Source organism: Tiliqua scincoides, chromosome 9, assembly GCF_035046505.1.
Source record: "Tiliqua scincoides isolate rTilSci1 chromosome 9, rTilSci1.hap2, whole genome shotgun sequence".
Lineage (NCBI taxonomy): Eukaryota > Metazoa > Chordata > Lepidosauria > Squamata > Scincidae > Tiliqua > Tiliqua scincoides.
In genome coordinates, this window is record NC_089829.1 from 29,254,289 (window position 1) to 29,822,190 (window position 567,902).

Sequence of the window (567,902 nt, forward strand, 5' to 3'; positions counted from 1 at the left end):
TCAAGTTCCCATTTTTCACAAGTAATGCAAGAGTTTTGATGTGGCCTTCCAGTAAATGATACCAGCACCTGCAGGATGGAAAATCTGGTATTTAATACAACAAACAGTCATGAGATATATCAGCAGGAAACTCCTTGCTGGTTCAAGGAACTTACCAGAGGTGTGATAGATCTTCTCTGAAAGCAACATTAGATTTTAATCCATTTCTCTTTCCTTCTGAAGTTTGGAAACTATTCCTGGTAGAACCTTCTAGCTGTTTTGGCTCAAGCTGTGCATCAGTTAGCATCCAGGTCAATGCTCAGATTCTCCTGCCATTCCAACCTGTATTATATTCCATGGGGCTTGCAAGTTGCGACATAAGGGCACTCAATCTCAAGAACAGTCTGATGGATAGATCATAGCTGCGACATTACAAATATCTCATGGGGGAAGGATTGAGTGATGCCATACCAGGAGACCAAAGCCCCACTTAGCTTATTTTTCAAGGGCTGAGTAGAACTTTGGCTGAAATTTGGAGCAATGAAATGGGGTCTGAAACTGCTCCCTGATGTACCATTTCTTATAGTTCAGTACTCTGTTTTCAGTCAGCAGCAACAACCTCCAGGCAGCTTTCATTTTTCCCCAGAATTCACTTCAAGCAATGCTGCATCGTGATCTAGAATTGTTTGGTGGGTGTACTGGGGGGGGGGAGAAATGGCCTCCACTAGTGCAGCCACTGGAAGGACTGTTGCTGTCTCATTTTATGTTCCACCCACTGCCAAAAGACCACCAAAATGCCCTTCCATATTCTTTGCCTGCAAATGGACTGTCAAAATGGAGGAGGGAATTTGGACTCCACTTTTTCTGCCCCATTCACTGAACTTTTTGCAAAAGGGAATGGCTTTAGTAATTGAAAATTAGAATTAAAAGTCTTAAGTTACCAATGTAGTGGAGTTTAGGTCTTCCAGTCTAATGTTCCTTCTACTAAACAGAGACAAATGTGCATAAATTGTTACACAAACTGGTACACCTTTGACTGAAGAATGGTACATTTCTTTCTGTGATGGTTGTCCTCTTCTATTGAGGTACACACATGATGGCATGAGAAATGAAGGCCATAACCTCCTAGAACAACCAAACTAAGGAGGAGACAGATACCCCAGTTCGATCTAGCCTTACATCCACAATCCAATTATTGAAATTGGCTTATTCATTCTTGCCTCTGTCCAAAGATAGCCAGTGTATTATGGTTAGGGCTGAACCAGACTCACAAAAGTTGAATTTAATTTGGAGACGCAAAGGAATGAAGGAGGGGGCAACACTGCCTCACTTTGTCCACATTTTCAGGAGGTAGAGCAAGACGTAGTAGTATTCCTTGGACTCCGTCTAGCTGGAAGGGATAGGGTTAAACATTTCCCTTTCCACCCTTCCTGACTTCGGTTTCCAGAGGCTGTTTTTAATTTTATAAAAGGGAAACATGTTGTCTGTCAAACTTTGACTAAAAAATGTCAGTTCTGTGCAAGGTGTTGGTAACTCAACTGTTTTAGTGTCAGAGTCCTACACAGCTCCCTGGTAAGGCTGTTAGCCTTCTGATTTCAGGAAAGACAGAGGGAGGGTAATCTGGAGGCTGAGAAGAAAAGACACTGTACCATTTTGTAGTGCAGCACAAAAGATGCACAGAACAGCATGCAATGTGTTTCTTGGTTTGCAAGAAGATGGAGATATGTCTTAAGATGCCAAAATTAAATGGCCCCTTCATGAATTACCCTCTGATTAAAGGAGTTAACTTCCACACATTCTCTGATTTTATTTTCAGAATAAAAATATGGGGGGGGAATGATTTAGGGGGGGGAAATGATTTAGGAGATTGCAGCTGAATTTCCCAAGCCAGACTGGAACATACGCATTTTAGGTGGCATTAAACTGACAAATCCATTCTTAAGAACCTGGCTGTCATGCCCATGACCTCACTAGCAACTAGCAACTATCCAATCTCAACTCATTCCAACTCTTTCTCTCGATACCGAGCTAAACAAACACATCGGTAAAGCAGCTACCACATTTTCCAGACTCGCAAAGAGAGTCTGGTCCAACAAGAAGCTGACGGAACATACCAAGATCCAGGTCTACAGAGCTTGCATCCTGAGTACACTTCTGTACCACAGGGAGTCATGGACTCTGTGCTCACAACAGGAGAGGAAACTGAACGCTTTCCATATGCACTGCCTCCGATGCATTCTCGGCATCACCTGGCAGGACAAAGTTCCTAACAATACAGTCCTGGAACGTGCTGGAATCCCTAGCATGTATGTACTGCTGAAACAGAGAGGCCTGCATTGGCTCAGTCATGTCGTGAGAACGGATGATGGGCGGATCCCAAAGGATCTCCTCTATGGAGAACTCATGCAAGGAAAGTGCCCTACAGGTAGACCACAGCTACGATACAAGGACATCTGCAAGAGGGATATGAAGGCCTTAGGAGTGGACCTCAACAAGTGGGAAACCCTGGCCTCTGAGTGGCCCGCTTGGAGGCAGGCTGTGCAGCATGGCCTTTCCCAGTTTGTAGAGACACTTGGCCAACAGTCTGAGGCTAAGAGGCAAAGAAGGAAGGCCCATAGCCAGGGAGACAGACCAGGGACAGACTGCACTTGCTCCCAGTGTGGAAGGGATTGTCACTCCTGAATTGGCCTTTTCAGCCACACTAGACGCTGTTCCAGAACCACCTTTCAGAGTGCGATACCATAGTCTTTCGAGACTGAAGGTTGCCAACAACAATCTGTTTAATGCATACAACCCGGAACAGCAGTGCAACAATAAGGCATGGCATTCCAACAATATGCCAAGAAAAACTTCCTCCAGCGGTGTGTGTGTGTGTGTGGGGGGGGGGGGGGATAAGATCTGTAATATCCAACACAAACTAGTACTGTCTTCCAGCTTTCTCAGTACATGAAGATTAGATCCTGGTTGAAGAACAGCAAGGTCCAGTTGAACTTGGGACATCTCAAGATTAGTCTCAGTGACAGAAAATGCAATCATTTTCCCAGGTGAAGCTACCTTATGCCAAGTCAGCTGTGGTTCATGTAACTCAACACTGTCTACTACTTCAATTGGTAACAGCACACCAGGGTTTCAGGGTCTTTCCGAATCCTACCTGGAGTTGCTACCAGATATTGAACCCTGAGGGTCTTTGCATGCAAAGTAAGAGTTCTGTCACTGAGCTACAGACTCCCTCACACAGGAGAGCATCTGTACTGGCTTGGTGTGTCCTGAGTTGGAACAATCAGGTAGTACCACCCATAGTAGCTGTGCAGGAGTTCATAGAAACAGGCTGGTCAATACGATATGATTTCTGTAAGCATCCGTCTTCATTCTTGTGTTCAGCTCCTATAAGGAATCCAAGACAAAGCAGTAACATTCTCAAATGTGAGACACAGAGGAAAAGCACCGCAGGTCTGAAGACAAATCTGAAGAGAAGGGGGGGGGGAATCCATAAGCATTAAGTCAGGCATATAAAGAGACTAAGTATAAAAGACTGTTCTCTTGTAATATCCAGCTGTTTCTTCTAAATATTTCCAAAGAAACCCACATATGCACCGGTTCAGAAATGCACCAAGTGGGAATATCAATACTTATGCTTGAAAGGAAAAAAAAAACAAAGAACCCCTTTAGATTACCTCATGTGCTTTGTTTTGTTTTCCCTTTCTTCGTTTCCACAGCTCGTTGCACTGAAATCCGTCAGGATCGGACAGGTGTTATTTCAGCACTATCCTAAATAGCTTTCCTCCTGCCTTGCTGCGGATTGATCCATTTTCACCCCTTTCTTACTTTTTTCGGGAGTTCAACACAGATGGAAAAGAGATTAAGGCTGTGTACGAATTGGGGGGTAGGTGGGCGGGTGGGTGGAGGGAGAGCGAAAGAACAAAAAAGAATGCAGCATTTAAGATTTTGCCGAGTTCTTCTATAATGGAGATCACACACCACAAGAGACTTTAAGAAAATGACAAGGGTCTTGACTGATAGCGTCAAGGGATGACAGCTCAGTGCTCCTGGGTTGTTGGGGTTTGTTTCTTCACATCTGTGGCATGAAAATGCCTTGTGTCTATCCACAAACCAAAACATATGTACAATCAGGAAGAACTGCCGGCTTGTTTGTCAAAGAAACATTTTGGTGTTTTACAGAGAATCTTGCCGAGAATTCTCAACTTAAGGCCAAATCCTATCCAACTTTCCAGACTTGGTGTAGCCATGCCAGTGGGGTGAGCACTGCATCCTGTGGTGAGAGGGTAGTTATGGAGGCCTCCACAAGGTAAGGGAACATTTGTTCCCTTGCCTCGGGGCTGCACTGCAGCTGCTCCGGTGCTGGAAAGTTGGATAGGATTGGGCCCTTAGCTGAGAAAGAAAGAGAAGAGCTCTTAAAACAAACAAACCCCTCACAACAACAACCACCCTCTGTAACATTCTCGAGAACTCTGGTAGCTTGGAGAATGTCCTCCAATGTTCGGTCACTGGTATGCGTGTCACAACAGTGAATAATTAATAATGCTCCCTTCTGTCTGGTGATCAGCGATTCAAAATGAATCTCGCTAGCATGGAAACAGCAGACCGTGTGCTTCATGGGTTCGTGCTGTTCATGTGTATGCATTGAACATGCATGTTAATGAGAGACAAAGTGTACAGAAGTTTGGAGAGGGAGCCACTGAAAAATGATGGTTCTAGCAACTTGCTCTAATAAGATTAATAAGACTAATAATAATCTCTAATAAGATTAATAATTAGGAGGCTCTAAAACACTGGTTCGCAACCCATGGACTGGGGACCACAGATGGTCCGCAACACCCTGAGAAGTGGTCCGTGAGGTCTCAGGGAAAACAAATAGCTTTTGATCACTTCCAGTGTCTCACTGAGCAAGCAGTCCCCCATAGACTACCAGAGAGGGCAGAGAATAGACTGCCTGTGGCTGGCAGCAAAAGCAGCAAACCATAAACCTCTATAAATAATAAATCTTTTTAAATTACAGGTAGCCCGCATAAGCCGTGGTGTGGGCCAACATGGAGCCTCTGGAGGCAAGGGGAGTCATGCTCCTCTCACTTCTGGAAGGTCTTCTGAAGCCCACAGAGTACATGTGCATCTGCCCGCAGCCTTTGCAGGCTTCAACCCAGAATTGTTTAAAGGGGGCTCCTGTTTTTGCCAAAAACCAGAGATCACCATTAAATGGGTCCGGGTTTCATTGCCTGCAGAGGCTGCAGCCAGATGCTTGTGGCCTCTGTGGGCTTCAGAAGAGCCTCCAGACCGACCAGAGCTCAGTTCTGGTTAAGTGGGGGGGGGGACTGCAGGTTTCAAATACCCAGTTTTCCTTATCCACAGGGGTTCTGGAACCCCCATGGATGATAAAGGTTGCCTGTATTACAAATTTAAATGTATTTTTTTGTGTGTTGGGGGATTACATGTGGTCCACAACAATTCCAATTTTTGCCTCAGTGGTCCATGGTCTCCTAAAGGTTGGGAACTAATGCTCTAGAAGCAAATGTAGGAGCAGTCATTTAGAAATTTAGGAGCAGGGTTACAGAAACAGGGAATAACCTGAAAGTGAGGGGCATGTGTACCTGGAGGCTATATCATCTACTTCTTCACTGGAACTCTCTTCCTTCCACAAGTATATTCTGTTGGTATCAACTAGACATTACCCGCCACAAAATGGATACAGAGCCAAGAGGCTTGAGAATGGTATGTAACCTCAAAATACATGTCTTGGTGACCACATCACTTGTATGGCATGTTTGAGCACATCAACCAAACATTGCCTAGTGAATATTGCCTAGTGATGTGATTCTTGAAAAGGGAAAGAGAGCAGGAGATTTGTTTGTCTCTTTATTTTGGTATGATGATGGTTCTTCATTTCAAATTCCCAGGTTTCTTGAGGGGAACCATCATCAAGTGCCAATATTTACTAAAAAATATCTTTATCCAACCTTTTTTGCTTCACAAATAGCATTTAAGGTGGGTAACAGGAATCAGAGTTGAAGTGAAAAGTATGTATAATGGAACATTGACATAAACAGATTTCAACAAGACAAGAACTAAAATACTAAACAAATGTCAAATGCAAAACTAGCAGAAAGGGTAGATTCTAAAAAGTGGTTTTTGAAAAGACTAGAAACCACTAAAGACAATCATTGAATAAGTTTTGCTCCTTTCATCTTTCACCAATTAAAGTTTTGTGCAGTCGTTTTTTCCGGCTGTTAGTAGCAAACCATTGATTTATCCAAAGAGGATAGCTGTGTACTGCTGTTCTCACGAACTCAGAACTAGGCCAAGATCTTCTGGCATGTGAGACTAAACGCTGCCCTTGCCTTACCTGGTGATATGCAGACTATGCTCTTCTCACTTCTGGAATGGAAAAGGAAAACAAAGACCCACCACTTTCCTCTCCTTCCACTCCATCCTCTTCCTTTTCCAATCCAGGAAATGGAGGAGGAGGAGAAGCAGTGGAAGTAAGTGAGCAGATGGAGGAGCTGACCCCACCAATCTGTTACATGAGGCAGCTACCTCAGTTGTCCTAATGGATGAGCCACCCCATTCTGCACGTACTCAATAGTGTGTGTTCAGAGCTAGATTCTTTCCAGAGGAATGTTTCTCTCCTTCGGTACAGGAAATTTTCCTATCAAACTGACCATAAGCCAAAGGGGAAAGGTTTACAATAGCTCAACTCAAACAGGATATTAACATCAAGTATATTAATACATCAAGAGGGCACTGAATGATAAAAACCTGCTGAAGGAAAGAATATTTCCTTTTTGGTTAACTTTGGATGAGTGCCTTCCCCTAAGAAAAGGGGCAGGGTGCAATGCCATTGGCCCGTATGATTGTCAAAAATAAGCAAAAAAAAAAAGTCACAGCAGATGAAAAACAAAGTTTCCCAGACAGATCTTATTCCATTTTGCCTCACACCCTCCTCTCCTCCCTGTCTGTCACTTTACCGGTTTCTTAAAGGCTGAATATTAGCTTGAGTGGTGACTAACTGGCATATTCAAAGAATGAGCGGATATTAGCAGCATCTTAGGCAGATGGCAAAAATGTTTTATTTTCTTATTCCGATATGATCCTCCTTCCACTTTGATGGGCATGAAGATTTTCTCTCTCCCTTTGCTGCAAAGAAGAGATTTAAGTACCTCATTCCCATTAGTATTAACAGGAATTACTTGTGTAAATCCCTAACCTGCTGAATGGAAAAACAGATTCTAGTTATTTCTCTCTCTTTCTCTCCCCCCCCCCCCTTTGCTTTTTTATATATAGCAATGTTAAGATGATGGAGTTTGTTTCACAGTCACAACTACTAATATGGTATTTCCAAGTTCTTGCCATAAGTCTTCTATATTCTGCAAGAGCAGAGTGACAGGATGTCCCCTTTATCCAGGTGCTCTTTTTTAGCATCATGTCCTGAAAAAGAACTTAAATGTCCTCCTTTTCCCTGTGAGCAGCCCCTGCTGGCAGTGCATAGCCTTCTTGTAATTAATAAATCATATGTAATAAATTATATGTGGTATAGTTTTAAATTTAATAAGTAATACAGTGTTTAAATTAAGCACTTGAAATCAATATACAAGTGTTTTTAAGCTTTTATTTTGTCATATCCTACATTTTTCTTGAATGTCCTACATTTTGGGTGCCTTGTGCTCTTTTGTGGTTATGACATCTGGTCACTCTGTGCAAGAGGAATTTTCAACATTCTGGATTTACCATTTTCACATCCAGATGTCTTCATCTCCGTTTCAAAGCTCTGTGCGTGATGGTGGCTCTAGAAACTCACAAATACAAAGTGCCACACTTATTATGTTGCCCTTCCTATTTCCTCATGATTTTAGGGAACAGAGTTTTTCTGGGCAACCAGGAAATGCCCCACTCACAATTTTCCCTGTGTGCCCCTTACAAATTACAGTACAATTATCATTCTGCACACTATGGATAGGTTTTGGTGGGAGGTGTAATTTTGCCATGGGCAAAATTTTGCCATAGCCATGCAGTGACAATAACCCTGAGGCTTTCACCAAATCATACACTCAAAACAAAATGAAACACATAAAGGAATGAGACCAAATAAAGGGATTGAGTTTTTTGTACTAAAACCAAAGTTTTAGTTTTTTGACCAAACTCCCTTACCAAGTTTTTGTAGGATCCTGGGCAAGACTCCCTTAGTGGGCATACCCCTTCTTTGTTCCCACTGTTTGTTCACCTTCTCCTTCTGAGCCCAATCCCCAATGACAGTTAGAGGCAGATGAACAAGTGGTGGCAGCAAAGAGAAGATGGAGGAGAAGCAGGACTTGGGTCCAAGAGGCTCTCCCTGTTGGTGATTCCCATCCTGGTGATGATTCCCCTGCTGGGGCTTGCACCTTGGCAAGGTGCCCAAGAATGTCCATGACTAACACAGGCATTGCAATGAAAGAATCCACAAGCATATCCCTTGACATGACCAAAATGGTAGAATTGGATAAGCAGGGACTGCCCACGTAGCCCCAAAAGATCCTGTTTTGTCAGCTCTTTTCTTTTTTCTCAGATGAACAGGTAACACAGTTCTCTCTTAAGCCTTCTTGGGGCTACTGTGGGGATCCATCCCTTTACTGCTGGACCAAGCCCCAGTACCAGACTTTCCTCACATTTCTCAATGGCTGCCACTCTTATGACATCACCAAGCCTCATGTTCCGTCAGGCCCCATCTCAGACATCATCAGGCGCCATCTCGGAAACCTCTAGTTTTAGGAGGCATCTGAGCTGGCAACCCAACTGCATATAATGGAACTGACTCAGAGCACTGGATCCAGAGGACAAATTTAATCAAAAAGGAGGCGATAGGATGGCTTAGAACTGGACCCACTCTAGTCAAACAGATAGGATAAAATGAGAAAAATACAGTTGAAAATTGTTAGTAATTAGTATGACTACGTGTATAATTCATATCCAAGCCGTCCATGTGAGGTGACCACAAGGATTTTAAAATGCAAGATATTAAAAAACAAATACTGTAGCATCAGCAAAACTGCAAATAGTTTTAGTGAAACTGTCAATGTTAAAAGGGTGTAAGTAGAGCCCAAACTTAAAAAAAAAAAAAGAAGAAGAAGAAGAAGTATGCAGTGAAACAAAAATGTTTTCTAATTTGGCCTTAAAACAGGCAATAAGGGACTTGGTACTGCTCTTGGGGAGGGGGAAATTCACAACCTGATAGCATTCACCCTTCAGGTTCAAGGTCAGATGCATCCCCAAACCTAGAATTTCTGAAGCTGGGCTTGGTAATCTCACAAGGCAGAGTCAGGGGATGTCATAAGACTTACAGCCCAATCCTATGCCCTGGTGCAACCCAGTGGCACAGAAGCACTGAAATGACTGCCGCTGTATCCTGTGGGTTTGGGGCAGCTGCTGGGGTCTCTTTGAGGTAAAGGAACAATTGTTTGCTTACCCTGTGTCAAACTCCATGGTTGGCAATGGGTCTCCTTGGATCTGCACCCACTATTTAGCAGACGCAGAACCAAGGAGTCCCATGTCGGTCTTTCAGGTGTGGGAGGGGGCATAGGATTCAGTGGCAGACCCAATACTCCCCTTGGGCTTCCCTCCCCTGCTCAGTTCCATAAACCTGGACACCAAAAGAGAGAGACTTCCAATGAAGGGCAAGTGTTTGTGGTTGTCCAAGACCACAGAGTTCAAAAATATAAACACATCTGGAGATACAAGCGCCAACAAGCATTGTATCATATAAATCGTGGAGCAACACAGCAACACTGAGCTCCCTTGACAGTGAAATCATGTCAAACCTCAGTTAGTGGTGGATGTGAAATTAGAAAGTACGGTTGACTTTCCCTCAAAATGCCAGCCCTGTTAACCAGAAGGGCTGTCTTTCGATTCTAGATGCTTTCCCTCAATTTGGATTTTTTTCTCTCTTTCCTTTTATCGGCTTGAAGTTTCATTGCCAAGTTCCTTCTCCACTCAGAGGCTGCTCCTTGAGAACCAGAGATTAGCATATTAACTGCACTGTGTTTTCTATTTACAGAGGGATGCTGTGGTGGCATTGCTAAAATTTCGTTGGCAATCCTGCCATAAACCCCAGCTTTGCAGTTTATGACCCTGATTAAAAATCATCTCCAGATGATCATCTTTATGAGTGTGTTGATCTCAAGATGAATCTTGGGGTTTAGGGGTTAGAGTTTTGTGTTGTTGTTTTTTTGTTCTTTCAAATCATCACATGTTGTTTCAATCACTCTGTTTGCACAGACACACGGTGACAACCACCACAGTATCAACAGTGCTGGAGTTACGCCCATCTGCTTATGCAGCCCAGAATATTTAAGATGTGAAATTTAAGGGTGATCACACACATCTTGCTGTGCAAATGTACAACCTATGCCCAGATTGTTGATTTGTCTGCACCAACAGTTGGCACATGATGTTCAGTGCACATACAAAAGTACGCACAGCTGTACACTTCATTTAAGAAGTCCGATATACTACCTTAAAAGATAGATTGCCTGTGTGTGTGGAAGTTCAGATGATCCCCCCTGCTGCCCATGATTAGGAGAACAGCATGCTGGGAGCAAGACTGGGAAATACATACTCATCCTTAATTCCGGGGTGCAGGGGGAGCTTGGATGGATTCATACAACTGGTCTAGTCTTTTACACAAAAGCGTGTGTGTGTGTGTGTGTGTGTGTGTGTGTGTGTGTGTGTGTGTGTGTGTGTGTGTGGATACCTGCACACACATACAATGTAACATGTGAATAGCCTTGCAGCTGGTTTGCAGCCAATACCTACAAACATTCTACAAATCATTTGTGCCCTCTTCAGTGTTGAATCAGCTGACCTGGAGTAAAACATGCACAGTCAGCCCCCTCTCTAGAGCTAAGATATCAGTAGCTGGGTTGCATACAGGTTCCATGAAAAAGGACTTCTCTTTCTCCTTTGTGGGTCTGATTTTTACAGTTGTCACTTGTTAACAGTGGAGCATAAGATATATTTATGCTCATAAGATACATTTATGTATTTAAAGTGGAGCATAAGATACATTTAGGGTCAAACTGGACATGATGATCAGCATATCCTTTGGGATTATGTTTATTTTTTCCCCTGAATTAAAATAACTGCCACAAGGGGGTCCAGATCAGGCTTGAGGTTGCGGTTTCCAGAGGGGGCATTTAGGACCCAATCCTATCCAACTTTCTAGCTCTGATGCAGCTGCAATGCCACCCCAAGATAAGGGAGCAAACATTCCTCTGTCTTGAGAAGGCTTCCATGACTGCCCTTCCACCACAAGATTCAGTGCATACCCCTTTGGCATGGCTGCATCAGCACTGAAAAGTTGGCTCGGATTGGGCCCTTAACCCCCCCCTCCCCAAGGCAGTGGCTGGTGGCTAGTGTTCTGCCAAATCCCAATCCAATGGGCCTCGTGCCCACTTAAGGCTGATCAGTCCCCTTGTGCAACTCACCAATGCAGCAAGCAAAAGTCAAAGTCCAGTTCTAGTCCACAGATGCCAAGTAAACCAGTCCAATCAATTAGAGTTGCCAAATCAGAGTCCAGAGCCAATAAGCCAAGTTACAGTCCAAGGTCAGGTTCCAGGTAGGTCAGTCAAATCCATCAGGGTATCCAAGTTCAAGTCCAAAGCCAAAGTCCAGTCACAATCCACAGTCAGATTCCAAATTCAATAAGCCAAGTCAGTCAGTCTCGTCTCGTCTCGTCTCCTACCTCCAACCTGCACTCCTTCAAAACCCACAAACCCTTTCTGCCTCCTGTGCTCCTTATTTCCCTGAGGGCCCTATTGCCTTCCAGTGGCTACAGCTGTGCAGCACACTCTGCTGGATGCCCAGGCCTTACCCTTAAAGGGGCCACTGCTGACACCACATCTACCTCCTCACCAGTTCTTCCAGATTCTAATACAGCTAGTAATTGGGGTCTTGTTGGTGAAATGCTCTACCCAGAGACACTGGCCTGTAACCTAGTTTGATTCTTTTTGGTGCCAGGCAAAAACATTTTTTTTCCCCAAATTGTCCTTGTAATCCTTTATTATGAGTACAAGTCATCTTCCATGAATAAGAATCACTTCTGAGGATGGAGCAGCACTTCCAGCAAATTAGAGTACACCTGAAAGACTCATTAGAAATGGAAACTGCCCCCAAAGGCCTCCATCCAGGCCAAGATTAAGGGGTTAATTAAGGGGTTGGCCAAGTCATAAACAGCATTGCCAACCCTGGCTGAAGCTATTCCTGGAGATGTTTTTTCCCCAACAGGATATAATGTTGGAAATTCCTGGATGCTCTCCAGGATTGCTTTCAGTGTTTTTGTTGTTGTTTATTTTATTATTATTATCATTTACTGATTTTGACACAGTCAGACAGCTGTTATCAACTGGTTTGTTTTATCCACACATCGAGTCCTTCTCAAAGACCTGGGATGCCTGACTTTTAACATATTTTAATATTATAAATACCATCACAATAATGTGAGCTGTTCCCAGTAAAGCTGCTTTTTTAGTTGGTGGATGGTAATTTCTGTGGCCCTTATGCTGTTAGGGGTGCTTTTCAAGATGTTTTAGAACTGTTACCCAGCACGTGCTCAATCTCGTCTATCTTGGAAGCTAAGCAGGGTCAGGCCTGGTTATTACTTGGATGGGAGACCGCCGGGGGAATACCGGGTGCTGTAGGCTTATACCATAATCTTTCGAGACTGAAGGCTGCCAACCAGAATTGCACCAAGGATGCAAAACACCATTGGGTTTACTCTGGTTTTCTTCTGCCGCAACCTTTCAATTTTTATTTGTAAATCTTTGCATTTTGTTGTTTTTTCCAGTTCTTTTTCTTCTCAGCTACTATCAACTGGTATATTGATTATTTTGATCTTTCTTCTTTCTTCTCGACAACAGTTAAAATGGTGTCCTCTTTGCTGGGGCTCAGTAGTCACTCGGAGATTGACTCGGATTCATTGAGATTCCAGGTCAGTTGTGGAGGGTTGACAAACCCTAGTTATAGTAAACAAGAACATAAGGAGAGCCCTGTTGGATCAGGCCAATGGCCCAACTAGCCCAGCATCCAGTGTCCCATAATGACAACCTCTGCAACGCCTCAAAACTGGAGAGCAACGTGTGCTCTCCAAGTATTCTCCCCTACATCTGGTCTTTAGAAATACGGTGCCTCTGATCCTGGGGGTAGCACATGGGCTTTATGGCTAGTACAGCGGGGCCTCCTCATCTGCGCGCTCAGTATCCGCATATGTCAAGCCCATGACTGGAATGCCTCAGAGAACCCCCCTCAGACGTGACTCAAAGTCACTTCCATTTGTATCCAGGAAGTCCTCTGTGACAGCAACTGTTACCCTGCATATGCCCAATTTCATCTGATCTTGGAAGCTAAGCAGGGTCAGGCCTGGTTAGTACTTGGATGGGAGACCGCCTGGGAATACTGGGTGCTGTAGGCTTATACCATAGTCTTTCGAGACTGAAGGTTGCCAACCATCTGAGGCTCAACAGCAGATTTATTTGTTCATGAAATTCAGTATCTGTAGGGGGTCCTGGAATGGATCTCCTGTAGATACTGGGGGCCCACTGTACTTGGTGGAGGACTGAGGGCTCACACTCATCAGAAGGCTCACCCATCCAAGTTGATCCCAGAACCCTCAGGCCAACTGGTAGCAGCAGTACCAAGTGCAGCTTAGGGGGAGCAGGGGTGCCGTGGAGGGCTGCATGCAATGGCTTGTTCCCAGGCCTCCTGTAATCTAGTGCTGATTGCAGCAAGCCCCCTCCTATTCAAGCATGAATGCTAGGCATAGATTATTTCCCATCCCAAGAAAAAAAATTAAAACAAGAAGCCTTTACTTTCTTTCATTTATAATGCCCTAGACCTGTAAACCTCATGTCAAAACAGATTTTATTTGAAAGGAAATATTCCTCATTTGATGGGTGCATACTGAGTTTCAGCCATGAGGAAATGTTTATGCATGAATTACCAACCCCTGAAAAAATACGGGGTTACAAGTGAAATGGAAACATATACAGGCCATTAACTGTAATGGCAGGACTGGGGCACTGCTTAGGCACAGATACATCATCTTTATTGACTAGTTACAGCATCTTACCAGTTTCTAAAAGCTCCCAAAGTTGGAAAGTCTGTCATGTGCCGAAGCCAAAGATTAAGGGCAGTATTTCATGGATGGAATTAATGTTTCGAACCCAAACATTTTAGTGGGCAGCAGCTCACTTTTCAAAAAATTCAGGCAAGACTCCACAGCCAAGTCTTCCAGGCCCTGCAAACGTCTCATAAATTAAATGCCTGGCAGAACTTGGGCCAAGTAAAGGATCTTTTCAAAATATTGGCACTGCTCAGCTGTTCGGAAGTCAATTCTGACAAGACTGAAGGATGATTCAGACAACCACAATGATTGCTGGGTGTCCACCCAGATTTCTGGGTGTCCCATGGCAAAGCCCTGCGCTGGGCTCTCTGTTCATGCCTTCACCCATCCCCTGATGGAGCTTCATGTGCTATCAGCACCACTAGTAGTGGAAGGTTCAGGAATTGGCCAGTGCCAATGACTTGGCTAATCCTTAGTGCCACTGTTGCCTCTCTTGGTACTCAATCCCAGCTCAACCTTAACTCTGGTTTCTGCCTCTGGCTTTCTGCTTGACTGAAACATGACGCCTAACCCTGGCTTCCTTCTTCCCCTCACTCTGTGCTTCTCACTCACTTGCAGCTCTGTAACCACAGTGTCATTCAGATTCTCTACCCCTTGAAAAACCCTGCTTGACTTCTGTTCCATGGCTGCATTCAGATGATCTTCCTGACACTTCCCGCTTCCCCTTTTGAGGGTAGGGGATTAAAAACTTGCAATGCTGCTTAACAGCTAGCCATAGTTTTGCTGTGGTAGCCACAGTTCACCCCATTCACTAGGATTCCCAACTACAGTTTGACCCTGGTTTGAAGACAAAGTGTCATATGATCAAACCATAGTTTGCTGCATTGGATACCGCTACAAACTATGATTTGCTGCTAACTGGAAGCAGGCACTTCTCACCTCCTTACATGGAAGCCTGAAGTTCATTGTTGCATCTCTAATCCTCCAACCATAGTTGGGAAGATCATCTGGATGTAGCCACTATGCTGAAGTCAATAGGAGGTGGATTTAACAGGGAAGTTTTCAAAACATGTCATGTTTCACTCTGGAAGCATTTTGCAACATTCCCAAGACAATTCCAGCTGATGATAATGAAGCATTTGGGGGACGCGGACGGGGACGGGGGGTAATGAAGCGGTCTGTGATCTGCAAATTGCGTTCCTACACCTTCTGTAACATTGCAAATGATCTCAAAACATGCACCTCTCCAACTGTGCACGACACAGGGACAGCAAAGTGTCTTGATCCATCCCTGGAAATGCAATAGCAGTTTTTCTTCCCTGTCTGCTTGAAGATAAAACACTGACAGCTGATAATACCCAGGAAGACGGTGAAGAATACACTTCAAAATGGGATACATCCACTACCAGTAAATGGCGTACATGTTCATTAGCAGAAGATTCCTTAAATATGTCACATTCCTCCCTCTGGGGAGAACCTTTCTGAACTGCTCTTATCTGAGGCTTCCTTCGGCTCACCAACTATTTCAATTAAGTGGCTATCACAAGGCCACAAAAAGCACTTTAGTTAGTTAAATGTGCAGCTTGGCCCTCCCTATACATATTTCAGATTTGGAAATTGTAGCTGAGGGAGAGGAGAATCAGGATCAAAAACACAGTGTAGGGGAAGGAGGGTTTAATGTTTTCTCTCCATGCTGTGGTCTAGACAAAATTCCCCCACGCATGCTTTCTGCCATTGGTGCCTTCCCAATGCAGATAGCACATCATGTGTAGAATTATTTCTGAACTGTGCCACTTCAGATTCCAGGTGGGGAGGGTTCATATGGAGGAAAAATTCACTCAGCATAGAAGACTATCATGTTGGGAAGAAAGGTGTTAGGTCTGTTTCTATGATATGCATGTGTTTTCCCCTGGGGGCTGGGGATAAGAATAGGCCCTCAGTTTGGCTGTACTTGTCGTAAAAGGCGACTAAACAGCCACCAGGTAGATGGGACATGTCAGCCTGGGAAGGCAGCCCATCTGAGAGAAGGAAAACTCTGATCCCAAACCTCCACTGCCTTGTGGCTACATCCAGTTATGGAAAAGGCTTCAGGAGTCAACCTCGAGGCAAAATCCGGAGCCGGAGTCCCTGAGACAGTTCATGGCTGAACACGTTCTGGCAACTCCTGCGACGCCGCTGGAACCAACCGTATTGGCCTCTGCCTTTCCATTGGACCATTTCAGCGACGTGGAGAGGGGGGAATAGCTGCATGGGTAACAGTCAATCCTCCATACCTACTTTACCCAGGCTTCACGCACTGGAGAGGACACTCTGTTCCAGAACCACCATTCAGAGCGTGACACCATAGTCTTCCGAGACTGAAGGATGCCAACAACATCCAATATAGGTAGATACAAACACACACACACACAAGTTATTTACAGATTTGGGACCCATGGTCACATCTGGAGAGCCTTCTGAGGACCAGGGAAGCCGTGCGCAGCCTCCCCAAACCTCAGAAGGCCTTCTAAGGCCTCCAGAAGGCTGAACGTTGCCATTTTGGGCCTTCCAGAGGTCTTCTGAGACCTGGGGAGACAGCTCTGGTCATGCTGGATTACAGGGTGCCTGACCCGCACAGTTTTCAGTATCCATCTTATCTCTAGGTTCAAATCCTTGCTCAGCCATGTAGCTTCCTGAGTGCCCTTGGACCAGGCATGCTCTGTCAATCTCATAGGGTTATTGTGAGAACAAAAGGAGGAAAGGAACCATGTACACCACCCTGAGCTCCTTGAAAGAAATAAAAATGTGAAAAATAAATTTTGTGTGTGTGTGTGTGTGTGTGTGTAAATTTACTTATTTAGCTAAGTAAACTTCTTTGTGATCCCATTTTCATGAAAAAATGGTGTATAAATATCATAATCATTGTCCTAATATATGGGCTACTGCAAGGAAATAAACCCTAATAAACTAAATGGGGCTTACTTCTGATCAGACATGTAGAGGATTGTGCTGTTGGTTAATTGGTGAGATCAATCAATTAAGACCATTACAAGTGACTAAAAAGGTGTCCCCTAATTAATCAGCCTGTACATTTCAATTTTTTAAAAAATATTTTTAACACAAGTACCATGAAGGCTACAATGATGCATTGCCACACTTCTTCCACCCATTACCTCCCCCCACACCCGCTGCAGTCTAAAGTGATACAATCTAGGTATTGCTTTACAATGTGATCTGTTATTTTTGTTGTCCTCTTTAAGCACAGAAGACTCAGAATGTTGCCTTCTTCAGAGAAAGACCATAGCTCAGTGGGAGAGCATGTCATCTGCATGCAGAAGAGCTCAGGTTCAATCACTGGCATCTCCAAGTAGGGCTAGGGAAAAACCTTGCCTGAGACCCAGAACATCCACTGCTAGTCAGTGGAGACCATATTGACCATAGTCTGACTCTCACAGCGCAATCTTATCTTACTGGTTCGTTGTCACAGCACTCCCTGCGCTGGCCTAGAGTGTCATAAATATGCCATAAGGCACATTTATGATGACTCTGGAGTAAGCAGCACGGGCAGGGAGGCCTGTGCTGCCCCTCGAATGCTGCACCCAAGGCGCCAGTTGGTATGGAGAGCGCTGAGTGGCACAGGGGTCAGAAGAGGGTGATAGGAGGGTAGAACAGAAGCAGGGAGAGGACATTTGGGGTGGGGAAGGCATAACTGAATGTGGATCAGGCCTGGGAAGGGGGGTACTGGTGGAGGCTTCCTCTGCCATATCCTATCCTCCCTCCTGGGCCTGGTAGTCTTATATGGGGCTGCTTGGACTCAGCTAAATCACTGGCGCAGATCCAAGAAGCCCCATTGGACAGGCTGACGCATTACTTGGGGTAAAGGTACAAATGTCCCTTACTCCAAGTACACCTCCAGCCTGCTCCTAACGAGTGTTGGATACAGCAGAGGTCATGCTGATCTGCTGTTCCAGTGCTACTTAGGATTGGGTGCCCATTGGGTGCCCACCAATGCTAGTTAGGGGTGCCCATAGGGTGACGCTTTCTATATTCAATTCCCCCCCTTTTTCCAAGGGGGATGAGCAGCACACACAGAGTTAATAGCCCGAATGCCATTTCTAATAAAAGCCACCTCCATTTTTTTTTAAAAAAAGAAGGCTTTTGTGCAAGTTTAATAAAAATAAATTTTGAATATCAATAAAGTACATTCTATTTTTCTTGGCATCCCTCTGCTGAGCTACGTCCTTCTGTTACAGAAGCTGTGCCATCAGCAGAGCAGACTTCTCTGCCTTCCATTGAAGTGGTGCCATAAAAGCTGGAGATGGTTTGCTCAAATGCTTCGAAGGTATTCGCCTTTCTTTTCAAGGAGAAATTCAATTTATTGCATTCATATTACAATGTCTGTCAGGAAGAAAGGTTATAATCACCAGCATATTTGCGATTTACATTTTCTTCTTTACATGAGGTAATGGTATTAGGAGTTAACTCAGAGGTTGAAAGCTCAATTGGATGTATCGGTCTGTTTCTTTTTTTCATTGTCACGAAAAGAGCATTTTAGAAGCTCTTAGCAAAGCACATGTTAGTATGTGTGGCAGACACAACAAGCACAGGTTGTTGGATGGCTTAAGGGGCTACAGTGCTTGCCTCAGTTTCTTGAAATTGCATGGTTGGTTGGTTGGCAACCTTCAGTCTCGAAAGACTATGGTATAAGCCTACAGCATCTGGTATTCCCAGGCGGTCTCCCATCCAAGTACTAACCAGTCCTGACCCTGCTTAACTTCCAAGATCAGACAAGATCGGGCATGTGCAGGGTAACAGTTGCACACAGAGGTATAAAGCACTGCCCTCGAACCAGGGCAGTAATGTCATTATGACACATCGTGATGTCACTTCGGGGCTTTCTCTGGAGAAGGGGTGGTTGCTGTAGCAGCTTCGCACGCTTCACCTTCAAGGGGAGCCTCAACAGAAGAAACAGAGGGTGCACAGCTGCGGCTTCTGCATCATTCTGAGACATCTTAGGGAAACACCTACTGCCCAATGGGCCAACATGGTGGGACCTTCTCCTTCTCCTTCAAGGGTGAGAGAGAGGAGACTTTCCATCACTGCCAAAAATTTCCCCCATATTTCCCCCAAGCCTTTTTTTTAAAAAATTTGAAATGGATTTTTGGTGGTGGGTAGAAGGCAGGGGAGATTTGATAGGTGGGGATATTAGGGGAGGGGGTCTGCTGGATCTTTTGCTATCTATGGTCTTCTCTTTTTACCTGCTGTTTTTGTTTTTATTTATGCAACTGTGGTTCTATTTCGTGTGTTTATATGTGATATTATTGTGTGTGCGTGTTGTGAACTGCCTTGGGCATCAGGTTTTGCTACCCGGGGAATGGCAGTATAAATAAATTTGCAATTAAATGCTAAGAGGGTGGAAGAGCCACTACCCTTTTTACCCGTGCTTGGGGAGGGGGGAGGAGAAGGAAGGTGTGGTGGACTTTGTTCTGAAGTGTTCAAGTATGGTCAAACTATGTGATCCAGGGCTCACATATACCCTGAAATAAGCCTCATGGAGTCCAGTGGGACTTACTCCCGAGATGATGTGCTCACTGCAACATTATGTTGTGGGATCCTTCTTATGAGACGATACCGCCTTATTCTTCATTTGCAGAAGTTGCTCTGCAGTAGCATAGCTAGAGGGGGTCAAAATGGTAAGTACCACAGGGTCCACTAGATGCCGTGTAAGCTCCACTAAAATTGAGTGTTGGGAGAGTTAGAACAGACAAGAGAAAATATTTATTTACTCAGCGTGTGGTTGGTCTGTGGAACTCCTTGCAACAGGATGTGGTGATGGCATCTGGCCTGGACACCTTTAAAAGGGGATTGGACAAGTTTCTGGAGGAAAAATCTATTACGGGGTACAAGCCATGATGTGTATGTGCAAACTCCTGATTTTAGAAATGGACTGTGTCAGAAGGCCAGATGCAAGGGAGGGCACCAGGATGAGGTCTCTTGTTATCTGGTGTGCTCCCTGGGGCATTTGGTGGGCCGCTGTGAGATACAGGAAGCTGGACTAGATGGGCCTATGGCCTGATCCAGTGGGGCTGTTCTTATGTTCACAGACTCTCCCACTAGCCATCAGAGTCATTCTGAGCAGTGACGGCATGTCTGGAATAGCTCTTATGGCGAGTGAGAGGGGATGTTTACACGGTGCTTTGTGGCGACTGCAGTACTTACCAGTTTGCACCCTCTAGCTATATGCTGCTGTTGCTCAGTAGTATGAGATCACCCCAGCCACTTCAGAATCAAGAATGACAGTGACCTCTGTCCCAGCACAAACTTAAGAAGGCACATCCTAAATTATTAATCCTGCTGCAGTGTTTGAAAAAATCTGGGTCCAGGCAGATGCTATGAATTTCACAACAGTACATCCCAACAAACAGGAGAATTTTTGTTAAAGCTGACTCAAGAGGCAACACACACAGCTGGAATTCAAGAAGCTCTTCAGATTCTCGCTCCCCAAGTTGTCAAGGCACAAACGTGGGTCTGAAAGGTACAGCTCAATGGATGCAGACACAGATGTATTATTCTTGCAGTCCTGCATGCGGCACGAAGCTGATTTCGTGGAAAAGCTTCCATACGTCTCCTGTTAAGAGCAATTTGCCGTGTATTTGTCACTAACTGCAAGCAGTCTTTTAGATAGTGGATGGATTAATCCAGACCTGCGGTGCGAAAAGAAAAGGAATAATTTAACGCTAATTACTCTGAGCACTTCTGTTGTAGCAAGCATGCAACAGATCTCAAAATGCCAACATGAAGTACAATTTTATAGCATCTGTTTGAGAGCTGTAATACATGAGGAATCGGCCACAAAATGTTGCATCTTCCCCAACTCTTACATGGACCTCTAGCTGTTAAAGCAGGGGTGTCAATCTCATCTCATATAGTGGGCCAAGCAGTGTTCATGGCACCTGCTGAGGACTGGAAGTTACGTCACTGAGCAGGAAGTGACGTCATTAAGCAGATAACGGCCAGGAATAAGCACCTGGCGCTCAAGGAGGAACATCAGCTGCAAATGACAGAAGAGAAAACATGCAAATCTTGACCATATTTTCAAGATATGGGAGAGCCCGCATGGGCCGCCCTTTTAGCAGCACCACTTCTGCAGAGGCATCACTTCCCAGCAGCTGAGAGGTGCTCTGCAAAGTGCTGCTGAAAGGGTGGCTCTAGGACAGCCAAATTATCACAGGAGCTAGATAAAGAGCTTCCAGGGACTGCCTCCAGAGGGTGGTTGTTCACCAGAACCTTCCTCTGTAACAGTTGTTCCCAAACAGGTGGGTCATAATCAACCAGCCAGGGAAGCACTTGTCCCTGCACCTTTAAGGGATGGGACAGGATTTTTTTTTTTTTGTACTTACCTACAGCCAGCTCTTCTGTACTGGGGGGTCCAGGGGGTCCACCCCCCCCCATGCTTGCAAAAGTCTTTTTTAGACTTTTGAAAAAAAAAAAGAAGAAGAAAGACAGGCACTTCTGGTTTTCACGACAAAACCAGCAGCGGCCGTTTTGACTTTTTTTTAAAGACTTTTGCAGGCACGGGCAGCCCTATGGAGGGCACCATGAGCCGCCAGACCCCAATACTGCAGTGTTGGCTGCAGGAAATCCTAGAGATCTCGTTACTGCCTTCCCCCTTCCCCTGCACACACTTACAGTGCTCCCAATTCCCTTGTAGGAGTTTGGGAAGCATTGCTCTATATCCACAGACAAACCTGCTTTAAAGGTAGGTATATTCGCACTTGTTGAGGAATAGTTTGGAAGACACCCCACCCTCACAATTAAAGGAACAGGCCCAGATTCACCCTGTTGTGAGGCAAGAGGCCTGAAGGTGTGTGTTGTCATAAGCACACACATCTCTATTGCAAGGGATTGGTCAGAGTTTATAGAATCATGCCAACCAGTCCTCTGTGGTTGCTTAGAGTCCCTGAACATGCTCCGTTGTTGGCATCAGATTGGTTTTTGTTCTTCTGCTTTTACATTTGTCTTTTAATCTACAAATGCATGTACATCTGAATATTTAGGCACTCCCCTCCTTCTGAGTATATAGAAACCACTCAGTTATTCTGAGATGGTCCTGTTTGGCTTGCAATCTGCTAGGCACTCAATCAGTAGAGTTTTCTCATATTACTTATAGGTTAGAGCAGTGGTTCTCACACATTTAGCACCAGGACCCACTTTTTAGAATGAGAATCCATCAGGACCCACTGGAAGTGATGTCATGACCGGAAGTGACATCATCAAGCAGGATTTTTTTTTATTTTTTTTTACAATCCTAGGCTGCAATCCTACCCACACTTACCCAGAAATAAGTCCCATTGACTATCATTGTTCAAAGAATATTGTTTAAAGTACAGGTCTGTCACATTTCCCCAGATGCAGTCACATCCCATGGTAGCATCAAGTCTAATATATTAAAAATAAAATATTGAAACGAATGGGGACCCACCTGAAATTGGCTCGTGACCCACCTAGTGGGTCCCGACTCACAGTTTGAGAAACACTGGGTTAGAGGATTGCTTCCAACATCAAGCATAGAAGTTGCTTCTGCAAATTTGAGGGTCATGGACAAAGATACATTTCTAAAGTAAGCATAATTTGATGATTCGATAATTTGATGTCTTTCCGCCCCCCCCCCCCCCAAAAAAAAGAAGCTGGGGAAAAAATGTCCTAATTTGGATGGTTGGTTGGTTGGCAACCTTCAGTCTCGAAAGACTATGGTATAAGCCTACAGCACCCGGTATTCCCAAGCGGTCTCCCATCCAAGTACTAACCAGGCTCGACCCTGCTTAGCTTCTGAGATTAGACAAGATTGGGCATGTGCAGGGTGACAGCTGCAACAAAGGGAGGTGGGGAGTCAACCCTTTCCCCTATACAGATTCCCTAACTTAAATTGCCCCCTGAAACTGCTGTTAGTAACACAGGATACTGATAAGCACCTCTCTCTGAAACAAATGTGAGATTGTTCAACATCTAGATTGTAAGCCACTTGGGGCAGAGACCTGGCTTCTGTGTAAAGTGTAATGGTATGTTAATGATGCCAGAAATTCATCATCATCAGAGCAGGCAATTTAAGTCTGGGAATCAACACAGCCCTGTGTGCTGAAGTGCTGATCTGAATCCAAACAGCTGATGTTTGAAGAGAAAAAAACATATTTTGGGAACTCCAGCTATGAACTAGAACCCCCAAGCCACTTCTAATTTGGCCTTGATGCATGACTCCAAATGGATCATCTTTCAACTGATCCTGCAGCATATCTAAGGCAGGGCTCTTAAATACAAAAAACAACAACAACAGAACAAACAAATAAAAACAGCAGGCCATACCGCCACTCCTTTCGAAAGGGGAATGCCTGTCTGCTTAGAACCAAGAAGACTGTGTTGAGATGTCAAATGAATAATGAATACATTACTCACCACCAAAAGAGTGTGCCATGGTTTAAGGCTTCTGCTTGGAAATGGAACACTAAGTAGAGAACCTTTTTGTTACCATTCCATTTAAATATGTAATAATTGCTCCCTGTGTGATTGTCCCTGGGCGCAAGGCATGTACACGGAGTATAATTTTTTTTAACGACTGCGAGGTGTTGATCGATATCTGCAGAAATAGATTCCTTACCGCATAAATCATGCTTATGTGTAACCGACAAACCATCCCCACAGGGGAAAATAGATGGAAGCCAAGATAGCCCAGGTGTGTTGTTGGCTGGTAGGCCACAGCATGCAGCTTGTAAGGTGTCGGCATAAGAAATGAACGCCAAAGTTTCCACTCAGCCTGAAGGAGCGGTTGGCAGTTGCCCATTGCTGAAAGGCATTGGGAGTAAGGTCGTGGCCATTCACGTGCCCCTTGAAGAATTATATGTTGTCCAAACAACTGCATTTGGGGACAGCTGTTCTCCTGCTCTTAAATCTCAAGACTGCAGCCCAATTGCACTGAAATGACTGACTTTTGTGACTATCCTAAGTACATAGGTAGCCATCATACACAGAGTCACACCATCAGTCAGTGGGTTTGCATCACCCAGTGAGGGAGGCCAGTGTGTCACCCCCATGATGGACCTCCTCCCATGCAGTGGAAAGGGCAATGCCCCAGGCAGTGGGCTTGGGGATGCCCCATTGCCCCATTTGTGCTTGTTTTTTTGTTATAACCTTGGATAGAATAGAGATATTTCAATGCAGTTTTTTTCACTGCACTCTCCATAAAATTACACATTGAATGAGATGTAATATGATGGTATTTTTTGAAAATAACAAGATTTAAATAATTTTGACCAGTAATGATGTCACCCCCCCGTGTGCATCACCCGGTGCGGCCCACACCCCCTGCACCCCCTAGCAATGCCACTGCCATCGGTTCATTGAACTCAGCATTATCTATATCAGCGCAAGGAAAGTGCCCTACAGGTAGACCACAGCTGCGATACAAGGACATCTGCAAGAGGGATATGAAGGCCTTAGGATTGGATCTCAACAGGTGGGAGACCTAGGCCTCTGAGCGGCCCGCTTGGAGGCAGGCTGTGCAGCATGGCCTTTCCCAGTTTGAAGAGACGCTTGGCCAACAGTCTGAGGCTAAGAGGCAAAGAAAGAAGGCCCATAGCCAGGGAGACAGACCAGGGACAGACTGCACTTGCTCCCAGTGTGGAAGGGATTGTCACTCTCGAATCGGCCTTTTCAGCCACACTAGACGCTGTTCCAGAACCACCATTCAGAGCGCGATACCATAGTCTTTCGAGACTGAAGGTTGCCAGTGACGATTCTTCAACCCATGGATCATGATCCCCTGACGTCTCATATGGAGGGTGTCTGGAGTTTTATTTATGTTAACCAATGAAAACCATTCTGTGTACACCTGCAGACGCAACGCAGCAGAAACCATTTGATGTTCTGAGTGTCAGAAATTGTGTTAGGTTTTTTCTGAATTTTTTTTTTTAACATTTGGTTTGGAAATGTTTACTTTTAGTTTCAGGAAGGTTTGTTTTCTAAAGTCACATTTTTAAAAGCTTTGCAACAAGATTCAAGACCACGGATCTCACTGAGCAAGTAGACTCACTATTTGCAAGTCCATTTGCATAATCGTGAACAGAAATTGTAAAAATAGCAATTTAAATAATGTGCATCTATTGGAAACTGTATTGTATAGTCGTCAGACTTATTATTATTATTATTTTTTGGGGGGTGTCATGGCACAAAGAAGGTTGGAGACCACTGATCTATACAGACTGACAGTGGAATGTTCCAGGTGGGTCTTTCCTAGTTCTACCTAGGGATGCAAAGGATGGAACTTGGAACCTTGTTCATGCAAGACAGGTATCCTACTGCTGTGCCACAGGTATTTCCAATGAGTCTGGCTTCTCCTGCATTGTCTACCTCAACTTGCTTACAAACTTGGGTCTTTCCCAGCCCTAACTGAAGATTCAAGGGGTTGAACTTAAGACCTTCTCCAGGCAACACATGCATCTAGCACTGATATACAACCCTTCCCTTCCTTCTGATTGGTCAGAAGTAAATTCCACTGTGTTCAGAAAGGTTTACTCCAAGGCCAGTGTGCAAAGGATTGCAGTCTAAGCAGTGGCATAGTTCAAAGGGGCCAGGAGGTACATTGCGCAGGGTACCACACCTTGAGGGGGTGTCTTAAAGCCTCCAAAAGGCACTTCCAGTTTTTGGTGAAAACCAGAAGTCCCTTTCAGAGGCCTATGAGAAGCCTTCTGAGGCCTGGCGAGTTGGCTGCTGCTTCTTGCCACTGTTACTGGCCTGACTGCTTACTCAGGATGAGATGGTCAACATCCCAGATAACTCAGAGCCCAATCCTATGCATGTCTACTCAGAAGTAAGTAGCATTAGAGTCAATGGGGCTTACTCCCAGGAAAGTGTAGATAGGATTGGGCTGTCAATTATCAATTAATCACAAAAGGCCTTGGCTGCTTATGTATTTCCAAACTTTTCCTGGGAATCATATTTTCAAACCTTTCCCTTGCCTAATATTTTGCAGCTCCTTCTGTGTCTACCATGCTCCTGTTTTATGGAAAGGAAAGAATAGCATAGAAAGAAAAGAATAGCATGGCTGTTGAAAGGTGAAATGTAGACTGAGGGCCCAATCCTAAGCTGGCCAGTGCTGAGTTAATGCCAGGCAAGTGCTGGAGCTCCACCACTGGGCAGTTGCATAGACCACTGAGCAGTGGAGTGGTAGGTGGGGAGAGGCAGGGAGGAGGCATTCCAGGGCAGGGGGAAGCAGAGGGAGGATGGGGAGGGGGCATGCCAGGGGGAGGGAGCGGGGGGGAGGGAGACAGAGCCTGGCTACTCAACACAGAGGCTTGGGCTGCCCGACACCTACCTCAGAGGCCTCTAAGATGTCATATGGGAGGGTGTTAAAAAATTGGGGGGGGGGGTATTAAAAATGTTTGTGCCCCAGATTCCTTAGCTACACCACTGAGTCTAAGAGATGAATCAAGAAGTGTCTGGTTCAAATATTGCCTCTGCAATGTGAATGCACCTGACGGCCTTAGGTGAGCTCCAGTCCCTCAAGGGTTATGCTCCCTGCTCCCACAGCATTGTTCCAGTTGGGGAACACCTATGTTACATCTACTGTCCTGCTCTGCCAGGACCCTTCTTATGATCTTAGAGCAGTTTCTTTCATCATTGTTGATCCGTGGTGGAGAAATATGCACCTGTTGAATTTACGCTGATGGTGAAGCGCATGACCAGGGCAGGGGGAGATACTGTGTTGGCATCCTTCAGTCTCGGAAGACTATGGTGTCACGCTCTGAATGGTGGTTCTGGAACAGAGTGTCCTCTCCAGTGCACGAAGCCTGGGTAAAGTAGGTATGGAGGATAGGCTGTTACCCATGCAGCAAATCCCCCCTCTCCACGTCGCTGAAATGGTCCAATGGAAAGGCCGAAGCCAATATGGTTTCAGCAGTGTCACAGGAGCTGCCAGAATGTGACTGTGTTCAGCCATGAACTGCCTCAGGGACTCCGGCTCCAGATTTTGCCTCGAGGTTGACTCCTGAAGCCTTTTCCATAACTGGATGTAGCCACAAGGCAGTGGAGGTTTGGGATCAGAGTTTTCCTTCTCTCAGATGAGCTGCCTTCCCAGGCTGACGAGTCCCATCTACCCGGTGGCTGTTTAGTCGCCTCTTACGACAAGTACAGCCAAACCGAGGGCCTATTCTTATCCCCAGCCCCCAGGGGAAATACTATTTTTGCATAAATCAGATGTCACAGATTGCTTCCATAGATATTTCTTTCTTTTTGAAGACAAACAAATGATAAATCAGTAATTCGATTCCCCCATGTTTTGGTTTGTTTTCCAATACATTCCATGTTTAATTTCCTTTAAAAATTGAAGGAATAATAATATTATTAATAATATTAATAATTAAAAAATCCTTAAATTTAGTCACCTAAATGAACACATAATCTGTATATCCTTTTGGTAACACCCTTCAATGTTTGTTCATTTTTTATTCTGTCTGGTTATTCAACAGTGAAAGCACAGGGGACTTTTATTAAAATTCAGTTCAGTTCTTCTCCCGTATCATGTTAATGCTGAATGTATGCTTCCGTGGAGTGTCGTGGATAAAGAGGGCAATGATACTTGTTTAGTACTTTATCCACGTATGAAATTGTCGGTTGTAAAAATTCAAGAAGTATAAAAAACTTGATTCAGTCACTTAAAAGAGAAGGATAAAAAGGGGAGAGAGATTTATTGAACAATGGGGAATAGTCTGATTGCTTGTTTGGGATTGCCCCCCCTTCTCTTTTTTGCTCAGGTCCAGAAGTCTAAAGAGCTGCTGAAAGACTGTAGATTTCAGAACCATGTTAACTTCAGGGGCTCTTGATGATACCTGCACAAGGTGTAAGGGGAGGGTCTCAAGACCTCTGAATGAATCCAGGATGACCCTCATGTTTTGGTGCCTGAGGCAGGGCCTCTGAGAGGAATTTTTTTAGGGGGTTGAAAGTGTCTTTTGGGCTCATTCCCTTCTCCGCTGGACCATAATTTTTACAAATTATGCTATATAAAACTACCCAGGCTTATGCAAAATGTGAATGCCACCCTTCACACTGTACAGGTGTACACCACTTAATGAATGGGATACAGTCTCCTATCCCCGTTGTTATGCAATTATGTTGTTAAGCAAACATTGCAGCCCAATCTAGTGCCTTTGTTGTGTAAAACAGACACTCCCTGCCAGACATTAGCTGGTTGCAGGGGCTACTGGAGATAAATTGCCTCTTCTTTGCATTAAGATCCTCTTTGTTATGTAAACAGACACTCTGCTGCAAGGAGAGGCCTGACTGCCTGATTAAGAGCCTCTTTTTTGTGCTTTGACTGCCGTTGTATATGCAATCTGTCATTAAGCAGAAGGTTGTTAAGCGGTGCATACCTGTATATGCAAACATTCTCTGAGATGCTGGGAAATTTCCAGCTCCCCTCCTTTGGCTCCAGGGCCCCCTTTTTCTGACCCAGGCCCAGGAACGATGTACCCCCTGCACTTCTCTCTCATGGGCCCTAGTGAAATTAGAAAATGTAAGCTCCCAGGAAATTTTCAGGGTCCTTCCTTTGGCTTCTGGGCCCCGTTTTTGACCCTGGGCCTATGTACAATTTACATGCTGCACCCCCTCTCATGGGCCCTGGCCTGAAGCAGATGGTACCCTCCCATTAAAAAAAAAATACTATGACAATTAAATCAGTAACAATAGTTATGTCCCGTTGCAATGACAAGCACTAGTATATTCTGACCAATACACTGGTCAGTGCTAAAGAGGTTTGAGTGAAAATATCCTTCCTTCCTACCAGGTGAATAGAGCTGGACTGAATTTCCTTTTTTCACTCCACTTGGCTTGGTTCTATCTAAGGTTATTTCCAAAGATTACTAAACAGAGATGTAGGAATGAGCCTTGTAATGATAATTTTTTTCCCTAAACCCAAACATTGAATTTATGAGGTCTCCATAGTATTTCAATCTCATCATTTGATATAGTTCCAATTAAATCCTTCCCACTTCCCTCCCATGCATATTTAGAAAAATTAACTCTAAGTATAAAAAAGGGGGAGAAAGAAGAGATCAAAAGTAAATCGTACTGCTCTAATTTACTCATTTCTTTCTCTCCCAGGACCAATAATAATGTCAATGGGGGAAAAGACTTTGGCCCAGATCCAAAGAACCATGCAACGAGTTCTGCACACCAAAGGAGTCTTTGAACTTTTGTTTCAGTTGCTCAGATGAAATGCAACCAGCAATAGCAGCATGAATTGGGACACAGCCAATGGGTGCAATTTTTCTCTCACATGTTCAGTAGGGGATTGGTGTATAGTCATACATTTGACAATGCACTAGCTCATGCATCAGATCCTCAATGATATTTTGTCCACAAATACAAAGAATGTAAGGAGATACATGTAAAAGGGGGGAGGGGAGGAGATGGCCACTAGCCAAGAAGAACACTCTACAATTGCCACAAACAGGAAGCAAGAAGCAACAGGCAACCCAATCCTAACAATGACTTGTGCTCATGCAGGTGCTTTGTTAGATTCCCAGTCCAAACTTCACCTAGAGAACTTATGCCCACTTTCAATTAATTAGTTTCCCCTTTCATTCAAAATAGCTCTAATTCTACAGAAAGCACTGCTGGGTACTGCCAAAACCACCAGGGTAGATTGCCTGTTCAACCTGCAGGGGTTGAACCACTCTCCCACCAGCAGCTTCTCCAACTGCTGGTTCCCAGCGGCTCCTGAGCATGGCAGCCATACACCATTCTCCAGCATCTCCAACAGTCTCCGTTCATTCAGTGCATTCAAGCCAGTCCCTATTCTTTCCTCCAAGCTCCTTCCTTCTGCTCTCTCAGTCTCTCAAACCTTCTTCTTTCTATACCCAGCCCCTTTCTCTGCTTCAGGTGCTGCTTTGTCCCTGTAATGACTTGGCTGCCTCTAGTGGCTGCAGCTGTGCAGCACACCCATTGCTATCTAAGGCCCTGGTGTTAACTCCATACTTGCCTGGCAGAGTAAAGGGCCACTGTTGACACTACACCCTATCTCCTCGAGAGATCTTGCACCTTTCCATTACAGCAGGCCAGCCTGAGGGTACCAGATCCCATCCCTATAGTTGTCAAGGAAGGTAGATTTGTGCCAGGCAGCACAGGGGGTGGGAGAGGGTGGCAGGAGGGTATTCCAGGGGGTGGAAAGGGAATGATTCTGGGCTGGGAAGGGTGGAATGGGGGGAGGATTGGACTCAGGAGCAAAGTGGGATTGGTGGCAATAGTGCATGACATATCCTAACCCCCGTCCCCAGCCCAGGCAGCCTTAGGGCCAAACCCTATCCAATTTTCCAGTGCCGGTGCAGCTATACCAATGGGGTGTGCACTGCATCTTGTGGTGGGGAGACAGTCACAGAAGTCTTCTCAAGGTTTGGGAACATTGTTCCCTTATCCGGGGGCTGCATTGCAACTGCACTAGTGCTGGAAAGTTGGATGGGATTGGGCCCTTACTCAGGCTGCTCAGTCTTGTACCAGCTAAATCACTGGCTTAGATCCGAGTAGCCCCATAGGGCAGGCTGGGGTGTTACACAGGGTAAATCCCCTTACTTTGAGGTGAGCTCCAGCAGCCTCTGGAGCTGGATAAAGTGCAAACCACTGTGGCCTGGCAGTACCGGTGCAAACCTTAGTGATGCCCCTGATGGTAAATTTCCTTTTTCTTTTTAATTTTCTGCTACCTCAGTGGTGGTGTCAGTGGTGGCAGCTGCAATTTTATGGAGCTTCTGGGGGGGGGGGGAATGGCCACTATTGGGGTGAGAACCTTCTCAGAATGTCTGTGTTCCACCCCCACCCCCCCCACCCCCAAATCACTGAAATTAGCCCTTAAGTTTTGCATCTTGAGACAGAGATGGAGAAAAATGGGGTATGGGGCATATATTAGAAGAGTCTTAGGAAAACATTAAAACTTCTGAGCTGGATGCCTATAAAACAATATGCACAATGACTGCCACAGGGAGAGTTTTGCTGCAAGGACCCACAGAAGCAATGAGGAAAAGAAAAGAGAAAAGGAAACAAGTGCTTATTTTCACCCCACATTTTGCATCAGAAATGTTGCCATTAACTGACTGGGAGCCTGTGGAGTTGGTGCCTAGTCTTTCCAACACGCACATACCCTGACATTCCCTTTGAAATTAATATAGTGGGGGCTTGGAATGTACCATATCATTAAGAAGGGATTACATAGCTCTGAGACAGCATAATGTAACACCGGCCGAGGAGCCTCTAGTCGTTAAGCTAATTGGACAGCCAGCACTCTGATAACTGGGAGCTGCCATAAATAAGCAAAGAGCGAGGCTTGGAGGAGGCACTCCTTCAGAGTCAGCCCCTTAGGGAAGTCATTAAAATCTCCATTGCCACCTCCCACCTTGGAAACAAACAAACAAAATTGACTGGACAGTTCAGAGGCGTTGGGATCTGAGGGATCTCAGCCAGAACGCTTCCAGAATTTTCCACATGCAAACAGGGTCGGTTTCTACGAACGGCACTGACTTCTGTAAAGAGGTTTTGTTTTTCAATAGTCTCGGTGACACCTCAGTTCTTTCCTCTCAAAGCTGAGAGTGCGCTTCAGAAGCTCCTCTCATCTGAAGGTGGGCAGGAGCAATGTCAGGTTCTTCAGGCAGATCTGGGGTGATTTCCCAGTTGATATCTGATAAGGAGTTCCTGACTCCAAAGAGCTTAGCAATGAGAAGTAATGTCTGTAAACAAACAAACTAAAAACACTTTGCCATGACTAGACTGGTTTTAGTTGGTTGCCTTTAATAGGTCTTTGTGTCACTCTGCTGGCCAGATTTTGAAAGTTGTCCCAGAATTCCTGGGCTGTAGCCAGGGCCCAAGAGAAGGGGAGCACAGGGGGTAAATTGAACCTGGGCCCAGGGTCAAAAAGGGGGCCCAGAAGTCAAATGAGGGAGCCTGAAAATTTTCTGGGATGTTTGGTTGGCAACCTTCAGTCTCGAAAGACTATGGTATAAGCCTACAGCACCCGGTATTCCCAGGTGGTCTCCCATCCAAGTACTAACCAGGCTTGACCCTGCTTAGCTTCTGATATCAGGCATCTGCAGGTCTTACAGAGTCTGATTTCACTAGCACCCATGAGAGGGGTTGCAAGGGATACATCATACCCAGTCCCAGGGTAAAAAAAGGGGGGCCCGGGAGCCAAAAGAGGGGAGATGGAAAATTCCTGGGATCTCAGAAAATGTTTGCATATATTGTGTGAAGATTAGCACTCACATTTGGTGTAGTTTTATATATAATTTGTAGAAATTATGTAGAATTTGTAATTCATATGTATTGTAATACTTAGAAATTATGACACAATGATCATATGTAATCATAAACACTGTACCCCAAAGAGGGCCCAAAAGAAACTTTGTACCACCTGATAAAATTCCTTTTGGGGGCCTTGTCTGTAGTAATTCAGATGTAGATTTGTACTTGTATTTGTACATCATTTTGTATGTGGTTCTTGATGTGCAGAGGTGTGTGGCCCTTCACCTTTTGCACCTCTCCTTCCACCCCTGAGCAGCCGTTTTGCATCTGGTTCTGCTTGACAGCTCTTAGAGAGCTAGTTGATCCCACAGCCTGAAGTCAGTCCACCCTGCTTTCAAATCGGCTGAATCACAGAGACACGCTAAAGTGTTGTTCTAGCATTTTGGCTCAATTGGGGCCGTAACTCAATGGTATGTGTTATCTAAGCAGAAGATCACCTCCAGTGATCACCTCCACCTTCAACCTCCAGTGAAAAGGATCTCAGGTTGCAAACTTGAATAGAACTTCTATCAAGGATTGGCTGCCGTTTGGAACAAAAACTCCAGGGATAGAGGCAGTTCAACCGTTTGACCTGGTCTAAGATATAGCTCCACATGTTCAAAACAGCAACTCGCAAGGAAGTTAAGGGATACTTAAAAGCCAACATATCAGATGTCATTATTTGGGGCACGTGGATTTTTAGTGCACTTCTATATTGATTGAAAAACACAGGGCACAATCCAACAATGGGCTTGAGGTGATGCAAGTTGGGAGTGTCACAAAAATGGCATAAAGCACTTTTGTACCACTCGTTGGGGAGATGGTGTGCCACTGCAGGCTCCAGAAAGAGGGTGAGTTTCATCGGCTGAGCTCAGCCTATGCGGGAGTCTGGGGGGACATGGGGAGAGCAGGGAGGAGGTGAGAGGGAGGTGTTTCAGGGTGGGGGGAGGGTGAGCAGTGGGTGGGACCATGGGCAGGTGGGCGGGCAGCAAGAGGCAAGGTCAGGATCCAGCATAACCCCATTCCCAGGCGGCCCAAAGCAATCCCGGGCTGCTCAGATTTGCACTGCCCTGTCAGATGGTGCAGATCCAAGTAGACCCACTGGGGCTGCTGCAGTGTGACACAGGGTAAGGGGAAATGTTTCTCCTTGCCCCAGGCTGGCCTGCAGACAGCCCCAAACTTGTTCTGGATACAGCACGAGCCTGCAGGCCTGCCTGTTTCCAGCGCAATTTAGGAGTGCGCTCACAATGTTTCATGAGGTCAGGGAGACAACTCTTACCAAATGTTGTACAGTTGAATATTCATTCTATAGTTTGAAGTAGAAACTGGAAAAACCAGCATTTTATAGGCACAAGTTGATAATATCATCTAGTTTCTATGTGGTTAATGAAATTTGAAATTATTACTATGATTATCATCCTCATTACTGTGACTTATTAGACTGGGGTCCATTAGATTGGGGTCCAGAGATTTACTATGAGAAGATAAGTTTCCAATCCTCCAAAGCATCCCACCCCACAATACCTGTTCTTTTGGCACTGGCAGCTCTCCTTAAAGTAGGAAAGCACCTATTGACCCAGTTGGGCTGGATGAGTCCCATATTTATTTATTTAAATTATCAGGCTGCTTTTCTAACCTCCCTCCAATCCAATAAAATGGCATACAGAAATAGTCAAAATATTGAAACTACAGTATAGTCAAATACAGTTAAAAAAAAAAAAGTCATGCCAATATACTGGCAAAAAAAATCTAAAGTAACAACAGTGCTGAATGATAAAGCATCATTTATGGACAATACTGTCAAATCAAACCAAACAAACAAAATCAAACCAAAATCAAACAAAAGACTTATTGAAACAAGATGGTTTTCACCAGTCTGAAAGGTTAGGAAAGAAGGAGCTAGACAGCCTTCTTGACTGACCAGGTGCAAATGTGTGAGCTTCACAATTGAGACACATTTGACCTCCTGTGTGTTCTTCAGTTGCAACGGTGGGACACTTAGCAAAGCCGTGGTGGGAAATCTCAAAGGACAAGCCAAATTGTGTGGGAGCAGGTGCGGCTAGCCCATATGGTAACTTGGTGCACAATAGGAAAAGGTGCTCTTCCTCTCCACTGAAAGTGACATTTCACTGGTATTCCTCCTCATGGTTAGACATGGAACCTTTGTGTCATGCACAGCCTGCACAACTGTACAGGGTGGCCCTGGCAGGTGCTCCTTGAAACATCTCCAGAACTTTCTTTGAAAGGCTTTCTTTGTAACGGTTAGCTTGTGCTTTTCTCATGGATGAAACAAGGATGATGGAAAAGAGATGGAATGGGGATAAAGATTCTTAAATTGGAGCTGTATCAGTAACATGATTGTGATTGGCAGTCTAGAATAAGACAACCAATCATCAATGCCAAGAAGGTGACTTACCACCAGCTTCCTGCAATATCAATCAGTACATAATATTTGCTGCCGAAAGGGCACACTATCTATTAGAGGTTTCATCTCAGTGGATTTCATTCATCTCAGTGGGGATAAATATACTTTTAAATAGAACTGCATGAAGAATACCCAGAATTGGCTTAAATTACATCCATCTAATACCGAGATGAAAGCAGTTCCACTTGAGAGATCATGTCCAAAACAAGGTACATCAAGCAAAAAAATTCCACAGAAAAACCACCCACAACACCCTTTTAATAACTGGTTAGTAACACAGTGCGCAAGTTTGCATCGCCCTCTCATTGCATTATCATAAACCATTTCCAATTTGATAAAGGGTAGCTCATAGTAAAAATGCAAGCTATTATGATTTCTTGCATATAAAACAGAAAATTGGGCTTGGAGGCCTGATTTATTTCCTTACACGTTTGATACGGAGAGGCAGACATGGGTATTACTTGTCGAGAACATGAATTTTCATGAAATGTCGTTTAACGTTGGGCACGCAAAAATTCTCAGCAATAAACAGGAACAAGGCAGGTCTGCTTCCCCCATCCCACCCCACACACAGACCCTCTCTTTCTTGCCTTTGCAAAATGATTGCTCAGCCATTTGGAGGGAGAAAATTGTAACACCACGATATTGGCATGTATTGGTTTGGTCTGATAGTTGATGAGCCACATTGATTACTTCCAGATCAATTAAAACAAGAAAGTTTTACTTGCTATCTTTTATGTTGTCAGTTATTTATTGGCTTTTTTCATTTGGTAGATGCAGCTATGTTAATATCAGCCCTTAGGTCAGTGATGTTCAACCTTTTTCATTTCACAGCACACTGGTGAGGCACTAAAATGGTCAAGGCACACCATCGGTTTTTGGACAATTGACAAGGCACACTGTGCTGTCACATCCCCCAATGACCCTACTAATAAATGACCCTCTCCCAAATTCCTGTGGCACACCTGGGGATCAGTCACGGCACACCAGTGTGCTACAGCACAGTGGTTGAAAATGGCTGCCTTAGGTGAAGTCAACGGTTCGTGCCAGTGTGCAAAAGAACGCTTGAACAAAAAGACAAAGCTTATCTTTAACTATGGGTCCATCAAGCCCAGCGTTATGATTGCTCTGATAGGGAGTCTGTCCCAGCCCTGGTGCCTGGTACCTTGGGCAAACAAAGCAAGTGCTCCTACCATAACCAGCCCAGTGCCATTGTCAGTCTCCCATACATTAATTACCATCAGGTATTATTATTATTATTAGGGATCCAATCAGGTATTCCTAATCTTCCAAGCTCCACCCCTTGATCTGCAAGGCATCATCTTTTATCTCCCACATTGCACCCTTCAAGTCCCCATCCAGGCAGTAGAGAGCTGGTTACCACTTTGCTCGAATGAGTGTTCTTCCATAGTTTTACTTCTGATTTTTTTCCTCAAGAAGAGATTCCGCAAGTTCACCGGAGACCAATTGGGGCTGCTATTGAACCCCACCCCTTTCCCACAAAATCTACTCCATTGCCAGATTTTATTCCTCCATTGGTCAAAGGTTGGTAGTCTTCTGGCATCCCCAGGCCCCCATCTCAGTCATCACTGGTTTTGGGAGATAGCCACCTGGCACCCTATCTTTAAGGCTCTGTCCCTTCTGAGAAAAATGCCCCATCCCTCCTGTCAGTCAAATCTGTGTCACAGAGCGATCTTCCTAGGGGAACAAGGGGGGCACAAATGACTCAGTGTGCCACACCTTGAGGGACGGTGACTCCTTCTTCGACCCCCCAGCCACGATGCCTTCCCGGCCCTCCAAAAGCCCCTGGATGGAGGGGGGTGGCACTTGGCAGTGGGGGGGGGGAAAGATTGGCACAGGGGCCAGGATCACCAGTGGTGTCAAAGGTGGTTCAGAGGGCTTGTGAAGATGATTGAAAAGTCTGAAAAAACCCATATGGACAAAAGTGGTCTTTAAGGTAACTTTGACAATACCATGTCGCGGAGTACTAGACTGAGACAATACAGTTGTTTGCTGGAATAAACTCCCCTCTTTCTAATCTCCTGTCTAACCTGCTTAATCCTAGAAACTCCCTCAACACTGGTCTTGGAGGTTCCAAGTGGATCAAAACATGTCTGCCTTTCTTTTCAACACCTATTTGAAACCTTTTCCCATTTGTTTACTCAACTTCTATGCTTCCCTTTGTTGCTTCCTGCTAGGGTGAGATGTACAAATACCATTGATGGTCAGTGGCACCGAAGGGCCTTTCATGTTGGCAGTGCTGCAAAGGGAAACCCCCAAGGGATGAGCAGAGTGTGCCACTTGTATGTTATAGAAACAATGTCATTCAGTTCACTTTTGTTCCTTACTAAAAACTTGATAGCACTGATGAACCCCACTTGTAAGGTTGTAGGTCACTGACTAGACCAAGAGGATACCATTGTTTGTGGGAATAAAGCAAGTTTTGGAATTGTCTAAAAAAGGTCAAATATTTTGTTTTACTGGAGTTGCCCCCCCCCCAAGGAATATGACTTCAAAAAGACAACAAATAGAAAAAAAACAGATTCAGAGCCAATCCTCTCAGACCTCAGGGATCATCCAATGAACATCAGCAGTGGGAGATTTAAGGTGGGCAAAAAGATATACCTCTTCACCACATAGGATTAACCTATGGAGTTTGCTACCACAGGATGTGGTGATGGCCACTAGCTTAGATGACTTTTAAAGGGGATTAGAACAAATTCTTGCAGGACAAGTCTATATTGGCAAAGTCACCATTGCAGTCTTGGTGGCTACAGGCTACCTCTAGGATCAGAGGCAAGTATGCCTCTGATCAATTGCAGAGGAACAATGGCAGAAGAGGGGTATGCCTTTGTCTTCTGCTTTTGGGTTTTCTAGGGACACCTGATTGGTCAGGGGTTCCCACTGTGTACGTCACAACATCTTAGGTTGTCACAGTGCACTCACAGGGGAGTCACGGGATGTCCCTGGTGGCCCCTCCTGCCTGTTGTCCCAGGTGCTGCCATCTTGGGTCATGCAAATCTTATGAGATCCAAGATGACAGCACCTAAATTTCACGAAATCCAAGGTGGTAGCACCCAAATCTTGAGAGCGCCATCTTGGATCTCACAAAATCTCATGAGATTTGGGTCTCATGAGATCCAAGGCAGTGGTGCCTGGCTGAGCCAGGAAGAAGAGGCTGCGGGGGTGTCATGACCCAGGTTAGTTTGGAAATCATTCTGATTGATCATTATATGAAGCAGGATGGTGAACTAGCTTGTTACGTGAAAATCCCCTTTTTCCCTTCCAAGTTGTGTTTTTATATCTAGTTATGTATTTTGGACTATACAGACCAAGCAAGCAGGCCACTCCTCCCCCAGCACATGTTTCTAAGGGCCATGGCCAAGCTACAAGCACATGAATTACACAACCCCCAATTCCTTGCAGGTCAATGTATAACCTAATCACTGTGTCTCCTGATTATGCAAAACAAGCATGCACCTATGGAGGAGGAAGTCTATTGTTCTTTTGTTGTAGCTTTAACACTCTTAAGCACCTTATGCAAATTGCCTCCCTCCCCCAGAGCCAAGCTTTTGCTGATAACTGAGTTCTGGACCCTTCCACCTTTTCTTTACATACTCCACGTGTACCATTGTGTGTTACTGAGCATGCCCACAGCTCTGGGATACTTCCGGTCAGTTTAGATCAACTTCCAGGTCCAAGACAACTCTTAAGAGAGAACTCAGAGTACATGCGCTCTCTCTCTGACTGCCCACCGGCCGGAGTGGCCAGACTCTTCCTCCAACTCTCCCCCCCCCCCGGACAGGTAAATATATCATTGCGTCTAAACTTCCCCCCCTTCTTCCCTACCTATTCCTCCCTGCTCCCCCATCTTTAGTCAGCAACTGGGTTTAGCAGTTTAAGGAACCCCTATAATACCTCCCTACTTTCTGTCCATTTCTGATTCTTTTTCGGATGCACCCCAAAATACATAGCATACGCATCCACCACTAGTTAGGTACACCAGACCAGTACTAGAAATCTATACTTATCGATTCTCTATGTGTATTATGTTTTACCTTTGTGTATTTTTGCAATAAAAATATAATCCTTTGATTGAAAGTTACCTTTCTCCCAGTCTCATTAAGCTAAACAAGAGATTTCTTTGCTCTACGCTGTCTTGTATCCAGCCTATGGTCCCAAAAGTTTCCAGAAGGCTAATATAAATAATTCCCCTAAACAAAACAGCCTTTTTGGTAACATTATTATTGGTGGAGAAAGCTGGGCAGGCATGTGTTGGTGATGCCAGTGTGTCAGAGCTAACACAGGATCAGACAGTAGTTCTGCAAAGATCCTTTTGGAGATGCTAGGAAAAACCTTGCTGAATGTTAAAGGAAAAAGCATAGGGAGTAGGAACATAGACTTGAGAAATGCTAGACTCACAGATTTGTGATTTTTGGAGTTGGGTGGACTACCTGAATGCAGACCAGGAAAATTTTACACCCGTGGCTCTGGTTACAGTCTGCAAGAAGCAGACCCTCCAGTACTCACTTTTTGCTCTTGATCCTGCTAAAAGGAGTCAGCTGTTTGCTCCTTATGAGCAAGCAAGCCTCAATAAAAATTCCTTCCCAGTGTGCTTTTAACTGAAGCAATTAGCAAGCACAATATATGAGAGGAAAAACAAAACCATGAAAATGAATGAAGCAGAATCTAAAGAAACCCAGAACTTGTACACAAGTTCAGGAGTTAATTGTATAGAGAAATGGTTAGGAAAAAAAGGACAGAATCCATGGAAATTGGGCTGCTTTGAAAGCAATGATATTTGTGGAAAAATAGTTGATCTTTGTGAAGAATTCAAAAAGAAATACAGACCAAGAGGGGCTAAGAAGGATGCAGTTTTTGCTCATGCTTTGTGGAATGGTATTTTGACCTTCCAGAAAAGCATAGAAATAAAAGATGCCCAGATAGCAGAATTTAAAAGAGATCAAGAGATTCAGTTAGAGAAGATAGCAGAGAAAGAGGCTAGGATAACTGATCTGAACAGGCAGTTACAACATTACACAAACGAACTTGCCATTTACACCATAGAAAGGAAAAAGTCAATAGAAAAATATGAACGAGACAATAGAAAGCTAGAGGAGGATCTTGAACAAACCAGAAATTTAGTGTTAAAACTCATGACCCAGGCCCAACAAAACAAACAGTCTGTAAGCCACGTGAGTTGCCAGAAGGAAATACAGCAATTAAAAGAGGCTCTAAACTCACACAAAGCTGCAATAGCCTCAGTCTATGGGAATGAAGAAATTTTCAAATCAGAGCAAATTTGGCCCTCTGATCCAAGGGCTGAGTCTCCATTTAACCCTCAATGGGAAGGAGAGACACAGTACCCAGTTAATCCCTTTATCCAAGGGGAAGAAACCTTTGAATCAGAGCCAGAGTCTCCATTTAACCCTCAATGGGAAAGAGAGACAGAAGAAATTTTTGAATCAGAGCAAAAGTCTCCATTTAACCCTCAATGGGAAGGAGAGACACAGTGCTCAGTTAATCCCTTTATCCAAGAAGAACCAATCCAGGCAGTAACTTACTCTAATTATGGCTCTCACTCTCCATATGAAAATGATAATCAAAATTGGGAGAGCAATGGGAACCAGGATTTCAATCCATTTTACAGTCAGAATCAGAGCAGAGAAAGAAATAACTCCCCCGAAAGGAACAAAGAACGAGAAGAGCTTAAAGCTTACCTCAGGAAAGACCTGGCAGAGAGGAAAGTTCCAAAAGAGTTATGGGACAGAGCTACTCTGGGAGAGTTAAGGGATTTAGCCACAAAATACAGTCCCAGAGCTCCTGAGCCTGTGGCAGCTGTCCAACAGGTAGAGCCATCTGCCTCAGAACCAGTTTTCCCCATGATGTTCTTCAGTGCTTGCACTTCCAAGCCCCCTCCTAGCAAAAATCAAGTTTTTTTGACTATTAATGGGAAAAAGATACGGGGACACATAGATTCTGGAGCCAGACTGACCTCAATTCATAGAAACTTAGTGAAAGAATGTCAGATTTTACCTGGAGAAACATATAAGGTAAAGCCTTATGAAAGTCCAGAGATTTTTGTACCTAAAGCAAAGGTGCATTTAGAATTTAAAGGATGGAAAGGTACACGTGTTGTGGCTGTACATTCAGACACACCTACATCATTTCTTTTAGGACAAGATTTTTCTGATGTTTTGAACAGGCAGAAGTATAATAGGAAAGCTCCAGTAGGCAAAAGTCCATATGGACACATGGCTGCTAAAACAGGAAGAGAGCAGTCTTCAGTCATCTCTTCCATCAGCCAAGAAGCTAAAGCAGAAATAACTTTCAAGCCTAGAATTAGGGAAAAAGGAACCATAGGGAGTGGAAGATTTCCACCCCAAAGAAGACATTGTTGGAGAAAGGATTGAACCATGTGTGTGTAAAATGCATTTTAAAACCTATTAACATTTTCTTCTTCTTTGATGCTAAAAGTTTATATTATAGTGGCCGTTGGAACTCCCTACCACTGTGCCAGCAACAAAAGTTTTACTAATAACTTTATGTTTCCTTGAAACTTTCTAGATCTTATGTAAGCAATGCAAGAAGCCAATGCATTGTTCCTAATGAAAAGAAAAGCAGGAGGAACCCTCCTAATCTTGGTGCCTCAGGGCATGCACAGAGTGCAAATGAGTAGCAATCTTTTGTGTTTTTAATTTTTTTGTTTCAGCAACTTAATGCAAGAAGCAAACAAAGCAAAACCTCTAATGCCTAATTTAGCAAAGGCTATCTTTTAGTTTTAACCCTTTTTTTTTTGCTTCAACAGCAAGTAAGGACAAAGGAAAAGGAACGAGGACATGTCCTCCAAAGGACAAATGTCCTCCAAAGAACAAAAATTTACTTGAATCTCAAATTCCTTCACAGGAGCTGAGCAATGAGCCTATATGAAGTGATTTCCTTTTATAGTACAAGTATTCTCAGGACAATTTATGTCATTTATTTACAAATAATACCTCACTTTGCCTGTTGTATGTCACCCACAACAGACATTTTAACTGATGGACAGTGCGAGCCTCAGAATGTTTATCAGCCCTTCTGATTCTCAGTCAAGTCCAGTTTATAGAGTAATTGGCTATCCAATGCTAATCTGGTTCGAAGCACAAATTGGGTGAATATAAATTTCAAAATCAGTTTTTTTTCTCTTCTCTCTCTCTCTTCACAATCTCTATACACGTTATGCATGTAACCTGTATTCATGTAAATGTAATCCCAACAAGTCTACCTCATGTATTCTGTTCCAAGCAAGGCAACCTGAGATGCAGTGAGCAGAAGGAGAAGTTTTTGCATCAAGAAACATTTCTCTATGAACTCTATAGCTAAAACCAACAGATCTCCAAGCAAGACAGAGTTATGGTTTTTCTTAAAGTTGTTTTTTTTTAATGTGTTTAACTCTTGGTACCCTCAGAAATCATGAATGCTCAGCATTATCTGGTGTACTTGATGTTTATTAGCTAGGCGGGGAAAGAAATAAAAAAAGACACCTCAAACATCCATCAGTGGACACAAGTTGAGCAACCTCGCATCCCTGGAAACTCTGGCGTGGACTGCAAGACAAGCTGGACCCGTGCTCTGTTGGACTGTACCTCTCTTGGAAGCAGCATGGCTGTCAGAACAATCTGACTTTTCACTCAGCCTGTGGACTCTCTCTCAGCGAGACAGCAAGGCAACAAGGTGACTACACGCCATGGCGATCGCTCCAGATGAATAGGTCCAAGGTATGCAACGGGATCCACAACCTTCTTGAGTTCCAGCTGTGCCAGACGACACCCCTTCGAGGAAGACCACAACTTCGCCACCCTGATGCTGGTGACAAGCTGCTCTGTAACGCCCCATACGCAAGGCACCATACTAATGAGCTGTGTTTTTAGGCATACATGATTTCTCAGTACAAGAGATTTTATTATGGATGTTCACAAGATATTTTTATTATTGATGTTGTTTTTTTTTGTGCAATAATCTTGTCTCAATGTGTTTTAATTAGTTTGATTTGGTGTGGGGCCATGAGACTACTCACGTGATCTCGGCCCCAAGGCGGGGAATCCTGTTACGTGAAAATCCCCTTTTTCCCTTCCAAGTTGTGTTTTTATATCTAGTTATGTATTTTGGACTATACAGACCAAGCAAGCAGGCCACTCCTCCCCCAGCACATGTTTCTAAGGGCCATGGCCAAGCTACAAGCACATGAATTACACAACCCCCAATTCCTTGCAGGTCAATGTATAACCTAATCACTGTGTCTCCTGATTATGCAAAACAAGCATGCACCTATGGAGGAGGAAGTCTATTGTTCTTTTGTTGTAGCTTTAACACTCTTAAGCACCTTATGCAAATTGCCTCCCTCCCCCAGAGCCAAGCTTTTGCTGATAACTGAGTTCTGGACCCTTCCACCTTTTCTTTACATACTCCACGTGTACCATTGTGTGTTACTGAGCATGCCCACAGCTCTGGGATACTTCCGGTCAGTTTAGATCAACTTCCAGGTCCAAGACAACTCTTAAGAGAGAACTCAGAGCACATGCGCTCTCTCTCTGACTGCCCACCGGCCGGAGTGGCCAGACTCTTCCTCCAACTCTCCCCCCCCCCCGGACAGGTAAATATATCATTGCGTCTAAACTTCCCCCCCTTCTTCCCTACCTATTCCTCCCTGCTCCCCCATCTTTAGTCAGCAACTGGGTTTAGCAGTTTAAGGAACCCCTATAATACCTCCCTACTTTCTGTCCATTTCTGATTCTTTTTCGGATGCACCCCAAAATACATAGCATACGCATCCACCACTAGTTAGGTACACCAGACCAGTACTAGAAATCTATACTTATCGATTCTCTATGTGTATTATGTTTTACCTTTGTGTATTTTTGCAATAAAAATATAATCCTTTGATTGAAAGTTACCTTTCTCCCAGTCTCATTAAGCTAAACAAGAGATTTCTTTGCTCTACGCTGTCTTGTATCCAGCCTATGGTCCCAAAAGTTTCCAGAAGGCTAATATAAATAATTCCCCTAAACAAAACAGCCTTTTTGGTAACAAGCTGGAGTTTTGACCTGACTGAGCAGGGTTCATCTCATGTTCTTAATGTTAGGGGGGAAACGCTTTAGTTTTTGAATTTTTAGAAACAAAGCAAAGAGAAAAAGGGGGAAAAAACTTCAAAATTGAATTCAACAGAACTTAAAACACACCAGACTTTCTCTCTGCTGCCCTCAATTATGTCCACATTACAAGGAGCTATAAACATGATGAAATATTCATTGTTGGAATAATTCATTTGCAAATGAGGCTCTCTGTAGTTTTTTTAATTTTTCCTGGCATTTCCTATTCCTGCAGATTCCTGCTAGAATCGTCAACCTAAGGATGGGGATAAGGGAATCAAAGTTGAAACCTCACCAGCTCCAAAGAAAAATGAAGGAACTCAGGCTGTTTTTAAAGTCCTTGCCAGGTCTGGAATTCTCATCAGAAGGAATTCTGACACCGTTCCCATCTCCAGGTAACCTTGGAGCACCTCTTTTAAATTCCAAATAGCCTCATGTTTTTCTGTGCCTTTTGACTCCCCGTGTGATGAAAATGAAAATATTAAAGAGAATGCCATCCTCATAATGGCGGGTTTGTCTCCCTTTCATTCCCTATGTGTCAAAGGCTTATATGGCTACTTCAGAGAAACACAAGCCAGGGCGGATATTTCAAATGCACATGGTGAGCCCTAGAGGGACTTTGAAAAGTATCAAATTAGGATGTGTCAGATAGGTTTTCTTAAATAATGCAGATGTGTAATGCATAAACTGGATCATCTGTGCTGCAATCAGAAGTTTTTTAAATTTAAAAAAACTTGGCAAGTTTTAATTCTGGTTAAATCCTGATTTTCCTGATTAATCAATCTGGAAAATTGTTGTGTGTGTGTGTTTAAGTTGCATCCTCATGGAATTATAAGGATTTCAGACCACTCTACAGTGAAACAACACACTGCAAATTCTCATGATATTGATGCTTATTTACTTGTGGGCTCAGGAGACATTTTATAGGGATGAGCTGGAACAGTCCAACTTTACACTGGCCCATTTGCAGGTAACACAGTTGGGGAGATATTTTGGCAGCTTTCAGAGGGTCTAAAAAGGGATCAAACAGGAAACTTTATTGGCCAAGGTGAGGTGGGAGATAGTTTGGGGACATCTTTCAACCCCCCCCCCCCCAATCTTTTGTACAAAATATTTATTATCTTTAAATGTTCCATATATTTTGGGGTATAAATCAATGGGAAGTATAATTGGACAAAGCAAAACTTCTTCAAGTTTTTCATCTCTTTTACAGATGATTCTTGGTACCCTTAGGCTACAGTCCTATACACACTTCCATGAGTAAGCTCCATTGAACATAGTGAAACATACTTCTGAAAAGACATGGATAGGATTACGCTGATTACACTGTGAGAAAACTTCAGTTCCTAAGATTCCTGGAGGGAATCCATGACCCTTCAGTTGGCTCACAAGCCATCATAGTCAGTGTTTCTCAAACTGTGGGTCAGGACCCACTAGGTGGGTTGTGAGCCCATTTCAGGTGAGTCCCCATTGATTTTATTTTTAATATTTTAGACTTGATGCTACCATGGTAAGTGACTGCATTTGGGGAAATGTTGCATACCTGTACTTTTAACAAGTTACTACACATCCCAGTCCAGCACTGCTTTATACACCTCCTGATTGGAGGGGGAAAGGTGGGATAAACAAATCCATCACACAAAAATGAACAAAGGTACGAATGAAGGAGGAAGGCCTTTATCTTCTTCCTCCTATCCAGCTGAAATCATCCTAAAGTGCACTAAATTGCATCCTAAAATGCACTGAAAAATTTGAAGCCCATGTGCTGCATCTGGTCTCTGTGCTTCAGGGCTGGATTGATTCTTAACCAAAAGATCCTCAGTAGGCTGTTAGATTAAAGTTAGCAGCTCTCAGATGAGTTAATTTCATTATATGCTGAAGTGACTGAAGGCGAAGCACTGTTTACATCAAGACCCTTCATTTTCTTTCAAAACTTCTTCATTAAACTACAATGCTGGGCTTTGCTAGGAAGCCCAAATGTGTCTGCTTTTCTTTCAGTTCAGCTGCATTCACAGCAGGGTTCCCCCCCCTCGCCTCTCTCCTTTTACTATTAAAAAGTCTCCCTCGATGCACCATTCTGTCACAGATCTTAACTCAAAATCATTTATTTAACATCTGCTCTGCAATCATTTCTCCAAGATTTACTTCCTTGAAAACACAACTGGGACACTTGATCCTCTCTTGTTTTCAATCTGTGATATCCTTAAAAAAATAGTAAAAGACATTATGAGTGAGGGGGCGGGGAGTCGAGCTGACACCAATACATCCTAATGACTCATTTCTTTCACATTATCCCTGCTAGGGTAATTTGTGGGAGGAGATGAACTGCAGAGACACTCAGAGGCAGCCTGGTGGCATTACAGAAAAATCTATTGAATCTACACTGCAGAAGCATCTCTCTCTCTCTCTCTCTCTCTCTCTCTCTCTCTCTCTCTCTCACACACACACACACACACACACACACACACACACACACACACACACACACACACACACAAGGCCCATCCATCCAACAATACCCAGCAGATCCACCTATTCAAGGCAGGCTTCACAGTCGTAAGTGCAATACTGTATTCTTAACTGTAACCCAAAAATCAGTCACAGTGTTATCCTACGGAAAACCATAGAATTGAAAGGGTCTTATAGGCCATCTAATCCACCTCCTGCTTAATGCAGAAAATCTAGAGCTGCCACACCTCTTACAAGTGACATCTAGATTACTTCAACACACTCTACATGGAGCTGCCCTTGAAGACTCTCTGGAAACTGCAATTAGTACAAAATGTGGCAGCCTGTGTGGTTGCTGTGGCTTGTCGGTTCAACTCAGTCAGGCTGGTGCTTTGACAGCTATACTGGCTGCCAGTTCATTTTTGGGTACAATTCAAACTATTAGTTTAAAAGCCCTTCATGGCTCAGGACCAGGGTATTTCAGGGACTGCCTTCTCCCATATAATTCTATCTGTCCTCTCAGTCCAAGGCAAGAAATAGGGCCTTCTCAGTGGTGGTGCCTCATTTGTGGAATTCCCTCCCCCTGGAATTAAGAACAGCTCTCTCTTTGAAGATCTTTCGGCAGGGTCTCAAGACCTTTTTATTTAGGAAGGCATTGATTGCTATCATCGGCCGATGCTTCTAATGAAATGCAATTTTAATAGTCTTATGTTAAGACAGTTCTGTTTTATTGTTCTAATTGTTTGTTTTTTTTAATGTTTTCACGTTTGCATATTATTTTAAATGTATAATCAGTACTGGTGTTTTATCTTGTAAGCTGCCTTGAGTGCCCGTGAGTGTGGGAGAAAGGTGGGGCACACATTCTTTAAATGAATGAATGAATGAATGAATGTGGTTGTCTAGCCTCACGCAAGGGACAACCAACATACCAGGTCAGCATTTTTCAAACTGTGGGTCAGGACCCACTTGCTGGGTCATGACCTGATTTCTGATGGATCCCACAGAGCCACCAATGAAAACACAGGTGATGGAAAGATAACTAACTGCCTCAAGCTCCAAGGCTACTCAAAAATCAGATAGCTGCTAACTGCCCTGGAAAGAGTTGAGCTCCTGCAGTTTGCAAGATAGCTGTTAATTGCCCTGTAAAAAACTGTGGTCCTGCAGTTGGTTACTGATTAGTTGGGTGACCACTTCTATAGAGTTAAATAAAGTTGATGGGGATGACACCAACCCTGGTGGTGCCACTGCATTTAGGCTGTGTGTATGATATTGCAATTTATTCTGTATGGTCTGGTATGGGAGGATGTCCATCATAGGGGTGATGCAATGAGCTCTTGCACTGGGTGACACAAACCTAGTGACACTTCTGTACACAACTCCTATTGCACACTCTAGGTGTGTGGCCATAGACAAACAAAAGGGGATGGTAAACTCAGGATGCCTGTTAACCAGTAGCCCTCATTGCAATTCTTGGTAGCTGAGCAACTCTTTATTCCACAACTGGCCCCTTTCCAAGACCATGTTACATTTGGTGAACTGGCATTTGTCAGAAGATGCCAACAGGTGGTAGTTTTCCCTTTCATATTTATGTTACACCTTTTTTTTCTCAAAACAAAAGCCAAAAGGTGCCTAAGGCAAGTATAAAACAGAATTGGTCTCAGCGATGAGTAGAGGGAATCCCACTATCATTCTTTCTACCCACTGTCCAGCCAAGAACGGACTTCATTGTTTCTTCTCCTGCCAATCTGGCGAGGAATGGACTTTACGCTAGCAATAGGGCCATAGTCCAAATAGGACAGCAGAAAGGAAAAGTTCTGCTCCAAGATTCATGGTCCCTCAGGTAAAGCGTTTTGTGGACCCACCCCTTTAATCTGGAAAAGGGGTGAATCCAATAATTTGTTCACCTTGTCTTGGACATTCTTGGATTCCTCATGCAAAGTTAGAAAGTGTGTACGCTTAGTAGGGCAGTGGATCCTGTGCAAGTTTGAGCCTCAACCAATGCATGGTTTCACCATAATCTGGAGGTGACCCTGGAGGGGAGCTCACTCTCTCTCCCTCCTTCTCTACCACCTGCAAGGTTGCTTATGAAACCAAGCTTTTAGACATGCCAAGACACAGGCCTCATTTTAGTAGGGAAAACTGGTTCGGATGTGTTTTGCTTGCTTTCCCGGGCAGCACACTGAACTAGTGCTGCATTCATTTTCTAATGGGAGGTTCAATATGAAGAGACCTTGTGTATGTTGAAGGGAGGGGGGAAGTCCAGGTCTTGGAAAGGCTCCAGATGTCCATTTTCTCTTCCTGTGCCCAAGTACTTCATTCTGTGAAAGGAAGGCCAGAAAATTAAAATCAATAACTCCATTACATTTACAGGGTACCTTGTTTAGTTAAGATTTCCAGCCTTTATCTCCGGCTATAACTTAAGTAAGAATCACTGCTTAGCTTTATTAAAATGGGCTCATTTTGGCTGGACTAATGTCTCCTTTCCACTATGACAAGGGTGAAAAAACACAGGTGCCCAGTATCCACTGGCATTTAAAATATTGAATCTGGCAAGTGGCATGAGTAGCACTAGTGCAAGGTTTCTGGAAGTGTTGGGGAAACGCTCTGACCATGGGTCTCTCCATCTCCTAATGACCCATTGGGTGCCATTACTACCTCTAGTACAAAGGGTTCAAGGATTGGTCTAGCAACCACTACAACCAGGAAAATGGAACCAGGGTAGAAGGCAGATTTCTTCCAGAATACACAGTTGGCCCTTGGTATTCTAGTCACATTCAGGAGTTTCTTGAGGCCCTCCAGATGCGGACTTTGTTCCCGTAGAGATCTGTGGGTACCAAACCCATGGATAAGGAGGACCAACTATATGTTGATGTTTGTAGGGCTAAGAAGATCATCCTTTTCTCAGTGGCATGCTCAGGTGTTCCTCTCTTCCTCCCTCTCTCCAATCTGAATTTTGCACTTTAGAAAAAATGCAGTCTTACTCTAAAGTACCATAATGTTTTCGTTCAGGTATCTTATAACCTCTTGAAGCTGCTATTTGGCCCACAGAATGACACTTGCAACCCGCACAGACCCTTTGAAAATGATCAGCAGAAGTATCCACCAGCCATTTTAAAGGGCTTCTGTGACCTGCTGGTCACAGGTTTCATTCTGAAGATCTCTGCAGCCTCTCCGGAAGGTCTCTGCATAGCAGATAATGAGAACAGAGGCACAGATGATGAGAGAAGGTAGCAATTCTGCCCCTTGTGGATAAGCGAATTCACATAAAGAGAAAGGACTGTAAATGATTTTATTGTTATTGTTTTGATTTGTTTTTTTGTTTTGCTTGTTTTTATTTTATATCTGTTGTTTGTCATTTCAGTGCATAATTGTGGGCCGCATTGGATGCCTCCACCGGATGGGGAAAAGTGGAGATATGACTATTTGAAATAAATATGTCCAGGAAAGAACCCAAAAATGCGCTACTCAAAATGGGTCAGTCTATTATGGGAGCCATTAGTGTGAATGACAAAAGTGAAAAACCGAAGGACCCAATGTTCTCTACAGCTATTTAATGTGGTTGAATTGCATTGCATTTGGTGCTTCAATTTTTTTTTTTTAAAAAAAGGTTACATTTAGTGTTGATTTCAGCTTTCCTTTCCATTGGCTTTCCAGAACCTGCGATCAGCTGCAAGACCAGTCAGTTTTTTATAGCACTGCTCAAAGAGAGAAACGGTAACACAATAATAATATAATTGACAATCAGTTCGCTTGGCTCCAACATTTCACCATAATGAGATGAGATAAATATTCATAATGCAGTCCATTCACTGGCACATAGGAGCCTATTTTCCGGTTGCATGTAGCATATTATGCTGGCTGGCTGGCTGGTTGGCTGGCTAGAACAGGTCACTGAATGGTAACAGGGGCTGAGAGATCTTTGTGTGTGCATTATGCCTTTATTTCCCCATAATTTGGAGCCATTTCATAATCTGGATACAAGAGCTGCTGATGTACAGAAAATGGAACTGACCAAATCCAGCAATCTGTTCCATACAAGGGAGTTTTAAGGTGCAGATAACCCACAGGACGCAGGATGGCTTCCCCATTAATTTGAGTCCAGAGAGCCAATTTGCATGAATACTTACAAAGGAGATTCCTCCACAAACATGAAGTGCAGGCTATTCATCCATAATGATGTACATTACATTGTACAAGTCCATAGATTACACAGGCCAACAAAACTGAGGGTCAGAAAAGTTTTTCCCAAACTTTATGGTGGTTTGATATGAATTTGGGGTGCCGATTCCAAAAATGGCATCCATTTTGCCCTACAACATCTAGTTTTGGAGATATAGTAGAGCCTCATTAGTGAATGGTTCAAGCAGCTTCCTCGTGAGGAAGCCATGGTGTAGAGGCTAAAGAGGCTATGCCGTATCTCCGAAACTAGATAGGGCAAAACGGATGCCATTTTTTGGAATCAGCACCCCAAATATACCCAGGAATTGGTGTAACGTTTAAGGAAGCAAAATGTGTGTTGGCCTGTGTTATTGATCGATATATGCAGTGGTGTACAAAGAGGGTGGCCCACGTAGGGGGAGCGGCCCCAGGTGCTAAGCTGCAGGAGGGTGTCCAAGAGACCACCCCAAGATGTTTAAACCTCTTATTCAAGAAGAAATTCTTTTAAATTTAAAATATTAAAATAAAAAAGTTCACTGTCTGTGCTTCTTTTCTGACCATTATTATTATTCATTTCATAACTATTATTGGAAATAATTTTGTCATGGAGGTGGATGCCAAAACTTTATGGGTCCTGGATGCCAAATGACCTCGGTAAGCCACTGGATATATGCAAACAGTTATTCACATGTGTGGGTACAGTTATTTGCATATTACATTCAACACACGTACAGCTGTATGTAAATCAGACTTTTTGGTCTGATCCAAAAAGGGCTGCCCTCACCTTTTCTTCCACTGAATGTGCTACTTATAGCTCTACATGTAACTGAAGGCCCAGTCCTATCCAATTTTCCAGTGCTAGTGCAGTTGTGCCAGTGGGGTGTCTGCTGCATCCCGTGGTGGAGGGGCAGGCACTCAGGCCTTCTCAAGGTATGGGGACATGTATTCTCTTATCATGGGGCTGCATTGTGGCTACACCAGAGCTGGAAGGTTGGATAGGACTGCGCCCTAAATCCATACCTGCCACAATCCAAATTTATTTCTGCACAGCAATGAAAATAAATGTACATATTATGACATATCACAGGTGACCCACCAGATCAGAGGCTGAAGCTCTGCTAGGTGTTGCTCAGTCAGAGTTCTTCAAAAACCATTACAGGTAGTGACAATCCTGGCCTTGACGCTACTCAGGGCCATGGCCTCAAAGAGCTGCCCCCCACCACCACCCAGGCTGCCATCCCCTCGCCAGTCCCACCCACTGCCTCCCTTCCAGAGGCCTTCAGAGGTAGCAAGCAGGACTGATGGAGGCGCTGGTCTCTAGATGTGCCACCTGAGGTGACCCCCCCTGGACCCCCTAGATAAGCCACTGCTTCCAGCACCTGTCAAAGTCAGCCCTCCAAATACTTCTAACCCCAAACTAAACTCAAATGCTGTTGTCTTTTATTAGCCTTTATTAGCCTGCATAACCTTCTGGCAGTTTGAGCCTGGCTCATCCTTAGAAGTCAGGTGATGTCTGTGTCATCATGGTGGCTTTGGGCCATCATCCAATAAAGAACAGCACTTGCTTGCTTTTTCTTCTCTATTTTTTTTTTCCTGAAATGTCAGTTGGTTGGAAGGGGGAGGCCAAAGAAAAAAGAAATAAAGAAAACCCCAACCCACAGAAACTCCCCTCCAGCCAGAGTTGGTTCTGCCAAGTTCAAAAGGTGAAATAAATGAATCTTTACACATTATAAGAACAAAATCAACATTCTTCAGTGGCACAAAGTGCCTGGGAAAAAAACAGCAAGTAAAAGCAGGTGTGATGTGCTCCCTGTCAACTAACGACCGCTGATAAGCTTTCCATGCCTGGTTCTGCTTCATTTCAAACAGAAGGGGGGGAAGGAGTGAGGGGGGGGAAGGAGGAGAAGCTAAAGCAGAAATAATTGCTGGAGCTCCGAGTTAGCGGAGAAAGCCTGCGGGCTAAGATCAGCGCGAGAGATTTCATCCTCTTCCTTTTATTTCTATAACCTTAAACGTTCTGCTATTATAAAAGTCATCATGTCAGCTTTCCCTCAAGCCTCAACAGCGGCCCCATTTTCAAATTGTATCAATTGGCAAAGCGCTCAGCTGGAGTATTTTCATCTTGATTTTAAGGACTGAAGTTTTAAAGATGAAGTGCCCCCCCCCCCCAAAAAAAAATTATTTATTTTTTAAAAATCCAATTCCAGCGGCCTGATCTATTGAACGATGAATGAGTCTCCTAGGCACATGTTTTCAGGAAGGGGGCCTGTCCAAATCCTTGGCTTCTTAAAGGGGGCATCGGAAAGGATTGCAGAATGAGAACTTGGCTTACTTTCTATCTCTGTGCTTTTATATTCAAAGGTTTTGGTCCAAACCACTCATTTTTCTGTTATTTTTAACCTATTTTTCAACTATTTTGGACCTTCCTGTCACCCAGGAGGCTCCTAAATGTAGCTCAGCATCTATAAAGGGTGGCTGAGTCATCAGGTACAGTAGTCTTAGGAGCTGCAGGGCCCAGTGCAAAACATTTTTACAGGGGAGCCTCACCCCCATGGGGGCCCCCTATTCACCATGACGAGCAGCAATGGTGAGGCACCCAGTAGCGGCAAAGGCACCAAGCAGCAGAAGCATCGCCACCAACTGCTTCGGGGGGGGGGGGGTTCAAACCAATCAGGCCAAGAGGCAGGGACCGTCCAGCAGCAATGCTCTCCTCACTGCGCTATCCTTACAACACCTCAGCATGGAAGGTTCCAGGCAGAGCATCAGCTACAGAGTGAGGCGCTGGCTGTGGACGCTCCACTTGCTGCCCCAGTGCAGGGCCCCTTCAGATGCAGGGCCCAATATGGTCAAACAGCCCTAAAGCCGGCCTTGATTGTTGCTGATGATTTTCCTGTTCCCAACACAGAACATGGAGCTGAGCCAGCTCATTGGACCATGAAGCCCACCTGATTCCTGATTCCCCAGAGTAGGAAAGTTGGACAAGCAGTCCACCCCTCGATATGATCCAGTCCCACAGGTTAAGCCTGGTTAATGCTTACAGGTTGTTAACCACATTCGTCGTGGTCTGACACTGGGAGCATCTGATGCTTTAACAAGGAATTGTGCACCTGTTTGGGTAAGTGTGTGGAACAGGACCATAACCCTAGACAAGTATGTAGGGTAAGGAAAGTGTCCAGAGAAATCTTGTTAGGGATTTGCATCCAACTTGCATTTGAACATCCCTGTCAATCGTTGCCAATACCCACCAACCCCTTCCTCCTCCTCCTTTTGGACTACTCACATTTACCAGTGTGTTTTTTCCCCTCCATTGTTTTGATTCCTCTTGTGGCCTTTTAACAAAAATTATGTATTTTAATGGTTTTACCTTCCTGGTCTCACTTCACTCAGGAAGGACCACATTTGCTCCATCTTCCTAGGTTGCCAGCCTTCCCTGCTATCTGAGGATCACCAGGGTTTTGGAGGTTCTCCATTCTTCTGAGAGGAAGGTTTCCCCAAGACATTCTCCTTCTGTCTGATTTCCTTTGGTGGTGGCAACAAGAACTACCATCCAGTTTCAAGCCAGTTTCAGGACAAGATGGGCTGGGAGTGGATCCTGGTTGCTAGGTCCACCTATCTGACTATAACACAAGTTTAGCCAAAAGCCTGTTTTTTCTTGCAGGTTTAGGGATTTCACCAAGTTCAGCGGTTAATTTAAAAACAAAAATAAAAAACTTCAGTTAGTTTGAAAATCAAAACAAAAAGTGTACATATATAAAATATCAGGGTAAGGAGAAGCCTTGTCTATTGATGAGTTTATTTTAACATTTATAATAATAATAACAACAACAACAACAACAACAGGTATTTATATACCGCCTTTCTTGGTCTTTATTCAAGACTTTATTCAAGGCGGTTTACATAGGCAGGCTTTATTTAAATCCCTTATTAAATAGGGATTTTTACAATTTGGAAGAAGGTTCTTTCAAGAACCACTACATTCAGGTGTTTCATTCCAATCTGGCTTCACATTCTGGCCTCCATCCTCCCACGCTCAGAGCAGATGGAATAGCTCGGCTTCAGCTTGTCAGCTGCTTCAAGGTCGCAGGGTGCTGGTGGCCTCGAACTGGCGACCTTGTGGATGTTATCTTCAGGCAGACGGAGGCTCTACCCTCTAGACCAGACCTCCTGCCCACTTTTAAAGTGGAAGTTTTAAAGCTACTAAGTGTAGCTTAGTCTCAAGCACAGCACAAATCTTTGGGGGTCTGAGGCAGTGACATTGCTAGAGCATGCGGGCCACACTGAGAAACCAGAAGTATTGTTTAAAACAGCAGGAGAAGCCTCAGAAGGCTTCTCAATGCTGCAGAACGCCACACAAGGTTCTGTGAGCCTTGGTAAGTTTCCTGAGGAGGGGGGAGGCGGAATGTTGCAAGGGAGGGGCGGCATGTCGTGGACCTGCCCCAGTTCACAATGACTGAATGACTGAAGCAGGAGGTCTGCTACTGACTGAATTTTTGTCCCACTTTCTCCACAAAGGGCACCCAAAGTGGCTTACCAAAAAGTCATAAAATCACATTTAAAACCATCAATGCATCATCAAATATCCTAAAACATATTTTTTAAAAAAACCTTAAAGAATTGCAATAAAACACATACCAAAAGCAGGTACCTTTATTAGAAAAGGGCAGAACATACAAAATTTGGATATAGATATAGATATTGGCAGTCTTAAATGAATTGGTAAGTCACCTCGTGTCCCTGGGAGCTGCCTTGTATTTGAGCCAAACCCATCTGAGCCCATTTCAGCCCATCTATTCCAGAATTGTCTCTCCTGAATGGCAGCATCTCAGACAGAAAGAGGTCTTTCCCATAATCTTCTATTAGATTATTTGAAGTAGAGATGCCAGGGATTACACCGGTGATCGTCTTCATGTGCTCAGCGCATGTGCTCAATGCTGAGATGCAGCCCTTCCTCCAAGTGTTCTGTGCTGGAGAAAACTGTTCGAGAAATGTGTAATTGTATGTATATGTACACATCTATGAACAAGTTCCCAGTATTCCAGCATTCCCAGCATGATTAAGAAATAGAATAGAATTACACAAAGGAAGAGGAGGGCTCAGTGCTGACACAAAACTGTAGGTGGCCCTGCGACAGCCCTGAACCTCCCCCAGCTCCCCAATGGCACACTGGACCCTGCAACTAATACTGATACTAATACAGGCTAGGCAGGTGGGCCTTCTGACAGACATAGGTCTTTGGCCAGTGCCCAACTTGGCTGACCTCTGATGCCCCTTCGGCAGATGAATAGGCTTCATTTTCAAAGGCTAGGTTACTGGGGGTCACCAGGGCCAGATGACAGGTTGAGCCCACCTGGGGAAAAATGTTTCCTAGTGCGCCCTCTTTTTCTCCCCCAAATGAATGAACGACAGGAATACCTGCCCTCCATATCTGCTGTCTTTTTCCTTTCAATTTCAGTCACCCAAAGTGCCATATAAATCCTTAAGTGGTACACACATAAATACCATCTCAAAAACATGATTTGTCAGCTTAGTTGTATTATTATTATTATTATTATTATTATTATTATTATTATTATTATTATTATTATTATTATTATTATTTAGTAGTATTGTAATAGTCACAGTAGACATTGCCATCTATGCCAGGGGTGGCCAAACTTACTCAATGTCAGAACCACGTATAATAAACGAGATGTTTGAGAGCCACAATATTTAAGAAGTATTTAAATTCTTAAATATATTTACTCACCAGGAACATTAAACTTATGTTTGTATCCAGCGAACTCTCAGTTTATACCTTGTAAATAATTATAAAGCTAGAAAATGTCTTATTTACCTTTTTCTTAATTGTGATGCACAAAGTAGCTCAGTCAATGTATTTCTCTGAGCCACAGATTATGCGTCAAAAGGGCTTCACGTAGCTCGCCAGCCATGGTTTGGTCACCACTATCTGTGCCCTACAGTTAGGGATCATTTTGCGGGTATTTTCATTTTGTTGTGCGTCCCAACGTACACACACACCGAGATGAACACCCTGTCTTCCTGCTTGCCGATCTTGCTTGCCACCTGGACAGCCGAAACACCACAAAGCTTTCGCAACTGAATCCCCCAAAAGTACCGTATAAACACTTAAGTGGTACACATATAAACACCAGCTCAGAAACATGACTTGTCAGGAGCTCTTCGCTGTAATTGGCATTTTTGTGTGTTCCGTCAAAGCCATAAATGCTAGCTTTGTTTTCTCTGGGCGGTGTGTGCATGTTTGTGGTGGGGAGGGGTTGTGTTGAGAACTTCGACAAATTTGACAGAAACTGTCTTCATTGAGAAATGGCGTTTTGAAGTTCCTTTGGCAATAAATGGACTAAAGCAACAGGCCTAGCTGTGACAGGAGTCAGAGATTCAGGACTTCAAATGCAAGCATTATGAAAAACAAGCAACATCTGCAAACAGTAAGTACTTATTTATATTTTATGGAGTGTGTGCTTGGGATTTTGACAGGTTTCATTTAAAAAAAGGGAGAGAGAGAGAGAGAGAGAGAGAGAGAGAGAGAGAGAGAGAGAGCTTATATTGGACTCAGACAAAGAGGCGAATGTCCCTTTTAAAAAATGCATTATGCCATTGAAAAGCTGTTGGAGCCGGCAGTCCAGGCCTCAGGTGAGCTGGGTGACCCCCTCCTAACCTGGTCTAACAAAACACATATGCAGGGTTTGCAAGAGAACAGTTTACTGGTACTTTCTCAAGGTCAGGACCAGACAGGCAGTGGAAGGTTAGCATTCAGCAGGCTTTCCCCCCTTGGCTGACAGAGGCGTCTTTGAACTTTTCCCTTTTGAACAAATAGGAAACGAAACTGTAAGGAAACAAGCGCTTGAAATCACAGAGAGGAGAAGCATGCACAGAGAGAGAGAGAGAGAGAGAGAGAGAGAGAGAGAGCTGCAAAAAAATTAAAGGCAACTTTCACACCAACCCAAAAGTGGTTTCACGTTTAATTTGAGCGATTAAAATGACTTCTTGTGTAGCTTGCAACATTTAAAACGTCACCCCTTCTTTTCAGCAGGTTTGCCTTTTATTTTTACTTTTTTTAAAAAAAATCTATCTCTCTAACAAGTACGACCCATTGGCAGGTACGTGGCACATGAAATATTTAGTGAGGCAATAGCGACTCCCTGGGCAGTGCAAGAAAACCACAATTATAGCTGGAGAGAAAGGCAGCAACAAACAGAGGAGGTATGTGTGTGGGGAAATACAAAGAGAGATAAAGGCGAGCCTTTCATCGGATCTTCCTGTCCAATAATACACTCAAGCTTGATCCGTATGTTTGGTGAGAAGAAAGGCGGAAAAAAAAAATCAAAGTGTTACAGCTACCGAAAATGTCAATCGCTCCAGCAAGGAATATTGTCTAACATTTTCTATTACACTGCCGAGGAATTTGCCTTGCAGCACAATTTGGGGGAAAAAAAAATCACACACACACACCCCAGCAAAAAACAAGGAACGCTTGTGTGGAGTGTGTAATAGAATAACACTGGAGGTCTCCCCCCCCCCACCCCGCACGCACACACTATCATGGAAGGAAACAGATACTTTGATGAAAAACGAATCCTCTGCCACACTTCTCAGATTTCCTCTCCTGTTTTCGACACACAGAGAGTGAGGCAGGCAACTTCCTGGCCAGCTTGATCTAAAGGAATGCTTGCCACCGCAGAAGGCCTGACTTTTCATCATTGCTAATATTTTTTCTAATCCTCTGCAAATGATCCCAGAATTAGCTCACAAAACATGGGGGATATTTTTACCACATTACCAGCATGTCTGGGTCCATGCGCCAACGCCCCCTATTGTCCCTATTTCCCAGTCCCTGCCTCTGATAAATTACAGTCCCATTTGCTGCCTTTCAGGGGTCCCCACTTAAGATTTAAAACAGAGTGAGGTGCTAAAGTTGTCCTCCTTTAGGGTCCAAGCTCCATCCCCAAGGGTCTCTGGAACAGGGCCCATGAAAGGGAAGTGCAGGGGGTAAATTGTACCCAGGCCCAGGGTCAAAAAGAGAGACCAGGAGCCAAAAGAAGGGGGCCCAAAAATTTCCTGGGATCTTACATTTTCCTGTCTCACTAGGGTTCATGAGAAGGGGGTGCAGGGGTATATTGTACCTGGGCCCAGAGGAAAAAAAAGGAGGGCAGTAAGCCAAAGGAGAGAAGCTGGAAATTTCTGGTTATCTCAGAAAATGTTTGCATACATTGTGTGAAGACTAGCATAGTTTTATATATCGTAATTCATAGAAATTATGATCCAATGATTGTATGAAATTATGATCCAATGGAAAAGGGAAGGGGCCAAAAAGAAACTTTGTACCCCCTGATAAAATTAATCTCAGAGGCCCTGCTCTGGAAGCAAATTTCTGAGCAGGGATTGCTAATTTCTTATCACCAGTCCAAAACAATGCACATTAAGGGTCCCACCTTCAATTTTACCTCCCAAAGATGTTAAGCATATTACTGTAGCTAGCCTGTTTTAGATAGGGCTGAGTTGAAAGTTCTCCTAAGAGCATTCCACAGAGAAATTCTCACCACCCACATTTGGGTGGTGAAAGAGAGGGCAAATGAGCCTTTTGTGACTGCCATTAATGATGGCTGCAGTTCATCTACCAGTGGTAGGATGCAATCCGAACCCCTTTGTTATACAGTGGGTCCATGTGAATAAAGGAAGGCATAGAGATAACAGCTCAGTACATTTATTCCATCTGCAGAACAGGACCTGGCAATGAATCTGAATGAATCTGACACGAAGCAAACACCTCTGGCTTTTATACCCTTTAGCTCCGCCCAGACTTCCCATGATTGGTGCAGTCGAAATATAAACTAGAGGGCCAATCGGATGGTAGGATTTCGATCTATTACCCGACTGGCCAGCCATAAGTCTGGGCCAATCAGTTATGCAGGATTTCGATCCTGCATAACTTGCATACATAACACCCTTATGTCAGTGCTTTCCAACACTGGCATAGCGGTGCCAATGGGACATGTGCTGCATCCTGCAGTTAGGTGTCATTCACGGAGGCCTCCTCAAAGTAAGGGAATGTTTGTTCCCTTACCTCAGAGTTGCATAGCCCTTATGTCAGTGCTGGAAAGCACTGACATAAGGGGTTAGGATTGCGCCCGTAGTAATACAAGTAGAAATGTCCCAGACTTTCACAACACCTCCACCACTTCATGTGAAGAGCATCTATTCTTCAAAGTAATTACAACTATGGCATCCTGACTTATTAGTTCACGAACCAATTGGAACAACAAAACAGCAATACCCAGTTTCCAATGTCTGCAGAGCAATGTCTTATTCCCAGAGTCCTCTAGAACAGCCAGTCTCAATGGGAGCCATATATCCCCCTTGGGTGCCCTGGGACACTTGAAGGGGAACACAGACTGAAAACTGAAAATAATAAATGATTTTACGTTTATCTGTTTGGGTTGTATCCTTTTTCTGATGGCGGGGGTGGAATCTGAAAAGAACTCCTAAGGAGTTCTGCACTCCCCCCAAATTATCACTGAAATCCCCCTCACATTTTTGCAGCCTACACTTGGGAGACTAAGGGCCCAATCCTATCCAATTTTCCAGCACTAGTGCAGCCACAATGGAGCCCCAAGGTAAGGGAACAAATGTTCCCATACCTTGAGGAGGCCTCTATGATTGCCTACCCACCACAGGATGCAGTGCAAGCCCCCTTGGCACCTGTCACTGGAAAATTGAATAGGCTTGGACCCTAAAATAGGGCGGCCAATCCCCATTCAGTCCTATAAAGCTTTTCTAGTATACCTTTAAGACAAGTGCCATCCTGACTTTGAAAACAGAGGAAGATGACTAAGGAAATCAATTGTTTGCAAAAAAAGAACTCTAGAAAAGGTTGGGAATGGCTGCTCTAGACAGCTGATAGCTCCTCTGAAAAACCATTAACTATTAAAAATAGTTCCTATTCTTTACCATAGCAGCCAGTGGCGTCACTAGGGTTCACGTCACCCTATGTGGGATGCCAGTGCATCACCCCCCCATGCAGTGGGTGGGGCAACACCCCAGGTGGTGGGCGTGGTGATGTACCATCACTCCACCCCCACTCATTTTTTGGCTGTAGCTTTAGATAGAACAAAGATAGAACACATTCTCCATGAAATTACACATTGATTGATATATAACATGATGGTATTATCCTTCCAAATTGTGATTTTAGTTATTTTGGTCACTAGCGGTGTCACACACACACCCGGGTGTCAACTTACTAACACTTTATTGCAGCAGTTCTCAAGCTTCTAGCACTGGGACCCACTTTTTAGAATGACAATCTGCCCAAGACCTACCAGAAGTGATGTCATGGTGGAAGTGACATTATCAGGCAAATTAAAATAAATGTATTAATAATTAAAGTAAAACAAATAATTAAATAAGCAGAAGCCACTCCTGTTCCACCAAGTTAATGTCCTCTGTAGCCTGCCTGTAATAACACCCCCCTCCAAAACCAGTAAGGTTTTCAGCCTTACCCAGTGCCCAGTTCAATTTAAGAATTTCTGTTTAAACCAGATCACTGTCAGGATCTACCTGGCTTTGCAAGTCTCAGAAAAGTTCACCTTATCAGCTGAAGCCTCTGTTTTGATCCTTTTTAGTGGGAGGGGGGGGGAGGCTGCCTTCTGGAGCATTTGTTGAGCTCCATTTCCATCAGACCAGGACCATTCTGGTGACTTCACATTCCCCTTTGCCTGGCCTGACCACCAGCCAAGGTATGTTTGCTTACTTGCAAGTGAATGCAACCGTGAAGCTTAGTTTCTCTTTCCATAGGGCTCAATACATTCATCTGCTTGGAGGGAGGGACTTCCTTCTCAGGTGTTTTTGGAGACTGCATTCATTGGATCAGGACCATTCTGGTGTCATTGGATTCCTCTGAGGCTGCCCTTTCTGATGGACTAAGGCAAGTTCACCTACTCACGAGTAAACACGCGATATGGCTCACTTTCACTTTCCATAGGGATCCATGCATTTTTTGTTCTCCAGTTTTTTGGCCATAACTTTTGATAGAAAGGAGATATTTCACTCTGGTTTTCTGCATTGCATTCCGCTCGAAATTCCACATCCAACGGTATATAATATGAGGCACTACTCCTAACCACTGCAATTTTAGCATGTCACCCCCACCAGTGTGTGTCACCTCCCCGTGCATGTGGCCCGCACCCCCGCACCCCCCGCACCCCCTAGCGATGCCACTGATAGCAGCCAAATTCCATCCTCTCCACCCAAAAAATTCACCTCATCATGACGCTCAAGAAGGAAATTCTAGGGACATGAAGCTGTAAGATGCTCCTATCACAGGTTCACAGCCCCCCCCCCATTTTGCACTCCTCCCAAATTATCATTGAAATTCCCGTCACATTTTTGCCACCTGCACGTGGGAGACTAAAACAGGGCAACCAACACCCGTTCAGTCCTATAAAGCTTTTCTAGTGTATCTTTGAAGATGAGCGCCCTCCTGGCTTTGGAAACAGAGGAAGATGAGTGATTGCTAAGGAAATCAATCCAGCACACAGAAATTGGTGTAAAGGCTTCAGCAATGGGGTAGTACTGGACAGCTTGAGCAATGCTCCTTGCAATAAGAACAGGGGGTTGTTGCAAACATGTCCTCCTTTTTTGTTTGCAAAATGTCAAGGAGTCTGGTCTCCACATTGTTTTGTCTGCATGTATCCGCCGTCTGTCTTGCTTTAAAGACACCCGTTCCTTTTTCCATCATCTCTAAACAAGCAATTTCTTGCTGTCTTGGCAAAATGTAAACAAAACCGCAGTCCTATGCCCTCGGGGAAACCACAGCGATTGTGCAGTTCGACGGTACCTTGACACACTGCCTTCTCCAGCACCCTTAGCGTTCCACAACGTAGCAGACGGGCCCTTCTGTTCTCACACCTTAACCCAGAATGGAATACATTGCAGGAAATCAATATTACTCTGTAAATTAGCCTTTTTGATAAAAGCGCTCTTTACGTCAGTGGTGTATTGCTAAATTTTGAAGTGCAGGAACTTGCCATGACACACCTCACAGCCACATCTAAAACTGTACAACAGCAACAAAAATCCACTTTCAATATCATTGATACAGTGTTTTCTTCTCCTACCACTTAACTATGCTTTGTTACACTGTCAAGCTAATTTTAGCCCAAACTGTTGGAGCAGGTTGCACTAATTTAAAACAAGTGTATACAAATTGAAACATGGGATTAAAAAACATCCAAAATCAGAGGTTCTCAGACTCTCTGGGAGAGTTGGGACTGTTGTAAGTTGCTGCAGGGTTGGGGAAACAGTGACGATTGCGCCCCCAGCATTCTGCTGCCACCATGAAAAAAGGTTTTTTTTAACTTACTGGGGGCAGCGCTGGCACTCCAGAGGGCAGTAGTGTCGCTAGGGGTGTGTGGTCCACACTGGGTGATGCGCATGGGGGGACGCCCACTGGGGGGGTGACAAGCTAAAATCGCGGTGGTTAGGAGTAACCCCATCATATTATATACTGTTGGATGTGGAATTTTGAGCGGAAGGCAATGCAAAAAACCAGAATTAAATATCTCTTTTCTATCAAAAGTTATGGCCAAAGACAACAGAAGACAATAGAATGTGTTCTATCTTTGTTCTATGAAAAGGTAGAGCCAAAAAACCAGTGGGGGCGGAGTGATGGTACATCACCATGCCCACCACCGGGGGTGTTGCCCCACCCACTACATGGGGGGGTGACGCGCTGGCATCCTGCACCGGGTGACGTGAACCCTAGTGACGCCACTGCCAGAGGGTGTAGGGAGCCCATTGACCCCTCTGCAGGCCTCCCTGCATCTCAAAACGGCTCCCAGAAGTGATCACACTTCTGGTTTCACAAGATCCTGAGGGTGCCATCACTGCTACCAAAACGTCACCATGTCCCTTAGGGGGCCAGTGACTGGGCTTCCCTAACTGGAGCATCACAACACCCCAGTTTGGAATCCTCTGTCCTAAATAAGTAAAAAAGGTTATTAGGGTCCAATTCTGTTCAAATTTCCAACACCAATGCAGCTGTGCTAATGAGGCATTTGCTGCATCCTGTGGTGGTAGGGCAGTCATGAAGGCCTCCTCAAGGGAATGTTTGTTCCCTTACCTTGGGGCTGCATTGTGGCTGCATTGGTGCTGGAAAGTTGAATAGGATTCGGCCCTTAGAATAAATATGCCGAAGCTAAGTCCTGTTGCATTGCATAAGATTTACGACCCAATCCTATGGGCCTGTTATGACAGCGTAAGTTATCTTCCTCTGTCGTATCTGCAAAAGCGATGTTGCAAGCAGACTATTAGGTAGAATTTCTGTGAGGCCCTAGAAAATAACAGGATGATTTTTAGGAGCCAGAATGGGGTTTGCCAAGATTGTGTGACAGGCTAAATTCATGTCCTGTGATAAAATGACCAGTCTGGTAGACAGTAGCAACCCCATGGACATAAGAACATAAGAACAGCCCCACTGGATCAGGCCATAGGCCCATCTAGTCCAGCTTCCTGTATCTCACAGTGGCCCACCAAATGCCCCAGGGAGCACACCAGATAACAAGAGACCTCATCCTGGTGCCCTCCCTTGTACCTGGCATTCTGACATAACCCATTTCTAAAATGGACATAGCATACCTAGATTTCAGCAACATTTTTGAAAGTCTCCCACGATATCCTTGTGGATAAAATGCGGACTAGATGGTACTACTGTTAGATGGGTCCAGGGCTGGTTGAACAACCGTTCCCAACATGTGCTAATACATCAACTCTAGGGAACTCTGTGCTAATACATCTAATGTGCTAATACTCTAGGGAACCCAACATGTGCTAATACATCAACTCTAGGGAACTATTCCACAGGGCTCTGTCTTGGGCCTTGTGCTATTCAACATTTCTGTAAGTTACCTGGATTGTGGGGGAGAGGGTGTTGAGAGAGGATGCTTATCAAATATGCAGCTGACACAAAACTGGAGTTAGCTATTATAGGTATTCCCCAATATTTGCGGGGGATAGGTTCCTGCTACTACTGTGGATAGCAGCAAACGCTACTCAGGACAGTATTTTCCTGTAGCATCCTCTAACAGTATGAGTCTAGGTTCTCGCTGTTTCCTGCTTCCTGTTCCAAAGCAAAATGAAAGAAAGAGGTGAGTCATAATTGGGGGGGGGGGGTTTGAGAACCACAAATAAGTGGAACTATGGTTATGGGAACAGCAGATATGGGGAGGTGCCTATACTTGTTTTCATGTCTGTTTTAGTCCCCGCCCCATATGCTATTTAACAAAACTAAAGACACTACAGGGATAAGTTACATGTTTCAGGGTCCTATCCAATTTGACCCTTGAGAGTTTTTGGTCCTGACTGGGAAATCTCTTGACAGACTCCTACTATTTTTCTACATATGAAATGCCTCTCACAGGTACATAACATTTGCCTCTTTCCTAATGAGTGAAATAATTCACATGAAATGTGCTTAAATAGTCACACAGAATATTTAATAGAAGCACAGAATCATTTTTCCTGCTATGAGAGGAAAATATAGTTCCCGGGTGGGTGAGATCTCCTTCCCGTCGCTAACAGTAAACAGTCACTGAAATCCAAAGTCACAAGGGGTGCAGCTGTCATTAGTATGTAAATTTTAAAAGCGCAGTCAAAACTATCAATATTTCTTACTTAATTTATTACTCTATGAAGATGGATGATAGTAAAGTGAAACATTGATTGTCAATGCTCTCTAAAAAATGGTGATGAAGAAAATACTCAAGGACGACTCCCTCAAAATGCATCGTCTCCAAATTAATTATTGTATTTCATTTCTTTTTTCCCCTTTTTATTTTTTTTTACAGCTGCAACTGCTTGTTCAGTTCAATCCCATTTGATTGCTTTTTTTAATGAAGAAAAGGCGTACAGCATTTATGTAAAGAGCCATTTGAACATTGATTAGAAGTAAAGGCAGGTTAGCATTTCTGCAGTATTGACAGAAAGCCATTAACGGAGAAGCCTATGGACATGGTCACTGAAAGTTAATCGAAGCGGGCAGTAATTCAGCAGTGCTTTGCATGACAATCATAGGAGCTGAACATATCTCCATCGTGAAGGGAGAGATGTAACTGATCTCCACCAGGTCTCCAACCCTCTCTCTTGAAAGCATTGTATAATTCTGCTATTATTCTCACCACTAGGTTTTTAAGCAACTTTACACAAGGGGTTGGTGTGGCCATGTGCTCACTTCTCCATTGGATTCCTTTAAAGACTACAAAATACATTTTTTGGTTTGTTTGCCTGTAAGCCATTACAAAGCTAAAATATCAATATAAAATACAGTCCCGGAGCCATACAGGCAAATCTGACCTTGGTCACACATGCATCAGTCACCTCCAGGCTGGGTTATTGTAAAGTGGGACTGCCGTGAAGACAGTTCAGAAAGCTCATGGTAGTCACCCAGTAGCATGAGAATGTAATTCTTATTTTTTGTTCATTTCCAGACCAACAGTTCATTTCCAGACCAACCCAAAGTGTTGATATTAATTTATTTTAATTTTATTTTATACTGCCATTTTTCCAAGGAGCCCAGGGTGGTGTTCATGCTATCTTTCCTCCTTTTGTCCTCACAACAGCCCTGTGAGGCAGGCGAGACTGAGAGATAGGGACTGGACCACTGTCACCCAGGAAGCTTTGTGACTGTGCAGGGATTTGAACCTGGATCTTCCAGATCTAAATTCAATTCCCAAACTGCTACACAATCTTGGCTCTCCTTCCAAACCCTGTATAGTCTGGGACTAGGTAAGCTTTAGGACCACATTCGTCCTCACCAGCTTGCCTCACAGTTCTCTGGCCTGCCACTGAAGCAAGAGCAGTGGAAACCAGGGTCTTTTTGGTGGTAGTTGCTCTCTTCTGCAACTCCAAACTTTTAAACTGGTGATAAAGGATCCTATTTCATCAGGCTTTTAAATGGATAGTTTTATTGCTGATTTTCCTGCTCTTTTTGACTCCTGCTGCCTGCTGTTTTAATTTATTCATTTCAGTGCTATTTTATTGCTGTGGGCCACTTTGAGAGGATTGCACTGGAAAAGTGAGCTAATAAATATTTTAAATAAATAAAACACACATTGACGAGATGCCTGATTAGATGAGTGGAATACGTGCAATCAGTCATTGCAGTGATTTATCACATAGGCAGAAAAATAACATTTTGAGCACAGTAGATTGAGCGCTGGGCTTCAAGGGAAGTTCTAAGCTACTGTGCCAGCATCCACTTTGTCAAGAGCCCCAACCCAAGCAGCTGCTTGAATTCAGAGCCTGAGGAAGAAGAGATACCTGGACCCAGATTGGGACCCTGACCCTGGGCTGGAGATTGAGCCCCTCATCCTCAATCACCCAAAACATGATGAAACCTCAAAGCCTGTAACACCAGGGTTTGACTTCCCTCCAAGAACGGTCCCATTCATACCATGAACCTCATGCTCCCCTGTCATTTTCAGCCACACTGACAGTGAGCCAGAAAGTATGTTCTGGAAGGGAGGAAGAGTACAAGGCTCCAGGCCAAGAGCACTGCCCCTTTAGACCAGGAGCCGCCAAACCCTGGTCCACAGACTGAATTTGGTGCTCCAAAATTAACCTTCCAGGCACGGCATGGCAGTGGCGAAGACTTATGGCTCTGCGTCACAGCCCTTCATTTGTTGCCCTAATCTTCACATAAACTCATGCTGGGCAGCCTCTAGCACGGAAATTTAGGCACAGAGACTTTTGGGCTGATGGGCAGTGGAAGAGGCTGCCTGGTGCAATTCTGTGCAAAGACTGGGGACTGCAGAAGGACCACTGGCACACCAGGGCCACAGGTTAATTTTGGAGTGCAGCAGTCTGCAGTTGGAGACTGCTGCTCTAGACCAGGAGTCCCCTACCTTTTGAAGACTGTCTACTGACCACGCCCACACTCAGTTCTGTGACAGACCACCAAGTGCACAGCCATATTAGTGCACTTGGGGATGGTGCAATGACATCATCATGCCATCATCAATGGCTGTCAGATTGGCCCGATTTCAGAACCAGAGGGCTGGTGGGTGCAAACAACGCTGGCAAGGTGATTAGTGCGTTGCACTCTGTTCACCTGCCGACTGCTGGGCCTGACTGGTTCCCAAACTCCTGCAGACCACTTGTGGTCTGTGGACCATGGGTTGGGAACTGCTGCTGTGGACAGCAAGGGCGGAACCTGAGAGGAGGAATCAGCCTCAGGACAATGAAAGCCTCAACTGTGCTCTGGAGCTTGTCAAAGCAGGGTGCTCATTTGGAGCTCTCCATGGTCCTGTACTGTTGGCCTGGCCTAGTCTGCACCTGAAGAACTCCCCCTGGATGGCAAGGGAACACACCAGTCAGCTGACCCCAAGGGCCAATCCCTGACCACCAGACTTTATAAAGCCCTCCCCGCAGAGCTTATTTTGCACTCTGAGAAACTTGTTTCACATGTGAGGGCACTGTTTAAGCTCCTTAATCCTTATGGCTGGCTTGGGACATAACCTTGGAACACTTTTGGACCACTTGGGCTTGTAACTGGCTTCCTGAGGTCCCAAAACCTGGCTGCTTGTAGTCCATTTTGCTGGTTTTCCTGCTGAAGATGAGTTCCTGATATCTGCCGCACACCAACAGCCAGCGGCATCTGCCTTCCCCAGCCCAATGAGCCTCAGCATTGTTTACAATGTGAGCCAACTCTTCAGCTTCCTCAATGTCATTTCAGCCCTGAATGCTTTTCAAGCAAAGTGAGGAAAACGAGAGTTCCGAGGAATGCTTCCTTGTCGAAGTGAGAACCCATTCAATCTGAACTTTGTGTATGGGATGCTTGCTAAAAGCCTGGTGTGAAAAAACAAGTTCCCATCCTCTTCAAAGGAAAGCAGAGAGAAAAACACAAAGATGCTAAAAGCCGGCACAGTCTCTAATCAAAGGTCAACCCAACCTGTGGCGGCAGCAAGAAAAGAACTCTGGGAAACATTTCATGAACGAATGATGCTTACAGCCCAAAGACCAACTGGTTAGTTCAAATCAAAATGTGCCATTCAGGTCCCCAGATTTTAGTTCTTGTTGCCCCCTTTAAGCACATCAGGTCACCATTTTGCTATGACAGTGGAAATCACCTGGGTAAGAACGTAAGAACAGCCCTGCTGGATCAGGCCATAGGCCCATCTAGTACAGCTTCCTGTATCTCACAGCAGCCCACCAAATGCCCCAGGGAGCACACCAGATAACAAGAGTCCTGCATCCTGGTGCCCTCCCTTGCATCTGGCATTCTGACATAACTCATTTCTAAAATCAGGAGGTTGCACATACACATCATGGCTTGTAACCTGTAATGGATTTTTCCTCCAGAAATTTGTTCAATCCCCTTTTAAAGGCATCTAGGCCAGATGCCATCACCACATCCTGTGTTAGAATTTCCCTGCCCTAAATAATGACCATGTTGGGGGGGGGGTGTGTGTGTGTGGTGAATAATATGTTAGCAATGAGGCTCTTCCCAGTGGCAGGGGGCTGCTGTTTCTTCCCAGAAGCACACAAGAATGATGCTATGGGTTGATTATGGGCAGGAGGTCTGGTCTAGAGGGTAGATCCTCCATTTGCCTGAAGATAACATCCGAAGGACACCAGTTAGAGGCCACCGGCACTGTGAAAGGCGAGACCTTGAAGCAGCTGACAAGCCTAGCCGAGTTATGCTGAGTTATTCCACCTGCTCTTTGGCCGCTGTCAGCCTGTGTGGGAGGAAAATGGAGGCCAGAATGTGATACCAGATCATAAAAGATCCATCTGAAATGTTGAGGTTCTTGAAAGACAGAACCTTCTTCCATTGTAAAAATCCCTATTGGGATTTAGTATAGCCTGCCTATGTAAACCGCCTTGAATTAAAGTCTGAGGAGAAATCTGACAACCAAGAAAGAAAAAAATTTAAACTGGGTGTTCGGTATCCTCACTAACTCACCCACTGACAGTGCAATCCTACTTAAATCCCCATGAGACAATTCAACAGTATGGAGTACGGTGCATCCTAGGGGGTATTTTTGGCTGCTGGAGGTCTCCTCAGGGAAGGGGAAGAGACTTCGAACCCTTGTCCTGGGATAAATCCCAGCAGCTGCAACTAGTCATCTTGGACCTGCATCACCGAAATCGCTGGCACAAGTCCGAGTTGATCCGTTCAAGCAGATCAGGTCCAGGAAGGGGGTTTGGTGCATGCCGCTGCAGCTAAAACCACCCACTTCCCAGTGTGCCCGTTCCTGCCCCATTTCCTACCCATTCTGCCTTCTCTTCACCCTGTTCAACCTCCCCACACTCCCCCTGCCCCATTCTGCTTCCTGCACAAAGCTTACTTGCTGTGGTGGACCTCTATGAGCAGGAAGACTCTGGCCTTCCCACTGGTGTGCTGGTCCCCATGCTGGCACTAAGTGCTTTATGACACTTTTGCAGCATCCAACACTGGCCTTTAGTCAGGATTGGGCCATGACTCATAGGAAATTGGAGTCAAACTGATTAGTTGAGAACTTTCAGCTCCATTCCAGCCTCCCCATTAAAGATGCACACACAAATGCATAGACCCCCTTGGCAAAAAGGAATGGACATTTTTTCAGAATCCCCCCTTAGCATTCTCTTCATGCCTCCTTCTTCAACTATCCTTTCCACAGGTTCCTATTTCTTAATTCACTGCTTATTTTATTTTATTTTACTTTCCTTCAGTCTCCTTGTGTGTTGCTTCCATACCTCTTGGGACTTGATCTCTGTTGCCACATAAATCTACCCCTTCCCCTAGGGCTTGTGTTAAGACATTAATCCCAACCAAACTGACAACTTTCCCTTCCCTCATTCTTTGTTTCTGCCATAGCTAGAATGTTCATGAAAAATATGTATTCTGTTCCCTCACACTAGTTTGGCTAATCAGTGTCAGAGGCGTCACTGCCATAAGCACAATTCAATATAGACCTTCCTTAGCAGGTCTGGTTTTCAGCAAAGAGAATTAATATTTCCTTCCCCCCAACCATCACTCGCCCCCAAATATTCAAAACATTTATTCAAGGTCCCTTATGGAATCAATGAGCTGGGCTTGAAGTTATTTGACATCTCAATTATTTCAAGGCCAATATAGAAAGCTATTTGGTGAGTGTCAATCAAGAGATTGAGGGTACTTCTGACACCATGGTGGGGGAATCAGCAAAAGGGGTCTGTTACATCTTAATCTCAAATAATGCTGATTATAGAAATCATTTTCAGAAGGCACCCAAACCCCCACACCTGTAAAGGCATTTCAACTTTTATTAAAAATGATAACCATAAACAAGGAACATGGTGTCAAAGCTTGCCTCTGCTAATTCAAGAGCATTGATTAAGTTATTCAGTGATGCTTCTAAATTAGATTGTCAGGCCTGGGCTCCATGAGGTGGTGTTGAAATTGGAAGCTCACGTTGACTTGCTTAAACAGGTGGCTTTTTGGTAGGTGAATGGACAATATTAAAAACCTTCTTTGTTCATTTTTCATTGAATCTTCATATCAATCACCCCTCACCCTAGTGTGTGTGTGTGTGTGTGTGTGTGTGTGAGAGAGAGAGAGAGAGAGAGAGAGAGAGAGAGAGAGAGAGAGCTTCATCTTAGAAGCTCTTCTCTGACTACTTCCCTGTGTGATCTGAAATGAGGTGCTCATTATTGACTTGGAGATTTGGGGAATCTTTGATTTGGGTGATGCAACAAAGTTCTGAAAGATTCGGACAATGTAGTCCTCTGAGCCACAACTGACTGCAGAAAGGGGAAGAGCGAAGGTTTATTCTAAAGTTTCTCCCCATCGCATGAGCAGCCCACCCTTCCAATTCACTGCAATTTTTCCAGTAGCAAACCTGCCCTCATTGTGCCCTGGGGCAAGTCTACCACATGCTGCCCCCTCTCCAAAATGCCGCCTCCCTCCAGCATGCAGTTGTCCCCCCTCCCCGGGAAACTTGCCAAGGCTCATGGAGCCTTGCCCGACACTCAGTGACAATCAAGAAACCTTTGGAGGCTTCTTGCATCATTTTAAACAATACTTCCAGCTCCCGGCACTGAAAACCGTGGGGGGAGCCTCAGAAGGCTTCTCGCCCACTGCTGAGCACTGCACAGAGCCTCACCTGCTGTGGAACAGTTGGATGGACAGGCGAGGCAGTACAGTAGGCAGAGGCAACAGTGGTGGAGGTGCAGAAAGCGTGCAGCGCCAGGGGCATTTACCCCCCTACCCCAAAACTGCCACTAAATTTTTATGACAGAGAAAATTGAAAGAAAGAAAGAAAGAAAGAAAGAAAGAAAGAAAGAAAGAAAGAAAGAAAGAAAGAAAGAAAGAAAGAAAGAAAGAAAGAAAAGGCAGTGATCCAAAACACACTTCAGTCAAACTCACTTATGAGTATACATGCTTAGTATTGCACTGATAGTGAGAAAGTGAGAAAAATGGAAGGACATTTCAAAGAAGAGCAAGGGAAGATTCCAATGTGCTTTTTCTATAAGGTTATGAAGATTGAAAGGAAACAATGTCAATCTTCATTTTCTGTTTATTTTTATATTCTTTTTTTCTCCTCTCCTACTTTTTTTTAAAAGAAACTCAGCTGTTCTTGAAACTTCCTAGGCCTGACAAGTGCACAACTTAGTTCCCACTGCACCATTTCTTTCTTGCCCTGCACAAAATGTGTCCAGCTGCATGTTAGAATAAACCTTTGGGAGGGTGGGTGGCTGGGGGAAGTAGTATTAATGAGAACCCCTGCAGTAACCACAGAAATGGTTCGGGGATCTGCCTGGGAAAATCCATCTTATATTTTTGACTGAGATGTGTCTCCACTTTTAAGCAAGGAAAAATTCCCATGACTTAGGTATTGAAAAGTTTGAAAGTGGGGGTTTATGCTCTTCTAACATTTGATAGCATTTTGACCTCTTACAACAAGCTTGGGGCTTCCTGAGGCTTACCGAGACAAAACCTGTCATCAGCTTGGTCTCATCGCCTAAGCTTAAACACACCTCATAGCCTCTCACTGGTTTTCCAAAAGGCCCTTGTATATTAAAGGCATTGGTCTTATTGACTTTACCTTTAATATTAAACAGGTGGGACTCAGTGCCTCTTGCATTGATACTCCTAAGTCCATTAATGACCCCTGGTGACATCACTTTAATTTGCGCTTGAAAAGAAAACGGTTGTCTTATGAGTCTAGGGCCAGAGAGAATATTGCTTATATTAAGGAGCTGTATAACGAGAACAGCAGCCCTGACCCGCTGAGGCAAAGTTGATCACTCCAAACAATATTTCCAAGTCTACCGTACAGGGAAAAAATAGATATATAATATTATGAATTGTCTGGGCTTCCTTCCAGACAGGAAGGTTGAAAGATCCCCTTGTTTATATAGACAAGACAAAAAGGTCTCTAATATTTAGTTAGGAGCCAAATGGCAAAAAAAAAAGATTGTACGAAATGCCCTATTCCAGAAAAAGCTTTGCAGAAGCAATGCACTTCTGAAAGACCCACGCTGCAGCAAGGCTAGTGGGGTTTGCGTGCCTTAATAGTGGTTTATGAGTTGGACTTAGCCCTGAAAGATCCAGGTTTAAATGCCTGTTCAGCCATGAAGCTTCTTGGGTGACCTAGGGCTAGTCACTCTGGACCCAATCCTCTCCAATTTTCCAGTGCTGGTACAGCTGTGCCAATGGGACATGAGCTGCATCCTTTGGTGGGGAGGCAGTCACAGAGAACATAAGAACAGCCCCGCTGGATCAGGCCATAGGCCCATCTAGTCCAGCTTCCTGTGTCTCACAGCAGCCCACCAAATGCCCCAGGGAGCACACCAGGTAACAAGAGACCTGCATCCCATTGCCCTCCCAGAAACCTCCTCAAAGTAAGGGAACATTTGTTTCCTTATCTCAGGGTTCCATTGAGGCTGCACCGGTGCTGGAAAGTTGGAAGGATTGGGCACTCTGTCTCTCTCAGTGTCACCTACCTCACAGGGTTGTTGGGAGGTCAAAAGAAGGGGAAGAACCATGTACACGCACATTGATGATGTTTATATAAACAACTCGTATCTCCTCAAATATATTTGGCTTGTACCTGGGCAAAGGAAATGCATGCCACGGGGGCTCACTGATCTCTAGAGTTAGCTCCATTTGTTTATTCAATGTACGGGTTTTTTTAAATTTCTAGAAGTTAGTCTATTTTTAGGCTCTATAATTAAATTTCATTTGGAACTATTGCAAACTCTAGCCAAATGGGGCTGATTTCTTCAAGATCAATGGCCTCCTTTTTTTTGTTGAACCTGGTTGACTTGCTCCTTTCATCTCGCCAGCTCTCTCTAACGCAATTACAGTTGAATGAAAATTAGAAACATACTGCTCATCATTTTACAATGTAGAATCCAGCATATAAATGTTTTAAGGCAGCATTAAAGCAAATTGAAATTAATTATAAGGTAGAGCCTTAGCTACCAAGACACTCAAATGAGTGTTCTAAAAAAAGTTTGTGTGTGTGTATTTCCAGAAGTCTGGCATTTCTCAATATTCTTTACACAGTGCAAAAGGAATGTATTCATCTTATGACCTGCTTTCCATGAGAGATGTCCTGAAATTGACTTCAAACAGCTGGTTCAGTCTGTACCTCATCTTTAGTGGTGTTATTGATTAAGGATCTCCTCAGGGGAAACTGTTTTTGCCCCACTAATAATTTGCCCCACTGTTATGACAATCATGGTCATGGACAATCTTAGGTCATGACAATCATAAAAATGATGCCACTCAAATGGACGACCTAAGCATCAAAACTGCTGTTTAATGAACTTGTAACACATACTGAGTTAACACCTAATTAAAGATGTTCTTGCAATGTCCGTCAAAGTCTAAACAAGCTTAGCAACCAATGTTTCCTCCCCTGACACCATGCTGTCATTTGAAATGTCATACTGCCACATCTATCCATGAGTCAGTTTACTTGAAAACGTAAATATTTAATTGAACATAGGCCTTCAGAGTGCCATTTTAAGCCCTAGCTGATGCATCTATCTATGAGTAAGTTTACTTGGCAAACAGCTCTCTCAACCTGCCATTTCAAACATACAACCGGTGGATCTACCCATGAGTAAAGAAATTAAACACAACTGTTTAGATATAGCATCAGTCCACCAGAAAATGCACTTGTGATTTATAATGCTGAGATGAAATGAGCCTTTCAGTTCTCCACCCCATTCGAAGATGGCAAAATTGGAAGGTCCATTCAGGGGATTTTCAGGGGTGTAAAAGTTGGTGAACTCACCAGCAGCGGTAGCACTTCTCCCACCAGCTGCCATTCTTTACTCAGAAGTTCCCTTCCCACAATACAATGCAATCAGGTGCATGATGTACATGTGCAGAAATACAACACTGTGTTGAGCAGAGTAATGGCAAAAAAAAGAAATGGCAGCCAGCAGGGGAATATTGTCACTGAGAAATAAACAGGGGTAAAAGAAGTGAGTTGGAGGATTATCTCAGATCATTTACTCCACCTTAGCCCCCAATTTCAAACTGTAAGTTCTTTCAAGCCTATCTAGTGTACAGTTAATAAAATGAAAAGGATAATTAGCTTGGACACCTCTTATTTCTGGTTAGTGGACCTCTTGGGATTCTAGTAACAAGAAAAGCAGCTCTGCCCCCTCCTTGTCTGGATGACTCTTGTTTTATCTTCTAGACAACTGTGCTCTTTAATGGCACAGGAGCTTTGTCCCTCCTTGGCATCCTTGGTCTTCTTATCCCCAAGCAAGAAACCTTCTCTGGCTTCTTCCAAGAACATAAGAACAGCCCCACTGGATCAGGCCATAGGCCCATCTAGTCCAGCTTCCTGTATCTCACAGCGGCCCACCAAATGCCCCAGGAAGCACACCAGATAACAAGAGACCTCATCCTGGTGCCCTCCCTTGCATCTGGCCTTCTGACACAGTCCATTTCTAAAATCAGGAGTTTGCACATACACATCATGGCTTGTACCCCGTAATGGATTTTTCCTCCAGAAACTTGTCCAAACCCCTTTTAAAGGCATCCAGGCCAGATGCTGTCACCACATCCTGTGGCAAGGAGTTCCACAGACCGACCACATGCTGAGTAAAGAAATATTTTCTCTTGTCTATTCTAACTCTCCCAACACTCAATTTGAGTGGATGTCCCCTGGTTCTGGTGTTATGTGAGAGTGTAAAGAGCATCTCTCTATCCACTTTATCCTTCCCATGCATAATTTTGTATGTCTCAATCATGTCCCCCCTCAGGCATCTCTTTTCTAGGCTGAAGAGGCCCAAATGCCGTAGCCTTTCCTGGACATTAGCCCAGCCCGTTAGAAGAACAGCTTCAGAGCATGCAGTGCAATTTACTGCCTGCTCCGATATTGGCAGTCGGCTTTCAATAATTCCCTGTTAGATTACTGTCTTGCGGAAGAGTCTATAACACAACAGCTACAAATGCTCGGAGCAAAATCTTCAATAACAACTCCACGCTTATGATAACTTTCCCAATTTCCTGCATCTACACCGCCCCTATCTCTTTGCTCTCCTCTGTAGCAGCTTGTTCCTTTATTGAACACCTGCCTTGGGATCCACTGTCACAAAAAGTAATAAACACATCAATCCAAAAGAAGGAATATTGTGTAGCTTCTCTTGCCGCTCCCTCCCCCCCGCTAACCTTTCTCGAACCACCACCACCCCCGCTTCCCAACTACTTAACCAATCAAATTGGCAGCTGGCAGCATGAAGCTAAAGAGATGAAACTCCGAGGTGCGTCTCACGCAGAAAGCACCTAATGATCTTGCACACCTGCTACCATTTTGCACACTCGAACCGCCGGCACCATCTTAATAAGTTAATTACGGTTTGAAGCGCCATTTACGGATTTCAACCTCCGTTTACAGGTATCAAGCAAGGGGATTAATTTGTAAAGCTATTACCTGGCCAATATTTTGACAGTTTTTCTTTTGATTTCATTGAAAGCTACAGGAAATAAAGAGGAACTGTCTTGGGGAGCCATAAAAAAAAAAAAACTAATGCATTGTCTTTAACTAAATGTAAGAGAGGAGAGGAAAAAGCAATAAGCAATACCTTGTAACTTATTACCAACAGACCCACAACAGGTAGAAGTGACAGTAATTATCATTGTTTTTGCTTTCCCCTGCAGGCTTTGGCAAACATGAGAATGACACCTGAAAAGAACAGCAAAAGCAATTTGTGATTTCCACTTATCCTAATATAAATATCTGTAGCTGACTTGAATGTGGTGTAGATCAAATCTAATCTCGGCACACTGCTTCTTGTTAATTACAGATTACATTTTTCTGTCCCAGGTGTGTCAAGTTGGATGCTTCTTTGCACAACCATGAATGAGAGTTTTTTTTCTTCCCCCTTATGGGATGGAGAGAAGGCTGCCTTCTGAAATGGGTCGACTATGTAGAAATTAACAGCAGCCGATCTGTGAGACGCATTCCAGAACAAAGCTACCAACTAGCACCTTCTAAAAAAAAAGTGATTATGCGCTGTTGTTTGTTACCTGGTCGATTCTCCGTAATTCATAATACTGGTTCCCAGGGCTGGACTTCATGACACTGACTAAACAGCACAATACAATGGCACTTCTGCGCCAGTGAAGCAACCACCCTGTTGATGCAAGCTGTTGTAAACATGATGTAAAGTATATTGTGAGAGTGCACTATCTGGGCCCGCCAATGGGAAAGCCAAAGCATTCCCATGCACCCCGATTTAAGGAACAATGTGCACCAGGAAAGACAAACTCTGTGTTGAATAGTATGGAGGCAGAATGGGATGGAGAAGGGTGGCAATGGAGGCCGGGATGGGCATATAGGGCCCAGAAGGAGCAGGATTGGCAGCAATAGCACATAGCAAAATCCTATCCCCCTACCCAGACCTGATCTGGCAACACAAGACGGCGTGGATTTGCACAAGTGATTTTGCTGTCTCAGGCTAGAGTAACCCCATTGTGGCTGCTGGAGCTTACCCCAGGGCAAGGGAAAAAATGACCCCTTACCCTCCGGAGACCTCCAGAAGCCAAAATTTTTTGCAGGCTGCAGCATAGTCCATGCCAGCACCACTGTATTGCTGTGCAGGAATCTATGTTAGATTGGACTGTGTGGCAGTTGGCTCAGGCAGCAGATTGGCATCGGAGCACCAAGTTCTGCCTGTTCACTTGCCCCCACTGCTGTTGCTCCTCCCCACCCCACAACATGGATTAGAAAAGGAAGAAGGAGCAGGGTGGTAGAGGAAGGGTGGAGGTGAAGAGACTGGTGGGTTAGCGTGTCTCCAAGAGATATGCTCTAGCTCCCAAGCCTCCTCTCCTCCACACTTTCCCTTCTACTCTGAACAATCTTCCCTTTCAAATTCAGGAAGTGGGAAGAGCACAGTCATGTGACCAGGTAGGGGAAGGCAGCACTTGGCACACCACTTCAGGTGCCAGGAAGTGGGCTCCTGCATACAGGCATGTTTGTCCTGTAGTGTCTCCTTTGGTACTCTATTGCTCTACATTCAATAATGAAGGTATCATGGCCTTCACCTTGTGAGACAGCCAGTACCTGGAATCAGAGGGGGAGTCGGGAACCAGACAGGAATCCTCTGTCACCAGCACCAGACTCAGATCCTGACAGTGAAAATGAACTGGGCAGTGAAAATGGATCTCTGGAGATGGTCTCTTCTGAGACAGACTCACCAGAGGGTTGGACCCTGACATACAGAAGCATTGGAGTGCTTTGATCTGGACCTGGAGGCTGCCCCTTTGCAGGGTCTTACTCTGCAGCAATGAGATGGCACCTAGGAAGAGGAGTCAGGGCCACAAGACAGAAAGAGCTGCAGCTAGGGCATGGCTGGATCCAATGTTGACCTTGGAGCTGTCCAAGGTGTGTAGCCCTTCCTTGTCTTGCTGCACCATGCCACATTAACCCTCCAGAGGCTCTGTGCAGCAGCGGACCTAGCGCTGGATATATGGGGCAAATGCCTCAAGCGTTGGGTCCATGATCCTCTAGGACCACTCAGGAAGCCTCATTGAGGCTCCTGACGTGGTCAGAAACTGCCCTTCCGGTTTTCTGGAAGTGCAGTTTAAAACCACAGGAAAGACTCAAAAGGCTTCCTTGGTAGGTCATGCGAAGCTCTGTCGCTCTCCAAAAGTAGGAGGGGGAGACTTCGCGCATGGGGGGATGGAATCTCACAGGGGAGGGGGTGGCTTTACAGACCTTTGCCCTGGGAGCAGGGAGGGGGACATCCACCACTGATTTTCTTTTTAACAAAGGAAGCTGCTGCCTTATACTGAGTCAGACCATTGGTCCATATAGCTCAATAGTGTCAGCAGGGACTGGCAGCAGTTATCCAGGGTTTCAGACAGGAATTTTTCTCTGATCTACCTGAAGATGTCAAGGATTGCACCCAGGACCTCTGGCTTGCTATATATATATATATATATATATTGTTCTATATATTGCTATATGCTAATTGCAAATATAAACATATTTATATTGCCTCTTGTGAATTCTAAAATTTTATAACAACTGCTTTAATTTTGGCTTACATTTGAGTGTGCTGAGAGATCAAGACTGGGGTATTTGCCCATTCCCAGAACCAATCCTTTGTCATCGCAAACATCAAAAGCAAAATTGCCTGTCAAAAGAACCCTCTCCCAAGCAAGAGTGACATGCAGAAAGTCAGGTTGGAATTGAGAGTCTTTTTCCCCTCCAAGGGAGAAGGTGTTTGGTTTTTAATATACAAAAGCATGCCAATTTCTCTGAGCACACATGGTAGTCAAGGAGTGTGAGAGCTACCGCTTTGGCTTCAACAACAATAGCCAGAGGGCACTTTCAGCTCAGCAACTAACCTTCCCAATTGGAGCCGAGACGATGGCAATCTGGAGATGAATGAGAAATATAACGAAAGTGCCAGTTTCACCCGGAGCTTTTCCTATATTGCAAAGATTCCACTCCTGCCTGAATTGGATTCTGTCATGAAATATTAATTGAGTGAGACAACTACATATTAATAGAAGACTAGCAAAGAAAAAAATAGATGGCCATATATTGGTTGCAGGGTGTTCCCTTGCTTCTTCCATAGAAGGTTGCTCACCCAGGAGACAGGAGCCTTCCCCAGTCAGGGAGGCCAGGTTACATAGCTAGATACAGGAGGAGACATTGTTGATCTCCTGATGTGCCCTAGTCCATATACTTCAACCATCCTTATTACCAGGATCAGTTCCTACCTTCTGATATCTGCTTCTGATAAATCCAGGGAATGTTCACTGCAATTGAGTGGCAGGAGAGTTAGAAAATATTCCTTTACCCAGACAAAAGACAAAAGAAAATATTCCTTTACCCAGCATGTCATTAATCTGTGGAACTCCTTGCCACAGGATGTGGTGATGGTACCTGGCCTAGATGCTGTTAAAAGGGGATTGGACAGGTTTCTGGAGGAAAATTCCTTCACAGGTTATAAGCCAGGATGGGTACACGCAACCTCCTGGGTTTAGAAGTAGGCTATCTCTGAATGCCAGATGCAAGGAAGTGTGATCAGTGTGCTCTCTGATGCATCTGGTGGGCCACTGTGAGATACAGGAAGCTGGACTAGATGGGCCCTTGGCCTCTTGTTATGTGACCTCTTCTTACTGGCTCTCCTGGACACTGCCAACTTGAGTCGCAATTCAAGACGGCTGCTCCCAGGTGAGCGGGGTGACGGCAGTGCCATGACAGCGTACCATGACTGTAATAAGTTTGGGAACAGCTGGGCTAATGTATAGTCAATGACAGACTTGTCTTCCATTAATCTACTCAAATCTGCTTTTAAAACCATTTATGCTAGTGGCTGTCTCTACAACTGTGGCAATGAATTCCACAGACTAATGATGCACTGTGTAAAGAAGTAATTCCTTTTGCCTGTCCTAAATCTCCTTCCAGTCAGTGTCATTGGACACCCCTAGTCCTAGGCTTGTGGAAGAGGGAGAAGAAGCTTCTCTAGATTGCTTTTCCCACACTATGCAGTGGCACATGGACATATCATATCTCTTGTGCATGAATACTAAGGTGCCAAGTTATGCAGCCGATGCCCATTTCATGTGTACTTGTGACCACCTGGTAATCTAGGACAGTTCTTTTCTAGTGGATTTTACCAAGAAAAAAACATTTGAAATGGTGGAAGACCATGGATTGCAGGTTAAATGAGCTCAGCAATACAGAAGGTGGATGTGAACTTTCAGCAATGTTTAATGGCATGTGGGCCTAAAAGAGAGACTAAGGTCAGGCAGTGATCCTTGGTGCAAAATTGGGTTGTCACAAGCAAGTCCTAGCATTTGCTATCATTACAGGGATCTCTTGCTCTGTACTTGCAAAATAAAACAAAAATTACAATAAAACAAAAAATAGTTCCTGTAAAACAAAAAAATAGTTTGCGATCTCTAATATCTACAACTGGAGCAGATTAAGAAATAAAAATCTATAGAGCTGATCTTCATAATCTCTTTTCATTGCACATCTTGAATTTCACAATAAGGTCAGGTACCATTTGTAGGGCATTTTTTCCATGAAAAAAATCATCCCCCGTTTGAGATTCGCTTTTTCCTTTCCTTTTATCACAATATCTTGGTTATTAGAAAATAGATAATACATTAGGTTAACTCAAGTTTTTTTTTGTTTATTTTCTTTTATTTTTTTTTACCGTTCTTATTTTTCTTCAATACAGTAGAAACTTTGACCAGATTGATGGAAAATTTTCAGTGTGAGCTGTTCCCTTCCACAAATCAATACAGTGATGCCCCCCCCCTTAATTGCTATATCCCATAATTTTCTTAACAGTTAGGCATTGACATTGCTTTCCAATGTTGAGCTCTCTTATTTTTGCTGCTCATCAATCAATTGAGAATAAATCTTCTGTCTCTCCAGTAATCAAAGCCATCCTTATAGCCTATCAGGACAATCTTGGAGTCCTTTAAAAATTCTATATCCCGTTATTTTATAGATAACCCCAAGGAAAATAGAAATTATTCTGTACAGAATGAAAAGTAGCCAACAGCACAAATATTGTCCCTTGAATACCCAAAGCGATGCCAAAAATAGCTGGGGAAATGGCTAGTGAGGCTGATGGACTAAGCAACTTTCCTCTATTTATTCTTTCCTTTAAATACTCTCCCAACCATTTCATTTGTGTGATGTGACAAACAGGAAACTGTAAACCTGCATTGGATGATGTGGTGTAAAGTTCCAGCCTCATCCATACACTACAGTTTTAGGTGTACAACTATAAATACTGTTAATAGTAATAATAATAATAATAATAATAATAATAATAATAATAATAATAATAATAATAATAGTACAACTTTAAAATTTTAAAAAAAAATGTATGAAGTGTCTCTATAAGAACATAAGAACAGCCCCACTGGATCAGGCCATAGGCCCATCTAGTCCAGCTTCCCGTATCTCACAGCGGCCCACCAAATGCCCCAGGGAGCACACCAGATAACAAGAGACCTGCATTCTGGTGCCCTCCCTTGCATCTGGCATTCTGACATAACCCATTTCTAAAATCAGGAGGTTGCGCATACACATCATGGCTTGTACCCCGTAATGGATTTTTCCTCCAGAAACTTGTCCAATCCCCTTTTAAAGGCGTCCAGGCCAGTCGCCATCACCACATCCTGTGGCAAAGAGTTCTACAGACCAACCACACGCTGAGTAAAGAAATATTTTATTTTGTCTGTTCTAACTCTCCCAACACTCAATTTTAGTGGATGTCTCCCAGTTCTGGTGTTATGTGAGAGTGTAAAGAGCATCTCCCTATCCACTCTGTCCATCCCCTGCATAATTTTGTATGTCTCAATCATGTCCCCCATGATCATGTCAATCATGTCATGGAGATTCTTCTCTCCCTCCTCTCTCACCTAGGGTAAAGTGGGAATGCCAAACTTAAACTTACATACTCTTCCCCTCCCCCAAATCAGCCATGGGTCTACGGATTTGGATCAGGTGGAATGGAAGAGAAGGCTACCCCAGTCTACAACATGGCCCTAAATCAAACCAAACCAAATCCCAATAACTGTGGAAGGGGAAAACAAACTGATAAAAAATAGTGTCTGGAAGTTTTGTCTGTTTCTGCTAATAGCAGAGATCACTCCTGGTAATGGGGGAAGCTGCACGGGGAGGGTCACCGCTCTGATCCAAATCGTGCCCCTGTGGCTACATTTTAAGAAAGAAAAAGGGAGTTATAACCACAGAACTCCTATGGAATATCTAACTTGGTCCTTGTCCCGTCTGTCCGTCCCCCCACCCGCCCCGTGCAGGGTCATCGGAGCACATTATCACAGATTGGCAGTCAAAGTGATTTCATTGAGCGTTCCTCTGGCCTCCTAATGCAGATGAGGCCTGAAAACCTTCCCCTCCCCCCCCACCATCTGCCTCCCATGCTTAAGTACATGAGATCCTGGAGCCATTGCACTGGCTTGACATTTTAGCACTAGGTATAGCGCGAAGATTTATGTTGCTCCATGTGACTGGCCTGGCCACCTATCACTATTAGCTACACTAAAATCTTTCTCCTTGTTTTTAAAAGCCTTTTGAGTTAGATTCCATTATGGAGTTCACATATCACAGATGGTCAAGCCATAATTCGAGGGGAGGGGTAAGGAATAAGAGAAGCAACACTTTGCAATTGTTGGGATGCTGAATTTCCAGAGAGCAAGATGTGTGATTCCTCCCCCCTCCCCCCTTTGCATGCCTTAGCATGTTGACAGCCATGCGGAGGAAAAAATGAAGGGAGATTTCAATCTGATGTTATGCATGCTCCTTCTCTAGGGCTCCCTCTAGTTTCCAGAGAACTTAGGGGTGAGAATAGTTTGTGGATCCCTGCACTGAAACAAGATGCCAGTCAGTCCACTTGACTTCCCCTTTCCAACCTCTTTGGCTTCAGGTCTAAGCAGGGAATGGGCTTCCAACGCTCACTGCCTCTCCTGTTTTCTCAGGTCAAGCTTCACTCAACTGATGTGCACCACTTCGCGTGGTCCACCTATTGGAAGTAGCACCAGAAGTAACTGGTGATGATGTCATCATCAGTTACTTCCAGATTGGGAGGCCAGATATGACGAAACCAAAACCATTAAGAGGTTCAGGGCTTTTTCAAGCACACAAAAAGCACACACTGGAGCTCTGGCCACTGAGCCTCCTACTGCTGCTTGTCGCATTGCATTGCTAGTCTCGCTGTGAGGTGGTGGAGTCCAGGGGTCCCGCAGGCACCACCTCAAGTACCACCTGAGATGTTGAGGGTGGTTCAAGTACCAGTGGTTGAGAAACTCTGGTCTAAAATTTGAGATTATTCATTAATTTGTATATGATCTTCAGGGGAATCAGGGTCACTGACAACACAGAGACCCCTTCCAAGCATCTATGACAGGGGTGCTCACACTTTTTTGGCTTGAGAGCTACTTTGAAACCCAGCAAGGCCCGGAGATCTACCAGAGTTTTTTTTACAATGTTCGCGCCATCATAACATATAACATTTATGTGTACAATGTATGTTGGTGTACCTTGAGCCCCACTGAGTATAACAGGACTTATTCCTGTGTAGACATGCCTAGGATTAGGCTGTGAGGCTGCAATCCTAGCCACACTTACCTGTGAGTAAGCCCCATTGAGTACAATGGGCCTTACTCCTGGCGTTTCCTCCCAGAGGCACCTGAAGGGGGGGGTCGGCACTCCGCGATCTACTCATTTTGCTTCGTGATCTACCGGTAGATCGCGATCCACCTATTGAGCACCCCTGATCTATGAGGACAAATACTGGAAGGTGGACTTTAACTATACTTAGATACTTGCATCAACCACCCAAAGCTCCCCCTCAATAACCACAAGTACCAAGGGCAGGGAGAGACTAATTTCTCCACTCAGCCTGAAAGAACATGACAGTTTGTAAACAATTCATAAAAATTGAGTGCCAGGAGAGTAAGAATTTACGCAGCATGTAATCAATCTGTGGAACTCCTTGCCACAGGATGTGGTGATGGTGCCTGGACTAGACGCTTTTCAAAGGGGATTGGACAGATTTATGGAGGAAAAGTCCATCATAGGTTCCAAGCCATGATGGCTAAGTGCAATCTCCTGATTTTAGAATTGGTGTAACTCAGAATGCCGGATGCAAGGGAGTGGCAACAGGATGCAGGTATCTTGTTGCCTTAAGTGTTCCCTGATGCATCTGGTGGGCCACTGTGAGATACAGAGAGCTGGATTAGAAGAGCCCTTGGTCTGATCCAGGAAGGCTTGTCTTATGTTCCATTTTTGTAAGGGTTTGACCAGAAAAACAGGCTCAGTCCTTCATTTAAAAGGGTCCCTAGAATACCTTGTGCGTGGCATCATTCAGCATCAACCGGGCTAATAGCGGATAAAAACAATCGCCTTTGATGTCCGCCAAAGGAGGGCTTACCACACAGGTGCCATGTTTTACAACCCCACTCTATCTTGTCATTCAGTACAGCTCCCAGAACAAATTGCCTGTCATATTTGAAGATAAAACCTGACAGTGGCAGAGCTGACAAGAAGTCCTCAGCCCTGACGTACAACACGGAAACTTGAATTTTGCTCGACTCACTCTGGATGGATTTGTCTGCAGAGATTCACAGCACAGCCAAGAGCTGGCAGGAAGGAAGGTGGAAAAAAAAAAAAGATTTCAAAACACTGCTACTGAGTGTCAGACTTTATTAAAACAGTAGCTTTAAAGAGGGTTCCAAGCAAACAGTTTGGCCCTTCTTATTTATTCTTCCACTGAAAGATTTTTACATACAGCGTTGTTATTTTTTATGGAGACATCCCACAGAAAGGCCTTCTCTGTAATGTAAACATTGAAGCATGCTGGTGGGAATATATTTTCATTACTCTTTAACACAGAAATGCATTTTCCTTGATAGGCCGCAACATTTTTTTTTAAAAGCCCGTGAGGTAGGCCAAGGAATATATGCTGTAAATAAGTACTAAACAGCAATTACCTAGCAGTTGCAGTAATTATAGATACCATGCTACACCAGTGGATTAAAAAAAGAAAAAGAGTAAAAGCTGTTGGATTCAGCCTTGGAAATTACCATAAAGATTCTGCCTTAGATAAATAGATAAAGTTACATCTATTTGCAGTATTCTTTCTAATTACCATTAAGGCTAGCCAGGGAATACTAACATAATGATATTTAGCCAGTGAGTATTTGACAAGTTAGTTCTGTTGGAGAGGACCAGCGATGATTGATTCTCAAGTCTATCATGGAGGACAGAGCTCTCAATGGTTCCTCGTCCTGATGTTTATATACTACCACCAGGTTCAGAGGCTGGGTTCCTCTGAACACCAGTTGCAGTGGAGCAATGGTGACAGAAGGACTGGCTTTAAGCCAGCTGGACCCATTGCTCTCAATTGAACCCCATGGCTAAGGGAGACCGTACGTCAGGGTAAAAATACAAAATAAAATTAATAGTTTTACTTAAGTTTGACACCCTTGGCTTAGATCCATTTGGTCCATGAATTCACATGCACTTTTTAAGCACACATTTTGATTGCTTTCCATTCCACCATAAAGATATACAGTCTATGATATGTTTTTATTGATATCACAAAGATTCTGCAGACCTTGGCTGTGGACCTGTTCCCCATCCTGAAAAGTATGTTTCCAATTAGACCCCACAGCTCTTAAGGCTGGCCCTGGGTGGAGTATGCCTTCATCTCTTGCTTGAGGGTTTCCCAGAGGTATCTGGTTGACCACTGTGAGAAAAGAATGCCAGACTAGCTGGGCCACCATGTGCCAAGATTCAGAAGGGCTCTTCTTATGTTATGTCAGGGGTCTCCAAACTTTTTGGCCAGAGGGCCACATCAAATATCTGGTGTGGTGTGGAGGGCCGGGGGAAAAATTTAAATATAACATTTAAATAAATAAATTAGAGATGGAATTTAGATAAGTGAATGAATGAATGAATTGGCTCATTCATTTAACCTCTCTGGCCAGACACTCTCCAGACACAATCAGAGCACAGTTCTGGTCATTTTCAGTTGAATGGGGCAGAGGCTTTCAGGGGACAAGAGGTTGGCTGTGGGCCAGAAAGAGGCTTGCTGCGGGCCACATCTGGCCCCCAGGCCGGGGTTTGGAGACCCCTGTGTTATGTCCTTATGGGACAGTTCAGAAGGAGCATGCAAAGAATGGATTGCAGGCTCTGCCACAAGCATATTTGTGTTCTGTCATACATCTGCAACTCCATACATCACACATCTCCAGATGCATGTAGGCAGTGGTATTGCTAGGGAGTAGCAGGGGAGCAGGTCACATTAATGTGCACTGGGTGTGTGTGTGTGTGTGTGTGTGTGTGTGTGTGTGTGTGTGTGTGTGTGTGTGTGTGTGTGTGTGTGTGTGACACCACTACTGGCCAAAGTTTTTAAAATCTTGGTATTTTTGAATAATACCATCATGTTATAAATCATTTGATGTATTTCATGCAGAATGCAATGAAACAAACCATGTTGAAATATCTTGATTCTATCAAAAGTCATAGCCAAAAAACCAGCCGAAGTGCAGCAATGCTGCATCATCACACCCACTACCCAAGGCATTGCCCTACCTACTGCATCCATCCATCACGGAAGACACACTGACTTCCTGCACTAGGTGACACAAACCCTAGCGATGCCACTGCATGTAGGCACCATTGCATGTGATCAGGGATCCTGTAAAGGATAAGTGCAAATGTGTGATGGAGTGTACAGAGATGGGACTTGATACAATGGGGTCACACCCCAACAGGAAGCGAAACAGGGAGGGGAAATGGGAAGCACCTTGTGAAGGGGTGATTCAGTTTCAAGGGATGGGGCATATCCTTGCTGTGTCAGTGCAGTGGTAGTCCTCACTGTTACGCAGTGCCAGCTCAAAACCTCTCAGCGCCCTTGACAGTCTGTGAAATGCTGCCCTTCTTTAATCCAACAGCATGGCCACTGTTGCCTCTGCTGCACCATTTCCTCCTGCTGCTCTCGGGATTTGAAACCTGACAAGGGAATAGAACAGAAGAGGAAGTGTGGAAGAGAAAAGAGTTTTGGAGAGGCTTTTCAAATCCAAGGAGTGGGAGGTAGCAGTGGAAGAAAAACTGGATGGCCCCTGCCAATGAAGTCCCTGAGACAGCTGCTTCAGCTGGCCTCATGAACAGACTGGTCCTGCTACCCCATGGATCCTGCTCATTGGTGTGGACCAGGGGTGCCCAAACCCCGGCCCAGGGGCCACTTGCGGCCCTCAGGGGCTCCCAATGAGCCTCTGGCCCTCCAGAGACTTGCTGGAGCCCATGCTGGCCTGATGCAACTGCTCTCAGAATGAAGACAACTGTTTGACCACTCACCTGAGCTGTGGGACACAGGCTCCCTCCACTACTTGCTGTTTCACATCTGTGATGCAGCAGTGGCAGCGAAGGAAAGGCTGGCCTTGCTTTGTGAAAGGCCTTTTATAGGCCTTGAGCTATTGCAGGACCTTCATTCATTCATTCATATAAGTTTCATCTCTAATAAATTCATTTATGTAAATTTATGCAAATTTGAAATGTAAATTAATTCTTTTTTCCACTGGCCCCCTGACACAGTGTCGGAGAGATGATGTGGCCCTCCTGCCAAAATGTTTGGACACCCCTGGTGTGGACTAACAACAACCAGAATTTCCTTCTGCCTACCCTGCAGCATGCACTTGCAGCCAATTGGATCTTTGATATGCAGTCAAGGTGATTTTCAGTGAGGTAAAGCAAATCAAGCCATCTGTGAAATGGAGCCACTGGATGATTATGCAGCCCTGCAGGAGGGTGGGAAGACCCTAAATTCTTTCTCTCTCTCTCAATGTGTGCACGTGTAGATTAATAAGCCCTATATGTTTATAAACTCAGGCAGACATGTGATATTACATCACTCTGCAAAGAGGAAGTTGGCCTTGGAATTGTCATTTGCGCACATTCTAAATCTAGCAATAGAGCTACAGTAATAGAACAAAGCGACAGGATGACTGTAAAAAGCGTAAAAAAAGATCTATAGCCATCTTGACAATTCTGCAATGCACTGCACACTTGTTGAGACCTCAAGTACATTTCAACATGTGTTATTTGAAGAAGGAGGGAAGAAGAAGGAAATGCTCAGTGATGAGTGAGTTCAGCGAGAAATTTTAGCCTCAGCGTTTAGGCCCAGCATTTTTTTTCACAAAAAGCACCTTTTGGAATTTGCCGGAATGGAGGGTGGTGAATGGGAAAGCGATATAGCCATCACCTCCTGGAACGACATAACTCTCCTCCGTCAAAGTCTATCCAGAGGTTGAAGTCTCTGCCTTTGTAAACACGAAGCACTCACATTGAGAATGAGTTGTAGCCGGAGGGTATGGAGGAGAGAAAATGCAGAGCTTGGAATTTGGTTGGTATTCAGAAACTGACAGCAGAAGCAGAAGTAATCAAGGAGGGGAAAAGTGGTGTCTGTGTCAAGGAGGAATTGCAAGTGTTCAACTGACCAAGGTTTCAACCAGGATTACCAAAGGAGGGGGGATGATCGACAGGGATGCCTTTTTGATCTAGGCTGGTCCATGTGCAGGGACCTGTTGCTGGGTTGATCATTTGCTCAGACAAGTCTGGTTAAGGCCCACAGTAGACATGACTTTAATTACATAATTAGCTGTAGCACACCTTCCTTCCCCCCAATATGAATTCTATGCACAGAATCAGTAAGGTGGCGTCAGAAATTGGTCAGGTTGGACACCAGCTGAAGACCCCAATGGCAGTGCTGACCCCTGAATCTTTAGGACTGGGGACAGAAGTAACACCCAATACACCAGTGGTTCTCACACATTTACCACCGGTACCCACTTTTTAGAATGACAATCTGTCAGGACCCACCAGAAGTGATGTCATGACCAGAAGTGACATCATCATACAGGGAAAATTTTTAACAATCCTAGGCTGCAATCCTATCCACACTTACCCAGGAGTAAGTCCCATTTACTATCATTGTTAAAAGAATATACAAAGTAGCTTGTTAAAAGTACAGGTCTGAAACGTTTCCCCAAATGCAATCACATACCATGGTACCATTAAGTTTAATATATTAAAAATAAAATATTGAAATGAATGGGGACCCACCTGAAATTGGCTTGCGACCCATCTAGTGGGTCTTGACCCACAGTTTGAGAAATACTGCAATACACCATTGGGGTGCAGTGGACTCTGCCCAGGGCTCTCCGCAGCCTATTGCTGGTGCTAAGAATCAGCCCCTTCCATTCCCCAAACCCTTTCCCACCCAGATGCATCTGTTTCAGAAGCAATGGATGAGTTTTGACCTACGTTCTCAGAAGGGTCACCGATAAGCCCGTGTCTTGCAGAATGCGGTTCTTACCTCTGTGAATCATCATAACTAAACACTGTAATTATCATTCCCTTGAGCAGCATCAAGTGTTATTTAACAGCCAGCCCTTCTCACTATGGCATGTCTCTCAAAACTCTTTCTACCCAGGGGACAGGCAATCTATTACAGAAGGAACTGTTCTGACCCCATTAGCCGGAGAGGCAGAAGTAACTCTGAACTGCAGACATCGAGGCTCAAGAGGACCATTCTCAACCCAGCATCAACTAGGGACATGTAAACGAAGCAGCTCAGCTTTAGGCAACCCTTAAATAATGGAAAGTCAATTCTGAGCTCTGACATTGCACTCTTGATAAATTACTCCCCCCGCCCTCCATGGAGATCTAATGCAGGGTTGAAATTCACTCTGCAAGATCACAGTGACCCCAGTGGTTCAAACCAAAGGTTCATCTAACCCAAGCACTTCCCACAGTGACGAATCAGATGCTTCCAGGAAGTTGTCTCCTCTCCCCAAAAAACTCACCAGTGGTAACAATGGATCTTCTCTTGACAATTGATAGTTACAATCCCCCCTACCCCAGAGTTACTGTCTGGGTGACACTACCATACAGTGGCATACAAAGAGGGTGGCAGGGGGCAGCCCTAGGTGCCAGATTGCAGGGGGATTGTCGAAGAGGCAACTCCAAGATGTTTAAACTTCTTTTTTCAAGAAGAAAATGTATTTCTTTTAAACTTATTTTTCAATTGTTTATTGGTATGATTATCTATACCAGGGGTGTCAAACCCATTTCATACAGTGGACCAAATAGCATTCATGATGGCTGGAAGTGATGTAATTAAACAGGTCTTAACCAGAAATAAGCACTTTTTCTCATTTAGGAATTCATTCGTTGCAAATGACAGAAAAGAAAATATGCAAATCTGGATCATATTTGAAGATATGGGAGAGCCCAGATATCATGTAGGCCACCCTTTCAGTAGTAACACCTCATCACTGCGAGAGCCCAAGGGCCAGATAAAAAGCTTCTGCAGGCCACATCCAGGCCCAAGCCTTATGTCTGATACCCCTATCTATACAAAGTTACATATAAATATACAAACTTACATAGTTCGTGTGTATGGGGTGTGTACACACACATACACACAAAGTTCAATGAAAGAAAATGTTCACTGCCTGCTACTTCTCTGGTCATTATTATTATTCATTTTGGGCACAATCCTAACCAGGTCAACTCAGAAGTAAGTTCTATTTTGTTCAATGGGGCTTACTCTCAGGAAAGTGTGGTTAGGATTGCAGCCTGCATGTCATAACTATTACTGAAAATAATTTTGTCATAAAGGGTGCCAAAAATTTATGAGCCCCCAAGTGCCAAATGACCTTGGTATGCCACTTCTACCAAAAAGCATACTACAACAATAAAATTGTTACAACACCAAAAACATACATTTGAAAAACTAACCCTAATCAGGGAAAACTAGTCAAAAAGGTATGTTAAGAGCCCTCTCTTAATAGGGAGGAGAGTTGAACATACCTCCCGTGGGAGGGGGTGCTACATGAAGCTAAAGAGAAGATCTTTCATGCATTCCCACAAGCTACAGCAGAGGATAGAGGCCTAGGGATGTACCCATATTGGGGGAAGTCTGACTCATATGAATCTGCCCGTCTTCTGAAGACATCTGAAGAGGCTCTCCTACGTTCGCCATCATTTGTGGCAGAGATGCTCTCCAGTAAATGCATGGGAGGACTTTATCAGGTGTGGCACAATTCTCATGAAATTCCTTCACATAGCCCACATTCATGTGACACGTATTGGAATTCCTGTTTCATCAGGCTTAGCTGTGTCTCACAGGTTGTGATTCTTTTGAGTGGCCTGGTTGGTTTTATTGTCCTCTGGTTGTTTGTGTTCTCTTTTACACTCTGTTTTGTTTTCAGTTGTAAGCTGTTTTGAGTCTCTCCTGGAGGAGAATAAATGGGACCTTAATCAATGAATAAGACTGCAATCCTATCCACACTTTCCTGAGAGTAAGCCCCATTGAGCAAAATAGGACTTACTTCTGAGTAGACCTGGTTAGGATTGTGCCCTAAGTCAAAGAAGTGAATGGTGGCCTCCACTGTCACCCACCATTCCCTCCTCCACAAGCTTCTTTAAAATGCTATGTTATGATTTATGCATTGCTCAGATGGGATTCTGGGGAAGAAAGAGAAACTGAAAGGGAGGTGCTAGCTTTTTAGGGTTTCAGGCAGGAATTTTTCTCTGTCCTACTGAAATATGAGAGGAATTAAACTGGGATCTCCTACAGGCAAGTAGATGCTTGACCACTGAGCCTCCTCCTATATGGTGACTACCAAACACCAATCACTGTGTGGGGTCCATGCCTGGGGGTGGCACAGGGGCAGCAGTTGAATTACCCTGGAGCGAAAGGAGGCACTGAGACCTGGAGACTGGCTTGCACGAATGGTTTAATCTGGTGATATTCTTTACATTCATCAGGGCCTTGTAATGCAACAAGGGCCGTGGTATATAGTCCTCAACAGGAGTTTCGCATCTGTGAAGGTACAGCAAAGCTGAACTGTTCAGGACACCCCTTGATGGTTGGCTGTCTGGTTGTTTTGTTGGGCTTCCAGGGCCCCCTAAGACCCCCAAGGTCTACAACATCCTGTTCTGGTCCAGGTGTGCCTCTCCTGGAAGGGAGGGACCAGCTGCCCCCACCAGGGACCCTTTTGGCTCCCACAGGAACAAGTAGATTACTTACCCTTCCCCCAGTCACTTCTCCCCAGCCAAAGCCCAGGGAGGAGTGACCTCTCCCTATGTCTCCCAGGGTCCTTATGAAGCCAGTTACTGGCCCAGCCAGCCCCACCCTTTCCAGCCATGTGACCTCTGCAGATCCTATGAGGCCTTGTACCCTACTCTCTGGGAAATGCTCTACCTGGGAGCCCAGTCCAGGCAGTACTTGTGATTTACTCCCAAGGAGATCCCTGCTTCTGAGAAGACCCCGGCCACCAGGGCTGGGCCCAGGTGACACACTGGAAGGAGCATTACTACTACAACCACAAAACAAGATGGTAGCTGTGAAAAATGGTAAGGTAGATGACTGGAGTCCCAGCCCCCAAATTTCAACTAAAAGTTCTCATTGGAGAAATTTTGGATGATCCTAAGACAGCGGTTCCCAAACTTATCTGTGCCATAGCTTCCATGGCATCCTCTTCCTGGGCAGTGCCATCTTGGATTGGAGGAGATCTAACATAATCCAAGATGGTGGCACCCAAGAAGAGGATGTGGGGATGCCCTCCAACATGCCTGTGAGTTGGAGCCATGCCTCACAGTTTGGGAACCACTGCTCTAGTACTCTCTCTCTCTCTCTCTCTCTCTCTCTCTCTCTCGTATAGTCAGGCTGAAGTGAAGGGTATTGAGGGGAAGGACGTAGATGAACTTTCTGAAATAAGTAGGTCAAACCACAACCTATTGCTAGTTTTTAAATTATGATTTTTAAAGCCATGGCATATAACAAAAGACCTTGGTTTACGTCTATCAAATGAAAACATGTCACATTCAGTGTTTTTGAGTAAGTGCTTGATCAGGTAGCCAAAGTAAAGTCCTGGAGGTTAAAGCAATAAAAGAGAAACAAAAATAAGCTAATTTTTGTTGTTGTAGATCTCTTGAAGACAACTCCTTAAGCAGCCTTTACCTTGCAAGGAGTTGAGATGCCCATGAAATGACAAGATGCATGTCAATGCTATATGTTTTCTATGCAGGATTCCATTTCATCTTCTTATTAGAGGTCATTAAATTGACTAGTCGCTGGCAAGATCCTTGTAAACAGGAAATATGAAGGCTTTATAACAAAAGGCAACAGCGAAACATAAGACTGCTTACTGGATCAGCCCAAAGGGCCACTTCATCCTGCGTTCTGTTTCCCATAGTGGCTAAAATGCCTCTGGCAAGCCCAGAGTTGGGGATGAAAGCAACAGCATTCCCCCCACCATTGCACCCCTGTATACTGCCTCTGAACCTGGTGGTAACATGCGGCCATTATGACAAGTGAACATTGGTAGACTTGTCCTCTGTGAATGTGTCTACTAATCTCCTTCTAAAGCCATCTATATACGTACATGGCCGTCACCTCGTCTAATGGCAGCACAAGGGGTGTAGACTGATGTTGAAGCATGTTAGCACATAGATTGCACCAAGCGGCAATGCCAAACCTTTGCACTAGGGCACGTCTCCAAACTTTTCCATATGAGGGCCACAGTGTATATTTTACACATTTTTGCAGGCAAAAAAAAGTTGAATAATGAATGAATAGATCATTATTGAATAAATGATGCTTCCTCCCCCCACCCTCACCCCACCCCGGAATGCCTCTCCCTCAGAAAGGGACCTGATCTGTGTCACCAGGAGCTCTTCCCTTGCTAGGTTTCGGCTGGTGCTGGGCTCAGCGCAGACTGGCACTGAGCCAGCATCAATGCTGGCCTGGCACTGAGTGTTGAAGGTGTGCCTTATGGCATGTTTGTGGCACTCAGCACCAGCACAGGGCCAGTGGAAAGAGCCCAGGATTGGGCTCTAAGTCCCTGGTAGCTGTTCTATGTGGTGAGATCTATGGAATAAAGCATCTCTAGAAAGTCAAGGGTTCAGAGGCCATCCAGCTCCTAAACAGTCAATCAGTCTGAAGGTGAGATGTGAAAATGTGTGTCCTGAACAAGTTCATCAGTTCTCATTCCCATATTTCATTCTTCAGACAAATATCTCATAATACATTTTTGCATTTTCTTTAAATGCAAGGGTTGAGCCAGAATTCAAATTTCAAAGTGCCATCCAAAGTGCTAGTAACATTTAACACCCATCTCAAATGGCATTTTGAGTGTGTGCTCCAACTAGCATTCTGATATTGCCACCTTCAAGGCTATTGCCTTGATATATTGCAATATATTGCACTTCTTCCTCTCGCTGAAAATGAGTCAGGATTCACTGACTCAGAACTCTGCCCACAATCCTTCCCCAACACCACCACTGCTAATTTACTTCCACCAGTGGAGATTCTGTGGCCCACTGATGCTGACCAACTCCCAGCTGCGGTTCATGGGCTGCAAAACGATGGAGTATTTGTGGCACCAGCAGTCCTGGGCCTGGGTAAGACTGAACCATAAGCGATGGAAGATTCAGGGCAGACAGACAGACAAAAGAAAAGACATCTTCACATAGGCATAATTCATTTATGAAATTCACTGCTACAAGATGTGGTGGTGGCCATTTGTTTAGATGACGTTAAAAGAGGATTAGACAATACACATATGTCTATCAGTGCCTGTTAATCCTAATGGCCACACAGAACTTCCATGTCCCACTAGAAACCAGTTGCTGGGTGAAGCACAGCAGGAGAGGACTGTGGTCTTCATATCTGCTTGTAGATGCACCTGGCTGACCCTTCTGTTAAACTGGGCTGGATAGACCCTTGGTCTCCTGCAGCAGAATTCTCCTTACATTCTTCATGAACATAGAGTTGAATAATGAATTTAGAAAACACTCCACCACAAACCAGAAGCTTTCCATTGCAGACTTTTAAGAACAGCCTTTTAGCTCCCATCTTCAGACGAATGCAGTGATAAAAGGATTTCATTTTCTGCCAACAATTTCCTTCTGCTAATGTAAAATCAACTTGCGATCTGATTTTGTTGTTATATATAAAGAGAGGGTCCTTGCCGCGAGCATCTGCATTTGTATTGGCTCCATGTTTAGTCGGGAGCTTTTTGTAAAATTGATGAATATTGTCTAAAGGCAAGTGCAGACAGGCAAACAGATCTGTATCTTCCGTAATCCATTTAGCGCGACACACACGTGCGGGGGGGACCAATTTCGCTGCAATTCTTTCAGCGATGATGAAAAGTAAATGCAGGCAAAGTCGTGAACTGTGTTTTGCAAGGCACTGCTGCAGTTTAATGTAAGTAACTGAATGGATGCATCTCTCTCCTCCACCTGACCCTGCTTCTTTGGCAGCGGGAGAACTCAGAGATGATAAACAACATGCTGGACACAAGACAGCCCTCTGTAGGGAAGTTGTGAGACCACTCAATCTTGTGAATCAGACTGCCTTATGTCAAGACTATGAGCAACAGTTACTGCTGGAAGAGGGAGCTGCACTGTAGGGTTAAGGCAGAGGTTCTCAAACTGGAGTGTTGCGATACCCCAGCCAGAGAAACTCTGTCTCTGTTTCCTTAAAGGGTGGGGGAAGGGAAAGGCAGCAGCATGATCCTCAGGATTGTGCTGCTGCTGGGGCTGATGGGGAGTGATTTTCACTTACTTGAGCCAGCTCCTATCTTCTGCGGGGGGGGGGGGAGAGCCCTGCAGAGGCTCCAGGCTCCCCCTCGCCAAGCCTCTAAAAAAGTTTAAAAAAAAAAAATCAGAACGCACTTTCTGTTTTCTGATTGAAAACAGGAAGTTGGTTCCAGCTCTGTTTTTGTTTTTTACATTTTTAGAGGCTTCAGGAGCTCTGCAGAAGCCTCTAAGTCAGTGGTTCTCAAACTGCGGGTCCATGACCCACTAGTGGATAATGACCCAATTTTTGGTGGTTCGTGAAACCGACAAGATAAATTAGGTTTGTGAATCAAGGGTTAAACAACCTGCTACTGGGGGGGGGCGGGAAATATTGCTTCTCAATCATTGTTATAGCCACAGAGGCTTGAGAGGCTGGTAAAGTGAAACCTTTTTTTAGGTAGGTCCCGGTGCTAAAACATTTGAGAACCACTGCTCTAAGCCATGGCGGATGAACCAGGAAAAAAAAAATCTTGCGGCCATTGCAAATAGCTTAATGGAAATGTCAGCCCAGTGCATGGTAGCGGTACACATATTCAACTGAGAACTTTCAACTCAACTACATAAATTAGTACTTCATGAAATAATAATAATAATTGCAAGTCCCCGAACCCCATCTTCTCCTTTCAGATGGGTTTTCTGCTTTCTTGGTGTTCAGCAAACATTCTTGATCCCTGTATCTTTTATGGCTGTCAAGTGGATTTTGCTACTGCCACTCTTATGGTTTCAAACAATGCTTAATTAAAATGGAAATTAATCATAAATCAACAGTAAAAAAAATACAGCTTTATTCCCCGTGTTCCACTTCAGTCTGCTTCAATCTGTAACAAAGACGAACACTTTGTTGGGAAGAGGGCTGCCTTTTAACAGAATCCCCTCCCCCCTTCTACTGGGTTTGTCTTGTGATCTTTTCTTAATCTTATGATTACTAAAACAAATTAAGCGGCACTTACAACACCAACCATCAAAAGACACACAGTTTGTTCAGTGGTGAAAACCTCTCTTTTAAATGAGTGGCATAAAGTTACATGAAATTATGTATCCAACAAGATCTTCCCCATTAGCACGATTTTCCTATCACTGCTACCAGATAATTTTGGGGAGGAATGGGATGGGGGGCAGAGCTTTGGGGCTTGAGAGAGTGCATGGGACTGGGAAGAGAATGCAGACCATCCTGCATTCCCAGTTACATCACCAGGAGCATGGGGGAGTCCAAATTTGGGATTGGGATTGTTGAGTCCAGTTCCAATCCAGCCCTGGAGAGCACTCATCACTGGTTTAAAATTTCCATTGTGGTTTAAGGGCATGGCGGGGGGGGGGGGGGAGGGAGACACACCTGGATTAGAACCTTGAGCCTTGATTGTGTTCATTCTCCTCCTCTTTCCCCTTACTTTATTGAACTGGAGTAGCATGTTGGCTGCAAGGGCTAAAGTCTTTCCTTCAGAACCTGCTGGGTCAACCCAAAAGCCCATCTAGCCCAGCATTCTCTTTCCCAGTGGCCAACTACAGTCCCCTTGGGAATCCCACAAGGAGGAGACTCCCTTCCCTCTCTGTTATTCTGTTAGCATGACAGGACAAAAAACTACTTCCCAGTGGCTACTGGCATTGTCCAGTAAGAATTTAAAAAGGAGAAGAAATGGGATGACTGGGGGAGCGAGTGCATGTGGGAAATCTGAATCAGTTTGCAAACTGGCAAGTTCACTACTTCTAGGACTCCACTTTGTCCAGGAGACTCTGTAGCTCAACAATAATATCTTCAAGGTTGAATGGTAGTGGCATATTGGGATCATCCTCTTGCCAATAGGGATGACATTCTGGTTTTTCATCCTCTGGTAAACTCTCCACCAGTTGGGAATGGCACCTGAAATCAGTAAAAAGAAGAATGGATTAATGCAAGCATTTTGAGATCTATTCTCTCCGGATGCAACGTGTTTGCTTATTAATTAAAAAAAAAATGAAAGAAGAATGAACCAGGTGATAAAATGATAGTCCGCCGAGTATGATGACTCCAGAGCTTTTTTTTTCTCTTTCGTTGATGCCGACTTTCAGTTTCCTAGCAGGGTCTTCGAGAAAGCCAATCACACAGAAAATTCAGTTAGCACACCTTTTGATGGTGAATTATTTTTTCATTATCTCCAGTCTTATTTGAAGTAGGTACTTTATGCCATTGTTTGTGGGTTTTTGTGATATTACTAGATTATTGAGAGAGATTAAACCAAATTTACTGCATTAAGGTCAGAGGAGAGATTAAACAATATTGCAAGGACCTGGCTGGTAAATCTGAGATTTACAGGTCTATCCGTTTCCGAGGAAGTAAGAAGAAGGGGAGCTTTTGAAAGATAGATGCAAATGAGGGTTAATAATCATTTCTGCTGATGAATAGGTGGGCAAAACTTCAACAAAATTAAATTAAGAGGTTAGTGTTCGTTAAATCCCCAGAGAAACCCGTTGAATTACCGTGTTTCTTATTAAATGGATTCTTCATCAATAGTAGTGAAGTCTAATTATAATAAGCAACTAAAACTGCAGTCCATGCAGGGGGAAATTTTATGAGAAGTAAACCAACACAGCTCGTAAGATGACTTTGCAGTAAAGACTGCCACTCATTTGGGCTGCATTAGGAAATGTGCAGCCATTCGGTACTGCTGTTCTTTTAATTTACCAGCTGCTAGTTAATTAGCTAATGTTTATAAAAGAGTGTGAAGCTGAAGAGGGTTATGCTTTATTACATGGCCGCAAAGAAGGCTCAGAACATCATAAGAAGTGCTCTGTGGACTTAACCAAAGACCCAGAGCTGAAGTCAGGTTGGAAGAGGCAGTGGTGGACCTCCACATGTCCCCATGTTTACCAGCAGTAGGCAACAGGCAGTAGTATCCTTCCCTCCCCACTGGCCAATGAGAGCATCCCCAAGGGATTCTGCAATGAGGCAGGGGCCTCTGGGAGAAATTTCCAGTTGTAAACAGGGTGTTGCAGTGGCGTCACCAGGTGGGGCAAAGGGCGGGCTGTCCCCGGGTGTGAGACTCCAAGGGGCACGTCACCAGACTGCCCAATCTCTCTTCAGTGATTTTCGGGACACTTTGGGTCCAGCTGCCATGCACTCTCACTGTGGATCATGTTTTCACTCCTTGCTGATGAGAGCGTGTGGTTGGCCCAAAGCAACCTGATGATTGCTGAAGGAAGGTGGGCTTTTCACATTTAAATCAATGCAAGAGCCTGAAATAACATGATTACATCATCCCTGAACTTCTAGGAACATCAAACTCCATGTAAGCCACCTCATGTGCAATCTGTGGTAGGGATTGCCTCAGGGATATTGGGTGCAGGGGCAATGCAAGTTTCATGGTGGATTTAGGCCACCGCTTCCATCAGTGCTGGGGAACTAGGGTTTCAGATGGTCAGCCTGGTTGTTGGCAACCACCGAACCTGGCTAACAACTGGTTGCTATCTCTACAAAGAGATACCCCACGGTTGGCCAATTTGATGCCCCAGGAAATAAACTAGGAGGGCAAAAAGACTCTAGCTCTCTTCTGCTATTGCTCCTGAAAATTGGCACTCAGAAGTATATCTTGATAATGATACAAAAACTATACCTAAATACATCAGACTAAGGGCGCAATCCAAAGTCCCTTGTGCTAGTCCATCATCATTGCAAAAGTGCCATAACGCACTTTCACACTGACTTTAGAGCATGGAGGCCAGTGCAAGGATGTGTGCCAGCCTCCCTGTGTTGACATGGGCCCTGGGCTCAGTAAGTTTCTGCCAGAGGTTACAGACTGGTGCAGGGGTCTAGGGGAGGTGTGGGAAGGATGGGAGGGAGGTGTTTCGGAGTGGAGGAGGGAGGGCATTCCCATGGGCAAGTGGGCAAGAAAAAGGAGGTGGGGTCGGGATTTGGCACTTATGCCAGATCCTAGCCCTGTTCCTGGGCAGCCTGGCAACCAATTTAAGTGGCACAGATCCGAGAAGACCCATTGGGGCTTCTGTGATTCTATCGGGGGTAAGGGGAATTTTTTCTCCTTGCCTTGAGCCGAACCACAACCAGCCTCAAACTTGCACTGGATACAGCACAGGCCTGTTCCAAAGCAAGTTAGGATTGTGCTGTAAGGTGCCCTTCAAGCATTGCTCTTCACTGAACATGATACGATCTTCAAGATATTTAACTAACAAAGAAACAGTGAATGGTGAGGAATAACCTCAGCATTTTGCAATGTATTAAGGATATTTATTGCATATGCTTGATCACTTCTCTGTTAGACTACTGCCATGCATGCTCCAGGTGGCAGCCTTTGAAAAGTGACTGGTGTCTGAGCCCCATTCAATGTGCTAGTCACATTTAATGCTCTATATCAGGGGTGCCCGATCCCTGGCCCTGGGGCCACTTGTGGCCCTTGAGGACTCCCTATCCGGCCTGCAGAGAGCCCCCAGTCTCCAGTGAGCCTCTGGACCTCCGGAGACTTGCTGAAGCCCACGCTGGCCTGACACAACCGCTCTCAGCAAGATGGCCAACTGTTTAACCTCTTGAGTGAGCTGTGGGACGAGGCCTCCCTCCACTGCTTGCTGTTTCAAGTCAATGATGCAACAGTGGCAGCAAAGGAAAAGCTGGCATTGAGCTATTGCAAGACCTTCATTCATTCATATAAGTTCCATTTCTAATATTCATTTATGTAAATTTATTCAACTTTGAAATGTAAATTAATTCTTTTTTTTCCTGGCCCCCGACACAGTGTCAGAGAGATGATGTGGCCCTCCTGCCAAAAAGTTTGGAAACCCCTGCTCTATATGATAACATCATATAGAGGAAGGGCAGTTCAGCAGTGGAACAGATTGCCGAGAGAGGTGGTGGACTCTCCCTCACTAGAGATATTCAAGCAGAGGCTCGACAAGCAACTGTTGGAGATACTCTAAGAGGATTTCCTGCCTAGCAGGGGGTTGGACTAGATGACCTATTAGACCCCTTCCAACTCTATGATCCAGGATATCTAGGAACATCTCAACTTGCCTTCTAATGAGCCGGGGTTCCAATCCATTTTAATGTATTTAATTTGTTTTACTTAAAGTTGTACACTGCTTTGGCAGAAAAACCTCACATTTAATGCAGAAAAAAGAAGGGCTAAGAGTTTGGTATTTCTCCTTATACCTGAACTTCAAAAAATTAAGAACATTCCATGAAGACTGAATATGGATATACCACCTCATGTAAAAATCAACTGTTGCCTTAAAAATAAAATAAAGCAATGGCTACATTAAAGCAATTCCAAAAAGACCATCCGACAGAGAGTGACTTGAAATTGTTCTTTTGCAGGTGCAGAAGGCTGCATCAGAGAAAATCCCAGTAAAACCCCACATGCTCTGATAGAGGATGAGATAGAGAACATAACAGACTCGTCCCAACAATTAGCCGATTAATGTTTTCAGCACTGCTGACATGATTAAATGCACACAACTCCAGGGCCACTTTGCTGACCCCTCTGAGGAAAGAATGACATGCAAACCCAACAAAAGAGGTCACCTCCCTCTTGGGAATTATTGATGGGACTGGAATGCCCAGGAGAAAATGTACTTCAACTTTACACCCATGTTGGTATGCAGTTAATTGCAGCGCCAACTTCCCGACGCACTCAATCCCTCGTACATTACACCACAAGGACAGTATTAACACGTAACATTCCTATATATCTTCAGCTCCTCACATCAGCCCGTGATAATAGCATCTGTTAACATGCTATTATGTAGCACATCACTTCATAAATAATAAGATTAACCGACCTCGGGCCCTCCGAGAAGAGTGATGTGTTCCAATGTTCTCATTATTTATTTAAAACAAGAATTAAAGGAACACAAGCTACTTTTGACAATCCTCTTAGCATAAATATTAAACCGTTTGCGTTGATAAGCCATGCGGCGCAAGAGAACAGTGGATTTGTTTTGCCAGTCGCTTCATATAGTGGTTGAGCCCACACGGGCGGAGGGTGAAGTTCTCAGAGGTGTGATTAAACATTGCGCAACCTTGAGTTGGGGATATTTCCACACCACCCCTTCAAAATTATGGAAAAGAACATGGTTAATATGCAGAGAAGGCTGAAGCTAAATGGAGCCTAACAAGGTGTATGCTTTGTCTTCTGATATGAATGCAAAGAGAGAAAGAAGAAGACAAAAAGCAAGACGATGAAGATAAAGACGAAGATGTTTGCTGGATACTTCAGCTGAAACATTTCAATGGTTTTCTGCAGATATTAGGAATCTAGACATTTGCACAAACCTGCCTCCCACTGAATTAGACAATTGTGCCATCTAACTCATTATTTACCCTCATTGGTGGAGTTTTCCAGAGTTTCAGGCAGGTGGGCTTCCCAGCTCTAACTGGAGAAGCTGCCTGGGATTGAACTTGAGACCTTCCACATGCAGAGAAGATGCTCCACCACACAGATGTTCTTAAGTACAGGAGAATCTTAAGTACAGTAGGTTGGTGTGATCAGGTGGTTGAGCTGTTGTACTGCCTAAAGAGCTAAGCAGTTAGCAACTCAGGTCATGCCCTTAGAGGGGAGACACGAAACCAAGCCGACAAAGTTATATTATCTATTGTGAGAAGTCAGAGTCGCTGATCAGCCACCTACGGTGAGTGAGTGGAAGAGTGTGGAGAGGACAGCTGGAAGGATGGTTAAGACCTTCAGTACCTGCCTGGTTTGATTGTCAGTTGCCTGCAGAAGCTCGATGACATATGGCTGGAAGAGATAACCACACCGTGAAGGGAGGCACATGATGATGGAGGGTTCTGTAAGTTCCTCTCACAGAATAATATTATAAAAAACCCACTGAAAGATGATGGTTTAAGATTTGCCTGCCTAGGTAAACCACCTTGAATGCTGGGTAAAAACAGAGAAAAATAGTGTATACATACTTAAATAAGTAAGGGTGCAATCCTAATCAACTTTCCAGCACTGCCATAGCTGTGCCAATGGGGTGTGTACTGCACCCTGCAGTGGGGAGGCAGTCAAGGGGTCCTCCTCGAGGTAAGGGCATGTTTGTTACCTTACCTTCGGACTGCATTGCGGCTAGGTCAGTGCTGCAAAGTTGGTTAGGACTCCGCCCTAAGTACTCAAGTCTCATTTCTAGGTTGCTACAGCACTCAGAATGCTGTGTGTGAACCTGATAACACGTGTAGCAGAATTAGACAGCAATGGGGTTGTATAGCCATGAAGGGACTGGACCAATTGTGGGGAGCGAAGATCAATTTGAATGTTCCCCAGTGTAGAAAAACTCCCTACAAGTATATAATTTGCCAAAGGGAGGAGTATGCTGGACTAGACACTGCTGAGCTAGGTAGCTGATTAAAAAAAAAAAATCAGAAACTTTTTTTAGCACAGGGAAATGTACCCATAAACAACACCTGAGCCCTCCACCTTCAGTCCAAAGTGGCACACTCTACCCCTGACGTAACGCGAGTGCCTCTTCTGGAATCTGAAGGAGATGGCTCAGCCAGCTGGTTATTTTCTCTGGGATTTAGTTACATTTCGATGATTGGGATGTCAACTGCATTAGGAGACACTGGTCACGATGCTAAAATTAACCACTTTAGCTAAAGTGTGTGTTAATTATGGGTATGCAAGCAGTCAATAAAAGGTTAATGCAAGAGTCAAAGGGATAAATTTATTTCAGGATTGCATCACTCAAGAGACTAAAAGACTAACATTATACTTGGTGTTTTTAATCAATAGGTTTTATACTAATGTGCTAACCATTTATTTTAAAACAGCACTCCTACCCCACCTCCTGACTAAGAACTTCATCTGGAAAGGGGGAGGAGCAAGTCGGCATTGTTTTTGGAAGCAAGTTCTCATTGGACTTTGATCTTATGGTGAGATCTTGTGGGACCACCATAACAGATTTGGTGAGGTATCTTAGGTCTCTTCTGAGGGTCAAACTACAACTTTCGTTAAATTTGCCGATAGCCCTGATGGCCTGAGTTTTTTTTTTCCATCAATCGGAGCCACTGGGGGCTGGGGGGGGGGTGAATGGCACTGATTTGGAATTGGTGGGGTCTGTAATGATCCCTGCCCTGAGCAGCTGCTTGGAAACTCCAAGTTGGAGGTCATCTCCAAAGAGATGGGAACAACCAAACTGAAAGGACAGCTTGGGATCCAGTCCCTCAACACTAGGCTGCCAGCCAAGAGACTTCAGAATGAAAGACCTTGGACACAGATCCCAGAATGGGAAACAGGTTGTTGGGTGTTGAAATGCAGGGGAGATAGCTAGCAGCTCAGGGGGTAGAGAGAAGGGCATGATCCAAAGCAAAGTTGCATTTTAGGGAAGGCTAGTGTGTTTTTAGGCTTGTGTGTTTTAGGTTTTAGGGAAGTTGCATTTTAGGGAACTGCCAGGGGTGTTGCCTCTCCCACAGGAGGAGATCCATCGTGGGGCTGATGTGCTGGCCTCCAGTACTGGGTGACATAAACCCTAGTGACACCACTGGTTATGCCTTTTGAGGAGATATGATCCACACCAATTTGGAATCGTGTGTGTGTGTGTGTGTGTGTGTGTGTGTGTGTGTGTGTGTGTGTGTTTTAATAAAGAAGCATTTGCCATTAACCAGGTGGGCATCCATTATGGCACTAATAATTTAGCAAATTATGAAACACCTAATTTTCATCCTTCTCTTTGCTCCGGGCAGTTGTCCAATCAAGCTAGCTGTTAACATGTGAAAATTTATGGCAGCCAATTAAGGTTTAGGGCCTTCAAGTAATAGACGGAGAACCATTTTATACCCTGGGTCTATTTGTCAGTGTGTCAGTTGCATAAAAGTGGTGATGAATGAGCTAGCCTGACAACTGAATAGTCGGCGACCTCTGATCTCCGTCACATGATAGGGTCACCTGAAACTCACTTTGCTCCTACCTGACCACCGTGTAACAATGCAGAGGTCAAATGGCTTGGATGATTATATGTATCATGTCTGAGGTGGCCCAGTTAGAAGCTTGAGGGGACGGTCGTGTTGAATTCCACAGCTCTTTTGCACAAAAGCTGTAGAACAACTTCAGAAATGCGCCCAACAAAAGAGGTACGATTTCAAAGGGGGATAAGGTAACTTTCCTCGCTGCTCACTAGAAGGGGCTCAGTGTTCTTCCACGACAACAATGAAAACAAAACACATTGGCTGGAGCTCAGCCTTTGAGAGGGGAGGAAAAAAATGTACAGTAGCTATTGAATTAATGTATGCCTTTCCTTCTGTGTAATAAGAATTCCAGGATGTGGCAATGGCCATCAAACAAAAATCTCCTTCCAGTTTGTTCCAAGAAAGTCTTATAAAAGAGGGCACCGCTTTTGCTGCAAACATGGGAGCTCTTCATGTTTTGTCACACACTCTTTCTAAAAAAATGAAACTGAGAAAATGGCACCAATCATATTTATTTATTTGATTTCAGTCATACCTTTTGATCTGGAAGGAGTCTCGGGGCAGCAGACATAAATGAATAAATCCTATTAGAGTTGCTTCTAGGATAGTGAATCCCCTCCCCACCCCCAGCTGCAAAACCCCAGTTCTCCTTAGGTTGTTGTGGCTGTTTCCATTGCCATTCATCTAGATTGGGATGGGCCAATTTCAGTAAGTGTAAAGTCATGCACATTGGGGCAAAAAATCAAAACTTTAGATATAGGCTGATGGGTTCTGAGCTGTCTGTGACAGATCAGGAGAGAGATCTTGGGGTGGTGGTGGACAGGTCAATGAAAGTGTCGACCCAATGTGCGGCGGCAGTGAAGAAGGCCAATTCTATGCTTGGGATCATTAGGAGAGGTACTGAGAAAAAACAGCTATTATTATAATGCTGTTGTACAAATTGATGATAAGGCCACACCTGGAGTATTGTGTCCAGTTCTGGTCGCCGCATCTCAAAAAAGACATAGTGGAAATGGAAAAGGTGCAAAAGAGAGTGACTAAGATGATTACAGGGCTGGAGCACCTTCCTTATGAGGAAAGGCTATGGCGTTTGGGCCTCTTCAGCCTAGAAAAGAGACGCCTGAGGGGGGACATGATTGAGACATACAAAATTATGCAGGGGATGGACAGAGTGGATAGAGAGATGCTCTTAACACTCTCACATAATACCAGAACCAGGGGACATCCACTAAAATTGAGTTAGAACAGACAAGAGAAAATATTTCTTTATTCAGCGTGTGGTTGGTCTGTGGAACTCTTTGCCACAGGATGTGGTGATGGCGACTGGCCTGGACACCTTTAAAGGGGATTGGACAAGTTTCTGGAGGAAAAATCCATTACGGGGTACAAGCCATGATGCGTATGCGCAACCTCCTGATTTTAGAAATGGGTTATGTCAGAATGCCAGATTCAAGGGAGGGCACCAGGATGAGGTCTCTTGTTATCTGGTATGCTCCTTGGGGCATTTGGTGGGCCGCTGTGAGATACAGGAAGCTGGACTAGATGGGCCTATGGCCTGATCCAGTGGGGCTGTTCTTACGTTCTTATGGCCCTTGGGTTCCGGGATTTTTTGGGCCCCATATGTGTCTATACCCTCATGGCTTTCTCTCTGCAAGTTCCTTCCATTACCCTCCTGCAGTTTCCTCATGCCTGCCCGTTTACTGTGGTCATTGTCATCTGCAGGTGGGGAGTCAAGTCAGTCACAGGTTCCAATGACTGGCTGTGCTGCCTTGCTCCCAGGGGTCCTGGGAGAGGACCTCAGGGAGCCCCCTGATTGGTTGGAGGGCTTAGTGGCAAGAAAGAACATCCACTTGAGATTCACAGAGGCAAGTATCTCCTTCCTTGTGTCATCACTTGATTCACAAGGGACCTCCAGTCTCCCTCCCCCCACCAGCTCCATTTGGTTGCCATGGGTGGAAACTTTGTTATGTGCCCTGCACGTAAAGACACCAACATGAGCTTGGGCTATATTCCATAGTTATTTTTTTCTGAGCAATCCACAGAACAGGAGCATAACAGAGCTTAAGTGGGGGGAATGCATTTCCAGTGATAAACTGTGCTAAATGCCCTAGCCTTTGCGGAAACATGAAGCTGCATTCAATCTGAACTTCAGACTTTACATTGCAGGATACTACAGGACTTCACCGTTTCCTTGCACTGGGTTTTACAATCATTATCAATTGAAAGAGATGAATTCGGGATGTATAAGGAGTCCATAATACATATGTATGCACACATACAGCTTTCCCGAGAAATACGTAAATTGTCTTATCACTCCAAAGGGTTAATCAGTTGCGAGTATATTATTGGCAGCAGCATTGTGGAGTTCTGCCTAAAAGTTTCCTGGTCTGAGAAAGAGAACCTTGAAACAAATCCCTCTTCATTATGAAGACATATGGCTGTTCTTGATGCAAAAAAACTTCTCAAAACTTTCTGTCCACATCCAATTATGATTTAGGGCACAATCCTAACCCCTGGATTAGGCTGGCACAAGTCACTTGTGCCAACCTGGAGGTGTTGCAAACATGCCATAAGGCAAATTTGCACCGACTTGAAAAACAAGGTCATGCTGGCCTCCCCATGCTGGATCCAGGTCTGGCAGGGTAAGTTTGTTAGAGTTGCAACCCTTTGTCTGGTAAAGAGTTGTATGGAACCTTGGATGAGCAGGCACACAAAACAGCATACACCAGCAGAGTTCTCTGAATGCAGTGGTTATATTTCAGAGCAAGGGTTATCACAGGTAGAGTTATCAGTAAACAGTCCTAGTCAGCACGATGAGCAGTCAGTCCATAAACAACAAATCCAAATCAGTTTTCCAAGATACACAGTCACAGTTCATTCCATGGTCAGTAACAACATGTATATACTCACATCCAGCCTCCCAAGTTACTGGCAGCAGTTCAGTAGTCTCCTGCTACACTCCTACTGCTGCACTGGAAGCTCAACAGACCAAACATTAAGTAGTTGGAGTGGCCTATCAGTGTAGGCTAAGCCACACCCAGGGTGAGGCAGTCACAGGTGTTTGCTGATCCTGCTGACTCCAGCAATCTGCACCTGTTCCTGAACCACCTTGTTGGCTGTGTTTCTGCCTTATCCAGAACATAGACCTGACAAAGTTTGTGTTGGCCGAGCTCGGCCAACGCAGGGGTCTGGAAGCATGTGGGGAGGGCGGGGAGGAGATGCGAGGGAGGTGTTTCGGGATGGGGAGGGCAAGCAGTGGGCACTCCCGGAGCAAGGGGAGGGTGGGCAGGGAGCAAGAGGTGGGGCCAGGGTCCGGCAGTTATGCCGGATCCTGACTTTGTTCCCAGGTGCTGCAGAACAACCTCTGGCTGCTCTGTTCTACTCAGATCTGCACCATATCCTGAGGTGGCCCAGATCTGAGTAGACCCATTGGGGCCAGAGCAGTGCCACTCAGAGTAAGGGGAAAGTTTTCCCCCGCCTCGGGTTGCGCTGCTTCTGGCCCCAAACTTGCGCTGGATGCAGTGCAGGCCAGCTGGCCTGCTTGCCCCAGTGCAAGTCAGAATTGAGCTATTAGGGCCCAATGCTATCCAACTTTCCAGTGTCAATGCAGCCACAATTCAGACCTGAGGTAAGGAGGCTGTCTGGGATGAACCTCACCTCTGGCCTTTGTGGGTCATCCAGTGGAGCCCCTGGCAGTCGGTGGTCTTTGCCACAGCTTGACCAGGCCTGTCGCTGGGTGGCCTGGGCAAAGCGTTCCCCCGGAACAGCAACACAGTCCCTGCTGGGCTCACTGGGGCAAACCCAGCTGGCTAACATGATCGGTGCCTGACGCAGCAACCACCTTCACGCACGCTGGGTTGCAGACAGCCCCACTCCTACCAGATGGGGCCAATGATGCAGCCATGCAGCCTCAGCATCAACACCCTGCCAGCATCAACCAAAATGTGAAAAATTCGGGAATAATGAGAAAATGTGTTGGTGCGGGCATCTTATATCTCAGCAAGGATATAAAATAATGATTGCACCTAACGTATAATACACAGCTTGTGTGATCTGCCTCAAATACTGGTTTCATGAGCTTGAAAAACAAGTGTTTCCATTCTCTTTGTATTATCAGCCTGGTCCCAACTTCCCAAAATGCAGATAATGTTGGGGCCTGAGAGGTCCTGGCTCCATGTTTTCTTTATTATCACCAAAGTTTCTCTTCCTTTGGGGTCACAAAGATAGCCCAGGCAATGTTCGTATTCCTTTTCTTGCTGTGGCAGCCAAAAGAGTTGACGCAAGTGCATCCAGGGAGCTATGAACTTGCCCGTGTGATTTTACTATGGCTGTATTTACATTGGTTCAGAGACTTTCCTTTGATTCACATGCTCTAATGGAAAACAAAGGAGAAGCAGAAGTGGAAATAACAACACAAAAGACAGGATGATCCTTGGGGGATGGACAAACCCCTCCTTTCCATTCATGTTTGATCAAGTCAGAGTAGACACTTTGTAAGATCTGAATCTGTCCAAGATGGTAGATTCTTCTGACCACATCCTATCCTACTGAAATAAAAAACAGTCACCTGCAGAAACACTCCAGCAGAGTGGTGGGAAACGGGTGTGGATTGGGGGAGGAAAAGATGGAGCAGGACCCCTTTCCCAGGTGAGACACACCCCCAGTAGGTTCCTGACAGCTATACCAGCAACCCCAGAAGCATCTAATGCAGTGATTTTCAACCTTTTCTGTCTCACAGCACACTGACAAGGTCCTAAAATGGCCAAGGCACACCATCAGTTTTTTGACAACTGACAAGGCACACCATGCTGTTGGTGGGGGGCTCACATCCCCCAATGGCCCTACTAATAAATGACCCTCCCCCAAACGCCTGTGGCACACCTGCAGACCATTTGCAGCACACCAGTGTGCTACAGCACAGTGGTTGAAAATGGCTGATCTAATGGGTAGAGGTGGGAGAAAGACAGTTATGTGTTTTTATTCAAAATTTACATTATAATTATAAATTCTGATAGCATTAAAAGTGTACTAGGTAGGTGATGTAGCTGGTATAGTGTCAGCAGATGCAGCCACAGTCATTACCCATGCATTCCTCATTAAATAATAAATGAAAACCAAATAAAATGGTTTTATCATTTTTCACAGATTTCTGGTTTGCTTGTTTGATTTTTTTACAAAAATTAGAGCCTAATCCTATGCATCCTCCCCCCCCCTCCCCACACATCAGTAAGTGCAGGGATAACAAACTGATGAATGCTGCATCCATAGTGAGGGCTGGGTGGGCCAGGAGGCTTCAGCGGGGAAAGGGAATTTTAAAATCTCCTTGCCCTGCATAAGCCTCCCAAACTGCAATGAGTCTCCTCGGACTTGCACAAGCAAGTTTGCCAGTGCACGTCTGAGGAGAGAAACGGAGTGGGGAGTCTGCTGCTGAAAGGGATAAAATCTGTCGCGGGTTGCCCACAACTGATTCTCCCCTCCGCATGGCATCCCCGCCCCATTACACCTCCCTCCCCGCCCAGTTTTGCCCCTCCCTGCTTCTGTTACATTCTCCCAACTCCCCCCCCCCACCTCCCCTATCATCCTACCTCCTCTGGCAAGTGGAGATTCCCTTGCTGACAGGGGTGGGAAGGTGCAGGCCTTCCCACTGGTGCTCCCAGCAGTGTGCTGACACGCTTGCTGTTGAAGCACCTTGTGCAATAGGCGCTGGCCGCTTTATGGCAATCAGCACTGTCACTTTGGGCGGCAAGGGAAGGATTGGGCCGTGAGAAGTGCAGAAAGCAGTGCTATGTGCTTTTATTTCATCATCATCATCATTTCCTCCCACGTCTACTAATGAGCTACTGAAGGAAGGAGGATGTTGAATGAGATGAACCTTTGTTCCAATTCAACAGGTCTTATTTTACATTCATAAGCCTAACCACATGGCAACTACATTTGTACATGCCCATCCCGTTATTATTGTCTTTTCCATTTCTCCATCCTTTATCTCATGACTCATATGGTAGTTTGGCTAACCTGGAGAGAAGGTGAATGTTCCTTCCACTGTTACACCATGGCCCCATGACATGGCTTCACAACTCATGTCTACACATGCTTTGTCAATCTTATTTTATGGCCAAAGCATTTGGAGATTTGAAAAGCACCTGGAGGGGGCTGTTTCAATAGCATAACAGAGCAGCTGACTTAAGGAGTTTGCCTCCTCCCCTCTATTTAAGCAATCCTACAGTTAAACTAAATAAAACTGGTTTAACTGAAAATCACATTGCTCCAGCAAAAGGCTGGGAAATAGGAGGCCGAGGGAATTTTAAATTCTGACAGCACAAGGTTTACTGCAGCAAAGCGTCGTAAATTAATGTCCCTGATTACCCATGATCATATCTGCGATCTGAGGCCATTGCTATTTGGTCATAAAATAATCCATGAGAGAAATGGAAAGCAGATGAATGCCTCTGCAATTCCGTTGACCAGGCACAGTAGTGGTTGAACATTTTTTGCATGTCAAGTAAGTTGCAGGCTCTTTCCAAGGCATCCATAAGCAAGCAGATCTCAGGTAGAGGGCAGAAAAGGGCTCTTTCCGCAAACCTTGGAGAGCCACTGGCAATCACAGCAATCTACAGTACAGCCCCCCCCCCCCGTATCTGTGACTCTGGTATCTGCAGATTCAGTTATCCACTGATCTGGGGACACTCAGACCACATGCCTCCCCCCCCACATGCCCATTAGTTATTTTCAGTGACGACACCCTGTGTTTTGAATGCTCTCCTCCCTTTGCCTCTGAAGTCTACACATGGTTTTAGGCACTAGGCAGATTATTGCTATTTTGTGGCTTTTTGTGGCTGAGAGGGTCATTTCCACCTCTGTTGCTTGACTCTGTCTTCTAATGTTTGAACACTACCTTGTTCTGCTGGTTGTAGTTTTGTCCATTCGTTTTTTGCTGTATTCATCAGCTGATTTGTACAAAGGACCTTGCCTTTGACTGAGTCCAGACCATTGGCACCACCCGTGTCGTACTGGGCACATTGTCTCATTCCTTGAGGACTGGCATAGTAGGATAACTGTTGCCACGCTTTTAGTGTCATAAACTGCCCTATCTACCTAATGCAGCATGCAGATCTTTGGGGTTGGAATTCCGAGACTGGAACTTGAGACACCTTGGGAGATACCAAAGCATTTGTTTTATGAGCCACTATACACAGCACTGGCTCTGAGTCACTCCACTACAAAGGTCTTTGATCCTTTGTTCTCTTTCACTTTAGGATGGTGAAGAACAAATAATGGCAAAGCCTCCTTTTACACCCCAGCCCTTCTGATGTCTGCCTACAGACACTTCAAACATCCAATTTATGTCACTCTCTTCTTATGCTGCAGATTCGGGGGGGGGGGAGAGAGAGAAAGGAGGTAATGTAATATCCTGAGATCTATGGAAGATTGAAATGACCTTCGAAGTAAACTTAGGTGCTGTTCTTCAAATAGCCCTTGCCTGTATGGCAATGACAATATTGCTTCTCAATAGATCGTTCAACCAGGTTCTGAAAACAATTTTCTGCCATGATTTCCCATTGTTTGATTTCATGTAAGCCATTCTGGGAGCCTTGGCAGATGAAGGGCAGGGGGACAAATGCTTCAAATATATAACTAAAATCCTTGTTGAATGGAGTCAGTGGCTTCAGAGCGTAATCTATTGACAAACCAGGCAGGTTTGTGGTTATTTGGTTATTTAAAAAAAAAAATCTATGCCCAAATCCAGAATGATGCTACATAATAATGGTGGCAGGTTCTGGGTAATAAAAAATGCAATCCTAACCACACTTTCCTGAGAATAAGCCCCATTGAACAAAACAGGAGAGGCGTATGGCATTTTCTCCCTCAAGGTGTAGCGATGTACATTAGCTAAGATGGATTTAAATGGGGAGTAGACAAATTCAGGGATAACAGATTGATCAGCACCGATTAGTCACAGCTACCTCCAAGTTTAGAGGTAGTTGCCTCTGCAAACCAACTGCAGAGTAGCCATGGTGAGAGTGAAATATGCCTTTCTCTCCTTATGGGCTTCTCAGAGTGGGCCACTTCTCAGGTGGGCCACTTTGGGAAAAAGGATGCAGGACAAATGGGCCATTGGCCTGATCCAGTATGCTTGCTGGTAGGAGCGTTACTGCATCACCAGTGAGTTTAATCCCTCCATGCCTGAATTTCATCCCACTGCCCAAAATTTCCCCTCCAGCTTGCTGCCTGAAAGCAGGGCAGCAATGTGGAGGGTATTTTATCTCACTCCCAGCTTCAGCAATTTGAGGATTGATTGCCTATACTGAGTAATTTGAGAAATGCAAAACACATTCAGCATTCTGCATACCTTGCAGATACCTTTGCAGAAACCTCCTCTTAGCATGAAGCTGCATTTTGATGTGCAGTAATTCATAAATCCTGCTTAACATTATCTTGCACAGGGAGCGATACAACCAGCCTATTCAGCAAAACACAAAGGATTCTGCTTAGCTTCCTTTGGACTTGGCCGCTGCTTTAACAGAGGTTTAAAGCTTAATAGCGTATACGTAGGTGTTTTTCTAATTAGAAAGGGCCTTTCCTATGGGCTAAAGAGCTTGGATGGAATGGCAGCAAGATCAATATTCTTTGAACTGCTGTGTTTTGATGAACTGCCCTGTATCCTTGTGTCTCACATGAGGCTTTGGGGTGGGTTCATCAGTTAGAGCGTCTGGAAATGGAAGCAGTTGTTGGTAAAGCAAATTTTTAAAAATACATGTATTTTGTTTAAGTGGCAACAATCGTCTAAATGGCAATTATGGCTGCCTCCCGATCAAAGAAATTTTAGTTGAGCTTTAGCCAATGAATTGATTAATTAGTGATTGATTAATCTCAATAATTGCTCAGTCAGTGAATGCATTTAACTACTTTGGCTATTAATTACAAAAGAGAAAGAGAAAAAAAAGATAGTTCTAAAGAAAAGTGTCTTTGAATTTTAACTGATCTATATATGTATGGAGGTTAAAGCCATTTTGGAAGGGTTTAAGAAGTGCCTCACTGGATCAGGCCAAAGGCCCATCTAGTTCAGCTTTCTGTATCTCACAGTGGCCCACCAAATGCTTCAGGGAGCACACAAGACAGCCTGCATCCTGGTGTCCTCCCCTTCATCTGGCATTCTGATTGGGTCTAGTTTTGAGGGTACGGCATAGCCACCTTATATGCTGATTCAAGCAGCTTTCTCATGAGGAAACCATGGTGTCGGCTTCATTACAAGAAAGCTGGAAGGTCTTGTGCTCATTCCCATGTACAGTGCAGGTACAGGCTGTAAGTTCTATTATCTACTCTGAGGTGTACATCTATACAGACACTGTTGAAAAATGTCAAAGAGACCGGCAGATACCCATATGGGTAACAGTGAAAAAGGCATTATTTTTATGCAATTATTTCAAAATTCAGACACCTTCCTGTCCCAAGCAGTCTGGATAAGGTATATTCAACCCTGTGTAAGCGCAGTGATGGTACAATATGCCTACTCAGAAATAAGTCCTATTGAGTTAAATGAAATTTACTCCCAGATATATGTACAAATAGGACTGCAGCCTGAATCAGATGAAGCCCACAGATGCTAGCATAGCACCAGAAGAATCCAACATAGGCTATAGATGGTCAGGACCATGGATAGCTCAGTGTGGGGCTAGATACAAGGTCAGGCCATCTGCAGGGCAAACTAACAAGTTAGAAATGTTGCTCCAACAATAGTCTAGACCGGGGTGCCCAAACCCCGGCCCTGGGGCTACTTGCGGCCCTCGAGGCCTCTCAATGCAGCCCTCTGGGAGCCGCTAGTCTCCAATGAGCCTCTGGCCCTCTGGAGATTTGTTGGAGCCCACACTGGCCCGACGCAACTGCTCTCAGCGTGAGGGTGACTGTTTGGCCTCTCGAGTGAGCTGTGGGATGAGGGCTCCCTCCAATGCTTGTTGTTTCATGTCTGTGATGCAGTAGTGGCAGCAAAGGAAAGGCCAGCCTTGTTTTGTGTAAGGCCTTTTATAGGCCTTGAGCTATTGCAAGACCTTCATTCATTCATATAAGTTCATCTTTAATATAGTCATTTATGCAAACTTATGTAAATTTATTCAAATTTTAAATGTAAATTAATTCTTTTTTCCCCCGGCCCCCGACACAGTGTCAGAGAGATGATGTGGCCCTCCTGCCATAAACTTTGGACACCCCTGGTCTAGACCAGTGGTCACCGAACTCGTGTCTGCTGTGTTTGTGAGTCCCCATTTGGACCAGACCTTACTGTTCCACCTTGTTGCCGCATGGCTTTCACCTCATTCGAGGGACAGGGACACTCTAGGCAGTCACATCTGCTGTCCAGCATCTCAGAAAGCAGCATGACAGGATGCCCGGGCAGATGTGACTACCTGGGCAGATGGCCAGGCAGATGTGACTGCCCAGAGCATTCCTGTCCCTCGATCAAGGTGAAAGTCATGGGATGACACGGCAGAACGGTAGGGTCCGCTCATGGGGTGGACAGGTTAGTCCAAATTCCAGATCCGGCCTCTGGGTTGGGATTTGGAAGACCCTGGTCTAGACTAGAGCCAATTCTTTGAGTCAGAGAATGGAGCCAGGCTACCTTTTCAGGTACAGAGGATGGAGGCAATGCCACCTTCTAAGGTGACTGCATCAGAGGTGGTTACATCTTTGATTAGACAGTCTCCCAGTCTCCATGTCATTAAACTCCTCCTCCAATTAACAGGGATGGAGGGTCTTAATCCAGAACTATGACACTTGAGTTCCTTGGGAGATGAGGAAAATTAATGTAAGTATGTAATAGTAAGTATATATAAGTATGTAATAAACAAAGATACAAGTGACACAAGTGCAGATGCTACTCCAGTTTGAACACAATAATAAATTGGGGTCCCAGAGATGCAAGTCTCCCTATCTCACCTTAACAGACTCTATTAACAGGATTGGCTTGCTTCAATGGGTAATTATGTGATTCAAAAGTGCTAGCTGGCCATCAACTAGAAATATAAATTAATGCTATACAAACATTAAGATCATTGGTTCCTGATTTTACAAGGTAAGGTTTACAGCAGATGCCTGATAGGAGAAAGAAAGCTCACTATTTGGCTTTCTGAGTTCCATGCTTGCTTCTTAAGTCATCTTGGAATTGTGTAAACTGAGAAGGTCATACTAAATCAAAGGACATCATCTGCCTGTTCAAAACACTATTAACAGAGAAAGCAGTCTGAACAGTGCATTACGGACCCAAGGTCACCTGGGAAACCACCAGGCCGCACTGGTTACCCTGTAACAGCTCACAAGCAGCTTGATTACCTGCAATAACCTTGTGCCCTTGTGACTGGACTGATGGAAAGTCAAGTCTCTCCACAGATTGTTAAGTTGAAACTCACATTCTCTCTCTCTCTCTCTCTCTCTCTCTCTCTCTCTCTCTCCTCAAGTAAATGCTTTGGCAGGATAAAATTCAGATGACATATCCAGGGATAAATTGAGCTAGCATCATGTCATGGCGAAGAGACTGTGCTATGACCCAGGAAGTCTCCATTTCTAATCTGGTGCCATTAACTCTGATGTCTCCTCCCTACCCCACATCGCTTCCTGCGGCCAGTGGTAATTCTGTCATCCCCCTTTGATAATTTTTCCCATGTATTACCCATATGGCTATGTAGTCTATCTTCATAGCCACGAGATCCAGAAATGTTGTAAACTCAGTGGTTCTTACTAAGTTGGTATGGGGCAATTGCAGAATTGTGAGATGCGCAAAATACAGAGATTTTTTTCCCCCTCCCTATTTCATTATACTAATGAACTCAGGGTCACCCAATGAAACTGTTGGGCAGTAGGTTCAAGTCAAACAAAAGAAAAGACACCATTATACCGTGTACAATTAATTCCTGGGGTTGACTGTCACAAGATCCGGTGATGACAACTAGCTTAGATGACTTCAGAAGTTGCTTAGACAAATTTGTGCAGCAGAAACATATCAATGACAATCTTGAAGCTCCAATTTCAGCATGCCACTGAATACAGGTGGGCCCCTGTATTAGTGGATCTGGCACCCATGTTTCACTTATTTATGGATCTGAAGGGACCCCCTATGTTCCCCCCCCACTAGAGGGTGAGTAACAGGTAGCAGGAGTTCCTGCTGCTTTATATAATGCTATATGAAGTTCCCCTGTATCCACAGTTTCCTAATCTGTGGGGGCTAGAACAGAACCCCTGTACTAGTTGCTGAGGATCACAGTGACATAGCTAAGGCATCCGGCACTGGGGGGCACAAAGAGTTTTAACACCCTCCATGCAGGTTTCCCAGGCCTCAGAGGCTGCTTTTTCACCTTGGGTCTACAGTCAGGCTTGCAAGTTGGCATCCCCTGAGGTAATATACCCCCCTTAGTTGTGCCACTGGGGGAGCAACAGTAGGAGAAAGGGACTGCTTTCAAGACCTACTTGAGCATCTGGCTGGCCACTATTGGAAGCAGGATTATGAATGAATTCAACCTTTTGTTTGATTCAGCAGGTTTCATATTATGTGGACAGGCATATTCTGAAAGCAGAGACATCACCTGAGAATCATCAATCCAAGTTACACACAGGTGTCCAGTTTACCGTGTCTTCACAATTTGGTAGGAAGAGATGGTCAACCGAACTACCCCAGAAGGAGCAAGCTCACCCAGGGACTGTTTGTTCATACATATGTGGACTCTCCGCCTCTAGGAGTCAGCAAGTGCAGGTGCATCCCACCCTTGCATGCAGAAGCTCACATTCTCTGGCTGACCAGTTCTGTTTATAGTAGCCAAGATCTCATCTACATACATAGCAAAAGGAGGTGGTAGAATCCTGAGGTGGGAGGGAAAATGGATTGCATCATTTCAGATGGCAGATGAAGAAGACCATTGTGAATGCTTCTCCATGTTATGCTAAGATTTAAAAAATCTCCTTGCATGAAAAAAGTTAGTACCTCAGGGAAAAATGCTCTAACCAAGCTCAGTCCTTGTGCTAGTCTTCTGTGCACAAGAAGCTTTTCACCTCCAAATGCATTCCAAAATGTGACTTCTCCTACTTGGTGTCATAAGTGGTACATTGTACCACCTCAAAATGCCACCCTTCTCATTCTGCTACACGCACAAATCAAGTATTGGCTAAAAGAAATCTATCTTTGTGAAATCTACCAGAGATCTCCACTTCAGCAGACTTATGCTCCATCTGCCCCCTAAAGACAAGCAAGAGCTGCCCCTGTGGGCTGAACCCTTTTATTTGCTTGAGAGCAATGTGCTTGGTCTGTGCTCTGGAGCTCACCAGCCTATAGCGTAATATGCACCTCTTGATACTCTGTTTTCTCCCCCTTTCTCTTTGCCTGTAGGTACCACAGCCACAAAAGAAATGTAACTTTAATTTCATCTGACTTCAATTGTGTTCAAATTACAGCCAAAAAGGAAAGAGACAACAAGCAGTAAATATTTAAAGAGACAGAAAATCATTGGAAATCGCGCCTTTATGAATATTTGATGGAGAAAAGGTTAGATCTGCTGCTGGTAAATTACAAGAAATTATGTCCATCCATGTGACTCTGTCAGCAAAGGTTAATACAAATAGGTTTGGATTTAGTCAAGATGACAACAGGGATTAAAAAAGATTTGTCCTGTCTTCACCACAATTAGTTTCTTTCCCCCCTCCCCTCCTATTATTAGTGTAACAGAGTTTATTGTTAGGATTATGGCAGCCAAGCTATACCTCTTGGAGAAATGATTTTGCTTCTCGTAATACTGTGGCAGTTCCACAATACATTTTTCATCTCTGCTAATCTGCCTCTTAATTGTGCATTTCCAGAGGGAAGAAAAAGGCCATTAACCCACTGAATGCCACCCATTCTCGACAGATGTTTATTTACTGGAGGATTTCTATACCACTGGTCCATCTAGAAAAAGGAACTCCAAACAGATCCACAAAGAAATACAGTCGATTTGCCTTAACTGCGGGTTCAGCATCTGCTCATCTCAGTATTCACGGACACCGCAGATACTGGAGTCCCCTTTTAAAAACATTTTTAAAAGTAAAAACTTCTGAGTTGTGCAACCCTTTCCCTTGACCCTGACTCACCCCAGAACGGCTCCCAGGAGCACAGAACACTGTCCTGCAGCCCAGCAAACTGCAATTTTGCAGTGCAAAGGTAGGGAAGGTTATTTTCTTACTGATTTTTACTGTTTTAAACATTTTTTAAATGAGGATTCCAGTATTCATGGATATTGGTATCCACTGGATATTGGAACCGAATCCCTGCAGATACCAAGGGACTACTATATGAGATTGTCAGAATGTATTAAGTGAAATGCTGTCAAAACTAGAGGTGGGCTTGTGGAGCTACCAGTATGAGATCACAGCTTGGAAAGGCAGAGTATCTTCTTGGAGTGCACCAGTGGGCCATGAGAGGTGCTAAAGTGTGCCTTTGCAAATTAAACCACCCTGTCAGGCGTGAGTCATAATTTGCTCAGATTTGACCAGCTATGGTTTCCAAGATAAAGAAGTGAAGGAGAAGGAGAAGATTGAATCATGGAGAGGAGGGAGACTGTAAATATAAGGTTTAGGCACAAGCAGCCAAATTATGGTTTACCACTGTGAGCCGAGACATTGAGATTACACCAGTGTTACTGACCTTTAAAAATCTAAAATGCATATTCTCTGATTAACTGTAAATTATACATTTCTTATCTATATAGGGAGAAAAACTGAACTTCCTACTTTGGCTATGTCCCAGTTTTAATTTTCTATTGTTCATTTTCTTAGCACTTTGGATATGCCAATGGGCAGGCAAAATAGAATTCTCCATTGATGGAAATGCCATTAAAAGTCTTCCATTCCAAAACATCTCTTTGGAATCACAGTTTACCCCAAGAATGCAGCATCGTAAAAAAACCACCCTAAACTGGGTCGCGTGGAAATAAGTGAAGGTACGATGAATCGCAGACAGAGGGGTTAAAACAGCGTCCAGAAGACATGATGGATTAGAATTGGCATATGCAGCACAGTTTGATCACAGACAGCAGTACTTTGGGGATTCCACTGAGAGTTGCCTCCACAGCCATAGACTCTCCCTTCCACACTTAGAGCCATGAGGGAGGAGGACATTTAACACATCAGAGAGCCTTGCTAGCTTATCAGATCAACTGATCAATACCATTGACAATGCTTCTGTCTAAAAGCATCGGGCCTTGCCCTCGGAAAGGTACACAATAAATGGACATTCGGGGCCTCTACTGATATATTACCTTTGACCTGCTGCATCCATGGTAGACCCAAGAGGCAATGGGCTTTTCCTTCCTGAGCTTTTCCACCTAACTGATTTCCAGCTGCCTGCTTGAATCAAATGCACCCCTTCACAACAAACTGTGACTTAGGGAGGAGGAAGAAGAAAGCAACCACAAAAATCTAGAGCTACAACCAAAGTCTCTGAGGCATAAAGAAAACAGTGTTTCAGGTCATCCCATTGCCGCTTGGAGGCATCCATCTCGTTGCTTGCCTCCATTGGTCTCATGTAAATCTCAACATCAGACTCGGCGCTACGGGACTCAGTGGGATACAAATGGCTTCTTTGTGTACTCTGCTTGCTTGTCGAGATTTGAGTTACCTGCAGAGTAACTTTTTTCCCCCTTCTCGGTGACATACACCTGGCACTCCCGCAAAGACATCACGACAAATTTCAACTTGCTAGATTTAACGCTCTAAAAAGCAAAGCCAGATTTTTCATGGCTGCCTGTTGAAGTTAACTCCGAAAGACAGACGGATGGAGGCTTTGTATGCCTGAAAATGCTTCAGATTGCATTAGGGAGATGAAAAGAAACACAAGAGGGGGAGGGCACAAGAATCCCCATTAAATGCCGAGCAGATAGACAATGTATCTGGTCTGATTTTGGTCTCGACGTGTTGTTCTTATGGGCATCGCCCCATCAAAAAGCGGACAAGAGCAACCTGTTCAATGAGGAAACATGGCTTAGATCAAATGTACAACACAAGAAACATGGGCTGGCAAGGAAAGTTTTAAGACATGTAGTTGGCTATGAAAACCCCAAAGAACTGCAGCAACAACTACGATGACAAATACAGTCGATGTTCCCTCAAATGGCCAAACAATCCACAGAAGATAAAAAATATCAGAGGGTAGATGAAGTGGGGGTTGGTTCACACCTGAGTTCTCGATGTGCCAGAGCTGTAAGAAGAGGAAGTGTATGTATGGGAAGCTTTACGTGGCATGTGTGTGTTGCTCTCAAGCTATTTATGGCTACTGCAGAATGAGCGATTGTCTTGGGGAGGATTGCAGTAACTCTTTGCAGAATCTCCTTGCATGTGTCTTACAAAAATTTATGTTGCTTCCTCTGGAAATTCTCAGTGTTCCACCCTGGGGGCATGACACTTTATATTTTACTTTTTCAAAATTGACATGCAAGTCCTGGCATTGCACAACCAGGCATACCTTGACCTGACTATGATATGAATGGTATGGATGTGATATGAATGGGTATGGGGTTGACTGTTACAAGATCTGGTGATGATAACTACCTTAAATGACTTCAGAAGTTGCTTAGACCAGTGTTTCTCAAACTGTGGGTTTGAGACCCATTAGGTGGGTCGCGAGCCAATTTCAGATGGGTTCCCATTCATTTCATTATTTTATTTTTAATAAAATTGATTGACTTGATGCTACCATAGTATGTGACTGCATTTGGGAAATGTTACAGACCTGTACTTTTAACAAGCTACAACATTTATTCTTTTAACAATGATAGTAAATGAGACTTACACCTAGGTGTGGGTAGGATTGCTGCCTAGGATTGTTAAAAATTTTCCTGCTTGATGATGTCACTTCTGGTCATGATATCACTTCCGGTGGGTCCTGACAGATTCTCATTCTAAAAAGTGGGTCCCGGTGCTAAATGTGTGAGAACCATTGATCTAGCACAATTTAATATAAAATTGGATACATGTACGCCTACAAGTAAACAGAATGAAAAGTAAATAGTTACGAAACCACTTGCTTTAGTGACTGTGAAATGAGTTAGTTAAAATATTAATTATCTTTTTACTCTAGTGAGGGGGCCCCTTAGGTACGGGGCCCAATTGGGAGCAATTGGTCGAATTGGCTTAAAACAGGTTCTGCCTGGTGTTATCCACTGACTCACAGCAGTTCTCCAGTGTCTATTTCATGCCTAGATGGGAGATTCCCTAGAACTCCATGTTTACCACCCTGAGCTCCATAGAAGAAAGACTGGATATAAGTGTAATAATAAATATTGTTAAGAATAAGCTTAATGTGTGATTTTGGTCCAGTCACTCTTTCCCAATCTAACTAGCCTCACAGGATAGAATGGAAAGAGTCTATGTACCTTGTCCCAAAGGGGAAAGACAGGATTCACTGGTGAGAAACCCAAATAAAATGAATACATTGGATGCATATTACACTCTCTTTGTACTCTTTAGGATTTCCACTTGGGTAGTTTTTTGAAAGAGGAAGAAGAAAATTCTGATTCTCTTACTAGAACAGGTATTCTGAAATGCGTAACAGTTTGTCACGGTAAGTTCCACATACTATAAATTCAATTTTTATTACAGGTTTATTAAAGAACAATTGTTTCACCAACAGTTAATTAAATCTGCTATCTAAATTGAACAGAAAATTACAGGGCGGGCAATGCTTGTAAAAGACTCTATTACAGATAAGAACATATTTGGTCATCTGAAGAATTTGACGTCAAGTTTGAAAGCCTCATTGTTCCCAAACTCATCTGCAGTTTCCTAGAGCTCTTGGACGCCATCTATTCTTTGTTGAACATTTATTTCCACGTCCCATTTGCTGGCAGAGAGCCTGTTGTTTAAGGTTACTTTTTCATTAATTAACCATGAGATGATTTCTTCACAAGCAAAAAAGAAAAAAGGATATCTCTGATCTCATTACGTTGTCTCAAAAACTGAAAAAGCTCCAGCCTTTTTTAGCTGCTTCCGTGGCACAGTAGAGCACATACTCTGCTAACCACAAACTCCCAACAGGGTACTGGGTTAACATGAGAAAGAGTTTTAGAAAGAGTTACATCAGTAAGTGTACTCTGGGTTGTGGTTATCCATGGAGGATTGGTTCCGGGACTCCCCATGGATACCAAAAAAAGTGGATACTCAAATCCCCATAAAATTGCAGGAAGAAAGGGAAAGGACTCCTTTTTTATAAAAAAAAAAAATTCCAATCCACAGTTGGTTAAATCTGTGGATGCAAAGTCCACAGATACAACAGGCCCAATGTATATGAAATAAAATTCTCACCAGACTGCAAACTAGATTCATAAACTGGTTTGCCTGTACTGGCCCTTACGGCTGAACTACATATTACACCACAGTTGCACGTAACTCAGCTTCAATGCTATGAGTAAGACAGTGATTCAAATATGATTCCAAAACTTTGAGTTGCCTAGAGTAACTGATTGACAGAGGCTCAGGCCAGGCAAAAGAGAGCAGCTCTTCACACAATGTATCATAATTTATGACATTTGCTGCCACAAGATGCAGGGGGATACAGGGGGAAGAAGGCCAGTTCTGATGGGATTCTGTAAGGGAAGAATCTGGTTCCAATTCTTTCTTCAAGGGAGCTGGGGCAGTGTGCCTATATTTCCACCCCACCCCTGACCTTCTACATCTAGTTAATACTTGTAACTCCATTCTCACTCTTGCTTTACAATCACTATCCCATTTATTCCCACAACTCTTCTATCTGTTAGGCAAGACTAGGAGACAACAATTTCCCATCCACAAGGATTCATCACTGAATTAGGATTTAGGGCCCAATCCTATTCAATTTTCCAGTGCCGATACAGCTGTACCTGGGGGTGTGTGCTGAATCCTATGATGGGGAGGCATACACAGAAGCCTCTTCAAGGTAAGGAAACATTTATTCCCTTTTCTCAGGGCTGCATTGCAGTTGCAGCGGTGCTGGAAAGTTGGATAGGATTGGGCCCTTGATCATGGCCATCTAAATTCAAAGCCATCTCTATTCAAAGTGCTTATTTTAGACCAGCGCTACTCCCTAGTCTAAAATAAGTACTTACTACGTACTCAGTAGATACATGCTCTGCTCCTTTCTTCAGATATTATACAAAAATTGCAATTCCCTTCCCCACCAGCAGTTTCCAAAGCCAGAGTGGAAACAAAGCCTATGCAGGAAACTCACACAACAAGAACACTAAGCTAGAATTTTTCTCCTTGAAGTGCAAGTTTTCTGCATGTAAGGATTCTTTTCCTGCATATTGTCACAAATGCAACTCTCCGTCTGTAATCAGAAGTGGTCCAGTCCAGGAAGGAGTCCATTGCATGGATTTCCTGAACATGCTATTAGAATCTTGGCCTTTGTTTTTTCTGCAACAACAGATGAACGTGGCTACTGTTCTGAAATTTCACCTTATCCAAAAGGGATTTTTTTTTTTTTAAATCACATTAGAATGTCATAGATTGTTAGGCTGGCAAAATATTTCTGTTTCTTCCAATTAGCAAACTTGTTTGCTGGTAGGAGACGTTTCAAATGGAAAGATCCAGTTTAAAAATAAACCTTGCCCCGGTGGGAAACTCATCCTTTGTCAGACAATTCAGGCACCATTATTTAGAGATTTTAATTGCTCAGTTGATCTGCGGCCGAATCTCAATAATCAAAACAATATAAAACAGGGTTAGAGTTGGTGATGGTTTTTCTTTTTTTTTTCTTTTTAATAATTGTAATAAAATGCTGGTAGCATCTGGGGAGGCTTAACTCGGGTAGGATTGACAGTGTCAGAATTTCTCTTCTCCTTGAAAAAAACACACACAAAAACTAATAATTAAAAAAAAGTTCTCGTTAGTTCTACGAAAGAAGGACAGTATGTCCTGTTAATGTTCTTTCGGGCCAATTGCTGTTTGCTTAACCATAATTAGCAGAGAAAACAGAATGCAATCAGTGTTCCCAGAAGCATTTAGCAATGCTTGTTAAATATTTCTTTTTAAATTAATATTTCATTGTAAGCTGCCAACAGAATATGGAACAGGAGGGTTGAAAAGGAAAACAAGCACACCAATAAGCAATCCAGTCTCTAGGTAGGACTGGGAAAAAACCTACATCCAAACCTCTGGAGAGGTACTACCGGTCTACTTAATGGCCTGGCTAGAGGCTGTGGTGCCCAGGGCGAAGATGTCACAATGTCACTTCCAGGTTCTCCCAGAGGAGAAGGCAGTGGCGGTGGTGGCAGCTTCACGATCAGGCTGCTGCCTCCCATTCCTTCGCTTTTGGAGGCTCTCGTTGAGCCTCCAAAGGAGAAAGAACAGGGGTGGGGAGCCCCATCACGAAGACGATGGAACACAAGAACAGCCCCACTGCATCAGACCAAAGGTCCATCTAGTCCAGTTTCCTGTATCTCACAGTGGCACACCAGATACCTCAGGGAGCACACAAGACAACAAGAGACCTGTATCCTAGCGTCCTCCCTTGCATCTGGCATTCTGAGGTAGCTTACTTCTGAAATCAGGAGGTTGCACTTACCCAACATGGCTTGTAACTTGTGACGGACTTTTCCTCCAGAAATTTGTCCAATCCTCTTTTAAAGGCATCTAGGTCGGATACCATTACCACATCCTGTGGCAAGGAGTTCCACAGACTAATTGCATGCTGGGTAAAGAAATATTTTGTCTGTCCTGACTCTCCAATACTCAATTTTAGTGGATGTTCCTTTGTTCTGGTGTTGTGTGAGAGGGAAAAGAATATCTCTCTATCCATTCTCTGTATGTCTCAATCATGTCCCCCCTCAGGCGCCTCTTTTCTAGACTGAAGAGGCCCAAACGCCGTAGCCTTTCCTCATAAGGAAGGTGCCCCAGCCCAGTAATCATTTTGGTTGCTCTCTTCTGCACCTTTTCCATTTCCACTATGGAAATGGAGGAGAAGGTTGGTGCTACTGCAGTGCTGCTGCTGCTTCTCCCACTGCCAACGACTTGCTGGGCCTCAAGCAGTGCCCCCTAAAGGAGGAACTGTGCGCAGCACCCTAAGCTCCCTGGAGGGAGGGAGGATGTGAAAATAAATAAATATTTATCTCTGCCAAGGTCGGTGAAGGAAAATAGCAACAGACAATTCATGACCAGCTCCGACTGAGGAGCTAGGCCAGAGTCAGCAGCTTCACAGAACTAGGTGAGACCCTGTAGGCCCCCCAATCCTTGCTGAGTTGGGGACTGCAGTACCCCCTGTTGACCAACTACAGTATTGTACTGTTGGCCAGCAGCTCTCTCACCAGCACATTGCGACTGTGATGAAAAGAGGGCAATGTCTGAATCATCAGTTCAAGACCCTGGCACCTCACATAAATATCAGAAAAGCAATGCAAACCTGGAATGTGGTCTTATGAAGATACTTCTCTCCAATCAGCCCCATTGGGTACAGCGGCACCAGCAATGCCTCTGATGTCTCTCCATATTCATGTGAGGATAGAACATTTAACATGCGTTCAACACCAAGGATATGGTGCACAAAGGCCAAAAAGACACTGTTGGCTACTGGATTTTGGAAGGTCAACAAGGTGACCTTGTTTCACATGAGTCATTCCAGATTAACAGACTTGAAGCAGGTGTGCCTGGTGGGAGCAGGGAGGACAAATGAGATCTTGCTCCGCTCCATTCGGCGGGTCCGATTAAGGAAAAATAGAATCCAATTCAATCCAGAACTGTTTTAATGCAGTGGTTCCCAAATATTTTTCCACTAGCAGCTCCCTTGACCTACTGGGCCATTAGCTGCAGCTCCCCATTACAACTACAACCAATACATCGTATAAGATGGCAGATTTCTGCGAAGACTCTGCAGCTCCCTTGGTTGGTTTCGGTGGCTCCCCAGAGCCACGGCTCACAGTTTGTGAACCACTGGTTTTAATGTGTCAAAATTCACACTTGGCCTTTGGATACAGCAAAAAAGACTGCTGGCAGGTTCTCCTTCCCCCTGCCCCAATTTTGTACTCCCACCTGTGATTTTGGAACCGGACCCAACGGTAATTATAGGGGAAGGACATATGATTGGAGGTAATTTTCAACAGCGGGAGAAAACTAGGCTTTCCTCACCCTCCTGTATATACACTGGAGATAATGGGTCATAGAGACTCTGGCCCTATATCGCTGCAGAGGCCTTATTAAAGTTACACATGTATTGGCCACTGATCAAAGTACTTCTAAAATGGGTACACAAAAGCTTTGATGAAATGGCAGCCTAATCTTATCTTGCAGAATGCAAAAAGCACTGTTCAGAATTCTGCAGCAAACGCTCTGTTCCGAGCTCTGGACAGGTGGCTTTCTCTTTGTGACTTCATCTGGCACTGGTGTAGTGAGGAATAAGCAGGAAAACTCCCAAGTTCCCATGTTAAAACCTTCCCCAAAAGCTGTATTGGCACTGTACACACAGGATGGAAAGCATACTTCAAAAGGAGTCCCTGGAGACTCTTGGAAGATCCAATTCTTTTAACAGAATACGGAGAACCCAGAATCAAACATTTCCTTGCCAAGGTACAGTTGACGGTTTGGGATCATCACCGATGGCTCACAGCCACAGAACATAAAAACTTATAACTAAACAGTAAAAGGCTGCAACTAGTCTAGACTCGCAGAACTCCAACTGGTATCATTTGCAGATTAAAACACCAACACAACCCAGAAACAGCAGTTTTAGGGTTTGTTCAAATAATGCTTAGCTGAAATTTCAGGTACAAACCAACTCTTTTTTTAATAGGTAAAATTGGGCTTGTACAATTCTTTAAAGATGTCAGGTCTTCACTTAGCCACATTTATTTGAAAGTAAACCCCATTGTAAAAAAATCTACATAAGCATGCATAGGTAGGGGCAAACTAAAATGGTAAAAATGAAATAACACAGAAATTGGGCTTACAAAACGTTGTATCTTGCTCAATTAACGAAATAACACCAAAATAAATATGTAGCCTACATATTTTTGTGCATACATATGCACTGCATATGATTGTGCCTACAATCAGAAGCTGAGACTACTTTTGGGGGAGGGGTTAAATGTCTCCAACCATTAGGCAGTGCTACCAGTTGGGCTTTTATTGACAGAGCATCACCTGAAATTAATCTCTAGTTTTACTAATATAAAACCTTAGGGCAATTTCTCTTTTACTTCCATTCTCTGCCTGAAAAGGGTTTATGAACTTCATATAGCACTGGGGATGGGACAGAATAATTGTAGGATTTTTATATGTCTGATAAATGGGAGACCAGACATTTCTGATCCCTTGTAATTCCAGAGGTCATGGATGCAAACAGAGATCTTTGTCTAGCACTTAGAAAGTCTAATTCACACAAGTTTGCTTAATTCTTCTTAGATTTTATCTTGTTAGAAACTGCAGAATTTGGGGGCTGTTGCACCATGCTAAGCCATCCTCCTATTGTCGGCATTGCTTTACATCCAGTCTGATGAAGAGTTCTATATAATCTGAAAGTTTACTTCTGAGAAAGAGTTCTGAATTATCTGAAAGTTTGCTTCATGATACTGTGTCTTTTTAGTTGGTTCAAATAAAAGGTATTACTAGAATGTGGCTTCTGGAATTTTTTTCTGAAGGACCAACACAGCAACCTACAATTTTATTTTTATGCATAAGAATGTTCAGCTAATCAATTCATTGATGAATCAGTGAAATTTGCAAGGAAAACAATGGTTCTGATACGAAACATTTTTTCTTTACTTGCAGGTGGTGTATCTGTGTGTCATGGCAGGTATGACCTTAGAAAAGATGCTCTTTCTTGTGTGTGAGAGGAGAAATGTGTCCTAAGATCTCCATTTGTTGCATTTAAAATTTTGTGTGCGTACATTTAAATCTGCAGCCCAATTAATCAGGGAAGCATTTTAATCGATCAATCTAACCAATTAACTGATTAAACTTTGCAGCCTCTAGAATAAATAAAGGAACCATAAGTCCTCATTGTTCTTTCTAATGACTGCCCAGAAATTGTTGAGAAGGTTATGAACACCTCTCTTGTATCACCCCTATTTTAGTTTCCACTTGCATTTAGGCAAGAAAGGCAGGAATTTGGGGCTTTAACATTCCTTCGATAACTCTGACAGTTCGAATTCATGATGCTAAACTGCATAGAAAGGAAAAGGATTTGCCTTACCCCTGCACTGGCAAAGAGATTATTCCTTAGTTACATTGACCCTTTACGTTTCCCCATTATGAGAACCCAAGGGGACAAGACAGAAAACCTATTTTTTGCAAGAATGCCAGCTTCAATTGATTGCAACGATGTCATTGATTTCAGCAAAAGCAAGATGGAAACAGACAGATTATCATGGCTTTCCCTCTGGGGAAAGAAGACACCATAAAATATCTGGTTGCCTTCATGGAATGTACAGACCTGCCTACAAAAGACCAACGGGTTTCTACAACTCCAGAGTTGTTGGTTAACCCTGGCTGCCATGAGAAACTGAAAGACGTCATTGGGCTATACCAGCCACTTTTGAAAGCTAATGGTGTAAGATGAATACAGGTAAACATCACATAAAGGAGCATAATCTGAAGCACATGACACTAAGCAGGTCTTGGCCTGGTCAGTGGCTGGATGTTTGACTTCTTGGGAACCTCACGTACACTGCTTTGAATTCCATGTTGGAAGAAAGGTGGAATATTAAGGTAATCAGTGAATAATGCACATGGCTGTTTTCAAATGAAGATATGGGATGTTTGCAGATAGAGCACATGCAGGAGAAGAACGTTCCTTGGAGCCAAGGGGCAATACACGTAAATAAATACTTTTCAGACCAAGACGTGTTTGGGTGTTGACTTTAAGTGCATTAAATACATAGAAATGACTGCCAGTTGAAATCCTTCAACTTTCCTAAAATCAAAACTCAGTTTCCATTGTTGAAGTAAGTAAAACACATCAATAAGACAGCTGTCTACAGTGAGCTTAGAAACTGAAATCTTAAGCCCACTTCCTAAGGAGAACATCTAGTGAGGTTTATTGCCAAATAACCTGAGAAAAGCCTTGTTAGACCAGGCCAATGGGCCAACTATCCAGCATCATGTTGTCAACAGTGGCCAGTGGGGTAAGGGGATATTTTTCCCCTTACCCCATGTCGCGTGCCACTCAGATTCATGCCAATGAAATTGCTGGTGTAAATCCAAGCAGCCCGTGTAAGGGTGATCGGGCCAGGAATGGGGGTTAGAATTTGGTCTGCACTGCCACAGTTGATCCAGCCCCCCTCCCTGGCCCGATCTGCCTCCTGGTTCACCCACCCGAAAATACTCCACCCCACCTCCATGCCACCCTCTCCCACCCCTGCGCTGGCCTCCCTCAGCCGGCACAAACTTACCCTGTTTGGGTTTGGATTCAGCACAGATAGGCTGGTGTGTGTACTTGCATCGGCCCAGCCTGCTCACAAGGAGGCATGAAGTGCTTTATGGCATGTTTGTGACACTCCGGGGCCGGTGCAAAGGACTCGTGCCAGCCAAAGATCACCTCAGGATTGTGCTCTGAGTTTTTGGCCATCACATCTTGTGACAGCAAATCCCTTGAATTTGTTGTGTGTCGGTGTGCTTCTTTTCCCTGTCCTGAACCTCCTTCCCAGCAAACATTCACGGGATGCAACATGCCTCTCTCTTGTTAATTCTAGGTGGCTTACAGCTGTCCCATGAAGGTGAGGAGAACATGATAGGCATACACAGTAAATCAGAGTTCAAAGAAAATAATCTTGGTATAAATTCTTCAGTATGGAAATTTGAGGTATACGAGCATGGAAATAATATTGGCGGGGGGGGTCACCTGGGTTAATCTCCTGCTGGTGGCAGAGACGGTCTACATTTTAACATAGCGATGCAAAGCACAACTTCCTTCTGTTCTCCGGTAAGCAAATGATCTGTGAATAACTGGAAGGGAAGCTTTATGCCTGGTCACACCATGAGCGGGAGATAACTGGCTCCTCTCATGTAATACAGGCAATGGCAGCCAATGCTTCATTAAAATCCAAGGCGCTTCTGGGCAGAGATGTGAAGGCTGTGCATTGCTTACAGTTCACATCTGCTGGTAATGACAGTGCTCTGAGCCTGTTCCTCTCCACTAAGGACCAAGTACAACGATGCAAGTGCAGTTAATCAATAAGATAATGGAATGAATCAATAGCAAAGATTTTTAAAAGGTCTTAATTAAAGAAACACTTGCAGATACAAACGATGTCTTCAATCTATTGATGGCACTGGGGTGAGGGGTTAAACACAAACAAAACCCCATCAACTTTGTTTTTGCCCGCATGTATTTTGCAAAACAACCCCGATACTTTTGGGACCCTGGGTGCACTAATCATCAAGTGTCGTCGCTGCACCCAGCATGGGATATTCTAAAGTGTGCAACTTTTAAAAGACTATCACAGGCAACTGAAAACACTTCCACCCTGTAGACTGTTTGCTTGCTTGACCAAGTTGCTCGATTTTGAGGGGACTGGATCAAATTAGCTGAACAGGCAGAGAAATGCAGATTTCGAATAATTAAAGAACACCTAAATTGATGGATCCCATTAATGCAAAGGAAGCCTCCAGTGGGTCCTCCAAGCGAACGGTAAGTCGATAGTTTTGATTTGCCCAATGGTTTTGCGCCAGACACTGTTTTAAAGAGACATCAATCTGTGATGTCAGCATTTATCTAACAAACCTTTAAAAATCAATGTCCAAAACGACCCATTACACTAATACACCCTGTTTGTACATTTTCCAAAGGAGGGTGGGCAAAGCTCAAAGTTAACCTCATCATTACAATAGGGGACTGGCCAGACTCCAAAGAACCACGTGGGGTTCCATTTGTCCAGGGTGAAGTTGTCTTTTACTGAATCTGACTGTTGGTCCAGCTAGTTCATTGCTATCCATGATAGCTACGCGTAGAAGGGGCTATCGTGGACAGCAATGAGCTAGATGGACCAATAGTCCCTGGTGTGCAGCTGCTGCAATGTTCAAGGGAGGGAAACTTGGATTATACACATTATAACAGAAGCTGAATACTATTAATGAGCATTATGAGAGGAAGAAGTGTGCACACCATGACTGATAAACATAAACTTTGTTGCCTTTGCTGCTACAGCCTCCTGTTCAGAGCAGCAAAATAAACACGAGACACATTGGGATATATGGAAACTACGCAGCAGACAAGAGTGGCACTCGAATTTTGGGAGGATCTGAAGACATTCCTGCCATGAAATCTGGATAGCCCCTGCGGTAAATGCAGGGGCTTGAGATCCAATTATTGTATACTCTCCTCATCTTGACAGCACTTCAGTAAGACACCCTACAGCTGTGTTCTCTCTTCTGTTCTTGACTATTAAGTAGGGAAGCCCACAAGTTTCCCCAAACTTGTGGCTGCTTCGGAGTCCTCTTTTATTTCTTCTTAGGATTTACACTCAGTTCATCCTCACCCTTCGACTTGCGTGCTTCTTTGAAACCAATGCTTTTGACATAACGTCAGGTGAGAGGACAAGGTCTGAGTTTGGTTCCTTCCCGCTGTTGCAATAAACTGGCCTGCAAGACTGTCATATTGCTGGGGTCCTACTAGCTTATAACTAGAGGTGACAGGTATTCCTTTCAGGGCTCTAGCAGGACGGCTGCCTTGTAATATCTCTTTATTCACAATCAATTCTCTTCTCTTGGGTTCAGAGTGTTTGCCCTTATTGCTAGTGTGCTAGCGTTAGGCTTGCCTTTGACAGGTCAAAGAAATGACAGGCAAGTGAATTAGTTGGAGTAGGATTCTTGCTTGCTTCGGAAAGCTACAGCCAATTGCTAGGTTTGTCCAATTAAGAAAGTCTCCTGCAAACTTTAGATAGCCAAAGGATGCTGGAATCAAAACTGAAGACTACACTCCATTTGAAAAGACTAATTTAGAGCCTAATCCTATACCTGGGCAGTGCCGCTGTTGGGTGCACTGTTGAGGCAATGGCCATCGATTAAGAGCCATAAGGAACCTTGCAGTGGCTGGGACACAGTGCCAGCAGAGAGGACAGCACCAGACAGCACTGGGCCTCCGTGCCAGCAGCACCTGTCAATGGTGAGTTCCCCATCAAGCAGGGGGGAAGTGTTCCTGGGCAGGGGGAAGGAGGCAAAGGGGTGAAACTGCATGAGAGGGCAGCTTGGGGGCGGTTCAGGCCTGAGAGGGGGCAGAGCCAGCAGCAGAAGCTACTGCTGCATCCTATCGTTCCACCCGCAACTGAAATCCCTACACGGGCTACTTGAATCTTCACCAGCTATAGAGCTGGTGCAGATCTTAGTAGCCCCATAGGGGCTGCCTGGTTCCAGCAGGGGGTAAGGGAACCAATGCTCCCTTACCCTGAGAAGATCTTCAGCTTCCTTCTGGGACCCACAGGATACAGCAGCAGCTGATTTGACACTGCCGTACCATGGTGATAGCAGCCTAGATAGGATTGGGCTGTTATAGGATATATGAAGGGTAAGACCTTATTTTCTTGGGGTCCCAGATTGTGGATGAACCATCATCACAGGGAAAGCACAGCTCCTGTGTTTAAAGAGCCCCCCCCCCGCCACCAACCGAGGACTAGAGCTAGAAACCCACAATCTCAACATTGTAGAGATAACTGTGGAGGAAACCAAGCTGCAGGTGGCACTGAGCCTCAATGTAGTGGTTGGAAGAAAGCACTGCCTGCTTTCTACCTGTGGGAGTACCCCAGTGTGTCTAGGAATCTCCAGATGTCCTACTATAGGCCATACTGCCTTAGGAAGAAAGGTCGCTTGGGTTGGATTACACACAGAATGCAAATATTACAGGAACGCAGAGAGAGGCACAGCAAATTGTTGTGTTTGGAAGAACTTTATACTGTAAACCTGTACATGTGTTTGTGCATGCAGACATTCAAGTAAGTCTCGGTAGAGCAGTGGCTGGGCCTTCTGCATTGAAAGTGCTAACCTCTCTAAGAATGTTCATTTATTCTGAATGTTCATTTATTATGCTCATGAATTTGTCGTGAGCATGGGGATATAACTTCTGTCTTCCTTTCTCTACAACCCCAACCCTCAAATTTAAACCCAAAAATGGCAGCACCATTACTGGGGGCAGCCAATGGGAATTCAACCTGTCAAAACCGAACGCTCCAGGCAGATTCAGTACATGAGCTATGAACCTGGGGACGATGTAATGAATACAATCCAAAATCAATAGCAAGAAACACGAGCAGAATCTGAATAATATTTGGGTGAAACAGGCAAACAGCAGAGATAGCAAACAAGAGACATCCGTCGATAGCTGTAACTGAGTTGTCTACAGCTCCTGTACAATAAGTATTTGAGTACATATCAATAGAGCAATTCTTAGGGTGAGCAATAATAATGATGAAAATCAATGTTGTAAAACAAAAAAGTTAGCACTGCAGATGAACTCTCCGCAATCGTGGTTTTTTCCAGCGTTCATCTGGAAGCTGCTTTCCCCAGCCAAAAGCCTCCTATGCAGCCACAGAGCAGATGAAGGCAGGACAAAGCTGCACAATGGGATTAAAGGATGGGGAAGTTTTGTTGGGGGGGGGGGTTACATTCTAAATGGTGCAATAACTCTCTTTCTCTCTCTCTCCTTCACACACATACACACCCACTCACACAGGGGACCAGGGCACTGCTACTCCTTGAGACCGACTCTCCCATCATTAACTTTATGTAGTCAGGCCTGAAGTGACTGGGGAGGACGGGTGTGTGTGTAAGGATTTGGTGTCTACCTTTAGCAAGAATGTCCACCTTTAGCAAGATAAGCAAGAATAGAAGAGAGAACCAGTTTCAGGAGGCTATCTGGCTCAGGAATGGAAAGATGGTGATCCCCCAAGTGTTGAATTGTGATGTTTATCTCAAAGGTTGTCTGGCTTGGGGTAGGAGGCAATCTGGCTTGGTAACTTGGCTTCAATGAAAAACTGGAGTCCCAGGAGGAGATCTCAGGTTAGAGCCAGAGTGGTTTCGCCCAAGGAGGTCTGGACAGGTTACTCTGCTGTCCCCTCCAGGGTAGGTGACTGCATTTAAGGGGGAGGAGTTTTAATAGATAGAACCTGTTGCAGTTTTAAAATTGAACAAATGTTATGGATCAGTAAACATGACCATTTGACTCAAAATCACATGGCTTCATGTGAGCAAAATGCAACGGATAAATATTAATATGCATTTACACATAGCACACCACTAGGGTTCACCCACTTTGATGGAAGCTATTCCTGGGAGATTTTTCCCAACATGATAGCATGCAGTGGCGGCACTAGGATTTGTGTCACCCAGTGTGGGAGGCCTGCAAGTCACCCATGCAGTGGGCGGGGCAATGCCCCAGGTGATGGGCATGGTTATGTACCATCGCACCGCCCCAACTGGTTTTTCAGCTGTACCTTTTGTTAGAACACATATATTTCAATGTGGTTTGTTTCATTACATTCTGCATGAAATTACACATTGATTGATATATAACATGATGGGATTATTCCTCCAAATTCTCATTTTAGTGATCTTGAAAACTTGTAGAGTCACACACACACACACACACACACACACCCCTACCCCGTGTCAACTTACTAACATCTTATTGCAGCAGTTCTCAAACTTTTAGCACATGGACCCACTTTTAAGAATGAAAATCTGTCCAAGACCCATTGGAAGTGATGTCATGGCCAGCAGTGACATCATCAAGCAAATTAAAATAAATAATTATAATTAATTAAATTAAAAGAAAAGAAATAATTAAATAAGGGGGAGCCAGTCCTGTTCCACCAAGTGAATCTACTCTGAAGTAAGTCCTATTGTGGTCAATGGGGCTTACTCTCAGGAAAGTGTGGGTAGGATTGCAGCCTGTGAGCCCAATCCTATGCATGTCTACTCTGAAGTAAGTCCCATAGCTGTCAATGGGGCTTACTCTGTAGTCTGACTGCAATAACAACCCCCCAAAAAGAATCAGTGAGCTCTTCAGCCCTCCCAGTGCCCAGTTTAAGGTTCTTCTATTTCAGGCATATCAGAATAAAGACCCACCTGGCTTTGCAAGTGCAAAATATAAAACTTTCCCCTTACCATTCAAGCCTCTTTTTTTGACCTTTTTAGTGGGGGGTGGGGGCGAAGGCTGCCTTCTGTTGCGCTCCAGCTCCATCAGATCAGGACCCTTCTGGTGTCCTCATATTCCGCTTTGCCTGGCCTGACCACCAGCCAAGGCACGTCTGCCTGCTCGCGAGTAAACGCGACCGTGAGGCTGCTTTGCTTTGCAGATGGGAGGGAGGGAGGATGGGAGGGACCGACCTCCTCCTCAGGTGTTTTTGGGGGCTGCACTCATTGGATCAGGACCATTCTGATGCCTTTGGAGTCCTCTCAGCCTGCCCTTACCAACGGACTAAGGCACGTCTGCCTACTTGTGACTAAACGTGACCACGTGGCTTCGTTTCTGACTCCATAGACTGCAACTGGGAGGAAGGCAGGGACTTCCTCGGGTGTTTTTTTGGGGCTGCATTCATTGGACCATTCTGGTATCATTGTATTCCTCCGAGCCTGCTCTTTCCAATGAACTAAGGCAAGTCTGCCTACTCGTGAGTAAACGCGCGCTAAGGCTCACTTTCACGTTCCATAGGGCTTCATTCATTTTTTCTTTCCAGTTTTTTGGCCATAACTTTTTAACGAAAGGAGCGATTTCAATTCCGTTTTTGCACTGCACTCCGCTGGCCATTCCGCATCCAATGGTTTATGGCATGACACGGTAGCTCCTAACCCCGTAATGTTAGTGCATCCTCCCCCCAGGGTGTGTAACCCCCCCGAGGCGCATCACTTGGTGCAACCCGCAACCCTCGTACCCCCCCCCCCAGCGACGCTAGTGATAGCATGTTGGAAATTCCTGGAGACCCTGTTAAAATCACCTGGAGAATGGATGCTTGGAAATGTCAGGGATTGAACCTATGACCTTCTGTGAACAGAGCAGGTGCTCACCACTGAACTAAAGCTCTGCCACATCAGAGAAGCCCTAGACATAATGCTGTGAAAGTGTGGCCAGAAGTTACTCAAGGTGGCTTGAGGTTAATTTATGAAGGGCAGTACTAACCAACTTTCCAGCACCAACCAAGGTAAGGGCAATGCAACTCCAGGGTAACTGAACAAACATTGCCTTACCTTGAGAAGGCCTCCATGACTGCCACCCAACTGCAGGATGAAGCACATACCCCACTGGCACAGCTATGCCACTGCTGGAAGGTTGGTTAGGATTATACCCTAAATCATGCTATTTGTGGTGATTTATTGATTTATTTCAATGACTGATTTAGTGATGATATATTTCAAATGATTTATTAAATCACTGTAGCAAAATGGCAGCCAACTCAATGACGGTGTTTGCAAAGGGAATGGAATCAGCCATTCAAGTGACACTTTGCAGTTCATTTTCATCACTGAACACACTCTGTGCTAAGAGAGTCAACTACACATTATCTCACCACACACACGTCCCCAAACACAGTTTTTTGTCTGAATTAAAAATGGAGATACTCTCTTCTCTTTGCACCAAACTATCCATCTTTGGAAAAGTTCACCTCCTGGAACTGAAAGTGGGAGAGCCTCCACTAAGGGGGCATCATTCTGTTGCCCTAAATCAGTGGTTCCCATCCTGTGGTCATGGTGCAGCATCTCACTGAGGGAGTGCTCCCCCAAGGACCAAAAGAGAAGGTGGAGAATGGACAACCATAGCCGACACCACTTGCCAAGTGAGCACTCCTCCATGGACAACCTAAGAGGGCAGAGAATGGACTAACAGTTCAGCAGTCAGATGCAGCTGTGGGCAGTCCATTCTCTGTCCTCTCTGGTAATCTGTGGGGAAGTGCCTGCTTTGCAGAATGCTTCCCCATGGACCACCAGAGAGGGCGGAGAACAGACCAAGCGTAGCCGGCACTTCCAGTGTCTCGTTATGCACTTCTCCATGGACTACCAAATTTAATTTTTTTTTTTTTTTTTTTTTTTTTTTGCGTACAGGTGGTTGCATGTGGTCCACAACAATTCCAATTTTTTCCTTAGTGCTCCACAGGCTCCTAAAGGTTGGGAACAACTGCAGTAAACGATCCATTCACACCCAGTGAAATGGGGCAAAAAACCCACCTACAGTGGAACAAGATGGGAAGACAAGAAAACCATCTTGAAAGAGTGGTGGATCATTCAGAGACACACTGGAGAACACCCTCTGTGGGCAACTAATTTGGGCTTACAAGAACCTTCATTTTATTTCACTTTATTCCCAATAACATGACAGTAATGTATATGGCACACTAAAAAGGGCTGTGGAGCTGAGTAAATAGTAATAAGAATGCAAGGGAGGCATCATCTGTGGGACCCCTTCTTTGCTGGCCTGACCTGCATTTACTAGGCGATGGGAAATGCTTAGCTTTTTGAACACCTGAAGTTGGCTCCCTTGTTTGCACGGCACCGAAAGTACTATGAAAAGTAAACAGGAAGCTTTGGTGAATTATTTAGCATACAAATAAAGCAGAAAAGCAGGCTAAGTAGGACACTATGAGCTAACTTGAATTGAAATATTCATCTGTAAATAACTCTTCAATCTGCTGCGTTCACGTTCAAATACTGTATGGAACATTAGCCACAACTAGCTTCCAGGGATATTCAGGCTCGCTGGAGAGCAATTTTTATGTCTACTGGCATCTGTGGGTAGTGATATGGACTGAGTCTTAATATAACCAACATAAAATTTATGGGAATACTCAGAGCAATAGCAACACACCGTCAGACAGCTGGTGGCTGATGCGTAGCACATGCGGGTTTTATATGCGCCACGTAAACTAACCTTTGCAATAAAGCTTTAGCAGGTTTATTAGTTTAGGAAATCGCTATAATTAAGGATAATTCATAATGGGCGCTTATCCACTCGACGGCAATCACAGGCTTAATTTGGGCTCCGTTACTTTCAGCCATAAATAAGCGCGCCACTATCTTCGGCACAGATGTGGCATTCAACCTGTTCAAGTTGGTTGGGTTTTGCTTGTGTTTTAATCAAAAGAATTAGAAGATAAGCCAATAAAATGCAGTGTGCTTGAAACGAATTAGCAGGAAATGCAAAGTGGAAGTTTGGAAAACTCAACTTAAAAAAGTACTGTGTCTCCCACATAGAAGACGACCCAAAGATTTGAACCACACGGAAAGGATCCTTACCATACACAATCCAGTCTGAAGGGGCATATAGGGCTGGCCTGGCATAATTAACAAAGGGGAAAAGAAATACAATGTTGACCTTTGTATGTTTCCATTGCATGCTGTCAGTAATTGGAGGTTTGACCTTTGAGAGTACCGGGTGATTTCATTTCATTCTTTTACTTCCAAATTCTCTAAGCATAAATGGAAGTCCCAGTCCTTGCTCACATGTGAAGCACTGGGGGATTCAATTCTGTGCTCAACTCCCCCCCCCCCAATTCAGAGGTCAGAACAGAATACCACATTTCCAAGGAAAGAGCAAAATCATGGAGGCACAAGACTTTTTGTACATCTACATCACCCCAATATAATCAGGGCAGCCAAAACACTCAGGGAGTTGGGGCATCTTCCTTTTGAGGAAGGTCTAACCCCCTTTGAAGTTTCTGAGTGTAGAAAAAAGAAAGACAAGCAAAGGGGGACATGTTAGAGCTTTATACACTTACACATGGTATGGACAAAGTGCACCAAGATTGCTTCTTTTTCCCTCTCTCATGCTGCTGGATCTCATGCTTATTCAATGAAACTGACATTAGATTCAGGCCAGTTTTTCTCTCCCCTCCCCCAATCCCCACATGCATTGAGCCATCGCTCATTGGTAGAGAAAATATGATTTGCACGTGGAAGGTCCAGCTTGAACCCATGGATCTTGGGTAGCAATCCCTGGAAATTCCTATGCCTAAGATCTTAGAGAACTGCCAGCGCCCAGCGCCCAGAATACACAAGGCTGAGCTATATGGGCCTATGGTCTGATTCAATAGCAGCTTCACATGTTCAGATAATTGAAATTCTTTTCAGCCACCACACAGTTGATTATCGCAGCGCATCCCAACAAACAATTCAGGAAGACCTGCTTACTTTTCCTTTGCTTGAGATACCACCAGGGCTGCATTGGTGTATTCCTTTGTTGCGCCCTGGGGTGCAGGTCCGTGATGCTGCCCCTCCTCCACATTATGCCACCCCCTCGCCCAGATGGTCTGAAACAGCACTTCGGGGAAACCTTTTGTTCTCCCCCACTCATGCCCAGATCCACAAGTGGTTGGCGGCCAGTTTTTTATCAGGCAGAGGAGCAAAATGGTACAATTTTGGGTCTACGAGGACCACACTGAGAGCCAGGATGATGCAGTGTTCTGGGGCTGGATTTAGACTTGAAAACCCAGGTTCAAATCCCAGCTTAGCCACAAAGCTTCCTGGGTGACTTTGGGCCAGACACTATCTCTCAGCCTCACCTACCTCACAGGGTTGTTGTGAGGACAAAAGGAGAGAAGGAACCATGTACACTACCCTGAGCTCCTTGGAGGAAGGGTAGTATACAAATATAAAAAAAATAAAATAAAATAAATACACAGGCCAACACAGGCCATTTTGCTTCCTTAAACGTTACACCAATTCCTGGGTATATTTGGGGTGCTGATTCCAAAAATGGCATCCGTTTTGCCCTATCACATCTAGTTTTGGAGACTCGGCATAGCCTCTTTAGTGAATGGTTCAAGCAGCTTCCTTATGAGGAAGCCTACACCATGGCTTCCTCATGAGGAAGCTGCTTGAACCATTAATTAATGAGGCTATACTATATCTCCAAAACTAGACGTGATAGGGCAAAACAGATGCCATTTTTGGAATCGGCACCCCAAATTCATATCAAACCACCATAAAGTTTGGGAAAAACTTTTCTGACCCTCAATTTTGTAGGCCTGTGATACTGGATAACCAAACACACAGAAGAAGCAATTGAAAGAAGTGGAATTTAAAGGCATCTTTAGGGAGACATAAATAAAAGAACATAATAAGGACATAATAAAAGTTTTTTTTTAAAGCTTGCACCCCACTTTTCTTCAGAGGTAACCAACACAACACAAATCTAAAAGTTTTAGATTTGTAGTTATCTGTAGCAAATAACTACATTGCTAAATAAAACAGTAGCAATATTTTGTTTGGCCAGCATTAAAAGTTATTTGAAAAAGTCAAAATATGGCTTTGACTAAATGTTTAGATCAGTGGTTCTCAAACCGTGTTGCAACCCAATTTTTGGTGAGTCGGGGAGCCGATGCTACCTGGAAGCTGCAAGGCATTCTGGGCATGACGTGTGACCATTGTCACCAATGAAGTGTGCTGTAGCAGTAAAAAGTTTGAGAACTGCTGCATTAGAGTATGGGGGCCCAATCCTATCCAACTTTCCAGCACCGGTGCAGCTGCAATGCAGCCACAAGGTAAAGTAACACGTTTCCATACCTTGAGAAGGCCTCAGTGACTGCCTCTCCATGGCAGGATACAGCTCACCCCCCACTGGTACAATTGCACCAGTGCTGGAAAATTGGATAGGATTGGGCTCTGGGGGGCATGTGGCCAGTAGGAGGGTCTGAAAAGACCATGCTCTGATGTGTCACCAGAACTTTTGTTCTGAATGTGCCACCAGTTACCCCTGCTAACTGGTTAAGAGGCACTTTTTCAAGTGGGTGCTCCTCTTTTATTTAGCAGGGGGAGTGTAACTGGCCCTCCTCACCCCAGCAGTGTCTTTTCTAGTGGCTGTCTGCTGGTGTTCTTTTGCATCTTTTTAGATTGTGAGCCCTTTTGGGACAGGGAGCCATTTAGTTATTTGATTTTTCTCTGTAAACTGCTTTGTGAACTTTTTGTTGAAAAGCAGTATATACTGTTAATAATAACAGCAACAACAACAGCAACAGCAACAACAACAACAACAACAACAACTTTATAGGAAGGCATCTGCAGCACAACCTTAGATAATATAAGAGGAGCCTTTTTGGATCAGACCATAAGCCCATCTAACCCAGCATTCTGTTTCCAACAGTGGCTGCCCCATGCCCCAAGGGAGCTCAAAATCGAGCATGAGGAGCCTGTCTGCAGCACCATGTACTGAGAGATAGTCTGCTTCTAACTATGGAGGTTCCATTTCATGTTCATGGCTACTTATAGACCATAACTGTGTCAAACCTCTTTTTTGGTAAGATTATTTCTGATGCACCTGTTATACAGCAGCTAACTTTAAAGGTAACTCCTGGAAATCATCACGAACTTCATCTTTCTGATTTGTCAGACTTCTCCTCAACTCTCTCTCTCCCCCCTCCCCCCCCCCCAAAAAAAAAAATCCAGGTGAAATGAATTGGTGGGCGGGGAGACACAGAATTATTTCTGCAATCATCAGTTAGATGCTGGCACCTGCTGCCAAAGGGCTCATTCATTTTCCCTATTCCTTTCAGCTAACAATCATCAGCTGCTTTCATTAGATTTGCAAATGGGGACCTCTGTTGGTCTGAAGAAAATGTCTCAATTAAAAAAAAATGTAGTGAAATAGGATTTTTAGTTTGGTAAAAAAAAAAAAACAAGACATAAGGTGGGGTAAACAAACATCAACTGCATTTTCCTGGTGCACTGCAGTCACAAGTGTGATGATTTATAATATAGATATACACAGTTTCTCACACCATTAATATATAGCTTAAAAAAAAAGATGAAGAAGCAAGCAAGCAATTGTACACATTGAAGTTTAACCTTTCCTGCAGTCGCCTGGGGCCCTGGTGCTCCAGCCTTCATGTACCCGCACAGTATTGTCGTTTTGGACTGACATCTCTCTGTGCTGGGCTGGATTTTTCAATCCTTCACGACTATCTATTTGTCACTTGCAGGTGAGTAGGGAGCACTCAGGTTGATCCCTAGCCACTTTCACAGTTACTTATCTGTCTTTACGGATTCATCCGGTGTGTCAACCCAGTGCATAACAGCATTACTGTCAGGGTGACAAAACTCTCCCCAGAGTGTCACAAATGATTCCTGCTCTGGATGGATGCAAGCAGGTTGCAGCGATATACCGGCGCACATGTGCTGCCTTGCAGCACACATACACTGCTCCAATTGCTGCCCTGTGAGTAAGGCCCAAATATTGAATTCAAATTAAATTCAGGTCCCCTTTTCAAGATTTTGAAATAAACAAATAGGATAAAACAGGCAGGGCTTTTTTTTTTTTTTTTTAAATGAATAAGATTTTGGCTCTAGTGTGGAAATTCCATTTGCTTTATCTTCTTATGAAAAAAAAATGCTGTGTTATCCTTTTAGTTGTTAAAAGGAAGGGCTGACAGGTGCAACTTTTGCATCACAACACTAACCAAGTTAATTATCAGCACAATTCTAAATATACTTACTCAGAAGCAAGTTTCGTTTTATTCAATGAAATGTACTCCTTAGAAAAGACTTCTGAACATAAAGTTTGTGGGTTTTTTCATCTCTTTTTGTGGAGAAGGCATTTGGGGGGGAGGGAATGCTCTTCCATTGCATGGGAGCATAATCCTGGGGGACACGGTGGGGAGAAAAATGAGACCTCCATAATGGGCAGTTTATGACTTGTCAAGAAAACAGGAAGGTGGATGAGATAGCCTTGTTTAGACCCATTTTCATCACCAAACCCTACTCCACTGACAATTTGAGTGAAAGTTCTAGCAATAGTTACAATAGTTGAGCAATAGTTACAGTGTCTGTAATGGACATATTGATGAAGAAAAGGAAGATGCAAAGGATAATGTAGTAGAATTCTAGTGGAAGCTTCAGACCTTATTAGTGACAGCTGAAGTTCTAATGATTGAAAAATTCTTTCTAAACATCTGCCTTTTAACTGATTGTTTAGGTCTGGTTTCCATCCTAACCAGAGTTTGGTAGCTGATTTAGCAGTGCTTGTTTGGAGATAGTCTGGTTAGTGTTAATAATGGTGGCTGCTAGTACAAAAGCAATACTAAAATATTGCTAGGAGTAAGATGGGTGAAAGTAATGGAAGTTTAATTTAGATGAACTGGGCACAGCTCAATCTATGTTTTCACTTCCAGTGATTCTGAAGTGGCAAGGTAAACATGTTTTGCAGAGTGCAGTGCATACTTCCCGAGATGACCCACACAACCACTTCAGTGTATGCAGAATACAACATGGTTCCATCCATTTCAAGTCTATGGCATTCCAAGTGGATTGTGTCAATGGGTCCCAAAGCACTGTCGAGACAAATCAGCCTTAAATTCTTCCATCACTCACAGAATGCACTCAGGTGCCTGGGGCACACATTCTCAAAAAGTGCTGGTATGATTACAGGAGAACACCATGCCCCTTTTAAATGTTCAGATAATCCATTCAATGATCACACATAGAAAGACCATGGCAACCTCTAACTCTTCCACTACACACATTCACTGAGTGCCTGAACAGAGCCTACTGTTTATATCAGTGGTTCCTAGACTAGGAGCTGTGGCTCCCTGGGGGGCCATGGAAACCAACCAGGGGAGTAGCAGAATTCTTGAAAATAATTTGCTGCCCTATACAATGTATAGGATTGTAGACTTAATGGGGAGCCACAGCAAATGGCCCAGTAGGTCAAGGGAGCCGCCTGTAGAAAAAGTTTGGAAACTTTGGTTTTTATGATTGGAAACCCTTGCAAATTCAAGAATCACATGGACAGAGACCTCCTGTGCATATAGCTGTTTGCATAGACTGAGGGTCTGTTCAGGCATTCAGCTAACATATGTAGGGGAAGGAATGGATCCAACTGCCCTTTTCCTATTTATTATGTGTCTGGAAAGAGAATTACATGTATTGATCTTTTGATGAGCATTAAGTATTTGTATTTATAAAGGGCTCTCTTCTTTGATAAATTCTGGGAGTTTTTTATCCTGTAAAATGTAGAAGCAATTTGAGAGAGAGAGAGAGAGAGAGAACTAAATAAAACACCTGCCGAGAAGTCAAAAACGCAAAATATCTAAAGCTTCTCATGGAATCTCTGACCACGTGGGCTGACAAAGTTTGATAGGAGATTTAATGTAGTAGTCAAGGAAAGCCACAGGGTCTATTGTCAGCAATGAAGTCTGAAAGTTAGCAGAATTAATATACGGATACAATGGAAGTGCCCTCAAGGGACAAGGCTGCAGTACCAGGGCAGAAGGGGAAGGGAAAACTCCTCTGGAAGTCATTTCTCCATGACATTCTGTCACTGCTGCTAAATGCACCTCTCTCTCTCTCTCTCTCTCTCTCTCTCTCTCTCTCTCTCTCTCTCTCTCTCTCTCTATATATATATATATATATATATATATATATATATATATATATATGTAGGTGCTCCTGTGCACATTCTTTCCTTACCTAATATTAACTAATAACAGCCACGTTCCAGCACCCCACCTAAGCTGGGAATGGATTCTCCAGGGCTCCAGGGACCAGAGGGTCTCCATGTGGAATAGCTAAATGCAATAAGGATAAATGTATGTGGGAGTCTGTTTAGCAGACAGCGATACTTTAGCTGCAGCTATGAAAACTCAATAAATTTCACCGTTTCCAACCAGAGATGAAGATAGGTCTCTCCTCATTTCAATGCCAGAGACAAAATTTCTCTGCGATGGAATCTTATTTATTTATTATTTTGTCTTATTTTGCACATGACTGATGCAAGGGATAGTCAGCTGCTAAGTTACAGGGGAGGAGGAAATGGTAAACAGAGCACAAATGGGATTGGCTTGGCAAGGAAGTGACCCTCAGTTATATCCAATAAAGAGGGGAAAGTGCTTGGGAAAGACAGAATGGATGTTATTCTTCATCTGACTTCATCTGGGATATATTTTGGAATATGTCTAAGCCAAGAAATCTCAATCCTCCAGTTCCTAGGGCACTGGTGGCACTGGGAGGCAGTGGGCACTGGCAGCAATATGGGCACCAAGGTGTATGTTCATAGTAATGGGTGAAGGCACCACATGGCTTGCATTAGATTGGCCCAGAAAGAAACTGATCACTTTTCCCAAAACACTGAGAAGTAGCTCAAGCTATTTCTAAGCTGATCAAAATTTGGCCTTGCCCCCCTCTCCCCATTCTAAAGCTGTCACTGCTAGAACTACTAAAGCTGGAGCTGGGCATGCAAGGCTTTCCCATATCCAGCTGCAAATGACAGCTCTGGGCCTGATGAGGACTTGCTGGTACAGCACAACCCTCCCCCTTAAGAGTTCTGAGGCAAGAGGGTCTTCAGACTTCTGAAGCAAGAGGGTTGCTATTTGACCCCTCTTCTGACACTAGGCTGGTCCATAGCTGTAGCTTCTTTCTGCCTCCATACGGAAATCAACCAGGAGATCAAATCTGAGCTGGAGAAAAATTTGTGAGCCTCTAACTTCAATTGGTACAGGATGGAGCAGTAACCTGTTCTGGCTGGGGCCCATGCTTGGGAAGCTGGTATTTTGTATTATTTCTATTGGTTCCTAGTGTGCTTCTAGGCTTAACTCAAGGTGTTGGTTTAGAATTTTTAAAATCATTACTGGCTTGGGGTCAGAGCATTTAAAGGAACCTCTCTCCACACTGAAATCTGCCTGCAGAATCTGCTCTGTGCTCCCACTCCTTCTGAAGCTCATTTTGGGGGGTGCACATGATAAGCAAATTTTCCTCCATTTTTTTCTCCATATGCACCAAGCCCTATTGTAACTGGCAAGGTCCTGTTGCCATCCAGAGTGTTTGGTGATGATGGCATTGCTACCATCATGGTCCAGAGCACCCAGAGGGAAAGCGCAACCATGGAGTTACGGAGTCATGGGGCTTCAGTTAGGGCCATACATCTGCACAGCTTACAGTGAAGGCTGACGACAGGACCTTTTTAATAACATGGATGGAAATGGATGGAACTCTTTCCCCCTTAATACTGCTTGTCCCCCTCATTAATTTTTCACCATCTAATTAAGACATTTTGGTTCAGACGGTGAATGGTAGTTGAGTGAATGCCCCCTGTATTGATTTCTCTGTTCTATCACGTAGTTTAGTTGCTCTCAGTTGTTCATAGTTGTTATGCTTTAATTGGTATCTACTGAAGCGTTTAAAAATGTATTTATTGTACTTTTACTATTTTATTGATTTATTAAATTGTGATTTTTTTTGATACAGTGTGAGCCAGGTGGAATAAAAATTCCTAGATAAATAATTCTTGTCTCCCCTTTGAAGTGAGCATGACTGAACTCCAAAGTTCATTTCCAGGTCTGAGCCCTGGTGAACATCTTGGAATCTCTGAAAGAAAGGGGAAACTAGTAGAACCACCTGGCACACAGGTGAGGATGCTGAGACCCTCAAGCAATGCAAGCTTGCCCAAGGTACATCGTTTGTACACAGGTACAGAATTCTGTTCTTCCTGGGGCAAAATCTGGGCTACAGTGGTGCAGAAGAAATGACGACCTGCACGTAAAACAGCATCTTCTAAAAATAAACAAACAAAAAGTCTTGCCTGCAGTGGATTGTTGGATTGGACAGGGAAACCTGTCTTCCTCTCCAGGTCAGGAAGATGGATGTTCCTGAAGAAATTGGAGGAAGGTCAGGTTGAAAATAAACACAACTGAGTGTTTGAATAAAAAGATAAGATAATGGCAGAAGTGCTGTCAAGATGGGGAAGGAAGGTGGACGTGTTTAAGGCTGGTTGGCTGCTGGGAGTTTTTGCTTTTTAGTTGATACTTTTTTCCCAGAGATTGACTTTCTCTGGCTGTAGCTGTACCAGGAAAGGGGGGGGGGGAGGGAAGAGGAGAATGCAAGAATCTAATTATCGTTTTAAATGCCCAAAATGCCATGTCCACCAAGAGCCCGCTGCTCATTAGTAGTAGTAATTAACTTTACAACTGTCAACACAAACATCGCGCAAGCTGACAGATAGATAGTAGCTCTGAGGGTGCTAATAAATCCGGAAATAACAACTTGACACGCAGATGCACAAAAGGATGCAGGTGATAAAGAAATGTTGACATCAAATCTAATTATCTCCGAAACGGCCAACGACTGCCGAATCCCCCCAGTAATGCCGTGTTATTGCTCGTGATCTGCCCCTCTGGAGAAGCTCTTAACCAAGGCATACAATGGAGCTCTTACAGCCCCTTGTCATATCAAGTGAGGACAATATCAGAAAGGAAATTATGAGTGTCGTGACCTCCCTGAGTTTAAAAAAAAAACACTATATAAAAAAAAATTCCAGTGATGAATATAGGCTCAGCAAGGCATAGCAGATTACCCCCTTACGAGTTTTAAAGCTGGGATGATATATGACATTTTCATCAGGCACTTCTTCAGGAATGTCACCAAGAGGAAAAATAAAGGGGCCTGAAAAGAGACGATGAGGTGAATTATGCAACTGTAATTGCCGATCACAACCTGATACGAGCCTGAAAATTGCTCTGTTTTCATATTGAGATTGCATAAAATTGCCTGGAAAATGCAATGGCTCCTTAATGCGGCCCAGATCAAGCTAATATTTTGATCATTTTTCACTTGGCTGCTAGGTAAATCTGGCTTCCTCAACACCAGCCGCGTTGGCCCAGGGCAATTGAGGGGACCAATTTACCCTGGAAGGGAGAAAATATGTGTAAACTACGATTTTTCATATTTTTCTGCATGCATAAGAAGATGAAACATCTTTATCATGTGTATTGTCTGGCTCAGCTTATACAAAATATTAGTTTATCTCTCCAAGTTGGGTTGATTCCATAAGCAAAAGACATAGATTTAACAGACAAGCAATATGCAATATACAAAAATGCAACCATCTTTTATGCAGCCTCATTTCGAGGATACTTATGGGGCACTTTTTAAAAAAGCAAGTATTGCACCAATTTTTTTCCCCCCCAACCCAAGGAAAAAGAATTAAAAAAAAAAAAATGAATGCATTTTCACGGAAAATCTTTGCAGAAATCAAACAGCAGCAATCCACATTAATGTGTACCTATGGGAGTGTGTAGATGGTAATTTGAAAAAATGATCTGGAAGCAGGGGAAAAATGTGTTTGCAAGGCAAAGAGCTTCTTTTTCCACTTCTGTGATTCGTTTTTAAAAGATATTAGCTTAAACCCAGCCAACGCAAAATAAATACAAAAACAAATGAATGCAGGAAGGAAAAGAAGGAAGAAAAGAAATCTAAAGTAAAATAATGGGATGGAAAGCTTGGTACTAACCATTTGCCGATAATGATCAGCAATAATACCTGGAGCACAAAGGTCAAAACTCATCCCATCCAGGAGAGGAGTAATTCATTGTACAACTCTGTCTATAGGAATTAGTTTGATCAAGTCATTATCTAGACAGTTAGGCGTTGTCTATCAATTTGACCTTCCTCCAAATATGAATCGATGAGCTCTGATGCGTACAAAGGATGTTCCGATTACAGATGCAGTTATTTCAGCATCTACAGACCTTCGTGGCACAAATACGGCCATGAGAATATATGCATAGAGAGCATAGAGACATATACTTGCTTATTTCTAACTTCCTTTTTCATTGGTGTTGGGGGGGAAACCAACACTTCTTGAAATGCAACTTCACCCCCCCCTTTAAATGTAAGATTCCAATCAGAAGTAAACAAGCAAAAAACAAAGTCAAAGGGATTAACTTCTTTTGTTAGCATTTACATTATCTGTGTTTAATTCCTTATATATCCCACACCTTATCTTGGGGCTTCAACACTAATTGCAAAGCCCCACCGGCAAGGAGTAATGATCCTTTGCACTTTGGGAAAAAAAACCTAGTGCATTGCTGGCTACTGGAGATAAGAGCTCCCTTTGCAAAGTTGAATATATATCTCGATCAACTTCTTTCGGGCTTCATTTTACATGTCTGGCCTCCTTGAGACATAGGTGTTTTTTTGCACTGAATTGTGCTGAAACACTTTTAACCCAGGTGATTTTCAAAGGTTTTGAGACTAGGGATATACAGTGTTATACAAAATATCCACACCTGGTCAGTTTGCCAGCAAAGAGCAACTTCATTGAATTATCATAGTTGAACTTGTCTGATTTATAGTGCAATCCTATGTGTGTCTACTCAGACGTAAGTCCCATTGTGTTCAGTGGGGCTTCCTCACAGGGAAGGGCGTATACTATTGTAGCCTTATGTGGAGAGATCTCAGGGACAGATCAACTGAACCTCTCTACTTCTTGAAAGAATTCCACTTGTCGGGCAGCCCAATCCTAATGGGCAGCCCAATCCTGGGCTACCCAGGGCGCTCCAGCTACCGCGGGAAGCACCTTGGGAGTAGGGGACTTTCGTCTCCTTCCCCCGGGTAAGGGAGGTAGCCCCGCAATGGGGCTACTCTCTTTAGCGGCGACCAAAAGGTTGCTGCTAAAGTAAAGGTGCTCGTGTAAGGCACACAGCCTTCACAAGCACCTAGGATCCTGCGGAGCAGAGCTCTGCGGGTCCTCCTCCTGCCCGCCTCCTGGCACACCCCATCCCCATGACACGCCGACCCTCCCACCCCCCTCCCCACATCACGCCAGCCTCCCCCTCCCTGGAACGCCCCCGTCCCCACCCCTGTTTGCCGTTCTGCAGCCTGGCAGTCACAGACACCACTGAGCGGCGAAACGCAGGTGCCCGCCGGGCGGTGGCTCAGTGCCAGCTGGAGCTGAGCCACCTCTGGCAGGAGCCCGGCGGTAAGCCCAGCAAATGTGCCTTATGGCACGTTTGTGACTGTTCTTGGCGGCACAGGGCCGTGCCGCTGGGTTCAGGATCGGGCTGTGAGGCTGTAATCCCATACACACTTACCTAGGAATAAGCACCATTCTACTCAGTGGGACTTACTTGCATAATTGGGACTTACTACTCAGTGAGCAAACTTGCATAAGGTTGCATTGCTACAGAAACTTATTAGCTTCCCTCAAACTTTCTCAGATATTTCATCTGGGAAGGAAACCTGGAAATTTATTCTGAATGTTACTTTTTATGAAATGTTGGTGCCTGCACTAATCTCAAGCATTTTGTTTTGAAATCTATGAGTTGAGACCTTGAGTCACTGTGTATTCCTGGTACTTTCCTATAACTTTCAAAGAGGATGACAACATGTGCATGAATTCAGTGTTGAACTACAAGGAGGCAGAAGGGCCCTGTCCCTTTAACCTTCAGCTATGCCCTCTTAGCTACTGTTTTCAGAAGGCTGGGAGAGGCAAAAAGTGGCTAACATTCAGGGGAATCAGGGGTTGGGTTTGTGTCATTAAGGTCCTCTACCTTTCCTTCTATAATTTGCAAACCACATGGTTCACAGCTTAGTCCACTTAACGAACTGCATGCATACAGGGATGAGCTAACCACCATTTTATTGAGCTGTTTCAGGGCTCTTAAAATACAAACTGGCCAGCAGAGTCAGACAACTGATTCATCAAGGTGGTCTACACCCTGTTCTTCAACCTTGGTGTTGTGACCCCAATGAGGTCACAAAGTCTCAGTTGTAGGGTTATGGCAACTTATGCAAATGAAATAAGACCACTGGATTAGAGCACCAACAAAGGGGGAAGCATCTAGTGAAATCCTTCAGGTAGCAGGAGATAGTGTCCTAGTCCTGCTAAGGTTCTTAGCAATTGTCTAAAATAGCTTTCACTAGTGCCAGGCTTCATGGTAATGTTTTCTGCTCTCTCCAATAAGAATATTTGGTTACAATGAACAGCGCTGGGAAGGTGGAATGGAGGCGGGGGGTGGGTAGTGACAGGGGCCGGGGGTGGTGGATTGGGATTAGGATGGATGGTGGGTCCCCAGTTACATGCTTTATGTATGTAGGTAGATAGGTAGGGAAAGGTTGATGACCACTGGTCTACACGGAGTTGCAACTCAAACAAGTTTCAGATAGTCTCTCACTATCCAACCTAGAAATACCAGGATTGAACCTGGAACTCTTTGCATGTAACCTATTGCAGGCAACTATTACTTTGCAGCTGGAAAGATGAAACTGGAAAAGATTTATTTGTAACCTGTCCTTCTTCCATAGAGATCAGACTGGCGTTTTTGAAAAGGTTAGGCAAAGAGATTGAGATGTCACAAGGGAATGCAGTGGGCTTTATAGCTGAATGGAGACTTGAACCAGGGATTCCTATGTCTAATTCCAACATTCTAGCTGAAAAACATTTTGCATGTTCCATGCACATGTCAGAGATAATGAACAGGAAGAAACAGGTATTTAGGATTGGCGTATTGGTAGAGTATGAAAGAAACTAGAGACCCATGTCAAAAATTACTAACTCCTACCGCAAAGAGAATTTGATTGATTCAGGGCCCAATCCTATCCAATTTTCCTGGAAAGCCAATGGGGTGTACGTTGCATCCTGTGGTGGGGAGGAAGTCACAAAGGCCTCCTCAAGGTATGGGAACATTTGTTCCCTTACCTCAGGGCTGCATTGCAACTGCACCAGTGATGGAGAGTTGGATAGGATTGGGCCCTGAGTTGCTTGGAAATTGAGGATTCCATGCAATAGACTTTTGGCCTTTCCTGTTCATTTTGTACTCAATTGTTAGGCTAAACAGACATATCATTTTGAAATATGGTACATCTGTTTCACTGTGAAAAAAATCTGCTAATATAACACGTGCTCACACATAAGCAAGCCAATACTTTTTTTCCCCATTTAATGTGCATTTCATGTATGTTTGGGGGCCTGGTTTTTATGGAGGGCTTTACCCACAGTCAAAATACCTTAATAGCTTTTAGCATCCCTTAAAAAAGTCAAATGCACTCAAACTGGGTAAATTTTATCTTCCTGTTTCTGTATCCCCCTTCCTCTTTGCCGACAATGCAGCTGTCACCACCCACTCTGTCAAAGATCCTCAGCAGCTCATTGATCGTTTTAGCAAGGCCTGCCAAGACTTTGGACTGACAATCAGTCTGAAGAAAACACAGGTCATGGTTCAGGATGTGGACTCACCTCCCTGCATTACAATCTCTACGCATGAACTGGAGGTTGTCCATGACTTTGTGTACCTTGGCTCATCGATCTCTGACACTCTTTCTCTTGATACTGAGTTAAACAAACGCATCGGTAAAGCAGTTACCAAGTTTTCCAGACTCACAAAGAGAGTCTGGTCCAACAAGAAGCTGATGGAACATACCAAGATCCAGGTCTACAGAGCTTGCATCTTGAGTACACTTCTGTACTGCAGCGAGTCATGGACTCTTCGCTCAGAACAGGAGAGGAAACTGAACGCTTTCCACATGCGCTGCTTCCGATGCATCCTTGGTGTCACCTGGCAGGACAAAGTTCCAAACAGCACAGTCCTGGAATGAGCTGGAATCCCTAGCATGTTTGCACTGCTGAAACAGAGACGCCTGCGTTGGCTTGGTCATGTCGTGAGAATGGGTGATGGCCGGATCCCAAAGGATCTCCTCTATGGAGAACTCATGCAGGGAAAGTGCCCTACAGGTAGACCACAGCTGCAAAACAAGGACATCTGCAAGAGGGATCTGAAGGCCTTAGGAATGGACCTCAACAGATGGGAAACTTTGGCCTCCGAGCGTCCCGCTTGGAGGCAGGTTGTGCAGCATGGCCTCTCCACTTTGAAGAGACACTTGCCCAATAGCCTGAGGCAAAGAGGCAAAGAAGGAAGGCCTGTAGCCAGGGAGACACACCAGGGACAGACTACATTTGCTCCCAGTGTAGAAGGAATTGTCACTCCCGAATTGGCCTCTTCAGCCACATTAGACGCTGTTCCAGAACCACTTTCCAGAGCGCAATACCAGAGTCTTTCGAGACTGAAGGATGCCAATTGAATTGATTGATCCCCCTTCCAGAGACGTGCTGAAGAGGCTGATGCTGCTGCTGCTTCCGTTGCCAAGCAACTCCAAAGAAGCGGCGCATCACCAGCTGCTAATTGTTCCCAGTGTTTTTCAGCTTTATAAATCAGGAAGTTGATGGGATAAATGGGAAGCAGCTGGGACACCAAGCATACACGCCACGGACTAAAATGTTAGTGGATTAGGAACATGAAAGAAATAAGACATGGAAAACATAGGGTGTAACCATTGCTTCGTGGCACTCTCAAGACTGTTTCATCCAGCCTTGACTGCAACAGAACAGGGGTGTCAAACAAAAGTCCTGTGGGCCGGATGCGGCCCGCATAAACTCTTTCTCAGACCCACATGATCACTGCGCTCTTCCAGCACCACCATCAGGTGGTCTTAGCTGCTGAGCTGTGCTGAGCTGTCACTGCGGAAAGGGCGGCCCGTGTGATAATTGGTCTCTCCCAAATCTTAAAAATATGATCAAGATTTGCATATTTTCTCTTCTTTCATTTACAGCCAGTGAGTTCCTAGGTGAGAAAAATGTGCTTATTTCTGGCCATGGCCTGCTTAATGACATCACTTCCTGCTTAATGACATCACTTCCAGCTCTCGGTATGCATCATAAATGCTGTTCAGCCCCCTGTATGATATGAGTTTGACACCCCTGGAACAGAATATTGAGGTTGCCCCTCTCTATTTTTATTTCTTGGGGAGGTGGGTGGGCTTTCTCATTCAAAGACAACCACAAATCCTGAGAGCTGCTCAAAGTTTATTCAAGATTCCTTCCTAATCAAATTTCATCCTGGATTTTCTGGTTAGTCTAACAAAGTTAATTCCTTTAACGTTAGTGATTCGTGGAAGGAGCCTCCAGCGGCTGTACCAACCTGGGATTTGGAGCAGCTGGCTGAAGAGTACTCGAAGGGATTCCCTATTAGCCGGGATGCAACCAGGCAGAAAACCCATTACATAGTGCTAAATATACTTAATCACATCTATTAGAGACAAAAAAGAACTTGGTAATTGCAATAAATAACCAAACTACAAGAAAAAGAGTTATGAGAGTGGGGAGAAATCAAGAAATCCACCTTTTATATTGTAACGTAAAAGGGGGATTTAGGGCTTTGGCGTCAGTGTCAGTTGAAAGTCTCGGTAAAGAACAGCTTATTGTCCTGAATGTAGACCAGTGGTTTCCAGTGTGCCAGTGGTTTCCTTAAGATGCCATGGCACACTCACAGGGGCACTGTGGGATGCTTCCAGTGGTCCCTCCTATCAGTTCTTCCGGGCACTATCATCTTGGATTGCACCAGATCCAGAATGGCAATGCCCAAATCTTGTGAGATTTAGGCACTGCCATCTTGGATTGCATGAGATTTCGCAAGATTTGGACACTACCATCTTGGATTGCTCAAGATCTGGGTGTTTCCATCTTGGATTGTGCATGATTAGAACACTTCCCGGATGCGACTGGGAAGTTCCAGTCACTTCTAGGAGGTCCTTCAAGCCCCCCCCCCCCCCCGAATTTAATTACACATGGAGTTTGTTATCTGTGGAGGGTTCTAGAACGGATCTCCCATGGATACCAAGGGCCCACTGTAATTAAAAAAGGGAAGTTTACCACCCAAAACATATATGCATCCCTCTGTTTCTGCAAACGGTGATGCCATCAATAGAAATTTAATGGGACTCTTGAAACTTCTTTCCCACTCCAACAAAGAAGGAAACTGGTTTCAGAAAGCATATGTGCTTGCCCTTGTTCTTTTTCACAACACAATTCTGCCCCATAAGCCCTTTTCTTATTAGAAAATATATAATGAAGTGGAGACATGGATCTCACGCACATAAATGCCCATTAAAAAGGCTACATTTTCTCTCTGCAATCTTAAAACATAAAGCACCTCTTAAAAAAGACATAATCCCTTTGTTTCCAAGCCAAGCACATATAAATAAGACAGCCTGCCTCCTTTTAAGTAAATAAAGAAATCATTTGTATTGAATAAAATGAAATATGGTGTGTACTATGTAATTTAACAGAAAAGCAGATCAAAGCACACACTGACTACAACCTAACCCTTGCCTTTGAGGTGTCACAAACCAAATGGATTCAATGATTCATACAATATATTCAGGCAGCAATCAGGTTTTAAAACACACACATACACATACACACACCCCTCACAGCATGTCATACGGTGTTGGGCAGGTAGAGTAGGGAATTCTCATGGGTGCAACTATTTGTGAATTACCGATTCCCTGAGGACAAACTAATTAGGGGTAGTGTACCGGATCACAGTGCAGTTTAGGAAATCATTTCTTACCCAAATTTTCCATTTGAGATGTGGTGAATACTAGCCAAGTATCTAGCCTGAGAAGTCAGTAGTATAGCTAGGGCATCTGCCACCCGGAACCAAAACATTTTTATCACCTTCATCCCCCCCGGTCAGTGAAAGGTACTTCCAGTTTTCACTGAAAAATGAAAGTGCCTTTCTAATAATAATAATAATAATAATAATAATAATAATAATAATAATAATAATAATAATAATAAAACTTTATTTTTATCCCGCCCTTCTGCCAAAAAGGGACCCTTTCTAAGACACTTGTCATGTGTCACCTCCCAGACAACTCCATAAGGTCACCATAAGACACCTCCCAGGTCATGTCTGGGAGGTCTCTTGACACCCTTCTAAAGTGTGGCACCTCTAGTAATGTATCCCCCTGCCCCACCCAACCACTGTGAGAGATTGCAGCTTTCTAGAATCTCAAGGCAGGGAGGGATTGCTCTGTCACTTAGCCATGACCTATCTCTTTCATCCCTAGCATATTGGCTTTAACACATTTTTAAAAAATCATTCACACACTGGCTTCTCAATGGCAAGAGAACAAAGAACTGAGCCTCTGTATGCAGAAGATATTTTTGCCATCTTGGATCCTGGTGAGTTCCCCAAAGGCACAGGATTGTTAATCACTGATAATGGAGTATACACCTCTTCGGTCTGATCCAGCCAGTCAATTCCTTAGAGGTAAGCAAGGGGTTCTTCTTAGAGGTAAGCAAGGGGTTGCTTGAACATGTGTGTGCCTATATACAACATGGATTTAAGGCAGCAAAGTATTTTATCAAAACATTGTCGTAGCCTCATGTTCAACTGTGCTAATCTACACAAGCAGGTGTTACAATGATGCCCTTACAGTCCAATTCTCAGCTCTCTCCCACAGCTGGTACAGCCATGCCAAAAATGAGCATGCTGTAGCAAGCATGTAGTGGTGGTGGGGCAGAGCGGGAGGCTTCGGCCGGGAACAAGATTTAAATCCCCTTACCTCTGTGTACACCTTCCGATCTGCAATGGAAGCCTTTTGCTCCTTGGATCTATGCTAGCAAAATTGCAAGTGCAAGTCTATAGAAAAGAGGCAGGGAGGCTGTTGCAGGAGGGGATAGGATTAGGCATGTGCCATTGTTGCTGAATCTATGCCCTCCTGCAAACTCCCTGCTCCCAATAGGCCCCCTTCCCACCCCTTTTCCACCCTCCCCCACTCCCTCACACTTCTCCCATTGGCTTACCTGCCCCAGTTGGTGGTAGCACAGCCAACAATGCACAGAAGAAGGTCTGCCCTTCATGTTGGTATCCAAACAGCGTGATACCCATCATGCTGTCGGAAAGTGCTTTATGGCACTTTGCAGCAGTTGTCATTGCGCATTCTGGTTGCGGTGAATACCAATAGAACTTTGTTGTAAATCACAACTTTGGATATAATTACCTTCCTCTGTGTGTGTGTGTGTGTGTGTGTGTGTGTGTGTGTGTGTGTGTGTGTGTGTGTTTTCTTTAAAGAACAAACCTTAAATTTGCAGTTGATCCCATGGGTTAACATCAGCACAGCTAAGTGTTTCTGCGAGCAAGACTGAACTACTTTGTGGATAAGCACATAAACCTATACAGAATCAGAAAATTCCCTTTCTAGGGCGTCAGATTTTGAACTCCCCCTTAGGGCAAATTGTGTAGCCTCATTTCTGCCGATTAGCTATTCCAGTTCTGTTTGGCTTTTTTCTTTTTTTAAACGATCTACCAAAATGCCTAGCACTTGTGGGGGTGGGGGGACAACCTCACTGGCAGATTTGCTCAATTACATGAGTAATTAAGTATGCTGTGCTACAGCTGTTGAACAATGGCTGCTTCCAACCAAACGATACCCCAAAAAGGAAAATAACCAGGCATCTGGTTTCTCAATCACAATATCTTTCTTAGGGCCTGGATCTTAATTTTTTTCAGTTGACAGCAGTATTCTTTGAGCTAGACAGTGGCATCTGGATGGGCGATAAACACACACACCAGAAAGCAACAACTGCATGCACTTTAATTAATTGTGGAGAGATTACATGGTCTTCCAACCGTGTAGTTTGTCATCAGCAGGCATTACAGATTTATATTAGATGTTTCTCCACAGTGTCAAGAATAATTAAAAGGGGGATGGAAATGATGCCAGCCAGTAATGCTTTACCTCTGTGGCAATTTGGAAAAAGGAAAAAAAAAAGAAGGAAAAAAATTACCGCTGCCAAACAATTTAAAAAGAAGATGTCAATTTTGGTAGCTCAACTGTGCAAGGAATAAATATTAGGATGGCAGCGTGAGCCAAAATATTAAACCACCTTGAATAATGAGTGGCTCATGTTTAATCTATCAGACCCACCAGAATTAGAATGACATGTCAGAGTTATTAACTGCGCTGCTCCCAAAATACAGTGTTGCTAACATTTGTTTTCCTTTTCTTTCTCCCTGAAAGGATTTTGGTTCAAATGTTCCTTTTCATTGGGAAAAGAAGAGCTGCCAAATATATCCATGACTTAGATGTTTTTGTTAGTCAACCTCTTCTGTTAGCTTACCTATACAGGCATCCCCCAGAATCTGCGGGTCTAGTTATTCACAGTTCCCTCTGGCCCCCACACCTGTTACTTTGGTTTATCTTCATTGCAATAGTGCAAAGCAATCCTGTCTTGCTTTAACCATACACTGTAAGCAGAAAGCTTATAGCAAGACAAGCAGACAGGCAGGCAGCCTGCATGCTAGAGTGAAGACTTATTAAACTTCATTTAAAGTTCTAGCTCATTCCATCCCAAACTCTTACAATAGTTTAAAACAAATGAAGAAAAACCTGACAAAAATGCTTTGAAAATATCCCAAATAAATAAATAATAAATACCATAGTATAGTGCTAGTCTCTTTCTTTTTCCTCAGTAAACTGGGGCCAAATCCTATCCAACTTTCCAGCCCTGGTATAGCCGTGCCATTGGGGTGTGCACTGCATCCTGCAGTGGGAGGGTAATTATGGAGGCCTCCACAAGGTAAAGGAACATTTTTTCCCTTGCCCAAGGGCTGCATTGAAGCTGCACCAGTGCTGGAAAGTTGGATAGAATTGGGCCCTGTGTCACTTTCTGCTCAGCAGAAAATTCCCAGGGAAATTTACATAGGATCATTGTCTTAATGCAACAGGAGCTACATACCTGTAGCCCAGTGGTTCTCAAACTCTGCTGCGGCACCCTGAGACGCCGTGGCAAAATCACAGGGGGCAAACACAGAATGTCCCTGGCTGCCTCTTCTTCTTCCCAGTTCTCCTGGGTGCCACCATCATGGATCACATGAGATCTCATGCAATCCAAAATGGTTGTGCCCAGGAAGAGGCACTCTGAAAGAAGAGCACCATGACCATGGCAAGTTTCAGGACTGCTGCTGTAGCCCTTGAGAAAAGCAATGGCCTAGACGTTAATGTACGCCCCTAGCAATTTTCTCAGTATGATTCCTGCTGAACCTAATGCTTCCTCTTGGTTAAGGTGGTTTGAAAAAAGTGCCAAAGGCAACATCTGAGCACTCCTGACCATGATGTCATCACTGCTGCTGCACAAGTTCCAGAGCTCAGCTTCTCTCCTCTTTCCCCTTGTCTTCAGCCCTGAATACATCTAATCCCCTTTTAAAGCCATCAGAGCTAACAGCCACCATCACCACTTGTGGCAGCAAATTCCATAGACCAGGTAAAGCTGGTACAGCATAGTGATTCAGGATTTTCTCAGTTCAAATTTTGCCTCTGCAACAAACTCATTAGCAGCCCAATCCTGAGCTGCTTGGCGCCCAGAGAGCAGCAGCGACAAAACGGCGGCTGCTACATCCAACAGCTGCCAGGCAGCTCATCGAGGAAAGGGGACATTAGGGGAACGGAAGAAGGCCCTGCAATGGGACTACTTAAGTCTGTGCCAGCTGTTTAGCATCTCTGTGTCAGGCTGGGAGGCCAGATGTGGGGATCCGGATCCAGTGGAGCAGAGCTCCGCTGGACCTGCCCTGCTCCCTCCCCCCATCCCGGAACACCTCTCCCCACCCCCACTAACCTCTCTGCTGCCTGGAGAAAGGTACAAGCTCCAGATGGCATGCACTGGGCTTCTGGCTGGCACAGACTCAACGCAGACAGGGGCTGAGCCGGCACCAGCACTGACCCAGGAGTGAGTGTCACAGGCATGCCTTACGGCATGTTTGCAACACTCAGCATCAAAGCTGGCAGCATAGGATCAGGCCCTAGGTGGCTTTAGGCAATCTCCTTAATTCCTCTCAGTCTTCCCCATCTGTAACACAGGGATAATACTACTTCCTTCCTTATGGTGTTGTTGAAAGGACTACATCAATGAGAGCTACGGGAAGCACTTTTTGCACATTCAGAAAATGGGACACAAACCTCACATTTGATTCATCCCTGTATGCAGAATTACTTTGGCACCAAATCTGCTAAAAAGAAACCTGCAAAAAATTATTCTGGGACAGGAAGGAACAAAATGAATGTGGCAAGCGAGCTGGTCTGAAAGCAGACCAGATACATCTTTCCTACCCATGGACATTAAAATAAATAAAATCACAGATTCTTTGTAATATTATATCTATGGTCTCAGATTTAACTTGGAAACTCAAGAATCATGAATATGTCTGGGAAAACGGTTTTGGTGTCCTGTTACATTGGTTCTGTTTTCTCCTATGGTGCACCAGCAAGGTAGGCGGTGAGAACTCTAAGGGAAGTTTGACAGTAGCTGCTGAATCCACCCTGCTTCGATGACGTGCTTTGATCAGAAGATGGATCATATTCATTCGTGAGATGGAACACCTTCCGTTGCTCCATTCCCTGCACTGATGGGGGGGGAGGAGTTATCTGCAAAAGGGCTCCTCTTCAAGTACTGTCTCTGAACACATTTGGATGGTGTCAAGCAGTGACAATGCAGCCACTTTGATGCAATAAGAAATAACCTCCTGTATCAGGTCTACCAATTCTCATACCACAGTGTTCCCCAACCTGGGCAGGCTGGCATGCACGTTTTTGGGGGAGATGCTACCCCCTTCAGGAGGGTAGCAATCTGACCGGATACCCATAGTTGCCATTGGTGTGGCACTTCTGGGTTTCACTGCTGTCTGGTGATGGCGATGCCAAAGGTAGCAAAATCCAGAAGTGCCACACTAATGGCAGCTCTGGGTCTTGGTTGGGTCACTACCCTCCCCTTAAAGGGATAGCATCTCAACAAAAGTTGGGAAGCACTGTCATAGAAGGTAATATATTAGGCGGAATATATTAGACAAATGGTTCTCAAAGTGTGGTCCGCAGACTAGCTGCCAATCCGTGCGCCATAAGTAGCAGGTTTGTGGAGCACCTCCTTGCGCTTCCTTCTTCTGGCTTCTCAGAGTCTCCTGAGGCTGCCACACTGGATAAGCCCTGGTTCTAGTGTTGAAAGGAGAACATCCGCATTCCCTATGCTATGTATTATTTAACGAGCCCCCGTCTCTCACCCACTCCAAACTAAAAAGCCCCAAGTACTGTAGGTAGCCTTTCCTTGTAAGGAAGGTGATCCAGGGCCCAACCCTATACAACTTTCTAGCACTGATGCAGCCACAATGCAGCCCTGAGGTAAGGAAACAAACATCCTTTAACCCAGGGGTGTCCAAAGTTTTTGGCAGGAGGGCCACATCATCTCTCTGACACTGGGTTGGGGGCCAGGGAAAAAAAGAATTAATTTACATTTAAAATTTGAATAAATTTACATAAATGAATATATTAAAGATTAACTTATATGAATGAATAAAGGTCTTGCAATAGCTCAAGGCCTATAAACGGCCTGGCACAAAGCAAAGCCAGCCTTTCCTTTGCTGCCACTGCTGCACCACAGACATGAAACAGCAAGCAGTGGAGGGAGCTCTCATCCCACAACTCACACGAGAGGTCAAACAGTTTGCCTCATGCTGAAAACAGTTGGGTTGGGCCAGTGCGGGCTCCAACAAATCCCCAGAGGGCCAGAGGCTCATTGGAGACTGGGGGCTCCCCGAGGGCCACATTGGGAGTCCTTGAGGGCCGCAAGTGGCCCCAGGGCCGGGGTTTGGGCACCCCTGCTTTAACCTGAGGAAGCTTCCATGACTGTGCCGCACTGCAGGATGCAGACCATGCCCTGTTGACATGGTTGCATCAGTGCTGGAAACTGGACAGGATTGGGCCCACAGCCTCCTAGTTACTTCACTTCTCTTCTGCACCCTTTCCAGTTCTACAATATCCTTTTTGAGATGTGGTGATCAGACCTATACGCATTACGGATCCAAATGGGGATCTTGGGGAACAGAAGAGGTCTACATATATACCTAAGTATACCCTTTAAGCATCCCTAGTAAGTGAAGTGACAATTTACACCCTTCCATGCAGCTTGATTAAAATTCAGTTAAAGATCCATACTGCATATTTACGATACATGAATTAATTAGCAACACCGATTAACAGACTTAGGCTTTCAGTCCTAATATTTTTTTTATATTGGAAACTTTGGAAGTAATATTTAATTACCTGCATCTCTCTGCTAAATACTTCATTAAATTCCAATTACAAAATCTTTGTGGCATTATTTGCAAACCTACTTATTAAAGCTGATTTTTTTAAAGTGCTAATGAGGAAATATCTGATCATTCATTATGATAGCAATGTATGGCTTTTTTCCTGGAGCAAATGCATAAAAAATATAATTGTACATCAATTAAAGATAATGAACTTGTTGTAAGGTTAACCTACTGCCACCAGTACAAGAGTTCTGTTTGAGACAAGATGCAATGAATTAGCATGTTAGCCAGACTGGTTTGTTCAGTTCTTTATAATGACTTTATTTCATCTCTGCCCCACCTTTGTGGGTCTGCAGAGACACTTAAAATGCAACCATAAATCACAACATGGAATCAAGAAGCAAGCAGTCTTTTCATATTTTAAAGGGGGAAGAGGTTTGGGTGGAGTGATTGGGGGGGGGGGAATTCAGCCCAGTCAAGCACTTTCATTTCAAAAGAGATTGGATGATAATGCAAACAAGATTTTCCAGGCTAGTGTACTGTCTAAGCAATATTTTGTGCCTAATAACGGCTGTATTTCTTTACAACCTTGGCTGTAGCAGCACCCCCAGGTCATGGGAGAGTCACCTGTGGTCTTTTCGAACAGCTAAGGTGCAGCAAAACAAGATGGAATGGCTTTTACTGGGTAATGTAAAGATGGGGAAAAAAATACATCCCAAATTATGGCAGGCAAGGAGGGACTGCCAGTTCCCCTCTAGCTACAGGAGGAAGAAAAAGGCCACAAACTTAGTGCCCTAGCCCAGCGGTTCCAAAGTACTCCGTGACCCCAGTGTGTTGTCTGCAGCAGGTACTGGGCCTGCCAGCTTAAGAAGCAAAACAGAAATATGGGGTGTGACTCAGAAGTTGCACCAGCCCTGCATGATTGGCCACAGAAGGCATTCTGGGGCATGACACAGCCAGTCAAGTATGTTGGGGGCCAGGACAACTGCAAGCAGCTTGCAGGTCGCAGCAGGCCCACATCCCACTTGAAATCTACAGTTTTAGAAATGCTGCCCTAGGCCATCACTCTTACCTCCTTCCACTCTGTTCTTCTCTTCCTTTTTGAATACAGAAAGTATGGGAAGAGGTGCCATGGCACCTGGAGGACCGCTGGGCAAGAAGGGTGGTCTTCAGCACCCCAGATCAGACATGGAGAGGTTGTGGGCCACCTCTGGAAGCTGTAACTATATTATCAGAGTGTAGACACACAGTATGAGTACGTGTGAGGAGAAAGGGAGAGGACGCCATTTTGAAGTTGTAAATTCATCTTCATGTGTGGAAGATGGAAAGATCTTTGCCTCGGATGCCCCATTGGTTGGTAGAAAGTTGGAGTAAAAATGTTAATAATCCTCCTCCTCCACTGGTCATTATGTAAAAAGTATAATTTGCCAGCATCAAAAAATGTTTGGGAACATCAGGTTGAGAAGGTGTTGGAGAATGAACAAGCCAAGATCTTGTGGGACTTTAAAATTCAAACAGACTGACACCTTGAACACAATACACCTCATATAGTGATAATATAAAATAGAAATGGCTAGTTGATATTGTAATTCCTGGAGGTAACAGAGTTGATGAAAAAGAACTAGAAAAAATGATAAAATACGGAGACCTGGCCATTGAAATCACACAGCTATGGACACAACATACCAAAGTGGTCCCATTGTCATTGGAGCACTTGGAAATATCTCAAAAAGTTTTGTGAATCACTTTAAACAACTGCAGCTTACTGAAATAACACCATCAGATCTGCAAAAAAGGGCAGTATTAGGAACATTGTACATAACGTGCCGATACCTAGTTGATACTTAGATCTCAGGTTGAGACAAGTATCAATTGATTAACGCCAGTTAACAACTGTGTCTCATGTACTTAGGAATCATCATCATCATCAATTAAAAATTCAACAAATTTGGATTCATACGTTAATTCAGAAATGGATTTAAAATGGAAAATTTGATCAGCAGAGCCTTACCCAAAATTTTTGTGTGCAATTTAGCATTTATTAACACTCCGAAGCAGGTAAAGTTGGTTATAGGACCTCTTTAGCCGCGTAAGTGTATGTTGGAATAAAACCGCCTAAAATAAAAATTGCATTTAGCAGTTAGGAAATAAACACCTTCAATTTTATTCACTCATTTCAAGGGGTCCCGAAACTTTCGCCTTGATGTGCTTTTATGCCAGAGGCCTCTGCGACACACCTTTTAACCTTTCACCACTCAGAAGTACAGCAGGGAGAGCTAAAATGTGGGGGGGAAAGGGTCGTAAAACACGGAACACGTAATAAATTGACTTGCAAGATGGTGGCAATAAGTGCTCTGAGGTAAGCCTCAATGTGAAGGGGCAGCACTGTTCCACCCTAATACAATATACCTGCTATTTAAGACCAGCATGTCCTGTGGAGAATGGCATTGACTGGTTAAAAACAGGGAGCACCATGCCATGAAAGAATATTAAAATGTGTTTTTTATTCCTGGGAAATTAAAAGTCAACTCAAAGATCTGCAGAGGCCTGGGAGGTCAGATACCTTGGCTTAGTGTTGAAGCTCATGCTTTGCATGCAGAAGGCCTGGGGCTGAATCCATGTTTCATCTCCTGTTAAAAAGGAACGCAGGCAGCAAGGCTGGGAAAAAGCTCAGCCTAAGGAGAGTCGCTACCAGTCAGAGCAGACACTCTGAATGGATCTAGTGAATGGATCAACACTGATGAATGTATCAACATCTTGACTCATTAGGCAGCTCCATATGCTTCTCTTAACAGTTGCTAATACCATCGGACTTTGTTTCACAGGAACACAGGAAACTGTTGCATACTGACAGCTCAATCCTAGCAAGCACCGGCGCAGCATAGCCAAGAGGCCCACACCGTATCCTGTGCTGGTTAGGAGCAGGCTAGAGGTCTACTAGGGATAAGGGGACATTTGTCCCCTTACCCCAGGTAAAGCCCCAGTCTGTCCAATGGAGATACTCAGATATGACCCAGCTAAATCACAGGCACAAATCTGAAAAGCACTGAGTTGGGGAGGAGACTCAGGAGGGGGAATATGATACAGCATAAGCCATTGACACTGATCCCACCCCTCCTGAGCCTGACCCACCCCTCCCCTCCCTCCTCCACTCCTGTGCCACAAGGAGCAACACCTACCTGCTCTGTTGGGTGCAGATCTAGATACAGCGCCAGCTGGATGACGCAGGCCTTCTGGCCAGTGCAGCCTCCTCGCTGGGTGCCACAAACATGCTTTATGCCACATTTGCTTTACCCTGGGCCAGAACAGTGGCAGCTGCACTGGCTCAAGGTAAATTTAGGATTGTGCAAAAAGTCAGACTCTTCGATTGATCTAATTCAGTGGTTCTCACACATTTAGCACTGGGACCAACTTTTTATAACGAGAATCTGTCAGGACCCACCGGAAGTGATGTCATGACTAGAAGTGACATCATCAAGCAGGAACATTTTTAACAATCCTAGGCTGCAAACCTACCCACACTTACCCAGGAGTAAGTCCCACTGACTATTATTGTTAAAAGAATATACATAGTAGCTTGTTAAAAGTACAGGTCTGTAAGATTTCACCAAATGCAGTCGCATACCATGGGAGTATCAAGTCTAATATATTAAAAATAAAATATTGAAATGAATGGGGACCCACCTGAAATTGTCTCACAACCCACCTAGTGGGTCTTGACCCACAGTGAGGACCACTGATTCTAGTCTATATTTTCAATAGTATTAGCAGCGGCTCTCCAAGATTTCCAAAATGATTTTTTCCCCTCTTTCATACATACTTAGCTCCCTAACAGTGTTGAGATGCTGGGAACTGAACCCGGGACTTTCTGTGCTCTGCCACTGAACTGCATCCCTCCCCTTGTCTTTCTCCCTTTCTTGCTTCCCTGCTGTTTTTCCGGGTGCAAGGCAAGACTCTACCAGCTTGGCCTTTGGAATTAAATCACAAAAGGCACAAGCAACTGAGCTCTCCTCTCTGGTAAGTTGAATTTGATACTGTGTCCTCTGCTGGAGAGGCTGCAGGGCATCTTCACTTCAGGGCAAAAGCAACTACTACTACTACTACTACTACTACACACTCTCAGATAAAGTACCTTATCTGTCAGCAGCACTCTTGTGAATTAATCATAATTCAACAGGTTTACTAATCAAGATTGGAGATGAATGTTCTGATAGAGCAATCAGATTTGTCCCATTTATCATTTGCTGACAGCTGCTCTAGGCAGACAACTAACTTGGCATTAGTGCCTGGTTCAGGCCATTCTGGTGTGACCCAACTAACCAGTAAGCACCGCTGGTGATTACGGCAAAAGGACCTCTGAGCACACAGTAATTAATTCCTTTCCTAGTCACCTACCCTCCTCCTACTAAGGATGTGGAGCAGTTTAGGTGGAACTCTGTCCTGATTACAAGCTCTTCCACCCTACAGTGCATCATCACTATATTTTTGCACAAGGAGTTCACTTAGCAATTTGCCTTAAATAACAGAGAAAGACATCATTTGTTGACAAAACGGAGGAATGATTTATTGGCAAGTTAAGCAATCTCTGCTCCGGTGCTGAAAAGGGTGGGGGGGGCCTTTCCTGGGACAGAACAAACTTTATATATTGTTAAATGTGACTAATTTACAGAACCAGTTACGTCCCATGTCACTAAGATTGTTCCCTCTCCCTCTCTTTTGCCTGCTTCTGCATTCTTTGAAGGTAATTTATGGTGTGGCTTAGAACATGGTGTGGCTCACTTTGAAAGCACAGACGAAGGCTTGCACTGTCTGTTGAACATATTCTTCTCTGGTTCAGCAACATTTATAGTATTGAGACAAGATGCTGAAAAGATGGGTTCTTTTACAAGTGCAAGCTCACTCTGTTGAGGTCAACAATACATTAGTGCAATGTTTCTCAAACTGTGGGTTGGGCCCCACTAAGTAGGTAGCAAGCCTATTTCAGGGGAGTCCCTGATGCTACCATGGTACGTGACTGCATTTGGGGAAATGTTACAGATCTGTTCTCTTAATAGGCTACCACGTATATGCTTTTATCAATGATAGTCAATGGGGCTTACTCCTGAGTAAGTTTGGATAGGACTGTAGCCTTGAATTGTCAAAAAATTTCTTGCTTGTTGATGTCACTTCTGGCCATGACATCGCTTCCAGATTAATGACATCATTTCTGGTGGGTCCAACAGATTGTCATTCTAATAGGTGGGTCCCAGTGCGAAAAAGTTTGAGAAACATTGCATTAGTGCAAAGGGGGGGGAAGAGGAGGAGTGGTTGGGATGTGCAATTTCATTCTTATAGAACTGTAGACCTGTGTGCTTTTCCCCAAGTCTGTCAATAGCACATAGAGGGAGCGGATGAAGGCTTGATGAATAACCTTGAAGCTGTTCATTAGGGTTGCCTCATTACAAGAAATGGATTGAACTTTTGAATGAAATAATGAATGAATGAATGAATGAATGAATGAATGAATGAATGAATGATTATTTCTTTCTAGAACACCTTTAATAAAAAAAAAAAGTCCTGTAAAACTAGGGTCCTGGTGCTAAAAGATTTGAGAACTACCCTTATAGACACTTACCTGGGGGTTAGTCTCATTAATCTTAATAAGACTTACTTCTGAATAGGCATGGGAAGGATTGCAAGATTTTATTCTATTCTCTTGGACCTTTAGCATTTAATTGGATGCCACTTCCTCCAAGTTTTATCTGCTGATTTTGTGACCTGACGACTGGTTTTACTGGATGTCTTTTGCAGACATTTCCTTTAACATTATTTGCTATTGCTCTTTATTTTGATTGACACAGATTGCCTGGAAAATGCAAGTATTCACAAGGCGGGGTTTACATTTAACATGTATCAGTGTCAATTTGGTAGCCTCCAGCGTGTCACAGTGGTTAGAACCTGCAACTACGGTTGAAGGGATCCATGTTCAAGTTTGCACTGAGTCAAACAGTTCTGTGCTTGAAATCACATAAGCCAGCCCCGATCCCTCGGACTAGAAAACCTCGCATAGCTAAATCAAATAAATTTTCACCTTCCACACATGGTTCTTTGGATTACCCTGAGGGCCCCAAATGTTAATGACTTAGAGTTTCTTCTGATTTATGCAGAAGAGAATTTCCATCCTTCAAATCACCAGTAATGAGAGATGAGTAGGCATTTATTAAGCTTACAACAACCTAACAATTTCACAATTTCACAAAAAAACCTCCTGTAATATAAGGCAGTCATGTTTCTACCTATCCTCTATTAACCTTTCCATGACTCTATTTTCCCCTCCCTCTCTCTTCTCTCTCTAGTTTTTTTTTTTTTAAATTGTATTTCCAAACTTAGCTTCTCTTAATCAATCGTGAACCACACGTGGGGTCAAGGAAACCTACTTCTCTCTCCGATCGCCTCCAGTGCTCCCACTCTTGGGGATAAAAATGTTTTAAATGGAGTTATATTCTAGGAAAATCAATATGTGATTACTGCAAAGATTTCTATTGATTCTCCTGTTGCATTGCAAAAAGAGCCCGGGAAGAGAAAAATCTTCACAGTTAACTTTCCTTCCATTTTCTATTGCACAGAACTTAGGGCAAATATTTGGACAAGCCTAAGAAAAGAAAGGCTGGGACTCTATTTAAGAAGTCAAACTTCTCTTCATCCACCCCAACATGCATCACAATTGCATGTTTTTATTCTTCTTTGAAATTATTTTCATTATTTCATTACCTTCAGGCTCTGCCTTTATAAAGCCTGGCCTCTCAGTCTTCTTTCAGGCCCTTCAAAGCAACGACTGTGCTGCAGTCAGTTATTTGTTTCCAAGAAAGAAAGGCAAAAAAGAATCCAGCCTGCTTCAGATGGTTGGCAACCTTCAGTCTCGAAAGACTATGGTATAAGCCTACAGCACCCAGTATTCCCAGGCGGTCTCCCATCCAAGTACTAACCAGGCCTGACCCTGCTTAGCTTCCAAGATCAGACGAGATCGGGCATGTGCAAGCGGGATCCCCTATTCCCCATCCAAGTAACCTTTCACTTGTACGGTTAGGTTCCATTTAAGCTGGTGCCAGTTCTCCAAAGTAGAAACACCCATTTTGGGATACAGATGAAGATTTTATTTCAGTGGTTCCCAATCATTTTAGCATCGGGACCCACTTTTTAAAACAGCACTCTATTGGGACCCATCTAAGTTTATGAGACTTTTTTTTTATAAAGGAGATATAGAAAGAAATATATTTGTTTATTTACAAGTAATAAAGACAAGTACTTTATTTACTTTATTTACAAGTAAAAAGACACTACCAGCACAATCCTAACTTGTGCTGGAATGGGGAGGCCAGCATGCCTGCCCCATATCCACCCCAAGTTTTGGGCTGCAAGCGGCTTGGCCCAGTGCATGGGTAATCTCTTCCCCTTACCCCAGAGAGAGCAGCTGCAGCCCCAATGGGTCGACTCAAATCTGTACCACCTCAAGAGGTGGTGCAGATCTGAGCAGCCCAGAGCTAGCCTGGACTGCCCAGGAATGGGGTCAGGATCTGGCATAACTGCAGAGTCTTGGGCCCACCTCCCACTTCCCTATCACCTACCCACAGACCCACCTGCCATCCGCCCTCTCCTGCCCTGAAACACCTCCCTCCTGCCCACCCAACCCTTGCTCCGGCCTGGAAAGGCTGGCACATACTTCCCATCTGCCAGTGCAGTATGACCTGATTGAGCCTCTCTCCTCTTAAGTTGGCACAAAAGTGCTTTACAGCACTTTTGTGATGATGATGGACCGGCACAAAGGACTTGCGTCAGCCCAAGGCACCTTTTGGAGTGCAATATCTATCTTCCTATATTTACACAAGTTTGCAAACTGCAGGAGCTGAGCTCTTTGCAGGGCAATTAGGAGCTATCCTCAAACTAGAGGTAATTAGTTATTTGATCTTTCCATCACACTGTTTTTATTGGAGGCACTGTTGGGCACTACACGACTCACCAAAAATCAGGTCTCAATCCACAGCTTGGGAACCACTGTATTATTTTGTTTATTACCTTCTGTGAACCGTACACACTTGTATGAGTATTCAATACAGCTCACATGCATTCTTTTCTGAAAGGTTTGCTTTCGACAGTCCACTGGAGTTAGATGCCAATTCCTGGAGACTGTAGGCCAATCCTGGAGGGCTGGCAACCCTACTTTCAACTCCTGCTTGTGGGCTTGTCAAGTTGGTTACTGGGAGAAACAGGCTGCTGGACTAGATGGCTCCTTCACCTGATACAGCAGGGTCCTTTTTATGTTCTTAAAGTATTATTATCCCCATAGTGCAGATGAGGAAAACTGAGGCCAAGAAGGAGTGGCTTGCCTAGTGAGTTCATGGCAGAAATGAGATTCAGATCAGGGGAGTACTAAGCCACAGCTCAGTAATTTAACCTAATGCAGCACCCTTCTCTCTCCCCCAACACACACACACACACACACACACACACACACTGATTTCAGTTACGACTCCAGTGGGTAGCAAAGTTGCTCTATATACAAAAGAAGGCACATATCAGCCCCCCGCCCCACCAACCTCACCCTATTATTCCAGAATGCAATTTTAAGTGCAAGGAATTCCAATCAAAAAATAATCCACCTCATTTTAGCCTCCTGTTCCATCAAGAGCCAATCCCATTACATTAAACATGTAATATAGAAGCAATAAGTTGAAATCTCATTTTTACACAGTCTGCATTACAGTCTTTTCCTGTCTGATCTGGGAAGAAAAAAGGCCTATCATCCCATTCCCATTCAGGAGCGCTAAATTCCTCGACGTGCACATAGTATATTTTATTAAATAAACACAAACTAGGATATAATGGCATGCATTTGTTTTCATTACAAGTCATAATGCAATATTTCTCCAAGGTTTGCTACATTAGCATATCTCTCCATGCTCCCAATGCCTTTGAACTTCCTGAAAAGCTACATCTGTTAGCTCCCTTGTATACAGCAGAAAGTTACCCAGCGAATTAAGTTTTAATACAAATTGCTTTGTTCGCTATTAAGATTGATGTCGGACACTGTGTACTCTAACTTGCAAAACCTGCAATTACAGTTCACTGCAATTATCTCTGGTTGTTAATAGCACAAGATAGCATGTCAGTTTCTACCAAGTGTATAATTTATCATTTTATTTTTCCTTTCTTTCTTTCTTTCTCTCCCCCCCTCCCAGTCCCTCTTTCCCCTCCCTCTTTTCCCCATGAACTCTTCTGGTGTTTCCAAATGTATAATCTTGTTGTATTTATTTCCCAGCGGCCCAACAAAATGAACACAACTGCTGACTAGAACAAACTGAAAAGCTGTGCTATTGACAAGCCGTCACTTGTGCAGTAATGAACACCCTGCCTCGACTTTCACCTTGCCAAGCTAACAGCTTTAATTTATGAATCAAGCAAACGGGAGGCTGCCTCCAGTTTCACGATACCCTCAGTGCTGTTTCAAATAAAGTAATTAGAAGGTCAAGATACGGGGCTTGAGGAGCTGCATATAAATGCAACCTTTTTGTGCGGGCTTAAACACACACACACACACACACACACACACACACACACACAGCACTTGAGCATTCAGAGAACCTTTCATCCATTCTCTTTCTTGGCTGAGCAGCACAAGCTGGTTTCCTGTCCGTCGCAGCCAATCCCCAAACAGTAACAGTTCAATTGCTTCCTGTACTCACACACCCCATGTGGAATGGCACTGGGACGGCTGGTCCTCAAGCTTCTTCTCCCACTTGTGAGGGTAATAACGTTCTTGTGAGGCAGGTTAGACTGAGGTGTAGTGACTGGTCACCCTCGACTGAGTTGGTCTTTCAACCTGGTTCTTCCTGTTCCTAGACTAATCCCTCTGACCATCACTCACTCTATACTGCATTCTGAAGCAAAATGCAGTAGTGCAGCATTTCCCAAACTGTGGGTCGTGACTTGATGTGTGGTGGATTGCAACCTGGTGCTCCCTGCTGCATCACAAAGCCTTACTGGGAGCCTCCCGAGTTGTGCCAGGTCCACAACCCACTCTGTTAGCTTCTGTGGGCTGCAGAATGCCTTAAGGAAGCAACCGGACACAAATTCTGATTTGTGCCCACAACTTTCAGTTTGCTTTCATGGGCATCATGGAACCCATGGAGGCCAATGGAGTGGGTTGTGAGCCTGGTGCTACTCAAAAGAATCCTCCAGAGACTTCCAGTAAAGCTTTGTGACACAGCAGGAAGCATAGGGTTGCAATCTATAGTGGAAGACAAGGTGGGTCAAGGTGCTAGAAAGTTTGGGAACTGCCAAGTTTAGCCAGCCTTAAAGCGGAAACCGACGAGCATTGTTTGGGAGCTTGCGTGTGAGAGGCTTCAGGAAGGGGAGATTAAAAACAGGGATGCATGAGCTCTACTGTGTTTGACCTGAAACTGAGTTGATATTTTGTCTGTATTCAAAGCGAATGCCTGTCAATGTTCGAGCAGCTCTGAATCATCCGTTCAGTTCCTTGCAAATGATCAAATCTGCTTGCTAAAGGGTGAAACTTCATGAACATTGACTGCTTGCAAAGGACTGACTGAGAAGCACCTCTGAGAGCGATTGATGCACTTACACAGTTTCAAACTTTTGCAGACGCATTTGTGCTTGTCACTTGCAAACTTTCAGGTAGGGGAATTCAGTATTTCCAGCTCCCCTGGTTGAATGGTTGCAACATTCCTAATTTAAAAGGACAACTTCTTTCCCGTCCTCACCCCCCTTGAAACTTTCCCCTACTGTGTGATGTAGCTCTAAAGAACTCACATCCAGGGTTGGCTGCCAGATCTCAACCTGAACACTTTATTGGCAGGTAGGTGTATGTCTCTGTGCGTGTGTGGTGTGTACGGAAGCATCTCAGAAAAGGGAAAAAGTACCATCTTTTCCTCTCCCTTCAGAAACCTTCCCATACAAAGTGGGGGGAAGTTTTAAAAAAAAAGAACTAAGCAATGACACTGTCTCCAGTATATAGAATTTCAATGCAGTTCTCAAAATTCCAAAATTCCTAATGGGTTGCAGTTTTCTCTCGAACGACAAGTGCATGTGAACATCTGATCAAAAACTGGCTGAATAGGATTTTAAATGGGGGATTGTTTTAGGACAGTGTTCTTCAACTTGTGGGTCAACTTGTGGGGTAATGAAGCTTCATTTGGGGGGATCACAACAACCTTTCAAAACCTGTGCAAGAGAGGGCTTGGGTCCAATAGAAGTATGCCCTAACAATACCAAGCAATATAATCCTGAACAGCCTCTTCTTGCTGTCTTGCCCCACAGCTCCTAACGGCACCCCTGCTCAGGCTGCTACCTCGCAGGGTTCTTGGGAAGACACAAGAGGTGGGGAAGGGGTGGGTGGGGACAGAGGTAGGTGGATTGGATCCTGGGAAAGAGGCGGGACTTGGGGTGAGCCCCCACTCTCATACTTTATTTATTTATTGGGGTTGCAACACAAAAAAGGTTGAAGATCACTGTTTTAGGAAATTCCAATTACAAGTAAGTCATTTGCCTCTCTTGCTCAGTGAGCTTTGCTTCACCCTTCTGTAATTCCCAGATCCAAGCTCCTTTCCCGTCCTCTATTCCAATAGATATCTATATAGTTGTTTTTCAGTATGGAGGATCTGATGTCAAAACTTAGCCAAAGCCTTCATCAGGTTTTTGAAAACCTAAGTTAGAATTCTGTTTCTGAGAATGAAACGGAGATGGATCAGAAAGATTTCTCTACCAGCTAGCCTTCCTTTTTGGATGAGAGTTCACAAGCAATGTCTTTAATCATATTTTTGTTGATTATTTATTAGTTTCTGAGGGAAATCAAAGGATGGACAAACTAAAATATGTCTTCCATAAAATATTTCCTGAATCACAAGCTGTAGTAAAGAATTTATAGGGAATGTCTTTCATGTGCCGATATGACCTGATTGAGGGATAAAATATATGTCCTCAGCATGCAGGGAAGATGCAAATGAAGAACGGTCCCAAAATGGAACTCTATATCATGAATATCTGACAGGAGTAGATGTTAGCCCAACACTACCTGAGCAGGTAAATCTGTTGGGATTCGTCTGAAAGTCTTGGGGGGAGAGCGAAAGAGAGAGAGAGAGTACTGCTCTCCTTTTGGCATAAACCTGAACACAGGAAAGCCACCACTAATTCAAACCACAAAAGAGATGAAAAAGAAAATTCCTCCTCGTGCATCAAAAAGGAACAATCGCTAACCTGGACTATTCTTGATGATATATCCTTCCAGAATCGGCTTCCCACTCATCATGCTCAGTATTAAGCAAATCCTTAATCGCCTGCTCAAATTCCTCATTACTCTTTGAGGACAAGCAGATGTACAGTGTGGGTTTTTTTTCCATGGCATCCCCGTGATTGGTAGCAGGGCTGACACTAATTGGGAGGAAAGTAATGTCAGAAAAAAGTAAAATGTATGGTATGTTTCAGGCTCCAACACTCAGGAGCCTGAAAGCTCCTTGTCATATAGGAGTGGTAGGTAAAGAATCCAGCCTAGGAGAGGCTGGAGTTCGTTGGTAAGCACATTTTTTTTTTCAAGCAGAATAAGATTCAGGGTCCCATCAATGGCATCTTCAAGAGGAAAAAAAAAAAAAGATACCAAGCAGAAGAGTCATGAAACACTCCCTGGTTCAGGCCTTGAGAGCCACCACTGGTAACAGTAAACAATACTGGGCTTGAGCAGTGTTTCTCAAACTGTGAATCATGACCTGATTGTTGGTGGGTCATGAAACTGAGAAGCTGATAGCTGATGAAGAACATGTATTGCGCTCTATGGAAAGTGACACTAAGCCACACATGCACATTTATGTGTGAATAGGCTACCATGCCTCAGTCCACTTTGAAGGGCAGGCCAAGGGGAACACAACACCACCAGAATGGTCCCAATCCAAAAAATTGCAGGCCCCAAAAATATTCGAGAAGGAAGTCCTCCCCTCCAAGCTGACAAGGCAAATGTATTGAGCCCTATAGAAAGTGACACTGACCCACAAGTGTGCGTTTACTCATGAATAGGCAAACATGCCTCCTACTGAAGGCCAGGTAACAGGAAAGACAAGGTCACCAGAATAGTCCTGATCCAATGAACGTGAAGCTCAACAAATGCTCTAGAAGGTGCCCCCCTCCCAACCATAGTAAAAAGGATAAAAATAGAGGTTTGAGCAGCTGGTAAGGTGAAACATTTTTTTTAAAAAAATAAAGTTTTGTAAAGTTAGGTGGGTCCTGACAGAGCAGCAATTTTCAACCTTTAGCACCTCATGGCACACTGACAAGGCACTAAAATTGTTACGTTTTAGCCATTAGTTTAGCCATACCATTACTGTCGTTTTTTATTTTTTTAAGTGATAAGGCACACTGTGCTCCCAGTGGGGGGCTCAGCCAAATAAATAACACTCCCCCAAACTCCTGCAGCACACTTGCAGACCATTCGAAGCACACCAATGTGCCTCAGCACAATGGTTGAAAATTGCTACGATAGAGTGTTATTGTAAAAAGTGGTGCTGGTCCTAAAAAGTTTGGGAACCACTGGACTAGAGGAATGAATGGCCTGATTCAGAACACGGCAGCTTCATGTATTATCCATCTTCATATTGATCGGGGACACAGTTCTCAGCCCTGCTCATCTGCAGAAATGTCTCGACTGCTGATAATAACTTGCAATGGAATCTACTATATATCATGCCTGGGGTTTTAGAATGTCTGCTCAAATTTGGGAGTAGGGGTTCATGGGTGAAAGAAAGCAAAAGTGTCCTCTTTTAGTTTCTTCCTTTGCTGGCACCTTCCAACGGTGGCAATGGAGCTCCTTCTGGTGACTGCCAGGTGATGGCTGCCATTTTTTACCCATAATTCCCACAAAAATGCCACATCATGGACAACCATAGATTCGGGGGGGGGGGGGTTTGCAGGTGGAAAAACGATGGCAGGGTAGCAGGCAGGAGGATCACAGTTGCTACAGTGGTAAGACTCCCTTTTGATACCGCTGAACATCAGCAGATTAAGTGACTGGAAAGGGGGTGGACAAAAATGTGGAGTGCTTGGCCCATCCCTTGCCACTGCAGCATAAGGTTTCAAGAAAAGGTGCATTTTACACTTCAGGTACTCTCTCCTCCCTACCCAAAGACAAGTCTGACCAGCTTGCTTCTCTCTTTTGGCAAAGACGCAGTTAGCTCAGTCTAGCCACACCTGCTTTGCATGGGGATCATGGGTTCAAATCCCTGGCCTGTTCAGCTAGCACTAGGAGAAACACCTCTAGGCCTGGATCCCCACTGCCGAGCAGCATAGACAATACAGAGCTAGACAGACCCATGGCCTGACTTTGTCAAGGGTAGCTGAATCTATTTCTATAACCTGTGAGGAACAGCAGGCCACAGGTCTGCTGGCTCACAGAGACCCCTGTCCTTTTGTACAAGGAGTGGGAGGTTGTTTTGCAGCTGATGGTGTAGCTAAGACATCTGGTACCTGGGGGCACAAACAATAACACCCCTCCAAACCCCAATAACACATCCCCAAAAGCTTGTAACATCCCCCCCATACGACATCTTACAGCCCTCCAAAAGGCACTTTCAGTTCTCAGCAAAAAAAATGGAAGTGCATCTCAGAGGCCTCTAAGACGCCCACTCAAGGCAGGGTATCTAGGGAAATGTACCCCTGCCTCCCTAGCTACGCCACTGTCTGAAACACCACTGTTGCTCTCCCTGTTTTGAGTAAATACATAATCAGATGACATGATTCCAGAAGCTGGATTTTTTTTTAATATGTTTAGCAACGATTTCTACAAAATAACTTATGGAACAATCATGAGTGATTTATAGCTTTTGAGACACACCAAAGTTGGGCATTCCCCTCCCACCGCTCCTTTATAAAAACAGGTTGTTACTTAATTCCTAGGTGTGTTTCGGAAGGAAACAAAGATAAATTTGTTCGTGAGTGAATCGGCGCCCCAGGTAAAAACCCAGGTGTTCTTTCAACTGTGCCGTGAAACTAATTTCTTCCTGGCCCTCCAGTAAGTAGCTGATGATGTAGACCAGCTGGCCTATCGGCAGATCTTGCATACCAACATCTTTCACTGATTCCCAGATTTCCTTCTGTCCCTAGAAGTTCATTGATAGTTTAAGTCCTTTGAGTCACAGCAGTTTGGAGATAAAAGCAGATGAAGAGCCCAATCCTTAACAGCACGTGCCGGCTCACTGCCGGCGCGCACTGTCGCAAAAGTGCTGTAACATATATTTGCAAACCCTTAGCACTGGCCCAGCGCTGGTGGAAAGCCATGCTCCACCACTCAGCAGTTGCCCAAACTGCCGGGCAGTGGAGAGGTAGGTGGGGGCGTGGGGGGAGGTGGGAAGGAGGTGTTCCGGGGTCGGGGGAGATGGGAGAAGGCAGCGGGAGGGTTGGTAGAAGGCATGCTGGGGGGAAGTGAGACAGGAGGAGGTCAGGACTGATGGAGCTCAGTTCCACTGAATTCAGAGCTCCATGTTGGGCCTCACAGAGTTCAAGGGATACCACAGGAACGAGTACTCGAATGTGGGGCTACTTTCCTTACTTGGGAAAGAGAATGAACATCCCCTTCTCCCGAGGAGCCGCTGGCAGCTGTCTGGTGCACTTAGGATACGTGGCAGCCATTTTTGGTGCCACAGCAGCACTCCACACCAGGCAGTTTAGGATTGGGCTGGCAAAGTCTTCCACTGCACTCAGCTTCTACATTCAAGTAGCAATGGAGAAAGAGGGAATCACCTTGAAATGTTCTTATGCTATCTCACATATCAACTTTCCCCACATTTTACTTGTCACAGCTACACCAGAGACAAGACAAAATGGATGTAATTGGTGTGAGCTCTCGCCCCAAGGGAAACCTGAGAACCGTAGTTCTGTGAGGTAGAAGAGGGATGTCTAGCAGATAACTCTCAGAATAGTTTCCTAAGATGCTTTGGAAGAAGCCATGATAGGCCTGATTTTACAGGATATGTGCCCAGTGCTCAAGGACCATTTTCCTTGGTCTAGTATAAATATCAATCCCTTTCTCCAGGGTTGGCTCCAAGTTTCAGAAGACCTTGGTTCTACCAGCCAAGGTGCTCCATCCTATTTGACATCCTTAACGTCAGTGGTGGGGGTTACGCTGGATGGATGCGCTGGTAAAAGAAGCCCATTGTCACCTTCTCTGGAAAACAGAAGGTGACAATAGAGCGACTTAGCTGAGAGAATCACTTTACTATGACACAAGAGCCATAGGCACAGAGATGGCCTCGGAGATTAGCAGAAGGCCCTGAGCCTACAACATGCCTCACAATGCCAACTCTGATGCCATCTTGTTCTTCCTCACCCCACCCATGGCGTGTTGGACATGATAAACCAAGTGTTTTTCTTTGTTAATAATGAAGGGCTGATCCCAGTGACAAGTACATTCAAGTCTAACCCTCTCAATCTGAGAACCTGAAAGTCTGAAGCCCTATTTTCAGGGCAGCCAGTGAGGAGCCAAAGCTATTCCTCGACAGCAGCAGTGCAAATTTTGTGTCTCAAGTGATGACTCACCCACAGATTGAATATGACGCCATACAAAATAATTTACTGTACATAAGGCACAATCTTATCCTCTAGGTACCCCAGTGTATCTCAATGCACAGTGGCACAATAACAGCCTCACCAGTGTAGAAGCCTGCCCACTAATAGATACACCACAAATGCTGGTACAATGTCAGAAAAATGTTGCGCTGATATAACGGTTTCGGTACGTTTTTATTGCCCACCCTCACCCCGCTTACAAATTCCAGAAAAGTACTTCCAGAACAGTAACAGATCCTGACATTTTGAGTTCCACTCCGGTAAACACATCTAGCACAATGGAATCTTAAAATGGGGGGTTGGAATCCACAGAGGTGGATTTTGCAAGCATTCTTTGCTAATTTGCCCAAAGTACATGTACAATCTTTTTTTGGTTTCAGAATGTTTACATGTCTGTAAGCCTTTTTCATAGCAGGAAAAAGATACACACACACACACACACATACACACACACATTCTAATTACGTGATTACATGCATTTATCTCACTTATGTCATTACATGTAATTATTCTCACGAAGCTAAAAGACCATGGTAATACATAAAAATTATACAAACAAAACTTTAATTAGGAGTCTAATGTAGCAGACACACCTATCAAAGAGTGTACCTCATACCTGGGGGAAGGAGATCAACACATACATAAAGATGCACTTCACTATCTTTTTATAGTTGTGGTTGTTCCCTCTGTAGATGCAAACCCATTTTTTCTCCAATATAAATGTGCAGAGTAGAAGTGTAGTGGCATTAGACACATTAATCTGTGATAAATGGTGGACATTTCTTGCCGAGTATAAAATGACTATCAATGACGAAAATATAGGATAATGAAATATATCAACATACCTAACTACAGAGTATTAGTGCAGGGTACTCGTACTTAACTACAGACTACAGAGACACCTGCATTGGCTCAGTCATGTCGTGAGACTGGACGATGGTCGGATCCCTAAGGATCTCCTCTATGGCAAAGAGGCAAGGAAGGAAGGCCCGTAGCCAGGGAGACAGACCAGGGACAAATTACATTTGCTCTCAGTGTGTAAGGATTATCACTCCCGAATTGGCCTTTTCAGTCACACTAGATGCTGTTCCAGAACCACCATTAAGAGTGTGATACAATAGTCTTTCAAGACTGAAGGATGCCAACAACAATCTAACTATAGACTAGAGTACAAAGGTTCGGTTGCCAGCATTTGCAGTTATAATGGATCAGTTAGTCCAGGGGTGTCAAACTTGTTTCATGTAGTGGGCTGAATAGCATTCATGATACCTGCTGAAGAGCAGAAGTGACATCATTAAACAGGAAGTGATGTCATTAAGCAGGTGATGGTCAGAAATAAGCACTTTTGTTCTCACATAGAAACTCATTAGCTGCAAATGGAGGTTGGCAACCTTCAGTCTCGAAAGACTATGGTATAAGCCTATAGCACCTGGTATTCCCAGGTGGCCTCCCATCCAAGTATCAACCAGGCCTGACCCTGCTTAGCTTCCGAGATCAGACGAGATCAGGCCTGTGCAGGGTAACAGTTGATCTCGCTGCAAATGGCAGAAGAGAAAATGTGCAAATCTTGTTCATAGTTTCAAGATACGGGAGAGCCCAATTATCACATGGGGAGAGTCCACTTACGCAGTTTACCCTTTCAGCAGTGCCACTTTTGCCACAGCATCACTCTGCAGTTCAGCAGCTTTGCAGCAGAGAGGAGGTCTGTGAAGTGACATCTTGGCAGAAACAGTGCTGCTGAAAGGGCAGCCCGAGTGATACTTGGGCCCACCCAGTGCCTTGGCAGCATTCCCTCTCTTGCCCCTCTTGGTCTGCTCCTTACTTCAGAGTGTTCCTTGCCTTCTGAGCCCTCTTCCATCTCTCCCTCCCACATCCTCAGCAGACGCCATGCTGCTGAAAGGGCAGCACTGGGAGAGTTATCATAGGGGCCAAATAAAGATCTTCCAGGGGCTGTATCCAGCCTGTGGGCCTTATGTTTGACTCCCCTAAGTTAGTCAATGGAGAGCCACTGCCAGTATAGATCATAGTGGGCTAGATACACAAGGGAGCATCACATGTTATCATTTCGTGTGGATGATGGTTTCCTGATCTCCGGTGCATTCTGGAACTCCTGCTCCCAAACAAACTGTTAGAAGCCCTGGTCCCTTGACTAAGGCTGTGCCATAATCTGAACTAGCTCTGCTACCAATGTTCCTGTGATAGTACCAGAGCAAGACAAATAGTCACACATTTCAAGGTGCCCACAGTCGGCATATCATGTACACATGACTGTTGCTCTGAATGCATATAGAATTATCCACACCGTACATTATCAGTACACATGCTCTGCACTCTACAAGGGAGTCCAGTCCCTGTGTTGACTTTTAAAGCCATTTAGCCTATAAGCCAGCTAAAGCTTTTGATTCTGGAAGAAGAGCTGAGAGCAACATGATGATATTGTACTTCGGCTACTTGGAAACCAATAGGATGAGAAGCAGATGCAGAGAAATCAATGCATCTAATATGAGTTTGAAGGACTGAGGTACCTGGAATATGCGCTGGGACCAGGGTATTCTTAACTCACACACATTACAGTTGGTCACAACTGTGACAGGGTCCTACAAAATTGGCAAAGCATAGTTTAGAGGCCATGTCCTGGTTGTGCCCTACTTGTGACCACCAAGGTCCACCAAGACACCTTTTTAAGGGCACAGAGTGGGTGTTCTTGATGGCTTCCTCTATCAAGGACTGCTAGCCATGAAGCCTAAATGCTCTCTCTAAATTGAGATACAGTATATCCCTAAATACCAGTTGCTGGGAAGTAATGGTGGGAAAGAAGTATGCCTTTCTCTCCTGATTGTGGGCTTCCTAGAAGGATCTTGGTTGCTATGGGAAACAGGATGCTGGGCTAGACAGAGAACTTTTGGTTTCATCTGCCAGGGTTCTTATGCTGTTATCTTTCCGACAATTAAAAATGAAGCAGCTAAAAGAGGGTGCCAGAGGGACCTTCAAGGTAGAATGCATCACATTCTGGGTGTTACCACATAATTGGCAAGACAATTTACCAATTTGTGATGAAGAAAGCCGTCTCACAAGTCCCAGTCACTTAGGGGCAAATCCTATCCAACTTTCCAGCTCTGGTGTAGCTGTGCAAATGGGATGTGTGCTGCATCCTATGGTGGGATGGTAGTTATGGAGGCCTCCACAAGGTAAGTGAATGTTTGTTCCCTTGCCTCAGAGTTGCATTGCAGCTGCACCGGCACTGGAAAGTTGGAAATGATTGGGCCCTTAGAAGGAGACAGGAAAAGGACGCAATTGGATGGCCTTATGGGATGGGTGGGCTCTTCTGAAGGAAGGTGACCTTAAGCCTTTTATCGCTTATGAAGGTGAATGCTAGCAATGTGAATTCAGCTTGGGAACAGACTTATGAAAGACTGATAGGCACTCAGTATCCTCACAGAACTTACGTTAATCTCGCCCTTGCCAACTATGTATTATATACACAAAACTAAAATATAAAAGCAGAGCAGCTTCTTGTTTCAATCCCAGTGTGTGAGTTTTTTTTAAAAAAATTTTATTTTAATTTTAATTTGCAGGTGCAATCAATCATGCCAAACTGGTTTTTCAGTCCAAGACTCTTGTTACAAAATCAGGGCATGTGGGGTAAGAATTTCCAAATTCTGGAGTTGCATCTGTTCAATTGCCCTTCGGGTTTGCCCAATCTACTTTTATAGCTTCTATTCTGCTGTTTGCTGCTTCTTAAAATTTATTGCACTTTCATTAAATATGCTTAGCTGATTGGGGGTTCAGAGGTGAGAATGCGTTTCAGGGCAATAATAATAATATCTTAATGGAGACCCTTGTTAATGAGGTATTAACAAGGAGAGCTCCAATCCTTATTTCTCCATGCTTAATTCAACCCATGCTACCATTATTGCCCTGTGAAATGGAGTGGGGAGAGAGCTTTTCGGCTTGTCCTTTATTGTAGTTATCAGAAGATTTATTGGGCTGGGTTATTAAAATAATCAATTAATGCAGTCATAATGCCATGATCGAGGCCAACCTTGCAAGCTAAAGGGGGTCAACGCCTAGTCGATAGATGGTTAGCTGACCTCCAAAGTAGACATAAGGCTTGACATGTAAGAAGGCAGCCAGCCTGGGGGGGGGGGTTTCCTCTTGAAAGAAAAGTGGTTTCAGAGTTAGAGGAATATGGATAACATTAGATAACATTTGCAGTTACAGACAACATAACTGATGTGATGATAAGAATATAAGAAAAGCTCTGCTAGATCAGGCCAAAGGCCCATCTGGTCCTGCTTCCTGTATCTCACAGTGACCCACCAGATGCCACTGGGAGCCCACAAAACAACAAGATCCCTGTATCCTGTTGCCACTCCCTTATATCTGGCATTCCGAGATAGGTTACATCTAAAACCTGGAGGCTGTTGTGACCTTTAACCTGTGATGGACAGATAAGTTAGGCATCATTTGCATATTGATGACACTCTATGCCGTACGCCCAGGTGATCTCTCTCAACAGTTTCACATAGATATTGAAAAGCACGGGGCGGGGGGAAGATAATAAAAGTCTGGACTGGAGCCACTGCAAACCCAAGTTGCTTAAGCAGTATTATCCAGAAGGATACCATGGTTGATAGTACTGAAAACTGCTAAGCAGTAAAACATGCATGCACGCACCACACTGTCCAGTTTCATCCCTGAGACCTGGACAGTTTCACAATTTCAGTCCTGGGCTGCAAGCTAAACCAGTGGGTTTTCACTGCCTGTTTACCACCTGCAAAGACGGAAGCAGTCATATTTTCCATGAAAAAGTTGTTCCACAGTCTGGGTATCGCTACCTTGTCCTGTGTCCCCATCAATGATGCCTCTGCAGATGATGAACTATTGAGCAGGGCCTCCAACAATGACCACAGTGAACAGGCAGGTTCATGTGGGAGAAAAAATGGTTGGCAACCTTCAGTCTCGAAAGACTATGGTATAAGCCTACAGCACCCAGTATTCCCAGGCGGTCTCCCATCCAAATACTAACCAGGCCTGACCTGCTTAGCTTCCAAGATCAGACAAGATCGGGCATGTGCAGGGTAACAGTTGTGGGAGAAAGCAGTTCTTCAAGCAACCAGGTCCATACCATATGGAGCCTTAATGGTGATAAAGCTGCACTATTATTGAATTTTTGAAAGTTGAAACCCCTTACCATTCTACTATAACGGGTCCTACCTGTCTACAGGTTTGGGACCAGTGAGGAACCAACATAGGTCCTGACCCACATCAAGAGGGCCTCACTGTATGATAAGAGTCACATTTGGTGCACATCTGAGGCATGGAAAGGGTGTGGCCTAAGATGTGCAGCCTTCCCGGGCCTCCCAGACATGAGCAGAAGGCACTTCCAATCACATCTGGCGGTGCGCTAATGGACTCCACCTGCGGATTCAATTATCCATGGGGGGTCAGGAAACAGATCCTCTGTAGATACTGTCGGACAACTATACTAACAATCCCAGGATCTAACTAGTAGATCACCATTTCTGTTCACCCCTGTTTTAGATGTCTGCTTCTAAAAGTTTTCCTGCTTCTAATCTGACTTGTGAAAAATAAATAAATAAATAAATAAATAAATAAATAAATAAATAAATAAATAGGCAGGCTGCATAATTTATGTTCCCCCTTTATCCTACAGCTCCTGGCAAGGAACACTATGCCAACAGTTGGTAGCCCATCTGAAGCGTGCGTTGGAATTAAACCATTTCTCTGTCTCCAAGATCCTGAACTGCTTCAACTAAATCGGAGGATTTACCTATTGAACGCTCAAGCAGGGCTCCCTTTCAACTCTGAAAGACGGAAGAATTATGAGACTGGAGTTATTCATTGAGAGCTATCTGTCCTGGCACTTAATCAAAGGGATTAGGACTTGGAAAGAAGGGGGGGGGGAGAGAAAAAGCCTACAGGTGAACCTCCAGGAAGCATACCCAAGCAGTTATCAAAAACACACAAGTTCAAAGCAGCTCAATTTTCATATGTTAAAAGTATGTGGATGATGCCCGGGGCTTGTTTCTAGGTAAAGAGCTGTGTTAAAACTGTTTGTACTTGCATACTTAACAGACAAGGGGGAATGAAACAGCACAGCAGCAGCACAGGATGGAGGGTCCAGCTCACCCTCTTGTAACACAATAAATCAAACTCATTCTACTGGTGAAATATGACCTGCTACCGTGTCCAAGTTTTGCATGCCCTCTCTCTGACTTTGGCAGTCACAGCAGATACTCATTTACCTAATCAACAGTGGAGGTTGTCATAACACAGAGGCGAAGATGTTATATGTTGGAAAGATGAGTGGGGGGGGGGGAGATCTGGTCCCATAATTGTTATTAATTGTGTCACTGGAGCCGAACTTGTTTTTGAAAATGCTATCTTCTATTTGCAGACATGTCTAACAGCTTCACTTAAACACCAATCGTAAAAGAAAACATAAAAGGTGTAGATTTAAAAAATAAAACAAAACACACAATACTACAGCAAAATGGTCTAGTTTAGGATTTCATTGGAGTCATAGGCTCGGGTGGGGGTCTGAGCCGCTCCGCTTGTTGTCCACACCAGGGCACAGCGCTTGGGCAGATGGAACAATTTGTGATATCAAATTTCCTAATTGCCCAGTTCAGAAAATTAGTTTGCCCAGCTTGTAAAGTCTGTTAACATCTTATGAATCGAGCAGCACTTTTGTCCCCATGTCCTCCTGTGGGTTGAAATGTTAAACAGGGAATTGTGGAACTTTGCACATGCACAGAAAGCGCTCAACACACCAGCTGTTTTGTATGAGCATGAACACAAGTTCTTTAACCCTTTTTTGCCCGGCCCACAGGTGTACACATTTGGTCCCTATATATGCAACGTTGGGCAGAAATAGCTTAATCCCTTTAACTGTCGCTGACGTTCCCTTTGATTATTATGAAACTACATGAAATACAAAGGCAGGTAAATTGCACGGATGTTTTTAAAACCTGTATACAGTGTACCTCTTGTATCTGCTTATCCAGCATCTGTGAATTTGACTCACCGCAGATGCTGTGGATACCAAGGGAAAACCTCTTCCAGTTTGCTCATCAAATTGGAAGTGGCCACAGAAGTGTGATAGTAGTGGTGATGGGGTGATGGCGTAGTGGTGATGGGGTGTTCCTGGAACGGATCTCCTCAGATAAAAGGGCCAGACTGTAAACTGACCTTCTCCCTTATGGCTCAGGGGGGTTCATGACTAAAACAATAATAAGCAATAAAGTCACCATAAAATAATAATAACAGAATGGTAGTGTGACTGTTTGTGTGTGTGTGGGGGGGAGCCTTTAAGACTTTGCCTCCACTGCAATTGTGTTCCCAATTGCTCCCCCAAAGTTACTTGAAACAGAAAAAAAGTTTCCAATGAAGATTTTTTTTTCCACCTAAAATTACATGAGGACCTAACCAGGAGTAGAATGGTAAGTAGGGGCAAAGTCTTACAGCCCTCAATCCCTACACCACCGGGTCACAGTAGTCATTTGGGTGACATACAGTTTGGCTTTTACTGTCCATTGATGTGAACTATGTCACCAGAACATCAAGCTGATTAGGCAACCTTTCATTTGGTAAGCTTTCAGTGCAGGGGAGAGGCTTCTCTGTTTCTTACAAATGTTTTATAGGGTCATCCCTCACATTGAAAACCTTCTTTTGTTCCCTGGTATGTTTTCTTGAAAGAGGAGGGGTTGAATTTCCATGCTGCCTGGCCACCATGGTTGGGTACTCAGAACTACAATTCCCAAAAGGCTCAGTGACAGAGCACATGTTTTGCAAGCATCTCCAGTGGCATGCCAGTTGAAAGGACCCCAGATAACAGAGCTGGGAAAACCCCCCTATGTGAAATCTTCAAAAAGACGCTACCTGTTGGAGCAGATTGAACTGGGAGAGATTGCCCAATGGCTTGTCTCTTCAGGGAAAGACCTACATGATCTGTCCCAGGCTGCAATTCCAGCCACACTTACCTGGGAGTAAGCCCCATTGACTACAATGGGACTTACTTCCGAGTAGATATGCATAGGACTGAGAGTGAGGCAAGCGCTTTGGTTTGCCCAAAGCCTTATATGTCTATGCTTAATAAATCATCATATAAAATGGAGCAATGCTTTATCAGATGCCTCAGTGGTATCCTGACATTGGTGTAGAAGGTGAGCACAATTTATGGAATTGCAACATCCTAATCAGAATGAGGACAAATCAGAGGAACACTTACAGAAAACACACACATTTGCCTCTGAGTCATCCCAGGGGTTTGTTTGCCAAGACATACTGTTAACATCTCCGCATGGATGCAAAGACAAGACACACCCAGCGATTCAGTAGCAGCCTGCTATTTAGGAACATGACACTTCAAACATGGCAGGAGGGGAAGAGAAGGCAGATAAATTTGACTATGAAATATACAGTTACCTAATGTGACCTGATGTGAAAAGCCAGAGGACATGGGGGAAAGCCAAGGTTCATGTGAGGACCCTGGCTGCTCCTAGGGATTATACCAGCATGATAAAGCACATGCTTCGCATTCACACAAGCCCAGGTTCAATCCCTAGCAGTTACAGCTAAAGGATCCCAGGTAACAGATACTACTGAGATAGATCAAGGTTTCTCAAAGTGTGGGTCACAACTCCATGCACGGCGGGTTGCAAGTTGGGCCCTCCCACCCCCTTACTTCCAATTAGCGTCAAACTGCAGCCATTCCAGAATCACCGGGAGGACCCAGAGGACTCTCCCGCGTCACACCAGGCTGACAATTCACTCTATTAGCCTCTGTGAGCCTCCAAAAAGCATCTGGAAATGACTTCCGGTTGCTTCCGGTTTCTGGTTTCACTGGAAGTCACTTCTGAACATTTCAATGAGCCCTTCAGAGGCCCATGGAGGCCAAGAGAGTGGATTGCTGGCCCAGCTTGACCCAGGGGAGACCTCCAGGTCTTCCCAAGAAGGTCCTGCAGCACAATGCAATGCACTGTGGAAGACAAGGTGGGTCACGATGCTGGAAAGTTTGGGAACCGCTGAGATAGATGGTTTTACTCTGTCTAGTGTAACTCCACAGTTTCCATTTATACACAGCCAGAGTGGCTGCTGGGCACCTTTCAATGCTGATAAACAGCTTGGTTCCTTTTTTCTTATTCCATGCATCCTTCACTTGGAGACAACTTCAAACGATTCTCTTACCCTGAATTACGCAGGGTAATTCAAGTTGAAAAAGGAGAGGAAATGACTTGCCCAGTTCATCCCAGAGAGCCTGTGGTTAGGGTGGAATTTGAATCTAGAACCCTCCTACAACCGAGACCAGTTTGCCACCAATTAGCTATCAAATTTTCTGTCCTCTCGCCTCTTAAATTCACATACTACTGAAACAAATTAACATATGCAAACGGAGAATGACAGAACTCCCCCCTTTCTCCCCCCCCCCCGTTCCCTCACAGAGAAGAGGAAAATATTCATGTGTCTTAATTACTCAAAAACTGTCTCCTTTTTTGAAGCTACGCTCATAAATAAAATAATTAGCATATCATTTATTTTGTCATTGCAGCTCTCTTCTAAGAATACATAGCTTTGTTGCTTTCATATTTAACTAAGTGGTGTGTAGATATTAAGCTCTCTCTTTTTTCTAAAAGAAGAAATATTTGTTCCATGATTGCTAAAATTTGGGGTGGGGGGAAGGAACGGTGGAGATGGGGGAGGTTGCCCTAAAGAAAATATGGTTTTAATAGAAGTTTACATCTTCGTGGTATTATGTGCATGTAAAACAGATGTAACCTAATTACATTTTCATTTAAATTGCTAAACAGCTACTTCAGGTTTTTTTTTTTTTGGAAAGCTAAAATAACATACAAACAACAGTCATTATAATAACAAGTGTACTTAGAACTAAATGGAATGGATTAAAGAGACAGCAGACAAAATTTGAGCTAGTCTTTGAAAAAAGATACAGTGACATAACAATGCAGTATTGATTTACTCAGTAATTTAAACATCTCTTCAACTCAGCCAGAAAACACGGTTTAGCAAAGACACATGGAGAGAAATCCATCAAGTTTGCTTTTTTTTGTCTTACAGAGACTTTGGGTGCATGAAGATTAGATGTACTCGAGTGGAGATTATGTAGCAAGACCCCAAATTGGAAATTAGAACACTAATGCAATACAGTCAACATGATTACACTTTGACGTCACAAAGTATAATCACATCACAGATCAGATGGGAGCAACAATCTTTGCACGTCACTGCTTTTTATGTTTTTATACCGGTTTCCAAATAAGACTCCCTAAATCTAGGTTAGGTAAGGTCTTCTGCTTGTATCCTGCACGCACAAGTAGTGACAAACACTGTGTTGTAGCAGTTAGAGCAGCTATTTTCAAACAATGCACTAAGGTACATTGGTGAGCTGGGACACATTAGTGTACCGCAAAATGTCCACAGGTTTGTTGTGAAAATTTAGACCATAGCGGTTGAAAATTGGTGGAAAAACTTTTCCGGGTTCTGTTTCTAGGGCAACTGTCTGCAGTAACAAATTGTCTATCCCTTTTCTTCCAATGGCTCTAAAGCAGTGGTTCCCAACCTTTAGAAGCCCGCAGACCATGGAGACAAAAATTGGAATTGTCATGGACCACTTGAGGCTGTCGAGTCTAGTCTCTGCTCTCTCTGGTGGTACGTCTCCCAAGTGCTCCCCCATGGACTATCAGAGAGGTTGGAGAATGGACTGCCCACAGCCACAGCTAACACTTCAATGGTTGTTGCTGTAGGCAGTCTATTCTCTGCCCTGTTTGGTGGTGAATGGCAAGACACTGGAAATGATCAAAGGTGATTTTTTTCCCTGAGACTATGTGGACCACTTCTCAGAGTCTCGTGGACCACAGGTTGGGAACCAGCACTCTAAAGGAGTGGAGGAAGAGGGGCAATTTGTTAATGCAGACAGTTGCCCTAGAAACAGAGCCACAAAACCTAGAAGAGTCTCCCAGAAGCCGGAAGAGACATCACAAGAGACAAAGACCATAAGCAAGAACATAGAGGTCAGTTCACCGTGAGAAGTAGAACACTAAAAAACCTCTGGGATATCGTGTCAGGTGACAACTAGGAAACATGGGTTCAAATTCACATTTGGTCATGAAGCTTAATGAGTCGCCTTGGGCCAGTCACCATTTCTTCACCTCATTTCCCTCACAAGGTTGTTGAGTGGGTAAAAAGAGGAGGAGAACCAGCAGCAGACCTAGCACTGGGCAAATGGGGCAAATACTCCGGGTACTGGGGCCATGCAACTCTCAAGGACCACGTGGGAAGCCTTGATGAGGCTCCCAACATGTTCAGAAACTGTACTTCCAGTTTTCCAGAAGTGCAGTTTAAGACTGCAGGGAAGCCTCAGAAGGCTTCCCCGGTCAGTCCTACGATCGTGCGAGGCTCTGTCACACTTAGAAGGTAGGGGATGGCTTTGCATGTGGGGGGGGCGGCATCATGGATCTTTGCCCTGGGAGAGGGGCAGGGTAAGTCCACCACTGAGAAGAATTTTGTATGCCATGCTGAGCTCCTTAGAGCATCACTTAATGGTGGAGCTTGGGGGCAAAACCCCATTTCCAAAATTTCTCCCGCCTTCTTTTGCGGTCTCAAGGATCGAAACCAAAACTGCAGGAAGACTGACACAGCAGCAAGAACGACCAAGTACTGCCTCATCTCTGCCCATAAATCATCTCCACTGAAAGGAACACAAGTTTTATCCAGTCTGGGAGACACTTTTGTTGGTCTCTCTTATGTGGTTCCAAGTCACAACAACCATCTTTTTGCAAACTTCAACTTGCAGTACGGCAAAACCCTTCTAAACTACTATCTATAGAACTAGAAAACTTGTGATGTTTGGAAACAAAAAGGAAATCTGTGAGAGTGGGAGGGTCCCGTCCCCCCAAATTTGGCAAAAGCAACAGAGTCGTTACTTTCTCATGAAAGGCTCACATTTTGCGGTGATATACATTAAAACACCGACACTTCTGAAAGACGAACAAATCCTCTGACCCTGTTTTGAAGTGCCAATGCACTCCAGTGTTTGGGTCTTAAAATATTTATTTCCTTCATGAAATATCTATGGATGGATCTCAGTCCCTCAGCGGTAAATATTCGTCTTCTTCTTTTTTTTCCCACATTAGCAGAAGCCCTAAAAAAACTTGGAGGTTGCAGTAAGAAAAACCAACATTTAGAAGGAAATAGATGGGTTCTATTCAAAGGAAATGCTGCTAGTTTATCACCAGCTGCTCTTTGCAGAATGAGAACCTTGCCACTAAGTATGCATAGGCCAAGAACAGTTGATAATCATTATAGACCATCAAGAAATGTAGTGCTGTAGAGCAGTGTTTCTCAAACTGTGGGTCAGGACCCAAGTAGTGCATCTTGACCTGATTTCTGGTGGGTCTTGCAGAGCCTCTAATGAAAACATGGGTGATGGAAAGATCAGATAACTAATTGCCACAAGGCCAGAGCAGTGCTCAAAAATCAGATAGCTGCTAAATGCCATGCAAAGGCTCCTGCAATTTGCAAGTTTGTGTCAATATAGAGAGATAAATATTCGAGCAACTTTTTTCTGGTTTTTTTTCCCCAAGTCTGTTTGTGTCAGGTAGTGGGGGCAGATGAAGGCTGGGTGACATAACTAAGCCCCTCAAGCCTTGAGGCTATTCATTAGGGCTGCCTCCTTACAAGAAATGTGTCAAGTTTTTTTTTATAAATAAACAAATAAAAATATTAATTCTTTCTAGCCAGGGTGTCAAACATAAGGCCAACAGGCCAAATATGGCCCCTGGAAGCAATTTATCTGGCCCTCTCAGCTTGATATTTGTGCTCTCAAGATTTGAACATTTTTTCTTCTGTCATTTGCAGCTATTGAGTGTCTATGTGAGAACAAAGTGCTTATTTCTAGTTATCATCTGCTTAATGATGACACTTCCTGCTTAATGATGGTACCTCTGGCCCTCAGCAGGTAGCATGAATGCTAACCTTGGGCCTCTGTATGAAATGAGTTTGACATCCTTATTCTAGATCATCTTTTTTTAAAGCTAGGTGGGTCCTGACGGAGTGTCATTTTAAAAAGTAGGTCCTGATGCTAAAAGATTTGGGAACCACTGCTGTAGAGCATTTGACTAAGACCAAGGAAGGAGCCTGGTTCAAACCATTTCTCAGCTATAAAGCTCACTGGGTGACAATGTGCCATAAGAACATGTGTTACGTGAAAATCCCCTTTTTCCCTTCCAAGTTGTGTTTTTATATCTAGTTATGTATTTTGGACTATACAGACCAAGCAAGCAGGCCATTCCTCCCCCAGCACATGTTTCTAAGGGCCATGGCCAAGCTACAAACACATGAATTACACAAACCCCCACTTCCTTGCAGAACCTAATCACTGTGTCTCCTGATTATGCAAAACAAGCATGCACCTATGGAGGAGGAAGTCTATTGTTCTTTTGTTGTAGCTTTAACACTCTTAAGCACCTTATGCAAATTGCCTCCCTCCCCCAGAGCCAAGCTTTTGCTGATAACTGAGTTCTGGACCCTTCCACCTTTTCTTTACATACTCCACGTGTACCATTGTGTGTTACTGAGCATGCCCACAGCTCTGGGATACTTCCGGTCAGTTTAGATCAACTTCCAGGTCCAAGACAAATCTTATAAGAGAGAACTCAGAGCACATGCTCTCTCTCTGACTGCCCACCGGCCGGAGTGGCCAGACTCTTCCTCCAACTCTCCCCCCCCCCGACAGGTAAATATATCATTGCGTCTAAACTTCCCCCCCTTCTTCCCTACCTATTCCTCCCTGCTCCCCCATCTTTAGTCAGCAACTGGGTTTAGCAGATTAAGGAACCCCTATAATACCTCCCTACTTTCTGTCCATTTCTGATTCTTTTTCGGATGCACCCCAAAATACATAGCACACGCATCCACCACTAGTTAGGTACACCAGACCAGTACTAGAAATCTATACTTATCGATTCTCTATGTGTATTATGTTTTACCTTTGTGTATTTTTGCAATAAAAATATAATCCTTTGATTGAAAGTTACCTTTCTCCCAGTCTCATTAAGCTAAACAAGAGATTTCTTTGCTCTACGCTGTTTTGTATCCAGCCTATGGTCCCAAAAGTTTCCAGAAGGCTAATATAAATAATTCCCCTAAACAAAACAGCCTTTTTGGTAACATTATTATTGGTGGAGAATGCGGGCAGGCATGTGTTGGTGATGCCAGTGTGACAGAGCTAACACAGGATCAGACAGTAGTTCTGCAAAGATCCTTTTTGAAAGTTTGGAGATGCTAGGAAAAACCTTGCTGAATGTTAAAGGAAGAAAAAGCATAGGGAGTAGGAACATAGACTTGAGAAACGCTAGACTCACAGATTTGTGATTTTTGGAGTTGGGTGGACTACCTGAATGCAGACCAGGAAAATTTTACACCCGTGGCTCTGGTTACAGTCTGCAAGAAGCAGACCCTCCAGTACTCACTTTTTGCTCTTGATCCTGCTAAAAGGAGTCAGCTGTTTGCTCCTTATGAGTAAGCAAGCCTCAATAAAAATTCCTTCCCAGTGTGCTTTTAACTGAAGCAATTAGCAAGCACAATATATGAGAGAGAAAAAAAACAACCATGAAAATGAATGAAGCAGAATCTAAAGAAACCCAGAACTTGTACACAAGTTCAGGAGTTAATTGTATAGAGAAATGGTTAGGAAAAAAAGGACAGAATCCATGGAAATTGGGCTGCTTTGAAAGCAATGATATTTGTGGAAAAATAGTTGATCTTTGTGAAGAATTCAAAAAGAAATACAGACCAAGAGGGGCTAAGAAGGATGCAGTTTTTGCTCATGCTTTGTGGAATGGTATTTTGACCTTCCAGAAAAGCATACAAATCTTGAAGAAGGAGTTTGATGAAAAACAGGATCAGTGGAATAAAGAAAAGGAGAAGAAAGAGGATAAAATAGAAAGACTAGAATGTAGGACAGAGGATCTTAAAAGAGAGCTAGAAACACGGTTAGCAGAAGCTAAAAGAGATCAGGAGATTCAGTTAGAGAAGATAGCAGAGAAAGAGGCTAGGATAACTGATCTGAACAGGCAGTTACAACATTACACAAATGAACTTGCCATTTACACCCTAGGAAGGAAAAAGTCAATAGAAGAGTATGATCAGGTTCTTAAATATGAACAAGAAAACAGAAAACTAAAGGAGGATCTAGAACAAACCAGAAACTTAGTGTTAAAACTCATGACCCAGGCCCAACAAAACAAACAGTCTGTAAGCCACGTGAGTTGCCAGAAGGAAATACAGCAATTAAAAGAGGCTCTAAACTCACACAGAGCTGCAATAGCCGCAGTCTATGGGAATGGAGCAGAAGAAATATTGGAATCAGAGCAAACTTTGCCCTCTGATGCAGTGCCTGCGTCTCCATTTAACCCTCAATGGGAAGGAGAAACTCAGTGCCCAGTTGATCCTGTTACCACAAAGGAGATAGTGGTTAATAATAACGTCACCAGGGAACTAATATATGCCCCATGGAAACCTTCAGAATTAGAGTCTGTTGCCAGAGAACTAGGCACTTTATCAAGAAGCAACTGCCTTGACTGGATGTTCAAAGTTCACAGGCGCTATCCCCATTTAACTGGTGTAGACCTCACTCCCCTAGCACAAAAATGTGCACAGGGTCAAGACAGTGCAGCTCTGGACAGTCTTGTGGCTGCTCAGGACCTGCATGGTTTAGAAATGCTCCCTTGGATAAGGTTCGTCTGGTACACCTTGGTACCAGACACCTCAATGATAAAAATCTACTGTAACACTGAACAATATGAAAATGAGAGCCCAGTTGCTTTCTTAGAAAGAAAGAAATTAATGGCCCAGTTAGCTGGTGCAGTTCCTCAGGTAGGAGGCCAGTATGACTTCGATAGACCAGATTTCATATCTGGAGTTTATGATGCTTTAAATAAGCAAACTAAAATTCATCTTGGCCTAATCAATACTGCCCATCTGACCTATGCTAGACTGCAACTTAAGCTTGCTCAAGTATCTGAATTGATGAGAGCTACTGGAACGGGGTTTGCAATACATGAACAAGAGGATTTCAATCCAGAACCAATCCAGGCAGTAACCTTCTCTAAGTATGACCCTTACTCCCCATATGAAAATGATAGTCAAAATTGGGAGAGAAATGGGAACCAGGATTTCAATCCATTTTACAGTCAGAATCAGGGCATAGCAACAGAATACAAGCCCAAAACTCCTGACCCTGTAGCAATGAGCTATAGCAATGAGCCTGTAGCAGCAGTTCAACAGGTAGAGCCATCTGCCTCAGAACCAGTTTTCCCCATGATGTTCTTCAGTGCTTGCACTTCCAAGCCCCCTCCTAGCAAAAATCAAGTTTTTTTGACTATTAATGGGAAAAAGATACGGGGACACATAGATTCTGGAGCCAGACTAACCTCAATTCATAGAAACTTAGTGAAAGAATGGCAGATTTTACCTGGAGAAACATATAAGGTAAAGCCTTATGAAAGTCCAGAGATTTTTGTACCTAAAGCAAAGGTGCATTTAGAATTTAAAGGATGGAAAGGTACACGTGTTGTGGCTGTACATTCAGACACACCTACATCATTTCTTTTAGGACAAGATTTTTCTGATGTTTTGAACAGGCAGAAGTATAATAGGAAAGCCCCAGTAGGCAGAAGTCCATATGGACACATGGCTGCTAAAGCAGGAAGAGAGCAGTCTTCAGTCATCTCTTCCATCAGCCAAGAAGAAATAACTTTCAAACCAAGAATTAGGGAAAAAGGAACCATAGGGAGTGGAAGATTTCCACTCCAAAGAAGACATTATCGTTGGAGAAAAGAATAAACCATGTGTGTGTAAAATGCATTTTAACATTTTTTTTTCTTCTTTGATGCTAAAAGTTTAGATTATAGTGGCCGTTGGAACTCCCTACCACTGTGCCAGCAACAAAAGTTTTACTAATAACTTTATGTTTCCTTGAAACTTTCTAGATCTTATGTAAGCAATGCAAGAAGCCAATGCATTGTTCCTAATGAAAAGAAAAGCAGGAGGAACCTTCCTAATCTTGGTGCCTCAGGGCATGCACAGAGTGCAAACTAGTAGCAATCTTTTGTTTTAATTGTTTTTTTTTGTTCCAGCAACTTAATGCAAGAAGCAAACAAAGCAGAACCTCTACTGCCTAATTTAGCAAAGGCTATCTTTTGTTTTAATTTTTTTTTTTTTGCTTCAACAGCAAGTAAGGACAAAGGAAAAGGAACGAGGACATGTCCTCCAAAGGACAAATGTCCTACAAAGAACAAAAATTTACTTGAATCTCAAATTCCTTCACAGGAGCAATGAGCCTATATGAAGTGATTTCCTTTTATAGTACAAGTATTCTCAGGACAATTTATGTCGTTTATTTACAAATAATACCTCACTTTGCCTGTTGTATGTCACCCACAACAGACATTTTAACTGATGGACAGTGCGAGCCTCAGAATGTTTATCAGCCCTTCTGATTCTCAGTCAAGTCCAGTTTATAGAGAAATTGGCTATCCAATGCTAATCTGGTTCGAAGCACAAATTGGGTGAATATAAATTTCAAAATCAGTTTTTTTTCTTTTCTCTCTCTCTCTCTCTCTTCACAATCTCTATACACCTTATGCATGTAACCTGTATTCATGTAAATGTAATCCCAACAAGTCTACCTCATGTATTCTGTTCCAAGGAAGGCAACCTGAGATGCTGTGAGCAGAATGTTTTGCATCAAGAAACATTTCTCTATGAACTCTATAGCTAAAACCAACAGATCTCCAAGCAAGATAGAGTTATGGTTTTTCTTAAAGATGTTTTTTTTTAATGTGTTTAGCTCTTGGTACCCTCAGAAATCATGAATGCTCAGCATTATCTGGTGTACTTGATGTTTATTAGCTAGGCGGGGAAAGAAATAAAAAAAGACACCTCAAGCATCCATCTGTGGACACAAGTTGAGCAACCTCGCATCCCTGGAAACTCTGGCGTGGACTGCAAGACAAGCTGGACCCGTGCTCTGTTGGACTGTACCTCTCTTGGAAGCGGCATGGCTGTCAGAACAATCTGACTTTTCACTCAGCCTGTGGACTCTCTCTCAGCGAGACAGCAAGGCAACAAGGTGACTGCGCGCCATGGCGATCGCTCCAGATGAATAGATCCAAGGTATGCAACGGGATCCACAACCTTCTTGAGTTCCAGCTGTGCCAGACGACACCCCTTCGAGGAAGACCACAACTTCGCCACCCTGATGCTGGTGACAAGCTGCTCTGTACCGCCTCATACTCAAGGCACCATACTAATGAGCTGTGTTTGTCAGCATACATGATTTCTCAAGTACAAGAGATTTTATTATTGATGTTTACAAGATATGTTGTTGTTGTTTTTTTTGCAATAATCTTGTCTCAATGTGTTTTACTTAGTTTGATTTGGTGTGGGGCCATGAGACCACTCACGTGATCTCGGCCCCAAGGCGGGGAATCCTGTTACGTGAAAATCCCCTTTTTCCCTTCCAAGTTGTGTTTTTATATCTAGTTATGTATTTTGGACTATACAGACCAAGCAAGCAGGCCATTCCTCCCCCAGCACATGTTTCTAAGGGCCATGGCCAAGCTACAAACACATGAATTACACAAACCCCCACTTCCTTGCAGAACCTAATCACTGTGTCTCCTGATTATGCAAAACAAGCATGCACCTATGGAGGAGGAAGTCTATTGTTCTTTTGTTGTAGCTTTAACACTCTTAAGCACCTTATGCAAATTGCCTCCCTCCCCCAGAGCCAAGCTTTTGCTGATAACTGAGTTCTGGACCCTTCCACCTTTTCTTTACATACTCCACGTGTACCATTGTGTGTTACTGAGCATGCCCACAGCTCTGGGATACTTCCGGTCAGTTTAGATCAACTTCCAGGTCCAAGACAAATCTTATAAGAGAGAACTCAGAGCACATGCTCTCTCTCTGACTGCCCACCGGCCGGAGTGGCCAGACTCTTCCTCCAACTCTCCCCCCCCCGACAGGTAAATATATCATTGCGTCTAAACTTCCCCCCCTTCTTCCCTACCTATTCCTCCCTGCTCCCCCATCTTTAGTCAGCAACTGGGTTTAGCAGATTAAGGAACCCCTATAATACCTCCCTACTTTCTGTCCATTTCTGATTCTTTTTCGGATGCACCCCAAAATACATAGCACACGCATCCACCACTAGTTAGGTACACCAGACCAGTACTAGAAATCTATACTTATCGATTCTCTATGTGTATTATGTTTTACCTTTGTGTATTTTTGCAATAAAAATATAATCCTTTGATTGAAAGTTACCTTTCTCCCAGTCTCATTAAGCTAAACAAGAGATTTCTTTGCTCTACGCTGTTTTGTATCCAGCCTATGGTCCCAAAAGTTTCCAGAAGGCTAATATAAATAATTCCCCTAAACAAAACAGCCTTTTTGGTAACACATGAGTTCATTCCTGCTGGATTAGACCAAAGACCCCGCAAGTCCAGTGGGCTGTTTGCCACAGTAGCCAACCAGATGCTCTGGAAGTCCTACATGTAATGCACAGGGTCAGCCAAAAACATCTCAACACCCAAGGCAACATACCAGATGTCTCCCTTCCTGAACTGGTAATGTCCCAGCCTCTGCTTACTCCATTCCCTGGAATGGAAAAGGAAAAGAGGGAAGAAGACGACGTGTCGAGGAAAAGAGAGTGTTGGGCTAGAGTGTCGTTGGAGTGGAAGAGAAAAAAGCAGTGGGACTGCTCACACACTGGGGAGCATGAGAAGGGACAATGGAGATGAATGGAAAAATAGAAGTGGACATCCCCCCCCAGCTGCTGTCTGAGATGGCCAACTCAGCTGACCTTAATGGATAGTCTGCCCCTGGGGACTCATGATGGCAATGGCTCTCTCATGGTGGTGTAACCTCCAGCCTACCCCAGCAACGGATATGCATAGGTAAATTGTTTTTCAAACAAAGAGGAACCACAAAGCCATCATGACCAAAAGCCATTGATAGACCCAGTGGCATCACTAGGACAGGGCCGAGGAGATCAATTGCCTTGGGCTCCATGCATGGGGGGCTCGGGGGGCATGCCAGCTGCAGCCAATATGGTGGCAACCAGTGTGCCACTGCCTGAAGAATGCCATTTTTCCCCCATTGGAGAGCAGCTGTGGCAGGGAACAAAGCTGCTTGCTGCCCCTTGTTCTGGCAGCAATTGGAGGGAAGCAGGAGAGGGGCTGGGGTGAAGCGGCAGAGCAGTGGGGGCAATCAGTCTCTTTTCCAGAGGAGGAGACTACAGGAGGCAAGGGTGGACACACTCAGAGGCTAGAGAGGGAAGCAGGAGGGGGCTGGGGCAAAGGCAGCAGAGTGAGGGGGCAGCGATCAGCTGGGGAGAGTAGCAGTTTTTCACTTTTTTTTAAATGCAGGTGTGACAACTTCAGGGCATCATTTTGAGCTCCACCCCAGGCTCCAGTTAGCTAAACCACTGGATAGACATCTCCTTCAAGCATGGAGTTTTATGCCAGGAATGGGGAGACCCGTTTCAAATTCTCCCCTCGCCAACAAAGCTCACTGGTGGTCTTGGTTCAGTCTCTCTCTCTCTCTCCCCCTCTCTGCCTAACCCACCTCATTTATATGAATAAAATGAGATCATTCCCATGATACCCCCCTTAGTTTCTGGAGAAACAAGTCAAAGGCTCATCGGATCCTGCATTCTGTTTTCACTGTGACAGTAAATAGACTTTGCACAGGTTGTCTTACAGGAATTTACAACATTCCATAGCTGAATTCAGGCATTTTAAGGGGATTATCTGAACATAAACCATATCTCCCATTAAATCCTGCTTTTAAGCCTGGACCGTCTCAATGCTCTGTGTGAGAACTAGTGAGAAAATGTGGCGTAGTGGTTAGGAGGACAGACTGGGACTGGGAAGACCCTAAGTCGAAATCCTATGAAGCTCACGAGGCGGTCAGGTCAGGCCATATCTCTCAACTCAACCTCCCTCACAGCACTGACATGAAGACAAAATGGGAAGGGATGCCATTGCACACCGCCTTGGACAACACAGAATGCAATATCGCCAGGCTGCAGCAGTGCATCTCACCAAAACTCAGATCTCCAGCCACGGGAGCCCAACAAAACAAGGTGGATGGTCTTTAACCATGCCAGGTCTGGGGATGTGGAAGGCTCCAGACAAGTCCGAGGGCAAACAAGTGAGTTTCCATTAAGCCTGGACTGTACCACTGACAGATTTCCTCTAGCAATCTATGCAGGGTCACACGTGCAGAGAATGCTCAGCGGCAAACTCTACTGGGATGAAACCCACAGGAATACAGGAGTTTGCTTCCCACATTTGGAAGTGTCTCTCTCATAAGTCAGCCTGGAAAATAAACTTTACTTACCAGCATTGCAATGCAGAGGGTACTGGGCCACTGATCTTTCTGTTGCCAAAGAAAAGACCCGTTTCTAATTTTCTCTTTCAGCTACTCGTTCTGGTGGGTTTTTGCCGGTTAACTTTGTTTTTCAAAAGATAGGCAGAAATGTTATATTTTTGTTATGAATGGGGCAAATAACATCGTTCTCCACTTGCATGGCCCACCCATCCATGATTCTGACTTAGGCAGCCATTACAGGTGGTGAACTGGACCAGGGAACCTCTCTCAATTGCTCCTACTCTTTCTGCCCCCTGGATCTGAGAAGAAAGACAGGATCAGAGATGAAGAGATGTGCAAATGAGAGGAGATTGCTAGGCTAGAGCAATGGAAGGATGAGCACCAGCTGGTGCCCCACCAAGGCATCTCCCCATCCATCGGATCTTGTATATGTAGTTTCAATTATCTGCGGTTCAAAAATCCCCCCATCATCCAAATGACTGTGATTAAAGACCTCCTGTTGCTGTTTCCTGTGTCACGCTGGCTCTTCGCTGTTTGCAAATGCTAACAAGAAGCATTTAGCATCACATTCTTTTTAGCCCTCCAACTCGCTTCCTGTTAGCATTTGCAAAGAGCCAGCAAGACATGAGATAACGACAGGAGGGCTGCAACTTTAGTAGAGTTTGCTGCTATCCATAGTTTTCGGTATCAACGGTGGCTGCTGGAAACTTTTCCCCTAAGTACAGGGGGATACCTGTGTTTTAAAATATTTTCTCTCTACCCACTTTCTCCATAGCACACATAATTTTGTAAATGTTCATATCTCCACATAGTCTGCAACCCTAAACACATTTATCTGCTAGTACGACCCACTGAATCCAATGGGGCTTACTTCTTAGACATCATTATGTTGTTCATCCTATTTTTCCTCTTGGAACTTCTTTACTCAACTCCAAATACTATAAGCCAATCCTTGTAGAGAAAGTTTTTTGATTCCCTCATCATTTTGGTTGACTCTTTTCAGCTCTATGATACCTTTATGGGATAGGCTGACCAGAATCCTATACAGTATTTCAGGTATGGCCACATCAGGAATTTATATACAGGCATCCCCCCTTATCCACAGGAGTCCAATCCCCCTCCCCACTGATACAGAAACCACGGATATGGGGGAACCCTATTCCAATAGTAGCCCTGGCGCACACACACACCCCGCTCATTTAGGTGTGTGGGCCCAATCCTATCCAATTTTCCAGTGCCAGTGCAGCCATGCCAATGGGGCGTGCACTGCATCCTGTGGTGGGGAAGCAGTCACAGAGGCTTCCTCAAGGTATGGGAACATTTGTTTGCTTACCTCAGGGCTGCATTGCGACTGCACCGGAGCTGGACAGTTGGCTGGGATTGGGCCCTTAGTAGTTTAATTGTGCTGGAAGCTGGTTGCCTGAACATCATTCTTCACTGGAGCAAGAATGTTGCTGTGTTAAAGCAAACAAACACTAGGGCTTCCAGAACTATTAAACAAAAACTAAGGTAGCACAATGGGCATGGGGGGGCGTGCCCCTGGATCCATGAATAACTGAATCAGCTGATACCGGATCTGCGGAGAGGCACCTTTACTGGCATCAAAAATACGGGCAGTTTCATTGTCATTCCCTATAAGTGTCTAGACTTGAGCCTTACATTTGTTCTGTGTCCTGTGACTGGGCATTGTGATTTAAAAAAAAAAAAAGGAAGGAACTATGTGGATGCCACTGGGGAAGGATTATTTCATCATGCTGGATTGGAACAGCATCAATGCTAACCAACAACTGTTTATTAAAACTCTAAACTTGCAACTCCAAGAAGCTGCAGAGTGACATTTAAAATAATCCATTTATTGCTATTCAGTACATGTCTCCTGAACGCAAAATGTCACTGACAAACCTATTGCACTTGGAAGTGCCACACAGCCATTCTCTTTGAAAACGAACTTGCAACTTCACACTGGCAAAGTCTTGTTGCCCTCCTTATGGCGATGTTTTATTCCGACATTTGCTTGATTTGCTGTCACAATTTGGAAATGCATTCATATAGACTAGAGCAAGGGGGTTACCCATCTGTAAGGATAAACCCCTTTAAAAAAAAGAAAAGGCTTAGGCTGAATGAATTCACTTGTGCTGATCTAGAAAGCCAGCTCAAAATGCCATCTGTCCAAGAGTAAAGAAGTTTCTACCTACCTTCCTGGGACACTATGATCTTTGGTTACACAGGTTTCATTATAATATTTCCCCCCCCCCATATTTTCATATTGCCCTTCCTACAAGGAGGTCAAGGTGGTGTACATGATCTGTCCCCTCCTTTTTCCTTACAACAATGCTGTGAGATAGGTGAGGCTGAGAGAGAGAGAGAGAGAGAGAGAGAGAGAGAGAGAGAGAGAGAGAGAGACTGGACGGACCAAGGCAACCCAGGAAGCTTCACGGCTGAGCGGGGATTTGAACCTAGATCTTCCAGGTTAAGGTCCAACTGCTGAACCACTATACAAATGCTACTTTTGCTACTTGGTTAATCTGACAGTTTCTAGATCTCCAAAGTGAAGACCACTGTGCACCAGGAAAGGTTTCCCTGGCACAAACAGTGCTTACTCTTCCACTGGGGAGCTTCATGATTCAATCTCCCCCAAACTGAGCCCCGGTTTGCCACTTTCGGGGTCTGTCGCCCCTATAACCATTTGCGCCCATTCCAGGCAGATATGGCAAGCTGGGGTGCAGTTCAGGGCAGATCAGCAGCGCAACCATGAAGATCCCTCGTGGAAAAGTAAGCACCGCTCACATAGGGGAGGGGATAAGCAGTATACCAAATCTGGCCTGCGGGCCAGAGTCTGAAGAGCCCTGCTCTAGACAGAGTGGCATGGAATTCCTGAAGGCGGTTCTTCTGGTTGACGCTATGCACAATTTGACCTCATGAAACACCCAAAGCCATTCCCTGCAGTGGTGCCCGCCAACTCAGCATCACAGACGGTTGGCCCGTCTTTAATTACAGAGGAGGATAACATTCCACACAGTACATTTCACTGGGTATGGAGTGCTTCCCGTTTCCTATGTAGATTCCAGATTATATAGAATGCAACTATTTATATGCATTCCCCTCTAATTAGAGTAAATAACCCTCCCTGAACTGTAAACAGCCAGCCCTGCAGCAACGTTGATATAAATCATTTAAATAAATACATACATTTTGGAAGATGCTGCTTATAGTTTTGAAACATGGCTATGAACAGATTATTCGGAATGAACAAGTTCCAACTGTGCGTGTAGAGATTTTCACTTTCCAACTAGATCATTCTGTGACACATGTTATCCTGCTCTGGGAAGGAGGCAGCAGATTCTTTGGGGGGGGGGGGGAGTGAGGAAGGTGCATTCAGGGAACTGCAGAGGAAAAAGTGAACTGACAAAAGAACCCCTCCTCTCTATGTGCAAATGAAACATCTACCATTCATGGGAACAACCTGCTTAGGATACAACCCATTATCTCTAAAGCAGACTTTCTCCAACATGTGGCTTCTACAAAAGATGCCATTGGACAATCTTGTTCATTTTTTAAAAATAAAGTTTCTAATATTTCTGGCCTCTGTACCAAAGAGAGAGAGAAACAGTACAGGGAATAATTAATAACTAATGTCAATAAATAAAAACCCAATTAAGAGAAGGGCACGAGATGATGGATTTTATTGTGCAATGGTATCTATACCATATTGCACAAACATTAGAATAGTTCCTTTGAGATCTGGCTATAAGAGATGATGAAGGTAACACTTTAAAACGAACCATAATGGACAAACTTCTCTACTTGGTCCACCAATTCCAACAAATAGGGCATTCCTCCCTCCCCATGGTTAAAAGTGTTATAAAGAATCTTGAAAACAAAACAAAAGATTATTTTTGGGACTGGCAAGAGTCTAGTCTAAGACAAAGAGTAAATACTGTATTTTAATTAACGTCATTTATCCCAGGGAACAAAAAGAAAGAAAGGGAGAAAAAAGAACATCAGGTATATAATATGGAAGAATCTTTTAATATAAAAGGACAGATGGCAACATTGCTCTTGGGACTTGCTTTGACTGCCCTAAGAAAGAAAGGCCTACAATTTTAAAAGGCTTTGTGAATTCCCCTAGGAGTGTACGTCTGGATACAAGAGAGCCCGAGTGTACCGTCTGCAGAGCAAACCACCATCCGTTACAACGTTTTTACACTGTTCATGAAGCACCCAGGCCCCTCATGTATAGGGGCCTGCACTTTTGCTAAGCCCCGAGTCTTGGGTGATTTTTTTTTGGTGGGGGGGGAGGGCAGAAAAAGAATGGAGGAACCTGAGGATGGGGAAATTCTCATTCTAATGTTCTTTTGAATTGCTGAGCAAAAAATGAAAGTACATATATAAGCAGGCAAAAACTGCACCCACAAAGACCAATTGTCCAAACCTGCCCAATGCCACTCTCTTGTTTCTTTCAAATCACTCCGTGAACTTTTGATTCACTGCCCCAAGTTCCCTACCCCACTGTAACAAAACCAAAGTACTGCATGTGCAACTGAAATAAATGAATACTAATTTTTTTCCTGTTTACCCTGGCCTCCATTTTGCTCCCTCTTTCTCTGTTATGTCTCCTGTGTCACATTTTGGGATTGTAAGCTCCTTGGCACAGAGAATTGTTCTCCTGTACTTTATAAAAGACAGTAAGCATGGATGGCCCTGTTTAAATAAAATGAGCATCAGCACCAAGCACCAGAGCATTCTTATGGGTGTAGATGTTGTGGTGCATCCATACAATTGTCCTGCCCATTAAGAGCATAGATTTTAATGGAAGGCTGTGTACATAGCCCTCAGCCTCCAATGCAACACATAGGGCACCCCTTCAGTGCATGGGAGCCATGTGCAAGTTTGAGCACACACAGATCTCTAGATCAGGAGGCTTCATTTGTGGCCACAATGCAAGGCTCCACACTTCATAAACGCTGCTATGGAAATGAAAAATTCAGAGTTTACTTATCCTGGGCAAGGATAACATAACAGCCCTTAAAAGTCTGCCTTTACTCACATGAGCCTACCTGAACGTAGATGAATTCAGTGGTGCACACTGGGAGATGGCAAGAGTGGCTTGAACTGAACCTGCACAGTAGAATATTCCCCAGAATCCTTTCCAATGCGCAATGCTTCTAGACCAGTTGTTAGAAAGGAATTCCAAAAACAGAAATTTGGAACCGCTGCATCAAGTTACTTTGAACAGGTGTATAAGATGCTGTTTTAGTTTGTCAGGTTACTGGCCAATCCAACCTACACCATCAGTTTTGACAGATAATTGCTCTAATGACGCACAAAGAGATCTTTCCCAGCCTGGAAGCTGCAAACCTTAACTGGAGAATCAACCTGTGATCTTACTACATGCAAACGGTGCCTTTTGTAGCCTGCACTGTTAGAAATTATATTTTCAAAGACTGTGTTTTCCTATACAATCTCCCACTACATCAAAAAAATCCCTGTCTCCCACACCCACCCAACTGTCATTTGGACAGAAGGGCCTCTGATGGAAACAAAAACTCCTAGGTAGATTTATATGCCAGAAAATCAGCATCTCCACCACCCACCTCCAATCTAGTACACATTTTCTAAACCATCGTCTTCTTCATGCAGTGGTAAATCTAAATAAATAAACCGCCCCATCCCTAAACTTTTATATATATATATATATATATATATATATATATATATATATATATATATATACATATATATATATATATATATATATATATATATATATATATATATATATATATATATATATATATATGCATATAAGTATATAAGTGTGTGTGTGTGTGTGTATATATATATATAAAGTATATATGAAAGCTCAAGCGCCAACCATCAAAACGTGAATTTTCTAAATTAATCCAATTATTCAAATATCAGTTAAAAATGTCAGAGAGGGGGTCTTCGGGCCGGGCCAAAACTGTTAAAAATTAAAACTGTTTTACTTCGTTTAGTCTCTCTGCCTTTTTAATGTAAAACCCATAGTTTTGACAAAAAGATGTGGGATTTGACACCCAGTGCAACACAACCCGGCTTCTGTCATACATGCATAATTCACTTTGGAAATGTGCACTTGCTTTTAAAATATTACTAAAATATACATGTAACATATGCTAATCTGGCCTCATTGGCCCGCAAGCGAGAGCCAATAGGTTAGATGCAAACTTTGCCAAGTGCAGACACTGTACATAAAGGGATTATATATGAAAGGGAAGAGAGGCACTGTCCTTGGCTCACTGTCTTTAGCTTTGGCCAAACTGACAGCCCCAAATCCCTGCAACATCTAACATGCCCTTCCTGTGGCGAAGGCAGCCTGTTCTCTGAGTCTTAATTACATCCCAGCTGACTGCCCAGCTTTGCCAGAGCTAGGCAACAAACGATGTACCTCCACTCGCAATATGGTCTGCTAAACAGCACAGAAAGAAACTTTCCACAACAAGGAGAAATAAAGGGACAAGCTGGAGAGCGAGGGACGAGGGGAGGCAGCTACCAAGAGGATATGAGCATAAGAACTGTGTGTGATGGGAGGAGGGGGATAAGAAGATTTTCCCAGAATCCTCCAGGACTGGCAAGCAGCAGAATGCCCGGAAAGCAGGCAATCCCTCGCAAAGGATGCTCGGTCCAAAGACCGCTGTTCTCCAAGATGGGCCGCTGTTATGAAGACTCGGTAGATTAATGATTGCTAAGGAAGGCTAACCAACCCCACACTGCTCAGGCCATTATAATTACAGAAGAACAGCAGGCCAAATTCAAAAATGGCAAATGGTATCATATGTTTCGCTGGCTGGTTCACAAGAGGCATCACTTCTAGACCGGCGTTGCGGGTTGAATCTTAAAACAGGAAAGACTTTTCAAAGAATAAATACAATTAGAGAACTATATATATATATCTCCCCCCTATAATCATTTCACCCTGCCAATAGCTTCGGAGCTCTGGAACCTACTTAAAATGCACAACAATGTACTTTTTGGCTTCCCCTCCCACAAGCCTCATTGGGGAAACGCTGTATGAAAGGCATTAATTTGTTGAGATACCGGGCCATTTTATTACGGATCCGTGAAATGAAGTGACGTTTTTAATAAAGATACAGTTCTGAAAGCTAAAGAGATGGCCAGATTAATTGTTATTAATTCATAGGACCGGTAGCACAAGGCAAACTGCTTGAAGTCAGCAAACTTAAGAAGAACAGAGAATTCTGTCAAAAAGGAGAGCTTCATGGTCTCAGGAGGGGGGAAAAAACTCAAGTGAAAGAATTTCTCATGCTGCAATAATAAAAAAGAAACCATTCTTTTTAGATTACAAAATCATGTATATAAAATCATGTGTGCTATAAGATGTGGACTCACCTCCCTGCATTACAATCTCTGAGCATGAACTGGAGGTTGTCCATGACTTTGTGTACCTTGGCTCAACGATCTCCGACACTCATTCTCTCGATGCCGAGCTAAACAGGCGCATCGGTAAAGCAGCTACCACGTTTTCCAGACTCACAAAGAGAGTCTGGTCCAACAAGAAGCTGACGGAACATACCAAGATCCAGGTCTACAGAGCTTGCGTCCTGAGTACACTTCTGTACTGCAGCGAGTCATGGACTCTTCGCCCACAACAGGAGAGGAAACTGAGCGCTTTCCACATGCGCTGCCTCCGACGCATCCTCGGCATCACCTGGCAGGACAAAGTTCCAAACAACACAGTCCTGGAACGTGCTGGAATCCCTAGCATGTATTCACTGCTGAAACAGAGACGCCTGCGTTGGCTCGGTCATGTCGTGAGAATGGATGATGGCCGGATCCCAAAGGATCTCCTCTATGGAGAACTCATGCAAGGAAAGCGCCCTACAGGTAGACCACAGCTGCGATACAAGGACATCTGCAAGAGGGATCTGAAGGCCTTAGGGATGGACCTCAACAAGTGGGAAACCCTGGCCTCTGAGCGGCCCGCTTGGAGGCAGGCTGTGCAGCATGGCCTTTCCCAGTTTGAAGAGACACTTTGCCAACAGTCTGAGGCTAAGAGGCAAAGAAGGAAGGCCCATAGCCAGGGAGACAGACCAGGGACAGACTGCACTTGCTCCCGGTGTGGAAGGGATTGTCACTCCCGGATTGGCCTTTTCAGCCACACTAGACGCTGTGCCAGAACCACCTTTCAGAGCGCGATACCATAGTCTTTCGAGACTGAAGGTTGCCAATACAATATAAGGCATATTTTAGAATCACAGGAAGGGACTTCTAGGATCAAATATAAGCATCTAAGGGCCCAATTCTATCCAACTTCCCAATATCGATGCGGCCATGCCAGTGGGGAGATGTGCTGCATCCTGCGATTGGGGGGGGGGACAGTCACAGAGACCTACTGCACTGTGGCTGCATCAGTGCTGGAAAGTTGGATAGGATTGGGCCCTCAGGCTGCAGTCTGATGGAGTCTTATTAAGTGGGAGTAAGTCCCATTGAACTCAATGCATAGGATTGTGCTATAAAGATATACACAGTTGAAGACAAATATCCTTTTAGAATAAACTTTATTTTTTAAGTTACCCAGCACCAAATATATTATGTCAGTGGTTCCCAAAACTGGTGGGTCACAACCCACCAGGGAAACCAGAAGCAGGGCTTCCCCCTTAAGAGGAGTGCTCCTGCTCTGATAGTGCTGCAGAAATTGCAGGGCTGTCACTGCCAAGGGGTTTATTTCTTACACTGGGGGCATAGCTGGCCTCCTGCAGGGTCCTGGAGACTCGCAGCCTCCTCTGATGCCCTCTGAGGCTTCTGTAAACAACTGTTATCTTCAATCAGCAGCTATTTCCGGTTTTTGCATCTGAAGGATCTGTAAGGATGTCGGAGGGGGCTACAAGAACCTTGCAGGAGGCCAGCTCTGTCTCCAAGGTAAGAAATGAGCCCCTTGGTGGCGACGGCAGGCTGCAATCACTGTGGCACTGTTGCTGCCCCGCTTCCCACCCACACAAATACTTACCTCGTCCTAGACTCCCCTGTAGGAGTTTGGAACCACTGTATTATGTGTTTATTTACTACACTTTGTACCCTGTATGAGGTAATCCCCTCAAGGAGGCTGCAAAGAGATTGGTTAAACATCAACAAAACAGCTGAACTGGAAAATTGCATTAGAAAGCACACAGAAAAAATGGTGGCCCTACAGCACATGCAGTAATGGTACTAATGGACAACCTCAGTGTCCAAAAGCTCTGTTAACAAGGCAGGTTTCCACCAATTGCCAAATGGAGACAGGCCAAGGTGAGCTGCCTTTGGGAATCTGTTTCCCAACTGTGGTGCCATATCTAAAAAGAATCTGTCTCTTGCAGTCTCCAACTCTCTTCCGAAGGTGGAAGGATATGGAGAAGGGTCTTAGATGTGTCCTGGAGGGCATGAGATGTGAGTGTGGGACAAGGCCATGGAGGTGGGACAGGATGATGACAATACAGCTGCTACTGGCTTTCCAAGGTTTCAGATGGGGGTCTCCCTGGCTTGGTAGGAGATGCCACAGATTGACTGGGGTAACCTTAAACCTGCTACAATTAAACCTCTTGTAATATAAGGATAATGATACTGACATCTTAAAGGGAAGGGGTTGCTGAGATAATGCACGGAGGACAGTGTTGTATAATGGTTAGAGCAGTGGTTCCCAATCTGGTGGGTTGCAACCCACCAGCCAGGGAAGCACTTGTCCCTGAACCAAAGCAGCAACATGATTCCTAGGATCACACTGCTGGTGGGGTGGGAGGGTTTTTTCACTTACTAGCCTCCAACACTGGAGTCCTGGGGGGGGGTGAGGTCTGGGGAGACCTCCACAGGGCTCTCCACATCTCCAAACAGGTAAAAAAAGAAAATAAGGGAAGGCATTTCCAGTATTTGTGGTGAAACCAGAAGTGTTTGGTTTTGTTTTTTGGTGTTTTTTTAAATATGTTTGGCGACACGGGGAATACTGCAGAGAGCTTCCTGGACACACACCCCCCAGGACCACCCAGGACTCTGGCGCTGAAGGCTCATGAGTGAAAAATCTCCTCCCATCCCCAGTAGCAGCACAATCCCGGGGATTGCATTGCTGCCATAGACCCTCCCCCGCACTCACTTATAGTACTCCCACCTCCCTTGTAGGAGTTTGTAAAGCACTGGGTTACAGTGTTTAGACTACAGTTGGGGGACTCCATGTTCAAATCCCCTATAAAGCAAACTAGGAGACTTTAGGGTAATTGCTTTTTCTTGGCTTGACCTCTCTCTTGGGGTTGTTGCATGGGTAGAGAGGACTAGGCATACCACCCTTGGGCTCCTGAAAGCTAGGGAAGGCTACAAAGACAATTGAGCATCCAGGTTGTGAATTGCACTGAGCCCCTGGGAAGGGGCAAAATGTTACATTTTTAAATTTTTACAATTTTATAAAAAATTCCGAGTCAGTTAGTGGTGAAGACTGGCATCAGGTTCCACCGCAAATGCCGCGAGAGCCTTCAAAAATAATAATAAAAAAAAGATTTAAAGCAGAATCAGTTCATCAACTGAGCTGACAACATATGGGGGGGAGAGTTTAAAAACTCCAGGTTTCTTGGACTTTGGAACGGAGAAATCAAACTGCAGGAAGTTAACTCTGTCTTTAGTTCGGATGTGTTATTCTTGGAGCCAACACACAGGAAAACGAGCTATTTCCCCTGTGGATTTTGGTAGGATATTGTTCTCATTGAGCTGGCAAGGAAATGCTTCCTCCTGGGCTGGACATCAGATGTGGCACCCTTAGTGGAGGTTCTGCCTGGCTTTTATGTGCCTAGCAAGGGAATGGGGAATTGAAACAAGGGAAAATTACAAATGCCAATCTCTGCCTGGGGATTTCTGCAGAGAGAGGATCTGCAGGTCCCTTTGTCTTCTCATACGCTCCAAGAACTGCTGCCCACCTGGATACAAGGTGCAAGCATTTAATGTGCATTGTGAATGATCAGATGTGACTGTTCGGGGCTTTTTAGTTTATTTAAAAAGGGGGGTCTGAAGGGGGACATACTTGAGTCTGATAAAATTGTGCATATTGCAGAGAACGTGGATATGAAGAAGGTTTTCTGACTGATTGACAGGAGATCTAGAACAGAAAAAACGGGAAAGCCTTCATAGAACCAACAAGAAAGTTATATCACAAAAGGATATACAGATGTGCACCACTTCATGACAGGGATATATTCTCTGATTCCAGTTGTATGCAATTAGGTCATTAAGTGAACATTCAGTCCAATCTATTGCCTTTGTTTCGTAAACAGACACTCCCTGCCAGAAACTAACTAGCTACACAGGCTACTGGAGATAGATTGCCCTTCTTTTCATTAAGAGCCCTCTGTTGTGTAAACAGACACTCTGCTGCAGGCTATGGGAGATGCAATTGCCTCATTAAGAGCATCTTTATTGTGCTTTGACCACCATCATATATGCGGTCAGTCGTTAAGCGAATGGTTGTTAAGTGGCGCATGCCTGTATATAAAGGCGGAGGAGGAATAACTCAGTCCTTCAAACATAGGAAATTTATCATGCTATTACTATTGCTGTATATTTGAGCCACAGAAAATCTTCCATCACAGCTCTAATCTTACACAGAAACATGCACTCAAAAGAGGCATGAGATGAATGCAATGTTCACCCAGCGCTCATAAATCAAACTGAAAAATCTGATACCTGTTGCAATTTTCCCCAATTTATTATAGGAAATAACAAACATAGGAAGTAATTATGATGATAGTGGTGGTGGTGGGCAGGGGGAATTCAGGTGCTACAGCATTAGTTCACAATTGCGGATCAAATGTCAGCGCGCATTAACAAATTTCATTCATTTTTATCCCCGACGATGGAGACACGCCACGACTAGCTTTAATAGTTTGGAAGAATGTCTGTTAGTTTAATGACTTTGCAGAGTCAGTCAAGTGAAGGCAGACAGGGACAGTTTAATTAGGCAGCTCTGCTATAACTCTATCTGGGAGCTGCAGCCGCGGACTTAGAACAAGTGTAAAACTCCACTCAACCCCAAGCAACAGAGGGAGAGAGAAAAGATACTTTTGATGGCAAGATCTTTCATTTGCTTTGGCGTCAGGTTGGCTACAGGTGAACAAGGGCAATGTAACCGCTACAAGGAAAAGAAAGGTGAGGTTAAGAGACCAATCACTTATCTTGTATTGATTTCGGGACACTGTGTCCCAGATCTTTTCCGAGATAGAATGACAGCTCTCTGGCCCCAGCTTTCATTTTGGGAAGAGACAAAAATGACTAGGGCACCAGCAGTCATCATTTCCTGATTATATCTCTCTTAAGAAATAGGTTGCACTTAAGTTTTATTTATTTATTATTATTATTACTACAGATAGGGGAAAGCCAAGCGCATTTTCCACATTTTTTTTTAAAGACGGTGAGTCGAGGCAGTAGTTAATTGGCCATTTGTCTTTGCTGCTACATAAACTGCAAGTTGAAAGGTCAAAAAATCAAGTGCAGTTGGTCTGCTTGGTCTTTTGAAAAAAAAAAAATCTAAGGTAACCCTACATCCCTCGTAATTGAAGCCATTCCACCCAGTCAGAGGTCCTGTCAACTCATATTCAGCGCCGGTCATTACTGAGAAATGCTTCATGACATCTTAGACTAAGAGAAGCACCGCAACGCAGCCAGAAAGATTCCCCCTGGCACAAAGTTAGAAGACAATGGAAGCTCTTTTCAAGATCGGTGAGGTTTAACATTTTGACTCACCGACACTGCAACTAACCGCCAATATATTGAGAACCTCATGAATGGAAGATTAAAAAGATACTTATCCATACTTGATGCGCTTTGAGAAGCATCAGACCACATCAGGAATGAAAGAGCAGAGGCTCTAGACGCCCCTGTACAAAACCCAGACCAGTCTTCCTAAATATATAGAAAATAACTTGTTCTGCATCTATTTAGAATTCTAGCTTTGTTGTGGGAGGTGTTTTACTTTTAAAAATAAAGTTTTGAGCAATGTTTGAAAACATATGATAAACACCTCTTTTGAAATAATGTAGGAACATACTGTGGAAGCGCTGAGTATGTGGAACTCCCTGCACCAGGATGTGAATGTAGCACCACCACCACCTGATAGCAGCTCAAGACTCACCTGTTTCACTTAGGACCTATATTTAACGCAATGACCACCCCGCTGCTCTCTTATTTCATGGTTGTGTGTACTTTGGGGGGAGTTAGTGGCAATTATGCTTGTTTTGTGGATTGTTTTGTTTTATTATATTGTGCTATTTTAAAAATGCTATTTTAAAAGTGATATAGTTAGCTACCTCCAGCACCTCTCTATTGGCAGGATATACATCTCTTACATTAAATAAGGCTGCAGTCCTAACCACACTTTTCTGAGAGTATGCCCCATTGAACTAAATAGTAGACCTGGTTAGGATTGTGCTCTAAGTCACTTTCTTCAAGTACTGGTCAGTCTAGCTCAGCACTGTCTGATCGAAGTAGTGGTGGCTCTTTCAGACAAAGATCTTTCCCATCTCAGCCTGGAGATACCAGAGATTGAATGTGCAACCTTCATCCTTGTATTGCTGAGCTACAGCCGCTCAAAAAGTCAAAATCCTTAAGTCTCACTGAGCCAATTCCAGGAACATACCACCATTGAAATTCCAGTAACCACAACGAGGTCATAGTTATACACCCTTTTCTGGATATCCCTGACTGCAGAGGTCAGCCAGGTGGTTATTAAGTAGGCCTTCTCAGTTATGGTCCCAAAAGCCACAACATTCTTGTAAAATTTTCTCCACAAGGAGACTGGCCTAGTGCCTATTGTCCTTTAGGTTATATGCAAAAACAAACAAACCTCCTTTTTTGAAGGCGGGGGTATCCAAAGAGACTCTCTCTCTCTCCCTCATGACTCAGTCTAAAAAAATTCATTTTGCAAAGTTTCTGGAAAATGCTTGCTTTTAAGTACTGGGTAGTTCCCAAACATAGTGCCACTCAATTCAAGAACATGCTTGTATCTCCTCTTCTTCATCCAAGGACCTCAGATTTGGCATGAGTGGAGCTATCCAAGTGAATCCATGCAACAGCCCTGTGACCTAGGTGAAGCTGGGAAAATGCCATTGGTCCAAGGCCACAAACTGCAATGTGAAGAGACACCAAGTCTCTCCAGTGTAAACCCACCAGTGGCCACTACCCCACATGAGTGACTACATAAAGAAGTCCTCCATTGAATATATTTGATAAGAACTGTAAAGCAAAACCGCTGAACTGCATAAAATTATAACAGTGACATCAGAAAAAAAGGAGGGAGGCTGACGGCCCATATCATATCAGAATTAATGATAATTTATTAACATTGGCATTGAAGGAACCACAGTTTGGCCCTTTCTCAGGAACTGGCTTCCCATTCTTAGCTTGGCTTCCGCAACATAGTTATGAATCTCGATATTAAAGAAAGAAAAATCTCGACAAGCCTCATGTCCCAAGAATCATAATTAACGGTATGCAGGCCTCACAGCCTAGCAGGGGGAAAATGTGTTGTAACAATTTTTCTAATGCTGAAATACCACATCGCCAAATGTTCCTGTCAAAGAGCGGTTTAATTACTTTGGCACCCATGCCACTTATAATCACCTGTCATTAGCAACAACGCTTGCATCTGTTTACACGTCTGTCAGAAACGGCAGCCCAGCTGAAGCCAACGGATGTAAGACAACCCTTGCTAGGACATGGCCCCAGATGCGCAAAGGTCATCTTAAGGTTATCCACCCCTGGTGTGGGATTGTGAAGAGCTTCCGAGAGGCAGTGGCATACTGGAAATATTTCAGCCTCAGTGGAAGCTATGAGACTTCTAGTGAATCCTGTCATTTGGGCAATGGTTGGAAAGTCAGGCTATTCTTAAGGAATACCCAAGACTTAAGGAAAGCCGGCTTGCCAAGGAGGAATGGTGCTCATGTGTATCTAAAGATGTTATAAAGGTGAATCACATGGGCAGTTGATTTATACATGCCTGGAACAACTTGGAAGGGGCCACAAACCCGGTTCAGAGATAGGCCCGCTCATTTACTTAAGCATCTTCATAGAATTAACTGCAAGCAAGTATGGTCTTGTCTACATGATTGAGAACCTTGAAACAGTGTTCCCAATTACAAGGAGAGAGTCCTACATATATTCCATTAATAATAGGAATAATAAACATATGTGTCATATTTCTGGGGTAAGTGAAGTCCTCCGCATGTAATACCTTGATGCATTTCTTGCAATAACCCTGTATAGTAAATCTGGATTATTAACCCCATACTGCAGATGGAGAAGATCAAGGTTGAGTGGCTTCACTCTGTTCATGCAGAACAGAGCTCCTGCGGAAGTGAGATCCAAACCAGGATAGTCCTGATTTGCCACTCAGGCTCTTCGCAATCATGCTACATCTGTTCAACCAGTGGTAATGTGTTGATTCCATACAAATATTCCAGTGGACACTCACAGTTCTCTCTTCTACAAATGTTCACTCACACTAGATATGCCATGGGAATAGAGCTACCGAGGAGGCAGTAACCATATGGCTGTAGAGAGGAAGTACAGTAGACCTTGCTATCTGCAAGGGATTCATTCTTGGACACCCCCCCCCCGGCAGATAGCAAAACCCACAGATAAATGAGTCTGTGGGTCCAGGCCATATAAGACCTCTGGACACAAACGGAAGCACCTGCTAGTCATATCCAGGAGGTCAGGTGGGGCCCTCCATCATGGGTTCGGAACCTGCAGTGAGTCAGATCTGTGGGTTCCGAACCTGCAGGTAAAAAGAGCCCACTTGTACTTTGAAAGTTGCGCAAGAGGACTGTGCAGCGCCACAACCAAATGGACATCTGAATTGGCTTCAACGGAGCGTTACCACCGCAATCTACGATAGTACTCAGCCTTATATTTGGGGGCTATGATCAAACACAGATGAACCCCTCTTTAAAACTCAAGGCTCTGACCTTCTCACTTCTTGCCACACAATGCCCTGGAACATGGGTCTCTGGTTTTTATTTGGTAGAATTGTGCATCATTATCAGGGGCCAAAATGTTTCACCCAGCACAATCCGCCGAAGCTCCCTCCTACTTGCAGTGCTTCAAATTTGTACCGCTGTGGCTTTTCCTAGAGTGGAGGCTAAATCGCTCTTTTAATTGGCTGCAATATTTCCTCAAAGACGGCTCTTTATTTGCTAAAATTAAGAGCTCACTGGGAATCCCTTAATGACGGGCCCAGGCTTTCAAGGAACAGAAAGGCCGGCCTGCTTCCATTTCCCCTCATATTATAGAAACGTCTGCAATTGTTAGAAAAACATGTGGCAACATTTGATGCTAAATTTGAAATGCATTTTCTGCCCCTGTTGCACACCTGAAACGGAGCCAAGACATCTCTTTACTCTGCATTATAGTGAAATCCAAACTGGTCTGAATGACTATAAATGGCCACTGTGTGTCTTGGCTCCTACCTGTATCAGATTCAGACTCAGGAATCTTAGCGAAGAAATTACATGGGATAAAATGGATATTTCTAAATTACAAGCCTGCAATTCCAAGGGCTCAGAATATCGGTTTTCTGTTTCATCTAATCCTGCTGGAGAGAAAATTGTGTGGACCTGACAACAAAGGATCGAAAAGCATTTACTTTCACGGGCCAAATGCTTCTTGTTTTGATTATACTGGAGATTTAAAAACAAAATAAAGATCAAGATCGGTTACAGCTTGCTAACAAATCAAGCGGCTGGAGGTTAAAACAGTAGGGAAATGTGGAGATGGTTTAAAATTAAGCTCTGTGGGACTCTCTCTCCAGGCCAAACTATACATTCTAAGGCAGGGGTGAGGCAAGAAGGATACCAGGCTTTACTGGTAAGTCTCTGGGTGACTTAGAGCAGACTGGCAAGGATTTTTGACTCCCCATCGTTTAACAACAGCAGCAACAAAAAGGTTCCTCCCTCTCCGAAATGAAGCTACTGAAATCATGAAAGCTTGTTGGTGGCAGAATGAGTGTTGCAAGAAGCAACTACAGCTCCGATCAATTTAATGCATTATTATATTTTTATCTTGTCCTTCATCCAAAGAACTCAAGGTGGCATGCATAGTTATCTCCCTCAAGTTTGGTAATCACAACAACCCTGTGAGGTAAGCTAGACTAGAAAAAAGTGACTGACTCAAACACACTATCTAGGTTTTGTGGCATAGGGAAGATCAAACCTGATTCTCCCCAGTCCTGGCCCAACTCTCTAGTTAATGAATGAATGAATAATTCTGGTTTGAGTCTCCCCTGTTCCTTAAGTGTATGTTCATCCCCTGAACCACTCTTTGTATCTGGCTCTGGTCAATGGAATTTGTGATTCTTGATAAAAGATCCTACAAGCCTGTCTACACTTTTATTAAAGGGCTGCCACTGACATGGGGTCCTGTATCAAATTCTTCCCTTCTGCTCTGTAGTGTGCCCCAAAATATTACAGTTGAGCATTTCTCCAGGGAGGAACAGAGAAATTCAGAATGATGGTGTTGGGCCAACACAAGAGTCTCCAGGTTCAGCTGTTCTTATTCAAACATGCGTGTGCCAATGAATCATATGGATGAGGTCATTTCTGGACCTCTGCACTTGCTGAGGTCAGGCAGGGGAAGACCGGAGAATGGGCCTTTCGATGAAGACACTCCACCCATGGATCGTCATTCAGGGAAGCACAGCCTTGATGTCTAGGTGGTGAGTTTCAAAAGCCCGCCCCCATCCAACAGTGGCCACTGACTGCAGCATGGCTGTGAGGAACACCCAAGATGGATAGTTCATAGCGGAGAGCTCTAACTAAATGTGATCCACTAGAAAAGGAAATGGCAACCCACTCCAGTATCCTCGCCAAGAAAACCCTATGAACTTTAGTATCAAAAGGCTAAAAGACATGATGCCAGAAGATGAGCTCCTCAGATTCGGAAGGCGTCCAATATGCTACTGGGGAAGAGTGGAGGACAATTACAAGTAGCCCTCAAAAGAATGAAGGAGCTGGGCCAAAACTGAAAGGTTGTTCAGCTGCAGATGTGTTTGGAAGTGAAAGGAAAGTCCAATGCTGTCTCCTGAAAAATCTGTATGCAGGTCAAGAGGCAACAGTTAGAACTGGATATGGAACAATCGATTGGTTTAAAATAGGGAAAGGAGTAGGACAACGCTGTCTATTGTCACCCTGCTTATTTAACATATGCAGAGTACATTATGCAAAAGACTGGGCTGGATGAATCACAAGCCGGAGTTAAGATTGCCAGGAGAAATATCAATAACCTCAGATATACAGACGATATCACTCTAATGGCAGAAAGTGAGGAGGACCTAAAGAACCTCTTGATGAGGGTGAAAGAGGAAAGTGCAAAGTGTGGCTTGAAACTTAGCATTCAAAAATCTAAGATCATGGCACCTGGTCCCATCATCTCATGGCAAACAGAAGGAGAAGAAATGGAAGCCATGACAGAGTTTACCTTCTTGGGTTCCAAGATCACTGCAGACAGAGACTGCAGCCATAAAAAAGACGCTTGCTTCTTGGGAGTAAAGCCATGGCAAGCCTAGATAACTTAATGAAAAGCCGAGACATCACCGTGTCAACAAAGCTCCGTATAGTCAAAGTTATAGTTTTCCCAGTAGTAATGTATGGCTGTGAGAGCTGGACCATAAGGAGGGCTGAGCGCCAAAGAATGGATGCTTCCGAATTATGGTGTTGGAGAAGACTTTTGAGAGTTCCCTGGACTGCAAGATCAAATCAGTTGATCCTACAGGAAATCAACCCTGAATGTTCATTGGAAGGACAGATGCTGAAGCTTAAATACTTTGGTCATCTCATGAGAAGTGAGGACTCCTTAGAACTTGATACTGGGAAAAACTGAAGGCAAAAGGAAAAGGAGATGGCAGAAGATGAGATACTTAGTGTCACAGAGGCAATGAACATGAATTTGGACAAACTTTGGAAGTTAGTGGTAGAAAGGGGGGGCTGATGTGCTGTGGTCCACTGGGTCACCAAGAGTCGGACACGACTTAATGAATGAACAACAACAATTTATGTCAATTCATAATTTAATTATGAATTGTCAATAAATTAGCATAAAGCGTTTTCCATTTTTCCCCTTAAAACCTAGGCCATTCTAATCTCTTAGGAAGGGAGTTCTGCAGCTGTGGGGCCAACACTGAAAAGGCCCTGAATCTTGTACCTGCAGTCATGGTATCTGTTTCAGTGGCAGGCCAGTCAGCAGGACATCAGTGGTAGATCTCAAGGGCCAGGCAGGTTGGTATAGAAACAAATTGGAAACCTGTGTTAACTGCAGCAAAATAGGTGTAATAGGATCTCACTCGCCCCCATTAGTAATCTAGCGGCGACATCCTGAACCACTTGAAGTTTCTGGACCATTTTCAAAGGCAGCTCCCCGCACAATCATTACGGTAGTCTAGACGGAAAGATTAAGAATTAAAAAGTGCACATGCAAAAATGACTTGGGGGTGTTAGAAAGAAACCACACAGGAAAACTGCTGAGATTTTGCTACTCAACAGGGCTATTCTTTCATCGTGATTATAAAAACAAAGACAAAAAGAAAAAGAAAAAAAAATCTAGGAAGAAGAATGATTTAAATGAGCTGTGATTAAAATAATGAACCCCGTAGCCGGAGTATTTGAGATTAAAAAGAGAGAGCAAGAGAGAGAGAGAGAGAGAGAGAGAGAGAGAGAGAGAGAGATACATTTGGCATTAGGAGAGATAAATTACTTACGGAAGCTAAGCAAACATATCTACTACACCAAATATATTGCCACATTATAGCGCCAGGATGGGGGAGACAGACGTAAGAGTTTCCACTTGCATCATTAGCTTTCGCTATAATAAACGAGACACTCGGCGTGATGTATAACACAGTAAAGAAAACACAGCTGTTTTGCTGCGGCAGGGGGAAAGCACATAGGTGTGGACACACCTGAGTCTACACACACTTAATAAGCCTTCCATAGCGAGGCTGGTGAGCTACTACTGAAAACCATTATCTATGGATAATTAACTATGTCAGGACACCGAGGTCCTAACATGAGGCCTCCATAATTCCCCACGAAGGGAGAGACAGCATAACATTATTGTAATATATTACCAATTTTTAACAATAAGGCCATACGATTGGCATCCTATTCTGGAGACCTCTGCAAAGAAAAATGACCAGGTTTTAAAACAACATCTGACTGCTTCTGCCATCTTATTCATTTATTTAAAATACGATGTTTTCATCCCGCCTTTCCACTTAAGGCAGCTAACAGCATAATGAAAACAATACAATAAAATGCAATAGGAATAGATGCTATAACACGACAAAAGCCCTTCCCACCCTCAAAAAATTAAATAAGCTGCACCAGCCAAATGTCAGAACTAGAAAGAACATGAAAGAAAATCAGCACAAGAAAAATAGTAGACCCTAAAGTCTAAATGAAACAAAGTTCTGTGTCAGTGCCACAATGTCATGAGGCAAGTAGTTCCACAAACAGGGACCTTGACCTCCATGGCTGTTTTTCATTGCTAGATATACTGCAGTATAACCCCAAAGCTGCCATCCTAAGCCCAAAGAAACAATGGAAGTTTTGGGATCTTGTTTAGTATTGCTTACTGGAAATTTGAATTTTTTGGAGTTCGTAAATCAGGGATCACCTTCTTCATGTTTTTTTCCTTTTAATTTTATGGATCAATTTTACAACAATGGGTTCGCTGTTTATGCACTGCAATTTTAGTAACATTATAAATTAATGAAGAGATGAACAAAAAAATAACTTTCATAACTTGATGGATAGAACACAAATCATAGATTAATATCTCATAGGAAAGTGTGACTAATGGCAATGGAGAATTATTGGGTTTTTTATGTTAGGATAATGAAGTAAAAAAAACACACAACAAGAACGAGGGAACTGACTTCCAAAGAAATAGGCATAAGATTGCACTGAGAATCTACCAAAGCACATGTAAAAGAAAGTGTACATTATTTTGTAAACATTATGCATTCTCTTTAATTGCCATGACAATTTAAATTGAAAACAGAGATAATTATAGGAGAGTTTAAAGAAAAATCCAACATTATATATTTTTTCCATTTACAATTCACATTGATATATGTTGAAGTACTACCTCCCTGGATTCCCTTTCAAAGCATCCTCATTTTTGGAGGTGGATTGGGGGGGGGGGGGAGAGGAAAAACGAATAAAAAGAAAATATTTTAATCACTCAAGAAAAAGGATTTTTTTTTTTTTGACATGTAGAGATAAAAGCTTCAGGACATTTATTATGATGAGTGCCTAACACACTGGGCTTTGCTGTACTTCATAATTAAAATTGCACCTGAGCAGTGCCATCTGTGACTGTATATTAAGTTTCTTATCAAACACAAAAATCTTTTTGCTACTGACAGAATACAGCAATACGTGTCCACCCAACTCTCATGTGAGATCAAAAAACTAATCCTCACGCATCATTTATGCCTGTTTAATAAAACAAGGGGGTATGAAACAAATCCAGTGTGTGTGTGTGGGTCTGTGTGCATTGCGTATGCACACACAGTACACTGTATATAAAATGGAGGGTATCTTTTACATGAATGATCTTGAAGTCTCTCTCTCTACCATTTTTTCCCCCCTGCATGTTTCTATGGTTGTAAATTGGATTTCTTAGGCAAGTCTGCTTCACATATGATATTTGCTCTGACTAGGTATGTTGGGGAAAGTTATGTGTACCTGGGTACAGAGACATGGGTAAGGCTCATATGTGTGCATTTTGCCTTATGTTCATGTGAAGTTGTTAGCACTTTTCCATGACTACAGATGTGTACAATGAGGAGAGGCCAAAGATGGATCAGGATTCACTGGTAGATCTCTAGCTAAACCCTAGCCATAATTCCTGACTCCCAATAGTTCAACCACAACAAGTAAAATAAAAGCCATCAGCCAATACTGGCTTGGTGCTAATAGCTTCTCTCTCACGTATTCAAAGACACAATTAATGGTTTGGGTCTAAACACAACAAGTACCACTTTTGAACATGAGCAGATGTAGACCATATCAATGTGTGGATGGGTGACTAATGGGAGGACTCAGGTTAAAGCCCTGAGCTTTCCAAAGGAAGAGAGAGACATAAGAATCAATGAATACAGAGACGGTGTGTAGCAATCCATAATCCAATTTATGACAAATGTGGAAGAGATTTGTGAAAAGTAATCATGGTTCAAAGCCCAGCTGAAGTTAGCACAAGGCAGGCTGCAACCCTTTGCATACTTGCCTGGGAGTAAACCCCACTGAATACTTCAAAGTAAATACACCTCAGACTTCATTGCAATAATAAATGGATAAAATCAATGGAATCAACATTTTTGCACAGGTGCAGTATGCTCTTTGGTTGCACTTGTGTGCAGGCGCAATAGGGCTGGGCCAGCAAGAACCAGCTGTTTTGACCTATGAATGTCTCAACTTAGTACACACCTCCAGAACCTAACCTGTATGTATATGTATTAGTGTAATTCTAATTTAAGTTTTCTAGCTTTCAGCGGGGCAGTCAACTAGCAGGACTGGGGCTATGATACCCAAGGGCAGCTTTTGGTCTTCCATTTTATATTTTATATTTAGATGCAGCATGACCTCCTTCATCAATATCACCTTGAGGCTGGATAGGGACTCCGATCAGAACTCACAATGAATTAATGCCACTTATACAGCCCTTACAAAATGATATGGATCTGTGGTTGATTTGAATAATGAAAGTTCTGATCACAGGGAACCTGGAGCATAAATATTTTCCACCCCACTCATTTATTCAGCATCAGAGGATATAATTTCGCATGCATACATATTTAAGCAACTTCCTTGTTGAAAAGAGAAGTGGGGAGACATGTCAGATCTCAATTTTGCAATCTGCAAATCTATAAATAAGATCCTATAAAACAGAACCTACATAGTAGTGAAATCAATGGAAGTTCTCCCAGGGCCAGGGTTTCTCTCTATAAAGGCAATTTCCCAAATGTATCTTTGACCCGATACTGACCCTAGCATGGAAATTCCGTTTTCTTCCTTGATTGTTGATGCAACGGAATACAACGGGGCCTTTGGAGCTGCTCTCTCTTTGGTCTATTATTTCCTTCCAGCTGCATGGACTTTTTTCTCTTTAAAAATACATTCTTGTATATAAAATACATTCTTGTATATACACTTTGCTGAAGAACAAAAAAAATTCATTATTTACATGGCTAAGAAGACTCTAGTTACAGTCACATTTTAACAGTCGTTTATATATGAGCTTATTTTATTTTATTTTTTTTCTCATCAGACATCAAGTTACACAGCAGGAGGGTAAACAGAGAAAGAGGAATAGGTGGCCCTGCTCTTGATTCACCTTGGACTGGGGTGAAAAAAAGGCAAAGATAACTCATAAATTTGACAAGAAAATGATGTTATTTCGTATAGTGCATAATGGAATTAAGCAAGTTTACAAGAGAAAACATCCATTTGCAAAACATCTTAATGGGGACTGGGGCAGCAGCACCATTGCGGTGTCTCGGCAGCCCCGTTTCTGTAGAAAGGAGAGCACATTTATTTTTATTTTTCACATTTTTATACCACCCTCCCTCCAAGGAGCTCAGGGTGGTATATACAGTCCCATCCCTCCTTTTGTCTTCACAACAAACCCGTGAGGTCAGTGAGGCTGAGAGATAGTGACTGGCCCAAGGTTACCCAGGAAGCTTCGTTGCTGAGCAGGGTTTTGGACCTGGATCTTCCAGGTTGAAGTCCAACTCCCAAACCACTACAACATCCTGGCTCTCCATACAAAATACATGTTAACAGTGTTACAGCAATCAGTCACCTTCACAGATATACATGTAATCCTAAATTATTTACTTGTAACCTGGAGATTAACACCAGGTCCACAAAAATGAACTCTCTGTGCTCTATTCATGACAAAAGACTCACAGCAAGCAATTGGAAGGAAAGAGGCTCACCAACCTGTGCTCAGTGGATTGATGGTCTTTTGCACCCATTGGTCTTTGCACAAATGGTTTATCAATGTCCGCTGTGTATGAACGTATTTGGAACGATCTGGAGGCTACTCCTCAAAGATGTATGAATCATGTAGATCTATTTATTTAATATTTTAGACTGCAGATATCAGTTTCCCCCTTTCCCCCTTTTTTTTTTTTTTTTGTAACTTGCAATTAGTAATGTTCACATTTATGTAACATGATCTTTTTTTATTTTTCCTCTTGAATAAAACAAAAATAAAGCATTAAAAAAAAGACTGGAGATACCAAACACCATATTTAGAACAACAAAGCTTTCAATTCTCACTGACTGTTACCTAGTCTTTTATTGCACCTACCCAAGTTGATCGGGTATAAGGTAGCAATTCACATGAATGCCAAATTGAAAGGAGTTTTCGTCCATTGGAAAAAATACATTTGTTGTAGCTTTTTGTTACCTGGATTTGGACAAATGACTCTCTACAGCAACTTTGAACAAATTCTTAAGAATTTTTTTTTGTTTTTTTTTTAAAGCCTGCTAGCATACACAGACTTCCCTTTTTCTTTCTTTAAATAGAGATTGATGTGAATTTATTGATTGAGAGAAATGGAGACAGTACAAAACAGAAATGCAACTGAAGAGGATAGTAATTTGATTAGTGAAGGAGACTTGTTATGTGTTGTTTAACTTGGCTCTCTGAAAAAAATAATTCTATTATTTTTGACAAATTTATCATTTCCTTTTTTTGTGCTTTAAACACTTTATATGCGATTTTATGCATTTACCTTCACCAGTGTCCTCTATTGCTTCACATTAAACAATTTATGTTGTTTCAAACTTTTCTCAACTTTTAAGTCCTTTTATGGTTTTGTTCCTTCATATCTATCTCCATTGCTTTCTCTCTTTCCTCTTCCTCCAAACACTAAACTTCTTACTAAACTTCCAATCCCTTGTGATATTTCTCACCTCCATGTCTCTCCCATGAGGTTTCCAATGAGTGGAACTCTGCCACCAAATATTCTGCAAGACTCTGCTTGGTCTCCTGTAAGTAAATATTACAAATATATCTCTTCTGTTGCAATATTTTGCTTCTAAGTTCACTACTGTATTCTTCAACTTTTTCTTTCCTTACGCACTCCTGGCATTTACTCTGTCATATCTGATGGAGAGGACAGCAGTCCACAAAAACTCAAGCTGCAATGAATTGGTTAGTCTCTAAAGGGCTACAAGGTTCTTTGTTGTTTCTGCTGTAATGGACTAAAACTGCCTACCCCTCTGAAAACGGGGCCCATGCCTTGTGTGTCTTTCATTTTTTTAAATAAAGATTGTGAGAGACGTGCATTTTGTAATGTTTTGTACTGCTTAGTACCTATTAGACACTTGTATAAGTATTAAAATGACAGATATTTTTAGTATATGGAACTCCCTGCCACAGGAAAGCACACTGATGTCCTCAGAGCTCCACCAGTATCTGAGATCTTATTTCTTTCATTTAAACTTAGGGGGTTTAAATTTGCTCTGCTGATCTAGAGGGGATTATTGTGTCTCTTGGCTGTCTGTGAATTCTTGTTTTTAGTTGTTTTCTGATGTTCCATATCGATATTTTTAGTGGCTTTATTCCGTACATGTGTTGTTTTTTTTAACAAATTATTATTATTTTTAATTTTAGGCAGATTGTGAGTCTCCCAACTGGGAGAAGAAATGGCAAAACACAAAATACAGTAAATATATTAATTGACTTTGATTACGTATTTATTCAGAAAGCTGGTTTTATGCCTCTCTAAATAGTAATACAAAAGTTGATTCTGAGGAAGAAGAAAATAATCTCACACACCTTGGAAGAGACACAAAGCTTGAAATCCTTCAGAGAGATGGCTGGGGCAACAGAAAGGCTTCATTTTACCCAGCTAATCCGCAATATAAACCCAGGCTAATTTTATTTAATGTGAACCTTTACAACGTATTACTCTGCCATGAAACCTCACCCCGTCAAAGCAAGTGGTACACGGAAATAAAAGCAAACAGATGTGCCGCCCTCCTCCGAACCAACCCCTCCCCACAATTAAACCAACAATGATTTCACAGACCAGTGAGTTGCTCCAGTGTGCAAAGTGTGCATCTGTGTTTATGTTTACAGGGCTAATCGTTCATGTCTTCAAGCCCCCCAACCCACATCCCTGCTCTTCCCCCCCCCACAACCTTCCATGCGTCATGATCGCCATCAGACAGCACAAGTTCATCCCTCTCTCTCCCTCACAGATGATGCTTCTAACCATCATGACAACGGTGAAGAGGGAAAAGGTCTCCGTACCTGCCTACCTAAGACAAGTTTCTGTAAAGTAATGAATAGAGACAGCTAGGGGACCATCCACTTGCACTCGCCTGCCTTTTGACTGCTTGAAAAGAGAAGCCACAAGGGATCGGCAGAAGGCACTTGTCTGACAGGGCCAAGACAGGCTTCCTCCGCGGTGACAGCCCAGGCCTTACCTCTTAAACCTGACCCACCATAATTCCTTCACAATGCAACTGTGAGGCAGCTGACAGTAGCAGCTGCACCTCCTAAGCGAGATGAATGGAATTTTCATAACTAGTTTCCCAAGTTGCATTTTACCTTCAAGATAATTTATGAGCCGCTCCACAGCCTTGAAGAGACAATATGCTTGCCATAAAATTAACTGTAACAGTCTTGTAGGTTATAATTAACACCGGGAGGGTAGCACCAACCGGGTGAAACACATGGCGTAATTGATAGAGAAACTGGGAAATTAAGGGAGGGAGCTAACAATATCATTACTGTACATGTTGCTGGAACTAAACCAGTCCTTTCTGGGGGTTAACTGCAACCCCCATCCAATGTACACATTTTCCTGATAGGGAGTGGATGAGTGTCCCACTGAGGAGGAGGAGGAGACAGAGGAGGAAGGCACGCTTGGCAAGTTCACTATGCACCTGGGTCACCGTAGCTGCGTATTGCTTTCTGTTGGGAAGAGACATATGTATTGAGTGCAGCAACATCGAAACATCTGGTATCAAGGACACCGTTGACTAATGGCGAGAACCTTACCAAATCATTCATTGTCTCAATAAATGATGTCCTTTTACGTAGTCAGGGGGTGGATTCAACAGGGTCAGGGGCCAGACCATCAAGTTCCCAAACCCAAGAAGCTGACTGTCTGCCGGGGGATGGACGCTCCCAACAAACAGAAGCTGCCCTGTGTCAACAACAGGCATCATCCCTGACAGACTGGAAGGTAGTCACACTGCAGCTGGTAGTGCATTCCCCAACACCAGAACCAGGGGACATCCACTAAAATTGAGTGCCGGGAGAGTTAGAACACACAAAAGTAAATGTTTCTTCGCCCAGCGTGTCATGAATCTGTGGAACTCCTCACAACAGAATGTGGTGATCGCGCCTGGCCTAGATGTCTTGAAAAGGGGATTGCACAGATTTCTGGAGGAAAAATCCATCACAGGTTACAAGCCGTGAAGAATATGTGCAACCTTCAGATTTTAGAGGTAGCCTACTTCAGAAGCCAGGTGCAAGGGAGTGGCAACAGGATGCAGGTATCTTGTTGTTTCGTGTGCTCCTTGAGGCATCTGGTAGGCCACTGTGAGATGAGAGAAGATGGACTAGATAGGCAGTTGGTCTGATGCAGCAGGGCTCTTCTGATGTCCTTAACACATCCAAGTTTTGCCAATGTCCTGGTTAATCTGGCGACAGAGGCACTACACATGAGGGATGGGCAGAGTTGGCTAATGATTAAAGAGAAGAGACAGGTGGACAAACAGCCAAGCTTAGCTGGACAAAGCCAGTTCAGATCCTGGGAAAACTGAAAACAGTGCTTTTCAACTAGTGGTACTTCTCCACTGGTGGTTCATGGCCCCGTTGAATGACACTGTTCTGCCTACCCTGATCCCTGCCAGCTGGGGCAGCAGTGCATTGGTGGCAAGGTCTGGCTGTGCAGCAACCCAATCTTTCCAAGTAGACATGCGTCAGGAAAGAAGCTGCAAAGTGGAAGAGAGATTATGAAGCAGAAAGAACAGGAGAAGACAGTCTCATGCCTGGAGAGTAAAAACAATTGTGGGCTACTCCACCTATTTCTGCACACAGAAATCACCTCTTTCAGGAGAAATACTTGCAAAAACAGCCGCAAGAACAAAAAACTTGAAAAGATATTCAGGTGCTTTAAGTCATTCCAGATTGGAGCCTGTGTGTATTCCTACACAAGGCAAATGTGACACGGTTCTAGACCTGAGAATATCTGATAGGAGGTGAATTTGGAGTATTGAACAATTTCTAAAGAGAATCAAGATATCCAAGAATGAGTCTTCCTGGAATAGCACACATTTTTTTTCCCCTTCCCTCTCTGTTCAGATATGCCACCACTTTTCTGTTCATGACTGTTGGTCCTCTGGTTCCAGCACCCTCAATCACCAAAAATTCTCCTCCTCTATCAAATGGCTCCAGTCTTGGTCCCTTGATGCTACAAACTCCCTCCTAGATCACCTTTACAAAGAGTCAATCAAACCGATTATCCATTTTCTAATCCAGTGGTTTCCAAAATTTTTAGAGGCCCTAGAGGCTAATGCCTGAGTTTTAAATGCCAAGGGGCATGGCTATAATTGTGATTGGGCAGAAGTGCAGAAATGAGAGGTCTTTATTTGTATCTCTCACAATTCCACCATATATGTGAGTGTGTGTGTGTGTGTGTGTGTGTGTGCCTGTCTGTCTGTCTGTCTGTCTGTCTGTCTGTCCCTGGACAAGATATTGGAAAACAATTTGATAAATGATGGAACAGTGTCACCTACAGGCAAGATAAGCAGTTAATAAACCACCTCGATCCTCAGACGCTTCCCTTAGTTGACAGCTGAATTTAGACTTTATATATAACCTGGAAAATACATGGCAAAGGAAATGAGTAAGATACACTGGGGACACCCCAGTATAAAATAAAATCACTACTCTTCATGTGTGGTAAATTGTCTCCTTAAGATAAACACACTGTACAGCTAGCGATTAATCCATTATGGGGCGGACAAATTGCTAACCTTTCCTCTCCAGGGCAGTCCTTCAAATCAGCCTTGACCACGATGGCCAAAAATCATCCTGATTAAAGGACTAACACAGCAGCTAAAGACAAATTTGGGAGCATCAGAAGTATACTTATCTCTCCTTAACATCAAGCCAAAAGCCTACATAAGTCTTGGGCTTTGTGAAAATGTTATCCAAGAATCTACCAACCTGGTAACTTTATTTATAGATTCAAACAGTTAGCAAATATCCAACAGCTGTAGATATTCATCAACATAATTAAAGGGAATATTCACTGAAAAAAGATTACATTCACTTTGTGAAAGAATGTCTCCTTCTGCCCCTCAAGAATAGTTCAAAATTCAAATCTCCTTGGGCTCTTTGGCTGCATACGCTAATTTTTTAATTTGCATGTGGAACCCTCGCCAAGCACCAACTTCTCCATTATGCCCCACTGGAATGTTGGGGGCAGCCTCTAAGAGCGACAGGCATATCCACCTAGAGGTATCGCTGGCATCACAGAAAATAGGGGCACTGTATGCTCCTCAGGAAGAGGATTTCACTGAAAGAGCTTCCGGTCAGAAGAAGAAGGGGTGGTTGAAGGAAAAACACTCTATTCCACTGGTTCCCAAATGGAAACCAGCCAGGGGAGCCACAGAATCATCATGAAAATCCTGACACCCAATACAATATATAGGACTGTACCCCTAATGGGGAGCCCTGGCCAATGGCCCAATAGGTCAAGGGAGCAGTCAGTCAAAAATGTTTAGGAACCACTTCTGTATTCAGGTACTTGTGAGTTTCTCAAAGAAGGTTCCTGCTTCCTATTAGTGTTCTCTTAGGCTGCATTCTTTCTTTAGCTTCTAGTGCTAGAGAGCTGTTTTATTTTAAGAATTGCTCCAAGTGAGCTTGGAACTAGAAAAGATGGGTGCCACCATACTGAACTCACTTCCACCCATTTTCTATTAAAATAAATGGAGGAACCTGTCAGGAACATGGTAGCCTCCACAGAGCGTGCAGAGTATGGTTATAACATGGCAACCTCCACCCAATTAATTTCAATGAAGGGATGCCATTTTGTCGTTTTTAAATTAGCCATGCTGGAAGCATGCTGGAAACATCACTTCCATCAATTCTATCTAAAAAAAGAAGGTGCCTAAGGGCCCAATACTATCCAACTTTCCAGCACCAGTGCGATCACAATGCAGCCCAGAGGTAAGGGAACAAATGTTCCCTAACATTGAGGAGGCCTCTGTGACCAAAGGACGCAGCACACACCCCATTGGCATGGCTGCACCGGCCCTGGAAAACCGGATAGGATTGGGGCCTAAAGCTACAATCCTATCCACACTTTTTTGGAAGTAAGTCCCATTGACTATAAAGGGACTTACTTCTGAGAAGACATGCATAGGATTGGGTTCTTCATCTCCCTCCTCTAGCTTTCTGTCTGACTGATTCTCCCGTTCTTCTTCTAGTGTTCTATAACAGGCTACAAAGAAAAAGACATGTATGTTTGGAGCTGCAGAAAGTATAGGGTCCCCTTTTATCCATGGTTTCAGTATCCGTGGGGAGCAGCACAGGAATGTATCCCTCCCCCAGATAAGGGGAGGACATCTGTAATTTTATTATATTAAAACATTTATTATTTATATATAAAATTCAGGGGCTTATTTAAATATTAACTGAAAAATCTGACAAATCAATCATTTAAATCCTGCAGCAAGATGTACAAGAGAAAATACACAGAATACAATAAATAGAAAATGCCAGGATAATTTCTCCATCTCCATCTCTTTCTCTAACTGTATTAACAATAATCTTCTCTTTCTGTCCGCCTGCTCTCTGCCTTGTCTTGTCAATAACTTCATTAAGGTCTTCCTTCCACTCCTTGTATTTCTCAATTTTCTAGTTGTCCTCCAGGGTTTTTTCTTCTTCTTTTTCCTTTTGACTAACTTTAATATTTTAAAACACACCTCTGGCCAATTCTGTTTCACAGCCTTCATCATGAGTCTAGGTAATTCATAGCATACTCAATAAAGCAATATTATATTTATCTGAAGACTTGGAGCAATACAAGGGGCTGCTCAGTGCTGTTAGTTCTTGAAAGGAGGTGGTATTTTTTCCAAAGCTCCTTCTCCATAGGAATGGCTCTCCAGAAATTCCAGTAGGTTATAAAAATGCCTGTCTTCCAATGTCACCTTCGATCTTCTCCTCCCTCCCTCCCTCAATTCTCTTCTGTTGCTATAATTTTCTTCAGGGGTCGCTGAGATCATTGCTTTAAAAGTAACACCTTAATGGGAAAGGGAACCATTACACCACCCCAGTGTGCGTTTGTCAACCTTGTCTGCACTAGAACACTCTTGGTCACTACTTCTCTCTTTGGAAGCAAGGAGTAATGGAAGCAAGGAAGCAACTAGTAATACCTAGTTAATGCTGCTGCGTTTTTAACCTATGGATTGTGGTCTATGTGGTTGTCCAAAAAGTAAAAACAAAAAACGATAGCCTTACTACCAGCTGTAAAGCATCATGCCTCCATTCATATTTTAAAAAAATAGATTCATGCTTAGCACCATTATGGAAGAAGAGATGCACCGAGTGAAGGACCATACATAGCATGTGTTGCAGAGACTCCATGCAATTATTTCTTAGGACAGCCTGTAAATATGATCATTGCAGTGGTCGTGTAATATGGTCATGCAAATTATATACATTCCTACAAGTCCAACTGCCTGTAAATATTTCATCCAATAATAAAATTTATATACCACTTTTGAACAAAAAGTAGTTCATGAACAGTAGTTCCTAACCTGTGCTGGAACAGGCTGGGTCTGGCTTTGGCTCAGCCCGGGGCAAGGGGAATCAATTCCCCTTATCCTGAATAATATGGCAGCAGCCCCAACGGGGCTCTGTGCCACCTAAATTGGCGGCGCATAACTGAGCAGCCCGGTGCTGCACCAGGTTGCCCGGGAGTGGGGTTAGGATCTGGCCTAAATGCCAGATCCTGGTTCCACTCCCCACCCACAGGCCTGCCTATTGCCTGCCTTCCCCCTGCCCCGGAACACCTCCATTCTACCTTGCCCTGGCTCAGTACCAGCTCTAGATTGTGCCCCACACAGTTTAAATAGCAAATTACATCAGTAAACGGCTCCCTGAGCCCAAACGAATCACAGTCTAAAAAGAGGTACAGCAAAGGGGCAGTTGCACTCCTCTGCTAAATATAAGAGAATACCACTTTAAAAAGTGCCTCTTTGCTCAGTTAGCAGGGGAATTAAATAATTCCTGGCCAATTAATTAAGAGTTTTGATCAAACAATTAACTGATTGTTTAGAAATCTTCATATAAATAAAACATTCGTTTTGGAGAGAAAACAATGGCACACTTTCCTTGTTTTGAGATTTTTGTATTCAGACATCCCTTCCTATGCGAGAGATAAGGGAGAAGACTTCTTCTAAGCAAGCCCCTGCCATCTGCATTTTGCATTAGAAATGGAATCTATGAAACAACAGTTGTTCTGGAAGATTTGAAGCTTCTATTTCTGTTGAAATAGAAAATCTACCATTACAAAATCTACCATTATCTTTACATGAATTGTTTTCAGGTAGAATTGGGTCACCTACAGCCCTCCAAACCTGACTAGAGCTATGCTCCCGTCCAGTCTGGAGGTTCTTCTGAGGGCTGAAAAGGATGACTTCTGGTTTTCAGAGGCTTCGAGGTGCCCAAATCAGCAGATTCCAACATCCGTGGATTTTGGTATCCATGGAGGGTTCCAGGAATGGAACCCCCACAGATGATGGGCTCTGCCTTGTACTCCTAAAATAGAGGTTGAAGGTGGGTGGGGTAGAGCGGGGGATTCTATGACTGCTCAGGTCTTTCCAAATTAAAACATTATACTTCATCTAAAAAGGGGGAGAATAGACACAATCTCTTTTTGATACGTTGGCAATCTTTGATAAATCACTGAAGACTAAAAAACATTTACCTGTAAATACCAATCATGTAATGCAGCAGTGCCCGAAGTCACGACCAATGAGAGTCCTATCTGGGACGCTCTAGACATTCGGTTCTGCTGTCTGGCATCCCAAAAGGCCGCACAACAGGACGACCAGGCAGACTCTCCAGGGCGTCCCAGAGCCCAGATCTACCCAGGAGAGGAGCCGTGCGGAGGTGGAATGAACAGGTGTGCTCACTGGGCAAGGAGATGTGCCCAAACACTGGATCCAGGCCTAGGGCCTGGGTTCACATGACCCTGATGTAATGTGACTGCTTTGGATGTGCAAATGTGTGTTTTAAAGGAATACTGCAAACAAATGCTAAATCTGTGGTGCCTTTTAATCAGTGGTGCCTTTTAGTTGGTAAAAATGCTTTCAATCAATCATCCAATCAATCAAATAAAATAGGAGGGTTTTTAACCTAATGATGGCAAAGGAAAACGACAGTTCTGACACAAACAGTGGCAACAAATATAGCACATTAAAATTCTGTATGTGTCCAAAGGAATAAAACTTGCCTTCTCCCTCTACTAAACATCCCCTAAGTGCTTATATGAGCTTTCAATTTGAGGGATACCAAGTTGGTCAGTTGAGATCTTTTATTAGTTTGGCTTCAGTATCCCAGCTTTGGAGGATATCCTGATAGAGAGTCGTATGACTCAAAAATCTGCAACTCCCTTGCCAACTGGGGCAGGCCCAATGGAAGAGGATATCTTATTCAATAACTTATTCAAAATGGCACCATGATTATCCAACATCACATAGACAAAAGCCCTAAACAGCCTGTGGCCAGGAAGCGCTATAAAGTACTTAGTCTCATAGACACCTGCTTGGTCACTCTCATAAAATTTAAACGTTTTGACCCAAATGCCCATATGGTAGGTAGTCCTGAGGCCATTGGGTCCTGTGTGGGATCTTCTAAGATTGTGGTAGAGTCAAGTACCTGATAAGGGGCCAGGGGCATCAAATCAAGGCAGGGTGAGGCAGTAAAAGATACCTAATTCTTGGCTCAGTCTCCCACCTGGGAAAACTAAAGCCATATGCTTCCAACATGATAAGCAACTTGCACCAATCCTCTAAGGTTTCCTATCAAAACTTCTTTTTTTGCCCTCCAACTTAGGAAATTTCCAGTGTGGAGGCAGCCAGTCCCTCACATTAATAACGGGTAACTTTTCAGTTTTGATTACAGGAGTTCCTCCATATAGATTATGTGGCTCCACGTGGAACAGTTCTGGATATTAAACTGCTACGTGAGCAAAGGCTTGAAAGCCGGAACACAGCTTTCATTTTTAAATTCAGAATAATAAGTACATCTGTGGAGCAGAAGGTTGAAGCTTGATAGTAGAACTCATACTCCTTTGAACAAGTTTTTTCTGAGGGTGTGCTACTGGCTAGACAGTTGTTTGTTTGTTTTTAAAGGGAGGAGTCATAGTTCAGTAGTAGCTTATGCTTTGCATATAGAAAGGCCCAGGTTCAGTCTGTGGCATCCCCAGATACAGGAGGGAAAGTCCCCTGGCTGAAACCTCCGAAACCCACTTTTATCAATGTAGAGAAGTCAGACCCAAGCATCTGATATTATGTAAGGTGGCCTCCTGTATTCAGGCATGAGGAGCATATATAAAAGCAAAACCTTAGCCGGCACAAGTAACATTATCAAGCTACATGTTTATTAACTGAGGTTACTCAGAATTCATCTATACTTTATTATTGCTACAGAGCTTGCATCCTGAGTACACTTCTGTACTGCAGCGAGTCATGGACTCTTTGCTCACAACAGGAGAGGAAACTGAACACTTTCCACATGCGCTGCCTCCAATGCATCCTCGGCATCACCTGGCAGGACAAAGTTCCAAACAGCACAGTCCTGGAACGAGCTGGAATCCCTAGCATGTATGCACTGCTGAAACAGAGACGCCTGCGTTGGCTCGGTCATGTCGTGAGAATGGATGATGGCCGGATCCCAAAGGATCTCCTCTATGGAGAACTCGTGCAAGGAAAGCGCCCTACAGGTAGACCACAGCTGCGATACAAGGACATCTGCAAGAGGGATCTGAAGGCCTTAGGAGTGGACCTCAACAGGTGGGAAACCCTGGCCTCTGTGCGGCCCGCTTGGAGGCAGGCTGTGCAGCATGGCCTTTCCCAGTTTGAAGAGACACTTGGCCAACAGTCTGAGGCTAAGAGGCAAAGCAGGCTAAGGCCCATAGCCAGGGAGACAGACCAGGGACAGACTGCACTTGCTCCCAGTGTGGAAGGGATTGTCACTCCCGAATCGGCCTTTTCAGCCACACTAGACGCTGTTCCAGAACGACCATTCAGAGCACGATACCATAGTCTTTCGAGACTGAAGGTTGCCAACAGTAACAGTATTTATATACCACCTTTCCCATAGACTTGAGTCTCATACTCATGGTGGATTACACAGGCAGGCTGGCCATAATTTCCTCCCCTTCCCCACCCCCACATGGGGTTTTTACAAGTGTTATTCCACAAGATAAATTTATAGGATCCTCCATTTCCCCAGATGTTTCCCTTCATGGTGCAATCATCATCCTGGCTGCACAGTTTCTTTCCAAGCTTCCACAGGTAGATGCAAACACATCTCAGGCTGGTTCTCAGAATGTTCTCCATTTTTGGTGGTCCACATCCCTTAGCCTCTAGCCAGCAGCTTCCAGTCTCCCATCTAAAGCAAAACCCAGGCTGATCTTGCTTAGCTTTTTCAGACAAGGTAATTTTTGACTTCCAGATCACACCTACTGACCACTGATCACTTGATCCCACTTATTACAAACAACAACAAATAGCACTGCCAAAGCTAAACTTCATGAACATAATGGGATCACTTCATGGGAAGGAAAAGGTAATTGCATCTCCAGGCTCATTGCATCCTAAATGACTATTTTTATACAAAGTTGCCTTCTGTGCCAAGCATGTGATTGAGTTTTATGGAGATATCAGGTTAGGAGGCACAAAGGACGTCCCTGCTAAGGGACAGAAGAAAACACAGATCACTGTCTTGGAAATAAGAATCCTCAGCAAACAGATTAAAAATAAATCTAGGATATTTCCTCACTCCCCAGGCAGTCGTTTCTTATTCCTAGTTGCAAAGCCAGTTCAGTACTCAAAATGGACAGGTGCAAATTAGAGTTTGCTCCAGCTCTTGGCTCATGGCATCACAAGCAAAAGACAAGTTACACATTCTTTCCCCTCGCTTCTTCAGTGGCAGACACCACTGTCTTCAACAGGCCCAATGACAGCTGATGCTAATGCCACTTTGTGGTTCAGCTGTCAGATGATGGAGCTAACACACTGTCTCCACAGATTATGGATGTGTCAGCACTGTGAGGTACCAAGCTTCCTATGAAGATGGGACGCCCAACTATTTCAGTTCCCTGCACTCAAAGTCCCAGTGGTAAGGGAAGAACACCATCACCAAAGCACCAGAAACCCAAGGTATGTCTAACTAGTGCTTGTGTGCTCCAGCCATCAACACACAACACACAAACAGCCTGTGTGTCAGTTCTAGGCAGAATTCAAACTATGAATTATCACATTTTAGGTACTTGTTGAGAGGTTTGTCTATTGAGGGATACAAAAATATGTTGATGCATTTCTTTACTAGAGTTATATACTACCTCAAGCCTTTGAAAGAAGATTATATAAGGTGGCTTACAGGTTAAGAAAATAAGCCAACAAAAAACTTAAGCAATAACTAAAAAGGATGATCAAATAGGCAACAAAACTAAAAGCAGCACAGCATCAAACAAAACAGTCACATTCCAAATCTGAAACCAGAAGCGATAACACACTATATGCTGAGTTAAATGCATGGGAAGAATATGCTGTTTCTACTGGTGCCAAAAAGTCCTAAGAATGGGTGCCTGGGGGATATTGCATAGATACGCTTGCAATATAGGCCTGTTTCTCAAGTGCTACCCACCTAACCATGACAGGTGAGGGAACCTGGAGAAGTATCTGAAGACCATTCACCAGATCATCTCAAAGCACAGACAAGATCAGACAGAGGTCTAATTCTCCCTATCACCAACTCCCCAACTCAAACCACCTCTTGACTAAGTTTCTATTAGTTATAGGTGGGAAAACTTATAGGCACAAAATTGTTTTCAAGGGCTAAGAGAAAGTTGAAGGGAGCAATTGTTGTCAGGGGGAAGGATGGAACGCCCCTCAACGTGTCAATTCATTTAGGGGCATCTACCCGGAGTCAGTGTACAAGACCAGGGACGCTCCCACACGTCAGGAAGTGGGGAAGCAATGCAGTCTTGCCCTGGAATTCATCTAAGTTCTGAGACTTGGTCAGACATGAGATTGCCTCTGAAGCTGGTTCAGAAGCCTCAGTTGGTTTAGGATATGGCAGCCTGGTTATTTTCCAGGAAAAGCTGCATGGTTCATCTCTCACCTGTACTGTGTCAGTTCCAATGGTTGCCAATACACTTCTGATCCCAATGCAAAGTGCTGGGTTTGACGTCTAGAATCTGGGAAAACCCAGGTAACCTTAAAGACAGTTGACTCCCATAGGAACCTTAAGATCATCAAGAGAGGCCCTTCTCTGTTGGTCTTCAGACATAGACCTCACCGTGTCAATTCATTTAGGGGCATCTACCTGGAGTCAGTGCACAAGACCAGGGATTTCCTGTTCTCATCTTTTTTTTGATTTAGTGAAATGTAAGATAGGGCTTAGAAGAAATAAACATTAGGGAGAAGCAACTGTGTCATTATTATTTGCATAGCTCTTACTCATCTATCCTGAGTTTTGTTCTGCTTTTTGTACTTTGCTACTGTTTTACTTATTTGCGTACACCATTTTGGTAATCTCATGAGAAGCAGGGCATAATTCTTGTACATAAATACTAATAATGTAAGTTGACAAGCTAAAGGCTACTGTACCCCTAAATTCAAGTCCCCTCCATATCTTACCCAATGCATGGAGGCATAGGGCAATAGGTGGTTACATCACCCCAACTTTCATGAGCTGAGCCGAAGCTGAGGACACTGTTGGTTGAGCCGAAGTGGACTGTTGGTTACAGCAGGGAATCCATTTCAGGACCTCCCATGGATGCCAAAATCTGCAGATAATTAAATCCATGGGGAGCTGATGTGGCACCGCAATAACTTACCTTGGGAGGGGGGGTCATAAACAGCCTCCCGGCCTCCTCAAAAGGCCTCCTGGAGCCAATTGGAAGTCACTTCTGGTTTATGCTGGTGACTTCCAGAAGTCTCAGGATGTCCTTTGAGGTCCTCCAGCCATGGGCTCAGCATCCACAAATGCTCAAATCCATGGATAAGGAGGGTTTAACTGTATGGACATACCCAGTAACAAAGGCAAACTGTGTCATATTCATTACCTATATTGCACTCTGTATGCTAGGGAAGCAAATTTTTTTTTTTCTAAATCAAACATAAAGGCAATTTAATTTAGTCAATATTGCTGTTTGTATGGCACTTTGGAATTCCGCTACAGTAACCAGATCTATAAAACTATTTGTTGATCGTATTAAAGTTCTTATAAAACATGGGGTGTTTTTTTCCCCTTCATTGTACTATTTCAACTAGGAAAGGAACACAGATTAATTCCTGTTCAGAATCAATAGCGTGACTCAATTAACACTTTCCCTGCTATACACAGAATGAAATGAAGGAATAATTATTTGCTTTGGGCCACAGTCTACTATTAGCTGGTTCTTGTGTTTACTGCACCGATACAATTATCTAAAACTGACAGTGCTTAAAGTTTCTTGTAATCCAAATTTCTGCATGAGCGCCGAGGCTGGAGTAACATCCCAGCATCCTGGCACATGGTCCTAAGGAAGTAGTAAAGACCCTAAACTGTGAGTCATGAGCACACGGGCAATTGGTCATGTCCTGGTTCCTCCCTACCTGCCCTTGCTCCGATTTGGCTCCAAGAGGGTAGGGAGGCCTCTTTTAGGTCATGCTGAGCCAGCAACCCACTCTACTGGCCTCTGCAGGCCTCAGAATGGCACACAGAAGCCTCAGAAAGCTACTTCTGGTTTGCTTTTGAAAACTAGAAGTGACTTTCTGAAAACCAGAAGTGACTGTTTGAGGCTTCTGTGGGCCATTCCAAGTCCTGCAGAGGCCGGTAGAGTGCGTCACCAGCCTGGCATGACCCAGAAAAGGTCTCCCTACCCTCCCTGTAAGTCATTCCCATGTTGCAACGCACCATGGAGGATGAAGTGGGTCACAGTGCCAAGTAGATTGGATAGAGGAAAACAAGTGAAAAATGGTCCTGGACAAGATAGAGGTGCTGTTAGTTGGGTATTCAACAGACCTGAGAGGTGGCCTTCCGTTTATGTTAAGGAAGGGATAGAATCCAGCAAAGTAGAGATTGAAGGTGGGTCCGACTCCACCGTAGAATCTCTGTGGGTTAAATTACCAGGCTTGTGCAGCGATGTAATACTGGGGGCGTGCTATCGTCCTCCAGACCAGAAATCGGATGGGGACCTTGAAATGAAACAGATCAGGGAGGTGACAAGGAGGGACAGGCTTGTAATCATGGGGGACTTCAATTATCCTCATATTGACTGGGTCAATTTGTGTTCTGGTCACGATAAGGAAACCGGATTTCTTGACGTGCTAAATGACTGTGGCTTGATCAGCTAGTTACGGAGCCCACCAGAGGACAGGTGACTCTGGATTTAATTTTGTGCGGTATGCAGGACCTGGTTAGAGATGTAAACGTTACTGAGCCATTGGGGAACAGTGATCATGCTGCGATCCGTTTTGACGTGCACGTTGGGGGAAGAATACCAGGCAAATCTCTAACAAAAACTCTTGACTTCTGACGGGCAGACTTCCCCCCAAATGAGGAGGCTGGTTAGAAGGAGGTTGAAAGGGAGGGTAAAAAGAGTCCAATCTCTCCAGAGTGCATGGAGGCTGCTTAATACAACAGTAATAGAGGCCCAGCAGAGGTGTATACCGCAAAGAAAGAAGGGTTCCACTAAATCCAGGAGGGTGCCCGCATGGCTAACCAGCCAAGTTAGAGAGGCTGTGAAGGGCAAGGAAGCTTCCTTCCGTAAATGGAAGTCTTGCCCTAATGAGGAGAATAAAAAGGAACATAAACTGTGGCAAAAGAAATGTAAGAAGGTGATAGGGGAGGCCAAGCGAGACTATGAGGAACGCATGGCCAGCAACATTAAGGGGAATAATAAAAGCTTCTTCAAATATGTTAGAAGCAGGAAACCCGCCAGAGAAGCGGTTGGCCCTCTGGATGGTGAGGGAGGGAAAGGGGAGATAAAAGGAGACTTAGAGATGGCAGAGAAATTAAATGAGTTCTTTGCATCTGTCTTCACGGCAGAAGACCTCGGGCAGATACCGCTGCCCGAACGGCCCCTCCTAACCGAGGAGTTAAGTCAGATAGAGGTTAAAAGAGAAGATGTTTCAGACCTCATTGATAAATTAAAGATCAATAAGTCACCGGGCCCTGATGGCATACACCCAAGGGTTATTAAGGAATTGAAGAATGAAGTTGCAGATCTCTTGACTAAAGTATGCAACTTGTCCCTCAAAACGGCCACGGTGCCAGAAGATTGGAGGATAGCAAATGTCACGCCTATTTTTAAAAAGGGAAAGAGGGGGGACCCGGGAAACTATAGGCCGGTCAGCCTAACATCTATACCGGGTAAGATGGTGGAATGCCTCATCAAAGATAGGATCTCAAAACACATAGACAAACAGGCCTTGCTGAGGGAGAGTCAGCATGGCTTCTGTAAGGGTAAGTCTTGCCTCACAAACCTTATAGAATTCTTTGAAAAGGTCAACAGGCATGTGGATGCGGGAGAACCCGTGGACATTATATATCTGGACTTTCAGAAGGCGTTTGACACGGTCCCTCACCAAAGGCTACTGAAAAAACTCCACAGTCAGGGAATTAGAGGACAGGTCCTCTCGTGGATTGAGAACTGGTTGGAGGCCAGGAAGCAGAGAGTGGGTGTCAATGGGCAATTTTCACAATGGAGAGAGGTGAAAAGCGGTGTGCCCCAAGGATCTGTCCTGGGACCGGTGCTTTTCAACCTCTTCATAAATGACCTGGAGACAGGGTTGAGCAGTGAAGTGGCTAAGTTTGCAGACGACACCAAACTTTTCCGAGTGGTAAAGACCAGAAGTGATTGTGAGGAGCTCCAGAAGGATCTCTCCAGACTGGCAGAATGGGCAGCAAAATGGCAGATGCGCTTCAATGTCAGTAAGTGTAAAGTCATGCACATTGGGGCAAAAAATCAAAACTTTAGATATAGGCTGATGGGTTCTGAGCTGTCTGTGACAGATCAGGAGAGAGATCTTGGGGTGGTGGTGGACAGGTCGATGAAAGTGTCGACCCAATGTGCGGCGGCAGTGAAGAAGGCCAATTCTATGCTTGGGATCATTAGGAAGGGTATTGAGAACAAAACGGTTAGTATTATAATGCCGTTGTACAAATCTATGGTAAGGCCACACCTGGAGTATTGTGTCCAGTTCTGGTCGCCGCATCTCAAAAAAGACATAGTGGAAATGGAAAAGGTGCAAAAGAGAGCGACTAAGATGATTACGGGGCTGGGGCACCTTCCTTATGAGGAAAGGCTACGGCGTTTGGGCCTCTTCAGCCTAGAAAAGCGACGCTTGAGGGGGGACATGATTGAGACATACAAAATTATGCAGGGGATGGACAGAGTGGATAGGGAGATGCTCTTTACACTCTCACATAATACCAGAACCAGGGGACATCCACTAAAATTGAGTGTTGGGCGGGTTAGGACAGACAAAAGAAAATATTTCTTTACTCAGCGCGTGGTCGGTCTGTGGAACTCCTTGCCACAGGATGTGGTGCTGGCGTCTAGCCTAGACGCCTTTAAAAGGGGATTGGACGAGTTTCTGGAGGAAAAATCCATTATGGGGTACAAGCCATGATGTGTATGCGCAACCTCCTGATTTTAGGAATGGGTTAAGTCAGAATGCCAGATGTAGGGGAGAGCACCAGGATGAGGTCTCTTGTTATCTGGTGTGCTCCCTGGGGCATTTGGTGGGCCGCTGTGAGATACAGGAAGCTGGACTAGATGGGCCTATGGCCTGATCCAGTGGGGCTGTTCTTATGTTCTTATGTTCTTAACATAAACTGTGGCAAAATAAATGTAAGAAGGTGATACGGGAGGCCAAGCGAGACTATGAGGAACGCATGGCCAGCAACATTAAGGGGAATAATAAAAGCTTCTTCAAATATGTTAGAAGCAGGAAACCTGCCAGAGAAGCGGTTGGCCCTCTGGATGGTGAGGGAGGGAAAGGGGAGATAAAAGGAGACTTAGAGATGGCAGAGAAATTAAATGAGTTCTTTGCATCTGTCTTCATGGCAGAAGACCTCGGGCAGATACCGCTGCCCGAACGGCCCCTCCTGATCGAGGAGTTAAGTCAGATAGAGGTTAAAAGAGAAGATGTTTCAGACCTCATTGATAAATTAAAGATCAATAAGTCACCGGGCCCTGATGGCATCCACCCAAGAGTTATTAAGGAATTGAAGAATGAAGTTGCAGATCTCTTGACTAAGGTATGCAACTTGTCCCTCAAAACGGCCACAGTGCCAGAAGATTGGAGGATAGCAAATGTCACGCCTATTTTTAAAAAGGGAAAGAGGGGGGACCCGGGAAACTATAGGCCAGTCAGCCTAACATCTATACCGGGTAAGATGGTGGAATGCCTCATCAAAGATAGGATCTCAAAACACATAGATGAACAGGCCTTGCTGAGGGAGAGTCAGCATGGCTTCTGTAAGGGTAAGTCTTGCCTCACGAACCTTATAGAATTCTTTGAAAAGGTCAACAGGCATGTGGATGCGGGAGAACCCATGGACATTATATATCTGGACTTTCAGAAGGCGTTTGACACGGTTCCTCACCAAAGACTACTGAAAAAGCTCCACAGTCAGGGAATTAGAGGACAGGTCCTCTCGTGGATTGAGAACTGGTTGGAGGCCAGGAAGCAGAGAGTGGGTGTCAATGGGCAATTTTCACAATGGAGAGAGGTGAAAAGCGGTGTGCCCCAAGGATCTGTCCTGGGACCGGTGCTTTTTAACCTCTTCATAAATGACCTGGAGACAGGGTTGAGCAGTGAAGTGGCTAAGTTTGCAGACGACACCAAACTTTTCCGAGTGGTGAAGACCAGAAGTGATTGTGAGGAGCTCCAGAAGGATCTCTCCAGACTGGCAGAATGGGCAGCAAAATGGCAGATGCGCTTCAATGTCGGTAAGTGTAAAGTCATGCACATTGGGGCAAAAAATCAAAACTTTAGATTTAGGCTGATGGGTTCTGAGCTGTCTGTGACAGATCAGGAGAGAGATCTTGGGGTGGTGGTGGACAGGTCGATGAAAGTGTCGACCCAATGTGCGGTGGCAGTGAAGAAGGCCAATTCTATGCTTGGGATCATTAGGAAGGGTATTGAGAACAAAACGGCTAGTATTATAATGCCGTTGTACAAATCTATGGTAAGGCCACACCTGGAGTATTGTGTCCAGTTCTGGTCGCCGCATCTCAAAAAAGACATAGTGGAAATGGAAAAGGTGCAAAAGAGAGCGACTAAGATGATTTCGGGGCTGGGGCACCTTCCTTATGAGGAAAGGCTACAGCGTTTGGGCCTCTTCAGCCTAGAAAAGAGACACCTCAGGGGGGACATGATTGAGACATACAAAATTATGCAGGGGATGGACAGAGTGGATAGGGAGATGCTCTTTACACTCTCACATAATACCAGAACCAGGGGACATCCACTAAAATTGATTGTTGGGCGGGTTAGGACAGACAAAAGAAAATATTTCTTTACTCAGCGTGTGGTTGGTCTGTGGAACTCCTTGCCACAGGATGTGGTGCTTTAAAAGGGGATTGGACAAGTTTCTGGAGGAAAAATCCATTATGGGGTACAAGCCATGATGTGTATGCGCAACCTCCTGATTTTAGAAATGGGTTATGTCAGAATGCCAGATGCAAGGGAGGGCACCAGGATGAGGTCTCTTGTTATCTGGTGTGCTCCCTGGGGCATTTGGTGGGCCGCTGTGAGATACAGGAAGCTGGACTAGATGGGCCTATGGCCTGATCCAGTGGGGCTGTTTTTATGTTCTTATGTTCTTATGTGGCAGATGCCCTGAATAGGACTGCACTCCCCCTTAAAGAGCAAGTTTAAAGGGGTTCTCTGAGATCCAGGGCTTCTCCTAAAGGCTTTGGACTTTCCTGGAGAGGCCTAGCCAAGTTACAGAAGTTGACTAGGACCTTTGAAACCCTGGTTAGCTTGGGACCTAGATAGTTGAAGGACTACCTCCTTCATGTTTTTAGGCCCATATGCTTTGGTCCGCATTCGTACCTCCCCATATGCTTTAGTCATCATCTCATGCCTTGGCTCCAGTTTCCTTTGCCTTCAGAGGTACTGTAGTCATCCACTAATTGCAGGGTTTTTATTTTTCCATTCTGAAGCAAAAGGTTGCATAAATTGAGTTCTTAGGTGTTCTTCCATCCATGTACCAGTCACCCTCAGATCAATTCAGCATCCGCAAGGTAGGCTGTTCCACGTTTTATTCTAGAAATGCGCTGTGAAAACACAGCCATGAGCAGAATTTCAGTCCAAATATGGGACTGAAGAGATTTAGAAAGAGCATAAGAGAATTAAATTGTGGCACAATGTTTTGTTTTTTTTCTCTTTCCATCTTTGTCACACATTAAACAGGCCTTGGTATCTATGGTCAAAAGCAAACAAACCACTATTGCTGTTAATTACGATGATGATGACGACGACAACAACACTAAATGTTTCATAAAGTTTTCAAGCGCACAGGATATTAAACTACAGTCTCTGGTCTTCTCTTTGTCTTCCTGTTCATGCAATTGTTCCTTCCATGGCCGCCATTAAATCTTAATCTATTCCAGCTCCCCTTATGGGTCATTGATTCTATATGTACCATGGTTATTTTTAAATGCTTCCCTTTGACCAAAGGAGGGGAAAAACAGAGCTGTCTCAGGCCAGATGGGCAACTTCACACTTCATTTATCAAACCCAATAGACGAGGTCCCACCTTCCCGCTCTCGCTTATTGCGGTTAAACTTCCATACAATTTGGTAATAATTTTCATTATAGGACGGTGACCCTAAAAGACAACAACGGCGGCTGCTTTCTTTTTTGCATGGCCGGGTTTGAAATGCAAAGCCGCACTCTTTAGCTTTCCGACTCTACAGTAGGACGCAAGGGGCTGTGCCTTTACTAACAGAAAAAATGAACCCTGGCAAAGAGAGGTCAAGAAGGGGTCACTGCAGAATAGGGCTCAAGCAGCTCTTTAACAGCTATAACAATCTGTCCATCAGACTCTATCTTGCAGAATAAACAAACGCCAGCCTTCAGGAACCTTCTGGCCAACTCTGCTAAGGCTCAGAGCACATTCACTTCTCCCCCACCTATTTATACCTTGCTCCTCTTCAGAGAGCCACTGTGGGCCTGTACACTGGGGCGGGAGCAACTTGGAAATGACAGGTGGACAGACACCAGCTCACAAGGTGCTTAGAAATGTGCAAGCCCCACCCCTGAGCCCTCCCCATTTTAGTACAAATAGCTCCCCCCCTTAACACTGCAGTTTTCTGAAAAAAAGGGTCAACCTGGAGAAGTCACCAAAGTTAGTTCGCACAGTTCTACCTCAATGAAACAGGTTGTCAGAAGATGCCATCCCAGGCAATCCAGAACATGACCACAGTGTAGGCAAAGGGGTTTGCAATTTGTCGGGGGGGGGGACTTCTGAGAAGAAGGAAAGGCAGTAAATAAACAAACAAATAGCAACCTTGAGAAGGTGGGATTCTCATAAGGAAAAAATGGTACAGAGGAAAAGGGTTAATTCCTCCTCCCACTGAAATCCTGAGCCGGATAAGGTGCCCCCCCCCTTTAAAACAATACATTTCACATCTTGTCTAATTGATCTTAAATAGGCCATCACAAAAGTGATAAGAACTATACCACCACCACTCCCCGGACCCCCCCCCCCGGTAACTCAAGCACGGGGTACTGAATGCTGCACAAACTAAAGAAAAAAGGTATGAAAAGAAAAACAATCATGCTGCTATGATTTTGTTGCTGTGAAATGAGAGTGCAACTACATGTACGGTTGCCATATGAGAGTGGCCACACAACTGATTTTCTACATTACAAGATGCTGTTTCTGCATGTTTAGTGTCCCTCTAACAAGGGCTTTTTTTCTCCATAACCCACATCAAACACATTCAAGCACCCGCCATTTTCTATGGCTATATTCTGCAATGGCGGGATGGGGGAAAAACTCCGGGAACAAGGAGACTTGCTTCAGTAAGGTGCACACTCCAAATGGTTACATTTTGCGCCAAAGCACAGGGCCAAAACCACATGATGTTCGTCTGCATGATAAGAAACATTTAGTTATTTAAAACACTTAGTACATGAAGCTTCCTTCTGCTAACTCAGACTGCAGCACCATCTCACATAGTATGTCTACTACACTGACAGGCAGCATCACTCTGGGGTTTCAGACTGGGTTCATTTCCAGATCTACTTGGAGGTATTACCAGGGAATGATTCAGCGACAGTTTTAAGCCAATTGAACCAATGCTCGCAATTGGGCCCCACGCCCAAGGGTTAGGGTAAAAAGAAATTACTACATTTCACAGTCACTAAAACGACTGAAACTAGTTTTTGTAACTATTTCCTTTTCAAAGGTAATCTACACATTTTGTTTGTTTACTTGTAGGTTTACATGAATGCAATTTTATATTAACGTATGCTTAGATCCATTTGGTCCATTAACTCACCTGCACTTTTCAAGCACACGTTTTGATTGCTTTCCATGCTACCATAAAGATAGAAAGCATATCATCCATTTTAATCAGTCTCTAAAATTCTACAGATCTTGGCTGTGAACTTGGGGTCCGGCAAAAAATGTTTCCAATTGGGCCCTGCAGCTCCTAAAGCTGGCCCTGCATTGACTTTCTGCAATCAAAGCAGGCATTTCACCACTAAGTGATGGACCCTCCACTTGTAAAATATTCCCCTTATAAAATACTTAAGTAAATTTTCTGTTTGAAGTGTGTATGTCTTCACAGCAGCATCCAACATCCCCAAAACCAACAGTAGGATGCTCAACAGAGAGGAACATCTAGAAAAAACTTAGAAGCAGAGCAATTTAAACAGGACCATCCAAATTCTAAATAAAAACACTTCAGTTCACAAAAGCAAACCACTTAGGTTGCAAGATATGCATGCTTGCGGGAAATAAGTTCCATTTGGCACAGACTTCACTTTTGAATAAGCAGACCTAAGATTTTGCTGCTAAGTACCTTTGAAAGTCATTCAAAGCCTTGGCGAACAAGGTTTTAACTTGTCTACTGAATATGAGAGGTGGTGGCTCCAGTATTTGTCAAGGAAGGGTATTCCACAAACAAAGCACTACTGCGGAGAAGGCCCTCTCACTCCCTAGTCTCCACCTGCCATCTGGGTCCAGGCTTTAGGGGACTCTTGGCAAACCGCCCTCCACAGACCCCCTTCTATCTCGCTGGACCCTGAAAATGCTGCATAGCCATACACAAAGATGAGGAGCGCAAAAGTGGTTGCCTTGATCCCGCAGTTGCCTTGAACCCTTGACAGTTGACCTCAATACCAACCCCTGATTTCACTGTCTGGGGACACCTGAAGAAAAGCCTCCCAGAGAGGCATGTTCAGATGGAAGCACCACACAGAAGCTACCTTTCCCCTCTCTGGCTGCTATTTGAACAAAATTTCTCAAAGTTGCATTATGCCTTCTCTAATGTGCGGTGAGAGATAATTAGAGTCATCTGTATTTAACTTCCAGGGAAGGGGAGAGAGGGAAAGAAAAAAAAAAATCTATTATCTAATCTAGCTGATCCCCTGATAGCAGTGCTGAAAGTAAAAGACTATAACCTATTGCCTGGCCTTTGACAAGCGCTAATTATTTCCTGTCGGAGCACATTTTTTCTCATGTAATTCCAAAGTACACAATGGGCTGATCTCTAAAACACAGGCAGCTCCGCGGATGGATGTTTTATAACTTTCACCACCATGTACACTCAGTGGCCTCTATCGCCAGGGCTGCGTTCCAGACATCTCGCTGAACCTTTGATGAGGGCAAGAGCATGGTATATGGTAACAGCCTGTTTATGTGGATGAAGCTCTTTAAGATAGGTCAGCGTGATGGGAAACATCAAATGGAGGTGCGGGAAGGGAGAGGGGAGAATAGATTACAGTTATTTAATACTCTGGGGGCACTGTCTTTTTCCAAGCTTTCAAAGCCACTATGGTCTTGAAATTTTCTTTCAGGTGCATAGCTTTAATGAGGCCTGTACTTTGTCTTCTGTTAAGTCCACCATCACTGCCATTCCTCTCCTTCCCCATCCCAAACTGATTCCTGCAAAGTACTTAACCTTTTTTTTTTTTTTTGCTCTAGAGCCTAAATTATGTCTACCAGCTTCGGCATCTGATTTAAAAGGGTAGCTGTAAAGAAGAAGAAGAAGAAAAAAGCTAGAAAATTGTGTAACCAGACTCTCTGCAATGGGTTTCCATTCCCCTCACATCTTTCTGCTACCTTGCTGCTGATGCTTCTAGGTTATTTATTTTGCTAAATTAATTCACCTAGGGAATTGCATTTGTTATGATTTTTTGAAAACAAAACTACAAAATCATGGCTTTTCTGCATTTAGTTTTACATTTCTAACCTGCAGTGCTGTTTTAAAACCTTTTATTGCTTGGCTTCAAGCTACTTGAATCACAGGAGTTGGGAAAAACCTAAACACCCCAACCTGGTGAATGGAATTCATTTGCAGAAACTGGTGAACCTAAAAGGATCAGGTAACCAGGTGGGCAGAGTATCCAGCAACCCATATGCAATTCCGCACCTCAGCCTTGTGCTCCACCTTCATGCATTATATGCATTAGACACTGTTTATCAATGAGTGCAATGGTCTCAGGGTAGGACCCTTCTCTCAGGGACTGTAGACTCAGTGGTAGAGTTCTAAGCTTACAATCCAATACTAACCTGTGCTGGCGCAGCCAGGCCGCATGGCCTGTGCTACATCCAGTGCAGTTTAGGAGAAGGCTGGGGATCTGCTCGGGGTAAGGGGATATGTTTACCCTTGTGCTGGGTAAAGCCGCAGCCTGCCCTATGGGGCTCCTTGGATCTAAGCCTGCTAAATAGCAGGCACAAGTTCAAGTGGCCCCATATAATCCCAGCAGGACCAGGAAAGAGGATAGGATTCAGCAGAGGAGGCCTCCACTACTGTCAGCCGCCCCCTCCCCCCCGAGCCTGGCCTGTTCCCATTCTGCCTTCCTCACCCAAAACTGCCACTCTCCACCTCCAAAACACTCTCCCGTCACCCTCTCTCAGCCCTTGCAACTGCTGGTGCAAAACTCCCATCTGCCGGCATCCAGAGACCTGGTTGCAGAACCAGCAGGCCGTCCCATCCATGCTGCCAACTCCAGAGCAGTCACAAATGTGCTTTACAGCATGTTTGCAACACTCTAGGCCAGGGGTGCCCAAACCCCGGCCCTGGGGCCACTTGCGGCCCTCAAGGCCTCTCAATGTGGCCCTCAGGGAGCCCCAGTCTCCAATGAGCCTCTGGCCCTCTGGAGATTTGTTGGAACCCACTCTGGCCCGACACAACTGATCTCAGTGTGAGGGTAATTGTTTGACCTCTCATGTGAGCGGTGGGATGAGGGCTCCCTCCACTGCTTGCTGTTTCACGTCTGTGATGCAGCAGTGGCAGCAAAGGAAAGGCCAACCTTGCTTTGTGCAAGCCTTTTATAGGCCTTGAGCTATTGCAAGACCTTCATTCATATAAGTTCATCTTTAATATATTCATTTATGTAAACTTATGTAAATTTATTCAAATTTTAAATGTAAATTAATTCTTTTTTCCCCCAGTGTCTTTTTTGACACAGTGTCAAAGAGCTGATGTGACCCTCCTGCCAAAAACTTTGGACACCCCTGCTCTAGGCCAACAAAGCAACACCTGTGCTAGTGGAACAGTGAGTTAGGATTGTGCTATCAATTTATGAACATCTCCAGGAAGGTCTGAGAAAGACATTTATCTGAACTCCCACTCAGAGGACACAACGCTGACCTAGATGGAGATCTGACTTACTAGGAAACAACATTATATATTCAGTCTTCTGCCTCTGCAGATTTTGCTGAATCAACTCTAAACTCTGTAAACAGCAGCTAACAAAGAGACATTTCATTAAATATCTTTATTTTTCATCCCTTTGTACTTTTCCTTCCAGCTCTCCTTTCGTTTTGCTGCTTCCCCCAACAGTTGTGTTCTAGACTGTAAGCTCTATGGAATAAGTGCATGATTTTGTGTGTGTACGTTTTGCATGTGGTATTTTGTAAAGAGTCATGACAGCAACTGTTACCCTGCACATGCCCAATCTTGTCTGATCTTGGAAGCTAAGCAGGGTCAGGCCTGGTTAGTACTTGGATGAGAGACCGCCTGGGAATACTGGGTGCTGTAGGCTTATACCATAGTCTTTTGAGACTGAAGGTTGCCAACCAACCATATACATCAATGTATGAAATGACTAACAATAATTTGTTCTCTCATTTTGCCCTTCGAAAGAAGGCTGATCTGGATCAAGCCAAAAGTCCAAGTTTCACATAATAAAAATGTCTCCAAATCTAGATCATTCCTCGCATTTGCACAGAACTCTGTACAAGCTCTTTCCAAAACATAATCATGGCCCCCTAGCATTTATATGTCACAGCCTGCACCTTCCTTATTCACAATGACTCTTGTACTGTAACCAGTGGCATTGCTACAGGGGTGTGGGCCGCACCCAGTGACACACACGGGGGCAGGGGTTCACCACTATTGGCCAAAGTTTTTAAATCTTGGAATTTTCAAATATCATCATCATGTTATATAACATTTGCTACGTAATTTCATGCAGAATGCAAGAAACAAACTGCATTGAAATATCTCCATTCTTTCAAATAGCCAAAAAACCAGTGGGGTGGGGCAATGGTGCATCACCATGCCCACCACCCAGGGCATTGCCCTGCATGGGAGGAGGTTCATTATGGGGGTGATGCACTGGCCTGCCACACTGGGTGACATTTTTTTTTTCCGTTCATGGTTCTTTAGATCTAGCTCTATATGCTTTATACATGGTAGTAACGGAAGGTCATGCACAAGAGAGGGAGAGAGATAAGACAAGAATGTAACCTTGCTAACCATAATGGTAAACAGGGATAGTGCAAAACAAGCTGCAATGCACACCAGGGTCATTTTATGCCCAATAATTTTAGGCAATGTTGCAACACAATGAACGGGACGGCAAACAATACCTGCAACATTCAAAATACACAGCGTTCACTTACAAATCCCAGAGCCCCCATGTGTCCCACAGTACAAATTCTAGTTAAATATTGTACTGCCAATACAAAATATTGGACAATTAAATAAGAACAGAAGAACATACACCATAGTCCTCCAAAGCCAGGACAGTAAATTCCAGCTTCTTGCTAATATGTGAGAAGAGACTAGACGACTGCAGGCAAGGGCTCCCATCATTGAATGCTCCTCCAAAAAAAAATCTCCTGTGCATCAAGAAATTTACAGACCTATGCCGAAACTCTGTCACCATACACACATTGACTGTATGGAAGGAGAAGGACTGCACTCATAGCCTCTGCATCAAAAGGGTGGATCATGTTTACTGTCTACAATATGATCCAGAATTCTGGTTGTTTAGGGGTCCAGAAAACACAAACAGAAGAAACTCCCATCGAATGAGTTAATCCCTTCAGGTACAATATCCACTGGCTGGCAGTGGCTCTCCTAAATTGCAGTCAGAGGTCTTTCCAGTCTGAGCCAAAAGTGCCGTAAGTGACTGTCCTGGGAACTTCTGCGTGCATGAAATTTAAACCAGGGAAGTTCTGAATCATAACTCAGATTTGAGCTGCTTTGCTGCAATTGAATTATAGTTTTATGGGAGAGAGAGAACTTCTTTCTGTACCCATTCAGTGGCGTAGCAGGGGATGCAGTTGGCCCTGGGTATCAGTCATAAGAGGGCGCTAAGCGGGTGCCAGTGTTGCTCCCACCCCAGCCATGCCAGCCTCAAACATATTGCAGGCTGGTCGGCCAGAGGCTCAGTTGTCACCGAAGAGCAATGGATGCTCTTGCTGTGGCTGGAACACATGTGCACCCGGAGTACTAGGGCTGGCTTCTCTTTCCTCTGGCAGTGTAAGCTTGACAACCTGGAAGGGATGCGATGACATCATCACATCACCACCACACTTCCAGTTTGCCAAGCTCCACACTGGGTGATGCCACCACCAAAGATGCGACTGCCCCCAGTCACCATTTCTCTAAGTTAAAAAGGCCCCAAAAGTTGCAGCCTTTTCTCACAGTTCCTGATCATTTTGTTTGTTTTTCCTGTACCCACAGAAGAGCCATCAATCATGCAAGTTGCCTACCTGAAATATAAAATAACAATCCAGAAAAAAAAGCCTCATAATGGAACAGGCCAAACTGGGAATGAACCTGATACCATTACAGTCAGCAATCAGCATCCATGGGGTTCCATTGACAGAAGCCCCATGGATGCCGAAACCCACGGATAACTGAATTCTGTGGGTTGGGGTCCTCATCTGATGTTGGGCACAACTTTAAAAGTCTGTGAATTTTCTTTCTTTCTTTTTTTAAATAGAAAGGAGTTCACTGGCAACCAGAAGGTCAGGTGGAGCCTTCCAGCACTGCTTCAAATTCGCAGGTTCCAAACCCATGGATAAAAAGGTCCACCTGTACTTGGCTGCAGAAATGGACCTGAAGAAGCAATAGGATAAAGATGTCTGCAGTCACCTCCTTTTTCTTAGTGGTTTCATGTCACATAAAGCATCTGGGTTTACACATAAGCATTTTTTAAGGATGCATTTCCTTTTCCACCAGAGCTTCTCACCTTGTGAGCCATTCCTCACGTAGTTCCTGACGCTCCATAAGAAGGGGCAAAAGGCAGCTGATCATTCCGTTCCTTTGTTCCTCTGTCTGTTCTTTTTTTATTTCATCGAGCAATAGACTTGTCTGGAGGGGAGATGGGGGGGGAGAAAAAGAAAACACTATAAACATTGTAATCCAAAAATAGGAAACAAAGCATAAAATTAATTAAAAAGCCCATAAGCAAATAGCGACAGTAAATCAATGGCCCTTTTTTATTACCATTCCTGTGTTCGCAAATCAATACCGTAAATGATAGTCAAAAATGACCACTATATATTTGGTGTTTAATCAAAGGACATAGAATGTAAAGGGAAACGTTAAAGTGTTCTTGACCTAAGTAACATAATGGCTTCTGCATCCCAGATCTCATTTATGTATTCAAAATTATTAACATAACATCACTTTACTTTTTTTTCTTGAAAATATGTTTTATTTCCTAGACTCTCCTCTTCTTCCCTTGCAATAAAAAGAATATTCAACAAAACAATGATAGCAGTGAAAAATACTGATTTTGAAGACAGGATATCCCTTTTAGTCAAGATTACAACTGTCCAGATTTCTCTTCAATGTTAATGTGTCATGCAAAGCAACTTACAGTCCAATCCTATGTGTGCTTACAGAAGCAAGTTCACTTTGAGTTCAGCGTGACTTACTCGGGGCAACACCAATTCTGATTTTTCAAGGGGAAATCAAAACCATCTTCCATGACATCTCAAACTAGGCAGTTTTGAAAGAGTGAATTTACAGTTACCTCCAAGTAAAAGCTACAGTCCTCAAAATCTGTTAGGATATACTTGAACTCATGTTCATTTCTCCCCCCTTTCCACCCATCCATTTTATGTCTTCCTTTTTTTCTTCCTCCTGGGGCCATTCATTACATGTAACATACATAGCTAGAGTTGGGCTTTTCCAGAGCTTTCCCGATCACCTCACAAACAAATGCTTTTTAAAAAGTAACAGTTCCCATCTTCAGCTGTTATGCTCAAAAGTAAATGTATGCGAATCAACCATGACACTCTATGGCCACTCACTAATGTTGAATAAACAACATCCAACATGGGAGGCATGCTGTGACATACTACAGAGTCAAAACAGTATGCAGCATGCTCTTCATATTTATGAACAACATTACTAGGGCTTACTTAAAACTGTGGGTAGGACTGCAGCCCAAGTACTATAAGCTGAAGTGTTTCCTCTGTCCCAATTTAAGAACCCAAATTAAATAAAGGTTAGAAGGTGAAAAGATGTGTCCTGACAGTCGGAGGTCAGGGGTTCAAGAAATTCAGTCACTAAGATGTTATCAACTGGGAAAGCCACTTCCTCCAATCAACACTGATAAAAAATATCTATCAAAAAAGACTACTGGAGCCACTAAAAAATGGGAAGGTCTGTTTTTGAATGCTGTATGCCCTATCCTAGAAAGGTCAAACCCTGGGTTCTTCATTCATTTAATGATCTTTAATGACAGATCATTGTCTACTGAAACCCGTTGTTTAACCCATTGCTGAGTGAAGACTTCAGCTATGTAAACTAGACTCTAAGTTGGTTGAGGGTCTCCCTCTTTCTTCCCTAGGTGTGGTTGGGACACAAGGTCAGCAGAATAAACAAACAAAGCATGCTGATCTGCCTTATCTCATTGGTCTCTCAACAGAGAATTTTTGGAGGTTGCTAATGTTCAGGAACTGCTGAAGGTATCTTTCCTCTGCTCCCCGTGCTAGCAAAGGCACGTTCTGAATGGGTCTAACAGAGATAACAAAGTGCACCGTTTATTTTCTTGGAGTGATCATGATCATCAATAACTTGATGCTCCAAAGAGGCTCTAGGTGCTTGCTGAGGCTACTCCTCCACTCCATCCCTCAAGGCAGTGTCACAGTTTCACATACACCACCTCTCATGGAGTAGCAAAAGGCAAGCAAGACTCATTGACAGAACTGCACTGGCCTGCAGGACCATTCCCATTTCAGTCTTGCTCTATTTTGCCAACAAATGAGGTTTTCACCACGAGATCTAATGTACTCCTTAGTCTTTCCAAAGAGATTAGCAGGATAAACCACTGAGCCCTCGCTAAGCTCTTCCCACTTCAAGGAAAGCAAATCTAGCAGCCAGTAATCAATAGCTAAAGGAAATTTGGTGGGGGGGGGGGGAGAGAGAATAGAATTTCTTGTGTTTTTGAGGTCCACCTTTCCTAATTCATACTAATTATGCTTGTACTTTTGTTGTTTTGTACACTCTGGGTGTTAACAGTCTCTCAACAAAAGTTGGGCACAATTTTAAAAGTATTTGAATTTTCTTTCCACCCCCCCCCCCAATAGAGAGGCATTCACTGGCATAATTTTATAGTAGTTTATACCATCAGTATCATGGACAGCAACATGATCTCGACAAAAAAGATGGATGCAGTTAGAAAGTAAGAGCGAGCAAGAGAGCAAAGCAAGCTTGTAATCTAGATGCCATTTACATTGGGCATAGGGCTGGTCTTAGGAAATGCAGGACCCAATTGGGAAAAAATTTTTTTGCTGGGCCCCAGGTTAACAGCCAAGGTCTATAGAATGTTATAGATACAAATAAAATGCATTCTAGATTTTATATCTTATATGATAGAATGGTAAGCAATCAAATTGTGTATTTAAAAATGCATGTGAGTTAATAGACCAAATGGATCTAAGCACATTTTAATATAAAACTGCATCCAAGACTCGATTACCCTAACACAGAACCCCTTAGGCACAGGGCCCAATTGGAAGCAAGTGGTCCAACTGGCTTACAGCCGGCCCTGGCTGGGTAGGACTTAACTGGTACATGTTAGTGGTAGTTTGCATAATTCATCAATTTCCACCCCCAATCTCCCCCCCCCCGTACATGTCAACTAAGGCGCCTCGTTGACAATGCTATGGTGGAAGTCACCAATATGTTTTAAGTTATCACCCAGCAATTTGGACACAGCACAGTAAACCACTGGCCTTTTTCTTCTATTAATGCACCATGCTTGATATCAAAGTTTCACTCAACAGCTTCTGCAGGTTCGTGGGCACTTTTTTTAATGATGTTGAAAAATGGACCCATGTTTGTCAAAGAAAGCAAAAGGGAGGAGGGAAGGGGAGTGATGAAGAAAGGCAACAAAAATGTTTATAGAAGCCAGCTGCTGCGACATTGACGCCAGCAAGCCTCCTCCATCCTAATGCCACTGCCTCCTCGCCCCTACCCTAACGCAGGTAAAACAAAAAACTGTTGACCTGAGTCATTCGGAGAGGACTCTACCTATTCCGAAACGTGATTAATTGCCGAAGACACGGCCGGCCATATGGAACAGAGAACGCGTCCAGTCATTCATGCTTCTGTATATGATCATTTTGGCCCCTGTTGTTTTAATGTACAGGAAAGAGCTAGTATAGCACAGACCTGGTGTCTTGCCCTTGACAGCCCATTAAGAAATCTCACGGCACCTAGTTGAAGTTATGCTGTTGGCTTTTCAATAGCAGCCCAATAAAACAGGAGCAAAGCTTTCCCAGCGAGTCTTAAATCTTTCACATACAGTACATTAACCGTTGCTGCTAAAAACAACTGCTTTCTTATGATAGGAAATGGGATTTGATTTCTAGCCTCTGCATACTTACCAAAAGCCTTTTTCTGACCTTTGGAAGGTTTACAAAATTGTAGCTGTGGCCTCCCCCTCCCCACTTTTGCTGCTTTCTACTCTACTATTTTCCAAGTTTCTTGCTGCAGTGAGCCTAAGGGACTTGTTTCAGGTTTGGTGTGTACATTCTGCTCATTACTAGTTGCCATATTTAGGCTATAGGATGAAGACAGACTTGGGCGGGGAGGGGGGTTGAAGCTGAGGGGGCAAGAGATTATTATGGAGCACTTTCTCTCTTGGAGATGTAGAAATCGCTACAACAGCTTCCTCTAAAGAACCTATAAAACAAGCAACAGTAAAAGAAAGGAAGGGGGGGAATCTGAAGGAAAAACACCAAGCATGCATTTGATTCCATCAAGTGGGAGGACAAGTCTCACCACAGAAACATGACCCGCCAGTTTATTTTGAGTAGTTCTCTGCAATTATTCCACAAATAAGAGAATTATTCCAGTTTAGGGGAAGGGGACACTTTATCAACCTGGCATTGGGGTCAAACAGATCCTCACAAAACCATTGGTTTTTTTAAAAAATTTATTATTATAATTATTATTAGATTTTTGCACAGGTAGGAGTTATTGACTGGTTTGTTTTATCTAGACATCAAGACCTTCCCAAGAACCTGGGATGCCTGTAAATGCCGTCGCAAAATGTAAGCTGTTCCCAGCAATGCTGCTTTCTGCGGTTGATTTATGGCAATTTCTGTGGCCCCTGTGCTGTTCAGGTGCTCTTCAAGGTGTTTTGGAAAAGCACCGGGGGCACCAGTCACCACTGGGATCACTTTAGTCTTCTGCCACTGCCTTTCAATTTTTATTTGCAAAACTTTGCATTTTTGCTCACCTTATACCTTATCGGCTACTTTCATTTGTCTTCAAGAACAAACTTCCTGGAGCTTAAGTCCACCACTTAAAAATAACACTTATAACAGAAAAAGAGAGGAAAAAAAGTTGCTAACATCTTTTCAGATAGTTCAACACTGACAGAGAAAGAATACTCTCTCCCTTTCAAGCCACTTCCAAATGACAGCGCTAAAAAGTTTCATCCATTTCCACAAAGTCCTTTTGGCAGAGTCTGACGCACGTTGGCAGTGACAGTATGGCTAGTGTTTTCAGTTTGAAAATGTTTACTTAAAGGAAGGTATATATACATATTTTTAAAAAGTCTTGTTTTACTTTCTTGCCCTTAAGGAATTTCATTTCCCTAGAGTTAGGAGTTTTCTATGCTTCTGAATACCCAAATCCAGAATCCAGATGAATGAGAAAATCCATAGATATTCTTCTCTATCAGTAAATGCTTCAGCGGAGAAAGCTGGCTTAATGATGACAAATATTTGCAAAAGGTGCATTAAGAACCATATTTTTTTTTTCTTTCCTCTTCTTTTCAGTTTGTCTGTTGTGCTCATGGTCACAGGGGCTATTGTTATTTCTTATGTTTACAGCCTACTCTTCTTCCAAGTTGCATAAAGCAGCAAATCCCTGCTGACTGAGCTAAGAGGCACCTTTTGAGTTCTCTTGCAATGATCCCTGTCCACCGAGCGCAACATCTTTTGCAGTGGTGGTGTGCTGGGGTCAGGGCCAGACCTAAGACCAGAACCAGCGACTAAGATGATTACGGGGCTGGGGCACCTTCCTTATGAGGAAAGGCTATGGCGTTTGGCCTCTTCAGCCTAGAGAAGAGACGCTTGAGGGGGGACATGATTGAGACATACAAAATTATGCAGGGAATGGACAGAGTGGATAGGGAGATGCTCTTTACACTCTCACATAATACCAGAACCAGGGGACATCCACTAAAATTGAGTGTTGGGCGGGTTAGGACAGACAAAAGAAAATATTTCTTTACTCAGCGTGTGGTCGGTCTGTGGAACTCCTTGCCACAGGATGTGGTGCTGGCGTCTAGCCTAGACGCCTTTAAAAGGGGATTGGACGAGTTTCTGGAGGAAAAATCCATTATGGGGTACAAGCGCATAATGTGTATGCGCAACCTCCTGATTTTAGGAATGGGTTAAGTCAGAATGCCAGATGTAGGGGAGGGCACCAGGATGAGGTCTCTTGTTATCTGGTGTGCTCCCTGGGGCATTTGGTGGGCCGCTGTGAGATACAGGAAGCTGGACTAGATGGGCCTATGGCCTGATCCAGTGGGGCTGTTCTTATGTTCTTATGTTCTTAGGAGCTGCAGGATCCAATGCAAAACATTTCTGTGCCCCCCCTGCCCCACTCACCAGGATGAGCAGCAGCAGTGAGGCACCCAACAGAAGAATCACTGCCAACTGCTTGGGGGTGGAGGGGCGTCTGTTTCAAGCCAACTGGATCTAGGGGCCCGCGGGAGGGAGGGCAATGCTCTGCTCGCTGTGCTCTCCTGGCAACACCTCAGCATGGAACATTCAATGCTAGAGCATCAGCTACGGAGTGAGGTGCAAGCTGTGGCTGTAGGCACTCTGTTCACCAACCCATTGCAGGGCCCCTCCAGGCACAGGGCCCAATTTGGCCAAACTGGTCAAACTGCTATAAAGATGGGGCCTGGCTGGAGTCTCTTATGCAGCATCTGTTAGATTGTGACCCCTTTGAAGACAGAGAACCATTTGTATATTTTGTTTGAAAAATCGCTAAAGCACTTTTTGTTGTTGTTGAAAAACAGTATAACACTATAATAATTCTCCCTCTTCCCCTGCCAAATTTCAGACTGGTGATTCGATCCTGGCTCTCCCAGCCTTAGACTGAAAACCTATGCACACTTTCTTGGGAGTAAGCCCCACTGAATACAGTGGTACTTACTTCTGAGTAGGCATGCCTAGGATTGTGCTCAAAGTCCGAGGAGAAGTTCAACATTCTAATCACAGCATCACAATTGAAGGGGACCAGATACAAGGAGGACTTGATTTCTGTCCCTCTAATAGTTATGTTGTCATAACTGTAAAATCCTCAGTGGCTCAGAGCTAGGTTACCTTAAGGACTATTTTCATCGTATGAACCTGTCCAAGAGTGAAGCGGCTTCAGAGATCCTTCGCACCGACCTACCTGCACTAGATGGAGATAGCTATTTTATTTATATATATTCTTTCTGTCTCAGTGTCTCTCGCTCTGCATAGGCTGCTCTGTGAACTCCTTTTCTGCTGAAAAGCACAAGGACAATAACATATGGCTGGTGGGTACTGGATGGGAGCTTTCTCAGTGGTGGCGGCCCAATTATGGCATCCCCTCCCTGGAATCCTAGTACGACTCTCTAATCAAGTACATTGCAATGGCTCTCAAGGCTGTATGTACTTCAGACTCCTTTCCATGTGATCAAGAACCCAGCATGATCCCTAATTTTGCAGGTTGGAGGGAGCCACTGCCAGCTGCAAATTTATGCATCCAGCATGTTACACGCATACTCTGCTCTGCCCACATGCACACAGTGCTCTGTGTGCAAATGTCAGCAAATGCACAGGAGATAGAGGAACATGGGGTTGGGCCGTAGACTCATGCTTTATACGCTGACGCTCCCAGATATAATCTTTGCCACCTCCAGGAAAGGCAAGAGAACCACTCCTGCCGGAAACTCTACAGTCAGTGTGTAGAAAATACTGAGCTAGATGGATCAAGAGTTTGACTCATAGAAGGCAGATTCATACAGAGTTAAGAAGCAGAAGCTACTGCTCTGACCCCACTCCCTTACCTCCATGCATTCAGTATCCCCTACTTGGTTGGTTAGAAAGGAATTAGGTTGTTCAGCTTCCATTTTAGAGATCTATATCTGACTTTCTCCTCAACTGCAATTAGGTAAAGAGACAAGGAAGAGAAGGGTGGGAGGGAGAGAGGTTTTTGTTTTTAACCTGATTAATGCAATTTGGGGAAGGGGAGGGGGAAGAAGCACCATAAACTACTCTTGCTTCTGGCATGAATCCTTACTGAAGTATAACTTCCAGTTTCCAGAGCCCTGTTCTGCTTTGATAAGCATATATTATTGGCTCATCTTCCAGAGATAATGGCTTCCTTTGCCTTCTTCGGTATTTTATATGTTCTGTTTACACAGAGGAACAATTGCAAGCCGAGTTTTCAAATAGAACTACGGAGGGGAGAGCGTATCTTCAGCTGGGTTTGCTAAGGATGAGCGAGCTCTGCCTTTTGCAAAAACACACTTGAAACACATCAAGGAGATCAATGGTTCCAAAACAGAAGCCTCAAATCCAACATTCATATTTATACCCTTAAATGAGCAACTTTTTTTTTTTTTTTTTAAGAACCATCTTAGAGAAGGCATTGAAACAAATTGATGACCTGGAAATGCAGAAAGTTCAGCTGACACCACAAACCTTATACAAGATGTAGATGTATGAACAAGTTAGCTATTGGGGAGGCAGAGATTGTGAAGCAGTGGCAAAGGGGACTTTGCTATGAACTGGGAAGTTCCTAGGTCAAATTTTGCTTTGGCCACCTATCTCTGTAGGAAATATTAGGCAAGCTACTTTCTCTTGGCCTCAGTCTTCTACCTGTAACATGGGGACAAACAATCAATAAGGTGAGATAGCTCAGTGGTAGGGCACAGGCTTTGCATATAGAAGGTACAGGTAAGGATCAGTATAAAGTATGCCAGGTCAACGTAGCACAGCAAGATAATCTTCCTTGGAAAAATCAATCAATTGGTTTGACTTTTGGACACATAAGGCGAATGCTAGCCAACTGTGGAGACAGAAAAATAATGCACTGCTTTGTGAGATTGTTTCTAACGGACAATAAGTTTTTTAACCTGACAAACGTTCTCACTTCACATCCTGCCTGTATACAGCTTTGGGTACACATTAACAAAAACAAAAGGGGAGATCTATGTTGTAGCCATGCCGTGGGGTTAAGCATGTGACCTCAGAGTTCGGTGCACTTGTGCTCAGAGAGAAAAACTCTTGACAATATAAACAAGAATGACTGCTGTTGGGGAAAGGGAAGACAATTAAAAACAATCTGGGATGTTTGTTGGACAGCTGTTCAAGTTTCAGCCCCATCTGACCTCTAAAGATGATGCATGTTTTATTCTGACTCCTCAGATGGTTTAAGTGCTTATTAAAACAAAAACAAAAACAAGAACAAAGGCAGCAGTGGGTGGAGGAACAGACCGCCTGATGTATGCCCTGTAGAGTCTCAGAAAATATGTTCCACCATGTTACAAGGCACCACCATCTGGGCACCTCTTTCTCAGCTTCTGTGCCCTTATTGTTAAACATGAGTGTCCCTGTCCCCCGTCCCACAATTTCGGCAATAAAAGGCAAAACCAGGAGGAAAAAAATAAACTAAGTAATTTTTTAAGACTTTAAAAAAAAAAAAAAACAACCAGTGAAGGGGAGGGTGTGAAAGGAGAAATACGACTTGCATAAACAGTGTTTTGCTCAGGTTGGGAATGCAAACGGGCAGAGGAGGTTGCCTTACACCAGGGGTGCTCAATAGGTGGATCGCGATCTACCAGTAGATCGCGAGGCAAAATGAGTAGATCGCGGAGTGCCGACCCCCCCCCTTCAGGTGCCTCTGGGAGGAAACGCCAGGAGTAAGGCCCATTGTACTCAATGGGGCTTACTCCCAGGTAAGTGTGGCTAGGTTTGCAGCCTCACAGCCTAATCCTAGGCATGTCTACTCAGGAGTAAGTCATGTTATACTCAGTGGGGCTCAAGGTACACCAACATACATTGTACACATAAATGTTATATGTTATGATGGCGCGAACATTGTAAAAAAAAACTCTGGTAGATCTCCGGGCCTTGCTGGGTTTCAAAGTAGCTCTCAAGCCAAAAAAGTGTGAGCACCCCTGCCTTACACCAAGCTGGGTCATCGGTCTATCTAACACAGTAGCAGCTCTCAAGAGTTTAAGTTGGAGAAGAATCTTTTCCAGCCCTTACCTGGAGATACTGCCAAGAACAGCATCTACGAGCTTTTACAGGGGATGTGGGAGCCCTACTCCTCAGCTCAGGCCTCAGCCCTGAAGACTCCATCACTTAAAGAGAATCAATCAAGCTGCCACTCCAACCCATAGAGGCAGGCAGCTTCAGTGAGATCCCTTACTGGCTGGTGAAGCTCTATATTCGGTTCTACATCCCCAGTTCTAAATCCGGTGTGACTGGACCACTTGCTCGCTCCCCAACAAAAGATGCAGAAGAATTACCTGCAGTTAGAGAGCAGGTGGCCTGCTGTATCTCTGCCCCCCCCCCCCGCCCTGCCAGTCAGGATGTGTGAAAGAAAGGCAATTCTGGCCTATGCCAACAGTGGATGCCACAGCAGCAATTAGAGATGCTAGGAGACCCAATAGCATTTACTTGCCAGTGTTCTATAGCACTGGCACTTGGCTGGATCCCAAAGGATCTCCTCTATGGAGAACTCGTGCAAGGAAAGCGCCCTACAGGTAGACCACAGCTGCGATACAAGGACATCTGCAAGGGGGATCTGAAGGCCTTAGGAGTGGACCTCAACAAGTGGGAAACCCTGGCCTCTGAGCAGCCCGCTTGGAGGCAGGTTGTGCAAAATGGCCTTTCCCAGTTTGAAGAGACACTTGGCCAACAGTCTGAGGCTAAGTGGCAAAGAAGGAAGGCCCATAGCCAGGGAGACAGATCAGGGACAGACTGCACTTGCTCCCAATGTGGAAGGGATTGTCACTCCCGAATCGGCCTTTTCAGCCATACTAGACGCTGTGCCAGAACCACCTTTCAGAGCGCGATACCATAGTCTTTCGAGATTGAAGGTTGCCAACTTGTTCTATAGCAGTAATTATCAAATCTCCCAGAGCCATGACCCACTTTGGCCTCTGGCACTGGCATTGCAACTCCAAAATCACCCTCAGAAACTGCTCCAGACACAACCAAGGGTGATCCAGAAGTCACTTTCAGGTCTGAGTCCCATTAAGGTTTTGCAGGCCGTCCCGGGCCCAGCAGATTCTGGAAGTGAGTTGCAACTTGGAAGTGGCCTCCAGTTGCATTCATTTGGTTCCAACTTGGAGTCAGATGCAGGCAAAGGCAAATGGGTACGCACTACCTGGCCTTGGGCCACGACCCACCAAGTGGGTTGTGACCCACAGTTTTGAGAAGCTTTATTCTACAGAACTCAAAGTGAGAAAGGTGACCATTCAAATACCTGGGAAAGGATATGGTACAGTCCCACACCAGACAGTTTTGCTTTCTCCCTTGATCTGTAAAACTTTATGACACTTGGAGGGTCTTTCAAACAAACTACTAGATCATATGAAGTTGCCTCACAATTGATTTGACCCAAGGCTTATCTAACCCAGGACTGTCTGCTGATGGACAGATCTTTCGCAGGGATTAATCTGTAGTCTGAGGTGGTGGGGATCAAACCTGGGACTTTCTGCATACAAGGACAGTATTCTACCATTGGCCTATGAGCTCTCCCCACTGTAGTGCTGAAAAAAGACCCTACATCCCATGACCCGACAGGGCACAATCCCACAGCCACTTTCTCCAGAGCAAACTCCTCTCCCCCAATGCATGGTAGCTGCACATGCATGGTAGCAGCAGCTAAGAGACTGAGCTGTGAATCAGGATTCCCCAGTTTGAAACTTGCTTCTGCAGGTTACACTAGGGCTGCAATGTTATACACCTTTGTGGGAGAGAGTCCCACTGGGGCTTACTTCTGAGAAGACTTGCACATCACTCTCTCTCAACCACAGCTGATGACCACAACAGCTGTGTAGGAAGTTTAACTGAAGGTAATTCACATAAACATTCAAAAGTACTATACAAATACAGGCGGCCCTCCTTGCCTGTGGATTCAGGACCCCCAGATTTGATTATCCATGGGTTCAAAACTCATGGGGTGGGTCAAACCTGTATCCTCCAGAGGCTATGGGAGCTGCACTCCCATCCTCAGGAGAGTGTTCTAAGGCCCGTGGAGGCCATGTGCAGTCTCCATGGGCCTTAAAAGGCTTTCTAGGGCTTCTGGAAGGCTGAAAATCGCAACTTTCAGTTTTCAGCCTAAAACTGGAAGTCACCTTTCAGAGGCCTCAGAAGGCCATCTGAAAGTGGGGGGGGGGGGGGGAATCTCTGGCCCGCAGAAGGTCCTCCGTATGTGACTGGATCACAGTTCCAGTCACATTCAGAGAATTTCAGTTGCTCAAACCCACTATCATCTGCATGTTTTGGCATTTGTTGGGGTTCCCAGAATGGAAGCCCCACAGATATTGAGTGCCCACTGTAATAAAATATTTACTATAGTAAGCATGGCAACTTATTGATCAGGGTCATTGTGAGCATCATTATCTCACACTTACTGAGGAAAGCATGAGCCTACAGGATGGTCAGAACAAGCCAAGACTTTGTATAATACACTGAACGCACAAGAGGTCTGTACAGGTTAAGGTACAGCTTCTTGCCTTCCAACTGTTCCACAAGGAGCCAATGGTCCCAGCAAGAAGGCTGTCATAGCCCTCCTCACACTGCAGCCTCCCAGCAACTTCTATTAATGGCATACCGACTCCAAACGTGGACATTCTGCTTAACCAGGGTGGCCAAACCTGCTTCATGTTAGAGCCACATAGGATCAACTTCAGATGTTTGCCAGCTGCAAGACAGATGTTTGAGATCTGCAATATTTAAGAAGCATTTAAGATTTTAAGAAGAGAGCCACAATATTTATTTTGATTATTTTATTATTTATTTGATTATTTTTCACATTTTTAATCCACCCTTCCTCCAAGGAGCTCAAAGTGGTATACAAGTGTCTTTCCCTCCTTTTGTCCTCACAACAACCCTGTGAGGTAGGCGAGCCTGAGGGCGCAATGCTAGCCCCTTATGCCAGTGCTTTCCAGCACTGACATAAGGGCAATGCAGCTCCGAGGTAAGGGAACAAACATTCCCTTACTTTGGGGAGGCCTCTATGAGTGACACCCAACTGCAGGATGCAGCACATGTCCCACTGGCACCACTATGCCAGTGCTGGAAAGCAATGACATAAGGGGTTAGCATTGCGCCCTGAGAGAGAGTGACTGGCCCAAGATAACCCAGGAAGCTTTGTTGCTGAGCAGGGATTTGAACCTGGATCTTCCAGGTGAAAGTTCAACTCCCAAGCCACTGCACCATCATGGTTTCAGGATGGTATTTAAGAAGTTTTTTAAAATATATTTACACACCATGAACATTAAAATTATATTTTAATCCGGTGGGCTCTCTGCTTATACCCGGTAACTAATTATAAAGCTTGAACATATTTTAAATTTACTTTTTCTATTAATTGTGATGCAAAATGGAGTTTGACCAACTCATTTCCGTGAGACTCGCATTATATGATAAAGATCTGCATGCTACTTGAGAACCGCAGTGAGCCTGCATTATAGCCATAAAAATGGCAAATGTATTAGAACATGCAAATACACACCCCTCAATTGGGTGACATAACCCAACAGTTGTTGTCTTCTCTCTCCTCTAGCTACCCCTGGATAAAGTAAGAACTTTTTAGGAAAACACAGATATTGGCTCTGTTTCTCAAAACCACCATTTCCCTGCCCGTTTGATCTTCCTACAGACTGTTTAGCCCACTGATATGCTTTCACAAATGAAAAGCATTCATGGGAAGCTATTGGGAAGTGAAGTTTTCCTTGGGGAGCGAGCACAATAAAAGGAAAGTTTGTCTCTGCCACGTGGGCCTACAATTGGGCTTAAGTGAACAAACCCACTGCAATATCTTTGGGCTTTGTGAAAGTGATACTTCCTATTCCCCCCTTTTTTTTTGCAGGAAGAAAGGAAGCCGTGTATAAACAGAACAAAGGGAAGAGGCAACACAAGTGAAGCCACTCATAATAAATATTACAGTGAAAGTTTTGCTCATCAAACTAAGATTAAAAACATATTCTAATCTCCCGAGCCACCTCTCTTTGATGTACCCTGAAACAGAAAGCGTATGTGTTTTGTAAGATTTACAGCATCCCCAGCGGGAATAGTTTCACATTTCATTTTTCTCCCCATTTGAGATTAGGAATATATTAGGTGAATTCAACCCCTGATGTTTATTGTGTCAGACTGAGAACTTACTCAAAGAAGAGGATTCAGAATCTCTTTATACTCAGCTATACCGGCGATATCCCCCCCAAGATGTTCCCCCCCCCCGTGAACAAAGATTTGAGGGGGGAGAAACACACACACAAACACACAATCATCTGCTGCAATGAGAACCAATGCAACTTTAACATGCTACGAAACTGGGAAGTTCCAAATGATTATTTTTTCATTGAGCAAAAAATAAGGGAAATGTCCAGAGCCACAGACTTGCGGCCTTTCAATAGCTGTGCACCTCAGATAATCTGGCTAGCGTTTTATATAGCAAAAAAGGATGTGGCTAATGCCACTGTCCCAGTTTAGTCAAGAAGACATTTAAAAGGCCTCCCTGAAAGTGAGAGAAGGTGGAAGGACAGAGGACACTGTTAAAAGAGCGGGGAGGAGGGGTCCAACAGCTGGAAAGCACTCCTTAGCCTTCCAAATCTGAGTGAAGGGCCAGATTTAGCTAGGGCACTATCTCTCACAGAAGCTTTCTATCTGCTTCTAGTACAGCCTCAGCTTTGACATCCAATTGGCTACATATGATGAGGAGTCCTTTTCCCCCAAACAAGTGGGGACTGGGGAACCTAGCCAAGCTCATGACTGGCATAAGCCAAAGTTTAGGGCTGTACCCTCTGAGGTAGCCAAGACCTACACAAAACCCGCTACACCAAAATACATTGGCGATGAGTGAGAAGCACAATGAAAATGGTGGGGCCTCCTTGTTACAAACAGCCTGAGAATGCAGAACCTTCATGAATCTGGAAGTCCATTCATGAAAATGTATCCAGCACTTTTTCTCAGATTGTAGGTAGCCATGTCAGTCAATGGGGGGGGGGGGGAGCAGCTACAATCTGGTTAGTTAGAAAAGTACAGCAGGCCCTCCATGTCCACAGGATCAACATCCGTGGATTTGAATATCTGCAGACTCTAAGCTGGAGGGCCTCAAAGACCTTCCAGTTGCTTCTGGGAAGTCTTCTGAGGTATGGAGAGATCACACACAGTTTCTCCATACCTCAGAAACCTCCCAGATGCTTTTGAAAAGCACTTCCGATTTACCAACAACACCCCCCCCCCCAACATGGATTTGATTAACTGCAGAATTTGGTACTCACAGGGGGTCCTGGAACGGATGCCCAGTGGATACCAAGAACCCACTCTATCTCAGGTAGCAGCTTGGAAAGACATAGGGAAGAATGAAAGCAGTTTCACTTTTCCTGATAGGGACTGCCAACCACTGGGCAACTAAACACAAGACCTGTATGTTATCTGTGTAATCATATGAAGCTGTCTTGCCTGGACTGAAACCATCGGTGCATTCATTTGCAATACTGTCTGCTCTGTTTGGGAATGGCTCCCCAATACCTAGAGAGAAATCTTCCCATCATCTGCTCCCTGACCCTTTTAACTGGAGATGGTAGAGACTGAACTTGGGACCTTCTGCATGCAAACCACATGTTCTGACACTGCTGTGGCCCTTCCATCCTCATCCAATATACAGTTGACTACATTAACCACTGTGTTTGTGTCTTATGTGGTTTGGAAAAGTCTCTCTTTCTCCCCTCCCATCCTAGGCTTATGGGGGGGGGACACAACAATAGAAGCACAGATCGCCCCTTGACTAGCATAAGCAAAACTAATGAAGTCTGACAGAAGGTTAGGAAGAAAGAGGAGGACAGACAGAGAGAATGTCTCATATTTGTACAAGAGAAACACAACTAACCGCAAACTGACGGTTGACTGGCAGACAGCGGCAAAATAACCTTAACCAGAAAGTCATGTTGAAAGCTTCAGGGCCCTGTGCAAGCGTACTCCTTGAAACACGGCTATGCAGAAAAAATAAATAAATAAATAAAATAAAAATTCAGTGTTTCTGCTTTCTGTCCCACAAAACAGGGCTAATTGCTTAAAGTGTCTGAACACTTTCTTTCCAGCCTGTTTAGTGTAGCACATCCAGCCAGCCTCCTTTTGCTCTGCAGATACAAGCCACCACCATCACGATCGCGGGGGTGGAGTGGGAACCAAATGCTAAACGAGCAGTGACAACTATTTGTATGAACATGCCTGATCCACGTGTTGGTCCACCTCTTAGCCCATCTAGCCCTCTATTATCTCATTGACCGATAGTGGCGCCTTGGGGTTTTGAGTTTCCGTTAAGACACTGTGATTAGATCTCACAGGAGCAGGATAAAAATCTCTAAGTTTACAATTTATATAGTATTTTTTCATGATAGATATTATGGAAATGTACATAGAACGGATGGATAGATGGAGAGACACATATATACCAGCACCTTCAAGGTAGCTTACAAGAAAAGGAATAAAATATTAACAAAAACAACAAAACCACAGGGATAAAAACAAACAAAAGCAGCAGGTTTTAGATTTAATTCTTTAGAATATTTCCATAGTGATTTTCAGCAACAGCAAAAGTTGCTAGAGCTTCCCACAAAGCAAAGCAAAATATGTGTCAAAATCATTGAAAGGACCTTAAACACCATTAACATGCACAAGAGAACAAGACAGATTTTGCCTGGCACTAAACATGGCAAAAAGGTTGAAGCTGCCTTCGACCAAGTCAACCAATTGGCAATGAGTAGCCAGTTCTACTAGGTTCATCATACTCAGTATTTTCAAACAGGGGTCTTTTCCCAGCCCTACTTGTGGATGCCAGGGTTTGAAACCGGGACCTTCTGCATGCAACTACTGAGCTATGAACACTCCCCTAGTGCAGGGATGTCCAAAGTTTTCGGCAGGAGGGCCACGTCATCTCTCTGACACTGTGTTGGGGGCCGGAGAACAAAAGAATTAATTTACATTTAAAATTTGAATAAATTTACATAAGTTTACATAAATTAATATAATAGAGGTGGAACTTACACGAATGTATGAAGGTCTTGCAATAGCTCAAGGCCTATAAAAGGCCTTGCACAAAGCAAGACTGGCCTTTTCTTCGCTGCTACTGTTGCATCACAGATGTGAAACAGCAAGCAGTGGAGGAAGCCCTCATCCCACAGCTAACACAAGAGGTCAAACAGTCGCCCTCACTCTGAGAGCAGTTGCATCGGGCCAGTGTGGGCTCCAGCAAATTTCCAGAGGGCCAGAGGCTCATTGGGGACTGGGGTGTCCCTGAGGGCCGCAATGGGAGTCCTCAAGGGCCGCAAGTGGCCCCAGGGTCGGGGTTTGGGCACCCCTGCCCTAGTGCTACAGTTTGACAGTCAAAGGAAAGAAAGTCCCCTGAACTTTGCCCCAGGACACAAAGGCTTGGAGTCTCACAGGACAGAATTCCGTCAAGTGCAAAGGCATGAACACCAGGCACATGAGTCATGCATATGTGGCTTGCTCAGCACCCTGGAAAGATGATGCGTTAATCATAAATTGCTGGAGGACTGAATGGATCCAAATTCACGTCAGCAGACTGTAAGGTCTGTTTGTGTGTGAGTGTGAGAGAGAGGCTATTTTGAACAGGTGGCTGTAAATGAACCATTATTGAGAGTTCCTCACATTCTTTAACCCATTTTTGCCCGGCCCACAGGTGTACACATTTGGTCCCTGTTGCGAATATGCAACGTTGGGTAGAAATGGCTTAACTCTGCTAACACCAACTCCTGCTAATTGGGTAAGAGGCACTTTTTCAAGTGGGTGCTCCTTTTTTTAGCAGGGGGAGAGTAACTGGCCCATCTTACCCCAGCAGTGTCTGTTCTAGTGGCTGTCTGCTGATATTCATTTGCATCTTTTTAGATTGTGAGCCCTTTTGGGACAGGAAGCTATTTACTTATTTGATTTTAACTGCTTTGTGAACTTTTAGTTGAAAAGCAGTATATAAATACTGTTAATAACAACAACAACTCTGGAGAAAAACTTGCAGACTGAATCTCCAGTTGCCCACAAACTGCACTTTAAATCTGAAGCCAATCTGCTACAATGCCTAGCTTGCAAGCCATATTGGTTTCATCGGTAAGATCCTGTTTTTTTAACAAGGCTGACTACCGAAATAACTTGCTAATACAATTCAGCAGATGTCAACTTTCGCTACAGTTGAACTGAACAGTCACAATTGTATATAAACACATGGCCTTCTGTGAGTTCAGCTGGCATAGAGCAACTGAAGTCTGCCTGATAAAGAGGTAGTCTGGCCAGATACATCATTCAGCTACATCTGCAACTTGTGGTTCCAGTATACAAATTTGAGTGGGGAAGGAAAGACTACATCCAGGAAGCATGGAAAAAACACACCACTAACATCATTTAAAAGCACAATGGGTTTTTGTTTGTTTGGGGATGGCAATAATGGTGAGGGCATCTCCAAACACACACATGTTTGTCCTTGCTTGATTAACAAGCCTTAAAACACCTGGCAGGAGATAAGAGAGCAATTTGGGGACAAAGCAAGGAGACAGGTATGCATCTGACACATCTATTTAGAAGCCTATTTATGACCCCTGGGGGCTGGGGATAAGAATAGGCCCTCGGTTTGGCTGTACTTGTCTTAAGAGGCGACTAAACAGCCACCAGGTAGATGGGACTTGATAGCCTGGGAAGGCAGCTCATCTGAGAAAAGGTCAACTCTGATCCCAAACCTCCACTGCCTTGTGGCTACATCCAGTTATGGAAAAGGCTTCAGGAGTCAACCTTGAGGCAAATCCAGAGCCGGAGACCCTGAGGCAGTTCATGGCTGAACACAGTCACGTTCTGGCAACTCCTGCGACGCCGCTGGAACCAACCGCATTGGCCTCTGCCTTTCCATTGGACCATTTCAGCAACGTAGAGAGGGGGGATTTGCTGCATGGGTAACAGTCTATCCTCCATATCTACTTTACCCAGGCTTCGCGCACTGGAGAGGACACTCTGTTCCAGAACCACTGTTCAGAGCGCGATACCATAGTCTTCCGAGACTGAAGGATGCCAACAAAATTTAGAAGCCACAGCAGGAGGGAATCTCCAGAGGCAAAAAGCTGTAGTTACTGGTGATCACAGCATGTGAAGCAGAAGGAACTAGGTTCCTTCTGTAATAAGCCCCTTCACTCTAATATGTGGTTGTACTGGAGCACTCATCTCCAACAGAAAGGTGACAGAAAACTAGTTAGAATAATGTTAATATGGTTGGCAGGGACCTTAGCAGTTACCTTCAGGTCCCCAGATAAGTTTTCAAGCTTTGGCTGTTCAATACAACAGGTGAACTTTTCCCACAACTCCAGTGTGCTTGAGAGCACATCAGTGGACGCACCTGGTGTGTACAGAGATTATGTGCAACTTGTCATGATATTTGTCTCTTGTTGCTGCAAAATCATCAGCTGTGATTCATTGTCTTTCTATTCCCATTCTGAGGTGCGCGCGCACACGTGCGTGCACACACACAAATTTCAGGAGATGGTTGAAATATTTACCAAAAAGCAATCTAAGCATGAGAATACTAATTTTTTTCTTAAGTCAGTTCAGTGCCACTGCTTCCCCTAACTGTGGTAGCAACATTTCTCCCCCTACTTACAACTCTTCCCTCATTCATTAGTCAGATGGTCTGGCAATCAAAGGCAATCACAGGCAGTCAAAGATCATATGGTAAACAGGCTTACATCAGAACACTACAAAGCCAATCAAATCTGACTATGTGATGATGTAACTGGAAATGCACACAGTCAATTCAGAATGAAGGCAATGAATTGCAGGGGCAAACCCAACCAATCAAGGATCCTGCTGTCATCTTTTTTTTCACTGCACTCCACTAGGTAACCAAACATGGTGACATGATACCACTAAGGGCAAAACAGAGGAAAGAAAGGAAAAGGACCAGTGAGAAGGGGAGCATCTTAAAGGCACTGCTGAAAAATTGTCAATGGAGGCAGCATTTTTTTGACCCTATAGAAAACATTCTTGGAAGGAATCAAACAAGAGCAAGTAATATCTTCCACACTTAATTATCTATATAGCTACAACTGGTGACAATTCGACTGCAGGACACAAGTGACCTTATGCATGTAACTGAAAGAGAGACCAGATTCTTAAGATTCATACACATGTGTACATGAGGCAATCATTTGTCTAGCTGAAAAACAAGCATCCAGGCTGAATACTCAAAATTTATCTAGCTGTCTAAGAGCCCAATTCTGGGCTTGGTGCGCCAGCTCACCGCTGGTAAACAGTGTCGCAAACGTGCCATAAGGCAGGTTTGTGGGCCCTACTGCCGGGCGACTGCCCGACTTCCACCGCTCAGTGGTCGCGCGGACCACCGAGCAGCGGAGACGTAAGTGGGGCTGGAGGCCCTACACAGAGGCTCTTGATTCACTGCTGACCTTTTCGTTGGCAGTGTATCGAGTAGCCCCATTGCAGGGCTACTCTCTTTACCCAGGGGAAGGGGACAAAAGTCCCCTTCTCCCAAGGAGCTGCCGGCAGCTGCCTGATTTCTGCACTTTATTCAGAAATACTTTATGCCTATGAACGGTTAACGGAAGGTAGTTGCAGAAAACTAACTAGCCAAACCCTGACTACATTTAAACCCACTTTCTTCCTATGCATCTTATCAACAGATCCCCTCATCTCCATGGTTAATGATGAAGGTCATGGCATTTAAACAAAAGCTGCCTCCCATATTCAAATCCCACCTGGGCAGCTTCTATAATTGTGTTTTGCTGGCATATTTGTCCTTAGGTGGCAGTATAGATGCCATGCCCCCATTCACATATAAGTCCTTAAAAGAAAAGATACTCCATGGGTTGACAAGCTTCTGGCACACAGTTCACAAGTTCTCGTCATATATTCACTCAGTAAACCTGCCTCCTCAACCTCTACCCAAGCAATGTAATGTGTGAATGGTGGTCCTCAAGATTATAGCAGAGCATCGGGAACCGATGGTGGGGAAGGGGTCGGAACGGGATCAGAATGCATTTGCTTTTATGACCATGCATTCAGTGAACATGTCAGGGAAACAGGACTCCAAAAACTTCTGATCACATTGGTATCTTAGGGAGATTCCTATATTAACTGAGACATGGCACCAATGCCAACAAGTTGAAGCCATTTTATTTATTTATTTATTTATACGTGAACACTATGTGTGTGTGTGTGTGTGTGTGTGTGTATATAATTTTCCTCTCTCTTTTCATCTCTCTTTCAGACATTCAAGAGGCCATTCCAACATTCTCAATAGCCCTATAATGATACCCAGCACATCTGTACACAAAAGAACAACTAATACAACCAAAAGATCAACTAATACAGGAAAGTGATGATAACTGTAGCATTAAGGACAAGGATGCACTAAAATATAAGGAAAAAAGGTGTGTGTTTTTCTTGCTTAGCAGGCTCTCTATGCTGGCTCATGTCAGTTCTGCCATGATAGTCTGTTAGATTCTCCGATATCCACCCATTAGAGAGTCAGCAGAATAAAACCCCAAAGAAGTCTGGACTTAACAAATGCAAAACATTGGAACAAAACTGTGGCTGCTGCCCCTGGAGAGCTGCAGTACAGGTGCGAGGGACCAGGCGCAGCCGTCCAATTGAAGCATCTTGGCCAAAGCACTACGCCTGTACATGAAACGTGCAATGTAAGGAATCCATTTCAATTCCCAGTCCCAGCTCAGGCAAGCTATCAGACAGGTCTGTTCTGTGCTCTTCATCCCCATTTTTTTTTTCTTCCTACACACAGTTCCGGTGAGTAAATCCTGAAGCCACACAGTCACAAATAAGGCCCAGTTTATCTGTTCAACAGGAAAATAATTATTGGCTTTTCAGAAAGCCCTCCGTTTAACAGCCGCTCTTGGCAGCCCTCTGTGGACCTGAAGCAAATTGGAAGTCTAGGAAAGAAACGCTCACCAAGAAAATAATTAAAAACCATTTGTACAAAAGGTTATGTGGAACTAATCTTCTTACTTATCTTGTCCCCAACGTCACACACCTGGCCAACTCCACCCTTCCGAATCATTGTGATGGTTTATTGCTGCTGGATCAAATAATTATTTAAGATTATTTAAGAACAACAGAATGGAAGAGAATCTGATGAAACAAACTACGGGTAGGACTGTAACAGAGTTGTTGGCATCCTTCAGTCTCGGAAGACTATGGTGTCATGCTCTGTATGGTGGTTCTGGAACAGAGTGTCCTCTCCAGTGCGCGAAGCCTGGGTAAAGTAGGTATGGAGGATAGGCTGTTACCCATGCAGCAAATCCCCCCACTCCACATCACTGAAATGCTCCAATGGAAAGGCAGAGGCCAATACGGTTGATTCCAGCGGCATCGCAGGAGTTGCCAGAACGTGACTATGTTCAGCCATGAACTGCCTCAGGGACTCCGGCTCCGGATTTTGCCTCGAGGTTGACTCCTGAAGCCTTTTCCATAACTGGATGTAGCCACAAGGCAGTGGAGGTTGGGGATCAGAATTTTCCTTCTCTCAGATGAGCTGCCATCCCAGGCTAACGAGTTCCATCTACCCGGTGGCTGTTTAGTCGCCTCTTACGACAAGTACAGCCAAACTGAGGGCCTATTCTTATCCCCAGCCCTCAGGGGTAGAGTATCAGGATATTAACACATGTGCACCTAAAATTGGTTATTGAAGGGAGGCCAGCCTTACCAGCCCCTCTTTGCGCCTATTGGCTATAAAAGTCCAAGGGGTACTATTAGACCCCTATTAAAAAAATACAACTGGGTTAGGCTTGCTCACCTGTTCTTGTGGACTATAGATATCATTCGGCTCCTGTGCAGTTGAAGGGGTGAGACAAAGCACAATTCACTAGTGAAACCAACAATTCTATTCAATTTATGACACTTATTACTTTTTTATCCCCACTCCATCTCAAGAGCCTTGGGTGCACATGTTTCTCCCCTCCTTTGCTCCTATTGACATCCATGCGAAGTGATAAGGCTGAAAGTTTGAGACTGCTCAAAAATCTCTTGCTGAGCTTCGTGGCTGAAGAGGTATCTGAACCTGTTCCCCCCCCCACCCCCTCCAAAGCATAGATCAAACACTTTAGCCACTACACCACACTAAGAAGCTGCACCAGTCAACACTGTGTACATGGATACATCCGAAGAACAAATGTGAGAAAGACGCAACATACCCATGACAATTCATAGGCTGACATTTAGGCATGATCTTGCAACATCTAGTGGAATTTCTAGAGCAGATCTAATGAACACCTCTTCAGAAATTGGAATCTGGTGTTCCAGAGCTGGGTACCTAAAATTAGCATGGGCATAACTTCACAATTTAGAACTGTTGCATTGTCATGACAGACAATGGCAGTACCCAGACATTAACTCTTGTGTGCCTGGGAATTAAATATTAGAGGCTAGCTCCCATGTCCAGAGGCATCCAGGTCAAAAGGAAAGCAGGCTGCCAAAAATTCCTCTGAGTCTCCCAGGAGTGAACATGTGGTTCACCTTGTTCTACACAGCACCAGTAATCCAAGTCCTTCAGATCTTTTCAAGCCTTACCTGGAGATGCTGCTTGAGACTGAAACCACGATCCCCTTTGTGCAAAACAGGCTACCACTGAACTACAGGCATATGATAACATGCATTTTCAAACACCTGTATGAAACCACTACACTTTTAAAAATATCCAGCCAACACCTATAAAATATGAAAAGTGTGAAGGAACCTTCACACCAAGATAGGAAAGGTTTGCTGATTGACCTCTAGGAGCAAGTTAAGACATGCACTGAAACTGGAGAGATTCTGAATACAGACTTTGCCTCCTCCAGAAACTACTTTTGCAGAAACTACCTTTACCTGTTTCTCTCAATACTACATCACCAGAACAGGATAAAGGAGATGGGTTCCCCCTCCCCCAAAATAATTCAAATCTTCCAGATTTTCTCATTTAAAATTCTGCAATTGAATCACAGCAATACAGTACAAGAAAATGGCAAAATTTTGTTTTCCTTCACTTCAAGGTTCAAAGTAATGGAGAGCACAGTGTGGGGGGGGGGGAAGGAGAGAGAGCGAGAGAGAAAAACCTTGCTCTGAGACAAAAACTGAGTGCACGAATGTATAATCCCAAAGGAATAAACTGACTCTTGCTAGACAAGCTGAAAGCTGATTAAAATATTTCTCATCCTTTGGGTATGTAACAGCTTTTGATGATGGAGAGTGTATTAATATTCAGGCGAGCTGCTTGTCAACACTTCAGACAGGTCCCAAGAAAGAATCTGAAATTGACCAGGTTTTTCTCACTGTGCCAGAAATCTTTATGAGACAGAGTGCAGCACCCTTGCACCGGCAGAAGCAAAAGATAAGCGTTCAGTTTTGCCTTTTAGACCTTTCTGCAAAGAAAGTATGAACATTTGGGGCAGGGGAGTGAGGGTAGGGTATGCAAAAGGTTTAACAAATGGTTTAGTGATGTTAAATGAAGCGAGAGAGAGAGAGAGAGAGAGAGAGAGAGAGAGAGAGAGAGAGAGAGAGAGAGAGAGAGAAGCAGAAAGACAACTTGATTTTGGTAGACATCAATGATGCAGTTATTGCCTATTGGATTTAAACCCGACTGCCAGGCTGCTTCCAGACACACAGACTCCAAAGTTAATATCGGAGAGAGAAATCTCTTAACAATAATTGCTTGAAGAAGCCAAGCCGAGATGCAACGTTTGGTCTTCTTTTGTTTAACTGTTTCCTCAACAGCACCTTTCCTCAATGCAAGGAAAGTAAACAAACCTTTGTATTCCATGACACTCCAGGGCTGTTTAACATACTGGGATGCCTCCTCCTCCCACCTTTCCTGCCCTCTTGCCAATTTCTAAGTGATGAAAAATTCTCAGACAACACAGTGCATGAACAGTGCTAAATGACTTTAGGGATGATTCTAGGGTTAAATTTTTCCTGTAAAAAGTAAAAGAGCACCCCATAAGCCATGTATTTAACCCAACTAACTGTTCGGCTTGTCTCCTATCAGCCTGAGGCAAAATTCATTAATTAAAGTTGGAGGAAATCTAAAGTTTATTAGCTAAACACAGCACTAATAGTGGGAATACTAATACTAATGATTTTTATTTATGTAGCTTCACCAGGGTGCATGAAATTTACACTAAGTGAAATGCAAAGTCCCTGCCCCAAGGGCCTACAGTCAGGATTATGACACAATTGTGACAACAGAGGGGAGGCAGAGAAAGCATATGCTGTCATTTCAGTGACATGTACTTCGGTTTAACTACAGCAGGAAACATAGGCTAAAGCATTTGCTATGGGTTGTTTGGCTTCACTAGAAGTGAAAGGACTGCAAACATCCAAAAACTCCCAACTGGTTCAGATTTTTCAAAATACAATGTGGCTGAGACAGGAAGTCCCTGACACATGCAACTGTGGTTGTTGTTTCCTTTATATTTGCACTTCAACAACCTGCTTCATGCCAGAATTTAATTGTAAAACTCCTCAGGTGTTTGGTGGGGAGCAGTTGAAGGGGGGGGGGAAATGTATACAAGAGCACTCTGTATGCCACATGGACCTTGGGACTGTGGTCAACACTGCACAAGGGGAATGGTTTCCAGAAGGCATGGCCTTGGTTGAGTTCAGATGGAGGTGGAGTGGAGGCTGTTGAGAGTAAGGAGCAGAGGGTGGCAAGAAAGGTAGAGGTTGAAAAGGAGCAGAAGGGGGGCAATTCAGATGATTGAGGAGTGTGGAATACCCTTCATGCAAAGAAAGGCTACAACATTGCAGGTTGTTTTTTAGTGTAGGAAAAGATGATGAAGGCATTGTGTGTGCATCTGTGCATCTGTCTTATCCCCTGGGGGCTGGGGATGAGAATAGGCCCTCAGTTTGGCTGTGCTTGTCGTAAGAGCCGACTAAACAGCCACCGGGTAGATGGGACTCGTCAGCCTGGGAAGGCAGCTCATGCGAGAGAAGGAAAGCTCTGATCCCAAACCTCCACTGCCTTGTGGCTACATCCAGTTCTGGAAAAGGATTCAGGAGTCAACCTCGAGGCAAAATCCGGAGCCGGAGTCCCTGAGGCAGTTCCTGGCTGAACACAGTCAACCATGTTTCTGGCAACTCCTGTGACGCTGCTGGAACCAACCGTATTGGCCTCTGCCTTTCCATTGGACCATTTCAGCGACGTGGAGAGGGGGGATTTGCTGCATGGGTAACAGCCTATCCTCCATACCTACTTTACCCAGGCTTCGCGCACTGGAGAGGACACTCTGTTCCAGAACCACCATTCAGAGCGTGACACCGTAGTCTTCCGAGACTGAAGGATGCCAACACACTGTGCATCTGTCAGTGGAAGAAGAGCTGTAAACAGCTATGCAAGGTACTGAGAAAATAAACAGAGGTAAGTTCTCTTCCTCTCCCATAATATCAGAATTCAGGCTTGCAAAATTAAGCTGATTGACATGTGATTTGGGGCAAACAAAAAGAAAAGACTTCTGCATCAATTAATTAATGTATAGAATCCACTAAACACAAGGTGTGGTGGGAACCATTAGCTTAGAGGCTTTTAAAAGGGGATTAGGCAAATCCATGGAGCAGAGATCGAAATTCCAAGATAGCAACTGGTACTTCAAACTACTTGCTCGAGGTTCAAGCTTACATACACCTAGGTATTTCAGCCATACACTCATATGCATATCTACTCAGAAGTAAGTCCCAGTCGAATCAGCTGAATATACTTCCAGGTAAATGTGTATAGGACTGCAGCCTAAGCTCACCTTTGATTTCCTTAAACATTGGTTAATACAAACCAGTAGCAGACCAAGGGCAAGGCAGGGGTCCCTCCCAGGTTTCAAATCTGCTTGGGGCATAAATATGCTACTGAGCAGGCAGTAGACCTGGTCTCCACCCTGGTGTAGAAGCATGGCAAAAATATTGCTGCTACGTGGTAGTCTTGCATAAAGGCCCTGGTTCATAACTTTCTCTTCTTCTCAGAAGTGGGGAGAGTGATGACAGGTCTTCATGGGGCCTTTTCAGTGATGGCAACAAGACTGCAGAATTTGCTTCCCAAGAAATGAAGGCAATTTCCTCCCCCACACACCATTTTATGTACCCAGAAACCGTATTCAAAGATACAGTGCAGAGGTTCCCAAACATACCTGGGTCATGACATCCTTGTAACCTGTTCTTCCTGGCTCAGTCAGGCACAGCCAACTTGGATCTCATGAAATCTTGTGAGATTCAAGATGGAGGCATCCAGGGGAATAGGTAGGAGAGGGCACTAGGGACAACCCACAGTGCTCCAGTGAGTGTGCTTCAGGGCCACTTGAACCCCGACCCATGGGCTGGATCCGGGGTTTGGGCAGATCCATCTGCCCAGTGAGCAGACCTTTCGGTTCCACCCAGGTGCCACATGAAGTCCTTCTTGTTTGGAGGACAGGGACGCTCTGGGCAGTTGCAGCTGCCCAGACTTCCTGTTGCGCAGCCTTCTGGGATGCCGAGCAACAGATGTGACTGCCCAGTGTCCCTGGACTTTGTGCAGTGTCCAAGGACTTTGTGCAGCGCTCAGGCGGAATGCTCAGATGTGGTCAGGATGGGGACTGCATTCTGAGCACACAGAGGTCAAGACTTTGAATGCCACTGCCCTAAGGCATTGTGATGCACACTTTGGGAACCCCTGGTATAGTGCCTCTAACAAGGAGGGACCACCTAGACTTCTAAACTAAGAGCCAGAGATAGCCCTGTTACCCCCACCCCAATGAATTTGTTCTATCCCCTTTTAATAATAGGCAGGTGTTTCTAAATCCCTCAAGGGGAGTTTTACAAACATAGAGGTTCTTTCTTTCAAGAACCAACATTTCAGTTGGATCTTCCTGGTTTGGTCTCACTTCTGGCCTCCAGTTCTCCCACGCAGGCTGACAAGCAGCTCCATCTCTCACATGGAGGGCAGCCAAGACGCTTCTTGCTCACGCCAAGAGCAGGTGGAATCACTCAGCTTGGCTTGTCAGCTGCTTCAAGGTCTCGCCATTCTCAGCCGTTCAGGGAGCTGCCGGTGTCCTCGAACTGGTGACCTTCTGATGTTATCTTCAGGCTAACGGAGGCTCTACCCTCTAGACCAGACCTTCTGCCTGCTCCTTTTAAAGCCAACTAAGCTACAGGTGATCACCGTAACAGCACTTGGGATGGTCCACTGTATTCACTGTATAACTACGTGGTGGAGGGAGGGTTGCGTGAAGTTACATTCCAGCTCAGGTTAAGAGGGGTGCCCTCTTGGATCAGTTCCACAGCTTGGGAAACAGCACACCCTGTACAGAGATCTCTACTCACTCACAGAAGGGTTAAGAGGTGGGGGGGGGGGGAGAAAGGAAAAAGAAAAGTGCTATCCATCGGTTTGCTCTGATGTTCCTGCAGATATTGTCACTGGATGTATCCTCGGTAGAATTCTATTCAACACCTCTGTCTTAAGTACAAAGCTGTAGGCTGTAGCAGCTTTCGGAAACATAAGTATCCTTTTTTTCTACTGCACAGTATCTGTGTGTGAAATTCTCTAAAGGGGTTTAAGTATTTACCCTGAACACTATCAGACAGTTTCTAAATTTTTCCTTATCCTATTGCAGAAGGGAAAACACACACAGAGAGAGACACGCAAACATTTCAAAGAGAATCATAAACACAGCCCTTTGTGTTCCAAGTACACACATTCTATTTTGGAAGCTTAGCTCTGAATTCTCTCTCAGAATTGTAAATATATCTATATGAGGGAGATGTTCAAGACAAGTATCTCATTTTCAAAAGCGACTGTCATCCAGAAACTGGAGAGCCCTGAATTTCCTCCCATATTTGCGGAGAAAGTCAACACCACAGCCTCAACTCTTTGGTCCTAAACATATTTATTTGGAAGTAAGCTCCCAACTAAATTGTTTGTGCTCAGGTTTTGCATAATGTCCTTCCAGTCAGGCTGCCAGATAGGGAAGGAAGAAGAGGGAAAACAGGGCTATGCCATGGGTTTAAATTTGCAATTAAGGTCTACTTCTAGGAATACTGCCTGACTCACAGGTATGTAGTCAAGTTTTCTATTGGTTCATTTACATTTTCAGAATCCAGAAGAAGCAGACACAAACATACAAGTGCTCAGGAACTTGGCCATTACAAAAGATATTTATATAATACAGCTCTAAACACATTCACTGAACAGTAAATTATGTGCATATCAGCAGCATTTCATTCCAAGTCAATGCGTTTAGAGTATCCTTCTCGGCAATTTCCAAAATCCCTAAGAAGATGTAGTTGTTAAAAAAGATCAATGCCAAGAGATAACCAAACATGTAGAACATAATTCAAATGTACTGAAACTTGGATTTCAAATCTAACAAAATCCAACGGGCACATAATATTTAATGGCCTACCCTCATTGCCTTTCAAGTGAATGTTAATTTCACTCAATTAATATGAATTTTGTTCATTAATTTCATTAATGATTAATTAAACATTAATCAACAGGTACTGGGAGGAAAACTATTCTACTTTAAATCTGCCTTACTCTCCTGCTGCTTTAGCTATTGTGTTAACAGGATATGCATTAGCATAAACATTTAACCCACTTTCCAAAATTTGAATGCATTAAGAGTTAAGCTGCCTCTTGCCTGGTAAGTTTGAACAAAGACCGATTGTTATTTGGGAATGGCTTTTTCACATGTTAACCCCTCCTTCTCTATAGGGATCTGTCTCTTTCATGACTACTCACAGGTGCCTGGCAAAGGTGGGTGAAGGTTCGTTCCCACAAGAGTCTCAAACTTCTCTCCATCCGCAATAAAACCTGGAGCAGTGTGATGTCTCCCATTCTGGTTTAAACTCCTACATTTGAACAGTGCACCTGAAGTTTAGTCCCTTTACATCATTTCCCTCCTTTTCTTGCTTTCTGATGGGCCAACAAATCACCCAAAAGAGTTTGAAATTCTCGCCGGGTAAAGGAGAAGAGAATGTAGTGCATTTTTCTGTATAACCAGGAGTCTCAAGCTCCCTTGGGCCTGCCAGAGCTCAGAGTTCCTCTCCTGTAACTCCTGCCCAGCCCCCCAAAAGACCCTTTGGTGACCCTCTCCTTCTTCTCCATCCAAGAGGCACTTGCCTGAAGCTCTGATTCCTTCCTGGGCTCTAGCCAGTTCCACATTCCTCCCCCACCTTCACCTCCCAGAAAACAGACTTGCTCTCTAATTCCACCTCCTATTTAACTCCCTCATGGACAAGAAACAATGACAGAGAAACGTCCATGGTTCCACTGTTAGGTTTGCTGCACATTTCCTCATTCCCAGGGTAAGTCCACGTACCAGCATCAGTGCACACTGCAATACTTTCAAAAGACAAACCTAATACAACAGTGAAACTTTCACAGCTTTCCCCGGCCGGCCGTGTCAGTTTCTCTGGAAAGCAGTGAAGGAAGATGGGGAGGGGGGTTTGTAGGTAAAAAAAAACAAAAAAAAAACGGGTTACTCACTCATCAACCAAAGCATTACTAATTCCTTCACAACCAGGATATGAATCAACAGCTGAAAAGACTTGCACAACTATTGTACTGTATTGAGACACAGGATAGCATACTGATTTGGTTGGCAACCTTCAGTCTCGAAAGACTATGGTATAAGCCTACAGCACCCAGTATTCCCAGGCGGTCTCCCATCCAAGTACTAACCAGGCCTGACCCTGCTTAGCTTCCAAGATCAGACAAGACTGGGCATGTGCAGGGTAACAGTTGCTTAGGAATCAGACTAAGACTTGGAAGAGCCAGGTTCAAATCACTGCTCTGCCATGAAGCTTCCTGGGCAACCTTGGGCCAGTATCTCTCTCTCTCTCTCTCTCTCTCTCTCTCTCTCTCTCTCTCAGTCTTACCTACTCTCACAGGGTTGTTGTGAGGACAAAAGGAGGGGGAGGAACCATGTATACCACCCTGAGTTCCTTGGAGGAAGGGTGGTATAAAATTATGTTGTGTGATATTTTTATTAGACAGTTTTTTATTTTAGACATTAGACATATTTTTATTAGACAGCTTATCTGAGGATAGAGCTATACATTCAGAATGGCTTTGATGATCTTTATTCACTTCAGTGCAAAAAGAATTGGTATTAAGGTGTATCTGTTTCCTCAGAAGATCTAAATCTCAACAAATGTTCATTACGTTAGGCAGGTTAAACTTCAATTAATCCCAATCATGTGTAGAGGAATTTGGCATGGGGAGTGTGACTTTGATACCATAAACCCACCAAAAGGTTTGACTGAGCAACAGTTTCCAAAGATGTGTGTTCTACTTGCCCTAAGGTATTTCACTCAACAGACTCAATGATACAAACATGGACATTTATACTTTCTCTAATACAGTTGTTTGGTATAATGATGTTTAAGGCTGATATGAGATATGGACATACATGAATTCTCACCTGAGAATCTTTCTCTACTTCAGTTAATAGTTTGCAGTCGTTTTTAGAGTTTCTGTCAAAATTGCCCTTCCTCCAAGGAGGAAGGTGGTGTACAGGATTCCCCCTCCTTCTATCCTCACAACAACCCTGAAAGGTGGGTGAGGCTGAGAGATCGTGACTGGCCCATGATTACCCAGGAAGCTTCATGGCTGAGCCGGTATTTGAACCTGGATCTTCCAGGTCTAAGTTCAATTCTCGAGCCACTATACCATCTCGGCTGCAAACTGTGCCTCTTTTACAGGACCAGGTGGCTGCACAGCCACATCTTGCCCACAAGTGCACCACTGCTCCAGCTTCTCTTTTTCCAGCAGGGTTGGGTCTGCTAAGCAGTGCCACCTGGCCATCATAGGGTCAACTACCATCCACCTTACTGTGAAACACCCCTAGTGGTACTAATATCTCTGACTGAAATGCACTGGTACACTGCCTCTCTCTTTTGTTAGCAGCTTTGCATAAAATGCTGAACAGAAATTTTAAAAATATGGGACAACTAAAAGATACTGCAATGCTTTATACACTGCAGTGTAAGTGTCTCATTGTTGGCTGCCTTGAATATATGTTTATGCAAAAGCCAAAGTAAGAAACTAAAGTAATCTATATCTGAAAAAGGAATATATAAAGGCATTTTTTTTAAAAAAATGCACACAAAATAGAATGTTCAAAGACTCTCTGGAAATGTTTCATTCATTGATGAATTAAAGTTTTATATATGGTTTACTTTGGAAATGAAAATGTTTTGTTCGTTTTATCTCGCATTAAGGGAAACACATGGTTCCGTTTCTTCTTAGGTTTTCTCCCCCCTTCAAAAATCTTGCCTTGCTTCTCCCGCACCCCGTCCCCTCCCAGCCCATCTTCAACGCAACGTTAAACATTTTTATAGGTAAAATAAATGTCAGTTTTGTAAGGTTTTGCATGATGCTAGACCCTGGGAGACAAATTGTCTGTGTGCTGAATCTCAGAACAGCTCCAGTAAGGCTCCTTTAGGCATCACATGAGATTTCTGCCTTTCAGAGAGAAGCATTACCCAGAAAGCAAAGCTTCTGCAGCCCCTTTCAAATGGTAACTCTGCCTTTGAATTCGCCCCGAACTTTATCTTGATGCGGAGCTTGATAACGTGCTAATCTTGGGCAACTAAAATTTTAAAAGAAAAGAAAAATACACAAATATTTGAATAGCTTTTCATATTTTAAAAAAAAAGTTGGGTCACAGAGGAGGGAGGGAGAGGGAAAAAAATGGACAGTGGACCAAGTTTAAACTGCTTTTAGCTTAAACTGTTCATAAGTACATGAAGCAATAATGCTGGTGGGGGTGGAAGGAGAGAGAGAGAGAGAATGCAGGGTTTTATCAGAATGTCATTCAAATGAAAGGTTTAACATTTGCATCACAAGAGCGAGCGGTGAGCAAAAACCATCCTTAGGGAAAGAAATGCCAAGAATAAACATAATGATGAGAAACACACACACACCCCTACATACTCACTGTGCAAATGCGCCAAAAAAATAAAATAAATGAAGACATCCATCTCTGTGAACTACAGAGACAGGGAGGCAAACTTCTTGAAATATCATGTTGTGTTAAGGGTGCTCGAGAAATCAGAACAAACGTGAATGAAGTAACATTTGATGATTTAATTTTTAAATCTGTAAAATGAAGCCAGACACAAAGAAGAACAAGAGCAGCCACCAAAAAGGGCTTGGAACGTATATGGAAAAACCGCACGATGGAAGTTGTCTGACTCAGATGAGAGAACAAATTAGTAGCATCTTAATTGCATTTTGTTTTGGTTCCCCCCCCCCTTTTAACCAGAGAGTTTGGTTTGTTAGAGTTCGGGGAGGGGGGGGCTGGACACAGACAGGCAGCTTAGAAGCTAGTTTGTACATCTTCCTCCCCCTCCAAATTATATATTACATTAAAAAACTCCAGTCTTTATAATTTAAACAAATACATTATGTGAGACATATAGAGAATTGCTTTAAATTAGCTTAATTCTATTGAAACCAGATCCGTCCCAACACACTGCACTTTTTATGTTAAATTGCTGTGGAATTTGTCAACCCACAATTGATTTCCTGTATTATGGAATCTTAGAGATTATGGTTAACTTGAAGAAACAGGGGTAAATTTTTGATACTTATACCTGACATGTAGAAGCATTTACTTTCCCTCTGGTGGAGCCGCTGAAAAATCTTTATATTCTCCTAAAATCACAGCTCAAGAGTGCCCCCTGCTGATCTATGATGCTTTTTCCCCCCCTCTGCTGAGAGAGTTTGGGACTCAAAGCCCGTATGACAAGAACAGGCTCTGGATCCGAACTTTAATGACACCCAAATAAATAGCGATTAATGCGTTAGGAGTCATAAATATTAAAGCCAGTCTTTAAGATTTAAATTGGAAGCAGCTTCTGTCCAGGGCCCCCAATAAAGCCTTCCGCATTTGCTGATAAATATCACCCTGAGTCCTGCTGAAAGGTGATATACTTGACAGTACCATGTTTCTAATTAGAGGCACATTGAAACGTCACACCCATTGCAGACAACCTTGCCCAGGAGAATTTGTGGGCCTTGCAGGTTTTTCCCATGTCCCCAACACATGGCAGAGATAAGTGACAACTGAACAATCTTGCCTTTGCCTTGAAAAGCGCCACAGTTACAAGGCGGAAGTCTGGGATGGTGAAGGCAAAGAAGTCAAAAGGATTGCGATGGGGGTAGCAGAAGAGGCAAGTCACCAGGATTAGCTTTCCCTAAGATTCCAATAGCTTCAGTACCATTCTGGTAGTTGTTCCTGGATTAAAACTGAACACACACTTTGTTCTTACACCCGAGAGAGCAACATCCCTACATGGAGATGCTATCAGGGACTAAGCATCCTTTGGGGGGGGAGGGGAGGCTTGTTTGGTTCAGAGGTATCAATCATACCGTAAGGATGAAATCCTAAACAAACTTTCCTGAGAGTAAGCCCCATTGAACAAAATAGGACTTACATCTGAGTAGACCTGGTTAGGATTGTGCCCTAAGTATTTGAAATGGCTGCTATTTGTTTTCATAACTGCCACCAGAAAGTCACAGGAAACATATGTGTGGAATCAGACCACAAGATGCTTAGTCAGAGGTTCCCAATCCATGAGAGATGGCTCCCAGGGGTGGGGTGGTGAATGTGCAAGGGCATCACGGGATGCCTGCCGGCTGCCCAATTAACCATGACCCAGTGCTACAAAGAGCGGGAGGAGGCTCAGCTTGGCAGGCTCAGCTCCTGCACATAGTTTTGAAAAAAACCCGTTCACCCACCCTGATCTTCTCACCGCTGTTTGCAGCATTGCATCGCAGTCTCCGAACCGGGAAATGGTGATGATGTCATCACCAATGACTTCTGGGAAGCCGCACTAGGGGAGGATGGGAATCACAGGCTGGGGAACTTTGAAAAGCGCTAGGCTAAGACTCTGATTGGTACATACCATGAGCTCCATTTTCCTCCAAAGCTCTTCCAGAGTAGCGATTGGTTTGTCCCACCAATCGGTGCACTTTCTGTAACGTCTGCCCTGGAACCAGAATTGCCGCAGCCACTCAAACTCAACCTGGAGACGCACAAAAGGAATATTGCTAGAAGGGCAGGGAAAATACACATGCGTTCTATAATTTTCATGTCTACCTTGGGGTTGGGGGAACATGGCAAGAGATGAAGAATCTGTCAAAACAGGAGTGAGCAAAAAGAGAGTGTTGCAAGACCTAAGATATGTGGGTTCTTAGCTACTGGCTACCCTTAAGGCAAGTTGTCACTGATCAACCTCAATTCTCCATCTGTAAAATGAGAAACAGATAATCTTAGAAAACAGTGTGTTTATAAGCCTCTTGCAAAACATGAGAACTTGGGCTTGCACATTCAAAAATTCTTAATTAACCCAATTAAACATAACTAAACTTGAGATTTTAGTAAAGGAACAGCTGAATAAACAGAGAACAGACCCATCAGCAGCTAGTACCTAGAATCCTAGAACTGGAATCCCCCCATCATCTACTGGATACAAACACAGATATTTCCATCTTGCCCCTCCATCCCACCTGACCCTGTTTGGCCAAGACAGACTACGGTAATAACTCTCTTAACATGGGAAATTCATTTTGGAAAGTCAAGTGCTGCAGAGCAATAGAATACATTGTTCATCTAATAGGCAGGAAACAGGAGTCGACTCACCCATAATGTACTTCTCCAATTGGCTAGAATACCTCGTACCAAAGGACTATTATATCTCCCCTTAGACTTCCATTTTCCAGGTTAATTTTCCAGAATCTCTCCCCCCCCCCAACCCCGGTTGCCCTCCTCTGAATATTTTTCTAGCTGAGGCTGATAAGAAGTGGCTTACATGAGAACATAAGAAGAGTCTTGCTGGATCAGGCCAAAGGCCCCTCCAGCTTCCTGTATCTCACAGCGGCCCACCAGATGCTTCCAAAAGGACAAAGGACAAGACACCTGTATCAAGCTGCCACTCTCTTGCATCTGGCATTCATAGATAGCCTACTTCTCAAGTAGGCTTGTAACCTGTGATGGACTCCCTCTCCAGAAATCAGTCTAACCCCCTTTTAAAAGGCATCTAGACCAGGCTGCATCATCACATCCTGTGGCAAGGAGTTCTACAGATTAACCATACACTTGCCTAAGCTCTTCTGGTGAGATTATGGCAGAGGTGAGATAAAAATTCAGAGCTCATCCACTTAGCCACTATGCTGCACAAACTCTGCAGTCCCTCATGGCTTAGCCCCCACTGACAAACACCAACCCTTTTGGAACACCCCCCATTCTCCAGATTGTGTGGCTACAGTCACCAAGGAACATCAGAGCAACTTCAGAGGTCACTGGCTAATCCTTAAGCATAACTATTTTACTTTATGTAATAATCAGTTCCCACACCCTCCTTTTCCTCTTTTGATTGCAGGTGATCCCCTGTTCTGGACAATTGCAACTGTGTATTTATCTTTGCTATGGTAGTTGTGCTTTATATACACAGCCTCCAATCCAAGCCCAATTGTCTCCTGCAACCACAAAGAATGTTGTTCTGTTTACCGTTCTTTAGCTGTGATGGGCCAAACAAAGGCAAATCTGTGAATAGAAAACGCGGGCCAGAAAGAAAACAAAACACCCCTTAAGTTCTCACCTGAGAATTCTCTCTCTCTCTCTCTCTCTCTCTCTCTCTCTCTCTGCCACTGCACCCTCCCCAACTTCACCGCTTCCTCCTCCCCCAGGCTAAACAGAACAGATACAAAAAAAAAGTCTGAAAATGATTTTAGTTGACAGTCCCTGAACGCCTGTTTGATGTGTGTAACTGCTTCCAATAGAAGCTGTTTAAACAAACAGAAAAAGGACTTTAGATACAAAAAAAATTAAAGGCAACCCTGTTGGTAAAATATATTGGCAGGATTAACAGACACCAGTTAACAGAGGGTAGGTCTTAGACGTCTTGAAAGGAATGTTACATGAATAGTTTAACTTGCTGAGCATCAAGGCTTAGCAACACATGTCCTTCTCAAACAGAGTTCAGAGAAAGTTTAGTCATCTGGTAGAAGTAGCCACATATACAGAATGTCTGATCTATTTTCTCCCCCAGTAATTTTTTTTTTAGGCTAAGCGGGTGGGATACTAACTAATAAGAACATAAGAACAGCCCCACTGGATCAGGCCAAAGGCCCATCTAGTCCAGCTTCCTGTATCTCACAGTGGCCCACCAAATGCCCAACAACTAGGGCTGTTCTGAAATGCCCCCTTCCCCTATTGACATTGTTGCATTAGATCAGTGGTTCCCAAGTTGTGTGCCCCTGCGCCCCAGGGCACCGCAGCACACTCACAGGGGCACCACGCGGCCTTTTCTTCCTGGCTTGCTGGACGACAATCATGCTAGATTTCATGTGATGGCACCAACACAACAGAGCGCAGTGGATGAAGAGTGCCACAGCTGCAGTAAGTTTGGGAACCACTGCATTAGATTAAAAAAATGGGGCAGCACAGTGGAAACAGAAGTGAAAAGCTACAGAATTGGAGAGGCAAAAAGTGCAACACCATCAACAATACTGCTTAAAGGAGGAGCTGCCAGATTTCTTTTCTTTTCTTTTTTAAACACACCCTTCCCCCTAGAACACTACTGCCACCAAGGGAGTCAGTTTCAGAGATGAGAGTGGGACCAAACTGGCAACTGGTCCCAGTCACTGGTATCACTAGGGTTTGCATCAACCAGTGTGGGAGGCCAGTGCGTCACCCCCTTGATGGACTTCCTCCCATGCAGTGGACGGGGCAATACTTACACGCGGTGGGCATGGTGATGCACTATTGCCCAGCTCCCACTGGGATTTTGGCTATAACATTTGATATAGAGATATTTCAGCATGATTTGTTTCATTGCATTTTGCATGAAATTATGCATCAGATGATATATAACAAGATGGCATTATTGAAAATAACAAGATTTTAGCAATGTTGGCCAGTAGTGCACATCACCCGATATGGTCCACACCCCCTAGCAATGCAACTGCTCTAGGCAGGGGGCCTTGTTCTTTCACCTCTCTTTTGAATGCAGCCAGGCGTAATGGGTGCTGCTGCAGGCAGTTCTGGGAGGGGAAGCGCCTATGGCATCTGTGCACTGCCAGGCTAATTGTCTCACCTCATCCAATAATTTAGAGATAAGCAGGCAGCAACAGGGACATGGGTTATATCTGGCCTGAAAATGTTCTCAAATGAAAAATGCACCCTTCCTCCAACACCTAGAATGTTAAAGATGATAGTGCTCCTCAAAGTGGTGGTCCACAGGTAATATGGCACAGATATTGTGCCAGTCCCTCACACATTGGGAGGGGGGGGGGAGGTTAGCTGCCACAGCAGATAGCTTGAGAAGCACTGATATAAGGGAATTGCCACAACAGTAGCAACATAAAGGATGCTTATAACACACAATGGGAAATATTTCTTTACACAAAAGGTAAATGAGTCTGTGGAACTCCTTGCTACAGGATGTGGTGTTGGCACCTGGCCTAGATGTCTTTAACATTTAGGTTTGTCTTTGGACAAACTTATGGAGAAAATGTTCTTCACAGGTTACAAGCCATGATGTGGAAATGCAACCTCCTGGTTCTAGAAGTAGGCTACTTTAAAATGCCAGGTGCAAGGGAGTGGCAACAGGATACAGGTGTCTTGTTGTCTTGAGTGCTACCTGAGGCATCTGGTGGGCCACTATGGGATACAGGAAATTGGACTACATGGGTCCTAGGCCTGATACAGCAGGGCTCTTCTTATGTACCATAATAGAGAACTGTAGAGAGGGAAGTAATACTTGTTGGCCTTATGTTGCCAGTATTCATCTAAGACTCGTCTGCTGCAAACCCCACATTTTAAATGAAAATTAAAACAACAAAGAGAATGAGAGAGAGAGAGAGAGAGAGAGAGAGAGAGAGAGAGAGAGAGAGAGAGAGAGAGAGGGGTTTGGTTGCTCTTGTATTTTTTATCTGGTGAAACTATCGTTTATAGCAAAGTAAGACTGGGCCACCACAGCGAGCTGAATGGCACCACCCCCAGAGCGCATTGTAAAAGCAGAGAGAAACCTAGCACTGCACACTTTTTGTCTTGATCTCCCTCTGTTCGTAGCACTGATTTACCCCAGCGTCACATCAACCCATCTCCACTCGCCCTTTAAGCTATTATTTAAAAGGTGCACTTTGAGAGTTACAGTCAATAAGGCACGGGGGAAAAAAGGCCACCAGCACCGGCTGACATTTGGTGAGCCAGGGGTCTGCCGTCAATTATTTAAAGGCACTTGGGTTATTAAATGCCACCTAGGTAGGTGATCTGTATTCCCTCCCTTCAGTGCCAAGGCGGCCACTGACTGTGCTGCCATTTTGCTGTGATGTGCTAAACACACACATTAACCTTACTTTGGCTGTGTACATAAACACTCCCTCTCAGCAGCGACCTAACAGCTCACCGCTGCAACGGCTTGGCAGTGCGCATAACCTAGGTAGCCAAGCTGATTCAGTCTCTCCTTGCCACCAGGGGATGTTTAAGGTGAGCAAGGCCAGACCTGCGGCTGGGCTTTTGGACAAAATTTCAATGTGAAGTTCCGTCTTTTGAGAATCAAGAAGCAGTCACAGCCGGTCAGTACAGGTGGGACCTCAGTATCCATGGATACCAGGGTTCAAGTTTAAATGGCCTTTAAAGCAAGATTTTAAAATGTGCAAAAATCAGGGTTTCTACCTTTTCCTGGGCAAACTGTGCCTGAGTAGCTTTTATAAACGCTGAAAGACCCACTCTTGGGTCATGCGGAGGTTCCTCACTCCTCCCAGCAATGCCCCAGAATCAATGGCAGGCCTGGGGGAACAGGGGGGCAAAAATTCCAGGTGCCACACCTGCATGCTCTATTGGGGCGGCACCACCATGCCCACCACAGGAGACCACTGCCTGCCGCAATGCCGCTTCCGCCTGCCCTCCAGAGCTGTTCTGGGGCAGGCAAAGCCCAGAGCAGTGGCTCCTCAGTGCTCCAAAAGCCTTCTGAGGCCTCCAGAACACCTTTAACATGACTTCTGGTTTCCGTCAGGAAACCAGATGTACTGTTAAAGGCGCTTGCAGGCCTCAGAAGGCTTTTGGAACTCTGAAGAAAGTTGCGCGAGGCAAAGGGGGGTGAGTTGTGGGGGGGAGTGGCCTGTTGCAGACCTTGCATTGGGGCAGCACAGGGGCCAGGTCTGCAACTGCCCAGAATGCACCACTATCCGATGTCATTTGGGTTAAGTCAAATCTGCGGATATTGTGGGTCCAAAGTACTTGCTTCCTTAAGCCTGAACTCAAAACACCAGTTTCTCCAGGGTTCATGACTGATGGTTTCCGTATACGTTTTTTCCATAGTTTGAAGTACATACTCAAAGCAGCTCTTTGGGCCATTTAATCTCAGGCCCAACTCTGGCACACATAATAGATCTCAATGCACTTCAAGAAAAGTTTCAAGCATGCCTGTGCTCAATTAGCAGGATCACCTCTCATTTCATTCAAATCCCCTCTTAAAATCCACCTTCTCTGCAAAGACTTTGGAACAGACAACTGACTCCATAACATACAAGAAATAATCCCATATTCTTCCCCTGATGACTCGTTTTTGTTTTCTTCCCTGTTGTCTTCTCTATTTCACAGTTTAGAATGTAAGCTCTTTGGGTAAGAATTTGTTCTTACTCTGAAGCATTATGCCCACAGATGGCACAGCACCACCAACTCATAGACCTGTCCACCTGCAAACTTGTATTATTTTCACATTTAAGGGCATTCCACACGCAAGTGATTTCCCTTTACGATCTCAAGACCCGTTCTAGATGTAGCCTTGAACAAGTCTCAAGTAACAGAAATGATTCAGTCAATAAATGTATAAGTCACTCATTCAACAGATCACATATTTAACGGCAAATCACTAGTGACCAAAGAATCAGCTGATTTCTTGATGGAGTAACTCAATTCATTTTGGAACAACTGTGTGTTGGTAGGGAGGGAGTAGCTAAAGATGGTTTGGACAATAGAGTTGTCCAAATAATTACTCAAATAAGCTCATTGAGCCAATTGTGTTCAGCCAGTGGAAGAGGAACAAACAATCTGTTCCTACAGACAGTTGCCCTAGAAACAGAGCTGCAGAACCTGAAAGAGTATCCCAGAAGTTGGAAGTGACATTACAAGAGGTGAACACCATAGAGAAGACCATAGGTGTCAGTGTGCCATGAGAAAAATGTTGAAAATCATTGATCTAGCTAGAGGCTGCATGCATTTCAAGAGTCCGAGCTGAAATGCCTTTCCCTCAATTTTACAACCCCATTCACATGCTATGAAAGTGGGGAAGGGTATTTTGGCAATCTGTGGGGGGGGGGGCACAAAATCTATCAGCGCATTTCCTGACAGCTGTCATTTCTTACCCCAAAGTTCTGCTCAGAATGACACCATGACATCATGTCACATCATTCTGAAGGGGAAAAAAATAACCATGCCCCCCCAAAAGATATTCTGATTTTACACTCTCCCCCTTTATACCCCAAAACCCAAGCCAAACGTTTTTAAGGATTTTTCAGCTCTGCGCTAGATTACATAGCTCACCCTGCTGTTTAAAGCAGGCTGTACGGAGGAAGAAGTAGTGACAGATTGATATGGCTATGCCTGTCCCCATTTCCCTTGTTTTCTTACGCCAAAGCAAGTTCTGTGGAACCACTGCACTATATCCAGGATTTAGGATGTAAAACTGAGATTTTCTTCAAACATATGTCTCACAGACCGGGGACATACCAGTCGTATTAGGCCATGAACCTACCGAATGTTACCCTATAATTAGTATACAAAAGGCATGTGGGACTTTATCCCTCCTTTTCATTTTTTTTAAAGGAAGAATCAAAGCCCGGCATTAGCACCGCAGATGTCTAGGTTTCCCGTTTACAGCGGTACTCGGCAAAAGAAATGTGTCTCTGCAGCAATGTAAACCACAGATAAGTTGCCCACATGTGTGGCAGAAAGAGGACTCACAGGAAAAGCCGGCTGTCGTATGGAATTAATCTCCTTGCTGACTGAGAAGCTAACCAAATAGGGGAAGAGGTAGGAAGGGGATCAAAAGGCAGGCAATGGGTAACTTGCTCAACATGTGCAGAAGAGATCTAGCCTCTCCATTTTATAATGGCACAAGACAAACTGAAATCCACAAAAGAAAAAAAAAAACAGTTTTTTGGGGGAGGGGGTGGAGGCAGGAGTACATGATATGCCATTTTCCCTGGGCCAGCCCAAGACCGTCTAGCACAGGGGTGTCAAACATGAGGCCCGGGAGCGAGATGCAGCCCCCGGAAGCTTTTTATCTGGCCCTCAGGCTCTCAGCTGCTGAGGTGTTACAGCTGAAATGGCAGCCCTCGTGAAAATTGGGCTTTCCCAAATCTTGAAATATGATCAAGATTTGTGTACTTTCTCTTTGGTCATTTGCAGTTAATGAGTTTCTATATGCGAATAGGGTCTGATTTTTGGCCATTAGCTGCTTAATGATGTCACTTTCCGCTTAATGACATCACTTCCAGCCCTCAGCTGGAGCCCTGAATGCTTTGGCCCTCTGTATGAAATGAGTTTGACACCCCTGCTCTAGCACCTAAAGCAGTGCGCCAAATGCTCTCTTTCCCCCTGTCCCTGCACAATATCCCGCCACAAGCAAATGCCTCCTCCTCCTAACCTGGTGACAGGTTAGTCACTACCTCCACTTAGTCTCCTCTGCCCCTCCCCGCTCCCTGAATTTAGAAAGAAAGAAGGGAGCAAAGAGGAAGTTCAGAGAAAAGGAAGACAGGTCTCCAATGCTCTAGCCCAGTATTCTTCAACCTATAGGTAGTTACCCCAACAGGGTTGCAAGGTCTCATTTGGGGAGAGGGGGTCACAGCAACACTTCAGAGCCCATGGCGAGCTTGGATCCAATCCAATAATGGTTCAGCCTTATCAAACTGACTTCTTGATATAATCCTTCACAGCCTCTTCTTGCCATCTTGCCCCGTAGCTCCTAAGGCCGGCTCTGCTCAGGCTGCTATCTCACAAGGTTGTTATGAAGACACAGGGGAAATGGGTCAGGTGGGGGTGGATCAGGTCCCAAGAGTGGGGCGGGACCAGCAGTGGTTCCCCAGTCTTATACATGTTGGTTTAGTGGGGGTTGTGGCACGAAAAAGTTGAAGACCACTGGTGTAGCCCACCACTCTTCCTCACTTCCTCTCTGGGCAGCTCTTCCTTTGCGAGCTAGAGAGCAAGAGGAGGAAAGCGGTAGAGGTAGGGGGTGGTAGGCTCTCCCCACCAATCTGCCTGCCTCAGTCAATCCTGGGGAACAGGCCAGTGCCGGGAACACTTGAGTCTCACCTCATTGTGGGTTTCTTCTACTTGCTTTATATCCACAACGTCCAGCGATTTTAAAGACGGGGATCTCGAGTCGCCTTCAGCCTGCAAGTTCTCAAGTGCTGTGTTGCAGCGGTCCAAAATATATGGCAGGGTTCCTCGGGAGCACTGCGAGAATGCAAATGTTATAAGCAAAGAAAAACAACATCCTACAAAGTCACATGTTAACACAACAGCAGCATAATACTGTTGGGACTGGTATTTGCAGACAGGAGCGCATCAATAAAAGTGACGTTTCTAAAAAGTTATTAAGGCTTTTGTGACCTGATAACAACAAATTAGCATTTCTACAACACTTTTAAAGGTTCAAAGGGCTTCACATGTACTATCCTGGTGTCATCCTTATGACGAGCCTAGGGCGCAATCCTAACCAACTTTCCAGCACCGAGGTAAAGGCAATGCAGCTCCAAGATAAGGGAACAAACATTCCCTTACCTTGAAGAGGCCTCCTTGACTGCCACCCAACTGCAGGATACAGCATATGCCGCATTGGCACAGCTATGCCAGTGCTGTAAAGTTGGTCAGGACTTGGGCCCTAAGTGGGTCCTGGGGAACCCTACACTAGACCAGTGTCTTCCATATAATCTGGTTCGTCTCCTTAGGTTATCGGAGAACACCCAGGGAGGTGTGAGGAAACTTTCCAGGGAGGATCTCCAGACTGGCAGAATGGGCAGCAAAATGGCAGATGCGCTTCAATGTCAGTAAGTGTAAGGGTCATGCACATTGGGGCAAAAAATCAAAACTTTACATATAGGCTGATGGGTTCTGAGCTGTCTGTGACAGATTAGGAGAGAGATCTTGGGGTGGTAGTGTACAGGTCAATGAAAGTGTCAACCCAATGTGCAGCATCAGTGAAGAAGGTCAATTCTATGTTTGGGATCATTAGAAAAGGTATTGAGAACAAAATGGCTAATATAATGCTGTTGTACAAATCGATGGTAAGGCCACACCTGGAGTATTGTGTCCCATTCTGGTCACCGCATCTCAAAAAAGACATAGTGGAAATGGAAAAGGTGCAAAAGAGAGCGACTAAGATGATTACTGGGCTGGGGCACCTTCCTTATGAGGAAAGGCTACGGAGTTTGGGCCTCTTCTGCCTAGAAAAGAGGCGCCTGAGGGGGGACATGATTGAGACATACAAAATTATGCAGGGGATGGACAGAGTGGATAGAGAGATGCTGTTTACACTCTCACATAACACCAGAACCAGGGGACGTCCACTAAAATTGAGTGTTGGGAGAGTTAGAACAGACAAAAGAAAATATTTCTTTACTCAGCATGTGGTTGGTCTGTGGAACTCCTTGCCACAGGATATGGTGATGGTATCTGGCCTGGACACCTTTAAAAGGGGATTGGACAAGTTTCTGGAGGAAAAATCCATTATGGGTTACAAGCCATGATGTATATGTGTGACCTCCTGATTTTAGATATGGGCTATGTCAGAATGCCAGATGCAAGGGAGGGCACCAGGATGAGGTCTCTTGTTATCTGGTGTGCTCCCTGGGGCATTTGGTGGGCCGTTGTGAGATACAGGAAGCTGGACTAGATGGGCCTATGGCCTGATCCAGTGGGGCTGTTCTTACATTCTTATGAGGCCTGAAGACATTTCTTTTTAGACAAGTCTTCTAAGTTCTTGGCCTTTTCAACATCTTTTAACATCTTTTTAACATCTGTTGTTGTTTTTGTTTTTTTTTTTACAGGCTTGGGGCTTTTATAAAATTGCTGCTGCTGTTCTTTTTATTGTATTAATGTCTGCTGCTTTTTAAAGCTGCTACTTATTGTGAAGAGTTTTAATGTTTTAATTTGTGTTTTTAATTGGGATTTTATGTTTCTGTATATTTTTAATCATTGTTGTAAGCCACCTTGGGTTCCTTTTGGGAGAAAGGGAATTAGAAATGCAGTAAATAAAAGAAATAAATAAAATCTCTCAGCCTAACTGACCACACAGGCTGAATGCCTCTACCCTGGGGGGAAGCTTTCTGCCTCCACACCCTGCTGGGGGACACCCCACCCACTGTGGGAAGCGGGATGCTACATTAGACAGGCCCTTGGCTCTTTTTAGGTTTGCAAATAAAGAAGCCATCAGAAATAAGAGAAAATGTTCAGGTCCCAGGTAAGGCTGCATCTCCAGAGCCCAACACTTTCTGAAATGGGAGAGAACTTCCTCACAGGGCTTCCTCACTGAGCTTGTCACTGTTTTCTAGAACAATGGTTCCCAAACTGGTGGGTTGTAACCCAACAGCCAGGAAAGCACTCGGGTCTGGCCCCTTAAGTGGCAGTAGCCTGGCAATAGCCTGGCAGTATCCAATGAGCATTAAACATCCTATATGGTGTTACACGTGAAAGATAATTTTAAAAAATGGAAGCCACTTCCAGTTTTTGCTGTTGTTTTAAGTTTCATGGCTTGGGGAGCCCTGCAGAGATGTAGCGAAGCTCCTCACACCCCCTGGACCCCATCGCTGTCTTCAAGCAAGCCAGGAACCCCCTCCCCCTTTTCCCAGTAGCTGTGCAATCCTCACCACTGGTTTCAAACAAACCAGGAACATTCCACCCTTTCCTCAGCAGCAGTGCAATCCACCCCCTCAAGCACGTAGGTGGTTCCCTCCTCCTAAGGAGGACTTCGGGAGCCACTGTTCTAGAACTGGGCTCTCCAAACCCTGGTCCACAAGCCAGATCTGCAGTTTAGAGTAAGACACCCCCCCCCCCCCGCAATGAACAATACTTACCATTCTGCATCCCTGTGCCCAGATCAGCTTGACAGAAACATGGCACTGTGGCAGAATGGTAAGCGCAGCTTGGGACAGGGAGGGCTTTTTTGGGACACAGCGGTTTTCAGTTTGGAGACCTCTGTTCTAGAATATTCTGCATAATGCTGTCTGTGTGGGGTGGGGAAGTGGAATCACCGCTATGAGGGAACAGACAAACCCACCTGAAGAAAAATGGCATGCTGCAAAATGCAAGTGAAGAGAACACACACGTGTAGGCTGGGTCATTATCCCTTCACCTTTGAACAAAGCTTCCTTCTGTCCTGAAATCACACACACACACTTTTTCTTTCAGGGCACACGGATGTGTCTTATATCAGAACTCTTGGCCATTAAATATTTATAAGTGCAGCAAAATCCCCAAGAACAACCTTGAGAAAGGACCCCTTGGAGTTATAATTCTTTGTACTGAAAATTTCCATACTATGTAATGTGAGGTCACAGAGGTTTATAAAAACAAAGTGGCAGGTTCTATAGAGGAAAAGACTTTTGCAGCGGGGTGGGGGGGGGTGTTATGTGGGGGAGCTGTGGAACCATGCATTTTAATAACAGAATAACATGGAGGTAGAGAGCTGGGTCACAGAGGTCCATTTTGACTGCAAAGTACAAATAAAGTCCCGTTTTAAAGTGACATTTGAAACACACCAATATATGTATATTACTACGATAATAGTATATAATACTATTACATTAGTGCATGTATATTAGGTTGTTTATGTTATGTGTCTCCATTTGCGTATGTTCTATCAGACCGCTTCAGATATCCACAGCACAAGTTTAGCTGTCTAGCCTTCTGGGGGAGGGGGGGGTAAGGCACAGCTAAATGGCAGGACACATTCTTCGTATGCGAAAAGCCCCAGGTTCAACCCCAGCTCCCTGGGGTAGATCCCTGTTTGAAACTCAGAAGCTTTTCTTCCTCTCTCAGTATCCCAGAACCGTGGGTCATTCATTGAAAATGACATGGAAGATGGAGGATGGACAAAAGGTTCTCTTTCTTCAGACAACACACAGTTTCTGGAATTTTGCTACAAAATATGGTGACTATCTTGGATGGCTTTAAAAGGGGGGTATTGGGCAACACTGTGAGTAGTTATCTATAGCTACTAGACATGATGGTTATGCACTACCTCCAATTTCAAAAGCTGCGTGCCACTGGATACCCGTTACTCAGAAATAATGGTAGGAGAGGGGTCTGCCTTCATCTCCTGCTTGTGGTCTTCCCAGAGGCAGCTGATGGAACACACTAGGAAACAGAATTCTGGATTAGATAGGCCTGATCCAGCAGGGCTTTTCATGTGTTATTATGGTTTTTCAGGGGTAGCACCTACCCTATGGACGAGCAAACCACTTTATTGCTGTCTCTGTTTTGATCTTCATTTGAAATGCAGGCTGTGCAATAGGTGAGCCTACTAGATGAATACTGGCAAGATAACGCACACAAATATTACCTCCCTCACCACAGTTCTCGACTGTCCCCCTACTCCAACTTACATATGTAAGAAAAGCCCTGCTGGATCAGGCCAAGTGCCCATCTAGTCCACCTTCCTGTATCTCACAGTGGCCCACCAGATGCCTCAGGGAGCACATGAGACCACAAGATCCCTGCATCCTGTATTCCTCCTTGCCTCTGGCATTCAGAGATAGCCTACTGTTAAAACCAGGAAAGAGAGGCCTGGTTGGCCCATATCTCTACACTTCATGAAGAGCCATAAAAACCTGGCTTTTTGCATTCCGCTTTTGGAGGGAAGCAGTGCCTGGCAGTGGTTGGTGGCAGCTACATGATGGTGTTGAGTTCTTTAGTTGTGGATTTTCACTTGACTCTCTGCTGCATTCATTTGAATCACATGTGTTTTTTAATGAATTGTTCTATTGGCTTTCATCTTCGTTGCCTTCGAGGCAAGAAGGGGGGACACAGAAATACTACAAATGATATTATATTAGAAATGAAGATGTCTGCTCCATGTGGGTGAGGATCTGGACCCCACGGAGTGAAGACTGGGGTGAGGGGGATGAAAATAAGCAGCAGATTAGAGAGCAGCAATGGGGTAGCAATTAAATAATCCTGTCTTCAAGGCAGGGTATTTCCCCAACACTCTTAAAAACTTTAATTGGCAGAGGAGACATTTACTGTTTCTGTTTCAGCCACTGATGAAATTACAAATTATTAAAACAAAAAACACTCTTACCTCTGCCACCCTGTGGGTAGAGCTGAATCTCGGTTGCCGGCCTGCTAACACACAATGCTGATGGGTCATATTCAGATCATCTGAAAATGGACAACAAAAATTAACTGGGGACAGAAGCTATGGATTCTATGAGCCTGAAGCTAAATTAGTAAGGGAAGAGTCATATTAGGGCTGATTCACTCTTAACAGTGTTCCTGATGGATCTGAACCCCAACAACTTCGGGCACAAACTCCATGCTCAAGAGCTTATCAAACCCAAGAGCCAACTAGCAATGTAGACTAGTAGATGTGTTTGCCATGCCACTGCCAATGTTCTGTGTGTGAAAATACACTATTTCATTAGTTTAATCAATTTCTTGCCTCACCTTTCTCCCAAAGGGGCTACCCAAAGTTGCTTACAAATACAGCAGAATTCCGTAAAAACACAATACAAAAAAATCACATAATCAACAGCGTGATAAAATTAACCATGCGATAAAACTGAAAGGCACAGCATAAAACAGGGGTGTCCAAACTTTTTGGCAGGAGGGCCACATCATCTCTCTGTGTCAGGGGCCAGGAAACAAAAGAATTAATTTACATTTCAAATTTGAATAAATTTACATAAATGACTATATTAGAGGTGGAACTTATATGAATGAATGAAGGTCTTCCAATAGCTCAGGGCCTATAAAAAGCCTTGCGCAAAGCAAGGCTGGCCTTTTCTTTGCTGCTGCTGCAGAATCACAGATGTGAAACAGCAAGCAGTGGAGGGAGCCCTCTTCCCACAGCTCACACAAGAGATCGAACAGTTGCCCTCATGCTGAGAGCAGTTGCATTGGGCCAATGCAAGCTCCAGCAAGTCTCATTGAAGAGTGGGGGCCACCTGTGGGCCAGATTGGGAGTCCCCAAGGGCAACAAGTGGCCCCCGGGCCGGGGTTTGGGCACCCTGGCATAAAAGAACAGTGTTGTTTGAAGGGGACATGGATGTACCTAGACATGTCATCCACATGCACAAAGAAGCCATGACCAGTTGCAACTTCCAACCATATCCCTGGAGAGGCGTGTCCCTGGGCCCACACTGTGCCTGTTTCCCATATGTTCTTTCACTATTATCAGTCCATGGAACTTCCCCTTCAGACATCCTCTCATGAAGTTATGGGATTAAGTGAATAACTGTAACGACGGTCAGTAGCTTTGTTTCAAAAGACGATTCATACAAAATCATGATGAAAGAGGAAGGGGAGGAGGGACAGAGGTCATGACTATATGGAATGCCCATGTGCAGAAGCGATGGTCTCCTGAACACCAGCCCAGAGGCAGGGTGTGAAGGCACCTAAGTTGGCCACCATGGAAGAAAAGATACTGGATTAACTAGGTCTGATCCCACTGAGCTCCTCTTTTTCTTATGTTTGGAACAAACACATAGAAGTGTGAACCAGGTTTAATATGGAATCATTCTGTAACAGTGAGATGTATGTACGAGGGGCGGGGGGAGAGAACCATGCTTAATTAGCAGACAACTGAACAAGTTGTAAGCAGATTTAACCAAGCCATTTGATCAAAGTAGAGCAGCAAAAAAATAACTTTCAGCAGTTTAGAGCCTTAGCAGAATACACATATCAGAAATATGTAGATCAAATGCAGGTTCTGATTTCAGAGGTAAATTAATTGGAAGGAAATGTGAATGAACCTCACCATAAATATGGAAGAGAGTTTTGCATAACATCGTATTTCTCCTGCCATGCGCGCTACCAACTTTTGGTTAATTAAAAATTTTTTACGATGTCCCTTGGACCATCAATCTCTTGCCTCAACCAACTTCACACCTCCCCCCCCAAAGAGACACCACCAAATTGGTCCTCAAGCTGCATTTATGTCCCTAAACTTCAAGCCATGTTTGATGTATGGGAAACAGTTGTGCAAAGCAAATCTTCCTCCTTTGAATGAGCCCAAAATATATATTTGGTTTTCATGTGCTTTGAGTCATGGTCAGAAAAAATAGAGACAACTGCAAGTCTTTTTGCAAATGCGGTCATGTCTATCGCTTAAAGATTGGGGATACAGGGAAATTTCAATTGAATGCGAAGACCATGACAACCCAAGTTAAGCGCGCTGTAGGGCACAGCAGATGGGGCCACCTTAGTCACCCCCATGTGCTGTGGATTTATTCCACGCCCCCAATACATTTTGTATCAGGCACCCTTTGATGAAATATTAGCAACTGTGGAGTTCAAGTCATACTTTCTCTGAAGGAGAGTCTATTTTTATAAATTAAGCCAACATCTTCTCTTTCACATGGACTTTGGAAAACAAGTTTCATTTATCAGAAAGGAGTAGGGAAGGTTCCAGAACCCTGAAGGATGTTATCAAACCAGAAGTAAGAATATTAAATAAATATTAAACAAAACTGATCATTAAAACTTTTTAGCTGGATGTTTCTGCCACCTCATAATTCAATAACATTATTTGCGGCAAGCACTTTGGATGGGGTATTCCAGTGTTTTTTACCATTTGCCCTCCCCCATACCACTTTGCATGGTCCCCCCTACTGGAAGTACCATCAGAAGTAACTGGCAATGATGTCATCACCAGTTATTTCCAGATTAGGAGCCTGTGGGTACCACTGGACCCCACTTCAAATACCACCGGTGGTACAAGTATCAATGGTTGAGAAACACTGGTGTATTCAGTAATCTGGTGAAATATGAACAGATTTCAGTGCACAATTCTACAACCAAAGTCAAACACAGAGAATCCTGAACTAACTTTCTGATGGGTGCAGCCTTACTGACGCAGAGGTATTCCACATCAGGAATTCTTATGCATAAAGAATTATATGATTTTGGAAGAAAGAGATAATTTCTGGATGTGTATATAGACTGAAGACCCTAACAAGCTACTGCTTCGTGTTGAGGATAACAGCTAGCGTGTTTGTCTGTTTAATTCTCTTGCATCTGACACTCTGTAGAGAATTCCACCACCCTCAGCATACTTCAAACAGACACCTTGGCTTATTTTAAATCAAAACTGCATGTTACCAAAACCAAAATGTCTAACAGCTTTAAGTCATATCTGCTTTATTATATATAAACGAAAACAAAGGAAGCCGCCTTATATCCAGTCATACCACCGAACCTATCCAGCTTGTGTGTGTGTGTACACCCATATGTGTGTAGTCATATGTGTACACACACTATACCCTACACAGGTGTTTAATATTCACCTGAGAGGGGGGGAAAAAAGTGAAAGCAAGAGTGTAAGAAGCAGGTGTCAAAAAACTAACCTTTCCAATTTCAGCTTTAACACCTTTTATTCTTCTTCCCATGCAACAAAGAGTCTTATTATATTCCTTGTGCCATAGTGCAAAAGACCTCAAGAATGCTTTTGGGGGAAAAAGCAATAAAATACTAAAATGTGCTGACTCTTCTCAGTTTTTTGAAAGGGTGTTTATACATTTCTCCTTTCCCCATGCAGCCTGTAATAATACATCATTTATGGCATTTACAATCCAGAAAAATTTGAGGAAACTGTATGTCACTTCCAGAATTACAGAGGCTGCAGCACTGAAATGGAGGCATCCTGAATTCATTAATTAGGTCAGCGATTTTCAATGGTGTGACACAAATGATCTACAGGTGTGCCATGGGAATTGGAGGAGGATCATTTATTAGTAGGGCCATTGGGGAATGTGAGCCCCCCCCCCCACCAGCAGCATGGTGTGCCTTGTCAATTATCAAAAAACTGATGCTGCAGCTTGACAATTTAAGTCCCTTGTCAGTATGCCCTGAGTGGGAAAAGGTTGAAAATTGCTGAATCAGATTAATGAAATGGATGGATGGATGGATGGATGGATGGAATAATGTACTTTTTTTTTTAAGCAACTGACAATCATCCATCAGTGGTACAGTGCTGTGCTTTCATAGTGTTGGAGCACTAACTGCACACAAGAAGTTCCTAGCTTTTTCCATGGGATTCGGTAACTAGCAATTGGAAATACTGTGCTTTTCTCTCCCCAAGATCTTGGAAACCACTGTTAATCTTAAGAGTCCACAACACTAAGCCAGATGGACAATATGGTTTTGCATGATCATATGAAAGATCACTTTCTCCTGCAGCGGGAGGAATTGCAAGATCATTTCTTGTGGCCTTCCTTTCGGTGCCCCCAACTTCAAAAGGTAGGCGGGTGGTGACCAAGTAATGGATCTTGTCTGTGGTGGCATCCTGTCCACCACCAGACATGTCCCATTGGATGCCAGCACAGTTCACTTTCAACCCAACATGTGAAGATGATGTTATTCTGCCAGATTGGTAGAGCTAATACTGTTTTATTGCTATCTTGGTCCTGACTGTCGGTCAAGGTTTTTATCTTTGCTACTGCAATTCTCTCATTCTGCTGATGCTGTTGCCTTTTCAATGTCTGCTTTTCTTTTTCTTTTCTTTTTGATGTGGCTTTATATATTCAGTTGCTGCTGTCGGTTTTGATTGCTGTTATCACAAGTTGACTTGAAAACAAAATGGTGAGATGGAAAATATCTTGGATAATAAATACTGTGCACCAGAGGTGAGGGCCACAGCTAGATCTGGGAATTGGGCAGTAGGAGGGTCCTTAGGTAAGATTTTTACAAATTTAACTACAGAAAGTAACACGTAACCTCCACAGTACAGAACTTACAAACCATTCATCTTTATAATGCATCCATGTGAAAAGTAAAATTTATGTCTCACATATGATTAATGCATCTTCTGCTCCTACTTAAACATGATCAGGATGGTGTTAGGGCATTAAAGTAAAATAATATTATTTTTAAACAGTTCCTTATACAGCATTTCCAACAGAGCGTGAGATGTAGTATATTATGTTAACATCTACCTGGGGAATGGAGACCGTCCATGCTGGTCTGAAGCGTAGCTGGACATGATTTAGAAACAACTGCCCAGACTTTAATTGCTAAGATAAATGCACCATCCCCCAACACCACATCTGAATTTTTCCACCTATTCCCATCAGTATGATTGCATGAACACCCAGGGCTTTAATGCATACAGTCGTTGATACGTGCAGAAGTCGTTGATACAAGCAGAAGTGGGTAGAAGGCCCAGGGACCACATTCAACCTGCAAGAGCTTCAGTTTAGCCCTCTGACTGCTTCCCACCTATGTCAAACAATCCAGCCTTTTTAGCCCATCTTCAGTACATGTATACACACGTCCTAGCACTATAGCTGCCCACCCAAATGGATCTGCCTCACTTCCATACTCAGCACTGGAGTGTACATGCATGGAAAAAGGGCCTGGGTGCAACTGACCACGTTGGGACAGAGCGCAACCATGCATATGTCCCATCTAGAAGTGGTGCCGATCTACAAGAACAGCCCATAAACAAGAGTGAGCCAGAGAAGGAACACTTCCTATGTTCTTTCCCAGAACTCCAATTCAAAAATGAGCACTGAAGAAGAAGAAAGAAAGAAAAAAAAAAACAGTAAATGTTTAGTGTTCAAAAATTAATAGCTTGTTATATATATTTACAGAGCTGGAATCAAAGTTACAATAGTAATTACTACAGCGAGCCTGCATTATGGCCTTCCCAACAGTTTCCAAATTCCATGGCTGTTTTCTGAGTGGGCCTGGAAGTCAGGGAGGAAATGTCAGAACTGGGACAAGAGTAGTTCCCATTTTTTTCTGCCTTGGAGCATTACCTTGCATAAAATAGCAGTCTCCCTGGTCAAGGGGCATTGCCAACCCAGGCGTTGCTATGTCCCAAGCTACTTTCAGACCAACATGCCAGATGGCTGGGTCTCTGCCACTTGGAGTTTCTTCCACAAGGGTGTCAACAGCAGATTCTGAAAGAGAGAATAAAACAGTTTATCCAAACTTGAAAACACACACAAAGAAACACAAAATCCAACAAACTAATTTGCAGAAGATTTTTTTGTTTTTTTGCGGAGAAATTGTCGCTCAATTATCAGCCTTAAGAACTCTTCTGCATCCATTCATGGGATGCTCCAAGAGAAACTGTTTAATTTCATAATGAACTTCAGACAGGTAAAAAGCCTCTGTGTAAACCATACATTGAACAAGAACGTACAGGTATTATACACATTGACTTTGCAAGGCCGTGGATGCGAGTAACAGCTGGTTCCACCCGGCAGCATCTTACACGCCACTCTCTGTCTTACAGTCACACCTGGGACAAACAAAAGGTTTGGGGAGGGAATGTAGGAGGAACTTCTCTGGCTGACAAGTCTACATAGGATGGTGGGTGCCAAGGGCATTGCAGTTGCCATTCAACTGCCACATTACCTTTCCACAAAGGCAATATATATTTGACTGGAAAAGTGTGCCAAGAGTTCTGTGACACATAAGCCATACACTATTGTACGACCGTTCTCCAAGAGGTGCAAAAAAAATAGATGTAAGGTTGGCGTTCAGAAGAAGCAGTACTTGGGTACACACATCTTTTTGCTTCTCCTTCTCTTCATCTGTGCCAAACCCCCTTCCTAATTGTAGACCACAAGCAGCTTGGGGAAGGGGCTTCATTTAGCACAGCAGATAAAAGTATGAGCTCCGAGTTGGGCAACTGCCTGGTTCAAGTTTCACTATGGCCACAAACTTAATAGTTATCTGTACCCAAGACTCTCCCTTGGCCTCAGTCATTCTTGCCTGTCAAATGAGGATAATCATTCTGACATGTTACAGAATTGGTGACAGGATTACAAATAATGTGCATGGGAGTGTTCAAAAGTACTACAGAAACACAACATACCAAATAAGTATAATCCTTGGGAGGGAGTTTGTAATATTTTGCAACTTTTAGAAGAGAGGGGAGGGTTGGGAGGGAGGGGATTTTAATGAGCAAATTAAAGACCTTGCATAGTCAATAGATGACATCAGTAAGCAATACTCATGTGCCTTGGCCATCGCCACAAAAAAGTCATACTGGATAAAGGCATTTTTCCCCCAGTGCTTTTGCAAACAGGTGTCAGTGCGAGATATTTATCCCTATTCATTTTCAACCCCCAAACTGGGGGGGGGGGGAAGAGAGATTTATAACTTTCATTATTCCGCACGCACAGACAGACGGACCAGTGCTGACCTCCTGGCTTCCTGACGCCCAAGTCATCTATCACGTGAGATGGCTGCTGTGTTTATACTTGGACTGAGGAGAGTTTTCCAAGTTAGCCATAAAATATGAAAATTATTTCCCCGCTGATTTTAAGCAAAACTTAAAAAAAAAACTACATCTGAAAAAACGTTCACATGGATCAAATTTGCAGCATTGTTTTCTTCCTGCCTGGGATGGAGGAAGACTCAATTGCTATAAACTGTTTCCTCCAAAAGAAATTAATAAGAAAGCCAGTGCGAAAAAACTGCTTAAACGGACACCACCAAAATCAATCCTAACTGATTTGAGGAGACCTCACTTTTTATATCTCCTCTTTAGATAAATCTTAACTTAATTTTAGAACAAGGGACACTTTCTGAAAACTGCAGAGGCGGTTGCTTTCCTGTCACTTGGAATGCAATCCGACTTGGATATTATTAGAAGTAACCTTTGAGGGTTAATTCCTTCTGTGTACTCCATGAGCACTGGCACCCATTCTGTTCACAATATGGGCCCAATAAAACACGGAACTGCAACCAGAGACAGTGATTTCAATCAAGGCTTCCTGGAGTCTCCTCATAAATCCAGCATCTTAGGAACGCGCTCATTAAAAAAAACTCTCTTTTTGCAGCTTAATTTCTTTTCTTTAAGCCATGTGTTCAAAGGTAACTCACGCATCACCATTCCATCCGTGCCGACTAATGTGCCTTATAATTATGCTCAACGATTTGAGACCGATGATTCCTGCTGCGCTGTTTTGGAAACAATAATAAACAAGCAGCTACTTGCTTCCAAAATGTCAGTTATTCCAAAAGTGATAAAATAATAAAAAGAATACACTGCGCCCTCAGTATCCATGGAGAACTAGTTCCAGGACCCCCCTCCCCCCACGGATACCAAAATCCACAGATACTGGAGACCCGATTAAAGAGGCAGGGTCACAATACTGCAATAACTTATCCTGATGTCATATTGAGCCTGTGGCCCACTCCATAGGCCTGCCTGAACCTCAGAATGCCTCCAGGAAAGCAACCAAAAATGATTTCCAGTTTGCTTTCACAACTTCTAGTTGCATCTGGAAGGTGTTCTGAGGCACAGGGAGGCCAATGGAGTAGGCTGTGGGATTCCCTGCACCTCAGAATACTACCGACCATAATAACCCTAATAACAACAACAACAACAACAACAACAACTAGGTATTTATATATCGCCTTTTCTCGGCAACAGATTACTCCTCTGACTTTATTCAAGGCGGTTTACATAGGCAGGCATTTCTAAATCCCTCAGCGGGATTTTTACAATCATAGAGGTTCTCTCTTTCAAGAACCAACAACATTTCAGAGTGGATCTTCCTGGTCTGGTCTTATTTCTGGCCTCCAGTTCTCCCAGGCAAGCTCCATCTCTCACATGGAGCGCAGCCAAGACGCTTCTTGCTCACACCAAGAGCAGGTGGAATCACTCAGCTGGGCTTGTCGGCTGCTTCAAGGTCTTGCCATTCTCAGCCGTTCAGGGAGCTGAACTGGCGACCTTCTGATGTTATCTTCGGGTTAACGGAGGCTCTACCCTCTAGACCAGACCTCCTGCCCATAAGTCATGGATGCAAACTGGAAGTCAGAATGCATGGAGGCATTCTGAAGCGCAAGGAGGCATCTGCTTCCTTGTGGTTCAAATCCAGTGATGCTGGGCCTGCAGATAAGGAGGGTTCACTGTACTTTTCAACATTTGCAGTGTGCTCCTAGGATCTGCCTGCCAGCCAAATCTATCCACATGGAGAAGCTAGAAGGGACAAGTGGTACCTTGAAACCACTTGAAATACAACTAGGCAGATGATGTCAAGACAAAACCTCTTCTTGCTTAAATGAAAATATTTGCCTGCATCTAAGTTCTTTTCCCTCAATCAGCAGTATTCTTGAAGAACCTGCAAAGATCTCAACTACACAGAAAGTTTTTATTATAAGCATCAAAAAAGTTTAAGTTTAAGGAAATAATGCAATGGTCAGAACACATGAGAAAGCTTCATAATGTCTAACATAGAATATTTATTAGCTTTAGTTGATTAGTCTGCCTTCCCCCAATTTAGGTGACAAAACTGTTACGCCCTACAGCACAGGCAATGGTCATATTCCATGTCACACCACTGATTCTCTAGCTGAACTCTGAGCTATCCTGATATCACTGTATCCTTGGACAGATCTTCTCTCTTTAATTCTCTGACAGTTCAAGGTTTATAGACAGGTGGAAGGATGAGTGAAAGTGGTGCCGTCACCAAGAGGGAACATTATAGCTGAAGTGGTAATCTGGTCCAAACATAGCATACACTTCAATTCTACTCTAGGAGACAACTTCTAGCTGCCTTTTCGCCAAGTAAAGGTAACCAGAGAATGAAGTGCTACATGCGAATCTGCTCCTGAAATTAAGCAAATCAGGAACAAGGATGGGAGATTTTCAGAGAACTTCTTGTAGCCCTCTCTTGCAAAGCTCCTTGAAGGAAGGGAGACAGACATAAATACAACATAAATTAAATATACTGTAGTTTGTTAATCAAGTATAGGTCAGCCGTCTGTATTCATGGATTTAGGACCCACTTAGCTACTTATCTGCAGGTCCCAAACCCACGGGGTTGGCCTGACCTGGACTCGGGTCACCTGCAGATGGTATTCTGAGGCCTGTAGAGGCGGCCTCCACAGACCTCAAAAGGCTGAAAAACACAACTTCCATTTTCTGAAGAAAAATCAGATGTTGAGATTTTCGGCCTTCCAGAGCACTTACAAGGCCTTCTGAGGGTGTTTGGAGGATTTCAAGTGCCCAAACCTGAAGATTTCATCATCTGCAGGTATTGGCATTCAGGGGAGTTCTAAGAACAGAAACCTTTCGATACAGAGGGCCCCCTGTATTAAGCTTTGGCAGCCCCAAACTGTCTATGGGACCCATGGGACCTTTGCATATTATTAACATTATTATTATTAACAGTATTTATATACTTTCAACTAAAAGTTCACAAAGCGGTTTACAGTTTGCATATCCCAGCAAACTGGTGTTACTTCACTGCAACTGGCCAGATAGGAGTGGGACATAAGACATATACAACTATTTTCATGGTCTCCCCTTTTTTACTTCCTCCCCTGTACTCTTCAGAGAGCCAACATGATGCAATGGTTAGAATACTGTGAATCTGGGCTAGGGGAACTTGAGTTGAGATCCCGCACTCAGCCATGACATTCTCTGAATGTCCTCAATCTAGTTACCATCTCCTACTTTGCATGCTCTGAAGAGTTTTTGCAAGGATAAAACGTGGATGGAGAAACCATGCAACTCCCTGAACACCTAGGAAGAAAGGTAGGATTTTAGCAATGTAGAGCAATGCACTTATGCTCCTGGAAGTCTGTCTGAAGTTTCTCAAACTAGTCCCTATTAATTGGGGGGGATTTCCTCAGTAGATTAATATCTTTGGAATAAGAGCTGTAGGCAACAGCTCTTATTCTGAAAGAAAAACAACAGAATTTGTTGTTCTGAAGAAGAAGCTGACGGTTCCACCAGTTTCCTAGTTTGCTCCTAAGGCTGAGTTTGCCTTGCTTGCAAGGGTTATCACCCAGTTTTCCCATGAGGTGGCATCTTTCCTGCATTTTCGATGGTAGAAGAAAAAAAATCACTGACTGCAGGCTATACAAACTGACCTTGCATCTATTAAGCAGCAAATAGAGGGGATTACTGGTCAATTATCAATCTGCAGCAATGTTCCAATTGGCTTATAAAGTCATTAGCAAAAAAGGAGCTGTCAGTGTTTCACACCCAATCACAGCCAGGTGGAAATTAAATAGCAGTGGAGCTCGGCTGAGCCAAGAACTCTTGCCATTTTCAATGTAATAACAATAGTAAGTTTTAAAGCCACCCAAAAGTAGGTGGCACTGTAAAAACAGAAATTGTACTTTATGAAAGTCAACAGGAATAGGCCCTTCAAAATCGGTCACCACTGCAGTCAATCACTAGTTTGTTAGCCTGTTAAACATTAACTTGTCAACTAACAGATCCAGTTGTTTATTACTTCCAAGATTTACAGGCTCAAGGAAGGCTTAAGGGGGAAAAGGACAAGAACAATAGCAGGGAAAACATCCACAGAGATGAAAACAACTTACTTAACACTGGAAGAGCCTGTTCAACCTACAGGGAAGAGAAGGGAAAGGGAACAGGGAGTTACAGTGCTGTAGTAGGTATTCATGTCTGCGAAACTTTATCTGTTTTCATGAATCACTGCTACTTAATATTTTGAGGATAATTCGCTTCAATAGCTATTGTGCATACATCTAGTCACACACAACTTTTAATCCAACCTTGTAAAGCAGGTCCTCCTTATCCACGGTCTTGGAATCCATAGATTCAATTTTCTGCAGATGCCGCAAGGCAGTTTCTGGAACTCCTGGAGACCACTTCCGGGAGCACACCAAGGAAATGCTTTCATGATGCATTCTGGGGCACGCCAGGACCAAGTGAGGGGGTCACAGGCCTCGGTACACTCCCAGAAGTGGCTTCCAGAAGTGCCAGAAACTGTGACATATGGCACTGCAGCAGATGACCAAGGTGAGAGCATTGGTTTTCTCTTTCTAAAAATGGGTCTTCAGCAGCTAAAGACTTTGGTATTGGGTGAGGGCAAAACTGAATTCACACGGATGTCGGGACCACTATAGTACAAATTTTAAAGGCAAATAAACTAGAACAAATGGAAAACACTGGGAGGAAAATAAAAACCATGCACAGAACTTAGGAAAGGGCACCAGACGTCTCAAACGAGGACCTCTGGCACTGAGCTCAGGCACGTTAATCTCTGAGCCTCTAAGGCAGGTTGCAGAGGGACTGGCTGACCTGAGTGTGGCTTCTACACAGCACCCATGCTTGATAGTGGCCTGAAGGAAAAATGCAACCAACCAGCCCTGGACAGAACAGGTGATCTGCTGAGTCAACGGGGTCTGTCCATATATAAGAACTTTCCTGGGGCTTGACTTCCCAGTCTGAGTTTTCCATCTAGCCAGGAAAGGTGCTGAACAGACTTGCCTTGCTTCACCCTGTCATGGGACTGATTGCTCAACACTCAACACCATGGTAATGTGGCGTCACTAGGATTCACGTCACCCGGTGCAGGAGGCCTGTGCGTCACCCCATGTAGTGGGTGGGGCAATGCCCCAGGTGGGCGTGGTGATGTACCATTGCCCTGCCCCCACCAGATTTTTGGCTGTACCTTTTGTTAGAACACAGATATTTCAATGTGGTTTGTTTCATTGCATTCTGCATGAAATTACACATTGATTGATATATAACATGATGGGATTATTCCTCCATATTCTGATTTTAGTGATTTTGAAAACTTGTAGAGCCTCACACGCACACACCCCGTGTCAACTTACTAACACCTTATTGCAGCTGTTCTCAAACTTTTAGCACTGGGACACACTTTTTAGAATGAAAATCTTTCCAGGACCCATTGGAAGTGATGTCATGGCCAGAAGTGACATCATCAAGCAATTAAAATAAATAATTATAAATAATTAAATTAAAATAAAATAATTAAATAAGCGGGAGCCAGTCCTGTTCCACCAAGTGAATCTACTCTGAAGTAAGTCCCATAGTGGTCAATGGGGCTTACTCTCAGGAAAGTGTGGGTAGGATTGCAGCCTGTGAGCCCAAGCCTATGCATGTCTACTCTGAAGTAAGTCCCATAGTTGTCAATGGGGCTTACTCTCAGGAAAGTGTGGGTAGGATTGCAGCCTGTGAGCCCAAGCCTATGCACATCTACTCTGAAGTAAGCCCCATAGTGGTCAATGGAGCTTACTCTGTAGTCTGCCTGCAATAACAACCCCCCAAAAAGAATCATTGAGCTCTTCAGCCCTCCCAGTGCCCAGTTTAAAGTTCTTCTATTTCAGGCATATAAAGACAAAGACCCTCCTGGCTTTGCAAGTGCAAAATAGAAAACTTTCCCCTTACCATTCAAGCTTCTTTTGGGGGGGGGGGAGGCTGCCTTCTGTTGCACTGCAGCTCCATCGGATCAGGACCCTTCTGGTGTCCTCACATTCCCCTTTGCCTGGCCTGACTACCAACCAAGGTGCGTCTGCCTACTCATGAGTAAATGCGAGGCTGCTTTGCTTTCCATAGGGTTCCATACACTGGGGAGGGAGGCAGCTGGGAGGGAGGAACCTCCTTCTCCTGTTTTGGGGGGCTGCACTCATGGGATGAGGACCAATCTGACATCCTTGGAGCCTCTCAGCCTGCCTCGACTAAGGCAAGTCTGCCTACTCGCGAGTAACATATCTTCATTTCGGGCTCAAACTGGCAGCTGGGAGGGCGGAGCTTCTTGGGTGTTTTGGGGGGCTGCATTCATTGGATCAGGACCATTGTGGTATCATTAGATTCCTCTCAGCCTGCCCTTTCCAATGGACTCTGACAAGTACATCTACTCACGAGTAAAAGCGCGATACGGCTCACTTTCACTTTCCTTAGGGCTCCATGCATTTTTCCTTTTTTTTTTTAGCCATAACTTTTGAATGAAAGGAGTGATTTCAATTCTGTTTTTTGCACTACACTCCGCTGGCCATTCCGCATCCAACGGTGCATGGCATGATGCAGTAGCTCCTAACCCCGCAATGTTAGTACGTTCTCCCCCCCCCGGGCACGTCACCTGGTGCGGCCCGCACTCCCACACCCCCTAATGACACCAGTGATGGTAATGCTATCTGCCTCTGTCCCTTTGATCTCTGTTTGCCTGTGCTGAAAGCCTGACCCCAGTTGGTCGTGTCCTTGGCAGTTCTGAACATAATCCATGTACCTGGGAAGTTGACCTGCTGGTTGCCTTAATCTGTCTGGGCCCTGATAAGGTATGGATGTCAACTTTTGATGGGAAAAGCGTACAGAGAAACAAAGCCAGGGGCTAAATTACACTGATTCACTCACACTCACTTTGATTGCACATAACTAGTTAGTATTACAGAGGCAGCTTTTCTGAGAAGCCTTCACCTCAACTCTTTCTTAGTGTAACCAAGACTAAGTACATACAACTGAATTCAATGCACACTCTTTCCCATTTACTACTGCCTCCATCTGTCTGCTCTTCCCTGTGCACTGAAACTTAAATTATGTACCTCTTGTGACATCTTGCCATTTGTAAAATAGCATGCAAAGGGGTAGAAACAAACCAAAAAAGAAAACTACACATGAATAATAAAATTAAGAAATCTGCATACACAACAATAAACCATGCAACTGCAGCACATTTTGCCAACTCTAAAATAGACCCAGCACTTGCTGCAGTAGACTACGTGGTTGGAGGTCAACAGTCTTAGACCATCAAGATCAGTTCCCACCAAATCCCGGCCTGCAGGCCAGAACTGGGATTTGGGAGAAGCCGTCTGCTCCATGAGCTGAGCTTACAGTTCCGGGGCACTGCAGCTTGTCATGTCCCCAGATTGGGACAATGCAATGCTCTGGGCAATCACATCTGCCTAGAGATTTGGGCATAATGCCCGCTGGGTCATGGCACCATAGACGCAACTGCCCAGGGCGTCACATTGTCCTGATCTGGGGACATGATGAGCCACAGTATACCAAAAAAAGCATTTCCGGGGCACAGCGGTCTCCAGTTAGTAACAAGCAAAAGATTAAATTCACAATCCCTGATTCCAGTTGGCAAAGATTTACAACCTTAAAAGCTATTTGCTTAAGTAGACTAGTGAATTCCACCTGTCAGGAGAGAATGTGAAATAGGAAGGTGCCTCCAACTGTTAAAACCCAACTTATAAGGAATGACACATAGATCAATGTCAACAGGTCTCATTGTACACCAAGATGCAAACAGGAAGTTGGAGCAGCTGTTGGGAGAACTGGTGTGATGTGCTTTTAATGGCATGCAGCAGCAGCACAAGGTCAGAGTGACCTCACAAATGTTATATGCAGAGAGGCCAGGCTCTGAGAATCCAAGAAGATCAGAGCTGGAAGCTATGAATTGTAGTAGTTCCTCAATGGAGGAAGAGCAGCACTCCCTCCTAACAGACCCTGGAGATCTAAGCTATGTTTGTTTTTCAGCTTCCAGAGCTGGAAGCACTAGAGAGCAGTTTTTTTAATCTCCTTCTAGGTCGCTTGAGTCATATTTCTTTCTCAGGTTCTAGCATGCTTGCCATTCTAGCAATCTTTCCCACAAGCTTGATGCTAGAAAACCTAGCAGTCTCCATTGCAATGATTCTGTATTTGAGGGGGGGGGCAGGATGGTGCCACTCCAGCCACTGCATTTTATGGTTAAAATAAACCATATACAGGTTGAGACTAATTATTTGTGTGGGTTCCGTTCCAAGCACTCATGTGGATGGCAAAAAACGAACTATAGCAAATCAATTTAAAAAACAAAGTTTTTTTGCTCTGGTGATTTAAAAACAGCCTTGCTGACCTTTGTTATGTAAGATAAGAGTTATTAAGAAGACAATCCATCAATCAGTCCTCCTCTAAGCACTTCACTCATCCCTCCCTTCACCAATGCAAATGTGCTCAGGGGGAAGGGAGGGGTCCTCTGGAGGAAGAAGGATTGATGGATTGTCAGCCAGTTGCCCCCCCTCCCTCCCTCTCTCTTTCATATTAAGGAGGCTATTGTTAAAGGACTGTTCAGTTTTTTAAACTGATTTTAAAGGGATGCATTTTTTCCCTTCTCCAGGGATCAGCACATTCCTTCTCATTTGCAGGGGCCATTCCTGTTGAGTCAAATCCGTGTATAAAAAATTCGCGTATAAATAGGCTGGACCTGTACTTTCAAATTCAGCACCATTTTTTTGTGCCATTTGTTTTTGATTCAAACTAGAAGCATCCTCAAGGCATGCTGGTGAGGTCACTTCCTACTATTTTTCTAGATGGAAAACAAACGCAGTTCCAGTATGACAGAACTTCTGATAGATGTGGCTTCTCCCCTTTCAGAACTGCCTTAATCAGTAGTCATTCCACTTGCCTGCAGCAGAAGGAAAAGAGAGGAAGTTTCCTCCACTGGCCTGGCCAGACCAGCTGCCATTTGGCTCCTCCTATCCCACAACCACCCCAACTCAGATGCCATTTCACTTGGGCACATCAGGGAAAGAGATGGGGGCAGCAGGACCCGCTCCACTAGCCTGGCTGAGACTGGCTATCATTTGAGTTCTCTCCCAGAACTGTTGCATGTTGATTTCATAAAATGTGTTCCCTGCATATTGTTCTCCTTCAAGCACCAGGTGAAGACTTGGCTCCTTCATAGGACTTTTGGATTTGCATAAGTCTACCTCCTGCTGCTAATGCTGCTGGTGAATGAAAGGGTTATTTCATTTTCTTGTTACCGTATGCATAGGTCATGAAGCCTGGTGAGAGCAATGTTAACTTCTAGCGCTATTTGTTGGTATTCATTTTGTATTTTTAGTATTGTTTTATTACATTAGCTGCTTCAAATCGGCTAAGATAAGTAGAGTTGGGACTCTAAAATAAAATAAACACAAAACCCTGCATTTAGGAAATTCCCCTCCTAGCTAGCCTAGAGAAAGAAGCCAGCACTTATTGATACAAGGATTATTATGACATTCTATTGAAGAGGACTAATCGCCTTCCCTTAATCAACCTATTAGCAAGTAGCAACACTTTCAAAAAACTTCCTTGGATTTGCTAAATGAACGGGTTACTGCCACGTTCTGCCAAGCAGCCGAATACAAGGCGGCTATTGATCAAAATATGCAGGGTAAATTGGGAAACAAAGAAACTTTTGTAAAGGTTAATACTATCATATAACACTACGCTGAGAACATATCCTGCCCGGTGCACTCCCCCTGCTAGGAGATCCTGAGCGCCTCCGCTTCCCAGCAAGGTCCGCACAAACCAAAGAGATATCAGCATTTCTCAGGAAGCACTCAGCGCCTCGAAAACCTGAGTCCCGACTGAGCTAAAGTCACCTTTGCAAAGGGGTGAGTGGAGAAATCCTTCTGCAAAGTCAAAGTCTCAGGTTACAGGTCTCATAAAGGATCACAATTTACATTGGCATTAGGGTTCAAGCTTCTGCAATCATTAGGACAATATATAAGCCATTCAACTTCTGAAGTGATCTTTTTAAGAAGTGTAACTTCATACACTTGCTACTTTCCCTTCCACATTAACTCTGGGGGCACGACTCTCCCTGCTCATTTCTCTCCCTGTTGCATTTCATTTCAAGTTTGTCCCTTATTATCTCAGTAGTAATCTTGGAAGGAGGTTCCTTCTGAACCAATTGCTTGCAACTTTTTCATGCCAGGCCTTTCCTCTTCATCCCCTACCTTTAGGGATGCTCACACTAGTGATAAGGAAAAGGGATGAGATAGAAGGGGGACAGAGGAACCCACTGTGCGGTATTAGTGGAGCTGCTGCAGAGATCAAGCAATTGTGGTGCAATCACATCACACATCACAATTTACACATCGGTAAAGCAGCTACCACGTTTTCCAGACTCACGAAGAGAGTCTGGTCCAACAAGAAGCTGACGGAACATACCAAGATCCAGGTCTACAGAGCTTGCGTCCTGAGTACACTTCTGTACTGCAGCGAGTCATGGACTCTTCGCTCACAACAGGAGAGGAAACTGAATGCTTTCCACATGCGCTGCCTCCAACGCATTCTAGGCATCACCTGGCAGTACAAAGTTCCAAACAACACAGTCCTGGAATGTGCTGGAATCCCTAGCATGTATGCACTGCTGAGACAGAGACGCCTGCGTTGGCTCGGTCATGTCATGAGAATGGATGATGGCCGGATCCCAAAGGATCTCCTCTATGGAGAACTCGTGCAAAGAAAGCGCCCTACAGGTAGACCACAGCTGTGATACAAGGACATCTGCAAGAGGGATCTGAAGGCCTTAGGAGTGGACCTCAACAAGTGGGAAACCCTGGCCTCTGAACGGCCCGCTTGGAGGCAGGCTGTGCAGCATGGCCTTTCCCAGTTTGAAGAGACACTTGGCCAACAGTCTGAGGCTAAGAGGCAAAGAAGGAAGGCCCATAGCCAGGGAGACAGACCAGGGACAGACTGCACTTGCTCCCAGTGTGAAAGGGATTGTCACTCCCGAATCGGCCTTTTCAGCCACACTAGACGCTGTTCCAGAACCACCATTCAGAGCGCGATACCAGAGTCTCTTGAGACTGAAGGTTGCCAACAACAACAGGTGCAATCAGACCTGGCATCTCCAAGTAGCATCTTCAGGCACCTAGCAGGGACCACTGCTGAGGTTGAGCTTGGGGGGAAATCTCTCACTCTCACTATTTTCCTGGAATTGGGCAAATAGCCAGAAGTTGTCACTTTGGATTCCCACTATGTTCTTCATGTCAAATCATTCCAGAACATTGTGTAAAAATGGTGATCACTACCTACAAATGGCAGCCACCCGTGGGGAAACTTCATGTTTCTATGCCAGCAGCCTCCCCCCCCCCCCCCGTCAGCTTATAACTACAAGACATCCTGATTTTTGACAGACCTCCTTCAACCGTGTATTGTGCAGGACAAACTCAGCAACAATGCAACATGCTATTTATGCAAACACAGAGCACTGTGGAGATCCAACACGACAAATACTCAAATTAACCAATCAAGGACATATGAATGCATCATATTTTCAGTGACATGGAAAAGTGCATAAAACTTGCTGAATGTTTAAAATCAGACTAGGAATTTCACCAGGTTGCACCACTTTCTTGGCAACATAACCACCAAGTACCAAGGTGCAGTGTCTGTCTGAGGACCATACACCATGCCGAGGCAAGAATCCAGGCAAGATTGTGCAAACAAAGGCTCCCCAAAGCCAGGGCAACAGAAACTTTGCAAAGGACACTAGTAAGATCAGTATGGAGCTGGAACAAATTTGCGTTTGACAAATCACCCCCAATAAAGAGAGGGCGAGAGAGATGTCAAAACCACAATAAAATATGTTGTAGCCCAAGGAAACAGGTACCTGTGGAAATCTGGGAGAGCAGTGTTTTGACAGAGTTGGCTCCCTCGGTTTCCGATCAACAGGTTAATTATAGCAACTTTTCAATCTGTTTGATATGTTCCAGATAAAGACAATTACAGCAAACATACCTTGGCTCATTCTGTCTTATGCCCTTTCCCAATACCTGACAGACACAGCTGACAGTAAGTGTTTGCACATTAAAAAAAATTATGCCTATGTTATGGCAATGCTTAATGCATTGCAAATTTAAGTCTGAATAAAAGTTGGAGAGCCTGGTTATGTGCACTCAGCGAGATGGGAGACAGCTAGGAGAGAGGCGCTAAAGATCATTTTGGATCATTCTCTCCCCACTCCATGTTTACCCACCTTCACAGCTATAACTGTAGACAGCTACTGTCGATCTCTCAACCAAATTTTCATCATGATGCCAGCTCACAGCCATTTTCCCCATTCCGAAGTAAGGCTCTGGTTTCAAGAAAAGCATTTGTTGCGGATCCATATAATTCAATAATGTCAGGTTGTAAGATGTTCTCCCTTTCAGATCACTACAGACGTACTTTGGGACATGAGACTGGCTTTGATCTCGCAAAGTGGACCCCGACTCTGTAATGGAAGTAGCAAAATCCCAATGCCTATCACTGACAGTGCAGTCTTCAGTTTCCTTTGTCTCAACCAAATTTTGCTCTTGCAAAGCTTGGATGGTTTCTCTGTGCAAATAGTCATTAAGTTTGATGAATGCCTTACAAGCTTCAGATATTTCAGGATGAGAATAATTTATTTCATAACTTTCTTTGGGCCAGGGGACCGTAAATAACCTCGTGTTCAAATATTTGTAAGTGTATCCCAGGTTTCCAATTAATATACGAGATATTGGGGTAACAAAATCTTTCCCTTTGATCCTCACAAGATCTTGGAAGAAACAGTCATGCTTTCGCAAAGTGAAAAAGGCTTTTTGAACTTCTTCATGGACTTCTTTGGGGACCTTCCCAGCTTTTCTGAGGACAAGTTTGGAATATTTTGTCTTCCACTAAAGGGGAAAAAAGAGAGAGATGTATTTTAAATATACAACAGATGGTTACTTGAAGCACCCCCCATAGGCCATTCAATAAATATATAAGTATAGGGAGGTGATTAAGCCTTGAAGCCTGTAACTAGGCTAAAAAATTATTGGTCATTAGAAAACTTCCTTCTTTTCCCATATGCCAGACACTGACCAATCTAATAAAATGAAACATTAACAGACACTTCAGCTGCTCAGGCTGAACATGAAGGGCAGATTCTGAGTGGTAAATTATAAAACCCACAATGGGACGGGAGACATTGTGTTCTGATCCTTAAAAGGTGGATAAAGAATATGGGATAGGCATATGGGAGTATTGATCTTCAAATACTGGGGCTTGACCCATAGCTGGGTTATGCTTACACCTAAGGTGGCAGTACAGAGCCGCCATACCCATTTTATCTTTCTTTTAAAACTTTTAAAAATTATTTTTTAATAAAGCAAAGAAAGAAGGAAATGGGAGATACAAAGGCACTTAGCTGGGAAAAATTAGGATGGGAATCTACAGGTCCCTGTTTTATTGTTGGGCTTTGGCAAAGCTATCTGACCTTATGTGGTGTTCTTCATATATATAGCTACAGCTACAACTGTGGGATTCTGCCCTACTAGTGAGCTCCTTGGAGGTATCTGAGAAGATGGTATAGATCAGCGGTCTCCAAACTGGAGACAGCTGTGCACCAGGAAAGGCGACCCCCGGCGCAAATGGCACTTACCATTCTACCAGGGAGAGTCTGTCCCCTGCCACTAATCCCCCCCCCCCCCAAACTGCATCCCAGTCAGCCAAATCTGTCCAGAAATCCGGGCGCAGTGGCTGCTGGGGAGACAGAACTCAAAAGTGGTGAACCACAGCACAGTTCAGGGGAGATCAGTGGCAGCAAAAGGAGGTTCCCCTTTGGACTGGTAAGTTCCATTCACGTGGGGGAGGGTTTAGACAGGGCACGGATCCAGACTGGAGTCTGGAGAGTCCTGGTCTAGATGGACCTTCAATCCAATTTGATAGCCTAACATAATTAAAAGTCTTAGGCTAACTTTCCTGAGAGTAAGCTCCATTGACCAAAATAGGACTTACTTCTGAATAGACCTGGTTCGGTCTCACAGTCTAACAAAATTAAAAGTAGATCCCATTTTGTAGGTTTTGATAAATGGCAGTCTCAGGTCTTGAAAGAGCTGAAATGTTGGTCTCTAGGATGAGGCCTGGGAAGTTGCATTGGGAAAGGCCAAATTTTAAATGCGACCTTTGTGGGCAATGCTATCCTTGTGGGCCTTTCCCACAACCCCAAGTTCACGTGGACCTCTACCAAGTGATGCCTAAACTTGCTGCAAAGGATGGAAAAAAGCTGTATTAATCTGTCACAAGGAATAGGAGGGATGACAGAAGATGCTGGGGGGGGGGGGGTAACGATGAAGAAGAAAGCCTGAAATGATGCCGGTCTTGTTCAAAGGCAGTAATATTTCACTCTCCTGTTAAAACTGGGAGCTAATGTGTTCCACATTTTAATGCCAGTCTAATGAGAGGCACGTTACCTTTTGGCTTGCGAACTAAAGATTACATGCTTTGAAAGCATTTTATCAATATATCTTAAATGGTGTCTGCGGGGTTTCGGAGCTTTAAAAAGAGGCCTTTTTAAAAAAAAAAGTCACACATTGGTATCTCAGAACAAAAATCAGGAAATGGAAACACATTTCCAACACATCATCTGAGAATTCCGCTCAGTCTTCTTTAATTCTCCAGCCAGTCATCCTGCCATGTTCCTACATAAGGAAAACATTAAGAGATCAGAAGACAAAAGAGAGGGGGTGAAAAAAAAACACAAGATGGAGCTCATACTGGACACTTTTACTGATTGGAAGAACAAAAATCATGTAGTTCTTGGTGTATCTCTGACAGCAAATATGAAAGGTCACCCCACTCGTTGAGCAGATAAAAGCAACAGCATGACCGGACACTTCCAAAAAGCGTACAAAACATTTCATGCTTAATTTTTTTAACATGTCCATTATCCCAGAACACAGTTCTAACACACTCACAGCATCGTGAGGCTCCCGCTACGTATTTTCAGCAAGCTACAAATCATAGCCCCCATTTTCAAGGATCTGCACTGACCCCTGTCATTTAAGTGACAACAGCATCCCGACACACTGGTGAGGTTATCTTTGGATAAACAAGCTGGCATTTCAGTTCTACATTATGAGATAATATAATTTCACTCAAGGAAGATAACACGAACCTGAATGCAATTTGTTGGCTTCATACGGTAGGCTATTTGCCCCATCCTTTAAAGATGGACTTCTTCATTCAAATTATGTGATGACAAATGAATCATGTGCACGGTTCTAAAGGCACATCTGTACGGCCTGGCAGCCATCGTGTGCCTGTCAGCCATCTTCTGTGCATCTCCCATCCCCTGGGAACTGTCAGCTTTCCCACTGGACTGTTCACATGAAAAGCAAAGAAACTGGGCCCAGTGTGGCCTCAGTAGCTGTAGCTGCCAAGGGTTCTGAGCATGGGGTGATAGAGATGCATTCCTGAGTGTTTACCCTAAAGCTCAAGGCTATGTTTATTCTTCACACGTATCAACTTATCTGTACCTGGTTGATAGCTTTTGTCTTAGTTCATGGGAATATGCCTTGTTGTGCCAACTTCAGCAATAAACACGTCTACATAAGCCCATGTATTCAGTCATTGCTCTGCTCCTGGGCCTTGTTGAGGATGCTAGCAAACCGCGTAGCCCAGTGGGTAGCCTGGAAATGCTGTAATGCCTAGAGGTGCTTCTGTAAGTGCAATGCTCTTGGACAAATAAAGCTCCTTTATGACAACTTTAAACAATTGCTTCTTCCTGGGAAACAAAAGAACCTCCAACCCACAGCCAGAGCTGGGGCCTGGAGCAACATCCCACAGCCATTAGTTACGGCATGGTCTCAAGACTTACTGCACCTCTCAGTGAGGCTTTCAAGTAGTTGCAACTCAGACCTTTCATTTAACAATAATAATAATAATTTAGGTTGAGCAGTGTTTCTCAACCAATGGTACGGGTACCACCAGTGGTAATTGAAGCGTTGTCTGGTGGTAGTCACAGGACCCTTGGACACCTGCCACCTGGCAGCAAGACCAGGAACATGGCAGAACAAACAGCAATAGGAGGCTCCAAAGCATGCTTTTTGCACTCAAAAAAACTGTCCTGTCCACTCTAATCCTCTTACTGGTTTTTGTTGCACTGAATCTGCCTTCCCAACCCTGAAGTAACTGGTAATGATATCCCCACCAATTACCTCCAGTGGTACTTTGAATAAGTGGACCATGTGAAGTGGTACAGCAGAGGAGAAACCTTGAGAAGCACTGGGCTAGATCAATGGTAAAATGCAGGTGCATACAGAAGTGGGGGTTTGATGTGCACTGGGTGTCCACAACAGCCCAGAGCAGTAGCATTAACACTCTACCAAACCACCGTGGCAGTTATCTCAAAGTTTAGGGCTTCAACTCAAAGGGAAGGAAGAGTTTTAATTTCTTTTAAGAGAAAAAGGGAGGAGAAAGCTCTTCCCTTCCTGCACCAGTGGAAGCAAAGTGGGGTTATTATTTTAAAGACGCTACTTTTGTATGCATCTTTCGGCCACATGTCAATACAAGAAAGTTGACATAGCTATAATGTATGAACTCCTGCTGTAGCTGTTCAAGCTAAGTAAGAGATTCCTTTTTATGTCTTTCATCTCACTCAATATGTTCCAACTTAGTTTGACTGAACTCACCCAATTTTTTCCATGTGTTTTGCATTTAGTCAGAGCACTGTCCAAGAGAGACTTACCATATTCTTCCATTTCTTCGATAATACTCCTCTCTCTATACTAGTTTGGATTATACTTATGTAACCCTGTCAAGCTTGACTTTCTTTTCTTAGAGTGGCAGAATTTTAGGGCTGGGAGAAACCAGAAGGCTATTTAGCTTGAACCAGAGCATTCTGATATACATTCAATCCTCTTCCCATAATTCAGCCCATGGAGAATCTCAAACACATAACAGAACAAAAGTAACACAGTGAGCCACTGTAGTTCTTGAGGTAAGAAAAGATCTGTATAACAAGCAGATCATGTGGCAATGTTTTTTCAGGACTGTACCAGCTTACAGGTTAGCGAAGTCACATTAACCAAAATTCTCACATTTAAAACAACAAAAAAGTTAATTAAAACATTCATGAAAACAGAAGAAATAAGTGTCCCACTTTTACTCTACTTCCTGACCTTTGTGAAGGACACAAGTAAAGTCTTTTTACCCAATAACACAGCTGACAGTTCCCTGCAGCTGCACAATTTCAGGAGAAAACAGGTTGCTTGCCATTATCAATCTCTCAAATGGCTCACGCACCGTTACTAATCTTCTCATTGAGAAGATAAAAGTCACGGTTACATGGAACACAGCTTGAAAACCACCTCATTCATGTCAGTTTTTCCTTGGCCATTTTCTCTCATACATTGCAAGCTGCATCTAGAAGAATTCTATATATTCCACAAAAAGGAATTAAATAAATCATCATAATGCTAAAATTTCTCCAGCACACAAGACGCTAAGTTTTTTAAAGCATTACCAGTTGGTGGAAGCCATCGTCCTTAGGTGTTAAATATGGAAGCCGATTCTCTCCCATTTTTTGAAGGAGCTTCTGTTTCTAAAGATACAAAACAAACATTTCACATTGAGTTTAAAAAGCACAACAGGTTTGGTAGCCACTTTCATGCTTTTTTTTTTCCCCAGCATGGTTAAAACTATTGAATCATCCATACTACTTATGGTTGGATGATGACCAGGGAGAACCAATGTCAAATCTCAGGTGGGGCCTACCTGAGGTTCTTGGGTATCTAAGACAAGAGCACAGTCCAAAGCAGACAGTTGAAAATGAAGAAAGCAGATATTGGTCAGATGGGCCATAAGTCACATTTCAGATAACACAATGGGGCAAAGTCGGGTGGGTCAGGCAAGGCAAGGGATCTTGATTCTGTTGTTATCATTGTGATGAATTCCTCAAACTGAGAAGTAATGCTGAAGCCAGAATTTATTAGGCCCAGTTCAGCAAAGACTGGCTGTGGGGTCAACTTGCAATCATCACTGCCCAAGTGGTGTCCTTGTACCATTTAGGGCACAAGCCTAACCAGGTCTACTCAGAAGTAAGTCCTATTTTGTTCAATGGGCTTACTCTCAGGAAAATATGGTTAGGATTGCAGCCTTAGTCTTTCAGAAGAGACAAAATGCTGATGATGCAAGAGATAGGCAAATCCTGACTGCTAGAAGCTTCAGTTTATGACTTCCCCAACATCATTTAGGTCTGAATCCCCACTGTGGTACCTTTGGTTCAGTCATGTTCAACCCGATCTATTACAGCAGGCTGCTGTGATGTTAAAAGGGAAGGGAAGGGAACATCACCATCCTGAACAACTTGGAGGATGAATGAGACTTTAAAAAATGTAATCCACCAACTTACATTTGAAGAGTGGATGAGCATGATATAATGTCATATCTAATAAAACATATTCAACGTGTCCGATTTAGAAAAGGGAAAGAGAGAGAGAGCGCGCCAAGAAAGAATGATTACCAAAATAGGCATTTGTTTTCACAATACTGAAATAAATGTACTAATCTGAAAGTATCTTTGGAAATACATCCAAAGGGGAAAACCATGATAGACATTCACTGAAGATTTCACTCTGCACCTCTGATGAAACGTAGTTCGCAACAGCTTATTCCGAAGGAAGGCGCTTAGCCTTCAAGGTACAAAAATCTACTACAAAAATCTTTTGTTGCTTTTGGAAAGTCTGTTGTTACCCTAAAACAGTTGTATAGCTTGTGGAAGTATGTGTTATAAGGAATGAACTTTTCTCCCTTTTGGTAATGTTTTGATGCATTTAATATAAAAACATTGAATATGTAATAATATTTCACCAAGTGCAGTTGCCAAGCTCCTTATTAATAGACTATACTTTCTTTCCGTGTTTGTCCTTTTCATTAGCTGACAAACTTATTATATTATCTTCTCTATTTCCTTTTGCAAACATTTTTTTGGAGGGAGGGCTTCGTATCATTTATGTTCTTACATGCTGCATATGAATCTTTCAGTACCAATAAATGCTCTAGTTCTGCTCTAACGAAGAAGCAAAACAAAACCAATTCATCAATAATGACGAAACATTCAACACAATTATTCCTGGCTTATGGTTCTGCTATCACTTTAAGTTCCTTTGTGTATCTCTATTTTCTGCATCACAAGACTGGACTAACAAATTTTGTAAGCTTTACTATACTCAAGACAAAGGAATTTATCAGGCTGAGAGCACAACCCTGAGAGTTGAACTTTGCTGCATTTGCCCAGGAGTGTCCCAAATGTCCCTTAAAGCACATTTGCACCTTACACGAGCAGGTTGGGCCAGGGCAAGGATGTGTGCCAACCTCAACGCAGCAGATCCTGACTTGGAAGAGGTAAGCAAGTGCCAGCCAAGTCAGGTCAGCACAGGGGTGGGTGGACAAGGGTGGCAGGAGGGTGTAATGGAGGTAAGGAGGGGGGCATTTTGGGTAGGCAGACCGGAAGGTGGATTGGGCCTGGGAGGGGGGTGGGATCAGCCATGGTAGTACAGTTGAAATTGTAACTCCCAATCACAGCCCAGACAGCCTTACACAGATTTTTATCAATGAATTCCCTAACGCATATCTGAGCAGCCCCATGGGGTGGCTGGCATACGATAGGGGGTAAGGGGGGAAATATCCCCTTACCCTGAGTTACACTCCAGCAGCACCTACCTTACGCTGGATACAGCACAGGCCAGTCAGCCTGCCAGCCTGTTCCAAGTTAGTATTAGGCTATAAATATTACTTTGTAGACCCCAATTCCGGCCTATGTGCATTTTTCACCGACGTCCAACTAGTTCCAAACACAAAGAAGAGAAAAATAATATCCGGAGATTGATCTGCTCCAATCAACTTGGCCTCACACAGATCAAGAATGACCTGCACTCCCAATACTCATCTGTGTCATTTACATAGCAACCAAACGTCTTCAATGGCAGACCTCAGTAAATTCACGTAATTCAACAAGAAATGCAGTAACTTAGATTTTCTTATATGCATGTACTAACAACACCTCAAAAAACACAACCAGAACATGGTTTAACAACACTGAGAGAAATAGGAAACAGGAGCAGAAAATAAATAAAACACAAATCAACATGGTAGCACTGCATGGTATCAATGTGCCATGTTAGCAGGAGATGGCAAAAATCAGCACAGGTGCTTTGGCAAAGACAGCACAACTATCCTGGATCCAATGACTCCAGGATTCAAATCCTACATGTTCTGGAACTGAATTAAAAGGATCACCAAAAGATAAGGGCCAGAGCACTACAGGTTGACCAAAATTTTGGAATGAGCCAACTATTCTAACAGAACTCGTGGCTCAAACACTCACCTTGTGTTATCACCATCACCTATTTCATGATGGCAGCACTTTCTGCCCAAAAACCATGTTTCTGGTGTATACACACACAAGCACACAGAGATAGCTCCTCTTATCACAATGAAAAGTGTTGACACATCTCTCTAATAGTTGATAATGGCTATTAAGGCAATAAAAGTCTGTGGCATACATGAACTGTTGAAAATGCTTTCATTTCAAAATACATTAGGGATAAGATTCAAACAGAAAGACGGCAACCGACCAAATGTAAAGAGTATGGGGCTATTCAAGTTTAGAAAAGATGACGTGAACATGCTAGAGCAGTAGTTCTAACACATTTAGCACCAGGACCCACTTTTTAGAATCTTGTCAGGACCCACCGGAAGTGATGTCATGACCAGAAGTGACATCATCGAACAGGAAAATTTTTAACAATCCTAGGCTGCAATCCTACCCACACTTACCAAGGAGTAAGTCCCATTTACTAACGTTAAAAGAATATACATAGTAGCTTGTTAAAAGTACAGGTCTGTAACATTTCCCCAAATGCAGTCACAGAGCAGGGTAGCATCAAAAGTCTAATATATTAAAAATAAAATATTGAAATGAATGGGGACCCACCTGAAATCGGCTCGCAACCCACCTAGTCGGTCTTGACCCATAGTGAGGACCACTGATTCTAGTCTATATTTTCAACAGTATTAGCAGCGGCTAGTATTAGTAGCGACCAACCTAGTAGGTCCTGACCCACAGTTTGAGAAACACTGTGCTAGAGGTTTGAAAAACTATGCATGATGTTGAGAAAGTGGGTAAAGAAATGGGGAGGTCCCTCCACTCTGACAATGCTAGTAGTCTGTTAACTGGAATGTGTTTCAAGACAGACAAAACCAAGCACTTGATTTTAAACAACATATAGAATTCAGGAAATTCATTGCAGCAAAGTATGATGACAGCCACCAGCTTAGATGCCCTTGGAGGGGAATTAGCTAAATTCATGGGAGTGGGGTCTATTAATAGATATAAGCCATGAACACTATATGGAAACTCCACCTTCATAGGTTATACATCATTCTTTATGGGCTGCTGAAGTGCAAGACCGGGAGGGAAAATTTCCATTCATTGCTCTGCCCGAGCTGCTCATGTAGAGGGAAGGAGGTTGCTGAACAACAGTGCAATCCTATGCATGTTGACTCAGAAGCTCCATTGAGTTCAATGGAACTCAGTCCCAGGTACACGTGCAAAAGACCACTGGCATTGCTACAGGGGTGCAGGGGGTGCGGGCCGCACCGGGTGACGCGCCAGGGGTGTGATGCGCCAGGGGTGTGATGCGCCATGGGGGGAGGATGTGTCCTGGGGGGAGGATGCGCTAAAATTGCAGTATTAGGAGCTAGCCCATCATGCCATACACCGTTGGATGCGGAATGGCCAGCGGAATGCAATGCAAAAAACAGAATCACTCCTTTCCTTCAAAAGTTATGGGCAAAAAAACCAGAAATAAAAAATGCATGGAGCCCTATGGAAAGTGAAGTGAGCCGTATCGCAGGTTTACTCGTGAGTAGGCGTACTTGCCATAGTCCGTCAGACAGGGCAGACTGAGAGGAATCCAACAACACCAGAATGGTCCCGATCCAATGAATGTAGCCCCCAAAAACACAAAAGGGAGAAGGAGGTCCCTTCCTCCCTCCCAGCTGCAGTCTACTGAGTCTAAGGAAAGTTAAGCATCCTCACGGTTGCGTTTACTCACGAGTAGGCAGACTTGCCTTGGCTGGTGGTCAGGCCAGGCAAAGGGGAATGTGAGGACACCAGAATGGTCCCGATCCGATGGAGCTGGAGTGCAACAAATGCTCCAAAAGGCAGCCTCCCCCCCCCCCCCAAAAAAAAGGACAAAGAAAAGAGGCTTGAACTGCTAAGGGGAAAGTTTTCTATTTTGCACTTGCAAAGCCAGGTGGGTCTTTATCTTGATATGCCTGAAATAGAAGAACTTTAATTGGGCACTGGGAGGGCTGGAAATCTCACTGATTCTTTTTGGGGGGCTGTTATTGCAGGCAGACTACAGAGTAAGCTCAATTGACCACTATGGGACTTACTTCAGAGCAGACGTGCATAGGATTGGGCTCACAGGCTGCAATCCTACCCACACTTTCCTGTGAGTAAGCCCCATTGACCACAATAGGACTTACTTCAGAGTAGATTCACTTGGTGGAACAGGACCAGCTCCCCCTTATTTAATTATTTCTTTTATTTTAATTTAATTATTTATAATTATTTTAAGTTGCTTGGTGATGTCACTTCTGGCCATGACATCACTTCCAATGGGTCCTGGACAGATCCTCATTCTAAAAAGTGGGTCCGGTGCTAAAAGTTTGAGAACAGCTGCAATAAGGTGTTAGTAAGTTGACACGGGGTGTGTGCGTGTGAGGCTCTACAAGTTTTCAAAATCACTAAAATCAGAATATGGAGGAATAATCCCATCATGTTATATATCAATCAATGCGTAATTTCATGCAGAATGCAATGAAACAAACCACATTGAAATATCTGTGTTCTAACAAAAGATACAGCCAAAAAACCAGTGGGGGCAGGGTGATGGTACATCACCACGCCCACCATCTGGGTTGTTGCCCCGCCCACTGCATAGGATGACTTGCAGGCCTTCCACGCCCAGTGACGCGAATCCTAGTGATGCCACTGCAAAAGACTGTTGCCTGAGTAGACGACTGGTTTGCCCCTAATGGTCCTTTCTATATTCTTAGAAATCAACTCAGATCTATCTTGTTTTCTGTCCTTTAACCACATCCCGAATCAGGTTGTGGAGACATTAGACTGGGTGTTCAATGTCAAAAGTGGAGGAAGGACAGAGCCCTCTCACAGTTTTGACTGACAAAAGCCGTCTGGGAGTCAGTACTATGCAGAGTTAGCTTTGTTAGTTTTGCTGAACCCAGCCCACCAATGGTGACTAATCCACCGTGCACTTCCTTAACTGAAGTTTGTTGATCCTAAGTGGAGTGACAAGAAGGGCATTAAAATTTATGAAATAGGCATGTAGCTTGATCTCTCTGAGTTTACAGTCTTCTTTGGGGACACATTATAATACAGACATGGAGTTACTGGTGAACCCAAGTGGAATGCAACTCTAGATTAAGTTGGAAGGTAACATGTTAGCACAATGGGCTATTTTCAAATCCCAATACTTTTCATAAAACATGATTTTCATATAAAGAAGACAATATATTAACATTATTTATGGCATTAAACACACTGAAACTGTTAGGCTGGGTTTTGCTCAGCTTCAAACAGCAGTCTTATTTTTTTTTTAAGAAAAAAGTTATTTTTGTGTTTGTACGATAAAAGGAGGTTCAGCTGGTGAAGAAAATATTTCAGACGCACAGGGTTGCAAGCAAAGGAAGGGAAGTAAAAAAAAGATACTGACAATTTCTTTGTCAAATGTTAAGCTCTTGGCAAAAGCACATAGCATTAAAACACACTCGAGTGGATGCGGCAACGACTCACATTTGATTGTCAGATCTGACTAAGCGAGTGCTCGCCGGCTTGATGTACAGACAAATACACACAGCTGGGTGGTATAACACACAGCTCCTCTCATATACAAGGAGCTGTCATGCATGTGTCAAATACATCAAGCTACTTGCAGATTCCTCCAAAACAAAATGAAAAGTGTTTGGGAAGGGGGGGCAAGCGGGAGGGAAAAGGAGAAAGGGAGAAAGGGAAATCAAAGACCCAAGCTTTGCCAACTTGCTGGGCTGGTTTGTGTGAATGTCGTGTTTACAGCAATCTCAACAGGTACAGTAAAGAACTTACAAAAGTGTGCTGCCTGGTAACCTTCTGCAAGAGAGATGCAACAGGGAGGGGGCATAACACAGTACAGGTGCCAGGGTGCAATTGCAGTGGAACTGGGATGGATTTGCAGTGGGGAAAGGAAAGGAAAGCAAGGAATTATTGCAGCACAAGACAGGCTGTGGCATCTAGGAGAAGATGCAGCATTTTACCACTCATTATTATTTATGCATTCATTGGTATAATACTGTCCATGTGAAAGGCCATTTAGGCAGAGAGCCAAGCACCTGTTCTGAAGTCTCACAGGTGGAAAGAGATGTAAAGACATAAGAATTGCCCTACTGCATCAGGACAAAGGCCCATCTAGTCCAGCTTCCTGCATCTCACTGTGGCCCACCAGATGTCTTAGGAAGCACTCAAGACAATCTTGCAGAACAAGGCAGCAAGGGGAAAGAGCATAGGCACAAGAGAAAGAAAAGAGGAAGAGGACAGAAGTGGATGCAGGAGAAGTATCCCCCCCCCCCCGCCATCATACATGTTTATGCAGGCTTAGCCACAAGAAATCAACCCTGATTGTTCATTGGAAGGACAAATGCTGAAGCTGAAGCTTAAATACTTTGGTCATCTCATGAGAAGGGAGGACTCTTTAGAAAAGACCCTGGGAAAAACTGAAGGCAAAAGGAGAAAGAGATGGCAGAAGATGAGATGGTTATATAGTGTCTTGCAGGCAATGAACATGAATTTGAACAAACTCCAGAAGTTAGAGGTAGACGGGGGGGCCTGGTGTGCTGTGGTCCATGGGGTCACGAAGAGTCAGACACGACTTAACGACTGAACAACAACAAGCTACCAGTGTCAGACAGAGACTTGAGTAAAAGTGGATTTTGAGGATGGATTTCTGAGAAATAAGGGAGATGGCATTACAGAGGCATTCCAGAAGTTGGTTTAAGGCATAAAGCAACCAGGGAGAAAGAACATAGATGTGTGAGGGCGTAAGACTACTTCCGTTGACTGAGAGTGGTGGAATTAGACAAACAGGCCATGAGCTGCCTCTGCAGGAAGTGAGGCACGTGGGCTCAGTGTCCAAGTCCCTGGGTCCAGACTGCTGGCACCTTATAACAAAGTAGATGCAAGTGTTACCAATAAATCATTGCATTAAATCACCACATGGTGAAGTACAGCCAGTAAACCACTGGAAAGTTGAACAGGCAATTTTAGGTCGTCCCCCCCCCCCGGAAAGCTTTTTAGGAGGTGACATTTTGCAAAACATGTGTGTTTTCAACTCATGTCTGCTGCCATCTGAACTATTTGTTTCATTCTTGTCTTTTACCCTTCTAATTGCCAAGACGGCATAACACAGGCAACAAATACAGCAGAATCTGTTTGCCAACATTTGAGATGGATGAACACACTTCACCTGTGTAAACATGACCCAAGTAGAGAGAGCCAAAAAATTACACACAACTTCCTTCAAAAGGAGATATGTCATGGCCCAACGTGGTTCATGCATACTCACCGAGAGACAACAAATAAGAATACTCATAACATTTTCTGTTACACAGAATCCTCTTCCAGTCAAAATAAGGCTGCAGGTCATTGTCAGGAACATACAAAGCAAGGTTGTGTTAGAAATGTTGCACGATAAGTATCCAACCACAGTAGATGGTTGTGCTTATAAACACACAGGGATAAACTGTATCAGCAGACACACCGCTACCATACAAAATGGCAATGGTGTGTCTATTATCCTTCTCTTCCCCTCCAACTCCACAACATCTTACAAAATATGCCTGCATCCAGATGTTTCAGGAGCTAAGCTAGAGTTCAGAGTGTCTGTCTCATGTGGCGAGCTACTAAAATTGCAGACTACTGCAAGAGGCAAACCTTCACCAGCCATGAACTGGCCCTGGTTACCTAGGCTGACAGCTTGATCCCTCCAGAAAGAACTTCCTGTTTGGGCTACGGCTTTGCTTGAATCTTGTTAGGAGACAACATCTCTTTGTCTCTGGTGCTTTTTCTTTGGTTCCCAAACTGTGCACTGCAGCACCTGAAGGTGCCATGGTGAACTCACAGGGTTGCTGCAGGATGTCCCTGGTGGCCCCTTCTTCCCAACTCTCCTTCCTGGGTGTCACCATCTTGGATCACATTGGACCCTGTGCAATTCAAGATGGGGCTCCCAGGAAGAACTAGGAAGAAGAGACCACCAGGGAAGGAGGACACCGTGACCATGGTAAGTTTGGGAACCAGCGCCCTATTCAGGTAAGGCATGAACCCAAACCCACAAGTTGTTTCACAGGCAAGGGAACAAGGTTGTGTGGGGGGAGAAGGAGGAGGAGGGTGCAACTACAGTAACTAGAGATAGAGCAGCTACGACAGATCTGATCTCCTTCTGGAATAACTGCAGGGACCAACTCCCAGAACAGGGAATATAATGCCATTCAGACCTATAACTGGTCACACTTAGGAAGTGAAAATGTAGCTTGAATCAGAACACATGCTTGTATCCTGGTTCAACCAGCATCTCTGAGCAGGACTTGGAAAGACCCTTGTCTTAATTTCTGGTGAACCACCACCAGTCAACATAGATAATAGTACACTAGGTGGATCAAGGGACTGATTCGGGACAGGTATGTTTGAACTGTACAAGAAAACAATCCCCCAAGATCAAGCCTCTCCCAGCCTACCAGGACACAATAAAATCTGCCCCATTTGTAATACCATAAGCAAAGTTACACCATGGTTCAGAGCAAAGGAGACACATTCCAATATAGGAGGGCATTTTCCATATACCATTTTCCAAGAGTACCTTGATCTGAGCATCATTTCTGGATTAACTGCACATGAAGCAGACCTCAACCCTAAATAACTAAGCACTCTTGCTTGCTTTCTCTCTGACCTGCCCAGTCCCAAAGCAAAAGTATACTGTGATCAAATCACAGTCTCCACGGCCGATGAAAAGGTGAAGCACCTCAAGAATCCTATGAATATTGAGCAAATATTTTTAAAGGAGCCACTGAACTCACTTTCTATTTATCTTCACACCCAAGAGTTCCCCGGAGTTTAACAAGCTTCCATTCTGTGATGGCTTCTTGACATGACAACCGATTACTGTAATGAACTTTGTGTGTAATTTTGTCGGTTTGTGTTCGATGTTATTGCAGTGTGTGTACTTTGTGTCCTCCCAGTTTACCCTCTCTGTTCTGTAACTATTGAAAATGTACTTGTAGTGGCTTGTCTGATGGAAAGTCAATCATGCTAATAAGCAGAATAACAATTCTGCATATTGAGATTCATCCAAGCTTGCAGACTAAATACATCAACGATTGACTTTTGTACAATGATCTGTAAATACCTGTCTAGCTGCTAATCTGCTTTTAGTTTGAATTTGATTTACGAAAACCAAAAAAAAAACACACAGAATGTTTTCAGAGGAACTTGCAAACCCTGGCTTGACAGATTAGGAACAAGCCCTGTGCTCACATTCTCCCTCTTCCTCTTGCAGGACAGGATGAATAAGTTACTTTCCCTCTTGCTCAAATCACATGGGTCCAAAAACTCGGAATGCAACTGGGGTTCAGTTGAGGCATGCAGAGAAACTACGGTTTAATAAACCATAAGTCCCTGCTTTCAGACACTATAGCAAATTACGGTTTGAACAAAGTAGGATGTAATTAATTTAGTAAAGGAAGGGAAGCTCCCAAATATAGTTCTCATTCCAGATCCTCCAAAGCTATATCTTCCAGTCTTAACCTCTATCAGTTCTGTTCTTCTTCATTCTGTTTCTTTATCAGTTTTGTTCTTTGGTTTGCTCTTGCTCTCTCTCTCTCACACATACACGCACACACCCTTTGGCCCAGCAGCTTTTGGCCCACACCTCCATTTTGCTCCCATTACCCAGAATGGCTCTGAGGGGCAAGGGCCGCTTGCATACCACAGTGAGGCTGCCTGCCAAACTTAGTGCATTTGGACCCCTTCTAGCTACACCACTGGGCCCACCAGCCACTCTAACAGTTGTTCTAAGATTTTAATTCAGCTTTCCTTGCTACTTGAAGCTCTTTAACCAGATACACCAGGAACCAAACCCAAGGTTTAGGCATGCAAAGCCATGTCACCAATCCACAGACCTTGTTCTCCTGCATGCAAAATACATGTTCTACACACCCAAACACCAAATAACATCCATTGCCCACCCAGGTTTCACACATCTGCAGATTTGTCTACCAGCTTTTTTCTGAACTGCTTTGCTGGAATGCACGCAAGACGTGCTCTCTGAAATCCAAGGCGAATAGAGAAGGTAATACCCAATGTGCGGTGGCAGTGAAGAAGGCCAATTCTATGCTTGGGATCATTAGGAAGGATACTGAGAACAAAACAGCTAGTATTATAATGCCGTTGTACAAATCTATGGTAAGGCCACACCCGGAGTATTGTGTCCAGTTCTGGTCGCCGCATCTCAAAAAAGACATAGTGGAAATGGAAAAGGTGCAAAAGAGAACGACTAAGTTGATTACGGGGCTGGGGCACCTTCCTTATGAGGAAAGGCTGCGGTGTTTGGGCCTCTTCAGCCTAGAAAAGAGACGCCTGAGGGGGGACATGATTGAGACATACAAAATTATGCGGGGGATGGACAGAGTGGATAGGGAGATGCTCTTTACACTCTCACATAACACCAGAACCAGGGGACATCCACTAAAATTGAGTGTTGGGCAGGTTAGGACAAAAGAAAATATTTCTTTACTCAGCATGTGGTCGGTCTGTGGAACTCCTTGCCACAGGATGTGGTGCTGGCGTCTAGCCTAGACGCCTTTAAAAGGGGATTGGACAAGTTTCTGGAGGAAAAATCCATTATGGGGTACAAGCCATGATGTGTATGCGCAACCTCCTGATTTTAGAAATGGGTTATGTCAGAATGCCAGATGCAAGGGAGGGCACCAGGATGAGGTTTCTTGTTATCTGGTGTGCTCCCTGGGGCATTTGGTGGGCCGCTGTGAGATACAGGAAGCTGGACTAGATGGGCCTATGGCCTGATCCAGTGGGGCTGTTCTTATGTTCTTATTTACTTCTTGAAGACGGTTTCACCTTTCACTGGGAAGAATGTCCAAGGGTGACTTTGCCCTATGAACTTCATTTGGGATTATCATCTTTTGCACCTGCTGTAGGGACCTATCAGTACATTTGTGGCATCAGGAGCCATTCCACTACATCTTTATGCCTGATCTGTCTAAGTACCAAGTAACCAACAAACTTCCTGTTAAGGAAAGGGGCATAAACTGTCATGCTTAACAGCTTTGAAAGCAAAGAGTCTAAACTTAATGTGCATTAGAGAGGTGAGCCAGAAAAACAGGAGAGTTACTTAAACACATTCTCATCATTCGGCAGGCATTTGGGTAGTAAGTCTATAACTATCAGTATTTATAGGTGGGCATTCGTCCACTGTCTACATGACACGCTTCCCTCCTAAAGCTGTACACTGGCTTTCCACATTATATTTCAGCTTCACCCCTTATAAATCAAACTGGGCACTCGCTAGCTTTGGCTGAGATACACAGAGGGAGGGGGAGAGAGAGGAGACTGCACAATTTACTGGATAAAACTAAGCCAAGAGTCAATGTGTGTATTGCAAACAGCTCTAGTTCACATGAACAAAAAGTCTTTATCAGTAGAACCTCTTCACAGAACCCGGCCTCTACTATGTTGAAGATCTCCTAATTGCTATTTTGAACCAAAAGAGAATGTTATTTAAAACACACACCCACTATCAATGAGATGGGGTGGCCAATCCCTTCAGCTAGATGAGTGTTCCATCAGTTACATTTGATTTAGCCCCTGAAATAATTATAATAGAAAGCTAAAATGATAAATCATTAAAACATGGCCTCCATCTGCTGGGTGCATAACCCCTCTCTTTGCCCAACCCCTCTCTTTGCCCTAGCACCTTCACCACTAACATAACCAAGTTCTTCTTGACAGTATAATCTATTTTAGGGATCAGCAGCTCGAAGCACCTCCAACAGGCCCACTGATGATGATCCCAGCATATGGATAGGTTGAATATACAGTGGGCCCTTGGTATCAACAGGAGATCCATTCTCCCACAGATACCAAAGTCATGAATAATGAAATCTGGGGGACGACAACACACAAATACTTACCTGGGGCACGCCTGGCCCTCCAAAAGTCAAGCATCCCAGCCTCCTCAAAAGCCTCCCAGACACAACTGGAAGGCACTTTCAAGTCATGCCAGCGAACCGCAAATGCCTTCCAATTGATTTAGGGAGGGCTTCTGAGGGCCTCCAGCCATGGGCTCAGCATCCACAGGTATCCAAACCCAAGGATGCTAAGCCCACAAATAAGGAGGGCTCACTACAGGGGCCAGAATCAGAGTCAGCTGTAGAGTCATCTTCTACAGAATCAGACCATTGGTCTATCTAGGTCAAGATCGTCTACACTGTTTCCTGTCTCTGATCCTAGACCAGTTTGGACTCTCAAGATCACTATCATAATTTGTGTCTGAAAATGAATGAAAAGTCACGGCCAATCTTTAAGCACTACAGAAATATTTTAAAATTATGACTCTCCACAATGCTGATGCCACATTCTGAATCAGCTGAAGAAGTTTCCAAAGGGAGTTGCCGATTGAGAATTGAGTTCAGATTCCTTTAGGGCTTGCGCATCTCCCATTACAAATATCCAAGCTATTCTACTAAAAGAGATTAGGAACTCCATTTCTCCCTGATATTCTTCCCTTTGTACCATGTTTAATTTCACGGGAAGGAGGCAGGGGGACAAAACCAGACAGCTTCAGCCATTGTCACAAACCATCAAGAAAGTTTGCAAAATTCTAACACACACACTATGTCTGGCACAAGCATGTGAACATTCAGCCTTAAAAATAACTTTTAGGGAACAGAGCAGCCAGAGAAAGGGGAAGAAAGGATACTAACAGTACTCTGTCATTCTGGCATATTGAAATTATTAACAAGATCAAGCCAGGCTAAAAGATTAATGCTCAAAGAAAGTTGACTACTGGCAACAAAACGTGCGATGATCCCTTACACTAATTTAAGTCTATTCTAAACACTGCCTCCACGGAGAGTCGGAGTTCAGAGGTAGAGAGGATTAAAAACAGGAGCCTGCATCAGATCTGATCAACGTTATTTGAATTTGTCTTCCACTGAAATGAAAACAAAGGAGCCCCTGTAGGAAAAACAAGACCAAGAACCTGGAGATGAATGAATACCTCTAGCTGCGATGTTATCATTGCCAAATCGTTTATACAACTCTTTGGTGCTTTCATCTGGCAATAGGTAAAGAGGGCCTGATGTTTACCCAGTTTCGTGACTCAGGATGGTTTCTCAGTTTGATCCAACAACGATTCCTACTCCTCAATGAATTGAATGGAGAATCCTGCACACACAGAAGCACTAGAATGGGGTGTTCTAATTGCTTATACTCTCTTTGTCCATACCCTCTTTGTGTTATCCAAGGGGGAAAACATTACTTCTAATGTTAATTTTTCCTGCTTGCACCTTCAACAAATTAACAGGGAAGCAATGGGGGGGGGGAGAGGAGGGAGGAAGGGATGCAACATATACATATTATAGGGCCAGAGGAGACAAATCTTGCCTGGATTAAAAAGGGGAGCCCTGGGGAACAGATTACACTCTCCTTTCCTACCTATCTACCAAGCATACCTGTTTTGGATGTGTGACTGTAACAACTGCATATGTTTCCCTTCTGGAGACCCTGGTCTCCATCTCCTACTCTCTGTTGTCTCTCTTGTGTCAATATCTAGAAGAGCATAAGGCCCTCATAGCAGGGATTTGATTTTTTTTTAACCCTATGTAAAGTACAATGCAATTAATGGCCCATATAAAACAACATAACCATTCAAAAATTCACAATAACCATGATATAATTTAAACCACAACAGAGTGAGTGAAAAGGAGGGGGGGAACAGAGTGTATGTGTTAAAATCGGGCTTAAAATATTCCTAAAAGACCATATGTGCACCATAAAGAAAAATGAATGTAACATTCTACAGTCTTGGCACATTTTTAAAAGTCTCATAATTGTGGCAGAATGCAGTTTTTGCAAAGTCATCCCCAATAAACACACTTTTCAGCTGACATTAGCACCAAAACCCAGGTGCTAAGTGCACTAGCCTGGGCCCAGACCATCGGCTAAAGAGAAGATCAATAAGTAGCCAGAGCATTAAATTCCACATACTGTAGCTGTCAGGTCCATTACATAGTATTTGAACATCTTCACAGATGGTTACAAAATGGCTGCCTCTTGACATTTTTCATAGTGCAGCAAATATGAAATATTGTCTCACCCGCTCCCTACACCCCAGCCCCAGGTTTTCACTTCCATCATGAAGTTAGATTGAGGCATGTCACAAATACAACTCAATGTGGATAACTTCACAGTTTTTAAGTTATTCCTTTGTACTTCCCTCTTTCTTGGCAGGGAAGGACTGGGATCTAGTTTCAGGGAGTGAATGGCAGGTATAAAGTGTGAATATGTTGGAAACAAACACATGAAACTGTCTTATTTCTGATCATAAAATCATAACACACTAGAGTTGGAAGGGATCCTGGAGGTAATCCAGTTCAACCCCTTGCTTAGCACTGGTGACTACAGCATCACTGACAGGCTCTGCTTGAAAACCTCCAATAAGAGAGAGTTCACAATTGAAAAAAGGTAGACTGTTCTACTGCCAGGCAGTAGAGTGAATCTCCAGGGTCTCTCCCAGTCCTACTACTTGATCCTTTAACTGGGCCCTTCTGCATAGCAAGAAGGAGCTATTCTTGATCAGGAGCTATAATCCTTCTATAATTCACTCAGTTTGCCTCTACACCAAGAAGACTACTTACATGCGACAGAAGCTATACAGGTTCTAAACACACCACCATGACAGATTCCACATCTTTTTACCCTTTCAAAAGTTCCTTCTCCTCCACTGCTATAGATGCAGGCCACTACAGACAAACCCAGAAGAAATCCATGGACCTTCTTCACAAGGACTAACACAACCTTGAAAACGTGAAGTTCAAGGTCAAGGAAGAATGGCTGTAGTAGGCAGGTTATATTTTATGGCCAACAGTGTACTTGGGTGATGAAGAATTCAGTGCAAGCGCTGCCACTCAATTGAAAAGGTGTAACAGATAAAATGTATAAGGCTTACTGCACAATCCCATGCATGTCTACTCAGAAGTCCCACTGAATTCAGTGGGGCTTACTCCAAAGTAAGTGTGTATAGGGTTGCTGCCTTAATTTAATAAGGGCCCATCCTATCCAACTTTCCAGTGCCAATGCAATGCACCCCAAGGTAAGGAAACAAATTATCCTTCGCCTTGAGGAGCAGAACGCATGAGGGGGGGTACGTATAATTTGTACCTGGACCCAGGTTCAAAAAGGAGGTCCCAGAGCTAAAGAAGGGGGTCCAGGCATTTTCTAGGATCTTACATTTTCTTATCTCACCCAGACTTGCTGCCCACACAGGATGCTGGGGGCACTACCATGGGTGCACGGCAGCACTTACTGCCACAAGCCATATGCGCCAGAACAAGAAATGCATACATAATACTCCTTAAGTCAGTGTCAAATTCGGGAGGAAACTGGCCTGCTACTCTTTGGCTTGTGGATCTGCTTACCATGAAGGAGTATATAGGATCTCAGGGTCACAGCTGCTGGACTACAGCTGCGGTAGAAGTTGGTTTTGGTAGACACAGGACTCGTTCTAGTGTGAGCCTAAATATGATGGTGCTAATTTTCTGCAATGATTTTCTATATTTAAAAGATTTTAGAGAGAAGCGCGTTTGGTTTTCATATTACTGTATCTAGCGGGCAATGCTGCGCAGGTAGGTAGACCTGGGCTCCACATTGGGAAACTTGGGATCCAAAGACTATTCAGGCTGTTTCCACCATTCCCCTGTCCTGTTTTACCCCCATTCTGCCCACCCCATCATCACCAGCCTCTGCTGTTTATCACCCCTCCCTCCCCCTTTGGGAAGGGGCCCAAAAGAAATTTTGTACCCCTTGATAAAATTCCTCTCAAGAAGCCCTGTTGTAGACTACCCCTACCACAGGATGCAGCACACACACCACTGGCACAGCTCCATCAGTGCTAGATTGGGCCCTAAATCTAACAAATTTCAAAGGAATAAAACAATAGTTCCAGGGGCAAAAGTCATTGTTTGTTTTTAGAAGGTGTAACAGGAAGGACCATCTCAGAAGAGGCATTACATGCAAGAGAATAAGGAATTCCTCTTCATGGGAAGCTCTTTATCCACCCCGTGATCACTGGGCTCTCCCAGCACCACCATTGGCTCTTCTCAGCTGCTGAGCTGCAAAGCGATGCATCAGCAGAAGTGGCGCTTCTGAAAGGGCAGCCTACATGATAGTTAGGCTCTCCCATTACTCGAAAATATTACGCAAATCTTGATATCTTCTCTTCTGTTGTTTGTAGCTAATAAGTTCCTTAAGTGAGAAAAGAGTGGTTGCTTCAGGTCTGTCAGGCCTTTGGCATCCCAGGCCCTGAATTGTTATAAGCCAGGATGTGGCAGGAGGGGCCTTGATGTCCAGGCCTGGTATGAAATGTCAATTAAAGGAACAGCAGCACTGTACTGTACATGTGTGCTGATGCAATCAGCTGCATCTGCTACAGGTGGGAGCCATGTGACCTGGGGAAATGTGTGCAGAGTCACGTAGGCTATGGTGGAGTGGTGCAATGCACCTCTGGACAGCCAATCAGAGTGGGTCACAAGACTGTCTTGTGACTATGAGGTTGCACTACTCTGATTGGCTGGCCCCTGTATATATGGGGCAAGCACAGACACCAAGGTGTGGGTTGTTGTGGTGGAGTTTCTGCATGCTGTGCTGCTGGTTTGTGTACTGATTTTGGACTGCCTTCTTGTGACTGTGACCTGCTGTATCCCTGACTTCTGGACCGTCTGACTGACTGTTCTTCTGTCTGCTCCTTACATGCTTCTGCAACAAACAAGCCTGTGTCTGCTTCTTTGGCTCTGTTTGGGATCGCCTGCTTCTTGTGCTGTCTTCCTACGCTCCTGAGTCACTCTACTATCGGGAAAGCAAGGGCTATCCTCCCCTGCTGACCTGACAAGGTCATCACCTGCTTAATGGTGTCAGTTCCTGCTTAATGACATCACTTCCAGTCCTCAGCAAGCACCATGAATGCTATTCAGCCCACTGTGCGAAACAAGTTTGATACCCCTGATTTAAGTCTACCCACCCTTCAGAAGAACAGGGAGAAGCTACATGGGAAAAGGAGGGTGAATGGGCACTGGGGAAGTCATGTAAAGAACAGTTTCTAATTAATCCTCAATCATCTTTGTGCTACAGAAGATAAATTTTGGAAATTTTCCCCATCAGTATAGCTGTATGTTCAAAACAGTCAAATAGTTAAAAAGAAGAGTGACAAGTTAACATGGCCCAAGAGGAGGGGGTGAAAAGACAATGGGGCATTGATGTTGTGTTATGCAATGGGAAGATCTGCAAAGGCATGTGTGACAGAGGCCAAACCGAGACACATTCCATAAAAACAAAGGAATCAGTCTTCTTTAGTCAACAGTAACTTGCTTTAAGAATACCTTTGTTGTTACACAACAACATAGATATTATTGCTGCCTTGGGCTTATTGATCACACTAACAGATTTAGGTCATGGAAAAGAAGATACCCTGAAAGTTTAAAAAAAATCCAAAAACTACTTCCATTTTCAGGCATGCATATTGTTCCAGACAGGAATAATAATTGCCCTGTTGATTCCATTTACAGTCACTTGGTTTGAAGCTTCCACCTTCCCTATTTTAAACAGAGACACTTTTGGACAAAACAGGTTGCATGTGAAGAATGACAGAACACATGCTTCTTTATGTACACTAATAGTGGCAGGTTCATGAGTATGAATGGGTCAGGAGATCATATGAAGCTCCCTTCTACTGAGTTAACCCTCGCTTAGCATTGTCTTGGTAGCAGTTCTCCAGGGTTTCGGACAGAGGTCTGTCCCAGCTCTACGTGGAGATGAAAAGGATTGAACCTGGGTCTTTTTTACATGTAAAATGTGCGCTCTACCACTGAGCTTCAACTGCATCCTCTGAAGAGATGATCTTTGGCCAGTAGAGCCACCTGAAGATCTGTAAATAAAGTGGGTCCCAAACTGCAAAACTTGTCCTTTGGAGGGAGAGAGACCATATTCAGAACAGGTAAACTGAATACTTGACAGCTCAATCCTAGGTATGTCTACTCAGAAGCAAGCCCCACTGAGTTCAATAGAACTTACTCCCAGGTAAGTGTGTATAGGATTGCAGCCTAAGGGCACAATCCTAACCAACTTTCCAGCACCAAGGTAAGGGCAATGCAGCTCCCCGGTAAGGGAACAAACATTCCCTTACCTTGAGGAGGCCTCCGTGACTGCCCCCCCCCCAACCTGCAGGATGCAGCACATGCCCCACTGGCACAGATATGCCAGTGCTGGAAAGTTAGTTAAGATTGCGCCCGATTGCCTCCAATTCAGATAGTTTTATCATTGTGTTATTACATATGGTAATGTATGATCCCCTGGGGGCTGACCCCCTGGGGGATCCCCCTGGGGGCTGGGGATAAGAATAGGCCCTCAGTTTGGCTGTACTTGTCGTAAGAGGCGACTAAACAGCCACCGGGTAGATGGGACTCGTTAACCTGGGAAGGCAGCTCATCTGAGAGAAGGAAAACTCTGATCCCAAACCTCCACTGCCTTGTGGCTACATCCAGTTACGGAAAAGGCTTCAGGAGTCAACCTCGAGGCAAATCCAGAGCCAGAGTCCCTGAGGCAGTTCATGGCTGAACACACTCACGTTCTGGCAACTCCTGCGACACCGCTGGAACCAACCGTATTGGCCTCTGCCTTTCCATTGGACCATTTCAGCGACGTGGAGAGGGGGGATTTGCTGCATGGGATACAGTCTATCCTCCATATCTACTTTACCCAGGCTTCGCGCACTGGAGAGGACTCTCTGTTCCAGAACTACCATTCAGAGCAGGATACCATAGTCTTTCGAGACTGAAGGATGCCAACCTATTACATATGCAATTGAGAGCACAATCCAAACCTGAAGTTAAGCCAGTACTGCAACCATTGTGTTGGTGGAAGGTGTTGCAAATATGCCATGAAGCACACTGCAACACCCACCAAGTAGGCCACACCAACAGGGATGCCTGTGCAGCCTTGCCAACACTGCATCCTATAGATTGGTCACTGGGGGAGGTGGCCACTGGAGCGCCAGGTGGCAGAGGCAACGCAGGAGGATAAAAAGGAGGCAGGGAGTGGCTGTTTCTGGGTGAGGGGGGAGGGCAGAAAGGGGTCAGATCAACCCTGGGAAGGGGTTGGGATTGGCAGAGCAGGTTTACACTATATCCTAACCCCCGTCCCCGGCCTGAATGCCCTACACAGGGCTGCTTGGATTTTCACCTGCTATTTAGCAGGCACAGATCTGAGTAGTCCCATTGGGCAGCATGGGTCGTTGCTTGGTGTAAGGGGAAAAAAATATACCCTTACCCTGGAGACACCTCCAGCCTGCTCCTGATCAGCACCAGATACAGTGGAGGCCATGTGGCCGCACTGCACCAGTAACAATCAGGATTTGGCTGTAAATCACTACGATAGGTACATATCGTAAGCTCAGTGTTGACTCTACTGAATGGCAGCAGGTCTGAGGGGGAGTGATACAGATACAAGTCTTCCTAAGTTCTGCCTAGAAAAGCTAGAGTTAGAAACTGGGACCTTCTTTACACAATGAGTCTACCCATGAACTGCAGTGTCTACCAATAGCTTCTTCAGGGCTGGATGACACACAGCCAGCCAAGAGGGCCCCCACTGCCTCTTTCCAAAGTGTTTTCCTGTGTGTGAGAAAGAGCTAGAATTAATTTTCTGGTTGCCTAGAAGTCACAAGACACACTCCTGAGGCCCTTGTAAAAGTTAGGAATTATTAATTTAACTTAGAATCCTACTTACCTACAATAAAATCACTTACAAGTGATTCAAACAGACTTACAAACTAAACTTACAAACAGAACTAAAGTGTCTTTTTAAATTAAAAAAAAGGGGGGGAGGGGGATGTGTGAATCCAGAGGGAGACCACCAAAAATACTATATTGAAACTTGGGATGACCATGTTCTAAAGAAATACATAAATTTATATACACTGTAACCATAATGGGAAGAGATATGGATTCAGTTTCACTCTGGGCTGTTTGGGCATCGGGGCAATTAGAGACAAAGTGAACAAGTCAGTTTCCCCGTCAATGGTTAATTTATAAAAAGAAGTTCACCACTGAAGTTTTAATTGTTCATTGCAAGTTAAGATGGGGGTGAACCATCATTTAATAACTTTTGAACTCTAAAGATAAATCCAAGGTGAAGGATAGTTTGAGGCAGTCATATTACGATCTAAACTTCTACTGTTCTTTGCTTATCCAGTCCATATAATTACAAAGACCAAAGTCAAAATCAGGAAGCATCAACATCAGCTAGGGAAAATAATTTTTAACTTATCAATTTCCTTAAGGGATGCAAAGGTGAATTTAAGCTAAAGGAAGGCACAGGTGTTTATGCAGACAGTTCGTGACTACCACTAACTTTTTCCTCCAGAGCGCACAGAATAAACTGTTTCATTTTGTCTCTCGCTGAAAGCAGAAATACATTAAACCGCATGTGCAATTTTCATTTCTGGATAACTAAGAGATAAGATGATGGTGCAAGGAGGTCCACAGCTTCTTTCCCTACTAAACAGGCCAGCAAAATCCATTTGTGTTTTTTTGCCCTCTGTTGTCATCCATTTGCATTCTGCCCTTCCCACCCAAAAAGTTGAAAAATTAACCATCTTGTGCTTGCAAATGTTCACTACCCTGTTACACAAAAACTCAACGCTTGTTTGCTTTAGACCCCGCGAGGATCCAGGAAGAGGTTAATGTACAGCCGCTCGGAACAATTGTGCGGAAAATAGTGGTGTTGTACAGGGCCTGGGTTTTGACCCGCTTAACTTTATTCATAGAATGCACAATCCGTCACGTACAAAAACACACAGAAAAAATGCCAGGCGTTGGTTAAGTGCCCCTGTTAGTGAGAAATTCTGCTAATTATTACACCAAATAAGCATAGTTAACAGGCTGGAGCTGTGAGAAGGGCATGTTTGAGGGCAATAAATGGCTGCCTTAGATGGAGATGAATATATTACACTATGCCCTTTAACAATAAAACAATTTCTCTGACACCTAGAAACCAAAGCAGGGAAAAGGATGGAAGAACTGCCCAGGAACTTGCTCATTACCGCAAAGTTTCAGTGCCACCTAGTGACCGACATGCACATCCCAATCCTCCTCAAGGCATGGAAGCTGATGAGCTCGTTCAGACGCGGTTTGTGGCGCAGAGAAGTACCTCCATCATTAGAGTGGCATGTGGGGCGAGACAGAGTGCAATGTGACATTTGCCTTTTCCCTTTGCAACTTGCCAACATAACAGGAGTATTTATGGGACAAATTAACCTTGATCTCACTGCTGCCATGACAAGAAGCACAAGATAAACGCCCCAAGCAAGAAAACACAAATGCTAGGGAAAGCACTTTTTAGGGTTCAAAATGTGGCCCCATTCCCTTAGATCAAGGGATTTATTTAGCGCACCCTTCTCTACTGATTACAGCTGTAAGGGAGCCAAGTAAGATTTTAATAGCCGAGGCCCTCCCTGTGAAACTCTCTATCCCATGAAATATCCCAGTTTTCATTCCTGTACACTTCTTCCTGGTAAAGTCAACCCGTGCTTCTGCAGTTAGATGGCCAAGTTGAACCTGGTTATGAAATGGACATTTTATTCGCACTTGTTTCAGAATGTTTTGGTTTTAACATACAAATTTTATTTCACACCATTTCTGGCACAGAGTGGTGGCTAATAAGAACAACAGAGGTGTTTGAAAATTGTGTTATTTATTTTACTCAGAAGTGAGCCCATTGTGTTCAGTAGGACTTACAGTCTATTTTACTCACGGGAAACAAACACCTCTATATGAATATGTAAAATAATTTTTAAAAGAGGAGTAGGAAGACATGAATGGAAATAGCATCAGATGTCGCTTCCATGTTTCAGAAATATTTTCAACTTTCAGAAATATTGCAGATTGGAGAATATAATGCAGGTGAAATTTATAATCATATTCTACCAGACCAATATTGCATTCTATAAAATAAAACTCAAGGGTTTGGTGTGCATGAAATAAAACTGCAGAAACAGAACAAATCATTACTTTATTCTCTAGGGTCACAGGAACAAGTCAGACCACTGGTTAACCTAAGTCAGTGAGCGGTTCTCAAACTGTGGGTCTATGTGCCCACCAGTGGGTTATGACCCAGTTTTTGGTTGGTGGTGAAACTGACTAGGCAGATTAGGCAACAACAGTTGAACAACCTGCTACTACAAGGGAGCACTGGGCCTAATCACCATTATAGCCACAGAGGCTTGAGTGGCTGGTAAAGGGAAACTTTTTTTAGGATAGCCCTGAGGCTGAAAAGTTTGAGAACCCTGATCTAAGTGATTATTATCAACACTGTCAGTAACTTTCTGGGGTTTCAGACAAGGGTTTTTTTTTTCCAGCCCTACCGCTCACGATTTCAAGGACTGAATCTGGGACCTTTTGCATGCCAGACTTGTGGTCTACCACTAAACTGCAAACCCCTTAAAGTATGAGGATCTTGGGTATAACTAGTTGCAAGGGTAGAAACAGGAGCCTCCCCTTCTCTCCAAAGCTCTGATTTCATGTATGTCTGCAGTTGCATGCGACTCCATTGTGCTGTGGCACTTTTTGTGTTGACCACACTAAGGGGAAAGTTCCCTTATCCCAAAAATCAGCAAAAGGCCAGTGGAATAATTCATTATCGTTTGCAGAGACCATATGTAAATTGATCTTATTAATAGTACACAGCGGATTCATGTTGATCCACCTCTGTTTGATATTAATGTGACTGGTTCTATTGAAATCACTGAAAGTTTTCAGCCAGTAACAATACATTAAAACTTAAATAAAGCTGCAAAGCATTTGGAGAAGTAAGTATTAATTGTCTACCTCCATCAACACATAAGCAGTGTCAAACCCAGGCTGCTAAAGCCAGAACAAATAAAAAAAATGTTTTCTCAAAGATGCTTAGGGTAGAGCTTTGGAATGCCGCCGGGGAAAAGGGAGTTCTACAATTGTGGGGAGTTGCACACAGACATTATTAAACTATGAATGACAATCACAAAGTCTGAGCTGCTGCAGTCACACTAAGAAAGTCATGTTCACACCCTAACTTTGGGTGGAGATGTGGATCCAGAAGCAACCCAAAGACGGAAAAATGCATGCTCAAGCTTTCCCTAGATTCAAGTCCCTATCACACCTCTCTTTCATAGGTGGCAAAACTTTCCAACTGCTTGATTTCACACTTTTCTCAGATCTTAGCCTCACCCGGTTAATCCGCGTGCAGTTTCCATAATGACCAAACCCTGGGTACATCTAGAGGCTGCAAGATACGAATCTCATGAAAAGACAAAACAGAGCTGGGTGTCACAGCATTTGTCCATCCCTGTCTATAAGACATAATGAGAAAGTATAATGAGTCTAATATTTAGATAAATTATAGAATATCTGCAATGTAATGACAGCGTAGGTTGCTATTAATGTAGGACAAGCAACCATTCTACACAGGTTCCAGCTTACACTCAACCATCAATTCATCTCCAGCTCTATCAAAATAACCTTGGGCAATCTAAATACCTGCGAAACACACACACATTTTGAAACATACTATATATTAAATAGCAACTTTTTTTGCCTTCTTCTTGTCCATAGGAAAGTACATTAAAGAAAGGAAAATAGTATAACATCACTCTGCCTGTTCACTTTCAATATTAATAAACTTGCTTTTAAATGGTGTGACATGACAGGTGATTAAATCCAAACAGGTTTATCCCCGGAAGACAAAACCTGATCCCTTAAAAAGAACAACAACAAAAAATCTCATTTACCTATCACATTCTTCTTTACTATGAACCACAACTGTTTGCCTGACACGTTTGTACAATAAACTGGCAACATAATGTATTTTCACCAGATCTTGCCATAAAACACAAGCTCTCATGCCACACTTCTGATACAAAAACTTTGGCAGTTCTGAACAGAACTAAGAACAGTCTCTATCAAGAAGGGAATTTCAAGTAACATTGACCTGTGACATGATGATGATTTGCAAAGCCTATTGAGAAGAAAGGAATTGCATTGGTGTGCTATTCCATGCACAAAAAGCATAGAAAACCTATTGCAAAACAAGGGTTGGGACAAGGTCACCTAAAGCCATAGTCCTGAGATAAAGGAATGCATCCTTCATTGGAACCTCATAGATGGACCAGATGGGTAGAACCAGTGACACTTTCACGGGGGATGTCGGGGAAGGCCAAGTCAGGTACTGACTACACATCAGATGACCCACCTGGCCAGAACTTTGCCCCATAACCCCGAGCAACCTGGCACCAATACAGGGGTCTTGGATGGGGCAGAGGATGGCTTCTAGTGGTTTGTGTTGCAGGGTGCAGCAGATTTCAGAAGGCAAGCAAGAAACAGTCTGGCCTCCCCACCCTGAGATTTTACTCCTTCCTTTTAGCCTTCCTTTCAGGCTAAAATCCCAAAACACTGTGTCAAATCTTGAGATCTGCCAACAGATCTCGCACCACTGCAACACTGTGAGCAATATGCCAGGCAGGATAATGCACTGATGCAACACTTCAGGTCAGTAAGGCGTGCCATTCAGGTTGCATAATTCTGCAGAAATCAGGTATGATCCATACAGTGCTTTTGTTCCCAAGATTGGCAGCCTCATAGCAAAACGTCCTACCTGCTGGCTGGCTACATGCTGAAGGCGAACTATCCATTTCAGCTTGCATCATGGTTGGGCTGGCAATGACTACTTGGAAACGGTGGGTTTTCAGTCCACTTACAGAAATCTCTTTTGATTACAGCAAAAAAAGAGAGGTGACACTGGCCATGCCTCAAGAAGCTCACAGTCTAATTCATTTATATGATATTTCAGATCACTGCCACTCCCAAATGAGCATCCCATAAGGGTCTACCAAGCCAGGAAACATTATTATTCCATAAATGACATAACCACAAAAGTCATTTTCTCACCCCCATGCCCTTACAACCACTCAATGCAACAAGAATGCCTTTATTTTCTTCCCAATATCATTTCTCTCCCTTTCTTTGACTTTTCATGATGTTAGCATATCAATGGAACCCCATTAAGCCATTTCTGCCCAATGTTGTATATACGCAACAGGGATCAAATATGTACACCTGAGGGCTGGGCAGAAATGGGTTAATTTCCACATTGCAGTTAACCAATAGGCTGTATATAGCAATACCTTGACTTTTATCCACTTGACTTTCATCAGCCGTTTGCTGATTATAACCACATTTCAAATTTCGTCCACAGGCTTTCCTCTTTCATCCGATCCCTCACGACATTCATCAACATTTTTATGCTTTTCTTTTATTTCTATTTGTTTAGATTTTGTGCACATTTGCATGCGTTTTATGATTATTTAAGTTTTTCCAACAGCCAAAATAAATTTGCAAAGTAAATAAGGTCATGCTTTTGACATTAATCCATTTTTGACTTTCATTAATGCTCTGGTCCTTACGAAATGAAAGTGCAAGGTATTGCTGTATCTGAGGGCTTCTTCTGAATTTGAGGCTATGGATTTGTATGCCCAAAACCTCATCCTAGTGTTGATGCCATGGTTTCACTGTGTATATTATTTAATCTCCATCTTCAAGCTTTCTCAACACCAAAAGATATTCTCTTAAGAGGCATCCCTTTTTATAACACATACAGAGAGAGTTCCCTAGTTATTCAAGAAAAGGACCCTTACAGAGGTAGCCAACCACACCACATTTGGCTCTATTCACCTTGAACATAAGTACACCCATCTCTTTGCTCCTGTCAGGATTCTCCCTACACACCTAAATATTTAATGTTAATACCATCCTAGCATGTATTCACTGCTGAAACAGAGACGCCTGCGTTGGCTTGGTCATGTCGTGAGAATGGATGATGGCCGGATCCCAAAGGATCTCCTCTATGGAGAACTCGTGCAAGGAAAGCGCCCTACAGGTAGACCACAGCTGCGATACAAGGACATCTGCAAGAGGGATCTGAAGGCCTTAGGGATGGACCTCAACAAGTGGGAAACCCTGGCCTCTGAGCGGCCCACTTGGAGGCAGGCTGTGCAGCATGGCCTTTCCCAGTTTGAAGAGACACTTTGCCAACAGTCTGAGGCTAAGAGGCAAAGAAGGAAGGCCCATAGCCAGGGAGACAGACCAGGGGCAGACTGCACTTGCTCTCGGTGTGGAAGGGATTGTCACTCCCGGATTGGCCTTTTCAGCCACACTAGACGCTGTGCCAGAACCACCTTTCAGAGCGCGATACCATAGTCTTTCGAGACTGAAGGTTGCCAATAATAAAAAAAAAATACCATCCTTCACTCATTGCTCGTATTGTCTGATCAAGCATCTATTTCTGTCTCTTAGATATGCTGGAGGATAGATCACCTTTTTCATGCCACCTGCTCATTCACACTGAGCAGCAGCTTCTCAAAAGTTCTGCAAAGTTCAATAATTTATCAACCACCGCCAAGCGCAAGGGCTTGCCTCACCCTCCAGAACACAGAACTGTAGACTCTGGGAAATGATTGAAAGGGCTGGTTAGTGAAATGAAGAAGTCACTGTTTTCAGAAGAGTCATGGTGTTGTCCACTAAAGAAGTCCATTCTCACCACTGATGTGTGCATCTTTTGCAGCTCCGGAGATGACTGTACGGCGCTTGATTTTTTTTTTAATACCTAGGCTGTGTTTTCTGTCTTGCTTTGCTGAGGATCTGGGGACAATTGAACTGTTGTGATGCTTCCCACTTGCAATTTCTGCAGCAAGAGCATTCCCCCCTCCCCTGGCCACTGTGATGCTTTAATGCAATTCTAGTTGGCCCTCCATATCAGTGGGTTTGGCACCCACAGATTGGACTCAATGTGGGTGCCAAGCCTGCATCTGGAGAGCCTCAAGGACATCACCACACCCAACTAGAAGAGACTTCTGGTTGAGACTGGGAGGTCCTGTGAGGCCCTTCTGCAGATCCCAGTATCTGCAGGAAGACCTGGAATGGATCCTTGCAGATACTGAGGGCCCACTGTAAAAGTGTGGTGTAGAGATTAGAGTGTTGGATTCATAAGAAGCTGCCCTCTCCAGAACCAGAACCTTATTACATCTAGCTCAGTACTGTCAACACAGACTGGCAGCCACTCTCCAAGGTCTCAGGCAGGAATTTATCTCTGCCCTACCTGGATGTCCCAGGATCAATTCCTGGCATCTTCTACATGCAAAGTATGTGCTTGACCACTGATCCACAGCCCGTCCCTTAAGGTCCAAGAAAACCCAGGACATTCAAATTGCGGTTCAGCCAAGAAACTTCTTGAGTGGCCTTAGATGTCTCAGCCTAGCCAAAGCTGTCATGAAGACAAAAGAAGGAGGAAACAGCAATATAAACAGTTCCAAGTTCCTTGAAGAAATGGTGGTCATAAAATTAAGCAACAACAGGAGAGGTGTATGCCTTTATCTCCTACCAAAGGCACCTGTTTTGGTACTGTGGAAAGCAGGAAGCTGGACTAGACAGCCTTGAGTAGAGTTCTTATTTTGTTCTGAAGAACTGCCCCCATCACCTTACCCTTACTTCAGTCTATCTGCGTGCTATCAACATGGTGGCAGGGAGCAAACAGACTAGGGCCGATGATGTGATGAAAGTTGCATGTAGCTTGGCATTATTGAAATCGGTTGGCTTAAGCCACTGATTTTCAACCAGCATTCCACAGCACAACCCAGATGTGCTGTGAAAGGTCCACAGGCAGCAAGAATTTTGAGCACAGGGGTTGAAAATCACTGAACAACTCTTCTGGGTTCTGCAGCTCTGTTTTTAGGGCAACTGCCTGTTGTAAAAAATTGTCTGACCCTCTTCCTCCACCAGCTTTGCCACAGAATCCAGACGAGTCTCTCCCAGGAGCTGAACTGACATCATAAGAGGTGAAGACCATAGACATCAATGTGCCATGAGAAGAAAAAGGTTGAAAACCGCTGGCTTAAGCACTAATTCTGCATAGCAAGGCAGCCTTTGCAGTTATAGCAAGTGGGCATCCCCTTCATTACAAAGGCAATGTTATGGCCAGGCTGACTTAATATACCAGAGAGTGAGACTCGTTCCAACCAAATGAACTCTGAGAGCGAACGAGACACAGAAATGTGTTACTTTTCAACAAGGCCAGAAGGAAGTGAAAACTGGTCACATCTCAGCTAACATTCTTAATGCAGATCAGGGTGAGCTGTGAATGAAACTGATATTTAATCACTTGGCGTTTAAAAAACCTCAAACTGTACAACTCTATTATAAAAACACTACGATAACAAGAGCAGGCTTCAAAGTGCCTTTTAAAAATGTGGTGTTCCTAGTTTGAGACCTTTTTGTCAGCCAAAAAAAAAAAAATTAAGTGGAATTGCAACACTGAGCTAACAATTGCTGCCCCCTTTGGGGCATTATCTGCCAGTCTCTGTTTCTCTCAATGCTCTGGCTCAGCAATCACCTCCTCTCTACCTTTCCTCTTCCTCTCTACTCTCCTCTTCTTTTTCCAGTCCTGGGAGGGGAAGGAGAAGGAAGGGCAGTGGAGGCAAGTAGGCTGACAGAAATGGGCACCCTCCCCACTAATCTGCTGCCTGAAAAGACTGCTTCAGTTAGCCTCATGAATGGGCCAGCCCTGCAGAACAGTATGAATGTGTTTCCAGGTGGAGAGAACAGCAAAGAATTGTAGGGGCAATGAACATGGTATTCTATTCGATTGCCTCTAAAGAAAAGGTATTGACAGCCCTCCATTGGCCTGACCGGGACCAGCTACTACATGGCTCCTCTTCCCCTTCCAGAAATGTCTCTATCAATGACCAGCCCACCTGGCTGCATTACAGACATGGAGGAGAAGACCACAATCCTATACATACATCCCTGGGATCAAGAACCATTGGGTTCAGAGAGATATACTTCTGGGCTGACGTACAGTACATAGTATTGTGCTCTTAAGACTCACAGTGGCTATTAGCCATTAAAGTCAAGTGGAAATTCCATGTTCAGAGGAACAGCAGTTGTGAGAATGCTGCAACAAGGGAAAGGTATTGCCTTCAGATCCTTCCCGCGGACTTCCTGGAGATATCTGGTTGACCTCAGGGTGAAGCGGGGTGCTGGGCAAGATGGTCCGATACAGCAGGGCTGTTGTTGTGCTCTTAACCTAAGCACACCACCAATTTATAATAAAGCCACTATACCAACATCAGCGTATTACAACTTCGTTATTGGGCAAGTTGGATGTATGCATACTGAGACTTACATGGCTGGAATGTCCAGTAAAAAATGTCCAGGCTTGAAGGCCATGGTCCAACAGAGTACCTTTCACCTACGAAAGCGAAATGTACTCTACTGGACCATGGCCTTCAGACTTGGACATTTTAAAAGTGGGATCCATGTCAAGAGTGCTGCGGAAAAAAACAACATTTAACATGCCCAGAGCCATGGCTCACTACATGTCTTGTCCATGTTGCATTTATTCCATCTTTCCACCCACTAGATAAGCTTGAAAAAAGTCTAACACTGATCACCTACACAAGTGATCAATGGAAGGAGGAAGGGCGTGGAAAGACAGCAGCAAAGAACACACCCAGAGAGTCTGTGAACCAAGGTGGCCATTCGGATTTACAAAACTGGTCCATTCAAACCATATCTGGATCCATCTGGCATGGGCTTCCAGTTGATCAGAGTGTTAACTTGTGCAAAAAAAAGTATCAATGAAGAACTTGGATTTGTTGTTGAATGATGCTGTCTTTTATACTTCCCAACCAATAAATCTTCCTGGTGGGGTTTTGTTGACTGTCCTCCGCCAATGAAAGATTTCTTACACAAGCATACCAATCATGGTTGCCCCTCATTAAACACTAACCCTTCCATCTCCTCTGTAGCAACACTAAACATAAATTACATTTTGTTGTAGCCCAAAGGTGATAGAGATGAGAGGAGGATAAACAAGGAATAATGCAGAAGCCGTTTGGGTCAGCCCATCATTATAGCCCTTTCAGAAGCTATTAATCTTGCGAAGAGTCAGTGGGCTGAAAATAATTACTTCTCCTAACCTATGTTGTACACAAGGATGACAAAAAGGACAGGCCAGGAAAGGCACATATAATGTTTGTTTCCCATTTAACTGCTTTAAATGATCTTCCCTGTACATCTTTGAATGCAATGCTTCATCTCCTGGCTAAGGAAAGCAGGAGACATCAAGGGAAACAGGGACCGTAATCTCTCCAAAGTGTAAACCATAATGGCACAGTTGTTTTGTAGCACAGAGAGAAACATGTGTACAGCTGTTTTGAGCATACATGTACAACACCATGGCTAGCACGCAAACAACTATTTCAGACATGCTTCCCAATCTTCTTTGGTCTGTTGTACCCCCCATGCTGCAAACACAGCGCACAGCTTCCAGAAGTGACTGTCAACGAGGTCATTGCCAGCTACTTCCGGGTTTGGAGACCTGTGACAGAGCTTCAAACAGTGGTAAGAGGTTCAGGGCGGGCAGGCTTTTCGAAGCACACAAAAGAACGCACTCTGGAGCTTGGCCCACCAGGCTGAGCTTCCTACCTCCATTTGAAACTCCACTGCACTACACACTGCTGGCCGGCTGGTGGCCCGTGGCACTCCATGGGAGTTCTTCATGACACTCCAGGGTGTCACAATGTGCAGTTTGGGAACCCCTGATTTAAGGTATACTCAGAATGTTAAGGTATGCTCAGAATGTGGAATGTTGGGTTGCCCATCTGAATAGGGAGGAGGTGGGAGGGAAGCGTTCTTGGGTGGGCGGTGGGCATTCCTGGGGCAGGTAGGTGGGAGCAGGAGGCGGGCCTAGGACCTGGTAGTTATGCCAGATCCTAGCCCCCTTCCCAGGCATCCAGGGGCAGTCCCAGGCTGCTTGGATTTGCACTGCCAATTGCACTGCAGATTGGAACTGCAGTGGCTCTCCCTGGGGTAAGGGGAAAAGATTCCCCTTGCCTAAAGACGAGTTTCTGGCTACCTGAAACTTGTGCTGGATACAGTGCAGGCCCACTGGCCTGCCTGCTCCAGTGCATGCTAGGATTGCGCTGTGGGTTCACTTCCAAATCTTCTCCTCCCAGCTCCTGGGAACACAGCTTGACATTCCAGTTACTCTTATTTGGAGCATGGATCAGAGTACCAATCAGAGTGAGAATTACTGAGCAGGCTCACTGTTACTAAAAAGTGCTGTTATGTTTTAAGGGGAATTATTATATTACCCTTTTGGAAACTTCAGGATCGCAGGCTAGATAACAAGACAGTGTAATGCAAAGAAATTCCTTTTTAGCTTGAAGAGAGGCTGGGAGAAAGATAACTTTCAATAGGATTATATTTTTATTGCAAAAACACACAGGTATACATAATGCACATGGAAAAATGGTAAGTATATGTCTACTTGAATCCTAGTACTTGGATAGAGTGTACCTAACTTTCATGGTGGTTGCGTGTGGAGTGTATTTGGTGCATTCCGAGGAGATCAGAAAAGGATAGATTTTAGGGAAGGATTTTAGGGGTCCCTGGTCTGCATAACCCAGTTGCTAACTAAAGATGGAGAGAAGGGGAGAAAAGGAGGGGGGAAAGAAAGAAAGGAATTCCAGACGTATATAGTTACCTGCCCTGAGAAGCAGTTGGGGGGGGGGTGGAGAGTCCTATGGAGGACCTCTGCCTTGGAAGGGCAGCCAGAGAGAGAGAGAGCTAGCACACGGCAACCTTCTCTTAAAAGGGTTTCTGCTGACCTGGATGCTGACCTGAATGACCCGGATGTGGCCTAGAGCTGTCCTGGATGCGCCTGCTCACTACACACAGTGGGACACGTGGAGCATGCAAGAAAAACAGGATGATTAGGAAGCCAGCTATCAGCCATGGCTGACCTCCTGGGAGGGGGGAAGGCAGTTTGCATATGGTACTTAAGAGTGATTAAGCTACAACAATAGGAAACATTTAAACAACGATTTACAGTGATTGAGACAACAATTTGCTCTTTAGACTTTGCTGCTAAAGTCTTTGTTGCTGTGTGCATGGAGAGGTAGAGGTTGTGTAAACTTGTGACTTTTACCAGGGTTTTTGGAAAAGTGTGCTGGGGGAAGTGTGTCCTGTGTTTTGAGGCTTGGCCTGCATGAGTTTTAGTCCATAATACATAACCAGATATAAAAATCACAACTTAAAAGGAAAAAAGGGGATTTTCACCTTCATCACCACTAGAAGAGAAAGGGAAAGAGTGCACATGCATGTATTAAAGAACAAAAGTGTCAGTCAGGGCCCAAGTCAAAATTTTGTGACTGGTTCTGCCTTCCCAAGCTGACATTTTGCAGTGACAGCTCCCAAGGCTACAAGTGAGCCCCAGAAGCCCAAAATCCTCCCATCTGGGGTCAGCCCACCAACAGCAGTGGTCAGTCCAATTCCTTGGGATGCCTACAAGCTGGACACAATAACAGCACGACTTGATAGTTCCATACAGTCAATAACAATAGAGGGAAGCCATTTACCAGCACCCTGTCTTTCTTTCAGTGCCTCCCAGGCCCATTATGGCAAAAGTTGCTCAGTGGGAAGCGCATGTAAAGGAACGCCTGTCACAGTCCGGATGCAAATTTAATTACTTCAAGTTAAACCTTGCATCTTGTCTAAGGGTCTTTCAAAAAAAGAAAAGAAAAACCCACTGAAACTGTAAACAAGCACTACATCGCAATCAGGTGTCAAGGGCTTATTTGATCTCTTGCAAAATATGTCACAAATCACTGGCAGAAACTGGGTCGAGTGAGAGAACAAAGGGAAAATCTGTCAATGGACTAGGTAAGCTCATGTGAGTTTGCCTATTAGCGCACTAGATCTTCCTGCTCCTGTCTAATGCCGTCCATATAAAACAATCCCAGCCTGACAGTATTTTTGTTATCTCGCATTTGATGTAATTTTGCTACAGTAAGCAAAAAATCAGGGGAATAACTGGTAGACTAACCATAAGAAATGCTCAAGGCACCAAAATTATTGTACTAAGAACGTCAGCCGCAGCTTATTTGCTCAATTTGCCACTTACATGTCTTTGCTGTACGCTAAAAAGAGGGCACGGGAAAACATACAACACAGTGCCCAAGAGGTAACCAAATAAACCCCATTGAAATTAACAGCATTATGAATATTTAATATATTGCTTTTGGAGCTTCCAAAATACACTCCTTCATTTCTAGTGTGAGTCACACTCAGAGTACAGCAATCAAAGTTCTATAGAAACACAACTATTTTGTCTCCTATATTTACATGACAACATAACCTCAGGCACACAGAGCAAGGAAGCATCCTTACATTCAACAGCAAACTTGGAAAAAACACAGCTGGAGAAATATCCAAGTGAACAAGACTTGCCATGTTGCAAAGAGTATCATCAATTTAGACTGCAAAAGCGTTTTCCCCCAAACATAACTTGCCCTTTTAAATATGCGAATTCAATAGCAGCTAAAATACTCCAGTAAACACAATATAGATGAGGAGATGCATTTTCGACTCTAGGAGTGGCCAACCTTTCAACTTTAGGGCTCCCAAATTGTGGGCTTTAGGGCTCAGCAATCGTGTAGACTAGAGCAGTGTTTCTCAAACTGTGAGTCGTGACCTACTAGGTGGGTCACGAGCCAATTTCAGGTGGGTCCCCATTCATTTCAATATATTAAACCTGATGCTATCATGGTATGTGACTGCATTTGGAGAAATGTTACAGATCTGTACCTTTAACAGGCTACTATATGCTTTGAACAATGATAGTAAATGGGACTTTCTCCTGGGTAAGTGTGGGTAGGATTATAGCCGAGGATTGTTAAAAATGTTCCTGCTTGATGATGTCACTTCCACTCATGACATCACTTCTGATGGGCCTTGACAGATTCTCATTCTGAAAAGTGGGTCCCGGTATGAAATGTGTGAGAACCACTGGACTAGAGGAAGGAGCTTCAGGGGGTGCAGCATGCCAGATGACAAGTGTTCTTGCTGTAATTGTTAAAGGTCCAGGAGCTGTAAAGTTGAAAGGTTGGTCATCCCTATTCTAATACCAGGTTAGTTTATTAAAGGAATTCATCTTCTACTAAATAAGACCAATGATCCACTTAGTATTGTAACGTATACTTGGACTGGCAGTAACTCTTCAAGAGAGGCCTCCTTCTTAACTAAAGCTGATGATGCCAGGAATTGAACCCCAGCATATGCTCTATCCATGGAGCTATTTTCCTTTCCCATAAACTGGGTTTAACTGGGGAGCTTTCAGCGGTCACAGTGTTCCCTCCTCTTTGAGGTGGAAATTGGCAATACTCAGAAAGCTGAGCTTCAAAACAAGGAAAATTATTATTACTAATGTCACATTTTTCATCAGAAAGTGCCAAAGCTACGTTTAGCAATCACGAACATGAAACAGTGTTATGAACAGATTTACCCCACTTCTGTATCAACTTCTCTTATTTATTATTTATTTATTCAATTTATATTCCGCCTTTCTCCCCAAAGGGCACCCAAGGTGGCTAACAATAAAAGATTAAAATACATTAAAATACAGAACAAAAACAAATAAACATTAAAAATAAAGAAAATTAAAAACAAGATAAAAATATGAGCAATTAGCAATAAAAAACACACAGTAAAATCATTAATTTATAAAAACAGCCCTTGTAAGGCCTCAAAGGCGTTCCTAAATAAAAACGTCTTTAGGCCCCGCCAGAAAGTTAATAATGAGGAAACTGTCCTCAATTCAAAGGGGAAGGAATTCCATAATGCAGGTGTCACCACCGAGAAGGCCCTGTTTCTGGCTGCCATCCCCTTCACCTCTCTTAACGGCGGCACAACCAACAGGGCCCCCTCTGATGACCTCAGAGAATGGACCGGACTATACAGAAGAAGGTGGTCATCTCAAAAACACTGGTCCCAAGCTGTTTAGGGCTTTAAAGGTCAAAATCAGCACCTTGAATTCAGCCTGGAAACGAACTGGCAGCCAGTGCAGTCGCCGGAGCAGCGGCGTGACAGAGTCAAACCACCGACCTCCAGCAACTACACGAGCTGTCGCATTCTGCACTAGCTGTAGCTTCCAGACTGTCTTCAGGGGCAGCCCCACGTAGAGCGCATTACAATAATCTAATCTTGATGTCACCATGGCATGGACCACCACGGCCAGATCCGCCTGAGACAGGTACAGCCGCAGCTGGTGCACCAGCCGAAGCTGGGCAAAGGCACCCCTGGCCACAGCTGACACCTGGGCATCCAGGAGCAGCTGCGAGTCCAGGAGAACCCCCAAGCTGTGAACCCCCAAGCTTCTCTTGCTGCAAGTCTGCTCCAGAAAAGCCAACGAAATGATATCACATCTAAAGCCCAATCCTATCAAACTATTCACGACTGATGCAGCCATACCAGCGGGGCATAAGCTGCATCCTGTGGTGGTGAAGCAGTCACAGAAGCTTCCTCCAGAAGCTTCCTCCAGGTAAGGAAATGTTTGTTCCTTTTCCTCTGTGCTGCATTGCAATTGCCTTAGCTTTGGAAAGTTGGATAGGATTGGGCCCTTAAAGTCCTAAATGGTTAGAAATAAGAGTACCTTAAGCACCACTTCATCTTGCATGACCATACCCATCCTGGCAGGGCAGGCTCTTTTGTGATTCCTACCAGTAACTGAGGCATGGTTGGTGGAACTGAGGACCTCCTTTGTGGCATTCAGAATGTGGAACTCCATGCCCTGAAATGGCCCTGTCTTTAACAGTCATCCAATGTCTTTGAAAGATTTCTTTGTTTCAGCCAGAATTGGGCTTCCTTTCAGCATGATCCCTCACAGGGCCTCTGCTCCATGTTCTACCTCCCCTGGTGGTTCAACTGGTACTAACACAAGGTAGGGCCTTTTCAGGGATGGCACCAAGAATGCAGAACTCACACTCCCCTCAGAGGGTTTGTTTGCCTCCCACCATTGGCTATTTTTTATTATCTGATCTTGACCTTCCTGTTCAGAGGCTGAGAACAGATATAATTGTTCTTTGGGATTGTGTATTTGGGTGCGCACAAGAGAACTTTATAGCTACAAAAACGTTTTTTTTATTTTTTGGTTGTTGTAGAGCCTATTTGTTGTATTTTTTTATCTTGTACGCTGCTTTGACCATTTTATTTATGCATGAGTGAAAAACGCATTCAGCACCAGCACACCCTTGCTTCCAATCTCACCTCGAGTAGAATCTCAAGCAAGGCAAGAGAGAGAGAAAAATTCATGCAAAGCCACTGACAGCTATTACTGTATGTTTTGCAGTTCTAAAATTCATGCATTTCTAATCTTCAAAATACAAGCATTCCACCCTCCTCCCCCAGCCAAAAAAAAAAAAATCTTTAGCCACTTGTGGTTATTATAATGCACCTGTTTTAATAAGTTCATAAAATGAATGCTCAGAAATGAACTTCTTTGTTTTCCAACCAGAGGGGGGAGAGAAGGGTGGGGTGGGGGAAGTAGCCTGTTTGACTATGCCACTTCGGATGAGTTTCATTTATTCATATACAGCAATACCACAGTGGGGACACTATGCTTCCCTGGTCTGGAACGTCCTCCTTTTCATTCTCCAGCTGCTTCCTAAACTGAATTCATTATGAACAGAGTTGCCAGTTCTATTTATCCCATTCCACCGAAATGTAAGCATTACATAAAACGTTGCCGTTCGCCGCATTATAAAACTTGCATATGTGAAGTGGATGATAATATTAACATTAATGTTTCTGCAGCCTCCGAAGCAAGCAAATGGGGGATGAAGTAATCCCATCTATTACTCAATAACAGATGCAAATGAGAAAATTGCAAGCGGCATATTGAGTAATAATAAGGAGCCCAGGTGACAACTGTAACAATAGATCTCTGCTGCAATCGTACTGTTGATATATTTAAGAAAAAGCCAATCTGTGATTTTTTTTTTTATCGCAGGCAGGCATTGGTAGGCTGTTAAATTCCAGCCTATTACATTTCATCCTATATTTTACTCCATTTGGGGAAGGGGCAAAAAAAATCAACTAAATAATATGCTGCCTTTGCAAATTCCATCTGTTGCTTTGCAATTATGAGCCAAATCACGGTGATTCAGGGTGCCGCTGTATAAGTACGTAGGCAGCACCAGCTAACTATATTTCCTCCAAGTTACAATTGGGAGCATGTTCTATGTCCAGGACCTTTTCATTGTAGCGAGCTCCAGATGTGATATGCACCATTTGTAATCTCAGTGTCAGAAAGCCACATCAGCTGTCAGCAGACAATCCAAAAGGTTTCTTGTTAACATTTCCAGACAATGTGCAACCCACGTGTAGAGAAGAGAAGCAGCAACGCCTTTATTGAAACAGATACATAATTCTCCCTTTAAACGTACCAAATGCCACACAGTAAACTCAGGTTTGCTTGGGAGCAAGTCCCAGTTTCAGTAGACAACTGGGCACAAAGCTGCAATTTAAATAAACTGGGTGGGGGGTGGGAGTGTTAATATAATCTAGCGTTGTTTCCAAAGAAATTAGTTATATTACCAGCTTCTTTCACACCCATTCTTAAAATCCACATCTTCTCAAAAGCTTTCTGTAGAATCTCTGAGAGCCCAATCCTAATCCCACTTTCTGGTGACAATGCAGCAATGCTAATGGGGCATGCACTGCATCCTGCAGTGGCAAGGCAGTCATAGAAACCTCTGCAATGCAAGGGAACATTTGTTCCCTTACCTTGGGGCTGTCTTGTGACTGCATCAGAGCTGGAAAGTTGGATAGGATTGGGCCTTTAGTTCCCCTGCTCCACTATAAGTAAGTTTCAAGTAACTCATCTCAAAACATTGCAGCTGCTTCCCTTGCTTAAACCTGTCTCCTTTTTCTGTTGTCTCTCTTGTGTCTAAACTGGAAGCCCCTTGGGGTAGGGACTGTCTGTTCATTCTTTGTAAACCACCATGTCCATGGATAGCATGACAAAAATAATGAGCCTGTGGGCAATTTGGGGAGGGGTTGCAGTTTAGGGACAGAGTATACATTTTGCATTCAGGAAATGCAAGTTTAAAACTGCAAGTTTAATCCCTGTCAGCTCCAGATAAGGTTAAAAAAGACATATACACACCCTCATTTGAAATCCTGGAGAGCTGCATCCAGGGACCCTCAACTCTCTCTCTTTCTCTCTCTCTCTCTCTCTCTCTCTCACACACACACACACACACACACAGAGAGAGAGAGATTTAAAATTCACAAAAGATATCACAGGCTAGCATTGAGAACAGGAAGATCACAAACAAGCCTCACTTCTGTAGTATGTATGCGGATGTTCCCCCTCCTCCAAAGTGTAGCCCCTCATTTTCCACTCCTTGCAGTGAATTTGATTAGAGAACAAGGCTGCTTAAACCCTGGCCTGAGGGCCAGATTCAGGGTTCGGATGAATCTGTCCACCCCGTAAGCGGACCTTACCATTCCACCCGGGCGCCACGTGTAGTCCTCCACAATTGGGGAAGCAGAACAAGGACAGCCTGGGTACTGACAACTGCCCGGATGACCTGTCATGCAGCCTTCTGCGACGCCTAGCAGACAACATGACTGCCCAGAGCATGCCTGTCCCCCAACCATGGAGGACTACACATGGCACCTGGGTGGAATGAAAAGATGTGATTTGAATGGGGACCACTTTTCCATTGCACAGTGGTGGTGAGTTTGTCCTGTGATGGATTAGAGGAATTATGTAAGAGAAACAAAACACAGCCATCACCTTAAGGCAGCAGTTCCCAAACTGTGTGCTGTGGCATCTGAGGGCAGAGCGGGATAAACCATGTCCTCTGCTTCCCGGCTCTCCTGGGTGCCATCATCTTGAATCGCACAAGATCTAAGACGGCAGCGCCCAGGAAAGCCAGGAAGATGAGGCTGCTGTGAAGGAAGGGCCCCGTAACCACAGTAAGTTTGGGAACTGCTGCCTTAAGGATAAGTTCTAAAATGTTGAACTGAGTACCTTACAATCATCACCCACTTCAACAAGATGATTGCAAGATGATTGCACTTCAACAAGATGAATGGAAATATCCATTTGTGATGTACATACATTCAGACAGAGCAGGGGTGTCCAAAGTTTTTGGCAGGACGGCTACATCATCTCTCTGACACTGTGTCGGGGGCCGGGGAAAAAAAGAACTAAATTTGAATTTAATTTAAAATTTAAAATTTGAATAAATTTAAAATTTGAATAAAATTACATAAGTTTACATAAATGAATATATTAAATATGAACTTATATGAATGAATGAAGGTCTTGCAATAGCTCAAGGCCTATAAAAGGCCTTGCACAAAGCAAGGCTGGCCTTTCCTTTGCTGCCGCTACTGCATCACAGACGTGAAACTGCAAGTAGTGGAGGAAGCCCTCATCCCACAGCTCACGAAAGAGGTCAAACATTCACCCTCACGCTGAGAGCAGCTGTGTCGGGCCACTGCGGGCTCCAACAAATTTCCAGAGGGCCAGAGGCTCATTGGAGACTGAGGGCTCCCTGAGGGCCACATTGGGAGTCCTCGAGGGCCGCATCTGGCCCCAGGGCTGGGGCTTGGGCACCCCTGAGTCAGAATAAAGAAAGGTAAAATCCAAGGAAAAATGGTTGTTCTCATTCAAAACTTACATCTTTTACAATGGGAGACTATGCATGCTTATTCAGAAGTAAGTACTGATCTGTTCAGTGGGGCTTACCCTCAAGTAAATGTGTTTAGGACTTTTTTGTCTTTATCATTTAAAAAAAAGACTAAAATGAAGTACACAGAAATGGTGGGCTACACTTACCAATCACTAAAACATTAAATTGGGCCAAAACAAGGGCGATTTTTAGTTCATTCTTGGTGTGATGAGGGGAAACTTGTAAATACAGGTCCAGCCTTGCTATACACTGATGTTTAATACACAGATTTGACTCAACAGGAAGGGCCACTGCAAACGAGAAGGAATGTGCAAATGAGAAGGAATTTCGTGGAGGAGGGGAAAAATGCATTCCTTAAAAAAAAAAAACTGCTTTTCTTACTGTTGTAGAGAGAGTCATGCAAGTGATCATTCCATTCCTCAGCTGAGCCAGGCAAAGGCAGAGGGTCCTATGCATTTCTAATTGCTGACTCTCTATAACAATAAGAAAAGCTGTTTTAAAACCTCAATTGTAAAGGGATACATTTTTTTATTTTTTAAACTGCTTTTATTTAACCCATTTTATGGTATTAGCAGGGAGCCCCATAATCAAACCCTGCAGTTGTTGAGGCAAGACGTTATTCCACTAGGAGCAATGGAGGGGCAAGAAACCTGGAAATGAGTCTTTAAATCTATTTTTCCACTCCTTTTTATCCGCTGATTTTTTTTTATCCAGTAGAATTTTCAGAACGGAACCCCAGTGGATAATGAGGGGTGGCCTGTACAATAAACTCCCAGGGCACAATCCATGGAAGACAATCTTGTTGAAACTGAGATGTCTGGGTGTAGCCATGGCCTAGATGAAAAACTGTTGGGGAACTAGTACATCACCTTGAGTTCAGCAGTATTTTTCAGCCTAAACACAATGTTGTTGAGAGAACAAAATGATAGGGGAAGGATGAGAAAATATAAACATATTAAAAATTATTATTGATTTTTTTTTTAATTAAGTGTCATTTAATTCCAGGGTCTTTGCACTCACTAGCCAAACTTTACTTATTGGTTTCGGTTCAGACACCACCTTTTGGAAGGTGGCAGCACTCTCCACAAGCGAACGAGCTAGATATATTTTAAATTAAACTAAAATGAAACCTGAACATTTAGGAAAGGGGCCTAGAGGGTGTCCCCCCCCCCCCCGCCACAACCCCAGATACAAAACTTAACACTGTATTCGTCTACCTACTTAAGCAAATCAGAGTTGTGGCTCTCGTCTCAAGCGTTGTCACAGGACGTGTTCGGAACAGGTTCAAGACAAGGGAAAACCAGGGTTAAATGGGGAACTTGAACCTTGAACGCTGGAGGTCAAGAGATGGAATTTCTCAGCATCTGCCACATGTCTTCCGATAGCAAGAGCTCACACAATGAAACATCTCGGTAGCTTTTTCCTTGCTCTTTCAAAGCCTGCTTCATTTCAGCACGTCAAGTTCCTCAGTTCTTCCCCCGGAGTATATTTTATCTCCAGCCAGAAATGTCAAATACTTCTATAGTAAACAGAAATATCCTGGTCTCTCTTTTTTATTTTATTTTTTAATACATGCTGATACTAAAAAAAGGGACAATATAATCTGCCTTGGGCAACTCTATCATGATTCGCAGTAGGCAGGTCATTTTCCTTTTATCAAAGAGGAGAATAGATCATCTCATTTTAGTACATGTTGACACCTCTGCTACTTCAGGGAAGGAAAAAGAAAGATAAGGACCAATACCCTTAAGGTGTCTTAACCTCTTTACCTAATACAGATGTTTTACCGTCACTACACTAAAACCAAAAAGGAGAAGCCAAAAAAAAATTGCGGCCTCAGAAATCAGCACTACGAAGGTCTTAACCTTTTAAGTATGCCAGCGTTTGCAAGGCAATGACAGCAGAGTTGACAACAGAGTTCTTCCCTTAAGATGTCACCACTGGCTTGGTGCTAGAGGCACAACACAGCATTATGGGGTCTTTAGCCTCTTATAAAAGGGTTGGGCGTTGATGATTATTTCCTGAAGAGGAAAGCAAGTGGAAGGATGGGAGGTGCCTGATGGAATGGGCTATGAATCTCTGGAGGGCCTATACTCGAGACATGTCATTTTCTCCTCCTGGGTTATATTTGGTTAATAGAGGAGTAATTCAAATAGCATTGTTATATCTTCACTATTTGAATATTGGCAACACACACAACAAAACCACCACTTTAAGGATAAGTGGCTCTTTCAATGAGCAGGGGGTTGAACTAGACCAGGGGTGTCAAACTCGTTTCATATAGTGGCACCTATAGTTTCAAATAGCATTCATGTCACCTAAACACCAGAAGCAACATCATTAAGCAGGAAGTGACATGATTAAGCAGAAGATGACCAGAAATAAGCACTTTGTTCTTGCATAGAAATTTATTAGCTGCAAATAACACAAGAGAAAAGTTTCAAATCTTGTTCTTAATTACAAGATATGAAAGAGCCCAATTATCATACTGGGAGAGCCCAGTCGTAATGGGGGTTGGAGAAATTGCTTCCAGGGGCCACATTTGGCCCACAAGCTTTATGTTTGACACTCCTGAACCAGAGAGTTTTCTGATATCAGGTACGTGGTATTTTTATGTGCTTTAGTGACCGAGGTTGATGGTTGACCAGTATTATTCTGTACAGCAGTACGCTACACTTTCATCTGGTTAGGGACCAGAGCATGAACCAAAGTAAAAAATGGATGGTTGTCAAAGCATAGCCTTATTTAGCTTGCACATTTATTTTGGCAGGCAAAAATCGTAAATAACTATATAACACATGTGAATGCATACAAAACCTAAACATAAGCAAACAAAAAATAAACAGAAGAGTCTTAAAATAAACAAGATTTCCATCATTTCAAATTTCCAGCAAGCTTTACAAATCTCAGAAGCTGACCCTCTGTTCCCTCCCCACAGCCCTCTCCTGAACAACAGATCGTGCACTCCAGAATGAAGATTCCTCTTTTGACAGTTAACCTCAGGCAGCAATGCTCCAGCATCCAGCTGGCTGTACCAACAGTGGCTGGAAAGTTGATAGGATGGGCAGATCAAGCTGAGAGAGTTTCAACTGGCAGAACTATCCAGATCTCGATTGTGTGCTTTTTGAAACTTGGACCACAAGAGACAACAGTTGACTGCTTTCTTAATCCCCCACCCCTCCCCACCAAAGCACTTCTTCTCTTTTTAAAATACTGCCCTGGTAACAGATTCAACCTCTTGGCCCTAAGAAAGCCATCTGAATACATTTAGCAAGCACACTTTGCAAAGAACGAGAAAGGGAAAGAAGGAAGAATATTCCAATGATAAGATTGAAAATGTATTCAGCACATCAAAAAAAAAAAATGCACATTTGATCATTCCGTTGACAGCCCTGGAAAGTTAAGTAATATGGGCTGCTGCACATAGAACTCAAACCTTGATGGAGCCCAATGGCCGGCTACTTTTTGACAGTCAAATAATGGCAAGCGCGATGCAAGCTGATACCCGTCAATTCGCGAACATCTTGGCCTGCTCCAACCGATGCACGGCGACTAAGCGGAGGGTCAGAGGTTAAGCTCAGAGAAGACAGCAATGAAGGGCAACTGTCATGCTCCGATGCATACTGTGAGGCAGCAAGAAGTGGTTGTCTTCAGGCGTACATGCAAAGCGTTTTCATTCTGTCCAGGCAGACATATATCTGAAGGTCCTAAATGAGACCATTGCCAATTCAGGAACAGCCCGACTGACAGTATGCCATTCAAACTGTCCGTCTCGACTGGGGCGACTTCTCCACCCTCCCCCTACTTCAAATTACAAATGCATGCAAAGTATACGGTTAAACAGAGCGTTTTGGCAGCTTCTTTTTGAAGAAGTGGAGAGAGACAGAGAGGTGTGTGTTTTATAAAGGGGGGGGGAAAAGAACTGGAAACTTTAAATTCTTTTATCGTCACTAGCATTTAGTAGCCTGAGACTATAATCCTGTGCACACTTTCCTAAAAGCAAGCCCTATTTAAGACAATAGGACTTAATTCTGAGTACACAAGCATAGGATTGTGCTCACAGTCACCAAAAGCAAGATCTATAAGCCACAGACTGATTTTGATTTTACACTAGAAAACTGGCCAAAAACCATTTAAATACAAAGGGTAGACTTTATTCTCTTACTCCCACTCCTTAAGACTTCCCTCCATCACCCCCCTAATGGTTCATTGAGCTTTACCACTGCCAGTGGTACAGTCTCCAAACTAGACACCGCGCTGTCCTGAAAAAGACTTCCCCCATGTGAACCACATGCTCCATTCCACCAGGAAGCCTCTTTATTGTGCCACCAACCTCCCTCAACTGCATGTGGGCTAGCTGCTTCTGCCCTGAACTCCAGGCACAAAGACTGCTGGTGGCGATTGAACTCGGAAGTAGCCGCCAGGCACACAGTTTGGGAGACATCAGCAGCATGGTAAAGAGGCCCCCCGGAGGAACCTAGTTTTCTGCTCACCTGGGGATCGGATTCGGCTGTGCACCGGATCCGGCCTACGGGACAGAGTTTGGAGCACCCTGGTACAGAGCAAAGGTCTCCAAGCTTTTCAGTATGAGGATCGCATCGTATATTTATACATTTCTGCAGGCCAAAAAAAAAAAAAAAGTGTATCTGAACAATGAATAATTAGAATTCAAATTCTAATGATTAGGATTTGTGCAAAGACAATAGTCGCTCCCAGATATGATACAAGAAGCAGGGCTCGGCATGAACCACTTATATAGGATGAAGGCCAGCGACACATGGCACACTGTCTCTGTCCAATCAGTTGTGGAAACGCTGTTTGTTATGCTTTGTTTACGTATGTGCAAAAATGATGCTATTTCCTCTCTGTGAACGTTTTAAGGTGTTTATTAAAACGTTCACAGAAACCTGGGTTGTTTATTGGCAGGGGTGAGGTTAACATTGGGAAAAAAATAGTTTGAAGGTCTTAAAGCATATGGCCCAAGTGACTGAAAACGAGTTAGCCAGGCTGACACCACTCTAGCCATAGGGAAAGGAGTGTGGCAGACATAACTGCATGTGTTAACTGTCCGACCACTTGGTTGAGAAAAAACATTTGAAGTTGCTGTGGGCCAGATAAAATCTTCTGCTGGGTCGGATGCGGGCCCGGGCCAGAGTTTGGAGACCCCTGAAGGTTCAGAGACCACCCTGGCCAATGGGCCTTTGGACTGTGCTCTGAGCTGGTTGCCCTAGAGATACCCCAGCACCTTTGTTTTATACTGCTAGAGAAGGAACAGAAACAGCTTCCCAAACTACACAAAAGGTGCAGATTTTGACCTGGAACAAATAGTCATTTACACTAAAATCCATCCACGTCAAAAGCCACTCACCTGACCGCCTATGGAGAACTAACCAAAAACCAGAGTCAACGAGGCCCCAAGGAAATACAAGACAAAAAGGGCTTCCATTTATTTCTTAATTAAATTTGGCACTGTTTTTTTTTTAAGTACGTCTGACTTTGCCTTACAGAAAAAGAGTGCCTCTCCCCCTCCCCCACACTATAAACTAGCTAATAAAAATATCTGAAACCCTGCCAGAGTAAGCGTGCATGTTAAGATTAGAGGACGACCTTATTTATTACAGAACTAAAACAATGTTTTGCACGGGCGCCGTTAGGAAGTCTAATCATTCTCATTAGATATTGGTTGGCGGCAATACTTAGTGATATTTTTTCAAAGCAACACTTCAAGAGAATTATGATTTCCAGTGGATGATCAAACACCAAGACAGCATTATTTTGCATAACACATGCCTACCTTATTCTAAAAAGCCAGTTGTGAACAGAGATCTGCATGTTTGTTTCTACATCTAAATGATGTGAACTCATTTAAGCTTTGCCTGTATTAACATATAAAATACTTGAGGGAGGGGGAGAAAAGTATCTTGTTTAGTAAATGGACATCAACGCCTTTCATCCTTCAAATAAATTCAGGGTATGCTTGGTGCTACATTTGAACAGGCAGACAAAATGATAGCCTTCATGACCTTTCAGATAAATAGCGCATCTATCCTTCTTATAAATCGGGGAGAGGGCATGCTGTTAGTTTGGGCATGCTAGCATAGCTATGTGCCAAATGCATTATTCTTTCACATCAGAGGATGGGGAGGTTAATGATGGGGGGGGGGGGAATGAGAAGTCTGACTGTAGGAGACACAGAAGTAGTCATCTTGTCAGAGTCTCCAATGGGTGGGTAGGCCTAGAAGCCAGCAAAGTCCACTTACCACAGAGATAGCCCCATGGCTGACCTCTGAGCCTTGTTCATGGAGGAGGGAACATCTCCGCTATCCCTCCACACATCCAGAGGCAGCAGGAGGTTCCCCAAGTATGCTAGAGCCAGCAAACAATAGCCTCTAGACCAGAGGCTGTCAAAACGTACAGGCCATGGGCTGGATGTGGCCCCTGGAAGTTCTTCATTCAGTCCCCATTATAACTGGGCTCTCCCAGAGCCACCCTTTTGGTAGTGCCATTTCTGCCAAGGCGGGAGAAGAGGCAGACCATGAGGGGTGTGAGAGGGGATGCTGCTGAAGCACTAGGAGGGTTCAGTTATCACACAGGCTGCCCATTCAGCCATGCTGCTTCTGTCGAGGTATCACTTTGTGAAGCGGCACCTTAGCCAAAGAAGTGCTGCAGCAAAAGTGTCCATGCCTCTCCATATCTCGAAAATGGAATCAAGATTTGCATATTTTCTCTTCTGTCATTTGCAGCTGATGAGTTCCTACTTGGGAACAAAATGCTTATTCACGGCCATATGCTTAATGACAACACATCCTGCTTACTGATTTCAATTGCTCTCAGCTGGCACCATCGATCCTATTCAGCCCATTCTATGAACCGAGTTTGACACCCCTGCTCTAAACCCTTTAAATATCTAAGAGAAGGTTATCCTTGAATTACTAACTGGACTTTTGGACCATTTAAGCTCCCAGTCAGCTTCAAACCATTGCTGGAGCAAGGCTGCAAGATAACTACTCCAAGTTGCTTTGTATCCCAACTGCTTCTGGATTAGCTTCAGGGTGAGCTGACCATGGTACTGATTTCTGGCAAGCAACTTTGGGTTTGGCCAAGCATAGCTAGTATCTTCTGTGGAGTCCAGTCCAGCATTTCCTTCTCCCAAAGCTGCATGTTCACACAGCTCAAAACCGAGCTGCATGCAGCTCGGAGTTTGGCGACTACATACAATGTCTTCGCTGAGTGTCTGGCCATGCCACCGCACCACCATGGAAGGGCTCCACACAGCAGTACAAAAAGTAATGGGGGGGAGACGGCAACACTGATCCAGCTTGGAACAGAATGGGCCCTCTTTCCTTCATGTGTCTTTGATATCCTTCTACTGCTGAAACAACATACTGGGTTTTAACATTTGTTTGATGTTACAGTCTGAATCTCCTTAATCATCCTTGACCAGAAGCAACACTTCTACTCCCAGACTTGCATCCACCAAGCTTCCCTGAAGAGCTGGCCAGCCCAGCCCAGCCCAGCCCGTGCATGGCTGCAGAATCCATTGCCCAGTCACCTGAGTGAGCAAGGAGCATATGAGCAGCAACAGATCCATAGCAAACACTGCAACCAACAAGTAAAAGGCAGTCAGATCCTATGACTATTTATATATCTCCCAGGGCTTCCATGGCAGGCTCTTTGGTTGTTTTGGATAACAAGAACACTGGGTGGGTGTTCTGGCCTGGAAAGGATACAAGCCCATAAGTCAAGCTCCAGCATAAGTTTCAAATCAGGTCTAATGATGAGACTGTAGTGGAGGACAAAAGGGCTTTGTCTCTACAGCCACAGACAGATACAGTGGACTAGGGAAGCTGTCCTGCAGAGAGGAGAAGGAAGCAGGTGCCATATGACCCCATCCCCTGTTCAAGCAGCACTGAGGCAATGGAGGGGTGAGACTTTCCAGGCCATATCAGTGGAATCCTTTCCACGCAGATGGAGAGACAACCTCAAGACCCAAAAAGGGCATAGTAAATGTGGGGCAGGATTCTTAGGTTTACTCATTAGAGTAGTGTTTCCTCAAACTGTGGATCAGGACATTCTAAAAAGTGGGTCCTGGTGCTAAAAAGTTTGAAAACCACTGCTTTAGAGGGATCCAGGCAAGGTTTCCCTCACCTGTGCTGGAACAAAAGCAGGAGACGTTCCATCACCATACAAGGCATCATTTCAAGCATTCCGTGCATGAAGCACCAGTTGCCTTCAGGTCATGAAATAATACTCAAAACTTTATAATCATTCATTGATTTAGTTTTCAGCATAGTATATCATTTGAATCCAATGGGAACATAAAGAGCTATTTGTGAGGTCAACCACAGTACAGTCAGAGGCTGACACAATATCGATGGCAAGGTGGAAAGAAATTGCCAAATACAGCAGATCAATACCTCGTTTCGCCCTTACAGCCTTTTGCCGACATAAAATATATATATAATCTTTACAGCTACGAAAATAATAATAATGGCAGTGGGAGATAAATGCTTCCCTCCAGCTAAACTATTTGATTAGCCGAGGGCAGAGGTGACAATCGCAGCAGCACTAAAGTAACTTTATCACCTTAAATAAAAGCAGTGGGATGAGCAGGAGATAAAAAGGGTAAAATGAAACAGAGCAAAATTCAAAGGGGGGGGGAGAAAGACACACACACAATTCTTGAAGGCAATGGAAGCATTTGCAGTTACAGTATGATTGAAGAAAAGCTAGTGAACTACACATACTGTGGGTGTGCTTGTACACACACAAGCAGCTGTGCTTTCATTTCTTATTTTAAAAGCTGTCAAAAAATGCCTCTGCAGACATTAACCACAGTTTGCTTTCCTAAACCATGGTTAAGCATAGGATCCCGATTTCTAAGCTGTGGTCATAGCTTGGCCACAAACCAGGAAGTGCAATAATGGATACCAGTGAGTTTCTCAAACATGGTTTGCACCTCAACTGCGGCTAAGTATTATGTCTGATATAGGCAAAACATAGTTTACAGCAGTTTTTCCAGCCTCTCTGATTGCAAGGTAGAGGTAAGCAGACCTCATAGTCATCATCCCATGCACGTTGGCCAAGGGGGCTGGGCTTAGCTCAGCAAGCTCAACCATGGTTTCATAGACCAACTGGGATCTTATTATGTGTACGGCAGCAAACCATGGTTATCACTAACCACAATGTTATGCCTGTACCAAGTCTGTTTTACAGGCAACTTTCAAAATTCCTGGGCTACAGTCCAATCTGCTTTTATCCACTTTGTGGTGAAAATTCCAAATTTTCCTGTTCTATGCCTTAAATCGAAATAATGTGTGCATTAGCATCTCTGCCTTCATCCCAGAAGCCACCTGTTCAGCATCCACTTTTTAATGTTGCTGGCATGTGTCCAGATTGGACATCCCTGCCCACATTACCAGGATCCAAAGGAGGGCAAGGCTGCCCAGGTGATTGTACCTTGACCAATGAGGCAGAACAGTGACAGCATCAAACACATAAGATTAGCCATGCCTAGGTTTTCCATTGCCCAAGTCTTTTTGCTTGTGTCTGCCTATATTGCCTTTCACCTGTCAACCACTTTAATAAACATCGCTCTTAATAAATAGCCTCTTCTTCTGATCTTTGACCTGTAGGATCTGATTGATCCAGTGAAAAGCATGTTGTCTCATCCCTGTGATCAGTGCTACTGCATTGTTTTTAGGGGCCCCCTGAGAATCTGAGGTTCCCACCATACATCTGGGAAGAAAGAATTCCTAGGTGCTCCCCTCTCTATCTGGTGTTAGCCTTGGTGAAGATAATGAATTACTACCATTTCTATTCTGGAACAAGGATAAATTGGGGGGGGGAAGGGTGCAGAGGTTCCCTTCCCTTCACACATTTGCACATTTTTTGAAGTTTTGGGGATTTTATCAAAGAGTGAGAAGTATACCCCCTGCCCTACATTGCCAATTGGAAGGCCAGAGGAAGCCCCCACACATACAGTTGGATATAGGCATGCTCCCAATGACACCGACCTACTAAATAACACTTATTTCAACAGGAACAAAGTTAAACAGGTTCAAACATCCTATAGAAACTTGTGATAACCTGTCAACACAAGCCATTCATGACAGAGGGAAGCTTGAATTCCATTACTGATTATTCCACTGATGACAGCATGATAAATTCAGGTTTCCCTAGAACAGTGTTCTTCAACCTGTGGGATCCCAATGGAGTCGCAAAGCTTCATCTGGTAGGTCATGGCAAACTTTCAAAGCCTGTGTAAGATAGGATCTAATCCAATGCTCTAATCCAATTGTGGTGCTGCCTTATCCAAACCGAGTTCTTACAATCCACACAGCATCAACCCCTGGGGGCTGGGGGATAAGAATAGGCCCTCAGTTTGGCTGTACTTGTCGTAAGAGGCGACTAAACAGCCACCAGGTAGATGGGGCTCGTCAGCCTGGGAAGGCAGCTCATCTGAGAGAAGGAAAACTCTGATCCCAAACCTCCACTGCCTTGTGGCTACATCCAGTTATGGAAGAGGCTTCAGGAGTCAACCTCGAGGCAAAATCCGGAGCCGGAGTCCCTGAGGCAGTTCATGGCTCAACACAGTCACGTTCTGGCAACTCCTGTGACACTGCTGAAACCAACCGTATTGGCTTCTGCCTTTCCATTGGACCATTTCAGCGACGTGGAGAGAGGGGATTTGCTGCATGGGTAACAGTCTATCCTCCATATCTACTTTACCCAGGCTTTGCACACTGGAGAGGACACTCTGTTCCAGAACCACCATTCAGAGCGTGATACTATAGTCTTCCGACACGGAAAGATGCCAACAAGGCACAGCATCATCTTGCTGTCCTGTCTGCAGTTCCTAAAGCAGGCCCTACTTAGGGTGCTACCTCACAGAGTTGTTGTGAAGATACATGAGGTAGGGGGAAAATGGGGCAGACGGAAGCAAGGGATGAGTGACAATGCGGGCAGGTCAGATACTGGGAGGGGAGAGGCTTGTCAGTGGGTTCCCAGTCTCATACTTTATTTTTGGGGGACACAGCAAGAAAAAAGTTTAAGATCACTGCCCTTGAATACACGTTGAAAGCCCATTGCTTTAAAGAGAAATCTGCTTTAACAGGCTGAAAACTTTAACTTGGATCTCAAGATCCACCAACCAGAGCCCAATGAAAAATGGCAGCTGGGCGAGAGCCAGAGGCAAGATGGTGGCTCTGGGGGTGGAGCCATTTACCTACCAAACCCTACTGGAATAACCTGCATATGCTGACACTAATACACATTTGAGTTGCTACAGCTGGAAGATTTGAACACAGAACAACAGGCCACTGGAGATACACAAAAATATGATCAAAGGCAACTGTTTCATAGCATTGTTTCACCAAAAACAACAACAACAAACACTGTTCTCAGAGATTAGCACTATGCTAGCTATGGCAAAAGATGTTTATAATTTGTTTTATTTACCTGCAATTTTAGTTGCTATTTTTAAAGTACTAAGAGTCAGAAACTTGGCAAAACACCTAGAGCAGTGTTTCTCAAACTGTTGGTCAGGACCCACTGGGTGGGTTGCAAGCCAATTTCAGGTGGGTCCCCATTCATTTCAATATATTAGATTTGATGAGTCCCATGATATGTGACTGCATTTGGGGAAATGTTACAGATCTGTACCTTTACCAGGCTACTATGTATATGTTTTGAACAATGATAGTAAATGGGACTCACTCCTGGGTAAATGTGGGTAGGACTGCAGCCTAGGATTGTTAAAAATGTTCCTGCTTGATGACGTCACCTCCAGTCATGACATCACTTCCGGTGGATCCTGACAGTTTCTCATTCTAAAAAGTGGGTCCCAATGCTAAACCACTGACCTAGAAATTGACCAGTAGCTCTTTATCTCTTCTGCCTGTGTTTGCTTTAAGTAGGGAGCGTTTTTTTGTAGGTAACATTTGCAAAGCAAAAATGAGATGGATATTTACACGTTGCCTCCCGGTCGCCTCTACTTGGAAGACACAAATCGACAAAATGCACGTGAAGCTTTTAATAAAAACCCAAGCACTTCACATTCTCCAAAACCCACAGATAAGCCTTGTATCTACAGATATCTAAATATCCGCAACACGGCCCTTACTTTATTTACAACACACACGGTGTTTTACATCCAGTTTTTCATTTTGCCTTTTAATAAATCTAAGCGCCCTAGAGTGCCAACATAATTCAGGTCATCAAGGGCGACATTTGCTCCTTAATTAAATGGGTGATGTTCTGTTTAAAACCAAAAAGACAACCTTAGGCTATAACAGGAAGATTAAGCCCTTGCTTTGTCGCAAATGAAGATCCAAGAATTATCAGTGTTCCAGGCTTTAAATCATGAAAAATAAACCGCTGAATTGTCAGTATTCAACAGTAAGTAGACAGTCAGGACACAAACTGATTTGGATTAACACATTTTCAGTTATAACAAGTAATTTTACAGAGGATTAGTATCTTGATGGTCTGATCAATACGAGGCACCGCTGCTATTACAGATGAAGAGAAAATTACCCCTCTGGTAATAAAATGTGTGTGCGTGTTGGTTCTCCTTCATTTGCAGAGGCTATTACGGTAATGGTCCCAGCGTTAACAGCTGGGGCAATTTGAAGCGGCACCGGTGTGATGAATTTTAAAGCAGAAAACATTTGCCACACTCTCCATCTTACGTTTCATTCCCGAATCTGCACACTGTTGGTGCGCCTGCTTCCAAGCCCAGGTGATGCATCACACTGAACACACACTATTTCTCAACGACCTGCCTCGTTAATAGCGTTTGGGGCCAATAATGTGACATCGGAGGTCCTTCCCATCTGACAACTGCCATCAATGGGAGTATCTCCGCTAGTTAATTCCTTTGGGGGGGGGGATCTTCACATAGAAGTAGTTTACGCTTGAGAAGATAGAGAGGGCTCACAGACACAGAGAACCTGGAAGGGGTGTATGTGCGTGCAAACTGTATAATGCTGAGCGAGACCCCTGGCCCATCAAGCACAGGAGCAATCTTTCTCTGGAAGGAAGTCTCCAAGGTTTCACGGAGAGGTCCTGTTCAACCACGCTCGCTTAGATCCTTTAGGTGGAAATGCCAGGGATGAAATGAGAAACCTCATCTCATTTCATCAACTAGATCAGGGGTCTTCAAACTTTTCAGCCAGAGGGCCGCATCAAATGTCTGGCACTGTTCTGAGGACCGGAAAAAAAAAATGTAAGTATAAAATTTATATTAAAAAATTAGAGATGGAACTTAAATGTGTGAATAAATGAATGAATGGGCTCATTCATTCAACCTCTCTGGCCCTTAGAACACCCTCCAGAGGCAAATAGCATAGTTCCAGTCATGTCCAGCAAAGTGGGCCAGGGGCTTTCAGGGGAGAAGAGGCTGGCCATGGGCCAGATAGAGGCTTGCTGTGGGCCGCATCTGGCCCCCGATCCGGGGTTTGGAGACCCCTGAACTAGATCAAATGGGTGCCAACTGCCAGAGAGGAGATTCCGGTTGGGACATCATTGGCAGTGGAACAGATTGCTGAGGGAGATGGTGGAATCTTCTGCACTGGAGATCTTCAAACAGAGGCTCAACAGACACCTGCTGGAGATGTTCTAGGAGGATTTACTGCTACAGGCAGAGGGCTGGACTAAATGACCTTGTGGATACCCGCCAACTCAATGATTATATGACTTTTGAATGCAAAGCATGGATATGCAAAAGCATATATGACTTTTGGATGCAAAGCAACCATTGAATTATGGTTGTTCAATTCAAAAAAAATAGGGAGGGTGGGAACAGTAATTTTCCACATTAACTGTGCAGAAAAAAAATTTTTTTAATGTGCTTCAATTGAAAAACATAGGAAGAGCTTTGCTTGGCCAAGCCAACGTTCCATGGATTCCAGCATCCTGCTTCCCACAGAAGCCACTAGATGCCTCTGGGAACCCCACAAGCAGGGTAAAAAGGCAACAGGACTCCCTTTTGCCCTCCTTCCAGCCAGTAACTGATATCCAATAGCAAGTGAAGCAGGTCTGGCTTTGTAAACTTCCTGGATAGAAGACAATGTGCAACCACACCTATGCTAACCTGAGCTGACTAGGGAAAGAGAGCAATACACATGCAATAAATAGTTAGTGTGCAACTGACAGATGGGCGCACATACAACAAAGTAGTGAGAGGATGCCCTATTAACACACTCGCAGCAAAAAAGCTGGCATAGATCTAAGTAGGCCCCTTGGGGACCAGTGAATGTGGTAAGTAAAACACTGTAGGCTGGCAGAAAATAGGATTGGGAGCATTTGCCATGTAGCCAAATGGAAATTACAACTACTCACTGTAAGGCAGATCAAACTACAGTCGGGCCATCAGATCAGCAGGACTCATACCTGCAGCTTCAACCAACCGCAGATCAAGATGTATCCCTCTCCCGAAAAAAGAAAGAAAAAAATAAAAACAGCATACCTGCTGTAGCAGAATTAAATCTGGTATCAGAACTCTCTGAATTTGCTTTGTGCCTGCCATTTCCAGCACTTTTATGCAATTTACATAATTTTATGTCATTTACTCAATTGTAGGCAATTTACATAATGTTACATAGTTTTACGTCATTTTACGCACATACTAGAGCATGACGCAGTTGTGCCATGTCAGGATGGAGGCGGAGGATTATGTGTCAGCCCACATCTGCATCAGGAACAGTTACTTAAGACAGATAAAACTTATTCTAGTCCAGCCTTCTCCCCAGCAAGTTAGCTTTGTATTTGCACCAAAAGTATTTGCAGCAAAATATTGAAGGAGGGCAATTCCAGCCCACAGTGTACTCCAAAGTGGTACAGTCATACATCTCGATGCTTGATAATGCACAATTAATAATTCAACATCTGTCCTAAAATGCAAAGAGACCTGAAAATCTTTTTGCAAGTCACAGCGAAAGTCAAGGCAAACCCCAAAACATCAGGAAGCACTTTGGGAAGCAAGAATAAAAACACAGAGTTACATTCTCAAGACAAGAATGAAACCACCGTTAACATAAATTTGCTGCACCAAAAAAAATTGTCCTGAGGCTACAACTTAGATCTGTAGAGGAAGAGCCAACTGTTGTCAATGTCAGTGCCCTTAATAAAGGAGGTAAAAAACATCTAACAGTCTGCACTGGATACAATGTAAAAAGTCTCACCAGACTGTTTTGGATTAACATATTTTCCAGTTCAACTGAGGCATAGGAGTTTGTTTTCACAATCATTTAGTGCAGTTCCATTATTAAGTTACTGATATGTTTTTGTTTTACACACCAAAAAATGCAAATATTCATAGAAGGTTTTCATTAAAACTGATAAACCGAGGAACATATGAAGCTCTTACAGAACAAGCCTATGTGTATCTACTCAGAAGTAAGGCCGATTGTGTTTAATGGGGCTTCCTGCCAGGAAAGTGTGTATAGGATTGCAGCCTAAAATGGAGTCAGAAAACTGGTCCATCTAGGATTTGGGTCTTCTCCTGATGGGTCAAGACCCCTAAAGGAGTCACTCAACCTCATCTAGGATGGGTCACACCAATGGTATCACCATCACTTTCTATTTTTGTCCACTTAAGATATCTTAAAAGGAGGAAACAGAAAAAAGAGAGAGAGAAAGGAGGCAGCAGAAAGACAGATATGCAAGCATACTCTGGTGTCCACAGAATCCCTATCTGTGGACTCACTTAATCACGATTCTTTGCTTTCCCCCCCCCCATGTGCCCATTACTTATCGGTCCTCCTTTACTGTGGCGCCAAGCACTCAGGTCTCTTCCTTTGCTGCCAAGGAAAAGACCTGAGTGGTGCTTGGCACCACAGTAAGTACAGAGTCCCCTTTTATCCAAGGTTTCAGTGTCTGTGGGGGTGGATGGGAACGTATCCCTGTAACTACAAGGAGATGCCTGCACAGAGAAAAATCATTAAAAGTAGATCTCATGTTGCAGGTTGAGGCTGCTGCTGAACCCCAGAGCAGCAACAGTGAAAGCTACTCAATCTAGTCTAGGACAACGCAGTCCACTGTGAAATTCAACAGAGGACACTTTTTCTCAGTGTGGAGATATTCCATGTGGTATGATGGGAAAATCCATCACCTTTGAATTTCTGCCTGCCATGCACCTGTTGTTCTCTCGTGACAGAAGGAAGAAAATGGCGATCTGGCCACAAACACTGGCCGGATGCCCAAAAGCAAGGAGGAAATTAATCCCTTTGCTTTCAGTCAGAAGATTTATCACAACTATTTTCTGGAATTCTTACCATGATACAGTTCCTGAACAGGGGGCATTTGCAGAATATAGTGAAACACAGTGTCTTTGGGTTCTAGCCCCACCACAATACTTTTTAACAATACTTTTTTAAGTAGTTTAAATATTTACATAAGCCACACAAAAAGAGACTGGGGTACACATTTCATGAATGAAAGCCTCTAGCCAGAGAGTAACACCAACACAGTAGAGAACCTGTGTAGCATAGTAAGCTCAAGAAGGAAGTGGGACTGGAGGAGAGCCTGATTTAGAGCCCCCACTCAACCATGAAGCTCACTAACAGCCCAATCCGATGCTGCTCACTTGCCCCATGGTATAGTGGCACCAAAATGGACACTGCCGTACAGCGGTATCACGAGCCACACCAGGTGAAGTGCATGGGGAGGATGACATCACTACTGGCCAAAATTTTTCAAATCTTGGTACTTTCAAATAATACCACCATGTTATATCTCATTGGATGTGTAACTTCATGCAGAATGCAAGAAAACAAACTGTGTTTAAATATTTCTATTCTATCAAAAGTTATAGTCAAAAATCATCAGGCCCACAGCTTTGCCCTGCCCACTGCACAGAAGGATACACTGGCCCCCCACACCAGGTAATATGGTTGGCAGCCTTCAGTCTCGAAAGACTATGGTATAAGCCTACACCCAGTATTCTCAGGTGGTCTCCCATCCAAGTACTAACCAGGCCCGACCCTGCTTAGCTTCCAAGAACAGATAAGATCAGGCATGTGCAGGGTAGCTTGTCTACAGACCCTAGTTACACCACTGCCGCTGTACCCTGCAGGGCAGGAGAAATAACAGGAGTTCTCCTCAGGCTAAGAAAACATTGGTTCCCTTAACCCCATCTAGCACTACCGCTACTCAGATCTGCACCAGCAAAACGTTGCTGATGTTGATTCAAATAACCTCTTTCAGGCTTGGGAAGGGGGATAGGATTCGGCGGCAGCAGCCAGGTCACTTCCCTCCCCCTACCCAGGAACACGTTCCTGCTGAGCATTGGAGTTCTCACCGCTTGCATGTGCTCAGAGTCATCCCTTCCTGGCCACTGCAACTTACCTTAAAGCATGTTTTGAACAGCCATTGCCAGGGCAGTGTGCACAGAAGCAGCGCTGCCTGGCAGTTGGATAGGGCCCCGAGTGATCTTGGACCAGTTATTATATCTCAGCCTAAGTAACTTCAGAGCACTGTTGATTAAGGGCCCAATCCTATCCAACTTTCCATCAACAGTGCAACTGCAATGCAGCTCCAAGATAAGGGAACAAATGTTCCCATACCTCAAGAAGGCCTCTGTGGTTGCCTCCCCACCACAGGATGCAGTGCACACCCCATCGGCACAGCTGCACCAGCACTGGAAAACTGGATAGGATTGGGCCCTGTGCCATTTCTACCCAACACTACATATACACAACAGGGATCAAATGTGTACACTTGTGCACTGAGCAGAAATGGGTTAAGCAGGGAGATACAGATTTAGACTAGAGATATTAGAAAGAATATTTCTTTAGGCAATTTTTATCCCATTCCCCACCCCCAAAAAGGTCACCCAAAGCCAACATCCTAACCATAAGAGATGCCTGCACCAGAGTGATCTGGGCAGTGGTGCATTATCTCCCGCTGGAGGTTGTCAAGCAGAGGCTAGAAAGCCACCTGCCTAGAATGCTATTGTAGTTGCCTGCACCATGTAGAGGGTTGGACTAGATGACCTCCAACGCACCTTTCAACTTGTAACATTCTATGATGGTGAGATACCACAAACGCTGCCTGAGCCACATGGAGGAAGGACATGACAATGAAATGAACAAACATTTCCAGAAGTAGTACTGAAAGCTGATTCTGGAACTGAGCCCCAAAGACATATTTGGAGGATAAAGGCTTCACTCTTTGGGCAGAAATTGCTGGCCTCAATAACTCACTGGTTCAGAGTAGATCCAGGAAACAATGCAACAGTTAGCGCCATATAACCCACAGAGAAATTTGGCTCTCAGCAGAGACCTCCAACACACTGTATTATCATAAGCCACTGCTATAATAAAAGCTAGCATAACAAAATGGGATTTACTTTAGAGTAAGTGCACACTGATTCAGGCTGCAATCCCGAGCTCACTCTACAATGCGCAATGATGCATGTTTACTCAGAGGCTCCACTAACTTCAGTGGATTCCAGAGTGCACAGGATTAGAGCCTTATTTTGTGTTGTTACTGAGACATATGTTCCACCTGTCACTGGAATGAGCTCGCTTATTCTAGTGACAGGTGGAACATACATCTCAATAACAGTGCACAAAATGAGGCTATAATCCTGTGCACTCTGGGCTCCACTGAAGTTAGTGAAGTAAACATGCATCACTGTGCATTGTGGAGGGAGCTCAGGATTGCAGCCTGAATCAATGTGCGCTTACTCTAAAGTAAATCCCATTTTGTTACACTAGCTTTTATTATAGCAGTGGCTTATGAAAGTAAACATGCATCACTGTGCATTGTGGGGGCTGTGAAACTCACCCGCGCGCTCTCTCTCTTTGCTGGGAGTAAACCCCACTAAGTGAGGCTCCTGCTTTAAACAGGCACAAGACTCTTGAGTTGCAACAAGGCTGCCAATCCTGCACGTGCTTCCTCCTCCATGACAGTCAGTGGGGCTTTACTTTTGAATAACCACACACAGAATTGCACAATCAACATGCAAACCCAATGCACTCTTACTGGGGGAGGAAGCCACATGGAAATCAGTAACATTGGTTCTCAAAACTTTTAGCCTAGGACCCACTTTATAGAATGTTTGTCGGGACCCACTAGAACATAGGAAGAGCCCCACTGGATAAGGCCATAGGGCACTGGTTCTCACACATTTAGCACCGGGACCCACTTTTATAGAATGAGAATTTGTCAGGACCCACCAGAAGTGATGTCATGACCGGAAGTCACAACATCAAGCAGGGAAATTTTTAGCAATCCTAGGCTGCAATCCTACCCACACTTACCCAGGAGTAAGTCACATTGACTGTCATTGTTAAAAGGATATACATAGTTGCTTGTTAAAAGTACAGGTCTGTACAGAGATTTTAAAAACGGAATCTATTCCAGACACATGGAGAGAAGTAAATATTTCTTTGATACCAAAAGAGGCGCAAGACTTAACAAATGTCAAGAACTATAGACCTATCTCACTTTTAAACAATGATTATAAGCTTTTTGCAAAGATAATGGCGGAAAGGTTGAAGGAAACGTTAAGTGAGCTGATATCGGAAGAACAAGCAGGTTTTTTGCCAAATAGGCAAATAAAAGATAATTTGCGAATGGTGATAGATGCTGTAGAATTTTATGACAAGCACCCAGAGAAAGAAGTTGCCTTTTTTTTTTTGTTGATGCTGAAAAAGCATTTGACAATCTGAATTGGGACTTCCAGTTGGAATTAAGTGACAAGATGGGTTTGGGCGAGAACTTTGCAAAGGCAATTAAGGAAATATATAGTGACCAGAAAGCCTCGTTGACTGTAAACTCTGACAACACAGAAAAATTTAAGGTTGAAAATGGTACAAAACAAGGGTGCCCTCTGTCTCCATTGCTTTTTATAATGGTGTTAGAAATTTTATTTTTACAGGTTAAAGAGGACTCTGAAATCTCAGGTTTGAAATGTAGAGGTTTTTCATATAAATATAGAGCCTTTGCAGATGATGTGTTGTTTATAATAGAGAACCCAATGAAATCACTGTCAAATCTGTTAGTAAAAATAAAGGAATTTGGAGATTTAGCAGGCTTTTATGTAAATAAATCAAAGTCCAAGATTCTATGTAAAAATGTCAGTAAAGATAAACAAAAAGATATAGAAAACCTGATCGAATGTGAAGTGGTGCAAAGAACGAGATATTTAGGGGTGGACTTAACAATGAAGAATATAGATTTGTATAAAAATAATTATGAAAAACTGTGGAAACAAATCGACAAGGATATGTTAAGATGGAATAAGTTGAATTTATCATTACTAGGTAGAATCTCTGTGATTAAGATGAACGTGCTACCAAGAATCCTGTTCTTTTTACAAACAATACCGATAATTAGAGACTTCAAAATGTTTGAGCATTGGCAGAGGAAGCTTTTGAATTTTGTGTGGGCGGGGAAAAAACTGAGAATTAAGATGAAGGTGCTGTGTGATGCTAAAGAACGAGGAGGATTTCAACTGCCAAATTTGAGGTTGTATTATGAAGCAGTTTGTTTGTCATGGCTTAGTGAATGGTTAAATCTAAAAAACAGAAAACTTTTATCTTTAGAAGGTCATGATAAGATTTTTGGGTGGCATGCATATTTCATGTACGGGAAAAAACAAATGGATGGACACTTCATGCATCATTTCATAAGAAGGAGTATTTACATGGTCTGGGAAAAATATAAAAAATGCCTGGGAGAAAAAAAAGCCGCTATGGATTGTTCCAGCGGAAGTTATAAAACCGACATCAACCTCTCAAGGAGAAGATTGGTTACAGTACAAAGATATTTTGGACATGGAGGGAGGGAAGGTGGAATTAAAGAAAAAGGACGATTTAACTTTTAGGTATGACTGGTTTGGGTACAGACAGATTAAAGACCTATTTGATGCAGATAAGAGAACTGTTGGTTTTAGGGGAAAAAATTCTGAACTAGAAGAGATACTGCTGGGAGAAAAGAAAAAGCAAATTTCAAAGATCTACAGACTGATAAATGAATGGTACACTGCAGATGAACTTGTAAAAGTACAAATGGTGAAGTGGGCAGTGAATGTAAATAAAGAAATAATGATGACATCTTGAGAGCATCTCTGGAAGAAATCATTAAAGATCTCGATATGCAATAATATAAATGAAAATTGTTATAAGATGATGTACAGGTGGTATTTAACTCCAAAAAAACTAGCAAATATGAATAATAAGTTATCTAACAAATGTTGGAAATGTCGTGAGTATGAGGGGTCTTTCTACCATATGTGGTGGACTTGTAAAAAAGCAAAGCATTTCTGGTCAGAGATATTTATAGAGGTCACGAAGGTATTAAGATACACAATTTATAAGAGTCCGGAATTGTTCTTGCTAGGTTTAAACTTAGAGGTAATAGCAGTCAATGATAGAACTTTATTATGGTATATGGTGACAGCAGCAAGGATGATATATGCGAAGTATTGGAAGCAAGAAAAAGTGCCTGATATAGACGAATGGCTACAAAAGATGATATATATGATGGAAATGGATAAAATTACGAGAAGTTTGAATGATGAAATGCTAGAGAAATTTCATTTGGAATGGTATAAATTTGAAGCCTACTTGGAGAAAAATTGGAAGGTCAAGGGTTCATTAATGTTATTAGAATGTTAATAAGAACTATACAATGAACAAAAGTTTATCTTGGTAAAAAAATAAAATGATAAATGGTTAAAACGTTGTGGGAAGTCCGGGGTGGGGAGGGAGGGGGGAGTGGAAATGAAATTTATATTGATGTAAAGAAAAATATGTAGAAATGTAAGGAGTGAATTGAAACTTGATGTTTTGGATCTACTATAGATATAATGTATTGTGAAAATTTCAATAAAATGTATATACAAAAAAAAAAAGTACAGGTCTGGAACATTTCCCCAAATGCAGTCACATCCCATGGTAGCATCAAGTCTAATAGATTAAAAATAAAATACTGAAATGAATGGGGACCCACCTGAAATTGGCTTGCAACCCACCTAGTGGGTCCCAACCCACAGTTTGAGAAACACTGCCATAGGGCTAGGCTCATCTAGTTCAGCTTCCTATATCTCACAGTGGTCCACCTGATGACTCAGGGAGCACACAAGACAAGAGACCTGAATCCTGGTGCCCTCTACTGCATCTGGCATTCTGAGGTAGCCTGTTTCCAAAACCAGGAAGTTGCACATACCCATCAAAGCTTGTACAGACCTCCCAAATGCGGACGGATACTATGTTGGCATCAAGTCTAATATACTAAAAACTAAAATACTGAAACAAATGGGGACCCACCTGAAACTGGCTCCTGACCCACCTAGTGGATCCCGACCTACGGACTGAGAAGCAGCGCCGTAGAGCTTTACTTAAGGAAACACTCATAAACCTGTTCTGTTAGGCCAGCAATTTTCATCATTTGTCATCTCAGAGAAAACTGACAAGGTGCTCAAATTGTTAAGGCACACCATCAGTTTTTTTGACAACTGACAAGTACACCACACTGCCAGCGGGAGGCTCACATCCCTCAACAGCCCTACTAATAAATGACCCTCTTTCCCCAAACTCCCATGGCACGCCTGGGAACCATTCACAGCACACCAGTGTGCACCACAGCGCAGTGGTTGAAAACTGCTGCATTAGGTAATAACATGTGGGTTGGAAAAGTGCTCAGGCAGCACTGGTGTGAGAGGTCAGGGAGTGCTACACAACCACAGGATACAACCAAGTCATGCGCGATGCAAAATGTGCAGTGCAATCCCTCAATGGCACTACTAATAAATGACCCTCCCGCCCCAAACTCCCATGGCACGCCTGGGGACCATTCACAGTGCACCAGTGCGCACCACAGCGCAGTGGTTGAAAATCTCTGTGTTAGGTAATAACATGTGGGTTGGGGAAGTGCTCAGGCAGTACTGATGTGAGAGGACAGGGAGTGTGACACAACCACAGGTTACAACCAAGTCATGTGCGATGCAAAATGCACAATGCAATTTTTGTACCCGGAGGAGATTTACCTTGGCATCTTTCTCTCTGTCACTTGCTGCAGCTCTTCCTCCCCTTCTCTTCATGCTGCATTCATGCATGCAAAGAAAGACCCTCCTACCAACAGCCAGTCCAGCCTCCCCAGCCTTCCACTACTCCTCTCTCTGCCCCAGTCCAGAACAGTACAGGCAACTTTCCTTCCTATTGGGGACCACAATTCCCGAGATGCACCGCAGCGCGGTGCGATGGAACCCGGATGCCGGATTTCCTTATAGCTCATATAGCTCAGCGCCTGGGCAACTACAACTCCCAGCAGGCAAAGCAAAAAGTCGGTTGTGAACTGTCTCCGGCTTCCTGCATGGAACCGGAAGTGGCTGTAGGAGGGTAGCAACGGAGGCGGTTGCTAACGAAGGATGCGGTGAAGGCGGAGAGGACCAAGTAGAGGCTGTGAGTGGGTGATGGGGAGGCCTGGAGGGGGGTCCAGGGAAGGGGCTTAGTTCTCACGCCCCAGAGGCTTGGCTCTGAGTGGGGATGGGGGGGAGGCAAGGCAGGCGTGTCTGTGCACCTTCCTATGGGGTTTAGAGCTCAGTCCTTGGCATGTCTACTCAAAAGTAAGTCCCATTAGAGTCAATGGGGCTTCCTCCCAGGTAAATGTGGATAGGGAACAGCTGAGAGCCCAAACCTGTGCTGGTCTACTCAGGGGTAAGTCCCATTACAGTCAGTGGTGCTTACTCCTGGGTAAGTGTGAATAGGATTGCATTCTTAGGCTGCACCCTGTGCAGGCTCACCTGAGAGCTCAAGCCTGTGCAGGTCTACTCAGGAGTAAGTCCCATTAGCGTCAATGGGGCTTACTCCCAGGTAAGTGTGGATATGATTGTGTCCTTAGGGTGCACCCTGTACCGGCTCACATGGGAGCAACTGAGAGCCCAAGCCTGTGCAGGTCTATTCCAGAGTAAGTCATATTATCATCAATGTGGCTTACTGCAAGGTAAGTGTGGGTTAAGGCTACAATCCTATTCACACTCACCTGGGAGTAAGCACTATTGATTGCAATGGAACTTACTTCTGAGTAGACTTGCATAGGCTTGGTCTCTTAGTCCTCTTCAAATCACAGGGCCTTGCTTTTGAACAGGCATGTGTGGGTGTCATTTGCTCTCTTGGACTGCAATCCTTTTTGACATTTACCTGGGAGTAAGCCCATTGGTAATAATGGTACATTTCTGAGTACGTTTTAATACCTGCATGTATTAAAGCAATTCATTCTATGAAATACATATATTTATTTATATTTATTTCATAGAATGTTTCTGATTGTTGAAATCAAGATATAGTCTTTCCGTGTGTGTGTGCTATACATACACACATATAGGTCTACATGCTTTAACATTTATGAAAACATATATGCTTCTATCTGCCTTTTGGTTGAGTAGTTCCCCAAAACAGCATAAAAGTGACAATAAAGATTTCTAAAAAGGAACCCTAAAACTAAAAGGAAATCACATTATCTTTTATTCGCTCCTAGTGTTGCAACTGGGAATGCCATGTCTCTTGAGAACGGCCAACACATTTCTAACAGCAGAAATGTGTGTGCATGTGGGGGGGGGGGGGAAGAAGTTCAGTACAGTTTCATTCATGGGTCGGCCCAGCATCTAAACTGACCCAAAGAATACTTCTTGCTTTCTGCTTAATTAACCCATTTCTGCCCAGCCACAGACGTACACATTTGATCCCTCTTGCGTATATGCAACATAGGGTAGAAATGGCTTAATAACTTCCTGGCTTTTAGCATACTATCAGCCTGATCCTAGACATGTCTTCTTAGAAGTAAATCCTATAGACAAGAATTAGAAAGACAAAATCAGAACCCCACCTTTATGAGATATATATTTTTAAATGCGCACATGAACACACATACAACAAATGTTCTTTAAAAAAAAACACTTTTTTTCCAATGAGTGATCTAGAAGTAGGTTTTTAAGCCTTGCTGACAGTGTTGTCCTGAAATAGAAAAAAAATACTCTATTTACATGCAAAACTACTAATTTGGATCCAGACTGAAACAGATACCATTTTTAGTTCATTTTCTGTTCAAACCCTTGCAAATAATCCTGTTGATTGCATACAAATTCAAACACTGCTAGGTTTATCAAGAATTAGAGCTTCTAAATCTGTTTCAACAAATTGATCACAAGAGCATATATTTAACGATGCGATTACACATAGAATAGCTTTGCAAATGTATTTTATGCCCCGACGAACAGGCCTTGCTGAGGGAGAGTCAGCATGGCTTCTGTAAGGGTAAGTCTTGCCTCACGAACCTTATAGAATTCTTTGAAAAGGTCAACAGGCATGTGGATGCGGGAGAACCCGTGGACATTATATATCTGGACTTTCAGAAGGCGTTTGACACGGTCCCTCACCAAAGGCTACTGAAAAAACTCCACAGTCAGGGAATTAGAGGACAGGTCCTCTCGTGGATTGAGAACTGGTTGGAGGCCAGGAAGCAGAGAGTGGGTGTCAATGGGCAATTTTCACAATGGAGAGAGGTGAAAAGCGGTGTGCCCCAAGGATCTGTCCTGGGACCGGTGCTTTTCAACCTCTTCATAAATGACCTGGAGACAGGGTTGAGCAGTGAAGTGGCTAAGTTTGCAGATGACACCAAACTTTTCCAAGTGGTGAAGACCAGAAGTGATTGTGAGGAGCTCCAGAAGGATCTCTCCAGACTGGCAGAATGGGCAGCAAAATGGCAGATGCGCTTCAATGTCAGTAAGTGTAAAGTCATGCACATTGGGGCAAAAAATCAAAACTTTAGATATAGGCTGATGGGTTCTGAGCTGTCTGTGACAGATCAGGAGAGAGATCTTGGGGTGGTGGTGGACAGGTCGATGAAAGTGTCGACCCAATGTGCGGTGGCAGTGAAGAAGGCCAATTCTATGCTTGGGATCATTAGGAAGGGTATTGAGAACAAAACGGCTAGTATTATAATGCCGTTGTACAAATCGATGGTAAGGCCACACCTGGAGTATTGTGTCCAGTTCTGGTCGCCGCATCTCAAAAAAGACATAGTGGAAATGGAAAAGGTGCAAAAGAGAGCGACTAAGATGATTACGGGGCTGGGGCACCTTCCTTATGAGGAAAGGCTACGGCGTTTGGGCCTCTTCAGCCTAGAAAAGAGACGCTTGAGGGGGGACATGATTGAGACATACAAAATTATGCAGGGGATGGACAGAGTGGATAGGGAGATGCTCTTTACACTCTCACATAATACCAGAACCAGGGGACATCCACTAAAATTGAGTGTTGGGCGGGTTAGGACAGACAAAAGAAAATATTTCTTTACTCAGCGCGTGGTCGGTCTGTGGAACTCCTTGCCACAGGATGTGGTGCTGGCATCTAGCCTAGACGCCTTTAAAAGGGGATTGGACGAGTTTCTGTAGGAAAAATCCATTATGGGGTACAAGCCATGATGTGTATGCGCAACCTCCTGATTTTAGGAATGGGTTAAGTCAGAATGCCAGATGTAGGGGAGGGCACCAGGATGAGGTCTCTTGTTATCTGGTGTGCTCCCTGGGGCATTTGGTGGGCCGCTGTGAGATACAGGAAGCTGGACTAGATGGGCCTATGGCCTGATCCAGTGGGGCTGTTCTTATGTTCTTATGAGAAGTTTATTATGCCCCTGGAGTTGTCTGTGTGTAGTGGGGAGGAGGGCTGAAAGAAGACTTCTTCAGGAGATGAAGCATCTGTCATTACCTCTCCCTTTCATTTCATCTCATGTAATTTACAATGTCTGCTATAATTGTAACTTGAATTACAGAGAAACTTTTTGTTTCTACTTTCTCATCCACAGGTCAGCCATGTCTGCTGCAGCTGATGAAACATCAGAGGACCTGCCTGTGAGAGATGTAGGTCTCAATCTCAGGTCAATTGGAGGACTTGAAGGTTTGTACTAGTTGTTAGATCAGTTGCTTCTATAAACCCTGTGCATATGAGTCCTTTAGATACGTTTGCTTAGAAGGTGGTAGAAATGGGAACTACAAAATTGAGATTCAAACTTTCTAGAGAGCATAGAACTCGAAATGTGTTGATTTTGATGGCATCATCAGAGGACAGAAAGATAGTCAGTGGCATTGGAAGCGGCCTTATTTTGAGACAGATCATTGCCTATTTACCTCAGCATTGGCTTCCTCTATTGTTGGTAGCTCTCCAGGAGTTCTGAAATTGATCTTTAGCAACCCTGCTGGAAAGTACTGAACCTGTGACCTTTTGCAAGCAGAAATTCATTCATATGAGTTCTTTGTGAGCCCATTATGGAAGGAGGGGGGGGAATAGCATTTTAAGATTTGCAGAGCAGTTTGCAAATGATTGCAAAACGCTTATCTGTGTTTGGTGATGTCAGGATGTTTGTCAAGCTCTCCCATCTTCTTACTGCCAAAGTAGGTAGCTTAATATAACTTTATCTTTTGTAGAACCACCATCTGCCCAGAATGTGAAGTCACGGCAAGCTGTGTCCCGGATCAGCCGAGAGGAGTTAGAAGACCGATACCTTCGTTTGCATGAAGAGAACATCTTACTTAAGCAACATGCACATAAGCAGGAGGACAAAATTAAAAGGTCAGATTGCCTCGTCCTTTTTCAAAAGGTTGTTTCTAACACACAAGGTTTGGGATATGTTCCTGGTCATGAACCAAAACCAGTAAATGGTGGTTATTTTACCCTTCACACTGGGAAAGAGGCACTTTTTCCAACTGGTGCTCCTCTTATATTTAGCAGGGGAAGAATAACTGTCCACCCCAACATAGTGTCTTTTCTAGTGCCTGTTTACTGTTTTTTTGCATCGTTTTTTAATATCGTGAGCCTTTTGGGTACAGGAAAACATTTAGTCATTTGATATCTCTGTAAACCGCTTTGTGAACATTTTTGTTGAAAAGTGGTATATAAATATTCTTAATAAGAAGAGGAATTCTTGAGCTGCGACCTTTATGTAGTCTCCTGAACAGTTTTTCTATCACCTGTATGAGAGACGGATGCAGTATTGTGCCCCCACCATTATTTAATCAATCTTAGCCAATAAAAAAGGTGTTTGTTTTTTTTTATATATGCACTTCCTTTGCAGATAGGCTTTGTGTTTCTTCTAAACATTTAAAATTTAGCTTACAGGCAAGTAACTTGTTTTGTGACATCCCAAAGCTATTAATGTTCCCTTCTGCCCTGACTCGCCTTCCTGTGCGCACACACAAGCATGCATGTGCTTCTGTTCTTTTAACTCACAAGCATGTGAGTATAACTGTCCTAAAATCAAGGGAATCCATTCAAATGAATTGAGTCTGTGTCTATTTTCAGACTCTCTTCTGGACCTCAGCAGAACCTACACCCTCTATAAACGAGACTGAGCTCTTGAAGATGTGCGACCAATTTTGTAAAAATCTTGAGCTTCTCTCCTCCATCAAAGCCACCTTTTCTTTCTTCGTAAGCCAAGTCCCTCCCTACCCTCACTACCGCTCCTCTCTCTTTGCCCCCCTTTTGCAGTTCATTGCTGGAAGTGTTTTCTGCTCTTATATATTACATCACCCTCCCAGCCACCCCCATATGCCCTCCCCATCTTTTGTTCTGGCTTCCCCATGTTTATCAAAACTAAGAGAAATCAAATGTACAACTCTCAAGATGCCAAAAGCAAAAAATTTGTATCCTTTTAGAACTAGATGAAAACCATGCCTCCTGCTTCTAATTATATCCTACGGCTAACTATAAAACCTCTCTTAAGCACGTTGGTATTATTTGCTAAGCTTAAGATGTAACAAGGCGACACGAACTATTAAGAGCCTGACTTTAAGCCTGCCCACCTACTCGTTTTTAGAACTGAAATATGCTCTCCACCCCCTCCCCCGTTTTCCCTCTTCAGACTGGAAGCTCTGTCCCGATGGAATGTGTTGCATATTGTAAGCATGCATTGGCTGGTTTAATATCATGTGGGACTATAGCTCTTCAACATGGCCCCACCACATCCCCTATCTGTAACTATACTTAACAGTGTGCAGAGTTCCTCTAGAAGGTCATGCGTTCCAAATTTGAGCAGCATATGGAGTAAATATGTGTCCCTCCCTCTTTACTAAACTTTAAATGATAAGCCTAAGGAAACTGTTATTTGTCAGTGCTATAAAGCAGATTGCTACCCAGTGGTTTCAATTATCTTCAAAGAGTTCTTCACAGGCAGTAATAGTTATATCAAAACCTGAAATTTATTATTCAGGTTCTGTACTGAAGTCTTCACAGTGATTACGTTCCTTTCAACAGAATGCTTTTTATGCTGGCTCTTTTTTTTTTTCTTTTTTTCTTTCCATCTTATATATGTTATATTTCTCTCTCCACCCGACCCCTCCTCTTTGCAGAATGGCCACCAAGTTAATACGGCTCGTTAACGACAAGAAGAAAGCTGAGCAGGCCGGTGGCGGCCCCAAGCGGCTGGGCCAGGATGTGGAGATGGAGGAAATGATAGAGCAGCTGCAGGAGAAAGTCCGGGACCTGGAGAAGCAGAACGAGGGCATCCGCAATCGTCTCATCTCGACCAAGCAGCAGCTGCAGCTTCAGGGGCAACGGAATATGCCCTATAGTTACGTCCAGGCGCGCATCAACACGGGACTCAAGAAAGTCAGCGAGGGCTTGGGAGGCCAAGAGCGGGCCAAGAAAGGTGATCAACTGAGATGCCCATTTTAAGCCGTGTCCTTCCAAAAGCTTAAATGTTTGACTTGTAATTTAGGGTCCCTGGGGCCTTAAGTATTACTGTGTTGGTCAGGCCCCTTGGGCAGATAGAGCCCCATAGTGCAGCCACAAGCACATGCTTTCTATGCCAAAGGCCCCAGTGTCAGCCCCCATCCCTTCCAATTGAAGCTGGGAAAGACCTGTGCTGTTGCAGGTCAGGGTAGACAATACTTGCTCAGTCCCAAGCAGGTGTGTATGTTATTGGAGAGGGGACATAGCCCAGTCAGTGACAGGGAATAGTTTTGCATGTAGAAGACCCCTGCCCAGAACCCTGGAGAGCTATTGCCAGTTGATATTGGATAATGCTAAACTAGGGCAGCAATCCTGTACACATTTACCTAGTAAGTCTCATTGAACTAAGTCGGAGTAGACATGTTTGAATTGCGTTATAGATGGATCAAGAGTCTTAATTCAGTAAAAATCAACATCCTTTGGTCATATGCATTGCTTGTCCCAAGCAAAACCAACCTTAATCCAGACACCACTAATTGATGTAGATAGGAGATGGTGGAGATGTTGTGTTGTCCCTGATCAAAGACATTTCAATCAATCACATGAGCTTTAATAGATTAAACCAGGGGTTCTTAAACTTCTTGGGGGTAAAACTCCCAAGGTAAGTCTTGGCGGGGGGAGCAGCAATGCGGTCCACAGGATTACATCACTAACAGGACGGGGGGGGGTGTTACTAACAGGGGGATGCCACAAAGTCCTTGACACATGGCCTTCCGCTGCCCCTAAAGGGTTCAGGGGCTCAGGCTCTCAGGCTTGTGCGTCATGATGCCCCTGTTTGAGAACCCCATATTAAGCAGTCTATTAAATTTGCATTTTTGTTTATTGCATCATTTTAAAGAAGCCATTCTTATAAATATTTATTGCATCATCTTAAAGGAGGCATTCTTTCCTGTAATAGAGAGAAGAGGGAATGTCTCTTAAAATGGTGTGCTGTCTTATGCACAAAACAGCTACCTGTAAATAATCCATGGGAAGGGAGAGCACCAGGACACCCATTATACTGTTTAAGCTGTGGAGGGCAGGTCCGACTTCTTGCTCAAAATACATAGTATATATAGGAAGATCATTGGTCCGTCTAGCTCAGTACTGTCAACACTGAGTATCTGTGACTTTCCAGGGTTCTCAGACTGGGTTGTTTCTTAGCCAGGAAATGCCAGGATTTAAGCCTGGAAGCTTCTTTATTTAAAACCTGGGCTCTAACCTGATCTGTGATCTCCATGCTGCTTTGGGAGTTGGACTCTGAGGACCTACAAAGAATGTCATTCTGCTCTCAGTGAAGGCAAGAGCTAGATGCCTGGGCTTCTTCTAGGTTTGTGAGCAGTCAGGAATTTTTTTCTTGCAGGACAGAGTCTCTGCTCTGTTCACAGAAACCCTCTCCCAGGCACCAAGCTGTTCATATCCAGGTACCTCACTTTACAAATTTTGAAGGAACAATAATGCTCAGTATGTATGATGCACCACTATTTTTTACTTTTGTATTGAATATACCTCTCTGTCACCCTCCCTCTCTTCTTTCAGGAATGAGATTGCAGGATGTAGAAATCAGATCTTTGAAGTCCCCGCAGGCATTGCCCCCGAAATATGGACACAGCTTACTCGAGGAAGCAAGAGCAGAGATAGGAAACCTGTATGACCTTTTTTTTATTTTTCTGTTCTCCTTCCTGAGGATTTTTTCTTTGTCTTGTGTTGTCAGTCAATTAACTGTCTAGACCAGGAGTGTCCAAACATTTTGGCAGGAAGGCCACATAATCTCTCTGACACTATGTTGGGAGCTGGGGGAAAAACTAATTTACATTTAAAATTTGAATAAATTTACATAAATGAATTTATTAGAGATGGAACTTATATGAATGAAGGTTTTGCAGTAACTCAAGGCCTATAAAAAGGTAGCGAAGGCAGTCTTTCCTTCGCTGCCACTGCTGCATCACAGACTTGAAACAGCAAGTAGTGGAGGAAGCCCTCGTCCCACAGCTCAGGTGAGAGGTCGAACAGTCATCCTCATGCTGAGAGCAGTTGCATCAGACCAACAGGGGTTCCAGCAAGTCTCTGGAGGGCCAGGGGTTCATTGAAGACTGGCGCTTCCTGAGGGCCTGATTGGGAGCCCCCGAGGACCGCAAGTGGCCCCCGGGCCGGCGTTTGGGCACGCCTGGTCTAGACAAAAGTCAAACTGAGTTGCATGAGGCCCATTGAATGTTCCCTTTAGTATTTCCCAGTGAGTTGTGCCCAATGACAAGCTTTGTTTGTTACACATTCTGATATTTAAGTTACTTACGGCACAATCCCATGCATATTTATTCAGAAAGAAATCCCACTTTTCCACTGGGACTTTATGGGGCTTCCACACCAGAAGTGTGCACAAGATTGCAACCTTCCTTAGCACTGCACCTACTTTTGTACTTGGCATGGGTGCAAATGTAGCAGTCCTGCTTGAATAGACTATGGTTTACACTAAATGCACTACATACTTGGGCAGGGGGTGGTTCCAAGGTTTTTTATCTATTTATGTGAGTTCTTAAAATTTATCCTACCTTTCCACCCTGAACACAAGGCTTGAAGTACGGGGTGGCCCCATATCTGCAGATCCTATATCTGTAGATCGGGTCCAGGCCCCTCACCTGTACCCCCTCTGGAGGGTCCTCTGAGCTCGGTAGGGGCCACGGGTGTCCGTCTGCAGCCACTGCTGAGCTCAGACTGAGCTCAGGAGGGAAAATAATGCAACCTCTGACTTCACAGAGAAAAGGAAGTGAAGTTTTAAATGCACACTCAGGCATTGGGGTGCCCAGGAAAGCCCTGGAGGAAGTCCTGTGGCTTCTCCATGAAACTGGAAGAAATGTTGTTTTCCCTGCCAAGCTCAGAGAACCCTTCAACTCCAGAGTTTGGGGGGGGGGGGCAAGCATATCTGCTGTTCCAGGTAACTACAGGGGGTTCCAGAATGGAACCCCAACGGATATGGGGGCACGCTTGTAGCTCACATCATAAATCAATAGCTATTAGTAGCAGTGAAACAATTTTCAAACAGCAGCAACAAAAAAAGTGGTGCAGGAGCACTATTGTGGAGTAACTCTGAAAGTCAAGCAACCAAAGCTAGAAGACCAACAAAGAAGGGACTAACCTGATCTCCCAGACAGGGTTGGTGTTGGGGTTGTCTGCAGCAGTCTCTGGCTATGGGTCCCACACCCCACACCAATCACAGGATCTCCATGGCTGGGCTAACCACTGAATTCTCAGTACCTTGTAGCAGTGCTAGTTCCCAGCTATCATATACCCTTGACTGAAGAACAGTACACTCCTTCTATCTGGGATGGACATCCTCTTCCACCGAGCATGCAGCTTCGGGAGGAATACACATGGAGTGGTGAGGGAGGAAGGGGTCACCCACCCACTTAGCCTGCCAGATCAGCCGAATCAACCCTGGCAATCAATGGGGTGACAGATGTCGCAGCCATATTGCCCTCACATCCAGGTTTTTGAAATTGAAAATAGTTCCAGTACACCATCTGGAAGGTGATGTATGATGGGGAGGGGTACCATGGAGGGGCCTAGTACAGGGCTTTGTCCCAGGCAGTAGCATAGCGGGTGGGGGGTTTCGAAACAGTAAGTACTGCTGTAAATAAGCAGTCCCTCCCATTTGCCATCAGAACCATTCTGGACAGCAACATGCAGGAGGTGCTGTTTGGTTCAGCAAGCACCTGTACATTGCCATTGCTGCCCAGATTGGCTCCAATGGCAAGTGGGAGGGGCCATTTACATAGCACATTGACGTGCCTGCTGTGCTTACCTTTCCCACCAACTATGCTATTCGTCCCGGGCACCCCAGCACTGGTCCCACTGCAAGGAGTTCAGCATCCTGGGCTCTGCAGCGGAGAAGTCTCTTTCCCACACTTACTATCTGCATTTCTCTGGCAAGGTGTGCAAAACCTTTCCTGCTGGCCTCAGAGGATGGGTGGAATTGAACAGGAGGATTTGGTCTGCTGTGCCCCATCATAAATACAACTTTTGTACTGGATCTTTTGACTGAATTGGAAAGTGTCTGCCACTTTCGATAGGACCCAGGTCTCCCTGGACACCAGTCTTGACCTGCTAGACCAGGCTGGCTTACCACAAATTAGTCAGGACTATTTTCAGGGTCAAATTAGGAAAGATGTTAGTTCATCCCTCAGGATTGCAAGAGGACAGAACCGCTCATGAATTCTGGCTTCAAAAAACTTGTAGCAATATAACTTGGATAGTGTAGTTCTCATGATCCACCCGATTGTGATCCCCCCCTTTTTAGTGCTTGTAGGAAAAATTCACATACACCACTTCACCACATTATAAATGAATAAACTCTGCGTGTTTGATCTTGGCTTTGGATACCTGTGTCTGTCACTTTCGATAGCAAACATATGGTCACAGAAACTCAGGCGGCCATATATAGTCTAGTCAAGTTAATGGGTACCAACTGTAGTCAAATCACAAAATATTTTATGATGGAGGAAAGAAGGTGCAATAAAGACAGACAACAAGGCTCTACCTTCATAAAACGAGGTGAAACAAATCTGCAATTGCTTGAGGAAGAAACCTGTTTCTAAAAAATGACTTGTGTGTTCCAAATGTTGTCAGGAAATGAGAGAACATAAGAACCATAGGCCCATCTAGTCCAGCTTCCTGTATCTCACAGCGGCCCACCAAATGCCCCAGGGAGCACACCAGATAACAAGAGACCTGCATCCTGGTGCCCTCCCTTGCATCTGGCATTCTGACATAGCCCACTTCTAAAATCAGGAGGTTGCACATACACATCATGGCTTGTAACCCGTGATGGATTTTTCCTCCAGAAACTTGTCCAATTCCCTTTTAAAGGCATCCAGGCCAGATGCCGTCACCACATCCTGTGGCAAGGAGTTCCACAGACCAACCACACTCCAAGTAAAGAAAATATTTCTTTACTCTGTCTGTCCTCCCAACCCAATTTTAGTGGATGTCCCCTGGTTCTGGTGTTATGTGAGAGTGTAAAGAGCATCTCTCTATCCACTTTATCCTTCCCATGCATAATTTTGTGTGTCTCAATCATGTCCTTTCTAGGCTGAAGAGGCCCAAACGCTGTAGCCTTTCCTCCTAAGGAAGGTGCCGCAACCCAGTAATCATCTTAGTTGCTCTCTTTTGCACCTTTTCCATTTCCACTATGTCCTTTTTGAGATGTGATGACCAGAACTGGACATAATACTCCAGGTGCGGCCTTTCCATCGATTTGTACAACGGCATTATAATATTAGCTGTTTTGTTCTCAATACCTTTTCTAATGATCCCAAGCATAGAATTGGCCTTCTTCACTGCCGCCGCACATTGGGTTGACACTTTCATCGACCTGTCCACCACCACCCCAAGATCTCTCTCCTGATCTGTCACAGACAGCTCAGAACCCATCAGCCTATATCTAAAGTTTTGATTTTTTGCCCCAATGTGCATGACTTTACACTTACTTACATTGAAATGCATCTGCCATTTTGCTGCCCGTTCTACCAGTTTGGAGAGATCCTTCTGGAGCTCCTCACAATCACTTCTGGTCTTCACCACTCGGAAAAGTTTGGTGTCGTATGCAAACTTAGCCACCTCACTGCTCACCCCTGTCTCCAGGTCATTTATGAAGAGGTTGAAAAGCACCGGTCCCAGGACAGATCCTTGGGCACACCGCTTTTCACTTCTCTCCATTGTGAAAATTGCCCATTGACACCCACTCTCTGTTTCCTGATCTTCAACCAGGTCTCAATCCACGAGAGGACCTGCCCTCTAATTCCCTGACTGTGGAGTTTTTTCAGTAGTCTTTGGTGAGGGACTGTGTCGAACGCCTTCTGAAAGTCCAGATATATAATGTCCACGGGTTCTCCCGCATCCACATGCCTATTGACCTTTTCAAAGAATTCTAAAAGGTTTGTGAGGCAAGACTTTCCCTTACAGAAGCCATGCTGATTCTCTCTCAGCAAGGCCTGTTCGTCTATGTGTTTTGAGATTCTATCTTTGATGAGGCATTCCACCATCTTACCCGGTATAGATGTTAGGCTCACCGGCCTATAGTTTCCTGGGTCCCCCCTCTTTCCCTTTTTAAAGATCGGCATGACATTTGCTATCCTCCAATCTTCCAATCACCGGGCAGTTTTAAGGGACAAGTTGCATATTTTAGTCAAGAGATCACAACTTCATTCTTCAATTCCTTAATAACTCTTGGGTGGATGCCATCCAGGCCTGGTGACTTATTGATCTTTAATTTATCAATGAGGTCTGAAACATCTCTTTTAACCTCTATCTGACTTAACTCCTTGGTCAGGAGGGGCCATTTGGGCAGCGGTATCTGCCCGAGGTCTTCTGCCGTGAAGACAGATGCAAAGAACTTATTTAATTTCTCTGCCATCTCTTTTTATCTCCCCTTTCCTTCCCTCACCATCCAGAGGGCCAACCGCTTCTTTGGCGAGTTTCCTGCTTCTAACATATTTGAAGAAGCTTTTATTATTCCTCTTAATGTTGCTGGCCATGTGTTCCTCATAGTCTCGCTTGGCCTCCCATATCACCTTCTTACATTTCTTTTGCCACAGTTTATATTCTTTTTTATTTTCCTCAGTAGGGCAAGACTTCCATTTACGGAAGGAAGCTTCCTTGCCCTTTACAGCCTCTCTAACTTGGCTGGTTAGCCATGCGGGCACTCTCCTGGATTTAGTGGAACCCTTCTTTCTTTGCGGTATACACTTCTGCTGGGCCTCTGTTACTGTTGTTTTAAGCAGCCTCCATGCACTCTGGAGAGATTGGACTCTTTTTACCTTCCCTTTCAACCTCCTTCTAACCAGCCTCCTCATTTGAAGGAAGTCCACTCGTCGGAAGTCAAGGGTTTTTGTGAGAAATTTGCCCGGTGTTCTTCACCCAATGTGCATGTCGAAACGGATCACAACATGATCACTGTTCCCCAATGGCTCAGTAACATTGACATCTCTAACCAGGTCCTGAGTACCGCACACTGTTAAATCCAGAGTCACCTGTGGTGGGCTCCATGACTAGCTGCTCTAAGGCACAGTCATTTAACATGTCAAGAAATCCGGTCTCCTTTTCGTGACTGGAACACAAATTGACCCAGTCTATATGAGGATAATTGAAGTCCCCCATGATTACAACCCTGTCCCTCCTTGTCACCTCCCTGATCTGTTTCCTCATTTCAAGGTCCCCTTCCGGTTTCTGGTCAATAGTTCGCCCCCAGTATTAAATTGCTCCTCAGGCCTGGTAATTTAACCCACAGAGATTCTATGGTGGAGTCTGACCTCTACTTTGCTGGATTCTATCCCTTCTTTAATGTAAATGGCCACCCCACCTTAAACATGTCCCTCCCTGTCCCTCCTATAGAGTTTATAGCCTGGGATTGCGGTATCCCACTGATTTTCTGCATTGCACCAGGTTTCCGTTATGCCCACTATGTCAATGTTTTCCCTAGTCACCAAACATTCCAATTCTCCCATCTTTGCTCAGAGACTTCGAACATTTGCATAAAAGCATTTGTACACGGAATGCTTATTAGCTCCTTTGCCCTTGCAACCTCTCATTGTGCCAAACCGTCTATCACTTCCCATCATGCTACCATTCCCAATTTCTTCTCCTACTCTGCTTTTACCTTGTTGTTCTCTAACCTCCCCATCCTTGTCCCATAGGGCTCGTCGCCTGTCGGCTTTCCCCCAGGGATCAGTTTAAAAGCTGCTCTGCCACCTTTTTAATGTTATGCGCCAGCAATCTGGTTCCATTCTGGTTCAAGTGAAGCCGGTGCCTCTTGTACAGGCCCCACTTGTCCCAAAACATTCCCCAGTGCCTAATGAATCTAAACCCCTCCTCCCTACACCACCGTCTCATCCACACATTGAGACCCCTGATCTCCGCCTTCCTAGCTGGCCCTGCACGTGGAACAGGTAGCACTTCCGAGAACGCTACCTTTGAGGTCCACTCATGATGAACTTGATGTGCTGCTCTCCCTATCCTGTACTAGCAGATTCTCATGATGTATTAAAGCTGGAGCCCTATTCATTTTTGTAACCCCTGCCCCACCTTTGCAGTTCAGATGCATTTCTTTGTCAAAGTGTTCAAGATTTAAGTCCCAGCTGTCAGGATTTGACCCTGTCATGGAACTTGAGTTGCTGTTTCTCACAGCAGGCAAATTGATGCTCCTGAGAAGCTGAGAGGCATGCCAGGAAGGCAACTGCCCTCTCCTGCTGTTGCACCTCTAGCTACTGGAACTGAACATGGAGGTTCCATATCACCGTAACAGCTAATACGTACTGGCAGACCTCCATGACTGTCTCATTCGCCTTTAAAGCCGCCTAAGACCATGGGATCTTTCAGCTGTGTATTCGGTAAATTAATTTTGCATCCTATGAAGAAGTATTTTCTCTTTCTACGGGTGGCAATTGTGTTGAATGATCCTGAATTCTAGTAGTAGTATGAAAGATGAGGGAGAAAAATATTTTTACGCCATGCACGATTGTATAAACCTCTATTCTGTCCCCTTTGCATCTTCCCCCCTTTTGTAAACTAAAAAGCCCCAAATTCAGGCATTCCCCCCCCCCGTCACTATCCATGGATCTGACATCTGCTGTTTCACTTATCCACAGATCCGGGGGACCCCCTCCCCCCACATGCCCTGTAAAGTACCTTTGTTTTTTAGTTGTAGTGATGGCAACATGGGTGTTTCTTGTTTAATCTGAAGAATGTGACATGCAGGCAACTCAGCCTGCACACTAGAGGTAGACTAACCAAATGTTAACAGGAAGTAGGGCAGGTCCTGCTTCCTTGTTAGTTTCCCTATAGCATGTAGGCTGGTTGCCTGCATGTCATATTCTTCAGTATAAGCAAGCAACACCCATGTTGCCATTGCTATGACTTAAAAAATCAAAAGTAATGGGCATGTGGTAGTTCTATTTATATAGGATTCCCTCGTATCCATGAAGTGGGGTGGAACAGAACCCCCACAGATATGGAGGGATGCCTGTACTTTAGCTTTTCCTATTGGGGAAAAGAAATAATACAGCAAATCTTTGATTTAATGGGACTCCCAGCCCAATCCTATTCACACTTTCCTGGGAGTAAGCCCCACTCTAATGAGACTTACTTCTGAGTAGACATGCATAGGATTGGGCTGTAACATGGGGAAGAGTATCAATGCCGAAAGTTGTTCTTTTCAAATGTATTGAAGTCAATGGAGATGTGATTGCACAAAACGCATATGACTAGATTGTAATGGAGCAGGAAACATCCATTGTTTCCAAATTCTGTTAAAGAGCATTCACTGTAATTCCTCAAGAAAATGCATGTACTGTGTTTATATATGGTGTCTATGATTTCATTTCCTGTATTCTATGAGTAATTTCAAACAACTCTACATTCCACACACAAATTTCTTATTGACTTATTCCATAAGAGGCTAGTCCAAACTAACCATGTCTGATGGAAATCTTAATGCGCATGCAAAGTACATGAAAAATGTATGGATCAAGTATGCCATACAATGCACTGAAATATGCTTATTCAGAGGCACAATTTATTAATATCTCTTAGATCTCAATATCTCAATTATCTTTTATGAACTCCCATGAAGATCCTTATCCAAAAGGCCTTCCATGGGCAATGTTAACAAGCTGAAGTCTATTAAAAGATCATTTGAAAAGCTGCATGGGAACTTCTTCATTTGAAGGTGCCTTGAAGTGAAAGTATTTCACAGCCCAATCTTAAGCTTCCCTAGTGCCCAGGGCTACAGTGCCACCAAAATGGCAATCGCTGTATCCAGTGGGACCAGAGAAGCAATGCCAGATCTCCTCAGGGTAAGGAAGCAAAAGTACCCTTACCCTGTGTAACACCCAGGTGGCCCCAATGGGTCTCCTCGGATCTGCCCCTGCTATTGAGCTGATGCAAAACCGAGGAAACCTGTGTTCCATTTCCTGGCCTGGGAAGGGGGATAGGTTATGGCAGCAGAGCCTGCCACAGTCTCCATCCACTCTTCCCTTCCCCCGCCCAGTTCTGCCTCCTTCCTGCCCCCCACTCTGTAAAGCCTGGCCACCAGCTGTACCTACCACTGGGAACTCTCCGCATCCATCCATGGGCGCTTAGGTCCAGCACCGGTGGCAAGTTCTGAGCGCGGGTGTAAAAGGGCCTTACAACACTTTTTGTGACAGCCCGGGTCAGCAGCACCAGCGGAGTGCTGACACTACTGCTTGTAGGATTGGGCCCTCAGAGCGCAATCCTAATGGAGCAGTCCACCAGTGCAGCAACTGCTGTTCCTTCATAGAGTGTTGCAAATGTGCCATAAATCACATTTGCAACTACTCTAGATGCAGCAGCGCCAGCAGGAAGGAAGCACTCGCCCACCAGTGCTGTATCCAGACCCCAGCAGAAGTAAGAATAGCTCCTGGATTTGGGAAGGGCGGACCAGAGGTGGGGAGGGTTCATTTTGAGATGGGGAGGATCAGGATCAGGAGGGGGTGGGATCTGTACATGGGGGAGGGATAGTACTTAACACATTGTCTTAGGTGCTAAAAAGTCTTGAGCCAACCCTGGTCTTTGGACTGTTTGTATAGTTTCTTGAGCATTGCTCCTGAAAGAATTAGTTTTCAGATTGTTTTTCCAGTGGACTCTATGGTTCATCAAAGAGAACATCAGTAACAGCATTCAAGCTTCCCTAAACATCAGCTTGCTCACCAGTACAGACATTGGGTTGTATGAAAAAAGAGTTAATCCCATTGAAGTGAATGGTCTTGAATTAGTCGCTACCAAAGACCGATCAGTTTCTATAGGGTGTAGTCATTATTAATTTTATACAGAACCAACTCTAGACCTGTAAACTTTAACAAATTAATTGATTAGGAATCTTTGAAATTGTGTAGTACTAAGTTTGAACTTTACTGTCTTGACTTGTAGAGAAAATGTGATTGAGTCACAGCGGGTCCACAACGAGGAGCTGGAGCACATGGTAGAAGTACTCAAAAATGAGATACAGAAGAAGGAAGGGGAGTTTGAGGAAGCTCTTCTGCAAATGAAAGAGCAGCAAGCAACAGGCCAACGGTATGCATTTCCAACCTGACCCCCAGCGTGGTGTGCATAAAAAAGTCTTTTTTCTTTTTAAAGCAACAATATTGTTTGCTTTACAGCAGATACCAAGTCATATTGTTAAATCAAATAGCTAAATCTAAAAGGTCTGGATAACTGTAAAAGTCGTCACCTGGCTCTGAAAAGTCATTGAACTTGGTGCCAGACAACTTCCCTAGGAAGGAAATTCCTAAGACAAGGTATCTTCCTAAAGGCAAAATGCTGTGATCGCACAGATCCCCCCCCTTGTCGTACTCCTGTGGTTGGGAGTCCAGAATTATGGTCTCCAAGGATGACCTTCATACCTAGGCTGGTTCATATGATAAAAAGAGGTCCCTTAGGTCCCCAAGTCTGAAAGTTATAATTGCTGTAGATCACATGACAATGACATTTTGTTTTCGCTCACTTTGGACTCTGCAGAAAGCCTGGGGAGTGGGCTTTGTTGTTAAACAGTTCATACAGAGGAGATTTTTTTTATGGTAGAACTAACAGTGACAGTCTAAGCTTTGTAACTCATTTATGAACTATTTTTGAGATTCAGATGGACACATGACTGAGTTGTTGACTGTCCATTTTATTTTTGAATAATAATATCTGTTGGTCAGATATTAGATATGGCTGCTGCAGGGAGGGAGGGATTCGGCAGAGGGGCATGCAGAGGTGATTGTCTGGGCACTTGACTTAAGAAGCTGTTGTGCTGACATCATGAGCTGGCAGCAGTAGCACAATCCAACAGAATCCAATGACACTAGAAGAGCAGGCTTAGCACCTGAACAGAGGCACACAATTACTGCCACAGCAGCTCACAAAATAGGTGAGATCTTTAAGAGATCTTTCACACACACTGCAAAGTTATCCCAGTGTGAAACTGCACCAGTGTCACGCTGTGCAGAAAGAAACCATCTCTGGGCAACATGAGCAGCATGTGGATTGCTCAAATCACCCCAGATTTTTCTGAGCAACAGATGTTTTAATTTCAGAAGAACTAGGTTCATGAGTGTTCATCTGGAGCTTTCAGCCAACGCAAAATTTAATTTCATTTAGCCTCTGTGTTGTCATTTCATTGTCGCTCCATAGTTGGATTACTTGCTCAGGTAACCTGTGCTCATCTTAAAATGTTTTCGTTCTACCCAGTTGTGTTTTTGCAAGCTACTAGTCCCTAAGGTTATATGCTGTGCAAAATCCTATACAGATTTACTCAAAGTAAGTCCCATTGAGTTCAGTAATGCTTACTCCTTGAATAAGTCCTATTGAACACAGTGAATCTTACTTCTGACTCAATTTGGGCAGGATTGTGTTGGTGGTTTCCTTGATTTTGGAGATTTGGCAACAGTGGTGATAAACCTTGGCAAAATCAATACGTGTCAAACAAAGCATCGGGCACTGGTTAATGCCAATTGTCAGAAATCATTGGACTTACATCCGCACATCACAAATTTCACTCTCCTCTGCTCCTTTTATTTAACAAATATTGTAGAGAAAAGATTGTGTATTGTAGAGAAAAGATTTACTAGAGAAAGTCCAGTAAAACGTCTTTAAAGGCATTGTTGCTGTTCGTCTGATGTGAAAGACAAGATTAATAAAAACATGAAATGGCATTAAGGTTTTTCGTTGTTGGCATCAAGCAACAATGCTGGCTTTCTCCTCACTAAAACTGTTGAAGGGTGTGTTAACCCAGTTTCCTGGGCAAGGTTCCTGATCTGGGAGCTTTTTAATCTTAAGGGCCGTTGACTGGGTAATGTTAAAACACAATGGACTTTGAGATTTGAAAGAATTAAAAAAAAAAGAAAGAAAGAAAGGAAAAGAAAGTTATTTCAAGTCCTCAGCTGGTTTACAGATGTGTAAGCTTTTTGTAGTCTAAATTTCTGGTTCCAGGCAGGCAATGGGACAATTTTTCCAATCTGTGTATAACAGATAAGTATTGGATGAAGAACGATGCATTTCAAGATGTGAGGTTCTGTTCTGATTTTTATCATGCTTTATTCTGTATTAGCAGTTAAAATCAAGTCAGGGGTTTCCTTTTAAAACATTTTTTTCCCTCGAAATACATGCAAAAACAATGATAATGAGGTCACTGTGCCATTCAAGGGATAAGTTTTTGAAAGTGTATCTGCATTTAGCTCTACGATGACTTTTAACAAGATTAAATAGCACGTTTTCAATTGAATCTCGGCAGGGGAAATATATAACAGAATCTTAGCCATCTAGAATTTCAAGCAAGATGGTCAGTGTTAGACACATCTGTAACTTGTTTGAATGCCAATCTCGGGGCATTATCTGTTTAAAAAGCTTAAGTCACTTTCTTTGGAAATATTTTTTTTAAAAAGGTTAAGTTCAAGGAGGAAGCTCCAGCAAATTGTATTTCTCTGATTCCAAAGGTTTGGAAGAAAGTGGTTGGATTGCAAAAACAAATTACCCATCTGTTGTAATCATGAGATTGCTCCTTTCGCCACAACATCCTTCAGAATTTGAAAGGATATACTAATATGTCCAAATAATGACTAATGCTCCAGCATCCTCTTCCAGCTAAACCTGGAATTATTTAACAATCTATAATGTTAATTTTAAGTAAAGGAATTAAGTTGGCCATTACACGCTAACCCCTTCCCAACTGTGTTTTGGAATTAAGAAGCCATGAAAAACTGATTTTTAAGGGTTTTTAACTTTTCAAGGCAAAGCTAACAAGGTGACTGTTATTGTACTTTAAATCTTACCATGACTTCCTCTCTCTCCCTCCTCTTTTTTTAAATATCCTATTTGAAAGGATAAGCATTCGAGACAATGTTGAAATGATCAAACTCCACAAGCAGTTGGTGGAAAAAAGCAATGAGTTTGCAGGAATTGAAGAAAAATTGCTTCATCTTCAAGAGGTATGCAGAGATTTGAGCTAGAATCCTAATACTTACTAGGAAGTAAATTCCATTAAATTTAGGTGGGCTTATGTCTGAATAATCAAGAATAGAGAGATGCTTGCTTCTTACGCTACCAAAGTGCAATTGAAAGCTATACATAAAATGAGCTTTTATAGGTACTTTGTGTGTTATGCAAAGGGATAGAAACTAAAACAGAAACATGGGTTGTATAAAACATGCAGCTGAACATAAGTATACTACATGTGTCCAGTAATTTTTAAGGCTGTCGCCCTGTTGAAGAAATCTTAGTTGATTGAATATTTCATTTTAATTTACTGATTGATGAAATCAGCAGAATTTTGCATACAGATGAAAGCATGACTGGGTTTCAAAGAGCTACCTTTGGTGCCACGACTTGAGTATGTTCTGTAGAGTTTTGACTTTTTTTCTTTTGAACTTTGGGTGACTATGTCACATCACAAACTACTTCTGAAATTCCCTTCTGTTTCAGAACTGTTGTGGCATGGAAGAAACACAGTCCAACACCCCCCAGGGAACTAGCTTGGTCTTGGTTTACTTTTATGATTTGTTTCAACTGCCTCTAAGAGACTGCAAGATTTCAGCTCCACAAGTTCAGGTCCTCCTTGGACCAAGAAGCAGTGGCAGCAATGTTCAGATCTCCATGGAGGATTAGGCACTGGCTGGGCTGACGTGGGGGATGTCTCTTGAGCAATGTGAGGCACCTTTTATTCTCTGCACACACAAGCTTGCCACACAATCTTTATGGGTGGGGTCACTGATAAAGAGCCATTCTCTCCAGACTTGACAGTAGCCCAAGTGCTGAAGGACAGAGCAGGATAAGGTGTAGGAGAACAAGACCTTCCACCCAAGTCTGAGGTCTTGGGAATCCCTCAGGACAGGGGTGGAAACCCTGAAGTCCAATACAGTTTCAAGCTTCCGGCTCCACATCTCCTTCCTCCTCAACACATGCAAGGGCAAGACATTTGCAACTTCTGGTCCTGGTTTAAGACAAACAAAGATTTGCTGTTGCACCTGTACCTAACAAATTCCTGCTTGTTGAAATGAAATGAAAAAGTGTTTTGTGAACAAGCAAATATATCAAACTGGGATTCCAGATTTGAGAAGTACATATGGCAAATTCTAGTGTAGATAATGAGTACCATAGTTTGTAACACCACAGCCCTGCATATCTATGTGTGGCTGAGGTGGAAATTGTTTTCTGATGAGTAAGTTATTAACAGAGCCTAGAAAGTTGTGATGTGCACAGTAGTTTCTAAAGCACAGCAAATACATGTTCACATTTTGAAAATAAATAAGTGATACTAAAACATTTCCCATCCTCTACAGCAGAGGTGAGGGTTAATCAAAAGGACACTAAGGATTTGTTTTGGTTAATCATTGTTTACTGTACATTTCTATTGGAAGGCATTAGGAACACAAAAAACCATCAACTAGTGGGTTAGCAGCAAGATTAGAAGAGCTGCATTGACATACTTGTGGTCAGAGCTCATTTTTGCTTGCTACTGTAGTGTTTTTGGTCAGCATGTCCAAACCGCAGGAACCACAGCAAAATGCTTTAATTGCTAAACAGATGTCTGTCTTGGTCCTTCTCATCACAGCTGAACTGGGAGGGGTTCAAGAGATGGGAGAGGAAAGGGACACACAAAGCCTTCCTTGCCATGTCCAATGAAGTCTCACTCGCATGGCAAGAGCATCTCCTGTTGATCATACTGAAACTGCACTCTATTTTTTAATACTTTTTTGTAATAAAGGATGTGAAAATGGTATATAAAGCTATGCCTGCATAAAAGTCATGCAATATATTAAATTACACAAGAACACTTTGAGCTCCTATAACTGGCAATATCTTATGCAGAATCCTCTAAACCAGGGACTCTAAATTACAACCTGCAGGCCACATCTGGCCCACCAATGCATTTTGACTGGCCCAGTTGCATTGTAGTTTTGTGCAGGTCCCCTTTTCTGCAGGGCTGGGTTGCATTCATTGAGAGCCCAGCTGAGACAAGAGGCAGCAAGCATCCCAGCAGTTCCAACTATTGCGGATAATTTGCAGGTGATTTCTCCTGCTGTGAAAATGCTTACAGTTAGTTATTTTCTATCATTGTCCTGCTTCAGCCTGCCATAAGAGCTAGACTGAGTAATGTGGTTCTGTCAATGAAATGTGGTCCTTTTCTCCATGGATCTCAATTAAAATGTTATCTTTCTTACTCTGTCATCTCTTCATTTTATATTTAATGTTGATCTCTGTAAAGTGTCACCGAACCCTCTTTAGCCTTACTGTGATAGCAGGCATTTCTGAAGTTTTCCACTTGCCATCTACTAAAATTCAAACTGCCAGCAATAGATGATCACAATATCACTTCCCATATCTAAAGCTGTCTGATTTCCTATTTCCCCATCTATATAACCGAAGACACGCTTCCAAATATTTTTATAGTGGAACAGCTCCACTAAATGTATTCAGAATTAGTGATATTGCCTCCAACATGGTGCATTGGGTGAATGATATGTCATCTGCTAGACAGGATGAGGCTACGCTTTAAATGTTGATTGGGAAAAAATTGTTAGATTCCAAATGCATGTCCTACAGCCCCGTATAGCTGCGCCAACCTGATGTGATCCACCCAAGTCCAAATTGAGTTGCATTTTCTCTCTCTCCCAACAGAACCAAAAGAGCCTTAAAACCAGCCACGATGCATTAATGGCAAAAGGAGATGAACTCAATTTGCAGCTTAAAGAAGAACGTTCAAAGTGCCTTCACCTTGAGAGAGAATTACAGTCTATGACTTTTTTAAAGCGAAGATTAGAAGAGGTGAGGATAAATTTGTTCTGGAAGCATTTAGAAAGAACACAGTATTTCCCTAGTTCTGTGACACTGGGGGCAGGGGACAGCTTTACGTACTGCCACAAAGTAAGAGGGCTCTCATTGATTTAAACATCCTGCCCTCGTTTGGCTTATCACTAACAGGAGTCTGGCTGAGGCACAGCTGGCAGGCGCAAAACACTTATTCTCTGATCTTTATGGCTCATTCACGCTACATATTTTCCATGCTATGCAGATGGTTCCAACCACTGTTTCTGCTGTTGTTACCCTACAGTAGGATTAAGGATATTAGGAGAGCTGTTCTGGGTCAGAGATGGACCAAAGGTCCATCTAGTCCAGCATCTTGTTTGTCACAGAGTTCAGATAGATGCCTCCAGGATGCCTCTGAGCAGGACTTGAAGGCAACAGCTTGCTCCTGCTGTTGGTACCCAGCCCCTGGAACTCAGCAGCATACTACCATTAAACCTGAAGATTCCACATGCCATAATCAGTAGCTGCTGGTGACAATAGCCACCTCTCCTCCTCTGTCAGCACAATCCTTGCCGTTTGCTCAGAAATAAGTTCCATTTTGTTCAGTAGAGCTTCATCCCAGGTAAGTGTGTTTAGGATTGTAGTCTGTCACTTTAAGAGTCATCTAAATAAGTGGCAGTCACTACATAACAGCAAATTGGTTGCATTAATTACACATTGACCAGGTTCAGATGTAATGCTAAACCATGCTAAACCATAGCTTGATTGTAGTTTAGTGTTCTTCTAAATTCACCCATTGTATGAAGTAGGTCTTCTTTTATCTTTCCTGAGTTACAGCCAATCAATTTCATTGGATGACTGTGAGATCTAGTATTGTGGGAGAGGAGCATCTTTCCATCAACTTTCATGCATAATTGTGTAAATCTCTGTCATGCTTCCACCTTGGTTGTATTATTTTCTAAACTAATAAACCCTAAATGAAGTTGAAATTAATGCAAGTACCAGCCATGAGCATTAGGCTGCAATCCTAACCACACTTTCCTGAGAGTAAACCACACTGAACAAAATAGGACTTACTTCTGAGTAGACTTGGTTGGGATTGTGCTGTTAGTATTTATAACAAATCCTAAATGTTTTAGCTTTTCCTTACGAGAAGCTTCTTTAGCTTTTTCCTTCTTGATTCCACCTCCCTTGATCATTTTGTTTGCCTTATTCTGCACCTTTCCCAGCTCTACAGTAACTTTTATGAAATGGATCCAGGTAATCTGATAATGTTAAAAAATATGATCGATCTCCATATAGACAGTCTAGCTTAATGTTGGAATATTGATGCTGGAGTAATCATACAACTGAGGGCACAATCCTAACCAGGTCTACTCAGAAGTAAGTCCTATTTTGTTCAATGGGACTTACTCTCAGGAAAGTGTAGTTAGATTTGCAGTCTGATCCTTCCAGACACACCAATCTTTCATTCATCCCATCATATGGTACTTTAATAATAATAATAATAATAATAGTAGTAGTAGTAGTAGTAGTAGTAGCTAGGTATTTATATACCGCCTTTCTGATCATCGGATTACTCCTCTATTCAAGGTGGTTTACATAGGCAGGCATTTCTAAATCCCTCAAGGAGATTTTTACAAACATAGAGGTTCTCTCTTTCAAGAACCAACAACATTTCAGAATGGATCTTCCTGGTTTGGTCTCCCTTCTGGCCTCCATTTCTCCCAAGTAGGCTGATAAGCAGCTCCATCTCTCACATGGAGGGCAGCCAAGACGCTTCTTGCTCGCACCAAGAGCAGGTGGAATCACTTAGCTCGGCTTGTCAGCTGCTTCAAGGTCTCGCCATTCTCAGCCGTTCAGGGAGCTGCCGGTGTCTTCAAACTTTATGTACTTTATAGTACATATGGAAGAATGTTCATTTGAGCAGGGGAAATTGTAATTTTTTAATGGTACTATGCATGTCAATCAGACATATTAACTTTGGGTTTATATTGCACAAAAGGAGAAAAATCTTTGTAAAATGGAAACACATTTGTTAAGAAAAAAGTTGGAGTTTTGTCTGTTCTTCAGTCTTCCTAAATGGTGAGTAATCTGAATCTTCCTTGCTGTTCTGTGACCTGACACCGTTTAAGCCATGGGCTTGCTGTGATGTCAGAGCACATCAGCCACTCATTGATGGGAAATACACACAACCCATGTAACTAGCTGGAAAACTTATTCTTGTTAATAATTATTACTTTTTTTTACGTTTTCATTTGCATTACTTGTAATATTTTTTTTTCATTCCAGATGCAAGATAGAATCAATGATTTGGAAAAAGAGAGGGACCTTTTAAAGGAAAACTATGATAAGTTATACAACAGGTAAACTATAAGTGGCAACAGGATTGTTTTATAACCAGCCATTCTGGATTTATATATTACTTATATATTTATATATTACTTGCAATAACCAGTGCAAGAATTAATGGGATGTAGACAAGATGACATGTAGGGAGACACTGATAAGGCATTGCCGAAGAGGGGTAGAGATCTCTGCAGGTCATTAGTGTCCTGTAATGACAGACAGACAGAATGACAGACAGAAAGATATTGGCAAACATAACAAACACAACAACACAACAAACAGAACAACAGTAGTGAGTATAAGCCTATGATAAGGATACGTAACAACCAAATAAATCAAATATATTTGTCCCATATAGAACATACTGGCCTAACATATAAAATATACTGGATAGCCTCTCTTGGGTCTACTTGCCACCATCTGCTACAGATAGTCTGCCACCCTCTTGGTTATAGCACAGAAAACATCAATCAGTAGTTATGGCTTATCACCGCCACCAAAAATTTTGAAACCTTTTTCAGCTCCGAAGGTGAGCAATCATTTAATAATAGCTTAATTTTTACCATGTCTGGAAGACCCACCCTATTAACCAGGATGGGCATTAGATAGTTGGAGCAGGCACTGTTATGCCGAGGACAGTAGAAAAATATATGTAAAAAAGAGTCAACTGACCCCATGTTACAACGGCAGAGACGGTCTTGATAAGATCTTAACTGCGGCAGGAATGAAATAATTACCCTTCCTGTGGAAAAACCTAAGGATGTCTTGGGCTATGTCAGTGGTTCTCACACATTTAGCATCGGGACTCACTTTTTAGAATGAGAATCTGTCAGGACCCACCGGAAGCAATGTCATTACCGGAAGTGACATCATCAAGCAGGAACATTTCTAACAATCCTAGGCTGCAATCCTACCCACACTTACCCAGAGATAAGTCCCATTTACTATCATTGTTAAAAGAATATACATAGTAGCTTGTTAAAAAAAAAAGTCTGTAACATTTCCCCAAATGCAGCTGCATGCTATGGTAGCATCGTATAATATATTAAAAATAAAATATTGAAATGAATGGGGACCCACCTGAAATTGGCTCACAACCCACCTAGTGGGTCCCGACCCACAGTTTGAGAAACACTGGGCTAAGTTAACTGCCAATTTACGATGACTGCACCAAGATAAATTATGTTGGAAGTGTACCCCTAGATATTTAAAGCTCTTGACCTGTTGGATTTTATCACCATTAATTGTCCAGGTAAGCAGGCTCCAGGATTTAGAGAACACTAATATCTTAGTCTTCTGGGTATTTAACTCCAATTTATTTTTTGAAAGATAGGCAGAACTTCTTTTTAATAGTCTTTTGAGACCAATTCGTGTTTGAGAAATCAACACAGCATCATCCACATATAATAAAATGGGAATATAGGTTGAACCTAGCTCGGGACAGTGCCCATCAGCTTGAAGAAGGAAGGAGGCCATATCACTTAGAAAAAGAGTAAAGAGGAAAGGTGCCAGAATGCATCCTTGCTTCACACCCTTTTTGATCGAGATTCTGGGTGTCAACTTCCCGGTTGATGTACATTTGACCTGACAAGTTGTCCTCATGTGGATTTTTTAATAAGGGCTAAGAGCCTGGGATCTAGCTTAAGACTGGCTAATTTCTTCCATAGCAAGGCACAGTCTATGGAGTCAAATGCTCCTTTTAGATCTAAAAATGCCATATACAGTTTTTGCTTATGGCTCTTGGTATATTTTTCAACAAGGTGGGCTAAAACTACACAGTGATCTAGGGTCAAGATTCCTTTGCGAAAGCCGACCTGTTCAGGTCCCGGTAACCCTTGGGCAGACATCCAAGCTGATAATTTTGCCAGAAGATGTCTTGCATAAACCTTCCTCAGGACTGAGAGCAAACTGATAGCCCGATAATTGAATGGATCTTGGTGATCTCCTCTTTTATAAATTGGGACCACCATTGCATTGGTCCATGCTTCTGGCATCATGCCAGTTCAATCTATCATTGTGAAGAAGGATGACAACATGGAGGCCCACCATTCAGGTTCAATTTTCAGAGCTTCAGGAAGTATCAGATCTAGGCCCGGTGACTTTCCGGACCTTGAGTGAAAAATAAGATACTTCACTTCCTCAGGAATGATCGGTGATCAAAATGGCATTTCTTGTAAGGTTGAGTCGGGAGAAGTGACATTACCAAACCCCACCTGCTGAAATAAGGAAGTGTAATAAAAACACCAAGTTTGAAGGGAAATGACATAATGATAGTTTCTTCCTTAGTGAAGGAGAGACGGAATACCTGATAATGGGTTCTTCTTCACACTTGATAGGCAGGGCCATGGCAATCAATACAGGCTTGTATCTTTTCATAGGAGAAAGCCGCACCTAGTTCTGCTCTTTTTTAACCACGTTCTGGAGCTCTGCTTCTTTGGTCATTCTACAAGACCAGGTCTTTCTACCCTCCCTTTCCTAAAATAGGAACATATGAATCTGCTTTATCCCAAATAAGATCACTATTCAAATAAGTTCACTATTCCATCTAGCATGTATTGTCCCCAAGCAGAAACTCTTCAGCATTTCAGCACAAGGTCTTTCTCACCCCTACCTGGAGATGCCAGCAATTGATTTTGGGACCTTCTGTATGGAAATCATGTGTTCTGCCATTAAGCTGTTGTCAGTTAATTGCAATACTGAGCTACAGTCCCTTCTCTGTAGTAGTTAAGTAGCTAAAATAGGAAAGTAGTGTGCTCGTTGTTTAACCTGATCATTTATAATATATTCCCTTAATTGCCAATTTGTATCAATATATTGGATTATCAATTAAGTAATTCAGCATACGTGGTAATTCATTATCAAAATTCAGCTTTCAGGAAACGTTTTCTCCTCTGACGTATAATCCATTCAAATAATGTAGAGCCATAGAATGTTGGAGCTGGAAGGGAGCTTGGAGGTCATCTAAGCCAACCCCCCACTCAGCGCAGGCAACTGCTCCAGCATCCCTGGCAAGTGGCCATCTAGCCACTGTTTGGAAACCGGGGAGAGCCTGCTACTGCGCAAGGCAGACTGTTCCAAAGATTGGCAGCTCTTACAGTTAAGAAACTTTTCTTCACGTCCAAGGTAGATAGTTTTGTCATTTGGTAATTAGATCTAGAAAAGTGTTTCTCAAACTCTGGGTCAGGACCCACTAGGTACCCACCAATTTCAGGTGGGTCCCCATTTCAATATTTTATTTTTAATACATTAGACTTGATGCTACCATGGTATGTGACTGCAATGGGAAAATGTTACAGATCTGTACTTTTAACAGGCTATGTATATGCTTTTAACAATGATAGTAAATGGGGCTTACTCCTGAGTAAGTGTGGGTAGGATTGTTAAAAAATTTTCCTGCTTGATGGCGTCACTTCTGGTCACGACATCATTTGCGATGGGTCCTGACAGATTCTTATCCTAAAAAGTGAGTTCTGGTGCTAAAAGTTTGAGAACCACTGATATAGAAGATTCAGGTCCAAATCGTTGCTTAGCTGTGACGCATCCTGGATGACCTTGGGCCATTTCTTCACTTTCAGCCTCACCTACCTCATAGGTTTGTTGTGAGGACAAAAGAAGGGGAAGAACTGTATACACCACCCTGAGCTCCTTGGAAGAAGGGCAGTATAAAAATGCAATACATAAATCTACTTCTGAATCTAATTCCCAAACACCCACGTGATGTGAAACAGTCCATTGCAAGCAGGAAATGGGGTGAGGGGGGAAACGCAGCACAAGAACTCTAGGGCAAGGGTCTATAAATCCCAGCCCACGGGCCAGATGTGGCCTGCAACAAGTCTCTCTCTGGCCCTCAGCCAGCCCAGCCTCTGTTCCCCTGAGAGCCTCTGGTTGACTGAACATGACCAGAGCTGTGCTCCACTTATGTCTGGAGGGTATTCTGAGGGCCAGGGAGGCTGCACACAGCCTCCCCAGCCCTTAGAACATCTTCTAAAGGCCTAAAAACATCACTTCCTGGTTTAAAAAAAACAAAACAGAAGTAACTTTTTGTATACTCTAAAGTTCTTAGAAGGCTTTCTGAGGGTTGGAGAGCCCTCCCTGGCCCTCAGAACATGTGCCACATGTTTCCTATGATATGCTGGTTCTGAGGTATTCAATCCTGTACATTTAAGTAAGCTGCTTGTGAGGTCGGGGAATGGAAGTCCATTTACGTGTGTGCTTTTTTTCTGTGGTGTCCGTTGGTGCTTGGAGAAATCTTGGAAATTTGAGCCCATTCATTTATTCACTCATCTAAGTTCTATCTCTAATGTATTTATTTAAATACATCTAAGTTCTATCTCTAATTACATTACTTATTTAAATTTTATATTTAAATTTTTTTCCCCCTGACCCTCAACACCATGCCAGATATTTGATGCAGCCCTCTGGCCAAAAAGTTTGGAGAGCCGTGCTCTAGACCAGGGTCTCCAAACCCCGGCCCGGAGGCCTGATACAGTCTGTGGCGAGCCTCTATCCGGCCCATGGCCAGCCTCTGATCCCCTGAGAGCATCTGGCCTGGTTGACCAACACAACCAGAGTTGTGCTTGTGGGAGGTGGAATGAGGGTCCATTTAAGTATGTGCTTTATTTCTTGGACTGTGTTCGTGTTTGGAGATGTCCTGGACATTTGAGCCCATTCATTTATTCATTCATCCAAGTTCCATCTCTAATGTGTTACTTTAAATTTTATATTTATGTTTTTTTTCTGGCCCTCGACCCTGTGCCAGATATTTGATGCAGCCCTTCAGCCGAAAAGTTTAGAGATGCCTGCTCTAGACTGAAGCACGATGGGTGTCATTTTGACTTTTCAGGTGCTAAGGCTGACACTCTTGATATTTTTGTAAAGATGCTCCAAGGTAATGGCCTGTGTAAATTCTGGCAGTAGTGCTTAATATTGCATAAATTTAAAAAAAAATTAGGCTAAACCTGTTGAATATGAAGCGAGATAGGACATTGGATTCATTTTCTGCTGCCGAACAGAAAATTGAAGCAATTACAGTCAATTTACAGAGGCTTAATGAAGTAACACCTGATTGTGGAGTATGTGTCGCAGTGAGTTGGAAAGTTGAAGAACCTTTCAGCTAGCTACAGGAGATAGGAATTATCTTCCTGTTCAAAGGAGAAGTTGGCCTTTTAGTTTAAGGAAGTATGAATGTATTTACAATGCAATATCAAGCAGGCTGTACATGTCTAGTTGTGTTTGCATACATGTTTGTGCTGGTAAGGATGCCGTGGCTGATCTAGCTGTCTTTCACATTGATTTGGAGGCTATATCTTGCAGCCCAGTATCCTTGTTGCAGGTGCAGGCATAGCTCAGTGGTTGAATACCTCCTTTGTATGTAGATTTTCTGTTCAATCTCCAGCTTAAAATAAGGGAATCAAAAGCAAGTGGTGGAACAACCTCCGTGTGAAATCCTGAAAAGTCACTGCCAGTCATAGTGGATAGTGGTGGTCTAGCTGAACCAATTGCCTGACTCAGGATAATGTGCTATCCTATAGTCATGCCTTCATGTGACCAGTTAACCTTAGCAATTGGGTTTACTCGGTCTACAGAGCACCTAGTTAGCTCTTCACAGTCCCTGGACATGGAAGTGCCTGCCCACAATTTTTTATACCTAGAGCTGTTGGCCCGTTCAAGAATTTCTGCTTGCTTCCTCCATCTGTTCTTTAATAAGTTAACAATTTAATTAAGCTTAAAATCAAATGGCATGTTACCAGAATCTCAACATAAGTGTCTGTCTGAGCTATTGTATGTGTAGCAGGAGTGCACAATTTAATACACACAAGCTACCACTTGTTGTTAGGCCTTCTTTCTTTTCCATCTCCTCTTACAGTAGCACAACCAAAATAACTGAAAACAAGCAATTTACATACCCTTAACTTTCACTGCCTTTGATAAGTTTGCCTTTGCCAATTAAAATTTTAGCACCATCAGTTTCCTTCCCCAAAAATGTATTTCATTAGTGTGCTGATTAATCATTGCTAGTGCCAGGTTTCTAGTAGACCTCTCATGGTGTGTTGCGCCCTTGTGCCCCCCCACCCACCCAAGCTTACTGGTGGGAGGCGTTGAGCAGTGGATGACCATAACTCCTTCTGCCCTTCCTACCAGCCACTTGGAGGACTGTAATGAATTGTTTTATATGAGTCAGAGCCTTGGTCCATCTAGCTCACTATTGCTGACACTACTGCTGTGTGGACTGAAGGGAGGGAAGAGCCATCCCGGCTGAGTGAGCCCACTGATGGCTTGGACTCTTGACCAGTGACACAACTCTGATCCTTGTAAGTCTTCATACATAACATTTGTAGGCAAGACCACAGTCATGTGAGTGGTCTTTATTCATTCAGGCTTGCATTTAAATCTAAGAGTGGTATGTGGTGATCAGGTTATCAGAGGCTAGAGAGTCATCTACTTGTGTTTTCTTGCAAGACTGCTTTTTTTTGTGAATTTTGCCTCTCGTTGGGTTCAGTTCGAAGGTGCCCTTCTATTTATGGAAGGAAGGGCTATTTTATACCACTAGGGTGCCCTGAGAAAAGTGAAACTAAATCCAAACATGAACCAGAACCATCCAGAGGACAAAACTATTCTTTTTAAGAGAAATTCCCACAGACATCCTCTATCTAAGTAAGTACTGCAAGATTTGGCGGGGAACAAATTTGCCATTTTAGCCATGTTGAATCTAAGAAACCATTTTCCATTGAGTTAACAGGCATTACTTTCTTCTAACCTGTCATGCTATGATCTGGGCCTGCGTTTTGTCCACACAAAGCACATGGTGCACTGGGTGGTCAGCCATTTATAGAACCCCAGATGGCTTCAGAATGCGGCAGGATAAAGTGAACTCCAGAAACATTCCATACAGATTCCAGTGGAATGTAATCCTAAATGTAAAGGAGATGATAACTGGAGACTAAATTCAGAACAATTTTGTACATCTTTAAAGTTAGCATTATGTGGATTTGGAGAAACTGGAATTCTAAGTTGCTCTGAATCTAACCAAAACCAGACTCCAAGGTTACTGTTGGAAAGATACAAATAGCCATAGACTGCTGTTGTACATGATCTTTTCTGACAAGCAAAAATATTGCTTAACCATGTCGTTTTACAAATAAACAGCAAGACAGGCTGTGGTCATAGTCTTACCATTGCAGTAATGTACTAGAACTAGTCACAAGTGTTCCCTGTCCTCATATGTTTAGAAAGTTCAAAAACTATCAGTGGGGAGGTGTATTGAGGTTGAGTTTAGTTCAAAGAACTCTGGAGAAGTTACTAGACTACAAGATCCTAGGGATGCTTTTGAAATTCTCATTATCTAAATTTTCCCCCAGAATTTGGAGATAAACATTACATGGGTTTTCAACTAATGCACTAGGAATTCTCCATTGTTCCCATTTTATTTTGTACAGAGCACTGTGCATGAGCAATTTGCCCCTGCTTCTTTTGGTTTATTTGTGTCTCCCCAACCGCCATCACATTACTGGTGCATTGATTAAGAACAGAACAATGCTAAAAGGTGATTGTGAGGTGAAAGTGCGTTGTATTGCATTGCTTGTTTTTGCGTGGTGTTTTACTGATGACAGGGGTCAAGAAGGTAGTGCACTGACTGTGGGTCCAGTCTGTGGGTCATCAGAGGGCCCAACTAGCAAGTGTGAGTCGCAGTGCCAGTGGCAGAGGCCAGTGATCCATTGGGGCACATGCAGGGGCTGTCACGAGGGAGGCAACACAAGGGAGGCTCAAAGTTGCAACTTTGTGCCGCCATCAACTTATGCGCGGGCACACTTGGATTCATTGATAAAACACTGCAAACAAGCAATTTTAATGTGATTTTACATATGCTTGTATGTATCACATTTCTTTGATACCTTACCCACCTTAGTATACCACTTAGCATACAATTTCCAAATCACTGACACCGGTATTCCAAGCTGCTTTCAGAGCTTTAAAACTCTCAAACATTGAACTTTGGTCGTTCTTTTGGCGTTTTTCTTTTTGCCCAAACCATAAGTACAACCTTGGAAGATCCTCTGTATTGTATTGAGGGCAGGTGGTCTGGTCTAGAGGGTAGAGCCTCTGTTAGACCGAAGATAATATCAGAAGTTCGCCTGTTTGAGGACACCGGCAGCTCCCTGAACGTCTGAGAATGGCGAGACCTTGAAGCAGCTGACAAGCCGAGCTGAGTGATTCCACCTGCTCTTGGTGGGAGCAAGAAGCGTCTTGGCTGCCCTCCATGTGAGAGATGGAGCTGCTTGTCAGCCTGCGTAGGAGAACTAGAGGGTAGACATGAGACCAAACCAGGAAGATCCATTCTGAAATGTTGTTGGTTCTTGAAAGAGAGAACCTCCATGATTGTAGAAATCCCCTTGAGGGATTTAGAAATGCCTGCCTATGTAAACCACCTTGAATAAAGTCAGAGAAGTAATCCGACGACCAGAAAGGCGGTATATAATTACTGAGTTATTATTATTATTATTGCAGAAACAGTAAGTAGTAGCGCACGATGCACATGCTAGATTTTTAGCTGCAGATCATTTGAAAAATCAGTATCATTCTCCCTCCCACCCCATCAGCCTTTCATAATTCTGAACCATCTTCCAAAGTCCTGATCCTGTGTTTCACTTCAGTTCACAACAGGAGGTTTTTGTTCAGGGCTATAAAGTGAACTTGGAAATTCAGATACTACTTTGTCTGTTTGCATATCGGAGTAGCTGCTTTACAATAGGAGAGCTGTTGCTTCTTTGCAACTTGCATTTCTTTAGAAGGCAGTTGCCTCTAAGCTTCTTTTCCCTTGTGATTCCTTAAAACAGATCAGTTGGGCAATTGCAGCCCAGGCCACAAAGAGGCTGGTTTTGTCACTGTTACTCTGTTGCTAATGGTGGATTCCTCTGGAACAGACGTCTGAATTCCTTCCAGAGCCCCACAAACCTTCACGCACTGCCAACTTTTCTGGCTCTGCAACTCTAAATTGAGGCCAGTCCCCTTGCTCATCCCACAAACTCTTTCATGTTCCACAACCGCAGCCTGAGAAAGGCGCCTCGGTTCCAACGGCAGCAGACCAGCATATGTTTATTTAATTCCTAAGACATGATGACAATGATTGCTGCCACTAAAAGCTTTCCCTTCCCCCTGCCCCGCTCTCCTCTCCCTCCCTTTTTTATTATTTTCTGTTGAAGTTGATTTCTGAGAGTTCCTTGCATGCCATATGTTGTTCTTTAATTTGGGGGAGGCTTGTTTTCATTTTTTTTCTTTTTCTTCCTATATCATTCCACAGTGCTTTTGGCGCGACCCACGATCAGCAATGGAAGTTAAAGGAGCAGCAGCTGAAGCTGCAGATTGCTCAGCTGGAGGCTGCTCTGAAGTCGGATTTAGCAGAGAAAAACAGCATCCTGGACAGGATAAAAGTGGAACGAGGTATAGATATTGAAAACTGCTGTGGGCTTGAGGTGTACAAATAAGGAAAATTCCTTCTGGATTGCATGAGGACACATCTTGGGGGGGGGGAGCTACCCCACAATTTGACTTTCTCTTTGTTTGCTTATTTTCATTTGGAACATTAGAAAAGCTCTGCTGGATCAGGCTCAAGGCCCATCTGGTTCTGCATCCGGTTTTCTTCAGAGGCCCACCAGCTGGCTCTGGGAAGCCAACCAGTGGGAGAGAGAAAGGTTCTCTAGTGGCTGGAGATCCTGTAATGGCTCCCACCTGCAGATTTCATTATCCAGAGGTTTCGGTATCTTTGGATTCCCCCATGGTATCTGTGGTATCCCCCATGGATACCAGAGTCGAATTGTAATTCTCTCCCACTATTGCTGCCCTGCAACTGATAATTCAGAGGTTATATTGCCTTTTACACTGGAGGTGATGGATAGCCATCCTATCTAGTTGCTACTAATAGTCCTGTCCTCTGTGAATTTGTCCAACCCAGTTTGAAATATACCCAAGCTAGTGGCCATCATCACATCTTGTGGCAACAAATTCTGCAGGCTACCTGTGCACTGTTGAAATGTATACACTGTCCTTTGAGATGATGTGAATATAAAACAGGGAATACAACAAAATTCAAAAAACAAAATAGTCAGGAGCAGGGGCCCAATGATCAATAACATCACGTAAAGCAGTAACACAAAATCCCGCTGCACAGTATGCTGGGACGCGCAGGCAAATGAGAAGGTGTTTTGCGTAGGATCAAAAAGAGATTCAAACTTCTTTGGGGAAGGCATTTCTTATGCAGACAAGCCCTCCCCCCCACTAATAGCTTTCTGCTAATTTCAAATGACAGCAGATACTGAGGGCAACCTTTCTTTTAGCACTATAGCTGGACCACAAGAGGCTGAATCCTCATAAATGCAGGGAAGTTATCTTGTAGAAAGTCCTCCATAGACATCCTTCCCTATGAGTAGGTCCATTTTATGCAGCGTGGTGTTGTGCAGCTTGGGACTGGGGACTTGTCTGAAACTGCAAGGGTTAGAAACTTAAAAGAATTGTGACTTGGAATTCCAGCATCCTGTAACCCTTGGCCCATGAGCCATACATGAACTACATATGGAGCATGGACAAACTTCTAAGAAGCAGTGAGGCTTGGAGCTGTCTAGCTTCTCCACAGAAGCCAGTTATAAATCATGTTTGTTTCTCCTGTCTTTTTTTTCCTGCTCCATTTACCGTTTGTTGTTGGGCTGCCATTTGAAAACTCCATGTGTTCATTTAGATAACACAGAACTGTGTTTTGGTTGCTTGCTTCTTCCCTTCCCCGCACTGCCTGTTCAACTTGCAGATTAGTTTCAGGTTTTGTGATCCTTTGGCTTACAACATTTAAATGCATTTTAATGTTTAAATTAATTGCAGGCTTAAGAACCTCTTCATTCCAATTCTTTTTTTCAATGCGTAGGTCGGCACCCTGTGTATATTGATTACAGATGATGATATTCGCACAAACTGGTTTTGACAGCTGTTTGTTTTATCAGTGAATTATCTTAATCTTTGTTTTTCTTTAGTCCCCCTCTTTCAGACGAACAAGCAAACACTATGCTCACACAAATGCAGGATTTTGTTGAAGTTAAACAAAAAGCTCAAGTAGCTGTGTTGGTCTATTAGAACAGTTTCACACAGGAACAGCAACCTCCTGATTTTAGAAATGGGCTATGTCAGAATGCCAGATGCAAGGGAGGACACCAGGATAAGGTCTCTTGTTATCTGGTGTGCTCCCTGGGGCATTTGGTGGGTCGCTCTGAGATACAGGAAGCTGGACTAGATGGGCCTATGGCCTGATCCAGTGGGGATGTTCTTATGAGGGCCATTTCAGACATAATGGCAAACCATGCTACATGTATGAACATACTTAGGGCCATATCCTATCCAATTTTTCAGCACTGGTGCAGCTGTGCCAATAAGGCATGCACTACATCCTGCAGTAGGGGAACAGTCACTGAGGCCTCCTCTAGGTAAGGGAATATTTGTTCCTTTTCCCCAGGGCTGCATTGCAGTTGCACCGGCACTGGAAAGTTTGATGGGATTGGGCCCTTAATGGTCACAACTGTTCCTTATTCCTCCTCTTTCATGTGCAGTTTAAAGCTTCTGTTTGCAACAAATCACATTTCCCCCTTCTGTCCGCATATAGATATATAAAGTAAACAAACCAAGATACGAAACAAATGCTGATCTGATCTTGGTTTGATATCTGGTGTCTGAACTATTCTCTATACCAGGGGTGTCACAAAGGCCACATCATCTCTCTGACACTGTGTTGGGAGCCAGGAAAAAAATAAATTTATATTTAAAATTTGAATAAATTTACATAAATGAATATATTAGAGATGGAACTTATATGAATGAATGAAGCTCTCTCAATAGCTCAAGGCGTAATAAGACCTTGCACAAAGCAAGGCCGGCCTTTCCTTTGCTGCCACAGCTGCTTTGCAGTCGTAAAACAGCAAGCAGCGGAGGGAGCCCACAGCTTGTGCGAGAGGTCAAATAGTCGGCCCTCGCATTGAGAGTAGTCGTGTTAGGCCAGCATGGGCTCCAGCAAGTCTCCAGGGGGCCAGAGGCTCATTAGTAAATGAGCCTCGTGGACCAAATTGGGTCCCTGAGGGCTGCAAATGGCCCCCAGGCCTGGGTTTGGGCACCCCTGCTCTATACAAATTTAAATTTAAATTTTTTGTTCAAAATAGGAAACGAGTTTGTCATAAACTGCAAAGAGAAGCATTAAACCTCCTTACCTTGTATATAAAGGAGGAGGAAGGGTCTGGCAAATGGGATCACAGTTTTGTGTCTTCTGGCGCATGAGTTCATCATTACTTCTCAAAAGGGCCATAGTCATTTCATTTTAAAAGTGTTACAAACTGCAGTTACTCTGTTAAATTTTTTTTTAATTTTTCTTTGTTATTTATCCAACCCCAAAAAAGAGTTCTAGTGAACTCAAAAGCTTACACTGTCCCTTGCCATTTTTCCCCCCAATTAGTTTTCTATAGGTATTGTTTTATTATCCCTGCTTAAGTTAGATTATGGATCATAGTGCAAAATGCTTTTGTGGAAGTTGATTAAAAAAGAATCACATATCCAATCTGGGTATAGTCAGATTTAAACATCTAAGAAATCTGAAGCTAGGGTTTCAGAATCTGAAACTGCAGTGTATTGTCATTTATGTTTTGTCTCTTTCCAGTCCCTCCAGATGGGGAGGTGGAGAGGATGAGAAATTTGCATGTCCTAAGGGCAAAGTGGGAAAGATCCTAAAAGATTCAATGGGTGTAAGTTTCTTTTCCTCTCTAGGCTAAAGGATGCACTTACCCCAGTCAGTTCTTTCTAGCTCTAATGGAAATTGCTTATGTTAATGCTTGCACATTGAGTTGACATTGTATGCATTTCTTTCTAAATATCCCTCTCTGACCATTTGGAAAAAGGAATGTATATAGTACAGGCCTGATGAACTTATGCAGCAGAATAAGGTGGTAGAATGGACAGTGCCATTTTAAGCTACAGCAGAGGAATACTCCCTCATGCTTAAAAAAGCATCAAATACGGCTGAGAAATCTACCCCATGCTTTAAAAAAAAAAGAAAGAAATTGGCAAGTAAAATCTAGGGACATATCTAGCATATACAGACAGAAGGTCACTCTGAAGCTCTGGCAGTAATCTAAAATACCTCCCAGAACCTCTCCCCCTCCCCCAGGATCAGTGCTTGGAATTTATTTCTCGTGTCTTCCGAGAAATCCAAGGTTCAAATCCCATCTCAACCTGGTTTGGAGCATGAGACATCTGTTGGGCCATTGTGAGATAGGAAGGTGGACTAAATGGGCCTTCGGCCTGATCCAGCGGGGCTCTTACATTCTTATGAGCAGAATATTTAGAAACTACATGACTCAATTTTTGTCTATATGTCTAGAACGAACAATGATAAAATGTAAATTACTGTACAAGCTGCCATTTTGCCACATGTTCTGCCTCCCCAAGATTGCATTTTACCCTGGTACCTCCCAAAGCTTGTCTGACCCTTGTCTGACCTCCTAAATCTTGTCTATATGTCTAGAACGAACAATGATAAAATGTAAATTACTGTACAAGCTGCCATTTTGTCACATGTTCTGCCTCCCCAAGATTGCATTTTACCCTGGTACCTCCCAAAGCTTGTCTGACCCTTGTCTGACCTCCTAAATCTTGTCTGACCCTGGACTGTTCCATTGAATTGGAGACTATCCCATAGGGGACCTAGTCTAGGAATAAAGCGTCTGGCTTAGCTTCTCCCCTGTTGTTTACACCTATCTGTTTATACCTGTGTAATCTTGAATTAGAACTTATTGGTTTTATCCTTTGTACAATGTATAAAATGAAAAGTCTTCTCAAAATAGGATTTGAGATTTCAGAATAAGCAAAGAGAGCAGGAATTCTTTATGAGATATAGGGTGCAATCCTAACCAGCTTTCCAGCGCTGACATAACTGTGCCAATGTGGTGTGCACTGCATCCTGCAGTGGGGAGGCAGTCAATGGGGCCTTCCTCAAGGTAATGGCATGCTTGTTGCCTTAACTTGAGACTGCATTTTGGCTAGGCCACTACTGGAAAGTTGGTTCGGATTGTACCCATAGAAGCTTATCTATCATTGTTGCAAAGTCACATTCTTGAATCTACTTCCTGAGCCTGACTATGCTGCCAAGTGCATCTATGCAGCAACATTTTCTTTTTTGTGACTTTCATCCTGAATCCCCCTTGAAGCAGTTTTCACAAGAGATTGCAGGCACAGTCAAATAGGTTGGGAAGGTGCAGAAAATGCATTTGCAATGAAAATAATTAGCATCTGTATTGCGCTTTCTGAGTTTGGAGAGCTTTTCAAATGTATTTTCTTGGTGCTGTCCTTAAAACAACACTGTAAGGCAGGGGTTCCCAAAGTGTGTGTCATGAAGTCTTAGGGCATCATAGCACGTTCACATGGGCGCTGCAGGATGATCCCGGTGTCCTCTCCTCCCTGTTCCCCCAGGCACTGCCATCTTGGATCTCATGAAATCACACAAGAACCAAGATGGCAGCGCCCAAATCTCACAAGAGATTGCAAGTTTTTGTGAGATCCAAGATGGCGGCACTTGGCCAAGCCAGGAAGAAGGGGCATCGTGACTCAGGTAAGTTGGGTAACCGCTGCTGTAAGGTAAGTCAGGATCGTTATGCTCCATATTACAGCTAGATAGCTGAGGCTGAGAGGGAGCGGCTTGTCTAAGAACACCTACTAAAATAATAGGAGGGATTGGATTCAAACCAGGGAAGTCCTGATTTGTGGATCAGCCTCTAAGCCGCTGCATTACACCAGCATTCAAGAAAAAGTAGGTTTGAAGACTGTCGTGGACACTCTTGTGGGGTCTGCTAGACTGAAATGTAATGCATATTTATTAATTTATTTTCTTCTGGAGATCAAAATGAAAAGTTGGGCCAGGAGAATAGAGAACTTCAGTTGCGTTATCTGGAGCAGAAGCAACAGCTGGATGAATTGAAAAACCGCACCAAGTTTTTCAGCAAGGTGAACTCTTTTTCTTCCTGTTTTGAAAATGACCATAAAGACCAGAGGGGGTATGGGGGGGAGCGTTTTATATTTTATGCTCCAAGCAAACGCTCCCTTTCTTAAAAGCCACATCAAATGAATGTGGGACTGTGACAGATTTTACTTATTCATGATATCCAGCCAAATGTCATGTTTTAGCCAGAATGCGCTGTGTAGTCCTGATATCTCCCTCCATTATTCATTCACGTTGAGCATCGCCTTCCTATTGACTGTTCCCTTTGCAGGAGAGTGATATCGATGCAGCTGAACTAAACGAAGCTCTCATGCTCATAAAGGTAACTTGCAGAGACCATCTCATGCTACTTTTTAAACTCTCCCGTGTTCTTGCAACGTGTGGCTTTGCCGGGGAGGCTTTTCTCTTGTGCATTTGTCGCTAGCTAATGCTTCTTGCCCATACATATTGTTCCTGCCACTGCTGGTTTCAGAAAAGCAGAGGACAGAGAGAGAAAAGATTCAAGCTAGAACTTTAAGGTTATGTACATATTTCATTGCAACATCAAAAGTGAATTAATGTTGAACCTAGAAGCATTTGCTTTAAAGCTTCTCTTTCCCCTTTCTCTTTGTAACTTTTTTCCCTTTCTCTCTCTCTGTTAAAGTGAAAACAGTATTTGTTTTCCTGTTATCACTTTGTCCTGCTACAAGTCTGATCAAAACAACTTTTTGTTTACATATTCTGAAAAGTATAAAAATAATTTCCAAAGCATCTAAAAGCAGGTGCCAACCTAAAACGTTGTTCTCCAGATAATCGGATTCTCTCCCCACCCTGCACCTGAACACCTGCTGCTTCCTTATTTATAAAATACACTATGAAAAGAAGTTGCATTGTTCATCTTGCACCTAGTTTGCAATTCTGCTTTTTACAACAAAATGGCAATGATGTGAGAGGCAAACTACACAGTACTTCAAGTGCAGAGGTTGCCCTTGCCTGCTTCATTTTTTTTTCCTCTTTCTCATTTTAAAACAGCACTGAGAGGACCAGGATTGGGGTGGTGGTGGTTAGCTAATCCTTTCTTCCTCACTGTGACCCTCACAAAAAAAACCTCATAGATCAGTAGACAGAAAATATGAAACAGAGAAATAACATTTCAGTATAAGCATACATACATGTACAAATGCATATACAACACCCCTGTAACATAGGCTGCTGCTATGCCCACATTTCAGATTCAGGATGAGGTAGCTGAAACTGAGAGGTAGTGGTTTGCCGAGGATCACCAACAGTGCAATCCTATGCATATCTACTCAGAAGTAAGTCTGTTTAGTTCAACAAGATTTACTCCTGGGTTAGAGTGTATAGGATTGAAACCCAAGTAAATTTGTAGCAAAAGCGACATTTGAACTGGGGGCTTTAGGTTCAGTCCATTAGCCAGTGTGATACCCAGCGAAACACCCCTATTTAACCCCCATTTAACTCTGCAGAATTTATTTCTGAGTATATTTCTGCATATAATCGGGCTGCAACCCAGGTTACTGAAATTTTTGTTTTGTTGTTATGTGTGTGTTTCAAGGTTTATTAGATTAAACAGCCCATAAGCCGTACACCTATAAGGTTGAAATCTATGTTTGAACCCGGGACTTCTGGTTCAAGCAACATGGATATGTGAATGTTCCAAGCTTAGCTCTCCTCCTGGCTCTCCATAAACTCCTGGGGTGTGTGTTTGTGTGTATGTGTGTATTTTTCCTCAATTCTCTTCCACAAAGCACTGAGAACAGAGAAAGATTGGTCTCTGCCCATCAATTTATTTTAATGCCAAAAAGAGAGAGGTCCATCTGTTTCAATTAAAACAAAACCTTTTTTAAAAAAGAAAAATCTAATTGCGAAGCTGTCGACTTTCACGACTCAGGTTCGCAAGCAGCAGTCCAGTGGAGACCTCACGTTTTTGGAGAAAGTGGAAGATGACATCCGTAAAGACCTAGAACGTTCCATGCATGAGCTCCAAACAAGTCATGCTGAAACTGTTCAAGAACTTGAAAAGACACGCAATATGTTAATTGTGCAGCATAAAATTAACAAAGACTATCAGGTATGTAATTTTCCCTTTACAGTTGACTGCTGGAATATCTTCAATATGCTGTTTTTCTTCCTTTTTGGCAGAATCTGATTATTAATATTAATGAAGTCAATGAATGTGTGGCAGCTAACCAAATCTTAATAATTTGAAGTCCATCAGACTTTGCTCTTTCAATTGGTTATTTATCACAAAGTTGCAGTGTCCCACTCAGCTCCAACATTTCCCACCAGAAAATGTGCAAACAAATGAGAGAGTCACATAAATTGTGCAGGATTCTTGTGGGATTAGCAGAGGTTGGATGTGTCTTGTGGGATTAGCAGAGGTTGGATCCCCCCAGGACTGAAAGTTGGAGCTTTCGGATCTGCTGGAGCCAAACAAAAGGGGAGTTAAAAGAGCAAGTGGGGGAAGAGACTTGGTGGTATAAGTGAGAGGATGTATAACACAAATGGGCATATGGGTAATGGATATTTTGATGAGGGGAGAACATAACAAGAGCCCTGGTGGATCAGGCCAAAGGCCCAACAAGCATCCTGTTTCCATAGCCATCATGACTAGTAGCCATTTAGGGACCTGTCCTTTACTCCTGTATGGCTTTGCTGTTCTTTTAAAGCCATTCCAAACTAATGGTCATCACCACTTCTTGTGGCAGTGAGTTCCATGGACCAGTTGTGTGCTGTGTAAAGATAGACGTCCTTTTATCTAACCTAAATCTCCCTCCAATCAGTTTCAGGGATCATAGCTCAGTGAAAGAGCATATTTTCCATGCAGAAGGTCTCAAGGTTCAACTGTTGGAGTCTTCAGATAGGATTGGGACATACTATCTGAAACCTTAGAGAGCCGAAGCCATTCAGAATCAACAATACTGAATGAGTTGATCAGTGGTCTGACATGATAGAAGGCAGCTTTCTGTGTAACCTATTTAGGCGCATCAATGACACTGTTTTGTGCAACCTCTTTCTCCCCAAGAAGAGATAATATATAGGACTTGTAATTTCCTGTTCTCCCACATAGCTTTCCCACGTTCTGCCTCATCTTGAAGAGGTACGAACAACTGAACTAAGAAATCCCATGTTTGAAAACAAAACAAAAAATGCTTCCTAGAGAGCTTAAACTTTCTGTCACAGTGTTGAATACAGTTTCCCAGTTCAGTCATTCACATCTCCCTGCAGAGAGAGCAATGAAAGGGGGACTATACCAGTCTGAAGCTTGATCTGCCCCCCAACATCCCCCACATAGGTATAATTAAGGCAGTATCATCCCCTTGAACAGGATCTCCATCAGCTCCTGTTCCATTTCTCAAGCATCTCTCCCAATGACTCTGTATAAATAAGGCAGAAGAAAGGGTGTTGCACCAGTCCATGTTTGTTTCACCTTTTTTATGTCATCAGGCGGAAGTGGAAGCTGTGACGCAAAAGATGGAGGCCTTAGAGCGAGATTATGAGTTAAAGCTGGAACAGTACGTCCATCTCCTCGATGTTAGGGCAGCACGTATCCAAAAACTGGAAGGTATGTTTAATGCCAGGAAATGTTTTGGGTTTGATGTGTACAACAGGACAGAAGAATGAAAAAGTGGGAGTTTTGTCTCGGATTCCAGCTGGAACGTTATGCATTCTGTTCTTGCGAAAGTTAATTCCGGTGAAACCGATGGGACTTCCATTGGTGTTTTAAAAACAAGGATTGGAAAAAGATAAAGTTGCTTATAAAAGATAATAAAATGTGAGGCATATGATGGTTGAACTTGGAAGACCAAGAAAGCATAACCTGTTGTCAAGTTCAGAAATGCTGCTGCTGCTGCTGGAGGATTTGCACTTCTGGAAGTGAGCTGAAATCTTTCAGAACCCAGGGGCAGAAATATATTGATAGGGCAAACTGTGGGGTTATTGCTGTCTATGTCACTATTCTGCAAGAATACAGAAAACTTCCAGGGTATGGAAGTATGGGTGACATAATTCAGCTTCCTAGGAATCTTACTGGAACACACATACACACGCATCAAATTGTCTGCATTTTTCAAAAATGTGCTTGAAGGTATGTAGACACTACTTGCTCAGATCTCAGGAGCTCAGTGAGTGACTGAATAAGATTTATTAATCAGAATCAAGTAGCTGGCAGACTGTTAACAACAAAAAATTCACCAGATTTTTTAATCTTTCAGAGTGGTGTGTTAATTTTACTTTCTTGTGTTTTGTTGATGTTCGATTTGTGATTATATTGTTTTATTTTTTTAACCAGCCTGGGAATATTTACACGGAAGGTCAGTACATAATTATAATGATAATGTAGTGGATTCGGCACTAGTTAATTCCTATCTGGAAAAAAAAAAGATTTACAGCCTAATCCTGAGCTGCCGAACACGCAGGGCTGCAACAGCACTGAAAATGGCTGCCGCTGCATCCTGTGTGCTTTTCAGGCACCACCAGCAGCTCCTCAGGAGAAGGGGACTTTCATCCTCTTCCCCCGGGTAAGCCGAGTAGCCCTGCAATGGGGCTACTTGATTCCATTCCAACCCTTGAGTTGCCATAGAATTTTGAGCCTCCGTGTCAGGCCCGATCCACCAGTCCAGCCCTCTGCCTGCCCTCCCTCTGCCTCCTCCAGCCCCGGAATGCCTCCTCCCCACCTCCCCTCACACCTTCCCACTGCTTGGTGGACCGCTTGCCCGTCAAGCGGCAGAGCTTTGGCACTCACCTGGCGCTAGTCCAGTGCCAGCCGGCCAGCTCTGGGCTAACACCGGCAGAGCAGCGGCACTAGGGCCTGCAAATGTGCCTTACAGCACGTTTGTGGCAGTGCATGCCAGTGGTGAGCTGGCATACCAGGCTCAGGATTGGGCTCTTAATTCCCTTGATTCCACAACTGTGGCTTATGACTGCATAGGTAGCATTTATATTTGTGTGTCATTTCCTATGTACCTGATGGTTCATGGTTAAGGTGGAATTCAAACAGATCTTTAGGGCAAAAGTAGAACTCTGTCCAGTGCATCCATTTCTCCCCCACCCCATTCACACACACACACTCGCCCACATGCACACAGTTTGCTCTTTTGTGATTGATGGATGGAACAGGTGCTACAGTGATAGCTGCTCTAATACTTATTGGTGATTCCTGTTATCACAATGAGTATATTTAGTCCTTTTGTGGGAGGGAGAATCTATTAAGTCACATCAATTTTCCTGTTGTTTGTTTTGTAGCCCAGTTGAAGGATATTGCCTATGGGACCAAACAGTACAAATTCAGACCTGAGATCCTGCCAGATGATCCTGTTGATGAATTTGATGAAACCACGCACTTAGAGCGAGGAGAGAACTTGTTTGAGATTCATATCAGTAAGGTGACCTTTTCTGCAGAAGCTGTGAAGTCTTTTCATGACCAGGAGCCCGCAACTTTCTGCACCTATGCATTCTATGACTTTGAACTACAGACAACTCCAGTCATTTGGGGTCTTAACCCAGTCTACAATTTTACTTCTCAGTATCTCGTACGGGTGGATGATTTATTTTTGCAGTACATGCAGAAAAAGTCTGCTACGCTTGAGATCCATCATGCCTATGGTATGGACTTTGAAACGGCAGCTGCATGCCAGCTGCGATTCCATCAGATACTAGAGAAGAATGGCAGAATCTACAGTTCAGCCATTTTAGTAGGTAAGACTTATTCTCCTCTGTTCTTTCTGAGACATGTACGTTAAGAACCCTGATGTGTCCCTCTTACCCCCTTCGTTTCTTAATTAAACTTTTTCTTTAATAAAACACTCTGCTTCCAGCTGTCCTTCTGCGAAAAACAGTTCATCCTGGTTTTTTTAAAGTCAAGCATATCTGCCAATTATTTTATGGTGGAGAATGTGGTTTATTCCTCTCCCGCCCCTGTGTTTTAATAGTGTGCTTTATTGCCTAATTCTGTATAAATTATTCTAGGATCTTTCAATTGTCTGATGCACAAAAAGAGACAAGCAGGGAGTGTTCTCATTTGTTGATGACACCAGATTTGGCACTAATGGATCTGGAAACCAACCCTTAGTTTTGCTCTAATTTTGGGCAGATTAGTCTAAAGTCACAAGTCTAAAGCACTAGACTCTTTCTTTGTATGACACATCACCCATTTGACTTTTAGGAGTTGGAAGAGATATCCAAAACTATGGCACTGTGGAATATTGGATCAGGTTAAGAGTTCCCATGGACCAAGCAATCAGACTGTATAAAGAGCGGGCAAAAGCCCTGGGCTACATAACAACAAATCTCAAGGATCAGGCAAGCTAATTTTTTTATTACCTTTTCTCCAAGGGTATCTGAATATAGGTCTTTCTTCCATTTTTCCTTCATAACAACCCTGTGAAATGTGTTGGATTGAGAGCCAGTGATTGGTCTAAGGGTTACCCTAAAACTTTAAAACCTAAACCTTTACCTAACCTAAAACTTTACCAAAGTTCATTTGAGACATGTGGGACTTCACACACAAAATTTCATTAAAATCCGTGATGGTCGCATGGGGAGCCCTAGACAACTTGACATGGAATGACCCACATGATACTTGGCAATTGCTGTGTTAGTGTAAATTTTTAATGCATTTCATTTTGCTGGTATGGTATCTCTTGTAGCAATTAAAAACCAAAATCTGCTAGCAATTCACATTTTTCCCTTCTTCATTAAAACAGCCTGTCCTCAACCCTGCCCAAGTCAGCACTTTGGGAGATGGAAATTTAAATGAACTCTTTGTTACAATAAAATGTTGTGACAATCTGCTGTGCCGAAACAGCAACCTTCAGCCAAACCCTTATGTTGTCTACAAGTTCTTTGATTTCGCGGACCATGATACTGCCACCATTCCGAGCAGCAACAACCCACAGTTTGCGGACAACATGTGCTTCCCAGTTCCAATGAACATGGACCTCGACCGCTACCTAAAGTCCGAATCTTTGAGCCTCTATGTGTTTGATGATAATGAAACAGAAGATGGGATATATATAGGAAAGGCCACTGTGCCTTTAATCTCTTTAGCCCATGACAGATACATTTCAGGTGAGAATTTGCCCTTTTTCTAAGCTGTAAAATATGCCTGTTGGGGTTTTAGATAGAGTAGAGCAGAGCAGTGTTTCTCAAACTGTGGGTCGGGACCCACTAGATGGATCACGAGCCAATTTCAGTTGGGTTCCCATTCATTTCAATATTTTATTTGTAATATATTAGACTTGATGTTACTATGGTATATGACTGCATTTGGGGAAATGTTACACATTTGTACTTTTAACAGGCTACTATGTATATACTATGTATATACTATGTATAAACAGGCTACGGCGTTTGGGCCTCTTCAGCCTAGAAAAGAGACGCCTGAGGGGGGACATGATTGAGACATACAAAATTATGCAGGGGATGGACAGAGTGAATAGGGAGATGCTCTTTACACTCTCACATAATACCAGAACCAGGGGACATCCATTAAAATTGAGTGTTGGGCGGGTTAGGACAGACAAAAGAAAATATTTCTTTACTCAGTGTGTGGTCGGTCTGTGGAACTCCTTGCCACAGGATGTGGTGCTGGCATCTAGCCTAGACGCCTTTAAAAGGGGATTGGACAAGTTCAAATCCATTACGGGGTACAAGCCATGATGTGTATGCGCAACCTCCTGATTTTAGAAATGGGCTATGTCAGAAGGCCAGATGCAAGGGAGGGCACCAGGATGAGGTCTCTTGTTATCTGGTGTGCTCCCTGGGGCATTTGGTGGGCCGCTGTGAGATACAGGAAGCTGGACTAGATGGGCCTATGGCCTGATCCAGTGGGGCTGTTCTTATGTTCTTATGTTCTTATATGCTTTTAACAATGCTAGTAAATGTGACTTACTCCTGGGTAAGCGTGGGTAGTATTGCAGCTTAGGGTTGCTAAAGATTTTCCTGCTTGATGACATCACTTCCGGTCATGACATCACTTCCGGTGGGTCCTGACGGATTCTCATTCTAAAAATTGGGTCATGGTACTAAAAGTTTGAGAACCAATGGAATAGAGAACTGGGATACCATAGTGGAGACTGATCTCTGAATCAGGACTTCCCCTGTTTAAACCTTGCCTCTACCATTAACTAATGCTTACAGGGTTGCTGTAAGGAGAACATCAAGCTGATACATGGGGAACACTCTCCACACTCAGAAAGCGCAATCCAGTGTTGCGTATGATTATATTGTTACGTATTGCTATTTAATTGAAATAGTGAATTTAGTTATTCCATTGTTTCTTTGCTCTTTTTTTAATACCAGCAGGAGATCTCTACCAACTGGAGAAGTTGCCTTTCACTATATTCAGTAACTTTCATAGTAATACTCTCTAGCTGCTTCTCTGCTCAGCTTTCATGTATCTGAAATGCATGAGAGCTGCACAAGAGCCCTGGTCACCTTTTGTCAATTTCAGCAGGGCTTGTGCAGGAGAACTTCTAGGTGGGTTGCGCATCAAGACTGCAATCCTGCATATACTTACTTAGAAGTTGTTGAAGTCAATGGAGCTGACTTCTAAGTACGAATGTACGGGTTTTAGGGAAACTGGAAATCATCATTGGTGATAGCTATTGTAGGCAGTATCTATCAAAATTAGAAAGCCATTCTTTGGAATCTATTTTATGAATATAAGGGTGCCATCAGGTATACCTCCTGGTTCACTTCTTTCCTCTAATGACCTTCTTTCAAAAATCTTTTTTTTCTACTTTTTTTGTATTTTATTAAATATGGTGCTGTATTGATTAAGGATCTGGGATATGATTAACTAATATCCCTTCTTGGAGGGATAGAAAGGTAAGGTAGAAGTATTTTAATAAACAACGCATATAAGATGCACTTGTATAGATGCTTAAAACATTAGATGAGGAAAGTGTTGGCTGTTTCAGAAAGTAATTGCACAAGATGAACTCATAAACTGCTTTTGTACTTACTTTCAGGAACCTTTGAACTAACAGATTATGAAGGTCATTCCACTGGAGTCATTAGCATTGAATTAAAATGGAAGTTTGCCTACCTTCCGCCTGCTGGTTCAATTGTAGCTGCAGATTTAGCAAATTACATCCAGAATGAAAAACCAGTGAAAGGGCAAGGGGAAGCTCCAATCCGGGCTCCTCCTTCCTTTCCTTCAGCAATGGTATATCATCTCAGTCTTTATTGTATGGTAGGACTTATTTGTTGCCAAACCAAATTAATTGGTGGTCTTTTCCATTTTCTGCTCTTCCATGTCTCTTATAATTTTTTCCCCTGATACATGTATAGAAACTAGGTGACATTGAAATGTATTTAATTAACAGTGGACAAACTCCCTCCAACTCCATTCAGAACAGGCTAATCTCACTCAAGCTAATTTGAACTCAGTTCTGATCTTGATCATCAAAGCTCTGCCCTGTTCCATACTATGACTCCTTAACACTCAAAAGGTGATCTAATCATGAGCATGAAGAGACTGGGAGAAACCCATGAGAGACTACCCCTGTTTCCCTTTACCCCAAATTTATGGCAATTACGGCATTAAGGCCTTTCTGCAGTGGAGGTCTCAGGATGAAGGCTTGGATGCTCCTGAGGGACGGGGATATATAATATAAATACTTCCCGCCCCAGTCCATTGATCTGGGAAGCACTGGCAACTTCATTTCTCTGACACCCCATCAGCAGTGAAAGCACCTGATTATGCTCATGGAAGCTTCCATTGCCATCAGAATGCCTGGGAAATAAAGTTCCCATTCTTAATGGATTTGGCCAGAATGCAACTGGAAATATATATCCTAACCCACTTTCCAGCACCAACATAAGGGCAATGAAGCTCTAAGGCGAGGGAACAAACATTCCCTTACTTTGAGGAGGCCTCTATGAGTGCCATCCAACTGCAGGATGCAGCACACATCCCATTGGCATAGCTATGCTGGTACTGGAAAGTTGGTTAGGATTTGGGTCTAAGGCATTTTTACTGTTCTGAGCTAGAGAAGAACTTTGGGGGTGATGGCGAAACAGTGCTTTTCTCTTTATAAAAATCAAGAATTGTGAGCTGGTAGAATTGACTTATGAACTAGCTATTTGCAAATTTTGGTGGTGCTGCTATTTTTAATTCAAGATTTTTGGTTTCTTAGAGGCCGCAGCCTAAGCCAAGGCAGCGCTCAGCTCCAAGGGACAAGAAAGTTTCATTTGTAGATGTGATCACACTTCCAAATCCGGTGAGCTTGAAAACTCTGTGTGTGATCTCTACCTAGTGATTGCCTGTGACCATTCAATAATCCTAAGAAATCCCCCAGAGTGCAAAGGTTGGTGAGAGGGCATGAGAGTCATGGAGCAAAAGCACCACAAAAGTAAACCACCAGCCCCTCTCCTTTTACCAAATATCTTAGAAACAAGGAACTCCGTTTTCTCGTGTTTGGTGGGTGAGTGGATGTCACTACCACACCTCCTGCCCAGTGCTGCCTGACTCACCAGCCCCCCACCCCGTGAGTGTACCACCATTGTGAATGGGAGACGAGATTATCTAGGCTAGCCTGCCTCCACACTCTTCCAGCCTTCCTTTTCAGACTTGGCAGAGAAGGAGAAGATGTAGTTCTTCAACTTGCTACCACCATGCCACAGTGTCAGGGATCTAGAGCAGCCATTTTCAACCACTGTGCCGTGGCACACTGGTGTGCCGTGAGTGGTCCACAGGTGTGCCACAAGTGGTCCACAGGTGTGCCACAGGAATTCGGTGGAAGGTCATTTATTAATAGGGCCAAAGGAAGATGTGAGCCCCCACTGGCAACATGGTGTGCCTTGTCAATTGTCAAAAACCTGGTGGTGTGCCTTGACCATTTTTAGTGCCTTGTCAATGTGCCATGAGATGAAAAAGGTTGAAAATCACTGATCTAGAGCAGGGGTGCCCAAACCCCGGCCCTGGGGCCACTTGTGGCCCTTGAGGCCTCTCAAGGTGGCCCTCAGGGAGCCCCCAGTCTCCAATGAGCCTCTGGCCCTCCAGAGATTTGTTGGAGCCCGCACTGGCCCGAAGCAACTGCTTTCAGTGTGAGGGCAACTGTTTGACCTCTCGCGTGAGCTGTGGGAGGAGGGCTCCCTCAACTGCTTGCTGTTTCACATCTGTGACGCAGCAGTGGCAGTGAAGGAAAGGCTGGCCTTGCTTTGTGCCAGGCCTTTTATAGGCCTTGAGCTATTGCAAGACCTTCATTCATGCATATAAGTTCATCTTTAATATATTCATTTATGTAAACTTATGTGAATTTATTCAAACTTTAAATGCAAATTAATTCTTTTTTTCCCCGGTTCCCGACAGTGTCAGAGAGATGATGTGGCCCTCCTGCCAAAAACTTTGGACACCCCTGATCTAGAGGATAATTGAGCAGTTTCTGGCACCCCACTTCTAGTATCAGAAAACTTAGGCCAAATATTGGGTAAAATACTTAGACCAAGGATTTAAGGTTATTTTTGTCATCAGGAGTATTGATGATAAAGTATACTGAACTACTAATATTCCGTCTGTAAGTTTTAAAGAAGGAGGCAGTGTGGTTCAGTGCCTAAAGAATTATGCATGGATATTGAAAATGCAATCTGAAATCTCATTCTGGTCAGTGAAACTGGCAAGGACCAAGGCCAATAAGTAAATTCAAAGAAAAAAGAACGAAATACAACTGGAGAATTAACCCCATTTTAACCCACGATGAGTATTGTGCTTATTGACAAGTGATAATTGCGTGCCATGCAGGTAACTAATTCTTTCTGGATTTTGCTCCTGATAATTCAGAGTCCCATTCCTGAGAAAAAAGAAGAGCCTGAACAGACAACAAAATGTGCAAATCCTATGGCTTCCAGAATTCCCCAGGTATGAAGCAGGTTAAATTGTCACCATTAGGTTTGTATTATCTTTCATTTGTGCAGCTGAAAGCGTTAATTGGCCATTCATTCATTTGGGATTAAAAATGGTAATTTTTGATTTGAGTTTACAGTATTGTATAAGTGACGGATGAGTTTATTAGAAACCATTATTCTATACTTCTGGGCACAGGGAGTGTAAGTTAGGTGACTTCAAATAGTACAGTGGGCCCTCCTTATCTGCAGGGTCAGCATATGGCTGCTATTACATCTGACCTAAACATTTATTTTGCCCCCATCCTCTTTTGCACAATAGCCACTCAGGTGCCTCTGGGGTGTTCAAAAGCAAGAGATGGAGGCAGTGAGATCCTTCTAGCTGGAAATGCCAGAAGTTTGATCCTGGAGCCAGCCTCATGAAAAAGATGTGCTCTGCCACTCAGATATGACCTTTCTTTATTAAGTCCTTAACTTATCCGCAAGGCTGCAGGAGAATCCCACCAGCCCTGCATTCCCTTCACCTTGGTGATCAAGCTGATCATACTCCAGGAAGGGCAAGAGGTTAGGAAAATTGCTTTTAGCTACAGGAGCAGAACTAATCCTACCCTTGCCGCTCCAGTCCCTTCTGCAGTAGGCAAGTATAGCTGCTCATTTAACTAGCAGCTCAGAAATGCATGGCCGAATTCTACAGGAAAGGAGGAGAAGCTAGGCATTGCAAATTGAATGCTTTTTGTGAATGGTTTTATACAGGTTTACAAGACATGTCATGTTATATATTAAAGAACCAAGAGTGCAGTGCCAGAATAGATTAGGGTTGGTGAATTCAGCATCCTTAGTGCTTCCACTGTGGGCTGCTGTCCAAGTTGGGAACTGCACTCAGAAAGCATTGCTAAGGCAAGAGCATAGGGGGAAATTCTCATGCATCTAACCTACTGCCACCAGTGCTAATATCAGCGTGTAGCACACAAGTGGAACTTTCCCCCTAGATTTCAAACCTCCATAACAGAAGGTATCTAAGTCTTAGCTATTGGATTGTCCAGTGCTGGAAATGCACCGTAGAATAACAGATTTTAACTCGTCCCCCCCTTTTAAACAGTCATCCCTGCTAACTGGATAAGAGGCACTTTTTCAAGTGGGTGCTCCTCTTTTATTTAGCAGGGGGAGAGTAACTGGCCCTCCTCACCCCAGTAGTGTCTTTTAAAGTGGCTGTCTGCTGGTGTTCTTTCGCATCTTTTAGATTGTGAGCCCATTTGGCACAGGGAGCCATTAGTTATTTGATTTTTCTCTGAAAACCACTTTGTGAACTTTTTGTTGAAAAGTGGTATATAAATACTGTTAATAATAACAATAATAATTGATGCACTGAATCCCAAACCTCATGAACCTCCCTCAGGGCACAATCCTAAGCCCTTATGTCAGTGCTTTCCAGCACTGGCATAGCGGTGCCAATGGGTCATGTGCTGCATCTTGCAGTTGGGTGTCACTCACAGAGACCTCCTCAAAGTAAGGGAATGTTTGTTCCTTTACCTCAGAGCTGCATTGCCCTTATGTCAGTGCTGGAAAGCACTGACATGAGGGGTTAGGATTGCGCCCTCAGCCCCTCATATCTTTCTCTGGGCCCCTCCAGCTGCCAGAGAAAGGTTCTTTTCTATGGTTCTGCCTCGTTGTGCAGCTTCCCACCCAAGGACAACCACTTGGTGCCTTCTTTCATTATCACTCAAGCACCTAGCGAAGTTCCTTTCTGTTTCGATGGGCTTTGATGCTTGTTTTGTCCACCACTTGGCTTAATGTAAGTCTTGTTGTCTTTAGGCACAGGGGTACCACTCTGGAATTGAGCTCTGCTTGGTTATTGGGCATGATTTAATTGGGCTTCTTATATGTAATTTGAATATCATGTTGTACTATACAAGTGAATTACCCCTTTGCTGGACATTCAAATCCAGACTTTTTTTAAACTTTCTGTAGTGTGAGCATTACAGAAGTCTTATGCTCATTCCCATTTACAGTGGAGTTACAGGCTATAAGTTCTTTTCTCTGCCCTATGGTGTGTACCTGTACGGAGATTGTTGAAAAATGTCAGTGGGGCCAGCAGACACATGTATGGGTAACAGTGAAAAGAGCAAGGGGGAGCATTTCTTATTATGTATGCAATTATTCTGAAATCTATCCATCCTATCTAAGCAGAACCAACACCCAGGGAGGCATATTCCCTTGCTGCCCTAATTGTTCTTATGAAGATGTGCAGATGCATCCTCTACCTCCTTGATCTCCATCCCACTTGGATTACTCTTAGTGTTTGAAAATGCCAGCAGAGCATGGGGAGCAAGTCAGCAGAAGTGTCTAGAGGAAAGTGAGGTAGCCTAGAGTGTCTCCTCCTCTTCTCAAGACAGAAAGGAGGACAGGAAGAGATGGCAGTGGGCATGGGAAAACCCCTAGCTACACCTCATGCTTTCCTTGGCTGGGCCCAGTAGAGGGGTGCATCAGGTCCCACCTAATCAGGCCTGTCCAAAAAGTATGAGATATGGCCAGATTTGGTGAGCAACCTGTCTCAAGAAAGGACAAGGGGCTCTCCAGTGGTGAACCCACCCAGCCCTGCACCCAGGGCAAAGGTCTGTGATGCCACCACCCCCCCCCCCACTCACCTGGAGCAAAGTGGAGCCTCTCACAGCTCCAGGACCCAGCAGAGAAGCCTCCTAAGTCTTCCCTGCAAACTAGAAACACAATTTCCAACCACGTCGAGAGCCTCAGTGAGACTTCCCGCACGGTCCTAAAGGCACGTGGACTCAGTGCCCAGGCATTTGCCCCATTCACAAAATTCTAGGTCCACTGCTGGGGTTATTCTGCACAAGGCCCATCCTGAACCAGTCTGCAGGGCACCCCTGCCAACCTGCAGCCTTAAGCAATTGCTTCACCGCTTCATGGGTGAGCCAGCACTGGAACTCTGGCAAGGAAAATGGCTGTACGTGTACCATCTGTGAATGTTTCTGTAATCCTTGTGTTGTTCAAGGTCAGACCAGAAACTCCAGTGGAAAGCAGAATGAGCAAACCAGCTGTAGTGACTCAGCAAGAAAACGAGGACCTTTCCCAGCTGTCTGAAGGTCAGTTTGCTGACGAGAGCTCAGCTTCTTCGGGAGATGAAACTGAAATTACAGAAGAAATAGAAACAGAAGGTAATGTCTTGCTTACAAAATGTTTCTGTCCCTCACTCCTTATTAAGCATACATTGCTAAATACGGACGTGGCCTCAACAGAAGGTGTCTTTTTAGTCCCCCTCACAGCTATAGCCATGGAGGGTTGTTGATATGAGACCAAAGAATAACTTCCAGCTTTATAATAATTGACAAAGAGAAATTCCGTCTCCAACCTAGTTTCATAAAATATTAAAGGAAAGCCAGGCTTCTGTTTTAAAATGTCTTTATATTCCCTCTTCAGAGGAGAGATTCCTCCTTCAGAAAAGAAGCAGTTCTGAAGAATATTTTAAAGTGTGTGCCCCTTTTGTCTGCAGATAACAGCTGCCCATAATGTCAAGCAGAGAAAGAGAGAGACTCAGACAATGAGAAGGGCTAGTAGCCTTATCTCATCTCTGGATGAAAGGTGTTAGCGGCAGCTTAATGCAAAGAATGTAAAAATCCCAGGTCACACAGCTGCTCTTCTTTTTTTCTTGTTCAGTATCCAGGACCCAAACCAAGAGACCTTCTGTTGAAGGCACAAACTCTCATTCATGTGCCACTGAAATGAATGAATGGGAGTTGCAATGAATGAAGGACCCGCTGTGGTTACAAATCTTGTTCAAGCTCCACTGGAATGAATGGGAGTTGCGTTGAGCCAAAATACTATCCACTAGGGACACATGTCCCATTCGCATGCCACAGAGATGAATGGTGGTTGGCATGAGCAGAGAAATTTTCCACAAAGGATCCAAATCCAGTGCAAGTGCCATAGAAATGAATGGGGATTGCTATGAGGTTTCTGCATTTCAGTATAACAGGTAGAAGCAAAAAATGGCCCTATGTCACAAAGGTCACAATCCTAACCAGGTCTAAAGTAGGTCTGACCTAACCAGGTCAGAAGTAAGTCCTATTTTGTTCAGAGGGGCTTACTCTCAGGAAAATGTGGTTAGGATTGCAGCCAAAGTTGCACTGCTGATCAAGAGCATATTCAGAATAGATTCTGATGCGCTACAGGGTTCTGTTCACTTTGGCTGTTACAGAATTATTATTGTTATTATTGTTATTAATATTAATATTAACAGTATTTATATACCGCTTTTCAACTAAAAGTTCACAAAGCGGTTTACAGAGAAAAATCAAATAACTAAATGGCTCCCTGTCCCAAAACGGCTCACAATCTAAAAAGATGCAAATGAGTACCAGCAGACTGCCACTAGAACAGACAGTGCTGGGGTGAGGTGGGCCCATCATTGGAGGAGACCTTGGGCTGGCTCACCCCTACTTGTTCATCACTTGATAACTTTCAATGTCAAGTGATGATTTGCATGTACAGATAAATCATTGCAGATGTAATACAACAGGTATCATATCATACAATTTTTTTTAGTACTGGCTCATTCAGCTATCATCAAATATACAGTACTTAAGTACAAAGAAATTTTAAAAAAGCAAATTATGTATATGGGTGTGTAAACCAGCCTCAGGGTCCTATATCTTCCATGTTGCCCAAGTAGCCATGTTAGTGATGATCACCCTGTTTACAGATTGGTGATCACCAAGCTTCTATCTTTCCTATAAAAAGTAATAACTAATCCTCAGGGAATACATTCTACATAAGAATGTAAGAAGAGCCTTGTAGATTATGCCATAGGCCCATCTAGTCCATCTTTCTGTATCTCACTGTGGTAGTGTAATTGCTAAGAAATCCCAAGATATAAGTGTTGTTGAACTGATAGGGAACAGTGTCCATGATACTATCTTGCTAACTGGGCAAAGAGGCACTTTTTTCCCCAAGTGGTTCTCTTTATATTTTGCAGGGGAAAGTAACTATCTACGAGTAACTATCTCGTATTTACCCCAGTAAAGTCTTTCCTAGTGACTGTTTACTGATGTCCTTTTGCAGCTTTTCAGATTGGAGGTTATGTAAAACCACAACTGATGCGCCACTAAGATGTATTCCACTAAATAGGACAGGCACCACCAGATCTGAGGATAAGGATGCCAGCGTGGCTTATTAGTAAAGTTGAAAAATCTATAAAAGGCAAGAAAGCTTTCTTCTTCTACATTCTGATTTTTCTTTCTTCAGCAGATCAAGATGATAGACAGGCAACTGATGCTGTTGAATCAGTGACAGATAGCGATGACTGCATTGTTCCAAATCCAGTGTCTGTGAGCCTCAAGCAGGTCAGTAAAAAACAAGTATATATAAAATCACTGCAATACTGTTCTTAAAACCACCAATAAGATGCATGATGTGCGTTTTACTTTGGTACATAATTTCAGTCTGTATGTGGTTGTTTGGTGGAATCATGTCTGTTATTGCTTGTTGTCACCTGCTATTCAAAACCTGGCTTTGTATTTTTTTTTTTAGTATTATTATTAACAGTATTTATATACCGCTTTTTAACAAAAAGTTCACAAAGCGGTTTACAGAGAGAAAACAAAGCATTCCAAAGCCTGCTTCCAAGGCCTGAGATCAATTTTATCAGGGGATACAAAGTTTCTTGACCCCTTTTAGGGGTACCACATGTCTTTTGGGTTCCTTTTATTCTCCATTGGATCATAATCTCATTTGATCATAATTTCTATTAGTTACAATACATAAAATGATGCAGGCTTACCAAAATGTGAATTCTAGTCTTTATCACAATTTATGTAAACATTTTGTGAGATCCCAAGAAATTTCCAAGCTGCCTCCTTTGGCTGCTGGGCCCCCTTTTTGACCCTGGGCCCAGGTACGATGTACCCCCTGCACTCCCCCAATGGACCCTGGTGAAATTAGAAAATGTAAGATCCTAGGAAATTTTGGGCCCCCTCCTTTGGCTCTTGGGTCCCCCTTTTGACCTTAGACCAGGGTACAATTTACCCCCTACACCCCCTCTCATGAGCCCTGCCTGCCTTCAGTGATTAGTACTCATCTGATTTTTGCTCAGGCACTGGCTTCAAAACTAACTCAGAATCTTAGAACATACCCGGTTGCATTAAGTGATGTTCCATGCTTGATTGGCTGCTTGTCTATTCATCATTCCTCGCAGGGTTTCTGAAATGCTGCCGTCTATCCAAACCAGGGGAGAGAGAGAGAAAAATTATTTTAATAGGTGGAGCTGCATTATGATTAACTGCGTATTCAGCTCCATCAAATTCTTTTAAGCTGTAACAATGTGAGCCAAATAGGAAAATTACTCATTCCCAATGAGCCCTGCAAAAATGCAGCTGGGTCTACAAATCTCTAGTCTTGTGGTGCTCAATTATAACCAGAATGATTTAAGAAGACAAAATAGCTGCAACCTCAAAGAGGTTAGTGCGTGGATCTTTTAGTTCTGTCTCTATCCTCTCATCTGCTCACCAGGAAACATAGCAACTGTGCAAGGAGGAGGAGTAAATTTCAGAACACTAGGGACATAGCCCAGAGCACTATAGGAGGTCCAGTGGCTGCCCCCTTCACTTCAGTGACACAGATTAACCAGTATGTTCAGTTCACATTGCAGTGAATCTGTAAACCCTTGAGTACATCAAAGCTTCTGTGCATTCAAGCAGCTGATGGACTGGGACCATTACAGGATAGCAAGTCCGCTTGAACTCACTCCAGATGAATGGGGATAGTCCAGTCAACATTAACTGTTTCTATGTCTCATTGGTTTCAGTAATTCAGAATTTTAAAAGTGTACATCAGTTCATCTTTTGAAACCAATAAGACTTGTGCCTATGGTCAATTTGGAAACCCAAACCCATTGAAACAAAGATGACTGTTTTTTAGAGTGGAAGGGACCACAACTTGCTACCACCTAACAGCCTCATTGGCAGCACCGGGTATGCTCAGATGCTCAAGTTGGAAGTATTATCCTGATACCTAATATATTTAAAGGATATATAAAGAACTGAGTAAAAGTCAATTTGTCTATCTTCTCCATCAGGTTCAAAAGCCATTGAGGTGCTTTGAGAATCAGACTCTAAAGCAGGGGGTGTCAAACATAAGACCTGTAGTCTAGATGTGGCCTGCGGAAGCTCCTTATCTGGCCCTTGGCCCCCCAGACACCACCTGCTGAAAGGGCAGCCTCCATGAGAATTGGGCTCTCTCATATCATGAAAATATTATTATTATTATTATTATTATCATCATCATCATCATCATCATCATCATCATCATCATCATCATCATCATCATCATCATCAGTATTTATATAATGCTTTTCAACTAAAAGTTCACAGAGCGGTTTACAGAGAAAAATCAAACAACTAAATGGCTCCCTGTCCCAAAAGGGCTCACAATCTAAAAAGATGCAAATGAATACCAGCAGACAGCCACTAGAACAGACAGTGCTGGGGTGACGTGGGCCAGTTACTCTCCCCCTGCTAAAAAGGAGCACCTACTTGAAAAAGTGCCTCTTACCCAATTAGCAGGGGATAAATATGATCAAGATTTGCATGTTTTCTGTCATTTGCAGCTAATAGGTTCCTGGGTGAGAAAAAGTACTTATTTATTGTCATTGCCTGCTTAATGACATCACTTCCTGCTTAATGATGTCACTTCCATCCCTCAGCAGGCAACACAAATGCTATTTGGCCCACTGTATGAAACAAGTTTGACACACCTTCTCCAAAGCCATTTGTCCAGAAGTTGCCATTTGGTTTTAGGAGAAAATGAAGCAGAGCCTTTGTTCAAGATCCAGCTGCTGTCAGTGAATTAAATAACCCTGCAGCTATCCAGACTACTGTAAACACACAACTTTTGATTTTACCAAGAGATTGCCTTGCTGATAATCCTGTGGATCCCAACCATCCACAGCATTGTTTAAGCTACTTAAACTGCTGCTGCTGCTGCTGCAACCCTTTTTTTTTTTTTTTGCAGGTTGCAAACCAGAGACTCCATGGTCCTTTCTTAGATGTGTTGATCATAAAAAAAGAATCTTAACAGATTTATTTCCCCAGGATTTAGCTTATACGACTTGCTGCTTTTTTCTCTCCCTTTCTTCATGTCTGTTATGTATAATTAATCATAGATTACTTCATTTTGTTTCATTGCATTTACAACATTTATGAGCTTTACTTTGTCGGTAGGAAATGCTTGTCCCCTTCTTTTTCCTTTCCAAAGTGGCGTAATTAGTGTTAGCATCTTTTTTAACAGGCTACATAAAGTTTAGTGGCTGGATTAAATCATGTCATTAACATAATATGCTATACAATTTGCCCCTATCTCTTTTCGTTTCCACTACATCAAAGTGCCACAGAGTGCCAACGTAATTGGGCCTTGCTGGCTTGTCAGGTTGAGTCAAGATGACGACTGGTTCTTTTGCTAAAAAAGCTTCCAGGCATGATAATTAATGGAAGGGGGAGACAAAAAGGAAAAAAAAAGAAAAATCAGGGAAATGTAAAACTTTGGACAGTTCTTTATGAATATTTCATACATTTGAATAATCAGAAGTTAACATTATCAATCTGATGTATAATACATTGATTAAAAGCCTTGTTACAGGGTCTCGAAATAGACATCAGAACTGGAAATTTACATTTGCTTTAAACACACACACACACAAAATTAAATTAACAATTGCTTGTTCTCATCCCTCCACCTCTCTGCACTTGATCATTTTGAGCAATAATATAGCTTTCAATTATCACAATAAAATTTATTGCTGTCAGCTCCCAAGTTATCTTCAAATGTGCCCACGAGGCAAATCTTAGCAAAACCAATTTATTCTGTGGTGGCTTCATTTTCCTCTAGGTGTTTACATCTCTTCTCCTTCATTACAGATTGTACTTGTGTGTGTGTTTCCTTGCACTAATAGCAGTTTAGCAAAAACTGTCACAGTCATTTTTTTCTTCAATTAAGATCTTAGGGCTTTAATTAATTTGGACATACGGCATTCTTTACCGTGCACGAGCCAGAATTTCCAGGTGGCTGGGTTCCTGCTGCTGAGCACCATATGCTGTATCAAAGTTTAAAAAGTCACCTGGTTTAAATAGTAAAACCTTACTGGAGATTCTGGAAGATAAAAACAATAATTAACATTTGCATTTTTTTTTTTTTTTATGTTTAGAATGTTTTTAGACTTGACTTAATAACCTGTCTGATCACCCTGGGCAACTAGATTACCACATAAGCTGGGGGGTGGGGAGTGGATGAAGTTAAAATATATACAAATAATTTTTTTTCTAATTCAGGACTAAAATGATTCTTTTAAAAGATGTTCTCTTGAGCTGGCACAGAGGAGTGTTTCTGTTTCATGATGTATGTTTAACCCTTTATTCTTTTGTGTGTGTGTTTGAATTATATGTATTGTTTATTGTAATCAACTATTACAAAAAAAGGGGGGGAAACTAGTAGATGTAAAAAGTAACTCTTGGTAAAAGGACATTTTTGGGTCCTTGTCATTTCTTGGTCTGCCCTGGGAACAGGTACGAACCAGGCACCTGTGCCTTGCTGAAGGAAGAGGGCAGGATGCAACTGTTAGATCAGGCACAACTTTGTAAAAAATAAACTATGGATTGATCATATAATATTTTATTATTAAAAACTCATTCAGTGATACCTTTACAAATGGTTTGCCCTTGCTTTTGGATGTCAGATAAGGCCTCTGCCTTATGACCAGGAATGAGGGAATTGCAAAATCTGAGAGTTGGGAGCAGTATTCCTGGACAGGGCTAGGCTGATTGAAATGAGCCAAGCTGATACAAGGCAGCCCATGCGAGGGAGCAGCAGCAGGATGAATCCTTGAGTTCTCTTGAAGGACTAAATAGTCTGTGAAGGGCTATCTTCTGAAGCTGTTCTCTATGTGCCTCCAGCCATGGGTAGGGCCATGGTAGAGCACAAGCTTTGTGTTCAGAGGCACCTTCAGATATTACTATGAAAGACCCTTCTATAAAACCCTGGAGAGCAGCTGCCCATCAGTGCTGATGATTAAGCTCAAGCATCTAACAATGAGCTCTGCACATGGAAGGGGCTCTGAGACCCTCACCTCCATGCTTCTCTAAAAGCCACATTTGAAGCTTGAGCATATACGAGCATATGCAGTAGTATTCTACTAAGAAGATAAGAACAGCCCCACTGGATCAGGCCATAGGCCCATCTAGTTCAGCTTCCTGTATCTCACAGCGGCCCACCAAATGCCCCAGGGAGCACACCAGATAACAAGAGACCTCATTCTGGTGCCCTCCCTTGCATCTGGCATTCTGACATAGCCCATTTCTAAAATCAGGAGGTTGCGCATACACATCATGGCTTGTAACTCGTAATGGATTTTTCCTCCAGAAACTTGTCCAGAAACTACATCAAACCATTGGGACATCTAGCTCAGTACTGCTTGCACCTACTGGCAGTGATTCCCTAGGGCAATGGTTCCCAAGCTGTGTGATGCAGTGGATTCACAGGAGTACTGTGGGATGTCCCCAGTGGCCCTTCCAGGCTTGCCAGGCCAAGCTTCTAAAATCTCATGGTATTAGAAATAGGCTGCCTTAGAAGGCGAGGTTCAAGGGTAGTACAGTGGCATCAGAATGCATGTACAGGTGCAGCCTATTCATCCACGGATTTTTTATCTGCAGATTTGTCTCAACAAATGGGGTGAGGAAACTGAAAGCCACACACACCTTTGCCTCCTTTGCCCTGCACTGGCATCTCAATCCATTTCCAGGCAGCCCAAAACACTGCAAAAAGGCTCTGCCTCGCCCAGGCTGGGAAATAGCCCTGGAGCCCTGGAAGAGGTTCCCCTTGCAAAGGAACAGTAACACTCCTGGAGCCCCTGAGCCAGCAAAGAGGCTGAAGAGGGGAAGGGGGGGCTGAAAATCTCTGTAGCCAGAACACGTGCAGCTCTCACTCACTCACTCACTCACTCACACAGGGGCAGGTGTGGTAGCAACAGAGGGGATTGCTTTAAAAAAACCCAGGGAGTGTTTGCCAAATTCCCCCCCCCCATTGAGATGGTGCAGGCAATCACCGACACAAGCAAACCCCCCCCCCCCATGGTTCAGGCAATCACGGACACAAGCAAGCCTTTCCACCAAGCAAAGCATGAGATTTAGCCTACAATCCTCTCCACACTTTCCTGGGAGTAAGCCCCATTGACTACAATGGGGCTTACTTCTGAATAGAAATGCATAGGGCTCTTAAAAGATCAGCATCCCAACTGTAAAAGAAGCCGGGCAGCTGGCAACGGGGAGGGCTGAGTACAGAGAGGAGGGGATTGATACCAGCTGCCTTAGTTTCCTTCCATCTGGAAGTGTCAGGCTGCAGTGTATTTGCGTAACTCTATGGAATTTAGCACAACATGTTTTTTGTTAATCGCACCGAGTCACAGAACTAACGTGGATAAATAGCTCCACCTGTATCTTGTTGCCTTGTGTGCTTCCTATGGCATCTGGTGGGCCACTGTGAGATACAGGAAGCTGGACTAGATGGGCCTTTGGCCGGATCCAACAGGGCTCTTCTTATGTTCTTATGAAATTGTGCAAGATTTTGTGCGATTCTTGCATAATTCTCATAAGATCGCGCCATAAAAGAAGGATGCCATGATCACGGTAAGTTTGGCAACTGCTGCCCTAGAGTTTCAGAGAGGGATCTTTTCTGACCCTCTGTGAAGATGTCAGGGATTGACCCTGGGGCCTCCTGCATGCAAAGCAGCCACTATGCAACTGAATCGATATCCTCTCCCATCAGAAACATTCCTCATTACATTGTGAGGAACTGCTTTGGCTTGCATTAAAAAGACCTCCTTGGATCACAGCCAAAGTTTATCATCTAAATTCTTTGCTCTCTAGCCCCATGGAATCTATTGGTCCATCTGCTCTACCCACTCTTGCACTGCCAGCCCCCCTTTTTGCTTTATATAAAACAAGCAAACCTATTTTCCTCCATCAAACATTAGAGGGTCTGCTATGTATACATCTTACATTTGGACTTCGTTTGTAAACGACCATCTAGGCAATAGCCAGTTTTGACAGCCCGGTTAAATATTTTGAGAGAAATGACTCTGAATATCACTTAAAAATAATTCTAATATATCTGTGCAATGGAAAGAGAAAGGAGTTGTTTCTGAAGTAAAATTAGACAATAGAAGCAATTTCATTTTTTATGCATGTGAGTGGGAGACTGCTTGAGGTTATTAGTTGAAACTGAGTAACCTTTCCAGGCTTTCATCTCTTTCTTTTCAAATTTGAATATGAAAAGCATATTCCAAGTCAAAGACCATCACTGTAATGACATTTGGCAGTCATTTGATTTATTAAGTTTTTAGAAAAAAAAATTCCTTTAAATATTTCATCATACTATGCTAATCCTAGTAATATTGCCAGCTGAAGCCGTGTACCTGTATTAGCGGAGACAGAATGGTGTGGAATTTTCTCTGTCATCCTAGTAAAATTTCCATGAATCTACTGAATAATAAAACAACCTTATTGAAATATTCAGATTTGGGTTTTTAGTTAAAGTGTCTTAGGATACATAATAAAAGGAAATGCCTTTTGAAAGGCGGGGGGTGTAAAATTACTTCATCAAATATTGAAGGGGGTTGACAGAAATAAGTATTGGGATACTTGAGCTTTTCAATTGATTAATTATAAAATATATTTTGAAAATACATCAACAATTGCCATATTTTGCTTAGATATTTATGGTTTGAATAAAGCTGGCCTCTAGAAAGCTGGCTCTCCTCTCCCCCCCCCCTTTTAAATCCCGTAATTATTACAGCAAGGTTAGTGATTTGAATTTACAACCAGAAGCCTTCAGATTCCACACAGGAGAATAGTCTTTAATGTAGAGGGGAGCCATAAAAAGAAAAGTTAAGAAGGACTTGACAGTTGAGATGTGCAAGGTGTTCAGTTTGCTCTTTGAAGAACAAAATCTCATCCTTTGAATGTTCTTCTGTGTAGTCTAATTTTGGAATCACAGTGATTACTCGTTCTTTGAAACCACTGACTTATTCAGGAGAACGTTTGTGTGCTACCCTGTTAATACTTGACACGGAAACCCTCCTAAATGGGGCACAGCACATCTCCAGCCTGAATCGCATTTGTATACCTCGTGCATGTGCAGTTCAGTCTGTGCACATTTTTTTGGACATGGAAAAAGTCACCATGAGGTTACTTTTCCCTTTAGTCTCCAGTAAGACTGCAATCTGTGTGTTAAAATGGATATTGATCAAATATTATTATTATTATCATCATCATCAACAACAACAACAACAACAACAACAACAACATTTATATACTGCTTTTCAACAAAAAGTTCACAAAGTGGTTTACAGAAAAAATCAAAGTTCAAAATCAAAAAATCAGGAAACTTGGCAGTCTCACACTTCTTTAAATCTGGTACATGATGCAGGAAAAGGTTGATGTATTAAAGATGGATGCCTGCCCCATCATGTTTGGAGACATGTGGACACGTCAAGGAACCATAACTACTCCCGATTCATAGACAGAATTCCTCTGAATGCCAGTTTTTGGGGAGCATGGTAGGAGAGGGATATATCTTCATCTCTTGCCTCAGGATATCCTTCTTCCTAGCGGTATCTGGTTCCCCATCGTGGGAAACAGGGTGCTAGATTAGCTGTACTTTTGGCCTGATCCAGCAGGGTTCTGCTTATATTCATAATTGGCTGCAGTTCCCAATCATATTTTCATTGCACATTTGAAGATCCACACCTTCTCTGAGAACTTCATGTGTACATGTTCACAAGAACACTCCACAGTAGTAGCAAGGGAAAACCCCCTTGTGACGATTGATTCCTTGCCACAATTACATCAGTTTGTTGCATATCTTTGTTCTCTTTGAAACCAACAAGGCACATCCTTGGCCATCCCAGTATGGGAGGAAAGGCAGGATGCAAATATTGTAAATAAATACCATAGAGTAAGAGCATCCATGAGAGTAAAGTACTGTAGTTCACATATGCAAAAAAAAAAAAAAAAAGAATTCCAATTGTACAAGACAGCAGTTTAGGAGAGATGATTGAGGGGAATCAAAATTAAAGTAAATGCATGTCTTAATTAGAAAGCTGGGATAAGTAATATTGTGAAGTAGGTTAGTTAGTGGAGACATTAAGGAGGGATGTGCATAATTTACTTTAGAAATAATGTGGGTGTTTAGTATCTATTGGCTCAAATAGCTACTTGAGATGTAAAGCACTGATTTTCACAACCGCATGACTACTGATAGTTCAGTGGCAGAGCATACGTCTTGCATGTATTCGGGTCCTAGATTCAACCCTTAGCATTCCTAGCTCAAAAAGAATGTATGCAGTAGGCTGGGAACGAGCTTGCTTGCTTGTTTATTTGTTCCAGCATCAAATATAAATCAGTAGCCTGTTGCAGTGACAGCATTAACTAAGAACCCTGGGGCATTAGGACCTCATTTTATCTCTGTCATACGCTATCAATCATGTTTTACCATCCAAAACGTTTTGTGCAATTTTCATGCTTGTTGTGACACTTTGGCATTGCAAAGAGCTGAATAAGTTGTGTTTTCTTTCTTCCTTTTGTTTTCTCCCTTTAAAAAAAAAAATAGACAGCTGAAAAAATCCGGATTGAAATCATATCGCTCAGTCTCACAGAATCCCAGGTTGCGCTGGATGATACAATACAGCGGCTGTTTGTGGAGTGCAAATTCTCCAGTTTTCCTGCAGATGAAACTCCAGTGTCACTTCCGAAACCCAAAACCGGACAGTGGGTCTACTACAATTATAGCCACAGTAGGTATTTGTCTTATATGTTTTGCTATGTATCTTCCTAGCTACTAACGTGTTCTTCTTTTAAAGACATTCCTGGAGAAGGTATCTAGTAAGCATTTTGTAAATTTAACTACAAAATGACAAGAACACTATAATAAGAACATAAGCTCCCTACTAGATCAGGCCAAAGGTCCATGTAGTCTAGCAGCTCTCAGCATGCATAGCTCTGTCCTTCAGATATTCCAGCTTTCATGATGTAGGGGTGCCCAAACCCTGGCCCTGGGGCCACTTGCCGCCCTCGAGGCCTCTCAGTGTGGCCCTCAGGGAGCCCACAGTCTCTAAAGAGACTATGGCCCTCCGGAGATTTGTTGGAGCCCACACTGGCCCGACACAACTGCTCTCAGTGTGAGTGTGACTGTTTGACCTCTCACGTGAGCTGTGGGACAAGGGCTCCTTCCACTGCTTCTTGTTTCACATCTGTGATGCAGTAGCAGCAGCAAAGGAAAGGCTGGCCTTGCTTTGTGCCAGGCCTTTTATAGGCCTTGAGCTATTGCAAGACCATCATTCATTAATATAAGTTCATCTTAAATATATTCATTTATGTAAACTTATGTAAATTTATTTAAATTTTAAATGTAAATTAATTCTTTTTTCCCCTGGCCCCTGACACAGTGTCAGAGAGATGATGTGGCCCTCCTGCCAAAAACTTTGGACACCCCTGATGTAGTACATGGTGGACATACATGTCCAGTCGTCTACATGCCATCTCCAATGCACTTAGCCACATGGACATGTCACAATCATAGGGGTGTCAAACTCGTTTCGTACCGAGGACCAAACTGCATTCATGATGCCTGCTGAGGGCCAGAAGTGATATCATTAGGCAGGAAGTGATGTCATTAAACACGTCAAAACAAAAAATAAGCTCTTTTTCACTTAGGAACTCATTAGCTACAAATGACAGAAGAGAAAATACACAAATCTTGATTTTATTTCAAGATATGGGAGAGCCCAATTTTCATGTGGGCTGCCCTTCCAGCTGTAATACCTCAGCACTGCTCAGCAGCTGAGAGCCTGAGGGCCAGATAAAAAGCTTCCTGGGCCTTATGTTTGACATCCCTGCATTAGAACTTGATTAGAATTTTTATCCCACCTTTATTTAAGACAGGATTTTTCTAGTCTTCCTTGTTCCAAGGCTAGGTTTGAACGTGAGATGTTAAGGGATCAAAGCAACGATAAGGTTGACGGGGGAGGAATTGGAGAAGCACTAGTTTTTCAGCTCTGCTTCAGTTCAGTGGCAATAGTGGCAGGGACCACTGCATAGCCAGACTATGTCTCCAGTTTTGATATTCTGTGTGTGTGTGTGTGTGTGTGTGTGTGTGTGTGCATGCGAGCAGATGACTTCTATCTCGTATGCCAGGCCATAGTAAATTATGATGGCATGTCTTGCAGTGAAATACAAGAACATCTGTGAATTCATTAATCCACAGGATTGCACAAAATCCAACATTCAAACATTCCCCATAAGAAAGTTTATAGTTAAGCTTCGATGTGTCTTTGGAACACAGAGTCCTGCTTCAAGCAAAAAATTATTATGCCAATCAGGAATTCATCTAGCTGTTGGCGTCAGTAACTTTGCGATTTATTCGACTATGTGTTTTCAATGTGTTGGGCTGCAGCTGCGGGTGACAGTGTTATCATCCAATTTTTTCACTGCAATATTGTTCCTTTTCCTGGTGCTATAAAGAACTCTTAGTCACTTCATTATTGTTTTTAATCTTGGGTTTCTGGATTTATTGTGTGTTAGTTAAAACCTGGAAGACAGAATGCGCCTCTTCAGCTGTACTCTTCTTCATTTTGTTTTATTGCTCGTCCACAAATTCAAAAATATGATTTGAGCTTATGTCTAGTAATTCTTTTCATACTGTGATTTTTTTTAATTTTTCTATTTAATCATTGCATGGTGAACTTTGCTTTTAAAACGAGGTAACTTCTCTGCTTGATTACCCTGTTCTAAATATCTCACTCCAGGCCTGGGTGTTCCACCTGCCTTTGAGTGCCTCAGGTTGTATGTCTTCTTGCCAGAGCTTTAGCAGGCCTCAGATGCTCAGCTACACTGACACAGACTAAAAAAATCTATGCATCTTTAGGGAGAGAATATGCGCACTTTTATCATTATAAAAATGATAAGAAACAAGTAGTGCAGTGCAAAGGTTATGTGGTCACTGTCAGTTCAAACCACATAAACTGTAGCTAGGCCATTGTACAATACACGTGGGACTGGAGTCCAGAGAAGCCCATGGATTACATGCTCAAGAGAGAAGAGGAATTGGTGATTTTTAACAAGATGGTTCACAAAGCGGTTTACCTAGCAGAATAAATGAAAGGATGGTTCCCTTCCCCAAAGGACTTGCCATCTAAAAAAAAAAAATGCAAACAGTATGAGACACCAGGGAATACCCCCTGGGAAAGATGCCCAGGTGACAGGGACAGTTTTTCTCTGCCTGCTGAAGTCAAAAGAAGCACCACTTGAAAGGTGCCTCTTAGCCCAACTAGAAGGGGCATATTTGCAGAGGTATCCCTTCTGATGGCATTCCCTCGATCCTCATGGAGACTGCCTCCAGTGAAGAATTCTGGGGGGAACCTAGAGGACTGCTGCCTTATGGGGGAATTGAAAACCCTCTTGTGTGCATAAAACACCACAGGGGAGAAGCTTTGTATCCCAACCATAACCTATAAATTAAATTTAGAGATGTGCACTGCAATAGTTAATAGCGTAGGAATAGATAGCCCTAGGAGTGACACTTTGTGACAATCAAATGTGGCAACACTCCCCTACCTTGGTGCTGTCACAGTCCCACAGTGTGAGTAAGCATGTAACCAGGTATTGAGCATTAAGGGCTGTGCTGGCATGGCTCACTCTGCAGTTGCTTTCAGATCTTCAAGAGTCTCTGTCCTGTTTTCCTGTTTCTTCTAGGTCCATTCACAAGGCCATTGCAACCTTGCAGGTCATGACGTTGACCTGTTGAAGGGTGTTCCTGCCCCTAAACACTGTTTCCAGCTGCTCATCTGATAGAATGATAACTGAATTTTGAAAGTACAAATAAATCCACTCAATTGAAGCTTAAGCGTATGACTGGGATCGTAGTGAACAGTGGTAGTTTGGTTCTCTTTAGATTGCTGGTATTGCTTTTTTTGAAAGTGCAGGGGTTTTTTTGTTTTGTTTTTGTTTTGCAGCTTGATGATCATGGAATACTTTTAGCATTTACTTACTTAATTACTTGCATGATGAGAGCAAGGAACGTGAAAATGTGTTTGTCGCAATCCCAAACTGTGTTAGTAACTTCCCAGGGAGTAGCTCCTTTCCCCCATAGCAGCAGAAGCAATGAAGATTCTTGTGGCTCCTTTAAAGACACATTTGTTATAGCAGACTGTTTCCTGGACTACAATCCAGTTATAATAATCAAACTTAATATATGTATTACGCCTCCTGAGTGTGCATACGTTTGTATTGTCTTGTTATCATCCTTTCAATAATGCTGTAGGATGCGTGAGATATTATCTCCATATTGCAGATGGGAAAGACTGAGTCTGAGAAGGAGTGGCTTGCCTATCTAGGGAGAATTTGTGGCAGAGGTGAAACAGGGAAACGTGGTCTCTTAACCACTAGGCTATATCAGCCTCCTCAGTAGTTGTGCATCTGTAGATTGATAGATATGTATACATGCATGCACACATACACACAGGTCTAGAACAGTGATTCTAAACGTTTTGGTCTCCGGAGCCCTTTACTCTCCTAAATGGAGTCTTGCGGAGCCCTACTGGCACAAGTGCAGAGTCTTAGGGAGACCCCGGGTGCATGCACAGAGTGGCACAGCACTAAATAGGTGGTGGCCACTTCCAGTGTGCTCATGAAGGACTCTCAGGGAGCTCCAGGGTTCCTAGAAGCACACTTTGAGAAATGCTTGTCTAGAAAAAAAAATTAAAAAACAGAGTCAGTTGTAAGAGTTAAGTGCATCAAACCTGGTTTCCTAACGAGCTCAACTGTACACTAGACAGGCATGGTGACAGTTCACAAGTGGGGATGACAGTCTTCCAGGCATGCTAAGTTAATTAACTCTGTGCTAAGATACAATCCATTGTTTTGATTGAGGCATGCAGATGTGGTTTGAGAAGTCTTTAAGCCTGCCACAAACTCTTTGTTGTTCTGATTAATTAGGTATCTTGAACTTACGGAGCCCGTTTGTTTCTTATTAAAGTGGTCTGGTGCGCCATCTTGATTTTATGCTTAACCTTGGCTGTGTGGCAACCTGGGATTTAGGGCTGTTGCATAATCAGTCTAATAACTAGGAATACATCACGGTCTATCTCCTGGGATTTTTTTTTCTTGGTTGTAATTGCCACAAAGTTATAACTGAAAACTTGTCTCCAGTATGGTTGCTTTGTTCTTCCTAGAGTATTACTTAAATAACTGGCCATCTAATTTCTTCTCAGTGCCAGCTTTACTTGTAAAGGAACAGCATTTTATGGGGAGGCGGAGGGAAGAGCCCTAATGAATTTGCTGTTTGATAATGTCAGTGAGAGAGCCAATAATCTAATAGTAATGAAGTCAGAATGTGTGTGTTTACTATAGCTTCACTCCATTTCTTATTCATGCCTAATTAGATTTGGGTATGTATAATATTTGGGGTTAATTGAATATTTTCTTTAATAAAACTGAGATTTACATGATGGGGGAAGGAAGTGTACTTTGAGCTTAGAAGGGAACTACTAGTCCCTTGGATTTTGTATGAAAAAATCATGATAAATCCAGATGTAATTTGAGAAATCATTATTTCTTGGTAAATAATACCTTTTTTATTGAGTTCTCTTATTATATTTATATCTCTGCACTGTGCCTGGCTTTTTAAAAAACTGCTTTACATCTTAGCTGAGACAAAGAGATCTTTTGGAATTCCCACTTAATAAGCAACATTTATTGTAATGATTTAGTGTTCTCAATCCTCGTGTGTGTGTGTGTGTGTGTGTGTGTGTGTGTGTGTGTGTGTTAAATCTATAGATAAAAGCAATGTAGTTTTACAATTAGTAAATTAAATCATATTGTTGTATGATAATGGAACCAGATTAGCTTTTAATGACTTCCTATGCAGATGACTGCACCTATATTTAAAACAAAAACTAAAAACACTTTATTCAGCATAACATGGTCAAAATTCCCTCCAGACAACTCTGCTACACTTCCACATATAGGAAATTCAGGGGAAAAGATGGAAAAAGCACATCAGCTGAGAAGATAGATCACCCCCCCAATATCTATTTTCTCCTTTCCAAAAAAAGTTGCACTGAAATGATGTGCAGGGCCCAACCTATCTGTGAGTCTGAGGGAATCACTTCAGCGGAGGGTTCTGCTTCCTATTGCCCACCCACCTCTGTTCATCCTCCTCCTTGTGCTTCCTTGTGGTTTGAAGGGGGGGGCATCTGCCATGGTCCATGCCACAGTAGGGGGTCCACCACCAATGTTCCATGTGTCCAGTGAAGGGAGCAAGAAAGAATGGCAGCCACTACTTTCTGCTTATCTGCCCTGCCTCTTCCTCTCATGATGGAGGGGATCAACTCACCTTAGTGGCATCTTGTCCAAGACCCCTCTGAAACTTGGACCCAGCACTGTTATGTTCTCGCTTACAGGATGGGGGGGGGTCTTGTGTGTACAGACCCAAACCATGCATGGAAGTTGTAGCAGGGCTAGGGGATGCCTTCCAAATCTCTGCTCCATGTGCTGATACTTAACCTTGTCCTGAGCACCTGTGTAGGCTTAAGCAGGAGGAGGATGGAAAACCATTTGATCTGCCAGCTGCAGGGTTGGGGAAGCTGTAGCAAGTAAGTGTCATGCCAGTGTTTTCAGTTTGGGCCCAGTCCATAACTTTAACTTGAAGGGGACAATACCGTCGGAACAAGCAAATCAATGATCTACTTTCTCTAACTTGGAACACAGACTTTTGTCGTGGATGCCAACCCTTAAATTCAGCTTGCCAAAATGATTTTCCCCCTCTTCTCGCCCCCCCCAAAACACTGCCACCCTAAATGAAATAACAAAGATTAAGTTCAGTTGATAGACACTGATAACAAGGAAATAGCATTTATATTTCACAGAGCTGAGAGAATATTGCCATAAGAATGCTGAGAAGGCAAGAAAGGGGCTAGGAAATAAGATTAATGATTGTGGGCCCAAAGAATGTTATCTTGGCTGTATATAACCCTGCTTGGGAATTGACAATAGAAAAAGAAAAGATTAATGAAATCTTCCAAAGTTTTTTTTTATTTTTTATGAGGCTTGTATAGATCAGGGACCTTTGGCTCTGAGGAGTCAGTACTTGATTATTTGGACAAATTGCACTTACCTAAGGTAAGCGCAGTGCAAAAAGGAAAATTAATGGCTGAATGGATGAACATTGGATTCCAAATGAAGTGGTTGAGGAAAGGAGCTCTTCCTGTGCACACCTTGGAAAATCATTTTAAGATGCCCCCCCACACCCCACTCAGGGCAGAATCAATGGCAGAGAAAAAATAATGAGCCCTGTGTTCAAGGTTTGTCCAGGAGCCAACTAGATCATTCATCCATTTGGTCAACATTCTTACTGACTGAGTGCCACCACAGGGGGAGTGGTTTGGGAGAAAGCAGAATAGGAGCTGGGTCAAACACAATTGGGGGGTGAAAAAACATGCCACCTCCACAATTGTACGTGCAACTGGTCTCACAAGAAATGTTTCTCGTGCAGCATTTTAACATCCATTTTAGACCACTAGGAACAGGGTGCCAGTAAGGAAGCAGACCAGTGAATAGTTATGCTCTAATGGAAGTCACTGGTGACCTCAGAGAAGAGAAAGATGGAATGTGCTTTCTGAACCCTTTCCCTCTTCAATCTGAGGTGTCAAAAGGGGGATTATTTGGATGGAGACAGGATACTGCTGCCAACAGGCCCACTCTGAAGCCCCAATCACCTTGAACACATATACCATTACTGTTGTTATTAACAGTATTTATATGCTGCTTTCCAACCAAAAAGTTCCCAAAGTGGACTACAGACAAAATCAAATGACTAAATGGCTCACTGTTCCAAAAGGGGCTGCAATCGAAAAAGATGTAGAAGAACCGAAGCAAACAGCCACTGGAAAAGAGACACTGCTGAGGTGAAGAGGAGCAGTTATTCTCCCCATGCTAAATATAAGAGGAGCACCACTTGAAAAAAGTTTCTCTTGCCCCGGTTTGCAGGGGATAATGACAACTCTCTTCATCTGGAGACTATCCTAGCATTCAGTTCTGAATAAAGCCTGTTTCTAAACCTTCATAATTGCAGAAATAAATGCAGAACATATGATGAGAAAACTGTGAAGGATGGAGAAATAAGTACAGGTGTGTGCCACTTAACAAAAGGGATATGTTCTCCTATCCCCATTGTTATGCGATTAGGTCATTAAGTGAACATTGAGTCCAATCTGTTGCCTTTGTTGTGTAAGCAGATACTCCCTTCCAGACACTAGCTGGCTATGCAGGCTATTGGAGATAGATTGCCTCTTCTTTGCATTAAGAGTCTCTCTGATGTGTAAACAGACGCTCTGCTGCAGGCTATGGGAGATGTGATTGCTTCATTAAGAGCATCTTTATTGTGCTTTGACCACCATCATATATGGGAGTCCATCGTTAAGCTAATGTTTGTTAAGTGGCACACACCTGTGAAATGAAGCTGGCCTTCACAATATTTTTTTCAGCTTTTCCTGATTCGTGTTTTCCTAAAGTGGTCTAATAACCCAAGAGAAACATCTGAAAGGCAACAGCTGGTAAGAATGTGTGAAGCAACCATATATCAAGTCACATCATAAGACTTTTGAGCCCAGTGTAGCCTACACTAACAGGGGTTCTCTAGAACTTCAGATGGGGATCATTTCCCAGCCTACTTAGAGGCACTCTGTCCCATAGAGCTACAATTTGGGTCTCGGAGACCTCGTTTTAGTGGACTACTTTTGTACTCTTGAAAAGGTAACAGGGAACTTTGGGGAGGGGGGAATTGAGGCAGTAGGAGCTGCAAAATCTCTATTGTATATTTCATAATATATTGGGGAAGAGCTCTGTGGTCAAGTGCATGGTTTGCATTCAGGGGGTCCCAGGATCAATACCTGGCATCTGTAGGTAGGGCAAGGAAAGACTTTGCCCTACTTACACCAAGACTGCTGCCTGAAATCTTGGAGAGCCACAGCCAGTCTGTTACTATGTTTTCATTTTAAAAAATTAATAAAATCTCATTTTATTTTTATCTAAATGAGTTTTGATTAGACTTCATATAAATGCTTGCAGCTGAGACTGGGTGTTCCTGCGTCACTGGTAAATTCTCCAGAATGGTGTCCACACCCTTAACTTGATTTTAGTTTTTTCATCTGTAGCAAGATGAATGTCAGGCTGTGGCTTCCCCCACTCTGCTGGTCTCAAGGTCTTTCTTATTGCCTGTTGTGGCAGGAGAGGAGGATTAAATTACTGGGGCTGTCAGGGAGGACAAGTGCTCTGCCATACATTATCGCTATCACTGGCTTTCACCGGGTGAAAGAAACCACCGTAAATCCCCTCCATTGCAAAGCAATAAAAGCCACTGGCTTTTACAATCATGACTGCCAGGGCCATTAACAGAAAATGACAGCTGTGTGGCATTCTTAGATGCTGCCTGTATCTCTTCTGACAATGCAGTGCATAAACCTGCCAGCGATATGACAATCTGATCACATGACAGTTCCGATTTCAACTCCAGCTTTCGCTGTTGATTTTCCTTAGGAAGCACTGAAGACAATTGGTTCCTCCTCCACTCCAAACCCCCCCCCCAATCATTCTGTCTAAAAAATGAAAACTATGTACACAAGATCCCCTTCATGTATCATAGATACCTCTGCATCTGTTCTGTTCACGTCGTTAATGAGTATTTTAAAGGCTGGATCCTGTTTAATGCACTTGTAGATGGAATAGTGTGCGTGTTGGTGATGGATAGAACACTCCAGGTTAATTGGGTTGCTGGTGTTGTTTCAGGCGAATTGACCCTGAGTTCTTCTCCTTAAGGCCTTGTGAAAGATATGTGCACCAGTCCAGTGGTCCCTTGTGGCTTGAAAGGTTTCACCCGCAAATTCAGCTCTGCCTTGTAATAAGCCCTTCCTCTGAGCTTTTGGAAAGCCTCTTGTTGGCCTCCTTCCGTGTAACATGACTGGGGAAGGCAATGGCAAACAACCCCGCTTATAGTCTGCCATGAAAGTGTCACGGAAGCAGCATCACCCCAAGGGTCAGTAATGACTCTGTGCTTGTACAGGGGACTTTATTGGCCAGTGTGAGAAACAAGACATTGAGCCAGAAGACTGTTTGGTCTGATCCAGCAGGGCTCTGCTTATGTTCTTACATGAGCGCTGCAGTGAAACTTAATTGCCTTCAACAAGGAAATTGGAGCATTCAGGACCTCCATGTGTATCCATGGGTATGTATGGTCCTGAATGATGAGCTTCCCTATACACAAATCATTCAATCCAAGCCCTTTCCCTGCAGTAGAATCTATCAACTGAATCTCCAGCTGCAGTCTACTGAGCCTTGCAAGAGTTTGTCTTGTCCATTATCATCTCAGGTGCACCTCTGAAGAATTTACCTCTTGTTCTACTGCTGGACTGCTTTGATAGTCCAGAGCAACAGAGTCTGATAGTGCTATAAAGACCCCTTTATTTCAGCATGTGCTTTTGTGCACTACAATGCATTTCATCAGGTGCATGAAGTGACAAGTGATGTGAGTGCAACCAATGACACAGACTGCCATCTCCAAAAGTTAGCAGTGTCGGAAGACTCTTGGTTGTTTTCACTGCAGCAGACAAACATAGCTGCCCCTCGGGGAATCAACAGTTAGGAAATTCTTTCTACGTTGTTTGTTAAATCTGCTTCCTCGTGACAGCTCACACCCTTTGCCTTGCCTAGAGAACCTATCAAAGAAACCAAACAAGGATGGAACAAAATGAACTTTGGGCTGATGTATACTTGCACTTATTGCACAAAAGAGTTACTTTGAAAACATGCAGCTGGCAAAGTGATGGTGTCCATTTTATTTGCTGAAGGCTAATTGTATCTACTGCTGTTCCTGTTTGTCTTTGCAGTGATAAGGGTGGATCAGGCAAACAACAAAGCAAGGCGAGATTACCTCAAGGCCGTGCTCCAAGGATCTGAGCCCAGTCCTGGAAGGTAAATTGTGCAGTAAAATGTATTGTAGTGCTTTGACCTTCCAGCCTTCCTGCACTGATTCAATTGCCTGTATAGAGGAAGGAATATATGGAAAGACTGTATGCAGACTTCAGGTTTTAGAGATGGCCTATATCTAAAATATGCAAGGGAGTAGCAACAGGATACAGGTATCTTGTTAACTTGAGTGCACCCTGAGGCATCTGGTGGGCCACTCTGAGATACAGGAAGCTGGACTAGGTGGGCCTTTGGCCTGATCCAGCAGGGCTCTTCTTACTTGCTACTGGCTTTGCTTCAGTTTCACGATGGAGATCTCTGGGTGGGTGAAAGCCTCATAGTATCACATGTGCAAGTCACTGTGGACCTGTTTGCATTTTTATTTCATTTAGATAGCACTTCATAGGCTCAGATTCTGATCCAAAGAGCTTACTAATTAGCATTTGTATAGTGCTTTGGATGTCCAAAGTGCTTCATACATTTTATTTTGCCATCATCATTACACAACCCTGTAAAGTAAGTACGCGTTATTCCCATATTGCAGATGAGAAAGACTGAGGATGAGTGGGGGTGGCTTGCCAAAGGCCGCCTAGTGAGTTCATGGCAGGGGCAAGATTTGATCTGGGAAAGTCCTCAGTCTCTTGGGTATTACATTATATCAGCTTTTGAACTGTTGAATCTAAAATACAACACAGGGGAGAGAACAGAAGGTAGGAAAAGATGCAGCCTGGGAGAGGAATGTTTTTCCATTTCAGTGACACATACTTAGGTGTAGATTAAGTATAGGATGAGGGACTAAGCCTAGGGTTTGTACCAAATGCATCACAGGCAAGTTGGGTTTCACAGAAGCATTTGAAGGAAAAGTGAAACAAGGCATCACACGATCCTCCTTTATTTTTGTGTTGTTATCAAGGGTGGGCCTCAGGCTCATCCGCTCCTTTCTTCGCCTTCCCCACTGTGAGCAGAAGGTCCTGTGTGATCCAGAATATCATGCCCTGGTTCAGTTATTTCCTTCTGCAAGCAGGAATAGTGAACTAGGAAGATGACACACAAGCGTGAATCCTGCTTGTGATATTTTCCTTGGTGTGAAAGTAGTATGTGAATTTTTACAAGTAGTATGTGAACAGACCCAATCCATGTCAGTCGTCCCCTGTAAAACAGGAATAGGCATCTCAGACCACAAACCTATCTAGTTTTCCAGTGCCAGTGCATCCATGCCAATGGAGCGTGTGCTGAATCCTGTGGTGGAGAGACAGTCACAAAGGCCTCCTCAAGATAAGGAAACATTTGTTCCCTTACCTCAGGGCTGCATTGTGGCTGTACCGGCGCTGTAAAGTTGGATAGGATTGGGCCCTCAGAGAGCAGTTATGGGGTGAGTGAAATGGTATGAAAGCAGGGACTTGCCACTCTGATCAGTGAGAATGGGGAAGTCTGTGCATGCAAATAATGAAATATATGCATGTATAAAGAAACTGCTACCCCTATTATGTTGCTGGGTAAAGTTGGCACTGATTGCTTGATCAACATAGCCTAAAGTGTATTTCTGTGTATCGTATGCAAACCATCGATGTGCTTGAAGAAACGTGGATGTAAACTGTTCCCGTCACATTTAATTATGACATCCTGCATTTGTTTCAAGGGTAATGACTTCCTATGATAGCTTCTGAATCTCATTTGTAATTTTCAAAAAGAACAAACGCCACCTCGGCCACTCTCCTTCTGGAGGCCAGCCATTAGCCACATGGAGGACTTCTTGATTTTCAGATCCTTGCCATTTTGAGCATGTTTACAGTAGCGCTCAGTTCAGTTTGCCGCGTGAGAGCTGCCAATCAACCTTTCACACACTTAGGTTATCCACATATTTGCAGATAAGCAGTGCAGACCTGAGGGTAGCACTTGGCAGTAAGACAGTAGTCTTTGTTTCCTCCATTTTACTTTAAAATTGAGCTTCATACGTTGGCCGGCGCACAATTTTTTAATGGAATCCGACAGGAAGCGCCATAAAGTGATCCCTTAAGAACAGGCACGTATCACATCTAAAGGACTTTGAAGTTCAGAAAGAGGGTTTTTTTTTTCCTTTCCTCATTTCAGAAAACAAGCAAAGGACTTCCAGATTTACCGCATATATTAGTAAGATGGATAACATGCTGGTGCTAGCAAAACCCAAATAAAGTTACAGATCTATCAACAGTGCTATTTTTCTGCAGCACAGATCATTGTTTTGTAGGGTAGATTTAAATCCAGTGACCAAGCAAAATCTTTTTATGCTCAGATTCTGAAATTCTTTGTAAAGCAGCATGCTGCCCCTACAAAATCATATTGTACCATCCTTTTTGCACTGTTAGGTTCCTCTGATTTCAAAGGAAGAACTTTTACGTTGGTGCTTGCATCCTCTCCCACCAAAATCACCGGAACTTAAAACTACTTAATTTGACGGCTTGTTAGCCATAAGATACTGAGATCCCATCAAGGCAAGCCTCCCCATAAAGGCAAGATGGATATTCTTTCCTTAGCTTTATGGACAGATTCTTTTCCATCCTCTTCTCCAAATCTCCAAGGAAAGTGAGCCCCCACAGCTCCCCAGGTTAGCTAATTCCGTTGCTGAATTCTTCATGATTAGAGGTGGGTTTTTTCGGTAGTAACAAAATAAAAACACATAACATTGCTTTCTGCATTCCTCATTTTTTGTACAAAAAAACCAAAAAAGAACCCAAAACTGCAAAAAAAATTCTCTAACACCTCTATATGCATGTGGCTGCATCTGCTGATGTTATACCACCAATATCACTTACCTAGTACACTTTTAAGAATCCTTGGAATAAAAAAAAACACATAACAGTCCTTTCTGCACTTTGGGAAACACTGAAATTTGCAAAAAATTAAAATCATTTTCACCCTCTATTCATTTTCAACCTCTATTCATAACATGCCAAATTCTAGCCCTATTAAGTACACTTAAAACTTGTTCCTTTTAATGGGTCTCTAGTTCACAGAATTCTGAGGGAAGTACTGTATTTTTTAATGTTTAACTATATATATGTGCACACCTGCTGTAGTTGAAACCCACTGCCCTTTTATACCAAACACTCTGGAGATGGTGAAAACAAGTTTCCCTCTTATGTTGACATCTGCATAAATTGCCTACATATTCCATCACCACCTCTTGAATGTCTCTTTCTCTAAAATTCAACACATCTCATTCCTTCAGCCATTCTTGATAGGAACCGTCACTGCAAACAAGATTTCTCTTCTTGTGGCCCAGTTGTGTGTGTTCTTTAATCACACAGATACCTCCATTTTGAACTCCCCTTCCCAGTTATCTGGTGTTTTTGACCCATGGGGTTGGAATCCAGTCTCATGTGTTCTGCAGACACATGGGAGGTGAAGTTACACAAAAGTGCCAGCAAAATTATCAGAACACCATGATGGAAGCATACTGCATACCACATGGTTCTGCCTCTGTGCAGTCGAACATATAAGATCTGTTCCTGTGCAGAAGCACAGTTTTCAGAAGCTTCTAGAATGTAAGAGCACATTTTAGCTCCTGCTCAATTCGGGAATTGTCATGCTCTGCACATACCTAAAGGTCAGGAGATGCCTTTTGGACCTCTCACTTGACAGCATGATAGCTGATTTCCCTGTTACTGAGAAAGAAGGATGGTGCAGAAAGTTTTTAAATAAAATAAGTAGCAAACTCTCCCACACCATTTCTGGGGTACTGGCATAGGAGCTTACGGGAATTGGCAAATCCACACAGAGAACCAGTGCCATCTGTTGTTGTATCCGCGGGAAAGGAGGGTTCCCATTCCATGGAAGCATTTGTCAGTGCTTAGCATGCCACCACCATCACATACAAATCAGGCTTTGACGTCTGTCCACTCATCAATTTAAGACTCATTCTGGTTCCATCATAAAAATGGCCATAAGAAGAAGCATTGAGTCAGGCCCTCCAGTGCACCGACACAGCAAAATTCTGAGTTGGCTGTATTGCTCCCTCGGCACATGTTTCCCATCATGATGCCTTTTATATAATAATAATAATATCAGGACTGTTTTTTCCCCCCAGCTGAAACAGGAACTAAACTTTAAAGCCTAGGAAACCAAAGGACCAGGGATATAAATATATGTTCAAATTGCCTGCACATGGTCCAACCATTGTGGGTAGTGTAAGCAGAGTGAAAACTGAAAGTGGCGTAGCTTGGGTTCTGGAAAAGAATGCAATGTTAACACTATAGATCTCTCACAACAAGTCTCTTTCAGCAGTTGTGACATGAATAGGTAGGGCTTTTACAGCAGTACATCAAACATCATGGAGAATACATTCCCCAGAAGTTGAGCACTGCGTGGAACAGTTTTACTGGAGAATTGGCAGTCCTACAGTCTGCGTGTTCTGCGTGGAACAGTTCTACAGTCTAATTGGCAAGAAATAGGTGCTGATTGCACTGCTTCCATTGGTCAGAATGGCTGTCAGTTACTCTGGGACAAAGCGCACTGCAATGAATCAGCACTAAAGAAAGCACTGTTATGGAGGGTATGATCGTACTGACCTACCTTACAAGATCATTGCTGAGTGTCTTGAACCGTTGAAATGTGCTATTTCTCACACAGCTGATGTGGCATGGTGGTTATGTGGTTGATCTAGGAGCAGAGGAGGCATAGTCTGGAATGCCTGGTCAGCCACAAACATTCACTACGGCTGCAACCCTATGCACACTTACCTGGGATTAAGTCTCAGTTAATATCGAGGGAAGGTACACGTATATTGGATGTACATGGAAGTAAAGATGCTTAGGATTGCACTGCGGGTGACCTTTGGCAGTCACTGACTCTCATCCTGAGCTACTTCACAGGCTGGGAGGATAAGAAGAAGCAGTGCCTTATATGTCACACTGACTTCTTCAGAGGAAAGGCAAGGAAAAAAGCCAGTAAGGCATATATCATAGTTTAAGTGTTTTATATTTATACAGTGATGCCTTTTATAACACAGTGGAAATGTTCCTGGAAAACCGGTTGCTGTGTGAAACAGCATGACAGGAGGTTGTTACAACACAGTTCTGATGTGGATATTTTCACAGTATGGTACTCACCATTAGGTCAGAGCCTGCTGTGTAAGTGACCACTGCTGCTTTCACTCCTCCAGTGGTGGAAGATGATGGGAGGAGCTGTTCCCAGAGGATGAACCTGATTGTGAGTCATCCTTGGAAGCCACATGCTTTTTCTTGAGGATGGTATCCACGATGGATGGCCTTGCCTGCCATTTCCCCTCTTGATAAGCGAGCAATTCTAGCGAAAATTTCTCTCTGGCACAACACTGGCCTGAATATGCAACTCCCGTTGACTGAAAGCACCCAACTTATGAATGGCTTTTTGGATTTTTACCCTTTCGGTCCTGTTACAAAACAGTGTCTTACGAAACAGTGTTTTCAGGCGCCCCGGCGCCCATGTAAAGCCACCCCTCTGTTTCCAAGCCAGTCAGGAAGGCATGAGCAAAACAGAGGAGACACCTCCACTTCGCTTTCATAGCTGTGACAGGTTTGGAAGTAGAAGGGAAGGGGTGGCTTTACACTGGCATTCGAGCACCTGAAGACACTCTTTTGCCCTCCTCCAGGAATGCCTCGAGTTAAAGAGGGTCATCAAGGCAGCTTACTGACCTCTAAGTGGATGGCAACACATACCAAGGCCAAAATAGCGCCCCAGAACAAGCTAGCATTTCCATAAGATTTCGGAACCATTGATTAAAATGGGCGCTGCCTGTTTTAATCAACTGAAGAAGCCCAAGGGTGGGTTTCTTTGAACCTCAACTACTCAAAAAAGTGAAATGCAGGTTTTGTTCAAGGAACTGATACAACACAAACACATGCTCTTGGGCAGTTTCTGTGTTCACGTTAGGCATGAATAACACATCCCCACTTTAACCCACATACGTTTCCTTAAATAAAAGCAGGTTTTCAACTTTAGCCCCAGCTTAAGTCAGGCCATTTGTGTATCGATCGTTCAGAGCAAGTTAAAAAGAAAATTATTTTCTAAAAGCATCTTCTACAGTATCAACAGTGGAATTAAGTCTCACTGACACTGACATTTTCATAGCAGGATTTTTTTTAAGTGTGTGTGTTTGACATGCACAATGCATTTGACAATCTACAAAGCCAATGTTCTTTGGTTTGGCTAGACCTCCCAATCGTGGCAGTGGCAAAGATGCCAGGGAAAGTAATAGGTTACATGTGTTTCCGTGTTTTGTGCCGCTCCATATTTTCAAGTAAACAAATGCAGGCTAAACATGGCAGCGCAGGATTGACGGAAGTGGCTTATTTGTCTGCTCATTAGAGGATCATGTGCTTTTCTCAATGTACCAAAAAACAGTTTCCTTCTACTCTGTGCCCTGACGCAAGTGAGCCCTGCATTCCAGAGAGTGGCTCATTCCAATTCTCTGTACTTAAATAGTTTCACTGGCAGGACTTGCGGTACTTCTTAGTATAATAACCGAGCCAGTTTCTACATAATCCGCCATGAAGACTATGTACTCTCAAAGGAGGTTTTCATATATTTTACTTAAGTGTTTGAGATTCCTGTCATACCGGACCAAATAATTTTGTCATCTTAAGGGAAGGAAGTCTGTGTTTGTGCATGTGTGTATGTTTGCTGCTCTGGAATGTTATATATGTTACTAAAAATGTCATATTTTCTGCAGCTGAGACTGGCCAATCTTCTTGAGATAGTTGCATGGCTCTGGAGGGAAACATGGCTTGTGTTCGTTCATTGTTGAAAGCTATCTTAGGTCCAGTGTTGAGTGCTGTGTGCACTGTATACATTGGCCAAGATCCAAAGAACAGCCTGGGTATACTCAAATTCTTTCATACACCTAGTGGGGTTGTATTTCTTTTTACTTTGGTTCTTCAGACAGCTGAGCCACATGCCTTATCACAAACTGGCAGGGTTGGGAACTCAAGTCAGTGACTCAGACTCAAGTCACGAAAATGTGTGATTTTTGCTGACTCTACAACTTGTGAGTCACACACATGTGGTAGACTCTGAAAAAGACTTGTCGGCCTCCCTGGCTCGGCACACGTCCCCACTTATGCTGACCCAAGTCTGCCTGTGTCTGGGTGTGCTTGCTTACTGTTTTGGTGTGAAAAACCTTGTGGGGCCATCATTCTGACCAGCGAGCAGCAGGAAATTCCAACCATAAGGCAGGGAAGGGTTAATGCTTCCTTTCCCAGGCAAGCAGGAGGGGAGAGGCAGGAGCAGGCCTTTTGCTGTCTCTAATAGGACAGAAGAAGAAACCGATTATCATTGAACAAAGGATGAGCATTCTCATATTGTCTTTGTCTGAGGGAGGACAGGAGGAGCAGCCAAGGGCATTCTTGCCTTATGATTGGCTGCAGAAGCCCAGGGAAGAGGAGAAAGGAGAGGAAAGGGGGAGAGATTCGTAGAGATCACGCTTTCCCCTACATGGCTGGCTGCTGTAAACTGAGCTCTGTTGTTACTTGGGAGAGGGAAACCTCACTGAATGACCGGCTAAAGTGGGACTACTTCTGAGTAGAGCTGGTAAGTCTTGCAGCTGCTGCTCGTGACCGTCCTCCCTCTTGCCGCATCCATTCCGGTTCTCTCGCTGTCCCTCCCACCTCTTCTACCCTGTTTACACATGGGTGGGGACATCAGGGGAGTGAGTAAAGAGAACTCCAACACACACACACCGCAGCAGCAGCCCCATTTTGTCCCACCAGGTTTTTTTTTTCCAGGTTTTTTGAAGGGGGCGACTCAACTTTAGAGTCATTAAAGGGTGACTTGGCGACTTGGAAAGTGCCCCCATTATGACTCGTTTTCCAGTTGCGATGGGCGGTGACTTGGCGACTCGACTTGAGTCAAACCACATTGGGTTTTCCTATCCCTGCAAACTGGCTTTGAAACTCAGGCTGCTTACATATACACACTTATCTGGGAGTAAGTCCCATTGAATCCAATGAGCTTACTTCCAAGTAGACATGAACAGGCTTGCACTGATGAGTTCTGCACCAGAGGCTCTGCTGTCTGACCTGCCATTGACCAAAATCCAGCTGACCAGCACAAGCAACAAAGTCTTTTCAGTGGTGGTTCCACTACAATTGAATTCCCTTTCCCAGAGCAACCTGTACAGCTCCCATGCTTCACATTTTTGGAAAGAAGCTAATAATGTTTTTATTTGACCAGGCCTTCCCAAATCTTAACACTTGACTTAACTGGTCTTAATGCTTGGTCTTAATGCTGCTGTTTTAGTGTTTACAGATACCATTTTAATTATTTGGTTCTCATCAATTTTTTTGTAAGCTATTCAGATCTCTTGGCAAAACAGTATAAAATTTGAGCACATAAACAGAGTTTAAAAAAGAGGAAGGGAAAGATTTGCTGTACAGTGGGTTGCTGCAGTTCTTTGTGGTCTCTGTTCAGTCACTGCAATGGGATCGGCCAGTCAGAGTATTTAGTACTGGCCAAGATGGATCCATAGCATGACTTGGCAGCCTCAGATGATCACAATTCATAAATATTGACCAGAGTTAATATGGTTTCATATTTGAAAAATTGGAGGCAATTTTTCATGAAATTCTGAAGAAGTTGTGATGTCCAGAGTGTTGAAAGTTCCGATCTAGACCCAGCACTGTGTAACACAAAAATTGTTTATTTTGAATTTTTAATGTTTCTTACACAATACATAGGTGCTGGTTCCAATGATAAACTTATGTTGTTTTGTCATCAAAACCTTTTTACTTAACTTAATTTTGTGTTTTTGGTCTCTCTTGTTGGCTAATGCATTGCAATACATGTCTAATACAATTGCACAGCATAAATTTTGACTAAACTATTGATGCTATGCCAAAAATAGCAGCATTTTAAAAAATCCTTGTACCAAAATAAACACATACTGGAATATTCAGATAAACACAAAATTGTACAAATTTTGTTACGCAGTGTAGTGGTCTGAGATCCAATGTGATCCTCTCACACTGTCAAAATTAAAATAAGTTTCAGCCTGATTAGTTCTGCAATGCAGGACTGCCATGTAAGGGATTCAGAGATTCCCTGACAAAATGGTGGATCAAAAGTGTAATATTAAATATATGAATTTCTTTCTTTCTTCTTAGCATACGATTTACAGTGGTAAGTGACCCTCCGGAAGATGAACAAGACCTGGAGTGCGAAGATATTGGCTTTTCTTACGTCAGCTTAAGCAAGATCTTTTGGGATGGAAGAGACATCATTGAACAAGACATAGACAGTGAGTTCAGGATTACTTTTAGTTCTGCCTCTTCACAATGCATGATTCCCAAATTCTTCTCAGGTTTGAATTTTCTTTCCCCTTGTGGGATGCTAGAGAAGAGCTCGCCTACCAGTGGCTGAAGAGAATACACCAGTGACTGGACTGCTTGACAGGCAAATAAGTAGACTGGGGGGGGGGGGGGGGGGACTGGGCAAAGAGGCACTTTTTAAAATGGTGTTCTCTTATATTTAGTAGGGGAAGAGAAACTGTCCCTTTTCACCCCAGCAAGATGTCTTTTTCAGTGGATGTTGCTGGTCTATCATTTGTATCTTTTCTAGAGAGTGAGGGCCCAATCCCATCCAATTTTCCAGTGCTGGTGCAGCTGTGCCAATGGGACGTGCACTACATCCTCTGGTGGGTAGGCAGTCACAGAGGCCTCCTCAAGGTATGGGAACATTTGCTCCCTTACCTTGGGGCTCCATTGCGGTTACACCAGTGCTGGGAAATTGAATAGGATTGGGCCTTGAGCCCTTGGGGACAAGGAATAATTTACTAATTTATTTTACCATGTAAACTGCTTTGTGAATTTTGTGTATATAAGTATTCAATATAATATAATATAGGATTTCTATCAAAAACACTGGAGAGGTACTGTCAGTCAAAATAGACAATACTAGGCTATATGGAGCTGGTTTAATCAAAAGAAGCTTCATATATTAATATAATTAGACAGAATCAGGGTGGAATTCTAAGAAGGCAGGCCCCATGAACTATTTACAGCTAGTGGGGAGCAGCATATCTAGGGTATGGCAGCTAGGGCACCTGCCCTGGGCGCCACTTGAAAAAGGCACCACTGAAGGAACTAGAAGGATGGGGGCAGCCTGATCGCAGGGCCGTTGCCACTTTCTCGTGTTTTGGTGGCCCCATGGTCTGGCTGCCATCCCCATTCCTTATCCTTTTGGAGTCTCTTGTTGAGAAGGAGAATGAATTGGAAGCGGGGCAGTTTGCAGGGCTGCTCTCGCTGCCAGTGCCAGCTCCTCAAAGGTGGAACCCAGTAGTGACATCATAACACATGACATCATGACATCACTGCCCCAGAAACCCCCCAGCCTCCATCGACAACTCAGCTAGAAGGTGTAGTTTGTCACACCATGCAGGCCCCATAGCATGTAGACCTTTGACCTGTTTGTCTTTGTGTGATCACTTTTTTTTTATTTTAGATGCTAAAGCTGAGGTTATTCAGGGGTGAGGGGAAGGAGACCATTAACTTGTTATGCCTGCTACTTTTTCCCCCCTTGTTTCTTTTCTAGTTTTTGATTCACAGGAGGACAGGGCGGTGATTGGAAAGCTCAAAATAACTGTGGAAGCCCTCCACGCCCTGCGTTCAATCTATGAAGAAATTGGAAAGGGCCGGGAGACCTGAAAAGGAGGCCTTCAGCCGCTTCTTCTCCCAGTGTAACCAACTCTGGATAGCGCTTGGAAGATAGAGATAGGCTACAGGATATTTAATGTATAATTTATATGTAAAAGATGCACAATTTGCGCTTGTAAAGTTTGTATACTTTTTCCCATCTGATGGGTGTGCGTGTGTATGTATATGCATATAGATAACTTATTTTTCCCCCTAAGGCTATAGCTCCCACCCACAATGGACACCAGTTTGTAAATAATTAATACCTACATGATTGAGTGATGCTTTATTTGCATTTTCAACCCTTTTTTTGCCTCGCATAAAACAGTAATAAAAATGCAAGTAAAATTTTTAATTTTTAATTTAAAAAAAACCATAAGCCTTAGAAAACTGATTAAAAATACTTTTATGTTATCCCTAATCACTCCACTAAATGGAATGCCTGCGATTAGCCTCATTAAGAATTTTATACTGCGAAGCTTTTATTAGAAGCAATATATGAAAATTACTTGGATTAATGTGTTAATCTGCCTCTTTAAAATGCTAATATCCATTTTATGCACATTAAATCTCAGTGTGCGTTTTCTTTGATGCCTGCCGTTTCTATCAATTAAATATAAAGAACGAGACTGGTCCCAAGACTTATTAAATTACTGGAAGCTTTTATAAAAAGAACACACAACTTTCGCCCTTCTGCTAACATTATAATCAGTTGTTTGTGATTATCAAGTTTTGAAGGGAGGGTATTGCATAAACCTTTTTTTTGTTTTGTTTTGTTTTTGTTCCTCATCTGCAGGAAAAAGATTTACATATTTCAGCTATCAAAGTGTTAAGATGAAACTATAAACAAATCAATCAGATTATCTCACTCTTCAGGCTGGGCTGGTGGTTCCTCCCCCACCCCCTTTAAATCACAATTAAAACTTATATCAAACCTATACAATGAATAGTCGTATCCTGATAATCAGTGATTGAAAACAGCCTGGAAACTCAATTTTCTAGCATTCAGCCAATGGTGATGAAAGATTTAATTGAAATTTCTAATGGAGCTTTGAATCAGCGCTGCTGATGAGATGGGATTAATAGAGTGTTTTGCTTTGTGTTTTGCCTTAACATATCTGTTTATTTCTTTAAAGTGGGGTTGCACAGGGGTTTTTTTCCTGTTTGCAAAACACAGGCTATATTTCTCTCGTAAGCATATGTAAAGTATTCAGAAAGATAAGTAATTTATTAAAATCTACCTAATTTGCCGTGATATATTAAATCCCTGCTTCAGTGATCACAGACCATTTCATTTAGAGAATTAGGCATTCTCTCTTTGTGTGATTAAAGCTCTGGAAAATGAGTTCTTTGCTCCTATTTGTGAACATTCAGAGCCTGCTAATGGCAAGAAGATGGAATAGATTATGAGACAATTCATTACAGTTCAACAGCAGAAAAAAAACCACAGACAAAATGCAAAAAAAAATAGAAGTATGAATATCTGCATATAGTTTGAACCATCTGTGCTCTAATGGATTCAGATATGTCTCTCTGCCTTGAGCAGGCGTTGAAATGGCAGCCATACAATATTAATTTGTTGATGTGCATCAAGAGGCCAGTAGAATATATTTTGACCACAGAAATCTCTGAATTTTGCCATTAAATTCCTACTCCCTCGTTCCCAATCTCATGGACAACCATCTACGCAGAACAACCTCCACAAGTTCTCACAGCAATATATTTCTACGGAACATTATAGAAACCGCAAGCAGTGACATTCCAGAGTCATTCCTAGTCAACAGGCATATGTTTGTGTTCTCACTTGCGCTGGGTTCTTAGCTCATCGTTTTTGGCCCATGTTTCTAGTGTTCTTTGGCTCCTTGTGACTATATTGTCATTAAGACTTGTTATTATACATTTTGATAATTTAAAACAGCTTGATTCGACACCAAGATTAACAGAGTGGCTTTTCTGAAATGAAGTTGTGGTATTTCACCAGGAGGTTTACATTATTCAGCTAATACTTTGCAACCCCAAACAAAATATCTTCCTTATAACACTCTAACACTGTGCCCTTTTTTTTCCTCCCCAACTGTTTGTTGAACCCTGTAGTGTAAGTTACAGAAGTGTAGCTTTCGGTGCCTTTTGAAAACTGTCTTTTTGGACAATACAATGGTGAAATTAGAAAGTGGTTATTGCTCATCTTGTTTAAATTGTTTCCATCCCAGTCCCGACATTTAATCTTCACCAACTGAAGGTGGAAATGTAGAAGTTGCTGCCATAAATTCATGGGGAGCAAGGTTATTGCCACATATTCTAGTTAATTTTTGCACTTTCAACCATGTGAAGCTAGTGACCATATATCACTGTAACTACTCAAGTATTTTTTCAAAGATTCCCTCTTTCCCCTCCCCAAAATGATTTTAATTCCCTCTACAGTTATGAAAACCGTAACTGTTTTACTGTAACTGAAAACATAACTGTTTTAAATAAAAACAGTTAAACTAAACTGTTTTAAACTGGGGTGTTTTAACTAAAAAATTTTCCCACCATATCCTCTCTCTAAGCATTTCAGCGTCTTTAGTTTTGAACTACCACCCAACTCGGGTTAAATATTTAGTTGAGGGGTCTCCCTGCTCATCTGCTTTTCTAGCGTTTGTGGATTGAAAGACAATATTTTAAAGCCTGACAAGCAATTTCTGTCCTATCAACCTGTCTCAAAGTAGCACACAGGGCCACCCTGATCCACATGGTTCCTCTGTGCACAGTAGAAAAAGATGCCCCCTTCCTTCCTTCCTTCCTTCCTTCCTTCCTTCCTTCCTTCCTTCCTTCCTTCTGGAAATCACATTCCTCCTCCTTCCTATGTGAATGGTGCCCCCTTAGATGTGATGCTTTTGTACAGTACACAGCAGTACAGGGCAGCCCTAGTAGTGCATCTCTCAGCAGGCCTATGAGAACCAGCTTAACATGCAAGAGTTGAAGCTACCTTGTGGCTGTAACGTTTCGAAAGAAGCTTCCTAGCAAAGCTGGCTCTTAGCCTCCTGACACCTGAGTCAGCATGCCAAATGCTGCCCCCCTTTCCCGATGCAGTTTGGATGGCATGGACAGAGAACTAAGTGGGGTCATATCCCTACTGCCAAGCTATGCATCAATGGCTATTGGCCATGGGGGCTAAATGGAACCTTCATGTTTGGAGCACTAAATCAGAAAATACCAAATGCTAGGTTGTGATGGAGCAACAGCAAAAGATGGCTATTCCCTTTCCTGCTCATGGGCTCCCTGGAGGTTCTTGCTTGGTGAGTTTGGGAAACAAGATACAAACAAGATAGTAAATGTTTATTGGTTTTGGCTGCTATGTCAGCTACAGCTGGTGGTTGAAAAGTCTACTTTGGCCACAGTTATCCTTGCTCTAGTTGCCTCAAGATTAATAATATGAATATTTATTAATAATAATAAAATTGAATGTTTGTGTAGCATCTTCTGAGAGTGCCAAATGCTTCATCTTACTGACAACCTTACAAGGTAAATAAGTAAGTAGTCCCATCTTGCAGCTGAAGCTGAGAGGGAAATGACTTGCCTAAGGTTACCTAGTGAGTTTGTGGCAGAGGTGAGATTTAAACTGGGAATATCTCAATGTGCAGCGGAATATCTCAACCACTACACCACAGCAACTCCTCTATATGCTATGTGTGGGTGCCTTTGAAGAACATCTGGAAACTTCAGTTGGTGCAAAAAAGCACAACTCAGGCATTAGCCAAGAATCCTCATCGAGAACATATTACCACAATTTTAGTCAATATATATTTGATCCAACAAATGTATTTATTTATGGTTGACAGTCACTTGTGGGTTCACTGAAAGCTGTGGGCAAAAGACGACTTGCTGGATGGTGATGAGAACCATTTTTGTGTGTTAATTTCCAAGCCCTAGTCTTGATGCTAATAAGAGTTCCCAACCACTGTCATGTAAAACTGTGAGAACAAAAAGCAAAAGAAAAACAGACCACTATTATGGCTACCAAATGTGGTTTTTTCTGAATATTTTTCTTATATGTTTTGCTTTGGATCTTTGGCATCCAACTACATCTTTCACGTTTGCCATGGTTTACTGCTGCTTCCTTTCCATCAGCTTTATAAAAGAGTTTGGAAAAAACCAGCTTAATGGTAAAATATTCCATCATTACTGTAAAAGCTTGCCTACATCGACTTCGAAGCTTAGTCTTCAAAAGAGCAGGATTCATGGCTGATTAGTTGCATCTTGTTTCTTAAATCAAGTGTTGGTTATCCCATGTCCCAGAATTAGTCATCTATTCACGCAATTTGTTTTCCAAGATATCCTCTCCATCTAGCAATGCTTCATGAGTGAGGGATCTGATACATTCCTGAATCTGCTGCGTTTCAAAGGATGTGTTGCCCAATCAATCAAACAATCCATCAATCATCAATTGGTGCAGGGGAGCCAATGAACTAATGGACAAGAAATAGACTGACACATTATGTTATATACTTACACAGATTTAAGTATGCCCACACCTACTTGGTTTGCAAACAATACAATTTACCTTCCTACCAAAATTATTGGCATCATAAACCTAATAAAATCCCCGGGTACAACCATGCAAAGATTCTTTGGGACTTCATATTGCAGACAAACAAACATCTAGAATGCAGTACACCAGATGTAACAGTAGCTGACAAGAAAGCTCAAGTTTGAATCATTGGTATTGCAATCCCAGGTGACTAGAATTGAAGATAAAGAACATGAGAAGATGGACCTGTGAGTAGAACTTGGGGTGTTTCTGGGAGAAGAAGGTCAATATTGGGCCAATATTGTGTCACTGGAGCGCTTGGAACAGTGAAGAAACACCTTGACATTCTTGGCAAGCAAATTACACCAGCCCAGCTTCAGAAAATGTTGTTTTGAATAGTAAGAATCTTACAATGATATCTCTATGAGTGCCAGGATCTTGGCTAGATCCCATATTGCAGAATATAACCAGCCCTGCATTGGTTCTGATGAAATATAAAAAATGATGCAGGAAAAATCCTGCCAGGAGATCACAACAAGGTCCATCACTTCCAATAACCAGTTTCCAGTGGTGCCCAGCCAGATGCCCTTGAGAAATCCAGGTGCAGGGCATGTGGGCAAATGATCCTCTCCTGCCAATGCGGGGTGGCACAACCTAGGATACTGCCTGCCACCACCACTCTGCCACAGTGCGCTGGGAAAAAGAGCCTCTTATTATGCTTTATGCATGATTTTTGCTGACTCAGAAGTGTGGGACTTCTGGTTTTATTTAAAGGGACCACATGAATGAAAGAGCTCCTTTGTCCGTGAGGTTCCTGTAAAAAGGCAAACCCTGCACTGCCAGGTTTGCAAAAACTACACAACAGAGCATGGTATAAGGTGGATGATTTGCTTCACATTCAGGTTAGTGTGAAACCGATCAATGCAGCTCACATCTGTGATAGGCTGGAGGCAGGGCGGGGCTTACGAATTGCAGGACCCAATTGGAAACTTTTTTTTTTGGGTGGGGTACCAGGTTCACAGCCAACATCAGTAGAATCTTAGAGATATCAATACAATTTTTTGTAGACTTTCTAGCTCTATGGTAGTATGGAAAGCAATCAAAATAAGTGACTTAAAATGTGCATTCGAGTTAATGCACCAAATGGAACTAAACACATTTTAATATAAAAATTGCATACCTACAAGTCAGCCTACAAGTAAACAAAAGAAATGTGTAGTTTAAGTTTTAAAAATAAATAGTAAATAGCAGCAACTGTTACCCTGCACATACCGGATCTCATCTGATCTTGGAAGCTAAGCAGGGTCAGGTCTGGTTAATAATTGGATAGGAGACTGCCTGGGAATACCGGGTGCTGTAGGCTTCTACCATAGTCTTTCGAGACTGAAGGTTGCCAACCATAAATAGTGGATTACCTTAGCACAGGGGGCCCTTAGGCACGGGGCCCAATTGGGAGCAATTGGTCTAATCAGCTTAAAGCTGACCCTGGCTGGAGACAGGTAGCAGCAGATTAGGGATGACAGGTATCCCTAACCTACTGCCCCCTTGCCACCCTCCACCTGCCTCTGATGTAAGCTATATCAGGTCACCTCATAGTTGATCTGGCTGTGCTCTCAGTATTCAGAGGTTTGCTGCTTCTGTGCCTAGAGGTCACATACTTGGAATATATATGTTGCCACAACGTTTGTTTACATTCTGCTCACTTTCAATGGGATGGCTTGCCTCTTTTTCAAAACGCAGCAGTAATCCTTAGTGCCGTCATTGACTTCCAAGCATCTTCAGTGCTGACATGGCAGGCGAGATGTGGGCCAAATGAAATTCATCCCAGCCATGCCTTGTGGCAAAGCTGAAGCGTAGACGAGGTTCGTTGAAGTCTTGCATGTGTGAAGAACTCTTTCTACTCACCTCCTTACGGTCAAATAACAACATTGTTAACTGGGCCAACATCAGTGGTTTCAAATGCAAAGCATCACTTACACTTGTTTGAATATCCAGCTGCCCAGGATTTCTGTGGATTTGGTAAAATACAGGGTTTCCCCCCCCCCCCTTAATGTATTCAGTCAAACTGGCACCACAACTGAATGTAGAATTACTTCCTTATGTATCCAGGGAGGGAAAAAAAGGAGTTTTTCAAAAGGCGAGTTTGAAAATGCCATTCCAAAGCCAGCAAAGGGAAGCCTCTGGATTCTGAATGCTCTAGGACCGAGGTCAATAGTAGGCTGAATAAGCTTTCCTCTATATAATAACACATACTTATTCCTGCAGGTCATTGACCATTGTGGTGGAGAGAGACACAATATGTGATTGATTATGAGTAAGTCCATTTCCCTAAGGAGATCTAAGAAGAAGAAGACAACCAAGGAGTCGATCCATTAAAGATTTAGGTTCAGTTCCAGTTCAGGATAATCTGTGGATATATTTCTGAATTAACAGGTTCAGGAGTTAACTTTCAGAAGAACTGGTTCAGAGGAAGCATTGTACACTGAGTGCTTAGTTACTGAACCACTTATTTGAAATCCATTACCTTAGTTTTTTTCAGTGTGCTTCGGGTTCTGAGCTTCAGGCAACCAAGAGATGTTAGTTCCATTCTAATTCACCGTGGGAGAGGGGACATGTCTTACAAGCCATGATGAGTATGTGCAGCCTCCTGATTTTAGAAATAGTCTATGTCAGATTGCCAGATGCAGGAGAGGGCACCAGGATGCAGGTCTCTTGTTGCCTTGTGTGCTCCCTGAGGCATCTGGTGGGCCACTGTGAGATACAGGAAGATGGACTAGATGGGCCTATGTCCTGATCCAGTGGGGCTGTTCATATGTTCTGAGCCCATTTTTTTGGTCCAGGTGGCTGGCAGCATGCTGGCAAATGAATCCAGCTCACTGAAAATTTGCAGCGATTCCCCAAAGAGCACCACTTACCATCTCACCGCAATTCACCCAATTGGAAGCATAACTACATGCATGTAGTCGCAATTAAGTACCACTGTATGCATGTGGATGAGATAAGTCCCAGTGAACTCAGTGGGACTGACTCTCAAGTAAGGGTGCACAGATTTGCAGCATACAGCACTAAACTACGTTAAAAAATTAGAACTGGATAAAAACAGTAAGTAAAAACTGGATGCAGTAGCTGGGAATCTTGTCTACATTTTACAGTGGGTACATCTGCATTCTCTGTCTGTAAGAGCACATGAGAGAAAGTACCATTTGGAAGCGATTCCTGATGGGGTTGGCCCTTTAATCAGCTGGTATTTGTTTATTTGCTCTTTCAAAACAACCCAAAAGTGTTTGTCTAATTAAACAGAAGCATTATCAGATGAACTTATTAGCTCACACCAAGTGTAGATTAAACCAAACCAGGCTATGTTAATATTTTGTAACCAAGATTGCACGTATTAAATCTTAAGCCGGTCTCTGCAAATATATGTCGATCATTTTAGATTGTTAGCATGTGTTCTATTCAGAGGACAGCACAACCTCACCCCCTTCCCTCTAGTCTCCCCTCTCCATGACACCAAAAAGAATCTGCTTCTGAAGACCAGGAAAACCTCTGGAACAGGTAGCACGTGGAGTAGGATTGCAGGAAGAAAGGGCGATTGGTGAAATTACCACCTTGTGAAATAAAAGTGCCTTTTACATGTGTAGAGCCAGATTCAGACCTAAGCATCTGTCTAGTTAGAAGTAATCCCGAGCTTGGTCTCAGATTCACCTTGTCAATCCAAGACTGAATGAATAGTATTCAACCAGGAGTTCCCAAACTTACCACGGTCACTGTGCACTGCGGTCCTGGAACCCTGTTGCAATAGTTCCATCACCCGGCTATCCCAGGCACTGCCATCTTGAATCGTGTGAGATCTTGCACAATTCAATATGGCTGCACCTAGGAGAGCTGGGAAGAAGCTGGGGACATCCCACAGTGCCCCTGTGATTTGCTGTTGTGTCCTTGGGCTGTTGTGTCCTTGGCACACATTTTCGGAACCACTGTATTTGATTATTTCCGACTGGGACCAACCTTTACCACCAATCTACCGCCTCAGTAGACCAGGTACCTGAACAGGTATCCAAGAGCCATCCTGAAAAAGTATCCTTGCCTTGGGAGCCCAGCATGTGAGAACAGAAGCCCTGCAGAGAGTTCCCAGGGCTACTTCTCTGTGAGATTTTTGGACGCTCGCCTTCTCAGATTTGGCCTTTATTGTCACTTTCGTGTCTATATAATTAACATCTAACAACATACAGAAGGTTCTGTACATTTAGTAAGTCGTTCCCACCATTCAGGGAGAAAGGGGGGAGTTCTGAATTAGTTTATTTTTGCAACATGTAAATAAGTAAGTAAAGTTCAGAACTGGTAAGTGTGAAGCTCCAGACTGAGTGTTTGCAGTGACGCCTGTCATCTGTTCACGGAAGGGAGACAAGAGAGGGGGGGGGGGTGAGTGACTGGATTGAGTGCTTCTTTCTCTTATTCCTGCTAGAGATGTGCAGGAACACCCTCCCCTGTGACAAATTTCAGCTGTCCTACTGAAACCCATTTGACTTCTCGTGCAAGTGTCCATCTGTTTCTCCTTGCAAAGAACCCTAAAATCACTTTTGAAAAGTTTTGGAACCAACCCTCCCTGAAACGGCTCCTTGGTGCTACTGCAGAGTTCCTGATTGGGACTTTCCATATGTAGCCCCAGGACACAAAACGGGCTGACATATATTCCAATAAGTCCTTCTTGGTCAGGACTTTGGTTGATTTTTCCAGCCCCATGAGCTCATAAATTCTTCTTTCAGTTCCTTTGCTTTTAAATTATTTTTGCTTCTGTCATTTGGTCGATTTGCATTTTAAAACAAGATATAAACATCTTGCACCAATAAGTAATACACTTAACCAGTGGAGGAGAAGCTACTGCAAAATAAACCAATTCAGGAGACAAGGACATTGCCCCAAGTAATTGTCCTTGGTAGGAGAACTGGGCTAGTAGAGTCCCAATTTCCATTTGTGAATCACTGGAGGCTACAGGTTTATTTTTGTTTTAACAAGTGACAGACATTTTCAAGTATCTCATACCAAGTCTAGTACTATTGCTATATCAATGAGCAAATAGAAGAAGACAGCTAGGGTTGTTTTGCGATATCTGAAAGCACAACCAAGGATTGATGAGGTCCAACAGGCCACGGCTTGGCAGTATAACACTGCTTTGCATCCAGAAGGTTGCAGGTCCAGCCTCTGGTATTTTTGTGTAGAACAGACAGATATCCCTGACTATAAGTCTGGAGAGCCATTGATCAGTCAGTGAACAACACTCAGCTATGACAATTTTACCCCAGATTCTACAACCTGTGGGTCAGGACCCAAGGGGAGGGGTCACAAATGGGGGGGGGTCGTGGCAACCTTTCAGCGTCTGTGCAAGAGACTGGACTGTGCCCAGGCACTCTGAGTCTACATTGCCCACCAAACCAGGAGTCCAATCAGCCTTTGCGAGGCAACCTGTGTCTTCATTTATATATCATTGCATTCAATTCCGAAAGGCATAAAAATATGAATCGTGGGATAAATCTGCCCTCTACTGTCTTTGTAATAATAAAGAGGCTTGTGGCAGTGTCCCTTATCCACATGAATATGTGATGAAGTTGTACAGGGTGGGAGGAAAAAAGATATACTTAAATACAGGATAAGAAAAGGGGCTTTAATTATCTCTAGAGTTTGGCTGTTGTGAGACCTACAACTTCAGTGAGCTTGCACAACAGAGAAAACACTCTGCTTAATTATTTATTTGATTTTGTTGGTAAACCGCTTTGTGAACTTTATTTTTGTTGTTGAAAAGCGGTATATAAACACTTGTAACTGCTGCTGCTGCTGCTACTACTACTATTACTACTACTACTACACTGGAAGGCACAAGGGAGTAGGATGTATGTCCAACACAAACCCTACTTATTTGGCAGGCAGGGCACCAGGTCGCTTAATCTCCCTTATGAATGTATAATTTAAAGGTGCCTTTCAGAGTCAGACCCTTGAGCCATGCAGCCCAGTGTTACCTACACGGACTGGCAGCAACTTCAGAAGTGGTTTTTATTTTTCCTTCCCAGCAGGCAGATGGCAGAGATGGAGCCTGGAACTTTCTACATGCAAATAAGTTGACGTAACACTGAACAAAGGCCTCTCTTCTTCCTTCCACACTCTGTCCCCACTGTTTTCTAGATGGTGTCCTTGCTCTTGACAGATTCACCATTGCTGTGAGTTCCTAAGCAATGACCATAAGAATCTAGCCAGATTGAACCAAAGGTCCATCAATTCAACATTTTGCTTTCCACAGTGGCACATCAGATGCTTCCAAGAAGTCCACAAGCTACAGCCTTCCCTCATTGCCTGGTTGTGAGAAATCAGCCTCAGAACAGATGATGTACTGCTAATGATTCCTTAGACAGTGGCAGTAGTGCACTAAGGGTGGAGTGGGGGAGGGGCAGTCCACCCTGGGTGCATGCTGAAACGGGGTGCCAGCATGTCTGTACCTTCAAATGCCAGGTAGACCTGGTCTCCTCTATGGGAGAAACCTTGAGGTGGAAGCTAGTTCTAATTGGCATTATAATGCTGGGTAGAACTGACCTCCCTTGTGAGATCTCTAGACAGAAGCCAAGTCTACCCGCTGCATTGAATGCTGGGTAGACCTTGCCTCCCCTGGGGGTTTTCAAGGAGGAGGCCAGATCTACCCATGGCTTCAAGCAGTCAAAGGCAGCAGTCCGGGGGAACTGTGGGCTTGTCCACCCCAAGGACCAGTGGCGCTAGGTATGTCGCTGGATACTGGACACTGTTGGTTTGCTTTTTTCTGCTTTCAGCATCAGACAGAACAATCTTATATTGGATGGACGGAAGTGGAGATAAATGCAGCTGTTATTAACAGGAAATGTGTGACATTTTATGGGCTGAAAGTCAACCTCTGAAGAATGAATAGCACAGTATGACATAGTCAGCTAATGGACGGATTGTGTAAAACAACACTGGTGCCTACTTTCCCACAGCATTTTGTGGAAATTGTTCTCAGCTCCTCTCTTTACTTAGACGCACGTGATTTTATCGCTAAGTCATTGCAGTAATCTGTATTTCTTGGGTAGTTTTGATTTCTTTTGCTGGAAAAGCATCAGTGCCTTGTGGGAGTGAAAACATTTCTCCCCCTTGCCATTCACTCGGCAGTCATTAATCTGATGAACCAAATGAGGTTGGACATGGCCTCGCTTGCAGAGTTAACATCTGATTTTTACCCAGAAACTTTCAAAAAGGAGGGAGGAGGGGGGGGTGTACAACATCCCCTCCAGCCTGAATAGCAAGAGGTTCAAAATATATTCCAGGCAGTTGCTTGCCTCTGATTCCGATTGGCAAAAGAATGCTGAATTGAAACATTAAACGGAGATACAAATGTTGGCAACACTGGGACACCAGCCTGACTGAGGAAGCCTTCCCCTGCAGAGTCTGAAAACATCTGGGTACTACACCTGAACCTGTGAGCCTATGGGGGGAAGGATACTGTCTTGTGGTCACTCTTGCAGATCTAATGAGGCAGAAACACCAGCAGGAGGACCTCAGAGAATGTTAGGCATCACTGTCCTCCCTTCTCCCAGTGTCTCCAGTTACCACAGCCTCTGAGAGTTATAAGGAATGGAAAAGGCTATGGTTCACTGGTAGACCATCTGTCCTTCCTGAAGAAGGTCCCTGGTTTGATCCCTAATAGCATCTACAGCAGTGACACATGCTGAGGTCCAAGACTGGGGAGGCACAGCGCATGGAGCTCCGGGGTGATGTCATGCCACAAGGCATTCTGAGGGCTACCCAGAAGCCTCGGCACCTGTGCAATCACAGTGGAAGCTGAGCTGCTGGGCCACGACTCAGACAGTGTTGGAGAGTCTTTAGGAGAGACTAGAGCTTGCAGCAGCAGGAGCTCAGCTTCCCTGGTGATTGCACAACAGAAACTGGGTGGAGGACATGCACATCACAGGGGAGGCTGAAATGACAGGAAAGAGGAGGCTCTGCTCCCCTGCTTCTCCTGACTGCATGTGCCTGATCTACAGTAAGGTTGGGAAAGACTCTGGCATTAAATCTCAGGGGGCTGTTGTCGGTGCTGAAAATATCAAATGAGATGGTAGCATATGACACCTTGGAGACCTGATGCTCATCAATGTAGACAACAGATCAACAGCAGCAATCCTGCTGCCATCCATTGTCTTAGAGACAGGTAATACTTGCAACCCTGCCAGCTACATGTAAGGTAGGTGCTCTACCACCTGTCTTCAGCTGGTGGCACATTGTAATTCAGGTCATACAGGTTGAGGATTGAGTACTTTATGGATAGAAGAGCCTGCTGGAGCAGGTAGACTTCCTTCCATGACCTCCAATTCCAACTGTATGCAATTGCAAACAGAAGGATCCAATATGCTCTTTGGAATATTTCTGTGACAACTAACCCCTGTACAAAACACACATACACACACACAGAGAGAGAGAGAGAGAGAGAGAGAGAGAGAGTGTTTCTTGCAGTGAAGAACGGTGTTGTGAATTGATCAGGTCAAATTTATTCCTGGCTTAACTCTGGTAATGTCTCATAAAGACTAATACTACAAGCCCTGTAACAATCCATTTATGGATTTGGACTCATCACAACCTATTATCTGAAATCCAGGTATTAACAAAACAGGGTATTTTAGAAAGGGAAGTTAAACCCAGAATCTGGCTTAATGAGCATTTTCATAATTAATCAGCTGCTGTCCAAGGAGAACACGACAGACTTGCCGGCAATAATAGGCTTATTAGTTTATACATTTGTACTGCAAAGGGGTTCCAGCCAAAAGTATCAGGTAGCCTCCTATGAAGAAGAAGTGGGGTATCACCCCCTTCGCTTTATAGCGTGGCCATAACCTCCAAAGCAGAAGGGAGCTGTATAGGGAGTGGTAGAAGGCCTAGAGAAGGGAATCCTTCATGTTGCTGTTTTATACCCATGCAAGACAAGCAGTTTTGCCTTCCCTCTTTGGAGTATACCCTGAACAAAACGTATGAGCCCTCAGGTCAAGAATGTGTTAACTACACAGCTTTGTGTGTGGTATAACTAAGGCACGCAGCTCTCCATCCAAATCCACATCAAGGCTTGCATCGCAGGCTGGCAGCAACGCAAAGCCAGAGCTGGGCTGTGTGCAGAGCTCTGGCCAGCATTAAGGCTAAACCACGGGGTTATGTTCTGCGGCACTGCAGCTAAGTCAGACTGCAAGTCCTGCTCCGTGTGAGGGCTCACAGACGTCTGCCATGCAGATCCTCACTGGAGATTATATGTTGTCCAGGGCAGTTGCAATGAGTGCAAACAGGTTAATGTCGCTAACAGGTACATTCACGTTTCTCGAATCACGCTGCATTTGATCTGGCAAAATATGAGCAAGCACCTGTGGAAATGTTTTGCTGTTTGCTGTGGAAACAAATCTGGGCTCAGTGTGCAAGGGGGCTAGGTTCCTGCAGAGGGGGTCCCAGAGAGAGCCAAGTGCTTCCCAGATGAGTAGATCAACGCCCAATCAGGGCTGGCCCAAGACCTCCTGACTTCTGAGGCAGCCTGCCAAATGTTGCTTCCCTCACCCAATTATGTGCCAGCCTCTGGCAGCTTTTTTTGGGACAGTGGAGGGGAATAAAACAGATGAGGTAATGACTGGACAAAATAAAAGTGAGTGGTCAAGAAGTACTTTCCCCCTTTGCTTCTGGGTTTGAACACCCTCGCAAACAGTGCAAGTCTATGGACCGTTTATTCAGGATGTGTAGGGTTCAGCTGGAAGATCCAGGATGAAATGCCTGCTCAGTTACGAAGCTTGGGCCAGTCACTATCTCTCAGCCTCACCTACCTCACAGGGTTGTTGTGAGGACAAAAGGAGGGAAGGAACCATGTACACCGCCCTGAGCTCCATGGAGGAAGGGCGGTATAAAATGTGAAAAACAAAACCAAGTGCTACTGAGTTCAAGGGGCCTACTCCAGGTACGTGTGCAGAGAACACGTGTGCACAGTTGGACTAACTTTTGGGTAAACATGTATAGGGTTGCACTCTCAATAAGCGTTTTTTTAGAGGATTACAAAATGAGGCACATCTATACATTTGATCTGGGCAGCCTTCTTGAATGCAAGATGCCTTAGTAAACTATTTCTGTCATGAAGTGGTATATTCTGCAATAAAGATTGTGTTATGGCTCCATCTACAGCCTAGATAAAATACGTAAGCATCTTGATTGAGTCAGTAGCCTCCTGTAACAGAACTATGGATTGCAGACCTACGTTTGTAAAATGAATTTGTTTGGAATTTTTCCCCCCCTTTGGACAGTTCCCCCTTCCCTCACACCATCCCAAGCATTTCCTAAACCTCTGGTTATGCTGCTTGGGGTTATTGAGAGCAAAATATCCACAGTGCTTGGAAAACTTAGAGCCCAGTCCTATGCCTGTCTACTCAGAAGTCCCATTGTCGTAAATGGAGCTTCTCCCAGGAAAGTGGGGAGAAGACTGCAGCTTTAGGGCCCAATCCTAAACAGTGTGAACTGGCTTACTGCCAGCGTGCACTGTTGCAAACGTGCCATAAGGCACGTCTGTGGCCCTCAGCACAGGTCCAGCACTGGTGCTAGCTCAATGCCGGCTGGCTCTGGACTAGCCCCAGTGGACTGCCGCCGCTCCGCGGTCACATGGACCGCCGGGTGGCAGAGAGGTAAGAGGGGCATGGAGGAGGCAGGGAGAAGGCATTGGGGGGGGGGGAGGTGGACGGAGGGCATGGAGAGGGCAGGGAGGAGGTGTGCTGGGGGGAGGGAGTGGGGTGGGAGGAGGAGAGCTCCACTGGATCCTGAGCCACTATGTCAGGCCACCAGCCCAACACAGAGGCTCTTGATTCTTGGGTTGCAGTAGAAACGAGTGGCCCCATTGTGGGACTACTCGCCTTACCTATGTATGTGTATAGGGCACGTAAGGCTATAACATGACGGGGAATAGTATTGAGCTGTTTGAGTTCTGTATGAGAAAAGTGATGAGCTTTAAAATATAAAATACATTTAAAATATAAATATAACATTTGTGAATGCTCCCTTACATTAACACTTCACTGCAAGCAAAACAGCTAGCATAGCAGGGGGAAAGATTATTGCCCAGCTTGATACCCCAGTTTTCTACTTGCGGATTGGTGTTTATTAAAAATAAATAAATCCATAATTGTGATCCACCAAGAACTAGCACACTCCATCTTACCACCTCATTCTGCTACATGTGTAGTTGAAACCTGGGTCCCGTTTTCTTCCATGGGACTTACCTCCAAGACGCATACTTGAGAATGCACCTCGAGAAATGCCACCTGTCTATATAGACACTCCTTTGGTTTCTATCTGATGGTATTATATATCTTGTTGATATTATATATAAGTATTTTATATATAAGTTGAGCAATATTTATAGTGCTACTCAGGATATGTGCTGATGTTGTTAGTACTGCACATATTCTCCATATATTCTGGGTTTATGGGAATATCAGCCCTAGTGGGTGGTTATACTGCAATAGGTAAATGAAATAATAGTCAGGCCTGGCGCCAGCTCTTCGCAGGAACCACTGGTTCAAACAAAAAAGTTTGTGCCGGAGGTACAGGCACACCTCTGGCACTGGAACTAGCAGCAGTTGACAAAGAGCTGCAGTGCTGGTGGACACTTGGCAAGGGCTCCCGGCAGCAGGGTGTTTCAGGGCAGGGGAGGGCGGGGAGGGGGCAGAGCTGGGTAAGGGAGGGTGGGGGGCCGGTAGGAGCGAGCCCAAGAGGGGGTTGGAGACAGCAGCAGGCTCTGCTGCCATATGCTGAACCCCTCCAGGGCTGGGAAACCCAACATGGGTCTCCTAGAATCTGTGCCTGCTCAATAGTGGGTGCAGATCCAAAGAGACTCATTGGAGCCGCCTGGGTCATGCACGGGGATAAAGGAATAATAAGATCCCTTACCCCGAGGAGACCAGGTGGTGCTTCCCTGGCCCCAGAGGATGCAGCGGTCGCCATTTTGGCACTGCTGCAACCCCCTGGCTGCTAGAGAAGCTTAGGATTGGGTTGTTGGTTACCAATGGGACCAAAAATCACCACAGTGTGTCACCTGATTAAACACCTTACTATGTTTCTATTAAACGTGATCTTGGAAGTCACTGACGGAGGGAATAGTGAATCCATTAATGGCAGCTAAAACTTGTATAGAATGGCAAAATCCACAGATGCCAGACTCCACAGATAAGGCAGGTCCACTGTATAGTGGAAATTTGGGGGGGGGGGCAGTGTTTTTCATCACCAGTTTTGAATAGTATTGTACTACTTGAGACACTATTCTAACCTCAAAACCGGCTTGTTATAATTAGGTACAAACAGACAAACAAGTTTATGAAATGCTGAATTCTACCATGAGGAATTGTGGAATGCTTAAATTATCATTGCCTGGAACAATAAAATCAAAGACTGTATCAAGCCATGTATCTTCTTTTTTTTAGTACAAAGGAAGTGGTTTGTACATACATTTTTTCTTCTTCCTCTTTTTCATTATTATCGACTGTATTCTGTACTTTAATAACAATTTATTTGTCTTTAACAAAAGTCATTTGGCTTCCCTTGAAAATTCTCAGATGATTCTTCTTGGGAGAACCCTCACATTCCTTTGGAATTTTGCTTTTCACCAAAGTTTTGGCGCAATGACAATGCATGATGAAAACCATATTTCAGTCTTTATGATACCTTCTGATTAAATAATATTTCCTCATTGAAATAGATCTTGTTTCTTCCATTGAAATGCTGCCATTTAGAAAAAAAATAACATGCTCAATTAAAAAAAAAAAGAAACTTCTAGATCATACACATTATTACAGATGCAAAAAAAATGTCCAAATCAAATTAAGCTATGTAGAAGATATTGAGAGGGGAAACTCCTGAAGGTGTCTTTTAAATGAAAATGTATCTCCGTACGGTTTAGAAGTACAGTAGTACAGAATTGTAGGACTGCATTTGATTAATTTCAAACACAGATTTTATGCAAGGCCATTTGATGATAATTTGATTACCTGACCTTGTAATTAAAGTTTATCACTGGTTTCTAAGCTTATGGGTGCCTAATGGTTTCCTTCAGCACAATATGCAATCCAAGAGTCTCATTGACTCCCCGGTTTTGCATTTAAATGGAAAATACAGCAATAACGTGACAAACAGGTTGGAGTTTTTTGATCATTAATCCTGCTAAGCAATATTCATAAATTCAATTTCGAAGAAGTTGGATACTTCCTCCCCCCCTTTTATTAGTTTCAGTGTTATTAAATGAGATTGTTTCTGACTAATATTTCTAGACTCAAACGGTAGCTCCAAGCTGTTATTCAAATCAAATAACATGGTCCTTACTTGTGCCGAGTACTAATAAATGCCAAGTTGTGATACATTTCCTGGAGACTGTCACAGATATTAAAGCAGGCAATAATATGGCTAATGTCTCATAAGTAAGCTGATTTTTCTAAAGGGCTAGAATCAGCCATTCTGAGGGGGGGGGGGGGAATCTTAACTTCAAAGCCTACAGCATTAAAGAAAAAAAAAAAAACCAACCTCAGCTTAACATTATTATCGAAGAGGTAAATGATCACAAAATTATAACAGAAAGAATGAGCGACGGAACGTGTAGCTTCAGAGGCCATAATAGAGCAAGAGGGACAGAAGATAAAACAAAACAAAGGAATGGCCCCATGTGCACTAGGATTTTTGGAGACTTGAAGATTCTGGTCCTGATCAGTGACGTTGCTAGAAGGGGTGCAAAGTACTAAATTTTGCAGGGAGCCTCACCACTGCCTACAAGCGGCCCCTCCCCTTCAGAGCCATTCTGGGCAGTGGGAGCAAGACAGAGGCATCTGCCTCCGTTTTGCTCCCACTGCCCAGAATGGCATTGAAGGGGGGGGGTCACTTGCCATGGTGAGGCTCCCTGCAAAACTTAGTACTTTGCACCCCTTCTAGCTATGCCACCGGTCCTGATCCAATGCTTAATGCAGCAATTCTGTTGATCCTGTGGTGCTAAGCCCCTGGAATTGGACTCCGGCCTGCCCCAGGAATGTAAGACCCCACCTCCGGGGGGGGGGGGGGGGTTGGTGGCATTCTAAATCAGGGTAAGGACTTAAGTTCATTTAAGCAGCCCACTTGTGCCTCTTTACAGGTTCGCACACAAAGTTATTGACACCCACCATCCCTCCCTTAATGCAGTTTGAGTTTAACTGGTTGCCTTTCAGGGCCAGGCAGGAATTTTTCTGGTCACCTGGATTGGCTGTTGGTGAATAGTTTCTTCACCTACACCAGACTGTGGCTGCACTAAGTTTTCCCCTCACTGCCTAAACAACCTTCTGGTCACTTTCTTTCTGCAGGTAGTGTGGGTTAGAAGGTATGAGCAAGGCCATTGGTGTGCACGTCGAGGTCAGCTAAAGCAGGACTTAACCCACTTCCACTCCTCTGTGGCCCAGCAGAGCAAGGGGTTCGATAGTGGTCTCTGGCCTGAACTGCAGGGGCTGCCACAAGTGGCATAGGATGTCCCCATGTGGTTTGGCTGCCTCAGCTCCCTTGCAGGGTTGACTGGGACAAGCTGGGACTGCCTGAACAGGGGCAAGGCTTGGAGTCAGGTGGTAACACCTGGCCCAGGGGCCGGATGGTATTCCTGTGCCTCTTGATGTTTCAGCCTACAGTAGACTACAGTAAGAGATGCAGGTCTCATTATTTCTGCTTCTCTCATTGCTGTAACCATTAGTTAATAAAGTGGCCCATTCTCTCAACTATGTTGTTTCAAGTGTTCATTGGGGGAGTGCACAACAATCAAGCACTGGGCCTCCACACATTGGTGTGCAGTGAATGGTCTGCAAGTGTGCTGCGGGAGTTTGGGGGAGGGTCATTTATTTGTTGGGCCACTGGGGAATGTGAGCCCCCCCCCCCCCCGCAACATGGTATGCCTTGACAATTGTCCAAAAATGGATAGTGTGCCTTGACAATTTTAGCACCTTGCCAGTGTGCCATGAGATGGAAAAGATTGAAAACGGCATCTTCTCTTTTCCTGGCATCTGGAATGGGAAAGGAGTAGGGAACGATCACTGGACCCTGGTCCCTCAGTCCCTGACAATACTGAGGAAGAAACACCCAGCAGCCTCTTCTCCCACTCTTCCTGAACAGCGAGTGTGCTGCTGGTGATGAGGTTTGATTGAAAACACAAATTATGATATTATCAGACTAGTTATTGTAGTATAAAGTCAAAAGGCAAGGGCAGGGAGTTGAGCAATTATTTAGCAGGTAGAAAACCCCATTTTCAATCCCAGGTATCTCCTACAAGGTCTGGAAAATACCCCAGTCTAGAACCTTGAAGAAACACCGCCGGTCTGTGCAGACAACACTGAGCAAGACGAACTATACAGAAGTCTAGGAAATGGCGCTTATGATTCTAGGGAGGTCTCAGTAGATGTGTTTAGTCTAGGGAGGTATCACTATATGTGTTTAGCGGTCAGATGAGAGCCTTCAGGACCCTGCAAAGGGGCTGGGGGCCCTCAACCAGCAGTCCTCAGTGTGAGCATTGGGGTCTTATAGGCTCCAAGGGTCCCAACCAAACTGGAGGGAGATTGAACAGCATTCCCCAACCAGGTGTTTACATTGGGTGCCCCAACTTCATAGCATTCCCCCTCCAAAAAATTACTTCTTCAGATCACTTCTTGTTTTCTTCTCCACCTTCCCCCACTAGCCTTGTTACTGACGGAAAGGTTGGGGCTCAGACAGCTTAACTGTTATGTGGAGTGACCTTTACTTTTCATATTAATATATTATTGTCGAGTCGGTGTGACTCATGAATGCAATTTTGGAATTCAGATGAAATGCCAATGCACCAAACCTTCCGCGAGGTCCCCCCACCCCACCTTTTCCCTCCTATCCCGCGTCCAGGTAACAAATGACGTGAATTAATATGCATTCTCTTTCCTTCCCCTTTTATTTACTCAGTCTGGTTTGCCAAAGCAACTTTATCAAGAGTAACATTATCAAGAGCTTTCCTGCGCGCAGCTTTATCATATTCGCATCCGTGTCTGCTCGACACTTGTCACTGTCAATCAAACCGCAATAAGAAGCAGATCATTTGCTCATTTGGTTTAATAAAATCTCCCTGCTTATTTGCAGTGCAGTCATTATGCCTCATAATTGCTGTGCCAGGGAGGTGAAAGGCAGCTAGTTGCCTGGGGGATAAGATGAGAATCTGGCTATATGAAGGGTTTGTTTCTTTGCCTCTGTCTCTCCCTAGTCACTCATATCCCTAAAATTAATATTGTATTTGAATCTGCTCCTGCAATTCCTATGCAGGCTAACATTGTTATTACTTATTATTTGGATGCAAAGTCATTTATTTTGAGTTTTGATGGTCAGGCTGTCAAGCTCAATTGCACTGGCTCAGCACCGTGTGCAATTGTTAGCTCCCGTTTCAAAACCTCGTTTCGGGATTGAAAAATTATGAAAAGAAGCTGTTCAAACGGTGACGGTGAACGGAAAAGAAGCGAAGCCCAGCTCCTCGTTTTGTGATAAATCAAACCTGTGTCTGCAACCTTGTGTTGTGCTTCACTGATAGACCTGGTTCACAGTGTAATCTGCAGTCATCAGGTTTGCTGGTCACTGTGATCCATGGAAGAAAACAGAGAAAGTCAATTTATTCATAAGAATAACCGCCCAAGGGTGGAAAATGGGGAAAAAAGACCATCTTCTTATAATGGCAGAAGGCATAGAGATGATTCAGACATAACACCAAGCCATGGTTTGTTGCAGTGTCTGAAAACATACTCTCCAACAAACCATAGTGTATCAGAAGTTGCCAAACTAGTTTCTGAAACCATGGTTTGAAGCTCATGTACAAACCAAAGGATGAGTAAACTGTGGTTTGTCCTTACATCTAAACCAAAAAACGATTGTTTGGAAGGTCATTCCAATCTCAGAGGCCACTGCTAATATCCAGGGATTCTTAGGGAAAGCAGGCAATGTAGGAAACCACATAGACCGTGATTTGCCAATCTGAAAGAAAAAATCATGGTTTGGAGCCTGAATTATAGTTAGTGAAACTGTGGTTTGGTGTTTCATCTTAACTAACCAGAACTAAAGGCCAGTAGATGTAAATCTATAAATAGTTGCTATGACTCTCTTCCCCACTGTGGCCTCCAAACAATAATATGTTGTGTGGAAAGTTGTGCTGACATGATGGGGCAACTGGATTTTGTTACTCCATTTGCCAGCATGCATCTTTGAGGGATTTTTAAGGGGAACAAAATTGGGGTGAAATTCAGTAGCACCATCAGAGACACACCCTCCAGAATCTCCCTGTCATCAATTCCAGCCTCATTCTTAGGGGCTTATGGGGGCAAACATGGCATTTGCTAGCCCACGGGTACCAAGAGATGTAGTACTACTGCCAAAAAGGAAGAAAGAGGCAAAATAGGAGATTGGTTTCAACTGCCCACTCCCAGTCCTGAGCCAGAAGTGCTGTTCTTTTGGTTCTCTTCCCATTTTGAACTATTAGTAACATGCTGTAGGACCACAAGTTGTTGTGTCAAATAGAACTTCAACCAAAATCACAGACAGCGTGCAGTGTACAGCATGCAGAGATTCCCAATAGATGAGAATCAAGAGTAACCGTAGACATGAGAAACGGGGTGTTGGAAGTCTGTCCCTTTATCCAACAGTGGAATCTCGACATAGGTTAACAGTGATGTAGGATACAGGTAAGCATTCACATGAGGGAAGAAGACCAGTGGCGTTGCTAGGGGGGTATGGGCCACACTGGGTGGCGCGCAAGGGGGGGAGTCTGACTCCACTACTGGCCAAAATAGTTAAAATAACAGATTTTAAGAATAACACCATCATGTTATATATCATTCGATTTGTAATTTAATGCAGAATGCAATGAAATAAACCACATTGAAATCTCTCTATTCTATCAAAAGTTATAGCCAAAAAACCTGTGGGTGGGTGGGGCAATGTTGATTGCCACACCCACCACCCAAGGCATTGCCACGCCAACTGCATGGGAGGAGGACCACCATGGGGGTGACGTGCTGCCTCCTGCATTGGGTGGTGCAAACCCTGGTGATACCACTGAAGAGGACTGGACATAATTCACAGGAAGTTATTTTTCTTATCCACCAGCAGTCCCCATTGGAATGAACAGGAGTCGCTTAAGCGCACAGTACTTGTTGCTCATTGTGTTGTACCACTTTTGTTTCCTTGAAGGATATTCTTTTGCTTGTTATCAAATCTGTATGCAACGCTTCTGCATAACCCTGCATGCCTTAGGCAAGATAACCTTTTTTGCCCGTTCTGATTAGCAACAGCATGTCTGCCAAGGGGGAAATGAATATTAAAGGTCCTATAAAAAGATCAGACCAGACCTTCGGTTTTTGCAAAACAGGAGCTACAGACCATTTGTATAACTATGGAATCTTTGTCCTGTCCTTACTTAGGCTGTCAGTCAATGGAAGGTATCTTGGCCAATTAATCACATGAGATTTAATTGAATGACTGATTGATTGGATTTGCATAAATGAGCATATGGAAAAACCATCATTCCTATGGGGAGAAAAACCCCATATCTTTGTGTTTAGGTGATGCACACACATGCTACAGTAGGTGTCATCTTAGATTAAGCATTTCCTGCTAGGTGAAAAGGAAATGCCTCTTCTAAGTCTACTCAAATTGTGTGTGTGTGTGTGTGTGTGTGTGTGTGTGTGTGTGTGTGTGTGTGTGTGTGTGTGTGTTTAATTGCTATACATTTGGTGCGGGATATCTTCTGAATGAGGCTGCAATCCTATGCACTTTTTTCCTGGGAGTAGGACCCATTGAACACAACGGGACTTCTGAAAGTGGTGGGTGTCAACCCACCATTGAGAAACTAAACTAGACCATTCCCCCTTAAGGGCAGTGGCCCAGTGATGGGTGTCCTAAGTGCGCTGCAGCAATTGCAGCACCGCGGGAACCCAGGGGTTTCCCCCTTGCCTGGGGGGGGGTCCTACTGATCTTGAGGAGGGCCCTGGAAGACCACAGCCCCTTCCTTGGCCTCCCCGATGCTAAAAATCGATTTATTTCGGGATCAGAGCACACTTGGTTTTCACATGACTATGCCAGTGTGTGCAGGTTGGCCATCACCACAAACGGCAAGCAGCCAGCTCTGTATGCCAATGGATGCCATCAGAGGAGGTCAGTTGGCATGGGGGGCTGGGAGAGGGCAGGGAGGGAGTTTAATGGTGGGCAGAACAGGGGAGGAGGTGGGCAGAATGGGAAGGTGCAAGGCTGAGAGGAGGGCAGATCACCCTTGGAAGGGAGGTGGGTTTGGTGGCAGCAAATCCAAACTTTGTTCTCAGGCCTGATCCACCTTTACCTTCAGATCAAACTGGTGCAAGTCTGCATTGACTCATAGTGGCTTCTGGGACTTACCCTTACCTCCAGCCTCCAAACTTCCCTGTGGGATACAGTAGAAGCTGCATCAGTGCCACTGCATTGCTGTGAGGGAGGTCAAATAGGACTGGGCTGTCTGAGAAACAAAGCAATGGAACTTGCTCCCTGGTAGGTGTATATAACTGCAACCTAACAGTGCAAGAAGTAAACCCCATTGGGTTTAGTGGAACTTACTTCCACGTAAGTGTACACAGAATTGCAGACTTAAACATTTTCTTTTAAAATCTGATTTTATTTAATACTTAAAGCATACAAAAGAAAGAAAAAAATACATAGTATATAAATGATCAACAATAACCACAGCAAAAGGGGGGGAAGCCCATAAAAATATATGAAAATTGAAAATTTGCAGATTGTCATTATGAATCCAGAATTTTTTTTTTTTTTAAAAAAGGTATTTCTGAAAACACTGTGGCAACTTTCTGCATTCCTATACCTCCCTTAATTTATCTAGATCAGTGGTTCCCAAACTCTTTAGCATCTTTTTTAAATGACACTCTTATTGGGACCCACTTAGGGTGAACGAGACTTTTAAAGAAAGGAGTTCTAGAAATAAATATTTTATTACTTACAGCCCAATCCTGAGCTGCCCGGGGCGCCCAGGCTCAGCAGCACTGAGGAGGGCTGCCACCAAATCCTGCACCTCCCGCGCTACCGTGGGAGGCGCCTCAGGAGAAGGGGACGTTTATCCCCTTCCCCCGAGAAAGGTAAGCAGCCCCGCAATGGGTGAAGGTAAAGGCGCTCGTGTAGGGTGTGCAGCCCTCCACGAGCACCTTGGATCCTGCGAAGCAAAGCTCCGCAGATCCGCCTCCCATCCCTCCCCCGGCACGCCTCCCGCCAGCCCTCTCTCCGCCCCCGCCGGCCTCCCCCCTCCCTGGAATGCCTCCTCCCTGCCCCCGTCCACACCCCTGCCTCCCAATCCGCAGTCTGGAGGTCCGGGAGTAACCACCAAGGCGCTGAACCTGGGCGACCACCCCATGTCTTACGGCTCATTTGCGACTGTGGTTGGTGGCATGGAGCCATGCCACTGACCACAGGATTGGGCTCTTAGGCTGCAATCTTAACCACACTTTCCTGAGAGTAAGTCCCATTGAACAAACTAGGACTTATTTCTGAGTAGACCTGGTTAGGATTGTGCCCTTTATTATTTATTTACTTACTTGCTGAAGGGCACAATCCTAACCCCTTATGTCAGTGCTTTCCAGCACTGGCATAGGGGTACCAATGGGATATGTGCTGCATCCTGCAGTTGGGTGTCACTCACGGAGGCCTCCTCAAAGTAAGGGAATGTTTGTTCCCTTAGAGCTGCATTGCCCTTATTTCAGTGCTAGAAAGCACTGACATAAGGGGTTAGGATTGCACCCTTATGTATTACTTACAAATAATCTAAGTACACTATAAATATAAATATTTATTTATAAATTTATATATTTATGATTTATTTATAAATTGCCATTGCCTGTGTATACACTGGAGGCTCTACCCAGCCCTTTGCGACTCACCAAAAATCAGGTCACGATCACCAGTAGGTCCTGACCCACAGTTTCTCTTATACTTTCTCAAAAGTATCAAGAATGGATGGAATTCAATTCTCTTCCTTGTTACTGGAAAAATTAAATGAATTGTCCAACACTGCTAGTTCTGTTTCCAGAACCCAGGCATGTTTTTTTAAAATATTTATTCATTTGGTGATTCCAATAAGCATGATTGAGGGAGGCACTTTTCTTGCACATTCATCCTGAGTCCATTACTTCTCCATGTTCAATGCATTGATACTAGAATATGACTTTTTTTTTAAGTATGCAGAAATTTTTGTTTTTCAAATTATCAGCCTCTTACAGGTCTGTTTAATATGTCACTACGCTGGGGCGGTAATGAAGAGATGAAAGAAAGCAAGTGACTTTTGTGTAAAAATCTGGTTCTGTATGCAAGTTAACAAAAACTTTAAAAAGAAGATTTTAAAAGTTGCATTATGTCTGATCACCTCTCAAATTATGTTGGCACTTTAGTTTCAGGCAAACAAACTAATTTTCACTGGGAACACAGTTTCTGAACCGTTTTCAATCTGAAAACAACCCATCATACAGGACAATTACAGCCGTAAATAAAACTTAGTAATTATAGGAATGGTTGATCAAAGGTTGTTTACAAAGGGTGCGTTTGCCAGGCTTGTAGCTGATCAGGAGGCAAAATGTATGCGTTAAGCCAATTAGTGTCAGATTGTAAGTTTTCTTCCAAGCAGATTGATTTTGTTTAAGGTCTTAATTTTTGCTGGGTTTTTTTTTTCTTTTACAAACTAGAACACCATCAGCACAATAATGAACATATATTTTGTCTCCTGTGCTTCTGTTTTCAGCTTAGAGTACATGAATGTAAAGCTATAGCATTCCCTGAAATAATTCAAATTTCCTTTGAATTAATGCAACCATGGTTGACTATTGTCGCTATATAAAGGAAGGGATGGTACCAACAAAGGAAAGAGAACTATCCCAGTTGTTGATCTGGGCTTCCCAAATTTCTGATAGTTCACAAGCTAGAGTTGATACTAAATGGTACCTTCCAGTGACTTAAGCTTCACAAGCTTCCTAGTCTGCTAGTCTAGAAGACTAAAAGCTGATTTAAAAGCTGAAAAGACACGCATTGGGGGGGGGGGGGTTGCTACCACTACTGGCCAAAATTTTTAAAATCTTAGTATTTTCTAATAATACTATCATGTTATAGATCCTTTGATGTGTAATTTCATGCAGAATGCAATGACACAAACTGCACTGAAATATTTCTATTCTATCAAAAGTTATAGCCAAAAAACCAACAGGACTGGGGTGATGGTGCATCACCATGCCCACCGCCCGAGGTGTTGCCCTACCCATTGCATGGGAGAAGGTCCATCATGGGGGTGATGTGCTGGCCTCCCACACCAGGTGACGTAAATCCTAGTGACATCACTGGTGGGATGACCCACAAATTGACTTTAGACAGCAGCTCTCGGATGCAGGGTTAGCCTATCTCCCCCCTCCCCGGGCCATTTGTCCAATCAGAATCATCGCTCCATGCAAGTTGCTAAAAGCCTAGCTAGGAAGAAAAACAGGAACAATAGCAATATGTTTATGTGTGCCCCCTCATTGGGCCAATAAATTCTGGGGGGGGGGGTCAATTTCAATTAGAGAATTGAGGTGTGAGGAAGGGTTAACTTCACTGTTCCAATCCAGTTTGAGAAACCCCCAATCCATGATGAGGGGTTTCCCATGTCACATGTAGTTTGGTCCATGAATTCTGAATGAAAACTGGAGGCTTTCTTTCTTTCTTTCTTTCTTTCTTTCTTTCTTTCTTTCTTTCTTTCTTTCTTTCTTTCTTTCTTTCTTTCTTTCCCCCCCTTTTTGGGGAGGGGCAGATGTGTGTATAAATAAGGGCTACCTTCAGAGGAGCCAGGACCCCCAGCCCACAAATTAGGGATTTAAATCTGCTGTGTCTCTGCATGTTGGAGTGATTGAATTATCAGATCATGCCTCAGACAGACGATGCCAATTGAACAGCTGTAGAACACCACCTAGTGGCGCTCTGCATTTCCTGGAATCAAAGAAAATAGATTTCAAAAGATCTTTAAACATTTCTTTGTAGTCAGACACGAAGCCAAGAACACCTAAGGCAACTTGGGAAGGCCTTTCCAGGCGTCCTGTCCCTCCTTAGCACTTGCAGTTTAGGTGGTTGCAAAGCGGTACAAGGGAAATGGATCTAGTAATACATGGTGTATTACTGAATACAGTGACTACACACACCAACAGAACAGACTATGTGATTATGTCCCAACAAAAACATTGTTTTCTGCCATTTTTTATTATATATATATTTAAAAGTATTGGAAGGATTTTAAAGCTTTTCTGTGGTGAACTGAGCATTTTAATGCAATTGTGGTGATTGTGCAATTGTGGTGATTGTGAACAGGGAAGGAAAAGTGGAAATATATATACGTATAAAGCTTTTGACAGAACATCAGCTTTTCCAGTGGGAAAAACATGAAATTTTTACAGTGCTTGGCAATTTTAAGTACTCCAGCCTCTCTCTCTCTCTCTCTCTCTCTCTCTCTCTCTCTCAACACACACACACACACACACACACACACGTATAATTATTTTATCCTGTAAGCTGCTTTTGGGCACAGTCTAGCACGGAAAGCGGTATATAAATAAATTGAACAGCTAACAAGTGAGATAAGGAAAATGTATGTTGTTCTTTAAAAACAAATCACAAATGTATGATATATGGAACATACCAAGATCCAGGTCTACAGAGCTTGCGTCCTGAGTACATTTCTGTACTGCAGCGAGTCATGGACTCTTCGCTCACAACAGGAGAGGAAACTGAATGCTTTCCACATGCGCTGCCTCCGACGCATCCTCGGCATCACCTGGCAGGACAAAGTTCCAAACAACACAGTCCTGGAACGTGCTGGAATCCCTAGCATGTATGCACTGCTGAAACAGAGACGCCTGCGTTGGCTTGGTCATGTCGTGAGAATGGATGATGGCCGGATCCCAAAGGATCTCCTCTATGGAGAACTCATGCAAGGAAAGCGCCCTACAGGTAGACCACAGCTGCGATACAAGGACATCTGCAAGAGGGATCTGAAGGCCTTAGGGATGGACCTCAACAAGTGGGAAACCCTGGCCTCTGAGCGGCCCGCTTGGAGGCAGGCTGTGCAGCATGGCCTTTCCCAGTTTGAAGAGACACTTGGCCAACAGTCTGAGGCTAAGAGGCAAAGAAGGAAGGCCCATAGCCAGGGAGACAGACCAGGGACAGACTGCACTTGCTCCCGGTGTGGAAGGGATTGTCACTCCCGGATTGGCCTTTTCAGCCACACTAGACGCTGTGCCAGAACCACCTTTCAGAGCGCGATACCAGAGTCTTTCGAGACTGAAGGTTGCCAATACAGTAAAGCAACAATAGCCCAGCTCTCTCATATGGATGGCACTTCCTGAAATTCTGTCACACAAATCTGGAGCCTTTGAAGAAACATGCACGGGGGTCTGTCGCACATTTATGCCGGTTGTTGAGATGCTGTCAAGGATTCCATGCATCTTGGACTGTCAGTTTCCTTTGGTTTTATCTTTAATCTGCTCTTTTCATCTTGATGACAAGCATCTATGCAAATTCCGCGACAAGAGCAGACTGAATCGCAAAGAACGCCCAGCGTTGCGCAAGTCCCTTTGAGAGGAACAGCTCTGGTGGAGTGAAGACCCTGCTACTGTCCTGGTTGCCTATTTGAAGGAATACTTATTTATTTATTTATTTATTGATTGATTGATTGATTGATTGATTGATTGATTAAGTGGGAAGAGGATTGTCAACCATCCCAAGTTTTGCAGGAACCTGAAGTCTCATATTAGTTTCAGTTATGTCACAATACAACTGCTAAGGAACTGTTTAGCACCAGTAAGATCCTAGGCATTGTGCACCAAGACTTGTAAAATAAGATTTTTTTTTTTTACATGAGATGGATTAAACCCAAAATTAACCACAATTTTAAGATGGCATTCAAGGGACAGCCAGTGGATGAAGACAAGCTGGTGAAATCTTTAAGAACTTTAGAGCAAAAAGTAGCTCAGGACCTCCTGGCAGATCTCTGGCGACTTGCACGTAATCAGCAAGAATTTCAAGTCACGGAGATTTAACATTAGCATGTAAAATTTCAAGTTACAACACACATCTGCCATGGATGCCTGCCTTGTGCTAATTATTTCTCTCTCAACCAGAGTGTCCCACACCAGTAATATATGAATAATCAATTGCTTTTGACCACTCTGGCTGCAATCCTATCCACACTTTCCTGGGAGTAAGCGCCTTTGACTATAATGGGACTTAATTCTGAGTAGACAGGCATAGGCTTGGGCTCTCTGCTGCCCAATGTTCTGCTAAAATGGCTGACCTGCAGCAACTGAAGAGTTAGATTTGTATTTATCTGTACAGGAGTATTATTACTGCTATTAACAATATTTATATATCGCTGTTCTACAAAAATTGTTCAAAGCTGTTTACATAGTGAAATAAATGGTTCTCTGTCCCCAAATCTGACAGCCTGATTCCAGGTTGTCCTACTGCTGGTGCTGCAGCCCTAGTGCTGGCGGTGGGTATTTCAAACATGCTGTAAGGCACATTGGCACCACACACAGAGGAATCTGCACAAGTGGTAGGGAGGCCAGCACTCCCATTGACACCACAGATTGACCCTCAGGCACCTCCAGCGAGGAGATAAGCATGAGCAGAGTGGGGTGGTGGGAGGAGGTGGGCAGGAGGAGGGACAAGCCTGGAAGGGAGAGGGACTAGCAGAGGCCCAACCCAACCCAGGGCTTCTTGAGTCTGCCAGCGCTGAGTTTGAGCATTGAGCCACATTGAGCATGCTTGGACTTTACTTGGGGTAAGGGAATGAATGTCAAAGAGGACAAGGAGACTTCCAGCCTGCTTGGATCCAGCACAGGATCCAGTGGTAGCCATTTGGAGCTGCCACTCTTGTGCTGGATAGGATTGGGCCCTTAGTGTTGAAGTGCCCTCAGTGTTGAAGTAGGCAGCTGGCTCAACATCCTACGACACCATCTCTACCTGGTTCCATCTCCCAGGTGCTATTTTGCACCTTACTCTGTTTAGTGTCCCCACTAACTTTGGGGTTAACTAACTTTACCAGAACTTTGATGTTCTATTTTTTTTTTTAAAGAGTTGATCCTTGAATCTGCCTACCCCTTCTTTAGAGGATTTGGCCAAGTCCACATAATTTGAAAACCAGTCAGCAGGAAAATTATTCTGTGTTATGGTGAAAAGAATCCTCTAGAACTGTGAGTCGGGACCCACTGGTGGGTTGTGACCTGATTTTTGGTGGGTCCCCAGAGGATGATGCAACTCAGGATTGGGCTGTGCCTCCCCACCACAGGATGCAGTGCACAACCAATTGGAACAGCTGCACTGGCACTGGAAAATTGAATAGGATTTGGCCCTTAAATCCCCCAATTGCCCTACTAATAAATGACCTTCCCTAAAGTCCTGCAGCACACCTGTAGACCATCTGCGGCACAGCAGTGTACTGAAGCAATGAGGAGTCAGAGAAGCAATCAAGAGATGGAGTCACATTTCAAGATTTAGGCAGGCAGCGAAGAGCCAGCAGCCTTGCTTTTATTCCCTTCTCTCCTCTGCGCAATACAGGTTGCTGATAACAACATTCCTAAGGTCTTAATGCTTCTTCTAATATGCCATCTCATACTTGTTTACTGGGTCTCATGCTCTTAGCTCGTGATCAAGACCTGCTCAGAGTATGCTCTGGGCAGAGAAACAAGTGTGCTTGCAATTGCCATGTTAGCTAAGGCTAAGGCCCAGTATTTTTGCACCTATTTACTTCGTGTAAATAGTCTCTTAGTCTCTTAGTGTAAATAGTCTCTTAGTCTCTTAGTCTCTGGCATGCCCCCCCCATCCCATACCTGCATTATGGAGATAGTATTTATTTTATACTATACCGGGTAGATGGGACTCGTCAGCCTAGGAAGGCAGCTCATCTAAGAGAAGGAAACTCTGACCTCAAACCTCCACTGCCTTGTGGCTACATCCAGTTCTGGAAAAGGCTTCAGGAGTCAACCTCGAGGCAAAATCAGGAGCCGGAGTCCCTTAGGCAGTTCATGGCTGAACACAGTCACGTTCTGGCAACTCCTGCGACGCCGCTGGAACCAACCGTATTGGCTTCTGCCTTTCCATTGGACCATTCCAGCGACGTGGAGAGGGGGGATTTGCTGCATGGGTAACAGCCTATCCTCCATACCTTCTTTACCCAGGCTTCGCGCACTGGAGAGGACACTCCAACTTCGCCATACGGCGTCGGCACAACACGGGAAGCAGCAGTTTACCGGTTATAAGTCTTTGCTCGATTGGCGTAGAGCATGACGCCAGGGGCTGCTTCCGACGGTGGGAGAGATCATTGCATCTCATTGGGCAGCTACCGCCCGCCTTAAGCTGGGCAGTCCCCAGCCAGTAAGGTGTTGCCTCACCACGGTCCGTTAACCTCATGGGGTGCGTGGGGTTTAGGGTGAAAACCGACAAGCGGATCGACAACTCTGCACCATGCAACAGAAAACAGAAAACTACTGCCCTAAAGCTGGGCACCTGGAACGTTAGGACAATGACACCTGGCTTCTCTGATGACCTGCAAGAAATAGACGACGCACGCAAAACAGCTGTCATCGACATGGAGCTGAGCAGACTGCAGATGGACATCGTCGCCCTTCAAGAGACTAGGCTGCCAGATTCCGGATCTGTCAAGGAGAGAAATTTCTCATTTTTCTGGCAGGGAAAACCACCAAACGAAACCAGGGAACATGGCGTTGGCTTTGCGGTCAGAAATACCCTGCTGAAATCCATCATCCCACCTACTGTGGGAAGTGAAAGAATTTTGTCCCTGCAGCTCCAGTCATCAGCAGGACCTATCACTCTCATCAGTGCTTATGCACCGACTCTGTCGTCTCCAGCAGAAGCCAAAGACAAATTCTATGATGACCTGGCCACCACTGTCAAGAAAATCCCTGTAAAAGAGCCATTGTTCATCCTCGGCGATTTCAATGCTAGAGTTGGTGCTGATAACAGTTCATGGCCCACTTGCTTAGGTCAGTTTGGCACTGGGAGGATGAACGAAAATGGCCAACGCCTGCTAGAGTTTTGCTGTCATCACGGTCTCTGTGTCAGCAACACGTTCTTCAACACAAAGCCCCAACATAGAGTCTCTTGGAGACATCCAAGATCAAAGCACTGGCACCAGCTCGACCTGATCCTCACCAGACGCTCCAGCCTTCCCAGCATCAAGATCACACGCAGTTATCATGGTGCTGCCTGCGACACTGACCACTCCCTGGTGTGCAGCAGAGTGAAACTGCAAACAAAGCGACTGTATCACACGAAAAAGGAAGGAAGACCTCGCATTGATACCAGCAAGACCCGGGATCAGAGAAAAGTGGAGGAATTTGCACAAGCGCTTGAGGAATCTCTTCCAGGCCCGGCCGACGCAAACGCATCCAACAGATGGGAACATTTCAAGAATACCGTTTACAACACCGCCTTGTCCATATTCGGCAAGAAGACCAACAAGGCGGCAGACTGGTTTGAAGCCCACTCTGAGGAGTTGACACCAGTCATTGAGGAAAAGAGGAGAGCTCAAGCAGCATACAAGGCCTGTCCCAGTGAGCGCAACCTGCAGGTCCTCCGAACTGCTCGCAGCAAAGTCCAACAGACTGCCAGGAGATGTGCTAACGACTACTGGCTCCAGCTCTGTTCCGAGATACAGATAGCAGCTGACACGGGCAACATCAAGGGGATGTATGATGGTATCAAGCAGGCCCTAGGTCCAACACAGAAGAAAATTGCCCCTCTGAAGTCTGCCACAGGCGAGGTCATCCAGGATCGGGCGCAGCAGATGGAACGCTGGGTGCAGCACTACTCTGAGCTATATTCCAGAGAAAATGTAGTCACCGAAGAAGCACTGAACAACATTGAGTGCCTGCCTGTGCTGGAAGAGCTTGACAGTGAACCAACCCTAGAAGAACTTCACGTGGCCCTGGACTCCCTTGCCTTTGGCAAGGCACCTGGAAAAGACAGCATCCCTGCTGAAGTCCTAAAATGCTGCAAAGAGATCATCGTCACTGAGCTGCATGAAATCCTCTGTCTCTGCTGGAGAGAAGGTGGAGTACCTCAAGACATGAGGGATGCAAACATCATCACGCTGTACAAGAACAAAGGTGACAGGGGTGACTGCAACAACTACCGCGGCATCTCTCTCCTTAGCGTTGTAGGAAAGCTGTTTGCCCGAGTTGTACTAAAGAGGCTCCAGGTACTTGCAGAGAGCGTCTATACAGAATCGCAGTGTGGATTCCGAGCCAACAGGTCCACCACTGATATGGTATTCTCCCTTAGACAACTGCAGGAGAAATGCAGGGAACAACGACAGCCACTCTTTATAGCCTTCATAGATCTCACAAAGGCTTTTGACCTGGTCAGCAGAGACGGCCTCTTCAAGATTCTCCCCAAGATTGGATGTCCACCCAGGCTCCTCAGCATCATCAGATCTTTCCACAAGGACATGAAGGGCACTGTTGTCTTCGATGGCTCCACATCAGACCCTTTTGACATCCGAAGCGGAGTGAAGCAGGGCTGTGTTCTTGCACCAACCTTGTTTGGGATTTTCTTCGCTGTCCTGCTGAAGCAGGCTTTTGGAACTGCAACAGAAGGCATCTATCTCCGGACCAGATCAGACGGAAAGCTCTTCAACCTCTCCAGACTGAGAGCAAAATCCAAAGTCCAGCTGAAATGTCTGCGTGACTTCCTCTTTGCCGACGATGCAGCTGTCACTACCCACTCTGCCAAAGATCTCCAGCAGCTCATGGATCGTTTTAGCAAGGCCTGCCAAGATTTTGGACTGACAATCAGCCTGAAGAAAACACAGGTCATGGTTCAGGATGTGGACTCACCTCCCTGCATTACAATCTCTGAGCATGAACTGGAGGTTGTCCATGACTTTGTGTACCTTGGCTCAACGATCTCCGACACTCATTCTCTCGATACCGAGCTAAACAAGCGCATCGGTAAAGCAGCTACCACGTTTTCCAGACTCACAAAGAGAGTCTGGTCCAACAAGAAGCTGACGGAACATACCAAGATCCAGGTCTACAGAGCTTGCGTCCTGAGTACACTTCTGTACTGCAGCGAGTCATGGACTCTTCACTCACAACAGGAGAGGAAACTGAGCGCTTTCCACATGCGCTGCCTCCGACGCATCCTCGGCATCACCTGGCAGGACAAAGTTCCAAACAACACAGTCCTGGAACGTGCTGGAATCCCTAGCATGTATTCACTGCTGAAACAGAGACGCCTGCGTTGGCTTGGTCATGTCGTGAGAATGGATGATGGCCGGATCCCAAAGGATCTCCTCTATGGAGAACTCGTGCAAGGAAAGCGCCCTACAGGCAGACCACAGCTGCGATACAAGGACATCTGCAAGAGGGATCTGAAGGCCTTAGGGATGGACCTCAACAAGTGGGAAACCCTGGCCTCTGAGCGGCCCGCTTGGAGGCAGGCTGTGCAGCATGGCCTTTCCCAGTTTGAAGAGACACTTTGCCAACAGTCTGAGGCTAAGAGGCAAAGAAGGAAGGCCCATAGTCAGGGAGACAGACCAGGGACAGACTGCACTTGCTCCCGGTGTGGAAGGGATTGTCACTCCCGGATTGGCCTTTTCAGCCACACTAGACGCTGTGCCAGAACCACCATTCAGAGCGCGATACCATAGTCTTTCGAGACTGAAGGTTGCCAATACAGATACTTCGTGTACCATGGCAGAGTGGTTGAAAATGGCTGTGATTGAGTGTCATTTTAGAAAGTGAGTCCTGGTGCTAAAAAGTTTGGGAACTAGAAGCTAGAAATGTTTATATGTTCTTATGTTCTTATATGACGAATGCAGTGACTTGCAATCACTTATTTCAGTGGTTCTCAAACTTTTAGCACTGGGACCCACTTTTAAGAATGAGAATCTGCCACTGGAAGTGATGTCATGACCGGAAGTGACAACATCAAGCAGGAAAATTTTTAACAATCTTAGGCTGCAATCCTATCCATACTAACCCAGGATTAAGCCCAATTGATTATGGGCTCAATCCTAACTCCTTATGTCAGTGCTTTCCAGCACTGACATAAGGGCAATGCAGCTCTGAGATAAGGGAACAAACTTTTCCTTACTTTGAGGAGGCCTCCATGAGTGCCACCCAACTGCAGGATGCAGCACACGTCCCATTGGCACCGCTATGCCAGTGCTGGAAAGCACCGACATAAGGGATTAGGATTGCACCCTATGATTGTTAAAAGCATATACATAGTAGCGTGTTAGAAGTACAGGTCTGTAACATTTTCCCTAATGCAGTCACATGCCATGGTAGCATCAAGTCTCATACAGGTGTGCGCCACTTAACAATGGGGATACTTTTTCCGATCCCTGTTATTATGCGATTAGATCATTAAGTGAACATTCTGTTCAATCTATTGCCTTTGTTGTGTAAACAGACACTCCCTGCCAGATACTAGCTGACTGCGGGTCCAGTCCTATCCAACTTTCCAGTGCTGGTGCAGCTGCAATGCAGTCCAGAGGAAAGGGAACAAACATCCTCTTCCCTGGAGGAGGCCTCTGTGGCTGCCTCCCTACCACAGGATGCAGCACATGCCCCATTGGCTTTGCTGCATCGACACTGGAAAGTTGGATAGGGTTTGGCCCCGCACAGGCTACTATACTGCCTCTTCTTTACATTAGAAGCCTCTCTGTTGTGTAAACAGACACTCTGCTGCAGGCTATGGGAGATCTGACTGCCTCATTAAGAGCATCTTTATTGTATTTTGACCACTGTCATATGTGTGGTCCGTCATTAAGCGAATGATTGTTAACGATTGCATACCTGTATATTAAAAATAAAATGTGCCATCATGAATAATTCTGGGGGAAACAATTTCTTGTCCCCATATGAGTAAATTTTCTAGAGATTGAAATCTTTACTGGCACTGGAGACCAGTTCACAAGTTAATCAAGTAGGAAGGTACTCCAAAAGGTGGATCGACCCGCAATGATGCAACTTTGCATTCCCTTCTTTATACTTCTGATATGTCAATTATTACTCAAATTTCTGATTATCTTTATATTGCAGAGATGCAAAGTTAAATCTGCTGTTCCTCACAGAGCTGTTAATATACAAGCTGTGTAAACCCCCTTGTTAGGGGCAGGCCATTTCTGTTCTTTGTTTGCTTACCTGCATTTATGTCTATGCCTAATAAAGGTTAATGAGACTGAAAATAAAATATTGACATGAATGGTGGCCCACCTGAAATTGGCTCATGACCCACCTAGTGGGTCCAGACCCAGAGTTTGAGAAACACTGGACTATGTGATGAAGCACCAACAAATACATATTTTTTTCTGCTATTTTGCCACAGTTTGAGAAACACGGACTTATTCCATTTTTGGGCCACACCAGCAGTGAGCATCAAGAGGATCACAGGGAACCACCCACCATCTCGGGATCCGGGCGGCCCAGATGCGCATGGCTTCAGCACATTATGCACACAAGGAGGAGCTGGCCAGAGGGAAATGAACGTGCAGTCGGTTCCTGTTGCCTTTTTAAAAAAATAAATAAATGAAAAGTCCACTTAAAACATTTCAAATTAAATATTTTTAATTTTATTTAAAAATTAATATATATTTAATTAATGAAAATATATTTTAACATAATATATTATTTTAATATACATTTTTAAATAATATATAGTAAAATAAAATATATTATTTAGTAATATGATATAAAATATAAAAATATATTATAACATAAAATTAATATATTTTATTAATATAATATAATTAATATAATTAATTTTAATAATAATATAATTAATTTTATTTTTAAATGAATTAATTTTTTTAAATGAATATTGATTTTATTTTTAAATGAACTTAAAAATATTTTATAATAACTATGAATTTCTTGCTCCATTTATCTTCCAGTTGGTATTGCCCCAGGAGGTTCAGCCACACTGGCACCGTCCTCCTCGTTGCACCCGCCCCCTCCCCCACGTCACTAGCCCTCCAGGCTCCCTTTCCATCCTATCATAGCTATTCCCGCCCTTCCGAGCGCCCATTCGCTGCCTGCTCAGACCTGCGACTCTCCCATTGGCAAAGTGAGCCTCCTCTGCCTCAACCGATTGGATGCTCCACCTGTCAATCATATTCCATTCCACCGTCCCCTGCTCCCTGAAGGACAGGTCTGTCGTCCAATCCAGATCCATAGCCGGGAAGTGGTGGCAACGCATGGCCGCGCCCCTTAGCAACGCAGCTCTGCCTCACAAGAGGCCGCCGAGGGGGTGACTGGGGGAGTCACAAAAGATCGGCGGGAGGAGCCTCGCTTGTGATTGGTCACCGCGCTGGCCAATAGCAGTGTCCCGTCTCCTCCGCATCTCCTCAGCTACGAAGGCGGGTGCTTGGTCGAGGGAGATGATGCATGGGTAGGAAGGCGGGGGAGAGCAGGTGAGGGCGAGTGGGGGCGGGGCCTGCGCGCGCATGCGCACTCGTTCTCCCTGCGGCTCACCTGTTGACCGCACCGCCGCAGTCGTGTGAGGCGGGCGGGGACACGCATGCGCGGTGGCGCTTTGGCGGCGGAGGCCGTGCAGGGACAATCTTGTGCGCGCTCCGCCTCCTCCTCTCAGCGCTCTGGACGCTGACAGCCCGGCCTGCGCTGGAGGGCGGTGGCTGCGGCGGGAGGCTCGCCGCCTTCTCGGCTGGAGGTCTGCGGAGGGAGGGTAGGTGCCTGGGGGAGGCGGCCGGGCAGGGCTCGCTCCCTCCCCTGAAGAGCTGGACGGGGCTCGGGGGCTGCACCATCTCCACCCCCACCTTCCTAGCACGAAGTGGGTTTTTCACCTGCTTCCGATGTCAGGCAGCTGGTGCAGGGCAGGGTTAGGTTACTTCTCTACAGTGGGGTCCTGAGCCAGCTTGGCAGGCGGTGCAGCACCACCTGCCACTGCAAATTGAGCACTTCGCATGCTTCTGCCTGTCAAGGCCCAGGCTGCTGAATTTATAAAATAAGAAAGCTGAATACCTGCTCTGTTTCTGTGCTTTGAATCCAGCTGGTTGGTAAACAGAAGTTCAACTGCTGAAGCTTTTTTCTTGCCTCTTTCCCTGCCAAAGCTAGGTTTCATCTGCTCAATTTTTGCTTATCAAGCTGCTGTGTGTTATTTGGGTACAGTACTTAAAGTGCGCGATACCATAGTCTTTCGCGATACCAGAGTCAGAGCGCGATACCATAGTCTTTCGAGACTGAAGGTTGCCAATACATAATACTTAAAGTGCTTATATGCTGCTTTTCAACCTTCTCCCTCTTATTTCATTTTTATGCCTGTTGTGTTGCTTGCTTAAAGGTGCAGAAGTTCAGCAGGTGAAACTTTCTCACATCTTCACCCCCTTGCCAGGAAAAAAGCTTCATTTGTTTGTTGGGTGGCTCTTGTAAAGTTCTACCTTTTTAAAGGAAGAAACAGTGGCTCTGTTTTCTTTGGGGTTGAACCAGCAGCTTGACACACAGATACTGAACAGGTGAAGCTTCCTTCTCTTCTTATCCCTATGCCAGGAAAAAGCTTGCAGACGTGGGGGCTGGGGCTTGCCCACAAAGGACAAGGGAGGGGAAGTGGGAGATAAGGAAAGGCTGCTCCTAGATGGGACATGTGTCTGAAGGTTCCTGTCTTGAGGAATTGAAGTGCATAGCGTTGAGGAGTGTTTGGTGGGCTGGGGATTGTCCTTGGGAGCTAAAGGATCTGAGCTCAGGACGGTGCATGGTTGGAAGAACTCCAAGTGTTCTAGCCCTAATGGTGTTTTATATACTGGGAAGCTAGTGGGATGAGGGAGAGGAGGAATAGCCCGTGAGAAGAAGGGGCCTAGGTGAACTGGTGCCTCTGTCTGGCTTTGGGAGCTTGCTAGAGGCAACTGCTTCTTTTGACCACAGGCAAGGCTGCCGCCTATAGGAGTCGCTGAAGGTAAGAGGGATGCATGTGAACAATGGGTACCATTGTTGGGGTGAAACCATTTTTGGGGTGGGAGGACAAGGTTGGTGAGGATTGGCCTTCACCTAAGAGAGAAAAAGAGTTTCACTTCTGTGTAAGGAGTTGGCAGGAAAGGACCGTTATAGCTTGTAATATGACTTCTGGGGCAAGGCCTTAATGACTGAGAGAGGCAGATATGACCATGAAGGAAGAGCGGCTGCCATCACAGAATAAGCTTGATATGGGAAGGGTTCATTTTAAAGTTGGTGGCTTGATTTTTAAAGGACTTCTTTTGAGAGCAAATGTACAGCTTGGACTTTGTATTGTCTGTTGTGACTGATATCCGGTTGTGGCTGGTTCTTTACGGAAGGAGCGGTTGTGTTCTGTGCTTGAGCTGTTGTCTGGAAACACCTCCTGCAGTTGTGGAGTGGTTTCTTGATGAGCAGGAATGTAGTGTCTCTTCCAGTCACCTACTGATCCAGTGACTCAGTCATTGGGTGTGTTGGGACACTAAATCTCCACTATGAGGACTTTTGCCAGTTATGTTCATAAGGTTTGTCTGACCAGGCTACAAAGACATTCCTACTATGTCCTTTCAAGGTGATGCATGCAGCTTTTCAGGCTGCTACTATATAAGTAGGAGATATAACGTTGAAAAGAATCTGAGTAGTAGGTGATAGGACAGCATTTCTTCACTTCATGGGAAAAATACTTCCAAACCATAGTTTTGGACTTGCATCTCTGGTTGTCTTAACTGCATTGCTTTATTCTTTATACAGACCATTCTTGCCCTTATTTGTTTTGCCTTCTCAACTTTACATGTTTCACACCTTTTTGTCAGTTCCCTTCTGGGGTTTGTCTTTGTAATGTTGGATCTATGCAGAAGACAAAGACACCACTTGATCTGACCCACTTCTGCCTGTAGAGAAAGAAGTTCATCTGACTTGCGTGTTTTCATCTGTTAACCAAGTAATTTGAAGATAGAGGGATAAAAGTGTCCAGAGCCTGCTGTGAGAGGTGTTACCATAGGAAATCATTAAGATGAGTTCCATTAAAGGTGTGCCTACACTTCTGTAGAGCAGAGCTGACCAACAAGTCTAACTTGCTGCAGTTTCTCAACCCACTTATTTTTATGTTGCATGCTTGTTCGGTGAGCTCATGGCCCCTGAAGATGGCACAGCATTTGCAGTGCTTGCGAAGGGTGTATATATAGATATATAACTCTGGGGAGAGAGAAAATGTAGAAGGGAATTGGCAGGTGGTAAAACCTTACCAAAGAGCCAGGTAATGAATACTGGGAAATATTGGTTGCTGGGCAGTCTCCATTCACCTCAGTCAGGCTTGCACAAGTCCTTCTGGAATGAATGGACTATGTTCAAAAGCAGTGCTGACTGTGTCGAATCCTTTGAGTGTCTGCATGGATGAGTGTGATCAATTGGAACTCTGCAGTGCTGTGTGGTCTTTGCAGTGAGGGAACTAAGACTGGAACACCTGTGAATGGTTCAGCAGGAACTCAGGTGGTTATGGAAGCCTCTTCTGGTGGTCATTGAAAGAACTCTGTGAGGGACCCAATGAACAGGGAGATGGTGGATTCTGCCTGATGGCTGTTTAACTCCTCTCCATATATCCTCTTCCACATGAGTATTTCCCATAGCACCTTTCATTAGGTTCAGTTCACAAATATAACTACCTTTGTAGGTGGTCACTTGAAATGAAGCTTTAAGTTGCAAGACTTTATAGAAATAAAAACAGGAGAACATACCTGAGGCAGAATATACCAGCTGTAAATACTGTATTGGAAATAGTTTACATCAATATTCTCAGGGTGTGTTTTAAAATATTGAAAGAAAATGTTTCTATGGGATCAAAGGGGTTAGGTATAGGTGGTACTCTAGGACGGTAAAGGGTACCTTCTCTGTCATCAGCAGAGCGCAGCAGGAAGTGCCAGAAGGTCTCTGAAAGTTGCAGAGTCATTCCAGAAGAGTCAGGAACCTTCAGGATGGCACTTGCAACCAGTGCATACCCTTTTAAAATGGCCAACGAAAGCTTCCACCTGCCATTGTAAAGGGATCCACAATGGTCACAGGAACCATTCTGAATGTCCCTGAAGCCTCTTGAAGGTCTCTGCATAGTGGATAATGAGAATAGTTGCAGATAACAAGAGAAGGTAGCAGTTCTGCCCCCCCCCCGGTGGTATTTTTTGTGTGTGCCCCCCAGCAGAAGTTGTGATGATGGTTGTACTGCTCACTAGCTTGTGATGACTGGACATAGGTTGGAAGCAAATAAATTTAGTTCTCCATGCTGTCTTTTTGCATTTGTGTGTAAAACACTGCTTTTCTCTGCTCAGGCCAAAAATGAAACAGTGCTGTCGTCCTTATCAACAGAAGCTCTGAATGGCAACATAATTAAGACTTTTTTCAGAGTTACTGGCTTCTTACTGAGTGACTGAAATCTGTGGAAAAGCACCCAAAATGCATGGACCGTGGTTGATTTAACAATTGTGGTGTTCCAACCGGGAGTGTGCAGTTCAGTCAATGCAGTAACCTTCTTCAGGTGCTAGTACATAGCTTTTGTACTTTGCCCTTGTTGCCGGTTCCCCCAGGATATGGAAAGTACCATACCTATAAGTTCCTCTAAGCTCAATTGATGTTGAAACTTCCATTAGAGATGTGTTGACTGTGTCATGGTAAGGACAACTCTCTTTCCACAGCAAAGGCTTGAAGGAAATAGTGTTTGATCTGAGGCATCAGCGATCCTAACTGATAGCACTGATTTCAAGATGGGGATCACTAACATTGTCCATTTTGTGTGAGCATAAATGTCTCTTGAAAGCATGATGGCAGTGAATGGTCAGCGACACCCAATTTGTAGGTATTACTGACTGTCTCAAGCTGCAAACAACATAAATCATGCAGTCATAACTCTGCTGGTTCATATATTTCAGGCTTCATTGTTTTCTGAGCACTACAGGGCTGGAAATTATACCTTCAAATGCTGACTTAATAGGTTTATCTGCTAAGTATAGTTGTGAATTCAGGGAGTTGGAGATTACTGTAAGAATTGCATGTGGTAAAGGCAGGGCATACTGTATTCAAAGGTCATTTTCTTAAGACTAGCTGTATAGGATGTTGGAAGGGTGTTAAATCTATGACATCTCACTTACTCTCTGCTGAGTATGATGAATTTGATCTTAAAATACTATGTGTAGCCTTGGGCTTATAGGATGGATTTAAAATAAGGTGATGCTCTTGTGTTCTTCCTCTGAAGCCTGAACTTCTAGTTGTTACTGTGTGACAATATTTCTAGATGCTTTGAGATTTTTGGAGTGAAGGGAGGTAACCTGTGTACAGTATGTGAGTAATTTCAGAAATGTGAAAATATTTGAGTGCTCTAGTTCAGTGTTTCTCAAACTGTGGGTTGGGACCCACTAGGTGGGTTGCGAGCCAATTTCAGATGGATCTCTGTTCAATATTTTATTTTTAATATGTTAGACTTGATACTACCGTGGTATGTGACTGCATTTGAAAAAAATGTTACAGACCTGTACTTTTAACAGGCTACTACGTATATGCTTTTAAGAGTTGGTAGAATTGCAACCTAGGATTGTTCCTGCTTGATGTCACTTCCAGTGATGACATCACTTCTGGTGGGTCCTGACAGATTCTCATTCTAAAAAGTGGGTCCCGCTGCTAAACGTGTGAGAACCGTTGCTCTAATTAGTTGTGAGCTCTTTAGCTGAGGGTGAAACCACATACTGCAAGAGAAATATAGGATCCCAGGTCTATGATAGAAGAATGCCAAAGTGGGGTCACTTGCAGAGAGAAAATCTAGCAGTGCAGTAAGGGCATCTTTCTGTTTGCTGAGTCTCTCCAGGCCATTGCACATCATTTCTTTTCCCTAGCCAGGCCCTAAATCCAGAAATAAGCCTAGGCTGGGGGAAGGACACCCCTCCCTCTTGTGCCTTCAGCTCCTCCCCTGCAAGTATTCAACTTACATTTTTGTTATCGTGCCAAATAAGGATTTGGGAATATGCATTTGCCAAAATATATAATTCCGCCCTGAGAAACCAGTTGTATGCAACAAATCCATACTTGTAAATCTGACAAGACTGTGGTGGGGATTGTTCTGGTTACATTTGGTGTGTTCAGGATCAGAGGAAAGACATTTTTCGTTTGGTCTCTAGTTATATTGGTGAGGTCAGGATAATAACACCACCAATATTAATCTAAGAATGCTATTCTATAATCTGATTTGATTAGTGAAAATTTAAAAGGTATTGCAAGGTAGTTAACTGTAACATTGAACACTGTTATATAAATTTGGGAAATGGAATTGTGGAGTAAAATGAATTTGTCTTACTACTGCTTACCAAAAATCACTTGACTTTTTTTTAGAGTCTGTGAAGTACTTGGAGCAAGTGTTCAAAGAATTGCATGCTTATTGTGGATAAATGTGGATACAAAAAAATCTCACTTAGTTGATATAAAACTAGACAGTTAGCTCTTCCAGAGGGCCACACAAGTTGGGGAAACACAAGACAAGCAAAACCTATGCTGGAAATGCTTTGGTAATGGTTTGACTTCAGTGCTATTGGTCCAAACAAGGCGATGGCCTTGTTTGGAAAACTTAAGAGGGTAATTGTACGTTGGCAGTGTTTGTCAAAACAAGGATGAGACTTTGAACCAGCAGCCCTTGAAAGACAGGTTGCCTGGCTTGTTTGGCTCCAGTCACGTAGCACAATTAGAAGGATCTCTTAAGCAGCCATGGCAGGCTGCTGATGTCTTCAAAGGAAACTGTGCCAGCCTCTGAAGACAGTTCAGGTTGTGTGGAGTGCAGATGCCTCTCTTCATATCAAAATAGAATTGCTGCAATGACCCAAGAGGGCAATGGATTGATGATGTCACTCTGTATTTCCAGGATATAAACTGAACCCCCAGAGAGCAGAACATTTGGGACACATAGCGTATTCACCACCCTCACCTTGGCGTACACGTTATGAACCCTTTCTGGAGTATGTCTACAAGTTCTATGCGCAAGGTGGAGTATGACAGAGAATCAAGGCCTATCTTCTAATGCATGAAATATGTTTACTGTGAAGTTCTGTTCTTTCTTTGTCTGCCCTTGGCCTTACTATGTTCTGAACAATTTTGTTAAAGAATATACTAATCTTAAAACATGACACTGTTTTTTAAAAGAAAAAGGTACTGTGGAATCCGGTATAAAACATCCTTTGAATCCAAGGAAGTTTGACTTAAAGTTTCATAAACATCAACAGTAGTTTCCTTTATCAGAGTGACCTTCTGGGTCATATGTGCTTCAGAAAGGCTGTTTGCTTATGTGGAGCTTCCCATCCATTTAGAGCTGGGCAGTAGTTGAAAGAGGGCATCTGGTATTTAGGGTTTTTCTCAAGTGTTAACATTTTTCTCAAAAGCAGGCTTAGGTACTGCCAAACTTCAGTCAGTTTCATAACTGCAAGTAGCCAATTCTGTGCAATAGCCAAATAAGTGGCTTGCATATCCCTTGCATAAATCTTCATCATCCTAGAGCAGTGTTTCCCAAACTGTGAGTTGCAACCTGATTGTTGGTGGGTCTTGAGACCGATGAGTTGATAGCAGACAAGGAAAATGTATTGAGCCCTATGGAAAGTGAAACAGAGATACCTGTATGTGTTTACTTAAGAGTAGGCAAGTGTGTCTTAGCTCATATTGAAGGGGAGCAAAAGGCCACCACCAGAATGGTCCTGATCTGATAAACGTGGAGCTCAACAAACACTCCAGAAGCCGATCTCTTCTCCTCTTGCCAATAGTAAACAGGTTAAAAACAGAGGCTTGAGCAACTGGTAAAGCGAAACTAGTCTTGTGAAGCTAGGTGGGTCCTGACAGAGTGTTTTAAAAAAAGTGGGTCCCAGTGCTAAAAAGTGTGAGAACCACTGTTCTGACCTAGAGCATTGTCTGGAAATGTGCGGGGTGCTCACCTTTCTGAAGCAAGACAGATCTGGGTCTGGTTGGTGCCTGATGAGAGACTGCCAGGAATGCCTTCTTGAATTCCATGGTAGAAGAAAGGTGGAAGCTATAAGTATCTTGGTACTTGAACTTGGTGTGTGTGTGTGTGTGTGAGAGAGAGAGAGAGAGAGAGAGAACTGGTGTCTTAACCAGTGAAGTGTGTGTGCTAAAGAACTGTGAATGAATTGAGGTCTAATTTAGCAAGCTTTGTATTAAGTAAGCAAAGCTAAATTTTATGCAGCAATGCATTTTTTAAATAAGAAAATGTCCCTCTTTGCATCTTAAGCATTGAATACCACTGCAATGAAACGCTCTGTAATGTGATTTCTTACAGAGACCTGAAACAGAAGAAAAGGCTCTGGTTGGCGAAGTGAAGAACAGTCCTCCACGCACCGCTCCCAAAAAGCAGCTACCTTCTATCCCCAAAAATGCCGTGCCGATGACCAAGCCTGCTTCTCCTGCCCAGTCTGCTAATGGAACGCATGCCTCCTACGGGCCTTTCTACTTGGAGTACTCTCTCCTGGCAGAATTGTATGTCTTTCATTCCTCCCTTTTTCCTAGTTAGAAATGCACTGCTTTGTGTCACACGTGCTTTATTTTCTATAGAATGTTTATTATGCTGTTTATACTTCTGTTCAACTGGGATGGTGTTGGGTTTACCACTGGCTGAGAATCTGCACCCATTCAGTCATTCCAATCCCTAATCCCTCAGTACTGGTGATAGAGTGTTGTGCTCTACTTCTCTCAAGGGCGCAAACCAGTGTCATTGTGGCTCTTGTGAGGCTTTGTGCCACAACCCCTTACAGCCAAGTGCCAGCACTGAACAGAATGAGTATCAGCAGCCCAGTCTTATTAGTTGGCTTTGCTTGTTGCTTTTACTTCATTAGTGCTTAAGTGGAGCTCTTCTGAGTGTGAACCTTTCCTGCAGGTCTTGAATATTTGACACTTCCTTCCTTCCTCTGTAAGATAGGCCAGTATTGCTTTCTCCATATTACAGTTTGGAGCAGGGGGCCTGAGGCTGAGAGAGACTTGTCTGAGGCCTTCTGGTGAGCTTGTAGGAGAAGCAAGACCCTATCATTTGTAGCTTATTCTTTTAGTCATTGTGCTATACTTTTTTGAGTAGCTAGGGTTGCAAAGCATTCTAGGGAGGAGTGGTTTCTTCATTGTGCTTCTTTTAGACTGTAACATCCACCAGAAGGGTTCCTGTTCTGATTTGAGTGGATTAAATAATAGCCCTACCATTACAAAGGTGTGCTTTGTCCAGTATAACAACCAAGGAAGTGACCAAAGTGAATCTTTTTTTTTTTTTAAAATAAGAGAAATCAACCATTTCACTAATCCCATTTCTCGGGATGTAGAAATGTAACTCCAAGCTGAAAATTGAGCACTGCAAGAATTCAACACTGGTGGAGTTCACGGTGGTGGTGCGCTTTTTTTTTTTCCCCAGGGGCGCAGGCCTCACAGATGGCACAGTTGGTGACAGAACTCATTACTGTCCTGTTGACTGGTTTTGTTCAATTAAACAGACTTGTCTGCTTCAGCTAATCAAAAGCTTATTTATGAAAGCTTATTTGAGGCACACTGTTTTGGCAGAATGCTGCCGGTGCTCTTTGCTCTGCTGTCCTAGGACAGCTGAGTAAAATTCCGTTCATTAACGCTGTTGGCAACACAGCCCCTCTCTTGTCCTCTCAATTGGCCTTCAGCAAAAACGGAGCCTTGGGAGTCTCCTCTTAGGGCTGCAATCTGATTGTGTTATGTAATGTGTGCTAAGAAGTGAAAAAAGACCAGGAGGAATTATTCCCCTGCAACTGTACACTGTAACGCGGTCTGCCACAGCCAGTGAGAGTGCATATGGTTCTCGGATGCCTGTTTCTTTTGTAGTTCCTCCCATGGCTTCTTCCAAATTATAGTAGGCAGGACAAGGGAACAAGATTGTTACCTCATGATCAAGTCAAAAGCTTGGTCACCAGGAATCTTTCCTGTACCATAATTGGCAAATAATGCAAGATCCCCTCCTGTCTTCAGAATGCAGCACCTTTTTATTTCTTTTATATCCTGCCCTCCTTCTGTGGAGCTCCTGGGTTGTCTCCCATGCAGGCACTGACCAAGCTCAAACTTCCTTAGCTTTGGCCAAGTGGCTGCATCAGTGGCCTCAGACCATCTTCGCACTTGTGGTTTGTCGCTCTTTCACGATGCTTGCAGTGGTGCTTGTTCAGTGAAGCTGCTTGGCAGGAGATATTGGAAAGACAAAAGGAAATAGTGCACAGTGAATTCTGTAGATTAATTGTTTCAAGATGTGGCAATGGCCACAAGCTTAGATGGCATGAAAAGGGAATTTGATAAGTTCACGGAAGAAAAGTCTGTCGGTGGAACCTCCCTGTCTAGTGCAGTGTACCACTGGATTCCAGTTGCAGAAATGCAAATGCAGCATTGGAGAGGGCTGTACCTTTGTCTTCTGCTTGTGGGATGTTGAGAATAGGACGCTGGACCGCATTGGCCTTTTTCCAGCAGGGTGCCTCTTGTGGTCATTGTGTGTCTGCTTTCATTCTGCAGCCCCTTGCGCTGGTGCCTCTTCAAGGCTTCCCATATCTGACTTTTTTCTGTCTCCAAACACATCCCTAAAGCCAATAAAATTCCATAATTGGCTGTTTCAGTTCATTCCAGGTCTGCCACAGGCCTTCTGATCTTGAAGTATGCCTTTGTGGTTCTTGCAAGTGAGTTGGCTGTCTGCCTTCACACTCACATTGGCTTGGCTTCTCTGATGCAAGAGGGAATCTTGCAAAGTCATGAAACTCTCTATTTCAAGATGATGGGAAGTGTTTTTGATTTGGCATGGTAAGGTTCATGGGCAGTTTCTAGGCGTACAGAGTGAGGGAATGTGCTTACTCTTATGAAGTAGTGTGTGAGAGATTTTCAAGTCAATGCCTTGCTGGTATAGTTAGGTTGTCTTATCTGAGAATTTTGGTGGAGAGGCTTCTTTGCCTGTTACATTAGAATAAGACTTTTGAAAGACTGGGGCTTTTGCTGATAGCCTTAATCCTAACTTGCTGGGTTTCATTTTTTTTACAGCACCTTAGTTGTGAAACAGAAATTGCCTGGTGTCTATGTGCAACCTTCTTATCAGTCTGCATTAAGTAAGTTTGAAATTTCTGCATTTCTGTTCTCTTTTCTATGCTAAAACTTAAAAAAAATTTAAAACATTGTACCTGGTTATTCTCTTCCTCTTTGCAGTGTGGTTTGGTGTAATATTCATAAGGCACGGGCTATACCTGGATGGTGTATTTAAATTTACAGTCTACATCCCTGACAACTACCCAGATGGTGACTGTCCAGTGAGTAGAAATTGATTTTGTATATTGTCTTTCAGGCCGAAGCCTCTCAAAGCAGTTTATGTATCATTAAAAAAAAAAAAATCAAGCCTCTGATTGCAGCTACTGGTGATTTTTAAAGGTGCAGCTGGCCTTCTGGGTTGGATGGTCTGGTATTTGTTCTTGTCCCTCTGAAGGAAACGAGTCTTAACTGCTCTTGGCAAATGGGATTGGTTTAGATTCCACCAAGAAGATGCTTGTGTGGAAACATCTGCTATTTGCCTCAGCTTTGTTCTCAGTGCGTGTGAGAAGGAAATGATTTGTCTGCCTGCTCCTTGCATGACTGTGACTCTTATTCTCTTGAGAATCCATTTCTCAAATCAGACTCCTTCAAGCAAGTAGCAGAATGTTCTTGTTTACCCTCTGGCTCTGGCAGATCTCTAAAGACCATGCAATTCAGCCAGGCCTGGACGTTTTTATGGCAGTGAGTGGAGAAACTTTTGGCAAAGGAGCGTAAGCCTTTAAGTGTAAGGAACTACACTGAAACCCTTAAAGGGAAATAATTTTAAGGCTTTAAGTACCTTCTACAAAAGCTTGAATTGACCAGTGGTGCAACTAAATTCACTTAGAACACTGTGTATCAGCTGGTTCCTTCTTATGCCAATTTGGATGTACTTCATTTCAAATCCTCATCCTCTTTTTTCTGGGTGTGTTTATACTATGGTGAGACGTTTCTTTTGATAACTGCAAATGAGAAAACTAAACAAGTTGGGGGTTAAGTTGTGAGACACAGAACAACTTGTATTTTGAAAGTTGCTATATGGGGCTTGTTCATGGCTCTATATCTGAGGGAAAATCTTAATACTTGATGAATCTTCCTTCCAAACAGGTAGTTTATTTTTAATTTGTAGAGGCAAATGCCCCTGAGATTCATTTATTGCTCCTTTGGGTTAGTATTGCCCTGGTGTCAAGATTCATAAAGGACTCCTGTGGTTGGCTGGAGACTTGTAGGAGGGATGCCTCTGTGAACTGGCATGTTTAGCTATGTTTTATGCTGCTTTGCCTCCAGCTCAGGATGGCACACATGATTCTGCCTCCCCCCTCCCGCCAATTTTTATCCTGTTAAGTTAGGCTGTGCGCGTGTGGTTCTGAACCCTGCTTGGCCTGCTCTGAGTCCAACACTCTTAACTACTATATGATACTGGTTTAGATGTGACCACCAGCTGACCTCCAAATGCATTCATGTCGCCTGCTGGCCCTTCTTCTGGAAAGAAGAATCAGGAATTTGGACTGTGTCGCCAGTGGCCAGGGAGCAAAAAGACTCTGCAGATAAATTCTGACCTACAGAAGTGTTCACCTATTGGTCAGCCAGCCTTCAATTCCATCTCCTTTGGGAACTTGAACTATCATCCACTGATGGAGGCCTGGAGAAACTGTCCTTTTCTATGTATATCCTAATTATATTATGCTTTCTGTGGATTTAAATGTAAGCTGCTTTAAGAACCAATTTTGTCTGAAGAGCAGGATATAAATATGTCTACAGAAATATGTGTAAACTAGCCCTTGATTTTCTGAGCAGTGAGACATTCACAAAATGGGTCTTCTGAGAAATGTTACCTTTTTGAGTAATTGCATTATTGGATGGCACAAAATGAACAAACAATGGAGCATGGAAGTTTTTCTGCAAGCTTGTTAGTAGCCACTTGCCTGTGCTGCAGAAGAATTTCTCCTAAATGACCCAAGAAAAGCTGTTTCCCTTTTCAGAATAGTTGGTGGTTCTCCCTGTGTTAAACCAAGTACACAGTCTACACAACTGGTAAAAAACTTAGATCTTAAGTCTCCTTTCTCTTTCCCCCTGCAGCGCTTGGTTTTTGATCTGCCCATCTTCCACCCACTAGTAGATCCTGTCTCAGGTGAACTGGATGTGAAAAGAGCATTTGCCAAGTGGAGGTCAGTGGGGGTGCTAGAACGTAGATAATGAGCAGTGGGTCTGTTTAGATGCTTCACTCATGGTGCTTCTTTGGTCTCCTTTGCTTCTCCTAAAGGCGAAATCATAATCACATATGGCAAATACTGATGTACGCGCGCAGGATCTTCTACAAGATTGACACAACCAGTCCTCTGAATCCTGAAGCGGCTGTCTTGTAAGTTTCTAAAGGGGCCCACTGGCTGTATAGGAATACAGTCTGTCTGGCTTGACATGCCATCTAATTAAAAGCAAACTAAGGCAGTAGGATATCTCAGAGGTGAAGGGAACCTTTTCCTTTTCCACTTCTCTTTAGAATAAGAGGCTTGCATTTCAGGTTAGATAATTGCAGCCTAGTTGGGTGGAGAGAGGTTCTCTTCCAGGCCCTGTACTTTGGTATATGACCTCATGGCTAATCTCATGCTGGATATTGAAGACGTGTTTGTGAGTCGACTACTCCAAATCTGTGTGTCATGCAATTGTAGCTTATTTGTCACTTGCACTTGAATCATTTCGATAAATGCAAGGTGTGTGTGTATGTATAAATAATTTGTCTTGGTCTTTCTCCCTCGTAGATATGAAAAGGATATCCAGCTTTTCAAGAGTAAGGTGGTTGACAGTGTCAAATTATGCTGCAGTCACTTATTTGATCCCCCCAAAATAGAGGATCCCTATGCAATTAGGTAAGTAGCCATCATACTGTTCTGTCATGCCATTTACTGTGGTATGCCACAAAAAGTATGTAGCTACTGTTTTGTGTTGCAAATTCACTTATGCACCAGAATTCACTTATGCACCAGAAATTGTAAGTTAAGGTACCCACCTTAACTTCTGTACTGTCCAAGCCTTAAGCATGTCTTGCAGTTCCCTTGCTTTGTACTTGCTCACATTGCTTAGCTTCCATGTACACACACTTTCAGTGAACTTTGTAGCAGCAGGTAAACCTACAGAAATAGATTTGGGTTCATAGCTCAATAGAAGAGCACCTGCTTTAAATGGGGGAAGTCCTGGGTTAAATCTCAAGGTAGGGCTGGGAATGAGCTGTTTGAAAGCCGTAGACAGTACTCACCTCAATGATCTGATTCCATGTTAGTCTGCTGCAGTTGCAAGCTAAGAATGTTGTAACATTCGCATTGTTCTGTGTGAGAACATGTACTGTATCTCTTTTAAGATAACTAGTATAGTGGTTGTCTTCATTGTTGGCTATGAATTGCTAGCTTTTCACTTACTATGGTGTCATTTCATTTCAAACTTGAAAAATATTTGCCATGCAGGCTTATTTTTTTTCTCTTGCAGTTTTTCTCCCTGGAATCCAGCTATACATGATGAAGCTAGAGAGAAGATGTTGACCCAGAAGGTATGTGCGTTGTTTGTTCAAGCAGGACTTTAAACCACCTCACAAATGAAACTCCGTTGTTTTGAAGGAGGCAGGACTGGAGTTGGGGGAGGCTCCCCTTACTGAAGGGAACCTTGCCCTCACCCTTGTGTGCCTGATTGCATAACCCTGCCTATGAAGCAAATGAGAGGAACACACCTTGCAAAGTGCAAATCAACCAGTTTTCACACTCTACTTCTGTGTTAGTCTCCATGCTGCTAAATACTTGTTGCCTATAAAACAAACTGACATATGTAGCCTTACTAGTTTCTCAGTAAACTCTTGCTCATAATCTGTAGAGCAGGAAGTTTCTTTCTTGGTCATTCCCTCCATGTGATCTGTTAACCTGGGTTTCAAAGCTTCAGGGTGATGCTTCGGTGACAATTGAACATGGCTATAACTGTCGGAGTAACAGGTTCATCCAGTCTCCATAAATACAATTATATTGGACCTACCTCACACTTCTGTACTCTGCAGGCAAGCAGTTGCTTGTGTTCATAGCTTTTGGATGCCATGATGTGGTATTAGAATATTTTAGAACATTGCAGTTTCATCCATAAGGAATTGCATCCTTCTCGCCTCCCCACGCCCATTTGGCTCAGAAACAGGAACACAAGGTGGCTTGTGTCATTTACTTGCAAAGTACTAGTTATTTCAGTAGATGCTAATATCCTTGGCTGTAAAGAAGTGCTGATAAATAAACTTCTGACATCTGCCTCTCTTGTACTCTGTCTTACTGCTGGATCATAAACTAGCATATCCAATTTCTTGGCCACAAATGTGAACTTTTTTTCAAACAAATTTTCTACTGTTGTCTCTACTTTGAGCCCTTCTGGGGGGTAGAAGTCAGTGGTTTATCTGTATCAATGCTAAAGAACTAAGCCTAGTTTTTCCACACCCACCCCCCTTGGACTTGAGAAGAACACTTGTCTTCTCAAATAGGCTCATCCACCAGTCTAGAGCATTAACATTCCTGTTTATCATTGCTAGGGTTACATATTTGTCTTTAGAGTTCTGGAGTTCTCTCTGAGGCTGGGAGGACATTCTTATTCCTCAAAGTCCTCAGCAGAGCTGCTTCCATCCTCAAAGGCTGAGGCCTACTCACTCCCCCATTCAGACTGGTGGATGAACATATTATGACCAGACCATCTTCAGGTAAGAACTGGGACAACCCTCTTATCTGTTGTGTATCTATTTCAGTTATTTCTGGAATCTGTTATGCAAAACTGCATTTAATACAGTTTTATCTGTCTCATGATGAGGTCTGGACTTAATTGGCCCCAGTGACTCTCCAGGTAACTGAAGAAGTAGTCCTTTCTAAGAGATTTGTCTTGGTCAAGAAGGAATTTCCTTGCTTTTCATAGAGGTTGGCCTGCTTGCTGGTATGGGGGAAGAATGTTTGAACCCTCCTAACACAGTCAGATTGAGCCTATTCTCATGACACAATCAGGCTGGGAAATTGGTTTGAGATATACAAAATTATGCACGGGAAGGCTAGAGTGGATAGAGATGCTCTTTATACTCTCACATAACACCAGAACCAAGGTACATCCACTAAAATTGAGTGTTGGGAGAGTTAGAACAATAGAAAATATTTTACTCAGCGTGTGGTTGATCTGTGGAACTCCTTGCCACAGGATGTGGTGATGGCATCTGGCCTGGACACCTTTAAAAGGGGATTGGACAAGTTACTGGAAGAAAAATCCATTATGGGTTACAAGCCATGATATGTGCAACCTCCTGATTTTAGAAATGGGCTACGGCAGAATGCCAGATGCAAGGGAGGGCACTAGGATGCAGGTCTCTTGTTATCTGGTGTGCTCCCTGGGGCATTTGGTGGATTGCTGTGAGATACAGGCCCTGCTGAGGGCCGGAAGTGATGTCATTAAATAGATCATAACCAAAAACAAACACTTTTTTCACTTAGCTGCAAATAATGAAAGAGAAAATATATGAATCTCAATCATATTTCAAGATATGGGAGAGCCCAATTTTCATGTGGGCTGTCCTTTCAGCAGGAACACCTCAGTACTACTCAGCAGCTGAAAGCCATATAAAAAGCTCCTGCGGGCTGCATCCGGCTCCTGGGCCTTATGTTTGACACCCCTGTCCTAACAAGTATTAATTCAGTGTTGGTCTTATTTTTCCTGTCTTCCTAGAAATTGGAGGACCAACAATGTAAAAGCATGCAAGTGTCTGGCCTATCATGGGTGAAGCCTGGCTCGGTCCAGCCTTTCAGCAAAGAAGAAAAGACTCTGCCCACTTAGCCTCTGAGGATGACAAAACACTCAAAACTTTCTGCAGGTAGAAGGAATGTATCAGAGAGCCAAGCAGCAAAGTGGCCGTTTTCCTCTTTGGATTAGAGAGTAAATGCTAGCAGTGACTCAAGTAAACCTGCTGAGTGGATTGCTTGGACTCTTCTTGATGTTTTACACATGTGTTTTAACTGCAGCCTGGAGGTTGGAAACAGCTCTTAATATGGCTGGATTTTTGCTAGCAAAGTCCACCCTGGGTGGGTTGAAACCTCAAGGTGCTAATGGGGCCTGAGGTCTTAAATGGGGTTACTTTTAAGCTTTTTTAAATTCCTTCCAGGGCTAGCATTTTTTTTTAACAGAGAGCAAGCAGGAAAAAATTTGTTCCAGAGGTAATCTGTGTTTATGTAAACTAATATAGCAGAGTAAAATACTATATTTAAAACTTTTAAATGTATTGGTTTCTATTGTAAATACATTAGGATATGGAATTTGTAAATAGTTGGTTCTGATTCCTTCCAGCCCTCTTAGGGGCAGCAAGGCTGAGATTGGCATGTATGTGTATCTGACTTTTACCAGTTGACCTTGTCCACTAAGGGGCTGCCTCTAACATGACTCATTCCATGATCTTGGACCTACACTCAAATTGCCTGCAAACATCACACAGGAGATAAGTCACACTTTTTACTACAGACGCACAACTAGCAAATGTGTACCTTTTCTCTTCACGATGTCTGCACGCATCTTAACATGGTAGTCCTGAGATCTGTCAGTTGTGATCGAGGCAGCCCTGAATTGCACATTAGTCAGGAAGGCAGGAGCAAGAACAGTGAGTCCTGGTTATGAGGCTTTTTAATGATAACAAATATCAAAGCTCTCACTAGTGCTGTTATGGATTAATAAAAGTGTAAGAGGATCTGAATAGGTTCCCTCACTGTGTACTGACATAACTAATGTGTACTTAATAGTGGCATCTTAAAAAAAAAAATAAACCAATCACAGTAAATTGTTTGTCTTGTCACTCCTGTTACAGTGGAACTATTTTGTCACAAACTTCAGGGATAAACATGAAGGTTTTTGGCTTGCAGTTCTTTTGCAACAACTTAGGCCCCAGTTGCTTATCCTCAAGTAGCAGAACTGAAACACCTCTCCAAGTTTACTGAAAGCTATAAATGGTTTAGATGCCTATTGATTCAAAGGCAACATAGTTGAAGCCATTGATTTGCTGCAGACTTTGTACACAGCCCTCAGTGTAGCATCTGAAGTAACTGTGCTCCTAAAGATGAACCACAAACTTGTCTTCTGGTCCCTATTCTTTGCCTTCATTTTCCCTTTTGTCAGTTTAAATCCTAAAAATTGTTTTCAATGTTCTTATACAGCATTTTCTTAAAATCACTTAGGGCTGAAATAGCCTTCCTGAAATGAAGTACCTTCATTCTGCTGTTTAGATACAATGCCCCTCTTAGACAAAAACGAAACACTGCATGTTGTAGGCTGCCTCTGGGGACATACAACCAGATGCTACTGAATAAACAGAAAGCCAGCCATAGAACCTTCAAATGTATACATTAAGCATTGCTATTTGTATACTTTCAAATTAAAAACAATGGGGGTCATTTAGTTCACAATATTTCTTATGGTTTGGCTATTAAAATATATTTAAAAGTGCCACTGCAAAGATAGCATTTCAAACTGTTTTCAAGCCCTTGAAGTGCTATCCTCCAATTAAAAGTTCACTTAAAACATTGCACAGCTTTAAAAAAAGACAAAACCAGCAGTGTTGTATATACATAAAAGTGCCCCAACATTACCTTAATTTTCAAAGGGCACAGGAAAAAACCCAGACCAAACTAGTCAAGGACAAACTTAATTTTTTGTAAAAACTTGCTAAAATGCTGCTATTCCATCTCCAGTGTAATCTTCGCCACTGACTGTGCTGCTGCAGCCCTTCAGTGCTCCCAGTTTACAACAGCTACACCAACTGCTGTTCTCAAGACACCAGCTAAAACTGGTGTCAATTCCAACATCCTGGTCAGACAAATAGCTTCCAAACTTGTTTTTGCTCTTAATTGCCACAGTTTCCAAGCACTACAATGGTGGGTTTATCAAATAGCTATATAAAATTAATGCTTTCTGAACTAATGTGTAGACACCACCACATCCTACTGGACTAAACATTTATCGATCATTTCTGCCAATAAGTTAAGATGCTGCAGTGAGAAAAGTGCAGCCAGCAACATCTCCTTTGCACACAGAAGTCTCTGCTTTCTTCTAAGGAGCACTGCAGTTCACTGGTGTAACAAACCAGCCTCTTTAAGAGTTGCAGTTCATTTGGTGCCAGAAGCAGCAGGCCCTTGGAAAGGTCCCCAAAATACTTCATGCCTCCATGGAAAAGTGCCTTAAATGCGTGAAGGTTGCAGACTCTGTCATTACTGGCAAGACGGCAAAGAACATCCAGCCCAAGAGTTTGAATCTCAGTGAGAACCTCTATCATTTGCCACATCTTGTAGCCTCCGCAGGAGGGCTGTGTGATTTTCAGGGCACATGCGCTTGGCGGGTGATTCTGCACCCTCCTCCAGGACAATGCTCCTCTTCTTGGTAGATGTCTCACCAGTTCTAATCATACTGTTAATCTCATGAAGCCGCTGAAACAGACCAGGAAATAAGGAGAACAGTGAGCGCTGCTGCTTGCTGCCCATTTAAGTCAGAGCATTTCTCTCACTGGCCATAAAGACTTGAATGTACACTAAGATTGTAGAGCAGTGCTTCTCCAACTGGTGGGTTGTGACCCACTAGTGCAATGTAACGCTTACCCCATCCCTTTGAGCTGGTAAGGGATGGTGCTTCCACTTACTTGAGTCCCAGTGCAGGCTGCTGAAGGCTGCAGGAGGTGCTCAGAGGCCAGCGCAGCCCTCCCCAGGGCCCTCCGAGGCTTGGAATCTTGAAACACAACAATCGCAAAGCACTTCCTGTTTGGAGGAGGTGCATTGCAACCACTCTGTTTGAACATTCCAAGCCTCTGAGAGCCCTGTGGAGGGCTTCACTAGGCTCCCCACACTTCCACCACTGGGACGCAAGTAAAAGCGCCCTGCTTTGAGACACGATCCTGGGGATCGCTTCCCTGCCCTTGTCCCTCTCCCACAGAGACTTACGGAGAAAGTAAAGCTCCCTCAAAGTTTGAGAACCACTGTTGTAGAGGATACAGTGAAAGCCTCACAAAGGCATGGCTGTAAGGCAGAGATTCTCAAACTGGAGAAGCTGTCTGTACCCCTTTAAGGGGCAGGGAGGGAAGAATGCAGCTGCATGATGGGAGCAATCTTTCTGCTGCCACCGCAGCCACCACCAGGGCTCACAATGGCCTTTGAGGGTGTTCGAGCCCTGTGGATGCCCCTGCAGGGCTCCCCAAGCCTTGCAAAATCACAACCATATCCAGTTTTCAAATGCAAAACCAGAAGTGCTATTTATTTTTAGATTTTATGAAGCTTGGGGAGCCCTGCAGGGGAGTCGGTGGGGCTCCCTGCCTCCCCCCAGAGGCCAGTGTGAGTTCAGGTAAGTGTAAAAATGCCCCTGAAAGCCCTGGCAGCAGCAGCACAATTGCTCAGATCATGCCAGTGCATTCCCCTCTCCCCCACAGAGACTTACAGTGGCTTCCAAACTCCTGGAGAGTTTGGGAATTGCTGGCTTTAAGGTCATGCCCTAGCAGCCACTGTAGACAACTCAGTTGGATCCTGCAAATGATACCAATTACATCTGTCAAGCCATTTTGGCTAAGAATCTTAGAGGCCCACCCTTACAGGTCTTAAATACTGTGTCAATTTGCATTAAAAGCCATAGTAAAAAGGGAAAACTCTGGTGACTATGTGGCCAATAATCAAGCTTGTCTTTTCCAAAACATTTATTCTGAAGATTGTTTCCAGCGGAAGAGACTGCTGAACAGTCTCTTTTGGGGCTTAAACCATTTCTGCCCAACGATGCATATACAGGGATCAAATGTACAGGGATCAAATATACAGGGATCCCAACGATACAGGGATCAAATGTGTACTTTTGGAGGCTAGGCAGAAGTGGAATAATTATTAAGCTAGAAATTGCTGCAGATTACTTGGGTTCTGAAATGCATTAAGTCCTGATGTTAGCTTATTTGACAATTAAAAAAACAACTAGGTGTATTATAAAAAGAGGTTTTCTCACAATTGTAGTTTTTCCTGGAACAACTGCAATCTCAAAAAGAATATTTACAAAGAGAAGGATATATTTATCAACAAATTACAGTCTTGTTTTAGCTTCCAGGTTAGGAACATAAAACAGCAAACAATACAGAGATACAAATCAAGCCAATATCAAAAGATTTTACAGCAGAATCAGAACAGCTTTCCTCAAAGTCTTCTTTAAAAAGCCTGGTATTCCTCAAGTGCCTGGAGCCACACCTCTTATGCCTAACCATAAGTCCTCAGTCAGAGATATAGGTAGGCACCCTACACTTGGTTGTAAAAAATGTTTTTAACCTTCAAAAGATGACGGTGGCTAAAAACAGATTTTAGATATTAGCCATTGGCTCTTACCTTTGATGGGCTGCTGCTGAAATAGTAGAATATTTTCTCTCGTGGAGACAATGCAGACTCATTTTTGTGAGGGGAGATGTAAACAGAGTGGTTCTGAGACAGCTGGATTCTGCGAGGGGAGCCACTTCTTACAAAAGGATATGGAGACAGGGAAGGAGCTTCAGCCTATTACAGGAAGCAGCAAATTTTGCTTTGTCAACAGAGCAGAAAAGTGACCATGCAGTTTCATGGGGATCCACAAAAGAACCTGACATCTATGAGATGACATTTTGCATTCTGAACTGTATATACTTTTGTTTTTGAAACAGTAAGATTCAAATAATACTTTCAAAAGGAGTGTGCATCTGATGGCCATTTAGAACCCAATTCAGAACTCATACTATGCTCCAACTATATTAATTTCAAGATCTAAGAGTGCAATCTTGAGGAGTACTTGGTCTGGCGCAAGTCCCTTGCGCCTGCATGGGAGTGTCACAAAAGCGTGCATAAGGCATGTTTGCGCTTCTTCAGCAGTCAGCTGGACGTGCAATTGTTCATGGAGACTGAATATAACCTCTGCACCACAGCGGAAAAGTAAGGTTGCACCAGCTGAGGGCGGACACATGGGGAGGGTGGAATTGGGGCATTATGAGGTGTGGAGAGGATGGGTGGCAGGCAGGCGGGTGGCATACCAGCCTGGGGGGGATGGGACCAGCTTCTAGCACTTAGGCGGGATTGTAACCACCTTCCTCTCTGGAGCATCCCAGTGTTACACTGGGCTGCTTGGATCTGAACCAGTGATTTAGCTGGTGGAGATCCTAGTAGTCACACTGAGGTGGCTGCCACATGACAAGGGGTAAGGGAAAATAAATCCCCTTACTCTGAGTTGCGCTGAATCCACCTGCTACTCTGTGCTGGGTACAGCACAGGCCAACTAGTCTGCCTGTTCCAGCGCAGGATAGGATTGGGCTGTCCATATGGTAGCAGACACAAGTTCTGAGGAATTTGTTTCACTGGGTATGTAAAGAATATTTTTGATGCATCATGGAAGATATAAACAATAACCCAAACTTTATTCAGAATTGTCACAAACAAGGGTAGAAAAGGGGATAACTTGTTAAAAACCCTTCTAAGGAGTTAATCTCAAGACATCAGTCATTTTACATCAGCCTGTACAAGTATGTACTCTGGTTTACATTTAGAGGTGCCATTTTGAAAAAGACCAAAAGCCAGCTACAGGTGTCTCTCAGCAGCTCACCTGAGGCACCGCTGTCTCATTCCCCTCTGAGCAGGATAGTAAAGACCTGTAGGCTTGCAGGAAAGGAAATAAGCAGCACACAGTCAGGCAATTGTCCGCTCAACTGCGAGCAACTACAGAACTGTGATGGAATGAAAGGGATGTGAACAGCCACAAGGAGCTAATGCCAACTGGGTTTAGAAAGAGAACTTGTGCTGAAGGGCCAGTGGCAGACCTATCATTAAATGAACAGGGCAAATGCCCTGGGAGCAGAGCCTCATGCAGCTTTAGGACCGCACGGACGCAGTCAGAAACTGTGCTTCCGGTTTGCCAGAAGCATAGTTTAAAGTGTTGGAAGAACTTCAGGAGGCTTCCCTGATGCGTCCTGGAGTCACACGAAGCTCTGTGCACTCCAGATAAGCGGGAAGGAGATTTACGCACAGGGAAGGGCGGGATCCCGTGGGGGGGATGTCTTCGTGAACCTTTCCCGTGGGGCTGGGAAGATCAGCTACTGCGAAGAGCAATTTATCCATCACAGTTCAGATCAGTATTTTAAAGCCATTTCTGCCCAACAATGCATATACGCAAGAGGGATCAAATGTGTACACCTGTGAGCTGGGCAGAAAAAAAACACTGGACTTCACTTCTAGCAGTAAATGTTAGCACTAAATGCTTTATAACATTAATGAGACAGTAAGGCAGCTGAGAAGAAGGAAAGACTACTTACTCCATTGGATGGAGAGTACTTCAGGGCAAAATCTTTAATTTGGTCAATGTAAACATTATTATAAAACTGAATCAGATCACCACGTTCTTCTTCCTCAATGTCACTGTTGGCCCCAGTCAGGCGTGTTGGAGTAGGGGGAGCACTGCTAGGTTGTGGGACTGGCAGGGTGCTGCTAGATCTCATCACTGGGCTAGAGTCTCTGCTTGCTGTGAAGGCATAATGAAAGTTTTAAATAGTCCTCAGTTCAATGGTTAAAATTCCTTAAGAACCTACTAAGCAAGTATATCACACCATTTCCTTCATTCTACCACTCTCCTCTGCTACTTGATGACCTCTAAAAATGCTCCAATACAGCATATGATAACTGTTCTTAGTGAGTCTGTACAGCAGGTGTAGGCAACCTTTAGCCTGCTGAGTCTTTCATGTAACTTTTGTTATAATTCCAGTATATTTCTAGTCTTCATATTTCTGAAGTAAAAAATCTCAAACAACGTGACAGTCAAATTTTCTAAGTACAGTTTCATGTACTCAATATATTTCTTACCCTCAATTCAAAGGAAACTTAGAACTTTCTTCTTGAGTCTTCTGGTCCCTGCTGGTCATTTAGGCTACAATCCTATGCTCACTTACCTGGGAATATGTCCCACTTAATGAGATTAACTTCTGAGTAGACCCTAATAGGGTTGTGGTGTTAGTGGTATTTCCATATGTTCTCAACAGACAGCTGAGATCCTTGACAGTTTTAATAGTCATTACCATTTATCATTAACTTTTCCAGCCATTTTTGTGAAGTTGGTAACTTCACACAATGATTGCCCTTAGATATAAAAGCAAATTGCAGTTAGCTGTTGTGAGCACGTCCAAGCCTTTGGCTCATACCCTCTTCCACGTCTTCTACAAGCAACAGGAAGAGATTAGAAACTGCTGCCCAGGGTTTGCAGCAAGCCATAAGCCGCCTACAATCTGGGGTCCAAATCTACAGTTCGATTCAATTTTACCAGCAAGCTGTAGTTTACCATGCAGAAGAAAGGAGTAGTTGTATGAGCCCAAGGATGCTTATGCTCCAAACAGCAAACTACAGTTTGCCATATCTGAATTAAGACCATGCAGGAGAAAGCTTAAAAAAAACAAATGAGAGGGTGATTGACTGTGGAGAAAAAAAAATCCTGAGCTTCGTCAAGTATGGTTAAAATCAATGACGTAAGTTAGTTGTGACTAAACTTACTGTAACTCTCACTGAATTAAATGAGACTCAGAATTCTAACCTGCTGAAGAGACAGTCCATTGTTTCTTTTAAGTGTGTTGCATGTTTTCATCAGATCAATGCAAGCAAAGAAAGAAAAAAAAACTTTCCATATACACTTCCTTTACCTTTGGCACACTTCAGAAAGGGTCTCCCATCAGTATTGCAAGAACGTTATAGCCACTTACTTCTGTCTTTATTCGTCTCATCAGGGGAATTCTGTTGGCTCTCATTGTTGCCCGAATGCCTTCGCCTTCTGCCTTTAATCAAGACACTTCGATACACCTTCCAAATGCCAAAGTGATGGAAGATAGTGGATGAGTCACAGAAGACTATTCATTGTCTCAGGCAGCAGAGGCTTAAAGTGTAAAGTGCTACATACTTTTAATTACCGCTATGGAGCTTTCCACACATGTTCCACAGTACACAAAGAGCTACTACACGCATGGGCTGTGCCACTCATTCCAATGGAAGAACATAGGAAAAGCCCTGCTGGATTAGGGCAAAGGCCCATCTTGTCCAGCTTCCTGTATATCACAGTAGCGCACCAGGCGCAAAAGAGAACAAGATACCTGTACTTCCCTGCATCTGGCATTCTGAGCTGGCCTACTTCTAAAACCAGGAGGTTGCATATACCCATCATGGTATATGGTACTGTTCCTCCAAAAATCTGTCCAATTCCCTTTTCAAGGCATCTAGGCAAGGTGCCATCATCACATCCTGTGGCAAGGAGTTCCACAGATCAAACACACACTGGGTAAAGAACTGTTTTCTTCGTCTGTTCAAACTCTCCTGCCATTCCATTTTAGTGGATGTCCCCTGGTTCTGGTGCTGTGTGAGAGGGAAAGGAACATTTTTCAATCTACTCTATCCACCCACGCACATGGTTATGTCTCAGTCATGTCCCCCCTCAAGAGCCTTTTTTCTAGACTGAAGAATTTCAGTGGTGCACATTAACTACCCAAGTTTTCTGTTTCTTGTGTTTAATTGAATGGGACATTACTAATGAGGAAAGCTCCAAACTAACTGTACAGAAAGTAACTATTTAAGTCTCAAAATTCTGCACAAAATCCTTATTAGCTTCTGCAAGAGAAAAGCCAAAATTGGCTGGGAAGATGAATGATACAAAATCTGCTTAAAGTACTCTGATTTGGGATTTTGCCTTAACTGGCAAGTTAAATTTGGGAATTTTGGAGGGGGGGTGGTAAATACAAAGGAAGCAACAGAGCCACAGAAGCACAGAGGGCCACAGAGGAATTTGGGGCAGCTGGTTTTTATTAAAATCCTTACATTCCAAGAATCACTGAATTGAAAAAAGATTTGTTACAACTACAAAGATAAAGGCATATGTTAACTCCTTATGTTTGACCAATGAAGTGTTCCTGATGCTTTTTTAAGGCAACTGGTAACAAAAAGCAGTCTGAAATATTAGCAATTCAGTCACAAAAACTTGCTTACATGGCTTTTGGCTTGTGGCTGGGTCCGATAGCAGCGCATGATGTCTTGAAATGAAGTGTTTTCTTTTGTAACCTAGAATATGAAAGGAGAATCCATGTGATTTGCTGAAACAAGTCCACTCATCTTTTCTGATAGCCCAAGATACATATTTTGTTACCTTTGCTATTACATAAATAGCACACATCAACAGCTGGTCTAAATGACGGTCCATCATGAGCTCAGAGCACTGCACCAGTGAGAATTCAAAACACGTCCAGATTTTCTTCCTCAGATCATCGGAAATATCTAGCTTGAGGCAAAGATCTCGCAAACGGACACTTGCTAAGTGGAACACCTGTTGGAAGAAGGAGACACCATCAGAACTAGTCTACATTTTTTTTTACATTCTGCTTCTTATTTCAAAGACATAAATGTTTAATTATAAACATTAAAAACATACCTGTAATGTTACTACAAATTTATTGTATGTGAGCTGTCTTACTTAAGGTGTTCCGTAAAGTCAGGCCTATATACACATCTAAATTTGTGTACAGATCTCGTTATGTTAACCTGCAAACATACCTTTCTAAAGAAAAGTGAGAGTGAGCTAGCTTTCCGGGATTTAATACCACTGATGTTTATCTGCTGCTTTTGCCGTTGTTCTCCTGGAAGGGCAATCTGTTGGACTGCAACTGGGCTTTGCAGCTGTAGGGCTGTTCCAGCCATTTGTTGAGTGCTTAAAGACCCAGCAAGGGTCTGCGCGCTGAGAGGCTGGATGGAACTAGACAGTGGTTGAGCTTGCCCGCCTACATTGACCTGAACTGGGATGAATGTTATTCCTCCATTTTCATTGGCAATGCCTGCAAAAATGAGCAGAATGAAATAAATAAAGCTGCAAAGTTGAGGGATGGAGGTGGAGGGATCTAGTAATACTTTCTGAAACACAACTGTGTTTATAATAAAACACAGTTTTAAATCTACACGACCATACAGAAATGTGCAGAAGTTACTCTTAAAAACGAAGGCCAATTTGTCGCAGGGATGAAAATAGCTTGCAAACTGTAAAGTTAGGATTTGAGTTGCCAGTCTGTTATTCCTTGCCACCCTTCCAAAGAAGACAAGGAGAGTATACTAAAAGGTTTTCTGTAAATAAGCCATTGCCCATGGAACTGGGTTCAAAAGAAGGATGTTGTGTGCTGTAGCACAGTCATCTCACTAGCTTCATTTCAACTTCATCCTGCTCTGCTGAACACTTGTCCTGCTGTTTCGGTTTTGGCCCACATCCCAAACATCCTCATCCTACTGACTGCCCTGGGAACCACCACAATGGTTATTTCTTTTCATGATCACCATCTGTACCCTTCCTTACCTTGCACCGGTATGGTCACTGTCTGTCCGTTGTTTGCTGTCACAGTTGCAGTTGCCACCGTTACTAAAGTCTGTCCGGGAACTGGAGTGACAGGGATGGTTTCAGAGGTGACATTCTGCACAGGCATCGCGCCGACCACAGGCTGCTGTGAAACTCTCACAGGAGTCCGTGTGGCATCAGTGGGGGTGTCGTTGTCCACAAACAGTCTTCGCCGAGTAGGGTTGCCTGTGGGAGAACTGTATCTCTCATACAGAGTGGTGGGAGAAGATGACAGGCCTGCAAACGTTGTGCAAAATAATAGCATATATAATCTAGCAACAGCATCTTGTGAAAGGTACTTGCACACAGCTGCAAATCTAAGAGCTGATTCACAATACTGATGGGGTGACGCTATTGAGATGACAACATCAGTTTTGTATATAGTGATTTTCTGCTAACATTATACCAGAAGACAGCCAAGAGTATTTTCAGGAATCTATTCTTAATCTTTTTATTTTCCCCCTATGGTGGTAAATACCAGCTACCACCACACAGGGGCACATCACTAAAAAATATTATCCAAGTGAAAACAGGAAGACTTTTCATATGGTAAGTTATCCTGTCAAAAAGTAACGAGGCTGATACATAGGACTAGTACAGAATTTTTTCAGACTGGGGCACCTGAGGGCCCCGGCCTCTGCCCCCTTAAGGGGTGGGGGCAGCGAGGAGGGAGGGAGGAGGCAGCAACGTGATCCCCAGGATCGCCTTGCTCAGGGGGCTGCAGGGACTGGGATGCACTCACCAGTCCCTGAAGCAGCCTTCCCTAGGCGTGGGGAGCCCTGCGCAAGCGCCTGCAGGGCTCCCCAGGTCGTTGGAAGTGGAGTGCTTGCGCTCCATTTCCGGTTTTGTGGAGGTGGAGCGCAACAGCTCCACTTTCACTTCTGCTGACCTTGGGAGCCCTGCACACGTTCGGGCAGGGCTCCCTGCAGCCCAAGACAGCTGCTGCAGGGACTGGTGAGTGCACCCTAGTCCCTGCAGCCCCCGCAAGGACTTTCTGTGAATTTCAACCTCCCGGAAAGTTTGAAAACGGCAGGACTAGTATATTCTGAAATTAATTTCTCATGTTATGGAAGTATCTCTTCCAACTGTCCCACATGATGAATGTAATTTCTGCTGGAGAAAGTCCCAATTTACGGAAAACTATTTGATATTATTACATTGCTGTACTTTGAGAACAGATAAGTAAGGTTTTCTTTGTTTTTTAAAAAATTGGGGCATGAATCTTTCGGGGCTGAAAGAGAAACCTCTACATCCATTCTTGCCGATCTGGTCCGGCTGTTCCCATTCCCTTAGTGGGAATGGGTTTGCAAGATAAGGTCTCTTAGGGTGTCATCTGGCACAGCATCATACTCAGATGCTTCTCCCCCCAACTCAGTTTCAGCCTTGCTCCTGCAGCACCAAATGGTTGAAAGCAGAATAAATCTGAAGACCTGACTGTGGTGAAACAATGGGTGTCCCTAGGTTGTGGGACTTGCTGGCAAAGGGGCTCACTGCACTCAAGAATTGGACTGGGGGAACACATATGTTTCTGCTTTCTGTGTGTTTGAAAATGACCTCTGCACATGCTTGGCTGGAGCTTCTGGATCATGCCTTTATCAGAATTTTTGTTTTGCTATAAAGTAGAACAAATAGTGCAATTCATTTGAAAAGAAAAAAAATCAATGAAAATGGAACAAATATGTGCTTTTGGCAGACTTGCCCCTACTTTAAGTTTATCCCCATGCTTTCCAGGTCTGAACAGTAACTAAGGCCACAATCCTAACCAATTTTCCAGCACTGACATAAGGGCAATGCAACTCCGAGGTAAGGGAACAACTATTGCCTTACCCTGAGGAGGCCTCCGTGACTGCCCCACAACTACAGAATGCAGCACATGTCCCACTGGCACAGCTATGCCAGTGCTAGAAAGTTGGTTAGGATTGCACCCTAAGATATATAACTAATAACTATATATGACTTGAAAACCTGAGACTTACCCTTTCCCACCACTCCAGTTTCAGCACGAACCTCATTCAGTCTTCGTGGGGTCAAAGGGGAGCCTGCCACACTGTTTCCATTTGATTTCTCAAAATAATGGGATGGCATTACCTAAAACACAAATTTCACACGCTCTGAATGCTTGCAAGGTCCAGTTGTTTTCACATTGCTGTCTGGGTCTGGTTCAGTCATCACAAGAAGGAGCCACATGATTTCTCCTTCCCAGTCACCCTGGAAGAATTCTCTCTCTTCCTTTTTTACAGAGACATCCAAACTGAAGTTAGTCAAAAGAACATAAGAAGAGCCATGCTGGATCCATCTAGTTTAGCTCCTTTATTGCACAGCGGCCCAGTAGATGCTTCTGAGAACACACAAGACAACAAGATCCCCATATCCTTGCATCTCGCATTCAGGGATAAGCTATTTCTAAACTCTGGAGGTTGCATACAGTCATCATGACTTGTAACCTGTGATGGATTTTCCTCCATCAATCTGTCCAATCTTCTTCTAAAGGCATCTAGGCCAGGTACCATCACAATGCCCTGGGACAAGGTATTCACAGATTAATTGCACTCTTGGTAAAGAAAATTTCCTTTTGCCCATTTTAACTCTTCCACCAGTCAATTTTATTGGATGCCCCCCAGTTCTGGTGTTATACAAGAGAGAAAATAACTTCCCTCTATCCATCCCATGCAGAATTTTATATGTCTCAAACACATCCCCTTTCAGGTGCATTCTTTCTAGACTGAAGAGCACCAAATATTGTACTTCATATTCTACTTCAATCAATCAATAGTATCTTTATTGGCATTTAAAAAGTAAACGAGATTACAACAATCACTAAAAGATAAACATAATAGGGAAGGGAAATGGGAAATAATTCAAGAGAAGAGGGAAGTTTTCATATTCTACTTCATAATATTGGCCCATCTGAGAAAGCAATATTTAGCTGAATTAGTCTGAGGAGCCTCAGAGGGTGTGTCGCGCTGGGAAAAAGGAGAGTAGGAGCTGTAGGATCTTAGAGTGCACTGCTCCCACCCTGATCCTCCCCCTCTGGCTCAGTCCTCACCCTGATCCTCCCCTGAACCACTCCGTCACCGTCACTTTACCTGCTTTGGCAAAAGCATCTGGGAGCTGCTGGTGCATGCGCAAAGACTCCAGCTGTTTGCACAGGGAACTGTGGTGCACGATGGCTGGAATGGGGCTTAAGGCAGCAGACTGCAAGATCCACTGCTACAGGCACTGAATAAGCTTAGGTTGTAAGATTGTTGTTTTTTTAAAAAAACTTAATATGCTAGAACAGTAGTTCCCAAACTGTGGGTTGGGACCCAATGATGGGTTGCAACCTGATTTTTGGTGGGTCATAAAACAGTGATGGAAAGGTTAGATAACTAACTGCCTCAAGCCCTGAAGCTATTCCAAAATAAAATAGCTGCTAATTACCCTTCAAAGATCTCAGCTCCTGCAGTTTGCAAGATAACTGCTAACTGCTTTGCAAGCAGTTGAGCTCTGCTGTTGGCAGGCTTGTGTAAATATTGGGAGATAAATGTTTGAGAGTCTTTTCTTCTGGTTATTATTCTCCCCTTCTTCCCTGTGTTGGGGAGGCAGTCTTGGAGGCCTCCTCAAGGTATGGGAACATTTGTTCCCTTACCTTGGGGCTGCATTGCAGCTACCTGGATGCTGGAAATTTGGATAGGATTGGGCCCAGAGTGTCATTTTAAAAAGTGGGTCTTGGTGCTAAAAAGTTTGGAAACCACTGTGCTAGATCAGATAAGTTTTTGGTTTTTCTTTACGTTGTTGGTACATTATGTCCTCACAGGACACAATAAGGAAGAAGGGAGGGGCAGTGAGCCAGATAACCAGGAAAGTCTGCTGTCCCTCATGTGACTGGCCTGGTGCAAGCTGTGTACTAAACCGAGCTTCCTTCCACTTGCCTGCTTGCTCTCTGCAATACTTTCCATTGTTTGTTCAACCAGCTGCTGTGTGAAAGTAAACTGGGCCTTGGATGCACAGCAGTGAACATGGGCATAAGGAGCAGTTGCCTACAAAATGCTCTGTAGGTTCTGTGATTGATTCCAACGTTATGAGAGCATCAGGAACACACCAAAGCTGTTTGCAAGGAAAGAGTTCCATAGGTTACCACACCCCCTGACCAACAAGATTAAGTCCAACCAGCTGGTGCCTTAAGCCTCTGCAAGCTTTTCAGCAGCTGTCTCAGGACAGAAGAATGGCCTTCCTCACATGGCCATTGAGTTTGGATGGTAGGAAAGGGTTAGGGTTTAGCAGGGTGAAAGGCAAGGTGGCAACTCCCACAAGCTAGATTTAGCCCGGAGGCATTTAGAACCATCAACAGATAAGAAATTTCCTCAGTTTACTTTTGGAAATGAATTGAAAAGCATCAAAAATGTGTATAGACAAACTTTCATATATTTTACCTCCTCACATGTGGGAACTTTATTTTCATTTTCTTTGATTTTCTCCCATAATGGTGATTCTACTTTCCATGCTAGACTCTCTAAAATCTGTTCTTCAATATGATTGAGGTGCTTCACCACCTCTCTGCAGAGACCATCTTCTGCTCTAATCAGAATCTCTATTACCTGTAATAAATTTTACAAGTTTAAAAACCAAATATCTCCTGTTCCATTATTATTAATTATTATTATTATTGTAGTGCTATAAAATTCCATATAGTAATTTACAGGCATCTCCCTGTACCTGCAGAACCAGTATCCAAGGCTTCAATTACACAGAACACACATTTTGCTTCCTTACACGTTACACCAATTCCAGGGTATATTTGGGGTGCTGATTCCAAAAATGGCATCCGTTTTGCCCTACCATGTCTAGTTTTGTAGATACGGCATAGCCTCTTTAGTGAATGGTTCAAGCAGCTTCCTCATGAGGAAGAAGCTGCTTGAACCATTCACTAAAGAGGCTATGCCGTATCTCCAAAACTAGACATGATAGGGCAAACGGATGCCATTTTTGGAATTGGCACCCCAAATTCATATCAAACCACCATAAAGTTTGGGGAAAACTTTTCTGACTCTCAATTTTGTAGGCCTGTGTTATCCACAGTTCCCCTGCTTCCTGTTACATTCTTACAGTAAGAACATTCTTACTGTTCTTCTCTAGTATATGGGCTGCCTGCCTGCCTGCCACATTCCTTTCCTAACATATGTACGTATAAGCAAGAAACATACCTATTTGCTAATGAGAAGAAGAAAAAAAAGAGGGTACTGGAACAGATCCTCTACAAATACAGGAGGATACTTGTATTTTTTTTTAATAGCATTACTCTATAAGCAAATTGAAATTATTCCTGCTTATAACTAGAAGTAACAGACAACTGATAGAATTTACCTTATAAAAGTGAAAAACAGGTACATCAAATATATCAGTGATGAATGGAAAATTTTCTGCTGACTTGTAGGAATAAATAATTATCTCAAGACAGCAGGCCAGGAGAGATCTGTGAAAGACATCATGCTCCAATATTGCCTAGAGTTAAAAAGAAAAGGGAAAAAAGTTAGTATAGTTTAACATAGATAAACAAGAAACCAATTATTCAGCATAAAAATGCAAATAGTCTGTGTCTGTTTTGAAAAAAAAGTTAGTAATGTCTTTGCCTGAATGAGATGACAAAACAAATCTGAAAACTCATGAACACAACATGATCTGTCTACATCCTGTTGCCTTTGAACTGCCCAAAGGTAGTGCAAGAATCGTTCACAGTGTACAAGTATTTAAACAAACACTCTGAAAGAAAGTGTAGCAGAGAACAGTTATTGCTAGTACCAAAGCAAGATACACAGAAGAGAAAACTTCAGATCATGTGTAGAGAGCTAACTAGATGCAACTAGCTCTTTATACACATTTTAGCTTATAAGCATGACCACCAAAGTAAAGAAGACAAGAGTCTAGTAACTTTCACTGCTCAGTCCCCCTACCCATGGCCTGCCCCTCCACCCTTTCCCATAGTAAGCTGAACTGTACTAGAAAGATAAAGAAACTACAAGTATTCAGATACAGGTTACCCTTGCTCTGAAGTATTGTTTGTGCAGACTAGCTCCTGAAGCCCCGTTATCTCTAAGACAAAGACACCAAGTGAAAAGTGGCTTGCAGTTTTTAACCTAAAACATTTGCAAGCCCAAATGCAGGAACAATAAGCTGATGTTAAGATAGTGTTACTTTAGTTATGTAAAACTCTTAGCACAGGCATCATTCCAAACATACACAAGTGGCAATGGCCACTGTGGAGACTAAGAACACAATCCTAAACAGGTCTACTCAGAAGTAAGTCCTATTTTGTTCAATGGCATTTACTCTCAGGAAAGTGTGGTTAGGATTGCAGCCTAAGGAGATTATGATGAATATAATGGGTTTCTTGTTCCTGAACCTCATGATTATGGTTGATCACTATGACAAACAGTTCATATGTACTGCAGTGTAATGTGCACATCAAACCCTTGTGTACATGGACTAACCAGTTAAAGTCAACTGATGAAAACAGAAAATCTGTGCATTCAGAGAAATTCATGCCTTAACTGTGCCTCTCTACATATGAGAATAATGGGCTCTTGCTGGGCAACAGAACTATCATGCTTTCAACATATGGGTGGAATGAAACATTTGATTCCAGTGCAGTTCCTCACACTTGCAATCTGTGCACATATTCATCTGATTACATGCTCTTGTAGCACTTTTGGATTTAGAAGTACAGTCAGGGACTTTTTACATGCGGCCTTTCTGAAACAACTGAGAGCCCAATCCTGAGTTCTTAGCGTCGGTCCACCACTGGTGCTGAGTGTCGCAAACAAGCCACAAGGCACGCCTGCAACCATCAGCGCCAGTCCAGCACTGAAGCTAGCTCAGCACGGGGGGGGGGGGGAGTGTGGTGGAAGAAGGCGGGACTGGAGGAGCTCCGCCCCTCCGCATCCAGAGCCTCCGTGTCGAGTCACTGGCCCGATACAGAGGCTCTTGATTCTATGGTGACCCAAGAGTTGCCGTAGAATTCAGTAGCCCCACTGCAGTGCTACTTGCCTTACCTGGGGGAAGGGGACAAAAGTTCCCTTCCCTTAAGGAGCTACTGGGGGCCTCCCTGTTGTGCACAGGATGCTGTAGCAGCTGTTTTGGCACCATGGCAGTCCTGGCACAATGGGTAGCTCAGAATTGGGCTGTGAGTTGACAACATAGTATGCTTAAGCCTAAATTCCTTATCCTTATAGAAAATGTTTACTAGTGTAATTTGTATCTTGCTCTTTCAAAGTAGCTCGCAAGTTTTGTTTATGAAGTGGTAAACAATCACACACTGATTGGCGAATGTTGGCTCCTCCTCAATGTTGGACCAGCAATGAGAGGTGAATGGAGTGAAACAGATGTTAATTTTGCCCTCCAGTTATGAAAGGCCTCTAAATCTTCCAGAATGGAACCTTCATTGAAGTTTGACAGTATAGTATGCTTAACACAAATGTGATGCTGCTAATCTCAAAATGTTGATTTGCATTAAATAAAATTCTGCAGAAACCAATAACTAAACCGCAGGTTGAATGTGTTGTGCCAGCTTGAGAATTGAGAATTGATGGCCGTAGTTCATAATGTAACTGATAATTATGCTTCATATTCTTCTGTGTATTAAACATGCACAATTCTGAAATAAAAATAAGCTAAATATTACTCCTAAAACCACTCTGCTGAGTTTACTTACAGTTAAATCAGCATATCCCAATCTTCTCTTTTCCTGCTCAATGACAGATTCCAACACCTTATAGTAAAGGACCTCAGCAAGACGAAAGTGTTTCCCAACAACATCTGTAATAATTAAACAAACAAACCATTGACCACCTATACGAAGAAATTCAAAAGTAGGATTTTAAGCTAAGTTCATCAATTTAAACTCTTTTTTAAAGTAGCAGTTTAAACATAAACCCTGAAGTTTGAGCCTATCAGTTCTAAACATTGAACATTCATTTTCAAATCACTGAAACTAAAAGATTTTACAAAAGTGCAACTGGACTGCACTTGTTATTCCCAGGGAAATGTTTCCACAAATTATGGGCTTAAATTACATAGATATAAGTTTGCATTCATGACACCACATATTCAAAGGTATCACACATTTCAAGCCTCTGGTGTGTTTTGTAAACAATGAATGGTGACTTTATAAGTGAACAAAATGTGATCTTACCTTTGGGAATGCTACCTGGTTCTCCCTGAAACTGGGTTCTCTGACAATAAATTTCATACATTTCTTTCACTCTGTTGGCTATTGAGAGAGAAGGATCCCTGGAACATGCCCTAAAGCGAGGGGGACAAATAATAGTGTCTAAATTTGCAAACTAAGCACACTTTACCACACTCATTCAGTACAATAATGTAAACTATAAACCGGTGTTAGCATTCATGTTCAAGCAGAGTGTGGCTCTACAAAGTGTAGAATATAATATACACCAGAGACTATCTGCAACTCTAAAAGGCATTTATTCAGAAAGATGAACCCTTCCAAAAGTGAAATAAATCAGACTCCTTGGCTATAAAGTGTCCCCACATGCCCTAAAGCCTATTAATGTATATTGTCTCTTACAGCCAAACCATAGTAGTCCAAGCTAAATGTCAATGATTCTACTGACCTTAAAATTTGCTCCAGATTTTCACTTGGGGCATTTTTCAGACCTGTTAACATTGTATGAAGTCGGGTCAAGTTGTACGTAGCTATGGAAATGGGACTCACACAAGGGTCATTCTCCTTTATGTACTTTCGTCCAGTAAGAGGTGTAGATAGTCTAAAGGATTTTGTCTGCATTAAAAAAAGATTAAAAAAAAAAGATGCTTCAAAAACTAAAAGGTAATAATACTCTCTTTATATCAACACAAAACACTCTAGCACTGCCACTGTCACCTCCTGCATACAGGTAGTTTATATTAAGCTTTTTGATTATAAACTGTATCCAAAGAGCTCACTGATAAGGAAATTTCCATGTTGGGGATATGGTATGAAGATTATGCCAAACAAGAACACTACTCCTTCCTACCCAACACAGGACCCAACCCAACTGAGATTTTTTTTACAAAATTTTATTCTATTGTATAAACAGAACACAAAAACAAAAGGGAAAAAATATATATGCATATACATGACCAGAGTATCTGCATATCAACACTTTATGTGGCTTATGTTATTATATCAAGGAATGGCCTCCAGATATCTTCAAATATATCCATACGCAGTTGATGCCGATGTGCCATTCGCTCGAATACTGATAAATGCAAGATATCGTCCGTCCATTGGGCATCCCAACCGAGATATTATGTTTCTCATTAAATAGCACATACTCTCTTTCTGGATTCCGAATAGCACCCACCCACAGAACAACCCCATTAGGGCTGATTATTTCATTTCTTCTCCAGCTACAAAAAGATACACCAATCAATGTGCCTTCCAGATATGCCTGCCTCAATCCACAAAGAGTGACATAATCTATGCTTAATGATATCCTGGAATATTCATAGAGAACAATGCATCTATACATGCATTTCTGAACAGAATCATTCACATAGTTGCTAATAGAAAGCTAATTAGCAGATTAGCACCATTTATCCAGGTTTTCAATGGCTAATACTGGCATGGACAAGAGCTAAAATGTGGCTATTCCCATATGGTTTAGGGGAGGGGTGGGCAAACCTTTGGGTAGGAGGGCCCAAATAATCTCTCTGACACTGTGTCAGGGGCCAGGAAAAAAGAATTAATTTACATTTCAAATTTACATACATTTACATATATGAATATATTAGACATATGAAAGAATTTTACTGAACTTATTTATAATATACATGAGAACTATAATACAGGCATGTAGAACTACATGAGAACTATGAACTGTTTGTCACACACCTTTTGCACAGTGAAAACATGCAGAACAAGGCAGTCACACATGAAGTCATAAGTTGTTTAGAGGCAATGGGGGTGTGTGTTTAAAATAATGCCCAAGGAAAAGCAGAAAACAAATGGAGACTATCAAAGGCCTTGCTCTAACTCAGCCTGCAGCTCACGTCTGGCGGTTGTGACCCGCAGTCAGGCCAGTGTGGGCTCCAACAGTCTCCAATGGGCCAGAAGCTCATTGCAGACTGGGGGCTCCTTGCAGGTCACACTGGGGGTTCCCCATGGGCCACAAATGGCCCATGGGCTGAGGTTTGCCCACCCTGGTTTAGGGAGTCTCATGGTACTCCTTCAGTGAGCCCATAGTAATGCTGTTGCAGCTATTATGCCAGGGAGAGTACCAGCCCAGAGCTGAAATTATATCCAGACTCCTCCAGCCATTTGTGCACAACTACGACACCCTGTGTTTTTGAAAGGCACGTTATAACTCAGCTCCACTCCAGCACACAATGGTTCATGGTACACTCACTCGTTCAAAATGCTCCTGCAAATTATATTTCATTTGCACTCTTTCAGCTGTTTCCAGTCCTGAAGTTGTATTTAAGCACCTTCGCAGGGTTCCTATTTCCTCATCTGCATCATCCCCAAGAAATATCCGCTCATCAAGATTTCCAACTGACAATACGTACTCCTCGTAGGCCTTGTTGACAGCTTTGCTACAACAGAGGAGAAGGAAAGTGCTGAATGATCAAATATAAGTGACTAAAATGAAACAGAGAATCTATACATGGTTAAAAAACAAAAAGAAAATCCTAAAACATTGCTGCAGTGTTGTATCAATATTGTGAAAAAATTTATAGAAATGGTAGTATATTTTCCTTGCGATTTGGGATTTATATGAAGTATGAATGACAAGGTTGTGTGCAAGGCTGTTAATGTGAGGGCAAAACTGATTTATGTCTTATAGGAATCCTGACCAAGTGTTGAAGCCCTACCTTGAATAGAAAGGAACTTCGAGGTAGACAGGCTACCGTAAATCAACAAATCCAGGGGTTACTAATGTCATCACTCTACAGTACTCACAAGCTTTCTCCAAAATTCCCAGGTTCTAGAAACCCTGTCAGGTTTTCTTCTTTTCCCTTAAGAATCTACAAGAAAACAGAATTGATGCTAAATGCAAACACTGGAACATTGCCAAATCCTTTACGTAAGCAAAAACTTTTTCTTTAAACTACCTGCATACCTTTTTGTCAAAAAGTTTCCTCACGTAAGGCTTCCAGAAATGCTCTTTTATTCCTTTGGCTTCTAATACCAATCCATCATGTAAGGTGCAGAGTTTTTCAATGATGCAGGGAGGCTCAGACAACAGCTTAAAATCCTTACTATGAAAGTCATCAGGCAATCCTGTGATTTGGAGGATGATGACGACAACACAAAAAATATTGTATTTTGCATGTATTCTTGTCCTCCTACATCTAATTTTCTTTTAAATCCAGCAAATATCTATTTGTGTCTGTTCCTGTTTTCCTGGATTCACATGAACTAACAGTTTTATTAGGGATTTCAATTATTGGAACTTCTGACAAATACCTTGTTCCCTCTCTCTGCTTTTCATTAGCCCAGTCCAATGCTTTTGTTTTATTCTAGGTACACTCAGGCTGCAATCCTAACCTCACTTTCCTGGGAGTAAGTCCCATTGAACACAACAGGACTTACTTCTGAGTAGACCTGGTTAGAATTGTGCCCTCAGTCTTTTACTTAATATTCCCTACACTGAACAGCACCATAAAAAGGCTTATTTTATAAGAACATAAGAAGAGCCCAGCTGGATCAGCCCAAAGGCCCACCCAGTCTACTTCCTGTCCAGTTTGACCAACCCCCTTTTAAATGCATCTAGGCCTGATGCCATTACCAAATCATGCGGCCAGGAGTTCTACAGATTAAGCGCTGGGTAAATAAATATTTTCTTTTAACTGTTCTAACCCTCCTAATACTCAACTTTAGTGGATGTCTCCTGGTTCTGGTGTTGTGTCACAGGGAAAAAACATCCTCTAACCACTCCATCCATCCCCTGCATAATTGTGTATGTCTCAATCATGTCCCCCCAGGCCCCTTTTATGTAGACTTAAGGGACCCAAACACTGTAGCCTTTCCTCATAAGGGAGGTTCCCCAGTCCAGTAATCATTTCAGTCACTCTCTTTTGCACCTCTTCCATTTCCACTATATTGTTTTGGAGATGTGGCTACCAGAACTGGATGCAATACTCCAGGTCTGGCCTTACCATCAGTTTGTACATATATATATGATATTCCATATAATATCATATTATTAATTAACATGAAACATATTTGGGTCAGCATCATAAAAAATATCCTTTAACATACCTTTAAATGTGGGATTTAGGAGCTCCTTACGATTAGGACACTGCAGCGAATTTCCATAGACTAGATCCAGGACACATAACAAGAGATGGTAGGAATTGACCAAGTCATCACTGATCATTGGAAAATTGCCTGCAAGACCAACAACACAGTTTCAGTTGACACAAACTTCAGAACTTTGGGGCAAAGATGCTTTTAAACACTGTATATTTGTTAAAATCAAATAAGATATTCACAGACTACAGAACTGTACCTCTTACCAATAAATAAGAGTAAAAATACCAGATCGTATAACAATCAAGCAGCAAAAATGTAGATAAATATGTAAATGTTTTCTGAAATAACTTATTTTGCTTTGGGAAATAAGTTTCAAAGTTTTGTAAAACTATTAATCATTTCCAAGTTTACTAATATTTTAGCCATTTAAGAGATTTACTGTTATATCCTGTGTATGTCAGTTCAGAAGTAAGCCTTGTTGAGCTTAATGAAATGCAGAAGTAAGTAGTATAGAACTGTAGCCTTAACATTCTTAATACTAATTTGGTATTACAAAGATTACATCCTTCAACACAATCATGATATACAGAAATGCTGATTTAAAAGTGGCCAAAGACCAAAGTTTGGGTGCAATCCTGGACCTCTATGTTCAAAGGGGACAGCATAAGAAGTGCTCCACTGGCTTGTGTGAATGAACAGTGCTATGTTGCTAGAGAGAAAGATTGCTCAGAAATCCAAAGAAAACAAAACCCTGTGGATCTGGCAGGTGCCTCAGGTGCAAACTTCAGAATTGCAACCACTTAACTTTATGTATGTTGTGTCATACATAATTCACAGGAAAAGAGCAGGCCTGCAAACTTAAAATTTCCATGCCAGAACTGCATGTACATTCAATAGCAGCAGTGCTGCTAAACAACAAATAAGTGGGTCATCGTCAAAGTTCTATCAAACTTGTCTCTAACTTTTCACATTAAATATTATTTCATTTGAAATAAAATAGCAAGAGGGTCTCAACCATTTAAATATCAGACTCAAACAACAAATATTCTAACAAACCCCAGATTATGCTATGCTATTTTCCTTCCTGCTTTAAAAATGTTAATCATTAGCAACCATATTATGTTGATTAATAAACTTACCATGCACCAGAAGCACTAAGTATAAAAAGCTGCAGGTCTTTCTACATAGAGAAAGGAAGTTGCAAGCACTGTTCTTTAAGCTCAGAAGCCATGCAAACAAGTCTAAACTTGCCCTCCAAATGTGGTTGCCAAGATAAACCCAGCAGAAACCCTCAAAAACAGAGCGGACACTTAACATCCTACTTCCCCTAAGTGTCAAAAGTAACTGAAGTCTGTGAGTGTCAAGTTCTAGGTCTTACAAGCAGTATGTGCCATCTTTCATCTTTGAAAAGTTTGTGTATTTCATGTGAAGTGTCTGTGTCAGTCTAGCCAACAAAAGCAAGACATTCTGAAGCTTCTCACACACTAGTTAAAAGCAAGCAGTTTCTTAACAGAGTTTAGTGAATGGGAAGTTTTTAACATTTCAGAACACACACACACACACACAGTTGGTGTTGCCTAAATACAAAAGAGAAAAACCTGTGCCACAATCTCTTGGAGGCTGAAAGCTATAATACCATTCAATTTGCTCTCACTCAAATCCCATTGCAGATAAACATGATTCAAATAATTGCCATGTACTTGAGTGACAGGAATCTTAATAAAACACAAGACTACATATTTAGACCTTGAAAGCATATTGAGACTGGATTTTAAACAGGAAATAGTGGTATGTCAAGGAAATTGTCTAGGAAATCAAGTATGTCTCGACAAGCTGTGATAGGTTCACAAAGTTTTGACATATTGTAACAGATCCAGCATGTTATCAAAGAGTTTACCATGTAACTACCAAACAGTTATCACTACAAATTTCTAGACAGAACAAATTTCTAAACTAAACAGAGCACGTAAAAGGACAAGAAGTTTAAAGACAAAAGGAAAACAAAGTTGGACAAAACTGATTTACAGGGTTAACTGTCAACACAACACCTTGTCTTTGGAGTAAAGTCAAGTATCTTCTACAATTTAAAAGCCCAATCTTATGGGCCTCAGTGCTGGCGGTACACTCACACCACCAGTGTGGGTGTTGCCAACATGCCATAAAGCACATTCACAGCACCCGCGGAATAAGCAGCACCTGTGGGGAGGCCTGTGACACTCGGTCAGTGCTGCCAAAGAGGTCCTGGCTGCCACAGGAAAGGTAAGCGCTGGGTGGTGTGGGGGAGGTACTCCTGGGTGGGGAGGGAAGACTGGCCTTGGGGGGTGGAACCAGGGAGGCCTCTGCCAGATTCTATCCCGTGCCAGGTTCAGAAGCCTGACATGGGGCTTCTCAAATCCACACCAGCTATTTAGCTAAATTGCTAGTGTAGACTCAAGAAACCCCATTGCGGGGGCTGGGGCTTTACTCAGACTAAGGGGATGAATTTCCCTGTCCCCTGAAGAGTTCTCTGGTGGTTTCCCAGGCCCAGCAAGATACAGCCATTTTGGCGCTGCTGAAACCCACAGCAACAGGACTGGGCATAGGATTGGGTTGTAAAAGAGCAACCCCCCCCCCACCACCAATAAATCTACACTCTTAAGAAAGGTGTGATTGCAATATCTCATTATATTACTCTATGATCTCAAGATAGTAAAAGAAAACAGAAACAAGGTGAAACTGATTCATGACGAATATTTTTAAAAGGTTGAATTTTATCTCATATTTAGAAATAAACATGTGAGCAACAGACTTGGGCTGCAATCCTGTGCACACTTATCTAAGAGTAACCCTCCTAAAGATGTGGAATTCCCTCTCCAAGTAGATATGCATAGGATTGAGCTGCAAGGCTATTCATGTTGGGAATAAGCACTACTGAATTCAGAGAGGCTTTGTCCTGAGTGAACCTACATAGGATCAAGTTATTAGTGCCCACTATACAGGAAGAAAGGCATACTAACTGACACTACAAATCTAGAAATTATAAAATTCAATTTAAAGTAATAAAAGATTGATCTCAGAAAAAAATCACCACCAAAAAGTTGAAGAATTTGAGAGTCTCTTGAACAATGATTGCCCAAGAACGTGATGACAATTAACCAGAAAAAATGGGTACATATTTCAAGGGGAAGGAAAGCAATGTACAAGACTTGCGTTTGACCAGGATGGTCTTGTTAGGTTAATTCAGCACATTTAAATAGGGATGTGTGGAACTTTATACAATAATATGGTACTGTCCTTACAACTTTCAGAAAATACTATAGTGAAGGCTCAGAAACATAAAATTCTTACCTTTTGCATAAACAAAGAGCACCCAGCAAAACTGAAAAACTTCAGAAACTGTGCAAGGCTGTCTCCTTTTTAGAAATGAAGCCATAAAAAGAAAGACAGTTCATTACATGTTCACATGCAAAATGAAATGCTTCAAAAATAAAGCTCAAGCCTAATAGAAAGTTCAGTGAGACATGTGCTGGGTTGTGGTACAGAAACAACACACATCATTCTCTCCTTCCTAGCCTGACAGTTCATCGGTTCTCAACATAGTAAGGAGAACAATCTGCACATGCAGCTTTTGTAGTTCTGCTCTGCCTTAAATAGGGCAATTAGGCTGTCCACGGCCACCTACCTCCCCGCTATCAGTCACAGGCCCAGAGTCCCTAGTTAACTAGCAGCAGAAGTGGTAGCACGGGGGGGGGGGGGACTGGGGGAGAGAAAGAGGGGAAAGGGGCACTGGTACAGGTGAGTGACTATACCCTGGGCATTTATTTATAAGGCTAGCATATTCACTTGAAAGCAAATTACACTGAAATTGTCATGCAACTTACATCTAAGTAACTGTGGTCAGAATATACATGTTAGTTTCAAAAACGAAACTGAAATCGCAACTTAAAAATATATCAAAATCATAGCTAACACAATGAAGCCTGACCTTTGTTTTCTTCCTCTCTGTTGACGTGGTTGGTCATCTTGAGGGTACTTGAAAATGTCCTGAAAAATGGGTTCATACTTCTTAAAAATTACAGCAGAAACTGTAAAGTTTCTTTCTAATCTTGTGGTACGTTCTCTGAACTGGGAGGGTAGGTTTGCCATATCTTCCCATTTCTTCATCTTGTTAAAAAATTCTATTAAACTGAAGACATTTAGACCGTCAGAACTTTAATCTTAGCAAATTATCAGCCTCAACACATTTTAAAACAACATGCTGGAAACTGTGGGTTACATAGCCTAGAATGCCTACAATAAGACAGATGCAAGAAAACTTTAATTTTCTAAGGTTTCCTTATTAATAAATTAAGCAGGAGGGGAGAAGGCAGCCACTTTTCCATACCAGTTTCAGTTTGATTACCTGTGTGTTCTGCTGTCTGACATATTTGCTACTTTTCTGAGAAGGTATTCATTTCTTGTTACTTTCAGGAAACATGCACAGTAATTCTCCTTCCAACTTCATTTTATTATCCCGCTAACAGCTGTGCAGCAAAGATGCAATTTTGCAACTTTGTCCTAGGATAGTTACAATATATCCTATGTATTTACCAGTAGACTACTGTAAATCCTAACTGACAGTGTACAGTGCAGAATTAAGATGACCCTGATACAAAATTGAAGAAAACAGTTTCCCAGAAAATGCAGTGAATTGGAACCTTGTTTCAACATGATTGTTACCACTGTTTTTTGCTTGATTTTAGTGCCAAGTTTTTATCTCAAGCACAAAATGTGAATCATCAAAACACACTAAAACAGTGTCTGGGACAGCCTACTTCCTTCAGGGTTTCGAATAAAAGTGAATCACTTTTAAATTTCAAAACCTGCTAAGGCATGCAAATGGATTGCACATTGTTGATTAATTGACATCTACTTAGGTGCAACATATTAACCCATTATGATAGGAAATAAAAGTATACTATTGCTAGGAATTGTCAACATTGCTAGAGGACTGCTGACTGTCTATAACTAAAATCTAACAAATGCATTAATGTGACTTGCTGATACTCCTCCCCCCCCCATTCCAACAATGGCATACATGTGTTATGGCAGAAAACATGCATCAGCTATAGTACAAGCCACACATTACTACTCCAATTTGCACATTAGCAAAAACACATAGTTCTCTAGGTAACTGTGTTCTGTACTGAAACACTGAACCTTAGTACTGGTATTATATAATACCAGTAAAGCAGGGGTGCTCAATAGGTGGATCGCGATCTACCGGTAGATCGCGAGGCAAAATGAGTAGATCGCGGAGTGCCGACCCCCCCCTTCAGGTGCCTCTGGGGGGAAATGCCGGGAGTAAGGCCCATTGTACTCAATGGGGCTTACCCCAGGTAAGTGTGGCTAGGATTGCAGCCTCACAGCCTAATCCTAGGCATGTCTACTCAGGAGTAAGTCCTGTTATACTCAGTGGGGCTCAAGGTACACCAACATACATTGTACACATGTTATATGTTATGATGGCGCGAACATTGTAAAAAAAACTCTGGTAGATCTCCGGGCCTTGCTGGTTTTCAAAGTAGCTCTCGAGCCAAAAAAGTGTGAGCACCCCTGCAGTAAAGTAATACAGTACTTCCAGAATTGCTTAAAAAGATTAGATACCTTTGTCCTGAGCAACGTAATATTCTTATTAAAGATACATAGTTTCCTTCAACGGTTCCTCTGCTAACAGTTGGGACAGCTTTTCTGCAAGCCACATATAAGGAACAAGCTAGCCAGTGTAGATCGTTTCCCTGTAGCATTGATAATAAAAAGAAAAAATTACCTGTAGCTCCCAGGTATAATCCTGTATCATTTTCCACACCCTTCTCCTCAGTCCATCAAAAAAACTGAACTCTTCAAAATAGCTAGCCATATCAGTAATCAAAGCCCCACCCCCTTTTCCAGGGCTTAATTGTTATATCCTAGCCCCTTGGTTCTCCTCTGGAGTTTGAGAACTAAGGTAAGTGTGGGGGGGCGGGGGGGGGGGAGTGTGTGCTCCTGAAGCTTCTAAAAAAGTTTAAAAAAAAAGTCAGAGCCCACTTCCTGTTTTCTGACTGGAAAATAGGAAGTGGGTTCTGATTGTTTTTTACCTTTTTAGATGCTTGGGTGGCCCTGCAGAGGCTTCTGCAGGCCTCCCCACACCCCCAGGAGGCAGGAGCCAGCTCAGATAAGTGAATTAGCCCCAGCAGCAGCATGATCTTGGGGGATTGTGCTGCAGCCTCTGCCTTTCCCTTCCCCTGTCCCATAAGGGGACAGCAGCAGAGCTTCTCAGGCTGGGGTATTGAAACGCCCTTGTTTGAGTACCTCTGCCCTAGCCCTATGAAATCTGCCTTCCCTTCCTTCAGCATGTCCAGCCACAGGCTACTGCCTGTCAAAACCCTCCTTAGTGTTCATTCGTCTTCATGCACCACCCCTTCTAACTCAAACTCCACTTCTTCACACCTGTCTACTTCAGCGGACAGCTCAATCCTATCCATACTTTCCTGGGAGTAAGCCCCATTGACTCTAATGGGACTTACTTCTGAGTAGAAATGCATAGGATTGGGCTCACTGTTGCTGCTTCGTCCAGGGTATCCGCTTTTTCTTCAGTTACAGCTGGCACAAGTACAACTGTGCCCCCCCTTTCCCTATCAAAATCCATACAGTGTAGTGTAGATTTAGATTCAAGTCCTCACTCAACTTTAGGAGAGTCACTTTCTCATCTTCCCATCACTGGGTTGGTGGGCAAATAAATGGGGAGGGGAGAAACACCTACCATCCTGAGCTCTTTTGAAGATAAGCAGGACATAAACAGAGCTTATACATAAAGTAGTTAATGTACAACCATGCTTGCATCATATTTTACTTATTTATCACAGAGTGGTTCAATGTCTGACAGCTGGAGGGGAGGCTGCACATAACCCTCATCTGTGCAGATGCAGAAGCAATTGGTGATGTGGTTCTGAGCTGCAGAAGTCACCTGGCAGGCTCAGGTGGCAGGATGCAGAGGTGGATGTAGCAGGGCTTTTGGACCTTCTTGCTGTGCTGTTCTGGATTCTCCTTATCCAAAGGAGAAGCTGAAATGGCAGGGCAGGGAGATCAAAAAGCCACTAAAGTGGGAAGAGGCAGTGGGTGGTGGCTGCAGCAGGGCTTACAAGGGCCTCACAGGCCACGTGTTGGACCACCCTGATCTATCACATTTTTTATATCAACCTTCCTCACAGGAGTTCAGGATGGTGTCCTTGGGTTCAGGGGGGGGGGGGGCAAGGGTAAACAGAATGCCAAATGCAGGGGATTGGCAGTGAGATGCAATTATCATGTGGTCTTGTCTGCTCCCTGAGACATCTGGTGGGCTGCTATGAGATTCAGGAAGCTGAACTAGAGGGACCTTTGACCTGATCCAGCTCTCTGTACGCACTTGATGCAATTGCTGTGTGTAGACCGGCTGGCAAAGACTTCTTTACCCAGTGTGTGATTAATCTGTGGAACCCCTTGCCACAGGTGATGGGACCTGGCCTGCATGCTGTTCAACGGGGATTGGACGAACTCCTGTAGCAAAAGTTAATCACGGGTTACAAGCCTTGATGACTATGTGCAATCTCCTGATTTTAGAAGTAGGCCACCTCAAAAGGCCAGATGCAAAGCAGGGCACTAGGATGCAGGTCTCTTGTCTCGTGTGCTCCCTGAGGCATCTGGTGGGCCACTGTGAGATACAGGAAGCTGGACTAGATGGGCCATTGGCCTGATCCAGCATGGCTCTTCTTATGTTCTTAAAGCCATCACTGGCAAAGACTTCTTAACCCAACCTGTGGAACTCCTTACCACTTGACAATCAGTTGGCCCCAGGATGTGTGGTGCAGGGGTGACAGAACCGCTCCATTGCAATCCATGGGAAAGCACTGCATAGGTCCTGCCTGCTTACACCTGAGGAGGCTCTCCTTACACCTGAGAAAGCTGGCATAAGGAGAGACTCCTCTAGTGCAAGGAGAGACTCCTTGGGTGTAAGCAGGCAGGGCTGCTGTGGTGCTTTTCCATGGAGCTTGATGGGGCGGTTCTGCCTCCCCTGCACCGCACATCCCTGGGACTGTCTGCAGGTCAAGTGGCAAGGAGTTCCACAGATTACACGCTGGATAAAGAATTCTTTGCCAGTCGGTCTACACAAAGGCTGTGATGGGGTGGGTCTGCCTTCCCTGCCACCCCCACATAGGTCAGAACCTGTGCCAGATCTGAAGGGAAGCTGAGACAAGCTCAAGGCTGAGGGAGGGGGACACAGCACCCAGGTCATCCTGCTCTAAGCCTGACAGGGGGTGTGGCCAGCAGCACTGGTGGGCGTGGTTTATCCCAAGCCACGCCCCTTTACCTCAAGGGTGTAGTTGCGCCTCATACTCTGGTAGCTGAGCCAGGCCTCGGCTCGAGCTCGCTCGTCCATGTTGAGGCTGCCGCACAGCTCCTCGTAGCGCTGCCGGGTGTCGGCGGCCGCCTCCGCTTCTTCCTCCTCCTCCTCGCCCGCTTCTCCCCGGGCGGCGGCGGCGGCGCTGAGGGTGACAGCGGCTACCCCCTCCGCGTCCGAGGCCGCGGGGATCGGGGAAGGAGCGCCCCCTCCCGCCGTGGTCTCCTCCTCCTCCCCCCCCTCGTCGCTGCCCAGCATTGCTCCTCTGAGGGGAAACGCCAGCAGCGCCGGCCACTCGTACGAGGGAAGCGGCTCGCGCTCCAGCACGTACTGCGGATGCGCGCGGGCACCCTACTTGTTGTTGAGCTTGAAGGGAGGGGGAGGGGCGCGCGGCCCCGCCCTTTCCTCCTTCACCCGGCGCGTTTGAATCTAAACAGTTCTCAGCCTGCAGCCCCGCCCCACAGGCCTGCCCATTGGACAGGGCGCTCGGCGGTTGCCCAGTCAGCGCGAAGCAAGCTCGCCCCTAGGCTTGCTGATTGGACAGAACGCTCTGGCAGTCGTCCAACCAGCGCACTGCCTCTGCACAACAAGTCAGGGAGAGAAGTCCTAGAAACTACAATTCCCATGAGGCATCGGGCTGAAGGAGCGGGGGAAGAGGAGAGGCCAATTGGGCAATGCGCATTGTGCCATTTTAATATATAATCCTGTTTTCAAGTAAGGAGACCTGATGAAACTGCAACAGAAACTGCATGCAATCTCTACATGGAAGGGCAGAAAGGAAGATTGTACGGGTGTGTATACATATATATGTACACATAACCATATACACATGTATACATATATACACACATACACTGTATGTGTACATAGTGAATGTATGTATATTCTATAGCAAGTGTAGAAAGGACATTTAAGAGCATCACACTGAAATGAACTAATGATCCAAGCTATAGCGTGCATGACTATGGTTGGCTGTTCTGACAAGTTAACACTGGGGATTGGCCCAGGCTCTCCTCGGAGGTTTGGCAACCCTCGATGTTGTTGGCAACCTTCAGTCTCAAAAGACTATGATATCGTGCTCTGAATGGTGGTTCTGGAACAGAGTGGCTGAAAAGGCCAATTTGGGAGTGACAATCCCTTCCACACTGGGAGCAAGTGCAGTCTGTCCCTGGTCTGTCTCCCTGGCTATGGGCCTTCCTTCTTTGCCTCTTAGCCCCAGACTGTTGGCCACGTGTCTCTTCAAACTGGAAAAGGCCATGCTGCACAGCCTGCCTCCAAGCGGGCCGCTCAGAGGCCAGGGTTTCCCACCTGTTGAGGTCCACTCCCAAGGCCTTCAGATCCCTCTTGCAGATGTATCGCAGCTGTGGTCTACCTCTAGGGTGCTTTCCTTGCACAAGTTCTCCATAGAGGAGATCCTTTGGGATCCGCTGTCCTGCATGTCTTTGGAACTGCAACAGAAGGCATCTATCTCCGGACCAGATCAGACGGAAAGCTCTTCAACCTCTCCAGACTGAGAGCAAAGTCCAGCTGAAATGTCTGCGTGACTTTCTCTTTGCCGACAATGCAGCTGTCAGTACCCACTCTGCCAAAGATCTCCAGTAGCTCATGGATCGTTTTAGCAAGGCCTGCCAAGAATTTGGACTGACGATCAGCCTGAAGAAAACACAGGTCATGGTTCAGGATGTGGACTCACCTCCCTGCATTACAATCTCTGCACATGAACTGGAGGTTGTCCATGACTTTGTGTACCTTGGCTCAACGATCTCCGACACTCTTTCTCTCGATACCGAGCTAAACAAACGCATGGGCAAAGCAGCTACCACGTTTTCCAGACTCACAAATAGAGTCTGGTCCAACAAGAAGCTGAAGGAACATACCAAGATCCAGGTCTACAGAACTTGCGTCCTGAGTACACTTCTGTACTGCAGCGAGTCATGGACTCTTCGCTCACAACAGGAGAGGAAACTGAACGCTTTCCACATGCGCTGCCTCCGATGCATTCTCGGCATCACCTGGCAGGACAAAGTTCCAAACAACACAGTCCTGGAATGTGCTGGAATCCCTAGCATGTTGGCTCGGTCATGTCGTGAGAATGGATGATGGCCAGATCCCAAAGGATCTCCTCTATGGAGAACTCGTGCAAGGAAAGCGCCCTACAGGTAGACCACAGCTGTGATACAAGGACATCTGCAAGAGGGATCTGAAGGCCTTAGGAGTGGACCTCAACAAGTGGGAAACCCTGGCCTCTGAACGGCCCGCTTGGAGGCAGGCTGTGCAGCATGGCCTTTACCAGTTTGAAGAGACACGTGGCCAACAGTCTGAGGCTAAGAGGCAAAGAAGGAAGGCCCATAGCCAGGGAGACAGACCAGGGACAGACTGCACTTGCTCCCAGTGTGGAAGGGATTGTCACTCCCAAATTGGCCTTTTCAGCCACACTAGACTCTGTTCCAGAACCACTATTCAGAGCGCGATACCATAGTCTTTTGAGACTGAAGGTTGCCAACAATAACACTGACAGTTCAGAACCGCTCCTACTCTTTGCAGCCTAACATACTGAGGTGCAGACTGCCTTCTGTGTGGGCACAGTACATGCTTTGGTGATGCTTGCATGTGGGCATGATACCACTGCGCTGGCAAATACATTTTTCATTAAGTACAGATTGCTGCCTAACTTGTTCTTAAGCAAGGGACTATAATTGTTTTTCAAAATGAACCAGATAACATGTATAGCTAAAACAAAATTATACAATTCATCTCCAAAACCATTTGAAACTAGTATTTGCATGCATACAAATTTCTCAAAAATAAAACTGAAACAAATTGTTATAATGCATGGGTATGTACACCTTACAAGCCTATCCTTGCTTTCTAAGGTAATTTGCGTTCATTTTGGCTCCCTTAAAATGAATAGATGTGAAGTGAAGCTGCTTTGCAACTGGCTTTTTTTTTTTTTTTTACTCTTGAGCCATGATAAAGTAATTCAAAATATATAGCTAGAAGTTTTGTCAAAATGACGTTCTCCCTCCTTTGCCTGTATCTTAAAAGTTTAACTTCCATGAGATCCACCCAAATGAGAGAAAAGTACATTATGTGCTGAAATAAAAATTACATTTGCTTACTATCAAGCTACATTTTGGACTATATAGCGAATTTAAGCAGAATTTAACTGTTACCTGTCCAGGCAGATAGCTTGTGTGGAGTTTTCCCAACTGGCACAGATTTTGGCAGTTCCAGACATGTATTTAGCAAAGTCTACTTATACAGGCAGAACTGTACTTCTTTTAGCTAACCACAGCAAGGTCTTTTATTTGCATCCAAAGCTGCTTTCGAAACTCAAGTTAATCCTAGAAGCAGGTTAGTACAGTGAAAAGATGTTATAAAAAAAAAGTACAAAATCCTCATTGTGCAACTAAAACCAATATACACACACAAGGTAAACTGCAATATTAATTCCATTACACTGAGTTATAAAAACTTGAGGTTTATCGTTAGCGAGTACTTTCCCCCAATTTACATGGTACAGAAATTAAGAATGATATATCTGAAGTGGCAGCTAATCCTGTTGCCAATATTTAAGAACTATGCATTTAGTTGACTTTTCAGGTAATTGGTAGTTGTCAAGGTTACACTAGTCTTACAATACACTGTAAATAGTACTCTAAAGTATAACTGAATGAACCTTTATGAAGTTCTGGGTTTGCGCAATTGTCCTGACTGTAGAGGAATCTAGCATTCACCATTTTAACTATGGCCCATCTCAGCTGATACAAGCAACCTTGTATAACGGCTTGCAAGCAAAGTATGTAGATCTAAGATACCATGGCTGGAAATGATCTTTCTCTGCCTGAGACCTAGAGAACTGCTGCCAGTCTAAGCAGACCAGTGTTATTTAACCTTAGGGTCAGGACCCCAATGGGATTGCAAAGACTCAGTTGTGGAGTCACAGCAACTTATAGGAATGAAAAAGGTTGACGACCACTGGACTAGAGGCACACCAAAGGGGGAGGCATCCAGTGGACCCCGTTCAGATACCAGGAGATTTTGCCCCAATACTGCTCAGGTTCTTAGGAATTGTGATAAAATAGCTTTCACTAGTGCCAGGTTTTTTCTGTTCTCTCCAAT

The 567,902-nt window shown here is 43.7% G+C and overlaps 4 protein-coding genes and 2 pseudogenes across 8 annotated transcripts; 3 read left to right on the forward strand and 3 right to left on the reverse strand.

The window, feature by feature from the left end:
• Window positions 1-13,309: 13,309 nt before the first annotated feature.
• On the forward strand, window positions 13,310-13,426 carry LOC136660797 (5S ribosomal RNA; annotated as a pseudogene).
• A 5,336-nt stretch (window positions 13,427-18,762) lies between these two features.
• Window positions 18,763-18,879, reverse strand: LOC136660978 (5S ribosomal RNA; annotated as a pseudogene).
• A 76,191-nt stretch (window positions 18,880-95,070) lies between these two features.
• On the reverse strand, window positions 95,071-389,855 carry FTO (FTO alpha-ketoglutarate dependent dioxygenase). The gene is made up of 9 exons (XM_066637383.1): window positions 389,689-389,855; window positions 326,186-326,263; window positions 320,915-321,575; window positions 307,193-307,336; window positions 301,516-301,595; window positions 296,529-296,672; window positions 288,115-288,234; window positions 253,680-253,801; window positions 95,071-98,041 (listed from the first exon to the last, which is right to left on the reverse strand). Exons 1-9 carry the CDS (start codon window positions 389,755-389,757, stop codon window positions 97,888-97,890), a joined length of 1,572 nt encoding a protein of 523 aa, XP_066493480.1. The 5' UTR covers window positions 389,758-389,855; the 3' UTR covers window positions 95,071-97,887.
• Window positions 389,856-390,015: 160 nt separating this feature from the next.
• On the forward strand, window positions 390,016-481,470 carry RPGRIP1L (RPGRIP1 like). Of its 4 annotated transcripts, none has more exons than XM_066637026.1 (26): window positions 390,016-390,103; window positions 393,504-393,595; window positions 394,123-394,267; window positions 396,043-396,341; window positions 397,943-398,051; window positions 407,342-407,485; window positions 410,274-410,379; window positions 413,069-413,215; window positions 415,490-415,563; window positions 424,845-424,984; window positions 430,458-430,564; window positions 430,831-430,881; window positions 432,451-432,630; window positions 434,007-434,124; window positions 435,804-436,256; window positions 436,723-436,859; window positions 437,264-437,627; window positions 439,532-439,755; window positions 440,702-440,785; window positions 442,345-442,422; window positions 445,417-445,579; window positions 447,666-447,763; window positions 457,074-457,257; window positions 467,401-467,485; window positions 476,596-476,729; window positions 478,022-481,470. In XM_066637026.1, the coding sequence occupies exons 2-26, from the start codon at window positions 393,511-393,513 to the stop codon at window positions 478,132-478,134; spliced, it is 3,822 nt and encodes a 1,273-aa protein (XP_066493123.1). In that variant the 5' UTR covers window positions 390,016-390,103; window positions 393,504-393,510; the 3' UTR covers window positions 478,135-481,470. The 4 variants fall into 4 exon arrangements, with proteins under 4 accessions (XP_066493123.1, XP_066493124.1, XP_066493125.1 ...); XM_066637027.1 differs by having other exon boundaries at window positions 447,669-447,763; XM_066637028.1 differs by having other exon boundaries at window positions 439,532-439,728.
• A 34,841-nt stretch (window positions 481,471-516,311) lies between these two features.
• Window positions 516,312-542,222, forward strand: AKTIP (AKT interacting protein). 2 transcript variants are annotated; one of them, XM_066637870.1, is made up of 10 exons: window positions 516,312-516,445; window positions 522,593-522,712; window positions 524,012-524,208; window positions 526,747-526,811; window positions 526,909-527,009; window positions 528,847-528,935; window positions 529,031-529,129; window positions 529,527-529,634; window positions 530,248-530,308; window positions 541,861-542,222. In XM_066637870.1, the coding sequence occupies exons 2-10, from the start codon at window positions 522,671-522,673 to the stop codon at window positions 541,882-541,884; spliced, it is 786 nt and encodes a 261-aa protein (XP_066493967.1). In that variant the 5' UTR covers window positions 516,312-516,445; window positions 522,593-522,670; the 3' UTR covers window positions 541,885-542,222. The 2 variants fall into 2 exon arrangements, with proteins under 2 accessions (XP_066493967.1, XP_066493966.1); XM_066637869.1 differs by lacking the exon at window positions 541,861-542,222 and adding an exon at window positions 532,486-533,584.
• On the reverse strand, window positions 533,413-564,128 carry RBL2 (RB transcriptional corepressor like 2). Its single transcript, XM_066637868.1, has 22 exons — window positions 563,751-564,128; window positions 561,032-561,162; window positions 559,371-559,571; window positions 558,734-558,798; window positions 555,413-555,541; window positions 554,271-554,431; window positions 554,111-554,175; window positions 553,557-553,743; window positions 551,781-551,947; window positions 551,339-551,448; window positions 550,859-550,962; window positions 548,515-548,652; window positions 547,584-547,748; window positions 545,148-545,259; window positions 543,133-543,408; window positions 542,346-542,623; window positions 541,942-542,118; window positions 541,785-541,856; window positions 540,515-540,611; window positions 539,084-539,289; window positions 537,141-537,305; window positions 533,413-535,223 (listed from the first exon to the last, which is right to left on the reverse strand). Exons 1-22 carry the CDS (start codon window positions 564,036-564,038, stop codon window positions 535,053-535,055), a joined length of 3,465 nt encoding a protein of 1,154 aa, XP_066493965.1. The 5' UTR covers window positions 564,039-564,128; the 3' UTR covers window positions 533,413-535,052.
• Window positions 564,129-567,902: the final 3,774 nt, after the last annotated feature.

What these genes read in the sequence shown, in the direction of transcription:
- AKTIP (XM_066637869.1), top strand. Translation starts at nt 522,671, where the DNA reads ATGAACCCTTTCTGGAGTATGTCTACAAGTTCTATGCGCAAG. An exon ending in CTACAAGTTCTATGCGCAAG is followed by an intron (nt 522,713 to 524,011) that starts GTGGAGTATGAC and finishes GATTTCTTACAG; the next exon opens with AGACCTGAAACAGAAGAAAA. An exon ending in TACTCTCTCCTGGCAGAATT is followed by an intron (nt 524,209 to 526,746) that starts GTATGTCTTTCA and finishes TTTTTTTTACAG; the next exon opens with CACCTTAGTTGTGAAACAGA.
- RPGRIP1L (XM_066637026.1), top strand. Translation starts at nt 393,511, where the DNA reads ATGTCTGCTGCAGCTGATGAAACATCAGAGGACCTGCCTGTGAGAGAT. An exon ending in TAAAGCGAAGATTAGAAGAG is followed by an intron (nt 413,216 to 415,489) that starts GTGAGGATAAAT and finishes TTTTCATTCCAG; the next exon opens with ATGCAAGATAGAATCAATGA. An exon ending in CCATGACAGATACATTTCAG is followed by an intron (nt 437,628 to 439,531) that starts GTGAGAATTTGC and finishes ACTTACTTTCAG; the next exon opens with GAACCTTTGAACTAACAGAT.
- FTO (XM_066637383.1), bottom strand. Translation starts at nt 389,757, where the DNA reads ATGCATGAATGCAGCATGAAGAGAAGGGGAGGAAGAGCTGCAGCAAGT. An exon ending in CTACAGTTATAGCTGTGAAG is followed by an intron (nt 307,337 to 320,914) that starts GTGGGTAAACAT and finishes TCTCTCTTTCAG; the next exon opens with AATCTGCTGTTGACACCCTT. An exon ending in CGTGAGGAATGGCTCACAAG is followed by an intron (nt 98,042 to 253,679) that starts GTGAGAAGCTCT and finishes TACTGATTTCAG; the next exon opens with GTGCCATTCCCAACTGGTGG.
- RBL2 (XM_066637868.1), bottom strand. Translation starts at nt 564,038, where the DNA reads ATGCTGGGCAGCGACGAGGGGGGGGAGGAGGAGGAGACCACGGCGGGA. An exon ending in GGCGCAACTACACCCTTGAG is followed by an intron (nt 561,163 to 563,750) that starts GTAAAGGGGCGT and finishes TCAATGCTACAG; the next exon opens with GGAAACGATCTACACTGGCT. An exon ending in AATCTGGAGCAAATTTTAAG is followed by an intron (nt 551,449 to 551,780) that starts GTCAGTAGAATC and finishes CCCTCGCTTTAG; the next exon opens with GGCATGTTCCAGGGATCCTT.